We start from the raw sequence: 530012 nt of genomic DNA, 5'->3' as shown, positions 1-530012 counted from the left end.
CTAGTTTTTTTCCAGCCATCCTATGTCCTGCTTTACTCCCTCCAGAAAATGAACTTATCACTTTTAAATACTTTTAAATACTTTTATAGGATCTTTTAAGAATACTTTTAAAGGATGAGATCAAAAATAGGTCATCTTCTTAGTAACGGGTGGAAAGTGACTTCTATGAACAGGATTTGAAACAAAACTCATTATTTTAAAGGCAGCTTTAAAAACTTCTAGTTGATGTTAAATATATCACAATTGCCTACATGCAGTAATATAAGCACAGGATTTGCAAATTTGAGTTTAATGTTAATTTAGCTGGTAGATAGTCTGCAGGGTAATCATCGCTTTCCATTTTTCATCCAATCTTAATGTTACACTTTGCCTTCCACAACATAATCCAAACCACAGACCAGCTGGCTGTGTTGATTAAAATCCTTTTTCTGCTTTTTATTAGTCTTCATGGTTTTGCCCTAGAATTATGAAGTGGTCATGGTCTATCAGGAAGGAAATCTGCTGGGCTAGAATGCAGTATTTACAAGTTGAGATTTCTGCCTAAAGCATATTGCTGATTGCTAAAATAAGTTGTGTCCTGACTACTTTATTATATCTGCAGAGCTTGACATGAATTTGGAACAAAGCTCTTTGGGTTAAATTACTTACAAATAATTCATTATGCATTTGGATGACACATTTCCTCACTGAAAACCTAGATTAAGAGAATATCATTAGGCGGTGAAGGTGACAGAGGACTTTTGTAGTGCATAGGCCTAATCCTGCATTTTGGAGGCACAGAGTCATGCAAGCTCTTCCTGTGGACCCTCATGACCTTTGCCTTGATGGTAGAGGGAGAATGGTTGGACTCAGGGTAGTGCTGCAAGGGGGGACATCAGAGACTCCTCAAGATGCACAGCAAAGGGACAGGAATAATTCTCAAACTGGAGGAGATGGAGCAGCAGGAAGGATACTCTGATTCCCAAAATTAGCCCGAAAGCTGCTGGGACACAGTTTTGATCTTTTTCCTCTGTAGAATTCCTTGTACAAAGGGTGTTTGCTCAGACTTGGTGAGATAGACCCCAAACAAGTAATATGCTCTGTGTGTTGTTGCTTTTTTGTAAATAACTGTTTGATCACAGTGAGTTGAATTTTTAACAAATTTGATGTGATGATTAGGCAATCACTTTAGCATGTATTTTTTCAATTATCTCTTGTTAACAAAATGAGGCAGTAGCTAAGCATGATGTATATTTTCTGAGTTCTCACAGTGTTAATTAGAGACTGTGAATATTCTTGCTGATGTGTCTGGATATCTTTACATCTAGTGGTGGTTTTAATGGCTATGTCCTGTAGTTATGCACCCATACATGGGCCAAGACCCTACACTTAAGGATGATACTCTGGAAATGTTGCACAGGGAGACAGATCTGCTTACAGGGCTTTGCTGCACTCTTCCCACCCCTGCTCTATGTTGCTGTTGGGGACTGTGCCAGTGCATTCATTTGGGGAAGAAAGAACACAGTCTGATGATGCTTATAAACAGTGCCTACTAATACCTTGGGGTTTTGCTGCAGGGAGTTTGGTTTTGTGTAAGGCTTTACTCTTTTATTTCCATAGTTACATTTAACTACAAACACCCATTTTTACTACTCAGAGTAAATTTCCTTTTGGATTTCATTCTGAGCTATCTGCTTTGAGCTTTAGCGAGAGGATGTGAGATGTGCAGGTTGAAGAGTCAAGGCCCCAAATGTGTCTAGAAGGTTTTCTTTCACTCTGAGGAATTACATGCTTCAGCTCAGCATGTCTCTCATCAGTGCAGGGGTATGCATCCTATAGTAGAGCAGGACAGAGAAGGGCCAGGAAGACACAGAATACCTGCAGCATTAAACCCATGGCCTTCCATGGTACCAGGAAGAATAAAGTTTCCTCTCAGGCAGATCTGCTGTGACTTGAGCAGCTGAGCACAAGCTCTGACTATCTGTGAATGGAGTTGTTCTCTAAATGATTTTGGGTGTTGTAAGCCTAAAGGCTTGGCTTTAGGGGCAAAAATTGGGCACCCCTTCTGCAAACTCATGATTCTCAGTTTCTATGCTGCTTGGGAGTCTGCTGCAACCTTATGATTTTGCAATTTTGAACTTCAGGAAGCAATTTCTTTTTCTTCCTTTGGAGGGTCTTGGCTGCAAAAAAAGTGGCTTCCTCTCTTCCCAATTTACTTTTGTCAGTTTTTTAGGCATTGACAATAGTTTTCTTATTTCTTCAGGCAAAGAAACTTGAACTAGCAACTTGTTGAGGTAACCTCATTGCTGGTAAGGTGCTGATGAGCATTACTTGGCTGGCTGCTGAAGGCTCATGGGCACTACTTAAAAAATCAAACTATGAAAGCGTGGGACAGGTTAATTGCCTTGTTTTTACCCTCATGACTGCACAGTTCTTACTTTCACTGACTTTTGCCATCTCAGGTATCCTATTGACTAAAGTGCACATAACAGCTGGGCTCTGGCTGCTGAAGTGACTGTAGTAGTATTCAGTTCCTTCTCTCCCTCTGTAGCCTCCTGTATTCCCATTTAGTTCCCCCTACAGCATCATGGCTGAATCAGTACCAATTATCCTCTTGTCAGTTGTCTTACCACTTTCCTGCTTGCTCTAAGGATCTGACTATTGCCTTGTCTCTTGGTAAATTAAAATTCTTACCTTAATCTTCCAGAAATGTTCAATGGGCTCGGGATCTCTCTGTTGGCTTTTGTGTTTCTCCTTCCTTCTGGGTCATCACTTTTGTCCCTAAACTTTCTCATGTAAATCCCTCTTTCACTGTTTCCTACAAATACTAACCTAAGTCATCAAATGCTCAGCCGTGCTACTAAATATATGCTTTGTGAACTTTCATACCACAGTTTTGTTTCTTCAACATCTTCTGTGTTTGTGATGATCTTAGTGACTTCAGCCCCAGGCAGCACTGATGAGCCACTGGGCACATATAGCAGAGCTCCAGGTGCTTTATCTGCACATGCTCCTGGGCACAGAGCACAAGCTGGACGCTTCACAAGCAGAAAAAAAAAAAAAAACAAACACCCAAAACCAAAAAGAATAGGAGTGCTTAACGAAAATAATGGAAACTCTGTGTTTCTGGTTCACTTTACTGTCCCTTAAAGATTTATTTTTGCATTAAGTCATGTGGATATATGTGTTTTTCAAGACAACAAAGAGGGACATGAAGGATCTCTTTTAATCCATCTGTCTTGGCAAGGTTTAGTTTCAGTGCTTCTGTTCAGACAGCTACCAAGAACCATATCCCCTGTGTTTACTTATTTAAACTGAATTAGGTATGATGGTAACAAAATCAAAACAAAAATGGTCTGGGTATAGAAGAAGCAACAATGTTCTGTTTCTGGAACAAGATATATGTAGAATTTTTCTTTTTTAATTTCTCCAATGTAGAAATAAGCAAATAAATCTGAATCTGTCAAAGTCAAGCATATTAAAGCAGATGGCTGAAAGAAGACTCATATGCTGTACATAACATACAATTTTCTTTCTCTTCCATGTCTGCCCTCTGAGAGATGAAAAACTACAAGGGCTGAAACTGAAAGCATCATTAAATGTTAATCTGCCGGGGCTTCCTTAGTGCTAGCGAGGTCAAGCTCTGCTGCAGAGCGCGGTGACAGATGGAGCATCCTCTGTGAGATGACTCCGTGCTGCCAAGCGCCGCGGAGAGACGCGCTCTGTGGCTGTGCCCGTGCTCTGGCTGCCCAGCCGGCAGCTCCCGGGGCTGGGAGCGCTCCAGGGACCCGGCCCCTTGTGCAGGAGAGCGGTGGCACGGGCATGTCGTGCGGACACCGAGGCGGGGAGGATGGCCTTTAGATTAGGGCTGGTAATGAGCTTTCTGCCTCTGTGAGCATATTGTAACCTGCAGGCAGGAAAATGCGGTTTTTGAAAATGGTTTGCCCTGGTGTAATGCTGAGCTGGGGATCTCTAAATCCCTCTGAAGGGCAATGTCCCTGCTGAGCCTGGTTCCTGTGTTTTTCACTGCCTTCTATTAGAAAGGCTCAAGTCTTGGAGACTTATCATGTTTGCAAAATTAAGTTGAAAGCTCCTGACTCACAGCCTTAAGGGCTTTTCACATAAGCGCATAAAGCTATGCTGTGGCTTTGGCAGAAGAATGGGGTTTTGCTTGGTCTCCAGATACACCTGCTTGTGACCAGGCTCCCTGCACTGCTGTACTTTTGGCATCACCACTTTGTAACTCACTAGTTAATTTAGTTGTGAAGCTGCTGATGGGAAAACAGACCGGCTGAGTTCCTCCCTAGAGCTTTACCTCAGCAAAAATGGGAACAATACCCAAATCAATGCCTGCCCCAGCTGCTTTTTGCCAAAATCCTTCACAGTGGAGGAGCTGAGGCTGCTCTCCAGGGCTGCCAGAGCAGACACTGTGCATTAGGACCTGTCTGCTCTTGCTCAGCAGGGAGATGACATGAGCACTAGTTCAATGTGACCTGCCCCAGTGGCACTGCACACAGTTGTCACCAAGCCTCATCCTCTGCTATGCTCTGCTGCAGTGTAAACCTGTGCCATAAGAGTGAGTTCAGCTACGTGGTGCTTTCCAAGCTGGCAAGCCAGCTAGGAGACCACCCCAAAAATATAAGCTAGGTCTCCACAGATATTGCTGATGAGCCCTGCAGCAGTGTAACAAGAGAGCCCTCAGAACTTGTGTAGAAACTCTCCTGACACTTCCATCAAGGATTAGGGAAGAACTGCCCTCTTGACTCCTTAGGAGAAGTCTTCTGATATCTGTTGCAGGGTGGTCCTTATCACTGTTTCCATAAGTATGAATTTCATTTGGGGAATCTGGGCAGGACAATTTATATCAGCTCAAGTATTGAATGGAATCATGGATAATTTTCTGGGTGATCCAAGTTAAACATCACTTCCCGCACCACTAAGTGGTTCATTCAAGGTTTTCCTCTCACTTGCATTGCCTGCATTTGAGCCAGAGAGTGCATCAAGGTGACTTCTGTGGGGCACAGGGATCACTGGGATCCATCTCAATCCTCCATGAGCAGTCATTCCCAATACTGACCATAAGCCTTGTCTGTGATGAACAGCAGCTCTTCTGTTTTCTATATTGTTGGTGCTTTTTCATTTGCTAGTAAGAATTGGTCTTGTGTTACTTTGACCCATCCTTAGTTGTTTTTCTTAATGAGTTCCTCAAAGGAACCTTGTTTAAGCAAACAAAATTTGAAGCGTAAACTTTAGAAATAGATATCTAACACTATGTATTTTTGGCAGGACTCAAGCACAGAAAGGAGGGAACAGATAAACTGACAGATGGAAAAGCATACAGCTGAAGGAATTGATCCATGAAGGAGCCCCTTTAACATTTTGTACTCATTACCTTTGCTTTCATTTGGATTGTAATGTCAAAATAACTAAAATAACTGAAGTCCAGACAGTCATACTTGAAGGAAATGACACATTTATGACAAATTAACGATTTCCCTATTTGAGCAGAAAGTACCTTAGGCACAAGCTAGATGGTGCTAGAGCATATGGCTAAGATGATGTTCATCTAACAGCTGTGTGAAATTAAAATATGATGATCAAAACAGACTCTACTAGGAGAACCTCTGCAGTGTTAGAGGCTTTTTAACACCTGGTTTTGTTTGCTGCTTTTGTTCCCACTATATAAAAGTTGTTTCTACATCCCAAGCCTCTCAAAATGGCCTGTCAAATGTATCAACTTATGGAAACTGCTCTTTGATATTCTGATTTTGCACCACTCTTTGATATTCTTATTTTGAACTGATTAATACAGGCAACCCTGCTCTGTGATTTGAAGTGAGGTCGGTTTTGTCTCTCTCTTTCACTTCTCTATTTGCATTACATCAGGAGAGCAGTCAGACCTTCCCTATTGCCAAAGGGCAGTGCTGCTCGGCATGGAGCTTGTGAAGAAAGATGTGCATTGTGGAGTAAGTGTTCAAAAGCATTCGTGGGACTGAAGGGCATAATTCCCATTGAAAACCAGTGGGACCTGTACTTAGGAGTTTCCTACGCTGCAGAGCTTCCCCCAGCATGCTTATGTCTGTACTTCCCCTGTTCAGACTTTGGGAAAAAAACCACCCATGGCTGTGATTTAAATGATTAAGTGATTTTTAGAAGTTTTGACGTGCTTAAAATATGAATTAGTTTGACCTGAGGAATGAAAGAATGTCACTCCTTCAGCTGTAACTACAGTCAAAAATTCGTGACTATAAATATAGCCAGAGGATCTAACAATGCCTCTGGGGCCTGTGCTGCTGCTGTGCATTTTGATAGAACTTCAGGGTGATTTACCCCATGCAACAGAGCCCAGAATGCCATTGACTGGGAGCACGCATTTGCTTCAGAGAGAAAGGAGAGGGAAATAGTACCATGCAAGAACAATTCTTTTTTGTTCTTTTTTGTTTTTATTTATACAGATTTTGAAATGCAAGGTCTTTCTACTTCTTAAAGCATGGCCTATGAAGCCTCTAAGGTGCATATACCTTCATCCATGTAAGAAGTTGAACAGAAAACAAAGAGACAGTTCACTTAGGTAAAAATCCCACATGCTTTAGTATTTCATACTTAGTACCTTTGTTTGTACTTGTACAACTTTATCAGCATGTGGCTGACGAATGTCCCTACAGTGAAATGTGATGTGATGGACTGAGCACTGCTTAGTGAGTCAGGAGGTGTTTCTCCAGGCGCTTCCCTTGACTCGCCATATGACATTCTGCAGGACTTGGTCTCTGCTATTCTTCACTTACAAAATGTTATAAAAATGTTTTCCTAGCCACATAGAGTGCTGTGACATGTATGGGTCACTGAGTGTAGCAAAAGGAGCAAAACTGGAAAAGCTGAGTATGTTCAATGCATGCAAATACGCCTGGAGGTTAATAATTTAATTGGCAGAGTGCCCTATTTTTCTGGCTAATGGGCCTGTTTAGTGAGCTCCTGCAGTGCCTGACATACTGGCCCACTGCTGTTCAGACACAGTTGTACATCTGGTGAACTGAGCTGTGCTGCTCCATCTCTCAAACTCCTTTGGTGAGTGTGTCAGACCTGAGGCAATGCCTAAATTCTCAGCCAAAGAGCTGTGCTTTTGTCTGAGGTTTGAAGTCATATTGGAAGTTGTCCCTTTTGCAGTGTGCAAGGTGATGGGTGGGCACGGAGGGAAACTGCTGTGATGTGTGGAAGAAATGGCTTGCAGAGCACCGGTGCTGCTCTGGGAGGTGCACATGTGGGAATATAGGTCAGTGAAACATCCAGAGGGGCTGCACAGCTGCAAAGGGCATATTTACACACGCAGGGTGCAGATGGCAGGCTTTAGCTAGACAAGCTGCTGCTGAGCAGCCTGGTGTGTGCCTGGGGAGAGGCTGCCAAGACTCACTGTCCCAGCCTGGCCCTCACAAATAGTTACAGTGCTTTGGTCCAGAGCAGCCCTCAGGCTTGCAGGGCTATTTTGTCTCTGGAGTGGGGTGTCATCTGTGAGGCAGGATTGTGGGGCACTAGGATTGCCCAGGTCCCATGACTCCCCTCCAAGTCCTGTCAGGACTATGTGCCTGGTTCTTGGAACTTCACTGGGCTTCGTCACAGTGAATGTGAGCAAGGTGAGGCTTGGGGGTTAGAGCAGGTATTGTCTGTGCTTTCCAGCTGTATCAACTGATCTAACAGACATGGGCTTGGACCCACAAGCCTTTTTTCATGTCTGAAGCAGTGGCAGTCTGTTTTACTCTTATGCAAGCCAAAACAGCTTCACTTGCATCAGCTGGTGAGGTATTTATAGGTTTGTACTATGAGGTGTCCCAAGTCTCATGGTCCTTTCCTGCTTACATGTGTGTGGAGCTTCTTGTAAAATTTCTCTATTCTTTGCTGATTGTGTTTATTTGGCTGCCACGATTACCCTGGTACCAATACAAGCTGATGGATGAAGGGATTGAGAGCAGCCCTGTGGAGAAGGATGTGGGGGCCTGGTGGATGAGATGCAGGATATGTGGCAACAAAGTGTGCTTGAAGCCCCAAAAGCCAAATGTATCCTGGGTTACATCCAAAACAGAGCAAGGCAGGGAATTCTGCCCCTCTGCTCTGGTGAGACCCCACCTGGAACAAACACTGCATCCAGCTCTGGGGACCCAGCACAGAAAATATATGGCCCTGTTAGAGGAAGTCCAGACTACATTCACAAAAATGATTGGAGGGCTAGAGCTCTTCCACTGTTAGGAAAAAGATGAGAAAGTTGGGGTTATTCATCTGGGACAAAAGGAGGTTTCAAACTCTAGAGAGACTTTATCACAGCTCTGCAATACCTATACAGGACTTCTAAGGAAAATGGGGACAAAGTGTTTGGTAGGACCTGTAGTGATAGAACAAGGTGTAATGTTTTTAAACTAAAGAGGGGAGCTTCAGATTAGATATAAGGAAGAGGGTCTTTATGATGAGGGTGGTGAAGCACTGGAACAGTGTCCCTGTTACCCAAGTTTGGAAGGCACCTGCAGCTCAACAGGGAGTCTCTCTGTCTCTTAACACTGTTGAACGCTTTTGGTTTGAATGTTACATGATGCTAGCCAAGCAGATGTTTAGCTGACAAACTTGCTTTGCTCTGTTGTTCTGTCCTCTGATAAAACATGGAAAACACAGTACCTTGTGTCTTTCTGGAGGAGAAATTGAGGCTGTGGGGAGAAGAGTTTGCTGATCATGGAAGCCAGATGTTCCCATTTGGCATTCAATGTGTCTCCTGTCTGTTTGAGAGTGAAGCTGCAAGGTTTGGTTCAGTGGCAGCCCTTCGGAGTTTGTTGCCTGTCCCGGTTTATGAAATAAGCTCAATAAAACCTATTTCCTAGGTTTATTTTACCAGGAAACCTATTTGTTTGTGATACCACAACTGAGCATGCTCATGGATATTTAATCCCTTCCAGGATAAGGCAAAGATTTGCTCTACAAGGAAATTTAAGTCTAATGTTAGTTCTGCCTTAGCCTGGATTATGCAAGCACTGACAAAAATTAATTTGGTGGTTTATTCCTGCAGTGAACAACCCAGGGTTTTCCTTTAGGGATTCTAAGATTGTTCGTACCTCGTAATTAAATCTTAATCATGTTTTTGCCAAAAGCAGTATATTTGGCTTGCAAGGGGGGAGATCTCTCTGTCTGTCCCTCCTCCTCCTCCCAGTCATATTTGCCTTGTCAGTTTTTCAGTCTCTGACTCTGCAAACTGATACCTGGGTCTGCTGTGCTCAAACAATCCCTGTTCTGCATCCTGCCAGGAGCAATTTCGTTTGGTTCCCCTGGCATCCAGAGGAGGTTTTCCTTCCCGGGAATGACACGCTTTCTCTGCCAGGAGCCACGGACACACAGTGTGACTGGCACAGGGCCACCATGTGCAGTCCCTGCCTGTGCCAAGCTGGGACATGTGGCTGAGATCAAAGGGCTCCAGGCAGGAGGCCCTGGAGAGCTCCTGCTTTTCATCCATCCCGAGGGATCTCCTGGCAGAGTTACCTCGGGTAAATGACTTCTGTCCTCGTAATAGCCAGCCTGGAAAACTGTATGTGTGTGACAGAGAGGGAAACCCGTTCGATTTAGAAAAAAGATAGCATGTAATGCAGTGTGCAAATGCATTTGTGTATATTGTCCTGTTGTGTAATTAACCCCATATGTATCCTGCTCTGGATTCTGTTATCACATTTGTCTTTCCAGGACTTGAATCCTTTCTTTGTTCTCCCCAAACCCACAGAATCACAGAATCAATGAGGTTAGAAAAGACCTCTGAGATCATCAAGTCCAACCTATGACATAACACCACCTTGTCAACCAGACCATGGCACTGAGTGCCACATCCAGTCTTTCCTTAAACACCTCCAGGGATGATGAGTCCACCACCTCCCTGGGCAGCACATTCCAATGCCCAGTCACCCTTTCTGTGAAGAATTTATTCCTGATGTCCAATCTAAACCTCCTCTGGCACAGCTTAAGCCTATGTCCTCTTGTCCTGTTGCTGGTTGCCTGGGAGAAGAGATCAATTCTCACTTGGCTACAACCTCCTGTCAGGTGGTTGTAGACAGTGATAAGGTCTGAACCTGAACTTCATCTTCTTTATCAACCCCAGCTCCCTCCGAGCCTCCTCACAGGACATGTACTACAGACCTTTCACCAGCCTTTTTGTCCTTCCTTGGACATGCTCCAGCATCTCAGCATGGTTTAAATGTCCTTTAGTGTTCTTCTGAAAGAATTCTGCATTCTTCTTGAATGCCATATTACTGTTATTATTTTGTTTCTAGAAATGCTCATAGAAGCTGTGTGTTCTTTCAGGATGCAGAATGGTTATCTTACTGGTTTCCAACATCATCACCATCATCAAAACAGTGCTCTGTGTTACTGGCTGTGGCAGGATAATCTTCAAAAGCACAAAGTCAGTAAGTTCTACAAAACCTTTCATGCAAAGAGTTAAGTTTGTAGATGAATTAACTACCATGAAAAAAGCAACACCAGAAAAAGTAAGAAAATCTGATCACCTTTCCCATCTCTTGCTCAGACTACCACATATATATGTCCTAATGACAAATCTTGAAAATTAGACATGGATTTTCTTTTAGCTAAGGGCATCTATGATAATACAATCTATTGGAATGGAGTTTTCTTTCAATTGTTTTCATTCTGGAACCATATTCTGGACTATGGGGCTTTCCAATTTAATGTACAAGCCTTTATTTTTCCCAGTCAAGGGTCGAACAGGTATGTGTATGTTTGAATGCTCATTTCTGTAACCTTTTATTGATTTTTACTTTTGGGAGTACACATAAATGTTGCTAGATGTGAAATATTTAGAGCATGTAGGGCTGAAACATGGGGTTGTGTTGTAGTTAGGGCCTGGCAGTGCGGAAGAATTCGGGATGTAACGGAAAGCTAGTAACCCACCCCTCTCTAGGATAGTAAGTCTTTTTGCAATTAGCCAATAGCACCTAGGTGTGACGTATGTAGATGGAAGTAACACAGTGAACCTAGGCTATAAAATGTTAAATTTCCCTGCAATAAATCACCATTATATGCCATCCATCACATTGATGTTGTGGGTTGTGGTCCGCCGGCTAGAGGTAGCCGTCGTGCTGGAGCTGGCCAGGGAGCTTATCTTGCTTTAAACCCAACAGGGTTGTATCACCTAACTTTGTCACAGCTTTGTCCTTTGCATGACTCAAGGACTTTGCTATGAAAATTACATGCATATTCTTGGAGAAACCTTTTATTTTCCTTTCTTTGTTTCATTTGCTTTTGCAGACATACTCTACACGATGGTAATAGAAGTTAAGCCTCTGTAGAGTTTTGCCAGGAAGAATATTGGGATACTTTCCCATTCTTCTCTTGTTTGTCTTAGAGGACTCGGGGGAGCTTTGGCTTGGTTCTGGTTGCCAGTGACATGTGCATTACAGATGCCAGAAAGATCTTCAGGAGCCTCAGACACTGACATGCAGGAGCTACCAGTAGTGACAACTGCATGTGATTTAAAGATGGTATTTGGTAATTCCTCCTGTTCTTCTCACATGAGTTTGTGAAAATGGACTAAAATGGTGGTTTCCACTGCTCAAAGCAATGACCAATGTAAAGAGTAAAGCTTTTTTTTGTCAGTCAAACTGTCTGCAGTGCATTCCAGTGATCAGAGTCGTGGCACCGCAGCCAGATCACTTCAGTATGGAGTGTGTTGCAAGGAGAGGCTTCTGTCACCCATTCTGAAAGATCAAAAGCCTCCAAGATATGCATGTGTTTCACAGTCAGCAGTAATTGGTTTAATGTCAAGCCTTGCTATGAGATTGGGTTTGGATTTTGTGTATCTGAAGTAACACAGCAGTTAAGATTTACCTAGCTTACAGTGTTAAGAATTGCATTCAAAGTAATTTACTGAATGACTAGTACCAGAATTAGTTTCCTTCAGGGGCTCTTGTTGGGAAAATGCACTGAAAAATGAGATGCTGCCTTCACTTCACCAGTGGTAGGATCCATGTCCTATTCTCTATTCCTTATATTGTGTAGAGCATTCAACTCCTTTGACCGCCTTTAAAAGTTGAAGTACTGTGACAATATTATGTGACACCTCAAGGTGTGTCAGAATTTCCTCTGGATTTTCACTCTGAGCAACATGCTTTCCTCCCCTCCCACCCAGAGACCATCAAAGCCTTCTTTAGTCCTCGTCTTCCCACATTTCCCAGTCTTCCTCTGGCTCCCAAAAACCATCTCTGGGTGCCACTCTCCCAGTACCTTGCCAGTAGCAGAAGCCAAGTAAGCTGCAGCTGGTTTGACTCAATGCTTTTGTCCCATTTTGTGTCCTCCAGGTTGCACTCAGGTCAGCCACTTCTGCTTTGCCCCTAATACAGCACTGACTGCCCTGCACTCTGTTCAGCAGGAGAATCAGTAGCATTTAAGAGAGTATGGTCATTTTTCTGGTGATTAAAGAGACAGAAGTTGAAAGCTGGCAAGTAAGATCCCCACTGGTCAGTGCAAATACTCCAGTGAGAACCCTGGCAATGCCATTACATCCTTGATGGATTCCCTTTCAGTCAGCCATGAATGCATAAGGATAAAGCCAGGGTTAGGCTCCCCATTCAGTCCAGCTCTAGAAATCCAGATGAAGGCTTTTTTGGTGGGGGATGGGTGCTGGATCCAAGCACCAGCAAGTCTTGAAACCGCAAAGGCACTCATTCTTGCAGGTGCCTTCTGTGCATTTGTGAAAGTCAGGCTCCTCTGGTGGAAATGGAAGGTATTTTGAGGGTTAATGTGAGGAGTATGCGAGCTCCCGGAGGGACAATTGCCTGCTTATGCACGTGGACTGCTTTCACTGCCTCCAGTTTTCATCTCTGTTGTACTTGGGCGAGGATGAGGAGAAGTAAAGAAGGAGAAGGCAAAGTCAAGGCTCTCCATGTTGATTAGGCAGCGGATTGCTCCAGTGTTACTGGTGTGGTGGGACAGTGGCAGCAGGAGGGATGGAGGTTAACTGCTCCTGCCTGGTTTTTCTGCCTCTTAGGATAAACCTACAGCTTACATTTTTTTCTGCAGCCCTCATCACGCTGACACTGATGTCAGTCTGTGCTGACTTGTTTTTCATCGCAAACACAAACAGTGTTTGATGTGCATATTGTCATTTTCACAGCCCATATGGCCTTCTCAGGTTCCTCAGGTGCTTGGCAAAAAGGGATTATTCAGCAGCAGCTTTAATTCATGGCACCTTGGGGAGTCAGGGATGGTCCTCAACGAGGGCAAGCAGCTAATCCCAAGCCTAATTCTAACCTCTGCCTAGGATGGTTTGGTCATTGGCAATGTGGAGCATGAGACTAATTTAAGAAAAAAAATGAACCTCCCTGAGAAAGGAACAATTCCTGAAGTTACTGTCAAACTGTATCTCTACAAGGGAGCCCAGCTGGATCTTTGGGGCTGTAGACTTTTACCCACTTAAACATGAAGGTGGAGCTGGTTGTCCAGAGGAAAAGGCAATGAAGTGCAAAAGCTTCAAAGGCTTCAGCTATTGTTTTTTTCTACCTGGGGTCAACTCTCTTAGAAGTGAGACTTTGTGGATAAACGAGCCTAGGAGACACAGGAATTTCTGCCAGTACAGAGAGGCTGGGTAATCAGTCACATTAATTTGGGCTAAGTGAAGCATGAATGAGGCCTTTACTATTCATTCAATGTTAATCATATTGTTAGCTAGAATAACAAAACTGACTCTGTAGAAATCCAGTCTAATTTCCTTTTGTTGTAAAGTTAATCCAACCATGTTGTTATTGCATAGAAGTTCTGTCTTCCTAAAAGATCTTTGACATTGCCTTAACATCTCTTTCATAAGCTTAATTCTCCCAATTGAATGTTGTTTTGATATTTAGCAGAGAAAATCACTCCACATACTTTGTGAAAATAAACTTTTAGTCCTCTGTATACCCTTAAAAAGGGAGACTACCAAACGTTTTCAGGCAGAGTATGATAACTCTGAAATAAGGAATAATCAGGCGAGAAATCATAATATAAATAGTGACACAGACATTGTCCAAAAGGTAAAATCATCTAAGAAATATTAAGTATATCTCCCCCCAGAGATGAGACAGACACACCTATGAGTGTTTATACTCATTTCAGGGGTGAGAGAAAACAAGGCTCGGAAAAGACATCTTTATCAATGTAATTTAATCTCTATTTTGACTCAAAGAATAATTAGATCATATGTATTGTCTAAAGTTTGGCTAATGGCGAGTTTTTCTTAATATGTCCTTAAAACACAGTACCACACAGAAGAAAAGGTTTAGGTCAGTTAATCAAAACAATCTCAACCTTGACTTTTGATGATGATATAATCAAATAAGTTGAAAAATACAATAAAATCCTATTTCAAGTCTGACTTTTGAGCGTGCCTTGTGCCCTCTTCCTCTGGATATCCTTGCATATTTTATACACAAAAGCACAAAAATATACACAGACACAAACTAAAATTCACAGGCAGCCAATGCATCTAACTTCCATCCAACTGCACTTGTATGGCACTTGCTCTTAGTGATTTAGTGTATTTCCTTTGTTTCAAATTCATATAATGTTGAGTTTTCATCACAGAAGCAATGAGGTCATATTCAGCTGGTTGCTCAGATCAATGTAGAGAGTGCTAGTGAGACATCCCAAGCGTCAGTATAACCATCTTCTCCTATAATCATCTTGACCAAGTCTACTTTGAGGTGCTTAAGCTGAGTTGAGTGCAGGGGGATGCTGGGTCTGCTGTTGCCTCAGACGAGGCGTAGCGACCCGGTTGGTGAGCGACACAACAGCTAACTTACAGGCCTGTCAGGCTAATCACACGTGAACACCAATGTGGTGGACGGTGAAGAGCATTTATTTCCAGTAAGCACGGCTTTATATGATCGAGTTATGCTTACGTCATCACCGTGATATTATGGGTTAGAGAACTTCGGAGAAAAAGGGGCCCTATCTTCCCGTACATCGCGAGATCTTCTGATCGGCTTTTCCCTATCTAACCACATCATCTCCCCCCCTCTCCATGAACAGAACTTTATAACTGAATGACTTATGTAATTAACAACAAACTGTGAACTTGTTAGTAATGAACATTGAACGTAACCGTGGTGTGTTAGTACTCCAAACTATTAAGCAAACTCAGGTTAACTGTCTTTGTTCTAAATATAAAATGTCAATTTTATCCAAACGGTTTTTAACAAACTGGGCTAACTTACTAAGGAGACAAGGACCAAATACAAGTGCAAACACAACAACTAAAACTGGTCCTGCTAACATGGATATGAGGGTAACAATCCATGGGGACTGGTTGAACGTCGAGTCAAACCAGTTTTGGTGAGAATGTTGTCGGCTACGCTGTTCGAGTCTCTGCTGAAGCTCTGCCGAAACTCGGGATCTAACCAGGGACCTTTAGATCTTCAGTCTAACGCTCTCCCAACTGAGCTATTTTGGCAGGCCAGAGGTTGGCTGGTTATGGTTGTGTTGGCTCTGAACAGCCATGACCTCCGCTACAGCAGCATGGACTGAGCCTAGGTGTTCCTCCCTTGCCACATGTTTAATCATTGCCGCAATACTTGAGTCGGGCGGCAGTGAGCGCAAAATTTCTTTGGTGGCTAGATTGCATTGCTGGCGCAGGCAGTCGGTGACGACTGGGCCTTTGGCCTCTGCCAGCAGGTTGGAAGCGTCTACAGCAGCTTGGAGCCGGTCTACAAATTGAGTAAAACTTTCGCTCTCTTTCTGCCTCATTGTAGACCATGGGACAGGTTTGGCAACTACCCTGCAGACAGTACGAATGGCTTCTCGGGCCGCACGAGTTGCGACTGCGACCTCTGGGGCTCTCAAGTTTTGGGCTTGAGCTTGAGGTGTGACCATTGTTGGATCCCTGCCTGTCAGTCGTTGTAAGCTGGACCCCTGTTGCGGATGGTTGTCCCCAGCTACTTTTGCTAGCTCTTTTGCGCAATTGTCCTCCCACTCTTGCCTAAATACTATCATTCCAGCGCCATCAAAAATCATCCTGCATGTTTGTTTGATATCAAAAGGCAACATGTCGTCGTTACCAAAACCACCATCAATTAAAGTAGAAACCATAGCAGAATTTATTCCTCTCTCAGAAATGGCTTTAACAATTGCTTGCACGTCCTTGGGGTTAACTGGGGAATAGGTCTTTTGACCATTCACTTCTCTCACAGGAAATGCTAGCACTGTGGGAGAAGCCCATTCAGCACATGCCATTTGGATCTCCTTCCAGTCTGTGAGTGGCATGGATTCTCGTGGGAATGATGGCACAGATCTTTTAGGCTTACTAAAATTTATTTGCATGTTTTCGAAGTCTGAGTCAGAGCTTGAGCTAGATGCATGTTTAAGTGTGTGCCGCTCTGTCTCCCGCACGCGCCGTCTGTGGCCCCAGACCCCTTCCGAATCGGAGGTGGAAGCCGAGTGGCAGTGGGCTTCCGGGCTGCGATGCTTTTTGGTGGGACTCCGCCCGCTCCCTTTCCCAGGTACGGGTTTCTCCCCTCTCTTTCTCCGCCTTCCTTCCAGTGGGTTCTTTTCCTTACAAGGAGATACTCTAGGGCACACTCCCTGATTGGACTGTGAGCTCTCCTCCCCTTTACCATCGGCGCTATCCTCCCGCTTCCCCTTAGACTCCCGATCGCGTATGTCTGCGCGTGTTAGGCATCCTTCGCTCCGCCCCTTGCTCCTCTCCGCGGCGCCATTTCGCGGCGCGTATGGTGGGGGCCTTTCCCCAACGTCTCCAGGGCCCGCGGTGTCGGGCACGCCCCGCGGCTCAGTGGCATCGGTACCCTCCGGTGGCAGATTATGTTCCGCGGCCAAACCCGTGTTAGGGCCGGGCAGGCGGGACGGCGACTTGGGTCGGCTGTCATCATTGGATGGCCAGTTAGAATCGGTGGGGCAGTCAGCAAACGTGGTCTGAGTAGCAGCTCCTACCCCCACCCATGGTGTAACCTTTAGACAGCTTTGAGCTGCCTTCCAAGTTTCTTACTCTTGGAGCGCTTTTCACAGTGCTTGCGTAACTCTCGCTCAGCTCTTAAGACACTTGTTGGACTTAAAGCACAGCACGTCATCCGTGAGTGCTTTAGTACACCTAACCCAGCAATCTGGGTGAAGAATATCTATGGGATGATCAATGGCACATAATTCTATCCATCTGGCAACCGCGCATTCAAAGTCCCTTGATTTGCAGTCAATACCCCACTGCTTATGCAGCTGCGAAACTACCTTGCCAAGCGACTGCATCCTGGCGGTACGGGAGCGTCCTCCCCACTGAAGTCGGTCCCGCCGCTCCAGCTATCCCTCAGCGTCCAGCGAGACTCCCGAAATCCGGCCGCTTGTACCCGCGTGTCGGGGAGCGGTCCCGGGTTTCGGCACCACTGTGTTGCCTCAGATGAGGTGTAGTGACCCGGTTGGTGAGTGACACGACGGCTAACGTACAGGCCTGTCGGGCTAATAACACCAATGTGGTGGATGGTGAAGAGCGTTTATTTCCGGTAAGCACGGCTTTATATGATCGAGTTATGCTTATGTCATCACCGTGATATTATGGGTTAGAGAACTTTGGAGAAAAGGGGCCCTATCTTCCCGTACATCGCGAGATCTTCCGATCGGCTTTTCCCTATCTAACCACATCAGTCTGCCCTTTCCACCTTGCACTCCCCTCTGTGTGGGTGTCAGTAGCTGCACTAGGGTGGCTCTGAGCAGTACATTGGATGCAGGTTGAGAACACACTGATACATCCAATGACTGAGCTGAGGTTAGTGCCTGCTCAGACCCAAAAGCTGATCTGACACCCTGTGTGGCAGCAGCACACCCAGCCCTGCGCAACAGTGACCATGGGAACATGACATAGGCATGACTGAGGTGCCAAGTCCACACTGAAAGGAGGTGGTGTTTTTCTCTTAGGTGGAAAGGAGCACCAAGACAGTACACCCCAAATACCATCACCTTTGAAAACTGGGGAGGTTGCACTACGCTTTAGCTCACAGCAGTCCTGAAAACTCATTTCCTGGAGGTTCTGATTGCTTTCAGAGCTAAGTGGTTGTCTCTGCCTGCAGATACCAAGGTGGTGCCATAAATTGCCACTGGGGAAGCAGTGTCCCTGGTATTTTTTCTGTCTTGGCTTCATGTGTCATAAAATAATTAACAGATGTCTGTGAGAGATTCTCAGTAGTGGGCTGTTGTCACTGTTTTGTGGATGTAGGAACGGCCTTCCAGGATAGTCCCAGGTCCACACCTAGGTCAGTGTCCTGTGTTCCACACTGGTTGATGTTGCTGGGAAAAATGCCCATAAATGCTGTAATAACATGTTGCCCATGTGTTCTCCCTGACCTATGTGTGATGCCTGAGTACCAATAAAGGAATCTTTTTCTCCAGTGGGTTGAGGAAAACGAGAACATTTTTATGGGTTGCATTTTAGGGAAAGTGTCCTGAGGACTGTCTAATGTTCCCGAGGTTTCTGAATCTACAAAAATATTACATAATTCTAAGCACATTCCTGTGCTGTGTAATCTGTAATGTAATGAGGCTGACATCCAGCATTTTGTTAGGGAAGACTTTCAATCCTACAGTGCTTTTTAAAGTTGTTTTCCTGTATACATCCCTTACTAGGCTTATTGCCTGCTACTAATGGTCCCCAGTACTGAGATTTTCATGTATGGGTGAGGGGCAGTTTCTGACTGGGTGGACAGGGGATCTCTGCATCCTCATCTTCAGGTGCTTCTGGTGAGACTGCAGCTCCAACTTGTGAATGGGAGGTGAGGTGAGCCATGCTGGAGATCTCCAGCCCAGCAGCTCAGTCATGAGCCCCCCAACCACCTCTACTTCTCCATCAGGTGCTTTAGCAGGTAAAGGTAAGTATGAGGTCAGATGGTTTCCAGATCTTGTCTGTTGAAATTATGGCTCAGGTGTTGCATTTTTGATTGTTAGCTGGTATTACATTTGCCTGCTTGTGTTCCAGAAGTATTTTAATTTGCTACTGCAAAGTCCCTTAAGTGACACAGTTTTAGCTGCCACATCCTTTTCATGGTCATGACTTCTTTCTCCTCTTCTCTTTGACTTCAGATTTATTTTTTTTTTTAAATGGAGCTTTTTGGCTTTGCACCTCAATGCACAGAGTATAATGGCCCATTGGGAATTATTTTTCTGCAGCAGAGGCTGGGAGATCATTGCTCATCTCTGGAGAGGTCGTGGCTGGGTGAAGGCCAGTGACAGCATCTTTTCACACTATCCTGGAGGAATTTCATGTGACAGAGACCTCCTTTGTCCCTCAGGATAAATCTGGCTTTTTCCAAATCATTCTCTTTTTGTGAGAATCTGGGGACAGAAACTGTCCTCAAGAAATTTTGTTATGAAAATGTAGTTGGGGCTTTGGCTATTTTGTTTAATAGAATTGTTAACAGATAGACTCAAATGTTTCAAGTTCTTTTAGTTTTGACTGAATGGTATAAGGTTAATTAATTGCCTATTGATTTTTGCAAACCACATTGAAGAACAGGAATTAAGAAACATAAAATGAGTTGCAAAGTTATCAGTCTTCCAAATGATTTGTTTTAATCATGTGTCATTTAATTAATCTATAATTGTTGCTTTGTATTTAAACTTGTATTGTGGTTGCTAAATTCTAGTTAAAGAACAATATATTGTTTAAAATAGAAGAAGGGAAAAAAATCTGCTCTGATAATGTCTTGCTTCAAGTATAGGTTTCTGCACCCCTGCCAGAGCTAGCCCTATCTGACATCAGTAATATTTTCTGTAATGTTTCTGCTTCTCACTGAGATGTAATTAAGCAGTAAATTAGCACTGGTCACGTGAACGATGGAAACTCTGGAGCTCTTTGCTGGTGTGTGCAGTGACACCACCCCAAGCTGAGGGCAGAGGGTGTGCAGAGCTCCACCAGCCCTGCCTGGGGCAGATCCCTGGGGTATGAGTGTGAGATGGGGAGCCCTCCTGTGCTCACAGTGCCAGCGTGCCCTGCTCTCCTCCCAGGCTTCCAGTGTGTGCTTCAGCACTGAGGAGCATGGCAAACCCATGGCTGATCTGATGGGGATGGAAATGCAGTGGAATTGGATGCTGTAGCCCACTGGTTCTTGGTATGTGTCTTTTGACATGTCTTCTTGGCAAGTTAGCTTTTAGGTTTTCACTGTTCCAGAAGAATATGAGAGGCATAGTGGCTGATACATTGCAAACAGGACCAGAGAAATTAGTTGTATCATTAAGGAAGGTGACAGGTGATACAGGGATGTCCAGCACACAGCATTTTGGAGAGGCAGAGCATGAGAGGGCTGTGAATGAACCATCCTCTGCACAGGTTAGAAGCAAAGGTTGCTGCCCCTTCCTAGTTTTCACCCACAGCTGTCACAATGGGACATGGTATCGTGGATGTTATTCTGTGTTACTTAACCACAGCCAAGGAGGCCTCTTGCAAAAGCTGGTACTGTAGAAGCACTCTGCTTCTCCCTGTTTTGGCAGAGAGATCAGGGATGAGAAAAGAGATTTTTTTTTCATGCCCTGAAAGCCACAGCCTTTCCCATAAGACATGGAAACATGAAGATGAGTTGGTTTGCAGGAGCTGATGCTGCACTTGTGTCCCTGTAAGGTGTCTCTGAATAAAGGAGCACAGATTCCAGCACTGTTGTTTCAGCACTTTGCCTACTTCAAACACAATGACTGGTGTTGTTTTGAATTAGTGGCAAAGTAGTCATCATCAGAATTACTTAAAGTATGATAGGCTTTAGCATTTATCAAGAGTTATGTATCTTTGGCATGTTTATCAGTATTTAATCTGGAAGACTGGATTGCCTCAGCAGAAAAGTTGACATTGAACTGCTTTCTGGATTCTCTCAAACACCATAAAACACAATTTTCTCTACTCAAGCACTCAGCAGAAAAACTAGCAAATGGATTATTCTCAAATATTATCCTTACAATCTTGTAAAAGCACTGAAATAACTCCTGTAACCTAAAAATCCCAGTGAGAACAATTTTTCTCATTCTGCATAGTTACTTGAGGCCGAGCCTATATGTTGTTTAGTTGAGCTTCACCTCAGTGATATTCAGATTGAAAACAAAAAATTGACCAGAGCGTTTTTACTGTCAGTTTTGAACTCAGCCAGCCTGGCAGGATTATTTTTCCCATGAGGATGCTGAGGCTCTGTCACAGAGAGCCAACACTCTGAGGCTTGAAGTGAGTCCAATCTCTCAGTGGTCACCATGTCTCCACACTTCCAAGGGGAAGAGCTCCTCAGGAGCTGTGGCTGTGTCCCTTCTGTGAGCTCAGAGGGAAGGGTTTCCATTAAACTGAGTAGCTCTGATGCCATGAATGGATTGTGGAAACAACTTGCCTGAAATAAAGCAGGCAGGCAATAGGCAAAGCCAACAGATTTTGCCACCTTTTTCTTGTAATCAAAAGAGAAAGGAAATAGTTGGTTTTGAAATTGGCACTGTTCCACAGGCCAGCACTTACACCTTCTGTAGGTGAGCCATGGAGTTATTTGCTCAGAGTATAAATCATCTCAAAAAGACAATAGATCCATAGTTGGCAAATTACATCAAACATTTAACATGGGGAAAAAAAAAAGAAAGTATGCAAATACTCAATTTATTATTCATTGGCACCACCTATTTCCCCTTAGAGGAGGCAGATTGGGAAGAACAATTAACTAAGGTCTATTTTTTGGTGTGTGTTGGGGGGAGCAAAACCCTTTTAGGTTACAGCATGCAGTGGAGTCAAAAAGTACTTCTGTCCCTCTTGGATGATGAATGAGAGCAAGCCCTGATCCTATCCCTTGTTGAGAGACAAAATTCGCTGTATCTTTGTGCCATGGGGTGGCCTGGCCCTCGCCGTGGGACAGGACTCAGCCTGGTGTGGCACTGAGCAGCTGTGTCCCAGCTGAGGTGACAAGGTCTGGGATCAGTGTTTGCACTGGTGAGCCAGCCAAGACCTTCACAAGCTGCTGACAGGAATGATTTGAACAATGAATTTACCCCAGGGGATGCTGGATTAATTTGCAGATGGGATGGGGGGAAAAGGCTAGATGTGACTGATGACAGAACACAGAAAACCCCCAGCTGATGTAGTTAGTGATTTAAAAAAACAGCTCAAGTGCCAGACTGTGAAAGAGACAGAGTGGAAAAAAAAAATTACATGGGGTTATTATATTTTCCTTTCGAGGAATTTGCTGTCCACTTTACTAGGAATATGACTTCTGTTCTGTTTGCCTGTTGTTTAGCAGAACAGAGAGTGGTCCAGATCAGGCAATAAAAATTAATGAGAGCAGGAAAAGATCTCCGAGAAATACAACAGAATAAATAGGTTTTTCATCTAGAGTGGAGATGAATGCAGGGACATGAGGAAAGATGTGCATTAATAAACAGTACAGAGAAAGCGAATTGGCCCAACTGACTTTTCTTCTAGTACTAGCATAAGAGGGGATTTTTGTAAAATGAACCCATTAATGTAAAATTAAAGACTTAAAAAAAAGTGTTAGCAATCTTAGAGAAAGGAACAAGCCCAGTGAATTTCAAACGCCCTGCATATCCTAAATCATCCAATTATACAGCCTTTGCAGCAATCGTATCACTATCACATAGTATTACCATTTTACAAAATATCACATTGAAATATGGCTTTTCTTTTTGTGTGATGACAGGTTTCAGTAAAGAGTAGGGTGGATTTATAATTGGAATAGCCTTAATGTTCCCCATCTCCACTCCAAATATGTAATTGTGCATTTGCTTGATAGCTAGGGGCAAACACTGCAGAATTTTTGTCCTGCCTTCTAAGAGAAAAGAAATAAAACATGTCAGAGAGCTTTTGGGTTGAGATGCTGGTGAAATGCAACACTCAGCTCTCAAGAAACAAAGGGGCTTTTGGTGAGGGGCCATGGGGTACACGGCTGATCTGCCAGGGGAGTGCCATGGGGCACGGATACATGTGTCTGTGGCCAATAAACAGTGGCTTTTTCTTCTTGATGTTCACTGGAGAAATCATTTGGACCTTTGCAGTGATGTGGAAATGTTAAATCCTGTTTCAGAGGAGCTGAGGAGCACTTTGGCATCATCAGAAGAATGGATCAAACCAGAGGCGTGTCTCTCCTTGGTTTTAGTCTCAAGCCTTTCACTGTGCCCCCCTCGGTTATTGGGGGGTTTCCAGCGCCTTTCAGAGCCATCCAGCAAAGTCCGTCTCCAAACTATTTTGGTTTTTTTCTGGATGACTGATGAATATGTGGCAGCGCACACTGTGTGACACAGGTCCTCCCTCCTGCTAAATGGAGAGGTCTGCAGAGCTGAGCCTCCCCCTGTTTCCAACCAAACCTGTCCAGTGACATTTTTGCATAAAAGTAAGCAAATCCATCCACTTTTTTCTCCGCTCAGTACTTTTCATAGGTATTTCTCTAGAATTGCTCCACTGGTCATCTTAGAAGTGTTTTTATTGTTGTCATAGTGTAATGAGATTTCCTTTTGGGATGTTTTTTTGTACCTTTCAAAGTAGAACCAAACCAGCTATAGTTGGTTTCTTATAAGATTGAAATTGTACAGGCTGCAGAGATTATTTTTTCTCCCTCTCTTTCATTTTAAATTGGTTTCTGATCTCCCATTTTATATAAAACTGCTTACTTGGAACAGTAATTTTTGGAGTGCCACACATTCTACAATTTCCATTTTAATTTTGTTGGGTTTTCCCCCCTGCAATATGGGAGTAATTCCTAATAATTAGTGAAACAGTTTGTGCCAAAGCTAGTAAATTAAAGGCTCGAGCTAAAGAATGAGGTAATCTCTCTATTTTTATTCATCTCTCTATTTTTATTCATCTCTCTATTTTTATTCATCTAGTAGTAAGTACAGATATCAAAAGTACTCTTCTAGTTCCTGCTCCATGCTCAGAGCAGGCAGAGAGGCACCCACAGAAGGCTATTTAACCTGCCAATCTGAAACCCTTAAGAAAGTGATCTGCCATTTGGAGATGCTCTCTTTTCCCCTTGCCAGAGGAGGAAGCCTGCATGATTAGATTAGACTAATCTAGCCTACAGCCTAGGTAAAAAAACGTGCCATCCCAATTTACCAATTTTTTGACACACTTACAAAAGTCTTTAGACCACAGGATTGTGCAATATCTCACTGGCCAGAGTTGAGAATTGAGAATTCTCAGAATAATAATGGTTTGATACCTGGACTGGAATGCAAAATTTATTTCAGGGAAAAAACATCTCCTAACAAGGTTAAACAAAAAAGCTATCTTAAATAATACTAAGTACTATGTTTAAATTTAATTACAGTGTCTCATTTTCATAAGCAATTGTTTCACTTTTTTTCCCTGCCTTCATCCCTCTTATATTTGTCATTTATTCAAAGAACAAATTAAGGAGATTCAACAAATATTCTTCAATAGAAATTGAATTTAGCAAAGAATAGAAATGACAGATCCAAAGACTAAACCTCAGTTGTTAAAACCCCAGTCCCTTCTATCAAGCAAAGATAAATAGCATTCCTGGATGAGGCTCTATTTAGTATAAAAGTAAGGTTTTGAAAGTCTGAGGTCAAGCTCTTCTTGCCTTGTCCTCTGGTACTTTCTGTAGGCTTCCCTTCACCTTCTCTTTTTTGGTGGAAAGACCCTGAGATTAAGAAACTCCAGGGTTTCATAGCATGAGAAAGCCATTTTCCAGCCAGAGTTAATCTCAAGTACCCTTTGGGGAATTGATAAGGTGAAGTGAGTTTTATTTAAAAAAAAATAAAATCATGTTAATTTTGCTACTACGTTTTCTGTCTAAATATTCATAGGCCACAGCAAGACACCCCAGCAAAAGCCATTAGAAAGACACTAGAAAGTTTTAATCCTTCTTCTCTTTTTTTCCTTTTCTTCTGTTTGTTTAGCAGCTGCTTCAGGTCAGAGTCTCCAGGTAAGATGTCCCTTGATTTTCTCCTCATTTGCAATCCTCACCATATGAAATACATGGTCATGGCCCCAGTGGGGTCTCAGCTAAACCTCTTCTCTCAAATAGCAATGCAAGGTTCACCATTTTGATTTTGTTTTTGGCAAGAAGTGATTTATCCACAGTTTGGCAACACATTACAAATCCAAGAGTGGGGTCATTGCAAAGTGGACTTTGGTATTTCTCATTAATTTTGTACCTCCATTGCTTTTACATGTGTTTGTCTGGAGTGCTTTTAAAATATTAGTCAAAATGACCTCATTCCTTATTTGGGCTTAGAAATCCCTGGATGAAGGACTGCCCTGTCAGTGAGGCAGCAGGGACTTGTTCTCTCAGCCCCTTTTTCTGTGATTTCTGATGCTGCACAAGGAAACTGCCTGTGTCCTGGTCTGATTTAGATTATTATGGGGTCTAGGGGAATGACATTCAGATCAAACATATCTTAAAAAAATCCCATATGCCATGAATTCTGAACAAAGCTGAAGTTTGCCTGGGATGTAATGACACCAGCCTGTTGTGCTCTTCTGCAGCAGCCTGTAATTACATCTCTCCTCAAACTGTGCATACATCATTGAGGAGGCTGATGTATAACTAAAAAGGCTGCATTAATTTCAAGCTACATTAGGAATGCAGGAGTAAAAATAACCTGATAGAAAAAAGGGCAAAATTAGAATAAACTTGACTGTGAGGTTTCTAGGGAAATACAGAGCAAGGAGGAAAAAAAAATGTCAGAAAGCAAAAAAGTTTGATATTGCTGCAGGATTACATACAGCATGTGGGCTCTGTGGCCACTTGCAGGTGTTACTCTTGCAGAATCACAGAATAGTTTAGGTTGGAAAAGACCTTTAAGATCATAATGTCCAACAATAAACCCAGCACTGCCAAGTTCACCACTAAATGATGTCACTTGAGTGCCACCTCCACACATCTTCAAATACCTCCAGGGATGGGGAGTCAGCCACTTCCCTGGGCAGCCAGTTCCAATGCTTGAAAACCCTTTCAGTAGATTTTTGCTAGTATACAATCTAAACCTTCCCTGGTTTGATCATTACAGGCTGGGAAAAGGCAGGGCTGCAAAGGCATAGTGAAACCCCTGGTTTTTCATCTTGTCTTCTTTGAAGTCATGAGGGAAATATGAGGGAAACATGAAGCCCAGTGTGATTTTCTAAATTGTACTGGGTCTGCAAGGTGAACACGTTTCATGAAAATGTGTAGCTGGAGCTGGCAGAGGCTATCAGGGAGGTGATGGATACTCTTGCTTTCCCTCTGCTATTTTGAAGTCTGCAGTTCAAAAGCTTTTGTGTGCCTGAGTACCGGCTATTCAGAATAGAGGATTATATTGGGACTGAAATGTCACATGAAGCTTGGATTTCACATGATAAATCAAGGTCTCTTCCCATCCTCCCCATCTCACAGCTGGTCAGTTTATCTCTTGCATCTAAACACAGATATCCTCCATGCGCTCCCAGGGGATGCTGGTTTGGGTTTTTAAACAAGCTCTTTCTGGTTAAGGGACATTTTTTCATCATTTTTATTTTTCCATGTCTGCTGCGTATAACCAGGAAGGAGGTGACTGTATTTTTCAAACCAGCATGTTACAAGTTAAGCTTTTAAAGCCATGATTAGTTACACAAATAAGACTGATTCAGTTCCTGGAAGAGCTGAGCGTTCACATATTCTGATGAAATCCCAAGGGTGACCATTTTGGCTAGGAGAGATTGTATGCTATATACAGAGCTTTTAAAATAAACCAAATCAATTCTCATCTTTCATGTTTAGAAATCAAGGGCCTTGTTGGAAGAAAGGAGCACCAGTTACCTGTGAGTTACCTGCCTGGTGTGCAGCCGTGTCCTTCTCAGAGAGCATGCTGACATCTGTCCCAGAGGTGGTCAGCAGTTGGTCTTGCTGCTTTATTTTTCTTGAGCTCATACACCAGATCTAATTTTCTGGCTAAGAACCAAATGGGATTCTCATCAGCATCACTCTCCTGGAAATCCCCCTCCAGATCTCTGGCAGGGGCTTTTCCTGGTGCTCCTGGCCCTAGAAAGAGGGCTGGTGCCTAGAGCCAAGAGGGAAGACAAGGCTGATGTGGGTCCCACAGAGCACTGCTGTGAGTGGGGGGCAGCACCAGCAGGGGAGTCAGGAAGGGCTGACACTGTTTGGGCAGTGAATGCTTCAGATGAGCTGGAGAGGTGAGACCTGGCCTCAAATCCCCATCCTGCCTCATGCAGGGGAGCACTCCGTGGGGCAACAGTGCTCTGACCACCCCAGAGTCCCACAAAAGTGTGAGCTGGTGGTTGTTCAGTGTTTGGGGGTTTTCCTGTGCCTTTTCCGAGTGTGCAAGGCATTCCTTGTAATTTGATTCCAAATCTGACTGGAATTCAAGGTTTTATTTTCTCTCTTACATACTTCAGTATTTGGGAAAGAGAAGTGAATTAAACAGAAATGAATTTCTGTTTAGTTTTTAATGGACTGTGGGATAACTCTGTTTTCCGTGTGACGTAGTAACGCTTAATCAGTTACCAAGGGCAAGCAATGAGCAACCAAGTTTTTTTTATGCAAGGTGTTTTACAGAAATCCATTAAACCCTGAGTATTGATAGATCATACTTTCCACTGAAGTTTAAGATTACATTGCTGCTACTTATGCTATGACTAGTGTTGCAGCCTATATTCAATTATGGGTATTCTACAGCAGGTTTTACTAGACTGTATATCCAAGTTAATCTCTGTAGGTTGATTGAATGGCACCAGTGAAAAACCTGACTCATGCCACACAAGCTAACCACTTGCTCCCCTATAAATATTTGAGAATTGACTTTTTCTTGAGTGCCTGCAGGAGCCAATCCAAATAAATTCTTCTGGCAAAGGTTGCTGAAGGACATGGAAAGTTTTCCTCTGGAGTAACTGCATTTGACTGCAGAAATACTGAAGTTACAAGTGATTGTTTGGGAAAATGTGTCAATTTTTTTCCTCCTTTCTTTCTTTTCCCATCATTGTCTGTTGCTTGCCCTTTTCCACATCATTCTCTTTAAAGAGGGAGCTGTTCCAGCTGCATCAAAATAACTTTCTTTTAAGGGTGCATGTTTTTCTTTTGTTGATCAAAAGCAATTAGAGCAAGAAGAGCTGACAGTTTCACTGAACTGTCAATGAAAATACCGTAATGAACAGCTCATTTTGAAATAACCAGTTCTCCCATTAAATTATCTGTAGCCCTGAAGGGAGAAGAGCTGCATGAGGACAAGAAGTATTGTTTGTTGTAGCATTTATATGTTAATATTTTGATATTTTCTAGGAACACAGTGGTATCAGTAACTTCACAGGAATGTTGGGAAGAGTGAAAGAGGCCACACAATACCAGAATCTGACCTCACACAAGAAGTTTCCTTCTCATCTCAGGAACATTTGGGTGTTTGGTCTCTGTCAGAGCTTTGCTAGAAAGACAGACCTCTGTGAAACTCTATTAAAAAAAGGGAGGAGTATGCCAAGCCTAGCTTACTGGTCTTAAATAATGTTATCTGTTAATTGCTTCATAACTACTACTTCATAACCCAGCTATATGGGTGATTAATAAACCTTTTGTTTTTTTAATGTGAACATAAATGGTTTGAAGCACAGTCCTCTTACCCTGGGAAGGGTTTTGTAGGACACCACGTCTTGATGTGGGCTGTTAGGTATGCATATATACAGATCTTTACCTCATTTCACAGGCATCCAAAAAGCATCAGCAGGTGTTACTGCAGCACATCTCTGCACCAGGCATGGCCCACCTGGGAGACCCCAGTGGCTCTTGGTGATCGTGGTCTCATGTGAGCTTTGCCTGCCCTGCCCAGAAGAGAACTGAACAGACCAAGGAACTGTTCATGAGGAGACATAGGCACAAAAACAGATGCTAGAAAGATGCTACATCCTTGGTGGAGCACCAGAGGAGTTTGCTATGTGCTCAACATGTTTTAGATATACCTTGCTTAACCTAAAATCCATTAAAGAAAATGTACATGGTGGTAATAGACTGTTTCAGGAATAAAACTTGGTTTGTGCCCTTAAGTGCTCCTTCTCTCTGGGCTTCCCCATGACCACTCATGCCCTGGCTTTTCCTGCTTTCTACTCTCCTTTTCATGACCTTCCACATTTTATACCTCTATGGCTTTTTCCCTATTCCTAGAAAAGTTCATCTCTGGCCCTCCCAGCCCCATCCTCCTTCTCCTGTTCTTCTTTCCCCAAACAGCCTCTCCCCAGGCTGAGCCTGATCCTTGGGTTTATGAAAGCACGAAGGAGAAGAATAAATAGCTTTTTTCAGCTAGAGTGGAGATGCTTTCTGCTCTTTGCTGTCTGATCCCCTGTTGTGCTTGACCTACTTCCAGGCCACGAGCCACCACAGCTGAGAGGTTGCTATCCCTCTCTGCAGCTCACAGACACAACCTGCTTTACAACCACAGTGAAAAAAGACAGACCAACCACTTCCCTTTTGATCTGCTGTCTTTTTCACCTCCCTAACAAAGCAGGGAGAGGATCTCATGCCTGGCATTGCAAGTCCCCTCTAGAAATTTATTGAAACACATCTGTAGCTAACCTGTCTCAGAAATGATAGAGCTCACAGTTTTCCTTAAGTGTTCTCTCCTTAGCCTGGAATTTGCAGGATTTCTGCACTTTGTTCCCAGGCCAGGGCCAGGGATGTGCTTGCCATGACCTTCCCATAGTGTATTGAATGTTGAAGGGCTTCTCCCTGATACAGCCTACTGAAGCTCTTGGTCTCTGTGGAACACTCAGGATGGCACCATTTATTTGGGGCACATTTTCTTGCATGGGGTCACACAAGAGGTACCACAGTGCTTAGCTTTACACAGCTGCTGTGACCACCCACTCTCCCCACTTTGTGTCTCTGAAGCCAAGGTTGAATGTGCTGAAAACCCCAGAGGAACACGTGGTCTGCAGCAGGTACGTGCAGAGCTCAGACAGCTGGCATGAGTGAAAAGCTTGGCAATCTGAAGCTTTTCCCTGGAAGGTCTCATTTCTCTGTCTGCTTATTACTCATTAGACCAAATTTATGTCTTGTAACACAAATATCAGAAATGGCTGTACACTGGAATGACTGACTGGCATCCATCACAAAGGAAGTCAGGCCAAACACACAGTAATCCCATTATGACCCTCTTTCCTGATCCTTGCCTCTTGGCACTGCTTTTATGAACATGTGTCATGGCTGCAGCTCAGTCACTGATGATCTAATTCAGTTAGGCATCTGCTTGAAGTACCAGAATTTCCAAAAATATGGAAGAAAAACTGCCTTCCTCAAGTATCTTGTGGTCTAGTGTATGACAGCCAGTGCTTAGACACCTGGCTGCATTTCACAATGGGCTTCTTTAAGGGTATAATAACTAGCCAATGTAATTAGCAACAGCTCAGAAATAGCAGTGAATACAATAAAAAATGGGTGATCAAACTGGTATCTTGTCTCCCAAAGATCTGGAAAAGTGAACTTTTTCTTTCCTACCAGACTAGCCAAATTCCCCAGATGTTCTAGCAACCCTCAGACTGCTCCTTCACATTCCCACTCCAAAGTGTTTAGCTGAGAATTTAGAACTCATCACCTATTTTTCTGGCTATGCCTATTTCCTTAGAACAATTTCTTTTACATACTCTTTAGGACATGGATTTTATATTAATTCCTGTGGTGATAAGAATCTGTGAAAAGTCTTTTCAGGAGGGCAAAATGGATCCCAAATTAATATCTCTGCTTAGTTACTGCATCTTTTCCCAATTATTTTTTCCAAGTAAAATTTGTCAGTTTATGCCTTCTGACCCAGATGTAATTATAGCTTGGCTGCCTAATAAGAGATGTTTTAGTGCCAGAACTGGGAAGCCTCCTGTGTAGAGACATAAGGATACCATTACTTCCAGCTTCTCATACAGGGTTTGGGTGCTATTTAAATAACAAGAAAACAGCTGTCTGTCTCCAGGAGAAGACTATGAATGGCTGCCTGATGTGGTTTGGGGTGAGATAGGCTTAATTTTCCTTCAGTAACTGGTAGAGTGCTGTGTTAAGGATATAAGACGGGAATAATGTTGATTACACACTGATGCTCCTAGCTATTGCCAAGCAGTGCTTACACCAAGCACTTTCAGCTTCTTTTGCCCTGCCCATGAGAAGGCTGCAGAGGCACACGAAAGTGGGAGGAGACACACCTAGAACAGCTGGCCAAAGGGATATTTCAGTCCATGAGACATCACGCTTAATATATAAACTGGAGGTAAAGTGGGCCAGGGGCTACTGTGTGGGGGCTGGCTGGGTATCAGTCAGCAGGTGATGAGCAATTGTTTTACATAGTCATATAATTTTATTATTACAATTATTATTATTTTCTTCCTTTCTGTCCTGTTAAACTCTTATCTCAAACAATGATTTTTCTAACTTTTATTCTTTGCTCTCCCATTCCCCTGGAGAGGATTGAGTGAGGGCTGGGTGACAAACCGTGACACAGCCTTTGAGTGAAAGGTTTGGTGCTGGTTTGATGCTTTTTTTGCAGCAGCATGCTGCTTCAGTAGTCTGATACAACCTCTGATGTATCCAAGCTGGAGATGAGAAGCAGCAAATGTAACAATTTTACTGGGCTCTTTGTTAGGATTTTCTATGGAGTTTTCCAGTGCTCAAGGGAGGTCCCAACTCTGTGAGCCACAGGAGTAACTTCCTGCTACTCTTCCTGAGGCTGGAGCTTCCCTCCTGCTCAAAGCCATGCCAGACAAAGTTTCCAGGTGTCTGCTGATGCTGGAGCCATCCCTAGCCTTATTTCTTTGTACTGAGCACCATCAGAAAAATGGTGCAGGGTAGAGTTGGAAATCACCACCTGGTAATTGTGTGCAGTTGGGTTGTGTGCGAGCTTCCAAGAAGTGAAAGGGCTGTCACTCCATCTATTCCACATCCTCTGGGATGGTCTCCCTGACTCTGCTTTGCTTGGTGGCACAAATCTTGTTGGTATTTTCCCTGCCTCTGGAGCTCAGCAGCAATCCTGAGTTTAGTGTGTATAACACACCTGTGCCTTCCACTTACCAGAAAGTGGTAAGAACATTAACTAGCAACATTTAATAGTAGTCTCTGTGGTTAAAGCAAACAACCATCAAAAATAGTAACTTTCCCTGCAGCTTTTATACCACTTCAGGGGCTGGGCTCTTCACTCCGTGTGAAGGTAAGGTGTTGGTCATGGAAGCAGTGCTGATTTGGCACCTTGGGCTCTGAGTGTTCTGGAGTGATCAGATACAGGTAAGAAATAGCCTTGGCCTGTTACCAGTATTGGTGCAACCTGTCAAAAAGAAGCACCTCACAAAGCAATGCAGTGCTGGGCAATTACACAGTGACAGGTTGGTCACCCACACTCAAGGGCTGAGGCACCTCCCACCCGCCTTTCCCCAGGGATCCCAGGCTGCTTCCTGCCCACCCTGGCTATCTCCTTGCTGGCCCAGCTGCACATCAGCCTGTCCTGACAGATCCAGCAGCACTTCTGCTGTTGAACAAACCAGATGTACCTCCTGCACGGCCTGTGTGTGCTGGGGCCACAAGGCACCCTGGAAACACCACAGCCTCTGTGCTGATCCCCCACGCTGGCACAGCAAGCTGCCAGGTCTCCGACTGCTTTGGGCTTACGAGGAAGGCTGCCATGGATGGATGCTGGGGCATGATAGATGTATTTGGGTGGAATGCATCCAGGAAAGAATGCATCCAGGGGTGACCTCGTACTGCAGCCACCTGGTCAAGTCTCTTGGCTAAACTGGGGCTGGGAGCTGGGCTGTGCTGCAAAGCTGACAGCAGTGCACTGGCAGGCAGTGTTGTACAAAATAGCACAGCCTACAACAGTTCACCACAATCAAGTAATTAGCAGCTCATAAAGGACCTGTAAACCCATAAAACTGTTGGACTAATAATGCAGACATTTGTGGCCTAAAGGAACCAAGTGATGGTAAATGAGGTGAGGTATTATGCTCCGGTCTATTGTTACCCTAGTTTATTAACTTGTAGGCATCAAGCCCGATACCGGTAAAAATGGAGTTGCCTGAATTTGAGAGGCTGGACTTTAATTTTCAGCAGAACTACAAAACCCATAAATGCAGTAAAACCAACTGGCAATTAAGAACATTTTTCTGAACATCTAGATTTACTCACAGCAGTAGAAAATTAAGTGCCCATCACTATGACTTTGGCACTCAGCACTGGATAAGTGCCTGATGTTAAGGAGCAAGGATATTTTACAGCATCACAGTTCATCATCTACATCAGGTTAGTGAAATTACCCCAAACTAGAAAAGGTGCCTTTGCAAAGAAGGTTGAGAGCACTGCAAGAGCCCCTGCTTGCAAAGTCATAGAATGTGTGTGACTGAAGGTCATGCCTATTCCATATATAATTTTATGTGAATAATATATAAATTCCATATATAATCTAATGTGAATAATAGAATAAAGGAAATATTAGTCCTCAGGCTATGGTTTTCTTGATACATTGAGCTTGCTTAAACTGCCTATTTCCTGGGTAGTGTCTGATGACAAATATTTACGTGCCAGAGATTCAGTTGCTACTAATAGAATCGTTTCGTGTCACTGAAGTTTCATTTCACAGCAGGTACACCTACTTTGATGTCATGGGGACCTGATTGTGTGGACACAGGAGGGTGGCTTCAAGTGCTGAATTTATTGTCAATGCATTTGTTGTCATTAGTTGTCATACATGTACATGTGCTTTCTTTTTTCTGCTGTGACAAAAATGACAAACCCCTAGATCTTGCTCTGAGCATGTGAGTGATGCAGAGTGGGAGGTGCTCAGCACACAAACCTGGCGCACTGCATCACCTGCTTTTTTTCTCTCCCCTGATAACTGGGATATCTCTGCATGAGCCATCTTTTGCAGCCACCACCCTGACCTCCAACTTGGATTGCAGTAAGAGGATCAGCTCTAGATGACTTTTCTTAGTCTGGTTGTAGGCTGTCTCCTGTGTTAGGTATCTTCTTTTGTTCTTAGTCCCAGTGTCTGGAGAAACTCCTTGCACATAGGATTTTGATGGTCTGCTAAGAAAGGTGCTATTAACCCCTGCCATTCTTCTTCTTCTCCTGGACTACCCCATCCATTCTTCATTCAGACTTAGCATTTCTGTCAAATGGGAATAAATTGCAATTATGGCACCTCTGAAAAGATGTCTGGAGATATTCAAGAACTGGCCAAACCTACATCTGGCAGAAGTGATTTAGGGAGCACAGAATCCAGCCATCAGAGCCAAGGGTCAGCTACATAATCCTTGACATCTCTTTCAGCCCTAGCTCTATGGTCCATGTTTATATTACTGTATCCAGATTTCTTCCCTGCTAGCAAAAAAAGCCCTAAAAGCCTTAGTTGAGATTAACCAAAATCTTCAAACTAGAATGTAACCAATTAATTTTGTCAATAATGTAATTAATTCTAATGGAGTGCCCTGATATTTTTATGCCTAGGATAATTTTCTGAATTCTTAAAATTAGCAGTTTTAAGTGTAGATATGGCATACAGGGTTCCACAATAACAGTAAATAGATACAGGCCTGCCTTTTCATCTAGAGTCCCCTTGATGTGCTAATCATGTTCATTCCACACCTGCACCCCTAAGGGCATGAAGGCAGCTCCCATTTATTCCATTTTTTTCTTAACATTTAACAGCAATCAAAGCTAATGCAGGTAAATACTATAGTGGGATATGAAGCCATAATTGAAGTTTTGTGTTATTAGTCCCTTTGGTAAGTAGTCCTTTGACAGATGGTCATTGGTCTCAACAAACCTGGCAAGAGTCTCCCTGCAGTGATGCTCTCCTTCCTGAAGAAATCAGGGTGAAAAGCTTAAATTAGTGGTACTTTTTGCCTGAATGCAGCAGTCAGGTCCACACAACAACACTACAGGTCCACACTACAGATGTCTTAAATGAGTAGATTCCATGCAAATCCAAACACAGCTTGTCCACATTGATAGCCTTGGCTGAAGTCATACCTTTGCTCACCAGTTCACTAAATAGCCTGTATATTGTGGAGGAAACTCAAGTAATCTGTCTTAACTTAGCACTCTGAGTTCCTTTATTGTAAGTGAAGAGAAAGGGGCCCAAGGAAATGCAAGGAGAGGTGTTATGTCTTACGGCCATTCCGTCTTCCTCCTTGGGCCAACAATTACTGGTCTGTAATGCCAATTGCTTCCAAGATCTGTTCCCCAGTGGTATTTTAAGGCTTAACCTTTTATAGCAAAAGGTGTTTTTTAATGCAGAAGGTCCAGGAAGTTTCCTGAAGTTACTCTGGGAATTAATCCAAAGAGCAGGACAAAGCCTGGCGAAAGGCCAGCCCTCCCTTTGAGCCACCTGGCTTGGGGCTGTTCTCAGGCAAGCACTCTTAGTAAAGGTTTTCTCCTCAAATGGTGCTTTCCCTGCATGTAGCTATTTCAGACTATGGTCAAAGCTAAATTGGAAAGTTATGCTCTGAGAAGGTTGGCTCCACTCTAATTACATACCTAGTTACACGTCATCGGAATATTAGAAATATGTTTAAAAGTGGAACAACAGCCTGCATTTTATGTGCAGTTGGTAGCTCCTACCTCAGACACTATTTATCTCTGTGAGCACATGAAACACTTCTGAAGCCCAGAGGAAGCTTCTCCTAGACAAACCCAGCAAGAAGTGAGGTCCTAAATTCTTGCTAAAGAAGTTCAGCAACTTGGCTGCCAGTGGGCATAAGGGTTTGGGTCACTGCAACACAGGTTGAGCAATCTCTTTATGGTGACCTTTCCTGTGAATATGTGAGAAGGTTTGAAAATGGGTAGAAAATACCCCTGTGAACTGGAGGATGGCTTAATGAGCTTCTCTGTGTACAACAGTAAACCTGCCTGAGCTTTTGCACAGTTTTTGTCCTGATGACTGCAGCTGGATGGAAATAGAAAACAAGATTCAGTCTTTTTGTACTGAAAGTGGATTTTTTAGTAGACTCTATTCCATCCACCATGATGCTATGGTTGCTGTTTTTATGTAAAATGGATGTAAACAGTATGTTACAGGCTAACAGGAAGCAGATGTTGTCCAGAAAAAAATTCCAGGTGCACACAGCCTGCAATACCAGGCTTCCTGCTGCTGTGTCAGGGCTGCCACATCTGCATGGAGCAGGGCACCCTCAGTCACAGGGCAGGAAAGAAAAGGGTTCTATGTTACCTTATCTTTTACTGGTCTGGGAACTTTTGAGACCAGGCACTTGCACACCTTGATCAAAGATGTTTTACTTCACGTACATGAGAGCATTTTCAGAGCAGACAGCAGGGTCACAGCTGGGAGCTGGCTCAGATTCTGACCTTGTACCTGCAGGTTTCTAGGGCCCTCCATTCCTTCCATCAACCTCCACAGCTGAATGGGGTTCAGCTGGGAAACCAAAAGGCTTTACTTGCATTGAATACAACTTTGTGTGCAACAAACATCTTGGTTAAAAAAAAAAAATCAACAGATTTTAGCACATTCTTTGGCTACAGATCCCTAATGGAGGGAAGCTACTGTGATCAGTGTAAGGAAATGCAAGTTTTTTCTCTCTAGAAAACTACACTCAGACTCTTTGCAGGTCACCAGGTGTGCCTGTCTCCTCATGAGGACAGGCTAGAGGCTACATCAAACACTCAAACCTTTGTTTCCCAGTGAAGCCAGATCAGTATTTAATGGGGCAAGCATTTTTCATTAGCAAAATATGATACATTTCTTTTCTATGCACCTACCCATTTGCTGATGGTAGACTAAAAATGCCTCAGTGTGTTTAGGTGTACTGTCCCTCACTGAGACATCCTGCCCAGTGTGTGCTGCTGGTGTGTGCTCTGTTCTGATAGTGCATGCTGTTTTTCAGCACCCTCTGACAGTTGGCCCACAGGAACCCTAAAAAAGGTGGGAGGTTCTCTTTATGAGACTACCTCTGGTGCAGAATAAAACCATAGCAATGTATATCTATTTATTTTCTTACTTTTGTAATAAGTAGAGGGAACTCTGCACAGCAGAACCTTGCTTTATTTCTGTAACTCAGTGGGGTCTCCATAGATTGGCACTGAAATTGATTAGCCACTGTAATCTGGCATCATAATGGCATCACCAGGAGGTCCTTCTGTGCATATGCAAGGCCCATTACCCAAACACCCATCTCCTTCTGCTATGGCGGTTCTACCTAATAATGACTTTTTAATGAGTTTTTCCAGAGATCAGGGTTTTTCTTTTAAATCCAACATTTTAATGACGTTTTTTATGGCATAATCAGACGGTCTTCTCTGTTTGACTGTTTGTAGTATTACAGTGCCTAATTGTCGATCTCAGTAGCAGAGAATAAGTGCTTTTCCTTACCTGGCTGTAGAGCTTAGAAACCCCACAGAAGGTGAAGGCAGGGGTGTGCAAGGGAGAGCTCAAAAAATAAGGCAATACCTGCCCAGTGCAGAGGGCTTCACCCCCGTAGCAGACAGAACCCTGGCAGATGAGGGCAGGCAGGCAAAAAAGGTCTCTGTGCAGTGCCCAGCCTGTGGCTCTGAGTGCAGCATCCAGGCCAGGATGGCAGACATCTCCATTACACAGGAGGATTTTGAGTGGATGAGCTGCCAGACTGTCCTAAGCTGTCACCAGCTGCCACTATCATGTTTTATAACTTACTTAATTTCCTTTTTTCCTCCCCTCAAAATTGCTTTCCTTTTAGAGTGAGGATTAGCGAGTTGCCCACTTTTTTATTTGTGAATGTGATTTTAATCATAACCCTTTTTATATGAATGACAAATGCTTCTGCAGAGAGGGAGAACTGGTTTTAAATCTTTGTTTTATACAACATTCTGTGCTAAATGAATCTTTGCCAGTTTTTCTTCAACTCATCTGTCCCACCCAAATCCCTCTGCTCAGAGGGAGACCTCAGGTCCCATTTTTGATCCTGTTTTCAGACACTGCAGGCTACTGGTGCCTTGCTGTGCTAGCCCAGATTTGCAGGGGAACGCTGAGCAGGCAGGCTGAACCTCTGGTGGTTGGTGGGGCAGACAAATACTTAGAAACAACATCTTCTACCCTGAGAGGGTAAAGGGGCCTCTCAGCCCTATCCTGGCCATTTGGCCTGGGGCATCCCTGTGCTGCTGGGTGCAGGGCACCTGCTGGCAGCACTCCTGTTCTCCTCTGCCTCTCAGGCCCATCGAGAGGTCCTCAGGTGAATGTGCAGAAAACCTTTCTGTTCTAGTGCCCGGCTTTCCTTTGTGCATCAGTAGCATTACCTTTCTGCGTTTAATTTTTTGTCTTTCCTAAGTCCAATTTGTTTCTTTAACACAAGGCTCTGTGGCTGGCTCAGCACAGAAAACATTCAGGGTTTTGCTGTGAATTTGCTGGTCTAGTTATTTTATCTGCTGTTGAATCTGATTCTGCTGCTTCCTTTGCTCAGCAGCCCTGCCTCAGCTGCTCTCTGCCCGGGTTAAACAGGAGCTCTGCCACCTCCAGCCCTGTGCAACAGCATTTGAAACCCTCTCTGAGCAGAGATTAACATCCATTTGCTTGATGTGATGGTTCATAGCTCTGACAGGCTCTTTGCACAGCCATGGCACTCTGGCCTGGGGCACGTACGACACAACCTTTACAGGTCCCAGAGACTTTCTCCCCCAGAGAGCCATGCAGAGGATGTGCAGCCCAGCACATGCTCCTACACCCTGCTCCCTGGATGAGGCTCTTGCAGACTCAGCACTGACTATTTGCAGCACAGGGGGGCTCTGTGGCGGTGCCTTTGCAGTGGCTCCTCTTTGTACACAGGGATGGCTGTGCTGCTTTCCTTCTGGCCTTTGTTTACTCTCAGGACACAGTGCTCTGGTCATGCTCCCTAAAGGGATGGATCTGTGTCTCTCTACCAGCTTCCCCCAGGCACTGGGCTGTGGGAGGGACAGGGATATCTGCTGGGGACTCTGGAAGGCTGAGCTGGAGAAGGCATCTGGACAATGCCTTTTTTGTCCATGGGCTGTGCCATTTGGCATGAGCTCCCCAAATATTTTTTTTTCACAGGGGGAAAAAAGTTTCGGTGGGGTAAATGGTGAGAGCAGGAGAGCTTTCTGGTAGCAGGCAAGGTGCTGTGGAGTTCAGCTGAGAAGATCAGAGTTTGGGGTTAAGGTGCCACATCCCCCTTCAGACAGCAGGATCTTCTTTAGTATCTGTCCCAACATCCCAGCACGGGTTTGGCCCTTCACATTTGTGGCTTAAGTGCAGCTTTCCCTGGTGTTTCCGTACTGGTCTTATTTTCCTTAATATGGCCAAATTGAACCACTCTCTATAAACTACATTCCCATTTTTGAAAAATACACAAAGATAAGAGATTTGCTTTGGCCATTGTGTCTGAAAGCTCTCATAGCTCAGCTCAGTAAAAGGAGGACTGTTTGAGCTAGAACTGCCCAAAAGTGCTTTTCCATCTCTGTGGAAGAGAATACTTCTAATAAAGCCTTTCTTTTGTCTTGACATCTGCTCAGTTCCCAGCTTTAATCATAAGTGAAAACAGGAGTGCTCATGAAAAAAAAAGCAGACCTTCATTTTTAAACTGATCTTCAGACAGGTTTTTTCAGGAGCCAGCTGGTCCCCTTGGAAGGGAGGACAGTTTTAGTGCAGTGAGGCCATCAAGTGATGGTGGCTTTTCAGGCTGAGTTAACTGTGTCATCTGGGGGTTGTCCTCACTGCAGGAACAGGATCACAGGCTATACACAGCTGTTAATCCCTGTCCTTTCACATCCCTCTGCTCCTGCTCCTTGTCACTTTCCTCCTGTGTACAAAAGGGTGTTTTCTGTGCCCTGACCCCCTGTGCAAAAGCTCTTTTCTACCATTTGCCCCCCTGTCCTCCAGCTGCTGACTGCCAGTGCCTTCACCCACTTGTTTCCTCCTCACAGTGCTCCCCACTCCCCACTGCCCCTCCTGGCTCCCCCTGCAGCCCCTGTGCTCTCCAGGGGAATGTGGCTGAGTATGTCATGGTTTTGAGGAGAATAATTTCAGGACAGGAATGTATGTGGATGGATCTGCACTGGAATCATCTGCAGCAATGACAGCACCTTTTGTTTCTCCCATGTGCACATTAACTTTATCAGTCATTAGACCTTGAAATTGCATTCTACCCTTAAATATACTGTTGGGAAATGAATTCAGCTGAGTAAACTGCAGCTCTCTTCTAATGTATATAGGCTCGGGCCAGCTGGTGTTTAAATTTCTTTTTAGTGTACACATTCTTCTGGGCCACAAAGTGTGTGTGTGCAGCTCAGAAAGTGGAAAAAAAAAGGACTCTGCTGCAAGGAGATCATTTGCAAATATTGAGCGAGTGCATATGAATTTTGCAGTGTAATTAGTATGATGAAGTTGGTGTTTACTCAAGGAAGATCGTTTGGCAAATGTGTGTCTGAGAGATGTGTCTGTAGGAACTGTATTGAAAGACCTGGCTTATGTCTGTCTTCTGAAATGAATCCTCTGCTCCATCCATCCTGATGAACAACCCTGAGGTGCAGAACTCCTTACAGTACAAAGTAATTTTTAATATTAGATTCCTGGGTGCATATATTCAAACCCTATAACCCATGCCACAAGTGTGTAGTAAAATCCACCAAGACCATCTTCAAAGAAGATAAATCTGAAAGACTTGGCAAAATTGTCACACATAAAAAGCACCAAAAAAAAGAAGGGGACACAGCTTAAACAGGAGAAAGAGAGGAGCATCTTTTCCCCCAAAGTGCAAGGTTTTCCTTCCCACTCATGTTGTCCCATTTAAAACACTGATGTAAATCAGCTTTAGAGAATTAGAAATATGGTTGCACGTAGGCCTCCATGACCACACGGATAATAACTCACGGTCCCACGCTGAGCAGATCTTAGATTCACACCCTCCTGCTGTGCCTGTTACATGAAGTGAGGAACTTTGACTCTAAATAATTTGATTAGTAAAAATCAGGGCAAATTTTAAGAAACTCATTAGAAGAGTTTAAACAGATTTTTATATTAGGTAATATGTATGTAGCTGAAGTCAGGTTTGTATCTGATTAAATATAAAAGGTGTGAATCTTAGAAAAAAAATCATATATTCATATGTTATTGGTTTCTGGGCTGGGTCTGTGGAAAACACTGTGGTTTTGTATATCAATGAAGTGTACAGCAGCATGGAACATTACACATTAATGCTGATTAAATGCTCATAAAAGTTCATTAAATAGCAATAGAAAATACTGTGCTGAGTAGTACAAACAGGATATGTGTGTGTGTTTATAAAATCTCTGCAATGCTTTCTTCAATACTGATCTCAAGAAAAAACTTAGAAAAGATTTGAATTTCTATTGAAAGAATAACAAAATTAAACAATTTAAAAAAGAGGATACAAAACCATGGAATGGTTATCTTGGGGAGAAAGACAATGCAGTGAGAACTTGATTGATTATGATGGGTATAGCACAATATATGGGTATAAGAGCAATCAGTCCTTTTAACTGTATTTTTTAATTAAGGAACAGAAAGATGCTTATGTGAAAGGACAGTAAAATTGTAAGCAATAAGAAGATTCCCACAGGAAATTTGTAGTGGACAGTGCTGGAAGAAGTCATCTGAACAGGCATCAGGGCAGGATTTGAATAAAATGTGCATCACACGGAAAGAACAGGTGATGTGTTCTCAGACAGCAGCATGGGGACACTCACTCTCCCAAAAACGGGTGCAGAAATAAGCTAAGAGGACTGAAAATCAATCTTGGAACGGCCTTTGAGGCCTGTCATGTTCATGGCATCACAGATTGACAAAGAGAAGTATAAATACATTCCAGGATGGGAGGCCAGAGGAAATATTGGTCATAGAACCAGATTTGCTGAAAGTTAATTCCACCACTCCACATCCACACAGAATTAAACTGTGATGCCTTTCATTTGAAACCATTGGAGTCAATAGCAATTGTAGATATATCATATACACAACAGTTGAAGATTACTGAAAATACATGAGGTGCACACTGATCAATATGTCGATGTGTATTCATAGTCTGCTTGTAATATACCATGCCTTCATATCATATAAAGTCTCTGCTCACCTTCAGTATCCATGTCTTGGTTTACACTGCCACTAACTTTACAGAATATTTGTGACATAATTACACTAATCAAATGACCTTAAGAGACAGTTGGTTTTGGGTGGTAGTTGTGTTGTTGTTATTGTAGCAAATTTCTTTATTATCAGGCAACATGATAATTTAAACAAGGCTCTGCTTGTCTCTAAGACTCTTAATGTATAATTAACTAAAACAATACTATTAATACTAAACAATAGTTTAGTATTAATACTAATATTTAGTAGTTTAATATTAATACTAAACAATATGAAAGCCACAGCTTTCAGACCCATATTGTATTTTTAAATATGCCTTCAGCAGGATGGTGTTATCTTTTCATTTTTCAAATGACAATAGTGTCAATTCCAGTGCCCTTCTTTTTACTGCTTTAACTGAGGGCACAGTTAAACCTCATATCCACCTGTGGCCCTAGGTTTGTCCCCACCCAGACACTGGAAGATACCATCACTGCAGCTCTTTCTGGCAAAACTTGAAGCTATGATTTTTCCTATTTTATCCTGGTTCCTGCTTCTGCCCTTGACTTACTCCAGCACCTGGTCCAGCGTGAGCTTCTTGTCTTCTCGACCTGCAATGTCTGCTCTTGACCTGTCCTGTGCTCTTGTGTGCTTGCTGTTTCTCTTGTCTAATGCCCAGCCTGGACTTGATGGTATGGTATGAATCCACACCTGGATTCAGTGCAGCTTGTGTGGTGATTTTGGTTGTGCCACTGTAGCACAGTGTCCCAGATCTTAGGCATGAGCCCAGCCTTGCCATAAGGACCAAAACAAGCTGCTAGAACACTGAACATCCACAGCAGACCAGGGATCTCAGCCCAGAATGTGTTTCTCCAGCAGCATCTGGCAGCCCCAGACTGTGATCCCTCCTCCTCCCCTGGAGATGACAATGCAGAGGTTTCATGCAGTGGAACTTTTGGGTATTTCCAGACCTTGCTCTCTCCATGCCCTGGTACCCGTCTTCAATGAGGACTTCTGCAGACTCCAAGGAGACAGTGCCTGCTCCTGCTTTCGTCTCTCAAATGTCCTCCAAAGATGAACACTGGATTAATTAATGGCACCTTGGGCTAGCTGCTGAGGCGTGGCAGCCTCATTAAAGAGGGGTCATTTATACCCACCCAGAAGATGCGCTGCCATTTGCAGCAGTTTTAACATGCTGGTATTATTCTGTCAGCGAGGAAAGAAAAGAAAGGACCCATCGTTGCAGCTACTACTGTGGAAGGTACCAATGCTGCATGTGCTGTTCCATTTTTAGGCTGATTACTTCTGTACAAAAAGCTTGTGGAAAGCAGAGATTCACATTAGAGCTATGCACAAAAATCCAGATATTTAGCAATCCCTCTAGCCTCAACTAATCCTTAATTCATACCAGATCTAGGAGCCCTATGACAGCTGTAATGGTGTTCTCTGAAGCTAAGGAAGAAAATTGTGTGGGCTGAATGGCTTGTTCCATAAAGTCTCGTTGTCAGGAGGCAATTAGTTAAGCTATTTAGATGTCTAGCTCTTAGATATCTTATTCCTATTGGGATTGATGCAAGCTGAGTGCTTAAGTAGCTTATTATGTCAATAGTTTTCAACAGGTTTGAAGAAAAGTAATAAAAATATATATATATATCCCTTTTCTTTTTTTCAGAAACCTATCCAAACCCTACTTGTTAATGAAAACATTTAATTTTCAAGTGATAAAAACCAGAAAAATTTCCAAAAGAGAAAATTGTCTGCAAAAATGTTCTTGTGTGAAAACTCCTTTTTCCTAGGATAGTTCTAATGCCCTTTTCCCCCTGAAAATATGATCCTTTCTGTGCTAATTTCTGAAATAAAAGAAATCCTAAACGGAGAATCCAATGCATGGTGATTTGACAAAGGGAGAAGGGATATGCTAATGCAAAATAAATAGAGGTCATTAAATGTATGCATGTCTTTGCAGTGCCAAGGAAAGAAAGGAGAAAGTTCTTACACTGGAACAATGTTGGAATTAGTTTTGTAAAATCTTGGCTCTCTAGTTTTTATCCCTGTGGAGCAATAAACCTCAAAAGAAAGTCCAGAATTTGAAAAAGTGAAACAAACCCCCAAGCATACAAGCAGGCAATCTGATAAATCCAATGGGATTGCTTCTGCAGGACCTCCCTTTGCCTCCTACAGACGCTGCTCATGGAGACACCCCCTCTGTGCATGCTGCACTTTCTCCAGCATCATCTGCTCACATTTCTAAATCACCTCTGGTCGCTCCATGTCTTCTGTGGAGCCCAGACTCCGCACTGAACAGGGAAGGAGCCCCAGGGATGCCCTCCAGCCCAAAGGCAGGCACTCAGCACTGGATGCACCTCAGGCAGCCCAGGCATCTCCCTGGCCCTGGACAGCAGCTCCAGCGAGTCCCTCGCCTCCCATGCTCCAGCTGCCTGCCTGGACATTATACCTAAGTGGAAAGGAGACTGAGAAGGACTGAGAATTGGGCTGAGGTCCAGGATACCCATTTGTGGAGCTGTTGCCACATTAACTTCCCTCCAAAGCCAGGAATTTTGCTTCCTTTTGCTTTACCCAAAATAATTAATGAGGCTATTAAAATGTATCCTGCACGTACTAAACAGGGAAGCCCATAGAGCACACCTGAAAGATGGCAAGGGAAAATAGGATATTTGACGAGGTGCTAACAGTTTTATTGGGTCTTAATGATTGGGGGGGGCAGAATTTTAAAGCTGCTGGAAGACAAGAGATTTCTTTTTCTCCACGTCTAACAACATGCTCCTCCCAGGCACAGAATGGAGGTGTGCAGCCATTGGTGGGCCTGCACACAAAAATAATGCTGAAAACCCTCCATTGGGGCCCTGCAGAAGAAGCTCAGGCAGCACTTTAGTGTGCTCCTACTGTCCCATGTGCAGCAGAGGTACTGCAGGCTCCTCCTAATTGCCTGCAGACTGGCTGCCTTCTGGGAATTCTTGTTTTACAAGTTTTAAAGAAACAAACCCTCCACCAAACCAGCTCTCCAGAGAGTCTGGCATGCTGTCAATCCTGAAATGTCTGCAGGCTTTTAGTCCTGTCTGACACTCTGTGTGTGTGTGTGTAGATGATTATTCAGTATTTCAAGTTTACAAGCATGCACATGCCTCTCCCTTGATATGTAAGTTAGTCACATCAGCTCTCCTCCCATGTAGAAGCACAAGTACTCAGTGTCAACAGCTCTATCTGCAAAAAACTGGTTTTATAGTATTACACACAATATACAGGCACACGTAGGCATACACACACATACAGTGGACAATTCATTACATTTCATCATCCATACCTAACCCATATTTTCCTAGAGAGACATCTGACCTGCACGTGACATAATCCTCAACGCATCCTTGGTCCAGCAAGCACAACAGATGTAACTGTCTTGAGGCTCAACAGTAAAAAGCTTGAAGTACAACAAAAATGCTGTTGCCTTAGCAAGAGGAAGATGCTCTATGTAGCGTGTGCCTGCTTATGCCATGCCCTTGGTCAGGCACAGACGCAGCTGCCACTGATTCTGCACCTTGTCCATTAACAAATCAAACACCAACCTTCCAGCTCCTGGGGAGAATGAAATATTACACTGTGAAGGAAACTCAGAGGCTTCTGGGGGTAGGAAATATGAAGGCAAATAGTTCCAAGGACAGTACAAAGAATTTCTTTTTTCCCCTTCTTGTTGGTTACAGTTGCCCCAGTAACCTTGCTTGTTAAAAAGATTATTTCTTCTAATACGCAGTTAATGGTCCTCTGCTTGGCAAGCTCTTGCACTGCCTTGTGATTTATGAACCATTTCCATTTTAGGCAATGAAATTTTGACATGTGACATGGGATGTATGGAACTGCTCTCAACTGCCCCTGGGGCTAATTTTAAGCAAATCAGCCTGGAGTGTGGCTGTTGCCAAAAGCTTTAAATGGGTGCATCCTTTCCTTGGCAATCCCTTTCATGCTATGGGATCTCTTTATGGGCATTAGCTGCTTGGGATGCATAAACTTCCGTTCATTATTTTCAGTAGCAACTGATATTTTCAAAGAGGAAGGAGATGCTAAGAAGGAGATCATTAGTTCTGAAGTAGCGGTATGAGTGACTGACATGCAAATCAGCCCTTAATATGGTTCATCTGGCTCTCTGAAGCTATCTCCAGCATCAGGAAGCCCCCAGGGGACACACAGCTACTGGATCTGCCCCCACCACCTGGGGGCTGGCATTTTGGCATTCACTCCAAGGTGGCAGCTCTCAGAACTGCTGGAACAGCCGCCGGCGTAGGCAATTTAATTTATGGCAACCAGCAAGTTTCCTCACTTGCAGCTAAGATATGGCCAGCACTGCTCTGCAGCAGCAGGGAGTGGCACAGGGGGCCGTGGACCTCTGTGTGTCATGTGTGAAATAGTCTGAGCTTTTGATGAACTTAATAAATGTAAGATTTTCTCATTGCATTTCTTAAAGCAAATATTTCATGATTGCTGTTTTTATTACAGAATATTCCAACAGTTCCATTTTTCAGCAGGGACCACACTTAAAACCAAGAAATTCATAGAAATTGTATTGTCCTGGGCTTCTGGTACTTGAAGACTTTCAGAAGTCATGCAGGAGGAAGATGCCTTAGAAAGTGTGCAGATAAAGATTTTGCATGAGAATATCAGCATAGAACAGATGATGGGTGAAAATTTCCTTCTGATGATAAGGCTCCTTGTTCGCAGGGTTTTCTCCAGATAATCAGAGGCTTATTTTTGTTTTAACTTCAAAGAACTTTATAAGCGAGGGAGGGACTCAGGAGACCTGGAAACTTTCATATACATTCATTTCACGATCTATAATTGTATGTATCTGCTCCATATGAGAAGTTAGCAATTCTGGGAGTAAAACAAAATGAATTTTGAACAATAAATCAGCTCTTAATAGTCACTGGGTGTGACACTTTGTAAAATATTTCAAAGTGTAACTCAAAGAGATGTGCAGGGAGTTTTCCATTTTAGTGAGTTTTCCTAATTTTGGTGCCATTTAAAACCTGTCCCTGCCCCAGGACCCTCTGAGAAAGGGCAGAGGAAGAGAGTCAGTGGGTGAAGCTGCAGCACTGCTGGACATTAGCTCTGGTGGGACTCAATGGACCCCATGCATCAGAGGCAAGTCACTCTCAGAGGGACTTCCATAAACAAGAAGCCTAAAAGAGGACTTGTCTTACCATGGCAGCATTTGCATAGCCTCTATCTTGGAGAGCTTGGGCTGCTTAAAAAACCTTTCCATGCTTTTCTGCTTGTTGTTTGGGGTCTGTTGCTGAGCGAACTCACGAAGGAAAATGAGGTGAATAAATTAAGCTTCATTAATAACAGATGGTCCCCATTATCTGTAGAAAATAGTAAGACCAAGTTGTTTAGCTGACGCAGTAGGTGTGGTTTAAATCACTCCTATAAGCAGTGAGGTTTAGAAAAGTGCAAGTAGTGCAAGTTACTCTACATTTTAATAGTGTATCTTTTTGTGTAATTGGAAACTGGCAGGCAAAGAGCACAGGAGGAACCAAATTTTTGCAGGGTGAGCAGTTATGAAACAAAAACAATTTCTTCTGTGTTTGCAGTATAAAAATTACCAAAACGAGATTTCCCAGTCTACAAGAAACAGTAAGAAATGAAGAAGTGGGTGAGGAAAATTATCTAACTTTGAAAGAAAAGGAAACAAATGGAGAAATAGCCTCATGCTGTGGTAGAACCTGGTTTTGCATTGAGAAAGAGGCAAATTTCCTTTTGACTTTTACAGGAGCCAAACCTTAGTTCTTGCAGAATCAGTTCTTGTCAGAGCTGCCTGCACCGAGCCCATGACAATGTGTCTTCTTAACCACACAGGTTTAGCCCATTCTCAGATTAATATCCTGCTTGAGAGCAGCCAGATTTGGGATTTCTTTTAACAGAGGGAGGGAGAGAGACACACATAGCACATGTTGCATCATTATATGAGAGGGCTCCAAGTTCCCACAAAGCAGTAAATCCTTTATCTTGGACCTTCCAGAACCCCAGACCCCAGCCTCTATCCCTCCTGTTTTAAGATGGCAGCCTTGACAATCTAGACTTCCAAACCACATTGGGTTTATGTTTAGCAGGCAGTAAATTCATAATTGTATCATGGGCACATGGTGCTAGGAAAAGCTGAGAAAGATGCAGCTCGGTCTGAGAGAACCAGTCTGTATGATAAGGGTGATGTGTGTCACTGACTCTGTCACTGTTGGTGCTGGGGAATGAACCTACCTCTGCAAAAGGACTCTCAGAGAAGTTGAAGATTCTTCCTCCATATCTTGTTTATGAAGATGGATTCATGGAAAATGCTGCAACATTGGAAAGCAAGGTGAGATAACATGTGAGCAGAGAATAGCTGAAAGTACAGGGTCTGGAGGGGAAAGGACTTGGGAAGATTAAAGAATGGGAAGAGGCCGAAATCGATGCAGTACAGTTGTCAGAGTGAAGAGATTTTAAGTTGCTGAAATATTAATAGTGACCATTTTCAAAATAGTTTTTTATGCTTATCAAATAGTCAAATAAAAGAAGTTACCAACAAACAAGCATTGATAAAGTAAATGGTTAACGAGAACATTTACAAATATATTTTTCCATATATTTACTTGAATAACTAGAGATATAGCAGCCAAATTTAGGGACAAGTCACAGAGACAGCATGATGTGATTATGTTCTCTCTCTCTGTAATCAGACAAACACTACCATCCTAAGACTATGTTGGTTTTCTAAAAACTGCATTGTATTTTCACTATGTGATTTGATACTTGGCTGTTACCAAAGTGCCTTTTTCCTCTGGAAGGCCTATACCGATGAGATACAATTCTTTTGCCTCTTTACAATCAACAGGTTTGAATTTTTACAGGGCATGCTTTCTAAACCCCTGATTCTAGAAATTGAGTTAGACTAATGTAACCAAATAATAATCCAGTAGCTATAAATACAGAAACGTTGTGTATTTCTTACCACTTCTTAACTAATGTCTTTTTTTCATTGCTTATGACTAATTGTTGTTGTGTCAAAAGCAGTAGACAGGAAAATTGGTGTTTCTTCCAAACATATCATTACAGTCACTAAAGTAATGAGAAATACATCAGATATTTTTAGGTCATAATTTTTTTGTCAGGGAAAATAGCAACCTTTTTGAATAAACTGAAAATCATTATTGCTTCCACTGGGATTCACACTTAATGCAATAATTATGGTAAATTAATTTGGTACTGACAAAGCTACAACAAAGTAATTTCCTCCATTATATATTGCAGAGGTCCAAGTTGTCCATGGGCCAGAAACTTTTCTTTTGTCTCTGCCAAGCAGTCCCCTGATGGGGTGCCAGAGGGAGAACAAACTGGGTAGAGAGGGTGCAAATCCCCATCCCCAGCAATGCTCTGGGATTGCCCTCCTAACTCCTGGGGGAGCCATGGGCCCCATGGTAGGAGAAGAATGGACACCCTGGGGCTGGGGGAGAGGCTGGGAGCAGCCCTTGTCTTGCTACAGGGCTTTGGGGCATCTTTGGGAGCAGTACTGCACACACAGGAGTGCTCAGGGGTTCCCTTTGCAAAGTAACTTCATGTATGGATAAGCCCTCAGGAAATGAATCCCCATGAACCAGAGGTGTGTAAAACACCTCATTAAACCACAGCAGGCTGTGGTGCACAGATGTTCACTAGACTTCCAACAAACCAAAGTAAAGCTATCTTGCTTTCAGCCAGAAGTCTCAGTGCAGTCAGAAATGTGGATATCAAGCACAGTGTATAATTCCTCCTTCACGTTCCTCAGTCACAATGTCAGCTTCAGGTTCTCCTTCCCTGACATGTCCTGGTGACAAGCTGCCACCATTTTTTATGGGGATGAGCAATGAGTACTACCAGGGAATTGCTCTAGGTGGAAAACAAAGCCTTCCCTCTTTTCATGCAGGCTTGCTTTTATTGTGAATCCCTCTCCTGATATAATTATACATGTGGCTCTAAAACCAGCTGGGGAGGCACAGCTGAGAAGGTGATGGGGAGTGGGGGGCTGAAGTCTGATGGAAACATTTGAGCCAGAATTAGCATGGGAATAAAACTGTGGCACATGGATTTCACTTGCCTATTAACATCTTCTCCCTCAGAGTGTCCTTGTGATCCTCTGTGCTTTGAAGATGCCAAAATGCTCAGGTACTCTCCTAGTAGAGACCTAACTTAAGAAGTGAGAAACATCCACAGAAGCAACATCTTTGATGCCTTCTCATAACTATGGTTCACAGAACCACCAGAAAATACTTATTTTTGTTTTTTTAGACCTTGAAATTCAAGACAAGGGGAGGACAGGTCCGTTTCTAACACCACCTATACTTTCCTTGGTTTTAAAGAGGATCATCTGCACAAACACAGCTGATCTGCCAGGAACAGTGATACCACTGCAATCACTTCCCTACCTGAGTCTCCTCACCATTATCTTTTGATTTGTGCTGAAATCCGTTTGTGTGGTACAGTTTTCCATAAAGGCAGTTCTGCTCCTCACAACACTCCAAAGTGACTACTGTGTGAAACATCCCAGGTGGGAGTGAGCAATGTTGGCAAACACAGCTGAATGTTCAAAACTAGGAATATTTAATTTTATATATAATTCCCAAAGACAGCCATAGGAGACCCAACATTTTCTGTTATTCTTCATTAATGAAATTATTTTTTTAGTTTTTTAGTAATTATTTCTACAGTAATCTAGTAATTATTTCTAAACTAGAAACTACTTGTCTGAACTACAGCAATAGAGAGGTGTGCTTTCTATCTGTTTGTTTGACTTTTTTTAAGTAGAAAGCATTAAAAATATAAATCAATTTGGCTCATCACTTATTTAGAATAAATATCTTGGCATTGACTGCAAACAATCCTCAGATGTTTTTAAATTCATATCACAACCTTATATTTTAGTACTTTCAAAGCTTAGTGGGCTGAAGTAAGGTTAAACTTTGTCCATTAATCAATAGGCAATTCTGGAACAAAAGAAAAAAGCTGGAAGTCATGTTAAAAAAATCCTGCAAGGTTTCTGCTAAATATATATATATTTATATATATGTAAGAAGAAATAAAGAAAAAAAGAGACAAAAAAGAACCAATTGAGATTTAATAAAGAGGAAAATATCTCCAAAGTCAACTTACCTAAAGACCAACATGCCTAAGTCATTCTATAGATGCAAACCTCTAGGATGAATATATCATCCTGTTCCTCGAATGTATCACGGATCAAAACTCAGTGTTATTTTTCTGAAGGTGCTGAGTTTCTAAATGAGATGGTCATAACCAAAGTATTTATGCTTACTTTCTTTTTTTAGATCAAAGATTCGCCTCACAGAGTGATTCCCATTGCAGGGTAGGAGAGTGATTGGAAAATGAGGATGGATTTTGCTATAGCAGGCAGATTTAAACAGAGCTACTGATTCAGCTTAATTTAGCAGAAAGATAATTAATGTTTTAAATAATGGAATGTATTGCAAATTGATTAATAGTCACTTCCTTGAAGCCCTTTTTCTTTTATCTCAGTTCAGTATTTGGAAGCTCAGGACTCAATTTTTCTTTCTCTTCCATCAAAGGTCCATATTAAAGATTTCCTTTTGTGGTCACCAAATGGTTGTGTTTTGCAAACTCATCTGCCCTGCTGCATTAGAGACTGGAGGAGCTTTCACATCACCAGATCCAGCAAAACACCTTTACATTCTTCAGTCAGCACTGAGCCCTGGGAGCCCTGCTGACCTGTTTCTGTGGGCAGACTGGGATGCACAGGGGATTCTGCAGGTACAGTATCTGGATATGGCAGAACACTTTGAAAGGCAACCTTGCAACTTTTTGTTTTGGTTTGGTTTTATACAAAACTGTCTGTTTTTTTCACATGTATAGGTCAGAAAAGTCTGTCTGCATGAGCCAGCACTTAGGTCCCAGAAGCATTGCTAAAGGATCGGCATCAGCCTATGAGAGGCAGATATCAACTCAGATACCTTTAAATATGTGAATAATCTCTAATTCAACATTCTTTTGATGCACTTAATTCTGGAAACTAATTGGGAAAAACCTCTGTGCAATGCTTGGAGGTGTTTCAAGACTTCCAGGAGTGAAACCTAAGGAGACTTAGACTCTTAAATGATGTGGTGGCTTCTGAAGATGTCACAGTCGTGCTGGGAAAGAGCAATACAAAATTAGTGGAAAAGATAGCTCCAGATCTCTTTCTGTGGTGTGCAAAGACTGCCCTCAGAGCCTTGTAGCTGCACACCACCAATTCTTGTCATTCACTGAACCTGTCATTCAGATATGGGTCTGTGCTGTTCCAGTGGGGACCAGGTGCTTGGTCTTCTGTCCACAGATAAATATGGGTTAAAAGACAGCCATAGAATGCAAATCTATTGCAAACAGGCTGGAATCCACTGTGCAATATTGGCATCTCAGCTGGAGGTCATCAGCATGTACTTTGCTACCTATAATCAAGTGCCTTCATAGCTTCACAAAGGCATTGTATTAGAGAATATCTGGATGAAACCTTGGCACTGCTGAAGTCAATATGAGGTTTGACTGTGCTTTTCTAGGTCTTTATCTGCAATACTGCTTCATTTTTTGAAGGTCAGCTGAAAGGACTGGGTGGTTTTGTGCTTACGTGGTAACATGAAAAGAATTACAAGGCTGAAAAGCTTAATGATACTTAATTTAGGGGCACTATTAAGGCTGAGTAAAAGTCAGTATGTAGAGATATAAGTGGATGAATTCATTTCTTGAAAATGGTAGATTTACTGTAGAATAAGTGTCTTTTATAATAGTTTTTCAGAAAATGTCAGAAAGAAAATTTATATGTTTTTCTTAATCTTTCACAGATTTTATATTATAAAACTGCTCTCCACATTAATTTTCTTGCTGCTTCTGTTTAGCAGCTTCTCTTTTTTGGTATCATTCAAAATAAACCCTGTCAATATTCTTCATATTTTCACTGGACATAAGGAAAGCCTTATGTTAAGTGCTTTTTGCTTGCTGTCTGTGGCTGAGTAAATATTTTTTTTAATGCCCCTTGCCTGGTGACTGGTGTCCCGCTATACAAAAGGATTGTGAGCTAAGATTTATCATCCCAGGCATTGTCTTTGCAGAGCAAATTGAAATTACTAAGTTTCCTGACATTCAGGAGGGACTGCAGGGATGTGCATGCATGTATGACCTACTTTCGTATGTACAACCTGCATTTAAGGAGAGGAGACATACAAGTTGCCAGCTCTGGTGAAGCTATGGAAAGGGCACAGCCAGAGTCAGACTGCAAGTCCTGAGTCCTCACACTTTATGTGACAATTAGAACATAACCTGTCCCATAGCCATGGACTGTATTTCTCTGGATAGATGTAACAATTTGAAATAATTACATAAAGTGTCCGAAGACCATGTTCCCATCGGGTTAAACACAGACAAATGGAGACTCATTTTGTGGGAGGACTCTGTGCCATTGGAGGGTACTTTCCTCACAGCAATGCACCTTTTGCTGAAATACAGCTCCTGAATTGATGTAGCTGAGTGTTGTATATAAAAAGACATGTGATTTTGGCTCAGCTTGCTAGCTGCAAGAACAGTGTCACCAACCATAATAAATTAACTGTCTCACCCAGCTTAAAGATGCCATTGTATTTTCTCTCCACTGCTGTTAAGAGCAGAGGGAAAATAGGAAGGCCTGAAGTCCGGAAAGGCACAGAGGCAGCAAGAAGAATAAGTCTCTAGAGGTAAATGAGCAGTGTAAATTACACCTTTTCAGTTTATTAAGTACTAATTAAGGCTTGCAAGCTTGGCATTCTATTCTCAGACGTGTGGTGCCAGGAAAGCAGCCATCCGTGTGCTCAGAGGTCAATCGCTATCCTGTGATTATATAGAATCCAAGTGTGGCTTTTTCTTTTTTGGGCATTGCTGCCATTTGAATAAAATATCCCCAGCATGCCTGGCTGGAGTGATCCATTATTCACAGGCAGTCATTGTCCAAGAAGGCTGTGACTGCTTCAGGGAGCTCATGTGATGCCCAGGCAGCCTGTCTGTGCACTGGGAGCCTCCTGAAGGTCTGAGCGACCTCAGGAGACGGAAAAAAATATTCTCTGCCCATCCCTCAGAAGCGGTGAGAATGAGCTGATCCCCTGGTATCTTTAGGCAGGTTATTCCTGACTCTGAACAGAGCCATTGCTACTGAATATACTATAAATCTCCATGTAGCACCAGGAAAAAAAATACATGTTCCCTGAAGGCCTCCTCTGTGAGAAATGTTTCATTTGCAGAAGGTTTATTCTGTTTTTTTTCTGTGGAGAGGCAATGAACTACAGAACATTTGCAATGTGGCTGGCACCAAGTCTGCTACTGCCATCAAAACCAGGAGGAGGGTGAAGGAAGGGACCATCAAAGAATGACAAGGTAGATACAGGGGTGCTTACAGGGAGCATCCTGCAAGCAGGAAAGCGCACATGAAGGACCTCGTTTGAAAATTAGTGACAAAGGTTAAGATGAAACACAGGATTCCCTCCTGATACCTAAGGGGAAAGAAAAATTTGTTGGGGGGTGAGGAACAGCAGAGATAGGGAAGTGGAATAAGCACTGGGAAGCTGCACTAGGGAGGACAAGTATCCTGTGCTGCAGAAGAAGGAGGAAAGGGAGGTGCTGTTGAGGACACCAGCAAGGAGAGCGCTGCCTGCAACCCTGTTCTGCCAAGGCCAAACAGAAGCATTCTATGAAACCTCAGTTTTGAGATGATGAGAACCCAAACAGGACCTTTGTCTAAGAGTTAGGAGCTAGTTTAATCATGCACTAAAGTGTTTTTCTCCCACATTCCAGCCAGAAGCAAACAATAGTAAGCTCGCCAAAGACTTTTAGTGGCAGTGAAGCCAATGTGAGATCAAGGGTGGCTAGTTTGGTCATGCATAATATGATCTGCAAGCTTCAAACAAGAAGCTGACTTATTCTTGGCTCTTCTGACTATGCCTTTCTTTGTGCAGTCACTTTGTGTTACTCTACAAAAGCAGCTTAGTCTAAGCTATATTTTACCTATACTCTGTGAATATTTAGAGTGAGCATCTCCCAGACAGGAAAAGAAGCATGATGGATGTTCCTGCTAAATCCCATACCAGCTAAATCCTAGCTATCTGAACATCTTCAGCATAATTCCAAATAATCCACTTGTCTGAATACAGATAAATAGAAGAAAGGTTACTGGTTTTCTTTCAATGTTTTAGATGTTTTGCTTTCCCTCCCTTAAGGTGCACTAACAAATGCTAAAATTATTTCTTCCTTCATGACTTAAAAGCAACTGTAGTATGACAGGTTTTTCAGTTTACTAACAAAACTATTCAAAAAAATACAGGACACCCCCCCCCAACCCTGTTCATTTTTACATCATTTAAGATGTTTTTAAGACCATTTTTCCTTTCTGACAAAGCTGAAAGCATTTGGGAAAAAAAGAGTTTGAGGACAGATGAAACTGAGTTTTAGTTTTATTCTTGCAGAGTAATGACATAAGAACAGTTAGGCTGAAAAGCTTAACAACAGTTAATTTAGGATAATTATTTAGCCAAAATAGAAGATAGTATTTAGAGATAAAAGAAGATAGAAGTTTTCAGAAAAAGTATGTTCTGGGAAAATAAGACTAGGAAATGCAAAACTTCAGCACGCAACTTCAGCACAGTTGAATGACAAAACTACATCTCAGGACATTGCAGACCCCAAGGTAGCACCTGCATACCCCTGTCACCCTGAAAACTCAGCTTCTGAGCTTGCTGACATAGTTTTCTAAAGACTTTCCCAGGACAGTAACTGTAAACATAGATATGTGTACATTCCTTCTGTTACACGTCTTGTGATGGACATCTCTCACGGCCAGTGTGGTTGGGAAGGTGTTATCCTGACCATCCAATCCCTGGCTGTGGTCAGAAACCTATAAATTCTGAGAGAAGAAATAAAGCCTTCTTCCTTTCACCACACCCCGAGCTGTGTTCATGTGATCTATTCATCTCCAGCGGCAACATACCCCTATTTTGGCTTCATAATTAAGCAAGTATTAGCAGTGGATATCAGCAAAAACCTGTTTTTTGGGCTGACTACATGTAAGCTGTTGCATGTAAAACAGTATTGTGGGGCACAAACAGGAGACAGTGCAATTTCAGAGCAATCCCTCCCCAGGTGGCATTCCTTAATATTGCAACCACTTTGCTTAATTATGCAAATGCTACTGAGACTATTAAAGGAAAAAGCTGGAATCTCTAATTGTGTGGACCTCCTTGTCTATATTCTGAATATATCCAGCTGTTAAGCTGTAATATTTTTAAGACTGTTTGTTGTAGTAATTACTTTGTCCTAACTGTATTCTGCACAGAGGAATTGCTGAGTTTTTCTAATTTTGGAAGAGATTCCTCCATTTTTGGCAATCATATTTGGAACTATAAAAGAATTAGTTGATAGATATGTGTTTTACTCTAACCAGACATTAGTTCTGCAATGATTTCCACTAAAATGTGTAGAAACAAGACTTCAGATTTTGACTTAAAAATAGTAGAAAATGAAATAAACATGTGGACCAAATACTTTTTTTTCATAGATTCCCACCTCAGTTTACAAAAATGCAACCAAATAAATAATGTCAATGTAACAAATTCCCAATCTTACATTATTGCTAGGATAGCAATAAGTAATTATAAAGAACCCCAAACATTGTGAAGTTGTCTTTGCGTCTCTCATCTGTGGGGCAGATGGCTTACCTGGAATACAACAATACATAAGCAACATCAATTTAAATCTGGATTATTTTGAGCTGTTCAAGAGGAGGGTTTGATCCAAACCCACCTTCTATCACCACAAAATGTAAGAAAGATTTACTCATCTGAATGAAAGCAGGGAGAGTCACTCCATAGGTTTTTTAAAGGCTTCTCTAGTGATGCGTCTGCATTGTTCACATTTTTGTCGAATGTATCAACATACCATGGGATACAGAAACAAATTACATCATCTCTAACAGATTTTCTTCAACTGGATGATTATAAATTTATCTTATTCAATAAGGGATTACTCTAGGATAATATTTGAACCTCCACTATCACTTTTGCACCTTTCATCAGAAGGAGAAAAAGAAGAGTATGATCAGGAGAAAGCCCCAGCAAAGCTGCTGAGGACAGCAAAAGTGCTGGAGAAACTTGAGTTAAATTGCAGTGAATCACTTCCTTAGCAAGACAGGGGATTAATGGCTGTGCACATGTATGCAGTCAGTAATGGCAGACAATTTGGAATGAAGATTAATTGTTTCTTTAATATGTTATGTTTGCTGGCCAGACTCTTCTTGACCGCTGCCACAGTCTTGTGGGAGCCCTGCCAAACAGCCTCTTAGGACCATGTGAAAAAATTAGGGATTATCCCTTCATGTGCCCTTTATGTTGATTTCCAAATATTTCAGTTTAGACTATGCTCATGTCACTGCATCAAGCTAAGATTGCCCCTGAAGCTGACTCATGCTGTGAAGCTCTCCATTTCCTCAGGCAGAAAGCTTTCAGATTGTGGAAGTCTGGGAAAATGGAAAAGCTGGAAGACAAATAAGAAATATAATGTCTAGAGAAGACCAGTATCCATTCTGTAAGGATTACTTTTCTTTAAGGAGACTGGGATTTGGTGAAGCTGCCATTGTGAAACATCTGCCTCCACCTCAGCAAGGTACTGACCTGAGCCTACTGGATGATGCATGGCATCAGGGAGGCAACTTTCAGGCTCACGTTTGTCACAATTAACACTAAAAATTACTCATCTGCAGCACCTTGGTTTCTGTGCTCACTTGCATCTGTCCTGCACTCGCAGCTTTCTTCTAACTCCAGAGAAGCTACTTACCATCTATATGGTGATCCTAGAGGAAAGGAAAATCAGGCCATGTGTCTATCCTATAAAAAACATTGCAATCCTGGAGCCAACGGCACCTGCTATGGTGAAAATTGTCATTAGAGGACTAGGAGCTGACTTTTAGAAAAATGAAGAGTCTTCTCAAAGACATATCAGAGCATTGATGAGACAGATCACCAATGATAGTTTGTATTAAAAGTACAGCAGCAGGAAAGTCGAAATTCCACAAGATTAAGCACTTGGAAACTTTTCATTATTATATGAGCAGGGTTCCTCACAGTCTGGATGTCTTGGGAATCTCAGATATTTACAGACTCATTCAGCTTTCTGCAGACAGCAGACTGAAATTCATCCAGGTCTTTATTAATTGATGCTTGCAAGTGACTCTGGTCCTGGCAGCATAATTCCCCAGGAACATTTGGATGCATCACAAAAATGACCAAGAACTATTACCTTGTCTGTAATCCCAGTTATAGGACTAAGTAGTAAATGTATGTGTAGCCTGAATTATCTCTTTCCTTTTGGAGGTGATTCTTGCAGTTAAGGAACAGCTTGGAGGAAGAGGGCTTGAACTCTCTGTTCAGGTGTCGAATCTACACTCATTCCTGCCACTTATTTGCTTGCAATAAGCACTGCATTATTTTTCACAGCACAAGAGTTGAAATCTTACTCTTGCACTGAAAATGAAAGTACCAAAGAAAAATAAAAAGTGGCAGTGAAGACTGCCTTAAAAGGATGGGTACTCATAAACACTAGAGTTGATGAGCCCTTGGTAAGCCAATATTTCCTTGTTTCACTGGACTACAGAAATGTATGAAGAATTACTAAATTAATGCATAATATCCATAAAAATAGGAATTTTTATGAATGTCATGTATTAGTCCCTCTAATCTGGTAGCACAGTTGCAGCATATAATTAGCAGCTCTATCAGCAGGAGTCAACATTTGTCAAATTATCATTATATTAAAATATGCTTTACATGCGCATCTTGTATAATCACAGAAGCCAAGTTCTTGCAACAAAAAATCCAGCCTTCCTGCAGAGTGATCCAACTGACTTCTTTAATGTGCTCCAAGAGTTAAGGTGATATAGACCACCTGGTTAAGGTTATATAAGCACCTGGCCCTAAGCACTCTGTAGCACTCTCGCTTGCCTAGATAAGGTGGAAGAGAGTGAAATGCATTGATGTAATGCTGATGTAAAGCCCTTCTTACCCTAAATTATTATGGGTCTCCTCATGAGAGCTATGAGAGAAAAATGTAAGGGTAAGGGGACTGGAGCGAGAAAAGAGGCATGTGGCAGTGAAGAGATAAGTCATCTATAGTTCTTAGAGTTTATTTAGGTACATAAAACATCATTTTAATTTTAAGTAAGGAATAGACAGATTGTTGATAAGGATTGGTTTCAATTATGACTTCCTGCAAATTAGGGCTTGTAAATTGGAGCTTCTAACTGTGCTACTTGCAGAGCTGTTTGATCTGTATCCAAATGTACTGCTGCTGCAGCAAGACATGGCCTTTCACTGTGAGTGGTATGATAGCTTCTCTAAGTTTAATGCTGCAACAAAAATTCTATGCTTTTTAGTCTCATTTGTTACTCATGATTATTAATGAATCCTATATTAGTAAGGCTGTCTATACTTAGCAGTCCTTGTAGAACAACATTATAAACCTTTCTCTTGTAGTGGTAAAAATATGTGACTTCAACATGTAATTTAATTAGCATTTTAAGTGCTGTGAGGTTTCCTGCTGGATGAATTTGGATGCCTTTCTTACGGTTTGATACCATACCCATGCAGTGCCAAACTCTGCTCTCGTGTGTATGGCTGCAAGCTCACTGGTGCAAACTGCATCTTGCTGAAATGAAACATCCACTGAAGTGAAGCACGTATTCACCTTGATTTCCTTAAGAGTTGATGCAGAAATTTCAGTGGACTAATAAGCCAACAGGAAGATCCTATGTCACTTATTGATGATTGAGCATGCCCAGACACTGAAATAGGTAAGATGAATCTGAGCCACTGAACTAAGATAACCTTAATATTTTGAACTGTTCACTTGAAGAATATGCATATAATCAACAAATTAGTTCACAGAATTGTTGAGAAAACAGTATATTTCTTGAGGAAAAAAGCCCACAACAATCAGCCAGTGTTTATTTTTTCTCATGTTGCTCTCCACACTGGTATTGTTGGCCACATCTTGGTATACAGACACTTCTTTCTTCTTTTTAATTACTTCTTATAAATCTAAATTACACATTAAAATAATCTGTGGAGTTTTAAGATCATTTGGGGAGAATGCAAACTATTCTATCTCAGGAAGCAATGTCAGGAACTAGATCTTAATGTAGAAAACTTGAGTGTGGTTCTTCAAGGCCACACCACATCAAAGGTCACTTAATACTGCATCTACAAGTAATATTTTGGACTGATGGACAGGAAAATCAATAAAATCAGCTGGTGTTGGAATCTTCCATCTAAAGCAAGCACTGCAGAAAGGATGATATTGCAGACAAACAAAATTACTCTTCAATTGATTGGCAAACAGGACTTACACACTGCATGGATGTAGCACTCTGGTGCTCTCTGCTTCTTGTCCTCTCTTGTGATTGACAGGATGTCAATTAATCCATTATGAGGTTTGTGTGTTCTGTGGTGAAGAGCTAGACTGAAGTTGCCAGCAGAAACTTCCAGTCACCATTTTTCAAGTGTCTTTTCTACCATTTAATCTCTATGATGAATGCTATGGGGGATGCTATTTTGGTAGTCCAGGAGTGAACAAAACTACAATAGCCTAAAATCTCTAAATAAACCACTCTCAGGTTTTGAGTGAAGTTGATTCATATGGCTGAGCCCCTGTTAAGAATTTCCTAACTTGCAGTATTTCTCTCACTTACTCCTTAAACCGTAGGTGAAATTAAAAAAATTTAACAGTGTCATTTGCAGAGGTCAGCTCCCTCTTCCCCTCCCCACAAAAGAAATATATGGAAAAATCTTCAAATATGAAAATCAGTGACAATAGCAGCAATGAAACATGTATCCCAAAATCTCTTGGTAAATTCAAAGAAGAAAGGCAGAGTTTACTATAAGTTAAATTTAAAAAGCCACTATTTGATTTTCAAAGCTACACTAAAGAAAGAAGTCCATTTGTGGGTATACAGAAAATGCATTCATTAAACATTTCTTCTTTTCAAGAAGTCTCCTAACAGCACTGAGTAACATGTGAGAAAAATCTTTGGTTTTAATTTCATATTGTTGTTGGCATATACTTTTTCATCCCCATCCCAAATAATTTCAAAGGTGTTTTACAAACTGATATAAAAAACAAAGTGTTGGAAAATGTTTTAAAAGTTGGAGAAAATGTGTATGTTCAGATGAAAAGCTAATATTTTTTATTTTCATTGTCCTTGTCTATCCAGCTACATTGAAAATACTGCCATGTGTATCTTCTGTTATTAGAGAATGATGAGAATAAAAAATTTAAGATACTGGAGATGGCAGAAGGAAATAGAAATTGCCTGGTTAAAATACCGATTTGGACCTGGACCACACTCACGTTTTTGTCTTTTAATCAAAAGTATTGTCTTTCCTTCTGACCATAGTAATAGTTTTATGTGGATCTATGACATTTACAAAAAAAATCCCAGTACCATCTATATTTTTGCCAGGATGCGTACACATTTTCATGAATAATAATGGAACAGTCTGCTATTTGGAAATATATTGATTGCTTTCAATATGAGCTACATTTATAGATCCTACAAAATGTAACATCTTCACCTTCAGGTACATAAAAGTAAGGCTCACTTCCTTTACCAAAATTGAGAGACCAGACCATTCTCCTGGACAAATGAATCAGAACCCACAATGGACTGACTCATGAATGGGTAAGAAAACAAAAAAGTTTGTCTTAGAAGGAAGACACATAGCCACAGCTGATGCAGAAGGACAGAGCAGTACTTCTGATACAGACTTCCAGCATCTGGCAATATCTGTGCTGTTCTTGGAGCTGCTCCTCACCATGACGTATCGGATTACTTGCAACAGCTGGAATCAACTAGTATACCATGGCATGTTAACCAGCATTTAAAATGCCATATATGTTGGCCAGGGTTATGAAAGAAGTTTTACAGCAGGAACTACTGCATTCTTCTCCTGTAGTATTGAATTTCTATTTCAGTCACTAGCAGCACAAAGGCAATCAGATAATGTCTTTGTGCAGGCTGGACTTTGATCCTGGGAACTCCTTGCAACAACATAGCATTCCAAGATAAATTGGTGTACAGGATTCAGAACACAGAAACTATTATTTTTATTAATGGTGCCAGGAAAGTTTAAATTATAATTATAAGCCTCTATACATAAACTTGAAAAACAATTCTGTATGTGAACTTTCCTTTTTAAAGAGAGACTTGTGTGGACAAACTCACAGGATATGAGGTAGTTTCTTCCAATAGGAAAAATCAACATAGAGCATCTCAGAGATTAAAACTCTGAAATGCAAAACTTATATTTGTTTTTGGTTTATGACAGGGATACAAAGACGTAGATGTAAAGAAACCGGTGGATGTGTGTGATCTGTACAATGCCTGGGCTAGTCTAGGATAGGCTTTACCTTACCCTTTTTAAAGTTTGCAACAAGATGCTGGGAAGCATACTTTTCTTTATCCTCCAGCTGTCCCTGCAGCTCTGCTCCCTGATATCCCCCCCCCCCGCAGCCAGCTCCTTCCGCTGCATCCACCCTGCTTCTGGGCAGGTCTCACAGTCCTTGTGCCACGATGTCTCCATTGCAGGCTCACCATGAAGTGTGTGGAAATTTCCACACCTCCTCCTTAAGGCAAATGCCAACATAACGGGCTCTGGGCAGACTGCCAGGGCAGCAGCTTTGCACTCCTCACACAGGGTTTGTTGATGGGCAAAGCTGGTTGTCAGGACCTCAAATGGTTCATGAGAACAAAATGTCATTTGGGAAAAGTATGTGTGTTGATCAGACTGCTTCTAGAGACAGCCTCTCATTTTTGAACACAACTCTTTCACTAGTGCTTAGTCCTTGGGGCTGGCCTGCAGAAGTCTCCAATACCTTCTCAGTAGGTGGTTGTTTCATATATTTACCCTAGAACTCTCATAAAAATGGCAAGAAGAAAAACAAAAGTAACCCCCAGCTTCCTAGAGATCTCCCACAAATTGTCTTCCCAAGATTATCGCATTAGCACAGCAGATTAGCTTGATAGCTTGAATATAATGCGCTCTCATTTTAGCTAATGCTGCTTCACTGAAGGGACTAACAAACTTAATTCTATCCAGGCCAGGATTACCTGCCAGAGTAACTGAGTACTTTTGTGTGCTTACAGATAGGATGAAACAGATTGACTCTTCTTTGCTCTCCTTGCATTACTTTGTTGGAAATTACTTCTCCCAGGACTTAAACCTATGGTCTTCAGTGTTGGCTTGAGGCCGTGGTGAGGTCTCACCCCCTGTCTGTCAGCCAGGTTCAGTAGCTGAAGGCTCATCAAGAGAAACAAATATGTTCTAATTACATCTCCAGCCAGTCCCTTGCTGCCAGCACCTGCCTGCTCCTGCACAGGGTGGGGTGGCCACTGGCAGGACACCGGGCCAAGAAGTGAAGCACCTCTCCAGGACCTTGCCCACATACTGGGGCCCTTGCCCTCCTCACTCTGGGCCCATCACATGGCTTCTGAGCACCCCAAGGGGTATTTGTAGCTTGTACCTGCTTTGCTGAAGGACAGAAACCCCCTTGGGGCCAGGGCCAAAACACCTCTGGGTCTGTCCTGTCTCTGTTGGACCCTAAGGTCAGTGGCAGAATCCCAGTACATTGCACTGCATGGGTAACCTCACATTTACTGGGCAGGAGACAGTCAGAGGTTAATGGGGAAACACTGAGGCTATGACAAGATGCAAGAGCCAAATCCATCTGGGTAACAATAAATAACAAGGCAGTCACAGAATGAGTTGCAGGGCTATAGCTGACCCAACTTGTAGTAAAGCAGAAACCACTGTATGAGTAACCTTCCTTTAAAAGACAGACTCCAGACCTTCTCATCACTTTAATTATATAGTGGCTACCAACAGTTAGAACAAACAGCTCTTTTTTTATGTGTGTGTTTGGTTTTTGTTTGGGGTTTGTGTATGTGTGTGTGTGTGTGCCTGTGTGTGCATGTATGCTCATCATTACTGCGACCACGCTGTGGAGCCTCATGCATTTCAAAGGCCTTCCCTGCTAACAGAGACTGGAGTGGCCATAGCAAGGCTTCTTTGAAAAAGAAATTCTAGCAGCAAAAAACTTCTGTAGGTTGTTGCTGGCTTCAAACAATCCCCAGTGTTAAAATGCAAGAGAGGACATGAAAGAGGAAATTCAGGCCACAAGAAGAGACTAATGGGAGATCAAATTGCAAATCCTAAGAAAGTCCTATATGTGAGGCTGAGGATAAGTGACAAAAGGAGTTTCATTCTCAGAGTTTAAATTATTAATATCCTTGTAAAGAGGTCACTGTAAGGTCTTTTCTACTCTCAAAAATAGTAAAAAATAAGTCAAAAGCAGGAAAGTACAGAAGAGAAAAATAATGATGGCAATCTAGATGGGATGGCACAGCAATCTCACTCAGAAGGAAGAAAATTCTTCATTGAGAGCTAAGTCTTACAATACCTAAACATTTTTTGTCTGCAGATTTTAACTTGCTTTACCAAAGGTTTTTTCCTTGGTTCCCCTATTTTGCAAGGAGGGATCTTAAATAAATTGGACAGCTGAAAATCTTTGAACAAGTGATCACAGTTTCCTTTACCCAGTTTCACATCACCTGCAGCATGACTCTTAAAAATTGTGGAGGATCACAGACTCCATCTGATTAATTTGTTTTGGAAGAGCGTGAGCAGTACTGGTGTAACCAAAATCACTCCAAGTAACAGTAGAAGAACCTCAAATAATAAGCGTAGCATACACCACAGTTCAGCTTGGCAGCCCTCCCCAGGGAATATGTGCTAGGCATTAGGTCTAATTGAGCCATTTTGGGGAAAAAAACAAAACAAACAAACAAAAAAACAAACAAAAACAAAACAAAAAACCCCACAAAAACAACAACAAACCCAACAACTAACATATGCAGTGGCAAAATTAAGAATCTAAATAAATGTTGGAATCTGACTCTGTTGGTCTGTCTTAAAATAGCCTGTCCTACAACACTAACGCTGCTACATTTGTATAACTGACAGCAGGAACCTCACGCAGATTTAAAGCGAGACTTTTCCTGGGACTATTCAGTGTTCCTATACTTCGGCTGCTCTCCCTTTCTGAGCTTCCTGACAGATCTTTGGGAAGTGGGATGTGCAATCTTTGCAAGCAAACCTTGGGCCCTGGCTGGAGCCAAATCCGAGCCACACTGGACAACAGTATAGTCTGTGTTACACACTCACAACTCCACTTTGCTCAAAAAATACTAACTATTAGACTTTGCATCAACAGTGTTTATGTCTGATCATGCTCTCTCTTTGCTACTTTTAGTTTCTATCAGATCAGGTAATGATTGTGTTCCCACAGCCAGGCTGGAAACATGAACTTTCTGTCATGTGGATGGGTTAACTTAACTCCAGCCTGCAGACGTGCCTGGGCAAGACTGAAATTGTGCTTCTCCAGGCTTCAGCATTAATTCAGTATTAATGAGTAAAGGATGCCAGGATAAGTTTGCCTTGAGTTGGCAAACTCAAGGTCTTACCAATTTCTTCTCATGACCAAGAGACCTGTAGCCATCACCCACAGCAGTGTCACCCATGTTAGCCTGCCCCTTAATTGTTACCCATAAACTCTTGACTCATCATTCATCTACCCCTAGGCAGTGCTCCACACATTCCAATTGCTCTTTCACATAAGGAGTAGCTCCACCATTTTGTCTTGCTATCCTGTCTTACCTAAAAGGTCTGTGACCATCCATGGCAGCACTCCCACCATGTGAACTGTGTCACCATATCCCTGTAATTGCAATGAGATTGTGGCACTGTGACTGCACACAGGTCTCTAATTATTCCTGTTTATTCCCTGGGCTGTGTGTCTTGGTGTACAGGCATTTCAGAGAGGTAATCAAGCATCCAGACTTCCCAGGAGGAGTGCAAGAGCATCCACCACACCTATATACACCCTTGAGGTGGTCTACCTTCTGGCTCCCTTCTAGGGAGGTAGCTAATGAATATTTGTTGCTGCTCTGGCTGGCCTGGCTTATTCCCCAAAAAGCCACTTTGCATTATTCCCCAGAAATTCCTCAAAACCATTTTGGTAGAGTTGTGCTTCTGTCAGACCATTTAAGCTAGTGTATCCCTATTTGAAGGGACATCTCCAATCCAATATGCTGGGGCTGGAAAACCTGTGTGTGATGTAATCACCTTGAATTCAGTATAGCTGCAGGTGCTCTATACATGTAGCCTATAGCTTTCATGAATCCAACTATGTGAAAATACTTGTATTTTAATCACCAGTGGTATCTGGAACTTGTTGAAATTTTTATTTTCATTAAACATGCAAGAACACTATGTACTGTGGTGTGATTTGAATGTATAATTTAGAGGGAAAATTATTTCTTTATATTTTATGAGGTTATTTGCTGCCATTTCTGCCTAGAATTTATTAAATCAGATTTTTTTGTAAAACCAGTTACATATAATGTAATAGAGGATGCAGCATTGCATTTATAGATTCTTTTGCCAAAAGCGATACTAATAATGTACTTACAAAACTTTAAAAATATTTTTGTCAGTCTTTATGAACCAGCTAAAATCTGTGTTTTTTAACAAAAAAGAATCTAAAGACTACAAAATGTTGACAAGTAATTCCTGTATAATGCATTCACTAGGTCAAAGTAATTATAATAAATATGGATTGCCTGCCCAGATTTTGGCATATGAAATCTCTGAGTCACTTCTGCCTTTACAACTGCAAAGGTTATTTGGTTGGATCCCACATTTTTAGTCTCCCCATTCATCTGAACTTGGAACATTGTTCTGTTGCTTTCTTCTACAATGAAACCCAGCAGAAAATTTCATAGGCCTGTATTGGTTTTGATATAATCCCATCAGCTGCACTCAATCACATACTGCTCCAGACACTCTAAAAAGCCTATGCTCCTGTAAATGAATTTTGTCAGGTCACTTACTAGTAAAGTTTACTTTAAGATGAGTGTGCCCACTATGCAGTGACCAGATTATGAATATTATTATCACTGTATATAATTGCAGTGTTTAGTGTGAAATTCGAAATGCAGGTACGGATATGCACCATAAAGCTCTTGCTTCCACAAAGTCCACTGAAGGAAAAAATGATTTTGAAGCTGAGCAAGGCATGATCAAATAAAATCCCCTGACTGATACTCTGGATTTTTAAACTTGCTGAAGTTTTATGTGCCTTAGTCAAGTAATTTTCTACAGTTCACAAAATACTAACAACAACACAGCTGAAAAATATGATCTAAATATGATTTTAAAGGTCTTTCAAATTTTCAGGAAAATACATCACCATGTCATATCTGTTACAATGCACTAACATTGGTGACTATTTTGTTTTTTTTGTTGGATGAACTACCTTATCTAAACTACATTACAATAGCAGAATTTCTACTCTCCTCATTAAGAGGAGAGTATTTTGATTGCAAAAATTTTTGACTGCAAAAATTTTTACCAGAAAAAAATAGGACTTAAATTGAGAGGAGGGGGAAAATACCCTTCTATTTTCTTTCAAATTCCATTTTAAAAAGGTAGAAAAGGACAGAAGAAGGTGAAAATAGTGGGAAGGCAAATAGCTTAGCTATCTGTATCTGTATCTATATCTATATCTTTGCTGGAAATGCTGTGTGTATCACCATGGAGTGCTTGTAGCATTCACTTTTACAAACCTTAAAAGAGAAAAAAAATTCTCTGGTGTGCAGAGCTAGAGAGGCGCTGTAGAGCTTGACTTGGTCAAGTGCTTAACTTCGAATGATTTTTTTCTCTTTGAGGATCAGGGAGGATATCCTGGGCAAGACACAGATGGACATTTTGTCCCAGGACTCAGTATGGTATGCTGAGCACAAGCACCTGGACCTAGCAGGGTCAGGCAGCAGCAGGCAGGGAAGGCAGTGTCCATGAACATACTCTGGTGTCCTCCCAGGATGTCACACTGCCGCTCAGTCAGCCATGCTCCATGTTATCACTTGGCAAACAGACCCTTAAATCTGACATGACAGATGACATTTTCCATTTACCATTTTCCTACTTTTAAGCTCTGCTCCGTCTTTGCTGAACCTTCACTGATTCCAGACCATGGGCTCCTTAAAGGTTTTCTGTGATGTCACCAAGGTGTTGCCACCAAGCTCTCTTGTGCCTAACTATTGTGTCATGGACAGCCAAATTTAGCTATGTTTATCAAATGATGCATGATGAGATGTGTATTTGTCATTCCCATGCTTTAACATGTGCTGTCATAGCATTAGCAGAACGAGGATTTATTTTGTAGTAACTTTCATGAGGAGGTACTAGAAGAGATCCATGTGATGGGATGCAAAGTGCTGTTAAGAGCTGGCAGGATGCCTGAAATTATCTCACTAATACTTCCCATTATAACGTGGTAATCACAGAGGACTGGGATTATTTATAGATGACTGGATGGGGAGTCTCAGAAATTGTTTTACACCCATGGGGAAAAGTATTCAGGCTGTTTCTGGTTTCAAGATGCTCAAGGAACATGAAAAAGAGCTAATCATTTGGCCAGAAATGATTAAGGACAGACAAATGAGTCGTTTTGAGGCAGCTGACATGATTCAGCAGCTAGAGGCAGTGGCCATGTGATCTCAAACTTAGAACCAAGCTGGAAAGCCCAAAAGCCACCCCTGGCTTTCCTTCGTACCTCCAGCCTCATGTCCTGCTGTCACCAATGCGTGTCCCTCCCACCTTCCTCCTGGGAGGGAAAGCAGTGTGAAAGGAGAGTGAGGCCACCTGGATGCCTGCTCAGCATGGATGCCCACCCTAATTTGAAGAAGAACATGCCCTTAGCTACGGACAGACCTGGGTAGCGCAGAGCAGCGGCGGCTGCGACAGCAGCATCCCTTTGTGTGCACTGCCAGGCTGTTGGGAGGGATGCTCTGTACTTGCAGCGTGTAACTAGAAGGAAACAGATTCGGTTCGGCCCAGCTTACTGCGAGAAGCCATCTCAGCACATGGACGACTTCTCTGGTGGCCAGAGAAATATCGAGAGGGCCACTAGAGGGCTCAGAAGCTGCTCCTGAGGAGACATCCAAATCCCATAGAATTGCCACGCACCGCCACTCAGTCATTACTGCAGCCCACACGTCTGTGTGATTTACTGTCGTGTTTACTGCCTGACCACTATCAGGGATAAATGGCATCTGCAAAATATCTTCTTGTGCCTTTGGCACATCAGTCTGTTTACCCAGTGATGCATGTCAGCGTCATCGAGCCCTGTCTGCAAGTGCAGGGCATTAATTGTTACTGTAACTGAGTCTTCAGAAGTTGAAAGCAGTTATTTAAGGAGTGAATTAATTCCGAATTTCCACCTACAGGGGATTTCCCGTTTTGGAAAAATTTTTGCTTTCATCTCCCTGGAAAAAAAAATAAATATAATAATTTGCTGAATACTTCAAAGGTAATACAACAGGGAATTATGTCACAGTTTCAGGTTATATTGTGTGCAGTTTATCTGTGTTTCTCAATTACTGAATAAAAAGGCAAGCTGTTGCTCATGTTGAAATTACTGATCTCTGCAATATTTTTTTTTACATCACCTGTGAAAGCTATTGAAAAGCATTTTGGCTGAACTGTATTCTGTCATTAAAATATAAATATTTTGCAGGAGTGCTTCAATTTAAACAAAATAAGAGATGAAATAAAAGTCTTACATAAGATTTCATCACGTCAAATTTTAAATTTTTTTTATGTTGATTACTAGCTCACTGACTGTACCAGAACATCTCCACTGAATAGCTAAAATAACTGCTTTTTCTGGGATTCTTCATGGGTCCTAGTCTTCTGAGTCCAGACACATAATAATGTAAAGTAATATACCTTTAAAATGCAAAAAAAATCTTTCACACAAGGAAACTGCATGACCTGATGTACTCTTATTTATTTTTGCTATTGAAGTAGTAAGTTTAAAGTACAGAGCTCACAGTTCATGTCCTTATTGACACCTATCCACCTACAAAACAAAGCATTGTCTAAGCATCATCAAATTCCTGCTTAATTCTGCAGTCAGGATGCTTGTGTTTATGTTCATTTTAAATATAGCAGAGTGAGTTTTATCAGGAAGACATCATGACATAGTAAAGAATGTCAAGAGAGCCAAGTTTATCAGTGTAAGTAATGTGATTTATTTTATTGCACTTAAAATAATCAGTGACATGTGTGATGGCTTCCATTTCACTTCTTACTATGAAGTGTGTAGGTAGGCATAACACTTTTATTAAATTAGCTGAATTTAATGAACCTACTGTCAGACAAACAGCTCTTATCTCAGTCTAACAATATTACATCAAAAAAACATATTTCCAGCTCTGGGGTTTTGGCCCTTTTTTGTCAGACCTGATGGGGATACTGTGTGTTCAAAAGTTTCTCCTAGTTTTTGCAGATGGTTCAACAAAAATATTAGCTCTTTCTGCAAGCATTGGCTTCTACCAGATTTTGGAGCATCATGCTTAAACACTAGTATGATAGGTATACTATATAACTAAAACACTGATTTTTTTAGTGTTTTAGATAAATAAAACAAAATTTGCTTTCAATATTAATTAAAAAATATATTTTTGTGCATAATTGATTATTTTTGGTTCACAACCAGTAAATATCCATTTCAGCATTTATATCATCAAAGAAGTGTACTGTGGAATTTTATTTTCTTAGACCTGGGAAGGTTCTTCTCATGTATAGAGGTCTGAGTTACAGCCCCGTTTCGTTCATACCAGTGAATTGCACTTCCTTCCCATTATTAAATACTTCACTGAAGTAGCTAAAAATCTAGGACATAATATAAGTAAATTCCAGAGTTTCAATACTGAAAAAACTCAGAGCAAAACTCAGCAGATGCCAGGATTTAACCCTGGTGGAAGGTGCCTACTGCATCACCCCAAGTTATTGCACAATGGCTGTTGACTACAAGACCCTGCTGTGAGCTGCCAACACCAGAGACCTACAGGGACCTAAGCGTGGTGCAGAGAATAAAGACAGTCTGTTCTGAGAGGGGTGCTCATGTTAGTGAAAAATTTTGCAATTCCCCTCTGTTTTCTCTCTTGGTCAGCCAGTGAGTGCTGAAGAACCTCACAGTCAACAAGTGACTTTTCTGTTGGTTGCAGGAGAGAAGACAGGCCCTGTGATGCCTCTCAGCATCCCTACAGAGATTCTACATCCCTACATTGATTCTATAGTGACTCAGAAGGAAATGTGTCACATAATGAGTCACCTGCATTGCTACTCACACCTCTGCTCTAGCAATTTAGGTCTCCCATATAAACTGACAGTGACCTCATCTTACTTGTGATTCCTTGGGATGGAGAAAGCAAGAGATGTCAGCACTATAAGGCAAAATTATCATGGAGATTGCTCAGCTGTTACTCTGGAGTTTGACATCTGTAGTCCTTTTCACTCTTTTTCCTTTTTTTTTTTTTTTTGGTTTTGTTTTGTTTTTGATAAGGATGAACAACTGCTCAGGTTTTCAAGAAATGAAAACCCAGGACAGCATTTCCAGTACACTGTGGCTACTATCAGGATAAGGATAAATATTACTTTTGATAAATCATCATACACTTTAGATTATGGATATCTAACTCTGATCCACAGCTGGACAAAAATTGGAAAATATTTCCTTTATTTTTTTCTTTTTTAAAATCTATTAAAAGCATTACTACAAGGAAGAATCTGTTCACTTAAAAAGTAATCTGGAAATTAAAAAGGCTGGGCCATTACAGGAACCTGAATGTGCCCCAAAGAAGCACATATTATTTATTATTATCCTAAATAATATATACTCTTTTGGGGGAGGACCTAATACAGTAAACAATCTCTTACTTTGCTTCCATTTAGATAAAGGTTTTGAGTTTTACTATTTAATTTTTTTATGATACTTTTAAATTTAGTATTCCATTTATTAAAAAAAACAAAAAACATAAACCCAAACAATCTAAATTTAATTAATTTTAAATTTACATGGGTGGTTTGTTTCCTGTGCTAGTGTTTTTAGCAATTACTCCACCCTCTCTAGTCTGGCTACTCAGAAAACACAAGAAGATACAGTAGCACACTGTTCAGGGAAAGATGCTTCTCTAAAAGCTGGTATTTCTAGTAGTAAAATGCCATAAAATGTTTTTGCTTCTGCATCTGTTACCAGAAGTGGATCACATTCCCCATAAGATCTTAAATGTCTTTGTTTGAAAAGGCACCAAACCCATTAAGGGCACCTGAAAAATGAGAGCCTGCCATAAGGCGCTGTGTGACCTTTGCCTTGTCACTCCAGACCCCAACCTGGGTGCCACAGAGCAATGACCACTGATGTCTAAAAGATAGCTGAAGTCAAAGAGCATGACCCGAGGTGCTGCTGTGCTGGCATCAGGCATCCTTGCAGAATTTAATCTTCCAATTAAAACACCTCACATAATCAATGAGTTGCACTGTATGAGACAGAATTTGTGAACCATCAGCAGTTTGGTGATGTGCTTTTATGAGACCTCTTATCAACCACTATGCATATAAAGGCTTTTGATTTTCTAATCAAAAGGATGAATTTATCTTGATTCCCCATATGCTAGGTGAGATTGATTAGTGAAAGATTTAATACATTATAACTTCAGCTGATTAAGACTAAATTATTCATGGCAAAGAAGTTATCTGACAAGTTGGACATTATCCTTTTTCTGAACCAATCAAAAACCAATCTAACATTCTCAAGCTGTATTTTGCAAGTTATTTCCAAGTACTGACAACACAGGACAAAAACATTTCAGAAGACAAACATGTGCACTTATGTTGATTGTCCATCAACTGAAGATGGGTAAGTCTGGGTAACTTGGACTGCTCTTAACAGTTTTACTGAATGTCTGAAAAAATATACAGATACATCTTATGCATCTTCCAGTACAACACTCTTATGTATGAATTTTCTGCATCTTACTAGAAGTATTTAGTTATTAAGGAACTGTTAGAGGAGGGGCACAGTGAGGCATTTACTAGTGTATTTTTATGCTTCTGAAGAGGTGTGTCTGAACAGCTGCAGGATGGACAATGGTGGTCAACACCTTATGGCCTTTTTCAGATTTTTCATTGACTGCAAGGCTACAATAACCCCTTTCTCTTTTACAAAACCAGATTTACACACAGTAATAGTGGTTTTTTTCTACCTATAACATCCCAAAGCCTCCTGCTGCTTTCAAAGGATCAATTTAGCAAATGCTTTCTGTATTTCACACTGACTGGCTCCTAAGGAAGCAGTGTAACATACCAGCTGCCATGGCCTTGGCATACCAGTGGGATGTGGCCCTGGCTCCACCGGCTGCCACCTGCAGAGCTGGGATCAGTGCCCTGCCAACAGCTCTCCAGCTGCCCCCAGCTTCCTTCAGGGCTCAGTAGCCACTAGCTAGGTAACTGCTGGAAGGAAAACCAGGAGAGTGAGCAAACGCCTTTGTAACCTGAAAAGCTACTATTTATTGTGGGGTACCAGGTGTTCTGCAATGCCTGTGTGCTCGAACAACCCCCTGGGCCAGCAGCCTGGATGCAGTGGTGCCTGTGATGGAGACAAAGATATCTATGCCTATATTATGACACTGGTTGGTGGCTAAAGCTGGCACAAGCCCTTGCCAGTGGGCTGGATGCCAATGGACAGATGAAAATCAGCAGAACCATGCCAGGGATCTGGCTGATTTCATCCCAGGAGCAGCAGCACCGGGGTCAGCAGCATCACACCTGCAAGTTCTTGGTGCCAATGTGCTTGGCTAAAGATGTTAGACTGAGGTTAGTAATGCATGGGCCACATGGACAGAGAAGCATGTTTGTGTCACTCCAGGCCAGAAGCAGATTATCCCAGAAATTTTAAATAGGAATTTAATGGCTGCATGTGAGAAACTGTTGGATTGAGTTCTTAAACGAACAAAGAGGAAGCAATTATTTGCAAGGAAGGTTTGGGCAGGGGTTTTGTCTCTTGGAGGGTTTTCAGGCTGTCAGATTTTTTGCATTTCAGAGTCATCAAATTAGAAATCCTATTTGAATTCTTCACACTAGAAGATGACTAGTATGATTGGTGTCTGAATTTTGATCAGGTTTTTGAACATTTTTCTTCTTTCAAACCAAAACACCTACATAAATGCATCTTTCAAGGAAAAATGTCACCCAGTTTGTTCATAATTACAAGGATGTTTCAGGAAAGCAAAAGCTTTTATCTGCCTTTTAAACATGAATGCCATATTTCCATCTGACTAGGAGGGTCATTAGAGTTTGAAACCAAGGTGCACAAAATGCACTTCCAGGAAAAAAACTGCTATGTTATTGGGCAAGACTACAGTTATTTAGACCAAATCCTCCTGTCACAGTTCTTTCAGACAGAAAGAAGTAAAGGTGCCACCTCCTGTGTATTATGTCTTTTTAATTCTGTCTTTTTCCAGTCTCCTTTTGCAAGAGGAGTGGTTAAAGAGGAGCATAACTGGAAGAGAATTGTGCTCCTCTAAGTATTACACATCTAGGGTTGCCAAACTCGTGTGTGGGGAGCTACTAATAGCAATGCCAGACTTTTTTCTAATCCGAGCACTTTTTCTAGCTGCAGTCCTTCTCACTTCTATGACACAACTTCATGTGTGACACCAAAGCATGACTGTCAGCAAGGCCAAGGCTGGGGACAGCTGGAGTACATGACAGGCAGCATCCTCGTGAGCCTGAAGCTGCACTCCAGCCACCATTGCCTTTGACAGTGAGAGATTTCATGAAGAATAGTCATGGTTGCCACAACCTTGGCCTTGGAGATGATCCTCCATGATGTGTCATTGTTGGAAAGAAGCAGTTGCCTCTGAGGTGGGGTTCCCAGATGCAAAGGCTTGTTTTGGCATGGTGGGGGACGAGTACAACCCCTGACATATCAGTGTGCTTGGATGGCACTGAAGAAATCTGTGTACTATACCTTCCCTCTGAGAGCAGCATCATAGCTAAAGGCTCATAAAAATCCTGTCATGCAAAAGAGTAAATAGGAGCTAAAAAGGTCACTAAGACTTCACATTGAGAAGAGAAGGGGGGGATGCTAAAGAAAGTGCTGGATGGAGGCAAGGGTAGAACGCAGAACTACACCAAGCAGGGAATACAAAACAAAGGTCCAAGGAAGCATCCAGGCTAGCAAAGTGCTTGCCAAAATTTGAGACATAGAGAGCCTCTGTCTAAAAGAGGTTTATGGGCAAGAATGCCCTTTTCCACTGGTGAACCAAATGGAGCTGGAGAAATCATCAAAGGCCAGAGGGAGAGAATAAAAAGAGTCCCTGATAAGATGAAGAGAGCAACCTAGAAGGGAATCCCAGAAGAAGGGGGAGGAGGTATGACGAATGGCGTCACGAACAATAAATGTTTATTGACCTAAATCCCAAATAACACTAAAATGCAGTAGGGAAATCAAGCAGAGATTTATATGCTAAATTTCTTATGCTGCTTAAAATGAAATTCAGTTGAACATACTTAATTCATAATTAGTGTTTCCACAAGATTTGCATTCTGGGACAACACAAACCAAACTAGTCGTGTGTATTCAGCGGTTATCACTGCTCCAGTGATGTTCATCACAGCTGTATGGGAGCATCCCACACACAGTTAGTAGATCATGATATAGAGATCTATATATCATAACCCTTTACTATCTACACTGACACAGCGTTCCAGAGAGTGGCCTGAAGGGACCAATGGCAGAGGCAGTGCTGTGGGTTACCCAGGCCAGGAGAGGCTGGCAACTGCACAGGTCAGTGCTGGCACACAGCACCTAGACACGCAGTGCATGTCCAGCATGGACTTTTGTGTGAGCTTATGACACTCTCCAGCCATTTCATGCAAGACCAGAATTACATTTTGAAAGGTAGATTTAGAATAATTCAATGTTGAATTTATGATTTAGAGCGTACCAATGGATGAAAAAATGTTTATTTTATAAGACACAAAAAGAAAATCACTTCAGGTCACTCTGTTGAGGAGGTAAACAGGAAAATATTTTTATATGTAAGCTATAAACAAAACAGTAATGTATCTACAGTAGAACCGATACAGGGAGGTGAGTATCTCTGACATTTTTGTTATGGCATTTTGGTTCATTCTGTATGTGAAGTGGATTTAATTTTTCTGGCAATTTTAGCTTAGTGTAAAAGTAGTGTTTCAATACTTCCACCACTGACATACAATAATCAGGGTACATCCCCTCTGGAAAAGTTCACAGTCTAAAATAAACAAGAACTTGGACTTGAGAAGTATGTCTGTTGGCCAATGAGTGCAAATGCCAGCTATATCTTGCAGACAAGAGAAATCAGAATGCATTTTTAATGTTTTGATTTTACCAATTTTTTTCCAGTTAATTGTTATATCAGAATTTCAGGCTGGGAATGTTTGTGTGAAAATTATAACTGAACATCTCTTTTTCTCAAGAAACCCAAAAGAAAAAGAAAGAAATGTGGTGTGCAGCATCAAGGATGACTAGTGAGCTTTTGTTTCCATCCCAGGAGATGGGTTTAGAAAGTAGGATCCACAAATTCTCTTTTTTCTCCAGAGAACTGTAACAGTACAGTATTCACACACAAGACACACATGCATGTGACACAGCCCTTAAAACACAATTCTTAGTTATTTTCCTTGCTCTGGGTGGGTAAAGCCTCAATGCTCTTATAAAGAAACGAAAGACTGTTTGCCCAGTTTGGAGAATACAAATGAGGAATTATTCTAAACTAATTCAATAGCTTTTCTTTTCCCCAAACTGCCATAAATTGTAAAATATTTGATAACACTGTAAACAAAGACACCATTGTTTGGACTTTTCCAGCTTAATTTGTACAAATTATTGCTATATAATAAATCCACAGGGATTTTAATTATATGTTACAAATTATAAATTCTTTAATGCCTTAGATATGATTAAATTTATGAAAACGCTCAGTGGTGGTAAAAAAAACATGTAAAGATACATTTTTATGAGTAGGGTTAATTCCTTCCTCCAACTTAATTTTATCTACAGCATCAGGAACATCTTCTATGGAAACTACTGTGAGGCCAAGACCATTCTCAAGATATTTACTTCCTGATAACTACTGAAAATTTCATCAAATCACACATTTCTTTTATTTCCAATGGCAACGGATAATGGATGGAAAAGCTGAGGATGGACACTTGCAACAGAGCAACCATCTGGAGAAATGCAGACTTCTGGGGGCAGGGCTAAGTGATCTAGGTGAGGCTTTGCTGAAAAATTATAACCTTGGCTCCATGGCAGCTGGTTGCTTTCAGGGAACCTTTCAGGGCAGGTCCTGACCTAACACACTGCAACCTGTGTTCAGTTAAACACAAATCTTCCACAGGTAATTAGCAACTATAACAATTATAGTACCAATAACAATACCAATAATAGTATTGAATCTTGTCTCCCCAAATCCTGCTTATGAAAGCCTATGGGAATTGCAAGGGCATCTATAAAACTCCTTAGGAAATGTGAATTCACTCATGAAGAGACAAGCCAGCAGAGGTTAATGCCTAGCAATCAGTGTTTCAGTCACAGCTCGCACCCAGATGATTTTGGCAATGAGTGTCCTATAATTCATTCCCTTTTATTACTTTGTTTGTTCAGCAACTGGAATTGATGGATACAGATACTGCTTCAATGGCTGATGGGTCAGTGAACCCCACATCTGCACCAGAGGAGAGAGCAGTGCCACCTTAAGCACCCCAAAGGTTTTTATGATGGCTGACTCAATGCACTTCACACAAGAAAAGGGAGAAGAAGCACAAAGACCAAACTTCCTAGTGCTTCCCTGCACAGCAGAGCAATGCAAGGCAGTGCTCTCAGGGTAGGTCCAGTTGATGTTTTGCAGACAGATGCGAGGCCTCTCCCACAGCTCATCCTCCCTGAAAACAACACAACTTTGTTAGCTGAGCACAGAGATGTGATTATCAGGGTTCCTTGGCTAAGCAGCTTTTTGTCAGTTCGCAATGTGACTAGCTGTGGAAAAAAAGCCCCAACCCAAGACACAGCTATCTACCCTCAGGCTGTGATGCCATCATGCTCATGCTGGATCTGTAGATCTATACACTGCTGGATCACTGCACACTCCAGTCCACCCCAGAATGGACTTACTGACCCACACAGAGCCAGTTCAAAGTTTTTCCTGATTTTATGTCGATGGCTGAAGGATGGGACAGTACATGGTCTGGTATGAAGATGGGCTCTTGATTTGGCACAAGGCCAGCTGCCACAGAACTATTCTGTTTACATTTTTCTAAGTAAATATGAACCAACAGAAGAAAGGCTGTTGTCTTTGAGAAATTATAATGGGAATGATGAAATCAGATTTATTTTCTGACCAAATCTCAACTGGTTTCAGGGCTCAGAGTACCAACTATCCTTTCACTGGTTGAGCATGAGAAATATCCATAAGTGTCCTCAATAAAGAAGAGGAGGCTGAGTGGGGAATGTGGCACAGGGCCAGAGTATATCTGGTCCACTGAAGACATCTCAAATTATCTCATATTTGTACACTTTAAAAAAAAAAAAAAAAATTGTATTTATCAGCCTTTGTCTAGTAGTTTACCTGGGTGCTTGTGCAGATTTCTAACAAGGATGCAGCAACCACAAAATTCCTCACAAAATCTTTAGCCATTCTAACAATACTAAAAAGAATTAAATTCTCCCTCATTATATTAATTTCTCATTATTTGACACATTTGAATATAACTGTGATTTGTCATATTGTTTTTCTCCCAAGGGAACACTTGAGCTGAAAAGGCCAAGCAAACTGTAGGGTAATCTAGTCCATCTGAAGTTCCAGTGACCTCCTCACTGGAGCTTGGGAGAGGATACTGTTACATGACTTTTAGCAAGCCACTTCAGTCCTTTTTCATCGTCTCCATTTCTGTCTTGTCTGTTTTGACAGTAAACACTCAGAAAAGATTGTCTAGCTATGTATTTATAACACTAGAACCTTGATCTCTGGAGCTTGTAATTTAAAATAAATATGCCCTCATGCTAAAAAACCAGACATAACTTAATCAATATGCAAGCAGTGGATGTTTGAGTTGATGCCTACATTTTGAGAAGTTAATAACAATTGCATCTTAAGAAATCGTTTTCCTGCAGACGAATTTTCCAGTCCTAAAAAAGGCAGGGTCCTTTAGAAATTTTTTTTAGGAACACACATCAGGATTACATTATTTTATATCTAGGATCTTTCTACTAGATTCAATCTTTCAATCAAGAGAATATTTCTGATTTTCTTATGCCAATATAGTATTTCACCATTTATTTTACCTTATAGTGTACAAAAGAGAGACCTTTGTGCATACTTTCCAAACCTAGGCCTGAGCAACAGTTCTTTGTGTTCATGCACAAACTTACTTTTTAGGAAACACTTCTTGAATATTCAGAAAAAGTAATATTTAGGCTTTTCATTTGAGGAAACAGACCGTACAATTTCTCCCAGCTAGCACCAGCCATCCAAGTGCCTCACATCCAACCTATGCCAGACCCCAGCAGGGACACCCACCTGCAGGAGGTAGCAGAAGGAGTAAAAATTCCCCTCTCTCCCCACTGACTTGCAAGGAGACTGGATTAATAGCTTGGATCACCTTTAGCTCCTTCTCAGACAGCTAAAGGTGGTGAGGTGAATCATATCCCTAGCTTTCCAGTTCATCTGACTTCACATCAAAAGAAAATATAAAATATAAAATATAAAATATATTTGTGTACATGACATACATGACTCCTGCCAGTATGTGATACTGTGTCCTTTCAGGTACCAGTGGGAGCCAGCTTTACTCCATTGGATGATTAGAAGGGAAAGCACCTGTGCCCAGGCATGCACCACCTGCCACAGGTAGGTATTGCCACATTCTGCCTGAGAAACTGCTACAGAAATGGAGCTTTAATGTTTCCATTTCTAGCTATCACAATCCATAATGAAACATCCTGGATACAGATATCATAACCGTAAGTTTTACACAATATGAGCCTTGTGTTTCAGGCCTGTAGCAAAATCTGTAGGGGTCCCCAATAGGCACAGAAGTTTGTTTTCTCAGGAGCTACAGCTGGAATGAGGTTAGTCTCCTGTACTAGAAGGATTTGCTGCTTACTGCAAGAATATTTATACCACTGTGCAAGTGATCTCTAAAAGACAGCAACATGAGAGAAAGAGATAAATTGAGAGAGAGAAAGAAAAGGAGAGACAGAGGGAGAAAGAGAAGATCTCTTTGGATCTTCATCTCTGAAGATGCTGACACTTTCTTCAGTGCCAACCCAAGCAAGAAGCAGAGCTAGGCAAGGAGCATATCTGCAATAGGAACCCTGGGCTCTGCTGGTGGTGATGGGAGCATGGCAGGCCTCTGAATTTAAAATTCTGTACTTCTGCTAAGACCTGTCTGATTGAGGAAGCAGCAAACTGCCTTGCTGAGTTGATCTCCACATGCAGAGCAACTCCTTGCTCTCGGATGTAAGCAGTTCTTCCACTAAGAGTACTGAAAATCACGAGCAGGATTGGAGTGGGAAGAAGTGTGAGAAGTTCAAATATTTATGCATACAATATTTACAGCTGAATTTCTGTATCATGAGACTTCACATTTGGCTTTATAGGAAATGAAAGGCTGAATTTATGGTCCTGAATGGGACCAGAGTAGGGAACCATGTTGGTGTGTTGCTGAAGGACATGAAATGATTCACACAAATGTGTCTCAGTGTTAGAACAGGAAAGAAGTAACCTTTATTCTCTGACTCCAGTGTTTATGGATTCTCGACAATGACCAGGGATTGGATAATTAAGTTACCACCTTCCCAAGCATGCAAAATGTCCATCAAAAGACATTTCTTAGAAGGAATGTGATAAACAACCTATGTTTATAGAACTTTCATGGGAAAGTAACTAGAACTATGAAAACATTATCAGAAGGCTTTAGTTTTCAGGGTGACACTGGTATCCAAGGTGTCTGGGACAGTTTTAGAAAACACCAGCAACCAATCAGCTGTGGCAAAACTCAGACCCAGGAAACTTTTGGAGGGTTCTGATGTGCACATATTTATGTATCTTCCTGGGCAGAGTAATGAAGGTGAATAAGAGGTCAAAAGTAGCTGTTGTTTCTCCATTAGAGACCACTATAATCTATGATCGAGTGGTGCTGCTCAGCTGGAAAGGCTCAGTCACAGCCCTGTGATGGTAACGGCTACTGGAGTTTCCCAGAAATGCCAGGGTTTGGGTTTATGTAAGGCAGACTAGAATGTAATACAATTCAGTGTGCTGGCTGCAGACAGAGGTCAGCTTTGATGCAGCAAGTTCCCTCTCTCATCAGCCTAGCAACATGTTGCTGGTTGAATTAGCTAAGGAGGTAAGCAACAGCTCTGGACTTAGGATCTGGGTTTCAGCCTTCACTGGCTTTCACAGCCTTCACGCAAGATACACCAGACTGCTAATGTTCAGAGTCATCCAATGTGATGATCAGCATCCCAGCAAAGCTTTCAAAGTAGCTTCATAGCTGACTCTCCTTTTCAAGAAAGCACAAAGCCCAGACAAATACTTCTGCAGACAAGTACCCTGGGTCTGTCCACACTTGAAACTATCTGCAGGCTGTGGGGCCAGCATGAGACACTTAAGAGGTACTTAAGAGCACCACTGGGGGGCTCAGGAACCTTTCCCCAAGTATGACCAATCTTCCAATAAAGAAATGAGTTGGCTAATTTGGGCTGTCCAGGCAGCAGTCCCTTGGGGTCTTCTGTAGCTTCATGCTCACTACTCACTTGAACAGGGCAGGGGCCATGGGCTCACCATGCTGCCCAGTGGGACTGTGATACCGGAGTCCTCTGGCTTCTGGTGGGATGGCAGATTATCGTCAGCTGGTGTAGTTAGAGTTCATTTGTTGTGCTCATTAACACTTATTTAGAGGAGAGCACATTTTTGGAAATAGGCCTGACTGTCAATCTTGAAAAACTGTCAAAAAGCAAGAACTAGAATTCAGCACTTTCCAGCCCCCCAGGCTGTTCCCTTCCCCAGCCGAGACCTGTCATAAGGGAAACTAATCATTCTTTTGCCTTAGATACTCTGATGGCTTTCCTCAAGCTGCTGGTAATATATTTGGCCATCATTTTTGAAAGGACTGCTGCAATAACTCTTTATTCCCAGCTTAACTTTTAATTATGACCATCTTAAACACTTAAGTTTATGTTTTTATCAATAGACACTGCAACTTAATGGAGAGAATGTCCTATGTGGCTCCTATTCATTGTAACTATAACAGTCACATGGGAAAGTCATGCCAGGGAGACCCCAACACCTGAAATAAAACATTGCCTGTCTTTTGACACGATCACAAGTGATGTTCCCTAGGGCTCAGTACTGGGACCAGCTCTGTTTAATATCTTTATTAATGGTCTGAAGGAGGGGATTGAATGCAGTTTCAGTAAGTTGAATGACACTATGCTGGGTGGGAGTGTTGATCTGCTGAAGGGTAGGAAGGGTCTGCAGAGGAATTTGGACAGGCTGGATCAATGGGCTAAGGCCAATTGTATGAGATTCAACAAGGCAAAATGCCAGGTCCTGCACCTGGGTCACAACAACCCCATGCAGAGGTGCAGGCTGGGAGCAGAGCAGCTGGAAAGCTGGTAATCAGAAAAGGTCCTGGATCAACAGCTGGCTGCACATGAGCCAGTGTATGCCCAGGTGGCCAAGAAGGCGAATGGCATCCTGGCCTGTATAAGCAATAATAAGGCCAGCAGGACCAGGGCAGTGACTTGGCACTGGTGAAGACACACCCTGAATCTTGTGTTCAGTTCTGGGCCCCTCACTGCAAGAAGGACCTTAAGGCTCTGGAGCAAGTCTAGAGAAGGGCAACAGAACAGGTGAAGGGTCTGGGTCTGATGAGCAGCAGTTGATAGAGCTGGGGTTGTTTTACCTGGATAAAAGCATGCTTAAGAGAGACCTCACTCCTCTCTACGACTACCTGGAAGGAGTTTGTAGCCAGGTAGAGATTGGTCTCTTCTCCCAAGTAACATGCACCAGGACAAGAGGAAATGGCCTTGAGTTGCAACAGGGGAGATTTAGATTTGGTATTATGAAAAATTTCTTTGCTGACAGTCTGGTCAAGCATTGGATCAGATTGCCCAGGGAAATTATCATGGCATTATCATCCATGGAAGTGTTCAAAGAATGTGAGGAGGTGGCACTTGGGGACACAGGTTAGTGATGAACCTGGCAGTACTGGGTTAACAATTAGACTTTCTGATCTTAAAGGTCTTTTCCAACTTAAGCAATTCTATGATTCCATGATTCAATAATTTCAAAAGAGAAATAGCACTTCTGACCAGGCATCTCTCCAGTGACCACCAGCTGACTGCAATCTTGAGTACTAAGATAAGAAGGGTTTCTCTTTCACCACTGTCATAACTCCCATCTCTTTGGGGACAATGTTGTTCAGGAATGTCAGTCAGCACCTACTCTAGTACTCGCTTGTGTCTCTAGTGCTTCTCTCTCCCAGAAAACGTATTTCCATCTGCATCATTATTCTTCTCTTTGTCTGAACAAACATTTGAAACTGCTATCTCTAATTCTTGATTTATCCTCTCATTTACTAGCACTCTGGCAGACTTCTTACTTGCTATACAGCAATGTGAAGCATCTTATTTTGAGAAAATGCTACATTTTATCTCCTCTTTGGGGTCATATTATTTTCCAGAATTGGCAGACTTCTTTTTAAACTTGGTATTTTTTTCCCCCTGATACTCTGTTATAATTAGCACTAAATCAGACACTGAAGGCACTAGAGCAGAAGGCTGAGAAAGGGTTTCCTGGTAGTAAAAATATGAAAGACTGAGATAAAGATACTTCTGCTCCCAATATTCCCTCCTGGAATCTACAAATCCAGCAGATGAGAAGCCATCTGTGTGGATACCTTGTGATGCATTTTAACGCTAAAATAGTAATTGAGCTGCACTTCTAGGGCTTCCCTTGCCAGCAGCCATCCCTGGAAATCCCCTGTAGGAGTGAAAGGATAGATAAGGACAGTGCCATGGAAACAGCTGATACTTCCCCTACCTTTCCTAAATACACTATCAACTGGTGACTAACTTGCAAAAGTCTAACTAACTAACCAAATCTGCACAAATCTCTATATTTAATGTTCAATTTCAGTGTAACAGTTAAAAACTATGAGAAAATACACAAAGAAAATGTGAGGTCTCAGTGCTTTTATTCTTGAAAAAATATGTGTTGTCAACACCTCTTTATGGTGAGATCTCTAATATTAGATTTGGTGTACATTTTGACACACCTTTATACTTGTGTTTTAGAAATATTTAAAAAATCAAATAGGCTATACAAATGAAAAAAATCTGCTACGTCCTTCTAGGGCAAAGATTAATGCAGAGATGTGCTGTAACCCCTACAACCTTCCAAAAAAAGCAATGGAGAGCCTTTTGAATGTCATTCAGTAAGAAAGACATTAGGGAGAAGCTGCAGCTTCAAATTGCAGCTTGAAATGTGAGTCTCACACTCACATTTTTAAGTCCAGCAGAAAACAGAAAACCTGCTCTGTCTTCTGCCAAAGCGGTATTTCACTGTTTTAGCTGATCAAATGCACTTTGCAATCAAGGGGCAGTGTCTTCTGGTTCAAGCTGTTTCTTCCAAGGGGAAGAATCCCTAATCTGGGAAAGAAAAATACAACCTGTTTCACCACTGCTGAAAAGCTGCCAACTCTTGCTCCAGGTGATTACACTGTATTTGTTTTTCCTGAAGAATATAGTAGGTGGGAGAAAGAAAGAACCCTGATGTGTTGCAATTAACTTTTTTGTTCTATTTAGAAACTACTTATAAGGTTGGTAATTCACCATGTTCTGCTTCCACCCATAACTAAGGATGGTGGTCTTGCTATGATTAATTTAATTTCATGTTTTGGTGAAGTGGAACATTCTAATCCTGCCCTACACACACTCTGGGCAATTTTCCTGACTTCTGTGACTGCCTTGCCCACATCTGTTGGTGACACTTTGAGTCACCGAACCTACAAACTCTCTGGAGCTAGGCGTCAGAAAAACTGCAGAGAATTCTGAATGAACACTGAGATCCATAAAACATTTGGGAATTCTAAGCACACCTGACTCTCTTGATGACCTCTTCCCAAACTTTCCAGCAAAGTGCTGCAGGCCTTTAGCCTTCTGTAGGCATCAGCAGAAGCATTAGCCAGTGAAGTCCAAATGGCTGGTAGACAAGTGCTGTGACTGTTTCAGAACACACACATTCCGGGCCCAGCTCTCAGGAACATTACGTAGAAGGCTATGTCAATGGCACCACATAGACTGTTGACTGCTGGGGCCTGCAAACATGGTCACATGCAGGACAGGTTTTCTGTAATCATGCCTTATAGCTCCTTCACCTGTGCTGCTATAGACAAAAGTTTTCAGATTGACTCCTACAGGCATTCTTAACACTGATTTCAGATGAATTTGTATCAGCCTAGCCTGTGAAATAAGTCAAAACAAAGAAACCAATGATTAAATTAGAATAAAAATAACAGATGCATATCAGTTTGTAGGCAAAGACTTAAAGAAGGAGGTAAAACTGTGCCATCCACGGTACAAAATGGATTATGTCTGTCCACACAAATAAGCAGTCCTTGTGTTAAATGAGCTCAGGGCACTTTAATTAAGCAGATGCAACTATGGGAAACAGGCCTCACCTTTGTAGCAAAATGTATTGAGTCAAGACTAAAAGCAGCAAATGCATGTACACATACTTGACAATACACCTTCTTTATTGGTGGCCTTGGATGTTATTTTAACACATTAAAATACTAAATGCTTTCACTTTCTTTAAGAAAACAAAAGAGGAAGTAGGATACACAACTACTACAGCTTGAGTAATGAACTTCCTCAACTAAAGACAGTCTTAGGCAGAAGGACAGGTTAAATTTTTTCAATTAACAGAATTTAAATCACAATTTACACACATTGTGAGGGCTGGTGAGGTTGTTTATAGTAAGCTAACCAGTCTAACCCAAGATAACACACTTTTTTTCCCATTACCTAGCTCTGTTGAGCTATTCAGGCTTCTTGTCCTGTAAATGCTAATTGATTTGCATGTAAACTGTAATTTTGTAATGGACAGAGAGATCAGTCCATGTAGATGCAATGACATATGAGGTTCCTAAGTTTACTTGCATCATACTGTTGGGTACTGTTGGGTTTCTCTTTTGGAAAATTGAATGAAAATCAGCTTTTGAAAAAGAAACTCAGACCACTGAAGTGTGAAATGAAACACAATGAAGCAAAATGTTTATAAACAGATATAAAAGAATCAGACTACCTAAACACTTCCTTAATATCACTGAAGATTAATAACATTGCTTGTATTTTTCAGTCTAAAAGTTCTGCTTTTATATTTGATTCATGGTACGAGGAAATGTTTGATTTTTCAGACTGAACAACAAAAGTAGTCCAGAAGTTCATCCTCTAAATAGCATGTCACTTTTGATACTTTTTAATGATTTGATCCTAGCAAATGCATGAATGTTTGAGTCACAAAAGAAAGGTTTATGATCAGAATAATAAACTGCAGTGCTTTCCTGGATGGTATATATACACATTCATTTCAATGACATGGCAGCCATGCTCATCACACAATTAAAGCTGGTGGCATTAAGAGACTGGTCTCCTGGCTTAAAAGGAAGACTGCTCTTCTATCTTCAAAGCATATTTATGTTGAGAGACATGTTACTGTAGTACCAATGTTTCTATAAGACATTAGTGCTGTGTAACCTACAGAATTCTTCAGTAATTCTAAATCAAACCTGAGAATAAAGCATACATGTGAAACTATTGGAAAAAACCTGCTATTTCTGCTCATCTCGTTGCTTGAAAATTTAAACTTTATGATGATTTTACAACCAAAGTGTCAGTGCCACTGTGTTTCTTGACGGAGCAGAGAAGCCAGTTCACAAACGATATTTGCCTTCATCCTGTAAACACTTGTGCACAGGCTTAATTTTATATCATTGACAGTCTCATTGAATTCAAGGGGATTATTTGCATGAGTGTTTTGTGCACCAGTGCTTGCTGCGTTTAAGCCATTACTATAACATACATGTTTTGAGGGTCAATACATTAGAAGTCCACTTGTGTCATCTTGTAAATGCTTTTCCACTTTATTAAAAGACAAAGCGGATAGCAGGACCTGTCTCTCCACTGCTACCACACAGCAGACAGAACAGGAACTTTCACACAATTTACCCCACTGTCGGGTCGTTCCTGACCTGAAACCTCCACAAGATAACACACAGACTGCAGAGAGGCCAGGCCGCTCCTTCTCCGCTCCGCAACCCAAAAGGAGTTGACAGAGCAGGGCCACGGGGGATGGGATATCCCCTCTGGAAGCTGGAGCGCTTCTCAAGGGAGCGCGTCCACGCGGGGTAGGTCTCCACAGGCCCCCGGCAGCCCCGGGGGAGCAGGGGTGAGGGGAGGATCGGGGAGCGCTGCTGCGCCCTGACCCTGCTCACCCCCACGCCCCGATCTGGCCCGGCGCTCCAGGCCTGCGCGCCGCCCTCTCCCCTCACAGAACGGGATCGCAGCCGGGCGCGTCCCCAGCCAGCAGCGTCTCAGTGGGGCCGGCGGAGAGCGGCAGCATCCAGCAGCCCCGCGGCCTGCGGGCCCTGCCCCCAGCACTGGGCCGCGTCTCCCGCGGGAGGCGGAGGGAGCGTAGCCGACAGAGCCTCGTTGCTCCTTCCTCCTCCCCTTCCTCCCCGTCCCCCTCAGCCCCTCCGCAGGGCCGGGCCGTTGCGGGCGGTGCAGCGGCGCTGCCCCCGCCCCTCGGCGCTGGCGGCCGGGCCGAGCGGCGGCGGGGTCACGGCGGCGGCCGGGTCAGAGGGTAAAGGTTGCTCCCCCAGCATCCTCCGTGCTGGATACTCAGCCATCTTGGATTCGCGGGACAAGAAAATTCATGCGGTGAGTCCGGCCCCGGCCGCCCCTCCCCGGCCCCGCCGCCGACCCGGGCCTTGCCGCCGTCCCGGCCGCGGCCCGATGTGGGAGGCCCGGGCGGCGGCGCGGCCCTCGGCGGGGCTCGGTGGGCCTGGGGCCGCCCTACCGGGTTTCCGTTTGCTTTTGTCTCCGAGGGGGAGCGGGGGGGACGCGCGGCGCCCGAGCCGGGGGCGCAGCCGCAGGCCCGCCCCGCCCCCCCCCCCCCCGCCCCCCCCCGCGGCCGCGGGCGGCGCGGCCCCCTGGGCGCCGCCCTGGGGCCGGGCGAGGCCGCGGCCCGGCGGTGTCCGGGCCCCGCATCCTTGCGGCCGCCGTTGGCAGCTCGCCCTGCGGCCCGCTCGGCCCGCCCGAACGCCTTCTTCCCGCCGCCGCCCCGGCGGCTGCTACCGGGCCTTCCCTGTCCCACCGAGCCCGGCCCTGCGGGGCTGCACGGCCGCCCTCCCGCCGCCTTCCCCGGGCCCGGCGCCGGGGCAGCGGAACCTGCCGCCCACGGCCGGGGCTACGCCGGCCCCGCGCTCCGCCGAGCGGCCGTGCGGCCTGCGCCGCGGGCCCCGGGCGGAGAAAGGGGGTGAGACGGGGTTGCTGCTGGCTAGCTTTCGGTTGAATTTTAAATTATTATTTTTTTTTATTTTTGCCGGCGCCTGTTTCACTCTCCTCCTGGCGGCGGTTAAGGCGGTGTGTAAACAGGTTCTGGCTTTCCCTCGGACGTGTTTGTAAAACAAGCTTGAAAGGAGATAGAGCGCGGTCGCCGGAGGAAGGAACGAGCCTTCCCCTGCCCGCCTGAGAGGCAATGACAAGGTCTGGCGTGAAACTGACCCGTACTGGGAGAGGAGGTGGCACAGGGTGACAGGTTAGGGATAAGAGCGGGGATAGTAGGGCGGTGGGGAAAGATTCGAGGGCCAATGTTAGCAGTCTAGTTAGTATATGTATGTTCCTGGTGAAAACAAGGTACCAGTTAGTGGGTATTCTCGGTTTTAGGCTGTTTTTTTCTTAGTGAAGTTACAGGTAACTTTGTTTTGGAAGCTCTGTAATGTGGGAAAATGAAAATATGCTTGTATAAGATGTTAGTTGCTTCTGGTGCTTGCTCACATCTAACACAAGCATGTTTAATTTCTGCTGTGTCTTTTATCAGAGAAAAAGTTGTTTCCAACTTTGCACTGTTCTATCCCCAGGGGAGGAGGAGAACTTCCTGTGTATCTTTCGTAAATATATATGTGTGTGACTTGAATGTGTGAAGGAGACGCTCCTGTGTGCCTGCACAGCAGCAACATCTGCTGCTGGTGACTGGCTGCTAGTCTTAACTCTTCAGCTGGGGAAAAATAGATTAAGATGATCAAACCTGCTGTCATATCTGTTATTGGAAAACTTTGTTTTGGGAAAGTTGGATTTGTTTCAGACTGTTCGGACTTGTGAAGACCTGCAAGAGCAAAATAATTGTAGAAGTTTATATTGCAAAGGCATCTTATTTTGGACCTGGAAGAATGGTTGTGTATGTGTTGATGTACTTTGAGTTCTCTTATAAAGACATTAATAGAACATAGCTCACAGGATCAGGTTTTGTGATCTTGAGCATGATGTATCTGTCCCATGTCTTTTTTTCCTCTTCTTTTTACCCCCAACTTCCACTGTTGTTGATGTTGAGTATTCAGCTGGTATGCTAAATTTCAAGGCGTTGACTGCTTCTGATTTTAGAAAGGGATTTGAATACTCACTTATCAAGAGCTGACTGACTTGACTTGCAAGTGTATTTCCGTTTTATTTTCAGGAAGTTGTTGATAAAGCTAAGAGTGTAGTAGTAGATAAACCTTGTCTACATATCTCTTCTAGAAACTTAATATTGCTGTCACAGTAATCATTGTTATTGCAACCTATTTGTGTGTCAGTTCCATCAAGAAATGAGAGAAAAGCCCTTGGCTAAACTGAAAATAAAGAAACCCCAGAAATTTATAATAAAAAATGGATTTGAATTCGCTTTAAAAGAACCTGATTTTAGTTAATTGTTATTTAGTGGAAAAAATAGGACAGTTGGTGTGTCCTGAAGTTTGATGCTAAAAAATTGTCCCTTAAGTGGATGTTTCCACCTGGAAATCTTGGTCTTTACTTCAGTTGTTTCACATGAAAATTTTATGTGCCTGCAGCGGACTGGTAGATCTCAGAAAGTATTTCTGTTTATTTTTTTATATTTCTAAATGCATTTCTGTCTAGATAAAGATTAACTCTGAAATCAGGAACATTATTGCTTTTTTAGCCTCTGTTGTAGTTTTCTTAAAAATTACCCTACTATTCATGTTGATGCAAGGTCTGTTGTGTAATTGCAAAGTTGTAACCTCATTATGGTTTTAAAGGGGCTGTGTATCATAAGTTTCTTTATTCAGAAATATCTTCCACCTCCTTTTTATGACCTCAAGAAGTGAATAGAACTTAAAAATGCACCATAGTTGAATTAAAACAGAGGTTTCTATCACCTGACTTTCTGACTTTATCTGGAAACTGATGAGAAATACTGAATGGCTTGTTTTCCTATGAGATAGTATAGAAAGTGCACCAAGTACAGAATTTTGTTCTGAAGGAAGTAAACCCCTGTATCTAACTTTTTAAAATTGTCTTCTCTTAAAGCTATAATGTGCGTGAATAAAAGACACCTTAAAAAATGTGTTATTTAAAAAAAAAAAACAACAAAAAATTCTTTAATTATGTGCTTATAAATGTTAGCTTAAATAGAAAGCCCTTTACCAGTTTCTATAGAAGTACAGTACTTTTAGGAAGTCAAATCAATATTTTTACTACAGATTTAAATGATTGCTCTGTAAATGATACAGTTTTTGTCATTTTAAATTACTGTTAGTACAGTATGCATGTAAATTTCAAGTATTGACAAAAGCATAGAAGTTGAAGTTAACTTCAATTTATCTGAGCTTTTGAGACATAAATAAGTAAAAAAATGTATGTCAGCATTTTACTATACAGAAGAAAACTGCTAATATACATTTGCTTGAAATTTATTTTTATGTCTCAGTTGCATTGCACTGAACAGTTCAATACAGCTTGTTTCAGTTGTCTTTTTTGAGTAGAATTGGCCTTTTTTCCCCCCTTGTTTTTTTTTTTTTTTTTCCTTTACAGATGTGCTTTAGCACATAGGTGCTGTGTTTGTTGGTCTCTTGACCTGGAAAAGCATATGAATACCTGAAAGTTTGTGTGTAGTCTCTTTTGACTTAAAAACACCTGCTTACATGCTGACAGTGAACTTTGTGCATGAGTTTTCAGGATGGATGGTGTATTTTGACAGCTAACTATGCTTTTATTGAGCATTATAATAGCGTAGGAAGAATTGTGTCAAATGAAAATGCTACACAGTAGGATATTTTAAATTGTCCTTGTGGAATTATTTTGGTTTTGGAGCAGGTGTGTATATACCAAGCATGGTCTGTGCTAATCAACAAGAGATTCTTACATAGGATTGAACATATTTTTGTGTTTGTATATGCAAAAATGGAACAAAAAAACCTAACCAAAAACCCAGCCATAAAATGTTCATATTGCTTATAATATATATTTTATCTTTCATTTTTAATACTTCATAAAATAGAATATTTTTGTTGTGGTGGTGTGCACTAGCTCATCTTCTGGTCTGTGTAATAGGCTCTAAGTCAAGGTGTAAGTGGTTCTTGCCTAAAGGGGTTACTGAGAAACCCTTAACTTGTCTTGATGTAGCATTGGTTATCAGTAGCATTACAGAAAAATGTGGATTATTTTTTCCCCTGACTTGGTTACTCTGCCATCTGATTGCTTTTTGCAGTGCTAATATGTATAATACCACAACTCTACGTATTTCCTAGGAGGATTCCTTTCAAATTATGCTGATAGGTTACGATTTGATTATAATGAAGACTTTTTTGAGACACATCCTTCTCTTGTTAAATTGCAGTGCAAGAGTTGTTAATCTTGAAATTCAGTAGTAAGTAAACCATTGTTTCTTCCTGTTTTCCTTTTGATTTGGGATGGGGGGATATTTTTAGGAATTATTTTTTACCCCATGTCACTTGGGATTTTTTTCCTTTTTTTTTTTTTTGTTTACTGAACTTCAGAAGCATTTTTAAAATCCTGCTTTCAGATTTTTTTGTTCTTGAGATTGATCAATGATGTTTGAATATAGGTCGCTGAAGTCAAGTTATTCATCATAAGGTGTAGTTTATTTAAACTGAAAACTGGTATAAAATGCTGCTGTATTTGTGGTAGATCAAATGGAAACTCTTACTTTGCATTGCTGTTGCTGAGCAGAGAGTAATCCATTGGGCTGAACTGGACTGTGTTTCTGTGTGAGTTACCTGTTGAAGTGGTGGGTTACTCTGGGTAAGTCATTTAACCAATTCATGGCCAAGTTCTACTCTGTGGTAGGAGGATAATGGGTTCCTGTGTTTCACTTGCCTGGTTCATGGCTTCTGTGGAACCACGCACCAGTAGCAGTTACTACATATAGTTAGCCAAAACAATGTTAACCCCCCAAAAAGATGGCTCTATACCAAGTTCAGTAGGTGGCAATTGTCTTGTTTGTCCTTACGTGTTTCAGAATGGCATGTCCACAATATTTTCATTACACTCTTAAATATGTGTGCATTTGGAAACAATAGCAGGGAGTTTACAGGGACCAAAAAGAGGTGGCCAACTATTTTTAAGATGTTAATATTTAGATTTGTAGGCAGTATCTTGGCAGACAAGTTTTTCTGAAGCTGTCTTTGTAACACAGATAATGATATTGTAATATCATATCTTTTCTGTCAGAGGGTTGTAGGAAACGCCTGTTTTGGTGTAAAATGAGCAACTAATGCTTGTGTCAGTGGATTGTGTACTTGTCTTGCAGTCTATATGACTGTGTGAGTTTTTGCTTTGAGCTTCAATGGAATAGTATTTTTCCCCTTCCAGCTTATTAAAATTGCATTGTTTGGGGCAGAATGACTATTCCCTGTAAGCATTTTTTATTTGAATTTTGAATACTATTCTTGCAAAGGAAATGTTGCCAGAGAATTGTAATGATGGAAAAAATGTCTGCCAATGTTCCTTCTGTTGCACTGCTATGTAGGGGACTTGTTTGGGTATATGCTTGAAGTCTTTTACCATTCAGTAGTGATGAGGTTTGTGAGAAAGTACTTGTTGCATATAAATATTTATTTTTTGGAAAAGTTTTAAAACAGGAAAACATGTGTGAAGCAGGTATTTTATATAATGACCGAGCAGGCTAAAAAAAATTTATGGAAGAAGGTCATCTCTTGAATGTTTGTACCGTGTGTTGTGATGTGGAGAAGTGGAAATCTGAAAGGTTTTCAAATAGAAATCAGCTGTAAGCAATGTCAACTTTTGAAAGACTGACAAGGTGATGAGCAGTTCTGAATGTTAAAGTACCTTGTGATGCTGTGTCCAACTGTGAAATGGTTTTACACGAAAAATCATTTTAATGAGATGTTTATTTATTGCAGTGTTGGTACTGTAGGTCTTGATACTTTGCTGTGTGGTGTACTTTTCCTAACATGTCAAAAGCACCATTGTAAGATAGAAAGGTATTTTATGTTGAAATCTTAATTTGTTGGTTTATTTTCTGGATGTGGATGCACATTTCCAGTCAGATCAAATTGATTAAGATCAGCATTACATATGACAGTAAGTCAGTATCACTTTTTATTTTATGGTGGAAGTCAAAGTAAATTCAGGAATTCAGGTTCGTTTGCTACTGTGGTATGGAGTTAATTTTTTTTGTTTGGTTGGTTTTTTTGGGGTTTTCTTTTGTGTGTGTTTTGTTTTTTGTTTTTGGAAACTTTGGCATTTTTAGGATGATATGTTTTGGTCAATAAATACATGTTTTGTTTCCCCCAATTTCCTGGAAGTTTAGTTAGGCAAGAGCATAAATGTTGTGAGACATCTATGATGGAGCAGGGACTACCAAAATTTCTTGCAAGGATAAAATTTCATTTTCAGGAATTTGGTGGTCTTCTGAGCTTACCTTTGGTCAGTGTATGTTGTGAATACCAGCAGGATATAGTTGATGGCAAGTAGTATTTTCATTGGTATTAGTATTTTAATTAGGAATTGCAAACTTTTAATATTAGATGTGATCCTAATTTTTTCTTGTTTCTGAAAGACATGCAACTAGTTTAAATGTCTTTTGTTTTTTTTTAAAGCAACTGGCTGTTCTTTTATGGTCCACAGGGTAGATTCAGTTTTTAATCTGAATTAGGTTTTATAGCAAGAGATCAGCAAAATCTTGAAAACTAGGATGACCAAATGTAGGTCTGGTTGGTAACCAGGAGTGACTCACTAAGAGCAGCATCTTTAACTCCCCCTTAACAATGTGTTCCAGTGTACAGCTGCTGGCCTCTTCTATAGTAATGAATACCTGCTTCTGCTGAGTCTAGTTATTAAAGCAAAACCATTTTGAGCAGTGTATTTTAAAACTTAGTAGACTAAAGGTACTTCACAGGCCCTGGTGTTAATGCTACTTAGGAGGGAGCCTGGAGAAGGGTAACAGAGGCTGAAAATGACTAAACACTGGTAGTAAATGAATAAACAGATAGTAGATATGCTGATATCTAGTAGATAGTAGATATAGTTGATAGTAGAATGTGCTTCATGGATTATTTTATGTTTTTACAAACATAAAAATTGCAAGAAACATAAAAAATTAAAATACAAGAAACATAAAAATTTAAAATAAATATATAGGCAACCCAGCTTTTGAGTTAACTCAAAAGTTAAGCGTTTAACTGAATTTATATAAATATGCTTCTATATGGAAACTGAAATCAGAAGGAGAAGTTAAGATTCGAATTATGGTCCTACAGACCTCATAAAATCGTGTCTAGGTGAAGGAAGGAATTTCAAATTAGTGCACCCTCTTGGAAAAGAAATAGTCAGACATGATCTGGTATGTATTCGGTAGGATGGCAGCTGGTTAAGCATGCTGTAAACACATGCAGACTTTCAGTGTCTGTACCACAACTCTTTTCCCGGATATGGGGGGAAAGTCACAAAGAGATGTGGAAAAGAAGGAAGTTAAGGGTTATCATGGTTTAAGTGTTAAGAAACAGAACAAATATTTAAGAAACTAATTTTTATTAATTCTGCTGCTCATAACAAAGATTTGTATGATTAATAGTGGGTTTTTGTGTTTTGGTTTGTTTTTTCTTTATCTACTGAATGTAAATTAAATTTTATAGTCTCAGATGGTTCAGTATTTTTGTGACTGTCAGGAGAGAACTTCAGTCTGGATCAAATCTAGTATTCTGCTCCAACTGAGCAATTGTTCTTTGTGCGTATTGATGTAACTGTCCGTGGCTCTGCAACAGATTCCAGTGCAGTACTTAATTTTGTAATGTGATTCTAAAAATAAGTGCATAGTCTTATGTAACACATCTTGTATTGTTAGCACCTAGAGGCTTCATCCCCACTGGTATGAAGTGGAACACAGCCTACATAATTTTTGATTGTGGGTATTTACATCTGAAATACTTTCTCTGTCAGTGTCTTATGGGCAAAGAGTAGCTTTGTTTTGGGAGTCATGTAGTAGTTTTAGGAATATCAGATATCTTGTTTGCATGGTGAAGTATGTTACTCCTTTGCCTATCTGAGCAAAACAACAGTTGGAAAGGTACTGTATAGTTCAGTAGACATTTGTTTCCCTAAAGCAGCTCTGTGGATTCCTGCTTACAGGTATGCGTGCTTTCTCAGAGCCCTCACTTAAATTGACTCTGCACTGGAACTGTAAGAGTTCTGAAAGTCTGTGGATGCTTCAGACATGAAAATGAGATGTTAATCATATTAGTGCAGCTTTGAGGGCAAACTTGAAATTGGCTTGAAAAGAAGGGTGATGTTTATGATCAAATTACACTATTCTGTTAGTTTCTGCATCATGTCTTGCTGATAGGATGACACCTGTACAGAGCAAAGGTGTCATATGTAAATAATTTAAGGGACAGAAATCAAATTTATCAAGAATTACAGCTTTATCTGAGGAACTTGGTTTTCATTTTTCACCACTTCTTGAAGTAGGCGCTATGCTTTTACATTAAGGGCACAGCTGAAATTTCAGAGGAGAGGATTGAAAGTTCATCTCAAAGTCTGAGGCCTAAACAGAGGCAACCATTCTTTATTCTGTTGGTGTCCCTCTAAAAGTTAATTTTCTATAGTATTATTTACTGATATCCCAAATGCTTCACTTTACAAGGTTCTTCTCTTCCCCTGAGAGGTCTGATACTTCAGTGGAGAATGAATGCAAAGGGATCTGAAGAAATAGATACTTGTAAAATGAAACAAACAGGTAATCTCTTGATTTGGTTGCATCTTTAACAATAAATGAGATGTTTTTAGATGCTTTTAATGATTGTTTTATCTGAACAATTCAAATTATTTAATTTTCTAGCAATATCTAGGCTAGGTAGATATAACTTTGGCTAGGTGGATATAACTTTGGGGCAGGGGGAGTGCTGTCCACCCTCAAACTTTCTTGTCAACTACGGGAGTAATCTGGAAAGACTGAAAATATAAAGCTTGATATTTATGACACCAGAAGCCCAAACTATAGTGTTAGGATTACCCTTGGCAAAGTATGGGTTACTTCTGTCCATCCTGAGGCCAAACAGCACATATACATATTCAGGTAGTTAGATAGGTGCTATTTCTAGAAGTGTAGGTTTTGTTCTCTGTGTAGAAAGGCTGAGACTGTTCCCCAGCCCCGGTGGAGCAGGTATGCACCTCTGATAGGCAAGGAGAAGGTAAGGTGGGTGAAGGAAGAGGCCTGTGTGCAGACCATGCCATGTTGTTCTGATCCTGGTGTGTCAGCCCAGGCCTAGCCTGTCACTTCATACTGTGCTTGTAGGGAAGAAATGCAGTATTGTTATAGCAAATATGTTTTTCTGCTCTGTCTGGTATTATTTCCTCTTTTTCTGGAGTAAGTGTCCAGGGAGCCAAATGCAAGAATAATGCATTGATTGTGTATTTCAGCATTTTTGTGCACAGTCTTTTTTTTTTTTTTAAAGTGTATCCCAAAGTTTGCTCACCACAGCTGTCTGTCATCTGTTTGTTCACTGGTAAGACTGCTAATGTGAAGTAGGTCCTGCACTGAGCTGTCTTGGCCTGGTTTGAGTAGGGCTGTGTCAGGAAAATGTTGGTATCACCAGGTTCATGAGGGATTGTTAAGTGAGAGGAGTTTCATGAAAAGAATGTGCCATTTATTTTTGTGTGGAGAATCCGTACACAGTTTTTACTTTAAACACTTAGTTGTCCTGCTAATATAATTTATCATTGTAAAGTTGGTGTGTTTATCCTTCACTCATCATATAACTTGATATTTATAAAAAGCTTCAGAGTTTTGTGGAAGATGGCATAACCTCCCTTTCCTGTCTAATTAAGCAAAACTTTGAAGTTTTATGTGAGGTTTATTCAATATCTGCCTTTTCGACTTGCAGCTTATAGAATGAATGGATAGTTATTTTATTGATTAACACAGGGTCAGAATGAGCTCACATCCCTCTAATGTTGCCCTTGCCATGGCATGCTATAAAATTGTGTGGGTATGTTTTGATCTTTCTGAGATATTAATATTTTGGTGGTGAACATGTTTTCTGTGAAAACTTTCAGTCACTAATAATTGTAGTGACACTCTAAAGTATCTGTTACTGTTTTCACTGGAAAAGCAAGAAGTGCATAACATCACAAGAGAATGACACATTTTGCGTAGAAGGTAAGCTTCTGAGATTGTTATGCATGAAGACCATTCAAAATAATTCAGTTGTCATTAAACTAATGCTGAAGCAGGAAAAAAAGTGAAAATGGTCTTGCTTAATCAGTTGCCCTCATGCTTTGTAGTGTCAAATCCAGAAGATATACCAAATTTTGCCTTGGTTTGCAAAAGAAAGTTCCCTTTTCTGGTGTGTTTCTTCTGTATGAATGCAATTTCCACAATTTGCCCACAGTGTAATTCTTTAATTTTTTCTCTCTCTTCTCTATTTTCCTCTCAGAGGTGGGAGTCCCATGGTGGTAGGGATGCTGTCTTAGAACAAGACAGACAGCTGCTAATAGAATGGGTTCCATTGCAAGGCCTTGTTGTTCCTGGGAAACATCACCAGGTCCTGCGCCTGTCAGCAGTCTGACTTCTGTGGAAACTGCCAAACTGCCAAAGTAAAATGGGAAAAAATCAGAATTATAAATGGGAAGGTTACAGATAAAAACGTGTCCCTTGAGTAAGAACTGGACTCCTAGTGATACCTTGTAATTACACATCCATTATGAGAATCTAATCTGAATTTGAGGTTTGAAGTGATAGAAATCTATGCAACACTGCTGAGATGGTCGTATTCTTCACATATTGCTTCTTTAATGTGAAATATGATTTACAGTCTTAGCTAGTAGAAGTTTAAATTTTTTTTCATTTTGTGTGAGAAGCTTTGAGTTGGGTTAGTACATAAACCTGGAGAGCTTGGTTCCATCCAGTCATGAAGGCTTCCCAGTGTTAATACAGGCACATTATGGTGAGGAGTAAAGTTTTGTGTGAAGACAGGGGTTTAGGTAAATGCAGGATATTCCAGGTAGCCTTTTTTTGTCTCCTGTACTCCCAGATTGCCTCTCTTTTTTTGCCTTAGGTATGCTTATGATTTGTTAGTTTGTTTTTGTTTGGGGTTTTTTTGTGCTTTTCTTACTCTTTCATCACTTCTTTTCACTGGGTTTCATTTCTTCCCCTGCAATTTAAGATGGAAAAGTGAAGTTTTGGATCACCTCATTGTTCTTCCTGATGCTTTGTTTTTGTATTGCAATGTTAGACTTGTCTCATTTTCAGTTCATAAACTGAGAGGGATATAAGTCACTGTTTAAATGACTGTTAGAAGTTTTCTTGCAAACAAACCCCTCCCTCAGTACATAAAACCCTGCTTCAGTGGCCATTAAAATTGCTAACTCGAGGGAATCTGAATTGAAGGAATTCTGGAATGAAGGTTTTCTTTCCCATCTTAACTCAGGTTCCATCTGCGTGTGACTGTTACACAGTTTTTTTTTATCAAATAGTGTTTTCCCCAGAGCACTCTAATCTCATTGATTAGAGAGGTTTTATGGTATTCTCACACTGAGGTTTTTCTTTTTTAATCCCGTTGTTCAGATCATGCTATCCAAAATTTTAGGCAAATACAGGATTGTTTTCTCTCCAATTTCTTCATTACAGTTTCATGGAAGTGCTTTATAATACGTTTTTGAAAAGTTACATTTTTATATTGCCTCACTGAAGTGACAGCCATACATTACAAATAGAGAAACTGAGATACTGGCTTAGTGTTTCATAACAGAAATACCTTCATTTAATTTGCAGCTGTAAATAGTTAATGCTTCTCCATGGACTCATGAAATATTTCAAGCAGAAGGCACTTGGGAAAATCTGTGTGTGGCTCCTTCAGCATTATTTAAAAAAAAAGAAATACAAACCTTAATGGACAGAAATGAAATTGGTTTACATATGTGGCATTTAAACATCTTAGCTGGACATGTTTTCTTTCTATAGTCTCTGTGTCATTAATTAGCAGAGGATGAAGGTGGATCTTGACAGTGGTCCCTGGTCCATTGGCCAAAAGAATGGGAAAATCCAGAAGGGGTGGGTGCAGGATCTGAGGCTCTGCATGCTGTAGTGTCTGGGTCTTTGGGATTCTCTGCCTACCCATCAGCATCTTACACATCTTTCTTTCTCCAATTTCTTTTTCTGTTTCTGTTCTGAACTTCAGTTCCTCTTCTGGTTTCCTCATCCCCCTGTGTTATAGCTATTCTCCTGATAGCACCCAAGTGGTATTTAAGACAATGACAAGCATTTCTCAGTCCTAGGATGACTGGTCCTTAGCTATCTTGTGGCTAAGCTTACATCCACACCATTGCACAGCAGTCCTGTGAGGAAGGGGAAATACGTTGTAGAACAGCAGAGAGCCTGCACTGCACGATCTCAGTGTAGCATGTGAGCAGGGTGGTGCAGAGCCTTGCAGCTGAAGCAGATTTGAGCAGGTCTTCATTGGGGTGGTATACAGTGGCTTCCTAAGAAGAGAACATACTGTACTTGTCACTGTTGCACAGCATTCAAGTGCTAGAGCATCCCAACATACTAGATTTTAAAATGTTTCCAGCTGGAGGGGGGTATTTTTCTGTTGAAAAACATTGAACTGTCTTAGCTGCTCTAAAAAATAATAAATTTGATCAGTTGGCCTGTAAGATGGTTAAAGGTTGTGTTTGGTTCTAAAAAGCTTATGCATTCTTTAATTTGGCCAAGTGAATGAATATGGGGTCATAATGACTAGTGTTATACAATACAATATTACTGCCTGTGCTTTCTCTAACATTTTAAGTTGGTCTTAATTTAGTAAGACTGAATTGATATGTTTTCATAGCTTTTTCTTCTTCCAAAGTAGTGCCTTTGAAGGTGATTTTAAACAAGGTCCATATTAAAGTGCATTTTGTGTGCATGCAATTTATTGTGCTGTTCTGAACATGAAGCATGAGATGAGCTATAGAAAATTTCTTGAAAATCCTTAGTTTAGAAATGTTTGCTTAAACTTTAAATTACAGGATTTTGTTCAGAATTCCCAACTTTAAAATATACAGTTTTCAGAGGGGGCTGTTTGCCCAAGATTTCTTTTGAAAATGGCTCTGGAGTTAAATGCTTAAAAAAAATATTTGATTTTTATTTTATTTTATTTTCTGAAAGGAAGTGTCACTTAAGGAGATAAGTTATGTCCATAGGAAAGTTTTTGATATTTTTAGAAATGGATTGGAAAGCAGTTAGCTGTAACTTCATAGTTAAGGAATGAATGCTATTGTTTGTGTTGTAAATGAAAATACTTTCTCTGTAAGGATATAGGAGGATTATGTCATGAGAAAAAGGGTGAAGCAATTAAAAGTGAAAGTGTTACAAGATGAGTGAATGTTCTCAGGTGAGGTGAAGATTGTAGTTTTATTTCATGTGTTCACCTGCATTAAAACCTACTGTGAAAATAGTAAAGATGTTTATTTAAGGAATATATGACTCATTTTCTCCACTTTTGTGTTTTACAAGTGAGACCTAATACCCAGACTCAGCTGTAAGTCCTTGGGTGTCAGCTATAAGATCCAGATCTATCCCACATATCTTTCTCCACTTAGTTTATTGATTTATTGCTCTTGAGTCTTCTGGCTTCAGCTGGCTAACAGGTAGGCATGTAGGCCTCTGCAAGTCCAGGTGAAGAAGCACGAGAACTTGGGTATCCTTGAAAATGCGTGCATACAGAAGTGAGCATTTGCTCTGTTAATGAATGTGCGTAATGGAAAGAGTGCGTGTTATGGCAATGTGTAAAACAGGAGACATCGTAAATGTTGCTGTACCCTTGTCTTCCTTTTCAGACTGTGCTTGTGGCAATACACATGCAGCCAGTCTTAATGTTGTGCAGATATGCTGCAAATAATCAGGGATTTTCACTAGGATGGACTTAAAGCATGTGAGTTGCTGAAATAAAGCTTCCCTTTTTATGCTTCAGTTTCCACATGGGTTTTTTTTTGTTATTATGCAGGTCTTGTTTTCTGTGTGTAACCCAAGATTTTGGTAAGAATCTTCTATGTAAATAGGCAGTAGAGCTGTTAGACCTGTGCTAAAGCATAAGAACCCTAATAAACCTGGTATCATTATAGCAATTACAGTATAATAATGATTGAGAAACCTTTGAATGATCTTAGAAAAACCCTGCAAAAACCCAAAACCAGACCCTGTGCAACAGTGTATAGTCAGTAGGATCCCTATAGGATTGCACATTTTTTGAAGACTGCCTCTAATGTGCCTGTGTGAGTAGTGATTATCGAGATGTCAAATGAGAATATGGTTAGCATATTTTCCTGTTAGGGATCAGTTCTTGACTTGTATTTTCATCTCCCCCACTCTGTCGTCCTTCCTGTGTTATGGTGCTTGTCCTTCTTGGTGAAGGGCCTGTATTGAATTATGGTTTGTTTACAGGCTCTTCACAGGCTGTTTACTGCCTGCTTTTTAGGCACAATGCCTCTGGGATCCTTCCTCTTCAGCCTTCTTTGTCTGGCAAAACCAGAGTTTGTACTTCAGAAAATTTATTTAGATTCTTTTGGTTGAGAGATAATTTTTTGATGTATAATTTTATAAGGATGTGCAGTGTTGCTTTTGCAATGTGTGCTTCCTCTTTCAGATGCATATATGAATGTTTACCAGTTCTGACTAAAAAGTGTGTTTCAGTTTCATGCTTTTTTTTTAAAAAAATTAATCAGAATGGTATAAATTGGATTAGGAGTAGAACATTCAGAATAAAAAGTATGCAATATATAATTTTTGCTCAATGACTCAGTGTCCTCTCTACTTGTGCACTTCTCTTGAGATCTATTGTGAGAAGGTATCTACTGGGCCACCATGCTGTCAGTACGAAGTTAACTCAAGGTGCAGACTTTGCTTGCAAAAACCTCCTTAAAATATGAGCTGTACTATTTGCCACCAGTTTGTGTGTCCTAAGAAAGTTCAAAATCAGGCTACATTGTTTCCCACTTTTTTTCAGTGCTTTTTTTATTGTGTTTTTTTATTTTATTGTTTATTATTTTATTTTTATTATTTTATTGGGTTTTTTTTTCCAAGTATGTAATGTATTCAAGAATTATATTACATTACGAGTTTTGTCAGTGGTAATTTATCTTTCTGATGTTTTTGTTCTTTAAAATGTCTATTAAGCTTTCTAAGTGTAAAAATATGCTTGATACTGATGGGCTTACATAAACTGGTGGACTTGCAAATAAAGAGGTACTTGATTTTGTTTTAAAAGAAGAGTCCTGGATCATTAATAAATGTAATGGAAAAAATCAAATTTTCTGAAAAGAGATGCGTAAATGGTTAAGGGAGCATCCATTAGGGCAGCAGACGTACATTATTCCCTTTTACATCACGTAACTGACACATGTTAATCATGGTGTGCTTCAAAGGAGTAAACTACTGATACAACTTCTTTCATTTGGGCTTTTGTCTAACTAAACCAGTTAGAAAATATGACACGCTTTCATACTTTATTTAAAACTTTTAACTTAGGTTTCATGTGGTTTTCAAGATTCTTGAAGGGTCAATTCCTTTAAAAGGTGAAATTTCTGTTGTATTACATGTCAGCCTTGCTGAAATTGATTTCAGTATTTAAACCAATAGTTTCTCATTGTTTAGTTAGCAGTTAATAAATTTAGTTGTGAAGATTCCTTTTGTGTGTGCATGTGTCTTCATCCTCTTACAGAGCAGTTTTGAGATTTCTGGATTTTTTTTTCTATTTTTGCTGATTTTGCTTCTGTAGTGAAAAGTATGTGTTAACTCTTAATTTGCAAATGTGAGTTGCAGTCTCCAAACTGATATGACATCAGGTATATATTCCAAAATTGGACAGTTAGGTTTTTACATACAGATTTTTTTTGATGGATTATACAGCCTTAGCTTATGGATATGGTACATTTTCTTTTTTGTAGAATTAAGTAAGCAGTTCTCAAGTGAACATCTTCCATACAGAACCTTCTTATGGGAAATACACCAAAATTAAAAGCATGATGCCCATTTAAAAATACCTTTAGCTTGTGTCCAGATAGGAGACAGAGAGTAGTGTCTTCTCTTTGTTTCAAAGTACGCCTTTGTTAAGAGAACAGTTTGGATTATTAGGATGCTTAAAATGACCTGATGGACTTTCTAGGTAAGGTTTTGTCTCTAATGTCTCTGTTAACCCATTAAGTAAATAAGGTCTCTGTTAAAGGGTTAACACAGGTATTACGTAGGTATTAAGTCTAGGTTTCCTCAGTTAACTTCAAGGAACTTGCCCTAAGTTTGCTGTGAAAAGCAAATGTCCAGAGCCAGGGATTCCACTGTTGTGGCTAAATTAGGAGCAGGAGAACAGATTTGAAATCTCCTGATTTGGCTTTCAGTGTCCTGGGAGGTACTAGCAGTTGATAAACAGATACCATTAAAGACTGTAAGAAGGGTGTCCCCTGAAAGCTATTTAAGGGTTTATAAAGTGGAATTATTATTATTAATATGTTCTTCATTTATGTGATTTCTCTGATTCCTTGGAGCTGGTCTTTAAGCTCATGATTCCAAGGGCAGAGTGGAGTAAGCTCTTTTAGAATTATTTTTGCTTACCTGTCATGTCTTGAGAATGCTGGTTTTAACCATTCATAGTCTGCAAAAGGTACTTTCCACAGGCAGTTGTATTGGGTTTGGCTGAGATGAATTCATTTTCCCACAGCAGCCCTCACAGTGCTGTGCTTTGTATCAGTGGCTGGAAAGGGGCTGATAACACACCAGTGTTTTGGCTACAGCTGAGCAGCTCTGGCACAACATCAGTGCTGTATCTCCAACATTTCCTCCACATCAGTAGGCTGGGGGTGGGCAAAAAACAGCTGACCCAAAATAATCAAGAGATATTTCATACCATATGAAGTCAGCTCAGATGTAAAAGCTAAGACAAAGAGGAGGAAGGGGGGTGATGGTATTTGTTATTTTACAAAGTTTGCCTTCTGCAGCAGTTGCTACAGGTGCTGAAGCCCTGCTTCCTGGGAAGTGGCTTGCTGATGGGAAGTGGAGAATTAACCATTTTTTTCCTCTTGTGCACGTGTGAACTTTTGCTTTTGCGTTAGTAAACTGAAACTCTAGAGTTGTTTTCCATCTTACTTTCTCTCCCCTGTGCATGTGGGAAGGGAGAGCAACAGAGCAGCGTGGTGGGCACCTGGTATAAAACATACTCTGTGGTGTCAGCCTTCTGACAATGTCTTCCATTGCAGAGCAATGGCTTTGATGCAGCCATGTCTGAGCAAGCTATTTATGATCATTACCAGCACAAAAAGCTTTGTGCTTCCATTTTTCCCTGCCTTCATAAATGCTTCCTGGCGAACAACAGTGTGCCAGCACCGGTACCTGTATGACAGGAAAATGAGCAACTAAACAAACCCAGAAGATATCCACCCAGTCAGTAAGCTGGCTAGAAAGTTGCTGTGAGAACCAATGGAGAAGTTGCTTGACAGAGCCTGCTCTGATAAATGAGGAAAGGGGAAAGTAAATTTTAGACTGTTCTGTGCTAGACAGGCTTGCAAGCACTGCCTTAGGCTATTACAATTATCTCTGTTTTCCAGCAAGGCAGCTGAATTAAAGAGAGCTGCTACATCAGGAAAAGAGGGGCAAGTTTCTAAGGAGATACTTCAGGTAGTTTGCTGTGTTTTTTTCCATCTTAAGCATGATCTAGGAAGCTATTACTGTTCTTGGGGGTTCTCACAGAATTAGGCTTTGGAGGTCATAACTGGGACTGTTTTACAGATGGAGCAAGATTGGCTCAGCAATTAATTTAAACATATCATTGAACTAACCTGTTTTCGGTCTGCTCATGGTGTGACTAATGTGATATTTCACAGAGTATCCATTGGAAATTGGCTGAGTTGAAGTGAAGTCCAAGATTCTTTCTATATAGGATGCCTTTTTCTGTAACTGTCTGTAGCAAGTATGCTTCTTTTGCATATCATTCCCAGAATAAGTTCAGCTTTTTACAAACATCACTTAGTAAACTACTAACCCAAAATAGAATAGTTCAGTTGGGATGAATTTGCAAAATGAGTTACGGCAAAATTAAACTTTATGGAGGAAAATCTTCAAATCTACCATCTTACATGCCTCTCAGTGTTTTTTTAGTTTGGTTTTGTTCAGTTTTTATCTGTATGCATGTCTTATCCAAAGGTAATTTTCTGATACTTTCCTAACAATGAAATTAATTTTCATCTTCAAGTGTGTCTGTTTCCAGGAGCCAAACCTCCATAGCAGCAAGACCTAAGTTGAGCTCTTGGCTGCTGTAGGCTGAGTATCCATTATAATAGACTTACAGAATTTATTTTGCTAAGAATAGCAGTTTTTATAGTAAGTTCTGTTTGTCTCTCTTCTCAAACTTTAAATGGAGACAGAAGCTGCATTCTTTTCATTCTATCCATAGTGAGGGAATGAAGGAGGGAACTCATGCCTTTCAGTAAAGACTATAAACCTGGGATTTGCTCTTCTGCGTAGCTGCAAAATATTCTAATAATTCCCCGAAACTTTTGTTTGTGCTTCTGCACTCAGCTGGTTAAGATCTGTCCAGTACTAAAAAAAATCCAGTGCAGAACTTTAGCTTTAGAGACTCTTTGATAATATGCAAAGGAAGAAAAAAAACAATTCCTATCATGTTAAATCTTTCCCAGTCTTAGGGGCTTACAGTATTACCAATCTGTTGCTCTTGGTGTTTAAATGATACTGTCTGAGATCTTTGAGGTTTCCTCCCTGGTCTCAGTTGCTCTTTATGCTCTTGTCAAAGTGAGCAAAAATGAATATAAGAATGTTCAATTCAACTAAAAGCAAACTCAAAAATAAACGTATTATTTAACCATATTCTTAATTAAACATGAACTGTTACGTTATGCTTTTTTAAAATCTTTCGATTTGTTCTGTTTCTTTTTTGTTTTAAGAGTGTGTTGAACTTTCAAAAATAGTTTTGCATATTGGTATTGTAACTTAAAACATACTCAGGGTCTAGATACGTATAAGAACAGAGATTATACCAGCGTTATTTTTTAATTGATTTGCCATGGAAGGATTTTGAATACTTATTTGGTTATTGTATTGTTACAGCAGCTATTTTTAAGGGACAAAATGCTGACAAATAGGTAGGAAGAAGTTATTGGAATGTGAGGTAGCTGAGGATGAAAGTATTGGGAAAACTTCCTGAAAATACTATACATTTTTATATTTAAATCTGTGTAAATATCATAATGTCTAGCCTTGATTTTGGAGCATTATTTAGGTGCTTTTGGATGGTACATACCTTTTAAACTTAATTACAAACAGTCAAGATAATCTCTGGCTGCTCATTTCTAAATGCTTAATTAAAAACTGCAGGAGAAGGATTTAGCATACATAGTAACATTTGTCATAATGAAATTTGACTTAGTCTTAAATATTCTAGTGTATCTTAACTTAAAAGAATGGTTCTTACTATAAAATAAAGGAGTGCTCAGTATAGCTCCATTTATAAGAGGGCCTGTGTAATGCCACAATTTTAATTACAAGGTCATTGTGCTTTCAGATGTATCTGTGCTTACATGAAAAAGTTTTTTTTTTCTTTAGCTGCCATTTGAATGTTATTAGTGCCTTATGAGTGGAATTACTGTTCTGGTCCATCAAGAAATTGCATGTGGGGTAGCATAGACAATACTGAAGCAATAATTAGACTCAAAGAGTTCTCAAACGATCACGTGCAATACATCAAAGAGAAGTTTGCTATTTAGCTATTCCAATTTAAAGAGCAAAAGGCTGAATTGTTCACTGACTTCAGAACTGAGCAGTTTTATGAGAGATGAAGTGAATAAACTTCATGTTGTTTCTAGGTACTTTGGATTTAGCAATCAGGAATAAAAAGGTGTTTTCTAATCAAAGGCAAAATAACCTGGACACTGATCAGCTGGAAGAGATGTGCAGTTTGCTTGTCAGTACTACTTTGCTCCATTTTATTAAATGAGTGTAAAATCTGGATGGGCCCTGGAAGGAGTAGTTATTGGCTTATTTTTCATGTTAAGTGCAGTTAGATTTTTTGATTTTTTGATGGAGAATTACAAGTCCTCTGCAAAGACTAAATTGTTTACCTGTTAACCAGTGTCTAAATATAATCAGAAAGTCTAAATTGTAAGTATACCTGGCCAAAGACACTTTTCAGTTAAACATTCACTTACAAGAGACAGTGCTGTGATAGTTCATGTGAAACACAACGTTTTTCAAAATTTCCATATTAAGGATATGTTATTACGGGGCAGTTATATATCATGGTGCCTTTTTTTGTATTTTTCTCCTTGATTTTTTCTCCCTTGCTGTCTCTTTAAAACAAGAGGAGGAAAAAATGAAGGGAAAGGTGAAAGTCTCTTCTGTAGCCCTCTTTCCTCCCTTACAAACAAAGGGATATGGATACAACTTAATTTTCAGACCCTAATTTAAAATAGTCTGGGCCCTGTTGGTATCAGTAAAATTCCCTGTGTGTAAAAGCACTTGCTTTGGGGAAGGGATTGGCCCCAATCCCAAACAAAACATAGCTTGATTTAAGTCATGATTTCTTATTTGACTTCAGTGAGGCTCGTTGTGTATATAGCATTTCCACTTAAGAGTATATTGTGTAAAAAAAAAAAGTAAAAGAGTGATTGAAAGGACACTGCTGATTTGAGATTTTCCAGTAATGCATTTTGAATACTTTACCGTAAGATCTTTTTATTTATTAAAATACACTTTTTCCCCCTTGCATATCACTTGCTGATTGACAAATAGCTGCAGAAAGCTTTGGTGGTCAGCAGAGGTATCTTGCTGCTCTGTTCTCCTGGAGAACCTTGTGCTGTCTCTTCAGGGGCAGGGTTGTTGCCCTTGTTTGTTGCTCTTGTACACTGGTTGGTCTGGGCAGGTGGGAGTGCATGAGGAGAGCCCAGCATCCATGGATGAACCACATAGGGCCTGTAAGAATGAAACCAGTGATCTCCAAAGTGCTGTCAAGCCAAACAAGCAAAAAGGCTAATGATATTTTAAGTTAGCTGTCCTCAATGATTCGCATTTGTTTGTTAGCAGGGCTGACAAGAGTATAAACCACTGTTTGATGGTTTAATAAAGCCCATGAGGGGTATTTAGTGAAGTCATGTGCTCTTGATTCTCTACAGACTATGTGTATATTAAGGGTGAAGGCATATCACCTTGTCTTTGTGTTCCTGAGTTCTACTTAGGACATATGTAGCTGTTTATCATGAATTGCACTTTTATTTTGCTCTGTTACTACTGCATTACTGTAAAGTTGCTCTACCAACAACCTAAAAATAAGGACATTTTGGAGTTATCTTAATATCCACTTAAACATCAGTGGATAAAATTCTTGAATGCACATGGGATACAACTGTGGTGTTGAGTTAAATGGAGCGATCGGAGAAAAAAAATACACTCATGTCTGGACTGTGTTGTTCAAATAAATTAAACAGAATGGATCTTCATCAGTGCCTGACTGGGCTAGACTAGCACGGGTGTGTGCTTATAGCTCCACATAAATATATGATGCTTGAAGAATTAAATGGGAGAAGAATTGGAGAAGTCAGAATCTATTAGATAAAATAGAATGAAATTCAGTTTCAGTGTATGAATTAGCTTAGCTGCAATGGTGTATAGTGACCAACTCCAAACAAAAAAGCAGGAATATTGCATATGTGCTCAGATGAATGCTGTTGATGTGTGCTGAACTCCCAGTGTCCAGGGACTGGATTGTTGCTGCTGGGACTGTCTTGGTTCTGTTTCTGGACAAGTTATGCCAAAGCCTATGTGCTCTTAAGCTGGAGCTTGGATCCTGCATACAACAGTTGGACAAATACTTAGTTAACCTGTCAACTTATTTGCTAAACATCTAATTGAATGTAATACTCCTTTAATTTTACTAAACAAACAAAGGAAATATTTTTGCAGGTTTTTAACAGATGTGAAGATTGCTTTGGCTTTGAGGCATGAGTCATCTAGGTGTTCACACTTGTATACTCACAGCTATTTGAATTAGAGACCTCTTCTGTTTGTAACGGGTATTTAGCTGGAGTATTCTTGGTGCCTTCCCGTTTGCTGACAACACTTGGCTATTTTTGTTTTCCCCTGAGCTGCGCAGTTTTTTAGTTAGAGTTTCTGGCCTTTAAATCTACTTGCTCTACTTGTCGTTGGCATCTGTGGTAGTGGCTTTGTGGTCTCTTCAAGCGCTGTGAATTGTAGGGCACGGCCAAAAGATGGTGGCACGGTGTAAAAGCTTCTAAACAGCAGATGAGATGGATGCTTAGTTAGCCTGTCAAGGCATGTGCTCCAGGCTGTGGATTTGTGGGGCAGAGCAGTGGATCTCTTTCCTGCATTATCTGGGAATGAAATAACTCTATAATACAATACAGGTCTGCAGTCATCTTTGTCTATCAGAGAGGGTTTACAATCTGTAGGTGTTAGTACGATAATGGCTTTGCTTTGAGGATTTAGCTGAAGGCATCGTGATGGCCTGTGTATTGGAAATGGAAGAGGGAAGGGAAGCATCCTACAACCTCACAGATGCTGGGTGGTAGCTAGATTGGTCTTACCTACAGGTATGGCTGAAGCACAGCTCTGCTTCATATCTGATTTCTGTTTCCCTGGCTGTAGGAAAGAAAGGTCAAGAGTTCTAGCCTTCTGGGGGGATGTTTTTGGTGTTGCCTTCATTTCTGGCTGTCTTGACACAACCAGAGAAATTTTAATATAGGGTAGCAATATACCTGTGTTCTGCCAGAGCACTCATATCTGTTGTAGAGGATCTGCCTATGCTGTTTGACCTGAAAACAGATGGTCTCTCTTGTTGTCAGGTTTTTCTAGCTGACTGCATCCTTTCTTTTGCCTCTTATTTTTCAGAGTTTTTTTTTCCCAAATAAGGTGGCTTTTACACTGCTTGGAGACCTTGGCTTCGGCTTTTCCTTGCTCTTTTTTCAGACATGAAGAAAAATAGTGTCACAGTTGAAGGCTTTATAAGCTTTTCCTCCAGCTCTAGTGACCCCTTTGTATTCTCTCTGTTGCTGTCCATGTAGGTGTCCCAGCAGGTTCATATTGCCCACTTAGTCCACCCTGCTTGCAGTTTCCATTCTCTAAAGTGAAAAAAACCCCAAACCAAACAATCAACCCAAACTCACAGCAAACCTGCACTCTCTCTCCTGTTCGTGATGCACTTAGCCACAAGTCTTACAGTCATACGTATCCTACAGTTTGCCACTATCTTTTTGGAGTCACTGTGGAATTTTGCTGTATCAAATTTCATCACACTACAGAGAGAAAGGATTTTTTTACAACCTGTTTGTATAATATCAAAAAGGAGGAGAAAGATGAAATAATTTTATCCTGAAGCATTCATCTTCTCTCCCTTTTCCTTCAGGCTTTGTGACTTGCTGTTCTCTTGGCCATTCAGGAAATTAATTGGTGTCTCTCTTGATTTGAAGACACTGCAATGGAAACATGAAAGCAAGTGTCGCAGAGGAAGTACCTTTATTTTTTTTAGTGATGCATATCTGCTAACAGTAAAATACCTGATTGATTGGCTTCTTTACGGCACTAAGATATATGGTGATCATGGGAATAAAACAGGGTTCTCTTAACTGGGACTCCAGAAACTGTATTTTTGACTTGAAGCATCCTTTAATTTTTCTTTTTGTCTCAGTGGAAGACTAAACTTCAGGCCCAGTGCCCAGAAATTTTGCCTGTCCTATTCCTCCCCAGATGAAATCTTCAGTGTATATGCTCTTCCAAGTAGTGAGAAAGACATGTGTTTGTGCACAGATCAGAGGTGTTGATTTTAGTTATCTTCTCAGAGGTGCAATATGTGGAGGGATTGAAATTGTAAGTTGTGAAGTCATACAGGCTAATGAAGAATTTTGAAAGGAGTGGTTGAGAAATGCAATTGAATGTGAATATGGTTAGCCAGAAACTGAATATTGTCTTAGGCTTTATGAACTTGAATATTCTTCCATTGCTCTTTGTGATCTTCTCAGGACAGGAAGGATAAAATAAAGCTTACATTATAAGAGTTTTATATTAAAAAAGTTTTTAAAAATCCTACCAATTGGTAAAGCTTTTGAAATCTGTAGTCTCTTGGGAGATCTTTCTATTGAGATCTGCATGTAAAGACGTGCGTGTGTTTTGTTTATATCTTTATATCTCTATCTGTGGATTGTTATGCCCTTGTCCCCTAAGTTTGGTGAAATGAGAATCTTTGTTCTGCTGGGATTGTTAGGTTGTCTGTGTGGTGCAAGTGAACAAGAATGTGTTGTAAGGTACCAAGTTAAGTGGTTCATTTTTGTTTACAAGTATACTTGACAGAAAAGTATACAGAAATGTGCATGGTTTAGGATTATCACTCCATTAATATGTCAAAGCTGTGTTACTTCATAATTATCAGATGTTGACTCTTTCTGAATGGAAACTGTTGTTGTAATTTGGATTTACGTATGCAAAGAAAGACAATGGTGATTTTATATCATGAAGTGGTTAAAGGGGAAACTGATGCTAGAACAAGCTCCAAGTATTTCTTTTTCCCTACTTGATTTTACCTGGATAGTTAGAAGATTAACTTGGATATTTCTTGCATCTGTACTTGCTAAATGTGACTCTCAAGTCTTGGAGGTAAAATTCTCTGCAGAGAATTTTAATGGTGGTTCTGCTTTGAGAGCTGTCCTCCATTCAAGTTAATAGTGGTAGTATCTGTAGTAAAAGATCATTCAAGATGACTGGTCCTTTGTGCTTAATATTTGTTTTCTGTTAACTGTCTTTTGTGTAGTTATTTTGTGCTCTTGCCAAAGCTCTGCATGTTTGAGCAGTTTATAAATAATTTTTGATTGTCCTAAGTGCGGTTCATTGATGCCTGTTCTACTTTAGGCTACAAGTGCTGCATCCTGAGATGCTAATGTCAATGTAGAGCTGTCTTAGGTGACTGTAAGATGCAGTTGAAATAGAATATGGGAGAGAATTAATAAACGAGCTGCAGATAAAAACAGTAAGTGGTAAACTTTTAGTTTATTGTGTGTGGTTGTTATTCATTTTAGATGCTTTTTGCATATCTGTGTGACAAATAAAATTATTGTATTCTCTTCAGCGTGAGCTGTTAGAACTCTGGTGTGACAAATTTAGTATTATTGGCTTTGTTCCAATCAGTAAGATCAGAGGAAATGTGAGGTATGTTCCACTAGATGCAGTTACTAGGTCCACCTCACTTATGTTTAACTACTGCTAACAAGTTGGAAATCTGATTCAGCTGCCTCTTCAGACATCTTTTATAGGGAGTGGCTTGAGATCACTTCAGGTGCAATTCCTTCCCTGACACTTCTCTTTCCTGTTTGTAAGGCAAACCTAGGTGTTGCTTTTGAAAGCAGGATTCTTAATGCAGCTGTTTCTGAGTTCTTCAATTACTGGCAAAGAACCTATACTGCAGATTTGGTTGGTTTGGTGGAGCATACAAAAGGGCCTTATTACCTAGAGAAACCTTGTTTTTTTTATTATTTATGCTTTAGTACACATAGGAGAACAGTGCTATTTTTCTGTAAGGGGAAAAAAAAAAATTTCTCCAGACAGTTTGTTCCTGAAAATGACCTGAAGTAATTGGGATTAGGATCACTGATCAGATGAAGATTTTTCAGGCGCTTAAAGTCAAAGTAGTATAAGAATATTTGAATTTAAAGAACAGTGGTGGAATAAAATTTATATTCAACTATGGCAAATGCAAATCAAAATTAAAAATAATGAAATTGTCCATCAGTCATGACTATTGAGTCTGAAGCTACAGAGAAAACATATTTTGAAGTAATTCTTCTACAGGGAAAAATGTAGGCAGTATTCAAAATGCAAATATTAAACTAATGTATCTCACATAGAAGCAGACTATAAAAAGCTTTATCTTGAGTTTAGTGTAGAGGAAAGTTTGCAAAATGACATGCATATTTTAATGTTCTTCAGTATAAACACTGTTTTGACTGGAATTTTTACGGGAATTTGAAAATTAAATAATGTATTTCACTATTGGAAAGATTTCTTCCTGTTGTCTTTGCTCTGTGTGAACTAAGGTTTTAATGTCAAAAGCATCTTTGTTTTGGCTTTGCATTAATCTGTATTAAAGTTTGAATGCTTGAAGAAACACTTCAGTTTTTCTGGCCCTTATAATGTGGGGTTTTTTACTGAGATTTATTTGTATTGAGACAGTTGTCCAAACTGTATGGTCTGAGATTCAAAGTGGGGCTTGTCAGTGTGAATACTGCATAGTTTTTCTGAAAATCAAATGGAGGAGGGAGGAAGAGAAGCTGTTCTTTGAGAAAATGTTTCAATTTTCTGTTCTATCAAGTCTAATGTTAATAGCTATTTTTTTCTTCTTATTTTTTATAGATTTTTATTTTATTTTTTTCTATGACCTCTACTCTGTCTTACTTCCTTATAAAATAAGATGGTTTTTAGAGTGTGTTGTCTTTTTTTGCGGTTGGTTTTTTGTTTCTTTGTTTCTTTTTATAATGTTATTGTCAAGATTTTTAAACACCTAGCAATGTTTTTTCTGTGTTAGTTAGAATGGAGGGTGAGTCGCTTGGTTATGGTTTGTAAAGCTAAAGCCAAAACTTCAGTTGCAGTTGGAGTCAGGGTGTTACTCTTGAAGCTTGTTTAGAAAGGTTTTGTACAAAACCAAACTGCTGAAACAATCATGCGTTCTCCAGTGGTGGAGCAAATATTTGAGTAGAGAAGCAGTAGATCCTGTGTATTTCAACAAGAGCTTTTGGCATAAACTGGTGTGGTCCACATAACTTAGTTAAGGAGTTGTGTCATAGACTGAAGCTTTTATAAGTTGCTTGGAAAACTGTAATATGAATATTTTGCTGTGAAACTGATGAGAAATTCCAGGTTTCATATGTTTTTTCTTGAGCCTAGTACTTTTCAGTACTTTTCCTGAATTATTGGCTGATAGAATAGAAAGTAAATGTATGCACTTTGCATGAAAAGACAAACAGAGAAATGCCAAGCAGTAAAAATTCATGATGAGGAGTACTGCTCAGTTAGCAGGAAAGGAGGCAGTGCTTGCACTGAGCAGTAAGATGTTCAAACCTGCAGTGTATTGTGGAGGGAAAGAGGGGAGCTGACACTGTTCTGGGATGTATTCATAGGAGTGCCTGTGTCCAAACGCTAGTGAAATACAGTGGCTGCATTCAGTGATGTTAGGACCTCACATGGAACACTGTACAAGAAGTATGTTAACTGTTACAAGGACTGTGTAGGAATGATTCTAGCAATTTGGACCAGAAATGCAGAGAGGAAGAACTGGAACTGTTCAAAAGGGAAGTGAGAGGAAAATGTAATGGACAAGATTGTTATAATGCTTTGAATAAAAGGGTTTTTAGGAAGCTGGAGAGAATTTGGATGGGTGTATTGAGATGCTGGGGATAGGCACCTCAGGAAGGTTGTATAAGGGCTCTTGTGGGTTTGAGAGCCATGGTGTTACCATTAGATACTGGCTACCTTCTAGAGAACTAAAAGCTCAGGAGCCAGAAACTAACATGAAGGATATGGCAGCAACTGTTCCTCTTGAGTATGAGGTATTTCTTTGCTAGGGAGAATATCACATTTCCTGCAAAATCTTTAATCAAGTTAATCTAAGTTGGAAAAGAATAATACAGTTTGATGCACAGCCTTTGGACTGAAGAATTCTCATTTCCTATAAAACACAGAAAATCAGGCTAAATTAGCGTGATTTTAATGAGACTGGAGTTTGTGTTTGTATAGGTGAAATAGACTAATATTTGGATAAGCAACTTGTCTTCTTAATATAATATGATTTACATATGTAACAAAATAATGAAGATTGGCATTTTCTCATTCAAAAGGTATTTATTTCCAATTTACTTTGGCTATAGGGCTCTCAAGGCTTATCTATTTTGGTACTTGGAGTAGAGTCCCACTCATGCTTTATGAATCCCTATCCTAGGGATGGTGAGACTGGAGTATTGTGGAATTTCAGCAGTACTGTTTTAATTAGTCTGGTAACATTCACACTGTAATGGTGTGAGATGCCTTTCTTCCATTGAAACTGAACAAAAGGCTGCTTCAGTGTAGTTGTTTGATGCTGTAAAGTGAGGAGAAGGAGGAGCTCACTGAAACCCAACTCCTTCTGTGACTGCCTAGAGAGGCTTTGCAACCCAAGCCCTTTCCCTTTGTGTAAGATAAATCTAGTTTTGTGTTGAAATTATGACACTTTAGGGATAATACCCCCTTGATACCAGTTGCTTATGCTGTGATTGTTTGCCGTATCTGTTCAGGAAAATAATATAAGCCTTTCTCTCTAATTTCTCTTACAACTTTATTATTATTTGCATGCCAGCTATGGTGCATGCTTCCATCAGTAGATTTATAAGACTCGTTGACAGGAGCAATTCCATGTGTAGCAGGTCTGAACTTAATGTAAAAAAGTAAATCTAATACAGTCTTAAGGATTACAGTGTTAGAAGAAATGCTTAATACTGTTAAGTATAGGGATGCTAGAATTGAAATCATAACATTTTAAGGCAAGTAAAGAAAGCTGCTTTAGAGAGTGTGAAGTGAATTTAGGATCTACCCAGAAGGGAGTTGTGGAAGCTTGAAGTTTTATGTCCTAAATGTTGAAGCTCCTGAAGGATCCAGTCCCTTTCCAGGCAGAAGGAATTGTTCCTGTAAGATTTAAGTGGTATAATTTGTACTTTGTTATAGCCAATGAAATTGTTGTAGAAATATCTTCCCCAAAAAAAGAATCTGATAGGTTTTCCACAGTATTTGATACCACCTGCATTTTTTCAGACAAAGACTCGGCTGTCAGACACATCCTTGTATCCAGCAGTGCCAAGTCCTACTTGCTTTGTGCAGCTGTACTGCTCTTTACTAGTGCTGGTGAAGGGAGAATGTCTCCGGATTATCTGGTTACATAACTTGGGAGGCCAGGTTCGTTTGCAGAACCAGGGGCGTCTGAAACTTTCTGCCGGCTTTTTTGGTGATGTACATTGACTTTGCAGCTTTTGTAGGTAGAGGGAGGAAGACAGCAATTTGCCTGCTGTGCTGTTGTTTCTTTGCCAAATGCGACAAGGCTGAGTGTGCTATACATTGGAGACAGCAGCCTGTCCTGCTTTGCTTCCTCCCATTGCCCCACCATTGCCAAGCTGGGTTGTGTTGCATGGTGCACTGGACCTGGGGCTGCACTTGAATTGCTCAGGGACCACAGGGCTGACTGCTGTGGACCTGGACAACTTGGTTGCTTTCTTCAGGCTTTCTTCTAGGCTGTGTTTGGTGGTAGCCCCTACAGTTGTTAGCACTTAGGGAATAATTTCACTGCAGTGTTTTGGTTGAATGGCTTAAAAAATTTTGCAGAATAGCGAATGTTCTTTGAAATGTTGCCACTTTACTGAGGGAAAGTATTGTGAGAAGGGATGATGCAAAATGTTTGGTGGAGTTCTACTGTTCAGCTGCAGGACCCACACTGTTGTGTTATGCCTCTTCTGTGCATCACTCTTCCAGGTTGGATATGCTCTTTGGCTTTCTGGTGAAAAAAAATCACAACTTTGTGATTGTGTACAATAGCAGGTTCCTTCTACAAGACCCTGAAAGGTCACCATCTGCTTTCCCAATTGCTTTTTGGTGATGTTTTGTTTTGTTTGTTTGTTTGAAATTATTTTTTATTTTTCTTTCCATTATTTTCTCAATCAACTAAGTTTTCTGTTGGGGGTGCATTTCTGTCGTTTTGTAAGGAGGAGAAGTTCCCTGTAAGGTGGATAATAGGCTTGTCAGTATTCAGGTTCTGTTGGGGTTAGCAGAAAATAAGTTGCACACAGTTAAAAATAACTTCAGGGGCATTTGTGATTTTTAATGTGGTTTTCTTATGAGGCAAATCTGTATTACTAGAATAACTTGTCTGTACAGGATCAAGGCATCTATGGCTTTCTGTTTGGAGAAAGGGTCTCTAGATATTGTAGATTTAAATCTCTGCAGCCGTTAATTTTATATTTTTTTTCAGTGAAAAGGACCCCAGCACTTACTGATGATCCAGCTTTTTCCTAAATCTTCAAGCAAGTAATAATTTTGTTTTTAAAATTAAATTTTTCTAGTTAATGATTCCTGCTTTAGTTTGAGTGTGGTTATTGTTTTTTTTTATGGCATTTAGGTTTTGCTTTAAAACTACTCAACCTTTTTAGTTTACTTTCATTTTATTTTCAGTGTATAAAATATTTTCAAATGGATTTTTTTCCTGTTTGTGGAACAGTAGGAATTGTAAAAAGGTTAGAAGATAACAATATATTTTACTAATAATGCTTTATCAATCTACTTAATTTACAGGAAGCGGTCATCAGTCAAAATTTGCTTACCTGAGCAGACACAAAAAAATTAATGGGCAAAAGTACAGTGTGTACGTAGGTTGAGATTTTCAGTGTGCTTAAGGTTCTTTGAGGAGAACCTTACTCTAAGGGAGTGGGATTAGCTCTCAAAATACAAGAATTTGGTTTTTAAAATATTTAGTAGATTCAACAATGAGGTGTTTAAGGAACTGGCTTTGAAGTATATTAACGTGCTCCCTACCTTTTTGAGTTTTTATTAAAAAGTGACGTGGAATGTTGTGTATATTCATTTGAGTGGTCAAGAGAAATTTTAAAAAGTCTATTTTACATATACTTTAAAAATTTCTGAAAATGCTTTTCTTTAAGATTTGTGAAGTGTTCCCAAAAGGGATAGTCTTCCCAATTTTGAGCATTACTAATTTATGAAGTGGTTTGGCAGTGGTTTTTATGGACTAGTGTTTTACTACATTTAGTGTATAGAAACATAGTGCAACAGTTGTTACACTTCAGTCTCATTTACTGTAGTCTGTAATCTTAACAAAAATTAGTCATGGTTCTGTGACTGTAAATTTCCAGCAGCTCTACCACACAGTGAATGGTTGAGTTCTGCATTTTGGAATATGAATAAGAAACATGTTTTATCTCTCCCCTTAAAAAAAAACCAACCAATAACCTTCATATTAACAGTCTGCTTTACACATAAACATTCTTTGGAATCCCTAGTGTTCCTTCAGCTGAAATGGCAAAGGCTAAAAAGATACATGAAAAACACCCTTGGTTTTGCTCATACAGAAATGTATGTTGTTAATAATGATATGAAATACTTTGGGATAGCATTGCATTTAATATAGTAAAATCATCTTTGAAGATTAAAGGTTCAATTTCAGGACTGCTTTGTTTTTTATTTTAACATCAATAAGTAGAATTTCAGTGGCTTTGTTTTTTATTGCAAGTCTCAAACTGTGGTGCTATGCAGTGTAGCTAGTTTTTGTATTTATGGCCTAAACATAGGGTAGGAAGGAGGTGACGTTTCTAAATTAGGTATTACGCCATTTTAAATGTAAAATTTGTTAGGTTCTTCTGAATTAGGGAGGAATTTGGGTTAACTGGACTCTGTGGGTTAGTAAAAGCTGACAAATTATTGGGAAAAAAATGAGTATGATAAAGCATTAAGTTAAAAGCAGATGTGTTAGCTTTGGGGTTTTGCCAAATTGCATTTGAAAGTAGCATGGTCACGTTCCCAGGAACACGTCATGACATGCTTAGGATTCATTAAGCTAAGATGAGCAGAAGAGTCAGTAAACCTCAAGAACATCTTACTTTTGTGATTACTCTGCTTTACATTTTGGCAATAAGTGTTTGAATTTAATGATACACTATGGAAAGTCCCAGAAGTGATTTTGAAGAACTTTTCCTTTCTGCTGTCATGTATTGTTTGTTATGCTCAGTTAGAATTCAGTTTGAGGATTTAAATGTGAGTGTGAACTTTCTTCTGTGGGTTCCTAGCTCTTGTCCCAGAATCCCAAATGGTAGGGAAAAAGTTATACTTGGCATGGGTTGGTTTCTTGTTCCTCAGGGTATTTTATCAGTGTGCTCCTTTTGCATCTAAGATAGTCTCCAGATTGTTTTGGCTTTCCTAGAGCAAGGCTGGGTCGGTAGTTTGCCATTAGGGACTGTGGCCAGTAGTTTCTAAAAATTATTTTTGTGGCAGTGTGTTTTTCCTCAGTCTCTATGTAGTGCTTAAAAGTAGCTGTGACCAGAGAAGCCTGTGGTGTGGAATTGCAGTTCCCTGTGCGGGTGAGAGCCAGCGTTTAAAGTGCAGCAATGGTGTGTGCAGACTGGTAACCAGGAGTTTGAAAAGTTGTGTTTCTCGATATCGTTGGTATCAGGATGACAAAAGTTGTAAAGTTGTCCTGACTTAATTGCTAGCTATATATATATATATATATATATATACTGAATCAGGCAGTAGGATCCCTTCTTAATGCCAGTAGTGCTTGAGACCCATACAAGTACCAGGATAGGAGGAATAAGGACTAACAGAGCTTGAGAGCCCCATGGGATATGATTCAGCTTATTTAAATTTGGACTTGATCTGATACTTAATAAAGCAGTACCAGACAGACCTGTTTTGAAAAACTGGATCCACAGATGAAAAGTTATTCATTTATTTGAGAGTAATCTTCAGCTTTGTTCTTTCTGAATCATTCAAATGAGTCTGCCTTGTAAAAGAAACCTTTGGTTGAGCACTTCTATATCCATGTTGTCTCTCATTTTCAGTATAGCACTTTTTATACAAAGGAATTTTACAGAAGCCTCTCATCCAAGACTGTATGGTTTTGTTTCATTTAGAAGTAGGTATTTTAGAACAGGACTTAGAACTGAGGGATTACTTTTGAAGAACATTTTCAGTTGTAGATTTTTTTTTTGGTTTTAAATCCTTTGTTGATTTGAACAAGAATGAGAAAGTTGTATTTCAGGGCCTGTGATTCAGAAGACACATTTGTCTCTATGAATATATATGGGACGAAGGAGCAAACGGGTAAAGTTCTGCTTTATGTTGAAGTGCAAGGCCAGTTACAAAATTTAATAAACTTTACAGAAAAGGAATGGAAAATGACTATAGAGAACCGCATGCGTACTTTGCTCTTGATGAGAAGAAATTCAGAAACATCAATGCAGTGCAGATTACGTAAGTATTGGAAGTCACAAAGCTCCCAGAGTGGCTTCTGTCTTTCTCCTGACCAGGCTAAGTTGCAGCTTTTCTTCCTTGTTTGTTGAATCACTATAAATAAGTGATATTTTAAGTAATTTTTCCGCTGAAATTTATCAACATTTTAAGAAAGAAGGCTGTTAAACTGGAAAACAGTAAGAAAAGGAGAAAAATAGAACTAACCAAGGATGCACTTTCTACACAGAAAGTAGAAAACCTAAAGGCTTTCATTTCAATCTTTTGTCAGTTAATCTGACTATAGACTTCACAGGAATCCTATAGAAATGAATACACAAAGGATTCAGAGAATACTTTCCAAATACACAAAACCATAGTATAGTGAAAGTCTTTGTAAAATTAATTCTTCATAAATAACCCAAAATGTAGAAACTTGTACGTCCTTTTTAGAAGAAAATTTACAACTTAATTTTATCTGCTAAAGTAGAGCTATGCAGGCCCAGACTAGCTATCTAAGCATTTAATCTAAAGTTTAGCAAATTTCTTTTTTAACCAAAAAAGGTGCTTCAGATCATGCATCTTTTCTCTGTATGCTCCTAATAGCTTGCTGACAGATTATTTTCCTTTAGTATTTTTCAATCATTAATTAACAGGCATTGGTCAATATTTTGTTCTTTTCAATTGAAATTTTAGACTGGAGGCTAATTTTGACATTATGTGAGAAGTTAACAGTAGTTAAGATCTTTGAGTACCTGTGGGTTTATTAAGGTTTTGTTGTCATTCTTTCCCAGTGAAAAGACAATTGAGCCAATAAAGGAAACCATGCTAGGTGCCAACTGGCATCCTGTGCAGGGAAAGTGCGGTGGTGCATGGTGCATGTTTGACTCAACTGTGCTTTTGCTTCTGTCCCAGAGATGTCTGTACTTGCTCTAGGGATGGAAATCCTGTGTGAATTCTAGTATAACCTACCAGAAATAATTTGGTACCTCAGTTGCTACTTGCGTTTGTAGCTTTCAGCAGCCCCTGTGGAACAGGCATGATGGAAAAATTTAGGATGGCAACTTCATTGGTCACCCTAGTTCAATTTTACCATCACAGATGATTAGTAACTTAGTATACTTGCTTAATAGTGTTTTCCATCATACAAGAATTCATCCTTTTGATAAACTGAATATGGACAACAGGGCGCTTGCCTTGATCTTCAGATACAGTTTATTGGCTGTTAAGATACTGTAAATTGGGGCTGTGGCTATTACATTGTCCCACCTGCTATGGCATAGTGTAACCATACCATGGCTGTAACCACACAGCGCAGCTGGACCAAGAACCCAGCTGGCTAAAAACACAAGGAGCCAGCCAAGAGCAGGACTGTGGCAGTAGATGTCACTGCTGTGAAACTGTGCCTTGTGAAAATTCTGCTCAGTGGTGATTCACACTGTAGTGAATCTTTCATTATAAAACATTAATTAAAATCTTCCTGTTCAAAGCCTTAGTAGTAAAATTATATTCTTAATATAAGAATTGTCCACTGAATGTGCAGGTTTCTCTCTGTCACTTCAAAATCCAAAAAGCTTGCTTATCATTAAAATTTTGTGGTTGCAGCCTGTAGTGGATCATGATTATATTTCTGTGTTCCACCTTCCTGTAACTGATTTACTGTCACTTTTAAACTAGTTTTAAAGTATCCTATACAACTTTATTTTCAAAGAATGCTTTGAGACTTAAGTAAATATCAGTCTACCAGCTATCTGTAGTATATCTGTTTTTCATTGTTCTGCTCTCAAACCTTTTTTAGGTGTTTAATTTATTGAATCATTGAGACTTTTTTTTGCAGTCGCTTAAAAAAATTCACATCCTTAGTAGATCTTCCTTTCCAGGAGTCTCCAGTATTGGAGGCAGATGGTTTGTATGCATTAGAATTTGTTTGATAGTTGTTTAAATTCAGATTCTTTTAAAAAAATCATGTGTTTGTGACCGATTCTTTTACTGCATTTCTCTTAGATGTGGGTGATACAGTCTTGTCAAGGTCTTTCTCTGTTAATAAGCAAAAAGCTTCTGATACATGATATATATCCAGTCGCTATATGAAACACATATTTCTGGTTCTATTATGTTTACCTGTATACATTAATAGTATTGCAATTTCTGAACTAGTTTGAACATAAATTCTGGTCAGAGCTAGGAAGACTTTTTTTTGTGTGTGGCTCGGGCTTGGGAGTTACAAATTGTGCGCCATGCTTGCTCTATAGGCTGTTTATGTATGCTGCCTTATTGTTCGTCACAATAAGCATTTCGGTAAGTTCCCTTTTTAAAAAGGTGGGAAGGGTTAAAAAAAGCTGCAAGGAATATATTTAACAGAAAAAACTTATGGCATCACTGAGATAAACAATTTTTTAAAAAATGGCACTATTGAAGGAGATCAAACACAAAGAATACTTCAGTGTTTGTAAACGCTTTTGGCATTTGCAGTTTTTGAGAGCTAGTTACTCTATGCTTCACTTAAAGAGAGCTGCAGTATCTGGGTGGTATTTTGTTTAAATTAAGAATAACTATAGACTTAGGCAACATGTAGCTGCCTCCAGTTATCTGGTATATAGGTCCATGATGAAATGTTTCACCCTTCATATCCTCCATATCAGACCAGCCTGATGCCAAGAGAAAGACATATTCATGACTTTACTGTATTCGTTTAGATTTTGAAAAAATGGTAAATAAATCAGTTTTTATCTTTCCTAAAAAAGGAAATTCTGGAGCGCTGTTTCTTTTTGAAACAAAACTTCTAAGATTCTGCTTCAAAACTGTGCAGGCAGGGGGAGGGCAGGAAAGGGATTGCATCACTCAAGAAGCAAGAACTTCTTTCAGGACTTGGCTGACCCTGAGAATACTTCAAAGAATTTGGCATCAGATTGTGGTGTAATGATTTAAATCTTCTGCTTTCCCCATCTGCAATACTGGTAAAATATGTTGAGACTAAAATTCATTTGAGTATTTTGCTATTGTAAGTTTAGATGAAAGTGAAGTAATGCTGCTGGTCAGGATAACTTCTTTATCTTGTGAAATCAGAAGCTGGAACTGTGAGCAAAGTGTATACGTTAGCTGAAGATTGAGTAGTCCCAATTTCAGTAAAAGTACTTTTTAAATTGAGACCAGAATAACACGAAGCAATGCCCTGTTGCTTGTTGTACTCCAAGTTGTTGAGGCACTAAACATTGCTGTGCAGCTCTATATACAGCTGTTTTCTGAGAAGCTCTGTGGAAGGTATGAGATGGAGGGGACCATCCCATGTCTGGGGCTTGGGCCAGGTCTCAGCAACATTTGCAGTCTGAGCTTAGGCTGCCAATTTGAGGTAGCTCAGTTTCAAAATGTTGTGGCGTAAAGTATGTCCGTTCCAAGAGGAGTTGCTTTTAATTTAAAATGGGTATGTTATTTGAGTTTCTGACACTTGAACAAAGTTTAGAGCATAAAGCCAGTTTTTTACAATATAGGCATCTGACTAAAGTCCATGTGCATAAATCAGAGGGTACATAGCTAGTCTGTTTCAATTTTTGACAGCTTTAATGGACAACAGAGTGATTGGAGAGATTTAAATTAAACATGTGGAAGATTAGTACAGTGGAAAGGCATGATAGGTGCATTTACCACTTCCTTAATTTTACTTGTTGATTGTATTTGTGACAGCGTGCTAGGGAGCTCAGTCTATAATTTATCTTTTCCACTGTGGAGTAGTATCACTTAACACTTAAATAATGAAAAATAACGAGGAATTGCAGTTCAGAAATTTAAAGTCTTAAATAATTCCAATACTTTTACTGGATCAGCAATTTTTTTTAAGACTGATTTGGCCTTGTACTTCAGATACGATGTAAAAACATTCAAAGTTGTTTTGTCATACTTTATTTTATGTCTGAACCTGGTACAGCTGTAATCATGACACAGTGTGGCTGTGTAATCAAAAGGTTACAAGAAACAGGCCCTCAAATATTTAGGAAGCATCTGAAGAGTTTCGTTTAATAAAAACCACAGTAAATAAATAACCAAAGGGTAAAAGTCTGTAATTTTGATTTGGATTTTTGCATTTGGCCTGAAGAGTCAGAGACTCATACATACGTTTTAGGAGGACACTCCAAAAACCCATAAATTAATTAAACTTTAACCTGTCTGTGCTCCTGGGAAATATTTCTGCTTTTGCAGACCGTAACATTAGTCTGGAGAAGGAGAGTCACTGAGAGGCAAGTATGCTGCCAGGAGGTTGTGGCAGTTCATAAATACTCTTTTTCCTTCAAGGATTCAATATATTAAACATACTTACTGTTTAGAATTTTCCAGTTGTATTTTAAGGTAAGACAAGATGTTTGATGTGCTGTGTGTGCAGAATAATTTTTTTTTGCCAGAATATTGTCAGCTATTTCTATTTTTAAAATACCTCTGGGACAACAAAAAAGAAAGCCCAAACCAAAGCAAAGCCTGTTTTTTTAAAAATTCAACTTGAATTAAAAGTAATGTTATTATCTCTTTTTTGAGGTGCTTCAAACAAATTGTTAGCAGCTTACATTAAATACTGTATGTGTGAATGTACTGATTGAAGATAAAAAGTAGCTGCTCTCTTACTCTGTTAAAATATTTATCTACCTTGTGTTCCCTGTACAAAAAAACCCCCTTCCTCCCAAAACAACACACCTTCCCCCACCCCCAAATGCATCCAGTATTGATTTATTTAATGTCAAACTCCATCAGAGTAATGAAAGAAAAATGTATTCTATTGTTACTCTGTTAATTATACTGTACATTTCACTGTAAAGTGCTTAACAACAGGAAATGCTCAAGAAAACAGGGCTTATTTAAAAGACAGCATTTTAGATTAACCAAACATGAAACTTTTGACTATATCGAGGGAGAAATAGGAAGGCAGTTCAGGTGTTTCAAAAAGTTAGTGGAATTAGTACTGTGCTTAAAAAAAAAAAAATAAAATAAAAAAAAACCCAAAATAACAAAAAAACCCACAGTATTCCTGGAAAGAGGAGTCCATTCAAAATCATCATGGAAATGTCCCAGCTGGAGCAATGGTTTCCCTTTTAGCTGAAGTATCGATGCAGAAATCTAGCCTCCTGGCTGAGAGTTTTAGCTGAAAGCAAATAAAAAGTCAAAGGAGCCCTGTTCTTTAATTTTTAATCTTTTATTCTTCTCATACAGTAAATGAGATTTGACATGATGAAAACACCTAGATCATGTGATTATGAACCAAAATTGAATTAACACTTCAAAATCTGTTTTATCCATTTGGTTTACGAGCCTTTATTATCTCCATGTCTGATACAGTGCAGAAGTTTTTAAACAGTAAATGAACCAACAAAAAACATTGTCCAGTGAACAGGTGCAGAAAACCTAATAGATATTGTGACATAGATCATCTAATAAGACTTTAATATTTTTTAGGACTACAGACCTAGATAGCTTATCAATTGGCATTTTTGGTTTCAACCGATTTGGTTGTGTTGAAAGTGTTAAATACTGCTTGAACAGTATGTAAGGTAATGACTACAGAGATAATTTCATCTGCTAAGTGCCTCCATCTCTGTCAGCTTGGCTTAGGTGTAATGTAAGGAACCACAGCAAAATTTAAGAGAAATGGGAAAAACCCCAGTCTCCCAGCAACAGAGCAGGCATGTGGTCATGGTACTTCCTCATTGACAGTCATATCAATGCTGTCCTTGCAGCCATCTTCCCTTGCCTGTGAGGCCAAGCTGACCTTCATGTTTCCAGCTAATCTGCTCCCATCCCCATGCTACCACCTCCTGCCCTGATAGTGTCCTTGATGCAGGCCATTTTCACTTTTGTTTTACCGGAGGGATACAGCTTCCCTAAAATCTGAGAGTGTTGTTTCCACTTCTCTTACTGCTAACTTTCCTTGTAAAAAATTCTGATTTGGCAAATTCTGATTTCAGTGTAAATGTTTGCATGTTACTCCACCAGGGGTCTTCTTTTGTTTTGATAGCTTCTTAGAGGACTCATCAGCATTAAAGGTTTTCGAGATGCTTCTTAGAATGAAACCTTTGTATCATTTATTTTATACTGGGAGCAGTTATCTCTGCTTCAGAAGTCAGACTGTAGTGCTGGCTTGGAGTAGACAAGGACCTGGTTTGTTTTCCAGTTTAAGCAATGTTGGTTCATTTGTGCATTGTCTGAGTTGACTGGTGTTTGTGGGAAATATTGTTGAGCAGCTGTGAATTATACCAAACATCAGAGGTGGCAAAGTATGTCATGCTGATATCAAAGCTGTAACACTTAATAGAGAAATATTTTAGCACTGCAGGTCTCTTAATTGTGAAGCTGGAGTCCAAACTACTTAATCTTACTTAGTCAACTTTTATTATAATTACTATTAAAAATGTCTTTTTTGAGTATGTGATGACTCTTAAATATCAGCAATAAATGAAAAGTCTTATAAGTGTTTTTTTTTAATTCCAGAGCTTTTTATGAAAAGTCATGCTGTATTTCATTGTCTTTTTAAACATATTTGACCTATCTGGGGATTCAGTGAGTTAAGATGCTAGAATTCCAAATTGGCTTATGGGCTGTCTGATTATCACTTAACCTGCTTAGCTCTCTTCATAGGAGTGCGTTTATGTCCCTTAAGAATCTTTTCTCTGCTACATGCCCATACACGTGTTGTGAAACACGTATTAAACAACTGCCCTGTTTTGGTGCATTCTAGCAAAGGAGGAGTACTAGCTGAAAAGAGGACCAGTACTCTGAGGTGAGAATGGTCTGTCCCTGTTAAAATCCCATTTTGTGTTGCCAGTACAAACTCCAGCACATTTTTTTAGGCTTCTTATTCCCTGTATCTGTTTTGCCTCGTCTTGGCACCCCTGTGAGTTTTCAGCTGAAGTTACTTCTAACCAGTTCTATGACTTATTTCTTACAAAAATGAATTTTAGAGTAGGAAGTACAAACTTCTTTGAACTGTTGGCTTTGGTCGCAGTTTCCTTTTTTGCTTTCATGGGGAATTTATAGAATCTGTCAAATTTCTAAGTACTACATAACAGTGTGCATGTGCTTAGTGTGATTTTACTTCATGGATTCATTTCCCTATTTACCTGATCCTTTTAGCTTTCAGACTGCACATGGATTTTCTGAGTTTGGCCATATGCACAGTTTGCTGCAACAGAATTTTGCTGAGCACAGAAGTTGCATTTTTATCAGTTTGCTCTGAGGATCAAAAATGCCAAATTCCAACTTCTTTCTCTGGGGCCTGGAGGGAATGTTAGGATTTTGTTATTTCTGAAGAACTTAGTGTAGTAGGAATTTTCAGATCTTTTAAAGCTTGGCTTTACAATTGTATATGCTCTGTTCAGGAAGTCTTCAGAGGGTATCTGACTAGATCCAGAATTTCTAATTGGGTAAAGTGTCTTTTTATTTATTTTATTTATGCCACAAAGCAACAAAAAAGGCATGCTGAGGTATGAATAGTTTTTTGAACTTCTCCTGTGCTGTTCTATTTCAGGAGTGTTTTAAAATTCATAATAGTTATTTATTTCATAATAGTTAAAGATGGTTAAAAACAGTTACCATGTTGATCTTGCAGGAGAATTTTTGTAGCTTGTTTGATGTTAGGGACTGCATTTCTTGGATATAGTTTGCATGCAGCATAGATTCATGGTTTTAGTGTAGCTTTTGAAAGCATTATTATACTTCATAGAATACTTACAAAACTTCACCCTGATTGTTCTTGAGAGTAGGAGTGGAGGGTAGTCTAAAATCATAGCCATATGTCCTGTATTTCTCTGATGCTCAACATTTTTGTGTGGAGTTCCTGCATGTAGGTTGCTGTGCATCTTGTCTGTCATAGTGACTTTTTGAAAGGAAAGACTATGCCATGTTTTAAAGAGATCACTAACATCTTCAACTACTTGGAGACTTGACCTGTGTAAGTCTGTAATCGCTGTTATTTTCTACAATGCTATGTGAATTTGGAAAATAATCAGTTTGCCATATGACACAAGTACCTGCAGTTTATTCTAAAGGCTATCAGACTTAAAAGTTTTTTGACAGATTTGTCTCTCGTTTTGGTGGCCTTTTAGTCTTCATGTTTCTGAGATTGAAACTTAGACTTATATAGCTTAAAGGAATATGAAGCCAGTTGTTAAAGGTCACAGAATCATTAGGGTTGGAAGGGATTTCTAGGAATCATCTAGTCCAACCCCCTGCCAAGGCAGGGTCACCCAGAGCAGGTCACACAGAAACGAAGCATGAACAAAATACCTGTTATACTATTGTATTCTTGCAGTAGGTACAAAATGGTGCCAGTATTGAGCTAATCAAGGAAAAAAACCCAACTTTTTAACAAAAAGAGAAATGTAGTGAAGTACTCTGTTTGCCATGATGATGTTCTTTTGGTACTACAAAGTTGTTGTTTGAGGGACTATTGTAGCATAATACAGTGTACTGGTAGAGGTTATCATTCACCTTGAAGAAGTGGATAAACTGTGATTATGAAATGAGAGAACAAAGGATCTCAACTTCTAGTTTTGTTTTGTCTTCAATGTAGAAAATTAAATCTATTTGTACCAGTGTACTTTTAATATTTTTATTTAATAGCTTTAACTTATCACCGAAGGTGTGGATTTGAAAGGTTTTTTTGCATTTGTTGCAAATTTGGTAATATATATTCTATTGTATATCAGTTCCACTTAAAATTAAATAGGAATTATCTTTGACACTGAGAAATAGGACCGTAAACAGTAGTAGTTTTTGCTGTAAATTGAATTTATGCTAGCAAACCAGCTGATGGATTTCCAGATTCTGTATTTTGACTTAAATTGCAGGCTCACTTGGTGGTTCATGTGATTTTTGATAGGCATTTTGAGAGACACTTAATTCTCACTGAAAGGCTCATTAAGGGTCACATTTGTAGATACTTCCAATGTGCAAGTATGTTATCTTCTGTGATTTGTGACAGAAAAGCAACAGAGTAAATTACTGCCTTTGCTTATTAAGACCTAGGCAGCAACATCAGAAGCAATAGTATATAAATGGGTATATAATAGTATATAAATGGGTATAAATGGGTATAAATGGCTTCTTTTAATTGCTACCATGTAATGGTAGCATGCCTGTTGACAAACACTGTAGTCACTGGTGAGGCAGGAAAGGGAAGATATTGCTAGAATTCCTAAACTGTTTTTGTTGGGGTTTTTTTCCAACTTGTATTACTGTGTATAGTTTTAATCTCTCACAAAGACATTGAGTTTAATCAGTTGTAGTTCAATGTTGGTTTTTCTACTCTATGGAAAATTAAAAGTATTCATTCCCCTGTGAGATTTATAGTATCTTAGTTTAGATTTGGCTATGTTAATGGCCTGTGTTAATCCTTGGGCACTGCATACAGTAATATGGCAAAAAAAAAAAATAATTAGTTTTCATTTTTTAATAGTATAATTTTCTTTAGGCAGTTAAATTACACTTTATAAGTACTTTTTAACTACACTGTTAAAATACACTTTATAAAGAAATTCTGAATATTTTCTTGCAGCTTAAGACAAAATTTTTAAAAATTTTTCCATACAAATTCAGTTTGAGTAAGATATTTTCAGTTATTGGTGAGACACTTTTGTGTGCTGAGTTATACTATACTGCAGTGTTCCTCATAATTAAAAATATTTATCTTTTAGTCTTTTTTTAAATAAGTATTGATTGTTGTTTTGTATTTTCTCAGCTGAAGGATAACGGTCAATGACCACAGCAAACTGGTTATTAGATCCTTCAAGTTTGTAACATTTGTACAGTGCTTCTAGTTCTGTAGTGGTTGTTAGGAAATGTTCGACAGAAGAATTTAAAGATCTTACGAAGTTTCTGATTGCATTTTGCTTGATGAAAGTTAGCTTGAAGTTGTGAGTTTCATACATAGAATCATAGAATGACCTAGACTAGAAGGGACCTTAAAGATTTTCTATTTCCAGACCCCTGCCATGGCAGAGATACTTTCCACTAGACCAGGTTGCTCACAGGCCCATCCAGCCTGAAAACTCTGGGGGTGGGGCATCTACAGCTTCTCTGGGCAGCCTATGCCAGTGCCTCATTACCCTCACAGTAAGGAATTTCTTCTTAACATTAGTCTAAACCTACTTTCTGTCAGTTTAAAGCCATTCCCTCTTGTCCTGTCACTACATTATCTTATTTTGTGTAGGCTCCCTTCAGGTACTGGAAGGCCACAATTAAAATAACCCCAAACCTTCTCTTTTCCAGGCTGAATAATCTTATTTCTCTCAGCCTTTCCTCATAGGAGAGCTCCATCCCTGTAATCATCTTATGATTGATTCATCACCCCTTAGGGCGATGTCCTTCCCATGCCAGGAACCCCAGAGCTGGATGCAGCATTCCAGCAGGGGGCCTCGCTAGAGCAGAGGGGCAGAATTCCCTCCCTCACCTTGCTGGCCATGCTGCTTTGGATAGCCAAGATGCAATTGGCGTTCTGGTCTGTGAGTGCACACTGCTGGGTCATGTCCAGCCTCTCATTCATCAACACACCCTAGTCCTTCTTGGCAGGGCTGCTCTCGATCTGTTTGTCCCCCATCCTGTGTTGATACCAAGGGTTGCCCTGACCCAGGTGCAGCTCGTGCTTTGAAAGAAGCACATGTGTTCACTTCATCAGAAGTGGACATGGTTTGTGGCCACGTGTCTGGTTAGTTCTCTGAACTCCATCCTAACACATAGTTTCTTCCCTTTCTTTCCTCTATCACCATGAATAATTTCTAATAATATTTTGCATGGGTCTACCAGTGGGAGTTGTAAGTGCTTCTGCAACGTTATGCTAAAGAATGGATTGACCTAAGTGCACTGTTTTTACATTTTTAATGAATGGTTACGCTGCCAGTGTGCCTTGTGCAACAGAGAACTGAGTTCCCACAGTAGAACAGGAAGAGTAATTAGAGGATTAGGAGAGGGATCTGCATGACATTAGTCTGAGAGACAAGAATTCTTTGCGTAATAAAATTGCCATGCAACTGGCATGCCACTTTTGTGAGATAGTGGGCATATATATATGTGTGTGTGTGTATGTATATGAAAGAGGAACTTAAATAAAAGCTGATTTATTCCTTTCTTCGCCTCACCAGTCTAAAACCTCAAGTCACTGTTAGTTCCCAAAGGGTTTTAAAATCTATTAAAATCTATTTGTAAGGGCTTCATGAACTTTGCTGTACTTACTTTCACAGCTGATTGGGAAAGAGAGCTGTAGTCTGTGTCTGAGGTTTCCTGGTAGCTTCTTGTCCTAGGTAATAAGCAGCTGAGTTCCATCTGCAGATCTGCCTGCTTTTGGCACAGACCCAGTTATTCTCACACCTTCTTACAAAGAGTACCACAACAGTGTTGTTCCAATATCTGTGCATATGCCTGTAGCATGAGTGACTAATGAGTGTGTTAGTGAGTACTGGAATAAGTTAGCATGGATCAAAAGGTGCCTGCTGCTAACCTGGCAACAGTATGACATTGTCATTGCATAAACCTGCTGTAATATAAAAGTCTGCATGGGGATAAGTGCTCTGATCCAGAAGTCTGCCAGCTGTTTACTGTCACCAGTGACTATTGGGGAGTAGATAAATTGGCTGCTGGTTTTAGCTTCAGAATGAGCACAAAGTAAGCAACCTGGCTACAGCAGCTGCATCTTAAGTCTCTAATCCCAGTTCCTGCTCTTTCTCATGTTATTGTGCTGTTAGTTTTGTGACAGGGCTGGATAGTGGTGTGAATTGTACCACCACATTTCTCTGTTGTGATCTGTGCTGCAGTTCACCCTGCAAACAAGTGACAACTCATTCTAGTGGAGTGGAGTCCTGTTAGGGGTGCAGGCAGTTGCCAGAATGCCCTCCAGTGCCACGATCACCTCCCTCAGTGGGAGTTCAGACTACTTGAGCACTGCATGTGACTGCTTCACTTTGCACTGTTGAACAACACAAAATCACATACAAAAATGCTGTTGTGAGGAAGTGTCAGTGTCTGCAAAAAGTCTTCAGAGGTCTTCAGCGTAGTTGGGTGCAGTGATGCAGCTGGGGTGTGGACAGGAACATTGCAGGCTCCTCAGCCTTCCCCTCTTCCCCTACAGCTGCAGCTTGCTCTGTTCTCTGGAGTCCATCAGCACAGTTCTGCTAGGTGTTATGTAGAAATATGGATTTCCAATAAAAGTATCATTATATATATGATTATTTTACTAAAAGTTTTACTAATTTCTTTCTTTATAACCATGCTCTTGTCAGACTCCATATGAATATAATTGTACTTCATCAGTCTTTGGGGAATAGTTTTGATTAGTTTTTTTGGGCCACTGTCATATATGATTATCAGTATAGAAAATAATCTTTTAGAAAGTTTGAATTTAGCAGAGAATTTAAAATATCCTTCAGCTTTTCAGTAGAAAGACTATATTTGGACATGCTAACTTCCTTGCAGCAGCTATAGATATATATATTGAGAGCTGTGACCCACTGACTCAGAAATCTTTGCAGTGCATATGTAGCGAGCCACGTGTAAACCTTAGCAGAAATGTGATCAAAATCTGCAGGATCAAAGACAGAATAGCCTTTTCCCCTTATATAGCTCCTGTATTGTAGCTCAGGGTTGCTTATTACATTAGTACAGTACCATGTACACATCGGTGACTTGCTTTCTATCACAATTCAGTTGTTGTTCTGATGATGTATCACAAGAGGTTATGTGGCAAAAAAATAATCCTTTTCTTACCCCAGGTATTGTTAAAGGAGCACCAAAGAATTATTTGGGACTTGTAAGAAGCTGCTTTTCTGCTTCTTAAGAGCAGTAGTGGGGTGAGACTCCAGCTCCTCTTCATTGCTGAGGATAGCTTCGCCAAAGCATTTCACTATCCTTTTTAGTGCAGTTAAAGGCAACTGCTCATCTCTCTGCACTTTACTCAGGCATAGCAAAGGACAAGATAATCCCCTTAGCCTGTTAAATGCTCCATCCCATCTGGTAGGTGATAATTGCATTGTAAGGGGATTAACACAGTGGGATATGCTTACAGTGTAATGAAAGCTTCACTGTAAGTGTGAAAGTCAGCTGATTGCATTCTAGCACTTGGGGACCTTACATTTGCACATATTTTGTAAAAAACATAAAAGACAAATTTCATTTGGGAAAGGTGTATACATGCCATCTTTCACATATTTGTAACAGATTTTATGTTTGTTCTGGAATATCAGTAGTCTGAATATCTAAAATCCTCTTGTAGGAGTAGTGCAATAGAATTTTGTTTAGCCAAATGTTTTGAGATTATTCAGTGGACTGTAGCTATATTAAATGCATCCCAGGTGTTGACTACCGTTAATCAAAAGTACTATGAATTTGAAATCACGGGGTTTAATTGTTACCAGTCTAGGAATAGCTATGTTATTTAAACACTGCCTGGAAATCTTTGTCAGTAAAGGTGAAATTTGAATAAACCACACTGTGAGGAATATCGCAGTAATTTTGTGTCAACGGGGATTTCTGTCAAGAGCATTTCTGGCTGAAATTAGCTCTTCTTGCAGCCTACCAAAATAAATATTTTGAAATTTCAGTTTCAAGCATGAGCCTAAGGTGTCAGTGCAAACTGACTCTTCTTTTAAAAAAGTTTTTTAAATGTTTTTTCCTATTTTTTTTTAATTTATCTAATGGTGTAGTGAAGAAAGTAAATCTTAAGGTTCAGAGCATTTCATAAGCTAACTGTACCTTAGCTTCCTTACCTTTCAAGATGATAGAGATCCTTGTGAAGATAAGTTATATAGGGCAGTAGCTCAGGGTTGATTATCACCCTGTTGATTTCACTCTCTCCAGTCTCCATACGGTACAAGAAACTGGGCAAGTTGCTCCGTGCTGACCTGCATGTGCTGCTTCACTTGTTCAAACATTAACCTGTTTGATTAACACAGGGTTTCGTTAGTGTACACTATGCTGGGATGTAGCTTCATAGTCAGATGATTAAATGAGTGTCAGGTGTAGTAGTATGCACTGTGTGCAGTGGATGCTTTAGTGACATTGTATGACCTTGCTGCAGGATTAAATTTTCTAATGAAGTAAGGTTCTGTGACCAGCTGTGTGGCTGCTGTTCCTCTGGTTTTAGTTTCCTGACTTAGCAGCTCTGTGTGCATCTTCTGGAAGTAAGGGTAAAATAAAATCTGGTGGGTTCTTATTGGCTGTCTGAAGTAACTTTGCCAGTCTGTGATGAGGTTGTTGAGTGTGATTAAGTTCAACCTTCTCTTAATCATGGATCTGATGAGTGGGGTCAAGTACGAAGCTGGTTTTCCAAGTTCTGGTAATGAGACATGGAAGATTTCACGGATTTCCCTTTTATTTTTGTTATTTCTTTTAAGGTGACTGAGCTCTAAAGAATATTCTTAATTATTTCCTTCTAGGCTGAAAGTGTTTACCTGAGGAGAGGAAAACTAGGGAAGTTGGCTCTTTTATTTTCTGACATGTTGTAGTTTAAAATAAGCTTGGGTGTAAGGTCATGGAACTCAAAAAATAAACATAACAACACCCTTCCAAAAAATGAAACCATGTCTCCTTTCCCCTCCTCAGTTGTTTCTGGAAAATGAGTTTATGTCACATGAAAATCCCTCTCGAAAGAGTCATTACAGTGGCAACATACAGAAAGTATTTTTAAGAGGAATTTTCAGATATTCGGAAATGGGTTTTTAACAATCCTTCCATATATATTTAAAATATATACCAGCTATGTAGCAAACCAAACCATATATTGTATATAATGAGTTTTCTTCTTGTTTAGGTGACAAACAGCATGTTTGGTGCTTCAAGGAAGAAGTTTGTAGAGGGGGTTGATGGTGACTACCATGATGAGAACATGTACTACAGCCAATCATCGATGTTCCCACATCGGTCAGAAAAAGATGTAAGTTGAATAAGCTTATTTTTTCTCCTTTCAGTATTGAGATAAATTTCACATATTTGAAATTAAGTGAGGAATGGCTTCTTTTAGCTTTAAGCTGTACATGGCTGTTTCCAGTGCCAAGTGCTTTAGTTTCAGTGAATTTATTCGTGTAAACTTCAGCCATATGCTTGCCAGTGTTGTTGGGTTTTTTCATCTTAAAGCATTGTATTTGTAATTTCAATTGAGTTATTGATTATATTTTGTGCTTCCATGCAGTGTCTACAGGTTTTTTTGGTATCTCCAGACATTTTTAGTTTCTGAAAATGCTTTGTGCAATTTGCTGAAATATTTTAAGTTACATATTTCTCCTATTTGGAATGCCATAAAGTTATGAAACTAGTAATTCCTAAACATTTTTTCCGCTTGGTAATGACAAATTGTATGTTAGAGCTGCATTGACATTACTGAAGCTCTGCGGCTTCTTAACAAAGATAAATGCATTAGGCAGGAAAATATTTTACTTTTATATGGAGTTGCATGGATAATTACATGGAGGACTTGAAAGTGTGACTTGAAGTTCATGTCACCTGCAGGTCAGTTATACCATCTCATGGCAGGCTTGCATTTAATATGTGGGGGCAACATATTCTTTCTAATAAAAAAAAAAATCTGTTCAAATCTTAAAAAAGGTGCAAGTTCTTAAACTCTGCCTCCAAGACTGTCCAGAAATATACTTAATAGCAGTTGTGAACATAGTCTTGGTAAACCTCGGCCTGTATCAACATAAGCATTTCCTACAGACTGTTAGCTAAATTTTAATTTAGATTTTCAAAGAGAAGGAAATAGGTTTAGAGAATAGAAGGCCTTGTCAAACAAAATGAAACAAAACAAAAACCAAACGAACAACAGCAACAACAAAAAGCGTAAATGCAGCTTTCCAGTTTAGTTTCATAAATTGATAAGAAATTTCAGGTGAACCAGCAAAGGATTAAAATGCAGTAGTGTGCAAACAAAACAAAATGGGCTGCTCTTTTCTCTTTATGTTGATTACATGTGTACATGTACCACAGATGCACATAGACACAATGGAATATTTATGATGTTGAATATAAATCCTGTCTCTGGTCACTGAGAGGTGCAGCTAGCATTCTCAAAAACAACAGAAAGTGATTTTTGTACGTTAAATCCTCACTTTTAGATTTGATGCACTGGCAGAAAAATCATTATGGTGTAGTGAGAAAGGTAAAGTGAGATAAATGCTATGCTGCACAGTGTATGCAGTGAAAACTGATGGCTTGGTACATTGTTGACACAGTGAATGTTTTAGTTGCCTACTTTTTCTGTAGGCAGAGTTGCAGAAGTGGATCTTAGAATGGTACATCAAGAGAAGGAAGGTGGGTGTTCCAGACACCAGGAATGACAAATGAGAAATCTTGAAAGCCTGTGGGAGAAGTGGCCAAAATGGGGCATAGAAGTCTGCTGTTGTTGGCAGAAGAATGATGTCTTTTTGACAGGAAAATAGAAGAATGGATTTGCAAAAGCTTTTTAAAATTTTATTTCCAAATTATTTTTAAGATTTTCCGAGCTCCTGTAGCTTCACTATTGACCATTATGATTTTCTGAGTTTTTGCTTATGAAATTTTAAACTTATATATGCTATTATATATGCTATATTATATGCTATTATATGCTATATTATATGCTATTCTAATTTTTTTATAAATTCATCAAAATAAATTTGTGGTGGTAATAATGACTGTACATTATTGATCACTCATGTATAGCTAAATGCATATTGTGTGTTGCATGTTCTATTTGCTGTTTCATTTAGCTCACAGTAGGTAAGGAGGATTGGAATGGTTACATTCTCTTAGTTTCCAACTTTCACCACTTTGTAAGCCTTTTCCTGTTGAAAATAACCATGTTTTCAAGTAGTCTTTCAACTAGAATTCAGCTAAGAATGTTGTATATGAAAGTAAAATAAATTTATTGACTGTTGTTTAGATAACAGTATTGACAGGCTAAAATAAAATTGCTCAGAAGTTTTTCTAAGTAAGCTAATAAAGACTAATGTTCAAAACCTAGATACAGTTTTATGAATACCTGGGGTGAAAATTCCAGCATTCTAGATGTTGAAGCACTTTGAAGCTTTCTGTATTCACATCTACTATGGGAATAAAATAAAGGTAGAAGAAATTTGGGGAAGAAGCAAATCACTCTTATTATCTAAACAAGGTGCAGTTTTATTTCAATTTACATTATTCCTCTTTTTTCATTTTCCGTTTCGTTTATGTCTTTACTGATAAAATTAATGTTGCAGGGTTTTGCAGCTGACCTGTGAAAAAATTACTGAAATGTTAATTTTTTTCTCTCCAGTGTATGTATGAATGCAGAGCAATTACTTCATTTATGCTTCATGTATCTGCTAGAGTTAATTCTTCAAACTGAAATAGAATGGTTTTGGTGGAAGCCTCTGAATGGCCTCCTTAAATACTGTTTCTCAGGAAGGGCTAAAGCTTGTTTAGTATTTACCCTTATACTGGATATAACTAGGTGTTTCTGTTTTTAATTTTGTTGAAGTTTTACTGATTCTGATCTTGGAAGTTACTACTTTCCAAGGAACTGTTGCTGCTCATATGTATGTATACTTCAAGCTGAGGAACATAGGGAATGGTGAAATCCTAAAATTCAGAGTAAGGGCTATTAATGCAGTCGTATTTGTATAAACTTCAAAACTTACTTTTCACTTTATTTTTACAGTAAAGTCAAGCCAAATACTGTCTTAAATTTCAAAGACTTTTAACATGGGCAGAGAGCTAGTAGCAAATAATTTTGGACGTGTTACTTTTATTTCAGCCTCAGTGTAGCAAAGAGCTTAAAGTTTTAATTTAAATTACCTGTTTTTTGTTCACTAGAGAAAGCAGTTGTAGATAAACAGGACTAATGTGGTAATAGAAGTGGAAAAGTTGCATGTTACTCACATGGCACAAGTGCTTCCAAGATCATATAGATTGGATAAGTTATTTTAGGCCCGCAATTATGGTTCCTTAAATGAAATTACATCTTTCTCAAGCTATTTTATGCTTCTTTTTTACTAAATAAGTTGCTTTGACTTGAGTCATGCTTGCTGAGCTAAGTAGGGAAGAGAGGAGCAGAGTATACGCACGAATGCTTTGTCTGTGAGTTTTTCTTCACTTGGTGAGTGCCTTATAACCAGGTCAATAGTCCTTTGGCAGAGAAATTAGGTGTTTTCTAGTACTTACAGAACACAGAACAGGTTAAGAAAATAGTATAAGTTTTTGCTGGCAACAAGTGGGATCTTTGTAATATAAATTGACAAGATGATGTGCTGGGTGCCCACAAAACAATTGCAGAGCTTACTTGTGGCTAATTTCATCAACTTAATTGAGCCATCTGTGCACTCAGCAAAATAATTTTCAGGACATGGATACATGTATTTTTATTTGGATAGAGTGAGAGTGGTAGAAATTGATAACTCAAGGCCCTCATGTACTTCTGAAACTACAGTTGTTAAATGAACAAAACAAAAATGCAGATGAGCTTTGAGAAAAGATTGAACTGATTCAGTTTGAACGGCATTGATTTCTCATGTATGAGAATGTAAGAAGGGCTCCACAGGGTTTGACCAACCTAGCCCAATCCACTGAAAATGTGTACATGAGAGTATAAGAGTAGGGCAGCTTTTGTTGCTCTGAACTATAGCCATAAATATGATAGTAGACACACATGTGTTTTAATTAAGGTCTACCCAATCAGAAAAGTTAGGAGATTTTTTCAGTTAACTTTTTTTTCAAATCTTGCCCCAGTCCTTTGCTGTTCATTTTCTTTTCCAGTTGCTCAACAGATAGTAAAATGCTTGCAATAAGGTAGAAGTAATACTTCTGATTTGTACTTTTAATTGTGGCAGATGAGATCTAGCTTGAAGATTAGATTTGTCTCACTGCAATTGTTTATCTAGCTCCCTAGCACTAGGAAGTCCTCAGGTTTAGATACTGAGTACAGAAAAATGGATTGTTGATTCTGAGAGCCTGCTTTCCAGAGTTTTCTTCTGAAGGCGGAAGCATATCTGTAATGGATGAAATTCAGGGGTTCCTCTGTCATGAGATGGTTTCACAAAGGCAGATGTTGTTAATGCTGATACAACAAAGGGTGGTCATAGGCCTTTTACTGTGGTTTTATTAAACTGATTTCTAGAACCTTTATTTTTACTGTGTTTTGAAATACTTGGCCTTATAAGGAGATGGTACTTTTACAAGAGAGAAAATGCTGAAGGTCATTGTGATTGAGATACAGAATCTTACTAAGTTTTGGAAACTGAGTGTGTAAGAGTTTAATCAGTTTTCTGGTGACAACTTAGACTTTAATGCTGCTGGACCTCATTGATCCAGATGAATTGATGAATTTTAAATGCTATTATTTCAAGATTCTGAGGAAATCTATGGTATCTTGTTTTCTAAGGTATCTTTCTTGCCTTAGTCTTAATTTTACTTCAGATGCTTCATATGGAGTTGCATGTATTTAAGAATTCCTATGAAACCCCTTTGTGTCAGGAGCAGTTGTAGCATTCACACTAATGCTGGTTGGCTGAATAGAGAATACTGTACATTAACCTTATTTGTAATTGTCTGAATAGTTTTGATCCATTTGTGAAGTGAGAAAAAACCCTGAAGTTTATTTTGAGCAATAAATATATTGTTGTCTTCATTACAAATGGCAAATGAGTATTTTCACGTGCATTACTTTGCACATAAACATTCTAGTAGATTTGACTGAATAGTGAGCTGGTTTGCCCTGCTTGCTTTGTGAAAAACATGATTTAGGCTTCACTCTTCGAAGTGTGAGTTACAAAGCAACACAGTTACTTTTCACTTTCCACAACACTGATTGAACATTCCTTGCATGTATTACTGAGTACACAATAAGGTTTTTTTTTTTAAAAAGCCTCAAACAACCAACAGAAGAAAAATAAAAAAACAAAAGCCCTAATGGAAACAAACAAACTTTATATGTATGAAAATTGCAATGCCATTGATAGTGGCAAATGTGGCAAAATAGTTGGAAGGATTTGCAGGGATTGCATACTATGTGAAATAGTATAAAAACACACTTTTGTCTCTTAAGTTCTTTCAGTTGAAAGAACTTCGTGTTTTAGTGCAGTTCTCTTTCAGAGCCTATCATCATTCTGCCTATAATGTGCATTTTCATAAGAAAGTTACACAGTAACAAACAAAAACAAAAAGTTTTAAATACAAAAGGCGCCCATTACTATATCAACTATAAGTTTGTACCTGAACGGATTTATCAAATTAAACAATGCACGATAAATTAATTTTGTTTAGGGACAAAAGTGTGTTTTTATACCATTTCACACAGTATGCAAGTATGTATCTAAAAAATATATATCTGAATATAAGTTACTTCACATCCCTTTACAATTTGGAATTATGTCACAAGGAAATTAATTTTGCCATTAATGACTGTAGTATAATTTTCACTATGATTGTGTTGGTATTTAGGCTTTTTATAGAATAATTGAATGACTGTGGTAGGTGTTCTATACTTTGCTTCATCTTCACTTCATCTAGAAGCTTTATTTTACTGCATCTCTACTTCACAATATATAGTAGTTTTTCTATGTTAGCTCTAGCTTTTGAAGTGGTGCCTTTCACTAGATTAATTCCATGCATAAAGTCATGTGCATTTGCTAGAACGGGAAGGTAGGTTATGGTTTCTTACCCAGTAACTCAGTTCATTGAACATGCTGCTTTGTTATATTGATGGTTTATGAGCTTAGTGTTGGGCATTTTGTTTGGTTTTTGGTTACTAGTATGCATCTGGTTATTTAGTTGGTATAAAATATTTGCTTTGTTGTCTTAGTTCTTAATTGCTTTGGCATTTTTTGTAGCATCTTTCAATGAGCTTTCAGTAGTCATTCGGCTCATTGATAAACTGTACTGTCAAACCATGTCTCTACACAGGGAGAATTTGTTTTTACTTGGGTAGGCCATGTTGACCTCACAGTAATAATGTCATTGTCATTCAAAAGCAGCATCTTGTCTCTAAGATCTTGAGATATTGCTGCCATCAGCAGTGTGGTCCTATCTCCTTGTGCTCTCCAAGTGCTGCTGGAGGCAGATCATAACAAACCAGAAATTACTAAATCTGATAAACTGAATAAAATCTCATTTATTTTACAGTACTGTGTTTGAGTTTATATTTCACAAATTATTTACCTCAGTAATAATTTTCACTGGCAGATAATACCCTTTATTTTGAGATACCCTATATTTTTGAGATTTGTTGACACTTTCAAATGAACTTACTGTAGTAAACTGATCAAGGGTAGTGAAAGCAGTTCCAGTAAAACCTCTCAGCACTAGGGATAGGAAATTGATAGCCCCTTGAAGCTTATTGATTCTTGGTGTGGACCAGTCCAGAAAAATTGGGCCATCTGCTTGCATCATCAGTTGGTTTGAGTTTAAATGCATAATCTTCCATGATCAAAATTGTGCTGTCACTGACACTCATAAGTAAAATGATGTCCATGTCTTAAGTTGAGTGTCATGAACTAAGCCTTTCAGCCTGCCAGTACTAAGTGTTGGTCTTTTTTGTATCCTGGCAAAATAAAGCGCAGCCTTCATGTTACACAAGGTCTCTTTGCTCAGTAGTCCCCCTGTCCCATTGGAGGCAAATCTTAGGCCTCCTCTGTCTCCTAATAACAACATAGGGAAAGCTAATTGAAAAAAAAAAATCTGCCTTGTTCAGTGATACAACTTAGGAATAGAAGCAGAAATCCCATGCTGGGTTTTGTGGCTGTTAACCTCTAGCAAATTGATTTAGGTTGTTATAACTGTAATGAGTGTTTTTTCCCTAAGATTCTAACATAATTGGGTAAAGCTTAATAGGTCTTAACAACTGGAAGAGGCTTTAGTCACCTTAAGGCTTAGACTGCTTTGGTTTTTATTAAGGTTATGACTTTTGGCTGTTATAGACAAAAAGAAATTCAAGTGACATCCAGTCACAGTTGCAAGTATGCTCCTAGGAGAGTTGTTATATTTTCTGTGTCATGTAGCAGGTAGCCCAGTCAGGTTGAAATAATGATTGCAAAATGAAAGAAGAAATGTTTTTAGTATTACAAAACCATTCATCTTGAATCTTCATTATTGTTGCTAGACCAAGTTTGAGTAGACTATAATAGTGACTCAGAGACTTTGAATGCAAGTCAAGGTTCTGGTAATATAGGATAAGGTTTTGCGGAATTTAACTTCCGTTGTTGATCTAAATTGTATGGAAATAATAATAAAAAAAAAAGACAGTTTTAAACTGTTCCTTACTTAGATATGACATAAAAAGGGTGTTTAATGAAGTAGAGATGGAATAAGTGAGATTCCCCTACAGTGTATCTCCTGGTATTGAGAAAGGCTTCATTTAATCTGCCTGCAGCAGATCTACAGGATTTTTTATTGATTTTTTTTTTCTTGAGGCTTGTTATCTTTGATGTTCTAAGTATGTTATGACATTAAATTATCAGACTTTCTGAATTTAACACCTGGCCTTTATTAGGGTTTTCTATAAAGGTTTCTCTACAAGTCATTTTGCAATTAACTTTTCATGTAAAAGTAAGTAGCACAATAGATGTGACCTACTTTGCAATGTTTCAGAAGAAAACCTTTCTAATAAGCAGTGTTGAATAAATATTATTTGCTACTGCTTTTAGCTGAATTTAAAAAATCAAGTAGTACTCATTGTACAAGAAGTGGGATTCTTTTTTCTCTCTTTAAAGTAATCTATTACCTCTTAGGGGTTTTCTAATTATGTTTTTTTTTACGCCAAATTAACATTATAAATAAAAGATTGTATACTGAGTTCTGTAACATTTTCTGCTTATTGTATCATATACCATCACAGTAATTTTTTAGTTCCCCGAGCATCCATACTTATGGGGTATTCTTTTTTGGCTTAACTGTTTTGCTTACCTGTCCTAAAGCTGGTAGTACTTTTTGACTGATGTTTCTAGCACAGTGTCTGGTGTGTTGACTTCTATTTTTGAACTTGTGTGCCTTTATCATTGTCTCAGAAGGTGTCCTATAACATTCTGCCTCTCATTTTTTCCCATAGAATTACAATTTATTACACCCAGAAAGAAACATGTTCTAGGATTTTCCAACTTGTCAAACTTGAATATTCGTTTCTTTAACCTCACCATTTTATTCTGTGTTTCCTTTCTTAAAACCTACTGTGTCATCTTGTTTTGTCAGTGTTTAATTAACATAATTTGTTATTTTGGTGGTGGGGGGGAAGTGTGCTTTTAAATCTTGTCTTGCAGTTGTCCCCACTTCAGCAGGCTTTGTTCCATGTTGCAGACAATATTAATGTGAGTGAATTTTATTCCTTCTGAATGGAAACAGGTTGCAAGAGATGCTTCAGCACTGCATCAGACATGTATCACTCACTAGTGGGCATCTAGTCCATGGCATCAAGTGTTACAGTTAAGAAAGCATACAGTAGCTGGTAGGCTTCCAGAACCAACTTTCTTTTTTACAAATGTGCTTCCCTCTTGCTGCATCACTTCCTGATGCAGGTATGGCCTGTGAACCTGGTTATATGAATGCTGAGCTGAAGCCACTGGGTGTTATTTAAAGCAGGCTTTTGTTCACAGTGAGTTTTTCACTAAAAAAGATCTTGTCTTACTATTTCAGACCTCTTTGTACACTAGTGTGGATGTTAGTTCCTGTAGTTGCTTACTATCAAATACCTGCACTTTGTTCTTAATATGTGTGAGTAAAATGTAGGCTGAGTTAGATTCTGATACATTTTCTGATGGTCTGCAGTAATTTCCTGCTCTAATTTCTTTTTTCATGTCTTCTGTATATATTAAAAACAAAAAAACCCATAAATACTTTGTAATTTACGGATATGAGTGCTACTTTTGATACTTAGTGACTTACCCTGCATGTCTTCTTTCTCATTTCTACCATCTGGATTTTGCCCCAGTATAGATGACTAGCAAATTCAGTTTATAAGGTTTGTTTGAATTTTACGTCTGCCTAAGTGATATCAACAAAGCAATTTGCAGTTTATCACAGTAAAGTTACTTTGATTTGAGTTCTTTACTCTCAAGTTGAAAATTCTTGAAATTGCCTTATGTTTCAGAATCTAGACATTCCTTTCCTTGAAACCATCCGAAAATTCAGTCCGGGTACAGACTAATTCACTCAACAAGCAGCTATTTGCCCATGTAGAAGTAGCATGTTCTCTTGTGGATGGAGGGATTAGGTCAACTAATAACTCTTCTTGCTCCAAGGGGACAATCAGCTATACCTAGTATTGGTGAACAGCTAATCAACAAAAAGTGTTGGATGTTCCAATATTTAACTTCCTTAAGATTGCAAAGGGTTTTTTTCCAAGTGTTTAGATTATATGTCCTGTTTCTCAAATTTATGAATACTTTACATTTCTTCAGAAGCATGGAGAACAGTATATTCTCTTTCAGAACAATGACTGGAAATCTGGTATCAAGTGCCTACATTAATTACCTTCTTTCTGGGGTATGCAAACCCAAATCGCCATCTTCTTTTAATTGAAGGTGATGGTGAAGTTATTTTGTGGGTTTGTCTTTTGGTTTTTTGTGGGGTTTTGTGGTGTTTTTGGTTTTTTGGTCTTTTGTTTCATTTTTGGGGTTTTTTAAGTTCTTACTCTTCCTAAGAGTCACTATAATTTTTCACATTTCTGTTGTGTTGTCTGAAAGTTGATAAAGAAGGTTTTAATGGAAATACTTGGTAATATGTAATTTCTCTAAAGTGGGTGGGCATGGTAGAGGAGGAAATACTGCTTCTGACATTTGTACGTCCTGTTTATATCTGTGTACAAGCACGAAGCCAGCTTTTAGGGCAGTATATTATAATTTTAACATTGGAATCTTACTTGAAGTTACATTTGTTTGTATATACCTGCTGCTACCTATCCACTCATACTGTAAATCATAATACGAAACTCTCATTTGCTGAGCAGGAAGGGATCTGGTTGTATGAGGCATGTTTTGCAGAGGAAAAGGACCTGTCATTTAAGTAAAGGAGTATTTCTTTCTTCTGTAACAATGGGTCTTCTAGCTGCAAGGGTAAAAAGCCTGAAAGCTTTTAGATCTTGTGTGCTCTTTGTTGCAAGTCTGTGTTTATACAGGTAAAGTCATACATTTTTATTGATGTGTAATATACTGTTACAGGTGTTACTGTGCAGATATTTTGGGGAGTTCCTAAAATTTTTCATGACTTTGAATGAGTTTTCAGTTGTTTTGGTTTTCTTGGCGTAACATACTGTTGTTCCAGGGCAAGATAGCGCAGTATCTTTGTGTCTTTAATAACCTCTTATTCTTCTTTCTTACGTTTTAGATGCTGGCATCACCATCAACATCAGGTCAGCTGTCTCAGTTTGGGGCAAGTTTATACGGGCAACAAAGTAAGAATTGTTTTTATTAATAACATTTATTTTATGCTAAATATATTACAGTTTGACATTCTGGAACATGCAGATGGCTTTGTTTTCTGGTGATTGTAAAAATGACAGTATGTCTCCTTATGTACAATTATTTTAAGATACATTTTTGCTTTGCTTAGTATGCTTTTTTGCAGTGTTTAGTGTGCAAAATGTCATATTGTCACTTTATAACTGCTAAATATCTAAATACAATCATACTATAAAATTTTTCTGTGATTTAACAGACTCTCTGAAGGAAAACCTAAAGGAAGAAAGCTGAGCCAAAATGAGCCTAGTTCAGAAAACTATGTAAGGAAGAGAAGGAAATTATACTTTAAATATAACTGATACTTCACGTTCTACAGGAGCACAAGAAATCTTGTGTATGTGCTTGGCAACTTGCATTTGGCAAAGAGCTATGCCATTAAAATTATTCTTTCTGCATCACTGTTTTTTTCTTTCTGGTAGCTTGACGATTTCATGTGTCTGCCAGTCATATGGGCAGCGTTGCAATAGAAGAGCTATAGGGTAGTGGTCACGATGTAATGCTAACTTAAGGACCACCTAACTTACGGTCAGTGTTGAGACCTGCACCTCCTGGTAACTGAGAGGAGCACTCAGGCAGTGACTCAGAATATCTGAGTTAGATACAGTTCCACAAGTAAAACTAGTTGTGAATATCATCTCTCCTGTGTCACTGTATGCTTTTAAATGTTTTCTGCTCTCTTGCTAAGTGCATCTGACTCAGATTCCAAGAAGTGTCTTCAGAGTACTTTAGAGAGTCTGGACTTTATCTAGACAAACTAAAAGCTGTGTTTGCTAGATGCATAGCTTTCCCAACTTCTTTTGGCTTTCTTCAAATGGTTTAAAAAATACAGTGGAGTTTTGGGGTTTTCTTTGGTTTGTTTTTTTTGGTGGCAGTGGTTCTTTTGGAAGCTTTTTTTTTCCCTGTCTCAGTGGCTGTTGATGAGTGACCCTGTAATGTAAACTGCCCTTTTATTATGCTGCTGAGATTTATATGAGCAGCTTCTTGCCAGTCCGAGAGTCACATTTGGCTCTTTTATGTGATGATTCTGCCACTGTTGAACCTTTCATACTTCACTGTATACAGATACTAAAATAGTTTATTCATTCTGTTCATCAAAGTTACTTCTTGTTAATTTTTTAATGTAATTTTTTAGTCAACTTGGTTTTTCATTCAGTTGGTTGCTGTGCCTAGGATGTAATCTCTGTAACATGGAGACATGCCTAAAACCTTGAATGTGAATATTATCAGGTATCAGTTTCTACCAGGTCTTGAGAAAAAGGGGAAGAGACTTTTTTATTGAAGTCATGCTTATAATTAAAATACTCTTTAGGAAAAACAAAGGTGATAGTGCCTATGTACTTTTAATGATTGGCAGCTGTCAGTCATTAAGCACGATACTATGTTGCAGCATTAATGTAACTTGACCACTAGGAAGGAAATTGGCCGTTTCATTGGTCTGCCTCCAACATAGTCCATGTAGATCTCATCTCAATTAGAAAAGTGGAAAAAGAAAGTGTAAGAAAAAAGGGGTTGGGATTTTTTCTTTCTTCTTACAGCAAGTGTATCGACTTCCCCTCCTTGCCAGGAATATGGTTCTACTTCACTGTAACAACCCTCATTTAAAGAAAGCCAATAAGAAGAAATAACTATCAATCTAAAACTGGCTTTGCTAAAACAAATGCTTGCACAAAATTAAGTTGAATATCCTAATTGTTTTTTGGTGTGCTATATCTAGTTTGGAAGTGTATGTATTTTTTCTTTACCATTTTATTTTTAAAATCCCATGTAACTGTTAATCAACATGAAATATTATTTACAATACATATTTATACTCATTGAAATTATTCTGATGCAGCAAATTGCCAAAATATTTATAGTGAACACTTTGATGTAATCAACTTTTAATGAAATGTTAGGATGCTTGTTGTAGCAAGTCAGGCTACCTCTTAATCTGAATGTATAGAGATAAATTCAAGTTTTACACATTTGAGTTTTATTGCAAACTCCCTGGATTTGCAAACTGTAGGGTAGGACACAGACTGCAGTTCTTGCAGTGTAAAAGCCGAATGACTGGAGATTTCTTCAGACCTTGTCCATGATAATAATTTGAACATATGCTGTGTCTGTTCTTTGCATTCTTGGTATTTAACCACGTTATACATTGGCAAGTTCTGCTGGGGTGTTCTACCATGGGAGAGTGCTGATCCATCAGAATCTTCTTTTGTTTGGTCTACAAGATGAGGTTTTGAGTTCTGTCACAGTAGCCTTCTGCCAAAGCAGTGGGAACTGTCACAGCCATAATATTTTATATGCTAAGTTTTTTATTATTGCTTTATTGCACTAAATGATGTTGTCTTGTCTTTGAACATAATTCAGAAACTTCTGAAGCCGAGAAAAGTGATGTGAGAATGATGAAAAATTAATAAAATAATAAATATATAAATTTATATTAAAATTAAATTTAATTATATTAATTATTAAATTTAATAATAAATTAATAAAATTAATAAAGTTTTTAGACATTTTGAAACAGGGCAGTAACTGGTGATTTTCTGCTGTTCTCAGTTACAGTAATTTAATTTTTTACCTCACTGAAGTACTTGCTTTATTCTGTCACACACAATTGTTTGTGTGGAAAATACTTCTGATCACATTGTTAAAACCATTCTGTATGTTTTTAAATGCTAATAGAGAGCTGTTAAAATTATGCTTGCTTTCTTTTTTGATAAGGTCAAACTTGATCACAGACACTGAAGTATTGTTGCTGTAAAGAAGCAACTTAAACTGTAAAGAGAGAATTTGCCTCAAATGTTGCTTTCATTGTCCTAAAAACAGTGTTACTGTTAATTAAAGATCCATCACTTTCGTTTTTGTAACAGATTTGCTTAATTTTTAGCAAGACAAATCAGTGTTCTAAATACTGGTCAAATGCAGTTACTGATTTTCCTAAAATGCTGCCTTCTTTTGAGATAATTTGTAGATTTTTATGTTCTTTCTGAAAAACTCAAAATTCGACCTTTCATTTACAGTATATGTCTCGAAGGAAACAAAATTTTCTAAGTGACTTTAGAGAAATTCCTTAACGAGCCTTTCCAAAATAAAACAGAAATGGGGCTAAATTTGGTAATAGAGTTTCTGCTATCCAAACAAGGACTTAATTTTTACACTGCACTTTCCTTCAGTCTTTACACTTTTTTGTACGTTGTCAGCATAAATTGTTTCCATCTATACCTGATGGAGAAGACCTTGTTCCTGATTGCTCTATATCTCCACCCCTCTGAATTTTTTTTCAATAGGTGCACTAGGCCTTCCAATGAGGGGAATGAGCAACAATACCCCTCAGTTAAATCGCAGCTTATCACAAGGCACTCAGTTACCGAGCCACGTAACGCCAACAACAGGGGTACCAACAATGTCACTTCACACGCCTCCATCTCCGAGCAGGTATTTATCGATAGCCGATATTTCTGCAATTGTGTCTTACTGCAGAGCTCTTGTTGAATGTTCTGCATATTTTGCCTCATACTTTACTGTCTGATAAATGAAAAAAAAAAGAAAAAAAGTGATTTCTATGGACCACTGCCTGTGTTAGGGAAATAGTACCATAAAAAAGTAAGGATTTACTGTAAGACAATATTTTTGTACGTAAAGGACAAATTGCTGGCAAATTCTGCTTCAGAATGTAAGAGGTTGTTACTTGATTGTACAGTTAAAATTCTGCTATGATGTCATACACTGCATAAGAATATAAAGATAATAGGTCTGAAGTGCTCGTTAGAAAAGAGCAGTAATATCTTTTCATATGTATGATAGTTAAGTGTTTATCTAAACCTGATGAAGGACTTGATTAGCATATAATGGGTCATTTGGTAATTCTGAAGAAATCCAGAACTGCATTAATTATAGAGAGTAATCCAAACACGTTATTTGGTCGCTAAGCACAAATTAAGTTGCAACAACTTGGAGTCCGTCCTGCGTTAGTAATCTAAATGAGTAGCCAAATACTGTTGTACAGATTCATCTCTGTGGATGATTTTTCTCTTTCAGGGGGATATTGCCTATGAATCCTAGGAATATGATGAACCACTCCCAGGTTGGTCAGGGCATTGGAATTCCCAGCAGGACAAACAGCATGAGCAGTTCAGGGTTAGGCAGCCCCAACAGAAGCTCTCCAAGCATAATATGTATGCCAAAGCAGCAACCCTCTCGACAACCTTTTACTGTGAACAGGTAAGGCTCTTTAATGAGACCATCCCTGTACACCCATAGACATGCTGCTCTGGAAATGTAATTTTTGTCCATTAGAATAAATCTTGAAATCTGTGTCGTGTACTCATATCTGGGCAATAAACTTTGACGTTCCTTGTAATGTTCTGTCAGGTCTTTAAAGCTCTTAACCTAAGTTCTCTTTCTGACTATTCAATTTCTGTTGCATCCACTTTAAAGTATGTGATGTTTCTCATGTAATTACCAAGCTTATTTTTGAAACATAGCTTGAATTTTCAGTGTATGCATCTGGTTTAAAATTGTTCATCCAGAACTTTGGGTGGAAGTAAGGCAAAATTTAAAAACATGTTACTCTGGAAGAGTAGTAAACTGATTCAGACATAGTAAGGATCTGCTATTTTATTTCTTTGAATTCTGGAATGATACAGAGAACAGTGGCTTGCTATTTGTTTAAGGATTTTGTGCTCGTTTGGATGCCAGAAGTTTTTCAGTTGCTTCTCTTTTTCTAACTCTGGGCAGGATACTAACATCACAAATCATTAGTCTTTAACTGTGTTAGAGTGCTGTGTTTATGCTTCGTTCATATTGATAAACTTGTAGTAAGCACTGTCTTAGTTCTAATTATTTAATGTGTGTAGTTACAGCTTAGCATGGCTGACTGCTTTTGAAGCTCAGTTCCATTACCTCATGATGCCTGTGCTCTGTGCTCCCAGTTAAGCCCTTTTTCTTCCTTCAGGCCCTTGCTTAGAGGTGTGACTATTGGACAGAGCACAAGCAAGCTCATGGTGGTCAGGTGCCACCACTAACCCAATCTAGTATTTTACAAAATAGATAAAGTGAAGGCTAACGTCACAGTTACCTGAATCTTAAACAGATTGTTTAGTTTAGTAGTTTCACACTGATACAGGCATACAGGTACTGTTCTCAAGCACAGCAAAATAGTGATCTGGTAATAGAAGTTTGTGGTCTTGGAGCATGAAAAGACTTTGTATCTTGCCTCTGATTATACAGAATTTACCTTTTCCATCCTGTCTAGTGGCAAGTAGAGCTGATAATTTTAAAGTATTTTAAATTATTTTAATACTTTAAAGTATTTTTGAAAATAAAATAAGTATTTTTAAATATTTTTGAAATTTGAGATCACAAACAGATGAAATAGTAATATACTTAAAAACTCTGTGTGTAGAGGACAATGATTCTGGATATGTTTAAATATCATTCAGCTGTAGGGTAGATAAAGGAATCCCTGTGTGTAGGAACATTTAGATTAAAATGCTCATCTTTTACTGTTTGCATTTCTCACTTTCAGTAAGCTACAAGTTTTACAAGTTGAGAAGGAAATATCTCTGAAACAATGACTGGCTCTTATTCCACAGTTTATTAATCTATGGAAGTATAGTAGTAGTACATACCCAATGGCTAATTGGCGTGTTTAACAAAATTTTGAAATTACTATTGGGGAAAAGAATTTATGGCATTTACTTGTCAGGTGCATTAATTATTTGACTTTCAAGAAGCATTTTTTGAATAGTTGCTTAGTTGGAGCAGTGAAAGTTTTTAGGTTAGGTTTTTGAACATGAATCATTTTTGAAGGTATTTCAAACTAGAGTTAAATGCTTCAGATTTGTAACTGTAAGAAGTTTGCATAGGTAAAATTTCCACTGGGGAACCATTTCTTATTTCTATTTATGGAAACTTCCAAAATATCAGCTTCTATCCTGTTACAGGGGAAAAGTGGATGTTGTGATTTCCCACAGGGCAGACATTCAGAATTTCACTCAGCTGGGGGCCTACCTTTGGGCTTCTCGACATCTCCAGATCCCATGGGATGAAACGGATTATTTGTGAAGGTGTCTGTGCAACAACAGTAGTCCTATATGATATTTAGATGTTTTCAAACATTTTTGCTTGACTATACGAAACTTCAGCTCGTGTCCTTGTATCACAGAGACCATCCCTCTGCTCACATTAGTGCCATTTGTACATGGTCATGATTGCACACCATTAACCGTTCAGCTTATAAAGGAGTCATGACAAACTTGGTCATTTTCATGATCCAGCTTCCCACCTGCCAATGAATGGATTACAGCCTGACTTTTAACTACTGCATTTAATGCTGCTTCGTTTTTGTATATGAAATTATTGAGTAATGATCATGTTAGTCATATCTTGTTTGTTGGGAGATGTCTTAATACACAATGGCTGTTTAAAAACTAAGCTATTTTGAAGTCATTCCAATTAACCTGATTGAGCAGTGCATGTTGCTGCTGCTCAGTGTTTTCAGAAAATAATTAAAAACCAAGTTCAGGCTAATATGGGTTGCTTAGGCTTGAAATAATTTCAGGTTTTTTCCCCCGCAATATCTTCCACTAGAAGTGCAAAGTGTGTATATCCTTTTGTCTGACTTCCTGGATTTTTTTCACAGTATGTCTGGATTTGGGATGAACAGGAATCAGGCATTTGGAATGAATAACTCCTTATCAAGTAACATTTTTAATGGAACGGGTGAGTTTACTCTCTTTAATGTTGACCTTAAGCAACAGTATTTTTTTTTTCAGTAAGTCTAATTAAAAATACTTTCTTCTGCTGGAGTGCAACTTGCTAATAATTTTCAGATGTTCCACAGAAACACTGCTCCAAGAGCAGCACTAGATTAACTGGTGCTACTTTATAGCAGTGGATTTTAATACTTTAGAAGACAAAGTGAAAGTAGTTCTGTAGTATGTTTGCTGTATGTCACATGCCTATAGATTATACTTACTCAGTTAGAAATGCAGAACAGCTCTTGAATTTGAAAAGGGTATTGGAGAAGAAAAGATTTATCCATGTTCTATGAAAACATTAGGTATGTAAAAGCAGTGGGAAAGCTTTTTTTTTAGTTTCCAGCTCCTTTTGAACAGCTGGTTTATCATGTGATCCTTTCAGTCAGTTGTTTAAATTGTGATTTTTCTCTGGGAATTACTTCTTCACCTGAATTTAATGAACTAGAGAGGGGAAAATATCTTTGTCCATAAACAATTTAGGTTGATGTGTGCTGACATTTCTGTATGTGGCTACATATTTGAAAGAACCTGAGGTGCTGGTGATGTCACAAGAGTGGAAGGTTTGGGCATTCCATAGGACACTGTGACATTTTTATAGAGCTGCAGCTCTGGCCTCACATATGTAGCATTTCCTGCTGCAAATCAGAAAGTGTTCCCATGTAACTTGCGCTGCATTGGCTTTCAGCTGCTTTGGCTTTATCTTACCTAAGGACAATAGAGCTCTTTGATGCTGCTGCTAATATGGGTTATTCTCTCAAATTTCTTCTTGATCTTCAAATTTAAAACAGATTTAAAAAAATTTCAATACCTATTCTAGAACTGTAATTTTGATAGTTTGCCTGTATTTTACATGTACCGTCTTTAATTCAAGAGGAGTAGACCTTACTAAATGCTACTGAATAGTTGTTGTTTGAATGCAAACTTCATACTAGTGCTCTTTAGTCTTGTAACACAAAGTTTGTACTTATTTGTAATAATTACAGAATGAGTAAAAAGATCAACTTGAATGAAAATATGAAACTTGAATGAAAATATGACCTACATTTATCTCGCTCATAATGAAGTCTTTGAAAAAAGTACCTAAGGGAGTACATAAAAATACCTGTTTTTATTGTAGATGGAAGTGAAAATGTGACAGGACTGGACCTCTCAGATTTTCCAGCACTAGCAGACAGAAACAGAAGGGAAGGAAGTGGCAATCCAACTCCATTAATAAATCCTTTAGCTGGAAGGGCACCCTATGGTAAGACCATACTTCTGAAAGCTCTTAGAATGAAATGAAATTTGCTTGATTCACCTTTTGCTGTTTGTAAGTCAATAAACAGTCTTTTCAAAAATGCCAGACAAGTGAGCTGCTAAGACTCATTTTTAAAAATGAAAAATCAACTGATTGGAGGTTCCCTTTCATAAGTATTAGAACTCATCTGTTTTAGTTTTACTGTCAACAGGGATTGTTGGGGGTTTTGGTCTGTATGGTATGATTGCTCTAAGACTGCTCACTCTATAAATTTCTTAGGTAATAGGTTTTATTCAAATTGCATGTTTACAAGAGCTGTTGATGTCTGAGTAGCAAATTGCAGGAATAGTATTTTATTAGTAGGTGTGTTACTGTGTAAAAAGTCATAAGCTGTAAACATACTGTAAGCTTTTGCTGTTTATTGATAGTATTTGTTGTACTGTTCAGTGTCACACTTATGATGAACATCAGATTTCAAAAAATAACCTGTAAGCATCAATTATTACCACTCAGATTCCAAGTATGTGTCGTATAATTCTTGCTGTACAGGTTAAAAATAATAAAAGGAAAAACCTTTAGGTGGATACAATTCTTATTATTTGGGTCTTGAAAAAATTCAGGTAAGCTTAGTGTGAGGCACAAAACTTTCTTTTTGTTACTGCTTCAGTAGATTTTGTTACGCATGTTGCATCAGCTACTTTGAAAAGCTGCTTTTATAACCATAAGTTATTTTTGTGACACTTGTCAAATTCTGAACCAAAAATAACCTAGTGTTTTCTAACTATAAAACGCTAGTGTCTTTCAGAGATAGCTCCTACTGTAGTTGGACAAAATAGATACCACATTATCAAGAGCAAGTAGCCTCATGGATTTGGCATAACCAGGGCCCTCTGCATAAGATAGCTGTGAGAAAGAGTTAAACAAGTTAAACTGAATTATTAAACACAGGAAAAAAGTGACTTCCCCACATAAAGACACTTAAAACTCACACCAAGCATGAGTGGAGACTTAATACAGTTAGGGGCTTATGTAAGACTTTGTCCAACATAAAATGGCTTGGGTTGGAAGGAACCTTAAAGACCATGTAGTTCCAGCTCTGAAAAAAGAAGACAGTATGTGAAAGACTGGTAGAGGACAGAAGGGAGATCCACACAGATGTACTTCCAGCACGGAACTTGAATTCAGTATTAAACAGCACTGCAGCATTAAAATACCTGTAATTGCTCTTGTGCTTACACCGTTTCCCCATTTTGGTGCTAGCATAGCTGTTTGCATGACTGCATGATAAACCACAAAAAAACGTCCTCTGAAGAGCCACCCTGAGCACCTACTTAGTGCAGCAGATATGTATGGAGGTAGAAACAACCAAAAAATTAAAATGTGAAATACATTGGATGTTGTCATCCAGCACAAAATATGGAGAGCACTGTTGGTTGTGGACAAGAAAGAGAAGGTTTGAAACACAGCAGAGACCTACTTTTCTCATGCTTAGTTATTCAGGAAAACTATACTTCAAATATCTTTTAGATGGAATAAGAATATCCATTAAAGTTAATTCATTATCAATTTTATTTGTGCAGTGGAAGAAATAGTAATAACTCTGGATGAAAAGACTGAACAGCAGAAACAAAATCAACTCAGTGTTGGGTTTTTTTTCTTAAATAAAGGAACTTTGATCTTTAATTCCAGAACACTGAAGAAAGTCATATGTTGTCATCTGAACCATTTTAGTCCTATCCATCTACTAAGAATCTTCAAAAAACAGGACCTAGACTTCCTTCTGTCTTCTGTTCCTCTAGTGCAGTGTTCTTTGCTACCAAATCGTTGTATTATGTCTCAGCAAAGTCCAGTCACCCTCGAGTGTGTGGCGTGGTGGCTTGTTTGGTTTGGTTTTAATTGGCATTTAAAAAAAGTTCCTGTTCACGTGTCAGAATCCATGTTCCAATGTGACTGGGCTGCTTTTTTTTAAGTTAGGGTCCGAGCACTGAGAGTTGCAGGGTAAATGTTTTCAGTTTTCTTACTGAAAGTAGGAGTAATTTTTATATTGCTGGCAAGTATTTCATTGTTGGCATGTTCTGCTGCAAGTTAGCTGGTTGTCCTTAGAGAATATGTGCTTCTGAAGAGATATACAAAAAAATTCTTCATGCACTTAGGGGTCAGAGAAAAAATGTATTATACTTTTAAAAGCAGTACATCCTTCATCAGTGGATTTACCTAAATGCAGCTTTAACAATGCCTGTAAAGATTATTTGATTATTTAGATGTGCAAAACAGGTGCAGTGGATGTGTCTATGAATTTAACCCAGAGTGTCAGCTCACACTTAAATTAGGCTTTAGTCTAATATGTGTGGATGTTTTGAATGAATATGCTTTGTTTTGCTTTACCTGTTTCTTAAGTCATCGCTATACAGCTTGCGCCTAATGAAAATGGACAGTAAGCAAGATCAGCCCAAAAAATACAATTTTTGCTTAGCAGTCATTTAATGTTTTTCTTGTTTTCATTTTGATGATAGTTGGAATGGTAACAAAACCAGCAAGTGAGCAGTCCCAGGACTTTTCAATACACAATGAAGATTTTCCAGCATTACCAGGCTCCAGCTACAAAGATCCAACATCGAGTAATGATGACAATAAATCTGTAAGTGAACCTTAAATCTTCTCTTATTTTCAGTGTTCATGCTTCTCTTGATGACTGTATTTTAAAATGGTCTGTGATTGTATTTGTAATAACAGATTTTCCAATTTACCCCTCTAAATTAATGAGAGATTTTGTATAAACAGCATTTGAAATGTAACTATGTAAATGGAATTTTTCAGCAATGTTTTTGGTCCAAACAGTCACCCTGCTTGGACATGTCAAAACTTATTTTTGAGAATTTATAATACTTTTTTAAGTTTGCAATTTTCTATCAGTTGTTTCTATCATTTTTTTGCTACTGATGCCTCTCATCAGTAGTAGTAATCTACACATGATAAGATTTTTCTTCAAAGTTGTCCAATTGCTTTAAAAATTAGGTGGTACAATATCACACATGGAGATATGGACTCAGCAGGAACAAGGTCTTTTAATAGAGAGCATTGATCACTATAGTGTAGACTGGTGAGGTACATTATATCTTAAGTATTGATAAAATTATTGTGCATTAGATATATAGCTTAAAGCACAAGATTATTAGCTTTTCTTCATTGTTTACTCTGAAAGCTTTGTAATAAAAAAACGATATTTTATGCAAATGAAAGGTGAATAAAATGTGGATATCAGAGGACACTTTCTACAGGATTTGACAAAATATTCTAATTTCTGATCGTATTTTTTGCAATTAGAAGTAATAAAACATTAATGACAGTGGCATAAATACTGGTGAATAAGTAGTAGACATGACTACAAACTCATGTAAGAACTAGAAAATGAACTGTTCAAAAAAAAGGACATGAGGAAGTCTGGCCTCCAAGTGTTGTGGGCAGTTTTATCATCAAGAAGGTGTTCTGATACAGTTAGTACTGTGTACAGTAAGGAGAGAGAGTAAATGTGATTAACTGTGTAAGTGTAGACTTTTTATAAAGGATATTAAAGCATAAGAAATTATACATATGGCAAATGCATTTTGTCAGTATATAGTTTCCTGGAGCATAGTCTGTTTTCTTGCCATAGTCTGGCATAGTGTTTATATCAGACATAGTGTTTACATGTCTTTCCTGATAGCCGTAAGTGTGCTAATCATATGTTGCTTGCACCTGAAATTGGCTTGAGTATTATCTGTTACTGTGTCATGGAGTGTTATGCAGGAGCAAGACTATGGGGAAAATCCATGATTTGATGAGTCCAAAAGAACCACTTTGTGATGTCCACTGTCTATTCCAGCTCGAGTGTAAAATAATTCATTCCTTTAGGCTGCAAACTTTTAGCCTATGAATAGTAATTCTGTATGACAGGTACACTTGGGAAAATGGTAAATAGTACATAAGGTTTGTCAGCAGAACTCAGGGGCTTCAACTTGATGCCATTTATTGGAGTGACTTGATGTACTGGCTTAAGAGTGCTTGACTGAAAAGATACGGTCAATAAGTATTTCTGTTTTGGTTTGTTTTCATCATATCAACTCTGCAAATTATTTTTGATAGAATTTGAGTACATCAGGCAAAACATCATCCAGCACAGATGGGCCCAAGTTTCCTGGAGATAAAAGTTCCACTACGCAAAACAACAACCAGCAGAAAAAAGGGATCCAGGTGTTACCTGATGGTATGTGTCATCCCACTTTTTCTGCCTTAAAAGTTTTGACAGTCATTTAGATAAACTTGTTGATTCCTCCACTTCTTAAAAGGAGAAAATTAATTTGTTCTTCTTGCCCAGGTCGGGTTACCAACATTCCTCAAGGGATGGTGACGGACCAGTTTGGAATGATTGGCTTGTTAACATTCATCAGGGCAGCAGAGACAGATCCAGGAATGGTACATCTTGCATTAGGAAGTGATTTAACAACACTAGGTCTCAATCTCAACTCTCCTGAGTAAGTTTCTGGGTTTTAATCCTATCTTCACTTTTGGTTTTATTACACTGTCATTCATAGTCCATTCACTTAATTCACTTGCCTATCAAACCCACAAGCTAGTTTGCCAAACAAAATTTGAAAATGTAATGACTGTAAAATAAAATTTTCATAACAAAGAGAACTGTGCTTCAGGGCAAACTTTCAATAAACCTAGTGGCTTTTCTTATTCTCTTAACTTCTTTAGGACTTTCTTCAAGGAATTGACAGTATATTGTTTATAAATGTAATGTATACTTTCCTTTTCTAATAATAGTATTCCTTGGAGATAGCTGCAGTTAACTCTCAGCAGTTTGGGGATAAATTATATTTATATAGTGTAATGATGAACATAACACCTGCAGTGTTAGGATGCACTAAAGATTAATTTCAATGAAAGTGTAGTTTTTATAGTTAACTTCCAGTGACTCAGTTCACCCAAGTGAGCTAGTTTAGTCATCTTAGTTTGCTATAGAGGCACTGGGGAGAAAAGTAGTTGGTGACTGCACTAATGGTAGGAGAAGTGCTTAAGACAGGTGAGATGAATAACCAGCCAACCCAGGGTGCCTCTCTTTCTCCATTACTTACAGAAGGAACTCAGATCAGTTTGGACAAAACTGGTTTCTTTTAGGTGACTGCAGTTGTGAAAAAAAACTAATTCCTAGTGCTTTGACTTCCAGCTGAAAATCTCACACCTTTTTGTTTCATCACAGATTTATATAGTGTTACCCTTATAGACAGAGTAGTATATGTATTTTAAGGTTTGCACTTACTATATTAAAAAAAAACAAAGACCAGACAGCATTCATACATAGTTTCCCTCTTTCATGATGAATGTGGATATCAAGCACAGGAAAAATAGCTCCTTGCTATTCTGCCTTTCTTAGCAGCTATGCTGTAAATATCTGTATTTCTGGTATTTAATTATTATATATAGTATATTTAGGCTCCTGGATGGAGAGGATAGGGTTAACATTGGATGCAGACAGTTCCTGTACTATAAAGCTTGTTTTACTTTATGCCGCAGAAAAGCTTTGAAAACAACCCATGCAGACCTTGGTAGCTGGCCTGCTATCTTTCCTTATGTTAAATGTTCTTCACTTGCTCTCTAGATTGTTGATTGAAAAACTAAAACAATGTCACATACGAAAAGGCTAATTTTTCTGCCCTGTGTGGTAGTTTGGTTGGTAAAAGAACCTGTGTGACATAAAAACTTAGCACAATAACTGTTCTTTTAGAAACAAAATTTTAGAATTCTGTATATATTGCCAGTGGTTTAAATTATCCCTTCTAACTCCTGTTTTGAAGAAGAATAAAATCTTTACTGGTAAGTTTTAAAAAGCAACTTGTCAGTATAAATTTTTCCTCCCCTTTTAAATCATAGGCTAATAAATCAGAACCCACCAGGTTTTGTGACAACTATTCCTAGTTAAATTGAAACCCAGCATAATAACACTGGATACCTGAAAAAGACCGGGACCTCTGGTGCCTAACTTGAAGGAAAGATAGATTCAAAATGAAATCTTGACCCTGTAGTTTCCCATGACAGTTTAAATGCAGCCTTGCTCTGTATATGAAAAAGAAAATAAACAAATATAACTGCTTTAATTTCCTTCTTCCTCCTCACCCCAGCTAGGGACAGCTTTTAGGTATATGAAATGGATTATGGAGGGGCTATTTTCTTTGGTTGGTTTGGAGGTTAATTTTTATAAATAGATGCTTTTCTTCTCCTTTCAGAAATCTTTATCCCAAATTTGCATCCCCATGGGCATCATCACCTTGTCGACCTCAAGACATAGGTAAGAGAGAAATAACTATTAAATTCAATAATAATATTTGCAAATTATATTCATTTACATGTCTTAATAGTTGCATCAATTCCGATTCTTTTTTAGACTTCCATGTTCCATCTGAATACTTAACTAACATTCACATTAGGGATAAGGTGAGTACGTGTGTGTGTGTGTGTGTGCATTTTTTGCTAATGTATTACCAGTAATTTTCTTTCAGATAGATAATGTTCAAAATCAGTCCATTTTGTGCGTGTCCTCAGTCTTTCTGGAAGCAGAAGTATGTTAACAGGCCGATTGGACACATCAAGCACCCATTTTATCTTACAAAAATAGAATGGGCATGCAAAAAAATAGCTAAAAAGCACAGTATGTTTTTAAGAGTTTGCCCTTTGTGTGAAGTTGAAGATTTTGTGATACAATTCAAATAGCAAATTAAATGGAGGTATTTCTTCTTGAGATAAGTTCAGAATTGTGTTCTCATTTATCTGATGGATTCCGTATCTACATGAAAAGGGATTTTTTGAGATATGTTTTCTTTAAACTGTTTCTAGGGATCATTGAGAAGTAGCATAAGAAATTTTCGTAGTGTAACTTAATAGGATGTGGAAGGAGAAAATACATGCAGAACTTGTTTTTTAGGTTTTTTCAAATAAAATAAGTAGATGGGAATACACAGATACAGGGAGAAAATTCTGTCTTGCTGATTTGTTACATCTGTATTTTTCTGTTGTATTCTTTAACTTGGAAAGGTTAACAAAATGTGAAGAAAAATTGATTATTTTAATAATTATTACTCCTCTTGTATTAGAATATAATTTTCAACACACTTAGAAGGATGGAAGTTCTGGATGTATCCTTGTGTTATTTAAGTGGGGTAGTGTGTTTTAAAAACATTTATCTATTGTGATTTTTCATCCTCATTTTCTTCAATCTTTTGCAGCTGGCTGCAATAAAACTTGGCCGATATGGAGAAGATCTCCTGTTTTATCTCTATTACATGAATGGAGGAGATGTATTACAGCTATTAGCAGCAGTAGAGCTGTACGTTCAAACTATTTTGTCAGTCTTATATGAGTTAATCTATTGCAGTAATGAAATGGCAGATGTTAAAAAACAAAACAAAACACAGAACACCCAAACAAGCTAAACATTGAAAGCAAGAAGCTTAGTCAATCCTGAATTGTAAATCTTTTTTTTAAAATACCTCCTCCAACCTTGGTGCCATTTTGTACAGAGTTTTTTTACATTTCTGTAGTGGAAATCAAAAGCCCATCTCATGTATTTTGCGTTATAAAGCAATGTGGAAAAAAATGGCAGGTGCCAGTCATTATTGAATATGTAACTTACTTGTCACCAACAAAATAAGAACAAGTAAATACTCATAAAAAGAATTTGTTGTTAGTACCTACCAGACTTGAAGTTATGCATGTGTTTTAGTTTGAGGTGTAATAACGATATGGAAGAGGTATGAAATCACAGGTTTAACCATGTCGTAGAAATTTTGTTTGGGTTTGAATACATTGTACAGTTCTGATTGAAACCTTTAAAGTCAGTTAATTAAGTTGATTTCAGATAACTAACACTAAGAATTATTTTTCCTTTCTATTACAAATGAAAGATTTAACCGGGATTGGAGATACCACAAAGAAGAGCGAGTATGGATCACCAGGGCACCCGGCATGGAGCCAACAATGAAAACCAATACGTATGAGAGGGGAACATATTACTTCTTTGACTGTCTTAACTGGAGGAAAGTAGCTAAGGTATCTCTTTTCCCTTGTGTAGATATTTTACATCTGTCAGCCATGTATTTTTATGAAGACGAGTACAACACAAAAATCTTCACAAAAATCTCAAACTTTTTAATCTCCTGTTATTTAGGTTCATTACCTTAATTTCTGATGTCTGAGAGAAAAAGTTGTCTGAAACACTGGCTTGCTTGTGGAAAATAAGGAGCTGCCTCTCTTATTTCCAGTTTTCTTTGGGAGGTAGAAGGACATAAGACTTCTTTTAGGAGTTTGGTTAAAATTGAAAGCTCTTCCCACAGCATAGATTTGAAGAATGGAAAGCATTATTTGGCATTTTAGAAGTCATACTTGCAAATATTTTATTACTTTGCTTTTGAAAATTAAATAGGATGCCACCACACCTCACTTAGGAATTTAAAATGGATGTGGGATGGGTGCAGGGAATGCTTTTCTGATTTTTGGGTACAATCTCTCCTTAACCATACTTAGGAATTCCATGCTCTGTTGTTTGAAAATCAGAGTTTTTTGAAATAAATAGCTTCTTCTAAAGAGGAGGCATATTTCCATCATGCTTTTTTTCTATATTGTAGACCAAGAGGCATTAAAAAATCAGAAAGCTATAGCTTTTTCTCATCCCAGCTGTCATAATCTATTTGTCCCATTCTGTCCATTAATACTGTCAATAATGTTCTATGTCAGACCATCTGTAGGTCCTGTATCACACTCCTGTTTTCTCTAAAAAAACAACACATCAAATCAGATTAACCTTGAGGCCTTGAACTCATTAGATGTCATTACAGCGTGTTGTAACTATACTTTGTGGTTCCATGTGTTTAGGGTGTTTCTTAGAGTAAGAAATCTTTTCACTTGCAGCCCAACTTATGAATTGTTTGCTGAAAAGGCATTTCATTTCTGTGGGCAAGTTGTATCTATACACTTGGAGATTAGGGAACATTACATGAAATAGTTACATGTCTGTTGATATGTTTTGAAACATCCATTTTAAAGAGGGTAAAGTTTAGTGTCCTTCTGTCTGTACAGCAGTTTGCCATCTGGACATAACTGGATACATGCTCTTTTTATTTCCTTCCCCACTTCCTCCAGCCAGTAATTTTGCATAGTTGATGCAAACTCCCTCAGAAATTAACATTCTAGTTCCCCTGAAGGATATGGGAGGTTCTTTAGTCCAATTGCATGTGTGACTCCTTGCTTCTGCTGCCACAGGAAAACCCAAGAATCTGTACCTGACAGTTTCAGTGGTGAGCCCTGCTTTTATGGTTTTCCTAAATGCAAGGTAATTCCAAAACTTCTAAACAAAAGCACCACTCCTCAAAAACAAAACACTAACAAAAGGAAGGTTTTTGTTTCTACTTGAATTATTAATTTGCTGCATGGTATACTTCCTTAGTTTCCCCAAGATGCTGTGAAAAGCTATTTTATTATTGCCCAAGATCATCAGAGGGGAAGTAATTACCTTTTGAAAGAATAGATTTCTTTTCTGGAGTCAACTGAGTGTGTTCCATTTATTTTTGAGCAACAAGCCTCGTGTAGTTTCACATATCAATGGAATTGTGGTTTTTGCTTGTGTGGACACACAACATTTCTTTTTCCTAGGAGGAGGTGGTGCCCATTGTGTAAGGATAGTAACCTCTTCAGTGTCTCCTTTTTCTAACTGTAGTAAATGTATGCAGCTGCTATTTGATGTTTAGCATTACTTTTTAAGACCGTATTGTGTCTGTTCGGAATCCTGAGTGCTATTCTGAAACTCAGCCTCCAGTGCTTGAGTGATGTACACTCTATCCTCCTGTTGGGCTTCCTCAGATACTGGAGAGATAGGAAAACTGCTGTTCTCTGAATGGTTTTTCACAAGATCTACATAGATTCTCTTCTTATTTGCATGCTGAAGGTAATTCCCCCCAACATTAAGAAGCAATTGATAGCTAGTAAGGAGAGGGATAGTACTTTATAAAGTTTTGCACTTGAAGTGGTATTGCAACAAGGAATATGATTATTTTATTTATCTCCCCCCCGCAATGTCCGCAAGAAGCAATAATATCTTTTCTTCTAGGCTTGTGTATTCCATAATGCAAAAAAATTTAATGGGAATATTACTTTGAAATTTTTATTTAACTTGGAGCAGGCAAATTGAGCATTGATCACAAGGAGCTAGAGAATGATTTTGGGGCAAATTGAGATTTTTGTTGCATGGAAAAGGAGTTGCATACTAGAAATAATTCTGTGACATTTTCACCTTTGATAAATAAATACAAACTTTAGTTGCATGTCATGTAATCTTAGCATTCTGTCATAATGTTGTTACTCTGCTGTTGCTCTGGTATTAATTTCTGGAGTAGACATTTCTTCTGAGGAGGACTAACACAGACCCACCCTAACAAGAACAGCAATAGTTGGTAACACTGTGTTGCTTTGGATACAAAGATCAGTATGGCCAAGGAATTTTTTTCTAAGAAATGCAGAAGCATTAATAAATACTTCAGGAAATTAGACATATAAGGAGCTGGATAAAAAGGAATTCTGATAAATTGCAATCTCTTATTATAACTGTTATATTATTAGTGGATGCTGGGAATATCAAGTCTTTAGAAGGCCACAATAATAATTGCTTCTTAACAGTTCCACTAGTCCTTTTTTGAAGCAGGCATACAGGAATACTTGCACATAAATAACTGTCTTATATGTGCATATTCAGTTATTTTTCAAGGTGCTTTATAAATTTGGTTCTTGTTCTAGTGTAGGTGCTCAAATACAGGGCAGCACATACTCTAATGTGTTGTGCTTTGCAGACATAGTGTATTTTGCATTATGAGCTTACATATTTATTGTCCCTATTTTAAATTGCACTGCAGTATGAAGTATTGCTGCAGTGAAATACAGCAGGTTGCCTTAGATAACACAGCTAAATCTAAAGACTTAACGTTTGTAAAAATATAAACTAGTTGTGATCTAGTAGATTTAGTGTTCTGGATTGGTTTTAACGAAAGTAAATAAGTCTGAATAACTTCTTTCAAGAAAAATCAAATAATATATTAATCTTTTTTATTAAACTGTAGGCTCTACTTTTATAATCTTAATAGATAATAATAGACTGAAGAAGGAAATTCAGCAAAGTAGCTGAGTCATGAGAATTCCTAAAGTATTAGGAAATAAAATCAAATTGATTCTGACATACGGTAGTAAAAAGTGAAAAAATGTGGATGACAAACTTTAAATTCACCTTAAATGCAAAGTTAAAAAGTAGAAAAATTTGGATTATGGATGTTTGTTTATGGTTTTTCATCCTATGGCATGTGGGAAGTATGCTGAGATAAATACATTGATTTTTTTTCACTGAGGTTTTGGCTGTAGTTTGCTGCTGTTGAGGAGACATGAGAGAGGAAGGGAAGTAGCTCTGACACCAAAAGTGCTTTCTCCAATTGCACATTTACTGAAATCCTGACTTAAGTTGTCTGAAGTAAGCTGCTTGAATTTCTCCTCCTTACTTTTCAGTAAGGAGAATTAATTTAAGTACAAGATTATAAAGGCCTTTTACATTGATGTTATAGTTCTAAAATATGGATTTTGTTATGGGAGAGAATATTAAATTTTTAAGTGTTTATTTGCTTGTCAGGGCTGCTGTCTAGATGAAATTATTCCCTATCCTGTCAAGATCAGTATTAATTGAAATAGTTTCATAATTACTATAAAGTTAAATTTATTATTCCAGTAAAGATGTAGCATAGTATTTCATCTCAGCCACTAAAGTGGGTCTTTGCTTCCATCTTTAAGTCAGTATAAATGCTACTTTTAAGTTCCATTTTGAATTTTTAAGCTAGCCCATGGTATTTCTACCCTCTGCTCTCATGGATTTACATAATCCAGAGTATTTTGTCCTTTAGATACTACCTATTCTGCTAACTTCTTTGTTGAGTTTTACTGTAACTGCTATTGATTATCCTAAGCAATCCTCTCCTACCTTAGGTATCCTTGCCTGTTACTGTTTGTACATGTACAAACTGATTAACTTTGCTATCAAAGCAAGTTTTCAGGATGACATGAGAAGTGTTTATTTTCTTTGCATAGCACAACTTATTTAGTGTCACACATGCTGTAAGTTTTCACGCACATTCAGTATTCATTATCCCTGGTTAATAAAAGATATTTAAGTTTTAATTATTACCTCCATGTGGAAAAGAAAGCAATTTAACACATTTATCAATGGATAAATAGAATATTTTTACATTTTATTTCTATTTGTTTATGTTAAATAATAACACTGCTGCAGTTGGCATCCTAAACCACAGTGGCAAAAGCAAAAAACATAAAGCTTACCTGTAATGTAAGTATTTGCCCCTATGTAATAAGTAACTGGTTTTTAGTTTCCAGAAATACTGGTCAATTAATTATTTTTTAGGTATTGTCAGATAGAACTTCAGGTGTTCTTATATGCTACTGGATATTGAATTTTAGCTTTACTGACACTGGGATCCAAATCAAGAAGACTGTTTTAAGCCTGTTAATTTTAGCAGTCAATTACAGTTTGAAGTATGAACTCACATTCTTCTAGAGAAAATTTGGTAGGGAAACATACTCCTTCTGAAGGAGGGACTTCCAGTTTGTGGGATACAAAGGATTGCTCAGCCCCCCTAAGCATTCATTCCAGACACCTCATTTGCATCTCCCGCTGCCAATAGAGGCTCACAACAACCTTAAGTTTGGAAAACCCTTTTTTAGCATACTGATCCTGTCTGGTTTCTTGCTCTGTCTTACCAGTTTAATTAGCAACTTTCCATGGGTAGTTTCAAAGGCATTTCAGAGCTTCTGGAAGTTCAGTTAACTGACTGAAGCTGACCATTGGTTGATAGTATCTGCAGGCTCTTCCATGATTATGTGAAAGACAGAAACTTTGGCAGCCATGAAAGGCAGAGGAAGCTTGAGTGATATCTTCTCTATGATAAAATGACTGCAGAATTACTGGAGGTCATGGAATCATAGAATGGTTTGGGTTGGAAGAAACATTAAAGATCATCTAGTTCAACTGCTGTACCATGGACAAGAACATTTTCCACTAGACCAGATTGCTCAAAGCCCCATCTGATGTGGTTTTAAAGACATGCAGGGATGGGGTAGCCACAGCTTCTCTGGGTAGCCGGTTCCAGTGCCTCACTACCCTCATAGTAAAGAATTTATTTCTAATACCCAATCTAAATGCTGCTCTTCTTCAGTTTAAAGCCACTTCCCCTTGTCCTATCACTGTGCCTTTGCAAAAAGTCCCTCTCAATCCTTCCTGTAGGCCCCCTAAGATCCCCCCAACCTAATCCAGCCTTTGACACCAAAGTACATGTATGGACTTACACCCTTTGATCTTGCTTCTTACCCAAGGGGGTAGTAGCATCTCTTCAGTCTCAGCATATGTGTATCTGCTCAAAAAGAGAACATACACCAACTGGCATGCAGTTCTTACTAGGAATGCCAGAAACAATTCACTTTAGTATATATGACCTAAAAAAGTCCAAACAAACAAACACACCACCTAAATAAATGTACAACCCCCAAAATGCAATCAACCAGAAAAACCCGCACAAACAAAAAAAAACCAAAAAAGACCTTAAAAAAATCCTTGGTAGGAGTAGAGAGGCAGGAACTAGAGATGAAGTAGATGTGCAACATTTCAGTGCAGATGGCTGTAACCTCACATAGGTTTTGCTAGGGTTTTTCAGTCTTAGGGACAGTATTCTCAGGGGAGTACAGAATGCTTCACATTTTCCACTGTTTTGTTTCCTTACCATGCTGAATGTTTTTTCTATGCTAAATGGACCTAAAAAAAGAAGAGAGGTCTGAGAGTTGGATTTCCTAGATTTTATTTCTGTTCTTGCATTAATTTAGCACAGATTTACGTGTACTGAAATACTATACTATTTAATCACTTTGGAGAATATTCTAAAATAATCTCTTCATTACTCAAGTGTTTTCATCTCCATGTGAAAATAGCAGGCTAAGTTTGCTTTGCAGATACAGATGATGTTCTGCTGAGGTTCTCCACCAAGTTAGATAAAATAAATTACTGTGCATGTCCCAAGTTCTTGTTACTGAATTACCAAGAATTACCTCTAAAGAACAGTTCTGAAGCTTCTGCTTATCCTGTTTCTTGAATGAAGATAAAATAGGGATGAGACACAGTTAAGCGTATGAAAGGGTCTGGAAAATACAAGATTTCAGGTTTGATGGGTCTGGGGCTTAAATATGACTATGAAGTGTGGAGGAATATTTTGATGTATTTTGGCTGAAGTGAGTTTCTGTACCTGGACATTTTCACAGAATCATTTAGGTTAGAAAAGTCCTCCAAGGTCAAATCCAGCCTTTGATTACCACCATGTCAAACAGACCTTAGCACTAAGTCCAGTTGTTTCTTGAATACTTCCCTGATGTCCAACATGAACCTCCCCTGGTGCATCATGAAGCTATTTGGTCTGGTAGTGTGACATAAAAATATTCCCAAACTTTGGTTCATCCAGAATAAGCCTCTGTACTCCTGACATGTTAAAATACAACTTCTGTTTATAATTCAGCTCATGCTGTGATTGTGTATTTGTGTTTTGTGTATGAGCATATATAAAATTGTTTGAGGTTATAACAAGGGTTCTGAGGGTCATGTAGCATTCAAAAGAATAGGAGAGCCTACATGTTGGAGGTGTAATTCCTTAGGATTGTTGTAATTTACTGATTTTTTTTCTCCTTAAAATACAGAATTCAAGATAGCAAAGTTCTGTGGTTTAACTTAGGATAAGTTAGTACTTGATCTCCTCTGTACTTCTGCTTTTCAAGTATGGCTGGTAGACCAGATCTTGACAGGTAAATGATACATTATTTTATTTGAGTTTGTCTTTTTCTTTTTTTTTTTTTTTCAACTGCAGGAGTTCCACCTGGAATATGACAAATTAGAAGAAAGGCCTCATCTGCCATCAACTTTCAACTACAACCCTGCTCAGCAAGCCTTCTAAAGACTTCCCTTTTCTTGGGGTATGGCTGTCTCAGCACAATACTCAACATAACTGCAGAACTGATGTGGCTCAGGCATCCTGGTTTTAATTCCTTGAGGATCTGGCAATTGGCTCATGCGAAGGGTCACCATTTGAGGTCCTGCCTTACTAATTATGTGCTGCCCAACAACTAAATTTGTAATTGTTTTTCTTTAGTTTGAGCAGGGTCTGAATTTTTGTTTCTGTTTTCTTTTTTGCCAGCAGACAAGCTTGGGTCTGTAAAGACAAGCGAGTACACTGACAAAAGTTTACCACTTAGTTTTCCAAAATGTAAAAACAAAAAAAAAGAAAAAAGACAAAAAATTAGACAACAAAATTTGCATTGTTCATTGTAGCACTATTGGTAATAAAAAATGTTTGTGCATTTTTATGTGAAGATCCTTCTCGTATTTCATTTGGAAAGATGAGCAAGGTTTGCTTCCTTCATTTTACTTCCCCTTCTGTTTTTGAAAGGCAGTTTTCGCCAAGCTTAATGCAAGAATATCTGACTGTTTAGAAGAAAGATATTGCCACAGTCTCTGGTTAGTTTCCAGAGTTGTGTATTACTGAGCTTCATCTTTCCAGAATGAGCAAAACACTGTCCAGTCTTTGTTACGATTTTGTAATAAATGTGTACATTTTTTTTAAATTTTTGGACATCACATGAATAAAGGTATGTATGTACGAATGTGTATATATTATATATATGACATCTATTTTGGAAAATGTTTGCCCTGCTGTACCTCATTTTTAGGAGGTGTGCATGGATGCAATATATGAAAACGGGACATTCTGGAACTGCTGGTCAGGGGACTACTTTGTCGCCCTGTGCACTAAAGGGCCAGATTTTCAGCAGCCAAGGACATCCATACCCAAGTGAATGTGATGGGACTTAAAGAAGTGAACTGAGACAATTCACTCTGGCTGTTTGAACAGCAGCGTTTCATAGGAAGAGAAAAAAAAAAAAGATCAATCTTGTATTTTCTGACCACATAAAGGCTTCTTCTCTTTGTAATAAAGTAGAAAAGCTCTCCTCACTGCAGTGTTGACTTTGATTTGAGATTGTGAAATTATTTCTTCAACAGTGAAAAATGGAGAAAAAAATTGAAGTATTAAAACTATCGAGCTGTACAGTGGTTAAGACACTTGAAGAGTCTTTTTGCTGCTGACAAGTAAATTTATGAGAATTTCATATTCTTTTCCACAGTAATGTTTCCACGGCCAAAAACTTTGGTTAACCTTGGTTTCAGATCCCCTCTCTATAATAGGAGATAGTTTTTAGAAAGATGGGTGGGTACAATGATGGAAAGATGCTTCATGAATTTGTCACTTGGGTGAAGTTTGGGTTAGGAGGTTGGAACTGATCACAGCTTAGTTCCATGTTATTTTCCCACTTAAAACAGAAATACATTTCATTTGGTGATTGCTATTACTTGAACTTCCAGATGCAAATAAACGTGAATATGGACTGGTTCTGAAAACTTTAACTGTTCTGAATGGAGAAAGAAAAACCTGAACTGTTGGGATGGTTTTTTCTAGATATGATTGCCACTTCTCACTAAGTTGCCTCTGGCGATGCAGATGATTAAAAAATACCTGAAATTACCAAAGCAAGGAAAGACATGTTAGTGAATCCTGGGATTTTGTTTTTCCATTTTGACCCATTTTTCTGTGTAGTGCAAAAGCAGCTTGTTTGCATGTATTGAATTGTGCTTGGAAATTGAACCATTAGTGGCCTTGCTGTGGTTCTGTATCAGGTGTATGGCGAATCTTAAATTCTGAACTTTTTCTAATATCTATTTTAAGATGGTAAACATAAAAACATAAGCCTGTTGATTATATTTTTTTCTATTATTAAAGCAAAGTTTTCCCAGCTTGGACAAAAAGAATGGTTATAACCTATATAACTAACACAGCTGAAAAAGATGGTGGTTTTTCCTTTTCTTCAGACCAAAATAGATTCAAACATATATTTGATTATCCAAATATAAATTCATAAATTTTCAGAAGAATAATTTTCCAAAAGAATCTTGTTCCTTCTACAATTAAATTTAATTGTTTCTCATGTTCCTAAATTCTCCTAAAAATACTTCATGATACAGTTGTATTCAACTGCCTAGTCTTTTGAAAATGTAAAATGCCTGATTTGGGGAAATTTCTCACCTGTGAGCACAGAACTGATGCTTTGCTCCTTCCAGGTGGAAGAACAGTCTGGCTCTCATTTATCAATTAAATAAGCATATATGGAGACTTTAAAATCTGTGACTTGATTTCATATTTCACTCTGGGTTGAAGAAAGAGAAACAGATACAGATAGAAAACAAGGTGTAAGATTGAAACCACTTCTTAATGATACCATATTAATTTTCAACATTGAAAAAAAGAATATACTGCTTTTTTTTACTGAAAGGAAGAAAACCTCAGTCCTCATTTACAAACTCATGGCAAACTGGTGACTGAATTGCCCTATAGATTTTCAGACTGACCATTAAGGTCTGAGGCTTATTTAATGTTTTTACATTCCACTAACGCTATAAATAGGGAGATAGTAGAATGCTGTTTTTAAAATACCTTTATTTGAGATGGGTCTTTTTCCCTATAATTTGTTTTTTACTATAATGTGCAAGGTAAGTTCTGAGTAGAAAACCCAGTGTTTTTGGAAAGAAGTAGTATTCCTTTTTCTGGCCTGTCCAACATGCTCTCTCTCATAGTCATTGTTGCATATTGTTTACAAATCTTTTTTGAATAGTTAGCTTCACTTTCTCTGCAAATCCACTACCTTCAACTTCCAGGGTTAACTTTCACTGATTTGACCTGGTATTGCAGGAAACACTTTGTATTTTAACAACAGTTACTCAGACCACCCTGCTTGTAGAAAAATCAAGGGTACCAGAGAGTCATGGAGGAAAGAGTTAAGGGTGCTCCTCTGAGGTGTTTAAAAATGAACAAACAAAAAAACCACCCAGCACTCATCTCCTCCACCTTAGTGCCTGCTGCCACAAATACATAAGCATGTGAGAACCTTCATGGGCTTGATTAATCTAATTGAAGACCCAAGTAATCCCAAGAAGCCTGCAAACACTCACATGGGTAAAAATATTTTTCACGTGACTGACCTTCAGTGAAGTGTCAACTTCACCTGTGTGGGAATTCACAACTGACCACACCACTCCCTCATGGCTGTGACATTTCTACACTACAAAGATGTATGATGATGTCACTTGGCTACATGCCATGTCTGAAATCTGTCCCCAAGCCAGTACTTCTTGTACTTGTCTGTTTGTTTTACAGCTTCCATGAAAATAGGGAGAACGTACCCAAATAAGAATTTGTGTATTGTAGTCAGATGCAAGATTTTTGCAGACTCTTGAGGGACTCTTTCTGTTAGCCATGAAGAGACCAGAAGCAGTCTTTGGCATGACCTAGGCAGTGCTGGGAAACGGAGGTCTGGGGCCATCAGCTTGGTCCTGAGTGGCTCCTAGGTGACCATGGAAGAAGGCTGCCCATCCTCTAAATAATACTGTTTAAAGTTACTAGTCGCCTAAAAGAAACTTCTCCCTATCCTCCTCACCCCTGAAATTCCTGGTAATTTCCAATTGAAAATACTTCTGTGGGTGAATGTTGAATGAAACAAAAGGAAAAATGGGTAGCTTATCTGTCACACCCAAGCCTCTAAATGCACAGCTGCCATCCTAAGCATGGGATAGTTAGACAGTGCTTTTGGTTAAAAATCCTAAATACAACAATTGCTATTAAAGTCAAATTTTGCAGTGTGCTTAGTTTTCAAGTACCTTTTCACTGTATCCCTCAAAATTTGCCACTGCCCAAAATTAATGCTAGTACAAGTTGAATTCTGGTAATGCAGATTGGACCAAGAAGTTAGTCTGGATTGACAATTTATGTTTTTCATACATGGTATGTGAATTAAGCTTTTGTTTCTCTATGATACGTATGCGTGCTCTCATTTTCATAAATCTGAAAGCTTACATTACATTAAAAGTACTGAGGAAATGCAGCTGGATAACTTACTTTGAAATTTTGGCTTTAATAATTTCAGTAGCTTTACCAGGTTAACACTGCTTCACTGTCAGAGGTAAACTTTATTTTTTTGAAAATAAAGCACATTGAACAATAGTTTTGATTGTTACTAATTCAGCTCACTTCTGGATTAGCAGTGCTAACCAAGTTTCTGTATTATTTTTCTAGGCTTCAGTTTCTCATTTGCATTTCATATTATCTTCCTGATATTAATGAGCTAATATTTGTGGGTATATGTCAGGTTTTTCCTGCTGAAACGACCAAAATAATTTTCTGTAAGATCACTTTTGAATTCCCTCTGGAAAGCAAGCAATCCAGTGAAGTAGCCAGTTTTCATGACTGGAGCGTCCTGCATCAGCTGTAACCGGTCCTGATGTGGAGCAAAAGGAAGGCAGGTGTCCCAAAGCTGCTGTGGTGCAGACATTCCTGAACATCTGTGGAAACCCTTTGGTGTTCTCTAAGCTTATTCTCAACAAAATGGTTGGTTTGGTTGTTCCAGAGGTCTCTCTTCCCTTGGAAGGCCAGTTTACTTTCTGGTGGGCATCACAGTGTTGGTTTTAAAAAGGCATTCTATTGTTTATTATATAGAATTGTTCTTGGAAAAGGCAGTTAATTACTGGCACTTTCCTGGAAGAGCTGCAGTCAACATCCCAAGGACCAGCACTAGGCTTGTGCAAGGAAACAGGGAGGTGTGAGCCCAGGCCCGATGAGCAGCCTGGGTGGCTGCCCAGCCTCCAGGTGCCTGACCAAGGCAGGGGTGTTCTCTGCACTGGCTGTACCAGGTGGGTCAGCTGCAGTGGGCCTCAGGTAAGGCTGTCCCTTGGCAGTGGGGCAAGGAAGGGCCCAAAAGAACACGCCTGAACCTGTTCTCCTACAGTTGAGATTTTCATCCAGACATTGTACGCCAGCTTTCTCAGCCCTGGTGGTTCGTGGGCAGCCTGTGGTCCTGGAGCCAGCATCCCCACTCCTGCCCTCAGCAGGTAACAGCAGAGCTACAATCTTCACAACAGGCCCATTTTCATTTGCTACAACAATCAGGCATTGATGATCATTTTTCACTTCCAATTGATCCAGATAAACTTTGAGTTTTGGCTGAGTCATTTGTGCAGTTCAAAATCTGTGAGATTACCTGGTGAATGCTAAGGACCATTCCCAGTTAAGATGCAGCTTCAGCATCTCCCCAGCTGTGGATGATGTGGGGATTGGATGCACACAGGAGGACTAACTCAGTCCAGCTCACCCAGTGAGCTGTTGCCTTAATTTCCATCTGACAGGGCTTTATGTACAAGGGATTGCAGGGAGTTGAACCAAGTATGGAAGGCCAGCTGTTCAGGAGGTAATAGAGAAAGAAGCTACAGCTCATTTACACTGAGAAAGCAGAGCTGGAGGTTCCCTTTCAGGTGGTAAGTCACCAATCAACCTGATTATCATTTTATTTTTTATATTATGAAAACTCTATGCAACAAGCCTCCACCATTGGAGACTGCTGTCACCACAAGTGCTGGAAGCAAAACCTGATGGTGGGAATGGATGGACAGAGCCAAGGACTAAGCAAGATGAGTTCAGTTTCTAGTATAAACACCTATAGCAGGTTTAAGTAAAAAACCTGTAGTCCCTGGCTCAGAGCTGGTTTACTTTTTCAGAAACCCTTTGATAACCAGGGCAGGCTACTGCAAAGCAGCTGGCTTGAGAGGAGTATGGTAGTGCACTTGTGCAAGCAAGGACAATATTTGCATCCATCTGTATTCATGGCACAGTGTGGACTCTTAATAGCCCTCCTGCCAAACCTTGCTCAGTAGTCCATTTGGAGAACCTATGGATCAGCTTCATTTATAAAAGTTTGACATTGCACTCTGCAGCAGGAAAGCGATTGAAAAAGGAAAGTGCTATTTCCCAAACTTCTGTGTTTCTATACCTTCTTGTCTGCTGTGTCATCAAGTTCAGCTGTCAGCTCTGAGGCTCACATTTTGTTCTACCTAATTGCCTGTGATAAAGACGACAGAATACAAATGTAAGTATTGCTTATGGTACTTTGGCACCAAAGAGTTTGTTGCATTGCCACAGTGGGAAATGCTGGATAATAACCAAACTTTATTTGCTAAATAAATATATTTCCTTGAATCAGCTGCTTTTCTTGCAAAGCTGCTTGGAAGAGACCACTTCTTAGGGTGAACCTTCAAAGGTCAATACTTCCTGTTCAAACCAATTCCTGTGTGTGATAGCTATCATCTTGCTCATCTCTAATCTCTGTCCCTGCTGTGCAGATGCTGGTTTTGGGGCTGGCCAGAACACTCTACCCTGCACCCCACAGAAGTTACCATTTGGCCAATTCTCATCATGTCCCTTCTTAATTAATAAGGTGAAAATAGAAGCTGCCTTCTCACATGTAGATATTTAATTCCTTTAATTTCAGATCAGTTTCCTGCTGTGTAGATAGAGACGTTGCAGACTTTGATGCCCAGGGGTGCTGAACAGGACTTTAAGCAAGATCTCCAGGACTTAACCAAGCCAGTGGTGAGATGTTGCCTTAGAGGGGCGCCACAATGCACCCAAAGGACCCTACCCACCCACCCACCCTCTTCCAGATACTGTACATTGCATGATGGTACCCAGTATTAATCCGGACTAGCCCTCCACACAACAAATCTCCAGAGTCAGATAATCCCGTTGCAAGCTGTCCCTTTCCACCCCCGGAGGGCCCTGAATTAGGTCAGACAGGATTAAATTTGCATTTTATTTATTTATCTTTTTCTTTTTTTTGTTTTTTTTTTTCTTTTTTTTTTTGCGTGCTAGTTACACGCACACAGTCAGCCTCGGAGGAGGCGGGGAGGGAGGCGGGGAGCGGCGGGAGCTTTAGCCGATGGCAGTGGCTGATGCCCGGCGGCGGATGCCAGCGGCAGCCGGGCGATGGCGAGGAGCCGGGCGGCTTACGAGTACACGGAGGCGGAGGACAAGAGCATGCGGCTGGGTTTCCTCCTCATCGCCGCCGGCTTGCTTTCCCTTTTGGGTTTGGGCTGTTGCTGGCTTCGCCCGGCGCTGCAGGAGCGGGGCGGCGGCGGCTCCGCCAACTGCACGGTGCTGGCGGTGCGGCAGCTGGGGGAGCGCTTCGCCTGCACCTTCTCCTGCGGGGCCGCCTGCCGCGGCACCGCCCGCTACCCCTGCCTGCAGGTCCTGGTCCGCACCTCCCGCTCCTCCGCACCCGCCCTGCTCCACGAGGACGAGCGGCAGCTGCGCACCAACCCCAAGGTGAGACCTGCGGACGCCCTCCTCTCCCGAAATGCGGGGCGGTGGTCCCGTGGTGGTGCCCATTCACCGCTCCTGGCGCCCGCCCTTCTGTTCGGTGCGGGGTTTTCTCCTTTGGGAGGTGGGGGTGTGGTAAGTGAAGTGCGGGAGCATCCGTCCGAAATGCCGCTCTGCTTGTTGCTCAGCAAAAAGTAGTGTATCTAGTATGTCTCTATAGTGTATATCTATAAATATGCTATGCACTGTACATCTTTTTTTATATATTGTGTTTATATATATACACATATATCTATATATAGATAGCGATATCTATCTATCTGTCTGTCTATCTATCTATCTATCTATCTATCTATCTAGCATCTCAGGGAAAGTCTAGGCTCGATACTAGGAAAAGGTTTTTCATCCAGCGGGTGGTTGGCCACTGGAACAGGCTCCCCAGGGAAGTGATCACAGCACCAAAACAGACAGAGTTCAAGAAGCGTTTGCTCTCAAACACATGGTGTGACTCTTGGGGCTGTCCTGTGCCGGGACAGGAGCTGGTCTTGATGATCACAGTGGGTGCCTTCCAAATCGGGATAATTTATGAATCTATATAGCATAGTATAACATACTGTGTATAACGTATAGTGTACTACATAGTGTATTACACTGTAGTGTATACTATGCTTAGTGTGATTCGTGCGCACACACACACACTCACACACTCACACACACTCTCTCACGCTTCTCCGCGTCCAACCCCTTTCCCAGTCCGTCCCGTCCGCGTCCGGAGCGCAGCTGGCGGGCGGCAGCGCAGCGAGAGCGGCCGAGGCTCCGCTGCCGTTCCCCGGGCCGGCCCGCCGGAGCCCCGGGACGGCCGTGGGGAGACAAGGAGAAACTCCTGCTGCCGGCGGGTAGGTCTGTGTGCTCGGGCAGTGCTGCGTTGCTCATCCCGGAGGGTGGTGGACTTCCCAGTGCCGCTCCCCAAAGCGCACGGAGAAATAAATGTTAATGGAGCCGCTGCTGGCGGGGCGCTGGGGAAGGGGCTGCACCAGAACAGAAGTTTCCTCCGTGCGGTTTTGATTCTTAAACTCCTCCATCACCTACACGAAAAAGGACCAAATGAAAAATTTGTGAAAGTTGCATCTTCCAGCAAGCTGGGGAAGTCTCAAGGCGATGTGTGACTTGTGCTTTCTCTTTCTTTAAAGGCAGTTATTCTGCCTTCTCCTTTGATTTTTTATGCTGTGTAAAGATGGTCTTGACAGCACAGACCTGAGTGGAGGAGATCTTATTAAGCAGTTTGAAGAATTAAAAAAATGCATTGGAATCCTCCTACTCCTGAAAGAATTTGAAATTGGGAGTGTACTGGAGAAGGAAATTTCAGCTCTTTGACCGAGATGTGGATGTACCATAGTGCCAAGGGCTAAGGGCTCTGTTTGCAGGGCTGGGAAGCGTGCTTGGGTGTCAAGCTGGGATGTGCAGCCTCACATCTCCTCAGTCATACTTGTGCTGGTGTGCTCCATCCCTTGGAAGGCAGGTTAAGTTTCACACTCAGGGCTTGGGGGTTGCTTTTATCCCCTTGGCAGCTTGGAAAGGTGGTTGGGGTAAAAATCAGCAGAGTAAGTAGCAGGATGGTAAATCTGACAGCATCTGGATTAAATTGCTGGCACCGCTCAGAGGTGATGGGTGATTGAAGCTGCAGTGCTGGATGGAGCCCGATCACAAAGCAGATGAAATGTTGGACTGTGAGGGAGCTTTGCAAATCTTTTCCTGGGAGCGCTGCTGCCAGGCTCCCTGTGGAGAGGGCTGTGGCTGCAGAGGTGTGCCGAGAGTGCCCTGGCTGTCCGAGCTGCAGGACTTCTCTAAACATCTCTCCATCTGCAAGTGGGCAGGGGGGAGCTCTAAAATGCAGGAGAAAAGTCACCCCTTTGCTATGGGGTGAAGAGGAGGTGGCTCTGCAGAGGGTGCAGCATGGCTCTCCCCGAGCACAGCCTATGGCTCTTGTGGCCATCTCCAGCAAGGAGGGGAGCTGGGAGAAGGGAGGGAAGTGCTGACTGCCAGCAGAATCCCAGGGCTCAGCAACTCTGGCAACATCTGCAGGTTCAGCAGCAGCTTTCAAATTGGACCGTGGCAGCAATACCTTTCTGAGCAGTCCAAGTGTTTTGTTTTGTTTTGGGTTTGCTTCTTAACCCTATTTTCTTCTGCATTTCTGGAAGCGTGGTAGGAAGAGAAGGATTGCACCTGCCCAAGGGCTGAATTGCAATTGCAGGGAAACACTCTGAGCTTCAGAAGTAATGTCTGTAAATGTCACTCAGAAAGCTATTTTTATTTAACAATTAATTTTATGTTAACTCTTAATAACAAAACTCTTAATAACAACAGGGCTGTTGGCTGTGTGTGGTACTTTGCTGCTTTTACAAATATAATCTGTATCCTTTACCTTCCACCTTGCATCTCTAGGTGTGGGCTGTTTGCCCTGGGATATTGATTGCTGAGAATTAAATCTGATTTACCAGATGTGATCAAGCAGAAAGGATGCCTTTTTTTGATGTAACAGTATTCTTTGGTAGTAATTGAATTTATCTTAGTGGAAAACTCTGTAGAAAAAAAAGTGCTCTAATTATTTTCTCTACTTTAAGAAGCTTATGTAAAACAAATACAAAATAAGAAGAAAAGTTGGTTAGGTCTCATCAGGAGAACATACCTTTGTAAGGGACTGAACTCTGTATCTGTTGCTTTGGTTCTCCCATTTTTTCCTTAGTTCAACATCTGCAGATCCAAACAGTTATATTCTCCTTTAATGTTTGATTTAAAATCTCACTGTTTTTAAAAGCTTTCAGGATTTTATGCTGAAATACATTAGTTAGAGCCACAGAGTAGGAATCTGCTGGATTTAATGATCTGGATCCTGTATGTATTTATGAACAAACACTTAGAGAGCTGTTTAACCCTTCCTGTTCCCATCACATTTTTGCACTATGCTTCCTTGTGTTCATGCACTTAGATGTACACATAACATGTTAATCTGTTCCAACTAGCTAAAAGGGAATAAAAAGACCAATTTTGTTTTGAACAGTTTTAAAATGTTACTTTCTCCTTGCATTTCTTTGTAGGGTAGCAGTTTTTCCCTGTAAATCAATAGTGTGGAACAGGCATAGCTCTGGCTCCTTACAACACACAACAATACTAAATCAGTTGGCAGCTTCACTCCCCCCAAAAATCCCCGGCATATTTGATTAAAAATCTACTTTCTGTAGTGGAGTGGGCTGACATATAAACATATCACAGATATGAATGTCTGTTCTAGTGAGGAAAAACCTTTTTCTAGATGCAGGAAAAAGAAATTTTTTTCTCCTCTTGCTTTCTAAGATAATCACATCATTGTACAGCCCAGGATTCATTTTAGCTCTTAAAAGATTATATAGCTGGGTCAGAGTTAATCCAGGAATGTATATATAAAGAACCGGACACGATTACATTTGTGTTCAGTCTGAGTGATCTGTGGATTTTATTTTTTTTTTAATTTTTATTTTTTGATTGCTGTCTCAGAGGAAGAAATTTATTGGAGTGACAGTAGCCTTTCTTCAGCTGCCTTGATGGCAATAATAATCTCTGAGATAAGGCTTAAGAGGGATTAATTCCAAAGTCAATTTGTCGCTATCACTCTCCGGCCATCGGGTACGCTGGTGGCGCATACAGCCAGTGCAGGCACCAGGCCATAGCTCTGCCTGGGGAAAACCACAGGGGAGTCTGTCAGCTGCTAAAAAGGTCTGATTTCTGGTGTTTTAGGCATTTCCCTTCCGACATCTGCAGTTAAGTGTAGGGTTGGAAGAAGTTGCCCCCTGTTTTGCCAAAGAAACTCTTAGGGGAGTGGCTGGTTAGACAGATGTTAACAGCTGTGCAGCAGGACCTGGTTCTCCACATCTTTGTCTCCAGGCAAGGGAGCAAACCAGCTGCTGCCCCTTGTCTGCATTCCACACCTGCCTGTGCTCCTGTCACACTTCTCTGTGTAATGGCTCCACCTGACAAGCTGATGTGCAGTCATCTCTTCTGTGCTCCTGTAAATAGAATTTGGTTTAGTTTTTGGATTCTCGTAAATATGAACCATGAGGAGGTTTCATAACAAAATATAACTTCACAATAATTTTGTGAGAGTCTGGTGCCTCTGGTGAAGCATTAGATCTGTGTTTGGGCTGGTACCTGTGACAGGCAAACTATGCAGATGCTGCCTAGCAATTCCTCTGGAAGCGAGCCCAGGGGCCATGGATAAACCCTATCACCCACTCATCTCACCTGGGGCACCACTCCGTGCCTCGAGCCTCTGTGAGGGGTCAGGGTTTGATCACTCCGGGTGGGTTGTGCTGATGATGATCATCTGCACTGCCAGATGCAGGTGAAAACCAGACACAGAACTCAGCTCCAATTCCCTCAGGACACTCAGCTGGGAGGGTGAAATATTTTGTACTAAAGATGAACAGGTCCACCTGCTCATGTCCTGCCCCAGTGGGATGGTTGTAGCAGCACTTCCTCCCTCCCACACCTTGAAGGTAACCCAGTAGTGAACGCAGACACACACAAAGTTAGGAGACTCATATATTGCTTGGTGTGGTGGGTTGATCCTGGCTGGACTTCAGGTCCCCACCCAAGCTGCTGTATCACTCCTCAGGGAGAAAAAATATAATTAAAGGCTTGTGGGTTGAGACAAGGACAGGGAGAGATCACTCACCCTTTATGGGAAAAATTCACCCATCATGGGAAAAATGGACTTGACTCAGGGAAATTAATACGCTTTATTGCCAATTAAATCAGAGAAGGGTACTGAATAAATAAAATCAAATCTAAAAATGCCTTTCCACTACCCATCTGTTCTTCCTGAGCTTAACTTCACTCCTGGTTTTCTTTACCTCCTCCTTCCCACCAGCACAGAGGGACAGGGAATGTGGGCTGTGGTCAGTCCATCACACATCTGCACACCTTCCTCTTCACACTCTTTCCTTGCTCCAGTGTGGGGTCTCTCCCACAGGAGATAGTTCTTCATTATCTTCTCCAGTGTGGGTCCTTCCCACAGGCTGCAGTTCTTTATGAAGTGCTCCAGCATGGGTCCCCTACAGGATCACAGGTCCTTCCAGGACCCTGCTCCCGTGTGGGCTTCCCTCAGAGCCACAACCTCCTCTAGGCATCCCTTTGCTGTGGTGTGGGGTCCACCAGGGCTGCAGGTGGATCTCTACTCCAGCACATGTTGTGGGGCTTTTCCACACCAAACAAATGGTACATGCTCTGTCCCACAGCTCTCCAGGAGCCAGGAGGATGGTCCTCCATGTGTTACTTGGAAACTGAGTTTGAAGTCGTGCTCCTGAATTACCATGGTTTGTCTTCTGTAAGGCTGAATTGCTTCTGCTTTGAGCCAGGATGTCTCTTCACCTTTGAAACTTTCTCGTAGTCTACGAAGTCTGTCTATTTTTATTAAAAATGTGACTGAATTTGGCAAGAATTGATCTTTGAAAAGAACAAAATGCAACCTGGAACTTAAACCATGGTCAAGAGTTCATGAATCTGTTATTTCTCTGGGATATGGAAGAATATCTGCCCTCATGAAGTGTTCAGAAAGACCAGGAATTTTCCCAGGTATCTGCAGGGAGACTGAAGTGGGAGCATCCAGCAGCAAAGACAGATACAAATCCTACAAAACCTTGGTGTAAAGATGCATTAGCTGTTCACTGACATTTTTACTGTTGTTCTAGCTTGCTTTCAGTTGGCATTTGTTTATGTTTTGATGCCAGTATTTCATGCCGTGTCTTGTAAAGGAGTACTACAGAATTAATGTTTCTGAAACTGCCTACTGCCAAAGTGGATGTTATTTCACATTCATCCATCAACTCACAGTAGCAAAATTTGTGTGGATATAATCCCTTTTATCTGCCTGATGAATCTGCTTTGGAAGGTGATAGAGTCAAGCAAAGTGCCCTAGGAGTGTGCTTGGGAGGCTGAGTAAAGAGAGATCCCCCCTACGTGCATTGGAAAGGGACAAAAAGCACCTCGGGTTGGTGGGGACTGTGCTGGCATCCTGGGGAGGCAGCCAAGCTCCAGTGTTCGTGCAGCAGCTGATACATTCACACTGGGATTGCACCTTGGGTGTTTTCTGTGGCTCAAGTTCTTTATCACATTTTGTTGCTGTTTCAGGGTGGCCCCTGGGATTCATATTTGGACAGGGACCACTCCTCTCTTCAAGATTGTTAATCCCCGATGGGCTGAAGCAGCGAGGCCACATCAATTTATGGCAAGACCCTGGGTGTCTCCTTTGTGTTTTCCACATGAAGATAAAGAGGAAGAGGTAGAAATGTGTCCAGCATACTTTCTGTCCACTGGGATTACTTGTGCAGAGAACGGTGTGAAGTTTGAGTTACGGAAAGCATTCACTGTTGTGCCCAACTTCCAGGTGTCCCTCCTGTAGGCACTGGCAGTACTCCCATATGCTGTCCTGCTTTGGCAGGAGAAAATACAGAAGTGTTGACTGGAGAAACTGTCTGTGGGCCCCTTTACATCTTCCAAACCGAGAAAAATCCCTGCCCTGAAAAACTCAATTTTTAATATCTTCATACTGAGCTAGCAGCACAGGGTCTGATGGGAAAAAATGTGAAGCACTCTGTGATGAAATGTCCTGGGGGACTGTTAAAGCTTGATATTTGTCTTTCAGATGGGCATCTCTTGGGAAAAGAGACCTCTCTGGTTGTTTCTAAGCCTGAAACTCAGGATGGGGCTAATGAGCAGTTCACCAGGGTATGAACTTTGTGAAGGATTCAAGTAATCTTTTGTGGGGGTGGAAGGTCTCTGAAGGATCCAGAGAAAGTTTAACCAGGACTGGTGGGGCGATTGCACTTGCATAGCAGAGGACAGCAGTAGGCTTAGCCAGGAGGAAGAAACATTTCAGAGGATAGAGAAAATATGTGTACTGGAGCCAGTAACACAGGAATGGGAGTTCTCAGATAGCTGAGTAAGTTTTGGCAACATAATATCTATTGGTACTCAGCTGTTTTGTCTAGCTCTGCATTTTGTGTGCTGGCTAAATAGTGGCTGGTTTGGGAGCTCTTTCTAGAGCCCCTGAAAGCAAGCTGGGGGCTTGGGAAGAGCAGAGTGTGATTACAGTCAGTGTAGGCAGTGAGTGCACAACTCGTGGGATATGGTGCCATTTCCAAAGCAGGAAATGCTCCATAAAGGAAAGCATCAGAGTGGAGGAAGTGCTGGACCCCAGGCCAAGCAGGGAGGAGGGGACCATGCTGGTGCTGTCAGGGGGTCACAGCAGAGCCAGCTGTGCTCTCAGGTGTCTTTGTGCCAAATTTTCTGACTCTGCCCAGCTGCTGCACAGATGTGTTTATGCACTGGGAGTGTGGAGAGAAAAAAGGGGGGTGTTTGATGCTTCCAAAGCAGAGAACCAAACCAGAAATTTTGCTGACCAAGGAGTATTATCTAAGACAATAACATTATGTGATAAATCCTGCATTCTGGTTTCTGAAGTAGAGAAATGAGTTGCTGCTAATTTCTGTCCTTCACCATCAGCATTGGGACAATCCTTGTTTAGGCTCCTGTGCACATGGAGCTAAGGGGAGCTCTGTGCCATGTCAACACCAGACAGGAGTCCATGTGAAAATGGGGATCCTTGCATGTGGAAAAGGTAGGTTTCACTTTGGAAGCAGCAAGGAAGGCCTTGCAGATTCTTTCATTCTGAAGAATGCAAGACAGTGGCAGCACTTGCAAGTGCTGACAGAAGTGGTCAGATTTTACATGATCAGGGAATAAAATCCTGAGATTTCTCCCTTGCTCTTGGAATGGCAAACCTTTAAGCTGTTGTATGGTGAACATGGACTTGTAGGTTTGTACATCTTCGGTATAGTGGCCCCTGTGAAACCTCTGCAGAAGGACAGGAAGCACTCACTAGGCACAGTCAGTCATGGTGATCTTTATTCTCATGTTAGAGAGGGTATCGCTCTCCTTGCTGATACTGCCTTCAGGATACTGGGGAGAAATTAATGTTGTGATCATATGTGGGCCCCCAATTTAGGGGCTTCCCACACCCTTCATCTTCTGCTTCCTCATCCTTCCTAAGTAGGAGGCATTTTAGCTACCTTCCCAGTCACTTTTTATTGTTTGCACCTCCCAATTTTAAAGGAATTAAAATTCAGTGTGTGCACCTGGAGCCTTGGCGTCCCCACGTCCTGCAGGGTGAAAAGCCTCTGTGTTATGGGAGGATCAGCTGTGTTACTCAGTGTGGTTCAACCTCTCCTGCCATGATCTCCTGTGTGTATGCCTGGTAAAAACAAGAGGGATTATGCTTGGACACTGAACTCTGATAGTGTTGATACTTGATTCAGTGCACAGTTTGTTTTCTGTTGTTTAACTGCCTGTGGCTAGGAATTAAGGGTGGTGTGTCAAAGACTTGGGAACAAGGTGGGTGTGGGTGTGGGGGTGTGGATGTGTCCCAAAGGGGAGCCTCTGAAGGCCCAGTCCCAAGGGCACCAAGTCGGGGGAGGGATTTCCCTTGATCTCTGGGCTTTGAAGCAGATGTCTGAGGATGAGATCTGCAGATAGCTCAGCTGCATGCTCAACTCTCCTTGACTTCTCTACAGCAGAAGCAGATGATGAACCTTTCTACTGAAGCAGGGCTGTGAACCGTTTTTCTTTTTCCTTGTGATGTAACAGTGGAAGGATACCTTCTTTGTTCAGCGGACATCAGCCAGATATCCCATCATCTGGGAAAGCTTGCTGCACTCTTTGGGTTATTTATTAGCATGGTACTTAACAAACCTTGTGATTATGTGCCTCACTGAAAATACGAAGTTAATCAAATCTAATCCATGCAGCTGGCTAGGAATACATCAAAATGAAATTATCATTTTCACATCCATTATACCAAACCTCAAGATGTTATGAGGTGTTTTGGTTTAAGAGTGGAACAAACATGGCAAAGCCTTTATTTTCTTTCTGAATACTATTATATTCTTTTCCAGTACCTGCACAGAATAATTAGCAGTTGAAGTGACGATCAGCTAATATTTCTTTTCTGTTTCTTTGGAGCTTTTGCTTATTACTCTCTATCCATTTCAGTCACGCTGGTATCATGAGGAAAGCGCAGAGAAGTGATGCCCTGCGTTCCTGAGCACAGCAGTAACTCTGTTCTGCAATGTGTCTTGGCAGTGTTCATACATCCCTCCCTGTGCAAGAGACGATCAGGAGAACTCTGAGAACGTCACGTACAAGCAGAAATACTGGAAAGAGAAAGTGGGTTCTCAACCATTTACATGCTATTTTAACCAGCACTTGAGGTGAGTAATCTCCATTTGGCTAGGCAGGAGTGCTTATGCATCTGCTTAACAGCTGTCCATTGGTTCTGCTTGAAAATACAGATAAATGCATGCATATGTATATACACACACAGAGACCCCCTCCAGGGCAATGTGGTTTAATCACACAGAGCTCACTGGTGCAGAACTTTGCAAGACAGCTCTGTTGATGAAAAGCTATATGGAAAGGAAAGGAATATTTTTACCACTTAAAGTAAAAATACAAAACTCGGAGAAAAGTTTTCTTTAAAACATGCCATTTTTATAGCAAAAAGCATCTTGGCTTTTAACACTCAGATGGCAGATTTCTGGTGTGGATATTAGCATTCCTTTCCTTCACAGAAAAGAAACCCTACTGTGTTCAATGGGAAAAGTAGGGATCAGTAAACACTACAAACTAACTCAGTAATTGTGTTCATAGAGGATTAATGGGTCAGATATGTGTAGTAAACAGCAACAGAACTTCCAGGTTTCATGCATGCTTGCAGAGTAGAAAGCTGTAACCTAAAGCATCTCCCCATCTGTTTCAGTTCTTATTTTTATTGCCAATGTTGATGTGACTTCAATGTGTGTGAGGGTGACGTGTGGTTTCCTTCCTTCACTAAACAGAAAGGGGAGGGAGTCCTTTTTCCTGTCTCTTTCTGATGGTGATAAGCCAGGAAATAAAAGGTAATGTGGCTGCAGGAGGTTAGTCCTATCCCACAAACACTTGGGAGTTAAATAAATGAGGGAATAGCTCATGACTTGCAGGTGCAATTCAGGGCTCAGTGTGTGAGTGTTGGCACCAGATATTTCAGTTCAGAAAGACAAACAGGAGGAAAATGGATGGCAGGTGGAGAAATGCCTGACTCTCTTATGGGTGTCCTGCTGAGTACCCTGGGGGCTTCTGGTTTGTCTTAGGCTGGCTATAATAGTTGTCTCCTTGGAGAGATTGTAGACCCAGTCAGCATGCCCAGGATGCCCAGTTCGTTGTCCCTGGTTAACTCTTTGCAGAGGGACGCCACCAAGAATTTGTAGCTAATTTTTTCCCTTTAGAGGGGAAAGAAGCATTGCTTACAGCATGCAGAGGTTAAAATTTAGGGTACTCTGTGTGATGACATCAGACCTGTCAGGGACCTTTTTGGGAGTCCTTTGGTCCACAAGATGCTAATGTTTGCAGCTGGTAACCAGGAGTTGAGTCATGATTTTGGTTTTTCTGGGCAGGCAGGTGTTGCCTGTTCCTTGTACTCCTGAGAATTGGGACTTGCAGCACCCACTGCCCAAGTGAGCAGGAGATTCAGAAACATGGGATTGTCTGCAGGAGAAGTCATGGCTAGGATACATCTAAACTAGTGTGGAAAGTGAAAATTAACTTTTTTAGTCAGTGGAGAGATACAGGAACCTTATATGTTACCCCAAAGTAAATACCTGATACAGGTCAGATGCCCAGAGATGTTTATTTCTCTCCTGCAAAGGAGTGCAGGGTGGTAGGTGTCCAGAGCTGTGTGAGCTGATTCTCACATTACATTTTGGTGAAGCAAAGACAAAGCTTTTCTGAGGCTGCCTGCTGCCTAGTGTCTGACATTTATGTAAGCTGGCACTGAGGAATTGTGCAGCACTCAGGAAGGGTTTTTTTTTCCCTAAAGATGCTGAATCCTATACTGCTAAAAGTTCTTGCCAGCACAATGGCTGCCTTGAAACATTGCCTTTTGCTGATCATACAACAATTCATACACAGCATAAGAGAGGCTTGCTGCCAGAGATACCAGAAGATAGTCTAAGCCAAAATGTGTACACCATCTATTTTCTTCTGGAGATAGCAATGAGCTTTGGGAGATAAGTTCTGCTGACTAGGAATGTGCTTGCTTGGGTATACTTTTAGAGCAATGATGACTAAGCAGCTTGCAAAAAGAAACCATAACAAACTGAGGGAGAAATCTGTTCCCTTCAAAACAGAAGTGTGCATATTTTCTGACAGTATTTTTTTCACTATATAGATAAGCTAGCTGTTCTCTGTCAGTCTGTATAAAACATACAGTAAACAGTTCCTTAGAGAATGTGGTATTTGTAATATTAATACTCCCTCTTTTGAAACAGCAGAATAAAATTTAGGTAAGTATACAGGGAATGAATGAACATCATCTCCATTGAATTTACTTCATGGTCAGAACTGTTGCTGCATGCAGAGTGTACTGTTGGGTAACATCTCCCTTTCAGTTTGGTGGTTTCAACAGGTTACTTTGAAAAGGTGTAAAAAAGGGGTGCCATTCTTACAGTTCAAAGTTATACAAAAGGGATGAGAAGCAGACTCAGCAATTTCAACCATTCTTAATTACTGTAAATGAAACTGCCCAGCAAAATTAGCTGCCTGACATTTGTCTTAGGGAACCAATGTGCAGCTTATCCTGGAGCTCAGTGCTTAGCTGAAGAGTGAGGTTTTGCTTTGCCACTGCAGGCACTCAACTTTACTGTCCCACTCTTCTCTGACGAGCTTTGGGACAAGGTGTTCAAGCTGCATGGGGAAGTTGCTTTTCTGGATCTCTGGTGAAGGTGTCTGTCTGTTGACATGGTGATACCCCAGTGTGAAGGAAACCCAGCACAGCAAAAATCAGCCTTCAGTGTTTCTGACTCTAAAGGACAAATTCAGACAAAGTTCTCAGGCTGTTGCCAAAGGTTTGAGAAGGCTCTGAGCTCCAGGGTTTTGGTGCTCTGGATCTCACACCAAGTGACCCAGGGGTCTGCCATCATGCCTCATGCAAACAAGGGCCACAGCTGCATGCCCTGAAGTGCCAGGCCTGTGGGAACAGGCAGGATGAGGGAGATCCTGTTGATTTATTTTTTCATGTTCTCATTGACATCCATGGCAAGAACAAAAAGAGAGAAACTAAGATTGCCATGAGCTCAGACCTCATTGTCTCATGCCATGCAGAGACAGGCAGAGCAAGCTGTGTCAAGTAATTTCTCCTTAGTGTCTGATTTATGTGGTGTTATTGCTTGTTAACTCTGGGTTTGTGCCACATGCAAGAACACTCTGTGTTTCCTTTGCTGTGGCACAGCAGGTGAGCCAGCCATACTTCAGCCTCCTCTGTGCTTGCTGCAGGATGCCGTACACAAATTCATCAGGGATTTGGAAAGCAAACCCTGTCAAGTGATTAGTGACAACCTGTATGTTTTTTGGGTGCCCTGCAGGGTCCCCACTTATCTCAGAATAATTATGTGTGTAAGCCAAGGGTGCCCGGGTAGTAGGGCTGCTCATCTGTAAAATGTTGGAACATAAATCTTGGTTTGCTCTGTTACTCTGTTACTTCTAAATTAATTCCCTCCACCTGTGGAGCAGTGCTTGGGCCTGAGGAGGAGAGGACTTTACTGTCAGTAAGACACTGTGCTGCCTCTGCATGCAGCCATCCAGCTGAGGATCTCTGCATCTTGCAACATTAAGGGAAAAAATGACTGCTTGTCAGAGCAAAGGGATGTGAATATCCCTGGGGAAAATATCAGTGTATTGCAAACATCTTTAAATACATATTGTTTGAATACAAAAATATTTGTTAGGTTTCCCTATCCTGTGCCTGAACCTCTGTCAGTTACTGTTGTGTGGCGGAAGGTTCACAGTGTGGTTCATTAGTGATGACTGAAATGTTTATGTGCTTGTAACTTTTTGATCCTATATGACCTATTGAAAATCCCTGCACTGCAGTTCTCCCCATGTTGTTCAGTAATTGCTCTGAAGGCTCTGATGGAGGCCTGTGTTACCTGGTGTCTGCTTGAGCTACCTGGCAGAACCTAACAGGGGTGTGTTGTATTACACAACAACTAATCCAGTTAGCCCTGCTCAAAGCTCCACAAGGGTCTAGCCCTGAGCTCAAAGTCCTGCTAAAAATAAGTCCTGGTCTCACCTTTTAGGAATGAAAACAAAATTCCTTCTTCCTGGTCTGTACAGTGAAAGGGAAAGCTGTGTTTTCAGGGTTAGGGTAAAGGCTTCTTCAGGATTTTTTTTTCAGTTTGTTTGTTGTTTCACCCTGGGACTGCTGCTGGGCAGTGGTGGTGCAGCACAGTGGCCATCACTGTTTGCAGCAAGAACCAGGTCTGAATGCCTGAGCATGGCTTGCAATCATTGGGGGTTTCCCCCCTTTTGTCCCACTAGGTCTCACTCTTGCCTCTGTTGCTGTTTTATGCACAGATAACTGGTGTTAGGATTTTGGGTGCATCCCCTCAAGAGGCTTTTTATTTACTAAAAACCTGAATGGCAGCATTGCTAGAAAGAAGACTGCCAATAATCAAGCTTAGGGGGAATATGCACAACCCCTCTGCCAACATCTTTGAACTGAAGTACTATATAAAGTCACAGAGCATCTATAAATTTTTTAAAGACACTACTTACAGGAGCAAGGCAACCAATTTAATTATATCTGCTGATTTTCACAGGGAAAAGAAACATGTTTCTAGGCATGATGTACCTCCTTTGGGTTCAAGGTCACTGCCTCAGCACCAGGGAACTGATGCTCTTAGGCCTTCCAGCAAAGACAGGCCTTTGCCATGAGAAGTCTTCCCCTGGGGACAGAGCACCTTTTCTTTTCCATTTCCAAGTAAAACAACAAGCCTTCAGACTGTGGGAGCAGGCAGGTCTCCTTTAAAAAAGTGTAATGAAAAGTCAAAACTTCTAGCTTTGCCAAGCAAACTGAAAGTATTTACATTACTGTGTTTCAAGTGCCAGAAGCACAGAACACTCTGAATTGGAAGGCACCCACAGGGATCACTGAATCCAGCTAATGACCCTGCACAGCACCATCCCCAAGAGTCACACTGTGTGCCCATGAGCATTCTCCAATTGCTTCTTCAACTCAGTCAGGTTTGGTGCTGTGACACTTCCCTGGAGAGCCTGTTCCAGTGCCCAACCACACTCTGGGTGAAGAACCTTTTTCTGATATCCAACCTGAACCTCCCCTGACAACCTGAGGCCATTCCCTTGAGTTCTGTCACTGGACACCACAGAGAAGAGATCAGTGCCTGCCCCTCCTCTTCCCCTCATGAGGAACTACGAGGTCTCTCCTCAATCTTCTCCACACTGAACAAAGTGACCTCAGCCACTCCTCACGAGGTTTCCCCTCAAGGCCCTTCACCATCCTCATGTCCCTCCTTTGGACTCTCTCCAACACCTTAACATCTTATATTGTTGCACCCAAAACTCCCCACAGCAATCAAGGTGAGGCCACACCAGTGTGCAGGGACTCTTGCTGTACCTAAAAATAGCAGTAATACCCATCTAAAGTGAAACCTCTGCTCAAGACTTACTTAAAGGCTTTGTCTTTGATTCTTTTCCACAACGGAAACTTTTTTAAATTACTAAGTCACAATCAGATCTATAATGGGTGTTTGACATCCATCACTGCTACCTTTGGTACCTATGGTTTTCAAAACATTTAAGATTCAGTCAAAAGGATGTCTTCCTTTCTCCAATCACACTTTCTTTCCTTTAATTGAATCCAATTCTCTAGGTTTTTGCTTGTCCCTTATTTTTGAACTAACATCTGCTTTAAAAAAAATACTTAAAATTCAATGTCACTAATAAGTTCAGAACTGTGAAGACTGAGTGTTGCCTACTTATGGCCTCCTTGCCAATTAGCACTGTGTTATTCACAGGTGATGACACAGTAACTGTGAGGGAGCAGGCTCAGACCTCCTGTGAAAGGATTTCTCTGTTCAGGTGCACAGGTTAGTGAGTTTGCACCCATAAAATTAATACTGCTTTATTCAATTTATAGTCTGCACCTGAGCCTGCTTATATATCTGGAGAATTTTGGTTGTGCAGAATTCATGCATTCGACTGCTGAATACACCTGAGATTCTTTTGATATCTTTTTATGCTGCTGAATTTCAAATTTTATATAGCTGAGCTGCTCACAATCAGAATTTTATTCTGCTCCTAACTACAGAAACAAAGAGAGATGCACGGTGCGGCCTTGGGGACTTTCAGGCTGGCACAGTGCAGAGGATTCTCCACACAGAAATTTTGGGTGAGAGACCCCCAAATGCAAATGCAGGTGTAATTAAATCTGGCATCAGACATAGCTTTGGCAGTCTGGCTCCAGTAGCTCCTTAAGGATGGATAAAACTGTATATTTGCAAGCATCTCCATTCAATGTCTCACTGAAGGAAAAAGAGTTCTTTCCTCATCCCTGACAGAGAATTATTTCTTAGCGCTACTTTCTGGTCAGGACAAAGCTATTGTGAGAGAGACAGCACAGCCATTGAACAGGTATCTGCTCCCATGTGCCACTCTGCTAGGAGACCTTGATTCCCTGGACATTTTGGATGAGCCTGGGTTGCCAGGATTTCAGGCTGTGAGGTTTGTTGCTCCAAGAAGTGAGAGTCAGGTGGTGCTGGCCAAGCGACATGCGATGGGAATGATCAATATAAGTGAGGACCAACGTGAGTCAAGACTATAGATATTTTTATAGTTGGAGAAAGTCTGTTTCTCTCCTTTACAGATAGTTTTCCAGCAAACTGTGTGTCTCTGGCTGTAGATGGGAAAGCAAGAGCAAAATGCAAATGCTGCAAGATTAATTTAATAACTATTAAACTGCAAGGGAGAGCAGAAAGAGCCAGAGCTGAGGAAAACCTGCCATCCCATTTCCCAAACAACACCCCAAACTTGGAAGAGGCAGATGGACAGCACACCTTTCAGACACGTGGCACAGATAAATTTCCAAATGTCTCAAGATGTGTCCACCTGCAATTCTCCTGCTCCCTCTGTTTCCCTTTGGAAATGCATAAACCTGTCACAGACCCCACCAGGACTGTGTATTAGATGCTGCTGGTGGAGGCAAGGAGGTTCAGACCTTCGTGGGAGTCTTGCCAAGCTGTCCCCGTAGGAGCTGCAGAGTCTCCTGAGGCACTGCTGTCTGCAGCGCCAAATCACAGCTCATTGCCAAAACAGCCACTGCTGGGAAGGAGCTGAGTGGGGAGCCTTGGACACCCCGGGGCAGGTTGAAGTTCTTGTGGGGATAGATTTTGTGCAGGCTGCTGCCTGCAAGTGCAGCTGGGCTAGCCTGGGCTACCAGCTCCCTGCCCAGACCCAAACCACAGCCAGGGCTTGCTTCCTCAGGAGCCTCCATGTAGCCCATGGACACAGCAATGCTCAAAGCTAAAAGCAAAGCTTTAATTACTGTTTAAATCCATTTCACGGGGCTGATAACATTTGAAGTAGAAATGCTGTATAAATGTATAAATGCTGCTTGGTACTGTGTGTTAGCCAGAGTGGTTTTGCAATCCATGGTCACTGTGACACTGTATCTCTCATGGCTGTCTGTGATGACCATGTTCCCTGGAAGATGTAAAGCACCAACACTTTTTTTTTTTAATTTTTTTTTAATCCAGATGAACTTGTTAGCCTGTAAACACTGCAAGTGGAAAGCTCTCACAATCTGCCATGAGTGCTGGTGGCAAAAGTCTAGTGCAAGCAGTGAATGAAATGGTCCACTTAGCCTTTGGCAAATAAAGCACCTTTACTCTTACCATGTTAGATGACTCCCACTTATGATGAATTGATGATATTATATTGATTTCTATTTTCTCCATCTTCTGTTCCACCTCTTCACAGGCCGGATGATGTGATGCTGAAGCGCACCCATGATGAGGCTGTTCTCTTGCACTGCTTCCTCTGGCCTGTGGTGACTTTCCTGGTTGGAGTCCTCATTGTGGTCCTGACCATCTGTGCCAAGAGCTTGGCTGTCAGGGCAGAGGCAATAAAAAAGAAGAAGCATTTGTGAGTGGCAAGGCTGCTCATGGAAAAGAAAAACCTGCAAGATGGTCTCAGGTGGGGCAACCTGACACCCCTGCAGGGGCACCCGGCTGCATCTCCTTCCAGGGCCTGATCTGTGGTGGAGTTGCTCTTGTCTCAGGATTGTTCTTGGGAGATTTCCCCATGAAATGCCAGCTAGATGCTTCTTCTGCTATGGCACTAAATAAGTATATTCTACCAAAAACAAAGAGAAAATCTACATGCATCAAATATGCTGTACACTGCACCAAATATCCTGTGTGCTGTTAGTGCTGAAGAGCAGCTACCCAGAAATTGAGACAGTTTATAAAACTCCCTGATGATGTTACTTTCATCTCCACAAAGTGATCTTTGCTAATGTTTAATATTAAATATTTAAAATATTAACTTTAGATAGAACATATTTCCAAAATAATAAAATTTTATTTTTGGGGGGGTTTTAACCTTTGGGTTTTTTGTGGGGGTTTTTTTTGTTGTTGTTTTTGTAGGTTTTTTTCTTTTTTTTTTTTTTTTAAGCTGTAAGGCAAACGTAACATTGTGCTGATTTGGTTTTTTTTTCTGCTGTGTAGAACTTAATTTTAAAATTCAAACTTTACTTTCTGTTTAGATAAAATCATCATTGCCCATCCACTGTGATGAAATGTAGAAATCTCTCAGAAGTACTACTTCTAAAAAAAATGAAACATTATTGGAAAAGATGATTAAATACTGGATCTAACTTTATTGCCTCAGTGGTATTCAGTCCCTACAGTTTTTCTTGTCCCCTCTCAGATATCCTCTTCACGAATGCTCCAGGTGCAAAGATTTTACAGGTGATGGTTTTACATGAATATGTTTTACCAGCATCTTGCCCAAATAGTGGAGTGCCTGAGTGCTTGCTGAGGAGAGCCTGTGTGTTCTTGCTGTGGCTCACGCCACCAGAGGAGGACATCAACTCCTTGTAGGGCTGTGGGTGTTTGCTGCTGAATTGCCTATCCCAGTCACAGCAGCTCCACGAAGGCTCTTCTGCAGGGATGCTCCAGGGAACACACGGCAGTGTGGCCCCGGAGTCCTGCTGGGTCTGCTTTCTCTGCTTGCCCAGCTCCTTGCTGTGTGTGATGGGAGTACCAGCTCTAGTCCACTTGCTCAGCACACAGAGTTCCATATTCCTGGCAGTCTCCCAGAGCACATTTTTGTGTGCCATAGTCAGGGGCTGGGGCCAGAGCAGTTTCATGGCACTTGTCATTGTCCCCACAGGGCTGGCCCCGCCTGGGACCAGCTGTGCAGCTTGGCAGTACTGGCGTGCAGCAAAAAAGAAAAACCATGTGGCTCGGGCAGGAAAGTGAGTGATTACTGGCAAAGCACTTTAATCTACATTAACAATTCTGCAATTCTGAACATACTGTGCACTGTGCTAATCTCTGATATTCTTAGTATTATGTGTAAATACCTTGGGGTTTTTTGTGATTTTAACACATAGCAGAAATATTTCCTGAGGATGAGAAAAGTGCTAGATTTGAAAGCCTGAAAGCTTAGTTGGTACAAAAGCATGATAACAAACCTGCTTGTATTGCCCAGTGTCCTTTTCAGATTAATTGTGTTGTGTGTTTTAGAACAGATTTCCATAAGAACTCTTGGACACACTGTGGTGCCCAGTGATGAAGGTGATGCATGGCAAAGGCAGCAGAGTGACTGGAGGTCATTCACTGCTTCCCTGTGACTTTTGGAGTGTCCTCTGGTCCCAGTCCACACTGGGATAGCTGTTCCTTCAAGTCAAATTAAGGAAATACGTTTTTAGGGGCAGGAACTTGATGCTTCTTGGCACATTACTCTGTATGAAAGACCCAGCTGGCATTGGTTGCATATGTTCAAGCACCTCCAATCCTGTAGGTGAAAAACACCTCTTGTAAGAGAAATTTCCAATTCTATGTGTTAAGCATCACCACTTTGAAAGTGCCTGCTGTCCAGCTCACACTGGTACCTTCTGTCTCAGCCTACTGAAAAGAGCAGTGCTGGATATACTGAGTGCAGAGAGGTTGTGAGCTCCCAGGCTCTCAGAAGAAAGCCTGCAAACTTCTGAAAGAGCTGTCCTGCAAAGGACACTGTGTTTTGTTTCACTCATGTCTCACTGCTGTGGCCTGGTTTGCATATATTGCAACTCTCTTGCCTCAGCAACCCACAGAAACACTGCATTGTGTGTCTGATTTGGGGGCTTGGTTCCTATTTTTTAATATATATATTGCTTATTATATACTCTGCAAATCACATAAAGCCGCTGGTGTGGGGTGGTTTGGTTATCTGAGTAAGGTGATGCCAAATTCTCTTCATTTATTTCTCTTTGGTAGCTTCTTACAGTTAAGAGGAATAAGCCTGATTTTCTATATTCATCCATCCTTTGTTTTCCCAAGGGAGAAGGAAATACACAGTGACACAGATTCATCATGAAATTTTAAACCAGTAGCTTGGGGTTCACAAATCCAGATTAACAAAATCCTCTCTTGCTTTGCTCCAGAAGCTTTTGTGAGGGAATTGTACAGCTGGATCTCTGAGCAAAAGGCAAGAAGGAAATTGAGTGGATGCAGCTCACTTGATTGGCAATCATATATTTAAATCTGTTGGAAATGCCTTTTGCAAAGGCCTCTGGAAGAAAGTAATGGCTACCAAGGTAATGTTAAATTATTTTTCTGGGAGATTAGCAGGCCAAGCTAAATATCTAAACTGATGTCCAAAGAGCAGCAGTAGGTATATGCCTGGCATGGCAGTAAGTGACACTAAGGGGAAAATTCAAAATCCTAACATTCAGTCTTCTGTCTCATCCCGTCCCTCACTGATTTAGAAATGTCTTTGTATTCCCTGTACTTGATTGTGGAAGCTGGGGATTTCCCTCTAGCGGATTATTCACCGATTTCCTCCTTGGCTTTGCAGATTTCCAGGTTCTATGGTGTATTCTCTGAAACATATTTGCAGCCAGAGCGGCTGCTTTTCCCAAAGCCATCTGCAGAGTTGGCTTTTGCATTTTATTCAATATTTATATGTCATTGCTTTGAGGAATTTTGTTCTGGCATGCTGTCTGCTGCTCTGCTTCAGCAAGACCTGCCTTCTCTTTCATGTAGTGCAATTAAATCAATTTGTTTATACAGTATCTTTCTCTGTTAGTTCCTTATGCTCATTTTTAAAGTTGAATTCTTCTTTAAAGAAGCATTTTTTGTGGCCTTTTTCTTGCTTGTATCTTTCTGTGTTGCCAGTAAGAGACAAGATTTCAGAAAGTTGGAAAATTTATCTGTTGAATGAGCAGCGTAATTCAAACTCGGAGCAGATGAGAGGTGTCATGGGAGAGTCCAGGGGCATTTTAGAAGATCATTACCCACAATCTTTGCTATAAACACAGCCCTTTGACAGGGTCCAGCACAGACTGCTGGATTTGAAGGACTTTTTTCAGCTCAGCTCCAGTGGGTGGTGCAGAATGCAGATTGGGAGGTGCTGTGGGGGGGGGTAGAACAGGTCTCAGTTTCCAGACTTGCACTTCCAAGTGTATTTTGAGGCATTTGTCCTAGAACAGAACAAAGACATCTGCGAGGTGTGAGAGTGCAGAGCTCTCCATGCTGCTGCTGCCCTGGCTCAGCCTGCTGTGCCCACCCCAGCCCTGGTGCTGCTGCCTGGGGTTTCCCTGTCTGCAGTTTGCTTCTGGGAGCTCTCCTCGCTGAGCCAGGTGTGTCATGGCCACAGGAGCAGGTATGCCACACAGCTCAGCTCATTTCACACACAACACAAAATCATCCATCAAGTGTGTGTTAGCCAAAGTCCAGCTGGGAAATGTGGAAGGGGAAATACTGGTCAATGTTTAAATCCTTTTAATAGATAAAGTAGTAGGGCTCCAGTATTCTTGAGGAAGTGTCTAATGCAATTTGCTAAGGCTTACTTGAGAAAGGAAAACTATTTAAAATTGGCAGTGGGGCTGGGGTGACAGTGGGACGATGTGGATTGCCTGTGAAAAGAAGGGAAGTGCTGTGCAAGCATCTTTGCTCAGCACTGCAAACATGGGAGCTGCCAGCCAAATCAGGGTTTCTGCAAACTTTAGCCTTAATGGCCAAAGTATAAAGAGAAAACACATGGAAGAGGAGATACCTAGAACAGTGTTTAAAAAGAAAAGAGAAACACTCATGCCATGGCTTATATTTCAATAATCAGATGAGAGGAAGCATAAATGAATTTCTAATTATGACATCTATTATACCATGCAAATGTGGTCTTTCAATCCCTGACAGAAATCCCATAGCCAGAGTTATCGAAAAATCAGCTTATTCCTGTGTGTGGTTTTCTCTGAGAATCAAAGCCTGTTTGATTTGGGATTTTTTTCCCCTCAGTGTGGAACAGCTGCTGTTGCTCCATTAATTGTCACTCAGAAGCCAACTGCTTCCCTTTCTGGCATCTTAAGAGGCTGCTATGCTGATCTGTCAAGCTAACAATCTTCGCTGCAGAAAGCATGAGCAGGAAAACCTCTGAGGGAATATGTGTGCAATTAATCATACTGCCTTGTCAGGTCACAGACCCGCTGAATGAATCAGCCCCAAAGTTTGACATGTGAGAGGCTGCGCAATCCTCGTTCTGGTTTGATACGCGAGCCCGAATGCTGCCACTGCTTGTACGGTGTTTAATTCACAGCTCTTTGGTTTGAAGTCCGGTAAGCCAAAAAAATCACTCTGTGTGCAGTGCATGCATGGCTGGAGATGTTATCAAAAGAAAAAAAGAATAGCTTATTACACTATATAGCTGTAATTTGCCTGTAAAATTATATTATAAAATATGCTGGCATAGCTGTAAAATTGCATACACACCTACAGTACACAATCCCCAAACAGCAAATACAGCAATCAATCAAAAATAACTCTCCCAGAAATTCAGTACTACTTCTGACACTGCATTAAATTAAAAGAAGAAAAAAAGCAAACTCTGTAATTTAATTTAATGAGCTAATGGAGCATCAGACTTTACTTTTAATAATATAACTTTTTCATAATGTTTCAGCTAGCATAAGGTCTATCCTTATTTTTATTTGCATGCCAATTGCCATTCACTAAAAGCAGTTGGAAAAAAACCCCAACCAGTAAGCTCTTTCACATAATTGCTTGTTCAGCAACTGAGGGTTTCTGGACAAAATGCCTCAACTATTTGGACCCCATACAGCAGAACCAGTTCCTTTCCCCTATTGCAGCAGGCTGGTTTGTCTCATGGTACCCACAGGAGAGGGAGTGGGGCAGCCACCCAATCTCCATCCAACATCTGTGTCCATCCAGCAGCATCTCCAGGATGTAATATCTGGCATTTTCCAGGGGCCTGGATTTCAGGAGCACTGCCAGGCTGTGGGGCTGTGGGGAGGGAAACATGACCCAGGGGCATGACCCAGGGGCAGCAGGGAGAGAGCTCCCACCTCAGGCAAGTGTGAAGCGTTGGAAGGGGCATGGGTTTGGCAAAGAATGAAATCTTCCGTGGAATCCAAAGGGCTGAGCTATATTTTCCTGCACTATTCCTCTGAAGAATAATGTTTGAGACTATTAAAAATGACTGTGAAAATTTCAGGAAATCTGTTCTTAGGCAGGGGGAAGAGTAGTTTGGAAGGACCAAATATACAACAGTCAGCACACCTAAACAGCAGGTAGCCTCTATCCTTACTGTTTCTTTCTGAAAAATCATGAAAAATGGGTCTGATACAAAAGGGAAAAATATATGGAAATTATGGAGTTAGCTAGAGTCTCTTGCTTTTAATGGAGTAATTTTAAATCCTTAACAAAAATATAGAGCATATGTTATGAATCTGCAAGTATCTGGACAAGTGAATCACAGGCAGTAAATGATTCTGTTGTATTGAACATAAACAGTGCCCTGTGAACTTCCCTGGTTTTTTTTGCTAATGGGGACATATATGGGAAGCAATTCATCATAAGGAGCATTTAAAATATTAGCTCAGGATCTTATTGATAAAGTTTATTTAGTTCAGGCTGGCAGCAACAGAGAGGAGACTGAAAATGGGCTGCAGAATTGTCAGCACTAAGCAATAATGAAGTGTGAGCTATCAAGCACAGGTGTGGGATGAGGCGTCTCAGTAACTTTTTTCATTATATTAAATGGCAAGATAAAGGGCAAATTAATTGCATTTTTAAAAATATGCCAGATCAGGAGATTTATGAGCTTCAGTTTGATGGGCAGGTGATTCAGTAACAAATATAAGGAACTAAGAATACTAGCAGAAGAATAAAATATCTTGTCAATTCTTGGAAAATATAAGGTAATAAATAAAGATAAAATATACAGATCAAAATTTTTGGTGGAAGGAAACATCTCAGCAAGGAAAACTTTGCCTGTAAAGCCTTCTGATAGCTGCTAAAAAACACACCGGTGCTGGCTAACCTTGGGTTTTGATGGCATTTAGCTGATGTTTGGGTGCTGAAACTGTAGCCTTTTCTCCAGTAGCTGTCACCAGGTGACATTATGGGGACATGTGGGGGTACCATGTTTTTTTAACCTGTTTCCACCTATTTTTTTTCACCTGTTTTGCTCAGAGCAATGTATTTCCCACTCTTTTTTTTGTGCCGAAATTTCTGAGAAGTTGAGAGCAGTGTTGCATGGCATTGTTTACAGCAATTTGAATGTTTTCTGGTGCCTGAGGAAGGATCTGAAGCAGGCAGAACCCAATGGAAATAGCCCCACCTTGTCTGGGTCCAGGTAAAGCAGAGTAGCAAATTCTACTGCCAGCTTCAAGCTCTGCCAATGCAGCATCAGAACCATCACATGGATTTTTGTTTCCAAAAAGCAACACAGTTCTGCTGCAAACCCATGCATGACCAGAGGACCCCTGCCTAAACTCTTGCCAGGGGAAGGAAGTTTGCACAACTGGATGCAGCAAGCAGAACATTTCTGGGGATGAACATCTCAATGCTCACTGGTGTCAATGTCAACATCTGGTTTGGGGAACTCCAGACTTCTTTTGGGCAAAAGCCACATTTTCAGCCACATAAGTTACTTAACAGTAACCTGTCTTCCCCACTGACAGGACATGTACTTGTGACCACAGAATTCTTGCTATGCCAAGCAAAGCAAGATTGAAAATGGTTTAGGCAATACTCCATATTTCAAGTCAGTTTTTAAATAATGCCTTGACCTATACTGAAAATTTGTGGGAATTACTTGGTTTTGTTTATAATACCTATACAGATTTACAGCCTGTTTGGTAGGAATAGAATGACTAATGTATGGCTGCATAGTGGAAGCTCATTGCAGCACTAACTGTGCCTCAAAATAAGATGGATTGGAAGTTCTTCCTTCCTTGCATCCTGCTATTGGAGTGACGCACACACGCTTTGATTTCCCTCCGTTGCTTCCTTGTTAAGCAACCTCTCTCCAGGCACACAAATACATATGTATTGTGCAGTAAGTGTTTACCAAACTCATCATCATTCTGCATTCATGCACACTGAGCTGTCTTTCTCAATAATTAGCTTTGTAATGATCAAAGACATTCTGTACTCTCTTGCATTCCTCCTCATTTTATTGTTCCTCCATCACTCCTAACTCTTCCTATGTTACATTTTCAAGGTTGCTTTTATTGATAGCTAAAACAAAAAGGTAAACATTAAAAATGAAAAGCCAAATTTATTACTATTATATTTATTTTGCAAAGACATATTAAAATGAACTTTTAATTTTGTTTGACGTGCATTCTGTGCTTTGCTAAATAACCTTGAAGACTGTGCTGCCAAATCAAGCATTGCTATTAGCAATACTCATTCTGTAGTCCAAAAGTGTTACAATAGTTTGTCCCTCTTTGTTTAAACTATACCTTTTATACCCTATGACATTTGAGGAAAAAAAAAACACATAAGAGCTGCAGTCTTGTTGACAGTGAAGCATTTTTCACAAGAGTAGAAAAAAGAAGCATCTTTCACAAGAGTAAATTTCTGGCAAATGTATCATATTAAAATGTACTCTGTCCTTGGATGAGGAAGAGGGCTGGCAGTAGAGTTATTAATTGAAGTGAGGTCTCCTCAGAACTCCAGGAAGCAAGAATTTCTTTTACAAGAAGCTGAACTACTACATGCAGAGGTTAGATTTTTTATGAAAGGCTGGACAGTGAAACAGAGACAGATACAAACAGCAGGGATCCTGGTTCCTCAAACCCTGCCTCAGAGACTAGCCTGGTTCCTGTCCTTTGCTGGAGACATCTGTGGGAAGGTGCAGGTTTCATGGAGCAATTCAATGTTTTTGCACATCAGCAGCCCAGCTGAATGCTAAAAATGCTCTGGGAAACTGGCTGTGCAGGCCAGGGTGTGAGGCTGAGTGGCAGTGCTTGCTGCTGCTTCCACTGGATGCTAGCATGACAATGAAGATGCAGTTCTACATGTTGGCTGGGGTTGGTACTCACACATCTGAGAGGGAGGGAGACAGCTTTTCCTGCCTTTTCCTCCTTCCCCCCATTGCTTTATCCCTTACTGTTCCTCTGAACAATGCCCTTGCAGTTTGAACTCATTTTCTTTGAATTGCAGGCACTGCATAACTTATACTTCTGCCTGCTATTCCATCCCTGAACATCTGCCATTATTTATCTGGATGGTTTAAACTCTTTATGTCAGATTTATTAGTCTCTCTGAGAATTACCTCCAGCTTTGTGTGGAAATATGTTCAGCAGTGGAAACAGCTGCAGGGCTCCCCAGCTCCTCTTGTGATGGATTCCATTACGAGGCGACCTCCACCGTTCAGAGGGTGGGATCTGATGACTATGCCATTTTCCTGGACAGAGGCTGCAGCTAATCTCTTTTACCACCTAGGTGCTGAGTGAAGATGCTTTTAATGCAGATCCAGAGGTGAATGTCACTGGTGAACACCTTTCCTCAGTTATGCTGGCAGGAGCTCCCGTTTCCCTGTCCTGCTGGATGTACGGCGGTGAGCTCCTGCTACACAGCGCTCCTCCAGCATGTCTGGGGACATTTGTGCTGCCAGCAGCTCTGGCACCTTGTCCTCACCCAGCCTTGCCCACCGTGGTCTTAAATGTAAGGAAGACAGGGGGAGAAGAGGCTTAGAGCCCCACACAGATTAATGATCTCCTCTTTTTGGTGTCTTTTCCCCTTACATTTCAGACTTGTGATAAACTGAAGTGCGTGTTTCAGTGCTCCATCTTTCCCACATGCCATATTTCCTACCACTGTCAGTTACCAAAGACCTGGTTACGTCACATCACATTCTGTGGCAAATTAGACCAGCCACAGTGTTTGTGGGAAAGCTTGATTTGGATACTTAATTTTGAGTATCAAGTTGAAGGCTGGAGGCCATTCATCCTTCTGCTGAAAGGTCATTGCATGAGCAGCCTTTGAAGTTCAATTACTTCAAGGCCCATATACAACCCAAATCTGTCTGCATCTCTGCTGCAGGGTTTAAAATGCACCACTGTTTTCTATAGCATCTTGAATGCCATCTGTTTTCCAAATCACTTTCCTCAGCTGCATAATTTAATTACTGAGATAACAACTAGAGGGGGGAGGACATGGAGAAAAATGGGAAATTTGTTTGTGAAGCCTCTGCTTCACAGTTTTTTTTTAAACTGGAAGTACCCTTTCAGTGTGTGGGTACTAGAAGATGTAAAGTGGCACTTCAGGAGCAAAGGGGACCTGGTCACACTAACAAGACTGTCAGCTTCCCCATCTCCCTGGAGAAGGCTGACACAGGGAATGAAGTCTCACCATGACGAGCTTTCGTGTGCTTGCCATCACACAGGGCATGAACCTGTATCCATCCTCCTGCTATCCAGAGCCACTTCCTTGGGGACAGCAGCATCTCATGCAGACAATGCCAGTGTAGCTTCCCCAGGCGAGGCTGAGCAAGGAAGAAGTGGGTGTCCCCTTGGTGCAAGGACCTCATGGGTGAGGTGAATGTGCCCCTGCACTGCGTGATCTCGTCAGCTCAGCCCCCTGCTCAGAGCACAGCAGAGACCGTCCCCTGCGATCACACCATATGGTCCTTCATTTTTTTTCCTCTGGTCTCTTGACAGTGTGCTGGATAGAGAAGGGGAAATAAATAGATGTTGCCACAATACTGTTGGAGGTCTTTGGTGGCTTTGTCCTTCTTCCTAGCTGTCTTCCCATCCCAGCAGGGGATGTGTGTATTTTTCCCCACTGAAATGCATGCATCTTCCCTAGACAAGAACAGAAAAAAATTCACTCACCACATTTTCTGGCTTTTCTCCCTTTTCTCTCATGGCCTCAGTTCAATAAGATATTTAGATCTAATCCCAGCAAAGCAAACAAAAATCCATGGTGAAGAATATTGCCAGGGCAAGGATCTGAAATTTTCTTACCTGCCTTGGTTCAACAACCACAACATAGTTGATTAGCACTTCTTTTTGCTTTTTTCCTTCTCCACTTTCGTAATTGAAAGCTCTGGCATTTTAGAGGCAAGATTTCACCCTGGGAACTGCTGGAGGGTGCTGGGACAGTTGCTTGTTCACCAGAATGTTTCCAGAAAATTTGTCACAGCCTGACCAGATCTCATTGGCATGATGTGTAAAGAAACCTTGGATATTTTTAGTATTCTCCAACCTTTCTAGCACAGAACTGTTAGGCATTAATTAATTCCAGTTGTCTGCCAGTTCATTCTCTCAAAGCTGGATTCTCACAAATAATTTGGCTCCAGGTGTCTTTTAGATCCAATGATGAGACAACAGGATGCTGGCATTTATCATGTGTGGTGTCTTGAGCGTATCTTTTCTGATGTTTGATACTTTGGACATTATATATCTCTTTATTGCCTTTGCAACTATCCATCTTTTTCTCCTAGTGGTTTCATTACTGCAACTTTAGTCATTGACAGGCAGGAGAAATGCCCCCAATTAACAGATGGACCTTTCTGAAGATGTCTTCTGTTTGTACAACATTTTTTCCCTAGCTAAGATGCATGGAGCATTCTGAACATCTTCACTATGCTTTCTGCATCCAATTATTTTTACTCTGTGTTTTTACAGTGGAGCTCCATTCATACCAAACCTATTTGGGTAGCTTTACTACAGGCCATATGGTCGGCATTTGATTTTCCAGGAAGTTTGGGTGTTCTTATCCGGAATGCTCCTAGTCCCTTTTTTAATTTCAGGATTCTTTACTCCCTGTGGTTTGGAAAACAGAATTGGAGGGCCTTCTTCCTGTGCTGGCCACACTACAGCCTCAAGCTCCATCTGGGCAAAAACCAGATACATTTATCCCATGTATCCAACAGGACTGGGAGAGATCTTGTGATTACAGTGGGAAGAATTAATTCTTCAACTTTCTATTACTAAGTTTCCAAAGTAAACATTTCTGAGCTAGAAGGGGAGGCAAGGATTTAGAGACAAGAAGGAAGTACCAGATCAAAGCCAAATTTATGCTCTTGATAACCCACCAAAGGGTTTTTATGAAGGTGTTATAACAGCCTCATATTCAGTTTTCTTCAGCTCAAGTTTTGGACCTATGCATGAGGATGCACTTGGGCATTGCTCAGCAAAACATGGATAGTTTTAATGCTTTGTGCAAACCAGTCCAGCCTAGACAGATACATAGAAAAACATTCATGAGATTCAGCCTTTGAAAAAGGGCTGCTGGGAGACATGGACCCCCAGGAGGGTTCACTCAGCTCATCCCTTTATACCTGCCCTGTCCCTTGAAAAGAGTTCCTCTTATTGAAAAATGGGTTAAGATTTGTAGGAGCAGAAATACCCAGGTTTGGGCCCCTTCTTGTCCTGTGAGGACTAAAATTGCAAGTCTCAGATGTCCCCTGCCAACCAGGTCTCACTGCTGTGGGGAGAGTGGGAAACCTCTGCCATTATCCTTGGTAAGAAGTAGCTTCTCTACCTGCTACTGGTTTGCTTTGGCACATCAGCAAGCAACTACCAAAGGCAAGGAAGGACACTATGTGTGATTTGGCAGGGATTTTGGCAAGAGTGTGCAAAACGCTGTGTACAATGATGTCTGGCCAAGCTCGCGCAGCAGCGGCACTTGGAGCCTGGCATTTGGCTGCTGCACAAGGCCATGGCTGTTGCCCTCTTGGCCTGGCTCTTGGCACTGAGCTCACGCTCTGGGCCTCTGGAGTGTACAGATCCCTGTGAGCCTTGGGATGGGGGCATTGGTAGAGCTGGTGTGTCCCCATCATGCGCCTCTGCCGTCCCCACCACGCACTGTGGCCCCACAGCTCAGTGACTGAAGGCCTCAGCACAGAGGGAGGAACACACCAGTGCTGAATCCCAGCTGGGCTACCTCACAGTTTCCTCCCTCCTTGAACCCTGAAGCTGTGTGCAGCCACCTGGAGCACCTTGTTGGCTAGGACATGCTTCTGACACCCTTTCTGACAGGGAATTTGAGTCAGGAGGGGTGGGGAGCGCAGCCTGCAACTGGGCTTGGAGCCTCTCTGTGCTGACAGTGGGGACCCTGCTTGGTCAGTGGGAGACCTCAGGTGAATTTTAGCCTCTTTGGGGGGACCTGGGACCTCTGCAACAGCAAAGCCGTGGGTGCTGAGGTGATATATTCCCTGGAGATTTAAAGGCTTTGAGGTTCACAAAACACTTAGCCCTCTTGGACCAAGGTGCCTTCGTGCGGCTGACTACTACTCCAGATCTCTGGGAGCTCGGACCGTCTTTCATCCCAAGGAAAGCTGCTCATTGTGTGGGGTTCTGCATGTTGCAGTAAACACAACTGGGGTATGAAGAGGATGCCAGGCACCTGCAGGAGCCAGACCCCAGGAAGCTGCAGCTTTGGCCTTTGGAGAACCAACAGCAGGTCAGTTCCAGGGGGAGGCCATGGGCGGCTCAGTGACCAATCCAGCCCAGCCATGGCTGCCTCCTGACCTGCCCATGGCCTGCCCAGCCACTGCCCAACCCCACACAGCCCTCACCCTGGCAACAGGAGAAGGGCTTCATGCTTTTGGAACATCTCCACAAGTTAATTTAAATGCTTTTTTTCTCCTTTTCTTCTGCTGTGATGGTTTGTTGGTTTTTGTTTGTTGTTTTTTTGGGTTTTTTTACAGGTTGGGAGTGGTATTGTACCAGGGCGATGTGCAAAGCCTTGGCTGGTAACATCTAAAATTTTCCCTTGTGGTATTTGCTGACATAACAGCATCACCATGTCCTGCCTGCCATAAGACATCTAAGCAGCTATTTCTAGAGTATAATAAAGCAACTGATAGTGAAGACAGGCAGAGACAGAAAAGCGAGATTATGGTACAGGAGATGACTTTATCAGACAAAACCACCAGCTCATAAGTATGAAGCCCAGGTACAAGTGCATATAAAAATATCAAAGTTAAAAACTAGATTCTGGGGATATTTTAACAGGAATCAACTACCGTGTTCTTGTTGAATTAGAAGAGACTCTTTAGTTTCCTTGCTGTACCTTGTAAAAACATTTGTATCTATCCTTGTCTACAATGTTGGCCTTGTTTCTCTAGAGAGAAGATATTAACTGTACATTATTTTATCTTTATCGGTTCTCTTTTGTGTCTCCATTGATTTCAGGACAGAGCAGAACTCAGATAAACTTTTATATCACAAAGAAAAAATCTCACAACTCCCTCAGCCTTTGCTACACCTCCCCTCAGCAAGCAGTTCACAGTACAAGTCAATAAATCATTCTTTCTTTTAAATAAACTTGTCTTAAACACTTCTGATGACCAATAAGGAGTAACTGAAACAGAGCATTGGCAGTAAGCATGTTATTGCCAAGCGCCCTGACCCCACGAGGATGGTTATGCTAATGGTTTTTAAGAACTGTGGAGAGCAGGAGGAGAAGAAATACATTTGTTAAAAGCATGGTTCAGATCCTCGAGGGGCAGGCAGCGATGGAGCTGCAGTGTGGTGTTAATTGGTACAACTGCCTGGCAAAATGTCTCTAAAATAACAGGCACTCAAGTTCAAGACCCACTTGGTTTCAAAGATCCACTGCATAACCCAGACAGAAGCTGTCTTATTAAAGGAGGACACAAAATCAGGGAGGAGAAGAGAACAACAGTATCTTTCCACATGGGCACTAATCTGGCCAGCAGGCAACAGCACAACATCTTTTCCCCCAACAGGCTGAGGCTACTGATGAATTTAATGTTCTCTGAAAACTGTCTCAATTGAAATCAAACTCACTAATGACCTTTTCTCTGAGCAGCAGGACAACAAAATCTCTAATGCAAAGGCAGTCAAACTGAAGACAAGAATGTAATTTTTTTAAATGAATGTTTTATTCATGAAGTATTTATAAAAATGTGTAACATACACTCAAATATATTTGATTTGTTGACTGTAGCTAAAAATATAAAAATATACTTAAATGCATAAATTAAATTGACAATAGTAGCACAGTTCTGTGTTCACCCAGTGCTTGTTAGGAACACAATTATAAGTAATTATATTGCATATGAGCATGGAATATGTACTGAAGATGTTTTTCAGACACTTGACTCCAGGCAGTGGCAAAGAATTTATGGCTTACCACATTTCAAAATGGTGGGGTTTTCACTATAGTGTACTGCCCTGCTCTAGAGCAATATATATTTAGCTTCTCAATGTTACTTACAGTATTTCTTTAGCTTTCAAATAAACCAAGAAACAACTAAACTGTCAAGAATATTAGACTATCTGCATCGCTGACACTGTTTCCCAATTCCACAGTTTTTTCAATTAGCTAGTCCCTAGTCTCAGTATTTCCTTACAGACTTAAAAAAAACCAAAACCCCAGTTTGAACCAGCTGTTGATCTGTGAGGCCACTGATAACAGACCAGTTTGCTTTGGCCATGGTGGTGCTACCAACAGGTCAGGAGTTTGATTTTGTCAGTGTGAGGGAGACAGATGAGTGCACAGGATCTACAGCAAGTTGCCCAAATACTGGGGTGAGCACTCATTTCAATTCAAAGTCACAGCATCCTGGTATTATAGGTCCCAGAGCTCACAGCTCCAGAGCCCAGATATCTGTGACAGGGCCATGAAGGAGTGGTGGTCATTCTATATTGCATTTTATTTACACTGAAAGAAATCTGAATAAATGTTAAGCACCTGCCAAGGCACTCTTTGGACATGAAGCTGTGGTTGTGGTAGGCTGTATATCACAGTGTCAGATGCATTTCTTTGATCTGTGGCCCTGGAGAGAAATGCTGATAGAGTGATTTGATGGCTATTGTTCTCATCCCCCTAGTCCATATATTAAATCCGAGGCTGAGGAGCACAGCTAAGTGCTCATGTACTCCTATCTAGTGTTTAACTTTCTGTTTTCAAAGTCAAAGTGTAAATAACCATATACAATACATAATATAAACTTAAAGCTCACATATTTTCTTTTCTCTGTTCTAAAATTGAAAGGAAATTCATAGTATATTATAGCACAAAATAATATTTCTGGCATTTTAGGCATTATTTATTGCTAAATAACTATAGCAGCAGAGAAAAATGTATAAAGTTGCACTTTTTGACATCTTCACAGTATGCCTATTTGTCTCACTCACTTTTGTGTTCCATTAGTAACAAAAAATATCATTTATCAGCTCCAGCTATGGAGAATCTTTTTTTTCCTACAATTGCTAGTGGATCTTGTAATTGTATTGCACAGATTAAAAAAATATTTATTACAATTTTTTCATTATTAAATAACTTTCAATACAAAAATTTGAATTAACCTAAATGCCCAACCCTGCAAGTGCTTCAGAAGTGGACTGGTATTTTCTTCAGGCAAGCATTCCAGTTGACTTTCATGAAAGTACTCAGGTAGCTTTGTGGACAATGCAGAGATTTGAAGGATGGTCTCCAAGTGTGCAAATCTTAGCTTATGGATCAGCAACAACACTAGCCTTGCTTTCTAACATTATTATTGGGAAACATCAAGAAAATAATTCTGAATATCACCAAGGACATTCAAAAGATGTATTTTTCCTTAAGAGCTGTCTTTGTTCAGCACACAAGCTCCTTCAAATCCATTCTTGTTACATTAACAATCTCCCATTAGTCCTGTTATTCAGCTTAGAGGCACAGTAAATATAATTACTTTTACTGAGAAGTAGGTGTTGTATATTAAAAATGCTACATAGATACTTTTCAACTTTTTCTCAGTGGATTTACATTGGTTTCATATGAGCAGAATTGGCTAGAGAGCAGAACCAGAGCAATAATATGTGTATACAGTCTCATGTGTGACCTACTTGGGCAGAAATGTAAAGCTGCTCAAGAGCACTGTGCCAGTGTTTAAGGTCATCTGTCATGTTACGAAGTGATGAGGAGGAAGAGGCTTATGAAGTGTGTCCATTATTAGCTGAGAGAAAAGATGAAGCTAGCTGTCTGTTATGCCATCGTCATTTTGGGTACGCATTTGTGAACTCTGTAGCTGCAGAGAACAAGGGAGCTGAGAATGATAAACTGCAGAATGATGTGTGTGTTTCTGAAAATGATGAACAACATGCATACAGAGCATACCAGCAGACTTTTGCCCTCAGATCATATGGTACTGAGTGAGCTCCGTTTCCCTCAGCATTAAAAAATGACACAGTGATATGGAGTGTGAGGTAATTTATAGGGTACACTTGGTGTGTCTTAACTATAATTGTACTGCTGGTAAATAACACAGTGATCTTCGTCCTGCAAAAAAGAAAGGACCAAATGCAGTGTATGTAACGCAGCAACAGTTTCCATGATGCCTTAAGTCCAGCAGTTATCAGCACCATCAACAATCAATCTAAAGCGGCCATGCTTGTTTATCCTTGCTTGCTAATGTAGTTGTCTAGCAAAGGAAATAGACAAAAGCAGGCGTCTCCAGAAAATGTGCACATGTCTCTGTGGTTTTACTTAGACTTTTCTCTGTGAAATTGTCTCCACTCTAATGCTAGTTCCCTTCTTCTTCAGTTTCTGTTAAGAGTGGTGAATTTTGAGGTTTGTGTGGTGCCAAAGAGGATGTGCAGGAGGGATCAGCAGTATTTTCATTCAGAAACACCTAAGAAGATTAACCAAGTTTACATGTTCTGAGCAGCTGTGACAGCTGATTTGAAGGGTGGCTTCTGGGGCATGTGAGGATATTTGGTGAAGAAAGGATGAGATTCCAGATGGAGCACAAAGACTGATTATCAGGCTATTGCCTTCTCTAGGAAAACCAGAATGATGGATATGCACAGTCCTCATGTGCCACAGGAGTTCCTCAGTTAGGCACTCAGCTACTTACTGATTCTCAATAGGCCATCAGAAACACTATTTTTCTCCAAAACAGAAGTGGAATGTAGGCACTTACCTTCAGCAATAAGCTAAGTTTTCACTACAAAAGTATGGGTAGATATATGAAAGAAGAACTATGAAGTCCTTCCTTCTTTTCATAAGGCAGAGGAACTGTGTACTGTCTCCTCACTATTTGTTTGAGAAGTATTTTATAAAGACAAATAATAGCTGAACAGAGTGTTCAGACCCTTGAATGGGATGCCTCTTTGCAGAAGAGAGAGGCTGTGCATAATCCACTTGGCTGGACAGGATACCTGGAAAGTACTCTTTGATTATACTTCTTGCTGATCACCACATGTTTTCAGTAATAAGCCCCTGCCTGAGGGCATGGGGGTTGGAACTACATAATCTTTACTGTCTCTTTCAACCCAAAACTTTTGATAATTCTATGATCAGGACAGCCCTGCCAGCCTACATTCCCTGATGAGCCTTTTTCCATTCCAACTGCCCCTGTGGTGGTGACATCAGGTAATATTCCAGTGGAGAATTCTTTCTATGCAGACATGCTGGGGCCAAACTGTCCCTTGTGAAAGCAAGTGGCATTTGAAGGATACCAACACTTGGGGTAAAGTGCAGCTTAAGGCCAGTTGTGTAAATTGTGGGATATGTCTTTGTTTCAGTATGTTTGCAGTCTCTGTACTTTTTTGGCTGTCATGCTACAGGCATTGTTCCCAATGAGCTATAGAAGCTGCCAGACTTCACATCCTCACAGGTCTGTTAACACTAATGTCTGAGGTGCTTCTTTGAACACCTTTCTTAATTAAAATTTACACACATGAAAGTGCACAGACACAAGCTGCAGTCTGATTCTGCTCTCTTAAACCAGCGTAAAGAAATCAGAATGTGACCTATCTACCCCCAAAGTATGTGGTTGGGAAAAAGGTCTGCTAGACTTCACTGCAGTGTTTGATATTTTTCTACTATGTCACACTAGACTGAAACAGTTGCTACTTGTGAGGTGAACCCTGTTTTGCTTGGTTGTTAATGAGTTCTGTAAAAGGTATGCCACTGTGATATGGGTTGCTCCCATTTTTGTCTGATGAAAAGTAGTAAGTTTAAAGTGTAGAGTAGCACTGTAATTCCTATACAGGACTACAGTTTCCTTGCTTAATAGTAGCTTATTTCATCTTACAAACTCTGCAATATCATTTAAAAATGAGGTTCTCTGTATAGGACTTTTCCCGTGTCATGCCAATAGCGCCCCAAACGCAGCAGTCCTGTTAGCCATACAATTTACAATAGTTTATGTAGAACAGTTTATAAAAACTGTGATAAGAAAAAATAGTATTATCTGAAGCATAATATTAATATAAACAATATAGAAAAAATACATATTTACACAATGCCAAAATACATTTATATACATTAATATCTATTACATTTAAATTATATATCTTTTTAAAAAATCACCAGACCAATAAATTATACACAGTCTCAACCAAAAGGTCTGGCACCTTTCTGGTGCATGAAATACATACATAAAAAACCAAAAAAAACCCTAGTTAACAAATGTGTTCACAAAAGCAGGTATCTCTAACATTCTTAGTGCCTTGAATAAACAGCATCTGAAAGCAAGGAAAACTTAGATTAGAAAAAGTAAACCAACACAGATTCAGCAGTGCTGTAAGAGGTGGCTGTGTGGCAGCAGCACTGCTTGGTGACTGATGTGACAGCTAAAGATCGGATCCCACCTCTGCTTGGACTCTCAATGTGTGGAACCTGGGTATTTCAGTTCTTTGGCTTCCTCCAAGCCTGTTCTACCTATTGATGACAACTGATTTCTACAGGCTAGATCAATAAAACTATTTGGATTTCTTGTAGTATAATCCTAATTCCTAATGTCCAAATTTGTAGAACTACTGAGATCCTTCTTACATGACCCCAAAAACTTTTACATCCCTTAAGAATCAGCTCAACCAAGGCACAAGGTCACCACTGCTTACAGCTTCTCCACATTGGTCCTCTGGCCATGGGCACAGGAGGTGAAGGGCAGTGCTAGTGCCAGGTTTGCTATTCCTGCAACTCTTATCAGCAAGAGACTGGATACAGGCTAGGAAAAGGAGCCTGTAAGAATGGGGAGTCTGTGGAGAAAGAAAGAGCACAGCCTAGGACATCTGTATTTTCCAGTCAAGGCAGATGGGAAGTGTCCCAAGGCTGCCTGTATTGTCAACAGCAGATGAGGGTGATGCAGACAGAAACCACATGCTGTGAAGGACAGAGGAGCCCAGTGAGTGCTGTCAGTGGCCTCAGCTGCTTATGGTGTAAAGACTTGTGAGGTAAAACCAATATCATGATAGGGGAAAGGGGTTCAGTTCCCTTGACAGCATAGGAACCATGAAGTGTGGCATAAGGAGAGCATAAAGGCAAGGCAGGAGCAGGAAGTGATGTTATAAGGACTACTAATGGAGAAAATAAAGACACAACTGCAAGAATGAAAAGAGCAGAAGGAACAAATTAAGTTCTGGGAAGTAAAGGAATATCACTGGATAAGGACAGCACAATTCCCCCTCAATTACACTGTCAGTGAGCTACTACATTTGAAACATTTTACAATTTGATAAACTTGCAGTTACCTCTGTGATATTCTGGATTCACATTTTCATATATTGGAAATAAGGGATTTTCCTGTTCACTGCGAAGTTTTCTGGCTCTTAACACATCTCTCACACATTGATGTAGATATACATATTGACACTGCAAAAGATTTGTTTTTAAGACACTGAGGAATTTTGTAATTTTATTTTCTGTACTGTGAAAAATCATTACAAGCTAACTCCATCACAAAATCAAGGGTGGTGTTAAGAATTAAAATATCCTTCTAAAATTAATCTCCTTTTCACACTAGTAATACAGTAAACTTTTGTGATCACCTCTCTTTAGAAATAATACCAGTAAAATATAAATGAACAAAACATGTTTTGACAGATCGTGACATTAGTGAAAGCTTTAGGAGCTGTAAAGTGCAATTACATGTGGTGCTGTGTTTGATAGATATTATTTCTGAATGCTTTGGTATAAAGTATATGTAGAAGAATTAATATGTACAGGGAAGCATGCAGAAAATACAATTTCCTGATTTTTCTTTTTGTTCTGAAAAGAAATATTTCCCACAGAATTTTATAATAACATATAAATATTTCAGACAACCATGAGAAACCAAATCTCTGAAAAAAAATTCAGAAAAATCACTGAAAAAACTATTGTTTTGATCCAGCATAAATTCTAAGATTTCAGACCATGCAGCAAATTACAGTCTTTTCTGAAGAGTGCCCTTCATAGAATGGAGCTAAGATGACATTCACAACCAAAGTAACGAGGATCAGCATGTAACTGGCTATTGACTACTCACCAAACTATCTTGACAGAATAGATTATTAAGCTTTTGTGCTTTGCTACTCTTTGTGGTTTATGGCAGGGTCATAATAATGTTTTGATTAGTGTAACATGGTACCCAAAAGACAGGCCAAGCATTTTTATATATCAAGGTGTACCTTTTTAACATCATCTCAAAAACATAATTTCTCCAATAAGTACATGTACTTTCTCGCCTCACACCTTCAGCCATTGCTCTGTGTCTTTTCCTCAGTGCTCTGGCTCTGGGAAAGTGAGAATATCTGCCTTTATGCACATGTAGCTGCTCTCTCCGTGGAGCAGACCCCTAAACCCCACCCACCAACGCAATGGAAAGTTGGCCAAGGATGGACACTTTCTTTGGCAAAGACCATTTTTCACTGGAATGGTTACAGCTGCTGTACCATGCTGCCTTTTGAGCTGATGCACAGTTTTCCCTTGTGTGTTTCCACCTGCAGTTCCTTGTCTTGAACAATGCTGAGCTAAGTCTGAAGCAGGGGCATTGTTTTGTTGCTGCTGTTTTTCTGTGATTGAATATTGTCAATCAAGTATGATAGTACTGTGGCCTTTGACTTTTGTGTGGATCTGGCTCACTTTGGACTTAGATGTCATGTCAAGCTCATGCCAAAGGCAGGTTTTGTATTACACAACTTTAGTTGTATATAAGTCAAATTTAGGCTCCTGAGGTAGTTGCCTCTTTTTTCCAGCTAGGGAAAAAGAGCCACCCTCCTGAGATCTGTCTCTGGCTCTGCAGACTATGGATGATGGGAATGTAAGGGGATCAGTCTCTGAAGATGCCCAGAAATGGCTGGGAATCTGTCTCCCCTCCAATAGAAGGTTTTCTGCGATTAAGATATTTCTAGGAACTCCTTTGTTTTCTGTTCCCATCTGGGCCTCTCTTTATATGCATATGAGACTTTTACATCTATCAGAAAACACTGTCACTGCCATTGGTTTCCAAATTGCAGCAAAGAACTCCATCAGTATCAAGCTACAGCAGACCCATCAAACTTGCTCTCATTCTTCTATTAATGGTTCACAGGGAAAATGTAAAAACTACCTCCACAACAGACCTTTATTAAATCAGCTCTTAAGTGTTTAGCTCCTATCAGCATAACGCTATTTTCTCACTGTTTTAAAAGCACAGAAAGAAATACAAAACATTTACTTTTTCTGAACTTTGAGAATAAATGTAGTTGCTCTTCCATAGTATGTTAGAAGAATGCCAATCAACTTTACAAAATAATTTTAATGAAAATGACAGAGCAGCTCAATAAAACATAAACTGCAAAGGCACAAGGTCACAGTGGCTAGAGTTATAAAACTGCTTACATCTAATTTTCTCTGTCCTGCATTCCTCTTTCCTATTACAACAACCTATCTGTCTGATTTAGGTTTGTCTTCCAAACCCATCCCTGAAGGACCTATCTCCACTTAAAGCTCATTTACTGGACTCGGCAGTAAAGCAACAGTGCGCTGTTAAGTGTCTGCTGCATAATGCTGCTGGAGTGATTGTGGGCCAGGAAAAATAAAAGGAGAAATCTACATGAAGAATAGCTACCACTTATAATGATTTGGACCTTCTCTTAGAGAGCCAATGGAAAAAAACTTAAACTGAAAATTCTCACAGAACTGAAATACATCTAACTAGTATTCCACAGCGGAGTAAGCACAAAGTGCTTTGAGAGCCTTTAAGACAAGAGACTGATTATTATATACTGCAGCTGTTGTCGCTGTGTAGCAGGCTATCCAAACCTTACCTCTGTCTGAACCATGTGAACACGGTGAAGCCTTAGATCATGCACTGCTGCATAAATATCAACAGTGTCCTTCGAATCCAACTGTTGCAGAATTCGGTCCAGTGCAATGAATGTGCCAGTCCTACCAACACCAGCACTGGAAAAGAAAACAACGCAAGAGATTTAAAAGCCGATGGATCAAAGCATTCACTGTCTTCATGTGATACCTTTGTAAACTTCAGATCTCCAAGGTGAGAAGCAAATTGTTCAAATGGCAACTTTGGGACTTTCTAACACTTTATAATGGAATTTATTTAGGAAGGAGGAAAGGATAGTAATGTAGAGGTATCTCTGCTGCTGCCTGCACTGCTTTCTGCTTTGGATTAACCCAGTCATTGAGATACACTGAAAGACTGTACCTGACTCTGACTTTGAAACCTCTTCTCTCCAGGGATGCAGCTGTGGGACACAGTAGACATCTGATATGCTGCAGCACATGCTGTACAGGCAGACATAGGCAGGGTCATGCAAGATACAAGCCTCAGCCCATACAACCAGGTACCACCATTGAACATATGGCTCTATCAGAAGACAAAGCACCACCACACTCTTTCTCTGTAGCCCTATACTCTGCTGCAACTAGCGGATCTGTTGATCTGAGGCAGCTCAGTTTTGCGATTTTTTATGCAAGTGTAGGGGTAGACCACAGAACTGAGGGAAAATTGCAGCCCAGTGACTGCCAGAGATGGAAAAAGCAGAAGAGCATGAAAAGGCAGTAAGAAAAGGGAGTCTCAGTCAGAATGGGGGAAGGATGGATGTCAGCTAGTCTCAACATCCACATGTAGCCATATTTACCCCAGGTATATCTTACCTTTTAAAACACCCCTTTGTGATTCAAATGTATGGCCACAACACCAGCACATGGGCAATTTGAGAATGCAAAAGCTTATGAGCAGTGGCAGCTGCTGACACTTCTGCGCTCCCCAGTGGAACCACAGAGACACCATGCTTCCCTAAGAATAATTTTTGAGGCATCTCGAAAGGGTGAGGTTGTGGGTGAATGCATTTGCTTTGGGAATATTGCTCTGATGTATCTGGGAACTTAAGAACATCAGCTATCTCTCATATTCTGTGGCTGCCCATAGTCTAACAAGGATGAAGATTTGGGATCATCCCAAGGGTAGGCACAAGGGCTCTGTGTCACTGACCTTTTGCTGTTGCACATACCTGCAGTGTACAATACTTGGTCCTGTGTCTGGGGTCCTGTTGATATAATCTCTAACGGTTCTGACAAACTGAATCAGGGACTGGGTGGTCTCTGGCACACCATGATCTGGCCATACAGTGTAGTGGAAGTGACGAATGAGCCTTGTTGAGTCAAGCTGCTCTTCCTGTTGGAATTCAAAAGTGTGGGTCATCAGGACAAGAGAGAAAGGGACACATAGAACAGGTACCTTCAGAGAAAATGCTTTATCTTCCACCAGAGGGGAGCCAGGCATGATGGAACTGTGGTATGGCAGAATAAACCTTCCTAATTTAGCCTTGCAAGTGTTTTAAGCCAATTAATCAGGAAAAAAAAAAAAAAGAAGCTAACATACACTGCAGATTTTAAACTCTCGAATTGTCCATTCTGGGAGCACTGATTCAGACAGCATCTCAACAATCAGGTCACCATAGTATAAGGAATCCTGGTCATGGGGCCAGTATTGATCACACTTTACCTGCAGGGACACAAGGAAAGACAGATTTAGAGTTTGAAACAGCTATAAACAATGCCTCCATCCTACACTGGCAGAAGCAGACTTCAGACATCTTGTGCCTGAAGATGAAGGAAGAAAGGCAGCAGCTGAATTCAGAGAGAGATGGCACTCTCTGCCATGTCAATAAACAGGGTCTGGCATAGGAACAGGTTAGCATGGGCATGAGAAACAGAAGTTCTCATAATTCATTTGTGATGGGGGGAATGAGAAGCACTTCACTGACGCCCTCTTCTAGGGCATATTTGCTGTGGCAACTCTTCTCAAATCTCTGCTTGGATGTCAGCTATGCCTCCAGTGCCCCTTCTTCACCTCTTGCTGAAACATGGCAGTAGGGTCTCACTTGAAACCAGTGATATGCAGAAGGACATAGATCCTATTCTGTGGTGGCTTTCATCCTCCCCTCAGGAAGAAATGGTAAGCTGAAAGGAGCTGATCTTACATGTGGCAGTAGAGGATCAGTACTTCAAGTTTGTTTAATCTTACAGATCTAGTCACTGTCTTACAAAGGACACATGATGTAGTCATACCTGGGGAGGTATGCTACACCTGCACTCAGTAAGACTGTTACGTGCATGAGTGGTGTCTTTGATAACTACATCAGGGCTTATATATGAGAGATAATCTGATGTATTTACTGATCAACATTTGCTCTCCAGAGCTTATATTTAAAGTAGAAGTTGTTCAGAATTGATGTGATAAAACAGGCACTTTTTGTTGGTGGTTGTCCTGCTGCATGCTGAAGAGAATTGTCTAGCGAACAAAGTCCTGGATTAGAGACCAGAAGCACTGAGCTCTGATCCTAATTCTAGCCTTGACATGCTGCATGATCTTGAGACAGTCTGTGTATCCTTACTTCACAGCCTTATTCTGTCTCCAGTCTTTATATTATACCTTTTCTTTCATGCTGTGTACCTTGTTGACTGGGCTCTTCTTGGCTTTAGTGTGATACAAATAAGAAGCAAAAACTTTTAATAAATGTTAAAACAGACAATAACAACGAAGAGCCACTGCTTACCCGGCCCTTCTCAACACACTGGGTTACCATGACAATATTGTGAACATTTTGCTCCCATGCCATCTTCCAGAACTCATCTTTGGTTCCAGGCAAAGGGCCCTGAGTTGCTATGTATTCCCTGCGGAAATTATTGCCCTGCAAATAAAGAGAACTCCATTACTTTCCAAAAAGACAGAAAAAAATATCTTCTAACAACTGAGCAAGCCTTGGGGTTGCAGCCAGGGCTCTGCAGCAACCCTTGCTGGGACAATAGTTTTTAAAGCTAAATTGTTGCCTTGGACCTGGAAGCAAATGACTGATTGGAACATAGAGAAGGAAGAGACTGTGGCAGTATATCTAAATACTGTTCCTTTTGTGACAGTCAAAGCTTTCCATTGTTCTTTTGTGTTCAGCACAGTCTCAAGCAATTTTAAAACTGCTAGGAGATTTTGTTTTATTTATTGCTTTTAATAAATTAGCTGAGTTCTGGCTTGAAATCTGGATTGCTAAAGCCACCGCTATGATCAATCATAACTCTTTGGCAAAGGGCATTATTTTAATTTCAGCCAGTTCTATCGCCCTGCAAGGTGCCAGTGCTGTCAGGATGAACTACAGCTCCACGGTGAGGATGCCACCTGCAGTGACAGCTACAGTTGTTGTGGACACTGTATAAAATCAGCGACCTTTAAAAATATGTCCTTGGCCAATTAGACTTGCTATCTTACATAACTACAGCAATGCAAGAAAGTGTCCTTATGTGCTGGGTAAATCACCCACAGTTAACTTAATGGCAGTCAGACAAGTCTTGCAGCACACCCACAAAATGAGTTCTCAGCTTTTAAGCTCAAGTGGATCAAGGAAGAGGGAGAAGAGCCTTAACTATCCAGCTTTATATTCAGTTTTAGATGAAGGAAAAATGACCACTGAAAGAAGGACTGTAAAATACTACCCTTGTGTCACTTACTGGTATGTAGCTTGCATTAATGTAGTCTGAGCAAGGGTCATCATCCACATTGGAAAGCTTCACTCTTGATGTATCATCTAGCAAGAAATTGATTACAAGAGGCTTAGGGCTAGGTCTTGATTTTCAGTCTCTCTCGGCACTTACAGAAATGCATTTGTGAAAGGACTGCCAGCACTATTACAAGATTTTATATGAAGAGCTAATTTACAAGGAATAACTGCTGGTTTCACTGCCTCTTTAATCTGTGAGTGCTGTGGAGTGTTCCAGAGACTAGGAGATAGATGGGTAAGAAGGAAGCAGTAAATACACCGAATTTCCTCTGCTGAGTTGCATAGGTTTTGTTATGACAACAAAAGGGCCAAAATAGCATCCTCCTTTGATCCTAACAGCAGTGTGCTGTACTGGAAAGCAGGACGCAGCTCTGCCCTTGAAAGAACAGTTGCACTTCAGTGATATTCTGAGCTAATGCTGAGCAGGCCACACATCTTCTGCAGGTGAAGGGCCCTTTGTACAGAGACACATAGTGCCTGAGCTGCCAGGACATTGATTCCTGAGATAATGCCATGTTGGATCTCAGTCAGGTATCATTGCTGGCATGAGCAGGTAGGACACACCAGAGGCTGTGCTGCAAGCATATGCCACATCCATTAGCGGGGATGTGGAGCAGTGAGTTATGTGGTGTTCCTCCTCAATGTTCTACCTCCAAAATGACAGGTAGGAAATTAAAGGGGGAATCTCTCAACAGCAGACAGGTCTTGCCTGAGAAGAACAGGGTTAACTTGACATGTGTCTTACCATGCAGAATCACGCTAGGTCTACATTGTATAATAGGTTTGCAATGTACTCTGAAGAACAAAGATTTGGCAAGGATGTCAAAGACCACTGAATGGATGATAAAAACCTGTATGTAAAAAACCCTACTGTTATTTCTACTATCCTTGTTATCAGCAGTGACTGAATGACCCTAATAGCTGGAGCATTTTCTCCCTGGACTGAGTGTTAGTCATTACACCTCTAGTGTGAAATTAAATTACTGGTCTGTGTGAAGCCATTCAGGGCCATGCATCATCTGCCTCCTAGCTCAAGAACCTGAGCTGGCAGAGATATTTCATCTTGGATGGAGAGGAGGGAAGGGATTGGCTGCACACTTTTCCACTAGGCTTGCTGAAAAAAAGTGAAAAATAGCTGGTGCGATGCAGTATTGCACAACCAAAGTTAAAACTCACAGGGCAATATATTATTGTATCGATTTTTCCCTCTGTTCTCTGGCAGAAGTGCTATGTCGCATGTCTGGTTTCGACCCACATCTTTCAAGTCCTGCAAAAAAGGAATAGGAATAAAGTGTGAGGTGAAAATAATTAAAGGACAAGACAACACAAAGGGAAATAGTGCTCATCAGCTCTCAAAGGGTATGGACAGTAAACAGGGTTTTTTTAAAAAAAAAACCCTGAAATTACATAGGTGATCATACTGTTTTAAAGCAAGTGCATGCCTGGCAGGTACTTTCTATACTTTATCACACAGATGTGCCATAGAAACAAATGCTCCTGATCTCAGCCAGACAGATATCAGGCAGAGGCTGGCAACCAGAAGATGCCAAATGAAGAGCTGGTTTCTGCACATAGCCAAGTGGAGTTCAAGTGAAATGCTCCACCTGATTTGGATTTGTGTGAATAAGACAAAAAAATGCAGGCCTTTCTAATACATTAACCAGTTGATTCAGTCAGCCCGACCCTTCACAAGGCAAGTCCTTTGCCTAGGTTAGGATCCCACCTCATACTCCTTGGACAGAAGGTAGTTGGAGTCTGCTTGAAGTTTGGTGAAGTGTGCTTCAAAGTGACTGACTTTGATCGGACTGAAATATTCAACAGGAGGAAGAAAATCACAGGATGAATCACAGTCATAATTTATCCAATTCGTTACCAAGATGTTTTTTAGGTATTAATTTTTTCTTTTTACCTGGAAGTTTTCCGGTACCTGGAAATTATTTCAAAAGAAAAAGAAACAGTTCATCAGTAAGTGATCAGATGGGTCTGTTCAACCATAATGCCATGTTAAAAAATCAAACTTTTTATATTACCCTTTTTGCCCCAAGTTCAAATGGACTGACAGTGGCCTGTCTCTGCGAATGTTCAGCCTTGCTGTAGGTCTCTCATGGCCATTGCTGGAACAAAAAGGAAGGTATTCTGTTATTAAGTTTTGAAACTGGTAGGAGTTGGCAATGACATAACTTATACTTTCTTAAATTTCTTTTTTCCAGTTTACCATTTTCCAGTGTGTTTAGATTTTTGGCTCTGATCCTGTGACATTGCTCTTAGCTGAGGCACAGAGTTTTCTTGTATTTTAGCTTGGCAACAGTGATGTGGAGTGTATGCACGGCACATGTAGTAAGACCTTTTTCTTGTTCTGAAACACTTGCAGCCAAGCCATCATTAAGGAGGGTGCCCTATGCTAAGATGGACCCTGAATTGGTTGATTCTCTACATGTAGAGGAATATGTAGGAAGATTTTCAGAGCTGTAAAACATCTACATCTTCCAGCACATCCACTCTGCAGACCAGGACTCTAGCAGATGCCCATGTTCACGGCAGGAGTAAGTAGCACAACCACAGCAGGCTTTGGGAAAGCCACAGAAGTGGTACTTACTCCACACAGCTAGTGTTGCCTTCATCTTTTTGCTGCCTTCTCCTCCTTCAAGACACCTCCCTTAGAGAACACTTTCTCTTTATCTCTGATGTGGGAAAACCATACCAGTACTATTGCCATCCTGCACAATTTTTTTTCAATCTGAAATTCTGGCATATGAAAATTCACAAACATATCAACTTAATTTTGTATCAGTAAAAGAAGTGAATTTCAGACTTGCAGTGTTTCCCATGGACTGGGAATGTTGAGCTCTTTTTTCTAATTTCAGAAAATACAAAGAATTTCACATCTCTCAGTCATGCAAAATAGTTTAAATGAATCAAGATTTTTTTCAGCTGAGATACACTATTTCATTTTTTTAAAATATGTAGGTTCACTATTTAAGATTCATCTATAATGTGAAATCTACAACTATAACTGACAAAAAATGAGGAGCAAAGTTTGAGCTAGTCTTTTGGACACTGTGGTAATGTCACATCTCAGTATTTTTGTATTGAAATGATAAAGTCTAAATGAACAGTTTTAAAAGCTTGCTCTACAATGCAGATGCAAATAATCTGAAACACTTCATTTTTTGACAAAAGACATTTTTTTCCAGAAGATAAAAGTTTGAATAATAAAGCATTTTTTATTCAGAACTATCCAGACTCCTACTGCAAACTAAAATTTACAAGGATCCTCTATGACATAATTCTGACACCATTTGAAATAAGTATATATAAATTTCCTAATATGCAAGTCATTAGGTGTAGAGTTAGTGTGTACAGAATTTGAGGGACACAGATTTTAGCTGTTGAACAGTTCAATGCATCCATCCAATTTCTACCTATGCCTAATCAATTGTATTACTTAAATAAATATAATTTGACATTACTTACCCAACTTTTTGTCTGCAGACAAATAAAGCAGTAACAGCCACCAACATCACAATCAGAAACAAGCCAGCACTCACACCTTCAATAACTCCAAAGAGAGGCTCTAGAAACAAAACAGTGTATTTATGTATCTTGAGGAAAGAATCAGAAGCATTAGAGAATCAATAACTTTCAGGGGATGTTATTATCAGCTGAAGACAATGGCTAAATACAAGGATATGTAAGCCATTAAAACACTTAGCTAAAACCTGGCCTTGATTTTCTGTCCTCATTTTTTCAAGCCCTTAAGCAATTTTTTTCACTCCCAACCACAGTAAAAGAAAGCACAACTCCATTATATGGGACTGGTTCTCTTGCAGTTAGAAGCTTTCTTGGTGATAGCCTCACTGAGTATTTTTCCTTTTCTCTACTTTCAGCAGCTCTGTCAAGCAGTCCTCTGAATTTTCCAGTAAAGGTAGATAAGCCAAGGCTCCAGCTTCCTCTCAGAGAAGCCCTCAGGACACGCACAATAAGCTTTGTTCCACTTGTTACAAATAGTTCCAGATGCCAGAGTATTCTCAGGCACAATATATAACCACATGGCACAGTCAATGATAACAGCCTGAAACTAACCTGCCTCTGTAGTGATCGGTAAAGAGAAGAAGGTGTCTGCAAAGAGTGGTTTAGGAAGTTCCCTTGGGTCTTCACTGAAAAGCTGAGTAAAAGCTCGTATGCTGATTCTAAAAGAAACAGTAAAAAAATGGCTCATCAGATGTTCAGAACCAACAGCAGAAAAGTAAAAACTCATTTGCTCCTTTTAGACATCTAAAAATTGCATCCTTTTAGACATCATTTCCCCTGACCACAGATAATTCTTAATATAGACATCTGAGTTCATCAGTCTTCTCCTTAATTAATAATACTGATCCCTGAGTTAAACATGGGGGAGCCCAGCTAGCACAGGTGGAGGGCTCTGAGGTACCCTGGTAGAGGTAGCAGATGGGGCTGTTGCTACTAACACACACAGCCTGACCATGTCTGAAGGCAGGACTAGCAGAAGCTGCAGAGGAAAGAGGACTCAGAAATGCTTCTCAGTGGAGACATATTTTCCCTCCACTTTGCTGGGCACAACTGTGCTAATAGATAAGTGTCACAGTCTCTTTGTTCTCCTGGTAATGCGGGTATTTCCCAGACTGAAGTTTAGGGAAATGTGCCCTCATGAGAACAGACTATAGAGGGCTGTCACTGTTTTAATGATGACGAAGAAGCTGAGGCACAATGGGCATTCCTTGGCATTTGCCTTTTGTCCATGTGCCTTTTCAGTGAGCAACTTGCAGATCTCTTGGGACAGTGTTTGCCCGGGTGGGGGTGATGGGAGGGGTGTCACTGAGCCACACTGGAGCTAACGTTTGGTCTCACAGCCAGTGTAACCGCTGAGGCTGGTCTTGGCAGTCACCCTCTTCTACACTCTACAACTAACCTGGACCTAGCTCTGGAGCCTGAGGATGGTGCCACAGGGTAGAACGGCCTTCTGGTTTTTCTAGCGTGTTCCAAAAGAACAAGTAGGGTAGTTCTGCCAGACTGAGTGAAGCATGCCTGCCTTCTTCTGTTAAGTACTCTTCTAACTTAGCCAACTGTCTTCAGTCTTTCTAATGAAATGTCAAGCAGCAATAGGAGAGCTTTCCATCAAGCTGAGGTAAATAAACAAATCTATCCACTGCACAGAGTTTTGTGTATAATTAATCATATCCTCCCCATGCTAGTGAATGACTAGTTCTTACCTATGGAACAGGAGCATGGATAAAGCTTTCATAAATTTGCAGTGAAAGACAAAGCACGTTGTACAATGCAGTTACTAATCTGCAGAAGCTCAAGTGGTTCAGGCACCCAGATGATATCAAGCCTAATAACGTGACAGAGCACAACTACCAACGTAAGTCTAACCTATATGCAGTTCGAGGCTTTAGAGGTCCATCGCAGAATTTCTGGTGATCTGGATCACACTTTCCTCCCAGATTTTCCATTTCTCCTCCAAGCTTAATGTCAAAGCTTTTATAGTCACTGTCAGGGTTTTCAGCACAGCTACTGGCAAAATAATTTGTCTGGTAGATGCGTATAGAGTCGTTGTATTTGTACTCCAGGTAGGAAGGTAATGGGTGCTGCTCATCAGGCTTTGGTCCTTCACTGCCTACGTCATGTGCAGAGAAAGACAAAAGGTTTAGATGCCACAGCCATTAATGTGATGAGATTTATAGGCTCAAGCTCTTGACAGACTTACTCTTATCCAATTCTCTATTTCTTGGTGGCCACCTCATGAATACAAAGCTACAATGGTTAAGGTACCATCCTTTCTATTATTTCTTTAGGCAGATTTCCTCAAAAGTCCTCACTGTAACTTTTGCCACAATAGGCATGTACAGGTTGAATGCTATGACATTTTTTCCTGTGCTGTTGGTGGGAGTTTTTGTGATTCAGATTCCTGGATCCTACTACTAGCTATTTCAAAAAGCAAGTAAAAAATCCCACACACTGACAACTCTACTGTGTATACAGAGAAAAAAACTACAGTAGGAAATGACAGGGGTCCCCAGAATGTAAATTCACAATACTGGATAAGAGTCTCAGATACGCAAAGCTATGGCAATGAGTAGCCCCCTTCTCAAACTGCTTTATAGTTTGCCCAAATATAACAAAGCAGAAAGTGGAAATATTATCTGTTTTTTTCCCCTAAGAGAAAGACAGAGAGATTAAGAAACTTTCATAAGGATCACAAAATATGTCCTGGTATTCCAGTAAATGAAGCCACTTCTAAAAACAAAGCATAAATTGTTGAGACATGTATCTGATTTGTCAGACACACATCTCAACAATAGGTCTGCTGTAGAAAGGGAGGTTTACATGCCACAAGGAGAATTTCTGTTTTATTTTATAGTACTGTATGCAAAGTCACTTTCTTCAGTTAGCAAGCACCACCTGGCAGACCTGTGCCTTCTCAGCATGGCTTCCTAAGACTCTCCAAAAGAGTTGCCTTTTAGTGTTCGCACCTAACATTTAAACTACCTTTTGAGATCTGTCCACAGCAAGGCACATTCTGTGTTCACTGGCAATGGCAACCAATGTAAGCCTTCTACTATGGAAATTGTCTAAACATACATGACATTATAATCCAGAACACAGAAGCTAACTACTGCTTCTGTCTGAGCTCTGTAGTTGCTACAGACTCCCTGAGAATAGGACTGAGCTCCTACATCCTCAGGCTAGGGAGGAAGTATAGATCTAAAATCTGTATGACACTCGGCCATTAGATGAGAAGAAACCCCTTTGCTGTGCAGTGATAGGGATGTACTTCCCCATGTAAATTTTATTGGCTATAGAGAGAATAGTGTTAAATCATAACACTTACCATCAGCCTCCCTCACAACGACAGTAAAGTATTTCACAGCTCCATTAGTATCACTAAACCAGCTGCAATTAAAAGTAAAGTTGATGGAGGATTTGGTAATCAGCACCTCTTTTTTGTTCACTCGTATGTCTGGAGGTGGCTGAGGAGGACCTGAGTAATTAAATAAATACAAAATAAATACGAAATAGAGAGAAAGTATTACCTATGTACTTGTGTGAACTAGACATAGTAAGGAAAATGCAACTTGTAATTAATCTCAGTTGCCTGGACCCAAGTCACTGATTCTATTCTTTGTAATCAAGAAAGTGTCTTCACCTCCCACAGTGAAACTGCCAAAAGATGAAACAAGCCAGCAGTGTATTCACCATAGTAAGAGTGACACCTCCTTGGTAGGAATTCCTGCAGAAGCCCTCAGAAGAGTCTATAGAAGCCAAAAGAGAATGTAGTACTACAATCCAATGTCCTTATAGATTGATATTTGTGCTGACAATGGCTACCATCTATGATGGGAAACAGCCATATACAGAAAGCCAAGCAGTGAGCATGAAGACAACTGAAGGCATGTGATGATGAGGACAAGGTATTTATGTTTCTCAGGCTATATTTCATGAATGAACCTAATAATTGAGTCTGACAATGTGATTAGAGGCAATATAGTCAAAATCCTGCACTGTCTGTCACAACAGGGACCAAAGGATGTATTCAGTCTACTTTGGCTACCACTCCACACGCTGGAGTTCAGAACTTCTTTTACTGTCTAACCAACATGAGCAATTGTTTATTGCTGCTCAATGCCTCTTCAGGGCAACTCTGAATTCCACTTACGATCAATCATTGTGATGGTGCTGTCTTCAACCACTTCACTCGTCATGTCTGCAGAATGCACCTTGATGGACACCAGGTATCGCTTGTGGGGAACAAGGGTCATGATATTAAGCAGAGATTTGTCTTTTTCTATCCTTTTAGAAAATTCCACTTCACGAGTGTCCATTTTCTTGCACTCAACACTATACCCATCAAAGTCAGAATCGGGTGGAGTCCAGGAACATGCGATGGCAGTAGAGGTTTGGGGCCGACAGTGAAGGCTTTGTATCTTGTCCGGTTCTAGAGAAATGTTGAGAAGTTGGAGCTCAGTGGAAAAAGGGACAGGTGTCATACACTCTGCTCACACTAGCTCCTAGATTCTGCATCAACTATCAGATCAGAGCAGGAGGCTGCGAGTTGGAATTCCCAGCTATCCTGCAAATGTGTGCTGCCTAATTCTTATGTAAAGTTGTCTTAACTCATTTTTGCCATCTGAAATCAGATCTAGCGACATCTTCCCCATCAGCATTGTGAAGCTCCAGTAATTAATTGTGAAAACAAGGAAAAAACTTGATGAAGTCTTAACATGAACAGCAACACCACAAAGAAATGGACTTCTAGAAAGCTATTACAACTTATTTGGAAGCTCCATGTGGTCACTTATTTCAGTCAAGACTGATATTGTCATCTCATGACTGATCTGGTTTCCTGGGCAGCATGTGATGTGTCCATATTACTAAATAGCACAGAAAAATGTTTCATCCATGTAATATGGGAGCACCATTTATTATCATATAACATCTAATAAAGACAGGATTTCACTCTCAGATGGCAGGCATCTACATTTAAGTGATTAAGCACAGGTGAAATTTTAATTACTATGCTGTATTAAAGAGCTATATAGCTTACTAAATATAGATGTCAATTTAGAGCTGAATCCTACCCCAAATGATATGAGGATTTGCCATGACTCAGTTATTTTTACAATTTCATGTTACTTTTTCAAATCAGCCTGTTACTAGAGACACACTAGAGCTAGAGATGAAACAGATTCATACACATGGCCAGAAACACAGAGCAGTGAAACACTGATTCCAGTTTCAAATCTAGTAGAGCAGTTTCTTTCATCCTTCCTGTCTTATCATTCAGAAACTGATTGATTTAGGCTCTGCAACCAAACAGCTTGACTCTGGATGTGAAGATTGTAAGTGTATGTCCATTATCAGTCTTTAAACAGCTGACCTTGCACACAGCAAATGCTTAGAATCTAGCTGAATTCATCACCGTCATTCATGAATTTATTAATGGAAATTACTGATTGCATAAGGAATTTGTAATATTTTACAGTTTTGCATCTTCTTCAGCTGAGTGTTAGGGTGCAATAGAAATTTTTACTTACTTGTTCTCACACTTGCAGACTGTGACTGACTGTATGTCTTCCAGCTGCCACCACTGACAGTTCTGACACTGAACTCATAAAGTCTTCCTGGTCGCAGGCCATAGATGATGCGTACTTTGGATTTGCTGCTGCTGTAGGGATTGAATACTGTGAGAGGATCCTTTGGAAGCCACTGCACCTCAAAATCGTCATAGTCTGTCCAGTCTGGAGGACCCAGCCAAGTGATTGATAAAGAAGTGTTTGCAACATCAGTAAATGACACAGTGTTAGGAGAGCTGGGTGCTATGCAGAAAGAGGGGAAAAAAGGAGAGAAGAAAAAGAGATGCTTAACAAATTTTTACACAAGACAAATAAAATGTAACATGCATTATTTTCTTCATGCATCACAAAGTAGTTTGTATTATCTTGTATACACAGCCAGTTACTGCACCTGTGCTGATAACAGTGACTTTCACAGTTGTAGCATTCCTTAGCCTCTGAAAGAAAAACAGTGCTGACTGCTTTTCTTTCACATTCCATTTGTTTAATGCACTTAAGGTTATCCTTTGGCTTTATACCTTCAATGACTCTCATAATAAATCCTCCCTCGGATAAAGTTTGTTGCATAGTTGTGAACTAATGAATTCAAACAGATGGAACTAAAAAAAATCCCATACCTGTTCTTCCTTCAGCATTTGCTGTGTTGGTCAGGTCACCACTGTGAGTCACCACAACTAAAGTGTACTTTCTGCCAGGAATGAGCCCCTGAAAGTGCCACCCTTCCAGGTCTTTTCTTTGCTCAGTTTCTTTCTGTGTCCCATTTGGATTGTAAAGATTCAGCTCATAGAAGTCAACATCTCCTGCTGCTGGGCCCCAGGTGAACCACAGACTGTCCGTCATGTTTCGGTTGGATGCCTTGAGACCAACAACTGGGGCTGGTACTGAAAAAAGGAGGAATGAATATTACTTTATGTAATAAAATATATGTAAAAAAAAAAGTAACATCCTTTGGATGAGAAGAAGCAAAAAGGTCAAGCAGACCTTATACTTGTCCTGTAATGATAGTCATTTTATAAACTAGACAGCCACCACAGCTGGCTGGAAAGCAGAAAGCATATCTCAGTAGCTTCCTTTATTATTTTGAACTGCCACTGTTACCAAAAGAGGTTGCAATGTTTATAATGGATAGTTTTGCAAAGGCTAAGCAGATTTTTCCTAGTCAGTATTTGGAAACACCCATTTCTGAGGCAGCAGAAGAAAGTGCACCACTGTGCAGACACAGTCCCACAGAGGGGTTCCTATGTGGTGCCACAGGGGAATAAAGAAAGGTTTCACAGAATGTCAGAGCTGCTAAAGCTGCTTAGAAAACTCTGCTTCCCACATGTAGCTGAACACACACAGAGCTGCAGCCAGAGCTACCCATGGGAAACAAGTTTTATTTCACTGGTAGACTGTCTATCCCATTCACACCGCTTGCTTTGCATTTTTGCCTTTTCCACTCAGACCAATATTGCTTTTAGAATAGGAGACAGCCATTTTCCTGCTGAAGGAGCATACACTGGGATGTCTTTCCTCTGACACAAGCTCCTGGGAACTGTTGTAGGGTTCCTCACTTAATTTTTCCTGCTGTAACTACATTATTCAGAATTTACCTTTTTATGTATCTAATGCTCTTTACATATTACAGCCAATTTTGATAATAGCTGCCCTAATCTAGTATGAGCATCAGACTCAGACCAGCTCACTGGTGTCCCCCATGAGTACCACACTGAGACAGATGGTTTTCTTAGATGTTCTTGCCTGTTCTTCCATAGACAGATGACTCGTTAGTGAGGTCTCCACTGTGTGTAACAATCACCATTCGATACATCCTGCCTTGACGCAGATTCTGGAATGAACACTGCTGGAGATGCTGCTCTCCTGAAATCCTGTCATGAAGGGACTTGTCTGGATTATATAGGAAGATGTCATATGAATCAAGCTCCCCTTGAGAGGTGGTCCAGCTGAAGGACAGTCGGTCAGTGGTGTTCTCTGTGACTTTCAGATTTGTAACAGCTGCTGGAACTGAAAAGAAGGATAAATGTAAGAGTAAATATCAGTCTAGGCCCTAAGCTGAACCTTTAATAAATTCATGGCTGTAACACATTTCAATTAAGCCACAAGTAGCTAAGTAATATCAACAGCAACTGTCAGAAACAAGGGGAAAGCATTTATGAAATGCCACTGAGTCTCTCCAATACAATATTTTTATTTCCCAGAAGGCCTGATTCTCTAGACTGTGCTCACACAGAACCATCCATTAGCTTCTACAAAAAGCTTTAAATCAGTAAAGACTGCAATCAAGACTTGGCCTTGAGTTTAGAAGTGTGTATTCACATCAATCTTGCACTAAGAACCTTGAGACTGTGAATTAAAAACTTGATGACAATAAAGCATCAGGTACTTCCACAAGAGGGAAGCATTCAGCATTTTGGTTTAATATCTTTTTTATAAACCATGGTCACATTATTATGATAATCAATTTCAGATTCACATACAATGGATATATCAGGAAAAATGATGCATGAACATCCAGAGTCTGTACCTTACTAGAATCTTTGCAGAATCAAAATATACAGATGGTTCATGTACTTAATGATATCTGACTGAGGGAAGTATAAGTAAACCAAGATGTTCTAATTACCTGTTCGGCCAACAGTTTCTGCACGCTTACTGAAGAGTCCACCACTGACTGTCAAAACTTGTATTTTATACTTCTTGCCAGCCACTAAATCTTCAAATTTGTGCTGTTTGGCAGTAGCTGGCTCTGATTTGTTACTCAGGAGGATTCCTTGCTCATTCAAGAGCAGAATGTCATATCTTTCGGCTACACCAGGAGCTTTCTGCCAGGTTACTAACAAGGAATGACTGCTGTAAGCATGATGGGCTAGTAATTCCTGGACAGAGGCTGGAACTGGAAGCAACAATTAAAGGCAGGATATTACCAGGTGAAATACAGACCATTCAATACACAAATCTGAATAAAGTAATTAACTATATATTTTCAGGTTCCCTTGTGGGAAAAGAAATATCTATGCAGATGTTTATGCAAACAAATAATTCCTAGACATAAATAAATACATGAATTTACAGAGCATCATGGATATCTGCACTGGGAATGGAGAAGCAACAGCTTTTTACAGACTATCATGAAAAGATGGAGAAGGAGAGTGAAATGAACTGACTGAAACAGATAAGAAAGGAGTATGAAAAATAAAGGAGTGATAAATTGGTGCAAAATAGTAGCCCAGAATAGAAAATGTTAGCCAGCAGCTGCTGCACAAAAATCAAGGCCAGAGATAACAAATGCAGGTGCTAAAGAGAGAGAATAGATTAAAAACAAGGTATTGCATTGTTTTGTATGTTCTGACACCCTGGATACTGGGGCAATGTGTTGTCTAACAAGCCTTGATCATGCAATAGGCTCTGCCAGAATACAATACTTGACTACACATGGAATGGATGTATGTGTCAGATGGGTACAGCCAAAGGAAATGAGAGGGATGGAACTGCATTCATCCTATGAAGGAAGACACTGGGCTAGACTAGAATTCTATGCATATTCACCCAGGTAAAGTTACTGAAATGACACATCTCACTGATATTAACAGACCCATGATTCATGACTCATGCATTGAGATAGAAACTTCCCATGAATCTAAATGTCCCCATGCCCTATGGTACATTCATAAACATTATTAAACAACGGTCAGTCTCTGAGAAGATATAATGCAACTTTCTCATTGTCTCAAAAGAAACGTACTTGTTCTCCCAAAAGCTTCTAAGCTGTTGTGCAAGGTGCCACTGTTAGATTGCACCACCACCTGGTACTGCTCCCCAGCTTCCAACTTGTGAAACATGTACTCGGAGATGTGTTTGGAGACACTCTGGGAATCAAGCTGGTGGTTTTGCTGAAATACAGTCACTGTGTAGGAATCAACATCTCCACCTCCAGGGGTCCAGCTCACTTTCAGGCTGTTTGTCATACCATTAGGTGACACATGAATGTTTCGGACCTTGCTTGGAACTGGAAAAAAACAGGGAACAAAAAGGCACCTGCTCAAAAATTTCCCGTTTGACTCAGGCTTCCTAATTTCTACCTATTTTATGGCCACAGAAAAATGATTCAAAAGAGAAAGATCATTTACAGGTACAAGGAATGTCATTCATGGGTAAACACAAGTAAAGTTGTAAATATTTGTGCGGCGTTATGTCATTTTAAAAAAGCAATTCTACGTGTAACCTCCCTCTTGTCCAAATGATGCTTTAAAAACACCTCAAAAAATGAAAGCTCTTTAGGTACCCTCAATTAGGTGGCCATTTTGCCATTATTATCTCAATCATCCACTTCAGGTAGGTAAACAGAGGTGTAAAATACCTACTTTACAGGTAAGTGATTAAGCTAGAGACACTAAGCAAACAACTGGCATGCTTGGGAGTAACAGAAACCTAAATGCTGACATCTCAATACAATTCCCATGCAACAAATCAGATTCTCTGCCAACCATCAAATATTAGTAAATGCAACACTTTTTTATTAAGCATGGGTCACAAGTTGGCTGAAGTACTAGTGTGATTTTTCAATGAGATGTCTCCAAGAGTGTTACAGGAGCTTGAATATAATCATGGCTCAACCTTGATTTTCAGTGCTTCATTCTAGAAAAGCCTAAACACATTTTAAATACCACATTATTTCTTACTTGTCAGGCCTTCTATGAAAGTAGCACGCTGTGCATCTCCACTGATGGTCAAAACAAGAATTTTGTATAGACGTCCTGGAGTCAGAGCTGTGAACCAATACTCCTCGATGGTGTTCCCAAGGAAAATGGGTGGGAAGATCTTCATATCATTGAAGAGGAGCTGAATCTCATACTTATCAACATCCCCATCAGCCTTTGACCAAGTTACCTGCAGATCTTCTGTGCTCCTGTTACTAAGAGTCAGCTCCTTCACTGACTCTGGCACTGAAGAGGCGAGAAGAAAGATGGGAAACTTCTCAGTACTTACTAACAGATAAGAGCAAAAAGCTAGCACCTCTGAAGCCATGCTTCTGAGCTACAATTTTTCATTCAGTTCCCTAGAAAAAGCAGTAGATTGCACTTATTTGGGTAGTTTGCACCCCATCTAACACTGGAAGGTCCCATTTCAGAACAGAAGTCCACAATCTGTCTGCATGAAAATAATAAATAATAAGTAAATAATAGAGGAGCTTGCAGGGAGTTTACAAATACAAATACAGAGAAAAGAGGCCTGAGCTAGTGCCAAGCCAAGGCAATCCATCTGTGTGATGCAGCACCATAATGCAGTTTCTAACTTGTGCCAGTCACAAGTGAGTTATTTTTGCCCCATGCTACATCTTTCTTAATAAACTGAGTTTCTCAGTATGGCTCCTTAATTCACATATGGTGCTAGGTGAAGACTGCACCCAGATCCCTGCTGGCTCCCAACCAGCAACCTTACCACTCTTGCCCCATGCTCTCCCAGTTCCAGTGCTTGGGGCAATTTGAATAGAGTGAGGTCTAGTCTATCTTCTTTCCCACCTTTCCATGACCAGAAAAAAATTGTTTAGTACATTCTGACATAATTTAATTATAAATACTAAGCTCATGTGGAAAACTGTACAACTGTTTTTTGGCTTTCAATGTTTCAAGATTTGCTTTCCAGTTTAACAGTACAGGTCTCCCACTTTTTTGTTTGTTTGTAACTTAAACACTGGTCATAAACTAAATACTGCTTTCTGTATTTGGAATAATACACATTCAAAGAGTAATAGTCAACATTCTATGTTAAGATCATATGAAATTTTTGTTCCTGGGTATGGTAAATAAAAAAAAGTACCCTGGGATGTCTCAGAATGTTTCCAGGGTGCTTACTTACTTGTTCTGCCATAGACTCTTTCACTAGTTTCGTATTTCCCACTCCTTGTGCTGACCGTGACACTATACTGCCTCCCTGGGACCAGACTGGTGAACACACATTCATTTTCATCCTTTCGGACACTTTTTGTTTGGATGAAATCATTGTTGTTCCTGATGATCACTTCATAATTATCAAAATATCCAGATGCATGTAACCAGGACACCTTCAAGTAGTCACTTCTGGCTGAATTGCTGACAGTCAGTCCCTGGACGCTTGAAGGGACTGAAAGAAAAAAAAATGCAATTAAAGATTCAGAAAGCAATAATTCCCTGAAGTAACCAGAGTTGTGGTATAGAACTGTATTTGTGGTAGTTACCAGAGTTTTGTGAGGAAGTTGCAAAATGACAACAATGTGGATTGAATAGTATCTGCAGTTTCCAGGCTGCTTTACATCTTATGACAATACAATGGTTTGCCTTTCTAATTTTTGGTTTTATGGAACTAGCTCCATTTTTGTAAGAGTAGTGAGATCCACAGACACTACACTGATCCAAAATTTGGTTCTCATCCTCTTGTGGCTGTTCCTTGGATTTTCACTTAGATCATGAGAAGACTTAAACTGCACTGACTTGATACTCTGTTATTTTAGCACCCCCTACAATCTTTCTTTTGTTCTACTGGTTTACTAAGTGTAAAGTCTCAGGTTTTTTCAATCTTTGAGAAAGTTTTAGAAGGCTCTCCATCATTATTGCCATACTTTTCTGAGATTTCTCTATTCCTATTCTAACATTCCTTGAAAATTGCATGACCAAAACCATAGACACATGTGTTACATTACCAAAACCAACTGACATGGGTGTTACTCATTATTGTGACACCTCACTAATATTTTACTAATTAGCCTATCCTATTTTGCTCTTTCAGTGCCTCAATAACTTTCTGAAGAGATGCTCTGCAGGATATACTTAAAGGGCCAAGTAAAGGCATTAAGGTTAGGACAACACATTTGAGCCAAAACTGATAAATGATTTCTTGCTCATAAGGACTGACATGACTTTTATTCATGCTGAAGTATTTTTGTATGAAATAAAGCAACAAAAGGCGCATAAGAATAAAACTAAGTCTATAAAGCTTAATTTTATGTAATTTTATGGTTTGACCCTCCAACATCTACTCATCCATCCAAGTTTGGTCAGATAGTGATAAATCATCGGTAATGGCTATACATTAGCCATTGACATATACATTAGCCAGTGACTGTGCTTGCCCAGAGTTTCTCTTTACCTGTTCGTTCCTGGCTGAGGGAATAGTTTTCATACTTTCCACTCTTTGTGGTTATCATCACATCATAAAGCGTCCCAGGAGTAAGGCTGCTGAAGGAGCATTCACTGAATGATTTGGAAATGGTGAGAGTCTGAACAATCTTGTCATCATGAGAGAGTGTTATCAAATAACTGTCTACATCTCCAGAAGCTGGCAGCCAAGAAACACTGAGGTAGTCACTCCGACCCGAGTTATTTACTGTTACTCCAGTCACACTGGAAGGAACTGTGCAACAAAGAGGAAAAAACAAGAAAAGCATTAACTAGCCAATCATCCCCTGCAAAATAAGCAGTCTGGGACTCCTGAGAAATTCTGCACTGACTGCCTCTCAACAACATTCATCTCCTTTTTAAAATACAGTGAAGGAAGTTGTCTTTGGTGGCCTGATTCCAGCATTTCTAAAATCCCAGAAGTTGAGTCATCCTTTCAAATTGCCTTTCCTCAATAACAGCAGTAACTGATGAGGCTGGTAAGACGCTGAGGCCCACAGCTGAATTTTTCATTTTAAGTGGGTTCTCTGACGCCTAGTGGACGAAACATGAATGCCACTTGTTTTCCAAGCCAGCAAGGTGAGCTCAAAGGCTCTGCCAGAAGTATCATCACGCAGGTACAAAACTCTCAGTTATTACTGGGGCAGAACTTAGACATAACGAACTTCCACATTTTCACTGGACTCTGCTGCACTGAAATTAATTATCTCAACAGAGGGGCTGGCCAACAGCTCTCAGAGTCAAAACCTCCCCAGATTTATCAAATATGCTTATCTATTTTAAGCCTTTTAGTATTGTTCTTCTCCATTTTTTTTCAGGTTTGTTTTGCCTTTTCACCTGAAAATAGTTGTTTTCAAGGAGAACAGTGCAGAAAACTGCAGAATGCCTGGCCTTTGCCAAATTCACATAACGGGTGAAATTGCACTATGTTGCCAAATTTTTCCTCTAAATATCCACAGAACTGGTATTACATTTCATGACTCTTCAAACCTAAAGAATTTGATGCAACTGTAAATCTTGCTCTATGAAGTACAGAAGAACCTCATAATAACTAATTAGCCCTGGAGGACATTCTTTAGTGCTGGATTAAAGAAAAAGAAAAGGGTTGTGAGAACCTGACACACAAATTCACTCCCGCACCTTTAGGCAGGTTCTTGGCACACGTAAGTACAGAGCAATCATCCTACATTACCAGACAGCCAATGGAACAAGAAAGTCCCTTCCAAGGAGTGATTCACCCAGCACAGTTATTCATTATTCTCAGGGCATACTTTTGTCTTTGCTACAGAGTGATCCTTCTGTAGAGTTCCCACTGCAGTTAGAACAGTTAGCTCTCTAAAGCTGTATTTACACAAATCTGGACAGACAGTGTGCACATATGGAACTATATGGATGAATCTCCTGTTTTTCTGATTTCTCAGTGCAGTGGCTTAATCACAAGACCATTCTCTTAGATAAATTCAGCTTTTAAAAACTACCAAAAAGCATGCTGGAGTGTTTTCCTTTTTACCCGTCCTTTCCTCTGCAATTGTTTGCCTTGAAGATATTCCTCCACTGACAGTGGTGACAACAACTGAATAGAGTCCTCCAGGTTTCAGGGGATAGAAGTGATATCTGTTGGTTTCACTAGGAACAGTTTCATTTTTAATGACAACATTCTCGTGAATCAGCAGCACTTGGTATGAGTCTACATCTCCCAGTGCTCTTGTCCAGTTGGTGAACAAGCTGTTGGTTGATCCCTGACTTGCCACAGTCAGACCTGTCACTTGGGCTGGTACTGAAAAGGAAATTGTCATACTGTTACTGAGGAGAAACAAAATAAAACAAAACAGAATCCCCCAAAGAACACAAGTTTAGTCACAGTGAGGAAGTGCATCAAAAGAACATTCCAATTTGCAGCCAGACTCAACAGGACTAAAAATACTTTAACTGGGGACTGTTTCCTGTCTGGGATGTGGTCTATGGGAAACTAACTAAGGCACAGAAAGGTCTTTCAGCCTTTAGCACAACTTTTCTCAGTCAGATGAGAATGATTCAATATCAGGAAACCAAAAGAGATGGCATTTTATAAATATCATTAAATAAAAGCCATCAATTTAAGAAATCTCTCGGGGTTTTTTGATGACTACTTCAAATATAGCCTATGTCTTTCATTTTCCCTTTCCTCTCCCATTCCCAATCTTTCATTTCTAATAAATGGCAAACTTGTTTGAAGAATACCTCAGGCACAGTCATCTATACTGCGTCAGACCATTTAATTTTGGGGATAACTGACTTTAAAAGTTGTGGTTTAACTTTTTATGTCAGAAGACCTGCAGGAACTTCTTTAGCACTTTTATAGCATCAAAAGATGAATTGTTAAACAAACGTAACATTTATCTAAGCATAAGCTCATGAACTTAGGCAAACCAAAAAGGATGAAGAAATAACAAAGGACTGTAATATGTAGCACAAAATTTACCCCAAATCCTTTTTTCATTTGGTTTGACAATACTTGGTCAAAGCAAGGTAATAAAATTACTTCTAAAGATTTCTGTTTACATGACCAAGCACAACTGAAATAAAGAAGACTCTAACTATATAAAATGTGAATGCACTCTTCCTCTCTTGTTTCGTATCAACCCTTTTGCATACATAGTACTGGTTTAGTAATTATTAACAAAAGCTAGAAAGTTGGGCACATAGCTGAAGAAAATGTAAAGTTGACAAAAAACTCAATCAAAAATCCTTCCTGATTTATAATGTTCTCATAACAGTTAGCTCGAACAAGACACTAAAGTGCCACACTTCTGTGCTAAATGCTCTTCCAGTGATACTGCAGGTTCCACTGGAGGCTGACCAGTCTTGGATGGAAGTAAGACCTACTCCTGTCATATACACAGCAATATTTTTCAAGCCTAGTAAGCCATTCTGCTGCAAGGAAGACTCAGAGGTTTGGAACACTTATTAAAACCTATGTTCAAGCTAAATGATGTTTCTTCTTTTTAACTCACTTTGAATGTAATACTGACACACAATCAGTGCCTGATGTGTTTTCAAACATTGACTCATACTAGTGAAGTCGGACCTTTATGCCTGAATAGGTCCCCTAAAGGGGTGTAAGTAAGATGGAAGTGAAATTCCAGCTATCTAATAACATAACAGAGAAATGAAAGCTAAACTTATCAGGCCTTGGAAGGAGTTCTAAAATTTAAGTAAGGACCACCATCAACCCTAGGCATGCTTAGATTCAGAAACAAGTAGCTTGTAATTCCCCATGCTGTGCAAGGCCAGAGCTACATTTTAAAACTTTGCTTGCACTGGAGAATGCTTAAGTCAGTGCTTAAGCAGAGTAAAGCAACCTGTATGGTTTAAAACTTGCACATGTGCACAAAATCAGCAACTTGCAGGGGATGATAATGGGACCTTCCTTGTGACACAGTCATCATCCTCAGTAACAAATACATATTCTGCAATCAGAAAAGCAATAAGATTCAAAATACATCTTCAAGGTCACATATGTTTTGTGTCTGTCAGCCTTGGAATGTTCCCCCTAAAGTAACATCTCCCTGTGTGGTGATGTTTCTCTTTTTCCCAGATGATGAATGCTTTTGTATCAAGGAAATGACCCTCCTGAAAACACACAGTGAAAATGGTTCTACTTATATGGAATCTTGTGCTAATGTAGATTGATTAGATGTGACATAATATTTCAGAAAACTCTTTTGCCAGGAATTACACAGCTATTTCCCAAAAATCTTAAATAAATACAGCACGATAACTGACAGTCAGAAATGAGAAATGCAGACACGTAACTTTTTTACTGAAGAAACAACCATAAGATCAAGACTTTTGAGATTTAGACAGTGAATTCATTCAGTTCACTACAAAGCAAAAAAAAAAAAAAAATTAAAATTAAAATTAATGGTTAACAGAGGTAAAGACTAAAACAGTTTGACAAGATGATACCTGTTCTTCCTTCTACTGAAGTCCAGTTGCTTAAGGTCCCACTAATGGTAGTGACAGTAGCTGTATATTTCCTTCCAGGTACCAAGTCAGTGAAAGTGAATTCCTTAGCTTCTTTTGCAAGTCCTTTTTTCACAATACTAAGATTGCTGTCTCCCAGGGAAACCACATAGCCATCCCATTCTGCAACAGGGGTCATCCACATGACACTAAGCGAAGATTCATTAGCATGCTTTACACGGAGCTGGAGAACAGGCTCTGGAGCTGGAAAAGCACAAAGATATCACAACGAGAGCAAGACTGTGTAGTGAGCACAAATGCCCTATCTCAAGCTGTTGTAAGAAATGTGTTCTGTAAGACAGAAATGTGACAGCAACAGAGTATCTGCAATCAAGAGGAGATTCTTTATCTTTCTCTAGGAAGTCATTCTTACAAATCTAGTGTTTGTGCCCCTCTTCCACTAAAGGACTGTTAGCAGCAGACTTCAGCAATGCACTATGGCTGTAATGCTTAGGTTTAAACTTACATCAGGATACACGTTCTAGTGCAAATGGAAAAGCAGGGAAGTCAGTGAACGTCCTCTTGCACTCTGGGTGCTGAACAGTGATATAAGACATTTGTACCATAAATCAGATCTACACCAATGTACTTCTAACAAATGAGAATGCAAATTATAGGGTCAGAGTGACATTGATTTTGCATTGGTTTATACCTCAGTCAAACTGGGAGACACTTCAAACTTACAGTGGCACAAAAGAAAGAATGTGATCAGTGAATTTCTGTGTGGGTTCACGTGTGTGTGCGTCTGCATATACAGCAAGCATATCTTGCCTAATATAGTCCCTGATCTGATTTTGCCCCTGTCACAATGAAATACAATTCACTTTCCAGGTCTGTGGGTTAATGTAAGAGAAAACTGAGTCACAACAGGGCCCAATACCTATACTTCATAACAGACACACTGTGCACCTCACTTTGGGTCAAACACAGTCATGATACATCCACTGCCAGATATTATTTAATGGATCATGTTCTAATCACAGGCTACTTATGTTGAAAAAGACCTCTAAAATCACTGGATCCAATTATTAATCGCTTAGCTATGTCAATTGAAAGTAACATCATAAACTTAAATTACTGCAACATATGTCAAAGTAAGGAAGATGAGATGTATCTTGCTCTGATCAAGCTTGCTACAAGTCAGAGAAAGCTTCGGTTCTGTAGCTTCTACTGTTCTTACTGTTGTGCAAAATTAACAAAATTAAGTCCTCAGGGAATGACAGGTAAGGGTATAGTATAAAAGGTAGGCCCCAGGAAGGGTGAGGATAAAGTAGAATGGCCCTGTCCTATCTCACATTCTTCAGTGAGATAAGGGTTAGACTTGAGCCTTGCCTTATTTCTACTCCAAGTCTTCCTTTCCTCTGAATTGCACTTATTCTTCATTCACTGAGCAGAAATTCTAACATTTATATAGGAATTATTTTTTTAAATTTGAAGTAAATCAGATGTGGCTTTGACTAACACTGCAAAAGAATTCCACTCATGTCCCTGTAGTATATATGGATTTCCTTTGGAAACACAGACTTGAACAGACTTACTGAGCACAAAAACAAGAACTGGGATGTTATAGGATAGCTATACTAAGATACACCTTAGCCACACAATTAATACTCTTTACACAGACTGACAAGGAAACATACTGATGAACAATACAGAAAGGCCTATAGTGCTGTCTTTAAGACGTTTATAGGGTGCCCTACAATCAGCTACAAAATATAGCTGTGAAATGAACATGTAATGTAACATCTGAGTCATGATGGAATTGTGATATAGTTCCCATAGCTCTCACTACAAAACTTTTACTACAGAAAAAATCCCAAAAGTTTTCACAGAACTGTTAAAATTATTTCTGTAGTTTACAGAAGTAGTTTACTCCTTTTTACTGTATTAATAGCAAAGTTAATTTGTGGATTCCCAAGTAGTCTTTCATTGTTCACAGAGCACTTTGCACTTTCACAGTGCCTGGATAAGCATTCTGACCTGTTCTCCCCATGCAACTTGTCTTGCTCTGCAAATTGCCACTCTCCACAATGACTTCCACGCTGTACTCCCTCCCTGGGATGAGGCCCGCATCACGGATGAGGTACTCGGTGGTGTCCTTCTCGAGGGTGGTGTTGAGCACCAGGGCTGAGTGGTTCCACAGGAGAAGGTGGTACCTCTCCCAGTCTCCCGCAGGGGGCACCCAGGTCACCTGCAGAGACCGCAGCCAGCTGCTAGCACCTGCCTGCAGCTCCAAAACTTTCTGGGGAACTGGAGAAAGAGAAGGTGCAAAAGCAATTCTGAAATGGGGTATTTCTGGTGAGATGTAAATGTACAGGCAAAACCTGTCTCACAGAACAGCTACTGTACAAGTCTTGGAACAGCTAGAGCAACGTGAGTTATCTTGTTGCAAAGGCTGGCTTTCATTTTAAAGACAATTCTTACTCTTCCCCACATAAACCACTCACTTATTTTCCTTCTGGTTTCTGACATCAGAAATGGGCAACCCTCTTAGGTCAGGCAAAATCTCCCCTGTGCACTTCCCAGAAGCATCTTGCAGTTTTCAGTCAAGTTCCCTGTTGTTTCCTGCACTTCAGCTCACTTAGAAACTCTCAATCAATTTTTTCACCACTAAGGTTGAAACTTCAATCTCTATCAGCCCAATTCTGGTATCAGCAGCAGAAATGCAGAGCTGAATGGCTTTTTTCACAGAAACAGCTTCTTCCACCTTGTATGTCCTAATTCCTCCCAGCTGTATAAGGCACTGAGGTTAAGACAGTGCCATTAAAGTGGTCCATTAAAGCATCCACTCCATCCTGTCCTGTACTTCAAGGATCCTGAATTTACATTCCTAACCCTTTTACCCTATACTCCTGCAGGTCACATTAGGCCACTGAAACTTTTCTGATTTTCATGGAATAATTAAGTAGTAGCCAGATAGCAGAGACTAGAAGAGAGATGCTGACCCTTAGGACAGGATACCTGTAAGCTTCGTATTAGATACCCAGAGGTCAGCATTGGAGCCCTGAGACCATCCACAAGTATTTAACTGTAAACTACAAGGCTAGCATCATGTCCTTATGCTTTATCTAGCTTAGTTAATATTTAATTGCTCAGTATCTAGCACAGGATTGAAACCTCTCTACCAGCATCACAAAATACTCACTGGTTTCACTTCCCATGGGCATAGCTGGATATCAGACCTAGAACTCCCATATGCCAGTGAATATGGGAAATGTGTTTCAATTTCTGAGTGAGTGGATAAAAGCACACAACGTATTGTTAGGAAGCACAGATGACCTTAATGGCATAATGTTTCAGTCTCTGAGATGTCCATATTTCTTACCACAACATTTCTTGGCTGCCATAGGCAGCAATACACAGCAATGTGTATTATGTTCTTGGGCACCTGCCTCTCTCTGTAACTTACAGTGGGACCCTAAGAGTCTAATCCCTTCAGCATCTGTAGACCCAACAGTCTGGACTTACAACTTTATCTTTACTCCACAGAGCTTCTGCTGAAGTGACTGTTTTCAAAGCTCTTGGTGTCTATGGTAAAGGAAGGAATTGTGTGCTTGGAAATAGGACTTCAAATCCCCAACTTTGAAAGCACTGGGTCTAGGTCACAAAGCTGGGGATCAGTGGTGTTGAGTGAGAGCCTGAAGCTCTCCCTTTAGATTGAAATGGTAACCTTAAAGGACTTTAATGGTAGGCTAAACAAACAAAACAGACCAGCATTTAAACTAATCCAGCTTTGTACTTTCTGGACATGAAAGACTTCTAAGGCTCTTCCAGCCTCCACTGAGAATGGGGTATCAGCTAGTTATGTCAAGGATGTGACTTTCACATGAGATGTTTAGTTGCAGACAATAGATATTTTCTAAAATAAATACTCTGCTCTCTTACACACATATTTTTTACCTTTTGACTCTGAGTCTACCAGAAATTTATATATGCATTCTTCACTGAGTTAGAACTTTTAGTTCTATGTCTAATTCTAACTAAGTCAACTTTTGCTCAGGCTAGGCTGGTATGGAAAATATGACACACCTCTAGGGCCAGCAATGCTGTGGGAGAATTATGCAGGATTTTTCAGGTTCAGAACTCATACAAAAGATACCTGAAAGAAAATTATTACTTCTGAAAGAAGATAAAAAACTAGTAACTCCGCTCTATCCAGACTGTCACATGCCTTTGTTAATCCAAGTTGTTTATAGTAAAGAAATCTGAGACAATCTTTTCCAGTTTGTACATTTGTATCTGGAAGAAGGAATAAGACTAAACCTTGAAAAATTACTTTAAAAACTGTTAATATTTGACTACATGCACACTTTCCAATAAAGTAACTCAGTTTATATAGTATGCTGAGCTGAATTCAAGATAACAAAGTTGATCAGAAGTGCAGTAGTATGCAACAGTTTTGTCCCAGACTCACTCAACTATAAGGTCCAACAAAAATTCATGACTGTTGCCTGCTCACAAGATATGCTGCAGGTGCTTTTGGCTGTCAGATTAACTGCTGCCAGAGAGTCAGCAGAGGGTATTCCTGAAATGGTACTGTGCTCTTAATCTCATTTTGCCTGGAATCCAAATTATTTTGTCTCTTACAGTGACTTGCTACAAGGCCAGTGTAGGAAAAAATAGCATTAGTTAAAATGTTCTTACTGAAGCAGAAGACTTACATGTCCTGCCAGTTGCCATCCGATCGGTGAACAGTTCACCACTGATTGTGCGGGCAGTAACCTGATAAAGACGTCCTGGAGTTAGCTTGTCAAACTGCGTCTCTGTGACTGGTGGCTGCACAGTTTTGACTTCTTTAACTGATCCAAGATGAGACAGAGTGATATTATAGAAATTGAGGTTTCCTGAAGGTCTTCTCCACTTAACTTTTAAAGCATCTAAGCTGCCATCATTAGTCACCATCAAATCTAGGACTTCAGCTGGGGCTAAAAAAGGAAAATAAGAAAGAGAATAAAATATATCCATCACAAAACATGTAAGACCTGCTGCCTTCCAAACTCCCACAGTTAAGTTTTGATTTTGAACAGTTATATGAGATGGAATATGAATGATTTTGCCTGAACAGTAAAAAGGCCAAGATCTGGTCAAAGTGCAACTGAACCCTGCCCTGTGTAAGACATTGCACTTCTGAGAACGACACATTTTATGATGCCCACTCTCTTTCTATGAAACAGAAAATCTTTTAGCCGTGTCTGCACTCACACCCATCATTTTGACCAGATAATGCACATGCTCCTAAGAACAAGAGATGCCTGCATACATTTTGCTAAATGTATTACATGCATGACTGCAGATATGCCTGTTTTTCACCAGTGTAAAAATGATTTGAATAAGACTCCTTTATTCAAATGTTCCACCAGAAGAAAAGCACAGCTACCTCAAATATCTTAACTTCTCAGGCCTGGGGAACAGTAGGTACTAAAATGTAGGACCATGCTGCAAGCTACATGGAATGCTTTTATGCTCTAAGAATACCTGTGAGATTTAAAATTTTTTCACCCAACAACAGAAAGAAATAAAAACTTCTGAATAAAAAACATCAAATTAGTATAATCCCCTAAACAGCCCAGACAACAGCACTCATCTGTGCATCCTAAACATAACAATATTTTCACTTAATATTTCATTATGTTTACATGATAAGATTTCTGTAGAAGAAATTGTATCTTACTCTTCCCAGAAATTAAGGAGAGTGAAGGCATGACACTTGTTTGCCTAAGTAAGTAGGCAAACTTGTTTTAGTAGGATGTCATCTTATCATTATCTCTAACTCCAGTCTGAAAAGTGTTCCTAAAAAAAATAATTTCTAAGTTCTGTGAATCAATATTTCTTTGTGAAAAGCAAAAAAAAATCCCAACAGTCCACAAAAACCCATATCAAACCAATCAACTAGGCAAACAAAACCCCAAACAACCAAACCACCATTTAGTTTTAAAGTTCTTAACCTACTTTACCTTTTTCCACTTACCTTTCACACTTTTCTCTACTTTCATTTTAGCCTCTAACTTTGTTGTAGTGGTAACTTAAAGAATTAAGTAAGCTTATGGTGTCTCTAACTTGGAACATGAATCACTTATTATTCTGAAATATGTCTGTCATACTATTAGGTTATGGTCTTAGCTTCTTGTTTTCTTGTGATGAATTCTGAAATCATACCTGTCCTGACTGTTTGAAAACTGCTGCTCTCTAATCCTGCAGCCTGGGTTATGATAGAGAGGTTATACAGGTGGCCAGCTGTAAGTCCTGAAAAAGTGTAGGAGGTCAGAGAACCTTCTTGGTGAATCTCATGAACTCGTACATGATTATCCAGTAACAGCAGTCTGTAATGATCCACATGTCCAGAGCCAGAAGACCATGAAACGTGGATAGTGTCTGTCTTGACACTGACCTGAATATTTTCCACAGGAGATGGCACTGGTGGTAAAAAAAGAATACATGCTTAAGGCTTAATGGTTATCTCCATATCAGCAATTTTGAATAGATTTACTCTTGGAATATGTTTGGTTTCTTTAGAGTTACTGAAAAGCGAACCCCAAATACACAATAAAAATGAGACTCCATTTTTAGCAAACAATTCTTTATGTCAGTCAGAGATTCAAATTTTATTTCTACTTGTAATCAATAGATACTTATATATATATATATCCATGTATAAAAATTATACCCATTTGCTAATTTCAAAATGCAGAAATGCAGTATTCTTTAAGTGGTTTTAAATAGATAAACTACAGCAAAAGAAATCCTACCAGTGGATCCACTTATGTGAAGTTCTGGGGTAGTCTTATTTCCAGCAACAGCACTGAGGACAATGTTGTATTTATTCCCAGGAATGAGACTGGAAAATGTATTTTCTGTTTTTGAAATTCTTCCTGGTACGGAGACTTCTTGTATCTTTTTATTATCACGATCAAATAATACTAGGTTATACACGTCCACCTTTCCTGGAGAAGGATCCCATTGAACCTGAAAGCTTGTCAGTGTGATTTTTTCCTTATTAATTTCCAAACGAGATGGTGGCAAGGGATCTGCAGTTAGGAAAGAAAACCCAGAAAACATAAGCCATTTCTTGCTTTGGGATTGTCTGAAATTTTACACAGCAGCACAAAAAATCTTCCAAAATTCCCTCTTTATCATCATCATGATGCCAATACTTTTCAAAAATATTTTTCTTTCTCTTTATAAACACTGTGCGTTGAAGCCAGTCTACAAGACAATCTTGCAGAATTCGGAAATATTACTTTTTTATATTTGTACACACTCACACAGACATACATGTAGCAAAACACTTCCATGGTAAATGTATATTGCAAGCTTGGAAATTTGCTGACAGTAAAACTGTAACAACTTTAATGAGAAACAGCAAACATGTAAACCCAGCAAATTATACTCAGTGCCTCAGTGTAATGTAGCTCTATAGATAGCAGCTTTAATTTCCTAGCACTCACCCTAAACTCTTCATCAGTTATGGGCATGAGCATTTATACAATTTTAGGGGCAATGATATTTTGTTTTCAGTATTAGCTTCAATGACTTCAAACAGATTCTGATAGATTATGCTTCTGCTCTGTTGTAGTATTGTTCATATAAATTTTAAAAAACCTAAACAGTACATTGGGTACACCTTAAGGAACTAATATTGGGATTATTTCTCTGAAATTCTCAACATTAATTATGTTGTTTATTAAGAAGCTCTCCAGTAAAACCATCTGGGAAATAAGATACACTCTAAAGGGAAGGCAAACTGACCAAACCTAAAGAATCTGGTTGCTTTTATTCTCCAGGTGTATTTCATCACTCACAAGACTTCAAGCAAACCATACAAAATGTATTACATGCTGTTGTACTAAGGTACTGATGTTTATGCCTTCCAATAAGGTTAAGCAAATGCTTATTAACAATCCAAAGCAGTAAAATCAAGCCTTCATAAGTTGGGATGTTAAAGTTTCCCAATAATTTAGGAATAAATTTGCCTACCACAAGAGTAGTAGGCAAAGCACTTCTGTGCTACTCTTTCTAGCATGAGACCAGGAGTGTAAGGTGCATCCAGGCTGTGGTCTCTGTTTGAATAGCACCTCAAACACAGAAGAACAAGATTGTTTTCCCAATGCAGTCATTGCTGCTTGGTTCCCTGAATAAAGGAGATGGAAAAGTGTCAATCACGTAACTAAAAAATGCAATGCAAAGGCTGAAAGGATGAAGCTGAATCTATCCCCGACCTACAAATCATTAAGTAGGAGGGCTTCAGGAGTCTTTAAGCTGCTTTTTCTTCAAATTCTGGGTGGTGCAGAAGGTTTAATCACTTCCTGCAAAGCTCTGATGAGAACAGAGTAGTGCCAAGTTCTGGTGGTATACTTTGTCAATCAAATACATTACAAATGTCAAGAAAGCATCTCCTTCCTTGGAAACATTGAAAAACTGACTGGACATGGTCCTGGGCAGCCAGATCCAGGTGGTCAAGCTTGAGCAGGAGGCTTGGACCAGATGACCTCCAGAGGTCCCCTCCAACCTCAACCTTTCTGTGACTCTGAAGAGTACTGTGTTCCTTTGAACCCATCTCTCTGCTTAAAGTCAAATTCTTCCTTTGGAACACAGAGATGTTAGTGCTCTTCAGAAAAAGAGATGAAAATTAAACAAACTGATTTACAAAATCATTTCATAAAATTAACTATCTTTTCTTGACTGATTTCTTAAAGGCCAAACTAAGTCTGCTTAAATCTGAAAAAGAAAAAAGTAATATTAAAAATCAATTCACAGACCAAGCACATCAAACTTCAGGCCAAATACTTAAAACTTCACCCAGTTACAGCAACTGAAACAGGAGGTTTTAATGAAAAGTGTCAGGAAATCTTAACAATAGGCTTGACTACCAGCTCCACCTATAATAAGTACCAAGCCACTACAGACTATTATGTTGGCAAAAGTGAATAGTGGGGGTATAATCTTGTTCCTTGAAGGCAATTGTTCTAATCTGAAAGGTCAGACTTTGGAAGTCAGAAATAAATTCCAGCACTATATATGGTCAGATGCACAGCCAGCTTAAAAAGTTTTAATTTGACTGACATTGAGAGAACAGTCATGATAACTGTCAAGAAGTTTAACCCACTTTCTGACTAAGTTAGGATAAGGTTGACTGTTCTTCAGTCCTGCAAAAGTAATCACCATTATCACCTGTATTATTTGCCAAATTTGACAAAAGAAGATATCAGCATTTTTAGAGGCACTTATACTGTCCTGGGTAATCTGTCTTCTAAGATGCATGAGCAAAGAAGAAAGTTGCGTGCCTAGAAGGTGAAGTTCAGAAATTCAGACTTTATCTAATCTATCTGGTCCAGAAAACAAAACACTCAGTGCTTTGTACATCCGCTAGAACAAAGGAACAATGAGACTGGGAAGTGCCTGGGCTGAAAGAGCTCTGGATGGAAACAAACACTTAAAAAACCATTTACATTGTTATACAAGTCTCTGTTGGCAATGATACAACACTGATATATCACAGAACTAAGATATTTTCATCAAGATATTTTTATACCATTTGACACCATATGAATTAATGTTCCCTGGTCTACAAAGGCATCTTCCAGAAGACTTAAAGGTCTTTGAATTATGTTTCAACTCCATTTTCACTTTTGGGGAAGAGGATATACTTTGTGTGCACAGCTGCTACAGATCTTATTTATAGATATGGCTATGTCAAAATCCAGTGACATGATTCTCAGATACAGCCTATAAGGACAGAAACACACCTGCCTTATGCAGGAGAAAAAAACCCCAAAACAACTGGGAGATATAAGTCCAGGACCTAGTAACGGGGACTTCCTACCAGTCTCAATCATCTTCCTACTGTATTATCCATTTTTTTCCTAGCTTTCCCTCTTCATAAAACAGTAACCTACTTCATAAGAGCTTTTATGAAGGTTAAGTAAAGAGGATTGATTTCATTGTCTTTACTAAGTACAAATATCCATTTCTTTGGGATGATACGCAACTTAGATAATCTTTAAAACATTGTTATTTAGTTTCTTTCTGTACTCTGTATTTGAAATGGTGATCACAACCATTACATGATTACAGATGATAGGATTATAGAGCCTATAGTTAGAGCCATGTCACATGTTGTTGTTACAGATGGCTAATAAATCAAATTTGTCCCAAATAATTTGAAATTTACAGGAGTGAACACACAGTAAGGCTATGCTTCTTGCACTTAGAGAGTTACATATTACAATGAAAAAACACTCTAACAGTCTGTGTCTTAGAAGATAGAATTTTATCTTCTTTTCATTCAAATATTTAATGGGATTTTCTAGCAAAAAATTATTTACCTCTTAGTTCTCTCAGTACAGGAGGCTTGGATTAGGCAGTAACATAATATAGCACTGCAGTATTTTTGTAGACAAGGATTTTGAAAATGGCATTTATAAGTCTGTTTTAGAAGACATGGTTGAAAGTAGGGTAATTGCCAAATTGTTTTTCATGGCTCTCTAGACCAGTATCTCAAATCCGAATTTCAATTCAGAATTAAAATTTATAAATTTAACTGTAATTTAGGATCTATTCATATACTACTGATTTTAACTAGACCTAGTCATTCATTGAAATACAGTTATACTGGTGCACAGATATTTGGAGATTTGAGAACTTAAAACGTATCTTACTTGATATCAGGAAAGACAATCCTACCATATTTTGCCATACATAAGTTCTTAAACACAGAAATAGTTTTACTGAGAAAGCAAAGAACAGAACTTGAAAGGACTGACAGGTGCATATCCCAGCTTTACAATGTCAGCAGCGTGCTGACTAGTTGAATGACTTTATGTACTGTTTCATGTATAAATATATATCTTAGAAGAACCCAAACAGATTGTAAATATTATGAAGAAAATGTGCAGACTTGTGCCTACTAACATCTGTAATCTCAGTTTTGCAGTGGAAAATTGATCTGTAGCTCGGAGCTGATAAATGGTGTTATCGGCTTTTTCTCTCTCCTATTCTACCAAAATAGCACAGATGTCCCCACTGTGTGTGTTTCCATATCTATGTATACATGGCTTACGAAGTGCATATGTGACTGCATTTTCCAATGTTTTGGATGACCTATTTTAGTTCTGCTCTACAGGATTAAATAGTTGCTGTTTTAAATTGACAACAAAGAGGTCAAAACTTGAGTAAAGATAGTCACTTTAGGAGACTAGTGTAGATTGTTGTACCACTATTTCACACATTATTAGACTTCAGATCTATGTATCCACAAGTGAACTAGAAGCTGCTTCTCTACGAAAAGATTCACAAGGGTTAATCTGGTGTTACTTAAGAGTTTATGGAATCTTGGCTAGATGCACAATTATGCCATCAGAATATCAAACTTGCAAACAACATAGACCATGATTTTAATGTGACATTATATATACTCAAAAGGCTAATATGGTCCTCTCCAAACTTTTACATTACCACTGCAACTGTGGCATGTATTATTTATTGCTTTCACTGTGAGTCCCTCATCAGAAAAGATCACACTCAAAATTTAACCAAATGTTTTGGATTTTATGTGCTTAGCTACTCAAGTACTTTGCGTAAGAAACTTGATGAAAATTAAATATAGAACTGGCACACAATTTTTTTTACAGGATTAGATATTAGATAAAAAGCTAGTTTCTAAACTAGGTATATAAACAAACCAGCAACTTTCTTACACTTTCTCATGTGTATTTATTATATCAAGATGATACAGATGTTCAAACATTGTTTTGCAAAAAGAAAACACACAAGATGGGATTCCTTTCACTTCAACCAACTACACTTCAGCTTCCTGGTCTAACCTAGCCTCCTTTGACAGCCAGTGGAGAAAGCACCTTCAATGGACAGCTTAGCCCATCTTCATTAGAGAAAGAGCTCAGGAAGGGAACCTCACTGAGTACCAAGGTCAGACCTTGTCGTTTTAGATGGCCCACGATAGCTCAGTTCCACTAACATTGAAATTGATGGAAATTTTGTTTACAATATGGCTGGAAAGACTGCTTATACTTTATATTCACGAGACAATTTCCAGGAATGCATGCCTATGGGCACTCAGGCTCAGTAGATAGTAAACTAAAACTATTGTCATCAAGTCACAAAGGAACAGGTGAAAAAGAGCTTCCATGAGACTGGATTAAAATGCTGCCCCTGGTGGAAACATAGTAAGAGGAATAATCTTCCCTCATTCTGTATTGAAAAGCTTAGTATGGACAACACAACATGGGTTGTTCACAGGTATAATCTAGAAAAATTCTTTAGAAAAGAATAAAAAGACAAATTTTGGGGCTAATTGTGTATTTTTAATACTATCAAGAAATTCAACTCAAGGAAAGCAAGGAACCACAAAGCAATCTGAGTATCTCTCTGCAGGAAACATTCATGGCTCCTCTAGTCTTATTTCATGCTTTTGACTGATCTCTGCTATCCAAAATCCAATAAACCTCACTTCACCTATGGTATACCAATTTTAAGTATTTCAACTCAAACTTTAATCAGACTTTTCACTTACATGTCAGCTACATAATATGACTCTAATGATCAGCTGACTTTCATTCCAATGACTTGCATCTTACAGCCCTGAAAAATCTATTTAGTGATTAAAAAAGTCCTAAATGGCACGTACAAGTTTCTGTATTAACGGTTATGCATTAATCAAAATGTGCTCTAAAGTGCACATCTACTCTACTTCTATGTAAGTATTCAATAATAGAACTTTACTATACAGAAATGATGGTGATTTACACCTCTCTGAAAACAGTTGATCTATTCTTTCAATTTTCACATTGCAAGTCATCAATATCAATATTAAAAACAATCAGCATAATGCACAACAAATTTAAATCACTGCCTCCATATTACTCATTTTTACCGACTGACATGACTTGTGCTTAGTGCATAGCTATGACACCAGCAGACCAGTAAATGGATTTTTTTAAAATTTGTGTTACCACAGCAAATTAATGGAGAGTATTTAGTGCATTTGTATGGTTAATGCAGGAAAATGGCTCTGACAGAAAGCGACACCTCTGAACAGGTAATTGTGAAGTATTTGGCTGCTGTAATCTTCAATACGAAGTACCTCTCTAAAACCAACACATTAGGAGCAAAGAGAGGTATTTAATGATGGACCTCATTTAAGACATCTCTGCTTTTGGTCTTGAACTACTACCTTTAAAAGGTTGAATACTATATTTTATCATCTTCAAAAAAGCACAAATACAGAAAGAGGCCAGTTGTGCCACTGCAGCTGTTGTCATTCAATGTCCACTTCTTCACAGCTGAATTGTTCACACAAACATGAATGCAGAAAGGGGGCTTTCCTTGGCAGCCCTCTGTCAGGCTGCTGGACCATTTCTACAGCCAGTCATGGATGTGTCACTGTAAGTGCTCTGCAAACAACGATATGATAACACCTCTCTGGTGATATCCAAGGAAAACATGTAAGAAGGAAGTTTCAGCCTTACTTTCTGACTTTTAGACTACGGTTAGAGAGAATAAAATATGGAAATGGGCTGCAACGGTAAATTGTCCTTAAAGAAGATTTACCTCAGTAAATAAAGTGTCAGTTGAGGAACTATGATGACAACATGTTTGCATGAGCACAAAGAATGTTATGGGCATCTACTACAAAAAAAATTTTTTTCTGACTTAATATCCTCACAGCACCTTCTTCTTTCAAGCCTGTTGGGTTAACGGTAAAGTTACTTCTGGCAGTGGGCTGAAGAGAGCTCAAGCGTAGGGCTGCTGTTTTCAGTGAACACTGTCCGCCTGCAGTAGCTGTAAATGCATCGCTCTCTTCTTCCTCCTCTTGGAGCCGGCCGAAGCAAAGGGAGGAAAAGGAAAAGCCCGGCGCCCCTCCCCGCGCACCTGCCGTGCCCGCGCCCGTACCTGTCTGCAGGGAGATGTTCAGAGCCTCGCCGCCGGCGAGCGGCTCGATGCGCAGGTGGTACCAGGTCCCGGCCTCCAGGCCCCGCAGGGTGCAGCCGTAGGTGCCGTTGCCCGCGGGGACGGGCTGGCAGCCGGCCGCCTCCCCGTCCTCGGAGCGCCCGCTCAGGCTGAAGTTGCAGGCGCGGCCCGCGGCGCCCCCGCGCAGCCGGACGCTCTGCCCGGTGACGCTCCGCTCCGTCAGGTTGGCGCTGCATCCCGCCGCCTGCCCCGGCGCGGCCTGCGGAGAGCGGGGAGAGCTCTGAGAGACCCGCCAGTACCCCCGGGCTCAGCCCCCAGCCCTGCGCCGGTGCGGAGCGAACTTGCCCGTGTCCCCCAGGCTCTCCTGCGACTTGCGAGGGGCGACCCTGCGCCGCCCCCCTCCTCCCGGCCGCTCACCTTCGTCAGGGCCAGCGCCGTCCACAGGGCGAGTCCCGCTCCATAGCTCAGCATCGCCGACAGTTTTTAACCCCAAAAACCCTCGCGGGGAGGGGAAAAGGGGAAGGGACGGCGGGGTTGGGGTGGGGGGATCCGAAAAAGCGAAGTGGCGGCGGCGGGCCCCGGGGGCCCCCGCCCCCCGCCGGGCTCCGAGCCCTGTGCCGGGCCGCCCGCCTGCTGCATGCGCTCGGGGCTGCCCCGGCCGCCGAGCCGCCTCCCTGACACCGCCGTGGGGTGGGGGGGTTGCCCGCCCGCGGCTGAGGAGGAGCGGAGGAGGCGGGGGAGGCGGCCGCCGCTTCCCACGCTGCCATTCTGACCCGGGCTGACTCTCCCGGAGCCCTTCCCGCCGACTTCCGCAATCAAGGGGCGATTTCCTCGCGTCTCGCTGCGGGGGGCGACGCTCGGAGACTCGGGGCTTGCCGCCCACCGGGCAGGCGACTGGCCCCGGGGTGCCGCCCCTCTCTCCTTAAGGATCCCACCTCCCTCTCTTCCCCGCTGCTTCCTCCTCATGTCGGTTTTCCCCTGTGTCCTGTCTTCCCAAGCGTTCCCCCCGGCGCACGGCCCTTCAGCGGTGCCGCTGCTGGGGGGCGGCACTCTTGTCTCACGCTGGCTGCACCTCGCTTGGCGCTGACTTGCCTTGGCTCCTGGTTGCATCGCCTTACAGTGTCTTCTTGCCTCTGCCCCACCTCGCAACTGCCTTGTCTCATGCTGGTCTTGCCTCATTCCCACCTTGCCTCTTGCCTGCCTTACCTCACGGCCGCCTTGCCTCGTGTGGCTCCTTCTCCTCCTCCCTGCCCTCCTCTTGGCCACCTCGCCTCAGGCTTGCTTCATTCCACGGCCACCTCACCTCGCATGCCTGCCCTCCTCACACCTGCCATCCTTCACAGCCGTCCCACCTGCTGGCCCACCCTCCTCTTGGCCTCAGCTATCAGTAACCCACCGCTGCAGCTCCTGAGTCTCAAACTGATGTTTTTAAGGGTTAACCATAGACCACCAAGGCCTCCATTCTCTCCCTGGCCATATGGCACTGCAACCAGCGGCCTTGCATCCAGGAGAGTCCAGCAGAGCCCAACACTGAGTTCCTGCCTGCAGCAGCAGAGTCTGTCTGTGAGTAGCCAAGTCATCTCCTTTTTCTGTTTCTACTTGTGTTCTCAAAACAATTCCTTCCCACATCCCGTGAATAACTCCCAAGCTAAAATTACACACACCATGGAAAGCAAGAAAGTCGCCCTGTTTTCAGACTGCACCAATAAAGCTGTGTGCAACTCCGAGTTGGCTACTGCCAAAATGAAAACTTTCCGTTTCTGACATGCATACCCGTTTCCTTCTTGTTTAAATTTCAGCCTCTGAAAACTCACATATAAGTCTGCATGTGGGGAGACAGAGAAGAAGTGTAGACAGAAGCATTTTGCACCTTCAGATATTCAAATACACAATAGCAGCTATGGAGTGAATTTGGGGGTGTACAAAAGAGAAGGAAATGGACATTTACTTTCTTCAACAGGAATGGCATTTTTCTGCATCTTTCTGTACTGCATTATGCATGTGGGATTTTAACTTTTAAAAGCAGTACCTCAAGCAAATTCAATACCATCCCTGTATCACTTTCGCCCTCTTTGTAATGTTTACAAACATTAGTCTGCCTTTTAGGGGAGCTGCTGTTCCAGGATTTTTCTGGGCACCAGCCTGTCAAACAAGATACAAATATCTGATAAACCTTAGCTCTCCTTCTTCTGTTCTGAAATCAAAAGTCTGAGCACTGAAGGGTGTTACCTGCACCTACAGGAAACTTCATCTGTCCCAGGGGAGCTCTGTGCCTGGTCCTAGGGACATGGCACTGAAAGTGCTGTGCTGTAATTTGCAAAGCTGAAGATAATTAATAACTTTTTGATCATTGCCTTAAGCGACAATATAAATCTGTGTTGGTTATTATGTCATTCTCAAGCCCATCACAGAAGATATCTCTTGGAAGAGATGTTTTACGTACTTCAGACAGAAGGAGGAACCAAACCCCGAAGAGCTAGCACAGGGGATAATCATACCATTTATGGGAAACATGAAGTGTGTTTCTTAGACCTAATCTAATAGAACTCCCTAGAACTAATCTGGGACTAAAATGACATAGATGTCTTGTAGTTATTTAAGGTGAGAGTTTCACAGTGTGATTTCTTCTTTAGGTGATGGTGCTTTTTGGGCTAAACAGCATAAACCACACCAATACTTTTCCAGCACTGGAGAAGTGCAAATCTGAAGGCTTATTGGGATGTTTGGATTACTTCAAAACCCTCTCTGAAAATTAAAACATTCAGGGTAACCTGCCTTTTCTTGGAAAAGAAGCTCACATTATTCTAAGGAATTTTGAAAACATCCATGACCTGAACTTGCAGGGAAGATACAATTTGGAGTAAGTTGTTTAAGCAGATGTAGTAAGTAAGAGGAAAAAAAAAAAACCCATAATCAATACTGCAAACATAAAATTCAGGAAAAAAAGTGGAACGTACCACAAGTAAAACTTAAAGACTTTTGGAAATAAATACCTGCTTGTCTCTTCTAGCTAGCATAAGATAATTTGTGGAGGAAAATGATATTAATGCTTCTCAGAAGTGCTCATAATTCAGAAGTTCCTACTTTATTAGTCTTATTCTTGCTATCATAAAATCTTTACATTTTTGTATTAGTAGGAAAGTACTGGTTTATTACAGGTTTTTAGACTTCCTTCTGTATGTTATCCAGCAAAAGATGCTACATGGGTAAGGTGTGACACAGATGCTTATGCCAGCACTGGAATAAAACATGAGGGGTCCATCATTCACTGGTGGCAATATATCCATACAGAATAGCCAACATAATACAAGTAATTACTTCCAGACTGGTACTGAATAAATGGGCTTTTAGTAAATCAGCAGTCACACAGCCTTTAATACTTACTGACCTGTGTGGCAAGCCAAGAAACTAATTAAACTGAAAAAAGACCTGGAAGTGAGTTTTGGGAGTTGCCGGACGTGTCTCTAATAGCAGGCTCCAAAGTCCCTTTCAGACACTTTCCCAAGGTTTCCTGACTTTTTTTTTTTAACACCAACCTCTCTGTCTCTCTAATCAAGAGGAAATGGGCTTTGCATAGCTTTTGTCATGGATTCAAAGTGCAAGCTGCAGTTTTACTTGAAATCCAAGGCAGCTCTAAACTAAACATTTTGTTCAATTGAAATGTCACTATTGTCGCCCCCAAAATGGGTATGTGCACAGCCAAATAACAACATGGCTTTACTTCTGCAAACACGAGGCCCCAGCCTCAGCAAATGCAGTTCATAGAAGGTATTGTCTTCCTCGCAACACTATTCTGCACTTAGTTTATGTGTTTTCAAAGTATTATGTTAAATACAGTTAATCCTTAAACGTCCCTGAAGTTTGACAAAAAATGTTTTTAACTCCATTCTAAAGACTGGGAAACAGAGATGCAGGCCAAAGATTTTAAGTTTGTGTATCTAAATTGGTATATCTAGATTTCAAATATCCAGAGCCAGCTGGAGGCTACAAGAGAAAGCTATTACCGATTGTTTTTCATAGATATGTTTAGGCACTTTATCATCGGAATTCTGGTTTGAAAGTTTTGACCTAAGCAGCTTGCAAATGATGTGATTCAGGAGGTGAAGTGGGGTAGAAACACAAGAGGCAGTAGTTTCTGTTAAAATGGTGCCATTTCTTTTGCTTTGGCAGGATTATGTAGTAGTAGTGCTGGAGGTAGTTTGGATAATACCTGATTTCATAGGACATTTCCATTTGGAAGGAACAAGTATTCTGTGCAGGAGGTATGCAAATGAACAGAGGGCATGAGGAAATAAGCTCAGCCTGCATGCACCGAGACAGAAAGATCATATTTAGAAAGAACTGCATCAATTTTGGAATGGGGTGCAGTGCATCTATTCTTGCCTCAGTCCCTTCCCCTCATCAGCATCAGAACAGTGGTGTTGGAGTCCATAAACCATCAAGTTTATGGACCCTGCCAGTCTGTCCACAGCCTTCCCAAACATAAAACACATTTTCTTAGTCTTATCCGCTTCAACATACAGTAGTAACTGAAGCATGTTTGCCTGCCCCAATATATTGAGTGTAGTGTGGTCTCCTGGAAGATAAGCCACAGGGAATTTAAAGATTTTCAGTTCTAAACCACTATGTGATAACAGTGTTACAGTGACCAATAATGTTCTGCATGTTTTAATTCTAACTGCCCGTATACATTTTGCCAGTGGTGATTCCAGATTTGCTGTCAGAACTGAGTCTTGCAGAAAAGGAAGACTGGAAATTGATTTGCAGCAAATGGCCTGCCGTGTGCTCCTTCTACAGCTGAGGCTGGCAGCCCCATTCACTGCCCATTCTCTTCCTGGGCAGTTTGTGGTTGGACAGAGCAGAGACTTACAAGTGTCTGTGTGTTTCCACTCTGCCTATCAGTCTGTAGATAAGCTGACCATGGCCAAGGCCAGGATTCCTTTTGAGGCCAGTTAAAGCATTTGGATTTCTCTTGCTTTGATCTGTAAATAATGTATGTAATTATCTGTAAATAAGGTCATTGTGTACTGTAATTCTTAGCATGTAATTAGAACTAGACCTTCACATAATGCAATAAGCAGTACCAGAGCCTGAGTCACTGAGAGCAGATACCCAGGCTCCTCTGGGTCTTGCCACATCCAGGAGCTTTCCATTGCTTCTCACATATCCTGATAATTTCCCTTGAACTTCTCCCAATACAATGTGCACACCAGGACTGGGCTGTATTGAAGAGGCAGGACTTTTCTGCATCTATGCTTTTAGCAAAGGACATTGTCAGCATGAACATCAAAACAAAGCAACCCACCAAAAAAAGAGCAAAGCTTAGTCTTGTAGCTAGTTTGTTTTTAGGTTTTGGGTTGTTGTTTTTTTAATGCCAGAAAACATCCACTTGTAATAGCTGTCAGGCTCCACAGAGTGGAGCAGGCTCAATAAAAATTAGTAACTCTTCTGCCTTACCTCTTCTGTAGTGCTAGAGTATTGAAGAGTGGTTGTTGGAATCCAGGCTTTCTCTGTTACTGTAGATTTCAAGTCAAAGTAGAGATTTTCAATGGGACTTCTACTGTAATGTTCTGTCACATTTCTGATGAACATCTCTGTGCTACTCTTCAACACGTTTTCAGGCCTAGAAGTAGTATCATTTGAAGAGGGGGATGTAGTTCTAGTGCTCCACACAGAAGTGTCTGCATCTTGGAGATCTAAGACAAAGGAAAACTATTAAAATCAGCTCTACATTTTTATAAACAATTAATTGGATTCAATAAACATGGCTGATACAACTTCCAAATAGTTTAAGTGCACCTGTCAGTTCAGTAGTTTCTTGTTTTCAGTGCAAACGTGCTTTTGTATCAATACCAAAGCCTGCAAAACACAACCAGAAAAAAAAATGTCCCTGAACATTCATACCATTAATTTTAAATTTAGTCTGTCAGTGATTCTGAGGGGAAGAGAAAAAGAAAGAAAGAGAAAGTTGTACTTTGTCATTACCAGCACACTGTTCTTCATTTGCAACTTTTCCACTTGCTTGTATCTATCAAATGGCACACAGTATCAGCTTTATATTTCAAACACCTCTCCCCACCTTTCTAAGTGCAGGGCCAGATTCTCATCTGCCTTTTGTTGGAGTAAGTTTAAAACATGGCTTTGTTCAGTGTGATTTTTCAAGGGGACTTTTTCAAGATAATTTTTTTCTCAACATATGTGTTTGATGTAAGTTCCCTGTGCCCACATGCGCATTTCCCTTGCTTTCTAAAATCAGTCCTATGCAGACCCCATGCTAGTCCCTGACTGCTGCCTTCCCAAGGCTCAGCTAATGATCTATCAGTTAGCTGAAGTATGTAAATATGACAGTGGATTCGCTTTTTCAGTCACGTATCCTTCAGAGAAAGCCAAAGTTGCAATTAGAGCTCAGGAAAGATTTTACTACACATTTTTCCTCCACATTTTCATGGCTCTTCCTCCCCATTGGTATGTATTTAATATCCTTTCTTTGTGGCAGTGAGGGCAGGGTTCAAGCTGTGGTGGCCTCTACATCTGGGAGCATCACATTTCAGTTAAACTATTGGAATTACTCACTGGCCCCTTCTCACAAAAAGCTAACCTGCCATTGCTGTAACACAGCTAGTGTGTGTTGGCTCGGTGCCCAAGACACTTCGTCTGTCCTTGAACTGGGGTCTCCAGCACGGCAGAACCTTGTTTTGGTGCTGAGCCACTGGGCTGGTTGCCATTTGTAACAATTTTAGCTCACAAATCCTTTAAAAACAAAGTAGTGACTGGGTTAAATTGCAGCAGAAGATTTCAAATGCAATTACTTGGCTTGCAATTATGATGTCTTAACTAGGCAATGTGTGATTACCTCTTACCCAAAGGAGCCGTAGGTGAGCTTCCACAAAATCAACATTATCAGTTGTTTTTTTTATATATATATATATGTAAATATATATATGTTAACCTGATAATGTAAAGAAATCTGCAGCACTCGGATTTGCACAGAAAAGTGAGATTGTAAACCCTAGTAGGAGACATTTCCATGCAAGCATTTGCTGTGCTTGATAGCAGTGTGTTCACCTGGTACATGGTTCTGGAACTTTCTGGAAAACAAGTGGTTTACTGGAATGGATTGGTATCCAGAGTAGATGTTTTCCCTCCTTTTACCTGTGTTTCTCCGGAAATAAAAAAAAATTCCAAGTCTCCATTAAATTAAAAAATGTTGATCAAATATTTTTCCAAATCAAGGCAGTGAAAACAATACTACAGATCTAATTCTTCTCTCTTACACTTGGGCAAAGGGTTTCATCAAAACTGCAGGTCTTGTCCAACTGTGCACAATCATTTTCAGGCTGCTGCCTTTGCAGAACCCCCTGTAGAGAGCCTGAGGTGCAGTCTGCTGTGGTCCCATGTCACATATCTTCCCACCAGAAGGACAGGAACCTTGTGCTCAAGCTGTCATCAGCTGCTACAACAAACCCATTAGCTGACACAAGTTCAGACTTAGTCTAGATTCCATGTCAGTCATTGCTCCTGGAGATCTCCTATTACTTGTGGGTCTCTGAAAGTCTGCATTAGGCAACTAGAAATCCTAGCCCCAAGGACTTGGAAAGAGCTCCATGCCTCTTAGATATCTCTGAGTTCAGCAGGAAGTAGAACTCAACGATAGAAAGACAGCAAAAAAAGGGTATATCTGCAGCCACCGATCGCTTAGGAAAAAAAGGCCACACAGTTGGGTTCCTAAATATATATTTACACACCCAATGTGAAAACAGACAAAAAAAAGAATTAGCTTAATTTACAGACAAATAGCAGTGATTGCAGCAGGAAGGCGTTTGCATTCCAGTGCAATTGTGCTTTAGGGAAGCTGCTCCTCCATAAAAAGGAAGCCGGTGCTGCCAGTAACATTTATGGGACTCGGCAGCCAGGGAATAACTGACATTCTTGGTGCAGGAGCTGAGGGGAGAGCTTGACTGTCCTGGAAGCAAAACACTTGGTACTCAGAAAAGTTCCACCATTCCACGGAGGTCCCATGAACAAGCATTTGGCCACTGCATGACCCAACCTTTCTTGTTAAACTTCAGGCTATTCTGGGCATCCAGCTAAAGGATCTTTCTCGGAAAATACTGGTTACAGTCTGTTAGCTGTAACCTATGGATAGAGTGACTTATGTATAGCACTATGCCATACTGGAACTTCAAATATATGTACCAGTATTTTCCATATATCCTACAGTGGACTGACTAATGGGGTTCATCTCTGTTACCCACTTTTAGGAAAGAATATAAATCCACATTTATATTCTAAGTAAAACCACTATTGTGATCCTAGCACAAGGATCCTCATAATCCTTCAGTAGCAGGCACTTGAAAAAGAAAACTGTATATTATAAGGCCCATGTAGCAGATTTCTACACAGCTTGAGTTCCAATTCTTTTATCCAGAAAACACTCGCCTCCTCTCTTGACATCAGTGAAGTACACAGAAATCTCAACAGTGGTGTTTTTAAGATGTGTTTAGCATTGTTCCAGCAGCCTCTGTGGAAATCAGTCATAAAACTGTTCTTGGGAACAGAACAGCAGCACTGACACTGATGTTGATCACTAGTGGATGCATAATACACAGTGTGTGAACATAATATTGTAATAATCAGTAGCACACCCAGAAGAAATGATGATGTTCTGACTAAGTGCATATTTGAACCATGGGGTGTACTGCAAACCACATCCATCCACACAGCAGCAGGCTGCTTACAAGGAAGGGACTTCCATACATTTGGAAGTATGAATAGCAAAAGTGCTGGTTAGTTGTCAAGAACCAAGACCCCTACAGTGGTGCTTTTAGCCTTAGCTGAGCTGGCACAGTGTAGCTTTCTGAAATAGCTCACATTGTACTGATCAGTCTACCCTATTAGATACTAAGGCTGAACTGCTAGTGAAATGTAATTGAATCAGATATTTAGTGTATAAGATATAAAATACTCCGTAAGACTGCATCTAACTCACTACAAGACTTGAAACAAGAAGGGGTTGCTTTAAGATCTCTTTGTGTGCAGGACAAAATGAATTATCTTTTTAGGTGTCTAACTACTTGTAAATGAAAAAAACGTAATTCATATTTCTTTTGTATGTAGGAGTATGACAGAAGAACAAAATCCACTTAATATCTTTCCCATTCAATGGGACTTTAAAAACCTGAAAATTCTGTGCTGTTTGAAAATTTTTACCTTCTTTATTTGAATGTTGTAGAAGTTAGTGTCTCATTTGTATCTTATGTCAGAGAGGACGAATGTCTCCAAACTCCAGTATAATCCCGAGCTGCTCTTTCACTTGCTCATTTTTGAAAAGATGAAGAAGCCACTGAAAGGTTCTTTCAGCATCAGTGGTAGAAGAACATCCATATTACTATGATGATAACAGTACTGCTGTACCAGCCCTATTTCTGACACTATAGGTAGTTCCCAGCTCACCCTGAAGAAGATTTTTGGTCACTGGAATGGCATCTAGACTTCATTAACTCAATGGATTACACATCTACTGAAGAGAGCTCAGGTACTCAGGAATTACACAGACACCTAGGCCTTGGTTAAGTTGCCTAAACCTACTGGAATCTGAACTGTCCTAGGGCATCTGAGGCATCTGCCCAGGGCCTATAACACTTATGGGAGACCTATGTCTTTGTGGGCTGGCAGCCAGAGATCAGGTGGAATAGCGTGGAACATCTCAAATGACAAAAAGCACCTTGTTGAGATAAGTGAAATAAACCCTTCCTTCAGACACCTACATTTAGGCACCTAGAAGTCCAAACCCACTCCAGCTTCCATGAAGGTCTACACAAAATAAAGGGAGAGACTGTAATAATGAAAAATCCGAGTATAGTTGTTTGGAATTGGCATCTTTGTTAGCACTAGCAGAAGATGGAATCATAAAGCAAGACTTACCTGATTGCTCTGGGAAGATGTGCCTATTGTTCCATTTCTTTTCCCTATGAAAGTAGCTGAGCTGTTTTTTTTCTATATTCTTTGTGCTGTGGCTCATTGAGACTTTGAAAATTTACAAAACCCAAAGACGTAGGCTACAGTGAAGATTTCTCCCTTTCTTTTTAGAAAATCTAAGCCCACGTTTGTCATTGAGCTTTTATCAGTATGCTATTGGATAGTGTACAAGGTCTTGTAATTCTGTTCAAGGATCTGACATTGATGCCTCTCTTTGTCCAGGTGGAGCTCAGCAAAAGTGCTCAGCCATGTATTTCTTTGCCCAGAGAAAGAAGATTCAAGTAATTTTTGATATTTCATGAGTTCACATGTTAGCAAACTCTTATACTTAAAAAATCCTGTAAAATAACTTGGAGAGATTAAAATTAATTTCAGTGAATGTATTCTAGGAAAAATGTCTTGGGTCAGCTTAAAGGTGGGATGAAAATATTGTTTATCACTCTTCTAACTTACCCTGAAGAAATCTGTGAAAGTTACACACACAGAAAAATTACAACTGGTAGTGAATTTATGGATACATTATTACAGTATCTACAAACATTAAAGGTGTGGAAAGCTTAAAGCCTAAAGATATTAAAGATATTTAATTTACATTATTTCAAAAATAGGTAAGAGTTGCCGCCTTTTCTGTGCTTCTGCCACATTTCTTTGGTGCTTTGCCACCTTCCCAAGAGTCCCAAGAAGATGCATGTGTCCTCCCTTCCCATGTTCTGCAGTTGCTATTGCTGCTCCAATAGTTTAGAGCATGCTTGGAGTGTGCATTGCTCTGGTCTCGTCTGTGCTCCACCTCAGCCACTGAAGCATCAGCAGTGGGATGTGAACTTAAATTAGCTGAAGTTCTGATTATGAAGCAGCTAAACTGAAAGGGGGATAAGGGGAAGAGAGAAGCTCATGTGAAAGAAATGACCCCGGACAAGAACCAAGGGTAGAAAAAGGGGAAGGAACAGCATGAACATCAGATGGCACATCAGACTTCAGGTCATACCTGGTATCTGGTATTTTGACTATTTTTGTCTGGAAACAAACAAGAGATAGAAAGATGTTCTAGTTGTTATTTTAGTTCCTTGTCCAATGTATTTTATATCTTTGTAGATCCCACTATAGTTCTTCAGTGCTTGGCACACAGCTGTAACTAAATCCTCCAAAATCAGTTACTCTTTTTGAATGTCTCAATATCCACAGCTTTGGGGTTGTCCCTACCATGTATATGATAGAAGAGAAATGCAGTGAGGAGTATCATATTACAAAACAGTTCATGTCACCTTCTGTATCCAGACTGCTCTGCAGCCTGTGTGACAGTCTCTAGAGCTCAGTGCAAAACTGCAGCATATAGCTTGGCCTTATGTCTCCTCATTTTAAGTACCTCTCTACTTAGTGAATAATTTTTGGTCAGCAGTGGTTTTGAGGTTTGCTGGTAATATTCAAGGTGCCACATAGCATTGCATCTGTTCTTAATTGGATATTTTATTGAAATTAACCTACCCAGAACAAAAGAGGCTTGTAAGAATTGCTTATGCAGCTCAGGAGTGACATCAGTGTTAGCGTGTCAGAATTAATGGTGGACATTTGTTCCACAAGTGTTATTTACATGCAGCGGTCTTTGTTCTTTTCAGTTGTCCTGCCTTCTACCTCTTCACCTGCCCCATCTTTTCCTCTTGCCTGTTTCCATTCCTGTTCCTTCTCCTGGCTTCTGAGCTTAGAGAAGCTCTGAACCCAACAGTGGGCTGGTGAAAAGAAGGCTTTAGCATTACAGAGATTTTTTTCTCTCTCTGCCCAGAATGTCCTCATGAATTTGGTAGGAAATGAAGTCTCACTTTCTCAAGGGATATGGATACCTTATGACCATTCTTCATGTTAGCTGTTTCAGCCGGAGGCCAGATTCAAACAAGAGTTTGTGTGAGAAGGACTATTCGCTGCTAGATCTGGAATTACCTCTGAGTCAGCAGACATGGGTTACATTCCCAAAGTGATCCTGGCTTCCACAAACAGTCATCTAGGTCAGAACTGTTACAAAACATGTAAATCCAAACACATATCAGATGGCTGATTTGAAATCCAAATTCAAGCTCAGACTTTCCCCAGCCTCAGAAAAATCATGTTTGACATTTGAGTAAGAATAAAAGGTAGTTGTAGTTATTGGGTTTGAAGCTTGTGCTCTGTCTGGGCTGATGTTTGGGATGCAATTCAGTGAGCTAGTCCTATGCCAAAATATAACTGTTTTTATGAGTACTGTGAAAACAGAGGGTAAATTATAGCAAAATGTGGTCTTAGTCAGGAGTAGAAAAACTTGCAGTCATTTCAGCTCCCAAGATTTTGCTCAATTTTTACTATCTTAGCTAAATATAGGCCAAATATGTTATTTTAGGCTGATCCATTTCTGCTCGTACTGAAAGCAGATAGATGTTCTTGGAAGGCTAATTTTACACATTCAGCATTGAAAATTTTAACATGCACAACCTGAATTGGGGGCGTTAGATATTGTTCTCATAGTACTTACTACTATTTGAAAAATTAATCTCTTTGCACTACTTCACTTTATGAGCTTCTTATATTCCTAAAATACTTAGTTAGGCATTGAGGATTATAATGTTTTGTTGATTTTCAAGCAGAGCTTCCCAGAGCTGTCAAAAATAAGATAAGTAACATTCTTAGAAAGGATTTGCAGTCCCATCTACAGGCAAAATTTCAGGCAAATCAAGGTAAATTAATTTAAGAACTGAGCACAGTAAATAGATGAGAAGGCAGTTTAATATCCCATCACAATTGTCTTAGTGCTTATTGGTCTTCAACTGCTTCTCCTCTGAGGATGATTAAGAAAAGTGTGTAAGGTTACTTTGTTAGGCCACACTTCATCCAGCTATCTGAAGGAAATAACACTACATGCGTACCTCATCTGAACTGTTCATAGCGTCTTTGAATATGCAAGCCATACACACCCCACAGGACTTCAAATGATTTTTCCTTTTTAATGTCTAACATATATGGGAGGGCTGGGATGGCATCGTGGCCACTTTTCCACTCCCTGATTCTGCAATACCTCCACTCAGGTGAGTAGTCCTGGTCCTATGAGTAGAGTTCTGCACGTGCAAATTTGCTGAAAAAAATGGCACCCTGCCTTGCAATAATGAGGAGTTTAGAAAAAATGAGGATTTGGTTTAAACAGTCTGAAAACTTGGCCATATGCAACAGTTTTGGGTCATAAAACAGTTTTTTAACCCCATAAAGACAAGAATTAACAGTAAAAAGATGTCTGTAGGTTTTTCTTATTTACTATGAAGAACTGCTTAATTGTGCGTAAGAACAATATTAGCAGGATTTTCAGGAAGGATTGACAACAGGACATTGAAGAAAGCATTATCAAGCAGTATTCAAACCACTGTACCTTGCATTTTGCCATGGATATGGAAACCCACAACTACACACATGTACTGCTACATGTCTGTAGGTATGTGCACAGACCTTTGCATTTCAAGGTACTATTCAAAGAATTTCTGAGACTTTTGAGTCAGTTCATTATTCTCAGGATTTTGAGTGTTCTCATGTATATGGCATCTAAGAGCAAAATTACAGAGTAAACATGTAAATGTGTAAGCCATGACTGTTCTTATCACGTATTTAGGCTAATAAGAGAAATAATTGTGCATGTGTTTGATTTTCAGTTGTCTTCCTGCTCCTGATGGATTGAATCTGGATTTGTATGATAAAATGAATGGGGAGGAGAATTTCTCTGCATCCACATTTTTGAAAAGTACTAGGAATCAGTAACCATAGTTTAGAAATGGAGAAAGGAAATGACACAGTAATAGCAAGTTGAGATTACATGTAAGCACATTGATCCAAAGATTCAGAGTAGACAAAAGGAGAGACATCCTGAAAATATAAAGTGGCTTAAAAACTCCACCAGTTGTGAGAAAGCACTCATCTCAGCTGTTCTTTAATAGTTCTCAAAACGCTTTTCAACTGTGAAAAATATTCTTCTGTATGAATAAAATATACTTTTTCACATTTGAGTTAGCATAACAGAGACATTTTTGTTACCAAAACTCCCAGGATATTTTCTTGAAGGAATAACTCACCTTGCTTTGAGCACAGATTTACATAAACAGGTTTTCCCGTCTCGCTGGCTTTTAGCTGCATCCATGTATGAAGGTATTTTTTACTCCGCTTGGCCATTACCTTCTGACCTTGTTTTGTGAGGAAAAGAGAGCTGTTGGCCACCTTAAGGAGCCCATCCTCATGGCAATTCCACCTGACTGCCTGGGGACAGTCGACGATGATGCTGCGAGACGACAGAGCAGAGAGCGTAGAGATGCTGAGACACTGGGCAGACTTCACATGGAGGAGCCTATCATCTGCCATCCACTGCCACTTCTGGTTCAGGTTGGTCATATTGCACTTTTCCATAATGACTCCTTGCTTTTCCGAAAGACACTGCTGTTTCTGGACATGGATAATCAGAAACCCTTCTGGAAAAGGAAAATCCCAGAAAAGTATGATAGATTACACATTTACTTGACAAAAAGCAAATTCTCAATGATTTAAAATACATCAGCAAATAAATCTCTCTTCCCATTTTCTGCGTGTTGAACTTTTCATGAAACTTCCCATAGGTTGAACCTGTTTGAAAAAACCCCTTCAAACACAACACCCATGTTATAATGTGCTGGTAGTGGAAATAATGAAAATGCAAAACCCCAAGCTATTGTGGCAAGGTTATCTTGACCTTCATTATATATAAAAATAAGAAAAAATTAAACTGGATATAAAAGAAATCCAAGAACTATTAACTTCAAACACCAGTTCCTCATTTTCCCTGCTGGAAAGCATACAGACATCTACATGAGTTCTCAGACTCAGCTTCAGTTTTACAGCACAGACTTTTAAAAATATAATTTACTGCCTAAAAGTTGTTTTAGTAAAATTCATAATGTTTGTGAGGGAAACATATAGGAGGATTTTCACAAATCAATGTGTCTCTCAGTGCCTGTGTTACAGGAATGGAGGTTCTTTACTGATAGGAAGTACATCTGTTTTACTGGATTTATTCCAATGTCTCTAGCTGTTAGCTTTGTGGCCGTTCCAATTCACATAAGATCACCTCTCTGTGTCACCACACTTAAAGATCAACACCAGGTACTCAAATAAAGAAAATTACAGTGCATCAATCAAACCCCCAGAAAGTTACCAATGCAAAATGCATACTTGTTACAGAACAGAACTGGTTATTTCAAATGCAGCCTCCCTGAAATATCATGTTTAGGTTGTTCTTTGTTTTTAATCTCAGTTACTCAAACATTTCCAGCCCCAGTAGTTATGAAGTGCTACACCAAATGTGCATTTATTTCCCTCAACTTACGCTGTCATTCCCATTTTTACAGACCTGGGAATTTTCTAAGCACTACAGAAAGCTCTTGTCTCTGAAGTTTCATATAGTTTGAATAAAATATAGGAATATCCCCTCTGAAGCATTTGTACCAAAAACTCAGATCCTGGATTGTCTATCAGATCTTCTTAAAAAAAGAAGATATATCTCAGCATAGAAGAAGACAGTTTATTTTCCTTTGGAAAGGAATCTAAACAGAATGGGCTATGTTGGCCCTGCCCCTCATTCCTCTGGTATGAAGCCCAGAGAAGAGGTGACTCGTTTTTAGTAAGTTACCGGCTGTGCCGGAGGGCTCTGCTCAGTGGCAGAAAGAGCAATTCAGCAGAGGGGAAGTAAGGAGAGACACTTACCTGAGAATGTCAAGGCAAGACAGGTAGAAACTAGGACGTGAAATAAAGACTCCATTTTCCCTCTAGCAACTCCCCATGCTTCTCTTAAAAAAACCCACCTCAGATAAGTGAAGCGAGGGCTAGGAAGGAAACGTGCCTTCACGGGGGAAAAAGTCAGTGACGAGCACTTCCTTCTATTCAATTGTTTTGGGGGGTTTTACAGCACTTTGTCCTTTTATATGATTCTTCACTTTACTAGCTGGTTTATTTTGGAAAAATACAAGCAAAAGAGAAGTTTTCAAGCACCTGGGAAATTAAAAGAGATTTTATTGAATCTCTTTAGACTAAAAGAAAGGGGATCATACTTTTGTGTAATTTGTTGCCTGTGAACTATTAAAAATCGACAGGTCATCTGGAGGGTGCTGACTAAGTATATTCTATATTATCCAGGAAAAAAAATGTATTTTTTGTAACTATATGCAATCAAGCAAAATCTCAATATATTTCTAACTCCAAAAGCTCTAAAAGCCAAGTGGAGGGTGGGGAGGAAGGGGAAGAGGAGGAGGCAAAGCTCTGGCATCTGTACCAGATCTTACAGAAACTCCCTGTGAGGAATCAAGTGATGCTGCGTTTGCCTTCCCATCAGGTGGTGCACCTTTCTCCATGTCAGTTGAGGATTGCCTGTGTCTTCTGGATTGGTTCCCAAGTGGTCTGAAGCCATGGTGGAGGCTGACCAAATTATGCTGGGCTGAGACTGTTTATGGGGACACACAAGTGTGTGTGCATTAACTACTCTAGGCAAGAACAGAGACTTCAGTCAATATTTTATATTAAGGGTAATTTATTAGCAGTATGAAGCAAAGTCAACATCACTGCATTAAAAACTCATTATACCCTGTAAACAGACCTCCCAGTGCTGTAAGCCAAAATTCCAATTTCTCATATCTCTTAAAAACAAGCTTTTACTGAACAATAAAGGAAACAGTCATAGCAGCATTTTCTTTCTTGTATAACCTGTCATGGAAGAGTCCATATCACTAAAAGCATCTATCTCTTACTGAAAGAAATAGAGCAGATAAACAACATATGCAAAAATTTCTGTATTAATAAAAGACAGACAAATAGTTAAAATCCTTACCATTTAATATATGCTACAAAGTTTCTTTTAAAAGTAGAATGACTTACACAATTTACAAATACACTGGATTCAGGTCTGTAGCAGAAGCATGTTCTAAGACAATCAACAGTACAGGGTAAATACATACACACTGAATAATAGACATTGTGCTCTGCAACTGCTCTGTAAGACCTACAGTAAATACACATTTAATAGTTAATAGTATGAAGAACATATATTTCCATATAAAATAATAACTGCTTTTGAATATTTTCAAAAACAAGATTTTTAATTTTTTTATTATCTCCTTTTTTTTTAATCCATAGTTGAACACTTGCAATTTTAGCAGCAAGAATGTTATGTGGCCAAGAAACAAGCTCACCACATAATCAGTAATAGCACTTTACAGTACAGTTGACAGTCCATTCACAAGACAGTTTGCAAACGTCAAAGCTTTTATACACTTGTTAAACATTTCTTCTGTAGAAGTCCCAATGTCCATCTGACTGCAGCAGTAGCACACACATACATTCCATATGGCAGATATCAGCATTACAGAATTAAACCCACCTTTAGGTACATACACAAAATCCATGTGCAGTTTCAATACAGTACCTTCTTTATAAATCATTTTTGGGAAGCTCACAATACATTCATATATAGTAAGGGTCCAGCAATCTCTGTACTTTTGCCAAACCGTCCACAATCCTTTAGAAGTTGGCCTCAAAGCCGTCTTTCTCACTGCAGTAAACTTCTTGAAGAAGCTGCTGGTAGGTAATGAAACAAATTACCTCAAGAGACTGACATTCAGTTTTACCCTCCTCAGCTTCACTGGACAGCTTCTGCAGAAAGTCTGCTTTCATACAGACTCAGTGCATGGTGCACAAATTCATACTGCTCGCTGGTCTGAACCATTCCACCCCTGGAAAAGAAGCACACTGCGTTGAAATCTTATTTCTTAAGACTGCAACACCCTCCAGCTCTTGCCAGCCCCATGACCACCAAATGATACAAGCCCTTTTCTCAGTTTTTGACTTAGAGTTTGCTTGAGTAAGTGGGAGATTTTGTCAGAGCAGAATTACTTCACACCTTATGCCATCCAGCACATGCCCAACATGAAGAATTCCCATTAACATCAGAATAAGAATTAGAGAAGAAAACATCTGGCATCTACAGTGTTAAAACCTACTTTTCAAATTTAGTATATTCAAAGAGAATTTTGCTCAATCATTTGGGCAAGGAAGGCCAGATACATGGATGCAGCATTACCACTGATGAAGCAAGAAAGTAGACAGAATCTGGCCTTTCATTTTTGTCCTTTACTAAAAATGTAACCTGTGACCCACAGATGGCCTGTGCAGAGAACAGCTCTTCCTGTCCTCTTTCTAACGCCTACAATGCATCCTGTCCGAACAGCCACCACCTACAAAATTTTACAGTGGTGAATCATTTCACTACCAACAATGCAAAAGAGTTTAACCTAACCATAAAAAGAACTAGTTGCAGTCAGCTTGGATTAAATGCCTGCATTTTATACAATCACCTGATAAGAATTAATTTTTCAGGTCTAAATATGAGGATCAAGTCCCACATCTCCAGTGCTGGTTGCAGTGTGGTAGGAAGGGGATGTCCTGAAGGAGGTATGTGTGATAGAAGTGTTACCATTTAGCTCTGAAATTAAGCTGAGCCTCTTTCTGTCAATACTGAGGTACTCAAGGTCTCCCTTCTCAAGGAACAAGGCCTCAAGTTTACTTAATTCCACTTCTATTATCTCGTCTGCCAGGGTATTCAAAGCTAGCTATTCTGCTTTTAGAAACAAGCCTCTGGTTCATCCTCAGTGTACCCTGGAGCAACTGGTTACCTTTGGAATGATGAAAGACTAAATGGCCTTAGTGAGAAGGACGACGTAAAGATATGTGTCACATCTGGCTTCAGTTAGATCCTCATTGAAACATTTAAATTTTCAAGGTATTTGGACCCAGAGCACTGTTGGAGCCAGATATATTGCAAGAACAGGTCTGAAAATCTCATGAGATCCCTTACAACAGATATGGTACTGATATACCAAGATATCTGAAAAATGGTAAAACCTCCTCAACAAGTATTGTTCTTGAAGGTTACCTACAACCACAAGGTCTTTTTATTTTCTTCAGTGCTAGCCGGGTGGCTAAATGGCTATGGCAGGAAAATCATAATTAAAATAACACCTATTTCTTTAAACAAGTGACCAACAGTCTGTGTTCCTCCAATGACCTCAGGCAAATATAGAACACCTTCTAGTGAGCTGCATGGCTATTATATACTATTCCTAGGAATAAAATCACAGGCCCTTAAATGGTCCCATCCAGCCCAAAATGCAGCGCTTGTAGCTTTGCCAACAAAGACATTCACAAATTCATAACTCTTGTCTGCCTTTTGCCTTCAGCTACTTTCCTCTGTGCTTCTCCCCTGCCTGGAGATACAGTGTGATACTAAAGGTGATGGGAGGGCTTTGCTCTGGTCCTCTGTGCAGCTTAGTCTCCTTCCTTCCTTCCTCCTTGCTGCTATGTCCTGCTCCGCCCACGCAACCCCTTTCCCAACAGCTTCCCTCCCTGCCTTCCTCATCAATGTTCCCCCAAGATGTTCTCTAAGGGAGTGCACTTCCCAGGTTAGATCTGCTGTGTGGAAGGGGTGGAGGAAGGGAATGTATCCAGGGAGAAGGACTTACCAGAAAGGGTAGGTTAAAATAATTTTGTCTGCACCAGGCTGTGTGGTAGTGATCCTTGCTCCCTCCTCTTTGGTGCTGAAGCAACATACGAAACCCCCAAGAAAGCATGTGTAAGACTGGCAGGCACTGAGCCCAGCACCACAATGTCTGCCCTGTGTTAGCAAGCACAATTCAGAGGCTATGATGCTTCTGAACCTTGTATGGGCAAACATCCATATCTCTCTCATCTTAAGGACATGTAAATCTTATTCAGAAGTACAGACAACTTAGCCTCGTCAGTGCCATTATACATGGGATTTATTGAACCATAGTACCACAAAATGGTTTGGTTTGGTAGAGACCTTAAAGACCACATAGTTCCAAACCCCCTGCCATGGGCAGGGATACCTTCCCCTAAGACCAGGTTGCTCAGAGTCCCATCCATCTTGGCATTAAACACTTCTAGGGATGGGGAAGTAAAGAATTTCTTCCTAATATCTAATCTGAATTTACTCTAAGTTTAAAATCATTATCTCTTGTCCTATCACTACAGACCCTGGTAAAAAGGCTTTCTCTGTCTTTCTTATAAGCCCCCTTTTATACTGAAAGGCAGCAAAAATATGTTCCTGGATCCCTCTCCCAGCTGAACAGCCCCATCTCTCTCAGACTTTCTTCACAGGAGAGACATTCTATCCCTCTGACAATTTTCATTGCTCTTCTCTGGATCCACTGCAGCAGGCCCATGCCTTCTTTGTCCTGGGGACCCCAGATCAGGATGCAGCACTGCAGGTGGGGTCTGAGCTGAGCAGAGCAGAGCAGAGCAGAGCAGAGCAGAGGGGCAGAATCCCCTCCCTGGACCTGCTGGCCATGCTGCTTTGGATGCAGGCCAAGATACACTTGGCTTTCTGAGCTGCAGGTGCACACTGCCGGCTCATGTCCAATTTTTCATCTACCAATATCCCAAGTCCTTCTTACCTTTATTATTCTTATGCATGGCTCACATTTAATAGCAGGGAGTTATCTGTGATCCCAAGACACTGGTTTGTGGAAATGTCTGTGTGGAAGAGCGTTTCAGGAGGAAATTTGCTCAGGGAGGGAGGCTTCCTCTCCCATGTCCCTAGTGCCCAGAAGGGATGTAGCCACAGCTACAGCAGCTCTGGGTGTGCAGCCTTCGTCTGTTTGCCAGTTTGCACTGCCAGTTACTCTGTGAGCTGCTGGGCTCTCTGCTTCTTTGAGAATCTTTGGGCTGGTGCTGGAAAGAAACAGACCCTGTTATCCTGAAGGCTCAGGGATTGTGACCATCTTTGCTTGGGTATCAGCGGGTGCATAAGGGGTCCTTTACCCTGCCCTCTGGCTTGCTGCTAGTGCAGCTGCATGCAGTCCACTCCAGAATGAATGTGATGCAGGGTTTGGGATTTTTTTTTTAACCTGAGGCCATTAGTCAAAACACTTAAACAATGAATTGACGCACACTGGAAACTCTTTTCATCCTGTCTGAGGAGCCAAGAGCAAAGTTATCGGATGTCATTCCAAGAATGTGCCTTTCAGGTTAAGAATGTGTAAAGTTTCTTGATGTCACAGTAAGTCTTGAAGATGCCTCACATCAAACATTTCCTGTTTCTGTTGTAAAATATAAAAAATGAACTAGGAAAAAAAGCAAGCTGAGCAGACCTGTGGGTCTATCTTTTTACAAATTCACACAGACCATGGCCGCATTTCCATCCTGGGCAAATTATTTTGACTGGATGGTCCATTTTCTCATATCATCTCAGCACTGATGATTACGGTCAGATCCACTTACACTAAATATCTAAGAAGGAAGTGGTACGTGGACATACCCTACCTAGAAAAAGCTCTGTCCTGTCTCAATCCCAGTTGAAGTGCTATTTAAAACTCTGTTTCCAGGGAGAGCTACATGGGCTATTAATTAAACTACTTTCCAGCATAACTTTTTGCCACCATCTGCAATTTGTCTGGTTGGATGTTTGGTTTTCACTGAATATGCTGGGCAATAGGAATGTTTTGGTAAGTCACTACAACGCTACTTGTGAGCCCCTGAAGTCAGCTATTTTAGTTTTTTCCTATTGTTCGATTCACTTTGTTAGAAATGCGGTCATGGACCCATGTGATAAAAAGTCCACATGAGAGTGAACATCCCTGAGTGTGTTCATTCCATCAGTAACCTGTGCTTGGAAGATGCAGCTCTGAGCATAAGCTAGAGTGTCCAGGAACCTAGTGGAGATAGGATACCAGGGATAAAATACTCAGTGTACCTCCTAGCCAGGTTGCTTGATCCCAGGTGGCCAGATAAAAACCATCCTGTTCTGCTAAACTCTTCGAGGACAATCTGATGAACAAAGAAAAAACTGGAGCTCAGCTACTGGCCAGCATTAATGAGGAACACAGCCTCAGCACTGATTCTGCTCTGCTCAGAATTGTACCCCACTGCTAATGTTGACCGTGCTGGTAACTGCAGTGCAACACCACAATGACCACAGCCAGCTCTTGCAGCCAAGTTGAGTGGGCTTTAAGTTCATTTTGCCAGCTTCATGACACGTGTAATGACCCTGTGTCACACACCACTTGCCAATGACCACCATGTCAGGACTGTGACAGCAGGGGAGACCAGCCTCATCGAGCTTTGTCCACATAATAGTGACACTTGGCCACTTTATGGACCCGGGATCTGATAGGGCTGGCAGTGACTACTGTAGTCTTAAGGGCTGCTAAGCTTTGCCTTAATAATTGTGACTATAAACTGACTGTCAGGTCAGTGAGATTCATTCTGCAATATGGCCAACTGGAAAAAAAGAACCAAGAAAATAAAAGACAGGATTTGGTTACTGAGTTTTATCCAGAAAAATGTCTTTGAAAATTAAAACAGAGACATACGCTTTGTCTCAAGCAATGCCTGAGAATATGAAGCAAGATCTCTGTAGTCTATATAATCTGAAACTTGAAAAAGTACAGAAATGTACAAATCACAGTATTTAACAATTCTTATAAACAAGCTTTGTGTCATGGAAATTGCTGCTATGAATGTTATATTTGGATCAGATTTCCATTCTCTTTCCAAGTTTATCTAGGATACTAATATGTAAAAGAAAGTTCATTAGGCAGATCCACTCAATAAAATTGTGTTATCAGTCAATAATGCTGAAAATCTGGGTTGTTTTCTTATGTGTGGATATAGGGATATTAAAAGAGGCAGCTGAGACCAAACTTTGCTTCCACTTCTCTATAATGGATTGTAAAAGCAATAAGAAAAGGTTCTCTCATAATAGAAATACAAAAATGGGGAAGAACACTTCAAACCTTTCTCAATAAGACAGATAGATATTCAGAAATGAGGGTTGGAAATTTGCAGTTGGTAATTTAAAACAGAGTAAGCATTTTTCCCTCAGCTATTCCTTCTTATTTTGTTGCTGAGATTTTTAGGTCAATAACTCCCTTGGAGAATTTTACACTCCAAGTGGCTCATGTCATCCTGTAAAGATCACATTACAATATCTAGTATGGTGAAGCCATATGGGAGAGGCAGGCAGAGGAGATGATCCACAAACACAGTCAAGTATATGGATTCTGGTCATTCTGCACTTCCCGGTTCCAGTACATTTCAGAGCTCTTCACAACACAAAAAATTATGTATTAACTCTTTGAACTAAGCTCTTTTTCAGTACTTGCACCCTCATGAATTTTTTTCATTTAAAGAAGATATTCATGTCAGAAGCAGTTAAGATACTTGCAAGGAGATTATATGATCTGGTACCTACAGCAGAAGAGGAGACTCCTCTATTCTTGGTAGAATCCCGTTTATTTACTTTACACAAAATCCTGTTTCTCCAAGAAGAATAAGAAAGAAAAGTAAAACCCAAGCAGCAGTTTCCATTGTCCACAATACCCACATCCTCCTTTAAAACACAAATCCCTCTTCAGCCATGGTTTCACAAAACAAAGCACTCTGCAACAATGCTGGCTTACACTGTTCTTGCGCCCAAGCTGTGAATTCAGTCAGGGAATTGATCTGACTTCAGAAAAGTCTGGAACAAATGCCTTGGTATTTTCTTAGGCTGGGTAAATTTGCCAATTCAATTCAAAAGGATCCCCAGCACAGCTGAGGAAATAGCAATAGAACCAGATTTGTCTTTCTCCAGTGCTCAAAGAAACTACACACTCAATGAGCCTGGATTTGTTCATCAAACCAGGCTCAAAGAAAATCCCGTCTCCAGATTGCCTCACCACTCCTGTGTCCTAATGGGATGATGCAGACAGCAAGCAGAAAGTTCTAGGTGGATGGGAAGGGAAAGAGAAGGGACAAGTGCCCAGCAACTACATGGTTGTCATTTCAGGGGAATTTCATACAATGGATGTTTCACCCAGAAAACAATATGATTCCTTATTCAGGACCTAAATACAACTGTTACCTTGAATATTCAGTTAATGTGGTCATAAAAGTCAGCAAAAGCAATGGCAGCCATTTCATGTAAAGTAACATTCAACTGTGAAAATGTTTTCAAAATCATTACTGATCATTACCAAATCGTTTTGGCAATGACTTCAGAATCATTGACTGATTTGTGATTCTTCTGGAACTCACCGATCCACTCGTAGCTGGCAGACAATGCTCAATGCATCTACAACTCCCTCTTCCTTTAACTGCTGACAACCAATGGCTGTGGCAATAAAACATCCAGTTCTTCCTATACCAGCGCTGAAAAGAAGGCAAAATTTAATCGGGGAATGAAGTTCACAGATCTGGGAGTTACATGGAAAACAGTAAATAGATATGAAACATGGAATTGCTATATCCCACAGTTCTTGGGTGCATGTCTAGGAAGGCTGACTTCTCAGCACACTTTCATAGAGGGAAATGAAAGTGTGCGCTGTTCCAGCAGTCCAGCTGTGGGTAATTGTGAAGCTTACATTTTTTCAGATTGTACACAAGTGTATGGTAAGAAAACCAAGCTTCATTAGCACTACAAAATCTGAGTATTCTCTGGCCTAGTCCATGCAAATGATGGAGATATGCCCTGAAAAGGGGGAAAAAGCCTAAAGACAAAATTCAGCAGGCTTTAATGTTTAAAGCCCTCAAAGTATAGAGGGGTTCTGCTAACCATATCCCTAACCATGAAAGCAAAAAGGACCTAGACCCATGCTGATGAAGTTAACTCTGTCTCCTGTGATTATGCAGGAGAGTGAAGGATTTGGTGCCATAGCTTCCCAGGTTTTCTTGATGCCTGCTGGGAAACAGCCACTTTGGCACAATTTCTGCCCCTGAAGCCTCAACAGTGTTGAGAATCTCTGCCCCACTCTGTCTCTTGCTTAAGTAATGTGGAATGCAGTGCACCTTATGGCTATCATGCTGAATGGCAGTAAAATTGGAGGAAAATAGTTAAAACATGAATTTGAGGTCCAGATCTTCATAGCCCTCTCACTCAGACAAAAAGGGAAGAAACTGACTGGAAAATGGAGTGTGAGATTTGTAAACCGTAGAGTAGTGAACATATAGGTATCTGAATTGTGACTCATTAGACTCAAGTCTAATTGATACCAAGAACTATGAATTTTAATCACAGCTGGGATGATATCTCTCTTTAATCATTAATAAATTCCTGCCCATGTTTACAGACCTTATTGTCATATCACTCATCTCAGAAAGACAACCCATTCTTCTGAAGACCTTCATTAATGAAGATCCATACGAGAAAAAGGGCAATCTCAATAGACATCCACAGATTTCTGCATTGTTAGGTAAACTGCAATTTCTGACCAATACAGCTGCATAAAATTTGGGAAAGTAGCTTATTCATCACATTCTAGTTTTCAAAAATTATGGTTGGTTCAAATCTGTCTTCCATTTCTCTAAATCTCCAAATATGGAGATGGAAAGAAGTTGTTCAAGATGAAAAGTTCTGATTTAATATATTTTTATGGAAAAAAAAAGAAGCATTATCCCAACTGTAAGAGATGTATCATCACTGTTAAGAGACAAACCAAGTAAGAAAACACTGATTTTATTTTTACTTTTTGTTTTGCTTCATCTACTTCTTTCCACCAATATAACAAATACAGTGCTATTTCCTATTATTTAAATTTCAACATGGGGCAATGAGTCAATATAAAGCAATAAAACAGAATTAAATTAGAAGGTCATTCTCTGGCATTATAATTTGTGTCAGCATAGTATATAGAGTGAGTATATAGAAATAGTACTCTGTTCTTGAGTACTGAATAACACTTTGCTCTTGAATATCTAACCAATTGCTTTTGTGAAAATGTTCACAAATTGTAGTATTGATGTTTTTTTGTCTCCAAATTTGTACCTGATGCTTGCTCTTCAAAACTGACTTGCTTTGCAATATTTTAGCCTATCGGTCACCAGGCACTGCATCAGAATTAGGTATGTAATCATGCAACAAGACAAGAAAGTATGCAAATCATAAATAAGAAACAAAAGGAAAATAATTTTTCCAGCTGGTCTTTAGAAAGCAGAGTTCATTAGCAGAAATAGTGAGCAGTTCAGAAGCGACCTGCTAACAACAAGGGAATTCTCTAAAAACTCATATCCTCAAATATGAACTAAAAAAGTCAATTAGCATGAAGAGGAAATGGGTAATTTTGCTCTTCCCCAAACACATTATTTAAGAGGCCTATTTGATGCAATTTTCTGTAGCCTTGCTTTAGGCAGTCACTTAAGGACTGGCTAATTACCTGCAGTGCACAATGACAGGCCCTCTGCCCGGTGATTCTGCCCTGTCCTCTTCCACATCCAGCATGAGCTGCAGGAGAGGCTGAGCGCTGTCGGGGGTTTTGTGGTCCGGCCAGGATGTGTACCAGTAGTGCTTCACACTGTGGGACTGATTCCCTTGCTGAGAATAACACAAATATTTTATACGAACAATTGTACTCTTTTTATTTCTTACAATGTTACGATAAAAAGACAGCAAAAATGTTAAGAGAGATTAAACAATTTTTTATATTAGACTTGGAGGATGTAACTGTGGATGGAACTGATGTGCTCCCAGACACCCAATTGTAAGAAGGGTTTGTGCACCTGAAAACTTGGCTGTTTTTCCAGCTGTGTAAGTTCTGTTTTATCCATCTGACTACTGACTTCATGACTGTATTGTCACTAGGGAATTGTCAGAAGTCTGTGATATATCAGCAACAACATCTAGAGAGAATAGCTTGATGTGGGCTTCTGAATTTCTAAATTATCATGTATTGCTACCTTTTAAGGTCATTATCATAAGGGTCTGACACTAAAATTACAAGGATATTGAAGGTAAAGGTGCAGAACAACTGCCCTCCTAGATTAATAAGATATCCGAATTTGTTCAGTTATTCTCTCCAACAGTCTGCTACCACTTCTACAAGGGGCTAAATATGGGCTAGGGTAATTTGCATTGGATGATATGACTTCTGCTCACTTCTCAATGCTCAGGCTGAAACACTAAACAAATTTTCCCAATACATTATTTATTTTAATGCTCTGTCAGGAGTAGCAGGTCAATCTGATAGCATGAGAGTATAATATGGGGACTTAACTCGGAAGAGGGGCATCTGTCTTATTTTGCAAAATTGATTCTTAGTGAGAACCAGGAAAGTATGAAGATTTCCTTCTTGTATTTTTAGGTTCTCAGATAGTTGCACTCAGCACACAATATGAGCAGTGTATCATTTTTTAGTCATTAACTAAAATGCCTTTACTTTGCCTTGGCAATGCTAAAAGGGCCCCAAAACAAATTCAATTCAAGAGAATGAAACTTGCACTCTTTTTTGAAGCCTTTACTATTGCCAGAGTGGCAATACAGTAAGTATTCCAGTACTGTGGTCTCAACCCTACCTTGCAGCTTCATAGCTCCTCCTGCAAAAGTTTATACCCTTTAAAAAAGCCACCGCCTTAATTTCATTTAAGAGCAAAGAAAAGAGAGCATTGTGAATGATACTTCTCAGATGCAGATTATTACCTTTACGGTAAGCTGACGGACAGTGTAGTTCTTGCACTCTTGCACACTGTTGACAAGAACTTCAACCTTCCCATAGATTCCTCTTTTTTCCGGCCAATACAGCACACATTTCTGGAAAGCAAACATCAGTGTCACCAACAATCTGGATCCTGGAGCCATATCCAGATCTTATTTTTACACAGAATGTATTTTTCTGCAAAATCCAGATGAATTCAACAGAAGTGTTATTCGTGTCAGAAGTATTCCTAAATAAGATATTGCAGAGTTCTTACTGAATGACTTAGGCCTGGTTTTCAGGATCTGAGTTTTACAGTACAGATCTCTTCCACAGAACAATTTGTACAGCTATTTTTATTCTTAAAAGCTCAGTGAAGTTCAGTTATAGGAATTATTTTCCACATTCAAAATTAAAAAGGTTTTTTTTTCCTAGAAAACTCTAAAACCCAACTTTTGAAGTTTTGTCTTTCCATATGGGATTTCCTTCTGAGCAAGAGATTCAGAATTTGTCCTCTGCTGACAAGACCTTTTATCCTATTTACTCTCCTGGGCCCTGATGCAAGAAAGTATGTAAATGTGTCCTTAGATCTTACTAAACTCAACTGGATTTAATGTGCATGTTAAAGTATTTTGAGGAACCTGATTTTTTTTACTATTAACTTTCTGGGAATTAGTGTTTAAAAAATTCTTCAGTCTTGCCAGAGCTACACAAAATTGTATGCAGAATTCTCAATGAATCAATAGTGTTACACTATTTCAGCAATTTATCTGAAAAGCATCTACTAAAAAGGAGATGAAGAAATAGTATTTACAAGGCAAATAATTTTATTTCTCTCCTGTAATGGTTCACTTATCTTCAGGTCTTCAGTATTCATTTCAATTAGAGTATCTCCATAGGCTATATGAAAACAAGTATCTCTTTTGTATAAATACTTCTCTATAAATGGATGCTTATTCACTTAAAAATGTAAGGTGTTTGAAAGCCACATTTTCTGAAATAATGCTGCCCAGTCCAACTCATTAATTAAATAAAAAGACACCCCAACATTTAAAGGAAACATTCTGTTTTAATATCCAATACATAGGTATAAACACCCAACCAACCAACCAATCAACCAAATAACAAACAAACAAAAAGCCCCCAAACCCCAAGAGAACAGTACTACAATAATAGGAATCCCAGAAAGACCTTGTTTGTATTTCCTCACAAATTCTTGCTGAAGCAACTGGTAGATAGACAGTAGCCTACATTATGCAGCAAAATGAAACAATCCCTTTAATATAATTAATTGTCATAAAGCATAACTTCCAGTAAATACTGCTAAAAATTATCCAGAAAAACAATCAGTGAAATGCAAAGCTTTACCCTCAGGTGTGATATTTAAGTTGCTACTTAACTCAATAGTGGATTGAACTGAATCACCTCCTTTGTATAAATACTTTTCTAAAAATAGATACTCATTACCTTAATAGTGTAAGGTGCGTGAAAGCCACATTTCCTGAAATAATGCTGGCCATTCTGACTGGTTTCGTTCAAATCCTGTCTTTTGCAGAACTACTCGAACATCCTAAATTTGCCGTCTCCCAGAAGAGATCGAGAATGGCAATAAAATACTCAGAAATTTGTATGAAAAAGAGTGTTCACAAGTTCCACAGTCTACCCATGTGATACATATAGTTACTATCATCTGCCAGATCTGCAGTTCATGCCCCTCCCTGGGAGTGTAGTTTTCAGTGCTAATATGGGAAAAAGAAAAGTCTAAATACACAATTGTGCCCTGATAATCAACAATAGCTGAGTAAACTCCTGAGACTTCTTGATAAATGTGAGCATGCAACGCTTACTACAAAGCCTTCAGGCACTCCAGAAGAGTGTTTTTCTTGACTCTTTCCCAGAACTGGAATTGGCAACTTGTACTGGGTGGACAATGAAATGTGGCTGTTCATTAAAATAACTTTCATTTAACAGTATGTCTACATTTAGGGAGATACAATGGATTATTTTTAACACTGTTGCTGTGCATCTCTTAAACTTACGGTTTGTTGTTTTAAAAATAGCCTTGAAAATACAGGTGGGATAAGCTGATGCAAGCACTTCTAAGGAGTGGGGAATTAACGTGTTTTCGAAAGTTAACTTAAAAAGGGGAAAAAGATGGTGGTAGGAGGGATAAAGTTATCAGATATACAGAAAATAATATACAAAACCTCAGGACCATAATTAAAAAAAAGTAAACAGCCTCAAGCTGTTATTCGGACATAAAATAAAATTATTCTCTAGTAGGTACATTTTAAACCTGTTCAAACATCAGGTAAGTGGATGAGGAGTCTGGTGTCCAGCCTCATGTGTGCAAGCAGTAAAAACTCACTACACACAGTATTTATCAGAAACAACCAAACATGGCCCCTCCCCACCCCCAACCAAACACTCCCTGACAAACAGGAAGTTTATACAAGAAACATGCTCTCACATGACTTTTAATTTATTTCAGCCTTTGTCCTTCCCCCTGTGACAGGGCTGCAGGCTTGGGCTTCCTTCCATTCCCTCTCCTGTCTCCTGGCATGCCCTGTCTCATGGCCACTGGGTGCCAAGCTTCACGGGACTGCTCCTGAGGCGGATCTCCATAGCTGAGTGGGATCTGGCCCTGCCTTGGTCTGGGGCTGGCCCCTGTGATTTATCACAGACAATCTTTTCAACTAGCCAGAAATGGCCCTCAGTTCTGCCAAACAGAGGAAGGCTGTCCCAGGTGACATGGTATTTACTGCCTTTACATTCTCTGGACTTCGACCCTGAACAAAATTAGTTTAACAGTTCTCAAATATTTGTGCAGTTGCTTTATTACAACTCTGGGGTATTTCTGCACATAGCTATGCCTGTGCATTTACACATTAAAGGTCCCAATAACAAAACAGTTAAAAAAAATAATAGCAAAGCTTCAATTCCAGAATCCCTTTTTATTCCTGCCCTCTATTTACTGTCATGACTAACTCAAGCATGAGAGGTACACTTTAAGAGGGCTTGCAGGACTTGCCTTCATATACTGAAATCCTCACAGCTAGCACCAATCTTCCTAAGTTCTTCCAAAACCTATCTATGGTACCAATACTCAACTTAATCAGTAAGTAATATTCAAAGAGGCTTATGCGAAGTCTGTAAAAGGTAGGATTTCTGAATTCCAAAATCTACTTGGCTGTACATATATAAGGGTAGACCATATATAGACCAACTGGGAAAAAAATGTTACATGAAATATGACATGAGCTTTAAACAGTGAGTTAACAAGATTGTCCTATATAATTATTGACAAAAAGATTTGCATTATCTGAGTAATCTGATGCATCAGGCACTATTAGTTCTCTCTTCTTGCAGAATGCTGTACAAGATTCTTCACTTATGCTTCCCAAAATATGTTTTACAGGTTTAACAGGTAATATTGCTAGTAAGTTTTAAAAGCAGAATAAATGCTTATTTTTGATGTAGTACGTAGCTCAATGACAAAAGTCAGCTGGCACAATAGAAATCTATAAACTTCTCTATGAAATAATATATATGTCTGTGACATTCTTACACCTTATGTATTTATCTAAATGCCACTGATCAGTTGTTCTGACTAAACTCAGTGATATATAAAAATTATATGTGCCTTGTGTGTAAAGCTTTGGAGGATTGTGTCCTAGAATATTAGTACAGAATAGTATAGAATGATCACCTTCAGTTAATGATTTATCTCATTCTCTCTAAGTGGGATGGATCAGACTCTGTAGGTGACTACTGCCCTTCAGTGACCACAGAGGGTACCTAGATCACTAGATGAAATGTGGTTTTCCTTGTACTAGCCCCAAAACCATGTTTTGGCCTATGTTTCCAAGTTTCTCACCAGTTATTCTGGCAGAAGCTCCTTTGCTGTGGACTCTCCTTGCACAGGTAGATTTTCAATTTGTTCAGACATTGTGCAGTTTTGAAGACAGGTTTTACAAATTCTGCATGTTTTCTTTGTACAGCTGAAATAAATATTTTGCTCAGCATTCTACACTCATATCTTCACCCACCTTGCAAAAACTCATACTTACCACAGCAAATCTAAACCACTTTTTCATCTGATACATGAATGTAACTCTACAGAAACCTTTATACATCAGCATTTCACACAATTCCCATTGCTAATGCAAATTTATTACATCAGTATCTTGAACTAGGACACTAATGTCCCAAATAATTTTTCTTATGCAAAATAAATTAATTTATTGTTGATATTAAGGTTTTTCATGTGTCTCTCATTTGAGAGCTCCTTCATGATACATTAATTCATACATTACAGTACATCATAGCTCAAATGGAGGTTGACTGGTGTTACACCAACTGAGGAATACAGCCTATAAACCAGAGTCAGTTATAGAGGTTTATTTGTTCAGGGTGAATATAGATGAGTGGATAAATATACTTAAAGATATGAAGGCATTTGTATGTCTGTATACTGCAGATGTACCTCCCTGAAAATTATGGAAATAAAGCAGATCTCAGAAAGGAAAAAAATACCAAGTGCTATTATGCTACATAAGATCTGCTTTTGCCTTCTCTATAGAGAGCAAATATTTTAACAGTGAAGATAATATGCTGAGCATGGCCAATAAGAGTTTGCTTTTTTTAAAATGGCAAGCAAGGTTTCAGGAGGAACCTGCTGACAGTGGGAGAGCTCCTAAGGTTTCTAGACAGGACAGCTTGCACAAACACAGCCTCTCTATATAGCCTGGGAACGACTTGAGGTTGCTCACCCTTTCTATGTGGAGGAAATTACCATTGCCAGGCACAACAATGCCGATAAACACCAGTGCCTAGAGCCTGTGTAACTCAGGTAAACACAGAGCTTCCTGACATGATGAAAACCACTGGGCACTTCTTTCAAGTCATTCTTCTTACACAGTGTCAGATGTGAGTGTTTAAACAGTCAGCATTTCCTCAGTGAAATACTTACTCTTTTGGTCTATTAGCCTGGTTGATTGCTATGCTTTCATGATTAATCTTGAATGTGGGATTCTGAACATCTCTTTGAACAGCCTAGTGCAAAATAGCACCTGGTTTGGGAACAGCTCTTGGGACATTTTACAGGACCAATCTACTTTTCATATACAGTTTCTTAAAATGCCCTGGATTTTAAGTTCATGCTAGAAGTCCAAGCCCATGCTGAGAAAAGTGAAGCAACAGTCAAGGGCAGAAGAAAGAAGGGTATGTCTACTGAGTGCACATTTAAATGGAGCAGTGAGTTTGAGCCCTGGGAATGCACTCAGACTCTTGGTCCTTGATTACTCAGACTAGAAACTTTAACTGAATAAACTCTGTTGCTCTAACATCATGCATCTGAGTTTGAATAGCAGGGGTGTGAGTGTAGCAGGGGAAATACAGCCCTGGTGCTTATGTGGCAGTGTGCTGAGACTTGATTGAGGCAACTACCAGGAGCTGGGACTCATTACTAAGTCTGGACTCAAGAAAAAAGTCCATCTCCTTTATTTCTGACTCCCACTTGTTCACAAGCCCTGTAAACCACTTATTTAACATTCAGTCTTCCAGAACAAGTTTTGTGTTGGTCTTCTGCATGGGAGAGTGACTTTTGTTTCTAATTTCTGGTAGTCAGAAATACAGACTCTGGCACTATCAAGGAAAGCCTGACAAAAATTTACATTATTTTTAAATAAAGATATTGAAGATATAGTTTGGAATTGATGCAAAAGTCATAACTAACAACCAGTTAGATGGCCATTAGGCACTAAAATGCAATTGTCAAGTGTAATTGATACCAAGGTTAAGAGTATTATTTTCATTCTGTCCAAATTCCTCTGTAGTGCTGGCATCTGGGAGCCCAAACTGTATTTCTGGGATGGTCCATCAGGGATGGATTAAATCCCTGATATTATAGCAAAGTGCAAACTTCAGCCATGTCAGGAAACTGCTAATCGAAACATTAACCATCTAGTCTTTATATACCAGAAAGTAAAAAGAAGCATAGAGGTGAACAACAGATAATTGAGGTGTTTCTTAAAAAGTGAGGGACTCAACAGAACAGATCTAGAAAACAGGATTCCTTTTTTTAATACATAATGGCTTATGATGGCTATGCTATTGCACTTGGTGTATTTGGCCACCCCCTCATTATTTTTCACATATCTTATTAGCAGATTATTTAAGAACCAATTATAATATAATTGGTAATATATATATAATATATAATATATAATAATGTTAGCTTCCTTCTGTATCTTCTGAAGTCCATAGCATAGTATAGCATAGTATTATTATTAGTATTAGAATTAGTATTAGTATTAGTATTGTATCGTATCGTATAGTATCGTATATTCCTGCAGCCACAGGAATAATTTCTCAGTTTGGCTAGTTTTCATACCTCATTTTTTTCTTTCAGCTTTGTGATCATAACAATGACAGGGCTGTCTTCTTGCCAAACCATCTGCCAGAAATCATTCACGGTATTAATCATGGGTCCCTGAGTTGCAATGAAAGCCTTCTCTTTACCTCCATATCCCTGGTTTAGAAACAGACACAAAAATCATTTACTTTAAATTCATGTGATCAGTCAATATTGCAGGTGAATAAAAGAGCAGAAAGAGCAGGAAAAATATCTGAAATAAAAGAAAAAAATATTTGAACTGAAAAAACTTACAACTAAAAGTAGAGCAGATCAGAAATTTTTCAGTAGAACAGTTTTGTCTCTGGAAACTTATTTGATGAACTTAAATGATCCTGAGAATACAATTCCCAAATAAAACAAATTTCCCTGTTTACTTGGCTTCTTTTAGCTAACTCCATTCTTCAAGTTTTTGGCACCTTCTTCATCCAGTGGTACTTTAATCTATAATTTAAACTGCACCAGTGTTTACAAGCTGGTTTATAGTCAACAAGCCACAGGAGAGAAAAGAACCACAAAACTGGTATCTACAAAGATTCATGACAGGAAAAAAAACTTTAAAATACACTATTGATTGTGGAGTCAAAGACTCTGCTATACATGTTTTCTACAGAAGAAGTGCCTTTGCAAGACTTTATAGGAAAGACAACATCTATAGGGAGCATAGGGAGTCCCAAGACACACATGAGCGTTCAGGAGGTCAAAGAAAGGTCAGGCAAACAGTGGGGAAGCAGAAGAGAGGAAAAAAGAAGAAATGGGAACAACAAAACACATATTTTTATTTTTTGTGTGAAAAGGAAAAGTTATGATTTTGTGCAGTGACACAGTGCCCAACAGTAGTGCAGGAGAGAGCCTGGCAATGTCTGCAGGGAATGAGTGAATAGAGAACTGCATGAGGTGGTGTGGAAGACAAGCCTTGGGTCTTCCTTTTGGGAGCCTTTCTCCCTGAACAGCTGTTACTTATTGCATGAACCAGTGCGATAATCCTCAGCTGGCACAAACTATCCTCCTGCCACTCACCAATCTGCCTGAACATACTTTGTCCAAGACAGGTCTGTCAGGATCCCAACAAGCCCATTGACTTTGTACACATTGATGTGAAATTTCATTTTGTTTCTGGGTTGCATTTTTTTTCCACAGTTGCTGACAGTTCAACTGGTGTTAGTAGCAGGAGGAACCACCATATTGAGTGAAAGGTGGTGGCACAGGGAAAAGGGAGACCTCAGAGAACTCAATGTATGGATGGCCTGGCTCTTGGATATGATGTCATTGCCGTCCAAATAGAATCACTCTGGTTAGATACATGATGATGTCTTCATAAGAAATGCTGAAAGTACAGGATGAAAAGTGAGGCAGGGTAAGGGGTATGGTGATGTTTACCTTCATATTAATGTACTGTTAATTAAAGACGCAACATCACTGTAGAGCTCTGTGGTCAAATTTCCATTGTACTATTACCTTTATTCCAGCTGAGGGTCTGGATAATAACTAAAGAAAACATTTAATTTTGTACACTCCTAAAATATGATTGAAGTAGTTCCTTTGTAGTCTATTTAGCATATACTTGGTCATGAGTTCAAGAAAGCCCTGTGTGTGTCTGTGTGTGTGATCGAGGACTATAGCATACTCGACACTTAGAAATACTGCTTTCCAACAGGGTTCATGCTGGTTGTGTCACTGTGACCAGTATAGGGAGTAAAATGTAAACAGCTGTGTTGTGGGCACATGTGTATATTTAACATATCTCTTTATGTTCCTTTTCACTTGTTACAGTATTTATTTAATTACTTAATGGTTGATTTCAGGACTATCAATTGGTATCTTGAAAATACTGGTATCTGTCACTGTTTAAAAGGTAACCCTCTTTACTATAAGGCAGTAGGTCAATATGAAACAGTAAATACCAAAGTAAACAGGCAGTAATGCATGTGTTTCTTAATGTTTTTATAAACTATGTGATAATTATTTTTATTACAACCATTTTTGTACATTCATGACTGTGGTCTTTATTAGAAATGGCTCATGAAACTGTTTCTATCACACATATGTAGACAAAAAGATTTGGAATTATCAGCGAAGATGGCTAAGGATAAAGTAAGTGGCATCTTGGCAAAGCCTGTTATTCACATGGCAAATAAAATATTTTCTCAAAAGTACATGAAGAGTGTACATTTACTTACCCTAATGTAGTTAGCATTTATGTAGGTACTCAAGGAGTCAGATGGGTTTTTTGGTTTCAAATACACTCTGCTTAGAGGATCTAAGAGCACAAGGAAGATGGAAATTAATAAGAAAACCCACAGTTAAAATATTTCTAAAGAGAATCAAAGACTTTCTGAAGGAAAAAACCTCCTGTTATTTGGGGCTGTCAAGCAGTAAAGAATTATGTACCAAATTCTTGCCTCTGCAAAGGATCATCACATGTAACTGAGGCACCCCAGTACTGCACAATGCTGGGCTGTGCAGAACATCTCAGTGAGCTGTGGGCACTGAAGCAACACTGTCAGGCTCTGGCAATGCTCAGTGAGGTTGAGTCTGCCTGTGCTGCCTATGGAGCTGACCTGCCTAGACTGTCTGTGAAACCTGTATCCTATCATTGTACAATGGTTCATAATTACACTAAGCTCTTTGAACTTGACTTTGGTACTTTTTCCTGAAGCTGTAGTGTTCAGTGACTGCACTGGATGGTTGGATTTAAATTAAGAAAAGATTCCTCTGCCTGGAATGAAATAAAATCTCTGTGTTTTATACCAATTTAAGTTCACTGTAAGGGGCTAGATGAGGTAATCCATATTCTTCCCTTCAGTCCTGTATTCTCATCTGACACAATTTGTGACCATTCATGTGTAGTGGACTGGAGACACCATGCCAAAATACATAAACATTTTCCTTCACACTCTTCTTTCCTTCAGTCTTGGATGCTCTAGGATGGAGTGGGGGCCAGTTCTATTGAGTAAAGAGCTGGGGGTTATTAAATCACTTCTGGAAAGGAAGGTTTTGCGTCTTCATTTGTGAACCATGTCATGATGTGACACCACCCCTCCCCCCCCCCCCCCCATCCCCTATGTAATACCATTTTGGAATTAAAGCTGTATATTCTCAAATATCCAATGTAACAGACAGGGAGTGAGATGCTCATGTTGTGGCTTTCTAGGGACACGCTTTAACATTCTTCCCTATTTTTATGAAAAAATATTCTACCCCTAACAAAATTATATAGAAATATTTCTGTGCTAAAGAAAATCTTTTGTTCTGGCAATTTGCTTAAATACTTAGTTATAATCAGCAGGGTTTTTTGACAGTATACAGACACCTATTGGTTTGCAAATAATCTCTGGATAGCTCCTTTGCTGAGTGCAATCTATGCAATGCGTTTAAAGATACATATGTAGGCACTGAGCTGGAAAGAGATAAGAAAACACCATTCAGTGTGTGGCCCTGCTGTTTACACAAAAAATATATAACTGATATATATACATATGCTGCAGCAAAACCTGGTATTTTCAGAGCTGATTCTGGATTTCTTTTGTGACTTTTCATCCTGTTCCTAAGAATATGATAAAATCTTTGCAAATCAAAGGAAGAGGAGGGATGATCCCAAACATACTTTATGTCCTTTTCCCACTGGAGGTCACAGGAGCACCTTGGACAGGAGTGGAGCCTTTGTAGAACCCAGGATGATGTTTTGAAAGTATGTTTCTTAAAATATGCAAATGACTGCATGATTTCAAAGTGTGCATATGGGAGTCTTATCTACTGTGGTTAATAGCACTAGGTGAACCCTAATTAACTTGTGTTAAAATATCTTTGTACTAGCTTTCCTAACTTTTTTCACTTAGAGCTTTTTTTCCCCTTAACAATATGAGGACAGGAAACCTCTCATTTCTTTTCAGAACAGAGTGGTTATTAGCTATTTCCACAAATGCCTCAGGCTACGTGGCCTTGAAAAAACACCCACTTCCTCTAGCTCACACAATGCCTCTGATTCTGCCGTCGCTTGACCCCTACCTTAAAAAACCTCTTCCAAGCAGACTCAACATCCAGTTTAATTACCGTGTCTTGAGATAAATGCCTCTATTACTAGGGAGAAGCTAAATCAGCTTCACAATTTCTGAGACCTCCTTCCAACTCCAATCAATGAAACAAACACTGCTTCCGAACAGGAATCTTTTATAAATTAACAGTCATGATCAGTTATGAAATAGGCAAGTGCTGTAAACTGAGCTCTGAGGAAAAACTGAGTAATGCTAAAGATCCAGAGCCACTAGACAATCATCTGACACAAGTGGAAGTCATTAGCTTCCTCCTGAATGAAAAATACCTTGGAGGTAATAAACTTATCCTTAAAGATGGCAAAGTCTTGGAGTCTGAAGCTGCAGCAGATAGACAGATGTTGACTGCAAGACTGAATTCATCAATGTCTGTAAAGCATTTGAAAATGCACTGGTGCTGCTAAGCACTTACAATTATTAATAAAATACGTCTTCTATAGTTTTAACTGAGGCAAAACTACTGCTTTTTTCCATGTATCTAGGAAGTCTGGAATAGTTCTCTCAGTAGAGTAGTAGGTGCTTCTTCTAACTCCACCTTAATTAATTAATTAATTAATGTTGTCCTGAATTTATAATATTGGATGAATAGGAGGGTGTTAAAGGGCTGTAACTTGCCTTCATGAGAGTGACTGGTGCAGGGAACAAGCAGGGTTATATGGTAGAAGTGCTAGACAACCTCCACCATGCCATGGATACTGGAAGATGCTTCACTCCATTAAGTCCATTGGTGCTTTCATCAGGGAGAAGAACTGGAGCAAATATGGAGTTTGTAGTCACGACTGGGGAGTGCAAGTGAGCTTAAAAATTTCAGCATCAAGAGAATGGCTTTCCAGCATCTGTTTAAGTGCTTTGATCATACAATTTAACTTTCCCCTTGTTTTTAGTGGAATGCCAGAGCCAGTGTTAGCACAATCACTTCATGCAACAGATTGTGGACTTGTGGGTTTGACCCCCTAAGTGTTTTCTATCTTCATGTTAGTGTGAATCTGCTGTTCTGCTCAGGGTGTTTTCATGCAGACTTTTGACTTGAGGTTAGTCTTTGGAGAGGGACAGGGAATGGTAAACTAAGGACACACATACAAAGATACCCACAGAATAGTGTTAAACCACTTGCTCCTTTGTAAGCAAAAGTCCATGCATACTCTGAAATACCACAGGAATTCTACTTCTGGTTTGAGATGGAGAAGTGAGACAGGATGTAGGAAAGATATAGGGCTGAAGAAGCAGTGGGAGATACAGGAGAAGATAGTAGGAAGCTGAGGTCCTGCGGCAGGGATATATAGTGGGGGCTGCAGGAGACAAGCAGGCGAAGGTGAAGATGTGGAGTAAGAGGATGGGGAATGAGCAGGAGGGCTGCTGTTCTGCCACAGGAATTTGGCTGTGGTGAGAGACTGGGAAATTTGTGTGCAGGGTTAGAAACCTGCTCAGAGGGCGTGAGAAATACTGCAGACTGGTGGCAGAGGGGATGCAGCTAAAGATACAGTGCAGGGTTTAACAGGAGCTATGGGTGGGGTCACAGGAAGAAGGATGGAGAAACACTGATCCTTAAGGAACTGCTTAGCCACTCAAGGACTCTGATCCCACATCTCAGTAGTTGAATTAGAATATAATTGCAATGCAAATAACACTTGGAGAACTTAAAGCGGCAGCCTGGTGTTTGCATAAGAGTGTTGGCTGTATTATACTGCAACTGAAATATCTGTCATAGAAATGTAACATCTCCTGCACTTTGTAGTTTTCCATATAGAATAATTTTCAATAGGCATTAGCTGTATTTCACATGAGTGCATCTGCCTGGGTGGTATCTGCTAACATAAACCTGCTCTCATGCACCCTGTCATGGAATTATCTCAGAAAATGAGAATATCCACTGCAGCACAGAGGGTGGAGATGGCAGGACTGGGCATTTTTAAGACGTCACTTGTCATCACAGGTGCCCCAATTCAGGAGACGCACCCAGTGCTGGGAATGGAAAAGATGATGCGGGTGTACAAAGCAGCGGGTTGATATCATCTGAGCAGGAAAGCAGGAAAGCTGTTCTATTTAATCACTCAAATAATTTCCAAACCCTCTCAGACTGCATGTTGGCTGTGGGAATATTTATTAGGAACACGTGCCTCAATCCTCAAAATATCTTCTTTGAAAAAACCTGGTGCTAACACACAACAAAGCTTCTGATTTTTGTCAAGGACGGTTACAGAGTGCCTGTCAGTGGGTAGCTGTGGTGCACACCAGCAGTGTGCTTGGACTGAAAATGTGCCGTGGAGCTAGCGGCACATCCTGGCTAACTGGAGGTGAAGACACACAGGCCTGCTGGTTCTCAAAGCTCATCAGCATCAAGCACTGCCCAGCTGTTGTGTCCCTGTTCAAAACACATGCTACAGTGAAACTAGACTCATTGCATTTGCAAGGCATTGCTGGAGGTGAACCTGATGGTGGCTGGGACAGCCTGGACATGAGATGCTATGGAAGGGGAGAACTCCTTCCAAAGTTCTGCCAGTTGGGCAGAGGGGGTTGGTGATCCCCTGTCTCCACTGCAGCTGATGGCAGAAGTCCTGCTGCCATCGAAGGGATCAGGATTTCACCCTCCATGTACATCCTGTTGACACTGGGCCAGATTCTAAGGGATGCTGAATTGTCTAATTGTTGGAATCTAACTTGCATTCAGCTACCTTCTGTTTTTAATTAATTTCAGTATTTCTTGACTGTACTTGGATGCACACAGCTATTGGCTGCAATAGATAAACTAACCTTGAACACAATGAAAATTTTACTGGAAGCTGAAGAGAAGCAAGGATTCCACATAATCTTCTTCCCCAGCTATGTATAACATTTCTGAGATTAATCTAGATGTTGAAAGCCATCAGTTTTCATTAATTTGACTAAAAGGCTTTGGTGTGATATGAACAAATTATAATGTTTTCAGGTTTGGTGAGAGAAACCCCAAAATTTGTGTGAATTTGAATGACTAACATATAACATAGGCCTGCAAGGATGTTTCTAGTTGATAGGATATGCTGTCATTTTAAAAGTATTCTTCATTCCAAACCTAAGCAAAGTATTTACATTTTTCTGTGGGAATGTTCTGCAATATTTTGAATCAGTGAACTTTTTCACATTGGTGATGTCAAAAATAATAAAAACTCAACTATTCATGTCTATATTTAGCGTAATGTTAAAACTTCTGCAACCTATTTTGAATCAGAACACAAAACAAAATGTTTAATAAAAGAGAAATGTAATATCTCATTATCCACCAACAAATGTTATGAAAATAGCTGCATTTCAGAAAAATATGTATTTTGAAGGAAAGCTATTCCACTGAAAAGTTTTCAATCACCTCCAATTATAACAAAGCAACTGAATATGAATTTGGGCCAATGAAAATACAGAAGCAGTATAGCAAGGCTAGTAACAAGTTAAGAGCAATGAAGGGGCAGCACTGTGTCAGGAATGTAAACACATTTCTGCAAAGAGAGTTTAGCACATGGAGAGGAAAAAAAACAATCACCAGAGAACCTTTAAATATGAAAGCCCACTACAAGACAAGATAGGTTGCACTTGCTTTTTGTAGTTTGGGTTTTTTTTAGTCCCAAGTATCTTCACCCAACCAGAGGGAATTCAGTGACTGCAAGATGTTTTGGGCTATGATAAGGAGCTGCTGCAAGGCACGGCAGACCTCACTCTCCCCATCTGCCTGAGCTGCCTTTCAGAGAAAATCAGCACAAGCCAGGTTTGCCCTTCAGTACGTGGCTGGGATGCTGCCAACCTGTGTACCTAGTAAGGCATCCAGTGAGAGTTCTGCATTTGCCAGTCCTACAGCACTGGGCTTCTGTTATCTTTGTACATGGATTATAAATGCAGGTATGAATGGGTACACATCAAGAAAATATAAAGACAGTTAGATTTTCACAGCAATACATTCTCAAAGCAGGACTAAATGTCATAGTAGGAAACTATGGGCTAGCTCACTTACTTGGCAAAATTGTTTTATAGCGGTTTTTAGTTCCATGACTTGGGATGTCAATTTCTTTGGGATCCACAAAATTCATTGGTATTTCCTATAAAAAATAAATTAAATCAGACTGATGTTTCCAAAGGAGCCATGCAGGAAATTATCACCAGAAGGCCATCTGCTCTTAAACAACTGTCTCTTAACATCAAAGTTATTAAGAAAAAAAGTGGTTCCCACCTCAAGCCTGTCAACACCCTTCCTTTAATAAACACAGGGAGTTGCATATTGAAGGGGTGACTTCCAAGGAACACTTCTGATAAATTATTAAAAAAAAAAAGTTTTTATGGGATTAGAACCAAGGTTAAAATGCACTCTAGTTCCAGAAAAGTGGAGTTCAAAAGTACAGTACCGTGGCAAAAAAGAGCAATACTTTACATAATTGGGAGAGGAACTTTAAAAATAATTAAATATTAATATATGGCAAACTTTTAAAAAATTTTGTGCTAAGCCCTTAACAATGAAATTCAAAGACCTCACAAAGTGCCTTAGTCTTTTGCAGACTCAAAAGTAATAAAAATGTGAAGCTATTTCTTTTGCTTCTCATTTTCATCTTCTAGTGACTGATTTACATTGCAGATGTCCAAGTAACTAATGTGACAGTTTCCTTTAGGTTTCAAAAATACACAAATTATAAACTCCTCATAAACTTAAAATTACAGCTTTTCAAACTGTTTGTCAGCATGAAAAGTAAAAAATCCACAAAATTTTCACTGAACAAAATGTTTAACTTGGTTTAAAGAAGAAAACGAATAATTCTGATTTTGAGGTCCTGAAGCAATATTTCTACAGTTGAATAAAACCAACCCTTTTAAAATGGCAGGATGAAACATGCAGGGGTTGTTTGTTTTTTTCATGATTGCGGGGGATATTTTACCAACTAAAATAATCTGGCAAAATCACATTAAAAATGCTTTGGTTTACTCAAATCTTCATTTTTATACTGATTTTTTTTTTTGCCACCATAATTTAAATTATCTTAGAATAATCTGGAATTTGATCTTCAGTAAATTAATATTTTGACTTAAAAGAACAGTCATAACTAGAGATCTGGAAACATCATGCAAGCCTGGGACATTTAGCCCAAGAGACAGTGGCATATTATGTAATTGCCTCTTAGAGACATATAGGAACATGTGGAGAGTCTGTTGGCTTGCATCACTGGAAAATTTACTTAAAGATTTTCCTCCAAAATGAGTTGGCTTCTACTCTAGAGGTGCAGGTCTGCCCACTACTTCGGTACAGAAGAGATGCATGGTCCATGTCCTTCAGATACAAGCTCTCGTCCTGCCCAGCATAACTGACCTCTGCACAGCTTTTTTTTAAAAAGAAACAGGGATGAGGCTTCTAACAGCTTGTCAAGCGTGCACCCAACAGCAGATTTTTACATGGGTTCACCAAGCAGGGGAAGCTACCCTCTCACTTTATTGCTTGAAGAGATGGCAAAGTTAAGTAAAATTTAGATGGTTCAAATGCTGTGATTTGTCTCCACTTCCCAACTTGGCTTCTGAACATCTTACTATGTGAGATTGCATCTGTGTTGATTTTTATTTTTCTACCCTTTCTGCCTAATGCCCATACATTTCATGGACCTTCTTTTTTCTTCCCCTCTCCCTCACTCAGTTTTATCCTTGATCACTTCTTGGTCTTCCGCTGGCTCCTCAAAAGAATGACTTGCTGTATCAGGCCAAAGTGTTGCTGCTAAGACACACCTTCCTTGCAGGTACTTCACCCAATCCTTTTTCAGATCCCTGTACTGCCACCCATATGATGGCTGCCCTAAGTTCAGGATCTTCTCACTTCTAAGACTTCATTCTTGCATAAGCCTCATCCCCACAAGCTCAGGTCAAATCATGTCACTTCTATCTTGTGTCTAACGCTGCTTCCTCATCCACAAAACTACAAAAAGTCTCATGAGGTCCCATACCCTCCTCTTATTCACCTCTGACTTCTACCACCTCCCAATGGTGACCTCTCTCTAAGACTTACCCTTGGCCCTTGGGCTCCGAATTGTTCCAACTGGCTGACCTAGAGCTTCCCTAGCTCAGTTCTGGTATGAACACATTGTACAAATATCACCAGGACATGGCCTCTGAAATGTTTCCGTGCTAAACTATGCACCACGTGAGAGAGAGCAAGACACTAAGCTTGTGCTTAATGGGATTTCTGTCTGTCACCTACAGAGACTGGAAAAATATGTGTGAAGAAGAGCCAGTGCCTGCCCAAGTGATAGTGCTCGATGAGGGTCTTCCAGATGCCTGGCTGTGTCCCTTACTATGCCTGCTGAAATTTTTAAATAGTTCATCATTTGGCAAGTTACTGACAGATGCAAAAATGCCACCAATTTGAAAACAGAAACACATTTCTTTGGGCCAACCGGGACCATTAATAACATTAATCACTTACATCCTGTAAACACTTTCTAATCAGTGGTCTCCTCCCAGTAATAAGTACTTGTGAGTCCAAGGGCACAGACAAAAATCTGACAATACACTGTGGATCACAGCCACAGACAATTCACTTATTCTGAAACTGGCTGTGAGAAAAAAGAGATTATTCCAGAAAAAAAAAAAAGATCAGGATAATATGGTGATAACATTCCTGCAAACAGGGGAGCAAATAAGCCCAGCAGACTGCAAACAGCAGGAATGTGTGCAAACTCTGAAGCTGTATAGGCAGTATATATATATATATAAAGTTGTTTTATTAAACATATATATTTAATTAAATACTTGCAAAAAATGCATAAACTGCATTCATTCCTGTGCAGAGTCACTTACATACAATTATAGATGCGTATGCATATTGTTCATGGCTGGTTTCCCTCTCTGAGCAATACCTTCTAATAGCAGCTATTCTGGCTCACATTAGGTTTCAAATGCTGTTCATACACTTGAAGAGGTATAATTTGGATCTCTGAAAGCATTCAAGAAAATGTGGCAGAATTTAGGAAAAATCAGGCAGGTAGTCATTATACTCATCCCTCCATTTTTATGAGGACCTGATTTTTAATTTATCTAATGATCAGGCCCTTTCCCATGCAGGACTGGAGCTCTTAACATTCAGGTGTTTGGGAATGAATTCTGTCACCAAATTCAGATATTCTGTCCTTTGAAGAGTAGCAACTCAGGCTACTAAAGAAAACATAAATGCTGGGCAAATTATGTTTCTTCCTCCTTGCAAATCAGGTATATTCTCCCAACCAAATTTTTAATTATTTTTATTTTTAAAATTATTTTAAAATTTTTTATTTTTTAATGATGTCCTTTAATTTTAATGAAAAAAAATTGAAGAACTAAAAATAACCTGAAACCGCTCATGTTTCAGTTTTCCACTGAAAACTTTGAACATTTCTCCATGTTTTTCACATTTGGAAGCTTTTCATGAGAGCTAATAATTCTAATCTGCAGAAGACTGCCTTACTGTATTTCTCTAGCTAGTTAAAATGAGCTGTGTGAACAGCATGGCTGAGGGTTATATACTGCGTTCTTTGCATGCCTCAAGTTCCTACTTGAGCTATTATCTGTAGCAAGGAACATAGTAAACAGATACTGTTCAACAGCTTCATCTTACAACACATTTTTAAAAATGGTTTAAAAACAGAATAGACAAGTCATGACCTTTTCAATAAAATTCTGTGGAAACACTGAATGGCCAAAGCCATGCTGCGCCCCCCTGAGGGACAAATAAAATGTGACTGTCTCCCCAAAGCCGTGCACAACTGCTGTGTGAGACGATTTGGGTAAACAGGATTCTGTGAGGTGCCAATTTATCTGTACAAACTGTCTCCTAACATGGGGGGCTTAAGCATGATGAAGTTATTTCTTCTGACTTTCCTGCCTAAGCAGCAGAATGGCAGAGAACCTATGGCATAACTGGTGATAAAAGTATGTTGGATAACTGTATTTTTTTCTGTGTACACTGTCTATCCACATTTTGGGAGAAGAACTGAGGGATTTACTTTTCTTTAGAAAATGACTTCTACTATAAACCTTGGATTTTAAAGGTAATTAAAAGGGCTGCTCCATAAGATGCAATTATTCATAATGAAAAGCTATTTTTAGAGTAAGATGGCATTCATCATCTATTGATTCATATATACAAATTGGAAAACAAAATTAAACCTAAGGGATCACGTGCTCTGTCATGTTCAATTTTAATTCCTTCGAGTTTCACTGATTTAGATATCAGATTTCTAGACATACAGTTCTCTGGATCAATTCTGGAACCCTTCTGAAAAACTGCTACCTCTGATCCTCTGATTCCTCAGCCGCTGAAGCACAACTGCTACCTTACACCTCTCCAGTCAATACACTAGTAAGGGCATAGATGGACTCCTTTAGGATTTCTGGGTGACTACAAGCTTTCTTTTATTAATTTTATTGATTTGCTATAGAATCCCTTCCACTAATGCTTCAATATCAGACAGAACCTCTAGTAATCTGCTTGAACCGATCCCTGCCACAGATGTAGGAAATTTCCTAAATTCTTCTAGGGTCAATGCAGATGCAAATAATGGAGTCACCTCTCACCTACTGGTTCAACTTCCCCAAATAATTTTTCTACCATTTTTATCATTGATTCTTGTATTCTTTAGTAAGCTTTGTGCTTTTGATCTATTTAAACATGAAGTTATGATTTTTTCAAATTCAAAACCTTTTTTGCCCTGCCTTACTCAGCTTCCACATTGAAGTGGCATCAGTTTATGCTCTTTTTTATTTCCCTTGTAAAAAGTGTCTCCTTTTTTTCTAACAGCTTCTTTCATTTGAGTGTTTTGCAATACCACACTTTTTCAGGTCTTCCTAAAGTAAAGTGTTGTGTTTTCCCTGTCTGAGTTTTTCTGCTCTGACTTTTCTCCACCCAGCTATTTCAGATTCTTACTCTTTTTACTAATAAATGCACTTGTAAAACACTTTGGGTTTTTTTGTCTTGAGTATATTAGGCTGCTGTATGGCATGCTTGCTAAAGGTATTTTTGGACCTTGGGAAAAAGTCCCTTTTGGACAGGAACTGTGGGTGTCCCTATCTGCTCCAAAAAAATAACTTACAGTGACTGAAAATTTAGTGCTCAAATTGCAAACATACATGGTGTTTACATGGGAATAAACAAAATCTCCATTACTGTGTTTTCATCATAGCCTTTATGATCTCTTTGAAACTGTCACAGTGTTACAGTTCTGATTGTTTGCACCACAGCTCTATTATAATACTTAGCCCATCTATGATGAGACTTAAAACCAAGAGGAATCCATGGTTATAAATGACTAACTTATCTGTCTTTAATGTGCAAACATAAAACACCACCTTGACACTATCTAATTTGCCCTTTGGAAATGATTTGTACCTTGTCATTAAAGTGTTGCCCGATTATTTTTTCCCCACAGTTTCTGTTGTGCTACTTATATAAAAAAATCCTCATTTCAAGCGTGTTGTGAAACTCACCATGAATTCTGTTTGAAGTAAATGAGAACATGCAACTGTGTCTCGAAGCTGCTGCCGTGTCAGGACGCGGCCAGCTGACTGCAGGTATTCCATTGCTACTTTTTCTCGCGGGGTTGGCACAGTGACGAAAGGTTCAACACTTCCCAAGCTGCTCATATCCAAAGTCAGTGAGACATTGGATCCTCGTCTGCATTAGAAAATATTTCAAATGGTTATATGAGATCTCACTGTATTACTGTAAATCCCACACTCATTAATTTGATCCGGAGTTATTCATGCACCCTGACTTTCTCTACAGCCACTGAATGGATTTGGGCATGCAAAGACTGCAAGACCAGTTTCACTGGTACCACTCAGGAGATGGAAAACCAAGTACATCCTACTGTTTCAGTACATCCTTCTTCATCCTACTTCTACCAATGCTGCAAAAATATGTGCTCTGGACAACCATTTGAATTATTCTTAGAAGCAGAAATAGCTTCCTATATGCTACTTTATTGTTAAGAATGTCAAATGCGAAATTGGTATCTTGGAAAAGAAGAAATATTTCACAGAAAAAAGTAGAGGGGATATATTCTGATACACATAACAGTGTCAAATAAATTCACAGTTATGTCAGGTGCATGTTTAAGAATTTACTAAAATTAAATACACATAATGGAGCAGGAAAATTTGATAAAACTAGCAGAAATAAGTGAAAGGCAGTGTAAACATCAACAAAATAAACCAAGACAGTAGACAATGTTAGGCAGAAGGGAAAGGAGAGGCAATAAACCACAACGAATGATCTGTGTCAGAGGAGAAGAAATGGTCATAGACTTAAAAGTGGCTATTTTGAAATGCCAAACATCTCTTGCAGGACTATAAAATTCATAACATTTCCATTTCTCCAGGAAAATAAACTTGGATTCAGTAACAAATTTGAGCCATGAAAATACAAAGAGACCACACTCGTATGTGGCTTGGTATGAGCCCTATTCTTTTTGGGGCTTTCTCAAAACAACACGTAAGAAAACTGGCTTTTTTTGTATTTTCAACCCATCAATCAAATATTATCTACTCAACCCTTAACTTTAGGCATATTGATTGCCAAAAATCCATGGTCTTCAAATTGTGATGACTAAACACAAATCTATAGCCATTTATCAAAGTTTTTGTGTTTACTAAGCAGCAATCAGTCCTGTAAGACTGAAAGGTTCAGCTTGCTGAGCTGATCTACAGATCCCTAGCTCAGTTAACATTTACCAAGCAGTTATGCATGTAGAGAGATATGAGAACACCAGTTTGATTCCTACCTCTGCACATTAAGGTGTGCTTACAAGGAATTTCTTTGAACTCCGTTACTCTATCATGCTTGGCTATATACAAACATAATGTAAGATTGTCTTAAGTCTCTCCTAACAGTCATCCTGCCAGATGGGTATACAACTCCACACCTAGTCCGTTTGCCAATGATTAACCATTTACTGGATAATCTATTATTCAGTGATTCCAGTTTTTCTGCTGAAACTGTGCTTGGTTGTGTGCATTTCTCATCTGCAGAAGAACTGTTGGGAGAGTGTGACTGCACACCTCTCTGAACACTGGATGTTAAGATACAATTGCAGTTGTAGTACCTCATACTATAGTACCACATACTATTATAAATATAATACAGACATATTCTGATGGTATCTGTGAGGCAAGTGCCACAAATGCTGGGGGAATGCTTTCCTCTATAGAATCACAGAAACATTAAGGCTGGAAAAGACCTCCAAGACCAGTGAGTCCAACCTTTGAGCACCACCATGCCAATTAAACACAGCATTAAGTGCTATGTCCAATTGTTTCTTGAACGCTTACAGGGATGGTGGCTCTACCACTTCCCTGGAAAGTCTGTTCCAATTCTTGACAGCCCTTTCAGTGAAAAAATTCTCCCTAACCTCCTCCTTGAATCTCCCCTGGTGCAGCTTGAAGCCATTTCCCCTTGTCTATTGCTAATGGCTTGGTAGAAGAGGTTGACCCCCTCTCAGGTTGTTGTAAAGAGAATAAGGTCTTCTCAGTCTCCTTTTTTCCAGGCTAAAGATCCCCAGCTCTCCCATCAGCCTTTCAAAGGACTTGTGCTCCTTCCCCAGCTCCGTTGCCCTTCTCTGGACATGCTCCATCACCTCAATGTCCTTCTTGGAGTGAGGGGTCCAGAACTGGACGCAGGACTCACCAGTGCTGAGTGAAGGGAGACAGTCACTGCCCTGATCCTGCTGACCACATTATTCCTGACACAGACCAGCCTGTGGAGCTTCATGGGGTTTGTGTGACCCCATGGGGGTCAGGACCTGGCACTTCACCTCCTTGAACCTCATACATGTCAGCAGATGCTTCAGTAATTTTATTTTAAATTAAGCTATTTCTGTCATCTTAGTTTACATGAATAGAAATTACTCCAGTCACTCACCTGTCACTTAGCAAAGCACAAAGCAATAATGTCCAAGAGCCAAGACCGCCTGGTGGAGTGGGTGAATCTCAGATTGTGTCATTTTGTTCACAAGCCTATTTCAGCTTAGGTGATAGGTGGGTGGCAGCAAGAGCTTTGCTGCCCAGGCCTGCAGATGGTAACAGTGAGTCAGCAGTGGGTGTCTGTCTGCTTCCAGGGTAGAGAGGGACAATTTCTGTTGGCACAGAGAAGGGGGTGGGCTATGATTCTGCTAATTGTGCTAGAAGGTAGGCAGAAGTGAAGGAGCATCCTGAGCATAAGGTGATGGGTAAGTGGTACATGCACAGACTATCGGTAGTGCTCTGTGCCTCATGGCACAGGCTGCATGGTAGTGGAGCCCCAGTCAGTAGTACCAGCACTCACACCCAAATCCAGAGCTGTGATAGTCTGGGAAGTGGGCACACCATGGTGGCTGCTCTCAGCTGGACCCTGCAGGAGGGTGCTGGCTCGTATGCCCATCCCATTTCCTCTGGGGACTGCCCCAGACTGTGGGGGGAAATCAGTTCCCAGCTCCACACCACCTCTCAAGGAAAACATCCTGTTAGACCTCTCTGTCACAAACCTCTCCCACACAAACAGCTTCTGACCACGACCAGCAATTTATTCCATGGAAAAAGGCAGTCCCTCAAACAGGTGGCTCTGAGTGCATATATAGCAAATCCAGTCTTTTGAAAACCAAAGAGCTGTGCAATGAATCTCTCAAAATCTGTTTAGCCTACCTTTGGGTGAGAAATGGGTAGCAATTTAGACTCAGACATACTTCTGGGAGAGCCTACTGGAATTTCCTAATATAGAGGAAAAGTATTCCCATTGTCCAGTAACAAAGTACAGTGAAAATGTTAATATTTTCTTTGGCTTTTACATTGTTATAACTGACAGTCTTGGCAACGGGGTGATTTCCTTTTTAACAGCCACTACCTGATCTAATTATAACTCAGAGTTTACAGCCTTTACCATTTATGGGAATTATTGATGAACACTGGTCTTAAGGATCTTACTCTGGAAAGAAGAACCAGTTCTTAGGTGCATATTTAATGCATTTAAAGGTACACATTGAATAAAATCTGAATATAAAGCAATATTCTTAGAAGTTCATAAGAGGACAAACAATAGATCACAGTTTTAGAGGCAATTCTTGCATAAATATGGATATCTCAAATAACCCTTTTGAAAAATTATTCTTCAACTAATAAAATTCTTTAACTAATGTTTACATACATTAGAAATGCTACAACCAATATTAGCATTAATCACACAGACTTCTTTACTGCATTCTTTATGCTGAGCAACAGGGCTGAAAACAGAACATTTTGCATTGTCTTGAAAGATGAGGGAGGGCCTGAACAATCACGTGTTCATATGTTCTAATAGTAGATGCTTAGTCTCAGGTCCTCCTCTAGATTCTTTGGATTCTCAATGGTCCTCTAACAGTTAAATTATTTAAAACTAATTAACCATTAATAAAATTAAATTAAATAATTAATTTAAATGATCAAAATTTTAATTAAATAATAATTCTATTCTCTGTTGAAGAATAGAAAGCAAGAATTCTCTTCTGTTTTACTACCTGGATGGAAAGAGGCTACCCATGGAGCTCACCTTTATCCACTTTACTAGAAGGGACTGCACAAGGCTGGCAACAAGGAGGCACCACCTAAAACAAAGCCATTTTTGGTAATTATCACTTGCGTACATTAAGTTTTGAATAAGGAAATCACAATCAGACCAGTGACACTTCAGGTCAGATAGCTCATTCTACTTGGAGATACATTTATTTGTATGTATATATATATATATATACATATATATATATGCATTTACATATATATATATGTAAATGTATCTCTTGACAGGTATTTTTCCACTTCCAATTAGAGTAAGGGACTCATACATGTGAGTTTTCCCTTATTTCTCCCAGCAAAGCTGGTTTTCCCCTTTTAAATAACTTTATATTCTTTATGCTCCCCATGTGAATAGTCTGGGCCAAATAAGAGATCTTATTACGGTACACCTACCCCAGCATCCTCTCAAGGTTGTTTCTTGACAAGGAAGAATACCATGTGAGGAATCTGAGGAATTGTAAACATTCGTGACAACATTATGTTAAAATTGTCGGGAGACTAACTCTTCCAAAGTTCCACCAGCTGGGACAGCCACCTCATCACTGGGTACGTGGATAAGTGCAATCAGGAAACCACTTGTGTCTGTGTATTGTCTGGAATCCAGAGGGGGGTCTTACTACGTACTCACAGATCTCTTTTCAGTTTGATAATAGGAACAAGTCCACTGATGAGAATTCACCACAGTATTTTAAATAATACATTTATAGAAGCAGATTTTATTACAAGGCATGATAAAATAAAAATTTTAAAAAGCAATGTTTGTTAGAAAATTCTCAAAAGGAAGCTCCACCTCTCCACCTTGGAGGGCCACCAGGTTACTAAAGCCCTATTAAACATTAGCGAGGTCATTTCCAGGTCTTCCCTGATCCTAAAATTAAGCCACAGATGTTGATTACAAAAATCCAATTGCCCTACACGTTTAGCCAGTTGTTTATTTGAGCTGAATAATTTCTTTAAATATACATCCCCATGTTTATTCAGCGCTCCTGAAAAATGCCACACCCAGATTCCTGAGCCTCGGCCTCTCATTCTCTCTCTAGCGGTTTTGGAAGCAGTGGTGATGGGTGATGGCTGCTGCCCTTTAGGAGTCATTGCCCTCTGACCTCAGAACTAGGGACACAGGAGGTGCTTCCTCCTGTGCCATCGCTGCTCTGTCCCCTGCCGAGCTGCTCAGGAAGGTCAGGCATGTGGGTGAAGAAAGCCATCAGTTAGCATGAAGAGCACAGCTGGATGCAGTTGCTGGGGGGAGAGAGTTTGCTTTGGGTCCTCAGCTGCCGCTTGTACCATGGAATATTCCACAGGGCTATTCTCCCTGGGTTTCACTGAAGGGAAAAACACCACTATTCCCCTATGCCTTTTGCTCCTGTGGTGCTCACAGATTAGGCCTAGACATGGGTCCTGAGTCTTTCACCTTGCAGGTCCATCTCATCAGCAAATGCACCGAGTGCAGGAGGGGTTTGCTCTGCTGTAATTGCACTGGGAGAGCACAACTAGGCACATGCTTTCCACTGCTGCCAGACTTCACCTGCATATCTAGTTTTATGTTTCAGTAGAGCAATTCAAAGGGGGAAAAAAAAAAAAGTATATTTGGAAAAAAGAATCATGGAAAAAACACAGCTCTTGGCTTGCTTTCTGCTTTTAAGAGAAAAAATGGTCACATAGATGAACTAATGTGATATGTAAAATTCCAGTGAAGTGTGAAAAACGTGGCATATTAGAAAAGGATTTAGTATTGTTATTGTTCCTCTATACCAATAGAAAATAAATACAGGAAACTTTGACTTCATCAAGAAAAATCAGTGTTGAAAAAAGGAAAAGGAGAAAAGCAGAAGTACAGAGAGGTTAAAATAAGTCTTTTCAAATGACTTAAGATATTGCTGTTTTCTTCCTGCCTTGGGCAAATAGTAATATGGATCATCTAATAAACAACTGAGACATTTCTTCACAAATAAAGATTTATAATATCCATTACAGATAGTCCTGAGAAGGTTAAGAGATGACTCTCATTTGAAGCAATAATTTGATAAGTTTTAAAGTAACATTCACAGTTGTATTAAATAGTTGCTTCTAACACATAAGGACAATTTCTAAATTTTTCAAAAATCCATAGATATGATTCTTGCTCTGTACTTGCTAGCCTTAAATATATATCCACCATGTGCTGCTGATATTACTGGATATCTTGGGAAAGGAGGGCTGAATGAGAGTATGGTTACATTAATGGCTGTGATAATCTCTTGATTTTCTTCTGAGCATCAGCATAGTATCTCAAGTTTTCTAAGAATAAAATAAAAATCCGTTATTGAAAATCCCAATTTGAAATATGAAGATTAATTTTTCTTACATCTACATTCTTTCCTTGGAAATGTAGAGCTCCTAAGTTTCAATTTTCTGTTGTGCTGCAGCACATATTAAAGACTATTCTGATAGAAAACCCCATGAGTTCTGATAATACACAATACCCATTAAAGTAATTACCCTCCTATTTACTCCTACTTTCCACAAAGGTTAATCAATATCAGTATTAGTTTGAGAAAATAATGAACTAAAAATCTTTAGGTAAGTATGTGTATGTCATGCTAACACATAAATATTTGCACGTATTACTTATTGTGCATACTGAACCTTTAATTTTTACACTCCCAGATGCCCTACGAAGCCCTGATGTACAGATGCCATACTTGGCAGATCCACAATGAAAACTCAATTTCCCAAATGCTCTTTGCTTTATCTGCTAACAATTCTGGGTTTCACTTGAACAAGAACTGTGGCTTTTAGGAACCATTCCTACCAGAGGTTGTCAGCATTTTCAACAAACCAAACCTGTATCACACCCCAGACTAAAGTACTCAAAAATCAGAAGATGAGATCAACCAACTAACAAGGCCAAACAAGAATGTATTTTGTATTATGACCAGTCAAAATTGATAGAACCTGATACCTTGAAGGATCTATTCTGCTCAGCTCACGTCTGCTTATTTTGCAGCTACTTTATTATGCACAAAAATAAAAAATTCAGGACCTTAGTTCTACCTTCAGCACTCTGGTGTGCAGTAGATCAAAGCTTGACCTTTCCCGTTCTCCTGCTATCCTCTGACATACCAGTGCTACTTAAACCATCAGAAATTACCTACTGGCTTCTTACCATGCATGGGAACAGTAAACCTCTCTTTTTCTATTGATTCCTGGCCTCATTTCCAAAACCTTATACCTCTCACAGATGAACATTCCTTTGGCTCTGATTCTTCCTCTCCAGAGAGAGCCTGGAGAGATAGGTAGATATTAGCCCAATTTTCTACAAACATGCTTAAGAATTAAATGGTTAATATCACTGATATTTATATTATTTCTACTCTGCCTTGCAGATATCTGCACTTGAGACAAATTCTGTAGCCATTGGTGTGAGCAGCCCCATCTTACCAAACTAAGGACCTCATTTACAGAGGCTAATTGGATACAACACTGAAGTTAATGCCTATCACCTGAAAGCCATAGATTGAATATATTAGGCTCAGGACTCGAAGAAAGGCTATAATATGAAGCATGCATCTTCTTGGGAAGAATATCTGCTCTGTCACACAGCTCTCCTCACAGTATTCCAGTGCTGTATTTTTATTTTTCTCTATTTGTCACTCTTAACACTGATGTTTTCTGACTCTGAGGAAGGGGTCTGGAAATGATGACAGTAGGCTGTGTAGCTACTGAAAGAAGAAGAGCCATATATGGCTTCTGTGAGGCAAGACTTACAATCCTCTGTGGCCTCCCAGCTACAATAAATCTCCTGGCAGCATATTCCATCTCTCTCTGAGTCCACAGAAACAGATCTGGAGCCTCAGCTATGAAATTTAAACAGCTTTTTCGAGAACTGGAGGCATTTTATGTTCTCTTCAGAGGGTCTGATCTTGTTCCCACAGCCATGAGCGAGAGGAGGCCAATACATCTAGCACTAAATTGCAAACAATTCTCAGGATCTACTCACAGCTCAGCAGGTCAAAATGAGCTGAGGAAACGGTCTTGACAAGTACTTCTGGATTAAGTTTTAAGCAATCAGTATCTGGTTAGGACAGGAATGGCTCAATATCCTGTAGAGGAAAACAGCTGACATGAGTGTAGTTTCAACTTTCCCTCTTTTAATCAGGCTTTCTAATGTTCTGCCAATTCACTCCTGTTCTGCCCTCGATAAGGCAATGCTGCTCAGCTACGGGAACTGACTGTTCAAAAATGCAAAGCTTAAACAGCCTCCCATCTTTTCCTGTAGATTATTTCTACAATCAAATTGCATTTTGTCACGCAAACTTACATCTTCAATAAAATTTGAATGGCAACATAAAGCTCTGTTTCTGCTTCATAGGCACATATATGTGTCTGCAGCAAGAGTGAAAATTGAGTTGAACGTTCAGAAGCAAAAAAAAATAAAGATGCTAATTTGTTGTGTTTATCTGAGCTGTTTATTCCAAGAGATTAACAAATGTTTACCGATTTGTGGTTAATTTTCTTTAGATGGTAAAGCTTTAATTGAATGCAGTCTTGTTTATTTCTATTCTTATCTGCTTTCATTGCAGCATTGCTCTATTTCTTATGGGAGGCCTCATTGCACAAACTTACTGGATGACCTGTTCTCTCTCCCTGATTGATGCACATGCTAATTTAAACCAATTTACAATTAATATAAGCAAAAGGAGTTAAAAGAGTAGGAAAAAGGAAAAGAGAATGGGGAGTGATAAAATTGACTGCACAAGTTAAATAAATGCACAACTTAAGGAGCTCAGATAATGCATTTATTTAGGGTAAGCCAGCAGGGACTGTTAAAAAAAACCCCACATATTTTGGCTGCTGTATATTTTGCTTAAAAAATTTAAAAAAAAATTTGCAAAATATTTTTGTCATACTTGTATAAGTTTCCCCTCCAGTTCATAAGTACCTCTGTAAGACCTTGAAGGAGCTGTAGGTATGTACCACCATTGCCAATTTAGATCTCTTATCCAGGGGCAAAGCCAGATTACTTTTCCCAGAACATGCAAGACTGACTTCTTCACTGAGCACTACATCATGCCCAGAGGGTGCTTGTCTGCATTATACAGAGAACAGCCTGTCTAGGAAAACTGATCTAATCAGTGAGGATGGAGAGGTGTGACACTACAGCAATAGCTTCAAGGAAGTGTTTTTTTAAGACTACTTAACTGACATTTACTGCTATTCAATTGGTCTATAATTAAATAAATGAAAAATGGATCTTAGATTTTTCATCTTTTAAATGAAAAAAAAGTTGGTTTGTTTTATTTTCATAAGAGAAGCCTTAGATAAGTCATTTTAGTTTCATGAATTCCATAATAATTAATCCCTTAAGCACAATTTCTACTTCCATCCTGCAACTGCTGCTCATTTAAGGAATATAATCTACAACCCTTACATCCAAACAAGAAAACATAATCTATTTGCACATTAATGTCCTTCAATACTCTTTTGAGACTTTAACCAAAACCAGCTGACCTGGAAAATGACATGGACAGGAATACTCTTAATGTAAATGGGCAGTATCTTCAGACAGTATCAGTAAGATACTGTAAGAGAAAATTATTTTTTTATTGTGACTTGAAGACTAATCAGTACAATGAGTTCTTTCCTGATGAGTTCGCCATTTGGGAAAGACAGGAAGGAACATCTGGGAAAAGAGGCGTTTACTACACCCTGTCAACCTTAAGATAATAAAAAAGCACATTCCTTGTTTATTTGACTTGGTCCTCATTATCTTTAAACTACTGCAAGTGTCACACGGAAGATTTCTAAGCAGACAAATGAATTGTTAGTGCACTTTGAAGAAATTACTGAACTGCAGCAGTTTCTGACGAATGCAAAACCTCCAGACCCACAATGTTGCTCAGCAGAGCTGCGCCACCTATGGACCTTCCCAAAGGGAGCCGGCAGAACAGCTCCGCTCGGTCACACAGCCTACAGAGCACCTAAGGCTGCCTGCACAGACCCCAAATCCTTGTAGCACATCCACTTTGGAACACAGTTCCATTTCCAGGGTGACTAATGAGCCTAAGCTGTACAATGGATTGGTGGGATTTGAGCTCTTAGAGATAGGACCCATATATGTGCTCTTAGATCTGCCCTCTAGCTGCTTCTAAAGTCTCCAGACCTGACATCTAATTCTTTTCTTGATCCACTTTCATAGTCTGGCTTTCCAGCCTTGCTTTCTATGGGAAGGCTTGCTCAGACAAGTATATTAATGGTATAAGTGCCTGCATTCCCTTTGAAAAGAAAGTTTAGGAAATCCACTTAGGCTTGCAATTTGGAAAAGAGCTATGTTTAAATACTTTTAAAACAGCTGCAAATGTCTGCATGCCAAGGTGTACCTTATCTTGCACTTCAGAGGTTAGGTAGACCTTAAAAACAGATATTGCCAAGCTGTGCAGTTCCATTTAGGGCTGAACAGCTGATGAGGAACCGACAGGTAAATGATCTGGAGCTCTTTTCTACAGAGCTCCTCAGATCTTCTGAAGTCCATGGCCCTGGACTGCCTGCCTTCATGAGAGACATTTCTATAGGGAGCTGCATAGGCAGGGCTCTAGAACAGGGAAATGCATCTGTACCTGTGCCCAGAGATGAAGGACAGAGTACAGGCTTTCTGATCTACTCTTTCTTACATATACCATCAGTGAGTGTGAATAGATTAAAAATTTCAGAGTGAAATAATAACAATTGCTTCAGATTCACAGTCCTCTATTAGCAAAGGATTTATGGCATTTAGAAACTTAAACAGCTTGATTTAAATTTACTTCTCTGAATTTGAATAAAGGAGGGAAAAGTGAGGATCCTGAAAAAAGTAGTATTCCTCTAAATGCACATTACATTATGAAATAAAGAGAAAGAAGTCACATCTGAAAGATAAACTGAAATCACTCCCACCCTGACCTCCACCCCATCTATCTCAGCACAAACGCTTCCAACAACACAGAGGGCTTCATATGGCTAATGATGTAATATAGGTCAGCCTAAAATACATTGAAGGCAGTAATGCAGAAATATGAACATAAATTTGGTGTAAAGCCTCTGTAAAGCCAAAGGTTGACCAGTATCCTGTTTTCAATAGAAAGAGGAGGTTTAGGGAAAGAACGCAAGAACAAAGCAAGCAGGAATGATCGATTACTTAATTAATAGTTACTTATTTTCAGTGTATTCTCCATCTTCTGGCAATCTGTACTTTAGGAATGTCCTGAACCAAAGGGTGCTTCCCCATCTTTGTGCCTGGTGTTTTCTTTCTGTAGTTTTTCCTTCAGACAGTGTTCATAGCCCACCTTATGACCTCTGCACTGACCCAGGATGGTGAGCTCTATACTGGGAGCCAGGCAATAGTGAGCACTATACAGGGGGACTAGGGCGGTATTTAAACCATCTTCATTTGTGAAAATCCTTGTGTTGAAGCAGAAAACATTTATTTTATTATAATCTTATCAGTAAATTTCAAATGCACTCTCTGTAGCTACAGGATTAACTTAAGGATTAATTACAATACATGCTTTCTGCTTTTCACAATGCTGCCTTATTTTGCAAACCTATTCAGTATTGTACTCTGTGGGCCAAATTCTCTTCCCAGATATGTCTATAAATCCACTGAGGCCAAACAAGCTAAACAGAGTCTGAAGTGAAACAAGCCCATGCAAATTGTATTTTTTATCCATTGTGTACTTTTCTGACATTCTGATTGTTTTCCTTCTCTTCTTGTAAGACTGTGCATTTAGATCCACTATCAAATCCAGGGAAAGGAACTGAAAGCCTCTGGACTGTGTATGCAGAAGTCTCCCAGGGGAATTTTTTATGACTCAGGAAGGATTTGAGACATCTCAAAAACAGGAGATGCCGCTGCCAGGGGATGGTGGGAAGCAGAAGAGTCAACCCTGGCAGAGGGGAAAACTCAGCTGCCCCTGCCCAGCACTATCCCCATCTCTTGCTGGCAGCAGTTTTCCAGGGAGCTGCCATTGGTTATCCTGAAGCACTGGGACTGAATTCCCAAGAGAAACATTGTACTTAACGACATTTTTCTGTGTGGGAATTATACACACTACTTCCCTTTCTGATGCCTATCGCATATTTGAGCAGTCATTTGAAGTTGCTGTGTTCTGTTTTGCTCCTGTTATCAAATCACAGTATTAACATAACAAGGATAATTATAAATACCATAAACTAGTGACAGTACTCTCTGTTTGTTAAGCATCAAAGTATATTCTTTGATAGAGAACATAAGGAAAGTCCCTGTCCCAGAAAGACATATCACTTTTGTAGCTTCTTATAGACTCCCCTGGTTAGAGAAATGAATGGAGAGTTCAAAGCCAAGGTATTTCATGAAGATAGGCACTAATTGTGCAACATCTGCATTACCGTATTAGATCACTTAACCAATTAATGTCCCACTTGTCTTAGTATGAAAATCACAAAAAGAGTTCCTTGAATGTCTTGGAAACTCAGCTAAGGTTCAAAGCAAAACCAAATGGGTGCATCAGCTTGGATGTGATGATATCAAAGCAGACAGATAACCCTAGCAAGAGCCTGGCTGAAATGTCAGTGTCACATGGAATCAGCTCTGCCTCTGGGCAGTATTTCTTTGGCTGAGCCATTCTCATGGTATACTTTGGGCATCCTTGTCTCTGCCATGATGCTATTGCTTCTCTGTTTCCTGAGGCATGTCTGATTGTATGCATTTACTACTGCATCTGATGTCTAGAATGTGCGTCTCTTGGATAGAGGAACATTTTTGTGTACATATGGATGGAGTCTTGCACAGAGGGATCACGATCTGTGACCAAGGCTCTCAGGTACTGAGACAATGCTAAAGAGAATTCCCAGCAAAAGTTGAGAAATACTCCATCCAGTATTCTTTAAGCAAAGTTGTATGTGCAAACAGGAGATATTTCTGCTAGCTAACAATGTCAAGCTTTCTGTACATACTAGCTCTAACTATGCAAGAGATCTTTGCCAAATATCCAGAACTGGATTTTTCAAAAAAGAAGTAGTATAATTAGTCAACTCTTATAAGTTTGAGGAGTTGTCCTAGCACTGCATAGAAGTAAAGTTAATTATGATTGCACTCAAAGAAGAGATTCATGGCCTGGACTGTTAACTGATGGCTACAAGATATGCTGGATGTAAGCACTGCCCAGCACATGGCTTCTTGCAATTCAAAGAAATATTCAGATATCTTACATTGCAGTTTTGAAGGCACTTTGATTTTTTTGGGTTTTTTTCTTTAACTGTTTTCTCTGTCTGTTCCTAACATTTTAAATTAAGGGGAACTGAACTTAGTTCCACTTTAGGCTGCCCTGTAAAAGTAATGTCATGAACAGAGATAAATGCATTTCAAAACAAGAGGAAAGGTGAATATCTTTGTTTTAACTTGAAGCATTAGTCTTTTTCAGGAATTAATGGGGACACTCAAGGAAACTTTTCTATACAAACCCCAAATGTGAAAAATCAGCCTTCCTTCTAAGTATCCAAACTCTGTATATCTGATATGGATGCTTCCTCCTACACTGTTTTGCTGAAACCAAACCAGTACTTGTGGGTACTAGTCAAGGGCTCAGGAGATATTTCCTGCTTATAAACCAATCTCATAAAAAAGCTGGTGCTTTTTCCAACCAACCATTGTGAAAAGGTGATATATTAGGTTGCAAATGTCACAGATGGACACATCCTGCCAAGAGCTGAGACGAAATGCTCAGAGCATTCAAGTCCAGCTAATGTGCATCTCCTCACTTTCCCAGATGTCCCACTCTGCCTGCACATTATGACAGCTGGTGAAGCAGTCACAGAAACCATGCCTGGATGGTCAAGCACAGAAACAAATTAGAGGCAGAGAGGAGCTGAGGAAATCAGTCACTGGAAAGCTACATCAGAGTTTCACCCTCTGATCCCCAAACAGCACTTAAAGACCCAAAACTGCAGCTGAAAAAGACAAGGAGATCACTCACAACTCAAATTACTCATGTGCTCAGGGCAAAACCAGTCCCTGTAAATTCCAAGTTCAAGAGGCACTTAAATAATAACGTGGCTATTTTCCCTTGTGTGACTTTTCAAAAGATCAGCTGGACAAATCACTGCAAACCCACAAAAACTGTCTACCAGATGGCAGCCACTGATTAATTTGTCTTAACTTAAGCCAAAAAGGAAGAAAATGTGATGGGTGGAGCCGTAAAGACAAGCACAATCAACATCCGACCAAATAGGGTTTCCTGTCACCTTGGGAACGACACTGATTGGCACTGCGGTTTCCTGTGTACAAGCTAAAACCAGTAGCAACTGGAGTAACAAGAATAAACGCCAGATAAGAGACCTGGGAATACAATAAAATTATTATAAAATTCCTGACTAAACCCCAGAGGACAGTAAAGGTAAAACCAAGGGCAGCCATAGACTGCATATGCTAAACAGAACATTCCCCTGTACATGAGAGCAGAGGGCAATGAAGCTGCATCAGAAGAATCTCAGAAAAAAGGGTAGGCTAATTTGCCTAAATTAACCACTCCCAAAAGTGAGAGTCATGTGCTTTGGAAAGCTTATTTCTTTGCAAGGAAAGAAAAAAGGGATGTGGGACAATTCAAAGTAGAGATGGAAGCAGGAGTGGAAACCTACCATCTACCCTCACTAATCTGAAGTAATTTTAAGATGTGCCACAGACACGGGGAAAACTGTGGGTGTAAGTTTGGGCATTGGTACATAGTTATTTGCATTTTTTTATTTAGATTATAACTCACACAGAGTTTTGCTTCCAAAAGCTCTAAACACAACCAAAACAGCTTCTCAAACAGCCAGGAGTCAAATAGTTAAAATGTGGGTTTTAGAGGGTCTTTGTTAGGCTGGTAACTGAGTTCACTTCCTCTCCAGAGAAAGGGGACAATTCACATTCCTGCCCTCTTCCTACACTGCAGATAAGCAAAGATGTCTGTAATGGGTTGGACAGATATTCATGCAATTCAAAGATCTGGCACTTGCAGAAAGTTTTTAGAGTTACTGTGCACTCACAGAAATGCTCCACAAATGCAGGTTGGAGGCACAGCATTATTCTCTCTTTAGTGAAGAATCCATGTGCCAACACAGACCTCTCAGGCATTGAGCAGGAGACACTCAAAGCTGGACCCCATCTCAAGTTCCCCATTACTTAGAGTAGTTTCTCCCATCTCAGTAGCCCAAGTTTACAGTCTTGCCTTTACTCTTCACTCAGACTGCAGGTGGCAGCAGTCAGTGTGGCTTTCCAGCTAGCTGAGATGGCCTGAGGAGGAGGGAAGCCACAATGCAGGGCTTCAGGGAGACCCTGAACTGAAAAACAATTACCTAAAAGGTCATAAGTAATTGCCAACAATCAAGATTGCTCTCCTTGTATCAGCTGCTACACCCACTTCATGTGCAAGCTACATGTTGAAAATAAAAAGCCAAGTGCCAGGAAAACAATCCCAGGCACTGAATGACAGTGCTACATATCAATCATTGCAGCCCTGGCTTGTTTTCAGCCTTTGACAACAAGAGCACTCCAAAGCAATTTAAGGTTGGGGAACAAGCACATGCATAAACTATTCCCAGGAGGCAGTTTGCATGCAGTCCCTGCTTCTCTGGAGGCAAGGAAAGCTTAGCAGTATGGACACAAACCAACTTCTGCTACACAGCCTTAGTGCTGTAAGTGTATCTGAGTATATCAAATTTGTAAGTGGATGCCCCACCCCTGGAGGTGTTCATGGTCAGGTTGGATGGGATTTTGAGCAACCTGACCAAGTGGAAGGTGTCCTTGCTCTTGGCAGTGGGGCTGAAACTAGATCTTCTTCAAAGTCCCTTCCAACACAAGCCATTTTATGATTCTATGATCTTACAGACCAGGATGGAATATAGGTGGCAAATGAGAGAAATGTATTTTTAGGTCTTTCAGAAACTGTTTGGGGGGGGGGGGGAAGTGGGTTTGAATTGTATCCTCTCACTCTTTAAATGGTGTCAAGAAATAGTAGCAAGTAGGACTGTTAACTGCACCTCAGATTAAGGTTCTCATCTTTGCTACATCTCTTCAGATGAACACAACATCCAGCCATCCTCAATCCAGTGGTTAGGAATATGTCTGGAGATTTATGTGCCATGCCCGAAGTGCTCTAAGGAGTTGGTAGAAGAGACAGATCAGAGCACAAAAATTCCTGCCTCCCACCTCAAACTCAGTCTACTGGTCCCTGGTGCTTTGCAAATTCCTTCTGATAGGCTATCACCATAAAACTATTCCACAGCTTGTACTTTTGTGTTGGCACATAGCTTTGCTTAGAACAATTACACTGACATTTCCCTAACACAATCCCTATGATTTAAATTAAGAATGCAGAAAGCATATTCAGCACCACACAATGGGGAAAATTTATCCTCCAAATCTATGAAAAGCTACTGCATTGTAGTCAGGAAATCCAAGGCCCCTTCCTGTAAATATATTAAGTTCCCATGTTTGTGCAATAAACTAAAAAATCTGGCATGTTTACAGTAGTCCAACTGCAAGGTGCTACCCTCTGAGTGTTACTTGAAATTCTTACTCACAATGGATGGCTTTGTAAACTGATAATGGATCAGCAACATCATAACTGTATTTGCAGCAACTGTGCTCTATGATCTAAAAATCAGAACAGAGACAGAGAGAATTGCTGGAAATTTTTCTCATCTATTAGAGTGGAGATGTGGTTAAAGAGTGATATCCTGAGGTGCAGCTAAGGTTATATTAATGAAGAAAAGAGCACATGAGGTTCTTTACTCCGGCTCCAACTTTTCTTATGAGGTTTTATCCAGTATACTGTATTGTTAAGATAATGATTCATTTTAATGAATACTGCCTTTCTAAAATGAGGAAAACAGGTATTAGAGTTAGTTTTTGTGATAATTGTCATCCACAGTATTTGTCATCCAGATGGCAAATTACAGTGTACAGAAATTGCCTAAGAGGCTGGAGCTATAGTTTAATAATTTGTGTGTCTATGCAGAATGACTAATAAAAAAGAATAGTTTTCAATATTAAGAGCAATTTTTTACCACCTCCAAACCTGAAGCCCAAATTATACAAGATTTTCTTTATAAAGGTGTAAAATACAAGATGTTTCTGAGGAAGGATGCTGAAGACAGAAAGAGAATAATAACTGCTCTCATTATTTGTGTGTGAATCTTTTTCTAATACATTCCTGTTTAAAGATTTACCTTTTGGCACTGAGTTCCATAGACTCCTATGGGTTATCTGCATCTTTTTTTAAGATTATAAAAAACATATTGCCTTTCTTTCCCACTTGAATATCTCTCTTTCTCATGTTACAAGGAAGCGGACAGAGATGAGGTGCATTATAATTCACATTATATTAACTGTTATTTCACTATACTTAGAGGGAGCTGTACTCACAGCATGTCTAGTGAATAATTCTTAGAACTGGAGAAAGAATTCTGCTTCCAATTTAAAGGGATCTTCAGCATGGTAAGAGAAATCTCACTGGGTATAGTCTATTAACTGTGGCATAGGATTTTTATAGTATTGCTCTGCTTTGTGTGGAAAAGTAACATCACACAGAGTTCTCAGTCAGAGTTCAAGCCAAACTTCACTCATCTGTTCTGTTTGTAGAGAGCAATAATTGATTGATCCAGGTGATTGTCTCCATCGTGTTCTTTATTCTGATGCCTACTGATTTTCTGTAGAGGCTGCAGACTTGGCTGCACATTCTGATGTGAATGATGCCCATGAGCAGCCCTCTCCCCTCCAAGTTTTGCTCTTGCTGGCTCTTCCCTTTCACAGAGTATCTTCTATTTTCCTGTATCACAGCTGTGCCTCCATACCATTGAATAATTATTTTATTTCACATTTTCAAATGGTTTATTATTTCACTTATCTGCCAGCTTTTTGCTTTATTTGTTAAACTTTTTTTCTATTGTCATCTTCACTCTCTTGTGTATATCTGCAGAGAAAAATAATCAGCACAAGGCACACATAAAATACTATCTGTTTTGAATAAGAGCCCTGTAAACCTCTGGCATCCTGATATGTGAATGTGAAGAGCTCTTCCTTTTAGACAGAATAATTTTCTGATGAATATGTAACAGACTAAGAAAATACATAGTTGTGATTTTTCCCTCTGATTATTAAAATATAATAGCCAGTTTTAGGTCATTGTTGCTAGAATGGAATAAAAATGCTTGAGAAAATTTTCCAAAGCACTGTTTGTTTTCAACATACAGTGGAAGAGACATTTTCCACATTTTCTTTTCTTCCATGGATCTTTACACAGTAACTAATTTGAACAAAACATCATACTGTCCACTAGTTAGTTGAAATGCAGTTGTCTTAGTCACAAATAACACAGGAACTAAAACTCACAGCTGCAGTGGTCACAGAAAATGTAAACCCAGTTGTGATACTGTGCTGGTGTGGTAACATTTATATTTCTATCTACCATGATTGTGATTTCACAACTCACTGCTTTTACTAAGAATTTTCAATGCTTGGTATGTCAGAATGAAATCTAAAATATCACGTTCCACTTCACCAGATTCTGCTTTTGGCTAGGACCACTCACATCAAGATGAATTTTGGGCCAACAAACAGAATAAGAGGAAACCTTACTCAGCTGAAGGAAGAAGTATATATTATTCATATAAACCTATAAAAGCCTAAGTAGAAAAGTAAACACTGATGCAATATTCATAGATGTGCTCACAGGAGAGAAAACAATTAACATCCAAAAGTCAGGCGTCGGCACTGTGATATTGTGACAGTTCATCACTGAAGACACCCACAGGAGAACAGTAGCTCTCCTGCTCCTTTGGTCAGCCATACAACAGTGTGGGTCACCAGTGGAGAAGGTCTTTGCTGCAAAGGAGCAGCAGTTGTGAACACATGAAAATAGAGCAACTTCAAAGCATTCTGCACTGAGTGATCCAGAGGATGCGCAGAGGCTGTGAAGAAATAGCCCTTCACTTGCGTGCCTCAGTAGTTTTAATAAAAAGGGGTCAGTGCTTATTTGTTTTGACTGCCCTCTCACCTCCACCCCTTCAGTCCACCCTCTGCTCTTGGCCATCACAGTTCTACTGTTTCCAAACTACATGCTGCACGTGAGCATACATCCCAGATCAGCATCTAGGAAAATCATAGAATCAGAGAACAGATTGAGCTAGAAAAGGCCCTTAGAAGTCATCTAGTCCTACTCACTTTCCATGGATAAGGACAGCTTCAACTAGAATAGGTTGTTTAAAGCCCCATTCAACCTGACCTCAAATGTTCAGAAATTTCTTCCTCATATCTAATTTAAATCTAGCCTCCTTCAGTTTGAAGCCATTGTCCTATTGCAACAGGCCCTATGAGAAAGTCTGTCTCCATCTTTCTTATAGGCCCCCTGCAAGTATCAAAAAGGTGCAATAAGGTCTCCCCAGAGCCTTCTCTTCTCCAGCCTGACCAATCCCAACTCTCTCAGCCTGTCCTCACAGGAGAGGTGCACCAGCCATCTGATCCTTTTCATGGCCTTCCTTGCTCTATCATCAACATCCTTCTCATGTTGGGGACACTGGAGCTGAATGCAGTTCTCCAGGTGAGAGTGCAGCATGGGAGCAGTATCACCTCCCGCAGCCGCTGGGCCAGTTAGCATCCTGCTAGTGTGACCCTCTTCCCTCCTCCAGGAGCTGCAGCTCAGGGATAACAGCGCTGCCAGCCGGCTCTAGGTGTCACTCTCCCCGCACGCTGCACAGCCGCATCCAGCAAAGCAGCACCGCGTGTGCCCATGTGGCATAAAAACTGCACCATCCCACACATTTGATATGGCAAGTAATCTGCCGGGAAGCTGTGTCTTACAGAAAGAGCTGAGTAAGAGCATTTCCACATACACAGAAAAATATGTTCATGGACTTGGCTCTAGTATTCAGAAGCACAATACGTTTTAAGAAGCTGGACAAACTCCCAGAAATATTTTTATCCGTGCACAGTAGTCCATTAACAATTTGTTTGCCTCTGTGCTGGCCAATGCTATTTTAAACAAAAAATGGTAAAGTTCAGAAAGCCAGAGGCTGATGTGGTGTTTTGTGAAAACTCAATTACACTATATTTTTGCACTTAGATCATAGAATCATAGAATGGTTTGGGTGGGAAGGGACATTTAAAGGTCACCTAGTCCCATTCCCCTGCCATGGGCAGAGATGGCTTCAATTAGATCAGGTTGCTCAGAGCCCTTTCCAACCTGACCATGAATGTTTCCAGGGATGGGGCATCTGCCACCCCTCTGGCACACGGTGCCAGTGTTTCATTCTCTTTGCAAAATAATGTTTTCCTTATATCTAATCTAAATCTACCCTCCTTTAGTTTAAAATCATTACCCATTGTCCTGACAAGGGTATGTTCCTCAAAGCAGCACCTAGTGTGCAAAGCAGAGAGAGCCTAAGAGGCAAGCATAAAATCATGGAATAGTTTGGTCTAGAAGGGATCTTTTAAGGGCATCTAATCAAACCCCACCGCCACAATGAGTAGGGACATCTTCAACTAGATCAGGTTGCATTATCCAACTTTTCTGTCCCATCCTTCAGAGAGATTGTCACAAACTTCCCACTCAGATAGCTATGCACAGCTCACTACTGCTCAAAGAGAAATAATGAACCATGGCCCAAACCAGGGACAGTTTGGTCTGGATCATACTAGGCATTTCATGACTATGGATCACTCTTAAGGAATCAAACCAGGGAGTGTCTGGATAGTTAGAAGATACTGCTCAGGAACCACTGTCAAGCCATGTGACCAAAGGAATCTCCATGCTAAGTTTGTCAAGGAGCTCCCATATTCACTCTAGCCTGCCAAGAGCTTCTTCCCCTGCCAGAAACCAAAATCAGAATAGCAAAAACTATTGAAAAGTTGCCTCAAAGCTGTTTCATGAGCAGGATGGGACCTCCAGGCTTGATTCAATCCATACTAACTGAAGAAGAGCTGCCATTAGACTGTTTTGAGTATGGTTTGCTACTCCTTGCAGTATGCAGATCCATGCTGTAAAGTCCACTTCTCTCACATGTAATGAGGATGGCCCAAGGCTGCCTAGTGCAAGGAGTTTTTGGGGCAGAAAGGTGGAGAGGAGTTTTAAACTGACCACTTACCTAGTCACTAGATAAAATTTGAGGCAGAATGTGTCAGCGCGTTATTACTTTTTGCTTCCAACACTGAGTGTAAGAATGCACACAACTTTATTCATAGTAAAGGCTATAGTAAATAAATAAGAAATATACATTGTAATAGGTGCTTATGTCAGAGGAACAGAAGATGAACTATTCCCTAAAGTTCTCTCCCTCATATCCCAGACCTTTGTACACTGAGCTTGAAATAAGCCACCATTTCTTAGGAGTGGACTTGGGCTGACAGAGTCTGTGTTAAACATAAAGAACTGCACAATGGGATGTTATCACAATGGATTTCACTTTCTCACAATGGTCTATTAGTGTTCTTTTACAGTAGAAACTGAAGTGCTCAATTCCCTCAACTTCTTTTTCCTTAGTAATAACCTAAATGTCTGGTTTATTTGATCAAACATCAGGTTTAGTTTTCCCTGTATCTCAGCTCTCCATTTTTTCATACCTGACTCAGAACTTTATCCTTCCAAAGGATGTAATTAGCTTTAGGAGAATTAAATGCAGAGTTCCTATATATGGTGGAAATTAATATCTTAAATGAAAAGTTTATACTTTCTTTGTTTGAGAAATGGGAATGTTTCTTCTCCTTATGTACAAAAAGTTTCTTCTCCTTATGTACAAAAAGTTTCTTCTCCTTAAGTACAAAATCCCTCTACAAAGTCCCTTCCCTCAATCCCTCTCAACTACTGCATATGCTACGTTAGGGACTAAGTATTGTAAATAAGCTATGTGATTCCCATGCTTGTGGGCTTTATTCTTAGAGCCTTGTGGAATGAGAGAAACTATCAACATTTATTTACTTGCTTCCTCCATTCCTTTTTTTTTTTCTGCAGTGATATCACTACATATTTTGTGACAGCTCTGCCTTTAAGCCTCTTTTACTCACAGAAGAATCAATCCCCTGCCCTGAGCTCTGTCTGTCATAAATCCATTGATAAAATCTCTGTCATTGAAATCCCCCTGGTTCAAGCTGAATCAGGGTTACAGCTCAGCTGAGAGTCCTCACAGATGAGGCTCTGCTTGGTCTCCACGTGGTGTCTGCTCTTTCATTTATTGTTTGTGCAGGGGCAGGAGAGTTCAGTTGCACAGCTGCATGCTATGTGAGCTATTCAGAGCACTGATGCTTTATGAAAGCAGCCTGCAGCCATCAGACAAGAAATTATACAGGTTTCTAACAGAGGAGAGACAGATGTCAGTGTGCATTCTCCTGTGAGAAGAATAACTAATTTTATAAAAAGAGCACTGGCCCAGATTTTGAAAGGTACAATGAGTGGCAGGGTTTAGTGCCCAAGTATTTCTGAGGAACTGCACATAAGAGCTGGCTCCATTACTCATCACTTTTTCCTTTTTATAAAGCCTGTTGACTTTTCATTGCATCCTGACCATCATGGAAAGCTGCATTTAAGAAGAAAATTTATCTAAAGGTGATAATGGAAACACTGTATGAGATTGCTAAATGCACTCGGTATAAATACTTCTTTCTATGTTTTCCGGGTGCTAGACACTCCCTGAGAATGAGAATGTCCTTTGCTGGCAATACGTAACCAGCCCTTGGACTGTCTTCCAGGATCTCCAGGATCAAAACAGGCAAAAATCAATGAAAAATGAAAAATTATTTCTTTGGAGTAATTGTTGGAAACAGGAAGAATACAATTAGCAAAAAGAATACCACTAATGCAGTTAATCTCAGCCCAAACCAGAACATTTTCATATGACCTGAATCTTTGGTCATACGTAAAGAAAGGAAAGGAGAGAATACCTGTGAGATAGATGTTAAGACACCAAAATCCCACTTCTCAGATGTCTGTATGGCAAAGTCTCACATTCATTGACAGAAGAGAAACATATGAAATCATGAAGCATAAGTATAAAAAAGTAGAATGAATCCTGAGCACACCAGGCACCATCCTACCTTTCCTGGAGTCCCACAGGTTTCATTCTGAAAGGAGATGGACTGGCACACAGGGGAGGTTTGAGTTCAGGAACACATTGGCCTTGAGGGTCCACTACAACATTGATAACCTTTGGAGCCTGTTGAGGCTGGACCATGCTGTTGGTGGTCTTATACTCAGTCTGAGATGTCTGCAGGGGAAGGGGTGAGAGGTGGATCTCCTGCTTCTTTTCCTTCTCTTGCCTTAGTGAGAACTGGATCTTCTCCTTTAATCTGTACAGAACCTACAGAAACAAAGAGGACAGCTCAATCTCAATTGCCTGGTAAACAAGGAAAGGAAGGTATTGTAAATGCTGGATAAGACTGCTATATGTGGCTTTCATTCCTAGAAGGTAAGTCACAAGTTGTGTTACACAGCATTTCTCACAAGATAAATATTTCCAGTACATATACTGCAGAGTGTACACATGGGCAGTAGGGATTTTAACACTGTGAGTCAGTACTTACTTGTAACACCTGCAGTAGTATTATTGAAAGAGCAAATAACACAGAATGGAATTTAGTTGCAGAAGACGTTGGGAAGAAGGAAGAACTGATAAATAGAGTAACATTAGAAGAAATTTTAAGCATTTTAACACAAGAGAGACAATGGTACAAAACAAAAGAGATGTTTATGACTTAGCCAGATACAAGTCTCTAATTACAACAGCCTCAATTTGTTTTAGAGCAGATGTTCTTGAAAACCCTTACTCATCTGACACAGAGCTGAGGGTTGAACAGAGTAATTTGACTAGGTTGCTTTGGTAATGGTAGGCTGCTACTACACTGAAATACTTGTCCAGGTAGGGATAGGCTACAATATCCTCAGAGAAACATTAACTATTCTGAAATACAGCTGAAGTGATGAGTGGCCAATGAAGTTATTTAACCATCTGTTCAGAAAAGCATGCTTTACAATCACCAAGAAACTGACTTCTGAATACATTGTAATACCAGGATTATCTATCCACCTAATGCTTATGAATGCAGACATCAGATATGTGCAACAAAAGCAGAAGTTGTACTGATCTTCTTCCATCAAACTCTATGCTAGTGTTGCTGAACCCTGGCTTGGTGAGGTCAGCTTGTGCTCAGTAACGTCACTCCAGAGGTACCCATGTTACATCTGTTTAACACATCTTATTTCTTTGGAGGGCAATGCAATAAACAGTTTCTGAGCCATAGCTGTTCCATTTTCAAAACATGTCTTACAAGCTATGAAATTTATGAGAAATGTAATTATTGCATGTGGAGATGGAAAGCACTTACACAGTTTTTGAAGGTGTCTGCAAATACCATTGTATTTTCCACTTTGCTCTATCGGTTCTTGTAAAGCATTTGATTTGGATCCTTGTGTAAGACAAAACCTAGACCAGAGCATTTTTTCTCTGCAAGTCAGAAGCTCTTTGAAAGCTGTTGCCCTGCTAGCACCACATAAAGATCTATCACTCCATAGCTTTCCAGTGATGACTGGATGTATCTGATGGGTTTGTTTGTTCAAGGATTAGCATTAGAGGTTTAGCTGGGAACTGACCTAATGTCATTAGCAATACACACATTAAACAAGACTTAGCTAGGTAAACCATCTGTTCATTCTGAAGGGTTTAGAATTGCATGGATAAGATTTCTTTGACATAATTTTGCAGAAAAAACAGTCCTATTGTGAAGCAAGGACACTGGTACCAGTAAAGATAAAAGAGAAACTTGAAATATTTTAACTGTTTTTTTCTCCAGTGAGTGCTTTCATCTAATTTGTTTCTGATAACCAGCAGATAAATAGCTCAGATGTTCATGGTCATGGCAATGCTCACCATACTTTCTTCTCACTAATATGTTTTGACATTAGTTTCCTTAGTCATATGTAAAGAAAAGGAAAGAAGAGAATACCTGTGAGGTAGATGCTAACACACCAAAATCCCACTTCTCAGATGTCTATACGGAAAAGTCTCCCAAATGGACCCAAGGAATTATGGTTTTGACTTCGAAAATGTGGACAGTATTATTTCATATACTATTTAACAATCTATTATTAGACCCTAGGGAAAAAAGATAGCTTGACCCTAGCAGAAATTGAAAAAAAATAAAACAACTAACTACCAAACAACTTTTGATCTAAGCACTAACACTTTTCTGCAGAAAGTGCTATAACAGTTTTAATGAATTCTATGTAAAGTAAAGAAAACTAAATGGCCAAAAATATAGTGACCAACCCAATCTGCCACTCTGACACACATTAAATGGGATAAAAACCAACATGAGCTGTTTCTTAGCTTTACAGATTGCACATACCCCAGATATTATCAACTCCTGGCAAAATCTTACACTGTCTAAACAGTAGCACACGTAAAGGTACAGGTTGGACCCGGGAGGAACAGAAAGGGGAATGGCTGCAGAAAACACCACAGCATAATAGCAATTCCATCTAGAAGGAAATCAAGGAGTCTACTAGTATTGACCTCTGCCCTAACTTCAGATCAGCTACACCCAAACTATTTCTGACGGATGTTTGCCTAAAACCATAATGGGTGATAACTCCCAAGCTTCCTCAAGCAATGCAATCCAGGGTCTCATGACACATGTGATAGCAAAGATCTCTCTAATAAGTCAGCCAAATCACCCTGTGAAACATTTTCTTCTTTTCCAATCCCCTGTGGAGAAAGTATTATCTTCTTCCTTATGACAGATATTGAAATCTTTCCATGTTTGAGAACTATCATGTTTCTGCTTGCTCCTTTTCCCTGTCATAAATAAACCAAATTATTTTATGTCCTTTGTGTCTCTGATCATTCTTGCATCTCCTTCCTCCTATAATTGCCTGAATTTTTTCACAAATGTGGTAGAGAGAAACAATAGAAAATGAGTAAGATATGATACTCCAATCAAATAATTATCATAGCGGAGCTGAATTCATGTCTTAGAGATCATATCCTCATTTATATATCCCAGGATAAGAAGTGTATTTTTTGCAACTGATGTTGCTTATCTGCTTACTGTTCTGTGATACTGTTCTGTGATATTGCTGGAACCTTTCCTATAGAACTGTTGTTTTGCCACGCATTTCCTGTATTGTATTGATACACATGATTAGAGCTCTTGTTCCTGCCAAGCAGCATTCTTGTTCTTTCCCTTCTTTTCTCTGGCACCCTAGGAATATTTGAAGTTCTGATACTGTCATACAGAATGCTTACAATTTCCAATATTGTCAATGCATTAATGAAAATATTGTGCAGTACCAAGACAAGGACAGTCAGCATTTTCTATACCCTTTCAGTTAAATAGTCAGTAGTGACCAAAATAACTCTTCTCCAAAGTAGAGAGTAGAGAAGAAGACTTCTAGATACCTTCCTTTTTTTTTGAGTGAAATGGCATGGAGAGATGGAGACAACAAGAAAGTAGAAATTAAATAAAGCAACAATTTCCTGTGATAAAATAAGTGTTTTTCAAATCTTAGGGAGACTTTAAAAGATCAAATAACATTTTGTTAAAATTTTTTGTGAACATTTGTATAAATGTGAATATTTTTTAATAACTTCAGATTAGATATGCTTTCTGTCTTATGGTTGTAAGGTTAAAGAAAATTAAATGTGTTTGATAGCAAAATATCTCAAAAGACTCCAAGATACTATGTGTTCATAAATGCTGATAATTGTCAGAGAATTCAGTTAACACTCTTATGTGTGCATCACAGAAGTATCACACAATTTAAAGAATTTAAAGAAATTTAAAGAATTTAAAGAAAACAAGATACAACATTGGACAAAAATGTAAATATTACCCTACAAAAGCCAGTGGTGGTGTAGTGCTGTTCATCTTCTGTGTGACCATTGCACATCTCATATTCAGCATATTAGAATTGTGCCTAATGCTCAGAAACCTGGCCACTGAACTCATACAATGTGAATGACAAAGTTGCTCAAAAATATGGTTACTCCTTCATGTACTTACTAGTTATTTCAGTTTAAAATTTGTGTATATGATACACAAATACACACTCTAACAACTATGCACTGACAATATTGTATCAATTGGGTGTTGCTTTTACTAGCCAATAAAACTGAAATAAAGGCAGGTAAGAGAACTTCAGGGATTCTGGGACCTAAGAAGGTTGAGAAATCATCACTCATGTCCCTACACAGTTACCCTGTAGATTTAAGAACTTGTTATTTATTTCTTCAGCTTCCCTATAGTTACATTCTTCACTCAACTCAAAATACATCAAGAAATGTGATTCTTCAAACTTTGAAGAATTCTTTCCAATTCTTACCTTGGAGTTGAGTTTCTAATAGCCTTGAGAAAACACCTGTCATGTAAAGAATGTGTGACCCTATCCTTCAGACTAAGAAAAGCATGAAATACAAAACAAAATAAAGGTAAAAGGGAAACTTACCATTAAACAAGTCACTAGAATGACGAAGATGCTGAGAAATATGACAACTGCATAAAATCCTTCTTTGCTCCAGATTTTGTCTGCTTCATGCTGGCCTTGCAAAACATTTTTCTTTTTTAAGCAATGAAAGAGAAAGAGAAAAAAGGTTATAGAGTGGCATGTGCAGATTAAATAGCTCTCATTTGGCATTAATCATTCTCCTTAGCTTTGTCAGCGTTGAAATTCCACAGCACATGGCATGACTTTGAACGCTGCTCTTGGCACCCCCTGCCCACACCCAGGCCATGGAGCAGGGCCAGCTCCCAGCTCTGCACGGGCATCTACGGCCATCCGAGAGAACTCTCCACCAGCCCTCACAGCCTGCTTGAAGGTAAAGCAAACAATACCCAGTGCCTTGCTTGGAAACCACCTGGCTCGTCAGGTCAAAGGGCTGAGCTCCCTCATGGGCTTTGGGAAGCGCTCGCCCTGTCTATTTCTCCCCAGTGCTTATCCGCAGCCCCAGCACCCCCACGCCAGCCTTCCCAAAGTTTACACCTGACACGGAGCAAAGAGCAGCTGACTTGCTGGTTTGCCTTCATAAGCCGGGAAGCCCTCACATTGTCACCTCTATATTACACATACTTATTTTGCTGAAAATAATCTCATTATCTGTCTATCTATAATTCTGATTATCTCACTATCTTTGGTTTCCTGCTGATAGAACATTTCTGAAACAGCTGAGTAAAATTTCCAGAACTCCTGGGGAACTCCTGGGGATTATGAAATAATAATGATTGTAAAAGCATTTATTTTTGTCTTTACTGCAGTACTGGGACTTGGTTGGACTATTAAATTACCAGAATTTCACAATGTTTTCAATGTTTTCAAATAGAGATTTTGTAGCAGAAACAAAGTACATGTACCCTCAGTCTAACTGCAGTATATTATTTAAAGTATGCTGTCTGATGTTGCTGGGACCACAGTTCAGTAGACATTGCCCTTCCAATTTTCAGCTAGCCGCTTTCGTTTTCTTAATTGTGTTTTTTCAGTAGAGTTCTCAGACTAAGTAAAGCCAACTTTATAAAATTCTGGTTTCTACTGTAAATGGTCAAGGTCTTCATGTTTCTCTCTCACTGAAGTTCTCTAATGGCTTTAAATAAACCTCTTGTTTAGCTACTAAGTTGTCTTCCCATTCCAATGTGGCCTTTTTTCCTCTCTGGGGATGCTGGGTAAAGAGGACTGGCAGTTTACCACAGAGGAAAGAGCTCCTCCATACAAAGATAAGCGGCTGCTCAACGGGCCTGCATAACTGCAGGGATGCTCTAACACTGTACATGGGTACATCATGCCCCAGGGTCTGCTTAGCCACCCATTAGTCTGGTTTTTTGTACAGCTAATGTACCAAGCCAACTTTGTCTTCCAAAAAGGCAAAGCCTCCCAAAACCAAGCCTCTTCAGCCTACCAAACACAGAAAGTCTGGATGATGATGAATTAATGTGGGAAAGCTTCCTGAGGAGTGGGAGATCATGGCCTGAGTAGGAGAACAAGCTGACAAAAAATGCTGGGTGCTGGAACCTGATATAGCTTTCATGGTCCTCCATTCAGCACAGGATTATGCGCTGCTTGTTTTGAGAAAAGTCAGGACAAGGCAAGACAATTCACAGATACAATTGCCACAAAATGCAAATATTTTAGAGAGGAATTTGGTAGCATGGCTAATTTACAGACACTCACTGGGAGTTGAGGACTGAAAGCATAATAGAGTTTTCTTTGGAAGTAATAATCCTGGGGACCAGAATGGAAATCTTTCAGCACAACTACAGAAACCAATCTTGTAAAATTAGTATATTTGTGTGTGTAATCATGCATCATTTCATGGTCTTGGCTTTAAAATGTTGCAGGTATTGACAGTTTAAAAACGCTTATGATGTGTCAGTTTGATGTTTAATGAGCAACTTAAAACCCAGGGCTTTCAAAGAGAAGCTTGCCAAATATTTCTGCAAAAATTGTTCCTAGACATTTTTAAACACTGCTGCCACTGTAGAGGGGTACAGCTCTCTCTGCAATCTGCTACCTCAGCACAGCAAGGCCATTCTGTTGTGCTCATGGCACAGGACTTGGGTCCCAATACTGGCTCAGAGCCCAATCCTGCAGCTGCTCTACACCCAAGACTGCTCCTGTCGGGCTCCATGGGAATCCCACGGTGACAGCAGCAGCTGCAGCTGTGGCCTATTAGCTATAAACTCAAAGTTTGACCCTGAGTGGGTTACCTGATGGCCGTCCGGTGTTTCATATCTCTCAGGAGGAAATTTAGATAAAAAGCAGGAGCTAAAGGAGAATGGCTGCGCTGACCTTTTGTGAGAAAATGGGGTGGTTTAATATCTCTTTATTGAAAGGACAAATACACTAAAAAGTAAATGAAAAGCTAATAGGATTTTTAGTCATAGTGGATTGGAGACTTAAATAAACTTTAATTCATCAATGTCATAAAACTTTTAAAATATTTTATAACAGATTTCATATACATAACAAAATGAAGAGAATAAAAGAAGAGAAGACTTTCAGAGAACGAATCTCTATGATGTCTATCTGGTGCTATGTGTGTTCAGAACATGTGCTTGCCTGATTTGTCTTTCTAACAATAATGTTAAATGAATATTAACAAATGCTGTAAAAAGGGTAAAAAATGTATACCACAACTTAAACTTACTTGACACACCATTCTGAAACACTTTAGTAGTACCTTCACCTACTCAAGGAAATCTCTCTCACAGATCTAATGGGTGGAGAGTAAAATCATTGCTTAAGCTGCTTACTAATGACAGAAGAAGCTGTGACCTCTAGTAACTGAGTCGTCTCACACCCAAGATAAGGAATTGCTTTTTGAAACGTCAATGCTACTCATTCAGAACTTTATTCCTTTGTCTGAGAAAACTGATAAGAGGGATAGCAAGTGCCAGGCTCACTACAAATTGCTGACGCCCTGGAAAAAAGCTAATAGGATGGCCAAATGCAATGCAAAACCAAGAAGATTCTTGTCCTTCAGATAGTTTTTGAGGAATAGGCTGGAGGATATATTCAGACTCATTTGCAAAGATCTGCAGCTAATAAAGGTGGGGGAATATCAGTGCAGATGGAGTGGCAAGGGAATTCCAGTAGCTCAGGGAGCATCAGATCCTAGAGCAAACAGGGAGGAAGGCATAATTTCCTAGTATTGCCATTCCCTAACAAGACTCCAATAAGGCAAGTTTTTCAGGCAGAATGAGCCAGGTTAATTTAAATTTTTTGAATTCCGCATGATTCAATGTGCAGAAGAATCAAATGTATTCTTACAATGTCATTCAATCTCTAACCTTACTGAGGAGTGCCTGCACACAAGGATATCTGCTGAACTGGAACAAATGCGTTTTTTCTAAACAATTTTTATAAACCTTTTTTTTTTAAAGACAATAAAAATCCACCCTGGCTTTTCTGGTCTTATTATGGAAAAATAGTGGAGTATTTCTACAAGCAAGTAAAACGAGCAGCCGGCTTTTGATAATAGTAAGACAGACATTGACCTGAAGTAGTCACTGTAAAATCTGTGACTGCAAGGTTCTGCTGTAGTATCAGGGCCTGCCAGAAAAGGTAAATTTTCAGTAGAAAACAGGTGAATTTGCAAATTGGGTCAGTAAACCCAAATTAGTCCCTTGGGCTGGAACACTAATGAGAGCACAGCAAGTTGTAGTTCTGAGCTCAGTGGAAAGCTTACAGGGAGCTGGGGATAGAACTCAAGATCAAAAAGAGTTCATGGAAGTTCACACTGAATAGCTTTGTTTTTTCTGCTATTTTAACTATGTTAGCAAAGACACATTAGGAAAGCTGCCAAGAAATCACTTCCACCCCCAGTGAAAACACGTAGGAATGTGTGTGACCTCTCAGGCTCCCAGGACACTGGATAATAACCACTTAGCCATGTCATCCATGACAAAGTCTCCCCAAAAGCTCTACCTTAGGCACGTGTGTGATGAAGTGCTGTGATTCCACATCCACACTGGCAGCCTGCAGGGCTTCTGCTCCTGTTGGGTGCTCTGGGTGCAGCTGTGCAGATGTTACACTACAGCTGCCTTGCCAGATCACAGGAGCATGTGCTTGTGCTCTGCTTTGTTCCCAGGTGCCTCTGTAAGTCCAGGCTGTTGTAATTTCCAAGATACTGTTTTTGATCACTTGTCCTTACAACGACTTACAGTTTCTATATACTTAAGTGCACGATAGATTCCTTTGATTTCTTCTCTAATATGTTAATATCACATACTTCAAAGGCAACCTCTTTGTGCAAGGAGGCTGTAATGCTACATTTTGGGATTGCAATAATATTGGTATGAACTCTGGAAATTTTTCCTTCCGTGATATATTTCCAGCTGGCAGTTAGCTTAGCTCTCAAAACACAGTAACCCTTATTTTATTTACTGTAACTTCAGGTTTTTTTGTCATTCAAAACCACTTCAAGTTTTCTTCTACAAAATATAAAATAAAATACAGTAGTATTTTATTTTAATCCAAGCAATTTAAAGACATTAGGAAGCCAGGATTCCCACACCATAATAACATAGACTGCCTAAGTAATCAAATTTAGTCCTATCATCAAGCACCAGTTTTGTACTTTGTTCTGGTGAAGTCTGCTCCTGACTGTGGTACATTCCATGGAGCAGAACTCAATCTGAAATTCCACCTCAGACACAAACTTTAGGCCACAATAAAAGAGAAAATGCTACAATTACAATAAGCCATTGGAAAATCAAGAAGATATGAAAGGTATAGACATTGTCCTGGACCTCTGAAATGGCAAGGACTCCTTTAAATTTACACATTCCCACTGGTACATATCTCATTCTACTCCAGGCAGTAAGGTACTCTAATGGCTCCTACAGCAAAGACATACAGGGGAACTGCTCTTTCAGCTACTGCAGAATAAGAAACTGGGGTATAATTTTGAGACAGGCAATTCACTTGAAAATAGATCAACCAGTGATCACTGGATCAGCAGATCTGAACACGCAAATTATTTCTGTAATGAATGGAAATGTAGTTCCAGGTACTGACATCCAGTGGGATTTTTGCTGTTTATGGTATAGTATGGGCTGAGACTTTGAGCAGAGCAGTTTTCCATGTGGGTTTTCCTACATAATCTTGGTAAAATTTCTTTGGACAGGCTAATCTTCCACAGCATTAACCCTCTGGAGGTCTAGTTTATACTAAACCTTGTTAAAAAGGGTCAACCAAGCAATTTCAGGAGAGGTGTCTCACAGATGGGATGAACTGCCTGTAAAACATACCTCTTCATGTTTACCAGAGAGAGAGCCAGCAGACTTTCAAGCCTTAGGCAGCTCTTACTGAAATACAGCTGAAAAAGGAGACAAATTCCAGCCCTAACACCTCTGTGTCAGCCACCCACCTAGAAAGATGAGAGTAAGCTTCCTTTGTGCACAGATACACTGATAATGCACATACTATACTGGTTGTCAAGCATTCACACTTTTACCAAAAGAGATACAAAGATTGTAGGTTGCTGGTTTTTAGATGTTGTTTTCTGTGTAGTCTCACACGTGTAAACTATTTATTGGTATCCATAAGGAATACCTATTAATGTAAAGCTGCATTATTTTTCAGTATCAGTGCCCTAGCCATATAATCTGCTATCAATTGAAATATCTCTTGTTTCCCCAACAGTATTAGGAGTTAGAGACTGCACAGCCTTTATTCTAATAATCCTGTTCTAAATTATTTATCCACTTTTTTTTCCAGGAAGAAAATACAAATATCTGAGCACTCCAGATTATTGAAATGTATCTAACTCAAGATGAGCTCTTGAGTTCAGTGCTTGGTTTTTTTTCCAACATCTCTTCATAGCTTGATGACATTTCACCATTCATCTATTATTCATATAAGTTCTTGCCCCATGTCTACCTGAAGTGTTATTTGTAACTGAAGTCCTAGGAATAGATAATTGCCTCTATCCCAACCATCAGACTCATGCTTCAGATACAAAGGAAATTCTGACCTAAATGAAGCTTCACTCAGGTTGCTAACGGATGATATAGACTTGATTTGACATTTGAAAACCACTGCTTTGCTATGTTTTGTATTAGAACAGCTAAAACTTAAGAATCTGAATTTTGCTGTAGTAGAACATGAACTGGCCTTGTTTTATATTTCATTTTTTTGTAACAAAGACATCTAGATTCTTAGAATACTTATAATGAGCAAAACAATTTATAACCAGTAGAAATATAGGTAGGCATAACAACCCAGCAGCTCAAACAGCAATGTCTCAAACATGTCTTTGGATATAATAAAAACCCAAGAACTTTTTACCTATAGAGGGAAACATAGCACATGAGTGTATTTAATTTTTTCCCCACTTTTTTGGACATGGACACTTCCCCTGCCAAGTTGGCAGTTTCCACTGAAAATCTTGTTTCTTGACAACATGATTGAAGGAGTTTGGCCACAAACTGTATTCTGAGGGTCATTATATGTACCTAAGGGCTTCAGGTAAAACATTAAATAAAATGCAGTGTAATGTGGCCATGTCCACTAGTTCACTGGCTTTTTACCCTTAAGGCTTTTGCTTTCTTTCATTTCCTGGGCACAGTTTTTAAATGATCTGCCCAGAATTAGATGTCCATCTCACTGATAATGTCTCAGATAACCTGTGGAGATGACAATGTAATCTCTGCTTTGAAATGTTTTGGGTTTTTTTTTTTCCAAAAATGGGTGAAGTCATACAAATAATAGCTACCAGTTTTATTTTTACCCTCTTTTTGGACCACATAGAGAAATTAAATCTCTTGCCAATCCTGAAAATAGAAAGAAGCATATGTGTAATGTACAGATTTAGTTTTCCAAAATCATGTCAGACAAAAATTACATGGGTAATAATGGTGACACCTAACATCTGCATTTCATTTATCTCTCTACTGAAATTGTTATATCTTCCTATCCCTATGAATAGACCAGAATTCCTTATGTCCACTTCCTTTAAGGCAATTAGTGCCTTCTTAGGATCTAAACTGTGACTTCAATGATAGCTCATCTGTGCAAGGAGGACCCTGATTATTAAAGAGTAAATAGCCTAATATAGCACTACTAAAGTACTTTAACAGAGCTGGTTGGATGAGGCTCTGAGCAATCTGGTCTAGTGAGAGGTGCAATAGTCCATGGCAGAAAGGTTGGAATTAGGTGATCTTTAAAGTCCTTTCCAAGCCAGGCTATTCTAGGATTCTATGACAATTGCCTTATAGTAGTGATGCTATCCTAGCCTATACATTTTCTGCCTCATGGTTGAGAGCCTCAGCCAGAAAACTTCCAATGATGTAAGTGCCTAATCTGTATCAAAATGATACAGGTTAGAAAATTGATAACCAACCTCAGGGGAGACCTCTGTTATTCCAAACTGGGATAAACTCTGATGCAAAATGTTGATATTAAGGGAACGCAGCACTTCTTCAGATGGGAGCGCCTCAGAAATTCCTGGCTTACTGTTCAGTGGAGACACAAACAGTTCCACACAGTTCTTCTTCGCCTAGGGGGAAAAAAAAAGGCAAAATCATAGGAGGCATCTGACATTAGATAATCTCTTCTGTGTGTAGATTGCAACTGTAATTCCAAAGACAAAAGCATGGAATATAAAAGTTGCAACCTGCTCTGTGAGGACAGCCTACCTTTTGCCTATCTGTAAATCCCAGCAGACTGTGGAAGAAAATGCAAGTCCTATATGTGGGCATGTGTGCTTTGTCTCAATCGATACTGATGAGGTAGACTTTTCCTGAGTCTAGTATCATTAAGCAATCAATATAACATAGTGATAGGAAGACCCATGGGTTGGGGTCAATGGCAATGTGCCAGCAGGGATTTTAGCAGATAGTTCATCTGAGCTGAGCTGAAATAGGAATGCTTAGCATAATGCTGTGATATCTGGACATTACTTTCCAGCCCCTTGTCAACACTGCAGACACATACCACAATAAAGTCCTTTCAGTTGACTGCAATGCAACTTAGTATGGTTCAACAAAATTAAAGGACCAAGGAAGTTTCGTTAACAATTAATGGGTAATCTGAGAATGTCCAATCCCCTATCTATTAATTCTTGCCCTGGTGTCTTTCATGCAGTTCTGGCAGCCTAAGAGGTTCTGTATTAGAAATGTCAGTGATGCCCACTCTGTTTCAAGGTAGCAAAAGGAAAGAGAGTATCTCTGTTGTGATAGACTTGAACAGCACATAAGACAGCTCTGATGTCCAAACAGGATGTGGGAACCCTGGTTCTCCAGGGCTATGGTCAGTGTAGCTTACACTGTGGAGTAGAGTCTAGATCTGGGGGATTCCACACACATAAAGTAGGCATGGTGCTGCTCCCTGCATTGCTGCCTGAGCAGGCAAGAGCCTCACCACTCTGGATATTTGCTATTCATCGTTATGGGATGGGGGAGAGATCAGCTCAAACTGGGATAATCCGGATTTCCCCAGCCTCCTTCCCATCACCTTGAATGTGCAGCATTATCTCTACTGAAGTGAAGAAACAGACATGTTTTACTATTCTTAAAATACCTTGCATTCAAAATAGAGCATAAAATACTGCTTGCATTCAAAACAGAGCTGCACAGAAAAGAACTCTTTCAAACATGCTTGCCCTAAATCTGTCCTCTGTGCTCTCAAAAGTGCTGCTGGTCCATCTGCTCAATAAGAATGGTAAGGACACTGACTACCGGTGGGTGCTGAAGAAATTGATTTGAGGCTGTGCTTGTACTCAGTCTCTGATGGAGACTGCTGCTACACGCACGTCACAGGCACCAGGCAAGGCTTGGTGGGTATGCAGCATTCCCAGTGTTTTGTGCCTCCCCAGTTTATGAGTTTCTCTATCCCATTAAAGGATCTTTATGGGAGAAGGATGTACTGGAAAGGTTAAGGAGACACTGAAAATACCAAGTTAATATTTACAAGAACACAGTGTGTTGTTACATGTAAGAGGTTAGCAGGCTGTCTGCTTCCCCTGTGCCCATCCACATCCCGGCTTCCAGACTCCCAGCACTTCTGAGAGCTGCTCACTTGGGAGTGAGTCACCTCACCTCACTTCAGTTGTCTGCCTCCGAAAGTCAGCAGAGAGGGACTGGCATCTCTAAAGAATTATTTAATCCATCCTAATATAATCAGAATGGATCTCAATGCCTCTTCTCCTACAGTTACCATCCTCTCTACTGCTTTTACAGGGAGCCTAGATGACTAGACTACACTGAAACAAGGCAAGATGAATTTTGATGTGCTCTGCTTGCTTGTCAGCACTCTGTGTGAAAGGAATTGTCTCATGTGAGAAGGATGAAAAGTGTGACTAATGTCTCCTGCGAAGTATTTGTCTTCCTTGTGAATTTTGACTGTGTGTGATTTTTAGAGCAAATAGGGGAAAAGTTTGCTTGCTTTCTTGTATCGCTGAAATATTGACTCATAGAAGAACTTTTACAGGTGTTGAAAAGACTAATTAAATAATAGTACTTACTGTATTCTGGGCTATATGCAGGTGCAAAATGATATTATCTCTTCCCTTAAATCATAAATGAGAGGAGAAAGCAAAAAGCAGTGGAGCCAGTAGGAAAATAAACAGCATATTTATTCTGTTTATTTACATAATATTTAAAGAGCATAGTAAGAAAGCTACTAGGTGATTCAGTGTGTTGAAATACACATTTCAGACTCCAAAACATTTTTCATTTAATTGTGCTTTTCTCTGAATAGGTCTTTAAACGTTCCATTCTGGTCAATGCAGGGGACAAATTACATTCAGCACCGCTTGTCACCAATGAGTGAGATTCTTGAAGAATATTAAAAGGGCTGCAGTGCATTCCTATTGATCTTTCTCACTGTATTTTTTGCAAGATCTTTTCTCAGAGAGACATTACTTGAAGGAGTTTTATAATCCTTTTTGATGTATACAATCCCATCACGCTTTCAAGGCACAAAATCCTTTTATGCTGAACCTGTCTGTTTTCCTCCCCAATATTCAACCTGCACATAGAATAAAATCTCTTCTTCCCTCTGCAAAGTGAATTGAAGGCTAGCAATATACACATGATGTTGGGTTTTCTTGCTTCATGGTAAAATTGCCATAAAAAGACAACCGTGTTAAGTATGCATACAATTACAGTTGATTAAAAAAAATCTTTTTTTGCTAGAAGCAAATTTATTGCCATCTTTTGCCAATAGGATACCGTAGTCTACAATTTCTGAGGACAGATCATTACAGAAGATTATCAAAGCGTGAATATTAATACTGTAGATGACATTTAATTTACTAATGGGAAGTCTGAGGCTAAATTGTGAAGATGCCTTTGAAAAGATGAATCACGTGTATTTTTTGAACAATATTCAACCTTTGAGAAACAAAACATGGATAAGGTGTGAACGTGAAAAAGAACTGCATTGGAAGGAAAAATAAGAGATAAGCAATCTGCTTATGAATAGGGCAAAAAAGAGGTTTATCTGGCTTAGATGAGAATAGTGTCTTTTCAAAGGAAAATTTAAATAATTTTGTAATGGGGATCTACTTTTCTGTAGTGCAGTTGAAGAAATGGAATAATAAGTATTTTTCTGTCCTATTTAATTGTGCTCTTCCATAGTGACAGGTAAATAAATTTAAGCGAATTTAAATAAACAGGTACACTTTAATACCCACAGTATTTTGGTACTTACAATGAGTCTGTTGATATGAACTTGCTGAGGTAACAGTCCCAGTGCTGCTGCCACTCCTTGGCGAAATAGCCGAAGCAGTGTGATATTCAGCTTGTTTACATCCATTTGTAGTGTCTGAAAAACAAATCAGTTCAAATTAACTCCTTGCCCAAGACATTTAGTTCTCAAGATGACTGATCTCTGGGGCTTTTCACTAATTGTTGCTGGTTTTTTTTCCTGTAACAATAATCCATGTAATCTACGTGCATCACAATATATAATAAGTACAAAGGTACATTTAAGTACCTTAAATGGTATTCATTAGCAAAGTACCACCTTTATCCAAGTACACTCAGAATGGGCTCCAGATGGTTTTGGCTTAATTCCTTTGACAAGTCACAGTGTTAAAGACAACACAATTACTAGCTTAGAAATGAAAGTCAAGCATTAAACATCAATGCATCCTTGAAGAATGAGATGTCAAGTTTGCACAATGAAGATTCTTTTGGAATATCGTCTTAGCATATGTCCCTGAAGGTGAAGAATGAGTCAGACATAGTGAAATCATACGATTTTAATTTTGATTATCAGTTTCTGAGATCAGAAATTAAACATTCTGGATATATTCCCCATCTCTGAATTTCCTAAAGCTCTCTCATATAAGTCACAGGATGAGAAACTATAGCACTGAAGCATTTTCTTTCCCTGTGTTAGAATTATAGTAAAATTTATAAGTTCCTCAAGTTCAGATCCTTTTTGTGAAGTCAATGAAATTTTACCCAAGAAATAATTTAGGCTCAAATATTCTGTGTCCAAGAAGACCTAGATATTGGGTATTCACATGATGCCTGGTAGAAAGGACTTCCCTGTGGTACTTTGGGGCCTGCTTCTTTGTTTTCATATCCCTTTTGCACACAATTTGTAGTGGAGAAGAGAGGAAAGATGGCTATGCCAGATGACCACAGGATTCTAAGGCTTCTGGCGATTTCTGACTTAGGAAGTTACTAAGTTCTGCTGAAGCCAGTTGACTTGAGATAAAAAAGATTTTTATTTTAAATTTCCTATTTAGAGCCATGTGCCAGCTTGCTGCTCTGAGGAACCAAGCAGGTATTCTTCCTTCCTAATCAGAGCTGCATAAAGAGAATTAAATATCCATGGGTCAGATATCACACTGGGAATATGGTTATGATTCAGAAAGAAAGGAAACATTTATGTCAAAGAAAAACAACATCACACATTTTGACTGTTGTTCTTTATCAGTATTTATAAGCTATAATGTAAAACCATAAAATATTTGCTTTTCTTTTCCACTATCAATTTGATTTTTCTGTCAGTACTCAGTGTTTTTCTTTCTCTTCCTCCCTTTTCCTCATTTTTTTTACACTACTGGGATTGTCGGGCCTTGATGCTTGAGATCTGTTCTTACCACACAATTGGAAGTATTGTAAGATTCTTCCACTTAAATTACCCCTTCCTCCCTGGCATTTTCAAAATGCGGAATCTTCTCTTTGCTTTTTCATGAATTAGATAGACATCCTCAGTGGTTCTAAAATTGCTCCAACTTTATCACTGAAATAGTGATAATAGTGATGTCTTGAAAGGGGACATGTGGAGGTCTAACAGATGTGAGTACTTCTTCCGTACCCCAGACTGACTCATGGAACACCTGACAAGAATTGGTTTGGAGCTTTGAAGTTGTCACTACGCTGAGACAGCCTGGTCTGAAGGTCTTGACTGAATGAGAAAGAGAGCTTCTGCTGAAATAGAAAGACTGTCATGCGGTCCTGAGAGACCATTAGGATGGCATAAAGAGTGCCTAAGCTGGTGACCCTGAGTTATGGGGATAATAATAACTGCTGTTACTGAGCAAAATTAGCAGGCATAAAATCAAAATACATTCACTTAAAAATACTTGAGCCAGGTATCATAACACATTAATAGAGGTATTGTTAAATAGTGTATTAAGACCTCACTGATAAAGACACGGAAATTAAACAGCCAGAAAAATATCTAGCTTCAGAGGAGTAGAAGATCTTAAAGAGCCTATAAGGAGGCAATAAATTCTCATAGATTTAGTATGCTGGGATTTTGGTTCATCATATTCAGGGACAGTAAAATGTGGTGAAACTCCACTATCTTCAGGAGAGTCACATTTCTGCCTACCAGGTCTTAATTAGGTCCACTGTGTCCTTTATCAAATATTCATCCAAGGCTGAAGTGTGTGTGTGTGTGTGTGTGTGTCTCTGTAACAGCTACGCTATCCTTTGTGCTCCTGGGGGAAGCCTGAAGACCCCAGCTCTCTGTCAGTCTGGCATCAGCCTGCTTAAAAATCTCATCTGGAAATGTACACAGAGATTACAGGACCCTTTTAGAAAACCACCTAAATGGATGGGAAGAAAATTTGCCTTAAGCCTTATCTCAGGATGCATCTTTTGAAGCTATAAACATTTAATTTTTTTTGTAACTTTTCACCCCAAAAACCTCAAGAAATATCTGAGGAAGAAGCATCTCACACTGATTATGAGAACCTTCTTTGTTGTCCACTGAAAGGATCTGCTTCTCCTTTTCTGCTGTCAGTGTAAACCTTAGTTCCTTGGCATTTATAGCAAAAATTAAGTGAGATTATTACAGATCACCTTTTTGTACTTCAGACAGCACAGGGGAGTGCATTTGAGTCTTCCTGTCAAAAGGAAAGTAAGCAATCCAGAATCTGTCACTCTAGGAATGGAATTTCTAACTCACTCAGTGAAAGGTAATTTACATAAATGCTTGGTGGAATCCCGAGAGCACCTACTTTAGAGTGAGGAGAACATCACAAATGTGCTCTGTGCTCTCTATTATCCTTTTTTTTGGTATTGCTTTCATAAAAGCATAAAGCAGAAGTGGACTAGATTGGAGATGTATCAATTCATTATACTGTGGACAACTCTGGATGCTTACGGTAAATGACAGGAACAAGGCAAGTTTTCCCACGCTCCTTCTGACAAGACACAGCTAATTTATATCTATTCAGCACAGGCAACGTGTCTCCTCAATAACAACAACATTAATAACAACAACAGCATTATCGGACTGGTCTGGGATGAAGGCAACACTCAGGTGCATTATGTCTATATCTATCTATATCTATATATCTATATAATCTATATCTATAGTCATATATTATATCACTCTGGCATATGCCTCCTGAGGGTGACTGAAATGTAAGTCTGACCTGAGGGTCTGCTATAAAATTGCCTTTCTGCAAATTCTTAAGTGTAACAATTTTTGTTGAGAAAAGTTAGAGAAAAAAAAAAGAAAAAGAAAATAAAGAATATAGAAAAGAGAAAGGAAGAATGAATTCTTAAGTGTTACCATCAGAAAATTTTCCAAATATTATTAAAATTTAAATATTTTAATATTATTGTGCCACTCTGATGGCATGCCTAGATACTGTCTTGACTATAGTCCACAAAGGTAAGAGATGAATGGATGAATACAAATGCAATAATACCTGTACTTAGACAAACAATATGAAGTGTCATTATTAAGAGAATCACTCCTACAATGGAAACCTGACCAACCATTAACAGGTTGTAATTACAGAAATGAAATCCATGAGTTTTAATACCACCTGCAAAAAAAAAGGTGAAATTAATCTCTGTAAAGCAATCCATCTAAAAAAATAAAGTGTTAACAAAGATACACAAGTTATGTCTTACTGTGTTCCTTAGCTGCTCCTTTTGCTTTGGAAAAGAAAGGGCTGAAACATCCCAGTAAGACAGCACTAATCCTTTACCTTTGCTCATCTGCAGTGTTTATCATGGCTTGCAACCACCTCCCCAAGAGGTTATAATTTTGAATCAGCTGCCTCTGTTGGCAATAGCAACTTGTTGAGCCCAGAGGCGAACACCCTGGACAGCTCATTTTCCTGAGCAATTACCGACCTGGAGATTGCAACTGTGGCGACAGTTTCTAGGTTTCTCTGATCCAAGTAAAAGAGGTAGCTTGAAGTGAAGAAGTTTTCTGCTTGTAGTGGAAAACTTGGGAAGACAGAGTTCCAGAAAGGGAAACTTCATTCACAACTGCCATCCTACAGGGGCTTTTTAATGAAGATCTTCATGTTAAAGGGACAAAAAAATCTCTAACATGAGAGAAAATGTGTAACAGAGTCTAAAATAATATTTTTAGGATATTACACAAGCATAATTTTCCAGGTAAAGTTCTGCTTCTCAAGGAAAGTTAAGAGAAGCATATCTTTCTTATATTTTCCTTATCATCAATTATATCCTTTCTGCAATGAGCTTCAAATATATGATTCCATTTCTATGCATTGTTGCTTCCCCCCAAAAATTGGTTCTCATCATAGCACCACAGATGTTTTCTCAAACCTCCAGCTAAACTGATTATGCAGAACAAAAGTAATTAAGGATAAAGAAGATTAATGGTGAAAGTATACATCTTAACAACACTTTTATGTAAAAAGATAAAAACTAAATCAACAAATTATACATGCTAGGAGTTTTACATACTTAAGAGCCACTGGGTAATGAGTTCTATTTTGTTCTAAAACAAAAATAAAAATAAACACTTATTTAGTTAAGCCAAACAAGTGAGAAAGCTCAGAAAAGAGTTTTATTGCCTACTTGTGCTCCAGTTATTAATACATGTTTTTAAAAAATCAATAAAAATGCTATAAACTGGGAGGGTTTTCTGCACTAAACCAAATATTGCACTATGGCTAAGCTGTGGGTTCCTCTATCTGAGCATGCCAATCTGCTTCCTGCACAGTGAGTGTCTACAATTCATTAGTGTCACAGTGCTTCATCCTATCACCCTCATCAGACAGCCCCAGCTGTACAACCAAAATAAGGATGTATTTATCAGGAGGGAAATTGAAAGTGTTGCAAATTTATTTGTACAGTTTGGTGCAGGGCTACAATAAATACAGCAAAAAATTGTGAAAATACCTTAATTTCCTTTCTTTTCCTCTCTGTAAACACATTAGATTTTTCCTTCCTGTCACTGTTCAATATTTGAGATTGCAGCTGCTCTGGGCATCAGGTGAGCCCCTTTGGCTGGCTCAGGTGCCTGATACACATCCACATAAGATTATGGCTTTCTAAAATTATGTGAGTCATGTGTCACAGCAACTTTAGTGTCTCATGTAGTCCATGAATCACGTGGGAGGTGGTATATCCCTAGCCAGCATTATGCAACTACAACAATGCATTTTGCCAAGTGCCACTCCGAAGGGACTTTGCCCTAAGCCAAACTGGTATGAGGTGCATTCACTCCTCTCCCATTTACCTCTCCCACTACCATATGATTTTCTCCAATAGGAAAGACCTGCCCTTTTATGAGGTCCACATTAAACTTTGAATTATGTCTGTCAACTAAGATAAAATTCTCATGAGTATAAAATCAATTATAAGTGCTTGTCCAAATAGCATTTGGGTGATGAGAAAATAGAGCTTTAAGTTGGTTCTGTATAAATATTAGGAAAAAGTGATAGGAATAGGTTACTTTGATTGCTTCAGTCTTGATTAGTCCAGGGAAGTTTAGTATATTTGTATTTGCTTTTCAAAATGTGACAATGTAGAATTTCACTCACATTTTTACTAGGAAAAAAAACCCAACCCACATCCCTTATGAAAAAATCTTTGTTTAAAGTAAGCATAATATTTCCTGGAATTATGCATTTCTCATATAGTATTAAATAGCAATTTTGGCTCTTGATCAATTTTTCATGAAAGCATATAAATTTAATTATTTATCCATGTTATGAGCTCTCTGAAATAAATCAAAGACAGAAGTAACACTGATGAGAAATATAGGGTTAATCCAATTAGTCCAGATAGCTGTATGGCCTCCCCTCAAAGTGATTTTCAAGTGAATGTTCATTAAAATATGAGAAAGTGAAAATTTATAAATCAAAGCAGTATTTCCCACACTGCGATTAATCCACAGACTTTTACACCACAGGAAGTTGCAGAGGCCAAAGACTGAATATGAGGAGGGAACAGGGCTGAATGCTTATATGGACATTGAAAGTCACTGATGTCCCTGGAAACTGTGCAGAAGACACACTACAAGCCTTGTCATACAGTTGACTATCATACCTCTAACTATCAGAAACTGAGATGAAGCCTAGTGTAACAGAAGAACCTTCTCAGTCTGCTGTTGCGAGGTTTGAGTGCTGCCCATCATCCTGGGCTAGAAACTGGGTCTCATTCAAGTCCTGTTGGCACAGGTTGGTACCAGCTGAAGACTATCCTAGAGACCGCTGCATCACTGAGGTTGAAGACACCATACCAGCTGTTGAGGTGATGCCAGGACACTTCACTAGCACGCACTGCTCAGACTGGCAAAACTGCCCTGAAGGCGTGATATGACTCAACTGTTTGCTTCAGCTGTGTGACAGATTTACATTTCTTTTTCCAGGGAGAAGAACTAATTTCTCAAATGAGATCAGCTTATTTGGGGCTGATTTGATCAATTCTGTAGGAAGCATCAACACAAGAGTGAGAAACATTCCATCTGTGATCTGTGAGGTCTGGCTCTTGGCCATGATTCCCTCAACTCCCTCACTGAGCTTACTTGCACTTGGGCAGTGAGTCAGTCCGCTATAGGAAGGCTTTATGACCTTCACTGATGATTGAATTGTATGAGAATGAAATTCAGCCTACTAAGGATAAGGTTTGTTAATGCCTCTCTTCAAGAGGTGCACTTTGATTTCTATCAGCCTTATGTTCTGCATTAACCTCTGGGTTTGCAAGTCTCTGAGAAAAGATAAGAGCCAGCTCTTTCAGTGTGGTGCCACAAGATAATGAGGATTTACTGATCACATCTAATGAGAAGACAAAGAATCCTTTATTCCAAAGGAAACCTCAGATGGTATATTATTTCATTCTCCTGACTTTTGAGTTGTATGGGTCATTCCTGTACCACAATGTGAGGCAGTCAGTAGGGTGACAGTATGAAACCATGTGTTACAGTCCTCACAATGCTCATTGTACTCAGTTCCCTTTACCTCTTTCCTGTGGTGTCATTAATGCACCAATCATTAATTACATATTTGGGAGAAAGAAAAAAAAAGAAAAGTATGTGCAGGTTCCAAACACCGAATACACTAGATTTTGAGAAACTACCATCCCACAGTCCCTAAAGTTAATAGGGCCTCTCCTGAGTAAGAACACTGCAGAATCCCATATCCTAAATGCCCATGGGATGCAGGCTTGTCATTGCTAAGGGGCTGTAGGAGAGAAGGAAGACTTATCTATTGTCCATGGGACACGAGTTTGATACAGCCTTACCATTAAATAATACCAATGCCCGCAGGTCTCTGTACTGTGGGAGCCCTTAGGAAGGGGAAAGGAGAGGAGTAGGAGGCTGCAGTAGCTCTCTTGTTCTTCATGGCTATTTTTAAAAATCTGACAACTATTATAAAAAACATTAAACTGGGAGCACTTGCAATTACTGCCAATTGATTACTAGTATGGATGAGAGGCTGAAATGTTGCTATGCCTCTGGCCTTAGCAAGTCTGCTTCAGTTATACTGAAGTTACATAGTTCAATGCCTATAAATGGGTATAATAGAATTTGACTCTTCACAGGGTATTTCATATTTTAGTAAGGAGGTCAGATATGAAGAATACAACTTTTCAGCTTTAACAGACAATTTTAATGTTGCCCCCCAAAGTTACTTCCTGTCTGTTTTTTAATTAGGAGCTGCATTTCTTCAAGGACTGGGATTTTCTTAATCACAAAGTATTTCAGTTTTCTTAAAATAACAGTTGAAGTTCATTTCAAAGCTCTGATCGTTTTCTAGGCTTTTTCCTGCATCCATCCACCTCTCCCTGCCCTCCTCCCTTATGGCAGACAGTTGCAAAGGACATGAAGGAAAAGTTCAAGACAATGCAGAGATTTAGAAACACAAAGAGAGCTGGGAGAGCTCACCTGAACACTATTTCAACCTTTTTGTTCTTTGAGAGGCATGTATAATGAGCTCCATAAAATTTTCCTATCTGTCCTTATTCAATATTGGCAAAAAAATTATTCCCTGCATTGCAAAAGAAATTCATGGTGCTATTATGTCCAGTACAACTTTTATGCACAGCATGACTGTACCAGTCACATCCTATTTCATCATCTCAAAGCCAGCTGTAATCCTCAGAGCAAACAGATCCTTTTGAGGCTGTTCAGCATAGCACTTTAGAATATGTTTGGTTTTTTTCTGTCCAATTATTAAACTTCTAGGTAAAGCCAGTGTAAAGTTCTAAATGCCAGAAACCCAGTATTATTTCTTCTGCTCTTTTTGTAAAACCCTCATTACAGCTATTAATTCTGTCCAATCATTATATCTCTAGGTAGAACCAGTGTAAAGTTCTAAGTGCCAGAAAGCCAGTGTTGTTTCTGCTTGCTCTTTTTGTAAAACCATCATTTCAGCTATTTTTTCCTAAATGATTTTTAGTTACTGAAGTTTGAGTTTCCATTACAACTTTATATAATGGTCCTTAATACCAAAGACAATCAAAATGCCTTCTAGAAAAAAATGGCAGACAGAAAACCCCACCCCCCATAACCACTGTTTTCTTTTTATCTTCAGAATTTTAAATTTTGTTTGTAGCAGGCATGGATATAAACATATATATAAGCTTACAAACTAATGAAGAACAAAAGTAGAAACATGAGATAAACAGCAACTTTCACATTTTTCAGGAACTGATATGGCCAAAATACTCCCACTGACCTACTCTTGTTCTAATCTTTCTCTCTGTTTTGAAAATCAAAGTAAGGTTTCAGGACTGCTGATGTCCTAACTTTCTCATGCATTTATTTTCAGAGACAATTTTTATTGCTAGTTTCAGATGAACAAAATCTACCTGAATTCAGACATAATGAGAATGTTATAAAAAGAAGAAAATGCTTTCCATTTTTTCTCATAATCATAGTTCTCTGCAGCTCCTGGGCACAGGAAGAAGAAAATTTGAAATGCATCTAGAGAAAAAAAAATTAATACATTAATCTTGTCCAACACAGACAAGACTTTGAAAGTAAGAAGTGATTCTTAGCCTTCAACTCTTGAGAGATCAGAATCCCATTTTCAGAAAACAAATGTTCAATAACAAGGGCTTTTTAGCATGATGCAATTCATCGGTAAGATTTGGATCCTTATCTGCTTCCAGTCTTTTTAGCCCAAAGAAATCTGTTTATAGACATTATTATCCCCATAATCACAAATCAAATAAAAATAAAACTTGTATTACTGATTTTACCCATCCTACTTTAGCCCTCCAAAGCAACATGAACCAAGGACAGACAATACAAGACAACCTTGTAATTCCGTAATTATGTTGTAATTACATAATTATGTTCCTTTTACCATTTTGCACTTTAAAGAAAGTAAAGCAAAATGAAGCAAAAAAACCTTTGGGGGCCTGCAATTTTTTTTTCTTAGATAAAACCTGAATTACTTTGGGTTTTATTCTGTTATGGAATCACATGACTAATGGAATCATAAGACTGAAAAGGTCACTTTGTTCCAAGTTTTAGCAAAACTATCCCTTTAAGTTCAGAAACAAAAAAGCAGATGAAAAGACAATCTCATTATTTTGGCAACTGTCTCAGGAACTTTGACCTTCTGAAAATGCTAATACTGAATGTATTTCAGAAATTTTTAGGCAAAAATTCCCTTTCCAGCTGAGCAGACTGGATTTTCCTCTTCTGTCTAGTACTAATGATGTGATATTCTAAATGATGAACAATTCTAAAATGACAGGGTGACAGGGCCTAATTCATGGATCTTTAATCTCTGTCCTTTATATTCAGATCAGAAGACCATTTTGTGTTCAATTTTTTTAAACAGGCAACACATCTGTCAAAGCCAAACTTAGCTGTTGAGAATGAGAAAAATGCATTTTTTTCCCTTTTATTCCTAGAATTGATCACCTTTAAAAGAAAATATTGAAAAGTATTTGCATATAGTCCTCTCATTCTCACACTTACACAAAAGCAAAGTAATTTGTAATTCTTTTAGTGAGAAATAGCAGTTACAGATTTGGAGCTTCCCTTTCCCTTTCATTCTTTCTTGCTAATATTTATTAAACATACAAGAAGCAATCCCCCAGATTCCCCCAACCAGTGACCACAACCAGTGCTATTTGTGTTTGGGAGGTTCTGCTCCTCTATATGAATGCCACAAGTGTACCTTTATGCACACTTCCTACCTCCTTCCTGCACTCTGGAAACCCAGGAGATTCCCAGTGGTTCTGTTCCTGCTGTTCTGTGTGGGCAGGAAGAGATGCCTGTGAAGAAACACTCAACTTCTCAGATACTGAATGTATGGCTCCGATCCAGAGCAATATCTGTTTTATACCTAAAAGTCCTGCAAATTATGGCAAGAGGACTTCCATAGCTCATTAAAAAAACCAACAAACAGGATATCTAACTTATGTCCAAAGAAAGAGATAACAATTGCATCCATGCTTGTAAATAAAAGGCTGGATAGCTTGGGATACAGATAGAATACCAACCTTGGTCTCAGTTGGTATACAGATAAAACTTATGGCCTAACCTACCAGTGGAGTTGTGTTACTTCAAGAAGTCCAGAAGTTAACTGGAAAAACAAAATTAAACAAAAAGCTGCAAATCCTCAGGGAAAGTGGAAGAGCATTACTTAAATTTGCAAAATCATGTTACACTTTTTATTGCCAGTATCATGCAGAGAAAGATGGGCATTTCATTGGAGACTATGGTTATTGTTGTCTATTTTTTATATATAATGGCTAACTAATCTTTAGCTTGTTTTGAAAAAATGATCTGTCCTTTAAAGGTCCTGTTCCCGTTTGCTATGATAAGACAGAAATCCTTTTTGCAAATGGTCCTAATCAGGAAAGGTTCCTGGGAAGAAAATCCACTGACGTTACCCCACTGAAACTCATGACTTCCAGAGAGACACTGGCCGTACACAGCAGAACACAGATGTGCCAGGCCTGCACAGCCTCTGGTCAGCAAATAGGAGCAAACTTAATGGATCCAATCCATGTTGGATTAAACATGCACTCTATTTTCAAAGATGTAGATGTGAATTTACTGGAGAGCTTTAAAGAGCTTTATTTCCTGCACTATCCTCACTTCCCACTTCCCTGCTGTGTTTTATCTGCTCTTCACACCATGCTAGCAAATCATGTATTTTGGACAGCTTTCATGTCCCATCTTTTACTCCTACAAAAGACAGAGATATCACAGTGTTGTGCAGGAGTCTAAATGTATATATTATATCCATTCATCCCCTCTCTTGTCAGCCCTGCACAGCAGAGGCCTTATCATACAACTCAATATGAAGGTGCAGTCCCAACAGGATGGCAAGACAGAGTACCAGAGGTGTACATACAGCAAGAGGCCCAACTCCATCTCTACCATGATTTTGCTATCATGGTTTTGCATAGAGCAAATTGCCCTAAATCCAGAAACCATCATTACACTACAGAGCAGCAGGGTGTCATGTTACCTCCATGAAAAATGTGTTAAGATTACTGCAAATGGGGTACCTGATTGCCAACGTCATTAGGGCTGGCAGGGCTCATCCTCAGCCTGCCAACTAACTCCTCTTTCACCTTTTCTTTGAGTTAGAATTAAAACCAACAAACCTGCCCCACCAGCCTCATCATTATATTGTGCCTGTAGTAGTGGAAAAATGTTCTTTTCACTACCCAAAACAATGTTAAACAAAAATAATGGACCATCAAAGCAATAACTCTATGCTGAGACTAACAAGAAATAAAATATTAACTAAATAGCTATTTCAGCTTCTCATTTTTACAATCTTTTCCCCATTAAATATAAAATTCCCAAAAGAACTTCCAGAAATTGCCTGATTAAATATGTGAAGGGGAAAGAGGAAAGAGTAGGATCTGTGTTCAGCAAGAGCTCACTTAGCCCCATGAGGACTGATGCAGCTCCTGCTGAATTCCTTGGAATGTATTTCTCCAGAGTATCTCTCCACCTGCTACAGTGACCTAACCAAAACATGGGTTTCTAATAGACAGAATTGTTCTTATTTGTAGAATCACCTCTTGGTCATCCATATAGTGATTTTATTTCTTTCTTTACTACTGCATACATCATATTTCTTGGGTTGGGTCTTTTTTGTCAGGCCGGTACAACATGGTCCAGGTGTCTCTTCTGTTAAAGACAGAGCTGCTTCTATTCTTTCTAAACAATTTCAACAACACTGTGAAGGTTTATGTCAAGCTGGGTGACAGAGAGAGCAAGAATGCAAGGAGAAGGAAAACTTTAGCAAAAAATAGTAATTCTCAGTTTACACTCGTAATTCTTTTCATGTGGACATGTAGTTCTTTTCATGGTTCTTCTAACAGGGGACTACGAATATTCATTAGGTTCTGAATAACCAAAAGTACACGAAGGCCAAGTGCTGCTTATCTTAGAAACATGAAAAAGTATGTAATGTCAATGCTGTAAGTAAAAAGATTTGGACACCCAACACAGAATTCTGGCCAACATCTCTCACTATCTCTTTTTCTGGGTTTTTGGAGATATTCTTTATATTTTATGTTAGAAAATATTAGTGTTTTAACCCTAACAAGGGTTAAAAATTCTAAGCTAGACATAGATTTTAAAGTACAGAAACAGTAGACTTCCTATGTATCATTTGCAAAGACCACTGAATCTAAGTTCTTTTAAGGTACTACCTCCTGAGTTCATCAAGTAATAGAATCATAGAATGGCTTGAGTTGGAAGGGATCACAGAATCAATTAACACAGAATCAACCCCCCTGACATAGGCAGGGATACTTTACCCTAGACCAGGTTGCTCAGAGTCTCATCCAACCTCTCCTTGAACATTTCCAAGCAGGGGGCATCCACAATTTCTCTGGGCAACCTGTTCCTGTGCCTCACAGAGAAGAGTTTTTATTTTGATATCTAATTTACAGTTAATCTCTTTTAGCTTGAAGCCATTTCCCCTTATCCTGTCACTACATGGCCTCTTTGTGGGCTCCCTTCAGGTACTGGAAGGTCACCCTGAAACCTTCTCTTTTTCAGGCTGAACAATCCCAGTTCTCTCAGCCTCCCCTCACAGGAGAGGTACTCCATCCCTCTAATCAATCTGTGGCTCTCTGCTAGACTCACTCCAAGTTGGTGTCCTTCCTGTGCTGGGGACCCCAAAGCCGTTATTTTGTACTTACTTAATGTGTGTTCTTTTCTGTCTGTTGCATGTATTGTATAAAGATTCTGTTTTATTAAGAACTACTTTTACAGTTAATTAACATCATAATATATTACATAGCTGATATACAAAACACAAGACAAGCATTTAAATTATTTGCATAACCTGAATGAGATGGGAACTTCATCATGTCAGCAGAATGGTCTTTTTTTACCTAATATAATTTTGAAAACATATTTAAGATTCATGAGTCTTAAAATTAGACTGTAATTAGAGATTCTAAGCTCTAACTTTGCACCTGTGAAGTTTCAAAATTTCATTTAAATTCAGAATTCTGTTTCTTCTGTCGTCTTCACTAGCAATTCATATAGAGATTATATAGATCATAGAGCAGCTCACAAAAGAGAAAAAATACAATTTCAAAAATATTTTTCAAAATTCAATGAATAAATAATAATATCTTTCCATTCTGTAGAAGTCCAAATACATTTAACCTTTAACTTGAATAGCCATTCTGCCATTTATTATTTAATAAAGATTCCAAATCTTCATTCAGTGACTCAAACCTTTTAATTTTAATATTTTTAAGATGGTTTAGTAAAAGAAAGTAGAATTGACAGCTACATAGGCCAACTGACAATTTCTGTTATTTAAAGATATTTTTCACAAATCTTTCATGCAAGAAAGAAACTGCTAGTTGACAGTTTATGTCCTTAAGGAAGATGAGTCTTTGGATATATGAGATTTTCTAAGGTCATATCCTTAAGATACCTATGCATACCTGTGTATTTAAACTTCAAGTGCATTTGAACACATGTAGAGCTTTAATTGTTGTTAGAGGATATACTGGTTTACTTTAGACTGAAGAAGTATTACATCTGGTAGTAAACAGAAGCTGCAATGCCATTCTTGATTCAAAGATGAAACAAAGGTATGTGATGAGAGCTGTTACTAAGAAGCAGTAGCAGACTGCTTTAGAAACTTGGAAAAACCAGAAATAGAATTGGGAATACGAACTTAATGTTATCATTATTTTCCACCTCCCATGGGAATTTTACACTCAAACATTCAAATTCCATTAGATAAGCTCAATGAAAGGCATCAATTCTTACCCATAGTGATATTTGTACTTCTGTAGTGCCTTCAATTTGGGTTTCTTTTGGAAATGAGTTTGGTTGCATAAAAAGCTTGTAAATCAGTATTTCCTAAAGAGCCTTATAATAAATATGACCTTTAGCTGGGGCTGCACATCTATCTGCAGTGCAAACCCATTTGCAGGCTGCTTGGCATTCTGACAACAGTGACCATGGCAGTGGCAGTGCTTCCTCAGCCTAAGGCTCTTGTCTTACATATTCTGCAGATCTGGAAAAGGCAGTCTGCCTTTCTGACAGTTTTCTGACAGCTCTACCTCATAAAGGATCTGTTGAGTATGGCCACAATGAAAGAAAAAAACCCAAACCTTTAGGAGAAACAGAGAAATACTTTGTGAGCTACAAATACAGTCTGGCCCTCCAGGAAGCCTGTTGCCCTCCTTTCAAATCCAGAGAGTGGTGACATCTGGACATTCCCCATTCATGAAAACCCAAAGTGCTGCCTCATGCAGAAAACTGTGAAGCTTGTGAAAGGACTGGAAACAGAGTAATAGAAAGAATGCTGCTGCAAAGAAGGGCAATTCTTATTGCTTTAGATAACCATATAAATACTGTAAAGTCTACATAAAAAAGAGAAGGCTACATGAATGGTTGGCAATGCCTAAAGGAAGAAAAACTATCAATGGGTATCTAGGGCCAGCAGACTTATGTAAGGTATTTTTGTTTAAATACCCACAGGGATACACACTGAGATGGCAAAATTTTCATACTTATAGAGAAAAGAAAGGAGATTCTAGCTATCTTTTGAGGGATAAGAAATTATGAGTGATAGTAATTTGATGTATATATTCTATTCCAGAAGTAATCATATTGGATGTTGAAAAAGCAAATAGAAGGGTAAACCTGCAAATACGCTGCAAAAGATGATTTCTTTCAGAAAACTGCTTGCAGCAATTTTGTGCTAGTCAACATGCTTATTAGAGGTCTGTTGAGTCCCACAAAGTCTACAGAAATGTGATGATAATGCAGAAGCTTGGAGATAACTCGGAAACAGGGATCAGGGGGTAATTAGGTAGGTCAGACACACTGGGTGATTCAGGTGAAGTTCACCTGAACATTGTGTACTTAATATGACTAAAATCAAGATAATAAAAATTTTGGGACAGCATATGTAGTTTACCTTCCAAGAAATATATTTTTAAAAGTAGTGATTCATAGAGTCAGGGCTCATATCTGAAAAACAAATGAACCAACACTTCCAGGAAAACACGGAGGGGTTATGTGAATACAAACCCTCTTTAATCTCTGAACTGACTGAATGATGTACAGCCACATCAGGGAGGTGGTAAAATCCAGTTATTATATCTTTTATCTTGGTAATCAACAGAAAGAATTACATGCATGCTGTCATTTTCTACCACTTCTCAATTCATTAATGTCTCACACGTGCTGGTGATTAGGAGCAGGACCGTGGCCATGACTGCACACATTCACATGCACACAGCTTCTATAGGATGTAATGATTTTGTAATTCTCCAGCTGCTTCCAGTTCTGTAAACACTTATTGACTTTGTTTCTACTAATGAGCTGAGACCTACCCAGTGACACAAAACACCTGAGGGGCAACCTGCACAGACTGCAATTAACTCTTGGTTCCTGTTTCTGTTATTTAATTAGTAACATCAATTTTGAACACTACACATACTGATCCCAGAACATACAGGCAATTACCAAGAGCCATTAAACCCTATTTTCTAAATTACATGCCAAGGATAAATTATTTCAAAATATAAAAATAATGTAACAAGAACATTTTTTATGCTGTGTCTCTGGTAGATAACCTTAATAGTTCCTCACATTACATAATTATTCCTATTTCTGTCTAGTATCAGTGGACCTAGGATATAATGATTTCATAAAAATTGTTCTTGTCTGCAGAAGTCTCAGAATGTGCTTTCCAAAAGAACAGTGTAAAGATGCAGAGTGTGCATAGAAGAGAATTCAGCCCTGGGAAGAAGTGAAGATGCCTTTGGCAGTGGCAGAGGTTTGATTCAGGCAAAAGCTCTAGGCTTCTGCTGAACTGAAAAGACTATGATGGTGAATGAAAGGGACTGGTATTCCCAATAAGCTTCAAATAGACAGAGACCTGTGATTGGGAACCCACTGCTGCTCACACAAGCACCAAAGTAAACTTTACTTCACCACCGTGAAGACAATGGTTCCAAAGCAGTTGCTGGAACTTGATGTGAGATTGCTTAGACTGGAGAAGAGAAGGTACAGGTGCTTAAATTTGTGATGGGAGGGAGCAGAGAACACAGCTCCAGGCTCCTCTCAGCGCTGCCCAGTGACAGGACAGGGAGGCAGTACACAAATGATCCAAGTGTGAATTTGCAGATACTGAACTCAGTAGCAGCACTCCCAGCAGCTTCTGTAGTACAGGCTTCAACCCTAAACCTTGCTTCATTTATTAGGAATAGCAAGAGAGCATATGGAAGCTGCAGGAAGGCTACCTCCTTAGCTATTAAAAACTCCCACTTTTTCCCCCACATAGAACTTTCTAGAGATCAAAGCACTCTTGCAGAAACTGTCAAGACTTGGATAAGTTTCTGAGCCTAATTATGACTTAAAGTTTAGCCAGTTTTTCTGGGTGCCTTCTCACCTGCCCAGTGTTTCTTTATGGCAGGACTATAAAGGTGCCATGCAAGTACATGGTTTCAGAGTTTTCCTGCTTGATCCTTTCTGACCAAGTCCTTTCCCTTTATAATTTATGAAATATTAAATTGAAGTTAGACTCAAGATGCTAAAGACAATTGCTTAGGCTGATGCTTGTTCTAATTCAATCGCTACAGTAAGATTAAGTCTACTTTGTTGTAGCAGAGTTACTATCATTACGAGGCAGAACACAAACATTTTATTTTCCTTCTGGAAAAGACACATTTAGGCACACAGAACTTTTAGACAAAAGATGAAGAGTCATACAGGATGTGGTTTGAAGACAAGAATTCTCCATATATGATAAAACTACCCCCTTATTTTGATAGCTTCATCTTACTCTTCCTTGCCCCCTCACCAGCTGTTATTTTTCTGAATATGAAATGCATCCAGACCATTTCACACAGAGAAAACCAAAAAAACCTCCAACCCCAAATCAACTTAAAAATAGAGTAATTCAAACATATGACAACATGATATCCAAAAAACTAGTCACTTCAGTCATTCAACTGGTAAGTCAAACACCACATTGTTAGAATTTAATTAGCAGCCATTGCAAAGATTTACAAATGGCACAATGGAGTGGAAAATCTTGGCTGGGACATGATAACAGAGCTGTAGCGCCTGATGTTGTCTATCCTCTCCCTTCACATCCTTCACAGCCTCTAATGACATAAGACACATCTTTCAAAACAACATTTCTGCATCTTTAGGATAATTTGAAAATTACCCATGCACAAATTTTGAATGTTCAAAGTCCTTAGAAAAGGATACAATAATTTTATGTACAGTCATCCATACTTTCACATAACTGCAAACTATTTCAGAGAGATAAAGGTGACAACTGCATTATATCCACAACACCACAGTGTCTTTGCAGCATCAGGGCCTGACAAAAGTTTTGTCAGCCATTCAGTACTGAATAAATAAACTTTGAATGACATGAAATAAAATATAAGACCATTAAATTACTTCATTCACTCAGGCTGAGGGCTGCAGAGTACTTTGCTTAGCATGATACATGGAGGCTTTGCAACAGAAATTTATTAGGGTAATGCTGCCTTGATTACTGTGGGAAATCATTCATGCTTTAAATGCAAAGAAAATTATTCCAAACTATATCAACATCTTTGCAAAAATCATAAAATGACTAGATAAGAAGTGTGTTATCTTACTCTACATAAGCTGAAGTAATGACAAATTTTTTTTTGTTAGCTGGTGTTTGATAACAGCACTCCATCGTTTTTGCTATGGACTTATTATCCCTTAATTCCTACTGCTCAGCTGTATCTCTCTATGAGGTACATGAAACATATACTAACAAATTAATCCCCATAACAAATGGGGTTTTTTCCTTTCTCAGTATCTTGGTGGAAAAAACACAAGGTTAGAGTGAGACAGTCTTCAGAAATTAGTTGATCAAATCATAAAATATGAATTGAACACGGAGAAGAGTTGAGACATTCTTTTTTTAGCAGTGGTACAGACCTTCCACCATTTAAATTAACATGACAGATGCAGGGTGAGGAAAAGAAAAACATGGAAAATTATTGAGAGTGAGAGATTTAATGATACAAAGATTTGATTTAATCATATAAAAATTAAATAGAACTCCTGAGATGCCTTGTTTTTCTAAAACTGCAAGGCGTAGGAGGAAAGTGATTTGTGGCAAAAAGTTTTTGCCTCACAGTGACAGAAGCCTGTGATTCACAGAGATAATGGTGAGTACCTTTCATCTAAAAGGACGTTTGAGTACATTACAAACTGATTCACAAACCATACACACAGCATTAATTACACAAAATTCTGCCATTTATCACAGAAATTCAGCTATCAGTGGGAGAAACAGAGCAAGTAATGAAGGCAGGAAATTCAAAGCACATGTTCTCTCACCTCTGTTCTCACAAACCCACCCTCTAGGTTTTCCAGTGAATCTTTCTCTTTTTCTAATGGTCATGGTGAATAATGACCTGCAATAAAGGCAGGATGTTTAAGTTCTGCAAAACAGAGCTCAGCAGGCCTATGAGCTGCCCTCTTTTCGGACACATTACAAGTAACAAATGACAAACTGTTTGCCACATCCTCCCAGTTTGCTTTCTGCCACCAAATAATGGATGCCTGCTGTTATTGATACCATGACAGCAGTTATCCTTCCTGCTCAGGTAGAAGAGATGTACATTTTGGAGGTCAGTATTTCTTTTCCAGCCCTTGCTGACTGTAGGGCTGCAGAAATACTCAACGCTTTCATCTCTCTAACAAACATCAATGAAGCAAAGCTATAAATTTTGACTTCCCATTGAAATGAAGATGAAAAAAAAAAATCAATTGCTACTAACCGACATTTTCCACTTGGCATTTCACATTTGGCCACATACAGAAAAACAAGAAGACAGTGCAAAAGTAGATTTGGTCGATGTTTCCACCTCTGCAGAAAGAGCCTGGCAGTCACAAGTCTCCATGGGAACTACAGGATGTAAGGTTCGCCACCCTTGTGGCTGGGGGAACTAATTGTCATCTCCAGGCCTGCAGGAAGGAACCTCCACAGGGTCAACTGGCACACTTGCCAAAGGAAATACTGATTTCTCTTTCAGAAACACTTGCATTTTATCTAAAGCACATTGAGTCAGTAAATGGTAGAGAAACAGTCTAGCTTGGTGCCTAGGATGCTACCCATACTTGAATGCTATAGATCCTATTCTAGCAAATTGGCAATTAGCTCAGATTGGGTAAAAAATTGTCAAGGCAAGGCAATGAAAATATCCAATGCACAGAGCCAGAAAAACTTAACTTAGGCACTAACTTAAATATTCAATTCTATAGCACCAATCAGTTTCATATTAGAAGGACCGGACTTGCATGAAAGAAAATAAAAAGGGAAATATCTGCATTAAAATAAACTAGCTTTTGCTACAAAATTTCTATTTCATTTCAAGACAGTGCTGTTAACTCGAATAATCCCTTCAGGTGAATTATAAAAGGTCTCTGATTAAGACCTGAAGCTAGAATATATTGACTTCTCTGTTGTTACTTAATTTCTACATTATTATCTCAGCAAGAAATGTCCCTTTATATTTGCATGCTACTTTTATCTATTATCTTTAATTGCCTGGCTCATTTAAATTATTAGCCTGGGAAATTCTGGGATATTGAAGAAGAGTCCCTTAAAACAGTGACTGTGCTAAAAAAACCAAGGTTTCTTTAGCTGTCAGTTCATTAAAACCACTTCCTGCAATTCAACTTCATCACTTTTGACTTTGTTTTTGAAAACATACTTTCTGGACTTAAAAAGGTCAAGAACAATCCCCTTTGAACATGAATTAACTTCAAATCTTTCAGAGTTGTCTTTCTGAGTCTTGCAAACACTACTATTCCTTTGGGAAACATGAACTGCTACATTTATCTTTTATAGAACTGAATAGTCATTATCAGTATCATTATGTACTGAATTTAACTTTCTTGCTAATATATTGAAGTCAACATGCCCACGTTCCTGCATGTGTTTTAGATGCCAAAACCCATTCTTCTCTTTAGCTGTTCCATAAACTCTGAGACAAGTCTACACAACATTCTTAAACTTCTCCATATAAAAAATGAGAATGACTTAAACAGAAAGAAATGTAAAATGAAAACAACAGAGACAATGTTGTGATGGTCATTTTACCCCTACTGAAGAAAAATGAATCTTAAAAAATCTTAGGGTACAGTTCCAGAGTTGTCTGCTTGCTTTCATAATGAGATGTAGAATCTGGCCTTGCCATTGGCTTTCCACACATTATCTGCCACTTTGGCTACACTGAGATTGAAAGATGAGATTGGAAAAAAAAATCTTTTCCTCCATGACTTATTAAATCTGCTCAGATCATTTGGCCTGATCTTCAGATAGTGAAAATGGACATGGAATCATTGATCAGAGCTTGCCGACTGACATTGGCAAATTCTTTTTCTTCAGTCATGTTAATGCCCAGACCATCTCAGTGCCCCACAGAGCTTATCTGCCTCATCTAGACCCCAAAAACTAGTTCTAGGTCAGTGTGCAAAGGCACTTTCTTCCTTTGTTCTAGACATCTTGATAATCAAATCTATGAGTGTTGATTTAATAAAAGGCACTAAAAGGAACATCAGACAGTGCTCTAAAGGAAAAGGTGAAAGATTTGTCAAGTATGGTAAGCTCAAACATTGGGTCCCTGAGTAACTGGTTTATTTACTTCTGTCAAAGTTCTTCACTGTGCATTTCCTCTCTGGTCTTATCCCAGTAACTTTAGGCACCCCTTCATTTTTAGCTGCAAGTGCCTCAAGCTGCTACTTCTGTGGGCTACTTCTTGGACAATGGGTGGGGTTATTTATTGGCAGCTCTAATTTAGAATTTAAATCACTTTTGTATAGGCCTCCTGAAGTCTATTGGTTCATGAGCTAAGGAATAAGTAACAGGCTGTTGGGGGATGATGTTATGCTACATGTCCTCACGTAGCCTAATGGGGCAGAATCTGTGCCATATTGTCATATACAATGTCATATACAATGTAAAAAAAAAATAAAAATCTATATTTTAGAGGAATGGGGAAAGGCTTTTCTTTAATACCCTTAACAGTGACTTGATAAAAGCAGTGTCCCTGAGAATAAAAGTACACTTTTACTTACAAGACAGCAAGCAGAAACTCAGAACATCTTGCTAGATTCAATTAAAACCCCACAGAGGATGCTATTATGGAAGAGTTATGTACCAGACGAGCTCAATCTCTTTATAAACTGAGAGGAAAAAACAGAGGAGTGATTTTTCAATTAGCTTCAAAATCAGTTTGGAAGCACTCTAGGAGCAGAAAAGAGCCCCTCAACTGCACTGATATAACACTGAACCATACTGAAATAATAAACAAGTTACAAATAGGTGTCTGAAAATAGATGTACCTGTTAGGTCACCGGGCTAGTTTTCTTGCTAGTGTAATTTCTCTGAAGTCAGTAGTGCTATACAGACATGTAATCCATTCATCATATTTTACCATCTACATTTCATTTTTTTGGAATGATCAGACATATTGTGCGTGGTGGACATATGGTGTAGTTGCAAACCAGAAGATCTGCCCTGAAACTATTTTTGGTTATTTCCCTCTTTCCTGTCACAAAATCAGAAATCTGTAACAACAAATACTTCACTGAAAGGCTAAGTCTACTATTGTAGCAATTATGCTGAAGTAGCCAGGAATATTAATTCACTAAACACACTAAAAATCCCATTTAGCATTTGTTATGACACTTGATGGTAGTGGCAGTTCATAAAAAATTGTTTTATCTATTGTCCTTAATACGAAAACACAAGAAAATTAGCAGGGACAGTCATCTAGCACTTACTACTGGTAAATAACAGAATGGTAGATTTTTTTTTTTAACCCCTTTCTAACGTAAAGCAGTAAACTATCCCAACTAATTAATTATTGAAATAAGAATCAGAAAAAAACCAAAAAAATAAATCTTTCCATTAATCCTTCATGTACCTTTTAAAATGTTAGTATTTAAGAAGGATAATATAAAAATTCTTCTAGTATGACAATTTAATAAGCATACTATTGGAAGCTACTCACTGGCAAAAACAGTTTCCATAAACCAGAGTGTATCATAGCACAGATCTTCTGCTTAAGTTAGGGTGTTTTAAGTTTTTGAGGTTTCCTTAGGAACCATAAAATCCCATCCCTGTAAGAGAGAAATTTAACAATTCCCTATCCTTATCTCCAACTATGATGATCCCTACTCTCCCAGATTTACCTAATATTTTAATGACATCTTTGTCCTGTGCATTCCCTCTCCCAAATCTGCTGCTTAATTGTATTTTTCCTTGAAACAAGGAGACAAAAGCACCTGTGTGCCAATTAGCTTTGCAGGCCTTTTTTGGTAAGGGAATCAAGGCTAATTGAAACACACTCTGACAGCTGGGTTGCAGCCAGTAATGTCAACACTAAGAAGGGTGTAAGGTAACAGATCAGTCCTTACTGAATAGGCAGAGAGGCACTCTAATAGTCACTCTAATAATCTAATAGTATCCCTATGCAGCATCTCATCATAATTCTTCATAGTTGTTGAAGTAACTATTCTTTGTTAGCAATAGAAATGTGTTTTATGTTTATCCATATTATTTATTTTAATAAAGAACACTAGGAACTAAAGTATTCACATAGAAATAATCCTTCCCCTGCTAGGAAAGGAACACTGATAAAAGTTCCTTGTCTTAAAAATGTTTCCTTACAACTGTTGACTTTTGCAAATTTAGGAAGTTCTTGGAAAGGTTTAAATCCCTAATAGTCTCAGAAGAAACCAGGTTTAAAAACTGGTATAATATAAATCAAATAATTTGCTGAAGGAGAGGCAGTTCAAGGCTACTGTCTCAGAGCTGGAAGATGTTGTGAAGGATAATCAGAATCTCTGTTTCTCATCATGTCTTTTTTTGCTCGTCATCATCTCAAACATGATATAATTGCAGCTGAGTGCCTGATGGTTTCTTCTGCATGGAATCACCTTTCCCATTACTGACAGCAGCCTATACAGCAACTTCCAGACAAGTTCAGACTTGTTCATTTGTATTATCCTCTGATTTTTGAAGCTGTCAGCTCTGGAAGAGCCAGAAAGCCACAAGCAAGTCAGGAAATGGGCATCTGCCCTTTAAAGATTTTTTCTTTCTTTCTAACACTCTCTGGCATAGCAGGAACTATGTGCCAAAGCAGAAAAGCTGATGACTTCTTCACATTCCATTTTATACACTATCATCAGAGATGGTCCTATTATTTATTGAAGTATCAGGTCTGCAAGACGAGAATAACTGATAATTTGCTAGCAAATACAGCTCATTTCATTTCCTTTATTCTCTGATAATACCAGTGCCCTTCTCATTACCACCCCCGTTGTCTGAAGGCTGGTGGGAGGATTGCACCAGTCAGACAGGAGATACTGACCTATATCTCATCATGAATTTGGTTTCTTACCAGAGATTTGCTCTGCCACAAGAGAAAAGAGAATTAATTCACTAATGCAGGAAGCAATTACATGTGGCATTATAACATCTATAGAGAATGAATGTCATTAACACAAACAATACACAACCAAAAACCCCTTCAAAACATCAAAACAGCTGAGTACTTTTTTTTTTTTAATGAAACATTATAATTGATTTAATTTCCTAGATGTAGCCTTTGTCAGTCTTATGGCCATCTTAAGTGTTTTACAGTAAGAAGGAAAAAATCTGAAGGTTTTGCTTCTCAGAGGACCATATTTATTGGCAAATTTTTCCCCAGGATTTTTTCCCTTTTCTCCAATAATATCCAGCACATGTAAAAAAGAAGAATATCTATCCAATATAATCTTATAAGTAAGACATTATTCAGTTAACAATTAGCTATTAATGGAAGTGAAGATTCAAAGTTTATTTACTCGTTTCATTTCTGCTTCTCTGCAGTCATGCTAAATTTAGTAACAAGTGAGAACAGCTCAGCTTGTGCTGGGAGGCTAAGAAACTTTTAAAATGTATGCAATACATTTTTTCCTGCTAAAATAGACAGGTTCAAATAATACTGTTATGTGCCCAGCTGGGTTTTCTTTTGTTAGCAGTTAATATAACTTTTGCATCTTTCTAAAGCTTCATAAAAAATTAAACCATTTTTGAGAAATATTTTCCCCAGCTCACTGGAGACCTGAGTGGGAAGACTAGAGAAAAACCCTGTTCAAAGATAATTCTTCATATATTCATTCATATCTCCTTGACTGTCTGCCTTCACATAGCTTTAGGATATATACATATATACATACATGGGAGCACTAAAGTAATTCATCTGACAGACTCTTACCAAATTTTTATGAAAAAAGTATAAAGAGAACACAGTGGTAGGTGCAGAACAACAGTTTTCAATAGTATGACACACAACATTTGATGGAAACAACAGACAGTCCAATCACGACACAATGTGGAATGATAATGGAATCTTTTTTCACAGGGATAAATGGGGTAGACTGAAGATTGTATTTCTCAAATATGTCCTCCTGTGATGTCAGCAAAAGAAGAACTAAATTTCTACAGAAAAGGTCTTCTGGAGAGAAGAAAGAAGGGACACAATGAATGACTTTTGGAAAAGGATGGACTACCTCCACTCATTTACTCTCAGCTGTCAACCTGTGTAGTAAAGTGGAAGATCTAGAAATTTAGTATTAATCATTAGAGAAGCATTATAAATTAATAAATCTAAAGTCAAGGAGAAACTCTAGAAATACTAGAAACAGCCACTATTCCCTTTCCCCTTTCCCACGCCCTATGAAATTAGTAGAAAAGAGAAATTAAGCGAGGCAGCAAAAAATACCCGTAAGATGAAATGTAACATGGAAAGGAGACGATGGAGAAGGACTAGAAAGAAGTGATCTTCAATCAACAATGAGTAACACAAAATCACCTGATCTTCAGTGAAGAAGTCAAACAAGAAATCTCACATTCCTAAAGTGACAGTTTTTGGATGCTGTTTGTTTTTTCCGTCTGTTACTTCCTACCCAGTGCCACATAGGTTCTTTCCTGCAGTACCTGCCTCGACACCAGTTCCACACTTACACGTAACATCTCATGCCAGCCTTGGTACCCATCTCTGAGACAACCCAATGAGAGTATGACCTCCTCAAACATCAGTGGAGTGATGAATCGCTAAATAAAATCCCAAAGGTGCACGAGATCAGCACACCTTGCAGGACAGTAATCGTATGCCACTAATGCCATCAGGACATTTCCCGCTGAATTCACAGAGTAATGAAACAAATCCTATAAAAATGAGATTTGTGAATGCACTTTTTACAGAACAGTTTGTCTCATATCAGGGAGAAGCTACAGCGCTGGCAGATTTACAGTAATGAAATTTTTCCATGACCTTTTACTCTGTCTCTTTACATTACAAATAAATGTTAACATCCTACTAATTTGGATCCGTCTGGCCTTCCTAGACAATATTCTTGTAATATATTTAAAGTTTCTAAGATGACACAAGCTGGGTGGTTTTCTTTGTTCTGAAGCAGTCTATTTTCCAGATAATTATTCACTCTGATTCATCAGCCTACCAATGAGATAAGCATATACCACCTGTAGCTGTTTATTTACCTTTATTACAGGTAGAAAGGACAAGTAAGTGAACAAATATTTGCTGAAACTCTTACGGTTACTGTATAAGAGTTCATGATCACAAGCATGAAAACATATGAACTTTAAACACATAAAGGCATGGTGATGTAGATTATGATATTAATAGAACTAAATTACCTATGAGGCTGGTTATTTCATTGGGAATATGCTAGGAAAGTTCTAAGCATGTCTTCCATAAAGGTATTTGCATAACATATACAAATGTTTTTTTAAAAATCCAAAGAAAATATTTGTCTTCTACAAAAGATTTTCACTAGAACTTTTCGTTTTCTTTAAATTTTCTGCAAAGAACTTGTCGAAGAATAGTTTGACAAATCTGCATGCCAACAGTAAGAGATTTAGAGCTAGTTTAGCTACTGGCCAAAAGATTTTGCTACATTTTTGTCCTAGTTTTGGTCAAAAAGCAACCAAAAATTTTTGTCAAAACTCTCTGATATAATAAGTATATAAGAAAGAATTATAAGTATATAAAAAAGTATATTATAAAACTTATAAAAGGCTGTTTCTGTAAAATACATTGCTTTAGTAGATTTCCCCCTTTCCCCCCCCGCAATCACTTACAACTCTTAATATTATAGAGACATAATTCTTTATTCAGAATGAAAATTCCATGCTTCTACCAGCCTCAAGGTTGAAGAAGACTAATAATTTTATCTTTAATGACCTATTTGGAGACCTCAGTCATCAGTATCTTTTATCTATTCAGAGATAAAAGGCCTTGCTGAATGAGAAATCACTTTTTGAAAATTTGATTTATAGAATTCTTCATTACACCTAATCCAGTTTTTCTGCAACTTAGCTATTATATCTACAAGTGCAGAGCAGTGTATTGTCCCTTCAAAAAGGCTAGAAAAATATCTGTATGCTTTTGAGAGGGGGGCTTTGTTTAGATCAGCTCTGCTGCTACTGCCACCATCCTCTGGAATTACTGCAGCATGGATAACACAGTTCAATAGCCCTAGATCAAAAGCATTCATATTTTCAGATTATTTTGTTCTGCTCCACGTGATTTAATGCATGAAGGATAACATTAAGGCCTTGGGGAACTCTTCTATCTCCTTGGTGCTTGTGTGATACTTGCTGCAATGGTAATGGGAATTACATGTGTGCACCCAGGGAAGAATACACCATGATTTTTAATATGATAAACAAGGAGCAACCTAGAAATAACTCAGTTTTTACTTCAGTGCAATTCTGCAGTGTATATTTGAAGCACATACACAGCAACAGGTTTTTAAAACAGTCGCTGCTTATCGAGAATTGAGGCTGTAAAATTCTCTACCCCTAAATAATTAGGCAGCTTGAAATTTGATTTGACAGACCTGTTTTATAAAAAATAAGTTTATTAATAATTTATTATTTTAGAGATTTGTACCATAGCAACCATACCTAGGTATGATTTATATATTATTGTATATTATTGACTGTATAAAAATATATACATAAGAGATAGCTTATATATATAAATACACACACACATAAATGCTCAAACCACATATATGGGAAATTCTTTGGAGAATGGTTTCAAAGTGGGTGATACCACTGAACACCATACTACGTGCATGTATGCATGCATACTAGGGACAGAACATATTAAATATTGTCTGAAATGCTTTGAATGATTTTCCTCTTTTCCCTAGAATGCTGGAAACTACTTTTATTATTCCAGCATGCCTGTTTTTCTGACACACTGGCCTTTTCGTATTATGCTCTTACAGCTTTAAGTGACTATGCTGCAAATCAGATACACACATGTGCACAGGTAAAACTAGAAAGCAACTGCATGTTTTGAAAACATTAAATACACTTGGTAAAATTTATAAGATAGAGAAACTCTAGAGAATACACTGTGGGGAGACTAGCTTTGATTCAAATTCTTTCATCTAGTTACCAAGGCAAGGTTAGGGGTTAAACAAGATAATGTGAATTCCTCTGTTTCTGAGAGAATTAATTTCTCTGAAAGATACAAGTACTTTTAATTTAATCCACTTTTAAGTTCTTACCATTCTGCTAGAGAAATAGAAATAGGATCACAAGGCAATTAAGAACAACAAAATCAAAAATATTAATGAGATTGTCTGCTAATCTAAAACATAAATGTGTGCATTTTTTTTTTAAATCAAAACTCCCTTCTCACTACAAACTTTTTGCTCAAGAAATACTGACCTGAATAATTCATGTGAACATACCCTGCAGAGCAATACCTTAAGTACACAATGTGCCAGTGCACATTCCTCAGTGGCCACACATCCGTCTGTAACTTCACAATGCTGCCCTTTCACTTGTAAAACCTCACCCTTTCACTGCCCTTCTTCACCATCATATTGTAGCCACCAGTATGTAGAGTTGACAACGTGGTTGATACAATTAATAGTTCTTAGGAAAGGTAGAAACCTCCAGGGCTGCTGTTGGGAGACTTAGAACTTCACTGGTTTCTCCACAACAGATGCAGCAAGGTAAGCTACACTTCAAAGTGATTTTTCTTGTAGCATGCTTCTCTTTTTGCATAGAAGAAAGCACACAAAGTCTAATATTAAAAGTCAATATTTCGTATCACATTTCACAGATGAGAATATTTTCTTCCTAATGGAGATTTAATGTTTAGTCCTGAACTATCATCACCTACATACAATACCACTATGTCAAATAGGGGGCAATGCGCAACGATGTAAATGAAATCTGGAAATTCCTTTTGCCCAGCTGATTCAGCTGGTGATCAACAGACTGTTGGACTGGCATTGTAACCTCTCAGAACTGCAACTTGATACTCGGCAGATTGGGGATGCTTCTGAGATCACTGCAAAGAGAACAGCTCCTAAACTTTTCCAAATCATGACTGTAATCCACAGGAGCAAAAGAGTGGTCAGACCCAGAAGGACTGAATGACATATTCCGTCTGAAAATTTACCCACTGGGAAATAACATTGTCTTATTTTTTATCAAAGAAAGTAACATTTGAATATTTTTAATATGAAATTTGTAAGTAAAACCCACCCAACAAACATATCGGCAAACTTGACATGCCAGTTGGAATTCCTACACTGATTCCATTTTGGAAAACAAAAAGTATAATACATCTTTTTTCCCCTCTGAGTCTTCATCCCCGATCCAAGTTTTTTTGCCATCTACTGCAATATAAGAAATTATTTCCAGCTTTGCTATTTATTTTCAATTCCTTTCCAGTTTTCCTATTTTTCTATGTGTGCTATTTTTTTTGTCACTGCTCTTTTAACTTATCCAAAACAATCAAGTTTTAAGAATTACAGAATGCAAAAATAAAATATATGAATAAAGAACAACCATAAAAAAAGCACAGGTACAATTAATTTAATGAAAAGCAAAACAGAAAAAGAGAAAAATAAGAAGATATGTAAAACTGGAAGGAGTGTTGAAAACTAAGAAAAAATATATTTTCATCTAATGAATTGATATAATTTTCTATAGAATCTGCACAGTGTTGGATAAAAACACAAGGAAGAAATTTCCAATTTTTTTCCCTTTAAATAGGAAAAAAAATTGAAAAAGGAAATGGAAAGGAGTTTAAAAGCATGCCCCATTATCTTTAGAACTAATATCTTTTGCAAGAGAATTACAATTTACTACCACTATGGCCTACAGAGTTTCTATAGTTGAGGATGATTGCCTGTGGTGTAAACCACCAACCTCTGCAAAATACTAAAAGACACGTAATAACACAAATAGAGCCTTACCAATCATCCCTTTCTCACAGCCTTCTCTTTCCCAAGAAAACATACTGGAGATGATGCAAGCTTTCTGAAATCAAGGTACTAAGAATGAGGAGAAGGATTTCCCTGTCTGCGTATGGCTACAAAAAACAAACTTTGACCTACCTGATCTGCCTTGTTTGCCGTAGTAGAATTCAGTGCTGAACAGTTTGTCATTCAACAGTTCACACTGAGCACCACACATTAATCCTGATTTTTAAGTTTTGATTGTCAGAACTAAAAAGTTTGTTAAAATAGATGGAAACCTGCAATTTCTTGCTTTTGCCTTACCTGCCACATCTGCATGCAACACCTCATCTGCAAATTAAGCCTTTCACTCCTAAAAAACCTGAAAACATATTTATAGACCAATTCACGGTTTTACTGATGGTTTCCCTAAAACTATCTCTTTGCATTGTCATAGAAGTAAATGTAAATCTGTTTCTATTAGATACTTAACCCCCTATCACATTGTGTCAGATTCTTTATGATTATAAAAATGACATGGGGCTTTTTTTAAAAGATAGATTAGTAAAAAAATTAGTAAGAAATTATCCATGTTTAGTAGATAAAGCCAGATCCAAACTAGTGAATGTGTTACCTGTGATATAATATCAACAAGATTGTATTTTGATTTTTTGTGTTTTCAGTGTTACAGCTTTAGGGAGATCCTGCATATAATGAATGTATATTTGCAGCTATCTCGTTATGTGTCAAAATCAAATAATATCCTACCTAAAAGGAGAGGCAACCAAAGCATAGACATGCACAAAACCCATGCTGGAGCTGATGACCAAACCAAGATCACTGTGGACAGTGACTAACTCCTATTCAAAAGGTCTGGGGCAGAACTCTGCTTACTTACACTTAGCCTGCTTTTACATCCAGGACAGTATAAGACTTCTCATACTCTTACTCCTCCTTCTAGTAATTTGGAGATAAGGGAAGTAATTCAAAGTAAAAAAGATATGGGTCAAATATTCTCCATTTTACAAGAAGACTTCAAACCAGATTTCCTAGGAATGAGTGTTGTCCAACAAGCCTGAGGTCATTCTAGGACTTCCACCATTCTCCATCTACCCTCTTGAAGCCTGTTCAGTGTAAAGAAGTTCAGACTTTTGTGGGAAGAGATAAAGAACAAAAGTAACTGTGACTGCAATTTAGTGACTGCTTTAGGCACAGAAGGAGGGAAGTCCTGTCTTCTGTTCCTTGATTTTTATCTAGGAAATATTTAATCATACCAGTATTTGGTATTTTTTACTTAGCTACCAACAATTAGTAATTTTTTTAGAAAATTATAACCAAACACATTAAAAGTACTCATTTTCATTTACAAGCAAAAAAAATCTCCCACTGAGTACCTCATCTCATTTTATGCTGAAGTTCCTAAACATAATTTCATTCCATCTTTGAATTTCAGAGAATTTAGAATTAACTTTACTCTTGTTCATGATTATTAATAAACATATATCACTTTGCACATACATAATGCACCAAATTTGACATGCTGTTTATGAAAGAGGTCTTATTTTGTCAACTATTTTATGATCTTGCATTTCAGAGGACATTTGATGGGCACCATTCATCCTTGGGCTAAGGAAACAGAAGAAAAGAGTTTTATGGCCACATGGTCCCTTCCTGTTCATCAAATGTTACAGATGCCACCTCCTAAGTCATGGCATTTTGAGGCACAGAGTAGAGAAACCCGAATATCTTCCTGAAGCTTACAAGTTGACCATGGTTATGGCTACTATGTGATGATGGCACACTGTTTCCAATACCTGATCTGGCTCATTTACAGCTAGTTCTTCATGATGTGTACCATAGATATATCCTTATTTTCTTTTCTGGTTTCCAAGAGGGCTATGTGAAGACAGAAATCAGATGCTCATGAGAATGCTCTTTATAGAGGTTAAAAATATGGAAGTGCTTGGGTAAAATGTCTAAGAGTGTAGTAGTTTCTTAAAGATGACTGCACCTTGGCAGATTTGTGGTTGTGGTCAGAAAAAAAAAAAATGTGTTGGGAAGCTGCCTTGCTCCAAAGGCAAAAGATTCCAGCACAGAGCTTCAACCTTCTCCAAAGATTATTCTTCTCCCAGCCTACTCCCCAGGCTGAATCAAACAAGAAGTTTGATAAGGCCATGTTTATCCAGGTAAATTACTGCTCTTCCTCTCTTAAGTGCCACCCTCTGTGGTGCTACCTCTGTCACAGGTATTCCACCTCTACTATTCTAGCAAGAGAAGTACAATCAAAAGGAAAAGGTTAAAATTCAAGTATGTGGGAGTTAAGCTTGAATGAGTGTTACAAGACTAGACAGATGCACTTTTGTTGTATTTAATGTTATTATGTGATACGGCAAGTCATAGAAAAAGCAATTAAAGAATCAGGAACATTTTGTTCATTTATACTACTCTGCTGAAGGAAAGTTTTTTTCCTGGATCTTTGTCTCTGTGAATATATTACATCTATCCTGGACTGCAATCCAAATGAGAAATAACCAACATGCTAAGATAGGAGAATTGCCTTATTCATTGTGTAAACAACCTTCAAGTGCTGTTTTGTAGAACTTATGCGCAAATGCTCTAAAATACCACAGTACCATTTAACAGACTTAATATTGTTTGTCATTGATGGAGTCAAGCCAAATGTAAACAGATTAGTTCTCTGAAAATCTCTCAGGAGTTAGGTTTGTCCTCAAAAAGAAGGATATTATGAGTGCTACAAGCCCTTATGGGAAGAAAGAAAGGACAAGAGGAGAAACAAAGTATAGTTGCATTCTGGGCAGCTCTAGTCAGGACCTCAGTCAGGGAGGTCTCAGGCAGAGTTCAGTGTCACAGCGATGACAAGCAAGTACTGTAACTATCAGAAAAGTAATCTGGAACCACAGATGTAAAACCTACAGCTATTCAAAACAAAAATGTAGCTGCTCATGCTCACTGAAATCTGAAAACTTCAAGATGACATTCTCGTGGTCACATTAATAAGACTCAAGATGACAATGTATAAGCAGACAGGACTAGTTCAGTCCCTTCTACATTCCTGATGCATTTGCAGTGCTGCAATAATGCGCTGACTGCTGGATGGTAGCTGTCATTTCCCTGTATCCTGAGACCTTTGTCCTCTCCAGGCACAAACACTGAACTTGACCCTTTTCTCATCAAAGTAGAAATTAACACAGTTAATGTCCTGTGAAGCAATTTATCTAAGGCATGTTTGGTTTGAGTAAGTGATCGTAGGTTCCTTTGTCCATAGGGATGTTTGGCTCCCTCTTTCAGTGAGACAGACAAATAGATGCCCAAACAATTCAACAGATCCACACAGACACAGAGCAGATGTAGCTACAACCTAGAACAGAAACACTACAAGCCCAAGGAACACATGGGTATTTTTCACACACCTACCAAGGAAACATCATCCCACACAAAGGAAATAGAAAAACATCATCCACACCAAGGAAATAGAAAAACATACAGTCATGGAAGTACACTAAGCATGAGAAAAAAGAAGTGATAGTATAAATATTATCTAAGATGTATTTTCCATTTCACATGTATCTTACGGATAATACTTCAGATCTGTTGAATTGTTTCACATTTCTTCTAGCCATGTTTTAACTTTAAAATAGTACATAAAATACTGTTGAGAAAATGCATATGTATGTACATACATAAATATATATATACATAGACAGGTGTTACTGTCAGTAAATAAAATTCATAGAAGTCACAATAAAAGGATTTTAACTTCTTAAAACGAATGTTAAGGAAAAAATATTTTAAAAGGCCATCAGTGAACAAAACTTATGCATATTTGTATGAAATATACTTTATAGAAGTGTAGCACAAATATTGTAGTATTTCGTGACTATCACTGTAGAAATAATCAGTGCTAGATTATCTGTTAACTGAAATTTAGGTCATTAAAAGCACAATTTGTAATGAGCAGTCAAGAGTCATTCTATTTCAGCGTTAAAAACATATTTCTTAAACAATGCTAAGTCACAACTTGGTTATTATACCTTTGCTTATTTCATACCATTCATTCTGGTTTCAAGCACAAAATCTATTTAACAATTACAAGTACTTACATAATCAGACTTCATTACTGCCTTTACAGTAGGGGGTGTACATTCCTACATTCAAATTAATAAAATTGTGCAAGAAATCATCTCTATTTCTTTTTCAGCCAATGCTTTCCTGAACACATGCAAGCAGTTTAGTAAGGATGATATTTCATGAGATTAAAGAGCTAGAGATAATCCAGGAAACTGCAAAAAAATAACAAGATTAAGTTATAGTTAGCCCAGTGGACTGAAGTAAATTTAACTCGCTCTGTTGGCCTAAAATGCATGTAAAGGCTTTTACTTTCACTAAACCTTATTCCTGAAAACTTTAAATTAATATCATAGTATATCACAAACTGAAAACATATTAATAAAAATAAACATATCTAGGATGGAAGAAATGGATTTAAAAAATAAATTACATTTCAATTGGTCTATGTATTTGGGAATCAGAGTAGCATTTTCTAATGCTCAGACTTGGAATAATCTTTCATGCCTTGTTTACCAGGCTATTGCAGTAAACACTTTCTATTGTTCCTTTGTTTGATAGTAGTTTACCAGAGACAATAATGCCTCACAGAAACAGAAAACATTGCAACCAGAAAGTCAAAAGAAAATACTTCTATTTCCATGGAATACACCATCTTGACATACATATACACAAATATACATAAACAAAAGATATATTTTCATGTAATACATATTAAGTGTTGATATCTTAATATAGGAAAGGCAGACTCTTGGCACATTCACCAAGATAAGGATGCACGTTTCTTTCAGAAGTGCCTTGTTTTCTCCAAATTAGTTAGAATTTTGTTCTATCCCACTACCTTCTTGGCTCCTACTGATTTTGCTTTACTTTGTAAAGGTTACAGCGCTTAGGCACCAGACAGCAGACCTCTTCTCAAGAAAGAATTCCTACTGATTAATCAATTGTCAGAGACTGAAATGGTTCATGTTTTAAATATTGTTACAAAGGAGTTTTACCTATTCCAGCAAAAACTGTACAAAGAAGCTGTAAACACCAAAGCCCAGCCCTCCCTGAAGATGCCTTTGGACTGTGAGTTAAGCTGCCTAGGTAAGATAAAGGAGACACTGTTGTTCAGTCAGACCAGGGAGAACTAAGCAAGGCTGAAGGAGAAGAATGCATCCACAAGAAAGCCAAACTCAGCAGAAAATCATCCCTAGCTGGGTTTGGGGGAGGCCATAGCCCACAGAGGCCAGGTTTGCACAGGCTTCCCCCCAACCCCCAACAAACTAGGGGGGAGGAGAGTTTTGGGTGTGTGGAGTCAGAGGCAGTGAACACCCATCCTCCCTTACACAAACCCATCCAGCTGTGAAACCCCACCCTTGGAAAGGCCACATCCACGGGACATTCACCTGAGAGGCAGCTGAGGGGGTGTCAGAATCCATCAAAGATCCTCCTAGGGAGGTACCTGTGATTCCCACCTGGCCTGAGCATACATCAATCCACTGGATTCTGTTTTTTAAGGGGACTCTCACCACCAAAAAGACCAGATGGAGAGAACCATCGGGACACTGGTGGGATCCTACAGGGTGGTGATATTTTATCTGTGTCTGAGACTCTCCTTCTGTCCCCCCCACCTCTTTTTCTTTCTCTCTCTCTCTCTCTCTCTCACACACACACACACATTTAGTGTTAAATAGAATCCTTACTACTGAATTTGGCATATGGTCTTGTTTGCATCTTAATTTGGGCAGAGGCACTTCTCATAATTGTAAGAACTGCACCATAACATATAATCAATTTATATATCTAGTATGACAACTCACATAACTGGTCACTGATCAGGAAAGTCACATGCATATAATAAAAGAAGGAATCACAAACACATTGAAAACAATGAAACTGTATCATTTGCTCATAGTCATTATCAGAAAGCACTACTAAGAGGCAATAAAAATTTACCCGGTTTTAATAAGGAATTTTTAGGTACCATTATTTTTTTTTTAAGAAGCAAGAGATAACAACAGAAATACCCATAAATACATTAGTGCACATTCAACAGAAATCTTCAAGGCTAGGCATCTTGCTAAAATTTATAACTACAATTAAAAAGCAGAAGACTGGTTATAGAACTATCATGAAAATGAAACATTCTAATCAAGTAATATGTTGCCAAGCACAGAAACATCTGGTGGGTCACAACTACAACTATAAAATAATAACTCTGTAAAATTTAATCTCTATAATTTAAATTAACTTAAAACAGAGAAAGTGAAACGAAGACTTGGACACAGGTTCTGCCACCAATGTTTGACACCTCTCTTTCCAAGGATATATCCCCATGTAGACTTGACAGAGTGAACACCTGGGGTGGGATCTCTCAGTCATGCCAGGGCCTTGCTCCCAGCATGGATTCAGATGCCCTTCTGGCAGCTTAGTTATGCCAGGGAAAAAGAGGACAAGGTGTTCTTTCTATGCTGTGACATCACTAAAAATTCAAGTTGTGTCTTCAAATTGGCCACGATGCTTAAGTGCACATGCATTGGCAGAACTGCCCAGGTCCCAGCATGGGTATGGTCAGGTATATGGTTATGTACAAATTTGAGGGCAGCAGCCTAAGTCCCCACTAGTGAAGGGATACCTCACAGTCCTGCTGTAGCCATTAAACATGCATGGACAGCTGGTAGCCAAGGATTTGGCTGCAACATGCTGCACAGCAAGCCAAGGTAGCAGCTGACAGAAATGAAGCACTGCATGAATACAGGTGCCATGATCAAACTCTGCTCCAACCAAAGTTAAAAGAAATCTCCACAAAAGGCACAATCCCTCAACTCACTAGTTCTTTAGTTCTAGTCACTTTAACTCTTTTATAGATAGGCAGACAGATGAAAACATATTGCTTGGTAATATTTATATGACTTATGTATTTAAATGTATACATTTATATAAGTGACAAATATAAGAGATCAATAGTTATTACTTTTACCATGCAACACATGATAGAGGTAGACTGTTTTCCAAGAGAAGAAAAGGCACACAAAACTGAGATGGCAAGAAGAAACTTCATGGTGAATTCCTGTAATTTATTTTCATAACTACAACTCTCAAATACTGCTAATAAAATTGCCAGTTATTCATGGTCTTTTACACAGTGGTTAACAAAGACTTACATACACTATACGTAAATTGCCTTTAATAAAAGTAATTAGACAGTTGAATGAAAATTTTCATTACCACCTATGAGTACAGGGACATCTGGTGGACAATATTGTTACTTGATGTATTTTCACTTGACATTTTTTCCTCCAAAACTCTATGGAGTACAAATTCGACCTATCCAATGCCTACACTTAAGAAATACTGCATACTTTTATGTTGGTAAGTGACCTTTGACATGTATACCTTAAAACAAATTAATCTTAAATTAATATTTTGTTTAGCTGAGATAGCTTTTTTATTGTCTTTGAGCAAACATCAGTTTAGCTTTGGTTAGTCACAATTCATGTGTCAAACATTATCCCTTTCAAAGCGAAAATATATTTTTTTCTGTAACATTTTCTTAAGATCAGCAAAATTTAATCTTGGACTTCAAAGTATATTTTGGTCATGAGTTTAAATAGGATTTTTCAGAAATCAGTTATACCATAATTTAATTCCAGGTCTGTAAGTACTTGGGTGTAAGTGCTCCACAATAATCCCTACAGAATCTGGAATCCAGAATTCCATGCAACACTGGAAAAGCAAAGCAACCCTATACCAAAAGCAGGAATACTCTCTAATTGTTTTATTCCAGCTTAACACAAGCAAATAAGAAAATAGATGCACTCACAGTGAACCACAGTAGTTATTTGCCATGAACAAGATAAATAAAAAAAACCAAAAAAACTCAAGTACAAAACCACAAACAAACAAACCAAAAGAAAACCAAAACACCGCCAGACCAAAAAAATCTAATTAAAATCAGAGTTGAGAACACCTGCCATACTGTCTTAGTATGGGGTGAGAAAATGGACATTACCGCTCAAGAAAATTTCCAATATCAACAGCGTTTCCAGAGATCTGGTAACAGAACAGCTCTGGGCAAAAAGGAGCATTCACAATAAAGGGGAAGACTACCAAGGGAACTGTATTGGTTTAGGATAAATTTAGGAGGAAATGTGTTGAAAGGGTGTTTTTTTTAAACAAGGAGTATGTTTTGGTAGAATTAATTAAAATAGGTTTTTAAAATAGTTTTTTTGACATATATAATTAAGAGAAGAGGGAGAAGTATGGGCTAAAAATATTTAAAAATGGAGAGAAAAAAACCCAAACAGTAAAGTGGTTTGAGACTACAAGACTAAAGGAAGGACTGAAAAACAAAAGTGAAAAGAAAGACAGAAGTAGAAGGTGATTAAAAAGCAAAGGCAAGCCAAGACCCTGGTAACAGCCTGAGGAAAGAGGCCACACTTACAGAAGGTAAAAGAGTAGAGTATGAGAATGTGTGAGAAAAAGGGACGAGTTCACAGGCAGAAATGTGTAGGAGACGAATAAGGCACTCCAAGGAGGAAAGAAGAGCTAAACTTCCAATGGCTACATGGGGGCATGACCAAGGAAGATGTATTATTTAAAGCATTTTTCCAAGTCTGAATCTATTATGTAAGATTTTTGATAAGATTAGATATTTGCCCTATCACAGCCTGAAACCCAAATACATGTTAAAAAAAAAAAAGACAATAAAAATAAAAGTGTTTGCTGAGGAAAGGATATGATTTGCACATAGCAGTGAGAGAGAGAGTAGATGAAGGAACAGAATCATTGGGGACTAGTTGAATGGATGGTGAGACAAATGTTATAAGCAGGCACTACAGACTAGATAGTTTGGAGGCAAGAACTCCAGCAAACTTATTACAGGAATGAAAGAGAAGGGTAAGAAGGGGTAGAGAATACTGCATGAGAAACACCAAACACTTGGCTAAAACAGAAAAGAATGAAATAAAAAAAGGATGTATGAAAAATGCATCAATGTTCTGAACCATTGCTTTTGAATACATTACATGCCTGATTAACTGGAGAAAAGTACATTTTATGCTGGGCAACACAAAGCAGTTTCAAGAAGTTAGGACTCTTATTCTCATAAGTTTCACATCATTTCACATCAGTGTTATTAAATTGTAAGTCCCAGTAGAAAATATCATTCAGGAAAGAACAAACAATGCAGAAGTAATGTAATGTAAGTTTGTCTGAAATGATTGTCTAGTTGACAATGATTTTAACTAAATGACTCCTGAATATACATTCAATTTTTAAAAGACAGAAAATAACAGAGTGTACAAAATTCAGAAAGTGAAGTTTTATTTATTCCTTTCTGTTTATGTAATTTGTCTGACACCTCCTCTGAAAAACAACTTCTGCCTTTCCACTTCATGGACTGCATGTGGTCTTGCCTCTCTATACAAAAACACGTGTCTGAATTTTTATTTTATAGTGTTTCCTTAATTATTTTTTCCCTAGCAAGGGTGCTGAAACTCCTTACTATCTATATCTTGTATGAGCAACTCAGTATAAACTTATCAGAATAATCTATGTTGAGAGTCGTGCTGATACACTGCCTCCTGATTTTGCATAGCCTGTTAGCAAAAGAACAGCTAAGAATAGCTTCCTTCTCCTGTTCCTGTCCCCAGAATTTCTTGTCAGATTTTTATACTGCTGAGAAATCATATATTGCTGATAATGTCACTACAAGACAACATACTGAAGACCTTAAGAAGAAGGATTTACTTCAGAATAAAGCAACAGATACATGGTTGAGTTTTATATTGCAGGTGGGAGACCCCAGCTCAGGCCCCTGATCTGTATATACTTCAGGATGAAGAGTTATTGCTTTGTCGTCTTATGCCACATGATAAATTGAATGACTAGACTTCCAGACAAATCTTTTTCCAACAACACTACAGATTCCACTCAGTTCAACTAATTAAATAAAATCTAATCTGGAAAGAAGAGCAAAACATTTCAGTGTCTAAAAGAGACCTGGCCTTGCAACTCCCATATATTGAAGGCAAGACCAATCTCAAATGCCCTGAAAATACTCCCTCCATAAGCCTATCTCACCTCTATCCTACAATGTAAATAAAAGACACCAAATAACCTGACTTGGATGATTTAACTAATTTCCCCTGTGACTCTCAGCTCCTACCAGGATGTGACGAAAGATGTGCTGGAACCTGAGCACCCATTGTAGCCTTGAGCTTTGGGTTTTTTTGTGATACATGACTTTCATTTCCTCAGTATCTCCCAGTTAAAGGGTTTAAATAGTTTCATTTTATCCTAGTGAATTTTTTTTTTACCTCAAAATTTTCTAAAAAGGGAAGTAATTTTCAACCTCTGCCTTGAGTTTTTTGACTCAGAAGACTCCATTCATTTCAGTGATTCTTGATCAGCAGCCCACACTGCTCAATTGCTATAAGGATTGTGTGATCCACTCCATTACTAATGAGCTGTTAGAGAGCTGTTTCACAGTTGATGTGATATGAAAGTGAAAGTATTTTTGTATTGCATCACCCTCAAAGTAATTTTGAAAGAAATCCACAATTAAAGAAAAGGGCAAGAAAAAGAAAGCAAATGGTAGAGTCAGCCTCCAGGCAGAATAAGATTTAGGAAAGATGTAGTATCTATATTAAAGTAGACAAGCCAAAAAAATAAATTTTTATGTATTTGGTGTATCATCTTTGTATTATAGTAAATTCCTTTCTATTACAACTGAAGAAACTACAATAGTAGCGACACGGCCAAAAGAGCAAAGATCAACAGCAGAAGACCACTGGCTGGCCAGGGTTATAACAGCATTATGACAGAGAAAAGCCAGCAGCATTTGCCAAACTTTGTTTGACAAAGGCTAGGATCACTGGGACTGGCAACACAGAAGACATTAATAAGGCCACATTGATTGAACAGTCCTTTTAAATATCAGATATGTCTTTCTGAAGCATTTAATTTCTTCAGTGATTGATAAGGAAATATGAATATGCAGTTTGCCAAAAGCACTGGATTTTTTGTTTAAAGTCTTTTACCTATAATGACAGGAATTTATAGGGCTGTGCTCATAACAGAGGACTGGACAACCAACAGCCAATGAGTCAAACAAGGCATACAAGGAAATTCTGACTAGCCCCTGAAACATTCTACAGCTTTATGCTAAGGCTGTTTTACAACCCACTGAAAGATAATGGTAGAAAGCAAAAGTGGATTTTATGTGGGCCGAGAGAAAGCACTGAGAAACACTGAACAATGTTTGGCTGGCCAGCCAAATAAACGGGTACCACTGCAGAAGAAGAAAGATCAATTAGATGAGAACCAGAGAAAGGGCTTGACTGTGGCAGTTGGGAACATTCAAATCTGGCCTAGAAATACACTCACTGGCCTGGAAATACTATCAGTGTTCAAGTTGTCCTTGGTCATCAGTTTAATGGCACGTGAATATGGAGACACCAAAGGTGGTCTTAGGCATTAGTAGCCCAGAGTCAGAAGGATACCATAACTCAGTATTGATATTGATGCTCCTCAAGCTCTGCAATACATTCCCCAGCACTGGAACTCTAATGGATTTTTTTTGTTAGGGATGGCCAGCTCTGCACATTTATGCTACGCCTTAGATAGCAAGCCCTGAGAGATGTGAGCTAACTCTTTGCCCAGTACATCTACTTCATGTGTTCACTCTCTACACCCACCTGAAAGGAGCCTGTAGCCATGTGGGGGTCAGTCTCTTCTCCCAGGCAACCAGCAACAGGACAAGAGGACAGTTTTAAGCTGCACCAGGGCAAATTTAGGCTGGACATTAGGAAAAAGTTCTTCACGGAAAGGGTGACTGGGCATTGGAATGTGCTGCCCAGGGAGGTGGTGGAATCATCATCCCTGCAGGTGTTTAATGAAAGACTGGATGTGGCCATGGTCTGGTGCCATGGTCTGGTGGACAAGGTTGTGTTATGTCATAGTTAGACTTGATCTCAAAGGTCTTTTCCAACATAGTTAATTTTGTGATTCTATGATGGTCTTAATATGTTCTATCATAGTTTTACATTATATTATAAGAGGTTTTTTTAATTATCTGCAACATTCTTTAGTCCCTTACTTTGAATAATGAAAAATTGAATATAAAAACATCCTACTTATAACTGAACCTACCTGAACAGAAATAAATCTGGCACTTGAAAATAAATTGCCTATCTCTACTTTTTCTTAGGGTATTATCACCACAACAAAGATGTACTATGCAAACTAAATAATACACTTGTCAGACAGAATCTTGTATATTTTTAGAACCAATAGTGTAAATCCATTTTTTCTTTAAATTTTTTTCTTAAGTATTTTATTAAAACAACCCTCACCATTTTGCCATAGGCATATCTCTTTGGCAGAATAAACTGATAGTCCAAGTATCACATTAATTTCAGCATTTATAAAATGCTCTCATTTTTTAAGAGTGATGTAAAACATTTATTTTGGCCATCTTAGTAATGAAATCAGATCACTATTAAAGATTATAAAATGAGAGTTTAAATTATTATGTTTAAATACAAGAGAAGTGGGAAAAAACACAAGAAGGTATTCTCTTCAGTGTTCTCTTGTTCCTACTGACATGAAGGACTGGGCATGGAACGAATTGCCTAAAAAAGGTCCTTGGAATCTCTGCCTCTGAAAGAGGAAACAGGCTCACTGACAGTTACAGTAAGGAATAGACCACCTTACTTTTGTAACTATACCATACAGCCATTTGAAGCACTTGGAATTGTCTGGGCAATTCAATAGTTAATTCTATAAACACAGTAATCCATCATGCTTGCTGACAAGTTAAAATAGAACACAACTTTCATTGACCAGAGGAAGAGAATAATTTAAATAGAAAAAAAACCCCAAACATGACTAAAGTAGCACTGTTCTTCAAGTATTTTTAAGGGATCAGGCCCTCAGCCTCCTAAAATTAATTAATGCTTTAATCAAAATTGTCAGTTATCTCACTAGAAAATCTAGTTTTTCTAATAGCCAGCTACCCTGGATTTCAGTTAAGACTCAAAGAGCAAAGAACTGATGGAGAGGACCTCATAAATGCTTTATAGATGTCCTACTTTTGTGTATGGTACATTAATTATTCTGCTTAATGCATCCATATGGTTTCCTAATTCATTCGTTACCAAAAGCCTCACATTACAGTTATTTCATTAAAGTTGATATCCATTTTCAGGCACATTCTTACAAAGTATATTTAAAAATTAAAGCCACAATCAGATTTTGTATTTAGTCTGTGGATTTCAAATCATATCTCTATCTATTCAATTATTGCCCTATTACTACTTATAAAGGAGTCTCTGTTGTCTTGTTTTGTTTTTTTTTTTAATTAATATATTTATCAGCATTCTAGAGATTTCTTGCTATTTCATTATTTGTGTTGTCTTTTACACATTCAGTTTATCTTTCCCTCTTTGCCCAACTCCAGTCATTTGAGCCCAACCACAAATTTATACAGCATGCCAAAGGAATGTTCCTACAGCTATTACCTACCTTCCCTTCTCCCACCACAGTCCTCTGTTAACAAGGATTCTACCAGGGTCAGTCCAGATACCCTTAAAATTAAGCATATGTCAGAAGTAGCTAAGGGACAAAGGGGAGAGGTCTTTTTAGGAAGTATTTTTAATTTTCAAGTTAATTTCTATTGCCTGTACACACTTTTATTGTAGCTAATTAGGCAGAGCCACAGCATCCTGTCACACCATTTCAGAGAAAGTCTGTGAGAAAGGTTTTGGGGACAATGTCTGCTTATTTTTCATCATCAGCTTAAAACAAGGAATATAATTTCTACACTGTTTCAGCTTTACTTTGTGTAAAGAATACAAAGGCTCTAAGAGGGCAGTATTTAAGGTTATTCTTCCATTCACCCAAAACATTTGTTTTAAAGACCTGACATCTCAGAAGACTGCACCACTATGACTATGTGTTACAGTACCTGAAAATAAACTGTTATAACATGAAATTACTTTTCTACATGAAATTGAAATATTATATACACTTGTAAAGAGTGGCCTCCAGAGCTGTGTTCTTAATTAGACAACATACCATGTGTTGCACAAAGAAAGCATATCAACAATGATTTGGCTAAACAAAGCAGAAAGCTGTAAGTGTTGCCAGAACACCACAGGACCATAAAAGAAGTGTGTTTTCGAAAAGAAAATAAGATTACTAGAACAATTAGTACCAGCAGAAAGATAACCTCTTATGCTGAAACTACCAACAGAAAAATGGGCAAAAGATGAAATTCAATTCAATCAGTGCCATTGTATAAATTTAGTTTATTTTAAATGTAAATATTTTCATTTACATTGTCATCAATTTCTATGCTACACTTTATTAACAATGACTATTCCCAAAGAGAACACTTGATCTCAGCCAAATTTGTACAAAGCAATGTTCCATTATTATTCTCCAACAGCTAAAAAAGGTTGAAATGTAAATCTGTTGCAATTCATGTTTAAATAAACATTAATGTAACATTTGCAGTCACTCACCTTTTTACACTATTAAACACTATTATTTTAGCAGTCTTGATATATACTTACAATGCTCTTCATGATGCATCTATTCCATACTCAATTTAAAGTGCTGTATCCACTAAAAATATTTTCCACCAGTTTACTGTGGTGCAGAGACAAGTAAGAATTAAGGTCCATTACAAATTGTCAGTCATAGCTGACCTTCAAAGGAAGGACAGTGAAACACCAGTTAAATGCTTTCAGCAACAAGAAAAAAGAGACAAAGAATTTGTACCTCTCTGCTTACTTCCCTGGACTATTCCCCTTTCCATGAATCAGTTTGGTATTGAGGTTACTGAAAAAACATCATTCACCTGAGAGCTTTGCTATCACATTTAAACCCCAGTATCATCTGAGCCTGTGCATTTAATTTCAGAATCCAATATTTATTCTTTGCAAAACAGATGCCAAAGTGCAGTAATGCTAGACCTAGGAAACATTTTAAAAAGTAAATTCAGATGATCTTCTGCTCCAAAATGTTGTTTGGCTGATTCAAATACTGTTTGGCTTATTCAAAAATTTAAAACTGTGTTTTAAGATATAACATATTAATGTCGTGATGATAGAAAACTAATGAATTTGTGGTTTTTTTTCAAAAGCAGTTTTTAGAAGGCTTAATATTTAAGGGGTTACACACAGAAACACATTACAAACCATCTATTAAGGGACTTTATAGAAACTGTCACTTTTCCTAACAACAGTCAGAAGTGAAGAACCAGAAGGATTATTCCAGAGGCTGAACTGCCAGATTCAACAAAACACTGACTGATAAGAAAACACAGGCTGTCTTGCTGTCTTTTATCTGAGTGCCCTTTATCTGCCCTTCATATGTTAAATGTGCCTTTTAACTGTAGGGGACTTGGGTTTTCACAAAGATAGTTCTCTGAGGGTGCTAAAAGAATTTTTAGGAAGTGCTTCTGGATTCTTTATTCCTGAACATTATTGACACAATGTATAGATTCACTGCGGGAAGTAGTCACTGATTTTCTATTGGTGGGTCTCATGATCCCAATAGGGCCAATAGCTTATTTATGACTTTGAACATAAAACGTGTGATTCTAGTGATGCCACCTGTAACTTTGCATGCCAGGACACCTTCCCTTTCCTTAGTCAAATTTAGGCAGTAATAGGTTTCCACTCACCTGTAAGAGAAAAAAAGAACATTGATAGAGGAAGAGCAACCTCCTGAACTTCTGAAATACAAACCTGTCTGTACTGTTGTAGGTAATGAAGTCAGTGCAATTCCAACCAGTGAGGAGTCCTCTGAACCCAAATGGTGAAACACACAAATTGTAGTCTGGACAGTGTCATAAAAAAGCCAAAGACTTCCCACTATTGTCTAAATCTCTGTATCCTTTCTTCTGGAATTCAGTACAGCATGGCATAGAAATAGTATAGAAGCTTTTTTCAATCAGAGGAATAAATGGGGCTGTGTAAGAAACAATGGGGAGTGGTCTCGAGGGGCTTTGTTGTTTGTTTAGGGGAAGGGGGATTCCCTCTTTTGGAGACCAAATCAAAACACAAACAAGACATTTGTACTGGATCAGCCCAAGAACAATACTTCTCTGAATTTCCAGTTAGCTGAAACAATGTGATTTGGGTCAAACAAATAATTTCCTCTGCAAGTATGAAATGGGTGGTGCTCTCTACCCCTTAGCTCAGCAACTAGATCATATGAAATGAGAAAAAGCTCAAATTCAGTTTTCTCCCTTACCTCCTTTAGAGCAAGGCTTTGAGCCAGGTCTCCCACACTTGAGTATACAGCTTAAGCAACAGTGAAGATCTTTGATTTGGCTGCAACTGTATCTGAATTTAATTTTACGGAAATGCTTAAAAAAATTTAAAATTATCAGTTAATAAAGATTTTCCTAGAGGAAAAACCTCACATATTTGAAGAATGGAAGAACATAAGCAGATTCTGTTCTGCTACACACAAGTATTTAATTTATAGCTAGGATTGGCCAGTAACATGAAAACACAGTTGAAATAAATATGGAACAGCTGACACCTCATTTAGAGATAAACTGCACAAGGCTAACTGTCAATGAAACTTTAAGCTTTGGCTTAAAAATATATAACATGCCTGCTCCTGAAATCCTGTTTTCATTTAAACAGTGCAGCTTATGAAGAAAATTAAATGACTTTAAGAAACATCTTCCCTTCACTAAAAATGCAGGAAAAGGAACACTGTGACTAAAGAGCATATGGGCAATTTGTGAAAGATATGACCAGCTTTTGTGCAAGTGTAACATTCCACTGAATGTTACAAAAGCACCCCCAAAGTTGCCAGCAGTAAGATAATAAATCAAAACACTAGGTTGATGAATATCCCACTAACATTCTTTAAACATTTTTGAAAATCAGATGACAAAAAGGTGCCTTAAGGAGGTTTTAGTGCATGTTACAACCTAATACAATCATTCCTGTTTTCCACAAAGACTGACAACAAACACAATACCATGCTAATGGTTCAGTATGCAATTATTCCTGCTGAAGTGCACAGAAGGAAGCATAAAGCAAATGAGGCCAACTAATGCAGACTCTCTAGATTTCTTTGTGCAAACAAAATCCAGAATGACAGAGCTGCAGGCTACTAGGTCTATTTGCAGGGCTTGCTGCAGATACATTATGTCAAGTATAAGAACTTAAGGAGTAATGGCAAGCATCAATCTAACTAGGAGGTGGACTGGAGTCTAGAAGCCAAATACTGCGAAGACCTGATATTTGTGGTCACAATGTAAAGTGTAAAAAGACGCAACAGTGATTAGAACAATCACACTAAGTGTATTGACTGATACTGCCCACTCTTGAAATGTGACTAACATTTAGAGCTTGTTAACAATTCAGCACTGTAATTATAATAAGATCTTAAAATTTCACTAGCAGCATGGCACTTGTCCTCTGCTATTCCAAGCATTGCACAAATACATGACCTGGAAATGGAGATGGATACAGTTGATACCTCACTAGATTCTAAGATCTTACTCCTCAGAAAGTTCCTTTGAGAAGTCACTGCAGAGACATGATTCTCTATTTATGCCTCCTTGGCCTTGGCTAGTGCTAATCCCCCTCTCTTAGGCCAGGAATAACAAACATTCAGTGACAAAACATCTGACTTTTCGTTATATTTCATAGATAGTTAGCTTGGCTGTTTGCCCCAGCACTGTTTGACCTGTCATTTATGGACTACTTGTTCTCCTCACTTATATTATTTTGCCTTATTTTTAACCGATTGTTTTACCTTAATACACTTTCAAAAGTATTTTGACCGTCTCTTCATTAAAGTCTACAGAGGGACTGAGCTTAGGGTACTCTTACCAGCCAGGAGCAGTCAGATGCAAAGAGCCCTCCGAGTCGCAGCACCAAACTGTGTATGATCTTTCCGTACAGCAGGAGGTAAATGGATTTTTTGGAGTCAGAATTTGCCAGACTCAAGGCTGAGACCCCAGGGTCAGGCATAGTATTCAAAAAGCAGCTCTTTTGTCACTTCTATTATTGTAATATAGTATAATTACATCTAGAAATAGATAGAACCACGTATACATACGTCTACAATTATCTAGCAAAACTTAGGGCATTATTGCACAGGGTGTTATGGGATGATAAACCTACCATTTTGAATAACTTTCAAATTGACCGTAGTATAACATATCATGCAACACATGATATAAGGCAGACAGTGCATGAGCATCAAATCCTTTGCTTCAGAAACTGTGCCTCTTCTTTTGTAAGAACATCCTCAATCCTCTTCCCTTCTCTAGGTCCCAAAGAAAATTACTTTTAGTCTGTGGTCTCCTAAAAGTAATCCTAAATTTCTGTCTAATGGATCATGCCTAGCTATCACCATTTCTCACAGACTTCTATGCATATTTATCAGACTGAGACTGTAATATTTCAAGATGCCTTTAGTGATTGTTCAGTATGGCCTTACTGGGTCACTTAACTGGGTGGATGCTGAGCCAGCAGAGGCTGACATAGTATTTGAGAGATAGCAGAATTCCTAACAAAGAGAACTGAAGAAAGGAAAAGACTTCATCTTATGTCAAGGCAAGGTATTCAGCACCAGGAAAAAGAGTAATAAGAGATTCTGGATGAACAGTCAGTCAAGTGGACAGCTGGGGGAAAAGTGAAAAAGACTATAAGTGAAAAAACATTATCAGAGCATCTTCTTGTCTTGGGATTCTCAGAAGGTCATTTACCTTCTGGCATGCAGAAAGATCACACACAACTTGGTGCTGACTCAGAGGGCTCTCTCTACACTACTCTCATTCAGTAAAACTCAGTGACTTAGCCTCGAAAAAAAGGCATCTTGTATTACCAAATGGCCAGTGAGAAGAAACATCCATTTTTCATTTAAAGAAAACTAAAACATAAATTCCACAAAAAGTGCTCTATGTTCATGAAAGGAAATCTACATTAAATGCCTTCACAAAAGATGCAGGTATAGGGAAAACATTCTTCGGACTGAAAATAACCATAAGCATTGTATTCCACACCTTTTTATCAGAATCTTTTCATAGAGTTCTTCTTACAGCCCCCCAGCAAAACCAGTCAGTGGAGAGAATTGCAATGCTCAGAAGAAAGGGTATACAGTAGTCTGGTTCCCATTGTTTTGCTGGTCTTTTCAAGGAAGAAGCAACTGGGTGTCCTGTGTGCTCCTGAGGAGGAACTTAGAGATGGCATTTCACGTGGATGCCACAGCTTCATAAGATTACAAAGAATGAGAAAAACAGACATTTCCAGCAGAAAAGAGGTGTGGAAAGATGAAATAAAATTTAGGAACAAATAATATAGACAAATTCTGGGCTTTGACACTAGTAATTAAACCTGACCCATCAGAATATGGGGAATTAAAGGAGAAATAAATGTATACATCTAAGGCCATGCCAGCAAGTGAGCAAAAGATGCATCTTTTTTGAGTATGTAGTATGAGGAAAGTTATATAAGAGAATACAGCAGTACTCGTGGGATGAATCTGACATAAGTGCAAAAGCAGTTCTGCTGTGGTTTCACAGCCACATGGCTTTCAGCTACCCAAACCCACCCAGAAGAAGCCCACCTACTTGAACTGTGCCTAGATTTGGAAAGGATTTCCACATTATTTCCACATAAAATGTGTTAAGCTGGGATCAGCTCCAGATTAAGATGCCACTCAATGTACATGTCTGCGTGTGTGTGTATGAGTATATATAAATAGGTAGTCAGTGTGCGGTTGGTGCCTAAGCACCCATTATCATCAATATAAATCTTGTCACTACAGCCATTTGGAATTAGGGAACTCACCCTGAAGCAGATATCAAAGCTGTATTATACTAGTAGATTAAATACATCTGCTACTGTTCTCTGGCTGTGAGAAAACTGATGTGGAAATGGTCCATGTCAGTACTAATCTCCGAGTCAGGATGATCACATACAGTCTGCCTACTGGATAGAGTCTCTGACCTATATTAACTCCCTAGTAATCCAGAAAGTGTTTAGAAACATGCTAGATATCTTAATAGATTACCAGCTTGAATACCTGGTTCCCACAGGAATATCTACTTATAGATACATATGTTGTTGTGCTTTATTCTTCCACTGAATCTTCTCTCAAAGTACTAGCACCTGAAGTTCTTCCTTGTGCTCTCTGGCATGGTTGAAATAGTTCAAGTATTGGAGACAAAGTAGATATGACGGTATGGGAAGCTATAGCTCTGAGGCATTCAGCCTTACACAGCCCTACACAAAATGCCACGGAAAAGGCGAAGAGAAGCTCTGTGTGGCTGTCTGTGAATCATATGTCCCATTGGCATTAGCTGAAAGAAACTAATTAAATCAATTCAGTTCAGTAACACTCACGTAAATCAAACAAAAATTAAGAGATGAGCTGAATTTTAGGCTACAGTACAGTGCTGTGGCATTTCCAAGCAACAGAAAAAGAAAGAGATTTCATGTTTATATAAGAAGGTGTAGAGTAAGAGTGAGGTGTGGAAGGGAAAATTTCAATATATTGAGCAAGTTTATTACCTTTACATTTCTGAAACACTTCACAGGATGCAAGTGAAAAAAGCATCAGAGTAGCTTGGTCCAATCTTGGTCCAATACATGTGTGTGCCTGAGAGAGGCTTTGGACAGACCAAACTACATCAGGCTACAAGGGAAAATGCTTTAGCATATCCATGAGGTGATAATTTAGACCTAGTCAGAGCTGTAACCTTTACTACAAGTCCTTCTGCTTTTCTCTCAAGTTCAGCCCTAACTCCATAGATGTTTGTATGTGCTCTGTTTTTTTTAATAAGTATGTTAGATGATAATTTCTATCATAAGTGATTATCCACATTCTATTCCCACTTTCCGTGTACTGTCTTGACCTTGGCGTTTCTCACATTCAGTATTGGAAAGACTTGGAATAAACACAAATAAACATTTTGAGAACTTGTTTATTGCACTAATTCTCTACTACCTTCAATGAGCATACGGTTTCTGCGATACAAAATAAAAGCTTAAAAATGGAAAATTTGGGTATTATAAAAAACATTATGTAACTCTGTCTGTTATCCAAGCAATTTTCAGATGAGTTGGTCTCACATCATCTAGAGAGACAGCTAAACAGAACATATGGGTAAGCACTAAGGCATTTATAGAACAGTCAAAATGCTTCTAAGAGCTCTAAAATGCCTTCACTTCCTTCAAAAAACAAGGTGAACTGAACACATACAAGCATGAAAACAAACAACTGGAACTTAATATCAGGTAATGTGATTGCCTTTAATTATATAAAACTCCCTCCCAGAAAATAAATACCTTCTCTTCCTCACTTAGGCAAACAAGGACTGCAATATCTCCAGTTTCAGTAAAATCACTTCTTAACTTGTTCTTTACTGTTAGAGTCACAAAACATCACTTTTTGACACAATACCTGCAGAATTTTTGGCTTCATAGCACTCTGCTGTGCATTGGCAACATTTTCCTTGTCAGATGGTTTAGTCCTCAGCACAAAATATAACCTTGTAATAGTTCTGCATTAGGCATCCACTCACCCTACCTGTCTACCTTGATCATGAAGAAAATGGACTTTGAGTCACTGAAATTAGCTTGAATTCAGTTTCCTCTCCTCTGCAGAGCCAACTAAGCATTGATTTATCAAAAAAAAAAAAAAAAAAAGTTGCTGGCTTTCATACTAAATCACGATGTACACCAGTCATGTAACTGGATTACAGCAAGCATTAACAGTAGCAACTACCCTTCCAAGTTCAACAACCAGCAACATCACTAAAGGCTGGAACAAAAAGGGTCAGCCAGGGCAAAATAACAAACGTTGATGCTTTCCCTATATATTAAAAACCAGAAAGCAACAACAGGCAGTGAGTGCTAATTCAAAACAAAGAAGGAGCGATACACCTGCAATTCAAAACAAACCAGATTCCCTTGGTAATTACATTAACACTACAATCTACTTCAGGTGACATTCAAGAGGGAGAAAGAGAATGTTGAAATACAGAAACCTGGAATGAGCAGAGCTGTGCTTGGATGATGGCAACCACCCTGTCGTGGGACAGCTGCCCTTTTAAAGGAGGCATCTTCAAAATTTCTGATGGTGGGATTAGTCCAATGCACTGTCTGACTCACAGCACTTTGGCTTCAAACATACACTTCCCCAAAGGCTTTTCCTCAAAGGATGACATTAGAAACAAACCAAAACCACTGTTGTTCAGCACATCCAGAGAGAGCTGAAGAACCAAAGCAATAAACAGCTTTCATGTCATGATTAGCTCACGCTATTATACCTCCCCTTAAAGCACATACGGTCCTCAGCCAGAACAGAAGGCTTCAGAGCAGCAGCTCCATCCTAGAAATGCAGTAGCAAAGCCTCAGACCGAAGTCACTTAATAAGAACTTAATATAGATTTAATGGACCTTTTTTTTTAATGTGAATTTGCCTGACAATTGAAAATCTGCCTCATTTAGCTTTTAATGCAGCCACAGAGCCAGTCAGCTAAAATCAGGGTAGCCCCAGTATATTTTGCAGGATTCTTCCATTACTAGTTGAGGACCACGTGTCTCCAAAACTGTGCAATACCCTACTAAAATAACAGTTCATAGGTAAGAGTGTAATTTAATGGAAACAAAGGAGAGCCATGCCTACCTATTATGAGTTCTTTGCACTAATAGAAAGGTTTCACCTTGAATGAAGTGAAATAATGCTTGCACTGGAAAGAGCAGAGCAGGTACCTTCACTATGGAGTCCGCCCTGCTGGCTTAGGCTAGCTTTGAGAAATAGATATATCCAGCTTGCTTGGCACCTCCTTCCTTTGATCAATACCATTCAATGCTGGGACTCTGTTTGCAGTTGGCCTGTCCCCAGTAAAGCAAGATTGACAGTACCTTATTTTGCTCTGATATGAACACTTCCACATAGCTGAATATTGTTCACTAACAATGTTAGCCATCTAAACTCTGATGAGGTCTTGTTCATATGGGATGCAACAAGTCCAGAGCACAGCTTTTTGAGCCTAGTTCCCTGACAGTACTTTTTAACTGTTAAAACTTTAATAATGGACAAATGAAATTATTACCTTCTATTTTTTTACCCTGATTATTCTTTTCATTGTCACTACTCTATTGGATTTGGTGCATTCATGAGGGCAGATCTCTAGAGTACCCTACAGGGAACTCATATGGGATTCTGAAACACTTGGGGTGCCAACATGCTCTAGTGTTCTATACTCTTTTTTCCTTGTCTGTAAAGGCCATTATCTCTTAACCTCTCATTTTCCTCTGAAACAAGCAATTTACAGCTTTCACTTTAATCTTTATTAGTTCACTCTAACGAGTGCAGAAGCCGTTTTAAGTGGCTCTTTTTCCCTCCAGGTATCAAGGAGAGCTGCCTATACACGAGTGTGAGGAAAGAAGTGTCTGTGCAAGGATTGTACCATGCACCCCACCAAGGACAGCTCTCCTAACAGTAGGCTGCTCCACTGGCACAAAGGGGGAGGATGCAGCAGGGCAGCATCAGTATATGGTTAAATTGACATGCCCTTCACTGCAGGAGGGAGCACTGCCATCACCATCTTCAGAATAGGAAAGGTTACACACAGACTTAACTGAAAGTGGAGGGTCCCCAGTCCATATGTCCCAGAAGAAGAGCCTATGGCTTACACCAACAAAGTTCTTATTCTTTGCAAGAAACAGGAGATTTTTTTTTCAATCAGAAGTAAGCATAATGGTGGATTTACCAGAGGAACAGAAGTGATTGAAACCTGTATGTCATCCTCTTAAAATCTCACTGGCTCTGTAGAATAGTTCCCTGAAGTATATTTTCTCGTGACTCATGCAGAATAAGTTTAAAGCTCATCCAGTAAAAACTGTGCAAACATCAGTCAAGACAAGAGGATCAACAGCATTTGAGGCAAAGGTAAGGTCTTTACCTACAAAGAGGCTATATTCTGCACTGGTTCACCAGTTTATTTGTTAGTCAGGGTGATTATATGACTGCAAATTCCACCAAAGTGAAGAAATTCAAAACAAGTAGTCATTATTTAGATTCAGATGATCAGTCAGGCTACCCAAAATTACAATCTATCTATATTTATCTGCAGGCATATTTATTCACAAAAAAAACCCTGCAGAACCCAGAAAAAGTCACTTACCACAATAATCACATTTCTTGTAGGAATGGGAAGATTCTCTACTTCCAGATCTTGACCAGTCATTGCTAAGAGATTGAGGGATGGGTCATAAACAGACCTGGGGAAAGCTGATTTAAGAATTATTGCAGGGTGCAACTTGCTCATTTTGGTGTGGGATGAAGAATGGAAATTTTGTTTGGAATCCTTATAGCTGTCTGTATCCAGACTTTTCTCCACACTCTCCACATGGTGATAAATAAACACAGGTTTTCCACTCTTTCGCTGATGAATTGCCAAAAAGTGATCACTGTCTCCAGAAAAGCAGCCTGAAAGAGAAAGAGAAGAGTAAGTTTAGAATGTCTCTCTTGGCTATTCTGTAGATGGCACTGGAAATTCAATGAGATCTTTGTGTTCTGATAAATTTGGAAAATATATTTGGAATACAAGAATTCACTTAAAATCTTACAATGTGTTTTCCATAGCAATAGATTGACAGCACTACAGAGTCTACTAAGCATGTGAAGCATACTACATTCTTGAGCTCATTTTCACATGGCTTTTAAAAATGTTATTTATATTTCCAGCCATGGCTACATTTAAAAAATTATGTATGAAAGCAGAACACATGCTGAGCCAAGTTCAACTTCTGTACTGATATCAACTTCAATCAAAAAACATATGCAGTCAACTTTGTGACGTGTTTTGTTTTGTCACCCAGTAATATCAAAGATGAGAAAGCAGTGATTATCTGTTACAAATGGGCACTTGAGGAGAAAAGGTCAAGAACCTGATCAAAAAATCAGATTTAAACATGTGAGAAAATTCAGACTTGTCCACAATCCTAATTCTGCATTCCTTGTTCGGCTGCTTGTATCAGGAGGCTTTACAGCTCCTTGTGCAAACACTTGTTATGACCCAGCCTTCACTCAAGGATTGCCTGGCCAGCCAATGGAGCATCTAGCTCTCTGCAGAGAAGATACTGGGGTGTGGCCATACTTTGCATACCTTGGTACTGGCCACAAAGAACCCTCTTAAATTAGACAGGGGACTTATGCAGAGTTACAGGGAGTTGGGCCTGCTCAGCCTCAAAAGGAGATGGTTGAGAGGGGACCTCATCAATGTCTATCAGTATCTGAGGGCAGGTGTCAGAGGACGTTTCCAGGCTGCTCTCAGTGGTGCCCAGTAATAGGACAAGAGGCAAGGGGCAGAAATTGATGCACAGGAAGTTCCATCTGAATATGAGGAAGAACTTCTTTACTGTGTGAGTGACTGAGCACTGGAACAGATTGCCCAGAGAGGTTGTGGAGTCTCCCTCACTGGAGATACTCAAGGATAAAATCCTGCGCAAAGTGCTCTCAGATGATCCTGCTTGAGCAGGGAAATTGGACCATATGATCCCACTGGCCCCTTCCAACCATACCCATTCAGTGATTCTGTAATTACATGGGTTTAATTATGTATTAGTGAAAAGTAAGTTCTCTTTTGAAAGACAAAATACTTCCCAGACAATGCCTTTGTAAGAACTATGACTAAATTTTTATGTGGTTTTTGGTTTTGTTTTCCCTTTTTTTTTTTCCCATGGATGAAAAATAGTGACTCTTCAGTGCCTTTATGCTGAACAGAATAGCTACAGTTCAGCTCCCTGGATAAACTGTCTGGAAGGCAGTTTATCTGACCAGAAAAAGATTTAGGCAAGGATCAGCTGCCTCACAGATAAAAAGTAACTGAAGCTGCATTGGTCACCTCCAGAAAAATACTCTAAGAAACAAAGTGTGGCAGAAAAAGGATTTTGTGCCCTGAGAAAAGTGAACCCATAGAGGTCACTGATCAGCCTGGAATTCCCTCTTCACATGTTGCTGGAGTTAGCGGGAATGTTCAATTTGAGAGCTGATTTTTAGTTAAAAAATATAAAATCAATGTTATTTTAATTCTTATAATGAACTACAAAGACCAGCTTAGCACCAACAACATTTCAGTTCAGGCTGAACAAGAAATCATTTTGTTCTATTCAAAACAAATTTTTCCTCTGATTTTTCTTGCTTTTGTAAGCAAATCAAAATAATCAGTCATTTGCACAGCTCTACTTAGTGCCCTTAGGAGGTTTCACTGTAGGTAATTACATTCTGTTGACCTAATTTCTTCATGAAATTTCAGTTAGGGAAATCAAGGACAATACCTTATCTCTGTTATAGTATTGCTTTGCATCATTGAGAAATGCATCCTCTGAAGTAAGTGAGTCCCTGTCAGTAGGCAGTGAAGCAATTTATAACATACATGAACAGGAAATCAATAGTAAAAAGACAGAACACAGACCCTCTATTATAAAATAAAATGCTAAATCTAAGACTACTCCTTTAAATGGCTGAAACAAACACAACCTCCTAGATGACCACATGTTTTTAGGTCTTGTCAGATTTTGATTGGGAAGACATCTGAAAGCAGGAGGAAAGAAAAAAAAAGAGAAACTGCAGAGTATAGTCTTAAAGACAGCTGAATTTCAAAACTTGTTAAACTTGCTGCATTCTCATTAAGCTTTGTGGGTTTTGGCTTCATCGATAAAATCCTGAGGGCTGGTCTTAACTAGCAATGTAGAGAGTTGTGTCAGAGGCAAAATAAAAATAAGGAAACATCAGCACTTCTCATCGTCACCTACTTCTCACAGTCATCTCTTTGCTGGATTTATTTTCATGTCTCCTTCACAGAAAATCAATATTTCAAAACTGATCAGAGATTAAAAAAAGGAATGTAACCACCAACACATTTGTTGTGTCTTCTTTGCTTCCTTCATTCCTATTCCTTTGTTTCTGAGGGAATCAAACCAACTATGATTCTCCTTGAACTCTTTGCACTGCATTTTTTACCCACTTTAATATTCCAACTTTCCCCCTTATTATTTTCACTTAATGAAGAAGAAAAAATTACAATTAACTACCAGCCCAAATTCTTCCCTGAATATTTTTGATAAAAAGATCATTAAAGGAACTACCCAAAAAGCTCACTTGTCCTTGAATCTCAACACTTTTTAACAGCAGAGTCGCCATTTGCTTCTAAATCCCAGACTTTCTTCCACTAGAATGCTAAATATCACATCAGTAGCACCAGTCCCTGCAGCCATACAAGGTCCATTGTAGCAAATTTTCAAGATGGACAACGAAATATATTGTTTAACCTGTAGTAATGAGAAATTAAAAGTCTAGTTACATAACATTATACTCACACAAAACCCTTTTCATCAGCTAAGCAGTCAGATGTTCAAGTATGTTCCAAGAAAATTACTACACTGAATTTGGTTAACTGAGAAGTCCACACAGATCCAGTATCTTAAGTAGGTTACAGGCATCCACAGTGCCCTATGTGAAAAACTTCACTAAACTTAGAAGACTGTGTAGAAGGCCCTAACCACTACCAGTCTTGGGCTCCCAGACTGTCATGGATGCCTCAGGTGACCCTCACAAATGGGCCCCCCTTGGTACTACAGGGGAACCTAAACTTCCTCTCAATCTGATGAAGTAATAATATATTCCTCCTTGACCCTGCAGACTTCAGCTCCAAACACAAGCAATTAGGCACCAACCAGACATTGGAGAATTAAGTAGTTAGAAATACCAGCACTTCTGCTACATAACACCTTTAAATATTTCCACTCTCCAACCCTAAAGGGAGAGAAGGCTGGGATTCCTGTATCAAAACCTACATCTACAAAAAAATAATATGCTTCTCTCTAGCCACCAGGGGAACTGTCAGAAGCTATGAAGAACTGATTTGGGTGCCTTTTAAGCTTCAGATATCCCAACATACACAAAAATCCAGTAAATATGGTTTAGGAAAAGGCTCAAAAAATATAATTCCTAGAGGTTTCTCTTCCATAGCCGTAGCAAGCTTTATCCAAAATTAAGTTCTGATAGTATCTTCACACTACCCTGTTTGAACTCTACCTCAGGATGTAGAATTATTTATGACTCACTTGAAATTCACCCAGTGCTGCTATTATCCATTAACTATAATAATTTTATTCCTTCTCCTAAAATTGTCCCCTCTCAAGTGTATTTACAAAGAATTATAATTTATTCTGCCTCAGCACTGTGAACAGACTAGGTGTTTCTTCTATCAAAAAAAAATGCTGTCTTCATCTATTACTCAGCTCAATGTAGCTATCTTCATGTCAATGGAAATTTTATTTGTACCAAAGTGAACAAAAATCAATGGTTAATTTCAAATCTACATCAGAACTTCTCTTTACAGCAGATTTGTATGTACTTTTGCCCCTAGAAAATAACCAGTCCTTTCTTCATTCAGATCATTTCATGTAATAACCATTCCAACCCTCTTTAGCAACAGAAGCTGCACTGTGACTCTGCACTGATGTGAACTGTTCATTCCACCCTCCAGTTCTTCTGTCTGTATGATGTAGTGACTGGTCACCACTCTTTACTGGATTTCATCTCCTGATGAATATTGCTATTTCCTCCTCTGTTCTTTGCCTATAGGTCAACTTTTCCTTTCTTCCAGCTCCTCAATGCTGCTGCTTTCCTTAGATTTTTTTTTTAACAAGAAAGCCTGTCTTGATCTTGCTTCCATGTTCATCCATTGCAATCCCCTTCTTTAATTTAGCTGCTCCTGTACAACAGTATTCTCCTTCCAGATATTCTCAGATTTAGTTGCATTTCCAATCCCTAGAGCTGTGCTTCTAGAACCTCTACCAAGTATAACACTGCATCTATTAAAGTGCAACAAGAAGCTCCAGGGTGACATAGAACGCATACTCTCTAAATCTGAACATCTTCACTACTTGTACTAGTTTCAGTATTTCTGTCATTTACACCATTTGCCATACTCCTGAAGAGAAAATTGGACAAATCCCTATGAAATTTCCTGTTCTGCAGAATCTAACTGTTCTGCTTAACGGTTCAAAATATGTTTTCATTTGATCTTCTTAGTTGTCTGCATAAACATACAAGATAAAACTATTTCTGTCATAAACTAAAAAGAGAAAAAATATTCTAATCTACAGAAGATGGATGGAGAATGGGACAGTAGAATTCCATATCAAGTATACACATCATCCCAGTATATGGGAAGCACAAAATTTCCTCATGAAAACAGATGGATATATCACAAGAATGCTAGATAGCACATGCTTCTGAGCCTGCCTCACACTACAAAGTTGCATTATATATGCAGAAAGGAAAGCCTATAATGAATAGTAAATCTGATGTGCTGGATGTTGTGGGCACTTTTGACTGTTCCAGTTGGCCTCTACTTGATAGGGGAAAGGCTGAGATTTCTTTAGACTGTCTTGACTGTCTGAATAGTTTCAATTAACATTTTATCTCAAAGCAACCGGCCAGAAAATTGTTAGACTCCCAATTCCCAAATACCTTCACTTTCACTAAAAATACTTCAAGATGGTCAAGATCCACTAATCAGCCAGTAACACAGCAGCATGGTTTTTATCTTCTTAAAAGATAAAAATATCAGAGCTTTACAGATATTTTATCTTGCATCCTTGTCAAGGAAACGATGACATGAGTCCCTACTCACCCCACTTGCAGTCAGACAAGTTTTTCTTGCCAGTCTGACACCAGGTTTCCCATAGCAGAGTGTCAGCCCTCTGGTTCCTTTAAGTAATTTTATCATGATACAACAAAACAAAAGCCACTCAAGCTGGGTACCTCCCATTTAACATCCTCTACAGCCAGAAACCAGAAATTTATTTGACTGGAAAAGGATAAATCCCAGCGGGACATAACATAAACCTGATAGGACCATGATAATGGTGTCTAAAGTAGTGATGTGTGTCTGGAAAAACAGCTTGAGGTAATTTCTTAAGCCCTGTTATTTATCTTAATCTGAACAAATTTGGTAATAAATTATGCTCATGAACAGTCACATTTTTCTATAATGAGATATATACTGTATATTTGCTACTTGTAAGCAGTGCAGCCACCCCAAATCCACTGGCAAAAGTGCTGTGCTGTATCTGACTTGTAAGTAAAATACACAAATATAGACACCTTGTGCATATATTTTAAACACACAATACTACTTAATACTCACACTTAATACTCTAGCACTATAATAAAACTGAAGTCTTTTTATAGTTAAAAATAACTTGGTATATTACACAGCTTGAGGTTTTTATGCTAAAAGCTGGAAATTAAAGGGGAAAAAAGCATAAAATGAAGACTCATTTCATAAGGGAACAACATGCTGAAACTTGACGGATTGCTTTCAAAGATAAATTTAATTTAAATGCAATTTGAGTTACCTACTTAATGCTGTTGCCAAGTAATTTCTCATTTTCAGTAACAAAAATACTTACCAAATTTTGGTAATTAAATTTTGTTCCCTGAGCTCCCCATACCTTTTCCCTTTCTGTTTGGGTCACCACTCTGAAAGAAGCTTTTTGTCTCACACAAACTTCCTTCAAACCTATAAATCAGCTCCAGAATGGACAGGCTTGGCTTCATCATCTCTTGCACTATGGTTTATTACCTCTTGAGCAGCTACCATAGTCACTGTGAGATGCAGGTCAATGTACTTGTGCAGACCAGTGATCAATCTTCTCCAACACCACCAAAGTTCCCACAGCTGGGAGATTCATTCCCTGCCTCTTTTTAGAACATTGAGATAGAAACAGCCTCCCTTTCAGAGCAGAGTTTGCAGTTCTCTCTTGTCTGTACAAGGGCCAAGGAGGTGTTGGTCCACAGAAAGGAGAAAAGAAAATGCTTAAATGCCAAATTGCTTATTATCCTTCTAGCCATTTATGAACATGGTTCTAACTCTCAGGAGTCACGACAGCAATGATACTAAGGGAAATGCTAACTGACATAGCATAAACACTGCTGTAGGTTTAGAAGACTTCTGTCTGTTCTGGGCTGTGAAAGTTGTCTCTTCTGGTGCAAGCAACAGGACATTTGACTTTGCCTTCAAAAGACACAAAATCTATTGTTTTATGTCTATTTCATCTACATTTCCAAGTGAAAAAGAGGGGGGAAAAAAACTAAGAAAAAACCCAAACAAGCCAACAAACATATTAAAAGGACTCAACATATCTGGTGAAAAATATAGAGGTTTTAAATGATGTTGAAAGCAAAACTGAAAACAAAAGCTGTCTGAAGGCAATATGCTTTGCATCTGTACCATCTAACTAACAATATATCTTACTGTCAGCTAAGTAGTACATCAATCAAATCTGAATCTCATTTGGATAAAGTTATGCACTTTTAGTCAAACATAAACTGCTGTTGAACTTTAGCATGGTGCACCAAAAATTATTGCCAATAAAATACAGTTAAAACATTGGCTAAAATATGATTTGAACATTAGCTGGACAACAGAACATACTTTCAAAGGTGTATTTGTGAGATGCATCAGGGAAACCTGAAAGGAAAAAATACAAATCCACTTGTTGCTTTGGGAATACATAAAGTTTCGAATTGACAAAGGAATTCACCTAGGAAACTACTTCACATAAATAACAGAAGGACTTACAGGCTGTGACTGTTCCCGTCATTCAGAGACTAATGCCAAAACATAAGTCTTCAGAACACTGCTTTCTCTTTAGCCAAAACCTATTAGAGTAATACAAATGAAGATATTCTTTACTCAAAGTAGGCTGCTAGACCTAATGATCATGCTGCTGTATAGCTTCTCAGAGCTATACTCCTTCAGGTAGATGAATTCCTCTGTTACCTTCAAAGTCTTGTTTATAAACAAAGATGAAGCACACCTTATACGTGTAAGTGAAGCCAAGAGTTCACTGTCAGCATAGTGAAAACCCTAACAAGCTAATTCAATAAGCGTTATTAGTCTAGATCTAACTTTTATAGAATAACAAGGAATACAGAAAAAGTCACAATTATAGGAATAGTACAATTGTCTATCCCCTGCCCTGCTGTTACTCTAACTCCACGCTTCCCTGGGTCCTCAGGTCAACTGTTTCCCACTGCTGATAGTGATGAGCATTGTTATGAGGAGTTGTCAGCACCTGGAGTCCTTCATCAGAAGGGGTTCATGATGATGGATTTTTCTTCCTCCTCTCTTCCTCCCTTCTCTTAGGAAGCTGCATATACCTGTGTTTCCTAACATTCATTTATACTTACTCTTTCTTCAATTGGTCTGCAGCTCCAGGTTATATTTGAACTTACTACAAACTGTGCCACTTACGTATGTTAGATACTACCTCTTTGTTCTCTTCATTAACACCTAAAACCAGTTTTCTCAAGCTCCAGGTCTGCATTTTTTACCTTTTACTGAGCTTTTTATAGCATGGAGTTTTCAGTGCCAAGATTGCACTCCATCTCTTTATCATCCCACACCAGCCCTCCTCTAATGAAACATCCTGTGCCTCCACTCTTCAAGCCTCTGCTGTTCTACCAAGCCTTTGTTACTGCTCCTGTCTAGACTATAGTTGTACCACACACAAACAAAAAAATAGATTAAAACAGATACATATGCTTGCTTAAGTAGAAAAACTGCTGTCAGAGCTAACCCAAGCAAAACAGGCAGGTCAAGGAAAGTTTGGACAGAGCAAATGTCCCGAACAAGTGTGCTTGACATCAGTCAAAAAATCACCAGCAAGGGTATGAGCTAAAGTCAGATTTAATAGTAAATATGTCAAATCCCAACCATGAGGCCTTGCAAAATCAGGACAAAAATTACAGCTTTGCTACTAACCATGGCAACATCCCATTACATAACAACTAGATCACATTCCTTCATAGGAAGAGCTCTGTGCTTTCCTATCTAGGTCCAGTAACCAAAGGCCAGGCCTTTTCCAGCAGAGGAATAGTACCCATGATACATCAAAATTCAAAGCAAATAAACTACACCAGAGCTAAGCAAGAACAGGATAAGAAAATTGTAAAAATTCTGAAAAATATTTTGATTTGCCCCTAAACACAAAGTTCAGAACTTTTGACCAAAAATTTCAGACAAAATCAAGTAGTACAAAATGTATGTATATCTGTGAGCAGGTAAATAATGATTCTTTATGCATGTGTTTGTATCTGTGAGAGCAAGGAAGTGCACACACGCATGTACGGTGAGGGTGGAGTAGCACCACCGAGGGAGGGTGGGAGTACACACTAGAGAGGGGGGGAGGGAGAGAGAGAGAGAGAGAGATGATTGCAAGGATTTTTCTCCCTTTCTAATAAGCAATCTGCTGAAAATAGAAACAACTGCAAATTCATTTCTGCTAAATTTGTTCTTTTCTGCAGGAAAAAAAAAAAATGCCCTGGCCAAAAATATCCACAGCTACAGTGAATTTGGATTAAGCATATGAGTGGTATCTTTTTGGAACAGATATTTGAATCTGATTTCATGGGCCTGATATGTCAATACTGAAACTAGAAACCACAGACCATTGATTTCACTAGGTCTACTCACATGAATTAAGAGATGAGCTAGTGGTCCCAAAGGCACTTAAGTATCATGCCATATTTATGCCTTGGCACTAATGTACCATATAGAGTCATGTAACTTTTTTTTTTTTTTCCAGAAGGTGTGAGAAACTGGTACATTAATTTTTCTAATTTTCTGATTACTGTCATTTTTCCAATGAAGATGCAGATAAATTCTGCTCTGCATAAAATGGATGTAAATACATAGTATTTCAAGGAAATATATTGTATCTCCATGAAAATCTATAGCTGGTATGAAGGAAAGTCAACTCCAGTCTTAAAGTTTTGGCTTTCTTTTATAGCAGTATTGATCTTAAAAAATCCCACTGAGGATTTCTGAGCAGATCTTATTAACTTCTCCAAGCATTTATTCCGAAGCCACGCTGAAAATCCTACAGCATAATGACTGTGCTTTATGGACTAAGAGTCCTAAGCTTCCATCTAATTCCCCACAGTAATCCTTGTAACACCCCTGTGCAGGGGGTACCACCACCAAATAGAGCCACACAGTTATGTCATTAGCCTCCTTCTAGAGAGACATAGTCCCCAAGAGCCCATTTCATGGACTTTCAGCAGCTCTCCTACTTTGCTCTCCAGAGAAGCTGCAACCAGCCTTCACTGTCTAAGATGTTTCACTTTTCTTTACAATACAACAAATTGAATTAGCCAGAGATTCCAAGACCACAAACCTCAATAATCTCCTAATGGATGTACTGAACATAAAACTCTCATGGAAGATGATGTCTTTTAAAATTATGAATAGCAAGAATTTCCACATTTAAAAATATGGTGAGTCTCTTTTTCAACTTAACACTTCCTCAAAAATATAAAGTCAGATACTGAATTATAAAACTGTTTTTCCCCCAACAGAACCTTTGAAGAGACAGATGACTACCCTCTGATTATCCATGAGTCCTACTAATAAAAGACAGAAAAGTCTCTTCTAGTAAAAACACCCACTCATGGCCAGCAATGTGTTTTTAAGGAAGGTAATTATAAGAACCAGCTTCATTTAGATTATGTTAGTGTAATGAAGGAGAAGCCTTATTCATTTTTTAAATCAATAGCTCCTTCACTTTCACTCTAAATGTATTTAGAACCTAGAATTATTCATTCATTAGTATGAAGTTACTGAAATGGATCTGATGGCAAATGCATTTTGTGCAGATCTCACGTCGACCCTAGGGGTACAGTCTCCAGATTCCCTTACTTCTGTGACAGAGCTTGTGCATTTTATAGAAAATAGGCCTGCCCAGCATCTAAGTAGAAACTGCAGTACACTCGATTAATTTCCAGCCATGAAAATATCACACAGTGCATGTTTGACCAGGAAAGCTGAGCACAGCAGAACTTAGTAAGGACACCCTGTGAGCTGTGTGAGAACCAGTCTAGCATATTCATAACATACATTTCTACCTAGCAAATTCTACCCAAAGGAGTGTTAGTTTGTGGTCAAAGAAACTTCAGTTTTGATATAAACAATCCTCCTGTTACTACAACATTGCCCAAAAAAAGATAAAATGCCACTATTTCCTACTCTGAAGTGTATGTGATTCCACTGAGGGGCAGGAAGAATGGATCCATCAAGAGGTTGAGGCAAGGATCTAAACACTTCCTCTCTGAAAGGCTAGCAGGAAAGTAGTGGTTCATATTGACTTAGGGCTGGCAGGGGAGGTGTTCAATGATGGAGAGAATAATAAAATGAGGTAATAAAAGCTCTTAGCAAGCTAATGTAAGGCCTTTCTCATGAAACCATGACTTAGATGACCTGACCAAATAATCAGTTGCTAACTTTTTGCTTTTCCAGGACAGGGATTTGTTTATCCTAAAAGCAAATTCTCAAAAATGCTTTCTTAAAGAGAGGTTTTTTTATGCAAGGCAGGTGATGCATTGATACCGCGATTGTTAATTGTGTAAGTTTTTTCTAGTCAGGTTGGTTTTCCTAGTCTATTTCACAGAATCACAGATTTTTTTCCCCCATAAATTGCCAGTAAATGGATACCTAATTCATTTTAATTTTATTAACAATTTATTTTAATTTTATTAACAAAATTTGCCAAAAAAAGAAAATGAGGTGAAAGAGGTAGTCAATTGAGTAATGTGCATGACTCAAGTGGCTCTCTAATTACAAGTTAGTCTAATGCATTGTTTTGTGTTTTTCTACTACCTGCTATTCTTTTACAAATAGACAATGTTTCCTAGTCACCTTGCAGGACACTAGGATTTTACTGCAAGAACATGTGTATTAGATCATACATAGTAAAAGAGAGCATAACCTGCGCTGTCATGCACTCTCTCATGCAATGCACAATGTAAGTGGAAGGTTCATGCTGACCTGTAATCACTCTAAATTTAGGTCTTCCTGCAACAGCAAGCTGTATATAGGTTGATTACTTCACCTGCTGCACTCAGCAGAAGAGCCTAATTCCTAATTTTCAGAGATGCACACACAAGTGTCTTATTTTAGGTAGTAATATATGCATATACCAACAGCATAATCATATTTCATTTTCTGATAACATGACTGTCATGCTACATTGGAATCGGTATCTAAGTTAACTCAGTAAAACAGTACCTTATGCATCACATGAAAATCGCTGACCACAGTTTTGACAAGAACATTTCCCTTTTTTGTACAAAGTTTTACTACAACGGTAGTAGAATTGTAAATCCATAGGAAACTAGATTTGCTATATGAGTACTACTTAAACACATTAACTCTCTTCGCTGCAGCATTAGCTGAAGTAAATGTAGACTTATGTTTTTTCTAAAATCTATTACCATCAACTGATATCAAGGGAGATTTTCCTAATATCTACTGACAGTGTCTTCAGCATTCTCTAGAAACATGTCTCATAGAAATTCAGCCTCAGAACAAAAAGCCAAGCAGTTCCCAACACATTACACAAAAATTGTCATTCGGGATATAATTTGTGACCTAGCAAGTAGAATGCATCTTGTGACTTCACATGAACCAAAGCTTCAAAATCACTGTAAATAATTCAAGAGTCTAGGCTATACATAAAAGATGTCCATAGTAGTAGACTGTGGAAGACCAAATTTTCTACTTGTATCAGATGAAACAGAGATATCATAGCATGTTAAGCTTCCTTTGTTATTTCATTGTTGTGACATCTTCAATGACTTCCAACAAAAGCAAGTTGTATGCAGCCCTGCCTCAGAGGAAGCACAGCTCTTGTGCTCAGTGCAAACCGTTCTCAGCCATGCAAAGGTTGAATTCAGCTCCTGAACATCATCCCCCTCATCTCCTCTGAAACAATTATTTTCCATGGTTACTCAGGCAAAAAAGTAGCACCATATAAACATCTATTGTCCTCTCTTTTTCTGATGATTAGAGACATTTACATAATGAAGACCAAGATCTCTTTGCAAACATTCCCAGTAACTTAATGAAACAAGTAGAACTTAGTAAAGAAAGTGAACAGCTTACTGGCAGAATATATACTCAGTTTCCATTAGCAGGATAGAATAATGAAGCACAACAAAACTAATGTAAATTCCACTGTTAATAGAGGATATACTGAAATTAGATGCCATGTTATGTCAAATAGAGGCTGTACTCTAATTTTGTACAGATGGTCAATTTAATACATGTTGTAAAAGAACAATTTAAAAACAGCTTAAGGCTTTTATTAAAACAGATCACGAAAAGCTCCCATCTTTCAGTCAATAATCTCTTGCACATATGAATGTAAGGCAAAACAGCATGAGCATCCTAACTATAGATTTACAGGAAAGAGGCTCCATAAATTTTATGAAGTGCAGGCTAGTATTACAGGGCAATAAAATACCAAGAACTGGGACAAAGTTATTTCTCCTATCAACTGTTGAAAAAAAAAAAAAAAAGCAATTATTTTCATAATGGATCTTATTTAGGATGTTCATACAGTTCTTCCATATTAAGAGACATGAAGTTCAATTGTTGCTTTTAATGATTCTGCAGTAAGACAACGCAAATTTGTTGCATTTTAAAAATCTCTCCTAAAAACAACATTCTCATGACCAAAAGAATCAGTACCTGTGCATTTAATTGTAGTTCCTAATAAAACTTCATGGAACTTGCAAGCCGTTTACTATGTCAGAAGTGGCTAAGCTTGTCATAAATGACAAAACAAAGAAACTCTTCAACTTTACTAATGGAGAACTTAATTCAATTATACAGTTACCCCAGATTTTATTTCCTTCCTCAGATAATATTTGCTAAAGTCTGCACAGGATAAACGGAGGCTCTGAACGATGAGCAGTTTTTCACGGCTTAAAGGAAACCTGAGATTTATGCCAGAAATATAAGCTCTGACTACTGGAACGAAACTGGCAGTGGAACTTCATGTACGTACTAGGGCGCTCATCGCTCACTGCATTTCTGAATGAGGCACACGTTTTGCCAGCAAAGCAGAGAGAGGATTTATTAGCACCGCTAACAGCCGAAATGCCTGCTGCTGTCGCAGCTGAAATTTCCCTTTCTAAAAACACCGCTGCCACGAGCACATACAAGTGGCGACGCCTCCTCACCAGTATCTAAAAATAAATAAATAAATAAATAAGATAAGAAGAAGGCATATAGGGAGTCCCGATTTCCCCCCGCTGTCGCAGCCCCCGGCCAGGTCCTCACGATCCGGGGCCGAAGCACGGCCGCTCCACGGGGCGCGCAGCGCGAGGCTCGCCCGCCCGGGGCCGCCGCTGTCCGCGGTGCTGACGGGCGCTCCCCCCGCCTCCGGGGCTGGCGGGGTCCGGACCCGGGGAGCCACCGCCGGACCCGGCCAGCCGCCGCCTCCCGCCACAACAGGTGCGCCGCCGGGCGCAAGCGGGTCCCCACCGCCGTCCCGCCCGCCCCGCCGTCCGGCCGCGGCCGCCCCCGCTCACCTGCGGCGCGGAGGTGGAGCAGGAGGCAGAGCGCCCGGAGGCAGGCGGGCGCCCCCCCCCGCATGGTGCGGGCCGAGAGCAGGCGAGCGCGGGGAGCCGAGGGGAGCCGAGGGAAGCCGAGGGCAGCCGGGCAGCGCCGCCACACCGCGTCCCGCTCCCCCCGCCCCCGGCAGTGAGCATGCCTGGGAGCGCGCTGCGCATGCGCAACGCCGCGCGGGCGGGCGGGCGGCCGCCCTCACCTGCCTCCCGTCCTGGCGCGGGGTGAGGCGAGGGGCGAGCATGGGCGGCGGGTCGGGCATGCGGCGGTGTCTGACGCCGGGGAATGGGGTCGCGCAACAGCCGCGGGGAGCCGCAAGGTCCAATAGGAGAGGCAAAAAGAGAGCTCTCTCGTTCAAGTGGCATGTTCGGGGAGGAGGCGAGAAAAGGTGGCGGGGGGTGATTTCCTCCTCGGCTTCTAGCTGGAGCAGCATTCGGGGCTCCTGCTGCAGCAGAACCGTGGAGATTGCATCTCCCCAATCTCGCAGCGCCGAGGAGACAGTCTCAGGAGTTTGGTCATGTCTGGGAGGACTTCGACGATGTGTGGGGTTTATGCTTGAGGTTCAGGTAATCCTCCTCTTGTGTGTTGTGCAACACGTGTTGTAAAATAAGCAATTTGCAACAACTGCATGATGAAAATCACAGCTGATACAGAAATAAAGAAATAACCACCGAACTCCAGGCAGTGGTTTAGACCAGGCTGATGCAACACCTACTCAGGCGGTGCTTAGTGGATTTGATCAGAAAGAAATGCAAAGAGGCCAAACGTGAAGCAGTCCTGTAGCAAGATAATTTTCTCAAGTTGAGTTTAATTGATCAAAAGATTAGCTGGAGAGCAACCATGAGAGCCAGTGGCAGATGTGTCACCCAGCAAGTGATCCACCTACAGGAGCCTGTTACTGAATATGGCAAGCATTGTACATGCATGGTCAGGTCTGCAACTGAGAAGTGATGTGCCCTAAGTGAAAAATAGCAAAGGAAATCGACAGAGGTTGCTTGGCACTAACTGGCTTTAAATGAACCTTTGTGCAGAAATTCTCTTCATACAGAGATGGGAAGGACTGTGCAGGCCCTGATATCTAGATGCAATTGCATGTGTGACTGTACATATGCAAACGAGCTTCCTCTGGCAGCCCCCACACGGCTGTTCACACACGTATAGGCAGTCAGGTCGTTCGCTTGACAGCAATGTAAGTGAGAAAAGGCTTGGGATGGAACATAGCACTCAGTCTTGAGCTCTGCCGGAAATGGGGATTTATTGTGATCAAGGGGATTTTTGAACGAGTAGTATTTTAGCCCTGTCATTTCGGTCATATATTTTGTAAGATTGTGCCTCAGATGTCCTGCTAAGCCATGAGATTTCTGCTGCTTCCTCTATAGTAATGATAATTTGCTGTGGGTGTATACAAATTACAGCACATCCTGTTCCAGTTTAATCCTATTAGTCCTGACTAGTAGAAGTGACAGAAATAAGTCTTGTCTATATGGTGCACTCCACTTATGCCCCTACAACTTCAGTTCCTATATGCCCAGGCCTCAGAGGTACACATATAGCAAAAACAAATAGAGGACTATATTTACTTCCCTGAGTGGGTTGTACAATACCAATTACAATTTAGCCAACTCCTAGGGAGAGATTAAAGAAAAATTTACTTTCAGTCCTCTGACATTTTGTAATTTTTTGTCCACAAGTCCTCACCCTTGTGTGTTCTAGGTAAGGATTTAGGGTCAAATATGTCAACAGGATAACTTCACTGAAGCTAATGGTATTGATTTGTCCCCATGCGGTTACAGATGAGGCAGCTGTGGTTTCATATGATTGAGTGCTGTAGCAATATCTACTCACCTCACTTGCAGACCCCTAAGGCACAAAGACCAGATGACTCACCACTACCCTGTTAAGGAAATTATTTTCCACTGGGGAAATGTCTTAAGATAATGTTTTGAGCTCACATCCAAGAAAACATTTAAGCTTCCAACTCATGTATAAGCTGAGTTCAATGGGAAGCTAAGACTAGACTAAATAATTTGGTGAATTTTGTATCAGTGCATCCTTTTTTAAAAGTCTTGTCAATGCAAAATTGAAGCATTACTATGGAGTGGGAAGACACAGAAAGTAAGTTAAAACATGTTGCATCAGTGAATTCTCTAGCTTCAGTGATTTTTAAATTTATTTCCACATGTAGAACACTATTAACAGAGTGGAGATCATTAGTGTGTGACTTAGTTCAGCAAAGTGTATTAAGTGTAGAGCTGAATTAAATGTTCAGCTAAACGCTGAATAATACCAGTAATTCTAAGTGAGGTAAATGGTGTGGAATATGGTTAATTCTTTCCGATATTTTTTTCCATAGTACCTTCATCTCTTCTGATATGACATACTGAATGTACTGCTGAGAAGTCACACTTGATGTTGGTTACAATTAAAAGAGACTGGTCTTAAGTGTTAGAGTTCTTGCTGTTTTCCTTCTATCACATTGGCTAGACCATCTTCCTTGTCTGGGAATCATTTTGCACTAGGCTTTCATTGACAAACTGCTTTAAGAGGAAGCTAAAACAATGAAAGCCAAGTTCAAAACTGATCTTTAGTTTAAGAAGCAGCAATATGCAGATTATCAAGCAGGGAATATATCTGAAGGAGAGAGAATCACACATTTGTCTGCCATGAATAATAAGGTTCCTCATATCTCTTGTCCCTTGACAAGCTTCAGCAAAAAAACTGAAGCAGTGTTTAATAAATGAAAGGAGGTTGGAGAAGGAGAAGGAGGGGTGAAGAGGAGGTTATATGCGTAGATCAAAGGATTCTTTGGAGACATAAATACAAATCAGAAAAATAACTACTTTTTGGTGAGTGCATGTGTGAATATACAGCAGTCTCACCAGAGGAAAGCTCATGGCATGTACAATTAGGTCTTGCACTAAATGATGTTGCCAGGATGGGGAGAGGGCTTCTTTTTACACAGTGCAGAAAGGTAACTGCTGCAGGAAATGTGTCAGGGAATAGAATGTGTCCTGGGAGATTGCCAGTGGGCAAAGTCATAATTGCACCGAGGCAAATGCATCATATTCCCTAATGAGTGTTGTCAATATAGTATTACAGCCTTCTAAAGTGGTCTGAGACCCTACAGTGTATTCTTGGCATATTCTCTAATTTAGACATGCAAAACTGACACTGACTCAGCTGCTAGTACAAAAACTTCAATACTGTGATAAATATAACATTAGATAAAAATTCGTGAAAGAGAATAAAGAATTATATGTTATATTTGTAATACTGTAAAGATGCAAAATGTAAAATAATCCAGAGATACCTTCCCGAGTCGGGCAGTAACGACCGGCAGCAACGCTTATCAACACAAAATAAAAAGCAGGACACAAGCAATCAAACCAGACAATGAGAGTGGCTCCGTCGAGATATCCATCTCCTCCGCACCCAAACTGGCCACTCCATTCCGGGAAGGGAAATGCAATCGGAGGACACTCAGAGCCTCTCACATGTGAAAGGACTCTGCTCCACCGACCATTGACTCAGCTCAACGGATCCGGGAAGTCTATTCAAACTCTTTTGTTGGACGGTGCTTACTCCGGATTTTGCCCAAGGATACGAAAACCCCTATAAGAACCCTGGACTGCAGTACCTACTTCGTGGATTTGGGTAAATCTGTATCTCTGGGTATAGACCCCTGTCCACCCAGCGCTGCGCTGATTTATTTTATTGTGTTTTTTTTTTTTCTCTCGTTGTTTGCGATTGAAATTGTTTTATAATAAATCGCTTTTTATATTAACCCTATTTTGCCATTGCATTTATAACAATAGCAAGGAGGAGGGGGGGAAGAGAGAGTATGCAAGGATATTTCAGTCTCTGAGCTACTAATTTGTCGCTATGTGTGTAAATCTGAAACTTCAAGACCATTATTCAGAATTTTTCAAGACTGTATTATAATTTTTATAAAACTTTTTTAAAATTTTACTGAAGATGTTGACTATAGCTCAGATGGAAACAATTCACCTGTTTGATGGGGCTGTTGGGAAGGAATCAAATGGATTCAGGCATACCTGACTAAAAGCTGCCTGTTAAAGTCACAAGGCACAACTCTTAATCTGCAGCATGAGCAGCTAAGTACTAAATGAGACCTGTAAGGGGCTGGTGCAGTCCTAAACAGTACTGAATAGCTAACAAATACATGAGGACTTGCAAATGGATTTAGCCATGGCTCTCTGTCCAGGTCCATTCAAAGCAAGTATTTGGAACAGGCCAGGTACCATGTCATCATTTTCTGAGATTTCAGGTTCTTTTCTCTTTTATGCTATTTATACCATAGGGTAGTAAAGTTATCATCCTCCAATATTCTGTAAGGGGCATCAAGATTTAAAAAGTCAGGTGCTTTAAATTACAACACAGCCAGAAAAAGATGTAAAAAGAAGTTTCAGATTATCCTTGAAAGACCTTTAGTCAAGGCTAGGAATATCTCTCTTGAAATACACTTATTTGTGTAGTCTGTTATTTTATGTCAAAGTAATTTGATATGATATACCTTATGAAATACTGGTAAAGTACCCATATATATGCCTATGTGTACACTAATATGCATTTAAATATGGAAAGTAAGTTACCCTTGGTTACTAATAACTGCATAGTACTTCTCTAAATGATGCAGTAACTAAAGTAAATTGTATAGTACTACTTATATGCTGAATGTAAGCTTCTCAACATAGAAGTAACTATATTTGTGTAAAGATAAGTGAATCAAAACTTGGGCAACTCTGATAAAACCCATGGATGTCAGGTTCAGATGAGATGAGGGAATCTGGGAATTTGACTACTTGCAATATTAGCCTCAGATGGTTTACTTTGATGTTCTGTTTCAAGAAGAGTAGCATTCCTTGAAATAGGAAATAAAACAGAAACTAGTCAAAATCTTATTAATTGAATATGCAATTTTGTGCAAAGTTGTCTTTCTCATCATCTCAAGACCAAGCTGCTAGTCATCTCTCTCAGACTGATTTTAACATCCAGTTAAATCAAAAAGCTTTTACTAATTTTTTATTTGCCTGATTTGGGTGTCAGTTGGGTTTTCAAATAATGCTTCTAGAATATATTTACAGCAGGAAGAGAGGTTTCAGTGCTTCAGAAGCTGCAGCATCTTCAACTGGATGACAAGAACATGAACAGGAGACTGTCATCTGTCAGTACCTGATTGACATTCACGGAACATTACGGGAGAGGAGTCATAGCAGTTGTCCTCAGCAAATAACGAATGAACATCTTGTATAATTAATATTCAGCCTAACACTGTTCGTAGATTCAGTGTGTAGAAGAATTTTTTCATTAATTATTTTTCTTTAAGGTATCATTTGATTAATTTTTTATTAGGCACATGACATACTGTAATTGTAAGATCAAAGTAATTGCTCTAGCCGGAAAGTTTAGATAATTGGTAGGACTCTGTTATCTGTTCAAATCCAGTGAAGTTACACATGCCTTTACTGAGGGAGAAGGTACATGATAACCCCAAGACATCTCAAGTTGGGCCTGATTAAATCTCTGGATAAATTCTATCTATCTCTAGATATTTTTTTAAATGGATGATAGTTGTTTTAAAGTATCAAATCTTCATATTTCTGCTCACACAGCTCCTTACACACAGACAATCCCCAGAAGTTCATGGTTGCCTTAAAAACAGTCCTTTTCAGTGACCAGTCAAAATCATGGAATGAAATTCCACAGGGATTAAGAGCCATTTTAGAGCAAAAGCTAATTTGCTTTCATTCCAAGTCTAAGGCGTATTTCTCCAACCTTCCCTTATCCAGGATAAACCCACAGAATAATGCACATGATATTTGTTCTAAAATCTCTTTCAAACAATTTTATTCTGGGACAGAAGATGGGTAAATGAATAACATCAGGAAGATGCTAGCTGTGTTGCTTAATATGATTCTGGAAGAAAGACCAGTCTCACGTCAGTGAATTGTTATAAGCTGAGCAGTATGGGTTTATGAATTTGCAGCATGCTCTTAAATCTTTAATGAAGTCACATATTTTCCTATTAAAAATACTGTTTCATGAGTGGTGGCTTGTTGGTTTGGGGTTTTGGGGGGGCAGGGGAAGTTTGCCTGCTTTGCCTGCTTTTTTTTATAAGTATAAACAAGAAAGCAGCAGCCTGTAATAAATTATTATCTCACTTCAATAATACACATACAATATGTATAATATAATATTTAAATAATGTTTACAGTTAAATGTACTTTTAAAAAGAGCAATAAAGGAATCATCAAAGAGAAAAATCTAGTGTGCACTTTTAAAAAAAAATAATTATAGCAAAACATTATTCAAGTTTCAGTCTACAGGTTTGGAAGTATTTTTATAGATTATGAAGACTCTATGACAATTTTCTAGCAAGCCTAGATACCCAAGTGCACATAGTTTTGTTGAGAGTGGAAATCGTTATGATTCAGAAATAAAACACAATTTCTTCTTTAGGTAAGAGAACACAAATAAAAATGTCAGAACATCTACAATTTTTAAAGTGTCTAAGATTTCCTGGCATCCTCCACTAGAGTGCTTTTCTTCTCCAGCTTCTAAGGCAAATAATTGAAAAAAAAATTACATTAAATTTTCCACGTTTCTTTTAAAGAGTTTTTCTGATTTTATTGCAACAAACTTGACTCTACTTAGTAATGCCAAGTGGTACCCATTGAAATGGGTACTACTCTAATGCTTTCTCTAATATATCCAAGTTTTCAATGAAATGTAAGAACCGTTCTAATGTCACCATGTATATATTGTTGTTACTGTAAAATGTTGATCCAAATTTGTAAGAACTAAAATTTTGGCTGTGTGTTCTTGAGGGTTTCTGGGGACAGTGACTGCTGTTTGTTTTGAGTTGGAAGCAAAATTCCCTCAAAATTTCATCTGCCCTGAATATTATTCCATTCTAGTTGCTGGCTGGAATGCTCATGGGCCATTCCATGAGACCAAAAGTGTATGATTTACTGTAAAGGTAGGAGGGTTCCCTTTTAATGTCTGTTCTTAGCAGCAGGGAGTCATAATGTGTCAGGATGGAATACAGGGAACTTCTACCTCTTCCTGTTTAAAAGAGAAGCTCAAAAGGAAATACTGAAATAGGTGTGAGTGAAAAGGAAAATATTAGTAACATGAGACAGAACAGGCATTAATACCCTGACTCAGTCTGACTGCAAAAGGAAAAACTGAAGTACAGCAGTCAATGGGGGAAAGCATGAGTCTAGACAAAAAGTGGTCAGCAAAACAGAAGGAGGGGGCAATAGAAGAATGAGGGTCTATGGACAGTAAACATTTTAGTTTGGAGAAGAATGCCAAATACTTTGTGGGTTGAAAAAAACATGTTCTAATTTGCTGAACAGCAAATAATTTTATTCAAACAAAGTAAACAAAACTCCCCACTGCAATTTATAGTCTGGAGAAATAAAAATGAGAGGCCAACATTTAGTAATTGTTTCTCTTAATGCTACATCAGGGACTCCAGTCCTACTCTCCCAGTCACATGGGCTCCCTCACCAGCACCTAGGGGACACAATGATTAAAGGCAAGGAAAATAATTGTGCTTATTAACCATGACTTTTTAATTGATAAAAAGAGGAAAACACAAATTAAAAACAAAGCACAAACAAAAGGAATGGCTATTTCATTTTAATTATTTTTGTTTAACATTTTGTAGCAAGGCTTTAACAAAGACTTCATCACTGTGTGTGTGTCTAACCATATGGAGAATATCTGCTTCTTCTGAGTAGGAACAAGTCTTTTCTTAACGTAAGTAACAAAGACAGCTTATAGGTGGATCAGCAATTCCAGCTAAGGGTTGATCTGACCTGTGTAATGTATCACAGACAACCTAACCTGTAGGTTTATAGGTTATCAATAGATAGAAAATTTAAGTCTTAAAAAATCTGAAAAGTGGTTCTATAAAAACAAGTTATTTAGGTAGTTGTCTGTCTTGGTGTACGCCAGAGTTAATTTGTCCACAGTTGTTCTGAGGAGGCAAAGCCTGGAGCTGTGTGGGCATGTCTAGGTAGTTATTCTATACCAGTTCATGTCATTGCTGGGGAGCAGAAATCAGGGACTCTCACTTCCAAGAAGCGAGTATGGCTTGCAGTTGGGGAAAAGTGTGTTGTACAGAGGCTCTGCCATTGTGTTTCATTGTTCTGGGCCTGGTGAGCATGTGTGCATGGAAACCACCCTTTCTTTCTACACTTTGTTAATAGTATTGTTGCTGTTCGTTTTCGTATCTCTGTAGCTCATATCTCATACATCTATGGCTGTTTCAATTAAATTGTTCTTATCTCAACACATCTCTGCCTTTTGTCTCCCACTGGAGGGAGGAGAGTGGCTTGTGGTTTTCTTTTTAGTGGGAGTATGAAATTGGAGAGTGCCATTCCTAAAACACGGCCTTGTCAAAAATAATAATCACATCTATCTCATTAGTCCTGTGAATATGAAAAAGTAAGTCTCTCTAATGTTCTCAGTTCCCCTTAATATATAAATATTAAATCATTATCCTGGTAGGGACTTCAAAATAGGTATACCAGTGGATAAGGAATTGGCTGGATGGTTAAGTCAGGAAGCTGTGTCAATGGTTCAATGTCCAAATGGAGATCAGTGACAACTGGCACTCCTAGTGGTTTGGTATCAGAATTCGTGCTGTTTAACGTTGTGACTAGTGACATGGACAGTGGCATTGAGTGCACCTTCAGCAAGGCTGCCAACAGCACTGAGCTGTGCGGTGTGGTCACCATGCTGAGGGGATAGGATGCCATCCAGAGGGACCTTGACAGGCTTGAGAGCCTGTGGGACTGTGCAAACCTTGTGAAGTTCAGCTGGGCCAAGTGCAAGGTGTTGCACCTGGATCAGGGCAAATACAGGCTGGGTAGAAAATGGATTGACAGTGACTCTGAGGAGAATGACTTGAAGGTGCTGTTGACGAGAAGCCCAGTGCAGGCCAGAAAGCCAGCCATATCCTGGGCTGCATCAAAAGAAGCATGGTCAGGGGACGTGATTCTTCTCCTCTACTCTGGTGAGACTCCACATTGTGAGACCCCCAACTGGAGTACTGTATTCTGCTTAGGGGAATATGGATCAGTTGGAGCAAGTCCAGAGAATGGCCACAAAGATGATCATGGGGCTGGAGCACCTCTTCTATGAGAGCATGCTGAGAGACCTGAGGTTGTTCAGCCTTGAGAACAGAAGGGTCCAGGGAGACTTTGGAGCAGCCTTTTGGTACCTAACAGGGGTTACAAGAGAGCCAGAGAGGGACTTTTTACTAGGGCAAGCAGTGACAGGACAAGAAAAAAATAGGACTGAAAAAAAATAGGTCTAGGTTAGATATGAAGAAGGTGTTCGCTCTCTGTATAGTGAGGCACTGGAACAGGTTGCTCAGAGAAGTTGTGGTGGCCCCATCCCTGGAGATGTTCCAGGCCAGTTTGGATGAGGCTCTGAGCAACCTGGTCTAGTGGAAGGTGTCCCTGCTTGAGGCAGCAGGGTTGTAGCAAACAGATCTTTCGTTAAAAAATCAATTTTGCTCCCTTTGTCCTCCAAATACCATCACATGGCTGGCCCCCATATCTGTGGCATGTTTCCAGTGACGTGTAACAGATCATTCCCTCCTTATAGCAAACTCTTCATCTGATCTCTGCAGAAAAACCCTTGCTCCAAGAGGAATTGGGCAAGACTTGAGAGCCAGTGTCTGTGTTGGTGACAGTGTGGTTATGACAGCTGGAAGTCCTCTTCTAAGAAATCCTGTTGTGCCTATCCAATAAGATGCAGATTCTTTGAGATGTCCACATACTGTGCTTATCCCTTAGATAAAACAAGAAGAGCTGTAACAGAATGGGGAAGTCTTCAGATTCCATTCTTGACATCTGAGATATTTGCACAAGTTATCCTCAAATGTGTGCATGCTTCCAGCGTTTGCAGTGAGGGGAAAAAAAAAAGAAAAGAAAAGAAAAAAGAAAAGAAAAGAAAAGAAAAGAAAAGAAAAGAAAAGAAAAGAAAAGAAAAGAAAAGAAAAGAAAAGAAAAGAAAAGAAAAGAAAAGAAAAGAAAAGAAAAGAAAAGAAAAGAAAAGAAAAGAAAAGAAAGGAAAGGAAAGGAAAGGAAAAGAAAAGAAAAGAAAAGAAAAGAAAAGAAAAGAAAAGAAAAGAAAAGAAAAGAAAAGAAAAGAAAAGAAAAGAAAAGAAAAGAAAAGAAAGCAGCACTGTAAATTCCATGACACAGAAAATGATAAAAAAATCCTGCTGCAGTGTGAATTTCATCTATTCAAGTAGCATATAATATGACATTTATGTAAAATAAACCTCTCATCCTCCAGCTTTAGAAACTACATAGCACATAATGTAAAGATTTAATTACATTTAGTTTTCCACCAGAATAGGCCTTATCATAATTTTTGAGTTTCTTCAAATGTTGGCAGGTGAATATATGGGATATAATAATCTAGGTGTAAATGGATTGTGACTTAAAAAGTAGCATAGTTGCAGAAAACCTGTTTCTTAGATTGCTTTAAGAAAAACTGCTGAATCTGACCCAGTATCCTTCATAATTCTGATAAAATGTGTAATTTATATAATAAAATGGACGTTTACAGCCTGAATAGGTAGGGTTGGATATAATAGTCATTTATCACACAGGTGAAAGATCTCTTCTCTTGATGCTAATGAAGTGCTGAAAACTTCCAGTTTGGTGTGTGCGTACCCCAAAACTATTTGTAAACCCCAAGATGAGAGTGTGATTCACTGCAATCTTTGAGATTTTTTTCCTTCATAGTGACATTTCCAGTTCTTTTTGACTCCCTTTCTTCTGTTCATAGGTCCTTGGAGTATCATCCCTCTCGTCACTTATTCACAGTGCTACAATGTAAAATGAGCGTAATTTTCAGTTCCAAAAGCATTTTATTTCAAAGCTCTAACATCTTTGCTCCTTCATGGATGTGTCCACACACTGTCATAGTCCTGGGCTGAACCCCAGGACAGGAGTGCAGGCTTTACCTCATGGATGAATTCAGACTAGTGTCTGGGGAAGCCTATCTGGCTGCAAGGGGAAGTGGGTATGGCTACTTGCCCTGGATGAGAAGGCAGCTATGAACTCTGCTGGGAGCTTCCCAGGAGTCCAGAAACAAGAAAGTGCTGAACTAATGAACCACTTACACTTCGTGTTTCATTTCTGGCCTATGCAGCACCTGACCATTGATTGACAGCTTGATGTTTGTTGCCTAGGCAATTCTTATACCAGTGTAATTCCTCTGCTGCAACAAATCTGTCCCGGGCCACATTCCAACACATCATTCTTTGCCATGCTTAAGGCCCCTCTTTGAAGTCACCCCACTCCCTCAGCATACTGTGTCACAGCTACTTTGTTGTTTATGTTCATTAGACCTTACCAGAGATGAGCAGCACGTGCAGTTCAGATTCAAGGACCTGTGAGGTTCAAATAGTACGAAAATAAGCTAAGTCCAAGCAGAAGGCTCAGTCTTAAAGACCCCAGGGAATTCTCTGTTTCAGTCAGGATGCTCACTAGGTGTCACTGTTCTCCAGAAATAAACGTGTGAGCACTTTTTTCTGGCTGCAAATATACTGGGTCTTTATCCAAGTGCAGCAACTCATATTTTCAGAAACTGTGCTCATCTAAAAAACTGCCATAGTTCAGCAAAAGGTTCTCTAAACTCCTTACTTCACTTGCACTGTCTGATTTTCCACTCACTAATCTCAGAGTAAACCAAGAACAACTTCTCTTAAATTTGAATAGTGATCCTGGTTCCTGGCAATAGAGGAATCCTGACATTTTTCAGTCTTTTACCTAACCATACTTAATATAATATATGACTTTAGAAATGGAGTGATCTTAAAATGAACAATGCAGCCTTTTACACTGTATGGCTGCTTGTGTTCTTAACATTTTTTCACTCTGCAGATAAAGAAAATATTTTTGATGACGCTTTTCTCCAAATACTTAATTCTGGGCACTCAATTTCCTATGTCTAAATTTTAAGTTAGTTTTCTTAGGCTTCTTATATGATGATTAGAGAGTAACTGTGTCTCCTGCTGTGGTTCAGAAAGGAAGCACAATTCACATGATTCTGGAAAGAGCTTCTCTTTTCCCTGTGAGTAGATCAGCAGCTCAGAGGGAGATGGTTTTCTTTACCTGAGCACGATTAACGTTTGCCAGTGTGAGTGCCCCCAGACATACTAGAGTGTGTTGTATCCATGTATTTTAAATTAGAAATTACACCATGAGCAAGAAAACAGGTAGGAAGAAGAGACAGATGAGTTACTAGAGAGGTAATAATCTGTAAAGACGATAGTGTGGTGAATCAGTCTGTGTTAAACTAGGCTCTTTGGAAAATATTTCAGAACATTGTATATTTGCAAGCAGGCTACAGCATGGAGTCACTAATAATTGCCAGATTTGGCACTCCTTTCTTCACATTTGCTAAATCAATAAACATTGCAGAAAAAGGCCCAACCCACCAGTCACCCAAGTGTGTCCAGAACATCATTACTGCATAACAGCATGTTTCAATGTGGGGGGTCAGGCTGCTGACTTGCAGCAGTTAGCTTAGGTGCTCCAACTTGCCTCATGTAGAGCCTACTGCTCTCTAGTGACTCCTTTATTTTTTATATAGAGAAACTAGGCTGTGAATCGTCCTCAAGAGTGCAGTTCAACGGCATTTTAAGCTGATCTAAATCAGTGGTGTGGCAAATCCCACCTCCACCTCCAGCTGTACATTCCTGCTCTTTCCCCCTTGTAGGTGGTGAATTGGCTCTGTAAAAAAATCAATCCAGAAGAAAAAATCAGAGTAATTTTCTACCTTGGATAAGCTCCCTGAAGAGATGTGATGTTTGACCATACTGTTAGTGAAGGGGTGACTTGATTATATGCCACCAGGATGACAGAAGACAACCCAAGTCATCATGATTTGGGTTTGCTCACTCTGCTGGGGTCCCTCCCCCTTAAGGAGATGCCTGAATCAGCCTGTGCAGAATGGGAGCTCCACTCTTGCTCACAGAATCACAGAATGGTTCACATTGAAAGGGGCCTAAAAGATCGCAAATGGCTTGGAGTTATTTTTTTTTAGCCTCAGTTCTAACCCAAGACAGCTTGCACAGATCAAGGGACCTCTCTCTACATATTTTAAATTATGCAAAGCAATTAGTCTTCATTAACAGCTTGTCTTGTTAATTTAATTTCAAAAGATCAAACTGTTTCCTTGATAGATGACCAAAGTAAAAAAAAACGAAACAACCAAACAATAAAACCAACCAAACAAAAAAAAAAAAAAAAAACCCTTCAAACTTGTATGTGACTGCCAAGTGTATATATTAACTAAACTCTGGAGTCATTACTACTGACCTCAGCGTGTCATCTGCTCTCATTTTATCCACAAAATTCATATCACTCTTGACACCATATCAGAACATTTAATGGATGATCTTTTGCACTGCAAAGTGCCAAGTACTATGGGAGACTGATGCTTTATTTCCCTAGAAGCAACTAGGGAAAGGGCAGAAATCAAAGCCTTTCAACTAGCCCATAGCATCAAGAGTCTTACATAAATTGAAATTCCTGTCATGTGGAATCTCTCAAAGAAATTCAGAGATTTCATGGAAATTCCTTAGGATGAAGCTAATACAGCCATCTTTAAATAAACCAGTAGTTGTCAGATTTGGATTGGTGGGTGCCTTCACCTAGAAAACCTCTAGGTTTTCTCTGCAGGATGCTTGTTTCTAAGATCACATATTCACAGTAACATTAATTGATAGGCTACAAGCAAACAATTCTCTACTCTTCTTATCCATGTCTGGGAGCCTATGCTACTTAAAGATATTCAGTCTAGGACTGTGTGTCTCCTTGGTTACCCTTCACTGCTGAGAAATAAATGCTAAAGTCAGAGGTTTTGAAGGCCTGCAAGCATTTGTCAGAGACTTCTAAAACTCTCTTGTCTGTGATGGAGGTATTTATCCTTGCCTGCATTTAAGAAGGCTAAAATTCAAATAAATGCTGGGGTTTTTTTCCAAGTAAGCTGTTTATGGTTTCCCTGCTCTGATATCACTGTATTTATATAAAACTATATCTAATGAAATGGAAGGCATTCAATAAATAGGCATAAGAAGGGGTGGAAGGCAATATAGTTTCTGACAGTGGTTCACATTCAAAGGAAATGGATGGTCTTTATTATCCTACTCTTATTTGTTCTTAGCTGGAAACTTTCTCGTATTCAGGGGGCTGGAGAGTGCAGGAAATTGATAGAAATGTAAATTTGGGTCAAGATTTGCCAGAATTCATAGCACTGGAGCAGAGAATCAGGAAGAAAGGAAGTAAGACAGAAAGTAGGATGGTCTTGGAATGCCAGTTGGGATGTGAAGGTCGTGATCTAAATCCCTTTGGTTTTCACCCCCATCAGGGATTTGATCCAAATTCTTCCAGGCAGTGCCCTGACCAAGGATATCTTTCCTCTCTTTTGCTGAAATAGATTCTTTCTGTAAAAATGCTGCACTCTTCATGAGTGCATCTCTCCAGGCCCTCATTTGCAAACAGAATATTTGATACTTTATTTTTTTATTCTTTTCAGTTCAACATAATAAAATACATAAATAGTGTGAGTATTGCAATTATGTTCCTTACCAGAGGTTCCTGTTCTTGGACTGCCTTTAATCAGACCTTTGTACACCTTGCTGTTTCTAAATTTTTTTTTTTATGAAAAGCTGAGGACTTAGTTGCTGTGTGAATAAGTAGCTGTTTAGCAGCCAAAGAGTTCCTGCTTGTTTTCAACTTGTCATCTAAGGTGCGGTTCAGAAAGTCGAGAGGTTGTTACTGGCAGAACCTTGACAAAAATATTGCTTCAAACAGCTCATAAAAAACATTATAGAAAAAAAAACAAAAACAAAGATCACTGAATTAGTGAAAACTGTACATATAGGGCCTTTAAGGCTTCATGGTCTTCTTGTATTCAGATGACATCATGCACAAGAGGTGGTTTTTCCCACACTAGTTCTTGGGAAACAGTCTAGCTATGGAGCTGGACCCACGAAACACAAAGAATTTACCAGCTCTTCTGAATGAGGTCATATCAGCATGAGGGGCAAGGGGGAAGAGAGATAATTTTTTGGCCAACCAAGTAATCCAAATGTCATATAAGGAGTTTGATGACCTTGTTTCCTCTGCTATGAATGTATGAAAATATGTACTGCTAAATGACCCTTTTGGCCATAGCTAGACTACATTAAATGTCAAAGGAGCTTCTTATTCTCCTGCTCTGACTATAGAGAGAGTATGAAACAGCCATTTTCTTCACTTGGATTCTCTGTCAGATGAGACTCTACACCACATTAGCTGCCCCAAAGTACTTGTAAAACAACAAGTTCAAAGGGAGTATTTTCTTCTCTGTAAGTACTAAAACAAAGTGAGATTTAATAACTCATCCAGGGTCACCCAAGGAGTCTATGACTGAGACAGAAATTTAGGCAATACAAAGCCTATTTCAGCACTTTAAATATGAAGCAATCTTACCTTTTCCTGTAAAGCTTTCTCGATCTGTTCCATTTTATTTTTATAATGGAAGATTTTAAATGGAAGATTTTGAAAGTAGACTCATTTATTAGAATTCATCTGAAAAGAGTAAGTTTGACAGACTAAATTAGTTTCTGAATATTGGCTTTGGGTCTTCTTATGAATTTCCCATCTAGAAATTGTGGTGGTACTTCACAAAATATTTCCTTCACAAAAAGATTTTCCTTTTTTTCCACTAAATCAATGTAAATGATTGCTGAATAAGTTCCATTGGCATTTCCATTTTATTATAAAAATATTCACCCTTTGCTCTTGTGGGAGGAGAAGGTTGTGACTGAAAGATGATTTGTGTGGCAAACCAACAGACTCTCCATACTGAAATTTTCCTCCTTCAAGCCCAGATGCTTTCAAGACTTTACAGTGCCGTCTCTCACAAATATGAAAAAGGCATATTCTCTCCCTGCAGGCTCCCTGTGCTCCTCATCCATTGATCTATGTACCCCTATTCTTGACTCCAGACTGAAGGCTTCCTTTGTCAGTGATTGATGGCCACCCTCTCACAGGAAGAATGACTAAGTCCAACCTGTGAGTATTGGAGGAGCTACGGAATATATCTGCTGTGCTATTTATTTTGGGAGGCGGACGTGTGCCCACATTTTTATTCTTGGAATAAACATTCTGACATTTTCTGGCAGGTGTGAATGCTGTAACATACCAGCAGGCAGAAAAAAACCCTAAAATGACAGCTTCTAACCTCTCTGATGGAAACAAACTGACTGTTACTAATGTGAAAATTGTAAACCCTCACCAGATTTCACATGAATCGTATCACTTGGAAAGCCAAATTTTGATCTTAAGGGTCCCCTGGCAGCCCAAAAGAGATGAATGTTTTTTAAATGGTGCCTACTTGCTCTTCAAAACCAAATCCAAACCATAAGACAACTGCATAATGAATTATGTAAATTTGAAACCTCAACCTGATTGTGGCCAACTCATTTTGCCAATAGTCTGAAAAGATTATCCCTAATGTGTAAGTGATAGCATGCAGAACTCCTCTGAAACCTCTTTCAGCTGTTGTCTCATCAAAAGTGCATTGGTGTAGCTGGCCTGATGCAAAGGGACAATTTCACTTTCTATTTGGTTTAAGATCAACAAAAATTAGTCTTAATTTTACATTGCTTTATTCCAACATTTGCCTAGAAATTTACATAAGAACTTTAGAAACAAATATATAAGAAAACCTGTTACAATAATAGTTCCTTCCACACTATTTAATAGGAGATGTCTTGACTGTGCTGTCTTAGAAGCTAACAGTATATATATATACATAAAACATTAAAAATCAGAGATGGAACATATGTTTTTTTACCCTGAATCTCACATATGTGTAATTCTAGATTATAAATATTAACCATTTTGATTGTCATTGGTCCACTGAGATATAATTTCAAATTTCGAATCAAATGAAATCTTGGTGCAGCACAAATCTTCTGGTGTCAACCAGCACAACATACAAGAAATAGGAAAATACAGGAGTCAAAACAGGAAAATGATAATAAATTACATTATATAGGGCAAAATAAAAAGAGTTCTGGTTATATTGCAAGAAAGTCTTAGATAAATTAAAATTTTCCCTTAATGATATGCACTGCATTAACAGCTATATCTGCTTCTCTACTACTCAAAGAGCATTTTGGTTGTGAAAAATTGCAGCTTAAAATTTAATCTATCCCATATGAGTTCAGCAATATAGGTCAATAGCTACCCATTTTGGGTAAGTACACACAGAACAATTTGTCCAAGAAAATGTCCATTAAATCATTTCAATGCTTCAGCACTACCACAAGAAGTGTATCTTGAGAAGCCGAGGTTGAGGTGTCTAACTGAAGGCATAAAGGACTCTGCCACTAACCTATTTCAGTGCTTCAGAAGTCACTTCACTCCTCTGTGCCTCAGTTCCCCATTTCTGTAACCATCACACCTTTTCACTGTGACAGTCATCAAGACCTGAGTTATAGTTTTTATCACAACAAATATCTGATGTTTAGTTTGGGGACTGGTGAAATCCTGTTTATATAGCATTTCTGGAACAATACCATTTCCAGAGTGTGTTGCTATTCATATGTGACTGAATAATAAATAATCGATTGTGAATAACTCTGGCTAAGAACAAATGGGCTCATCTCTGCACAGATGCCTTGTTCATAAGCAAATTGTTCATATGCACAAATGTCTGAAAGCACAACTGAGCTGAAAAATATTTAGCATTTGAATGAATGTAGGACTGCCAAACCACAGTGTCAGACCACCAACATTCATGGCATTGGTGTAAAATCCAAATATTAAGAAATACTACATTTTTTGTTTCTTTTTATTGGTGTTCTGGTTTTTGAGCTTGACATGATCTTTTTTTTCCATCTTTCCTCAACAACTAGAGCTATTCATAAATGGAATTTCTATCTTCAACACAAAAAACCCCATTAAGTTATTGAAAAGTGTTTTGGAATATAATATCTACAGGAAAAATAAAAGTAGGTATGAAAACACAGGCATATTTCACTCTGATAACATTGAAATACTTAAATAATTTGAAATCCAGATTAACTTTTTCAACTTTATTAAAATGGAAAAGTGGAAATTATTTTCTCTAAGAAATAATCATTAATCGTTGATGATGATGATGTATTTTCCAGGAGAAAACCAGACTGGTAAGTATTCTCCTATTTATGTGTATGAGATTTTGAGGTTGATTTTTAAAAGTAAAACTGACATTTTCACTTTCATGGTAATAGTAATTAATTACCAATAATTATAATTACCAGTAATTATAATTACCAATAATAGAAGAATTTTTCCTACCAGTGAGATCCATAGCATTGCTGAACCTTCATGTGCTCCATTACTGTGCTTCAGTCTTGCTCTAAGAGAACAATTGCCATGGTGTCAGGTGTAGATATGCAATGGAGAAGAGCAATGGAGAAGTCCTCTTTCCTTTCCTATTGCCATCATTTACATTAGTGATGTGGCACTGTCTCCCACATTATGTCCACAGGCTGTGCAGCACCTGCCATTTAGGCCTGTGCTGGTTCTTTTTGGGAGAACTATGCAGCCAGATTTAGGAGATCACAGTTTTCTGTCAGGTCATTGGCTCGACTGCATGATACTGGGCACTATTCTGCACTGCCTCTACAACAGCCAGGCACCTTAATAAGTCGTCCTTTAGTTTTCAAAGCTACTGGGATAACTTGTTTCAGAACAGCAGCAAGTGTGTGAAATTGTCTTCTCATCAAAACTCCAAATCAGTGCTGCCTGTGGAGCCAATGGAGAGAAACATCTACATCTAATCAGAAGGGTTGAACTACAGGAGTTGTACGGGCCTAGATTGTCTTGTTTTGCTGTGTTGCCTCTCTCATCTCCTACTCCCCACTTGCATAGGGATCACTTGCACTTGTGACACCCTGGAGAGTAGAAAGTTTGAGTTACTCTTTGTTCACTTTAATGCAAAATCCATGTTACTGTAAGGTAAGGTATATGGTAAGTCAGTTGTGGGGGCCATCTGCATACATCCTGCTAAGCTTTCATTCTCTCAAAAAAAAAGTAGAAATAATACTCCTATCCTTTCTTAAGAGTGAACATGCTTGAATACCCTTGCTCTGTCTGTATTCTGCATGTGCTGGAGTGGTACCCTGTTCTTAGAGATTATTGACAAAGGAAGACACCCAGTCTGAAATTCAGAAAGATGTGTGTCTATCACTGAAGACAGAGCTCAAGCAGTTTTCCCCAGGAATGAGTTATGCCTCTAGCAGTTATTATTGAATACTGTAAAGCAAACATTTATACTGGCTTTTCTTTTGCATCTAGATGAGCTGTGTATTCTCCATGTGCACTACAGTCAGCTAATCTGAAAGGAACAAAAACATTTGTTTTTCCTCACATTTCTCTATATACCAAGTCCTTCCAAATAAATATTCAGCTGAAACTTCTTGTGCTGTTAGGGAAGACAAATAAATCAAATTAATGAATTTATTTGAATGCCAGAAAAATCTATCATTTCTGTGTTCTAAGAATATCCCACAAACAATTAAATGTTCGTGAAACAGAGGCAGGACTGATAAAATGATGAGTCTCTCTGGCGCCAGCAATGGGCCTGGCTGAAAGCCAGCAACAGACTTAGTGTTTAAAGCCCTACAGAAAGCATAAGTGACCCCAGAATGGATAACTGAGGAATAGCTTTCCTTAGCTGTTCACCATGCTGAATGTTCCTTTAGTCTTTGGCTTCACTGCCTGGCTCAAACTTGCAGATGAATTACCAGACATATTTTCTGGGTCTTTACAACCCAGCAATAATTAACCAAACATTTTGATTTTGATTGAATGATTTTTGGCTTTGGAGTCAGTGTTTGTCGAACTGATAAAAAGTGGTAAGGTGGTGGAGAGCTGAAAATTTCCCAGCACATCAATGGAAATTATACTGGGTACCATAAAATTTATTTGTTATGCCATCTGTACCATTAGCTCCTTTGGGTCCCAAAAATGGGCCATTCCCCAACGAAGCAGGAGGCTGAAATGAGCTTCTGCCTTCACTGCCTACTCCAAGTTGTGTTGTGATTTGGCCTGTGGTCAAGGGATCAAGAAATAGAAGAGATTTTCAGGGTAGAATGGATAAAAAATTATCTAGCTTTTGGGATGTACAATCCCCGCTAAACCAATTTGATATACTTTAAACTAGATTTACAGGCTTAAACTTCCTGGTAATGTAAATTATAGTGAGCAATGGGATTGAAGAAGTTGGTTTTTTTTCTTTTAAGGAATTCTTAATTGCCCTCTGCTAGCAATGGTACTGTCATTAATGGTAGCTGAAATAAACCAAGATTATTATAGTGTTGCAAAAAGGAAAAAAAATATGACCCAGAGAGGCTGAGAAAATTGCTTTGCAGATACAGACGGGTGCTTTGCATCCATTGAAAATCACCCCTAGTAAGAAGGCTTCACTTGTAAATATCCCCAGACTGGTATCAAAAAAATCTTGAATATAGGATGTAAGTAAAACTCGATATTTTTAATATGTAGAACACATTAATTACACACTTGCCAATTTTAATTTAAAAAGAAAAATCAGTGCTCCACTTACTGAACTGAAACTTTAATCTCATTTGAAATGCTCTAGCCTTAGAGATTAAACCCTTTCTTCTATCTCTTGACTCCCATCCTAATTTCCTTTATTTAAATGGAGCCATCTCCTTCTTTCTGCCTTTTCCTCAGGAGGGATTCCCTCTGAGTAATGGGCAGGGCGGAGCATTTGCTGATGCACCCATGTAAGTTGGAAATAGAGATGAAACCCTAGCACAGGCTGCAAATGCATGTTCCTTCTGTAATTCTGTGGGGAAAAGAGAAGAGTAAAATGTCTAGGTTTGCTGAAAGGATTGCATATCCACTGTAATAGAAAATAGCTGAATAATGTCACCCTTTAATTTTGTGTGACTGGGGCAGCCATCACAAAAGGCATTTGAGGTATGGACTGTTCGGTTCAAGCAGAGGGAGGTGCAAGCAACCTGCTACTCTGTGGCTCATCCATACCCACAATTAAATTCTCTTGTCTTGAGAATCCTGCCCCTTCTCCTTTCAAATATAGTCTAAACTCAAAGATAACTCTGTGTTGGAGTCTGAGATACAGATTGTGTGCCCTTGTTTCTAATACTTAGTTATAGGATTCAAAAAAACACTGAATTTCATATAATATGAAATTCATGGGCATGTTTTCATGGTGATACATGAGAACAAATGCTAAAGTTAGATAAGAAAAGTGTAAGTGTGTAGATTAGAAAGTTTTTTAAATCACTGGGTGAAAAAGTAGTTTAGAGAACAAGAGACAAGATGGAGGATTTAGGGTGTTGTCTCTTGTCCTTCTTTCTTCTTCATGTTCTTCTCCTAGGGGTTTTTGGGTAGTAGTAGGTGATTGGGTAGAAAATGTCGTAGTGCAGCACACAGGTGTTGGGTCATTGGGTCACTAATAAAAATAACTTAGTTGGCACCTGTTAATTGGGTAAATGGACATATAAAAGACCTTGAAGAAGATCTTTGTTAGCCATTTTACCCCTTTTCTATCTTAGTGCACGTAGCTCTTTGTACCTTGTAATGCTGATAAGAAAAAATAAACAACTGAGACCAAACGAGAGAAAACTGCCTCCCTCTCATCAATCTTCAGTTCAAAGGGGAAAAAGAACCCAATCCAAAAGTCCTTTAATGAGACAACTCTGCTGCTTCACTCACTGATAACCTGCACATAAGAACAAGCACACAAATGCATAGGTGTTCTCCCATGCTGCAGAAGTTTGCTGTGTGTGATGGGACTGCTTCATAATAAAATGCCTTGAAACAGTGTCTGACAAACAGAAATTATATTTTTTAATGTCTAGGTTTCTTGTAAATCATATCAAATGTGTTTCAGGCACTTCAGTCTACCTTGAACCCTAATGTTCAGGCATAAATCAGGTTTCTTGTGAGGATCCTACAGCAGAGATCATGTGCCCTTTCCCTGAGGGACATACCTCTTCAGTGCAAATGAGGAAATGGCCATGTATTCTGGCCATTCCAAATAAAATAATTTACAGTTGTGTTTGTGTATATTCTAGCTGAAAACAGTGGCTGGATCACAATCAGCACTTTATTGTTTGGTACACCCTGTTGTCTGACAAGGTAGAACAGGTATTCTGGACCTTTGGAGTTGAGACCAAGTGCTTTTTTCTCTGTGAAAGTGGAAGAAATCTTACAATTCCATCAACATTTCTTTCTTTTCAGATTATCACTGTAGTTTACTTGGAATGATTAATAAAACCTGGTTTTGGACATTGTGTTTACAGGTGTGTGATCAATTTGTGTGATTTCTTTTCTCTTAGCACACAGAAAGGTAGCTGAAACACACATAAAGCAAAATTATTCAGCAAACATAAGTTGCTGTAAACCTGAGCAAAAAGGAAAAGTAAAAAAAACTAAAAATATAAAAAAAAACCCAAAAAATCTCCATATGTTGTTTTCTTCAGAGATGAAAGATACATCCTATATGCCACAACTTGAAGGACTACCATCCTATTGCTTAAGTAATATCTGCTTGTAAATACTAGTAATAATTCTTAGAGTCATATGTTAGTGTTAATGATGACACATTTTGGAGGCTTTTAAAGTAAGCTCTGTTGTTTGGTAACTTCTGCCTGAAATCTATGAACTATGTTAGCTTTGGTTTACATTAAAGCAAAAAGAAGAGGACAAATTTAAACTGCTCACTGCAGGTAGCATTTTGGTTAGTATGACGCACTGTAATAGCTGAAAGAAAACAGTTTTGAAGATAATATGGTCCTCAGGAGTTCTAAAAGAATGGATAAAGCTTCCAGTGTTGCACTGAGTGAGACAAATCTGTAAATAATGTGTGATTTTTTTCATGAAATAATATTGTAAGGTAGAACCCGTGATACTTCCAGTCATCTGCAGTTTGCTGCTACATATATTGTACTTGTTTTTCCTTACTGCCCACAAAAGTGTAGATATTTTTCATGCAATATTTAACAAGTGGTAGTGTTTTCACAAGAGAATTGTACTTACTGTAAAAACAAAATGTAAAAATCCTGCATACCCTCAAATTTTAAAAAACTTAAAATATAATACTGCCTAAAAGAATTGGTTGTGCTTTTTTTTTTTTTTTTCAGTCAAGAGGGAAATATTGTTTGCAGTTACAACATTTCTTCAAGGTTATTTAAGTATTTGAGTGTTCTGTTTATTGTACTGATTATGACTTGCTTTGCCAAACCCAACAAATTTTAAGTCACTGCTTTGATAGCCTACCATTCCTTCTGTTCGACATGTGGTTTTTCTAGCATATGGATGTAATATTTCATATTCCACTTCATACTTCTTGTTAAAACTGAAGTTCTTCTGCAAATCTTGGTTCTTTCACCTTCTATCTGTTCTGCTATATCAAATCTGGCCCATTTATGACATGCCCAAGCCTGTCATAGTAGTCTGATCTAAATCCTTCTGTTAAACCCTTATACAGATCTGGTGAGATTTTCTACATTTTTAAGAACTTAGCTATGTGTGTATCAATTTCTTTCAAAAAGGGCTAGCGTTAAAAAAACAAAAAAAAAACCAACTTATGCTGGGGCTTTTCTGCCTAGATCTAGTAGGTACTATCAGTATGAAATGTGATGTCTTCCAGATGGTTTGAATTTTTTTTGCAATTGTCGAGCCAGTTCTATGACATCCTAAATGATAAAATCCAGAAATTCATATTCTGAATACTTCCTTGTGGCATTACTTAAGGGCCTGATCCTGCAACATATTGAGCATGTCATGAAAGGTCATAAATGCCCTGAAATCCCACTGAACTCAGAACTTTAGAATTAAATTTTGAAACTGTATGAGATCTTTGAGATTTCACAAGTTAAACTCTGGAACACTAGTAATTGAGGATACTCTGGTTTGGACTCATATGTTACACATAGTCACAACAGTTGAGGAAATCAGTATATTTAGAACAGGAAATCCCTTTATTACACATGCCAACTAGATCAAAATTCTCACTGATATGATGAGGAAGATCATAGCTAGTTTAAGAAACATATTAGTTTCTAATGGTCTTGATTGTTGAGCAAAAACATCTGCTAAGAATACTAATCACAGTAGAAAGAACATCCTAATTAAAAATGCATTTGACATCCAAAAGTTAAAACACAAAGTCAGATTCTGAGCTTTTTTGTTAATCACTTGGGAAAAAAAAGCATTTTATCCCTTACGTGATGTCCTGATTCAGAACCAAAAGCCCATATAATTCTTTACCTTGACATGGACACACACATTTTTTACCAATAAATGCAGAAATTAGTTGTGTGTATTAACCTAATAAATTAAATTAAAACCATTGTGCAGTGGCAGTTGCTCCCACTTCCGTTTTTGGCTGTGTAGCTTTCACATACAAGGTGTAATTTTCTTACCAACTATCCAAATTGCTGCCTCTAAGTTTATCATTTAATGGCATGTATTTTTGTGACACATATCTGAGTAGGAATAGATGATTCTGCCATTCTCAGAGTTCAGTTTTTCCAAGTGATCCACCAGAAACATGCTTTCCAATCTTTGGTCCCTGAGATACTCTATGGCAAATTTAGTCACTTTCTGACAGTTCGCCCTGAAATATTTAGCAAGTGTTTATACAGAGCAGAAAGTGGCAGATTTTTACCCTTTAAAGTCTTGTGTGTTTGATCCATCTTATCATTTGCAATTTCTCAGGTGACTGTAAAATCATCAGGGCAATGTCTTCTGTGAATTTTCACCTCTGTATATTCTTCTCTTAGATGTGCATCATAAGTATTTCAACATTTATTTAAATGATGGCTGATGTTCAACATTCTGAGCTGGCCCTGCTTGTAATTCCCTTGGTCTTCATCCATGTAAAATACAAACAAAAAGTATGGTTGCATATAATATGTATTGTATAACTGTATGTTATATCTAGTCTTTAGTTACCTCCCGGTTTTCTTGCATGTATTTTATGTAATCTCATTCTTTTCTGAAGTAATTTCTAGAAATTATTGGATTTCACTATTGGCTACTTTATTATATAAACCTGTCAAGGTTTTCTCTAATTGCTACCTTACATATTATGATGAAATGTTATTCTGCACTATAAACCTTTCAAAAAAGTAGGAGCAAAAAAATGAAATTTTATTAGAGTATGAGATTCTGGCAATTTCCATCTCTAAAATAGGGGAGACTAAATATACTTAATGCATCCAAAGCTTTCACTACAAATGGCTAGCTCTTTGGATTTGAGAAAGACTTTTACATTTCAGAAATGTTTTATGTTGCATTTTCTAGAGTTTAAAATAATTTTGGAAAGTACTGGTGATCTGTGGTCCTTCAGTTTTATCCCTGAGTTTCTCCATGGTTTTCAAGCATGAATGCTTGTCAACTTGTTTGTACATTCTCTCCTTGCTGCATATTGGCAAGCTGGCAAATAGATAAAAATTTTAAGTGGTCTCCATCATTCCATTTCTTTAGTTCATAAAAGGAGGAAAATATACTTAACCAGAAGTATTATGAGTTTTTACATTTATATCTTCACATTATCTGCGGTTTTTAAATGTAATATATTACCACAACATGAAGTTACTTTTAACATTACCATTGGACTGACTGTCCACAGAAAAGCAGGAAGGAAAGATACATCACTGTATTTTACTGGAACAAAATAAATCTACTCAAATGCCTGAAGCACGCAGGCTGGGGATGTATTATGTTACACTGGTAGAGTGACCTTGTACTATTGACAGAATAGTAGGAGTTCCTTCATAGCATCAAACTGCTGTAAAATTAACAAAGACTATAACAAGATGAGAAGTATAGCCCCTAGAAAGGCAAAACCTCAAATCATTGATCCTGACCATCCCTCTGATAGGAACAGAGCAGATCAGCCATGCTGGTCACAGCTGTGGGAAATATGATCTGCTTCCTACTAGAGAATCGAATATGCAGGACTTCATCTGTTTTCATTTCTTCCAAGGATATGGGAAGGCTTCTCTGGTAACTCAGTGAGAAACAGCCCTATGGTTTTTGTGTGCTAAATTACTGCTGCCTCCTTTTGGGTTGCAATTCTAATGTAAAATGTAAAATGCTACAGTTATTCAAGTACTTGCTGCCATGTCAAAAGTAGTATAAAATTGGAAACAAATATGATTTTTTTCTCAAAGACATGCTATTTTTGTGTTTGCTGAGTGTTAGCTATAGATCCTTCTTTAGGATCCACAGGATCCATTTTAAACTCTCAGTATTTTCTTTCTAGAGACTGTCTCCCACTTCAGAAACAGTGAGCTACAGAATTTTGATGGACAGTGGTTATGTATATGAAGCACTATGAGAGGGATATCTCCAGGAAGTTGAAGAACTGTAGGATTGATTAGTGTGTTTTCCAGAAAAAGTCAAGAAGAAGAAAGGAAAACAGCAGTCAGAGACCTTTGGTTTTGACATTACTTGTTGTTTTCATATATATTGTGGGTTTTTTTTTCACCTAGACTAAAATTTAAGAGGCAGCATTCAGTATTCACAGTCACATTCTTGAGTTTGCCCATGCTGTTCACAATTCATGGTCTATTCATGGTTCTTCCTAAACACTTTGGCCTCTCCAAACTTATCTAATGTGACATGGCTGCCAGTCCTGTGCAGGAGCTACTGGACACTGGTGGGTTGCCTGCTTTGACCACTGCTTGCAAAAGCTATAACCCAGCAAGTCAAACAGATTCAGGGAGCAGCCTCGCTCGACTAAAAGAAGGCACAGTGCTGTCTAGGCTGCTGTAAGGCAGTCACATGGGGCTGTCAGTGCCTGTAGAAGATCCCTATTCACCTACAGGCTAGGCAGGATGTCCTTAAGGATTCAAATGAGCACAAGATACCTATGTTTAAGCAACTGATTTTTAAATGTGTTCTCTCCTCTTCTGCAAGTCTTGCAGTAAGAAATTGAAGTGTTTTCTCAAGGATGTTAAATATCTAGCTTCTTCTTATGAAGAAAAGATGGCACCAACTCAAATACCAGAGAAGAAGGTGAACATAACTTTGGATAAGCCTTTTGACTGGTCTCTAGCTAATACAGATGACTCTCCACTATATATTAAAAGATTGCATAGATAGTCAGGCTTTGAAATACACAGTGCCTTTATGAAAAGATGCTTCTGAACTTGTTTCACTGAAGCAATCTACTACTTGGCAGGGTTTTGGCGGCCAAGGACCACAGCTAAAGCCTCTATCACTGATCCAAGCCTTGAAAAGACTTCCCACTTCCAGAAAACAAGCTTGTTCTGTTCACACTTCCAATTTATGTTGAGTATTGGCTTTGGTGGACTCTGTTGGGTTGCTTCTTCAATGCCTCCATCGTTTTTAGCACATCCATGCCTGGAAAGCTTTGGTAACTTGGGCACAGCAACAGCTTGGGCTGATTCAACTCTCACAAGGCTCTCTTGTTCACATGTTGCAGCACATGAAGTAATGTTGGTATGTAGGCAAGTCTAGTGCAGGGAGACTCAAGCTGGTCCTGTATGAAGCAGTTCAGGGCTGGGAACTATCACACTGCCTAGGTTTCTTTGTCCCAGGGTCCTGCAACACCCTGATTATCCTGGGAAACAGAGAGCTGATGTCAATGATGTTATATTGACTTAGACAAAAATCTAGTTCTTCATGTGTGGTTGCAGGAAGAAAATATGGAATAAGCTTTCAAAGGAGATTAAATGAACCTAGAGTCTAACCACATTTCAGAAATTTTGCCAGCCCCATTTATTTGATAGAGTACATTTTATCATAACCAGAACATCTCTCATTCTTTTCCTAAAGAATATTTCATGGCAGAGTTTTATAGAGCAGAAAAAGGGGAAGAGACAGAACATCCATGAGGTCTGTTTCACTGTTGAAATCTAAGTTACATGGAAAGGATTCAGGTAATACTGTGGCTGACAGTAACATGTCTAAAATAAGATTTATGCTATACTTCAGTGGAGGAAAGGAGTTAAGAGTTACAGATAACAGAAGTGCTAAACTCACAAATAAAAAAAAAAACAGTGCAACAACAATCATCTTCCACAAATAATTATATGGGCTTGAAATGTCAGATTGATCACGTCTTCAAAGAACAGACACTGATCAGTCTCTTCTGTAGCTAGTTTGCAATGCTCCAAAATAGCAACAACACTACTGCTGTGATCTGCACCAGTGTCTTCACTGTCATTGATGTTCTACTCTACTGCAGACTAGGGTTCTACAGCCATACTATTCCTTTAAAAATTATTGGTCCCCACCTCCTCTTCTGGATGCTTTCATTATCCAAGGACAAATTCCAAATCCTTATCCCTATCCAGCAAGATCACATTAAGTGCTTTACTTACTAAGGAAAGTGTTGGTGGGAAAAAAGATTTGTCTGAAATGTTCCTGTTTCCAATGAGAACTTAATTTAATTTATTGGGAAACAAATTATATTAAAGAAAACAGTATGTGGTGAGAGGCTTAAATTACAATGAAGAGTAAAAAGGGGAAATTCCAACCCCTCCGTTTTTAGAGAAGTAGCCCCAGACCAGAATTTGCATTCATCTCACCTAATCATCAATGTCTGTGTCAAAGCTCAATATCTGGACTTGTTTTGTCGCCAGCGGGAAAAATAGCAACTCAACCCAATGCAGAAATATAGGCTGGGAGTTCTCTGCAGGGAATAACTAGCTCAGGACTGGCAACAGCACTAGTGCTGCCTTTGTCTTGAAAAATCCCAGGAGTGGAAGGCTAGGTTGGATGGGACTTTGAGAAACCCACACTAGTGGAAGGTGTCCCTGCCCCTGTTAGGGGATTGGAACTTGATCTTTAAGGCCTCTTCTAATACAGACTCTTCCATGACTCTATGATTCTATGGAGATTTTACAACCTTTCTGGGAGCTTGTGCAGTAGTTTCCAGAAAATGTTGCCTGTGTGGGTTTATAGAATTAGGCAGCTCCTCCAACACATTTTAAGTGAGCGCTACAGAATGAAGGAATGGCACCTCAGAGTGGGAGCCCTCCAGGGATTTTGTCAGATGTGGGTGGCCAACATTTGATGTTTGGCAGGACAAAGCCTATCCCAGTTAGGCATATTGTAGCACATTGTCTGTGAATACAACTCAGCTCTCCTGATTTTAGATATTGAAAAGTCTGAGTGTTGAGTTTAAGACCACCACACAGACTCCTTCCTTGATCAGTAGAGAAATGTTTACAAACAGTGATTCATCCCATCCTAAAGCAGATGTCTCCAAGGTGAATTAGGTGCCTTTAGGAGGTTTTCCCTTTTTATCAGCTGTGGTACCCTAACCCTAACCCTAACCCTAACCCTAACCCTAACCCTAACCCTAACCCTAACCCTAACCCTAACCCTAACCCTAACCCTAACCTTAACCCTAACCCTAACCCTAACCCTAACCCCATGTATTTCCGGTTGAATATGACGGCCCCCATGTATTTCCGGTTGAATATGGCGGCCCCCATGTATTTCCGGTTAAAAATGGTGGCCCCTATGCATTTCTGGCGAAAACATGGCGGCGCCATGTATTTCCGGGAACAATATGGCTGCCCCCATGTATTCCTGGGTGTATAGGGTGCTGTGCATTTTTTGTTGTTTTGAAACGCGGCATCGTGCAAACGTGATAAATCGCTCCGAGATGCCGCGCTGTCGGTGGGAGAATAGGTGAACAATTTAGACAATAGGCATACACTCCAGATTGCAGATATTTAGGTATTTTCAAATCAGATACCCCAAAATTTAGGAACAAAAACTCCTCTTCCACCTACAGATATGTTTACACACACATATGAATCTCCAACAAACATTACAAATCCTGCTTATCATATCGTTAAAAATTACCGCACTTTAACAATGCTTTTCATCCACAGCAATAAATCTTGTGCTAAAATACTGCTCAGACCTCAATTTTCCAAAAATATCTCTCTAAAGAGTCAATAATAGAAATTAAATTCTTTGAGGTTTAATTCATATTTTCTACTTTTCCCATTTGCAGGAAAAATACCAAAGGCATAAATGGCTTTTCTCTGTAATTATTTAGGATGATGCATGAATTTTTGAAGGAATTATATTTCAGTGTGTGTAGACTGTATAGCTAAAATAATCCAGTGTGCAATGAAACCTAAACAATGCATGCTGAGATTCAGAGTTTTGTCTATATATAAACATATAATTTAACTTTTTAACATTTGAAAATTCAACCAAAGCAAATGCTTTTCTAGCAGCCTCACTCAACTGGGAATAATCTAGTTAAAGAATGTGTATTTAATATAGCTAGTAAAGATTTTTTAATAGGGTCACCAAGCAAAAAGACAATTTATTACAGTTTTTAATGAAAATGTTGCCATCCCATTCATCTTAACTGCCCCATGACTGAATGATGCTACTGCTGCTATTTGTGGCCTCTGTCTTATTTAGTGAAGATAATGCAAAATATTTTAGTTTAGTTTAAGTAAAACAGGACCATTTCATGACTTCAGGAGTGGAAGTGGGGAAGAGAGATAATTTCAATAGTTTCAAAAAAGATGCTGGTAAAACAAGCAGCATCAGCATGGCTGTGACACATCTGTTGAAGGCTGGAAAAACTGTACAGTATCTACCTGATAATGCTGTTTTAAGGAAGAAGCTCCCAACAACATATGTTTTATTACTGTAATAATAATTGTACCACGTAGTGTTCTCTTCCCTTTATGCCCAATGTTTGTTCATCTAAAATGAAGATGTCTAGGTCAAACATCATTTAAAAGATTTGAAATTCTTCCTAAATAATTATTCTGCCAATAGAGTACTATTTTTTTTCTGGCTAATATGGACAAATAGTCTGTGTGTAACCCTGGTCTTGGCTGGCAGTATGTAGCTTGGATTAATGACTGTTGATGGAAACAGGACATTCAGTAGCATCCCCATCACAAACCATAAAGATCTGCTACTCAGTGGAATGAGGAACAGAGTAAAATATTATTCCATGCAGTCATTTTAAATGGATGTAGCATTTTGGATGCTAATTTGTGGTGAGCAGTTGCCTGTATATGGTGTGACAAGCTCAGTCACTGACCACAGGACAGATCTGTGGTTACACAAAATTACTGTGTAGACAGATGTCAAGTCCCTAGGGTTTGGCAGGTTGAACTCTTGGTTCAGACAGGTTTTCAGTGAACCCTTCACCTTGATTCTAGGCCTCTTCAATTTATTTATTATTTAAATATATCAATATATTTATTTATTTGTAAATTAGTACTAAAGATGTATCTGCCAGCTCTCCTGACCATGCACTGACACAGAAAAACCTCAAAATATTATATTATTATATCCTTTTATTTCCATTATTAAATAAATATATATTTTCTGTTTTCCTGGTCTGGTAAAGTACGTATTTTTCTCTATTTTCTATGGTCAGAATAAACATTCTAACTGCAATCTCAATCTTTTAGCTCTGAACAAGATATTAAAACAAGGACAGCATTACTGTATCACAGCTACCTTTATCTCCTCCCTGCTAGGCTTTCCTGGGGGTTTAGCAGAAACCTATCAAACAATACCACAGTAACTACCCCTGAGCATAGTGAAAACCAAAAGGGCTGGCTGAAAAACAGTAATTCCATCTCATGAAACACACTGAGGTTACAAAGCCTGTTCTAGCAGGAACAAAACCACTACCTTCTTTTAAATTAGGAGGACGGAAAGAAATCTAACCCAGGGGACAAGCTGGAATATTATCTATAACCTACAGATTGGTTACTTGCCTTAGGCCAAAATAGAGCTGAACTTGACTCTCAACAAGGAGCCAGGCTGCAAAAAATTCCTTTCTTCCAGGTAAATGCTTTTCTCTCTCTCCCCTGAACCTGAGAATCATCAAATCATCAAATTTTCAGAGAATACCAATATGTTTTACAAAACTGTTTTTGTTTATTTTTTTAATGAAATTGCCGTCATGGAAGAAAAGCTGTAATTGAAGCTTTGAAGCAAATACAGCTGCAGACAGCAGAATAAACTGCACCCCAGAAGTTTGGCCTCCCATTCTGCACACGGTTGTCCATGTCAAAAGCAGGTTACTGGTTTCAGTCAGACAGGTGTCAGCCTTTCAGGGCACACTGAATATCTGGGGCTTTTACAAGCATAAGTACTCTGGGATGCCAACTCAGCCCTCTGCCTTTCCTTACTTCAGATTTATGGTCAGCAAACCTAGCCACAAATGAGGGCTCTTCCAGCCAGGCAAGTATTCACACCTGATGTCTCAGTATTAAAATACAGCCATTCTTCCAGGCTTTAATTCTCTTTTGACCTCAGCTGCACAGGAGTTCCCAGCACTACAAATCATTGGCCCTTTTGTTGTGTATCTCTGTTTTTGCCTTTCAAAAAGCTCCGGTAAAATGGGATGACAACTGACTGTTTTACAAGGTGAAGAAGAAAGTGAGAATATAGGATTCAAATTACTCCACCTCAAAATTCTATCATGATAATAGAAATATAAAATTTACCTATCCTTAGCTGTTTTCTTAAGGGAGGCATGGTTCCCAGGTTCATTCAGTCTTCTTCATTTCCTTTCCTAGATTGTTCCAACCAGTTTTAACCTAATCTGATATTAGGATGAAGATTTCAAAAGATACCAGACTATGTTGCCAGATGCAGGAAAAAAAGATCATTGTATTGTGACTGATGATAGTCAATATGAACTCCCCAGTGCATAATAAAGTATAAGCTTTTTTTCTTTTTTTTTAAATGTAACTTACAGAAGCATTTAGTAAAACTGAAAGTTTTAGAAACTGAAAGAATTGTGCTTGGAAACTGGCCTTTCACAACTCTGGCTATTAAAAAACTATGTAGATTTTTTGGGAAGCGGATTAGATCAAGAAGCCATGCATGCAAGGTGCTGCTACACTGAGAGTTCACAGACTGTCTGTATAGGAATCTTTGATTAAATATAAATTCTTTATCATTAACACTTAATATGCTCATAGTTTGCATCAGAAGCATATGCCCAAGAAAGCAGTGACAGCACTGAACTGCTTTGTATTGACCTAATCACCCAATCTACAATTTTCTAAAAAAAGCAAACCAGCCATGTAATATTATTTATGTACATACTTAAGCCAGGGAAGCTGTGTGATTTCACCTTCTCTATATCTGGGACTACATCTCCTGGAATGCAGGACAGTCCACCACCTCACCAGTCCTCCTGGCTGCAGTGCAAGGCCAGAAGACAGCTCAGCTGGGGGAACAAGCCACAGTCAGAAGTGGTAAGTCACACTACTTTTCTCTTAATCTATTGTCTTATTCTATTTTAACTGATGCCCTCTGGTTTTGATCAACACTTCCCATACCATTGAATTTGGACATGTTTTATCAAGCAAAAGTTCACATTTTTCTCTTGCACTTTACATCAATAATATAATTCAACACCAACTCCAGATTTTCATCTAAACCAATTCCAGCAGCAAGCTTAAAATCTGTCATGTAAATCAGATTCCTTGCTTTGCACTCTGACATAAGTAAAAAAGTTTTTCAGGATTTTGAGAAACAATTTCTCAAATGCAAATAATAATAATACAGAAATGGGATACAAGAAACAGAAAATACAATATAGTGTTTTGTTAAGATCCTCTTTTTTGTTTTTCTATAGTTTTGAACAACAATATTGCTCAGCAATATTCAGCAGAAATCTGTGAATAGATGTAGTTAATCCAAACCTTATTTTTAATTGGTCTGCTAAATACCTTGTGTTCTTATTATTAAGGAAATTAAGGGTAGGAAATATTTTTCCATCTTTTAGGGGGCTCATAAGGCTTTGTAATTCACAAAGACTGACAAGAATTTATGCACATTTAATTTTTATTTAGTATTTAGCCTTTTTTTTCCCCATTCTCTAACATCATCACGTGCTTTTAACAGTTTTTAAATTATATCACATTCTAACATTAAATTGAAGTAAGTTCCTGACCATTATATTTGTAAACACGGAATTTTCATGATCTGATGCATATTTTGGCTTTAATTTTAATATGTAATCAAAACCTTGGTCACCTTAGTAAACTTGGATAAAGAAATAGCCACTATGCAAGACTAGGTGCATTATGCCTCAGCCTAAAGATGATTCAAATCTCTTTGTGTTCACAGTTTATCTAAAAAGCTTATTTTGTTACCTTTTGGAGGTTTTTTTGATTGTTTTTGAAATGTCCTCCTGCTGTCTATGTTATGTAACAGATCAGTTGCTAATAGAAATGAGTTTGACTCAGCCAAGATGGTAGTGGAGTAGTTCACTGCTGCTGAGCTGCAGCGAAGGCTTTAGTCCCCAGGCCTCCAGTCCACTCAGACTAAGCAGATTAGAAAGGTATGTTGCTCAGTGTTGATGAAAGATGGGAAAAGGTCGCACTATCTCTTCTTTCCTGTTTCTAATGTAAACACCTGATATGCAATTGATAGGTTTTCAAATGAAGAGAAATACAGTGACAGGACATCACAAACTCCGAAACAACCTTCATCATCTATAACCAGGTTATGTGCAAGCTCCCACATTTACAAGTACTCCCTTGTTTAGTGCACAGTATCAGTGCATCAGGCCTGTTTTGTAGGAGTGTCCAATGGTGAGGTGGAGTTTCCAAACTCCAGCTGAACCTTTTTAAGCAGGAGGAACCTGTGTTTTTCCTGGTTGGCAGGCCTAACATGTCCCCAAGTGCATACTTGGGGAACACCACCAGTACAGCTGTGTTGGCTGCCAGCCATCAACTGCCTAATTCACAGGAGAGGGTTGATGAGCTCACTTGGATTCAATTTAAACATGAGCTTAATCCCAGTAAAGTCAGTGGTGCTTAAACATATACAGGAAGCTAAACATGTGTTGGCAAAACAAAGATGGTTACAGGAGAACTTAATGTTTTCTACTGCCTTCTGCTTTGGCTCCTCAACATTCAACCAGGTGGGCTGAACAATAGCTTCAGAATTTTTGGCCAACCATCCCTCTCTTGGAGAAAGTTCACATCTATTTTGTTTTCATTGCCAAATCAGAGTAGTCAAATTTAATTGGCAAAGTACTACATGAAATGGAATTTCCTTCTGCCCACTTCTAGTAATGACTTAGAGTTGAGTTTAAGTAAAAGATAATTATACTTTTATAAACTAAGTGAAGTCTGTTAACAACACTAAAGAGTCAGACTAGAAATTGTGTTGCTTCATGCTGCCCAAATGGGTAATAAAATGCTATTATTTCCCTTTCAAAGTGCTGTGATGACTTTTTTCCCACTCATTTATGTGGTATCCCATTTTATGTTCCCACATATATGCACAGCAGGGTCATTCTGCTGGAATATTCTTGCCGTGAAATTCCATGAAAATTCACACTTATCTACAACATAAATATTTCTCTCATTCATAGCTAAAAATTCAGTATTTATTGTTCTTCTCTGATGAAAGTAAGGAGGCTTTGTGACATGAGGAGAATATGTGGTTGCTGTTGGAAATGTATTGTCAGCTGAACTTTCCACCCTGATTAAGGAAATATATTTATGAATGAAGGTAGTAGAATAATATAATCACATTGCATTTCTCATCTTAACTGATTAGGTAAGTGGTCTTCAAGACCTATTCTAAACAAAATGTATATATACACATTGTTATCAGGCTGTTCTTGATCAGAATAATTTATTATAAGGTAATATTGACTCCTGATCCTCATCTTTTATACCACTCGGAATTAGGTAGCTTGTGGACTGTAGCCTAATTCGACCCAACCTTTAGGTTGATATGAAGAGTCTTTAAATTGAGAAAAATTGTTCAGATTGCACGATTTTTTGTAGTGCGTGTTTAATCCTCCTTTTGTAGGGAGGGAAGAGAAGAAAGAGGGAAGATTGCACAACACCACTTTCCTGCAACTCAGGCCTTTTCCCTGTCTTCTTCAGCCCCACTGCTGCCAGATACTTTCCACCCCCAGAGCTGAACTATAGTTAACCCTTTGGGACAGCACAAACCAGCTCCTACTGAAAGTACTATCATCTTTCTTTGTCATCATCTTCATCATCATCTTCATCGAAAAACAAACAAACAACAATCCCCCTCCTGCCAACCAACCAACCAACCAATCAAAAATAACAAGACCTGTCCTTCCCATATTTTATATATTCTCATTTTGCCTGATTTTCACATGTATGAAGCAGGTTGTTCAGCTCTGTCATGTTTTTGATATTTCTTGGGGTGCATAACCAGTTATTCCCTCTGATAGCACTGTTTAGCTGTTCATAAGTTTAAATATTTTCCCCCCTCTTCCTTCCATAAATGTCTTTCCCAAAGGCATTTCCTAACTTTAAAATCTATTAAAAAGTTTCAGTTGGTCACATGCAATTATCCTGTTAATGATGGTTTTGCATCCATTTTTGTTACATTTGCATTGAGCTATACATACAAATGCACACCTTTTGTATTTTATTATTTAATTTTAATTTATTTTATTTTATCTTATCTTGTTTTATTTTAGTTATTAAAAAACCCCAACAAAATGAAATTAAAATTGAACATCTATACTGGAGAGCAGCAGAGCTATAAGCCGTAGATTGGTAAGACTTTGATCTCTCCTGTGATACTTAGTACTCTACAGAAATCATTGCTTTAACAACAGCACGATGTCATATTAAGTTCTTGCCTAGTTTGTTGTGCAGGATTATCTCCCATTTTAGCACTCTCATCACACCCTCGTATGTCCTGCCTTTTAGCAAGCATTGGTGTTGTCAGAGGTCTTTTTCCTCGATCACCCCATATGAAGCAGAGATCAGGCTGCTGTCTGGGAAAACACAGGAAAGACACAGCACTTGGTCAGATGGATCTGTGGGAAGGAATGGAAAAGACCGGTTATGTCACCTGCCAGACTTCAGCTCCCATAGCTGGAACATCCTATTCAGCTGTTTTGGTTTTTTTTCCTTGCAGGGGACTTGTGCAGCTAGCACAGGGTGAAAGCTAGTATAGTAGCCAGTTTTCTGACAAAGTGGATTTTATTTGGAAAGTGCTGACTCACACAAAATACAACTTTTGTACAGTGTGTGCCAGATTCAATGAAACAGTGATTGGGAAAGTGTTTTCTGCCCAAGAATGAAATTTCTTCTCAAAAGTACAGACAGAGGTCTTCTCCTGAGTAGCCAAAAACCTAGCTCTCAGTGTGGTCTTCTAAAATGTCAGAGGACTGGGGCTAAAACCTTGCTCCAGCCCAGGTTCTACTCACCAAGCATGAAGATTTGCAGGCCCAAAAGACAGAAATTATATGATGTCTGAAAGTCAAACATCTACTTTTCAATAGTTGGTCATTATGGCCTATTTTTTGCTCAAAAGGGTGCAGTAATTACTTTCATTTGATAATTTATGTAAAATTGAATTTGCGTAACTACACATGCACTTGGTTTATTTGAATTAAGGGTTTATATATTGAAACTATTGATGCTGCAGTTCTAGAATGTGCTTCCTTGTTCAACACTGCAATGCAGTTAAATATGAGAATATTTATAAATAACTGGCATAATAGCAGCTAGATTAGGCTACTCAAGCACTGTTCCATTTATTTGCTTTAGAGTCTTTAAAGGGATGTAAAACACACTTTGATAGAAAATAAAATCTGAATCCCCACTGTACTTCAATAACCCCGCAGATATGTCAAACACAAAATTTCTGCTGAATGACTCCATGGCTCCTTTCCCTTTCCAGTTTGTCAAGAAGTCTCTGGAGGATATTTGTGTGTGATTATAGCCCAGAGTTACAGGCTCTATGAAGGCAAACCTCTTGCTTGGCACATCACTCCAGCAGTAGTCCCAGCCCTGTGCTCTTACAGAAATTGTACCACAGTGAGAGCAAAAGGAAGAGAGACTGGGAACTCTTGACCTAAAGTCCCAAGGGACAGCCTGCAAAAGCTTTTTGCTGCAAGTCTGGGTTGCATCTCTTGTTGTATACACTGAATTCACTGTATTGAGTTGTGGATAAACTTTCTTCTCTAACAACCTCATGCACTAGAGATATAAACAAGATCATTTATGTTACCTTGTGTTTGCCCATGAACCTCACTCAACTTGATGTAGGTTGGTCCATCTCTCTTACTCAGAGAAAAGTTCGTATTTGCAGAATACGAACCTTTGATGAGAATGGAGCAATCAGAATGGCTGTCTTGTGTAGATGTTTGACCTCAGTCTTGGTGGTTTCCATTTAGACACTACTACCAAAAAGAAGATAAAATCTGTCTCAACCATACAGCCAATGAGGTTTAGATGTAAAACCACCACTGCCCAGCAATAATGATCTTCTGTCTATAGGCCACCTCTTATCCAGGGAGATTCCAATGATATTCACAAAACTGTGCTTATGTTTACAAGACTTCACCCAGTGCAAGGCTTAAGGTCCCTCAGGAGTGGAGATCTGCAGTTGTTTAAAAAATGCACAGCACTATCAAGCAGTTCAGAGTGGAAGAGGTTTTCAGGCTAAGGTTGGAGCAGTAGTTTAGACTCAAGATCTATTAACCCTCCAGAAAATTTGGTTGCAGAGGTATAGCCAAGTGCCAGCTTCACGAAGAACTTGGGTGGCAGTGCCTTTATCGTCTGGCTTGATCTGTGTCCTGTCTCTGAAAAGCAGTAAGGTAGTTCTTACAGATCGCTTAGGAGAGCCAGTTTCCTCAGAGCAGATTTAACACGGTAAAATGGCTTTCTAACTTTGCTCTCAAATACCTGGTTGCAGACTGCCAGGTTTGTGTACAGACACAATAAAACACATCTGAGGATTAAGGGAATTGCTAACAAAGTATTCCTGCTATCCTACTATAAACTGAATCTTGTAACTATATGAGTAGGACTAGACTACTGAGCTCACCAGAGGAAGGAAGTATGGGAGATTAATCCCTGGAGCTCATTCAAGTTAAGGTCCCAGTTCTGCAACCGAGTTCCCTAGTGCTGGTAGGGTTTCTGCTTGTGCTTCTGTTAGCAAATGGGGACTTAGTTATTCATTTCTGTTAGAACAAAACAGAATTTGACAGTGCAAACTTTTCCTTATGCTAGAAACCTAAAAATGTGTGCCAAATATGCAAGATAAAAGGATATAATAGAACTGACTTGGTATAAAAATAGTTTACAGTAAGCATACATTTTTATAACTACATATTTTTCCAGTTGATCCCACCCAATCCATTTCTTCAAATAATCATCATTAATCAAATACAAATATAGGCCCTGTGGGTCTAACACAGATTTAAAGCTAAGCACATGTGTAACTGTTTGTTGGTCTGGAGTCTTGGTTTCACTGTTATATTGAAAAACATTCTACAATAGGTTTATTCCTTCCACATCCCCCTCATTCCACCCAACAAATCAAATTGCAGAGGAAGAGATCTAATCATTTTGAAAAATGTTTTTTTAAATGAAATATAGTCTCACCCTCCCCACAACAACAACAAAAAACAAACAAAACAAAAAAAACAACCAAACAAAGAAACAGAAAAAAATCTGCTTTTTCCATTGTCAGTAGCACCAACAATCAAGTCTTGCTGTAAGTCTTTCAGGTGGACAGCAGCTTCATGTCACATGCAGTGCAGCAATGGTTACAGAGAAAACAAGTTCACAAATCATTGGCTCACACAAGTCAGAGAAGGCAGGAACAAAGGTTCAGGTAGGTTGCTGCTCCCTCAGGCAGTTCCTCCAAAGACACCAGAGGTGCAGGAGCCCTCTGACAAACATCCAGTGCCTGGATTTGAGCTCAGAAAAGAGTCAATCTGTACTCTCAGCTATCAAAACGTACCCCACGCATCTGCTATTGCTGGAAAAATGCTCATTGATTTCAGACATAAGCATGTGGCTGTGCTTTTGCACAACTCAGTATAAAAGTGGCTTTATTCCTAAAGAAGCTTTCAGATATATGTTCATATATTTAGATCAGTATGCATGCTCTGGTTCTGTATATACATATATAAACTACATTCACATGGATACATAGAGGAAAATTTTTTTTCAAGTCACAACTACAAAGGAACAAACAAAAAGCCCAAAACCTGATAACACTTGGCACTACAACAAACTCAACCTAAGAAAGCAGAAAGAAACAACAGAGGAGAATATGGCCTTCCCCACCCATCATGAGAAGTCTGGACTATACCATCCATTACCATGGTCCCAGGCTGTAATAGCATCCTCAAACACAGCTTTTTGTGAAAGCCTTCTTTCTGCAACAGGCTCCAGTATTTCACATTCCTCTTCTCCACAAAAGAGCCTTTGGATACACAAAACCAACCAGCCCTTGTTATTTTTCTTTCCAATTCTAACATCCTGTGACACGTATTTTGTTCCCAGCTGCCCCATGACTTATTGTAGCAGGAAGATCTGCCACTTCTTAATATCCCTGTGATAAACCTCTAAAATGCAGGGAACTGCATTTTGGACATTCTGTTTTTACTGAAGTAGGCTTTTAACACTTTGGGGAAAACAAGACACTTTCATGCTACTTTAATTCAATCACACCCTTGAAGAAGGATTTGTGCAGGGAGCTTTTCAGCATGGAGTGAAGCCTCCACCTTTCCTTTTAGGGGTGTAACATCAGATTGAGAGCAGGGATACAGATTTCCAGACAAATAACAAGTGAGTTTGCAGGTTCATGTGATCTGTTTTCCATACACCTTGTGCAAACCTCGGATACTGGAATGGAAGACTAATTACTCAGGTTCTGTGAGAGCAAGGAGCAAGGCCCTCCATAAGGAAAAATTATATAGAGGCTAAGGGTCAAGGTACGCTTCAAATGTTCCCAGTTATCTCTTTTACTATGTACAAAAGACAAGAGCAGAAAAGGATTTCTTAATTCCACTCTTCTTCCCCTTTCTTGTAGTAGGGGGATTTGCTTAATTCTTTACAGCTGACCCAGCCCTTCCTTTCTGACAGTCTTTGTGCAGAGTTTACGGCATGCAGCTGCAGTCCTTCTGCTCAGGGCAGGAGTGTTAACCCTTCCCCTGACAATCTTTGAACTGGTTATTATATACAGTTCATCACACCAATCTGATTTGGGACACTGACAGATGGTTGTTATTTAGGTGAAAGCAGACCCAGAATAATAGTCAAAAACACTACAGGGTGAGTTTCTAAACTACTAATTTGTGATCAGAGCATGGAAGGTAGAAATATGTTGGCATGAAGAAGGGGCATGGATGAGATATATGTGTTATTTCGGCCCTTTGCCTCCTTCCTCTCGAAGAACTTTCAAACTGCACTCAAGAGCTTTTTCTTCCTTTAACTGTCTTGTTTTGGACCTTGGGTGAGTTTGTTGGGATTTTTGTTGAGGTTTTTCTTGTTGGGTTCTTTTTGGTTAATTTTTTTTTTTTTAAATTAGTTGTTCTGGAACACAAACCTTTTTCAGGAAATGTTGACCTTAATGTACAATGGAGCCAGATAAAGAGAGCCAACCCCCTGCTGGCACTTCTGCATTTGAAACAGGACAAAAATTGACACCTGGAAATGCTGACATTCTGGAAAACAAATCTTACTCATTTTGAGTTCAAGTAGGATGCTGGCAAACAAGAAGACATTGAAGTAGGAGGAATGTAGGAAAACTCACAAAAAAACCCCAAACCAACAAGCCCTGAGAGGAGTGTTTAAGAACAAATAAAGAATAAGTATGTTGAATTTGTATCACCATATTTCAGGTCCTGGAAAGAACCTGGTAGTAGTCCCTGCTTATCTTTTCCCCCATAACAGCTGCAGAGATATTAACACTAATGCCTGAAGTAGCCTATTGAAAATGTTGGATTTATGCTGGTATGCCTCAAATTAGCATGACAGTTTCTTTTGGGGTTTTGCAGCAGGTAGGCCTGGGTGAAGAAAGCCCAATCACTTCCTTCTCTGCATCTTAGTAGAGGATTTCTCTCTATACTGGCATGCATACACTCTTACATACTGTCCTTCAGGTACTTTCTTTATTTGGGCTAGTTTATAAGCTCAAAGACTGATTTTTAAATGATAATATGCTATAAAAGATCCATGATACCAATACAAAAGATGTATTACAATAATGTTTGGAAAGTGAAGGTGAATAAAAAAGTCGCCAGACATTAACATATATTAGTTCAAGCAGAAGACAATTGGAATTAATTTAGTTCTTGCACTTTAATATATCATATATGTATATAAAAGAAATGCTTGTAAAGCAAAAACAATTTGCAAGGAAAAACACCAAAACAGGAACAAGCCTGCAGCACTCTGTTCACTCATATGGTGGGTGTGTTTTTGTCCCATATCTCTAACATTGGTAGTTAGTGTTTGGGGATTTTTTTCCTTATTTTCTGTATTATTCTACCTATTTTGTTCTTTTTAACAGAGAAATCAAGCAAGTTTGGGTTGTAGGAGGCTTTTCCATTGTAAGAAACAATAGAAACAGCATCACAACCATTTGGGTCCTGTCACTGTAAATTTACATTAGTTATTTTCAAAGACACTCTTTTGTAAATGAGATCACATACTGCTAAGGTTTTCAGAGGCTGAGCTTTTGTGGGTCATAACACAAAAACAATCTTTCCCCTGAACCTGTTTTTCTCTATCAGGTTGTTGGCTTTCCATCTAGCTATTTATGGAAAAAGTAACCAGAATCCTCCGAGCCTGTCACTGGAGACCACTTTCCCAACTCAGTTGAAAGGTAGTTCTATCTGTGAGACTGAAACTTCTGCAAGGATAGAGGCTTTGGTTTGTTTCTTAAAAGACAGGATTATAGTGGAAAATAGTGTGAGACTAAAGAAATAGCACTGGTGGTATAATCTGGCAGAAAAATAAAGGCCATCCAAACAAAAGGGTTTGCATTTCTGGAAATAGAATTTTAGTTTTGTGCCAGTACAGTCTGGATGGAGCAAAAATATGATTTACACCTTTCTAAAACCTTGAACCCAGTGCCAGATGTATGCAAGAAAAGTCAAAATCCTAAGGAGTAAATTTCTTGGTCTGACATTTCCAATGAATAACTTTGATAAATAAAACTTAATTTTTACATCTGCCATAGATTCTGTGGTATGATTAATAGCTTGAACATTGTGGCCAGTAGCCAATGTATGTATGTGATTACAGCAATCTTAAATATAGTACATTTTGAATAAATATGCCAAATAAAGATTATAAAAAACACTCCATGCATGCTTGGAAAAAATCTTGTCACGGTGTCAAATATTAAATCCTTATGAAAGTTAAATACCACAGGCATCGTTAGGCATAATCGCAGAAGCATGGGGTGCCACTGGCATCAGCTCAGCTTCGGGAGCTCAATCATAGGAACCCCATTTCTGTTAATTTTGTTCTCCACATCTAGTTTGTGATAATTTGCTATATATTGAAGTGGGGAAAAAAGGGGAAAGAAAACAACCTGAACACCCCTGCTTCGCTGAAATTACCATATTCAACTGCTTGTCTTTCAGTTACCTAAAAAAGAAAAAGTTTTCAATTAAAAAATTATACTCTGCTAACTCAAATTCAAATTTTGTGATCAGCAGGTTTTCCTCTCCTCTTCAAGAGTGTCAGAGACTGAAATGGTTCAAGCTTTAAATATTGTTACAAAGGAGTTTTACCTATTCCAGCAAAAACTGTACAAAGAAGCTGTAAACACCAAAGCCCAGCCCTCCCTGAAGATGCCTTTGGACTGTGAGTTAAGCTGCCTAGGTAAGATAAAGGAAACACTGTTGTTCAGTCAGATCAGGGAGAACTAAGCAAGGCTGAAGGAGAAGAATGCATCCACAAGAAAGCCAAACTCAGCAGAAAATCATCCCTAGCTGGGTTTGGGGGAGGCCATAGCCCACAGAGGCCAGGTTTGCACAGGCTTCCCCCCAACCCCCAACAAAGCAGGGAAGAGGAGAGTTTTGGGTGTGTGGAGCAACCTCTGTTCAGAGGCAGTGAACACCCATCCTCCCTTACACAAACCCATCCAGCTGTGAAACCCCACCCTTGGAAAGGCCACATCCACGGGACATTCACCTGAGAGGCAGCTGAGGGGGTGTCAGAATCCATCAAAGATCCTCCTAGGGAGGTACCTGTGATTCCCACCTGGCCTGAGCATACATCAATCCACTGGATTCTGTTTTTTAAGGGGACTCTCACCACCAAAAAGACCAGATGGAGACGCAGACCATCAGGACGCTGGTGGGTTCCAGAGTGGTCATATTTTCTTTTATCTGACTCTGTCACTCTCTTTGTCCCCCCCACCTCTTTTCTTTCTTTCTCTCTCTCTCTCTCTCTCTCTCTCACACCCACCCACACATTTACTGTTTAATAAAATCGATACTATTGACTTTGATGTATCGTCTCATTTGCACTTTTATTCAGGCAGAGGCATTTCTAGTAATTTTGAGAACCAGACCATGGCAAAGGGGCATCTTGTTCTCATCTGTGCTGGCAGCAGCAGGAAGATCATAGAGATCACTAAACTCCCATGCTCTTGCACCACTCATTTAATGGAATTTTTACCAGGGAGTGTTCACTGGGATTTCAAAAAAAAAAAATACAGGTTATCCTCTAAACCTCTGTATCTGCAGGACTGGGAATTTTTATTCCTTCTCTCTCCTTACCTTCATGCCATGGCCTCTCCTGCTTTTGCAGTTCTGCTGCTGTTGGCTTTTCCTTTAGTGCTTCTACGTGCCTCTTCTCTGCAGAGAAAAACTCTGCACCAGGGCATTGGTTTTAGGTAGAAGCAAAAGGTATATAAAGCCTTGGAATTTCAGAGCTTAACTAAGGCTTCTTCAAGCCAATCAGTAATTTTAGCCATGTGGTTTTACAAATTTTTTCAATTAAAATTATTGGGCACCAGGTTTCAAGTGCCTGAATTCTGTAAATCTCTCTCTAAAAATTGGATAGTAGTGTTGAACTGATTTTATTTAGAATACTTCATCTATATTTACTAGAAATTTTAGACACCAAGTTCCCAATTCTGACAAACACTGCAGGGCAGAAAGCATCACCTATGGAATGGAAGCACAATTGCAAACTTAACTTTTCAGGGAAGGGAGAAGGCAGTGCCTTTGCTGTTAAAGGTTGTCCTCTCCCTACCTCCAAATGGGTGAGGCTCACTTGTTATAATTACATTCCTTACCTAGTTATGTTCTTAAACAATAATCACACCTAAAAAGATGGCTTGCTCTGCTCTAAGCAGTGAGTTTAGAGCCAACATTTGTATTACACAGTATTGACATCCAGTGGAGAGCCAGAATAATTACAGGTCTGCAGATAACCAAGTACTACTGTCTGGTTTACATCCTGACTTCACCTTGAACAGAGCAGCCTGCTTGCCTTAATCTATCAATACTATCTTCTTATAAATATATAACTCTTCATCTTAGTGTGTTCTCTTTGTTAAGAAAAAATAGAGTAACATTACACAAAGTCTCCTATTTCTCTGTGAAGAGATTTTCTTCTGAGCAGAATTTTCTTCCACTTGTATGTGCTTTGTGAATTGTTGAACATCTGGTCCTGGTGTAACTGCTCAAAAGTGCAGAAATGTCCAGCAGTAGCACATTTTGAAAAGTTGTATGTTCTCTTCCAGTGTGTGCTTCAGAGAAAAAAAATGAGGAAAACCCAACTACTTAAGAAGCTATGCTCTCTTTGCTCTTAGCTCACCAGCTAAATGTGTTGGTGGTTTCCACAGGCTCTTGTAACTCCAAGGCCTATGAAGGCCTTAGTCTTGGACAATACCTTGTTTGATTCATAATCAAATAGGATTGCTGGGAAGGAGACCTCTGGTTCAGATGCTCAGGTACCCTCAAGGGTAAGGGTGTGCTCCCTTACACCGTCCATGTGACTCCACCATTAGCAGCTCTCCCCAGTGATGACTTGTATAAGGCTGTGTTCACCCCAAAGCTCAAGACATTTGGTGAGATTTGTTTTTTCAAAGACTTGATAATAGATGTGAAGCACGGAGCCACTGTGCTTATGAGACCACAAGCACTGCTATCAGGAGCACCTGCCTCACTAGAGAGTCTCACAGCAGGATCTCATCAAAGAAAAGCTACCTGCCAAGAAGAGCAGAGAGCTACTTCTACTCTGCTGTAGGGATACTGTGTGAGCTGATAGGTACAGGTTCATGTAGCCCATAGAGGTGCATGAGAAAGGCTGCTCACAGCTAATGTCAAGCTGCTGGGCACTGCTAGCTGGCGGTATAGGCAGCATTTTTCAAATAGGTGAGGAAAGTAGTAAAAAGGGCATATCAAAATACTGTGAATCAAAATACTGTAGGATGCATGCAATACCAGAGACACTCTGAATGTATCACCAAGACTTGAAGTGCAGAGTCCCATGGAAGGTACTCAATGGGGGAGTCCTTGAAACTGAACCAAGAGAACACTTCATAACATGCTGATTGGCCCAAAACCACTGTTCTTTGAAATAAGGCCAAGTCTACAAGATCCTTTGCATGACAGAGGGTGTAATATGTATCTATATTTATAGGTGAGTGTGAAAGGTCACTCTTTTTGTGAAATTCAAGTAATACCACCAGATATTTTCACTTGTAATGGTGTACATGCTGCAGTTCAGTTCTTATGCAGTCATCTGTGGGTTGGATTAAAGCTTTCAGTTAATAATTTGTTTTTAGCTTTTGCAAATGAATTGCCAATAATTTAATTGTTCCATCTACCCTTTACCTTAACATTTCTTGTTGTCACACAGAATTAGTCCCTACTCTTAATTATGTCTACATTTTCTGCAAGAGAAAATAATTCAATTTAATCTAATATATTCATTATTTGTTGCATAATTGCTGTTGGTTTTCCCAGTTTTTCTTGTAACTTTTCTGACTGCTATTGACTTCTCCCATTTAGTAGATTTCCCTGGGATACTTCAAAGTGCACATGACAGGAAAATGCACTAAAAAGACCTGTGTTAATAGAATTTCAGGTCTCTGATTAATTTGTCACATTTTGACAGAAAATTTGCCCAAAATTGCAGTTTGTAAAACATGTAAATGAAAATTAATGCAAGAGACTGTTTTTAAAAACACTGAAATATTTGAGAAAGAATAGAAAACCACAAAGGTTTGTTTTTTTTTTTTTTAAATTTCAGAAACTGATTATGACTGTTACAATACATGTACAAAATGTTAGCTAATTTTTGTGAAATACACACTAGTTAACTATTAGCAATCTACAGAGGTCTGACCACCACAAGAGGTCTGTATTGCTCATTACAGACCCAGGCTGCAAAGTTGTCCACCACAATGAATTTTCCTACATGCTTTGCTTATTTTTCTAATCCTTCTTCATCAGCCCTGCAGTGTGCCAGAGATTCTGACTGAGGGTTTCTCAGTGGAAGAGACAATAACTGTTTGCATTATGAGAAACCTTTATCTCAGCCAGCATCTGCACTGATACTGCAGCAGCATGGCTGAAGAACAGGAGACCCTGTCTGCTCCCTCACTTTGGAGAGCTGTTAGATATTAGCAGCACTGCAGTACTAAAAAGCCCTATGTCTGGTTTTGAGATGTTTCAAATATGAGAGGCCATATTCAGCTCTTTATCTCAAGCCACTGAAGAAATATATGTTTGCTTTTGCTTTTTTAATAGCACACTTGAATCCCATTGTCTTTGCAGTTAAATATCTACCCAAGACAAAAAAATAAAATCCTGCTCGAGTCTATGCAATAAATTTTTGCAAGGTGCACAGATTGCCACAGTGAGAACTATCTCTTTGCTTTAAAGCCTGAGCTTGTATAACCATTGGGATTGCATGCTTAAGACTGGGGGGGGTCTATTCTGTAAACAATATTTATGTATTTCTTAACCTGTTGGCAGTTGTCATAGTTGTATATGTCAATATAATCTAAATAAACCTAGGAACTCACCCTTTTGTTCCTCTTGTAAACAATCATTATCATAATTAATAATTTACTACTTTGAGTCAAATGTGAGAGTTGTAAGGAATCATAGGACTTCACTTGGTGAAGACAAAGCATCACAAATAACTTCCCAATTCTATGTATAAAAATTTCACAGTGGATTCCTATGGCGAGTAGAGACTTGTTCACAAAATCTAAATTCTAAAGTATCTCATAGTCATTCAGAAACTCAGTTTAACCCTAGACACTGTGGAAGTGTTGTACAGTTTCTGGTTATAGTGCCTCTCTTGTGTCCACTCATCTTCTTTTCAATTCTTATGAGACTAAATTAACTCCCTAGCACAATTCCCCTAGGATTCCTCAGAGCTAGAGAGAGTTTGTTCACAATGCTGCAGAGAGATTTTGTTCACTGTAGTTCCTTATCCCCTTGAAACTGAGGTCCTCTGACCTGTCTTGGACTTCAGAATTTTAAAGCACTTCACCAAAAAGAAGAAATTGAAGATTGTGTTATTGACCTCTCTTAGTCTTATAAATCCTGATGTTTGATAAATGCTTAGCCTATTTTTTTCCTTCATGAGTCATACATTTAAAGCACCAGAAAAAAAGTATTATTTTATTCCACTGCTGTTCTGCCAGACTGTTAGAAGTTTTCAGAGTGTCTATGAAATGTATATGCCACCATCTCTACCCGCAGAGAACGGTTCAAGACACAGTCAGATAACCTATCTGATATAGCTAAAATAATCAAAAGTCAGGCTTCACTTAGAGACCATACAGGCAATGCAGCTTTTCCTCTGGGGACTTCTCTTAAAGAACAGATGAAATTATATCCATAAACATAGGAAATTGTCTCTAAGTCCTCACAATATGAAAATACTACCTTGCCGCACCTGTCACTTTTGAGCCTCTGGTCTTTTGCTGCTAAAAGAAGTCCTTTCAGGATTAAATATATCTTTCAGGATAAAGCCTCTTGACTAGGTCTATTCTAATAAACAAGAAACAGGCAGGGCATGCCTCACAGCGTGGTTCACAACTGTGATGAGACAAGCAGCACACTCCCATCTGTTTCTGTCCGGTGCCTATTAGTGCTTCCCCAGGCAGCTCCAGCCTGATGCCTACCAGGGACCTGTCCTGCAAAGCTGCCTGACATTGCTGTTTTGAGACAGCATGGAGTTTGGGTCTGTGGTTGGCATCAATGCCATGCCTTCAGTACAGAGAGTGATCTCTGGCTGCCTTTGGTTGGTGGCCTAGGCACTGCCTTTCAGACAACACCAAAATATTTATTAAAAGTTACAAGAGAATACATTATGTTCTTCAGATGGGCACAGCCTGAAGAAGGGGGACACTGCAATGCCAGTCTCACCTTTTCCTTTTTATAACAGAAAGTGTGGGAGATGGTTTTCAACAGATTTGATTACAGCAATCAAATTGGTTTAGATGAAAGTGACCCACTCCCAACATGTACCAATTTCTCTGCATGCAGAGGGGAAATAACTTAGTTTTTGACACCAAGCTAGATACAACTAGAAAAGGATCTCTGGAGTTTGAAGCTCCTTTTTTGTTGAAGGAAGGAAATCCTAGCATTGATGTTGGTATAAATCTTTTGTAGCAGTTTAGTGATGGCACAACTGTTCACTCAGTGGGCCAAGACTTAATGCTTGATGGTATTGTGATCTTGTTCCGCTTACTTGCTCAAAGCAGCCTACTAATTTATTAGAGTGAGTGGAGTGAGGAAAAGTCTCCTTACACACCCTGCTAGAGGTTGTTCAGAACAAAGAGACTTTTGTATTTTTCATATGTGAGGCACCTTGTTAAAATTCTCTTCAAGAACTGCAGCTATTACTAATTAAACTTCCTTACCATCAAAGTAGCTACATAAATCAGCCACACAATAAATGTTCTATGAAAAATACTTTATCAAACCTTCTGAGCACACTTTAATGCAGTGCAACTGAAGAGTAACAGATCAACAACTTCATTTGCTCTGGTCAAATACTAAACCAACCAACTTAAGTTAAAAGCAACTTCTATTTTATACCTACGGCTTTGATTCAACCAGTAGTCTTGAATGTCATAAGTATATGCAAATAACTTTAGCATCAGTCTTATTCCACTGTAAAAATCATGTCTTACTTTCAAATGCCACTCTCAGATGTGCTGCAGTATATGGTAGAATGAACCTACAATGCTAGTGTTGTATTATGTGATTTTTTTTGTTCATATTACTTTTTCATCATTTCTGTTGGTTGTTAGAGATATCTTTCTTCCGTTCTCTTGGTTTTTATTTTTATTCAGAGTTCCTGAAGATCAAAACTATGTGTGTTTTCCATAATACCCATTCCTGCAGAGTTTTGGATTCATAACTACCTGGAACTGATATACTATTTAAATTAACATTAACGTTGGGTCTGACTTCTCTGTGGTTGGCCTGTGGCACTCTTAGTCTTGAGCACCATCATTGTCCTAATGTAGATTCCCACTGCATGTATCTCTTTCTCCCTGTCCTGAGCTATTATGTATGGATCTCTCTCATGAATATGGGTATAATTCTGTTGAAAAACAGAATAGTTTAAATATGCCCAGAAGTGTTTTACTTACCTCTACTTAAGAGCCGAGTACTAGAATGAGCAAATGAAGACATCTGGGTTTTGGGTTTTGATTAACACCCTTTCCCATTTGACAGAGATCAAGGCAGCTGGTCTGGTTTCTTGTCTGCAAGACACATAAAGTATCTTAATCTTCTCTGTTACCTGTATTGTGTGGTGCCAGTTTCTGTATCTTCTGGGGATTCCCATATGCACAGTGGTACAGTGACAAAAGCAACACTGTCTTGATTTAAGGCATCTAGACAAGTACCATTTAAATTAACAAGGCAGCATCTATTCCCAGCTTGACTGTGTAAGAAAGTAGAGGTTGAGAAATTCTCTAGTGAGAAAATTCTTTGAAGATCTACACTCTGGCATAATATTACTGAAGGAAAGCTTAGACCCTGTGAAGTACATGTCAACATTGTTGCTGATTTCCGTCAGCACAGAGCTGCTTCCAGTGTCTTCAATAGAACAAAGGATTTGGGGCTTGGGAGATTTTTTTTAATAATAAAAATGGAATTTTGGCTGCCTCTTCTGAGCAGAGACAGTCATACCAGCAGGTAAAAAGGAAGTCAGATCTGTTTAGTAAATGGAAAAATTATACACAGAAAAGAAGAGGCTGTTTCACAACTTTGAGAGATGTGCTAGAGCTTTCTGGATGTACATGCAGGCTATGGAAAAGTAACCTTCTTCTTCCTGCCTTTGGATGCCATAGGTGTGTTTTGGCAATAGAAGCACTGAATATCACAGTGTACTAGCTGATAGAACTGCTGAAATCAACACCAATCAGCTCTGGAAAGCAGACAGACTTTTGGGATGACAGATATAACAGGGATTGCAATGATACTGATTTGATCTCCACCCATCCGGCCTCTGTAACTATAAAATAAACCAAAGGAGAAAACCAAAGCAAATTGCCTGCGAGAGCTGTGGGATTTCTTCTTTAGACCAGTTCCAGCTAACAGACCCCCACAAGAAAACAAAAGAAATTGTTTATAGTTTAAAAAATATTTTCCATTTTTGAAGTTACTCACAAAGTAATTTCCTAAAAAGAGAAAAAAGAGAGGAACAGATTAGGCAAGCTAAACTTAACGTAAAAAAAAGAGAAAAACCTCCAGCTATAGTGAGATGAATAAAATATTCCCAGAAATGTAATAGATTGTTGCTTCAGAGTGTTCTCCTGCAATAATTTCTGAAACAAGCCCATAGGCAAATCCATAGCATTTTCACCATCCAGCTGTGTTTTGCAGCCATTGTGGCAAATTTGAACATACCTTTGAGGGATGGAGTAGTACCTATATCTCAGTTTTCTCCAGAAGCATACCTTGACATTCCATCCCATTAACCAGTACTGGGCTGATGAAGATTAAAAGAGGCAATTCTTTGGCAATGACCCAAATAATTCTAGCTAATCTGAGACACCAAATAGAGAGACCTGATGTACACGTCTTAAAGGCAACAAAAGCTTTGTAGCAATACAGAGTCTCAATCCTCTCTACTTTCCTGCTGGTTTAACTTTCAGTAGCCTTTTCCCCTCTGAAGTTTCACACTTGAAGTACAAATGCCCACTTTTGCCTTGAGCAATAACCAGAAGTAACACCACTGATTGATGGTCCTATCCATTACTACAGTCTAAGGCCCCACACATCTCATGAGAAATTCCTCCAGTTCTGTCATGTGGTTGACTTCAAATGCAGCACAAAGAGTATTTAAATTAAAGGAGCATCTTTACTAATGGAGCCTCCTTTTGCTTGCAACACCACAGGATTGTTTGGCTCCTGTGTTTATGAAGGTGTGGGCTCTGCTGCAGCTTTTTACATACTCAGGGCAGTCATCAATCTCTCTCTCTGTGAATTCTCAAAGATATGTAAGCCCTCAACAGCACTGAAATCAACCAAAATATTCAAAAGATAGGGAACAAACAATACCCAGTGAACAAGATTATTAACCTTGTTCCTTCCAAAAACTTAGCTAAAAATGTTTCTCTTTGAATTTAAAAATACATTCAAAGAAGGACTTCATTCCCATTGCAACACTTTGTTCATTTGTACATCCACAGGCTGCAGGTTACCATGCCTGGGTAGTGTACCCTACAGGCTATCACAAGCCATTTCAAGCCCTAGGCATCCAAGGGGCTGAAAGCCTCAGTCCTGCTGTGCAACATGTGCTGAGCCTGGCACAATGGGAGACCTGCTGCCACCACTGCCTGCACCCTGCTTCTAAAATATTCTTGCAGTTTCTCAGATTTCTCTTCAATAGATCTGATTTTTTCCACCCCAAGGAACAGAGAATGATCAAGGGAATCATGTTTCTTTGAAAAGAGATGTGATTAGTCACTCAGAGAGGAAAAAAACTCTCATCAGGACTCATTGTGTGCAGAGAAAGAGACTGGGCTGCATGCCACACTGCTATTAATTCTACCTGGATACAGATTAAATCCTAGGTCACTGTTCTGGACATGGAAACCTTTTGCTTCTTCCATGTTTTCAGCAGAGCTCTGGAGTTTTTGGCAGTGTTTTGAGCATTGTGCTCTATAAAGCAGTGTTAAATACTGCACATTTATTGTCAGGAAACACCTCAAAGTCCCCTAATGCCAATTAGCTACTTCCTCTGCAAAGTTGCAAGCAGATGCACTACTAGCAAGAGAGCAGCTCTACAGGAATATATTTGCTAACAGGTGCACTATTAGGAAGGAAAGAAGGTTGTTTATATTAATAGGAAGGAAGTCCCCTTCAAAATTGCTCATCCAGTGTTTTCTGGCTGCTTCTGGCCCTGCTGTTGCCTCTCACTTTTCACCCCCATGTGTTGGGTAATTAGGGGTTCAAACGATGCATGAAGGGCCTCTGCTTCCAGTGACTCATAGCTTCAGGGATTATCCAAGATTACTAAATGGCTTATGATTCCTTTATGATTACCTTATGGTGTGCATAACACATTTGTCTTCATAGGTGCTATAAGATTAAAATTACAGGGACTCCTGACAGTAATGATAAATTACACCAAGACAGGTCTTCCAGGGGTATAAAATGGGGCAACTTCACTGAAGGCAGCAGAGCTTTGCCAAATTAACCACATAGATGAGCTAGCCCATTGCAAACAACTGCTGCACAATGCTTTTTTTCCACTACAATAGTACTATTTCTTTCTCACTGTTCATCTCTCAAGATATAGAGGACCAGTTACAGTTTTATCCCCCAGTTTTAGATCACCAAACTCATAGATTTACACAAAACTAAGTCAGAATGCCCAGTAATGTTGATTTGGACTCATTTTTTAGTGAGATCTGCCTTGGGACCAACAACCACACATTTGCTATCAACCCTTACATTTTTGTACACAGAGTCCATTGAAATCATAGATGATGTTCTCATGCCAAAAGAAATTCTTATTTCTAGCTGCACCATCAATGGGTAATTGATATAAATTATTAAGTAAATTGAGTAAAGCACTTAAACTTGTAGGAATCCATTATAAACACTACACTTGAAAAAACAAACCCTGGGTGAAAATCAGTGTTTGCAAGGAACTCTTTCTGAACTTGGAGTAAATTGGTGTGAAAAAATGCAGCTTGCCCTGAGAAATGCATTGACACAATCCTCTGCTCTTCTGAGGAAGAGAGGGACATTCTGCCTTGGTCTCATTTCATAAAGGCAGTGAATTAAAACAAATGAAAATGCTTGTACTGGCTTCAAGTTACTTGCTGAAGATATCTACACATTCCTGCAAGCAATTTGAAGGTACATTTAGAATTAGAGAATGAGTTCATCTGCCAGCTCAGATTATCTGAAAGCCCTTTAGAGATGGCCATGGGTGCACAGAACAAGTGCACAGGCACATAATTTGATCCTGTTACCACTTTTGTGCTGAGTCAAACATACTTTAGATCAGCATGGGTACTATTCTGTTGGATTTCTTAGTCCTCTCCCTTTAGGGACAACAAATACATGCTTGATACAGCTTTTATCATATATATATGATACAGCTTGCCTCATTTGAAGTATTCTAACACATTGCATGCTTAATGAGAAAAGGCACAGTGTGTCAGAACAATACCAGATGAGGGCTTTCCTTCAAGGGAAAACATTTGGCCCTTGTGTTTTCCATGGACAATTTGAAAATTTCCCATTAACCTGGGAGGCTAGGTCCCATTTAAAAACTGACTCACAGTAGATCTACACCATGCAAGAACACACAGTGCACAGGTAACAAAAAGACTACTCTCAAGTTACGGTGCAGAAATGTGTGTGAACACCAGCCCCAGTCTCCAGCATGCCGCAACCAGGTCAACAAGGTGCAGCTGAGCTGAAATGCTCTGTCCTGAGCTGGGGTACAGCACAGAGGAGATGCCCAGACCCCTGCTGCTTCTGCAGTGGTGTGCTTTCCACTGGGTCAGGTATCTGTCCATCATTCTGTGTGGCACAAGCATAACCTTAGGCTTCTGAATTTCAGGGAAGAGATCCTAGAATCACTACCTTGCTTTTGCTAATGTTACTCTTCTGCCTTAATCAGGCAAGCTCCATTACTGCTTCAGCAACAGACATAGGGACAGAGTAAAGGAAGGAATATGGAATTTAGCCCAGAGCCCTTTTAAATGCACTTCTACGTGTAATTTAATAGCTGTATTATAAACCTTAATGTTAGTATAAAAATCTGGGGAATTTCAGGCCCAAACCAGGTTAACTTTTTTCTTTTACCTTCTTTCCTCTTGAGAAGCTTGTTTTCTTTTTATTGCATTCCAATAACGAGAGACCATTTCACACAGGTACATCTGCAATATGTTACAGGCAGCATAGAATATTAAAACAACCTGTGCTACTGCTAGTGAAACTAATAAGGGAGGTAAAACTTTTCTCAGGCTGAGAGGAAAAAGGTGCCTATAGGAATGCAGGAACTCCATTAGCAAACTCCATTACTGAAGGGACTGCACTGAATGCTGAAGTCATTTCTAATTTAAAGTCCTGTTTCAAATGACAACTCTAATACTCAAAGAGGGGAGCTAGGCTACAGTGAAGTACTGGTGTTGGTGGCCAGGTAGTTCACACGAGGTTGTGTTTAGATATGGATCAGGGGTTTAAAACAAAATGGCAAGTTAAGATAATAAAACCGAGGAGACTATAAAGCAGAGAGAGAGGAAGTTTATACATTAACCTTACTTACTTCATAAAGAGGGGCAAACCTGTGTACCCTAATCCTCTGAATCGACACAAGTGTGAAAGTGCAGCTCCAGTGTTACTGAGTTCATGCTCAGCAAAGGATCAGCTATGAAATATATTGCAAAGCCAGGAGAGAGAGAAGCGTTCAGTTGAGAAATGGAACAGTGAAAGGTGAAAAATGAACAGAAGGAATAAAAAAGGGGAATAGGAAGGGTAGTTGAGTGAGAGATGCCAGAGAAACAGAAAGGAAGAGCCAAATGGAAAAATAAACAAATAGTTTCTTTTTTGGTTATGGCTTAGGAATTCCTGCTCCACAGAAAAATTACCATTTCTAGATTTGATTTATTTTTTATTCCAAAATGGAAGGAAAAGTCAGAAGATGAAAGAAATGTAAAATGGAATATATATTGTGGTTCTGGCCACCCACCTGCTTACCAGACTGGCTCCCAGCACAAATTCTGACAGAATCAACACATTCCACCAAAATTTCACTGTCCATTGGACAGTAGCTCCACCGGAAATCCTCTGTCCAACTATATATCTGTGTCACTGCTTTTTTAAGCTGTATAGATACCCAAGGGGAGCTCAGCCTCAAGAATAATAATACAATATGGTATGCTAGTGCACATAATTTTTCAGTTTAGATTTCAAAAGGGAAGTTACTAATGTGGAATGGGTCTTTCCAAGGACAGAAAAAGAAAATCTGTTTTATTCTTGTACCTCTACTGGTGGAGGAAGAGGGATGGAAATGGGGAGGAAGAGGACAAGACAGACTCATGTTCATGAAAATAATTTGTCTCTGTGTGTGTGAGAAAATTCACTGAATTGATTCTGTGGCTCTACAAGACTTATAGTGCCATATTTGGGTCTCCCAACCCCAGCTGTCCTAGACATTGTTATATTTATTGTAAGTTTGGTAACAACTTACTATTAACAATTTATTTTAAGTTTATTGAACCATTAGTAGTTCTTTGATGGTGGAGTCAAGTCTCAGATAATGCACACCCTTGTAACTGGCTCCTACTTCATGTTCCTCCCCCATGAAACTGGCACCTGACATGTTGGGAGAGCCATGACATCTTCCCAGTTTTTGATCCATGGCAAAGTCATGTCTCTCTGCCACCCTCATGGTGAGCTCTGAAAGGCTCTTCATGGCTGCAGACTGTGTGACCAGGTTCATAAAATTCCATTCTTTCTCCAGGGACAATCAGGGCATGGAGCTGATACAGACAGGATGGAAGAGAAGTAGTGGATGTGGACAGAGGATGTGGGCAGATGGAACAAGTCTAAGGGGAGTGATGGGATATCATCCCAAAAACCCGTGGCTTTACCCAGGGGGCATGCATGGGCAGTAGGAGACCAGCCACAAGGAGGTCTGGAAGTACAGATCAGGATCATTTGCAGATGGGGAAGAGTGAAAGGGGTTAGAGGTCTGCAGATTGAAAAGTGAAGTTGAAAAGGGGAGCAGAAGAGTACTGGGTGAGAAGAGGTGAGAACTTGTGGTGGGCAGGATTCAGAAATAACATGGGGCACCCAGTTTACTGCCACCCATGTCAGCACATAAGACTTTACTCCTTTTTCTTTACTTCATTCCTTTTGTGTTTAATTTTCTGGTAATTAAATGTCAAATCCAGCTGGTCTGCTTGATCTTAAATCTTCCAAATTTGCTACTCAGGCCTGAGGTGTCCTGGAGCAGGGGGAAGGCTGTGACCCAATACTGTAACCTGGACCCAATAATGAGAATTTGTGCCCTTATCATGTGGTTCATCAAAGTGTACGTGCCTCCTCACATAACTCTACACAGATGTGGATGGTCTTGGGGAAATTTCTACTAGAGTACGTGAAACTAGAGAGAAAAAACATATCTAGCTACAAAGAGGGTCACATTACTTTGACTTGGGAACTTATATGTCTACATGCCTGCCTCTGAAAGCAATCCAGGATCTGTGAGTTCACTTGCACATATAGATGTTTGGCAGATGCATCAGAGAAAAGTATGTGACTCCACTATACATCATTAGTAGATTAGTTTATCTAAGGTAAGGGACATAATGCTGGCTAAGAAGGCCTTTCCATTCTGTATCAGTTCTTTGAAACTGATTTGAAAGCAATTCAGGTTTTAATTCAGACTCAGTGTTCATTTCCAATAAAATTATTTTCAGCGTCCTTTGTATTTATGCTTCTTTCAGCCTGTTTTCCTTCCATTTGGCAATCTGCATATTCAAGTCTAGCTGTTAGTTTTTGGACCTGGTTCCTGCAATTGGAACTGGCTGAGGTCTTAAATTATGTTTGAGAGTTTGATCCCACTTGAATAAAATCAAAGAGTGCTTTCCATTAAATTTAACATGAACAACAGAGAAATCAAAAATGAGGGATATTTTGCTTCTTAAAAATATCCAGGGAGTTCCACAGCTCAAAACTTCAGTAGATGTATAGAGACAGGATGCAAAGATGGGATATAAAGCTGATTTATCAGAATCCAGGCTTTCAAATTAAATTAGTAGATATATTACCATTAGCAGGACAGATTCTACTCTTTAACACATATTCCTCCTTGCAAGTCTATTGCACTCAAATTTTGCACTATGTAACAGTTTGTTAGGTTTTGTTTTCTTATAATTTTCTTTCTCACAGTTCTAGAACTTCTCAGGTGCCATCTCCAAAACAAGCATTTTTGCACAGATAATGGATGTGCTCTGGGGAAACTGCCTCTCTGTACTAACAGAACAAGTCAGAGACATCCTAAGAGACATGCTAGTGAAATGCTGTTTTGTAGCATTTTTTTGCACAAAAAATAAACCCCCAAACCCTGGCTGATTCCCTTTGGATTTTTTGACCTTCAGCTGTGAAATCCCTGGAGGCAAAGACCCTCTCCTTTTAACTCTACAGAAACTCGTTAGCCCAAAAGAAATGCTACTATGAGCAAAGGACAATTTTGAAACTTTGTGAAGCTGCAAATGTTAGGTGGCAAAACCTCTCCCTGTGGTAATGTGTGCTTTCTCGCACAAATGGTCCCCCCCAAAAGTTGGCTGGACTCCTGCTGAGAATAAATGTGTACCGTTGCAAATAAAAGCTGTGACTGAGGCCTTAAAGCTTTACTGTTAGCCAGCCAGACAATAATTCATTTGTACTTGATTTTTCATTAACTCCTTTTTTGCTGTTTAAGGGAATCTTCCCAGGGCTTTTTCTAGCTGTAGTAACCCTAAGATCTTTATCTTCCATGTGCTTTTCTTCTATATGAAGGGAAAAAATGAAACCACACAAAACTGGGCAATGCACCAGAAAACATTTATGAAATTTCTGGTGAAGTGTTTTGGCATAACTACATAACAATAACATACTATTTTCATTAACTTGCACAAACAAACCCAATAGATTATTAAAAAACAAAACGAAGAAGAAAGTACAGATGCGGTGTAACTTTACAATTTGACAATGCAGAGGACAGATTTACCAGCTTATTTACTGCTTCTCTTGACAAAGGAGAAGAGCTAACCCAAAAGCCATAGGCAGGATCTACAGCAAAGAACATGGGGGGAAATGCCAGATGATCTAGGTCTCACTGGTGACAGTAAACCAGCAAGACTCACAGCACTGTTAAGGATACAGCATTTGCAATCTTTTAGCTGTCATCTAGTTCAGCTTAGTGACCATAAAGGTAATGGATGCTCAGCAGAGCACTGAGTGCTTCCAAAGAGGTAGGAATGTATTCCTCATTTATGCTCCTGCAAGCATGGACTAATAATTGGTTTAGAAGCATTCTTCTCTCAATTCTTTCTGAAATTACATGGTTGCTTAATAGCATAAGAATTATTTTGGTGTCATACAGCACACAAGACCATATGCTCTTTGCAGCATTTGGAGAAACTCACTTGAGTGACTGATCAGTCCAAACATCCTCCACTGCTGAGCCGAATTTGAGTCATGTAGGTGGTGTCACACAAATCACTGCCATACGAACAATCCGCCTCAAACATAAGCAAGCTAGCTTGGACAGTAGAAGCACCTAAGCCCAATTAATATTGTGTTCAGGGAGACTATTTTATTGTACTTCTAAGGATAAATTTATCTTCAGGGAAACACTGCAGGCTGATTTATTTTGCAAAGACCTCTGTGCTGTGTTGCTTGTGCTTGGTAACACACAGCTTTCTCAGGCTGTCTCTTTGCAGGAACACACTGTGGGACATCCTAGAAATATCCTAAATGTACATGCTCTCCTGGAGAAAAGACACAGCAAACAGGAGGCAGAAGAAAGAATGAAGGAAGAAACATCAGCTCCAGGCAGCTCTGTCCCAAAGTCACAAAAGGAGCTAGAAAGAAGGATAACTAGGAGTTCAAAACTGCTTAGATGAAGGCCAATATGCCAATTAAATTACAATCAAACTGTTCAGAGATTAATGCCTCACAGTTGTGGATAAGGGGAGAAAAGAAACCCTGAGGGTTATAGCTCATCTGCTGTTACGTAAGGGGCAATGTACCCACCTCAACTCTCCCAGTAAATCCTTCTCAAGAGTTTTGAAAGACATTTATTTATGCTTGTTCAGAGCATTGAGTCTCATGAGACAATTAAAAAAGTCTTACAGAGCACTTCTAAAACTCCAACAGCTATTTCAAATATGAAAGAACAAAGGGTAGGCTGGGATTCAGGGATCTCACAGAGTAAGAAAGCATTCACAGTGAAGGAAGAGCAAGTGGGCTGTGTTTGCTACATTAAAGAAGATTAGTTGTGAAAGAGTGAGGGGTTTTGTGAATTTTTTATTTCTTCTTGTGTGAACTTGTACATCTGTTAGGCGTTTGTGTACTAGTTTTTAAGTAGTGGTGCTATTTCAGCTGGCAAGACATACAAATACCCCAAAGGGAACAAGTATGTTAACATATACCGCTGTTATGAAACTGGCATTTTCTATGCTAAGCCAAAGAATTACCATCCTTGTGGCATTTCCACTAATTCAGAATGAATATAAATGTTGAAAATATTGAGGGTTTTTTTTCTCATACAATAGAGATTTTTTTTTCCTTTTAAATAGAGATGGTGTTAAGCTCACCATTGCGCTTCATTCCAGTGGTACCTCCTGAGTGAAGTCTTGTGTCTTGTGGAATACCCTGATTTGATCTAATTCCAATGAATAATTTCCCATTCTTATGCATGGAGGTATTTTGGAAGAGGTTTTTGTTTTTCTTTTAAATGCAGTCCTGCTGTTCCAGCTCATGTTTTATTTTCCCTATCAGCCCTTTAACTAATTACTGTATTGCAGAGCCTGGTGATGCTTGACAAGGAGCTGAAGTGAGCTGACTATTGTGAAGGAAAAAAGGCTGACAACAGTAGACAATGTAAAGAATGGTAATGCATGAGGGTGAGAGGCAGAAAAAGCCATGAGCAAACTTAATCACCAAAGTCCAACACAGTGGTCCTCTGCCCCCTCCTTTCTAACCCAAAGTTCATGCACTTTGTTCAGTGAACTTTAAGAAAGCCTTGCAATACTGTGAAAGAACAAAACCTGTCCCTTAAAACAGAGGTATGCCTTAGGCTCCTGAGTAGAGCTCTTGGACTCTGAATCCCATCTGTGCAAGCGGGATCCCCCTGCAGGGCCACAGTATCCCCCCAGGATGCCACATGGACTGCCCTGCCATGCCCTTACAGCACTCACGCTCTACTCAGGGTACAGCTGACTGGACCCCTGCCTTTGCTTTATGTATTGCTCTTCACCCAGTCCCTGGTATAGCATCCTGATGCTCAGACCCTTGGTGTACTTGTCCCAAAAAGAATTAGAAAACCTTTTCACAGGTGTGAAATTCAGAAGCAAGCATAGGAAGGCCTGCCCCAATATTTACAAGCTTTATCGGGACTTGTGCTGTCTGTGGTGATCTGCCATCACAAATGAAGAGCCTGCCAGCTGGTTATAGAGATGTGCAGAGGGGATCATTCTCCCCTGCTGAGGTTTTTCATCTCTCAGCATTCATTTTGTCACTAACTCAAGACTTCCAAAGGAAAGGCCTGAGCTCCCACCTTCCTCGTTAATGGCAAAAGACAGACACTTCTGCAGAGAGATTTGGCTCACCTGAGGTTGTTATGGGTCTGAGCTGAGCTGCCAAAGCTCCTAGAGCCATGGTTTTCCTTCAGCCTTTGCTCCCAGCAGCTGGCATGGAACAGGCAGCAGGGACCACAGGCCACAGGGTAATTGGCCTCTGCCAAACAAGTTGGAAGAAAGTGAGAGATTTTGTGATGGAAATTTTTGTGCTTCCCAGTCATTCCCCAAAAAAATCAGGCCATCCACATGAAAATTTTTGTCTCACAGTGAAGAAATATGTCATTGAGTATGTTCTGATTTGGCTTTATTTGCAGTTGTTGTTCTGAAATGTATATTTTTTGAAAATTAGGGGGAATACAGACTTGTAAGTCTGATGTGGCCAGTGGGAGTGAAGAACTTAACTGTCTGAACTTGCCTTTATGACTTGTAGCTGTAACTCCAATAAGGTATTGTGACCCCCTTTTTTCTATCTGTCTGTTTCTACCATCCCCAATTTCCATCTGTGGATGGAACAGATTTCTGGAAGTGGGAGATGTTCATCCTAACCAAAAAAAGAGACATCAGAAAGAAACTGGATTAATACTGAGAAGGGGAGGTTTATTTTTCAGAAGATGCTTGTGCTTGTCACAGTGGAATTAAGAAATCTTATTCCTCTCACTTGATATATGGCATATTCCTACTCCTCCACATCTGTCCAGATACATGCCTGAGCAGCACACTTTCAGAGTGTCCTTAAGAGTGGCTCATCTTTCATGCACCAGTTACAGGATGATAAAGTCTCTGTAATAATCATTTATTGTTTCCAATTTCCATCTGTATCCGGGTGTAATGTTCACAGATTCAAGAAGCTGGAACAGGCAGGTATTGGCTAAGTAGCCCACCTGGCTCCACTTATCCCCCTTTCAAATTAGAGGCAATGTAACCCAAAACCTCTATCTTCTGCGTTTTAACATTTCACACAAACTCATTTGGGAAATTTATTGTGACTTTAAAAAGATCTGACTTTTTTATTTGGTGCGTCACACTGCAAGAACAGTACAGTACCTGTTAGCCAGATGGTACAGGAATAACATGCCAAAAGGTACCAGATTTCTTATTTAGAGTCTGCTGTGAAACATGCATATCAGATTCAGGTGATATTAATGAAAAAAATAATGTTGGAAAAGTTACGAGCCATTATTCCATACAGAAATGGCATTTTTTCCCTTTTACAAGCACTCTCCAGTTAAATAAGCTTTGAACTTTCAGATCTTTCTGTTTGCGGGGGTTTGCTTATAACAGTCATGTAGCCAATATGACGATACGTTTGGAACAGGCCCAGGTATTTTTAATCAGTAAGACCCTGCTGCAATGTATGAAACAGATTTAAACTGCTTTTACCTTTACATGAATAAAATTTTCTCTAACTTAATATAAAATCAGTGTAACCAACTGACCAAATTCCCAGAAAACTTACTGCTCCTCAGCAGGCTTGGCTGCATTATAATTTTAATTGTCAGTCCTAATATGATCTCGCAAAGGTTTTATGAAAACCAATTTAGTTTTAGAGATTGTAAATGGTGTGGTGGCTCTGTCAGCGTGAGCTTTACTATCATATCAAAATTAATATCCAGTTTTCTTTCTTGTTGGTATTAAACCAGACCAGATGTTTGCTCTGAGTTTGTGAACCCCTGGTAACAGCGACAAACAGGATGAAAATTGTAGGGGAAAACAAGGCCAGCGCCGGCACTTGGAGCCAGTTGGTTCCCACCCCACTTTGCTCCCCGCTGTGCTCGAATAAGCCATCCTTCCCACAGGGCTGTTTGCTCACTAGTTCAGTTGTTTGTTTGTTTGGAGGGAACTGGGTTAGAGTAGCTCAACTTCAAATGAAAAACACATCCTAATCTAGCGGGACCTGCATTGGAAATTATGCATCAGAGCATCCTGGCCCTTTTTGAGTCCTGATCTACACTAAAGCCTGGCTGCTGGAACTGTGCTTCAGTTAGGAGTTTCCAGACTTGCTGACGAAGCCATGCCAGCAGAGCCCTAGCTGTTTCCAAGGATCTGCTTGGAAACAGCTTGTTTTGGTCATCTTGTGTTCTTTTGAGGAACACTCTCTACTTTTCTACTTACAATGGCTTATTTCTTTAGACGTGCCCTCAGATCCTTCTAGGCCCAGGTAGCACCGGGGCTCACCATGTCCTCACCCACTCTGACTTTTCTCCCCTTCACATTCATGGTGGCAATCCCAAGTGACATGAATGGATGCATGTTTTTCTGATTGCAGGGTCATACTGAACCCAAGTTTCCTGCCATGGCCACAGGGTTGGTAAGAAAAGATGACAAAGGTGCAGGGAAATTTGAAACTAGGAGCTTCCTCTTTAGGTAGCTCTGCTCCAAGAGGTTTGATCCTCTCTCATGTCCTCCTCCCTCAAATAATCCACTTCATGCAATGATATGTGAATATCTCCAGACTACTGGCACCATTTCTTGCTTCCTTCCTCCTAGGGAAGACCTCTGGCATTCAGACCCCCAGCTCAGGATCAGCAATAGGGACCTGACTCCTTGTTGGTGATACTGAGTCCCTCAAAGCCTCCTTCCACTGGAGCTTAAGCCCTTCATGGGCAGGTCCTCCTCACCATGGGGGCTGACCAACCCCACTCAGGTCCTATCCTTCTCTCACAAACTCCACACAAATCTTGCCTGTTGTTCTTCAGCAGCATTCACCTCCTGAGTGAATTCATCATGGAGGAAGTAGCCTGTTGCAGGTGAGGCACACACATGTGAAAGTCTGTGAGATTTTTAGGGCTACCATAGCAAACATAAAATAAAATGAATGCATAAACCTGCCCAATACCTCACTTAATGAAAGAGTTTACTCTAGTGATGGCAGAGGTATGAAAAATAACTGCAAAACTTATCATAGCAGCAGGAAGTATGCAGCACTCCTGATCTCAGCTACCATTAACATCTGTGTAGGGTGTTCTCACTATGAAACATGGAAAATTGTAATTTCTATGATTTTCCTGTTAATTTCAATAATGACAAAAGCATATCTCCAACTTATAACTGAATTTATAGTGTTTTTCACATTTAAGACAGGTCACTTTAAACATGACCAAAGAAAAGTAAAAATGAAAAAGGGTGCTTTTCTAACTTAAAATAATATTGACGTAATTTTCTTGGATTTTTGCATTATTTTGAGCAGGCTTTCAAAGCAGAACTGTCAAAATGTTATTAATGAGATGTAAAATGTCTCATATGCTAACTTTCTTCACATTTCATTGCAAATTTAAAAACAAGGGGAAAAAAAGAAACCATTTCAACAACACAAATTTAACCTAAGTGCATTTTTATTTTTTCTGCAAAGTGGTCCATTGGCATAACCTGTGAATATTTCTTGGTTTGCCATGGTTTGAAGAAAATTAAACATATTGCATTAAACTCATGTGATGAATATGCAAAATCATTTGAAACAGAAAGGAAAAAGTATATCTGAGCAGGCTTTTTGCAACAAGATCTAAACTATATACAACTTCAGTCAGAAACCTTGGAAGGCAGCTTAATTTCTTTGAACTGTGAGATACAAGGGCAAAGCTCTCAGCACAAGTAAATTGCTATTGCTCCACCAAACACATTGAAGCCATGCTAATGGCAAAGGAATCATGCTGATTGACATCAGATGAGGATTTGGCCTCATTTTGTCTCCTGGGTAAATGAGATTTTTGGTGTTAAAAGAGAACGTTATAATGACACAGCACTGTTGCCCTAAACACTAACTCACTTTTGGAATCTGTTGATTCCCAAAGATTCCTTAGTCTAAATCAGGGTAAATAGAACAAAACAGTTTTCTGTTTTCTAAGGTTTTGATGTAGTGCTATTTGTTGCTACTCTGAGCTTGCACAAATTCACTATATCTGCTTAAACATTGACTCCTGTCTGTGGATGTTGTCTGGTCACCAGCCTGATACTCTTCATTTTTTTGTTAGAAAAAATAGATATATTTTTCAGAATCTTGGTGGTTTAGCAATCTAAGTGTTTACAATTAAAAAGTACCATCCTCTGCAGAATTCTGCAGTTTCAGCACAGGATAACAAGGTGATGTAAAATAACAACATGGTTCAAAAATCTGTGAAAGCATGCTGTTAATTAGTTCATTGTTCTGCAAATCTATGTCATCTGCTACCACCTCACCTGCCCCCCCCCAGAGTCCCTAACTCTTAATGCTGCTCTCTAACATGTGCAAAAGCATACAGAAAAGTAAAAATGATAAATTATAAACTAACTGTGAAGGCTTATTTTCCATGCACTGTGCTAATCCATACTCCAGTGGGGTGGAAGTTTCTTGGCTGCAGGCAAATGTTAAACTTCAAAGTGTGGCTCAGGTGCTGAGCTGTGTCTTGTGCTTGACAGCAGGCTGCTGACACCAAGGCTGCCATAACCCAGATCCCCAGTCATGCTTTCCACACTTTTCAGGCATCTGGGCCTTCATAACTGTATAAATCCTTGCTAGAATTTGTCACGTGCTAGGCTATGTGTGATCCCCGAGCTCTGCAAAATGTGTAGCCACACGTTGGCCAGAGTAATAAGACACATATGACATACAAAATACAAGCTACACATACTCCCTGGAGAGGCAATGGAAAGTAGTATCCTGGGGCCACAATTTTTGTGTGTTCTGCAGTTCAAATGCATGAGAAAACTGTCCTCAGCATGTGGACAAGCCTCAGGACAACCCATGAGCCTTAATTAAGGTAGTGCTTGCTGCCTTGCTCTCTACTATCACCTCTGTTTCAGGCTGCCCAACATTTTCCATACCAATATAACTTTGCTCCCAGGTGCATGATGAAGTCTCGGAAGAGGAAGTGTAACTGAACTGCACTTTGCAGCCTTAAGACACTTTAGTTATTCCCTTTGTTGCAGCCTTCTATTCCTTTCTGCTGCCTATGAAATTAACTTAGTCATAATGCCTGTGGCTTTGCTGTTTCCATGTCACCCCTTCATGTGAACAAAACACTAAGTCCACAAGATCCACAAGAGCTTTTTTGTGTCCTTTCCTTCTCGCAGCCAGATCACAACATGGGCTTTATCCTGTGTCTTATTTCCAGCACGCTGTGAAGTCACTGTAGCCCCATTAGCATTCATAATAGCAGGCTACCTGGGTATCTAACCCACAGCAGCATTTTGACACAATCATTCTCTTTCCAGCATAAACCAAAGTTTTCTAGACTTCTACTTTTTCCATGTAGGCGGCCTGTTGCAACAACCCTCATAACTGGTAGTCAAGAAAATCTTTTCTGGGGGGAAAGATTGAATAAGAATGTTAAAGTAAATTGTCTCACTTTAGTTCTGCTAAGGTGGGGAAGAAATGCATGGAGAGCTGCCAGATGTAACACAGGACAGAGAATATACATGGTCTCATCAAGCAGCAGTAGGAGCCCAAGCAGAAGTCTAGAAGAAACAAAATGCATTGTTAGGTTACTGAGTCCCCCTTAATTTTCTCTTTAATCTTAACTTGATAAACAGATCCACTAAAATTTAGAGCTGGTAACATAGCTTCCATATTTACTCTTTGTGGAGACTTTAACCTGTTTGTGATGTGATGGTCAGGATCTGTGATATGCAGTAGCACATGAAGTTTGTTACCCTGTGAAATAGTCTCTAAATATTCAGTCTGGTGTCTTGCATTTCTTGAGAAAAATGCCAATATTCATTTCTGTTTTCATCTCTTTGTGCACATTTTTAATTTCTGCCTACATAGTCTAATACATTTCTATTCCAATATAACTCAAAGTTATATCCACCAGACAATAGGCATAAATTCATGTAATGAATCTGCAAGAACAGAAGGTTTATACTATCTCACCTGTCGTTTCAAGCTTCAGGAATGGCCATGTGACCAGAAATATCTCAAGTGTCCCTCTTGGAAGATATAAAATCCACTCCACCTGCAAACAAAATTCTGCACACCAGAAAGAAGTTCATGGCAGTTGTTCCTTTTGCATAATATTGTTGTGGTTATTGCAGTTAAAGCCACATATTATTAGAATTGACTTGCATTATTAACATCAACTTATGGTCATTACCATCCAAAGAAAATTAGTCTTTCAAGAATATTTGAATCAGAGCCAATTTCAGCTTGAAAAAACTGCTCTTGAAGTCTTTTGTCCACAGCTTTTCTCATCTGTAGCACATCTCTTGTGTAAAAGCCACAGGCAATTCTTTTTCTCAGATAGTTTATGTATTTCTTTGTGTATATATTTTAAAAATTATGTTTAAACAAGTTCATCACAATGTACTCAAGAATAAAGGCCTCCTTATTCTACTGATTCAAATCCTTTTTCCACTGGCTGAAAGACTGAGGAATGAGAATATGAGGAATATGAGAAAGCTAATAGTGGGAACTTCCCCATGTCACTGTAACAGTCCATGTGTAGAATGAGAGCAGAATCTTAAAACCCAGGCAGAAGGTAATTCATCATAATTGTGCTACAGAGTATTAAGCATATCAGAGATAGCACATCTGGGTATTTTGTACCTTGACCACAGTACCCAAACCCATATCTGACAATTTCCTGTACTTTAGGTGATGAACCCTTTTACAATCTGGAATGTCTGTTACAGCAGAGGACCTTTTTGAAACCCAGTCACTATAAAACAAGTCCTTATTTCCTTCCTCTTTCAGCACACTCTGTTGTGTTCAGTAGTCTGTAATTTCTCATTTGTGCTGACAAACGTACCAGTCCTTTGTCAGCTGGCAAGAGGCTGCAGGGATCCATCACACTTCCAATCAGGCTGGATTGTAAACTTCTGTCTTGTCACTCCAATTGCATCCCAGTTCATGTAATATACATTCTGATTCCCTGAATTCCTCTCACCATTGCAATTAAATATGTTTTAGAGTCATGGAATCATAGAATCATAAAATCATTTCAGTTGGAAAATATCTTTAAAACATTCATTTCCATGGCTTCACTTCCTAATATTTGGTGCTCTTAATACTAATCCAAATCAATGGTAGAGATAATAAATTTTGACAAAATGATGTTATTAATGGTTTTGACAGAAACTTTCAGACAAAATTAAGTAAATTCTAAAAGATAGGTTTTTTTAACAAAGACAGTGGAAAGTACATTCATATTCTTTCTCTTCCCCAACAAATCAAATCTACAAAAGATCCTCCTGGGTCTGAATTAACTGTAATAGCAAATAACTTAATGTCATATTGAATAATGATAGACTCAAAACTTCAGAGAGTAGCTGCTATTTTAACTTGTGAGTATCATGAAATAGGGTTTAGAAAACATTTGTATTAAAGTGAAGTAATATATTCAGCTGAAACTTCAGCAAGAAAATGCACTACAGCAGTGAAATAGTATTCATAGATCAGCCTAGGTTTAGCTGATCTGACAAATCTTTTCGATAACAAACAACATAAAAACACAGTTTGAAATAGTTTAGAAACACATTATGTTCACTTAATGGCAGATGTGAAACAGTATACTGACACTTTGGGCCTTTTACTACAACCCCTGTAAACCACTGATTAATCTTCTTACATTAGCAAGGTCATAGACTTTCAGTGTAAAGGGCTGGTGCACTGAAATGCCTTGAAATTGTTTAATGAAGTTGTCTGAGAGTGCCCTTGTGTTTGTCCATAGTTTTTGTCTGGTTGTTTTAACCAGTTTCTTATGTAGCCTTGTGTGTGCAAATCCATTAGCACAGTTTACTTTAATTTTCATGAAAAAATAGGACAGAGTCTTTTCCAGTCTTTCACAGGTTAATGCAGATGAAGAAACTGGAGTCTCTCTAATGACTTACATTAGCTGAATTTGAGCTCCTCACAGATTAGAAGAGTATTATATGTCTCTTACCCCTCTTAATGCACAAGGATCTCGTTTGCCTCTTATTCCTCCATGTCTTTTCTATGTCTCTGTTTCCTGTCTTTTAAAGAATTCTGGACTGCTCAAGCAAGTTTTATAAAGTCTAGGAGTAAGTGGAGACTTGCATTTCTCTACAAAGAGAAAAAAAATTAAGTGGATTTGAGACAGAAAGGAAGAGGAATGATTTTCCCATTCCTCCCCAGTGTCCAAGTTCAGATAGATAAAGGATTCAGCCTTATCAAGTGGTGAATGACATCACCCCTCTCTCTCCCCAAGAAACCCAAGCAAGTTAAGCATTCTGCAAAACACACCAAGGGGTCAGCTTTTAGTTCAAAATATAAATACTTGAAAAGAACAAAAAGGAATTTAATCCAAACCACTGTACAAAAAAAGAGCCTTCCAGTGAAATAATGAGAATATTGCTATTGACAGGGGTGGGGAGAAAACATACCAGTTTACTTGATATTAAGAATAATCAAATTGCCATGGATGAAGCCAAAAGAGATCCAAGCCTCCCCTTGGTCCCCAAATGAAGTCCTAATATAACATTTCCCCATATCAGCACATCCCAGTTCCCTCCTGGAGGGGAAAGGTCCAGGAAGTTTCCCCAGCCCAAATCTTTGCAGGGGTAGGTTTTGATTCTGGCCTGGAGCAACATTAGGTGTTTGCTCTCTAACTGACCTCCCCAAACAACCCAAAGTCAAACATCCCTCAGCTGAGGAGGGCTGCATCCGGTCTAAATCAGCTGAGTTTCTCCCATGCCAGAAAACCTTGGGCTAAGCAGTTAGGATGGGTCTTACAGCAGAGCCAAATAACTGGGTTTTATTTTTGTGGTTTCAATCCTATTTCAAAACTTAAACTGATAACCCTCCATCTTAATTTAAAAATAAACCCTGCTGCCTCACTTAATCATGTCTCTAAAAATACTTTGGCCAGATCCACTGTGTCCTAGTGTCCTTTCCAGAGGGAAAGCCAGCTGTTTAACCTCCTTGCTTTCATTCTCCAGGCATCCCCAGTGGCCATAGAACTACCACAGCTGTCTCTTGGTGTACCCTTTGGCTACCAGCTATGCTCTGATGAGCCCCAGCTTCTCAAAGGCCCAGATAGCCAGACAGATTTGGGGCAGATTTGGCTCTGATTTAAAAACAGGTTGAATTTGCTTTCAACATGACATCCAGGACACAAAGATGGATTGGGGCCAAATTCCCTTCATGCTGACTTGAGTGCAGCAAATTTTTGGATCTTGATAATATTTAACATTTTCTTTCTTTCAAGTTGACCTCTCCTGTTTTGCTTCATTCTTCTTCCATTTTAAAAAAATAGTATTTCTTTTTGTCTATCTGCCTCCGTCCTTTTCTTCCTTATTTTTTGTTTCCAATAACAGTCTTATTAATGTTCCCTTCATTGTTTCTGAAATTGCTTTACTGACTCATATTTTGCCATAAATTATAGCTTTTTTCTTTTTCTATTTGGACTGCATTTCCCCCCCAAATACAATCCTTTCTGAGAAAAACACATCCCCCCCGCCAAATCCCTTAAATTACTTAGCAAGTCCTTCTTTGAAGAAATTTTGACCCAGGTGTGATGTCTTATCTGTTGCCATTAAATAGCTGTTTGGTTTTGACATGATAAATCACCAGTGTGTTTTAAATAGTCTTGGTTTTAAAGTGGAATTTAGTTCTGTTGGCAAAGGCAGGGACACATTGTCTTTCTTCCTACCACTCTTTTTTATACCATTTAAGACTATAATGATAAATGCATTTTCTCCGTCTGATATTTTAAAGAACAAAGGTCTTGGACATGTGTCTTTCCTCTGTACACTTGATTTTATTGGGTAACACTGAGATGAGCATAACCTTGCATGAGATGATTGTGAAAAACCAAAAACAACCTTCCCCAACACCCCACAAAAGAAAACCCTTATGGTTTTATTGTTCTGTCAAGGATTTATTGTCAAATTCCATTTCAGCGATTCTAGACGTTATGAGTAAAAAATGTTTGTGGCTCAGAAAAGTCTCCCATTTCCATTTTGAGTCAATAGATAACCATAAATGTTCTTTGATAAGAATACCAAGATGGTTTCATGAAAGAAATCATTGTGCACACCAGATGAAGCTTATCCTGCCAGCCTAGTGAGTAGGCAGGGCTCATTTCCTAGCTGGCTGGATTATGACTGAGCAAAAATGTCAATAAATCAATGAATAATCAGTGCACCATCATGAAATATTATACTAATGCTCTTTCCATGCTGATCAGTGCTTGTAATGTTTTTAACAAGTTCAGTGTTGTGGGGTGGGATCCATTAATTTCAATTTCACCTATTTGCAATGAAAATCACTCTCCTAACCTCTTTGGGCACCTATTCTAGAATGAGATAGCTCAAATCCTAGATGTGTTTTTTCCCTTCATTGATTATAGGGAGAGTTCAGACTGGTAGTTCAGATATGGCAGTGGGGATAGACTAGATGGTCTTTAAAGGTATCTTCCAATCCAAACCATTTCATAGTTTTGTGATATGAGTTTCTACTATGTTGTTTTGCAAATGGCCAGAAGAATCTTGTCCAGACATTTATTTTTGTTTTATGACTTTATGATTATGATTTGCTATTTCGGGGAGAAAACTTCAGGAAGCTACAGAATATTACAATTATGTAAGTTTTGCAACATCCAAGGCAAGGGGCATGTTTTAGTGGCAAACCCACTTCACCATCAAGTTGATAATATTCTGAATTACTTCATTGTCTCAATCCCATTTAAACAGTCATGGTAGCATATAAGCATAGTGCTTTACTTTTATTCCTTAGAGCTTTAGGTAATGGAGACAAATTTCCAAAATAAACAGAGGAACTGTTCACCTTAGCTCCAGATAAAACTCCTGTGTCAAAGTTCCTCACTGAATACAACATTTTGATGCTGATTTTAATGTTTTAATCTCAACAGTTTTAACTGTTTAAACAAAAAGTCTAATGTAGCATATATCATTATTTTGATAAAAGCAAATATTATTCTGAGGATTATATAAAAAACCAGGCAGTAAACTACCAACATTTAGATGTATTAACAGCTTGGTTTTAGACATCTGGATCTCCACAGCAGCATACAGGACCAGACTGGTGTCTGAGCCAGTGTACATTGTTAGTCTCATCTCAATGCTCATTACAAATCCATGCCAGTAATACTCAAGTTTACAGCTGCCTGAAGTTGACTCCTCCTGGCAGCAAGGGTGAGCTGTAATTTCCCCTTCATATCCATCTATTTGGCTTCCAGAGCTCTAAGACTCCTCTCTATGGGAGTCCCTCTGGTCCTTCATTCAAATAGGAAAACAGTCCTAATGGGAAGGAGGAAGAAGAGAAAGGTGCAATTCTCTCTCCATGTTGCCCTAATATTCCCAATTTTTTTCTGTAATCCAGGATTCCAGCTGCCATACCATAATCTGGGTGATTCAGGCTTAGCTCCCAGGACTTCAGATCATGGATAAGATATGCACAAAAAAAACCACTCTGGGGAGGAGGAGGAGGAACTAGAAGCCAGCATTTCTTTTTCCAGTTAGTACAGCTGGGTTATGGAGTCATGATTCTTCTCTGGTCCAACAAAGCTTGAATTCTTCTTGAACAGCTTCTGAGGTTCAGCAGAGGGAAGGACAAGTGCCAGAACTATCTGGTAGCTAGATGACTTTCCTGGGAGACACATGAATTACTGAAAGCAGGATCACTGCTTGGCCTAATGGTCTGAGTGCTAGGGAAGGATGGGGGATGAGACAGAAACTTCCTCTGGCTGAGTTTTAAAAAAAAATGGTTGCTGCAGATGAATTTTACCTGAACCCAATTCTGCTGGAATAAGGCATGGACAAAGGTCTCTGCTCAAGGGAAGCTTTTAATGCATTTGTAAGCAACAATTGCATTGCTCTATCAAGATGGGAGTAGACAGAATGAGCTTGGAGACAGTCGAGGGCACCTGAGGGGTCTTTAACTTGAGGAGCATGATACGTGGTTTTCTCTTAAGAGCAGCTGTGTGAGGTTTTTTAAGTTGCTCCTGTTATGAAGATGGGGGTCCAGTGGAGCTGGATAAACCAGCTAATGTCCTCAGGGACAGCATTATGATGTCCCTGAGGGCATTATTAAACATCCTCATACCTTAAAAATCTTGTCTCTGATACCAATTACTTTCTGTTAGAAGGCAACCTAGGCCAGCAGCTCCCCAGGGATTGGGACCACATGGGTTCCACTGGGGTGGCAAGGCAGAGCCTGGCCCATCCCTCTGTCCCAGTCAGGTGTGGGGCAGAGCAGGGCACCAGGGCAGCCACAGCCCCTGGCATCATGCACTTCCCAGGGATGGGCTGAGGCCACACCAGGACACGTGGGTGGGACTCCATGACCAGGCAGGGAAGCTGGAGACCAGAGCTACTGTGACATTGGTGGGGCAGGGAGCAGCTGGCCCAGGAGGCTGATGTGGTGTCCTTGCCATGGACAGTGTGCAGGGAAACCGGGGTGGCTGGGCAGGGGCAATCAGGGCTGTCAGTTCCTCGGGGCCCAAACACTTGCATGCACTGGTCAGTCAAAGGCAGGCAGGCTGCATGAGGCTGCTGCTGTGCTGCCAGCCATGCCCTGTGTTTGTCCACCCACTTGCCTTAGCTGCTCTGGGCAAAGCCTTACCTGCATGACTTCTGTGTATGCCTTGCCTCCCCATGGGCTTGGATTTCACCATTGATGCCTGTTTACAAAACACATGCCAATAAATCCAGCTCATCTATGCAACCTGAGATCCACCATCTCAGCTGCCAAGATACTGATTTAAACATCCTTGAAAGGACACGTGTCTTTCCTATTTGGTTGCAAGTTAGTTTCCCTTTTCACAGGTAACAAAACCCTCACCCACAACTCTCTTAATAAAAATACCCTGCTCCACAAGCAGAGGTTCCCAGGGGCCTGAGCTCCCTGGAGCAGTCAGCTGCTGCATGATGGTTTGCAGCTGTTCATGGCGATTCTGCTGTGGGTGGTTTAACACTCATGAGGGCACACCATATGGTGAACTCAGACTCTCAACATGACATAATTGCTGTCTTTGAACAAAATAAACACCTCAGAAACATAAACAAAGATGTTTATTGCAAATAAAAAATCATATTCACATCATTAAGTCTTATGAAATATAAAGATGTCATTTTGCAAGTTGTCAAGCACCCATGCAAGGGCTGCCATTTTCATCAGAACAGCTGCCTGGGACATGCATGTATTCATCTGAATGTGCCCAGCCAAATCTCTAGCCTTCTTTCTAGAAAGGTCTTGATTTGACTGCTGACATCGTTCTGACATTTTCACAGTTTCATTTTCTCCGGATCTGGCAGTAGAGGCTCATAGAAAACACTAAACCAAGAATCTGAAAAAAAAGATATTTCTGGTATTACCTGGCAGTTCTGGAAACCTCAGAATACAACTGATACACAATGGGAATATTTTGTTTGCAAATATCTTGGATTTATATGCTATGCAGAATGTGGCTCTTACAAAATAGGGACACTTCAATGAAGTTAGTTTATAGCACAGGTAAGACTGCAGACACCATGGAGAAGTTTCATTTGTTTAAAAGATGGACTGCCTCTGTCCATGAAGGCCCAGTCTGTGAAGGTGTTCCACAGAAGTGGAAAGCGCCCAACTGACATCTTTGAAACCACAAACACTGACATACCTTATTTACTAAAAATACGGTATTTTATCTATAAATATCACATATATCTCTGTATAAGGTCTCATACAGAGACAGAGGAGAGCATATGTAGTACAGAGGTACAGCTAAGACGAAGGGATGGACTCACATCTGGAATAAACAGACAGGGCTTCCCTGACATACCATGCCCACATTTCCACTTGCACCCAAATGAAACTGGGCCCTTCTTATCTGTATAATTTTCACTAGTAGGGTGAGCTAAAAGCAGTAACAGCTCACAAGTGGCATAATGGAGCAGGCAGAGGGGGGAAGCACGCTTCTTTTTATCTGGGATTTCCTAGAACAGAGAGGTAGTTAAGCAAGTGGCCTTTGATTTGCAATAGCTTGAGTTAATATGGAAAGGCTAAATGTTTATCAAGTGTAAATTGCCATCTGCAATTTGTGCTGAGTCTCATATTGCTTATTCATTTTGTTTTCTAATCCTTTTATGATTGGGAGAGGCAGCCAGCACAGAAAATGCCAGCTGGAGAGCAGGAAAGAATGATGGCCAATGAACTAAAGGCTATAACTCACATAACTGCAGTAACTAGAGCAAAGTGACTTATAATTTGCCTTAGGGATACAGATGCAATTTTACACTTCTATTACATTTTGAAGGCCATTTAATATCAGTGTATTTCACCTATTTTTCCCTCAAAGTAAACATATGGGTGAGAGATCTGATTGCCCACTTATAGCTCCTTAAACACCAGAAAGCCTGTGCTGATTAAGAAGCTGGTGGCCTGTCCTCTTCCAGTGCTGCAGCTACATAATTCTTCCCCACTTATTAATATTTTCCTGGAAACATAGTTTTGAGCTGGGGCTGTTGCCCACTCTTCTACCATGAAGAGCAGCCCTCTGCCGAGAAGTTTTTGCTTTGAATAACAGACTGAACTTTCCACAGCAATCTTTGTCATTTCTGTTTTCCCCTCAAACATCCACTGGTGGAGAGCGAGGGTGGAGGAAAACCAAGAAGGAAGAGTGAAAAGAAAAAAAAAATAGCTGAAGAAAGCGTCATGATGAAATCTTCTGTTTCTTTATCATTTTCTCCTATTGAAATCAAAATCAAGTAGCTCACTGGATAGCCTCACTTCTTTTCCTGTGCACTCAGACACATTAATGCATCATCTTGATGCTTAAAGTTTTAATGCCTCAGAATTATAATTTTGTACCAAAACTTCTTAATGATAAAAATATGTACTTTAGAGGCTAAGTTTCCTTAGAAGATGACTGTTTCCTCAAGAAAAGATGAGAAAGATGGGGAAAAATCTGTCTATTCTTCCTCATGTCTTCTGGCGCTGTTTATTTGCACACCACTCTGTACACAGGGCTCAGTGTCAAGGCACAGCCTGGCTTCAGAACTGGCAATTTTTTGGAAGAAAATGTCTGATGTGATACACTTATACAGGGTGGTCCGATCTCACCTGAAGTTTGCAGCTCAGCAGCTATATTCTTTAATGAAGTATATTTATATAAAATAACAGTAAAGTTATAGTTAAGGTGGTTTTCCCTTGTCTATTAATTGAGCAAGCCAAGTGTTTTAATCCCATTCCCAATGTATTTCCAAGTAGAACATATTGCTTGTCAGCTACTAATTATTTTAACAGTGTACACTGGTACCTCAACAACAGCCAGTCCAAAGGCAATCCCCATAATTATGATCAGATTGTCTTTAATTTGTTGCATAATCACTTCTCCACAAGGCTGAAAAATAAAACAAAATTATTAATTATAAGTAAGCAATATTATCCTATGGTTATATAGGCATGCATCTTCTAAAATAATTCAAACTCACTGTTTAGCTCTGTGCTAAAATAAGTCTATTTGAATTTACTCTGGCTGGTTGCTAATGAACATAAAAAACACTGTTATGTGTACCTCATGCTCTGCGGAAGCCTTTCCCTTCCCAAGTATCAAGATTCAGTAGCCAACCATAAAAAGCTACTATTTCAAAGGAAGACATACAGCTGTAATGCCTAATGTTTGCATTATTTTCAGTAAACAAGGAAAGAAGTGTTTGTTCTTAATTTCACTTGATAATCATTCACTATTAGGAAAGAGCCAATGCAGCCATGACCAGATCTGAAAGGGAACTTCAGTTTCCCACCAATCTAATCTTTGGGTTTGAAACTTCAAAGTTTATTATTAGACTTGGGATTAACTAAAAATATTTGGTTATAAAACCTAGCTTCAAAATTATTTTTGTCCAGTGTTTGGTCTGTCCAATGTTTATCCAATTTAGGCTGGACTGGAAGGAAGAGAGTAATCAGCACGGCTTCATGAGGGCAAAGTCTTGCTTGTTGAACTTGATTTCCTTCTGTGACAGGGTAACCCACCTAACTGATCTTGGAAAGCCATTAGATGTAATATTTTTGGACTTCAGCAAAGATTTTGGGGCTGTCTCTCACAGAATCCTTCTGGACAAAATATCCAGCATACAGCTAAATAACCATGTTATGCCATGGGTGAGCAACTGGCTCATGGGTCAGGCATGAAGAGTTACAGTAAGTGAGACAACATCATTCTGGAGTCTGGTTAGTAGTGGGATTCTGCAGGGCTCCATCCTCAGTCCAATTCTCTTCAACATGTTCCTTAACAACTTAGATGCAGGACTCAAAGGAATACTAAGGAAGTTTACCAGCACTGACCTAGGAGGACCTCTTGACTCCCTTGAGGAAAGAGAGGCCCTATAGAGAGAGCTCAACAAAACAAAGGGATGGGAAATCAGCGATCATATGAGCTTTAACAAGCTCAAGCGCTAGATTTTACAGCCCTGGTTATGTTGGGGTTCGACTGGGGAACGAGAGGCTGGAGAGCAGCCCCACAGAAAGAGACTTAGGGATCCTGGTCCATGGCAAGTTGAACAGGAGCCAGCAGTGCCCTGGCAGCCAGGAGGGCCAACCCTGTCCTGGGGGCATCAGGCACAGCATGACCAGCCAGGCAAGGGAGGGGATTGTCCTGCTCTGCTTTGAGCTGGGGCAGCCTCTCCTCAAGTGCTGGGGACGGGTTTGGGTGCCACAATATAAGAAAGATATAAAGCTATTAGAGACTGTCCAAAGAAGAGCCATGGGGATGGTGAAGGGCCTTGAGGGGAGGCCTTGTGAGGGGTGGCTGAAGACACTTGCTCTATTCAACCTGGAGGAGACTGAGGAGAGACCTCATTTGGGTCTTCAGCATCCTCATGAGGGGAAGCAGAGGGGCAGGTACTGATCTCTTCACTCTCATTAACAGTGACAGTACTCAGGGAAATGCCATGAAGCTGAGTTAGGGGAGGTTTAGGTTGGATATCAGGAAAAGGTTCTCCACCCAGAAGGTGGTTGGGCACTGGAGCAGGCTCCCCAGGGCAGTGGTCACAGCACCAAGCCTGTCAGAGTTCAAGAAGTATTTGGACAATGCTCTCATACACATGGTGTGATTCTTGGGGTTGTCCTGTGCAGGGTCAGGAACTGGACTCAATGGTCCTGATGGGTCCCTTCCAACTCCTCCTATTCTATGATTCTACAGCTGAAGTTCTGTGTAGAGCTACTCTGGAATATTTGCATACGTCTGTTCTTACAGTGACTATGTCTCCAGGCGCTGACAATCCTCCTGCAAACAGGAGGGAATGCCAAGTACAGCTTAAATACATCAAAATTACATTACTGTTGCAACACTAAAACTGTCTTCCCCCCAAATATGGTTGTATTTTTTCATCATATTTCCTCTCTCACAATAAACACATGGGTCTTCTCCTTATAGCTCTTCTAAAAATCTCTCACTTAAGCTGACTCATAGCTGCACTGAATTTCAAATTTTTCTCATATCAGAAGAGCTGGATTTCTCTACTAGCATCTCACACTGCTATGAAATCTGTGTGTTCATATGAGTGATATCTTGCACCTGCAGTAATTTCACAGATGGCTTCTCATGTGTCCTTTGAGGGCTTGCCTGAGGCCAAAAAGACATTAAAGTGGGGCCAAAACAGCCTCTTTGTATACATCTTATTTCCAGATTGGGCTCCGGTATCCTCTACTTAACAAGACTGTTTCTTTGCTTTAAAAGAGTATTTGCTTATGTGGCTCTACATGGGGAGGAAATTACTGCTCAGGCAGGACCTGAGCAGTGCAATTAGAGAATTATACAACCAGAATGGACATTTGCAAAAACCTGGTAAGTGCTAGGTGCATACTGGCAAACTTTGCACCACCAGCATTATAAAATTTCAATTACTTTGTGCTATTCAATTATTTCGTGCATTTGTTTTTTAATATTTTTTTTTCATATCCATAGAATCCAGATTTCCTCATAAGGGGACCATGAAGTTTTTTATTTGAGATCTCTGCTTTCTACTAGATGGTAGTCTTCTGGATGTGCTTTCTTTTTGCCTGTCACCAGATATTTTGCCTTATTATTATTACATTAATTGTTTTAAGATTTTCAAGAGGCTCTAGCTGTAAGAAATAACTCTTTGAATATTCTGCCATGAATACCACAATATGTAAGGCTTCTTTCCAGCAGATCCTGCAAAATGAGTGTGGGTTTTTTATTAAAGGATTATAAAACCCCAAAGGTCTTGCATTTAATGTGTTTGATTTTCAATATACCTTAGCATTTTGAAAGTCTCTAAGTCAACATGTCTACTACCACAAAGAGCCTGGGTGGGAGCATAACCTTCTGAGAGAGGAATGAGAGCCAAAGGGTAGCTGGTGTGCAGCTCTGACCCAGAGTCATACCCTGACCCCAAAGTCATAATAATTTTCATCACCAGTAACCATGCAGATTGCTAAAGGCCTAAACTGGAGACATCTCAGGAGGAGGAAGGAGCAGAGTTATGAACAGTCATTTCTTAACAGGTGGCACGGGGGTAATTCTGCCATAGAAAGAGAAAGCAAAACTTTGCCTTTTCAGAAGGATACAGAACTGCTGACTATGCCAATCACCAGAGATAACCTTGGGTTAAAACTTGGCTCTTTGGAAAGAAGGGTGAACATTTTTCTCACCTTTTTATAGATGTATCTGTTGCCATATCTAATGCAGAGATCTGATGATGGCTTCTCTGGTTCACACTGGCAGATGTTTGAGGAAGGTTTGTTAAAATTTTCTCCCCAATCTTTATATCCGTTTGCCAATCCACAACATTGGTACTGCAAGAAAGGAGTAAATGGGGAGAAGAGTTACAAAAGAGGTAATTTTCAGCTTAAGGGAACTGAGAGGAACAACAAAAACCAAATTTTATTTCATCTTTTTTAATGTGGACGTTGTCCAAAAATTGTATGTCTCAAATACCCTTTACATTTCTATACCACTTATAAGAATGTAAGTGTATAAGTTGTTGTTTTTTTTAAAAAAAAAAGAAGAGATAGGGGGAAAAAAAGAGCAGATTTTCAGTATAGAATGCTCAAAAAACATGAACATACTATAAAGCCAGTAATTATCAGTGCCAGAATGGAACTGTATGGTTCCAGTATAATTTTTTTTTCTGAATCAAGCCTTCTTTCTGTAAGTTATACTTGCAGAAGGTAAGTTGCCAGCTCCATTAATATCCACATTTCACATCTTGAAAAGCCAGGCTGGAAATGTAAAATTCAGGCACATAAAACTCTGAAATCTAGGAAAATAACCACTTTGAATGATGGTTATCTCTTTAAATTAGAAATGGACTGAAGAGACCAGGGCTCCATTTGGGGTTTGTGAAACCTAAACCAGGTGCAGTTTCACTTCATGTTCCGCCATATTCAAGCCACTAAAGCTCAGGGGTGCAAGTTTGGGTTTGAGGTCCTCCCTTTATTAAAAAGCAGCTGGAAATGTTCACATATTTTTGTATAAAAGAAAAGGCTGAGGGATATAACATATAAGTCCTGGTACATTTAAAAATTAATGCAGTAATTATGGGATTTTTAATTTTGCTCATCTCTCCAGAGTGCTTATTATATCAGAAGAAATAAACCATCTCAGAAGTAGAGGACAAGCCTGGAGGTGGAATGGGGAAGGAGAAGTGAAATAACAACATAAGACACCTAAATATTGTTTCTTGTTTCATTTTCTTTCATACAACAGTCTTTAAAAACCTAAAAATCAACTTGAAGTCTTTCCATTAAAGTCACCACCCATAGGGACTAAAAAACCAGAACAGCAGGCATTCTGTCAATGTACAGACACAGAGGGGAAGGGGTGTATGCTGTCAATGTTATCAATGAGATTCCAGGGTATTCTCTGTGAGATACTCAGGAGCAAGCTCACACTAAGCATCCACCATCTGCGGTCTTGCAGGATGGTGGTGTCAGGAAAAGTAAAAACACAATGAAAACAAACTTATCATCATATTTTTCTTCCCTCTTGTCACACAGTAAAACATGGCATTTAATGACTTCATAGCAGTAGGATATTGCAAATTAAATACACTCCTGATGTCTTCTTAATCCCTGGGGTAATCTTTCCCTAAAAGTACTGGAGAGCTCTTATATGGGATATGGTGAAGGATTAATGCTCCTTCAGAAGGGAAAGCTGTAAGAAAAGGTCACGCAGTCTTCTCACGGAAGAGTTTAGCTAACTAAGTCAGTCTTACTTGCATGTGGTGTGTCCTTACTTCATTGCTCTTACAGACAACACTATTGCACAAAGAAATCATCACAGGAAGATCATGTCCTATCAAGGGAACAGAAGTCCCTTCTGTGGTGGTTCAGCTTGCCTTTAAGTCAGACGCTTCCCCATCCCCAGGGAATGAAATTCAAATCTTTGGCAGAGTAGTCATAAAATGAAGTGCAGACAGATACCAAAGACAAAACAGATAGCAACAACCCCTTTGGTTTTTTTACTGATTAATTACCTGTTTCTCAAACTTCTGGAACTCCTCCTGATACTCTTTATATTCTCCTGTAGTACTTTGCAGTGCATTCACATTTGTGCTTAGAGTAAGGTTAAGGGCTGTTTCCACCTGCAAGTTAAAATATATTATTGATTTTTTGGGGAAGAAACAAAACTATATGAAGGCATAAATGAAAATATAGAATAATACTGTACCTGAGATTTGTACACTGCTCCTAAAATACCTCCTGTGACCTGAAGAATCAGGATCAGAAGCAGTGCAATAAAAAACTAGGAAGAAAACAAAAGGGGTAGAAAACTACATTACTTTTGACCAAGATGATAGAATTTCTTTTAAGTTAACAGTTATCTTTCATGCACTTGAATAACAAGGTAGGTAGAATGACTTTCCAGTCAGAGCTTCTCCAACTATTTCTTCTTTGACGATGAGAAAAAGTGGTACTCCAGACAGAGCGTGCTCAGCTGGTGATCGAAACAAGGCCCACACCAGAATAGTGTCATGACAACAGTGTGCAGGTGAGAGTTGGGCAGGAGGACAGACAGGACATTCCAGGTGGACCAGCAAAGGGAGCAACTGGGAATTTATAAAATTAAATAGGATAGGTAATGGGTGAAAGTTGATGGAGGGAACTTTGATGATGGCTGGATGGAAAAAAATCTAGTGATGTGCTCAAGTCTCTCTAGACCCTGTCTTCTTGTTTATGAGACCAACTATCATTTTTACCACAACATAATTCAGGAGGGGCTCAATCTCAAGGTAAGCAATGAAAGCACAGTATCATAATCATGCTTCTGGTTAAATTAAAATGTTCCCATCCTCATTTGACACTACTTGCAAGGACTCCATCCACCATATGTAGCTGTGGGCTGTTAAAGGTAGAGAAACGTTCTTCTTTCCTACCAACATCAGCATGCACCGGCTCTCCTTTACAGCACCGCAACACCCCAGGAACCCAAGGATCATAATGATGGCTCCCACGGCTATTAGTAGATTAACTCCTGCAAACATACTGCTGTCTATCCCCTGAAAAGAGAGAGAGAAAAAAAAAATCTTTCAGCTACAAGAAAGTCCTCCTAAAAACATCTGTGTTCCCAAAAATAAAATAATTATTTTGTAATTGATAAATACACTGAATAGCAACTATGGAGAAATTCTGGTCCATAAATAAACAAAGCTCTAATGCTCCCTTCTCAAATCTTGTGGTGGAGAGCTTTGTAAAACCTGGTTTTTCATAACCTTTGTTTCTGCACAAGATGAAAATCAACTTTACAGAGTAAATGAATAAATAAAGATCTTTCTGTCTTTAAAGTGGCTTTCAGTTGGTTTACAGTCAATGAATCTTTGCTTTTTACTGGAAGTAGGAGATTTGATTACCTCAAAACCTCTCCTACTTTAACCCAATGTTAAAGAAACAAAATCTCTGTTTGTCATTAGAAGGCCAGGAACATACTCTGTGACTGCTCCTGAGAGAACACTTCTCAGAGCAATGCTGCATATATTAGAGAAATACTAGATGTATTTTACAAAGCAGCTTTCTATCTTTTTTTTCTTTTTCCTTTTTTTTTTTTCCAGGTCTGATCTCTAATATTATCCTCAGAGATGAGAACTTTATTTTGATGTGTGGGACACTCAACTAAACAATTCATGTACCTCAATATTATTAAACATCAAATTATTCAGTTCCCACAGGATTGACTAAGGCCAAAGGCCAAAAGAGAGAAAAATGTTCAAAGAATATTTTCCAGTGTGACCGGTGCCAAGATTAGCAAAAATGTCTGGAAGTTGTCACATTTATCTTCTGATGGAAATTGCAAAGGTATATAGACAAGTATAATTTGAAGAATGTGTTGTTCTTTCCCTTTCCAAGTTGGACTGAACCTCCTGTTATTTATTCTTAGAAAGCTCTATTCATCTACAGCCAAATCCTTATGGTCTGCTCAATTATTACTGAGGCGAAACATGCATATTTTTTGAACGGGAACTTTGCCTGCCTGGAGGCAAAAATGTGAGAAAATGCTTTCAATTTTGGTCCTAACTCTTAATTCCTATGTTTTTGGGGAGTACTAAGTGTCACTTCAGGAAAGTAGTTTGACACACATTTAAACATTCTTTTCTAAATAGGAAATCTCTCAAAAAAATAAAATATGGTAGTGGTTGTGGTCTTCTGAGTTCCATTGCATCGTTTGAGCCATCATACCAAAGATTGTTAAGTATAAAATATGGCAGTTTCAGCATCTAGTAAAATTTGGATTGAGGAGTGAAAGTAGTGATTCTTCCTCTTCCGGAGAAGAGAATGGCAGAGCTCTCCACCATGACATACTTTACCTGATGACACAGTGTCATGCCACTGCATACCCACTACACACAGTGAGAACTACACACAGTAGAGAACTCCAATCAAGTTCTCTTGCATCCATGCTCTGCCAGACATGAAACATCTGGGCCTGCCTAAGGGTAACAGTCTTATCAGCCAAATGGCAGGGAATATACAAAGCTATCTTCTTACCTCCACCATTTTTTATTTCCAGGTGGGAAAATACTGGTTTAAAAATTGCTGTTCTTAACCAACAGATTGTGCTAGGGAAACAGGGGAGTCATCTGAAAAACTGCAACTTAATCTATACTAAAGGCTCAACCTGAAAGCTGAAAAAAATGCTTCCATGTGACACCTGGCTCTTCTTTCACTTCTATGGCCAAAAAGTCTTTTTCAAAAAAAAAAAAAGAATGCAAATTAAGCTTTCCATTTAATGGCCCAAATTCATTTGAAGAAATATACTGCTTAAACTTTAGAGTCAGTGCCATTGGGTACACACTAGGCAAAAGGGCCTACAGGGCCATGGGGTCTTTGAAACAACAGGACCAACCTCTGCTGCATGTCTGCAAGATTAAGAGCTCCTGAAAACTGTTTTTTTCCTAGATTTGAAAAAAATGAAAGTCATAATATCAGAAGTAATTTAATAACCCATGCAAAAATCCAGGATGGCAACTCAGGGTCTTTTTTCTATCCTCCAGGAGGACTTTTAGGACATTGTCATTCTAGATTCTTGGGCATTTAAAACTATATATAAATATGAGGGGTAAAGGATAAGGTGTTTTTGAGGAGCTGTTGAAAACTGAAAGAAAAAATCCTTTCTCCCTTTCAAAGTTGCAGTTACTGGTGAAATGAGAATTCTGTTGTTGAAGATAGTGAGAAAGATAAAAATATTCCCTACAAACATATGGAGTAACCCTAGGAATAGATATGACTATACTACTGTAATAGAGAAAAACATGGAAAAATCTATGCGCTGCATGGCTCCACATTATTCTCTATAACACCAAAATCATTAACAAAAGCATAATTATTTTTCATTACAGGTGAGAGACACGTTTTCAAACAGAAATCTGTGTGCATCTGCATGAAACTAGATTAATAACACTAGCAGCTACTTCTCACAGTCACATATCTCTGCTTGCATCAATCACTTTATCCGACTGCCTGCACCACGATGTTTAATCTTAACATGCATTCCTCTTCACCCACACAAACTACCTCAACAAAAACATAAAAAAAATTTTGGAAATGAAGATGGGAAATTAAAGGGTATGCAGTAGTTTCCACATTTTACATGGTTCTGGTATGACTGCATGCATTTACCTGCTGAGCACCGCTAACACGTATCCATATAGAGACTCCCAAAATGATGCAACCACACACCTGCGGGAGAAAATAAAGACAGGTTAGAAAGGTCAGCAACTTTTTTACTAACATTCAGTATCCAAATTGCACCATATGCTCTCCAAATTTCTGAAATCATTTGTTTGGCAAAGCAAAAGAAACATGAATTGTTGGAGCAGAGAATATTGATTCATTTCCAGGAAAATTCGTAAGTGTAGTTAAATCTTCAGGTATGCACCAAATCCCTGATGTTTCCACCCCAGAGGACAATGCATTTACATGATGATTTATACATGTGTTTGGGAAGCACACAGAAATTCTGTCAGATGAGAGAGGAATATAAATTGCTATTGTATGTGTAAAACATGTCTGTTTCTTGTATAATGGAAACATGAGATTTGATAAGGGATGTTTGCATGTCTGTTGTTTCTAGTCTTATTCAGGACACATATCTGGACACATTCTCTATAGTAAAGCTACCAGGAAAATTCTAAATAAAATCTTTTTGCTGTTTCAAATGCAACAATATCTGCTGTGTCCAGTCCTTAGAACAGGTCTCATAAAATGCCTAGAGTAATTGTTCCCATTATATTTTTACAGAAAACAGACAAGTACATGTGAATGTTTGACCAGCATGACTTTCCTTAAGATGTTGAAGTCAGGGAAGATTCTTTGCAGATCCTGATACATTCCCTCATCTCTAGTTGTGCTCCTGTTTCATGGATCATTGAGGTGCTGTTCCTCTGTATGCCAGTCACTCTATTCCTAACCTTGTCGTTGATGATTCTTACACTGAATTTCTCTTTATTAAATGTTGGACATAGGTAACCAAGAGGCTACTCAGGTATAAGGATTGTGCCTCATGAGATGACTGGTAGGAAAGAGACATCCCTGAGGATCAGGGACTAGTCAGATTTAGAATTATCTCCATCTGCCATTAATTACTCAAGTCATAAATGGCCCTGAAATGTTCTTATGAATATCCCTTGAAGAAGGGACTATTGAAATTAAAATAGTTATTTTTATATGGTTTAGATATTTTTTCTTTAAAAAACTTTCCCCACAGAAGTTTTCATATAATATTGAGCATCAAAGACATTAATGACCTTAGCAGATTATTGAATATGGAATAGGGCCAGCACTCAGACATGGGTAACACACATTTTCTAGCTCTAAGTAAAGCTCCTATAAGTACATTTTAAACATAAAAAAGGAAGTTGTACAATCAATGACAACTGTAACATGTTATCAAATTTAACTAGAACTCCCCACTGAAACCTTTTGAATCCTGCTGAATCTGCCTAGAAACTGAAGGTGTCATATGACTGCATATTTCAGTCTTGTTCAGCAGCACTGTGTGAGTGATGTAGCTATGCACCAGGTAACATGGGCTTGCTAATATGAAAGTTTCCACTGAAGCATCTATTGCTACAAATCCAAAGAGAGTTTGTCATGCTGCTTTTTTTGTTACATAGGACCCCCCATTAAAATACAGCAGAGCAGTAGAAGCAAATTTAGCTAAATGCACAGGAACTCATCAGTCAAATGGGAATAACACAATATTTCCTTGATGTAAAAATAGAAACATTATTTATAAATCAAAATTTTAGTAAGATGTGCATATCTTTTAATTTTTAAAATGGAGTTGTTTTAGGTTGATAAAAAATGCTCCATTTCAGTAAAATCTTAATAGTTTTGTTTCTATTTATTTTCATACTATACAAAGTGTAGAAAAAGACACAAAGTTTTGAAATAGCAAATAAAATGGTCTGTTCCCAAAGGGTCCAAGTTGAACATGTCAAGTTTGCTGCAATAGCGATACTCCATATTAATTTTTGTTTTCTTAAATAAAGTTTAAAGTAAGTAAACTTTCATTCCAGTAAATTTCATTTTTTATCAACTACTAGTGTTTTCCAATGGAATAAATGAGCTTCTTTGAAAATGTCTTCACCCATATTCCCAAAATTAGATGGCTATTATATTTTTGCCTTAATCCTTAATAAAGAATAAATTATCTTGTCTCAGCCTCATAAACTGAACAGCAACAGTACTGCTGTCCCTCAAATTTGGTTGCTTCTTCTCAAGCTTTCAATTTTGGTGTGAGGGAGAAATACAGCCTAGCTGGTTAAATCAATATCACCTCAGATGAGCCTGACATAGTGCTGAGCCAGCACTATATTAAGACTGCAATTCTCATACACACAAATACCAAACTTACGGGGAATTTCCTCTACTGGCACACTCTTTACAAACATTCAGTTCAGGGATATCAGGAGGAAGTCTTATGAGGTTGCTTCTGTTAAAGAAAACATTTGACTGGAATACTTCCTTGAGACACCTGAAATTACAGCTCAAAGCAGGTCCTACAGAGAGTGCAGTCTCTGGCTCAGCAAACCTGCTAAGCTTTGTTGCTACTTCAGGGACTGAGATGTTCACATTATGGTTCAGGGAAGGGGCCACTTTGTTTGTAGATGGGATTGCAAGTCTGGTATTAACAACTGATCAAAGAGGCTCTGTCACGAAACACGTTGCTTAGAACTAGCGTCAGACACCAGTATTCAGTGAATAAAAAGGTAATTCTACAATTTTGCATGATGTGGAGTAGCAGACATCCACACAATGAGAACAGAAGGTGAGACTGGATATCCTGAAAACTCCAAAGAAGGGAAAGAAAACAAATCCTAACACATATGTGTTGGTTTAATGCACAAAACTGACAAGGATTATTTAAGGACTATTAGAAACTCTGTATAGGTGCCCAGTTCCAAAGCACAGATCTTTAAAAGCCCATAGTCTGCTATTTTTCATGAAACTGGGAGGATGAAAAACTCTATTTGTGTGCTGGAGCCCAGCATGGGGCTCATGGGCATGTAGATACCCAGGGGACACACATCATGTGGTGAAGCCATAGTCAATTTGCAGAGCTATTTTAGACTACTCCAGGGCTTAAACACACTTAGCATGATACTGCATGAGCTGCTCAGGACAAGTCATCAGAAGGCTAGGAAGCCCATTCCTGAGTCTTCTAAGAGAGGACACTCCCTGAGAGATTGCAAAGGGTGTAAAATGAGAGGACATCAGGTAAATGTGCAACTGTCATTTTTATCTATTTAGGTTAAAGTCACTTTCATTTCCCACTATCAGTAGTTTTCCACTTGCCAGCTGCCTTGAGCACTAGAGAGAGCAGCTGTGGGATGAGTTCCTGTTCCCTGTTCCCTCTACCTTACTGTTGCAGTTTAATGATTTCCATGAATTAGAGACACGACTGTGAACCCAAAAATTCAGTTTCATTGTATTCCTGTCAGCCCATACATCTGTTCTTCCCAATCTTAATTGTGCTAAACTAAACACCCTCCCTAAAACAGTTAACTACAGTTGCATCCCTGTCCTTTGTTCCATCCAGGCAGACCCATGTACAGCAATATCAGCATTTTCTTCCTCAGAATACAGTATGAGTTTTCCAACTTTGGTATAAAGATAGGAAGTTTGTTTCACATTTGCTTATTTCAAGATGCCCCCAGGATCCCACTTCCTTTTTCCTTAGGAAATCCATACTGTCACTGAAGGCATGGAACACTATTCCAATGCTCACTCTAGAAGTAATTTTGAGCTTTTCTAATGCTAGTCTGAGACATTTGCCCATGTTTTGGCTTACAGTAAACACAGATGGGTGTGAACAGGTGTGCTGGTCTTGGCTGGGGTAATTTTCTTCATAGTGGCTGGTATAGGGCTGTGGTTTTGATTTGTGCTGATCACAGGGTTGATAATATAGAGAAGTTTTTGCTATTGCTGAGCAGGGCTTACATCAAGTTTTCCTTCTCCTTTCATACTGCTACTCTGGTGAGGAGACTGAGGGCACATAGGAATTTGGGAGGAGACACAGCCAGGACAGGTGACCCCAACTGACCAAAAGGATGTTCCAGACCTTTTGACATCATGCTCAGTAGATAAAGGTGGGAGGAAGAATGAGGAAGGCAGGGAATGTTTGGAGTGATGGCATTTGCGTTCACAAGTGAACATTTCACATAATGAGGCCCTGCCCTCCTGGACATGGCTGAACACCTGCCTGCCCATGTGAAGCTGGGAATTAATTCCTTGTTTTGTTTTGCTTGCATGAATGGCTTTTGTTTCCCCTATTAAACTGTCTATATGTCAACTCACAAATTTCACAGCTTTTATGCCTTCAATTCTCTCCCTGATCCTGCTGGTGGGGGAGTGAGTGAGTGTCTGCACGGTACTTGGTTGCTGGGGTCAAACCAGAAAAACAGGAAAAACTTCCTGAGGGGCAGAAATTCAAATTCAGAAACTTAGGAATTCTTGTAAGAACTGTTGCATAAAAACTTCAATACACATGTCAAAAATCTTCAATCTGCCTTGATAGAACTGTAGGAAGAAACTGGGGGAGACAGTCCAAACCATCACTGGTCTGTCAGGAATTTCTTTGTGAGGTCCACAAGCAATCAAAGAATTTGGGCTAGCCACAAATTTTCCAAGGCTACTGTTTGTGATCCCTTTTGAATGCTATCACCTTTTCACTTTAAAAAAATCCCTTGAGGCAAAGCCCGTAATGTGGCTAGTAGTTCAACTTCTGGTTTCAGTGAACCCCTGGTGAACCTGACAAAGCTCTGTCAGGAAATCTGACAGTGAGGTTGAACCCTGACAGAAATGTTCTTTAACTCAAACCTTTCCAGAGCTTTCAGGACCTGAAATTCTTGCAACCCAACTGAGATGTAATAAATAGACAAATAAGGTTCAAATAACACCCAGAAACCTGCCTGCTGCTGTGCTGTATCGACCTTGGTAGAGCTGTGGCAGTACTGCCAGCACATACATTCTTACAAATATTTAGTGTCCACCATCAGAAACTAGTTATGCACTGAATGTAAAGCAAAGAACCACAAAGAGGGTATGAAAACCACTTCTCAATTAGGAGGCTAAAAATTCAAGTAAATTTTCCACATTTTCTGTTGCAACATTTTCAAGATCTTGCATGCAAACAACAGCAATAAAAGGAAGAGAACTGTGCATTGTTATTAGAGAGTCTGTTATCTTCTGACTGAGATGAGTGATGTCCCTTGACATGAGGGGCACAAGATGAACAGGGAGACAGATTTGTAGCTTATCTACTTTTGAATGCAGAGGGAAAGGTGTTTAGATGGAAAAAGACAAAGGGAAGGGCAAAAGTTAAATATATTCTCCCCTCCCTGATTTAAAATCATACTCTGGTTCCACTTATGCTCTATTTTCTTTGCAATTCCTCTAACTGCAGCATTCAGATAATGGTGAACACATTTCATACATCACTAATAAGAGATTAAACACTAACTTACCCAAAACAAAAAGTTGAAGATGAACATGGAGTACTTCATGCATTTGTTTACTTCCCCCATTTTCAACAAGCTGAGACAAAAACAGGTGCTGTAAGAGAAGCTTTCTTAAGAGTTTGACTTGATATAAAAGTTGTCCCTGTGTCTTCAGAAAACCTCTCAAAGCACGTCAGATACACTGTGCTCTGTTCCTGAAAGCAGAAGTTATGACCAAGTCATCGACAATTGCTTAAATAGTTGCTCTACCACAGGTAAATATTAACCAAGCGTTGAGGAAGCACTACCAGTTGTTATCATCAAGTCTCCAGGCTCTTACTGTGTCTTGTGATTTGTACTTCTCAGTAATAATCCTATGACTTGTCCTACGCCTCAAAAGTAAATAATGAAGCAGAAGTTTTTGTTTCAAGAGGTAAGCATAAAAATGCTTTAGCCCAGAGGAGAAGGGGTAAGGAATCTGCCAACATTTTCTCCCTCTATCTAGTTCAGATCCTTTTCCTCTTCCTCACCAAGCCAGGACCCCAGGAACCTGAGAGCTGTGGTCCACAAAAGTCCTACCCTGCAGGTTTCCAGAAGTGTTTTGAACCCCAGCACAGCAACCCTAGTTCTGTGAGGTTATATTCAGGATACCTCTCAGCAACAGGAGCTAGACTCATTCCAAAAAGCAAGGAAAGAAGCCTATTGCACTGGGTTTGGGCTTTGTCCTATTTGCTTTCTTCTGCTTCCAACTAGGAATCCTGAGGCAAAAAGAGTGGTATTTTTTCTGGTTTTTTGTATCAGCCTCTTTTCTGAAGAAACCCTGCACATCAGCGCTTTAGGAAGGAGGTCAGACACAAGTTTCTCTGAATTTGTCATTCAAAAAGAAGCTTTAATTTTGGAGGTGAACAAAATGTGAGACATTAAGAGCACGCTGGTCGGAACTGAATTATGAAGTCCATTTGGCCCAAACCAAATTTTCAGCATTCAATGTTCCTGTTCCTCCATTCTGCTCTCTGTATTTGAAAAAAAATGGGAAGTGTTAGTATATAACACACCTATAGATGGTGACAAAAAGATGTAACTTAGAATCTGGCTTTTGCAGGATGCACAAAAAAACCCACTAGTACTCTACATTTAGAACTACTTCCTCCAGCTGCTCTCTTAATTAGCTTTCCCATTTTCAGGAGTGAATCTACACCTGCCTCTGACTTTCTGTGCTCCTTTCTGGAGTAATATTCTTAGTTATAGCTCTAGGATATCAACAGACTACCTTATTGTAAATATTCACCCTAAATCCGAGAACATTCCTAAAAATAATTGCACTTGTGAAATACAGATTTTGTGAGGATTGGGAGAAACAACCCTGTGGTATGGTTTAGATCTAACACACTCCACAAATAAGTGAATTGAGAAATTATGGAGGGGTGCCATAGCCACAGATGAATCATGAGGAAAGTTCAAACAGTCATATAAAAACGTATGAAAAGGACCAGGAAGGGCAGTTAGGGAATCACAGATGATACAGGATTTGAAAAGATAAGTCTGCAAGCAGACAATGCAATTGCAGCAGAGTAAGTTTATTATAAGCGGAGTTTTGGGAATGGCGTTATGTACCAAAAACAACACTGCTGTAAATCTTCACACAGAGCAGACACTGATTAAGGAAGGCTTGATCTGTAGCACTGTTGTCTGCGAGATGCTTAGCCCAGGCACTCGGTCAGAGATATCTGGGGGAAAATGTGCTGGGGGAATAATAATACAGGAGGCAAGTATGAGCATTCACACCGGCTCTTCAAAGAGGGCCAGTTTTTCAAAAAGGCCAAAAAAGGCCTCCCCCTCTGGGTAGGTTTCTTGGCATGAGTTAGGGGTTTTGGGATTTTTAGGGATTTTAGGGGTTTTGGGTTTTTTAATAAGGCTATTGAACATAACCACAAGCAAGTTCTGGGAAGACCCCAATTTACAACATGCTAAATTACAGCTGCTGAACAGAAACTCAGTATCTATCTTTTGCTACAATTCCTACATGTTTCATATCTATATTTAATGGTATCTAAAACAAAAAAATGCAACCTAAGTTTAGAAGCAAACAGTTTCCAATAAGTGACAGATTTTCAGCTTAAATCTTCCATATGATAGCCTATTTCTTATTTCCTGGCTACACAGTGCTTTTTTAAGCCTTGGAGAAGGGAAAGACTACTATTATGGCACAGATTACATTCTTAGTTGCACTTACAAGTACAAAGGTCATGCAGATAATTGCAGAGGTTTATAAATCACATGAATGGCATGAAAAATTTTGCTGCTATTTGTCTGCATATGAAATTGCTTCCACTACCCCTCCACTAACTCTAGGTAATCAGCTATACCCTACCAATAACAAGGCTTGTGCCACAAACTGCTCAAAAGCTTTTCCCAGCAAAGAATTTGTGGAAATCCATTTACTTACTGCTCCTCTACAGATCTGAAGAGGAGGGTTACCAGTGCAGAGCCTGGGTGCAGCACAAGGCAGGAGCCTCTGACGCAACAGCTCCCTCCACAATGGGAGATGTGACAACATGATCACACAAAAAAAATACAAAGAGAGAGGCATATTTTGGCAAAAAAGAATAAGCCAGTATGCCTGTCATGAATCTAGAGTAAAGCATCTCGCCTTTGACACATCCCAGGCAGCTACAGTTGATTTTACAATGTTTTTATCTTCCTTCACCTCTGAGCTTTCCTCACTCTGAGTGTTTTTCATCTTGTTTTACAACCTCATAAGGAGGCACTTTGTGGTGCCTCCACAAAGTCAGGCTGTGACCAAAGCCCCATATCAGATGACCCACTGCACAAGTAGTCATACATTCAGGTTCAGACTTGAAAAATTGATTTGTCCTGGATAGCAGTGAAGTCTTTCAATAGTGGGGTGTGAATAGTGGAGAACAGAAGGGATTTTGCTCATTTCAGTGGTAAATGCACAACAGAGAGGATGGGTAAGAACCATATTCAGAGTGGAGCTCGAAGCTTCAAAGGGATCAGTAGATCTCAGGATCTGCTGGATCAGTAGATTCAGCTTATATAAGGTGTACAGAGATGGATTTCAGGCTGTCGCTGCATTTGTCTTCCAGCCAAAGGGATACTTCACCTCTTGCAAACTCTTGTTGCTCTGAGTTGTCTACTCAATACAAGTTTCTGCATTTCCTAATTAAACTCCTGTCTAAACTGAAGTGCAAATTATAAAAGCTTTTTCATGCTTTCATAGTAAATTGTTTACCCATAATGCCAGGTGAGGCAAATGTTGAATGTCATTAGCCTCGTCAGCTAATGTTTCAGTTCTCACCTAAATGGGGTGTGCTGCCTAACAAAGGCATGTTTGCAGTGCAAACAGTAGGAGAAACACCTTCAAACCGTGCAAAATTTTAGTATCTGTTCTTGTCCTTGACCCTACTTGCAACACAAGGTCTGACTAAGCTTGTACGTAGTCTACTACAACTCAGGTTTTGAGTTACAACCTTAGTAATTACATCTTATTACAATATTATAAAAGCCTGTAATAATTCAATTGTAAATCTGAAGAATACTCTTATGTTCGATACTTAGCAAAATACTACCATTTCCTAACAGATCTTATTTTTGATATGTGGCATTTCATGATTTTGGGTAGCTGATTTGTGATTTTTTGGAAAAGATTTTCAAAGGATTTTGTGACCTTTTTGGAAACTTCCATGCCTCACAGGGTTTATATAGCTATGGTTGAGTCCAAGGCTGATACTGAAGCACGTGAAAAGCAGTAGGAGTGTTTTCAACCAGTGTTAGGCATGCATATGGGTGGCTGTATCAGCTGTCTAGCGTGCCTTCACAGCTTCTTCCAAGGAGTGGAGACTGCCAAGGACTGATAAACTTATCCTAAAGTAGGCATAAAAACAGGATAGGTGAACTGTGCCCTTGAACTGCCTGCTTCTTGCCACTGACCAAAAAGTAAATCCATGAATCTGAAGACATTTGAGATGGATTCCACACTGGAGTTTCCTCGACAGGACAGCATCTCTATTCCACAGCAGACACTTTTTGCTCTTAAAGTACTCTAAAGGAAGAGCTTGTGTCTTTTCCTTGTAGTACTTATTTTTTCTGTTAAAGTGATGCAAAATGTGGGGGGAAAAGACAACAGGAAATGAGGATCTGGTCTCAGTTATGTTACACTGTGGGCATGGCTGCAGAAGTTTTGCCATGAGATGGATTTTCCCTGACCCAAAGCTGTGTAGCTGGTGTACCAAGGTGTGTAGCCCAAAGCTGCAAGCCCATTCTTTCAGAGGCACTGACTGATTACAGCTCAGCAGCTCTCTGACCCCATCCCCACCCCAGTTACAGCTCAGAACAAGTTATAATCCACCCAGAAAACTATCTGGTGTGACCTCCCTCTGCCAAATAATACTACTGACTTCCTTCCTTTCTTGTCCTCTGTTCTACCACACCCTGAACTGTACAATGAGCAGCAGAGTTTTGACTCAGAACAGGATCTGAAGCCTCTCCACTTCCTAAGGGCTACAAGAGTGGGCTCCTCTTAGGAGTTCCACTGGGAACTGATTTCTTGCCTGTTGGGGCTTTTACTTTAATTTTTAAATAATAGGTGTTTGTAAACATTAGCAATATAAACACTTCTTTCACAATGACTATGATCTTCTGCACTCCAGCCAAGAGATACACAAACTCTTTGTATAAAAAATATAGCCCAAACTGAGTTGGCAAACAACCCAGCTCACAAGAGGCAGGAGCCTGATCATCAAAACAAACCTGTATGTCCAGGACATGTTCATACAAACAGGAGCAAGCAGATCCTATTGTCTGCCTTGTTAGCCCCAGCTCTGGGCTGGGAAATGTATAGCTGGGTTACCTGATGCTCTCCTCTCCTCAGAGGCCTAGGAAAAGGCAGTGTGGATGTATAATATCCGTCATACCAAAAGAGGCCCTCTGAGGGCACAGGCATTTCTGTGGAGCAGGTGAGTTTGCTGGCCATGAGGGTGCTGGTCAGAGGTGTGTCACACCTTCCCTCTGACCACACTTTCCACTAGCCATGTATATCTTGTCCCCAGGGAGAGAGTTTAAATGGGGATATGTCTTCATGAAAAGTTCCTCTGCTGACAAAAGTTTCACCAGAAAATCCCCGTCCAGCTCTGTGTTAAACTCCTACCCAGGCGCTCCATGGCCTGGCGCCAACAACACTCATATGTTCTTGTTTTAGCAAGGTCTAGTGTCTCAAACACTCTCACTTCCCCTAAAGTAACAACTCTTCCAAAAAACAAACCTCAAGCAGCTTGTGATCCGCTCTGCCTCCCAAAGGGCACAGCCTTCTCTTCCCATACACCACTGGTTTTCTTCTGAGCCTTTCATCTGAAAACTCTCTGAAATACATATTTTTAAGCTTTGAGTGATACTTGGCTAATATTAAAGTAAAATAAGTCCTTAAGTACGAATAAACTCACATACCACGTATTTCTCTCTACACCCTCCCTGCCTCTCCAGCCCTTCTTGTTTACTGGTGCTTTACAAAATTAAGCTCATTTTTGTACTTCACGATCTAAGCTCTTCTTTTATGTCAGAGCTTATGTCAGGGATTTCCTATTTCCCAGCACCTGGTCGAGATTCACTTAAACTGTATGTCTCCAAGTTTAAAATCTTTTGGTGGTTTCAAATTTAATTAATCATGGATTAACATGATAATCAATGTCAATAAGGGCCTCACTATTTAACCTGTAAATAAATGATTAAGTCTAACTTTGTAAATAAAAATGCTTGCTAAAGAACTCATACTGAAAAGGTTTATTGTAGGTTTGTATTATATAGTCAGGGCTCTGTGTATGGGAGCTGTGACTTACATAAGGGGTGGCATTTTTGACCCGTATCATTTTCAGCATATCTTGAAAATGTCTGTGTCATAAAGTACAGATTGCTGTGAAGAAAGATGCCTTAAAAATGCAGAGAACAGCCTGTGTCAATGAAGAATCAAAAGGTTTCACATGCATCTTTAGAATATCGCCTTATTTTTCAAGCAGGGGGTGCTGATCTAGGACTGTTTCTCCTGGAGAGACATGCATATTGCATATTGAGCTCTAAACACCAGAAAATAATTCTAATTTTGTTTATGCCTATGTAAATCAAAAGAAGTTTATAAGGCAAGTCACAGTGGGTGCAAATTTTAAATAATATATCTAACTGTTCTCTTGCCATATTTTTTCCAAGGAAAAAGAATAAACCTGTGAGAGAAATGTGACACTTTCTCTCTGAATTTTCTCTGCTGCCCTCCATCCATGGGTAGGAAGTGTCCCAATGATACGAGACCCAGACAGGTATACATATATACAAAATATATATATATATATGTTTGTGACCCAAAACCAGATATTTACAAGTTAGAAAATGAGAACTAGGTCATTCTGTTGTTGTTTTATAGACATGAGTTATGCAACTATGATTTTATTATTCCCTAAAAAGATGCATTCTTAATGATTTGTATGAAAATTCTACATAATACAGGCGGGCAGGCAATGTGGTCACCAGTTATGTTTAGAATTAGTACACTGGAAGTCCATAACATCTGCTGTGAAATTTTGCTCAAAAAATGAAGATTTGACATTTATTTTGACAAGCATATTTCTTCTATTTCAGGATAATATGACACTCAATCCCCTCTTTCAGTGAGGCATGTTTAGCAAAGTAAGTAAATACTAAACACATTTTAAAAAATTAAAAACTAATGTAAGTAAGCAAGCTTTAGTTTTCAACATTATTAATTCCTTAAGTTTCATTTGAGATAAAACATCCATACTCTGAAAGTTGAATGGGAGCTTCTTTGTTTTTCTGTAGCTGCTGTAGACAAAGTGATGCTATCAAAATAACACAGCACAGCAAGTGAGCTATAGGCTTCACAACCCCCTGGAACTCAGAGATCCTCTGGGAGTATTGTACCAGATGTGTATGGTCTTTTCACAGTCCAGAGAGGAGTTTCCATCAACCCTCATCTGCTCACTGACCTTCACAATCCCACTGACATTAAACTCTGCTTCTCTGCAGCACTTTGTGGGCATTGGGGTCTTTTCTGATTCAGATAGCTGTATTGCTTTTTCACTTTAATCCCCTCACACACAAAACTCTCATTTCTACCCCTGAGTGCTGTTTTTTACAAAACTTGAATATGAAAATTCTGTCATTTGCAGGCTATAAACATTTGTTGAAAAAACTCTTATTTCAATTTCCATTCATCTTTGTCCCGCAAGTGCTATTCATTTATCCCCTCTATACATAAAAAGACTCTTTTCTTTCCAAATGTTTTTTCTGTAGCTGAAAGGACAGGAAGAGAACTGAAGAGTATTACTGAAAACTTTATAGTAACTACCAAATAGCAGAGTTAGAGACTTTACCTACTGGCAATGATCCAGAATTATAACTTGCACATGTGCAATTTACATTTGCACTAAAAACTAATTTCCTTCTGAAGCCATTGAAGAAAGATGCTGTAAAGAGCCTGTTCCTCCTCAGAAAAGCTAAGAAGCTCATGCTAAGGGACTGTTGGCCTCTCAAGCCTGTAATCAGAGCTGAGAGTGGTGAACTTTCCTTTCAGAGGAATCTCAGAACCATCCAGTGCTAAGCTTCAAATGTTAACCACTACTGTAAAAATAGTTCCTCTTTTTTTCATCTTTCACAAATTATCTGGGATCACCTCCCTCTGTTCAGATAAACACGTGGAACTGGGATAGTCCTGGCTATTGCATAAAGATGAGTCTCTTCAGTGCTACAAGAGGTGTCCAAGACCTTCCTTTACTGAGATAGATTAGATAGATAGATAGATAGATAGATAGATAGATAGATAGATAGATAGATAGATAGATAGATAGATAGATAGATAGATAGATAGATAGATAGATAGATAGAAAAGAAAATATACATGCTGGAATAATCTTGGGGCTTTTGTAACTATAGGAGTTCTTAGGGACCAGCTCAGGCTTTTGTAGGTCATGACGTGCTTCCTCACTTGCTCTCTGATCCCCTTGACTCATTCTCTGACAAGCACTATGATACCCCAAAGGAGGAGCACCTGAAGACAAGGCTTTTATTGATGCCATCTATGGTGGATTTCAAACCTCTGCATATAGTTGGTCTTAGAGCTGACTGAAAATTTAAAATCCTCCTCTTCAAGGACAGGCAAGATAATCTTTAGGGAACTACTCTGCCTCAGAGCCTCTTTACTGGGTGGATTGTTGGAATGACAGAGAACTCTGTCAGCTAGAGAGCTGATGGAAAAACTCAAGACAAAATTCAGTTAGTATACTCCTTATTTTATGTTATCTGAGAACGTCTTGCCCCTTTGAAGGTATTTGGCCAAAGCCAAATCTTGAGCAACTGTGTTTATATTCATGGCATGAGCCAGAGGAAATTACAGGAAGTATGAACTAAAATAAATGCAAACTATGAAACTCTAATTTTAATTTAAAATAGAACCTTTTTCATAGATAATATTTAAAACAGAGGTGAGAATACCAAAAGGAAAGGGACAAAACGTCACAACTAAAAGTAAAACAGGATCTCTTTCATGTCATACCTCCTTGGAACACTGTTGCTGCAGTTAAGACACTCTTCCATTAAGCTGTTGGCTTCTCATCAGCTTAGGGCTAGGCTTTTGTATCTTCTCTTTGCTAAACCATTAACTCTCTCAAAGTGAAGAATTTCTTCCTTTGTCGTGTCCATAGATGAGATTAACAAGCACACACACTTTATACACTTCATTAATCCTTGTGATGATTCATGTGCATGGGGGTCAGACTCTAATCCAAGTCAGACCTTTAAAAATACTTGACCTCCAGATGTCTGTGCTGACTGCTGTAGCTAAAAGCAGAGTTTGGACACATTGTCTTTCTTTTCATAGCACCCTAGCACAGATTAATCATATTCAAACTATCCTTACAAAAGACATACTTAACAGTGTGCTGACCATACCTAAAATAAAGGACTTTTACGCAAGGATTTTGATTTTGGTTTTAGTTCAAAATTATCTGGCATCAAAGATATTTTGTTTTTGAAAGAGCCTTTGGGTACTAAAAATAAGGCATAACCACAGTGCTGCACACACAAAGCTTGTTGCTAAAGATGTCAGCCATAGTGTGAACATCCTCCTGGGCACACGCTGCTGGGTGCACAGGACTGTGCTCCACGGTGCCCGAGGCCTCTAGAATGGGTGTCAGGGAAATATTTCCACCAAACAAAAATGTTACAAGGGAAGAATAACCATTATTCTAATCACTATTTAACTATGCTTGGATTTAGCTCCATTCTTGGGTTTTGAGGTGCACAGTCCTTCGTGAGTTGAGTTTTTTCACGGATCTGAAAGGCTTTTTTCACCCAATCACACAGAAATGAGATGTCTGTTTGCATCTGAGTGCTGCTGTGTTGGTTTAGTCTTACCCCTGCACTTTTACAAATTTATTCTGTGACAGCCACCCAGAACATCCTGTCATGAAGATATTTCTTTTCAATACTTTTAAAATATGATCCCTTTCATTTAATGGCAGCTTCTTTAAAGTTAGTTTTCTAACCTGAAGGTGATCCATTCTGAGTATATAAAACAGGTGAGGTGGTTTTTTGTTGTCAAGAATGGGGTTTTTTTTATAAGAGATAAATTCTTTAGACTGAATTTAAAGGGTTAGCTCAGATTATGTGCCAAATTTAAGAAGCTAGCATTAAAGGAAATAGGTATTACCTTAAAAGCTTTCTATCTGTGCAAGAATTTAAATGTTGTGCATTACACAAATCATATCATAAACCAAAGTCAGGTGGCTTTACTCAGAAATAATATATATAGCTATATAGCTGTAGCTATATTTAAGATGTAGATATAAGATTCATAGTTTATAGATAAGATATTTTCCACTCTGTTGGATTACTTAGGAAATATTTACTCATCTCAGGAAGTCTGTTAATCATATACATTTAGGATTATATTTTTACCTGGTATAAATGGGAATAGCTTCACTGATTTTAAAATTGGTCTTACTAGCAGAAGAAACATACAACAGTCCATTAACTCCCAAAAATATTGAAAAAGAGTTAGTCAGATCAGAATAGATGTAGGAAGTTTAACATCTTCCACAACAATCTTTCTGATGTATTCCCTCATAAAGCCTGTCAACAATGGCAAAAAAAGGAAAAAAATCATGAAGGCCAAAAGTTCTTCTCTCAAACCATCTGCATTGCAGTCCCAATAGAAGTTACTGTTAAATGTGGTGAATTCTACTTCACTTGAAGTACTTAGATCTGAATACCTTTCTGAAAAGATGTGCTTTAGATCAAAGAGAGGCATTGAGCCTGGAGCAAAAATGAATGAGTAGGTTTCTATGGGCTGTATTACATTAAACCTCAGAACAGATGATCTTAATGCTCTCTCCTCACCTGAACATAAGAATCCAGTCTCATTTAGCTAGACTGCACTTCACTGCCACAACTATGATGATTTCATGAACTATAAAAATATGATTTTTAATTTAAGAAATTGGCCTCTGAGCACAATGAGTATTCTTGAGTCACATAAAGTGTTCTCTTATTAGAGCAGATATAATATTATATCCCTTTTTTTTATCTTCCATTTTAGCAGTTTGTTTTCTTCACTTCCTCTGCTCCTGCTCTTATTCTGGCTAGGAACATTCTCCTAACTTCCATTCTAAAACTTGCATGTGGCCAGTTTACATTTATATACTTGCTTTCTGTGTTTTTTTACAGCTAAGTCTTTTATCCTAAATAGTCATTTTCTTTCCCTAACACCTTTATGAACTGAAAGACTGCTTTGTCCTAAAGATGCCACATTCTCCTAGTTTCACCTAACAAGATGCTGAGCCTCGTGCTGTTTGCATTACTTCCATTTGAGTTAATCTTTCCTGAATAAGGGAGCCCCATGAAGGATATGGAATTCCAGATGAGGTCTGAAAAACTGCAATAGCCATCCCTCTTTCTACACGTAATTGTTCTCCTGACCGTAGCTGTCTTTCTTGTCTGTATTGCAGCAATCATACATACTTATCCTGGTAAATAATATGCACAAATTCCCATCCTCAGATTTTACCAGATTAGTTTCTGGTTTATGACAAAAGGTTTTTTCTTATCACTGTCCAAGATAAACACTTGACATTACATTTTGCAGAAATCCATCCCATTCTAATCCTCAAGGCCTCAGGCCATTCAGCTTTTTCTCTATATCTTGATTGTTCATATCTTGATCACTTCTTAACCCTTTGTGTCACTATCAATTCCCATCGGGTTCTCCTCCACACCACAGGAAAAATATTAAAAAATAAAGATCCCAAGCTTTTGGGATCTGCTCCTTTGTTGTTTCTGCTATGTTCCTCTATAAACTAATGTTCTTCAATGATGGCATCTTCCCTTTCAACACTATCTGATTACATCTCTATTTTAAGCATCTCCTTACCCACCATAGAATGCTTCTGTTAATCTCCATCTTCACTGGTTTAACAGATATCCCCCTGTCTGGCATCCCATCACATGCTTTATAGAGCTGGGATAGAAAAGAGCTCTTGCCTTTCTGCATTTATTCTGCAGCTCATCTGGAAGAACAGCCTTGAGATTACCTTGTGCAGCAGCTATCTGCAAATTCTGAATTTTCTGTGAAACATTTTATCTACCATATCTTCTAATATCCATCTTTACTCCTGCAGCAGTTGATTGTACAGTCTATTGGTCATTTCTTGGAGCTCTGTTATGCTTAATGCATGTAATCAGATATACATTCTGTAATCAGATATACATCCTAAATTAATGAATAATACAAAATGTCTTCCCTAACTAGCTCTACTTATTCTATAGTTCTTTGGATTTCTCCTAGTCACCATTGTCTCCTCTGAGAAGTCCCTGCTTTTAAAGACAAAAAATAAATCATGTTTCTAAGAAAAAGGAAAAAAAAAAAAGGAGCTATACAAAATTCGCATTTCACTACTTTTTATTTGTTCCTGCAATAACTCATTTTTGATTACTGGAATGTAACATCTGGCTGTGATCTTTCAGCATCAAACTAGACTTTCATAACCAACTATTGTGTTTCCAGGCAATGTGTCTCCCAAATTATGACAACATACCAATACAGACAAAATGTGTTTATGAGCCTTCAACTGCAGTGGAGGATGTGAGATCATTGGACTGAGTTCTTAACCACATTAGGCTTGTTTGGGCGTCACTGCACATTTCATGAGAAAACTTAAAGGCGGTTAAAGAGCAATCCCAGTGTACTTGGTGCACAGAAGAATCCTCTACATTTGCCAAATTGGTATAACTACTTTGGCTCCAGCTCTGGTTACAGAAAGTCTTTTGGGGCATGGCCAAGCAATACCAACCCTGACTGCTGCACACAAAGCTGGCTTTTGCAATCCCAACACTTCTCCAAACCAAATGCTCAGCTCCAGCATCAGGAATAGGGGAGAGAACAGGGCAAAGAGTCGATGACAGGGAAATATTGGGGAAAACAGGAGAAGGAAGAATACTGTGGGCTACTTAGGGCAAGGGAAATCAAGAGAGATGGGAGCTATACAGGGGCTGTGCTACACAGTAAATTATGAGAACAGAGACAGACAAATTAAACACAGCCTTAGGTACGCATTCACACCCCTCTGTGAGTCATCTAACCGGAAGTTAAGCGAAAGAAACCCTAATTTGAAACTGCACCCACATTTCTCCACCTTTATTCTGTTAATAAATAATTTTTTGTAGATAACAATAACTGGTATGTGAAGCTCATGTAATGGTGGAGACTTTGTTCACATATACATTACACCTTATGTGCTAACACGCCTTGAGGGATGATAAGAACTTGTATGTAATGATGTGTAATTGTTGGTGCCTGGCACATTAAATTAAATTTAAATTAAAATATGGTGTGTACTGTAATGCACACATTACAGCTCAAGAAACAGGAAGGAGAAGGTACACTGCAGCAAACAAAATGTTCTTTTACTAAGTTCTCTTTTTCCAGGGTATGCTCAGCTTCTTTACTATGGTGAAATTGATACTGCATCTTATAGCAAATTTTAGTAAGATAGTTTTGTTCCAGAAATTGTAAACTAAACATAACTTTTTCATAATGCTTTACACCTTTATATTGGTTTCTTGCAGAGTTTTTTCTGTTGAATATATCTTTTTCTTCAGTGTGTAAATACCATAATTTTACTTGTGTTTTTTCATTACTTCAGACCTTGGCCCTGAAAATGTCCTGGACTTGTTCTGTGTCAGAGTCCTGCTTAACTCCCAGTGACCAGCTCTGTATGCAGAGCTTTGCTTGGAAAGGTTCATTGACACCTGGGCTGTTTTGGCAGCCAGGTATAATAAACCTTATATCTTGCTCAGAACCGCACAGAGATTGCCCCTAACCACAAAAAAAGCAAAAGCAAACAAAAAAACCAAAACAAAACAAAGCAAATAATTGATATAGTATTTGTATTCATAAGCAAGGAAACAAACCTTACAGGTTAAGAATGCCCCAAAAGAGTTGGTAAATTGTTTTCTGTTAAAATAAACTACAGTATGATGACGATAAAAAAAAAAAAAAAACAAAAAACCAAAACCTCTCTGTATTTTGAGATCTTAATCAAGGTTTACTTAGCTTTTATTGTCTACACTCTTACAACAAAATTAATGTGCCAATGTTAGTTAGATGGGCTTAACAACACATGGAAGTAACCCCAAGCAGAACTGGAGAAAAAGGTCAGCTTTTTACTTAGCTAAACATCTGTGGTGAGAAGAATTTTATTGAAAACCTTAGTACTGCAAAATAACACACCCAAATAAGCCGTACTCTGTAAAAGTCACAACCATTCATAAAATGTAGTACAGAAGGTTGTTAGAAAGAGCTAAGAGAAAGATCTTTCTATTCCAAAATAAATTTACAAAGTCAAAAATTAAGCAAAGATTGGTGGAAGGTAAGGGAAAGCAGAACCAAAATCATTAATTATTTTGTGAAGGACAAAAATGTAACAAAAGGGAAAGGAGAAGCAGCATTTTGCCAGGAAAGCTGTCATTTGAACTTTTAGAAGCAGTTGTTCATAGAAATTGGCAGGGAAGGGACTTCCACGTCCATAACTCCAAGTCAGAGGTGAATGGGGTTTTAACCTTATACTTCTGAGAAAATACTTGTAAAGAGACAAGGAAGAGACACACCCAGGGCCATAATGAGACAAGGAAAAACATGAGAAAATATAAATCAGTTTCTTAGGAAAAAACAGAAAATAACTGAACCCCTCCATCTCGGGTAGTGCTGTATCTTAGACCCAAATAGCAGGTACATAAATTGGTAGCTATCACTGTTATCTTTGTTTAAATGCCAGCTGAAATATATACACATATATAATATATACACATACGTGTAAATATAGCTTGTAGCTGCGGTTTTCTCAAAAGGTGAAAACATTACTTACTGACAGCTAAGAAAAGAAATGCAGCAGAATGCCAATGCAGAACCTGAATCTGGCAGTATGGTGGATGGATACAGCAGAAACTAAATAATGCCCCATTTATTTATGCAAAATATTTTCAAATATTCATAACCCACCCAGCTACAACAGGGACTAACGTGTACTGAGGTGAGGGCAGACTTGGGAGGTATCTATTTAGTAGCCTTACCCCTTACTGAATGCTATCCTTCAGTCTGAAGGTTTAAAAGAAAGTGGGGAAAAGGAATCTCTTATATTTTTTTTATAAGGAAGCAAAACATCTGAGCATCTGCAGGAGTGTGCAGCCATCTACTCACACTGTGAAAGTAGGTGGTTTATTGCTTTTTTCTTTGAATGACCTCTTGGCTGTCCTGCAAAAATGCTGGGCATCTTACCTCATTGGGATGAACGAAGCTCCTTCCTCTGCGGGCGTGGGGACAGCTAGTACCACAAGGTCAAGGTGAAAAAACCTCAGGGAAAAAACATTTTCTTACGAAAGTGAGCTATTCTCTTAATGCATGTCTTCAGACACGGTTGCCTAAAGGCACTTTAGAGCATCCCTGTTTTAATGTTTACTATTGTAAACAGCTTATTTGCGACTATTTCCTGATGTACGACTAGGATCAGATCATCTAACCTTGAGCAAAAGGCCAGGTCCGGCTGGCAGAGCGCAGTGCCCGAGGCTGAGCTGCTTGTCCCCGGCTCGCAGTACTGCGGAGGGGCAGGAGATGGCAGAAGGAAGCCCTGAACTGGCATCCCACCAGCCCAGGCAGGAAAGCTGCTTAGCCGACGACAAAACAGCCAGGTCTGACCTCCTTGTGAGGATGGCTTTTCATCTCGGACTTTTTCAGAGTGTTTTCTCCGCCTTTGTGTATTAGCCTTCAGCAGCAGATGAAAGGAACAGGAAAACCTGCATTATCAATGAATGGCCTAAGGCCTGGCGCAATCAGCGGAATTTTGGGGCAAGCTGAAAACTGAGTGGGAGCATAGAATACTTCATCCAGTAATAGACTGGATGTGAATTTCTCTTTTCACCCCGTTATTTTGCTCTGCTTTTGTAGCTACTGCTGAGATCAGAATCTGGTCTTTCATGGCAACCTTTGAAGAGTCATGTTCTGAAGGACAGCAGCCCTCTGAAATCTCAAAAATTGATGAAACACCAGATTTTGATCTCTTGCACAGCTTATTTTAGCCAAGTACTTTGTTTAATGAGACCTTCATGCACTTTGTGCTTGCAAGGATTCATTTGCAAGCTGGTCCAAATACACCATCAGAGAGAACACCAACACAGGCCCAGTGCCAGTGCTGCTTGCCTTCATTCACTGTTAAGCAAGCTGTCAAAGGCAATGCTCCTCCCTTTAGAAAATTTAGTGAAACCACAAAACCCTTTCATCCACATGGAACTTTAAAGGGGAGTTACTAGATTTTGATAAAGCTGCAGTGATGAAGACAGAAACATTATTTGATCCTTGAACATTGGCTACCTTCTTGCCAGTCTCCTCCCTTGATCAAGTACCTTAAAATGAGAGTCAGCAGCTAAACTAACCTGTTCTGGAACAGATCCTACAGGCAATGCCCAAGTGAGCAATGACCACAGATGAATCTCCAAGGGTAGCAGTAGGATGCAGCACAGACCTATTGCAGAGTGGATTGACTAGAAAACTCTCCTTTACCTGCTTCTCTGCTCTTTTCTTTCTGACCACTTCAAGCTACCTGGGAAGCCCAGTACTCTGAATGACTCATTGCCATCACTGCTTTTCTTGCAAGCTCTTCTTTGCACCCTCTTGCCCCACATATGGAGAGGGCAAGGAGCAGGGGACTTTTACTGGCTGCCTCTTGCAGTGTGCCTGCTGCCTGCAGCACCCCAAGGTGATGGCAAGTACAGGCAGCCTCTGCCCCCAGGGCACTTCATGGAGCTCTGCATCACTGCAGACAGACCCATGCTCATAACAGCAGCAAGAATTGAAAACAGAAGTGCTCAAACTTAGCAGCACTTATACCACATCCCTTTACACAACTGCATTGTTGTTAACCTGACTGCACAGACTAAGATGAAGGCCACAGTTGTTTCTTAATTCATTATGTTCAGGAAGGAGCAGCAAGTGGCTACTCACATTTTTAGGGGAACTGAACCTCTCTAATGTGTCTGTCATCCCTCACAGGTCTGGGTGACCAAAACAGGAACTGCACTGCCTTGGTGCCCTCTCAAAGGCTGGCCTAAGTACAGCACCACGAAGCAGCACTCCCCCAGAGTGCCCACCCAGAATTCTGTCTGCAGATGCTCTTGTCCTTGCTCTCACTGCCCTGATAATGCGAGGTACAAATTGGAGTTGTTTGGGTTGTTAAATAAGACCAGCTGTGTTAATTTTATCTCCACTCAAAACAAAGCAAAACAGACACAGAAAGGGTCTGACAAGGGGAAAGAGAAGAAGGAAATCAATAGAGAAATAAATAATGGGTTTTAAGCTTCTAAGGGGGTATTAATGCAGATTAAAGAGCAAACAAAAACTCTGAAGCAAGCTGACGGTGTCCTTTTAAGTGAACATGTGTGGGTTTATACATTCACATATGCCCTACAGGTGCACTTGCCAGCAATCCAACCAGATTGTATAAAAAGTATGCATGACTTTCCCCCCTCTCCCTCAACCCACCAGGCAGGTTTACTATAAAAGAAGCTGAACACATTGGTCCCTTCCTAATAAAAACACTTAATAATTATTTCAGGTATAAAAAGGTATAAAAAGACTTGCCTCTTTTCTTTCTTTTTTAAAGCCAAAAAGGTTGCTAAGATGTTCTGTTTATCAAACTCAGCACTCCAACCATCACTCTGATTTTTAGGCATTGTCAAGAAAGGTTTTTTTTATAGGAAGAAATAATTACTATTATCTCTTCAAACAGTTTCTGTGAGGTTTCTCAGAAAAAAATCTGTGAGAATGTTGTTGATACTCTTTGATGGAGTTAAAACCTGTCATAAGATGGGTCTTGGAGCAACTTTCAAGGCCAGCTCATTTTGATATCTCACATTAGACATCAAGTCTGCCACTCTGTGATTAAATGAGTGACCAGAAGACAGCACAGAAGCCCCTACTGCCCCATTTCTCTTGAGACTGGCAAGGAGAGTGCCATGTCCATCAATAAAAATGATTGAGGAGGGGGGCAGCAAGGAAACTACAGAGAAACTGAACCATGGCATGCTGATGGGACTGGCTGCAAAGCTGGTGGTTTTGATGAGAATGACATGTCCAGCAAGTATTTCCCTGTCTACTGATTTTATATAAAATCTATAGAAGACTAGGCCCATTTTGCATCCAGGAAATTGTTACATTTTGGGGTAGGTCTTATCACTGCAGTGAAAGCATTGTCCTTTTCCATAAACCCACAAATTCTATTATGACCATTATTGCCAGTAGCCCCCATCAGTATCTACAATGTCTGGGGTGGAGTCAACTGGCCATGTAACCAACCCACAACCTGCTGTTGAAGTGAGAAAAACTTAACAAAACTTCCCAAATTATGCTTTTAGTAAGCAAATACCTGGTGTTGCCCATGACTTTTCCAACTGCCTAGACAACAGGAGAGGTCAGAGAGGCAGAAAGATTTCTTTAAAGATCTGAGCTCTATCCCATTTGTAGGTGCCCGTCTCCTAAAAATTTACCTCTGCAAATTTCTCTCTCTTTCTCTATGTAATCCTCATTCTAACAGTTTGCTTCCACATCCCCGACAATCATTAATGTCTAAAACTAAATCTATGGTAAATTTTTCCCAATTTTTTAACTGCTCTTAACCTCATACTTCCTCCAGCCCATAATCAGGGAAAATTTTAGAGTCTCCTCCCTCTTTCAGTCACTGTATGAGCCAATTCAATTTGTCTCCTCTTACATAATAGCTCACAGATTCATCCTTTCTTGCAGCAGCCAGCTAAGGCTCACAGCAACATCACATCTTTTTGCCTTTAGTCTGCAATAATCTGGTCTCCAGCCATGTTCCAGCACTACTGCTGCCTTCACTTTCATCTAAAATAGCAGGATCAGAGCCCTGTTCCCAGCTCGTTGCTTTGGCTGCATCACCACTCTCCTTGTGTCCTTGCAGTGGTTTTGCATTTTTGAACACAAGCAACTTACCTTTGCCTTTAAGATCCTTCACATTTAGCCTCACCCTATCTGTCAAATATATTGGCCTATCAAACTGTCTGCTTCTGCCTGTGTTCTGACAAAGATGACAGACTTGATCACCACTTCTGCTTCTTCCTTAGTCACCTCTGTGCTTTCATCTGCCCATCCCTATGAAAAAGGAATACTACTATGGAAAATACTTAATTTCTCTTCCCCTGCAGGCTCCTCCATCTAGGCACAGAGGAATAAGCTCCATAATTCTGTTCCTGCACTGGTCTAGCAAATGCAAGGCTGGGGTTTCAGCTAAATCCTGTTCAATTTGTACTTCTCATATGCTTTCATCTAACTCACACTGAGGTCATCCACCATGACTTGAGAAAACTTGTAGTTTTGCTACCTGCCTCCAACCTGCACATCACATGAGAGCCCTTGCCACTTTTAGAAGTGTTAGCAGTGGCTGTGAGGAATCTCTCTTTGGAATTATTAATAAGGAATCTAAGTAGTTTATAAGGATAAGGGACCATGTCCATGAATGGTGTTAAGTGCCTGACCTATGGAAATCAGTAAAAAATTAGGGACTTCATAGAAATTAGACAGTCTCCTCCCTCTAGCTCTGCAGATGTATTTTTGAGGCCTCAAGCCTCAAATGGCTGCAGCAGAGAGTGTGGGTGGTTAGCTCTGCCTACACTGAACTACAGTGCGAGGGTTTCCCTATAGCTGCACCCCTTCCCAGCAAGGGAAGCTCAGTTTCTGGGTCAGTGCTATCATAGCCTCTGTTGCTTCATTGGTTTTGTCTCTTACATATACGCTTTTTGTCTTCTCACCTCCTCTCCTGCAGTTAGTGAACACAAGCCCCAGATAATGGCATTATCTTATAGCCATAGAAGTATTCCTGCCACACCGGTGACATGCTGGCCAGTTCCAGCTCAGATTTTCACTCATAAGGCCTTCCTCCTCTGGTCTGGTGATGAGCTAGGAACGAACAGCTTCATGCCCTCTGCATATGAGCTTTTTCATTGTGGTTGCTCAGCTGCCACATCAGGACCTGCCTTTAAGGTAATGACCTGGTCACAGATTCCAGCATTGCCATGATTAATTTTACCGAACAAAGGTATTTATTCTCAGCTATCATTATTATTCAGCTTGCTGAGGTCTTGGGAACCTCTTTGGGCTGTTTACTTGATGCACTTTGGGAGAGGTTATGGCATTGGATTGCTCAGGACTCTGAGACAGCTGAAATGGATATTAATGACTAGACTCATTGTTACATAATTGCATAATATCAGGAGGCTGTTACACTCAAGTAGTTTTGGCCACTTCCCCTTCTTTCACAGAAGCCAAAATCTTGTACCTGGACTGTGTTGCCTAACAAAAGTGTGCTCTTTCTGGCCATTTTTCATTTGCTGCTTCTACTACTATGAATTCTTGGCAATGAACCTTTGTGTAACAAGAGTTATGATATGGAGTTAAATGACAGAGTTTGGAAGAGGTTTTAACTTTATTAACTCTTAGCCACCAAAGTGGAATGGTGTTATATTTGGACTTTTTAGTCTTTTGATGTTTCTAGAAATCCCACTGAAGCACTGTTGACTGAAGTTCAGTCACTCATAAAATTTTATAGATCGTTAAAATTTCTGTTTATTCCAGCTCTGAGGGAGACGTAGGTTACATTATTTTAGATGTTACTAACCTTTACTCTTTAATGACCAACAAAAATCAGGTCCAAATTAAATCCCAGAGATTTAGTTTAGAGGTTAATTTTGCCGGTGGACAGCCTGGAAAATAAAATTTTGTCCCAAATAAATAATATTAATTTGTCTTTAATTTCATCCCCCTGAATGTGGGAAATGTACCAAAAGTGAAATAGATGGGAATCCTTGTGTTGCTCTCAATTCCTTATAGGAGGAGATACTTTTTAGTTTAAAATGCTAAGTTGAATTCACTTACTTCACCTTCCATTTCACAGGGCCTTGTACCCTGATTTCTCACTTTGAACACACACAAGCTTACTCTGATCCCATTTTGGAAGAACCAAGTCCCTGAAAATCAAAACATTTGAAATTTTTGGATTGCAAGTATTGTTCAAATAAATGTATAAACTGTGTTGTGCTGTTATGGCAAAAAGATCTATCACATGCCTAGTGGGTTCTTTGGACAACCCCAGCAAGGTTCTTCAGTCCAACAAAGGTTTTTCAGCAGAATTTCCTGAGGAGGAAAATCTGACCTTGACAAAAGGATCCATCATAAGACAGTGAATTTAATCGTTGTGACTTCTTTTGCATTATGCTGTGTATATTTGCCCTTTCTGCTCCCTATCCATAATTATATGTCAGTTTGCTTCCTCCTGTTTCCCATACTCCTCTGGTATACTGGCTTCCATATCTGTGCAGACCTGTCCCAGAACAGCACTTTCACACAAACCTGCAGCCTGTGAACTGCCTCAGCAGACTTTAGCTTGTGCTTGTAATGAATCAGGATATTCAAGTACTGAAATGCTGAAAAGTACTCAGATAGAAGTATCTGGTAATTTTCTTCAGGCTCCTGCTCTCCTGGTACAAGTGTTTCAGGGTAGTTATTTTTAGGTGCTGTCTGCATGTAAAACTGAAAAGTGCCAATGATTTTCCCATGCTAAATCATCTTCATGGTCAGTGTGCTCCTTTCCTGTTTCAGGTTTCAGTAATGACTAAGCTCCTAGAGAAATCTTCAGCTACTCTAAGGTCAAAAAGATCTCATTTGGAATCTCTAACATTCAGCATGCTCTGTTGATGCTGCACTTCTCTATAGAAAGCTTTTTAAAGCTTTGCATAGTAAAGAGAGATTTACACGCTCTCTGTAACTCACCCTTTTCAAAGGCTCTGCTTCTCAGTTCAAGAGCTGCATAAATACATGTTTTTCCTTTTTTATAGGATTACTTTAGAACAAACACATTGTGTTATGATTGGTAATTAAATCAATAAATCTCTGAAACAATTCACAGCTTTTGATTTATTTCAATGGTCAGCGCAACATCTTGTGCTCACATTGAGCTCTTTGAAAATTATATATGGCTATGTTGACAAGTTAATTTTTTCCATTCCTTCTCTTTCGCACTTCCTAATGAGATTGAAGACTGCATATAGCTCAACCATTTTTTCATACTGTACTTTCTGGAGTACTTAGCACTTATGTTTCATATCAACTTTTATTTTGAGTAATGAATTAGCACTTCAACCCCAAAATCCCTCTGACAAGAACTTGAATGTACATGTACTTTTCCAAGTATCACAAATAATACATCCAAATGTGCACACAATATAAATGTGTGCTCATCAAGGATGGGAAGGAAAGTATATAAAAACATTTGGATCTTCATTTCAGGCAGGCATGCTGAAGTCTGGATGTTTGTTCAAAGTCTATCCAAATGTATCTGAATCTTTGGCTTTGGAAATCAATCGGAAATCTTGCAAGGTCAAACTTTCTCATGAGATTACCTCTAATACCTCTTCAGCTTCAGTCAGGCCAGTAAAAATACCACAAAATGCTCTCTTGTCCCCTTTTTCTCCCAGCTGAAAATGGAAAAGATGAGGAATGTGAAAATTAAACAATTAATCAAATTTTTTTCCAACCCTCAGGAAAAGGCTTGGTTCAGTTCAAGTTTGGTTGGTTTTGTTTTTTACAAGGTTTCAGGTTTGCTCTTGTTTTATGCAAACTTCTTCAGAGAACTCAAGTCTGTATGTGAATTGCATTAATTCTCGTGGTCAGAACTGCTCCTGTTAGTTTTAATGGGCTTAATAACTGCTCCACAGCCTTTCAGTTTCAGAGTACAGTGTTTATTAGGGGTTTCTACCCTTACATGCAACCACATTCCCAGGTTTTCCCCACTTCCTGATACTATGGGGTACTTTTTTCCAACAACTCTCCTGACACATAAGGAAAACACTGATCTATAAATCTATTTTAACTGTGCAGAGGCGTAGTCAAGCCTATACATCACACATGTTATATTGGGCTAATGTGGCATTTAATGTGATACAGACACACTCTTCAGGGATGTTGTACATCAATGTACCATACATGTTTTTGACCTAGTGATGATTTCCTGAAACACTATCTTCTGCTGAGAAGGAATTTCAGGAACACTTTTGCTTTGATCCTGATACTGCAAAAATGATCTTCAGAACTGGTGAGTTCCTGAAGCTCTGTTCAGTTTCCAAAGCCTATATCTCATGCAGATTAGGAGCAGTTTTAGATGATTCATCAAACAAAATGATTAGGATAACTGTGAACTTCAAAGTTGAAAGTAAACAAATCATACTGTGAAAAATAACATATAACATAACAAATATAACATACATTATTAACACATAAATATCATTCTCTCTTGTAACTGAGGAAGATTTTGAATAGCTGATGGTTGTCACAGAATAATGGCAGCATCAAAGAAGAAGTGTCCAGGTGGAAATTCTTTTTTGCCCCTCTTCATTCTTCTTTACACTGGTAAGTGAAATGTCAAGGAAGTTATTCCAAAATTAAGTTTTTGCCAAAATGTTCTCTAACGAAAATAGAATAAACATGCTCTTTTTGACCACTTCACAAGAAAGGAAGTTAAAACCATGAAATTACACAAATTTTATTACTGGACTGTTTGTTTTTCTCTGTAAGAAAGTTCATGATACAATAGATGAAAGGTCTGAAATAATTAAGAAAAAATAATACAGTTGCAAGTATAAGTTTGGATTTTCTCTTTGTCTCAACAAACGTGAGAATGCCAGACTCACACTTCTGTAGGTGTCCATGTAGCAATATGCAAAATATAATTACTTTTCAGCTTAAATGACATTTGTTCATTTTCCCACTGGGACTGAAAATTAATTATAAAGAGTTGCATGTTTTCCAGTCCTTTTGCTTTGTTCTGAACGCTACTGTTAATTTAGTCTGCAGTTTGATGATTAAGTTATTTTTAAGTCCTCACACACTGTAAAAAAGAAAGAAATAAAAAGGATTTATCCCAACAAAAAAAACCTTCACTTTTCCAAGAGGCCTGTTGAACAGAAGGTGTTTCAGACACTCATGATGCAATTAAAATTACTCATTGTACTGAAGTCAATAGCTGGCATGAGGCAAGTAACTTTACTGGGATTAGTCCCAGTTGCATTTCAATTCAGCTTCCAAATTTCAGCTGTACTGAATTATTCTTGGTTAGACAAAGGAATGGGGGAAAATGGAGGGATAATATTATTTCAGCAGTCTTGAGAGATGTCCATCATTTTTTTAAAAAACTACATAGATACATTTATTCAACATTTTAAAGGCTTATTTTTTAAAGCTGTTCTTACTTGTCTTCACCATTTTTTCCCTTCCCAAATTACCACTAACCAGCAATATTGAGTGAGACTTCAGTTTAAGTCAAAAAGAACAATGAGAACTCGTATCACACTAAGATTTGTGCTTGCCATGCAAACCAGTTCAAGTGTACTCCTTAGTGTTCCAAGTTTAATGGGGAGGATTTGTGATATTTTGGACTACATTTATGCTAGTAAAACAATTACAATCAGGACATCAGTTTGAACAACTTCCCAGGATGATCTGTTAAATGTAACTGATAGAATACTTCCCAGTTGTGACATGAGACAATTAATACTCTCCCAAATAATGTGAAGGGCAGGGACTTTTCCCAGGAGAAGTACAGACAAGGAGGAGAAGGAAACATTTTTAACAATCACAGTTTCTCATGGCACTTTTCCCTGAGATTGACATCTGTCCCATTTTCTCTACTGTAGGGGTCAACTGTCCATATGCAGGGCAGGGAGTCCATGTGCCTGCTCAGGATGCAGTGGTCAGTGTAGCCAAAGAGGAAAACTGAGCTGCCATGAAGAGAGCAAAATCCTGAACCGCATTCTCTACCAGCAAAGACCAAGATGCATCTGTATTGGGTGTGTTTGGAAGAGCAGTGGCAGGTCCTTTACATGTCAGTTGTTTGAAAAATGATCTAAGTATCTTTCCTTATGCCCAAGAACACAAATTCAGTCACAGTAGGTTAACTGATGGAAATGGGATTTCTTGCATATGAAAAAAAAATCTGATACTACTTTTATACTTAAAACTAAACAGTATCTATATAGAGAAGAATGAAATTACATAAGACAGCAAGTAAGAAGCTGAATTCCTCATGAGACTATTTTTTTTATCCTGAAGACTGGCATAACATCTCTGTTATATTGTGTTCAACAGTTATAAAATTCTTCTTTCAGTAGTTTGTGCATTCCTTGGCCCCAGTAAATAACTCTTTTTCACTCTTTCTTATTTTTCTTTAAGGGAATTTAATCATTATGAGTAGTTCCAGATTTGTAGCACTGGAAAAGGAAGACTTCAGCTTTCTGGAAGGTAAGCCAGCGTGTAGCAAAAATGCAAATATATTCATGATGCACTTCCGCTTTTTAGCTTTACAAGGAAAACTACTCTCTGGAGCATTCTGTTTTTCACACTTCATTAAGAGCTTCTACTATGCTCTAAGTACATCTTTCTAAGTGTATAAGTGTGTGACAGAGTAGAAGATGGAAATATGTAGTCTTTCCTTAGGGTTCCCTTTTCTTTCATCAGAATGAATGGTTGGACAGCAGAGGAATTGTCTCCCCAGGCCAACAGCTCTCTCGCTACCTGGTGTTTGGGGGGTCACACCAAAACCAAAAGATTACAGGTAGAGAAACCACGGGAACTCTACAGATTACAGGCAGGCTTTCTGCCATCAGGAGTGTTGTCTGCTCTTCCCTGGAACTTCCCTTCCTGATTCACCAGCTCTAAGTGTTTGAACAGTGGCTGTTATAGTCATCTATAGTCCTTTCATAGTCATCTGTCCTCAAACCAGCTGCACAGAAGGACAAGAGGGAGAGCTGGGGCTGAAGACAAAGACAGCACAGCTGATACTCTTGTCTCTGCACATGCAGTACAACATGTATGGCAGCCTGTATCTTACACCAGGAACTGTACTGAACTGCACCAGGAAAACTGAAATTTATGTGATGGGAACAAAATACAACAAATTTAAGAGCTGGACTAGAACCAGTTACATATTTCGCTAGGTAATGTCAATGATAAATTACCAGATTTGGTAACTAGATTTTACAGAACTATGAATCTTGTGTGTGTCCAGAAGAGAAGATTTAAAGTGAAATGGGATACAGTGTGGTAGGAAAGAATTCCAAATGGCTGCCACTAGTAAAAACACAGTTTGAATCTGTTGTCTAAGCAGAAACATGCAATTTTCCAGGGTATAAATAGAGTTGGTGAATTTCTGTGTCAACAAAAGTGCAAAAATGGTTTAAGGTAAGTTAATAGAAAGGCCAGAGTTCAGTGCCAATCATTTCAAGTCAGAGTCCTCTGACTGCATATCAAATGTATACAGACTGCTCTAGTTTCAAGCTAATTGGTTTGGGATTTTCCAGTGCTCTGTACTGCTTGATCGGGAACACATGAGACCATAGAAGTGTCAAAGGATATCACTGGCAATACCCCAGTAGCAAATCTTTCCCCTTTTCTTGCATGGTCCATTTAACTGAACACTCATATCAGTGGCAGATTCATTGCAAAACACATTTTTCATTTTTATTCCCTTTTTATGAAAGCTGTAAAGTTATATGCTTAAAAGACTTTGGCTAAAAAACTATGTGAAAATGGATAACATTTTCTTTTCCTAAGCTTGGGGTGGAGTAAGTGGTTCACTTTTATGAATATCCCTGAATGTGATGCATTTTTATAAACATTTCTACTTACAAGCTATTACCATATGTCTGATTTAAAAGACATTTTGAAAGATTAAATTCTAAATACCTGCTGTCTTTATGCGTATGAGGAGGTCCAACAACTCATACAAGATGCATTAGGGAGGACTAAAAAAAAAAGGCTGCTGATGACTTGTTTTTCCTAAGTTTACTTCTTTATGCAACCTGAGGATATCTTAAATACATTACAGGGGCATTCTGCCCACCAATGGGTGTTCAGAATAATGGCATTATCTGAAGTGGTCCAAGCTGACAAAACAATCAGAGCCAAACCTGAGCCCCCATTTTTTATGGAAGGAAAATTCCCATTGACGTCAATGGGAGTTTTGCCTGACTACAAAATAAGGAAATTGGCCCCAAATGATATCTCCAAAGGGGGCTTTACTCACAGCACAGCAGCTGTATCTCATGAGCCAAATCTCCAGATTTCCATTATTCTTCTCCCAGCCATTAGTGAAATTACTAAGTGAGCCAAAGTAAGAATAATACCTCTGCTCTGGGAAGTGAGGCTAAGGCATACATAATACATATTCTGCATGTACACCCACAGCTTACAGGCATGTCACTGTTCTCAGAAATGAAGTTACAATAACAGGCCACCATGCTTGCTACAGTAAAATGAAGGGAATTGACTGCAGGAGCATCAAAGAGATAGAGCACCATAAAAGCGAGCAAAGAAAGGAACTATGGTTAGATTCAAAAACACTTAGGCCCATGAAAAGGGTTTGTTTCGGGTTTTTTCAATTCAGTTCTTTTTATGCAGTGACTTCTTGATATAATAAACAGGAATAGTTATCTGAAAGTATAGATCAAAAGTCCAGGAGTCCCTCCTTCAGGAAATTGCCCAGATCTCCCTCTTGTTCTCTGGCCTTAACTTTCTTTTTTGCATTTACTTTGACAAAATGAACTATGTTCACTTCTCTTTCCTTCCCCATAGCCAGGGTTTAAGGCACTCAGGTGGGAGATCTGAATCTTCATGTCTTTAAGATGAAGAGGATCTGGATCCAGATTTCCTATGCCTCAAAGCTGAAGGCTCAAACCATTACATTATGTTACATTACATTTCATTATGTTACATTATGTTACATTACGTTATGTTACTATTACCATTACATTTATGTAGAGGAGGATGGGAAGGGTGTCTTCATGCTCTAGCTTTCTAATGAGGGTGGCACCCACAAAAAAATTTTGTGAGGAATGCCTTTGTTCACACATTCTGGTAGATAATGCTCTCCAGATGAAGTGTCTCAGTGCGCTTTGGATGAGGAGGTAGCTAAGTTCTGAACCCCAGGCAAGCTTATGGACAACATCTGTCCAAGGCTACTTAGTTTACTGAGGTAAACATGCTCCATTTCTGCTCCTTAACACCCCTGACCCATGTAGCAATGTGGAGTGCCAAATGACAATTAGCAGCTCAACAAGAAAATTCAAAGAGAAGGCTTCCATCACCAGTACAAAGCCACGAAGCCTTGGTGAATTAGCCCACTTACATACTCTCTGTTTAATAAAGTGTGCTCCACAAATGGAACGTGCTGAGCCACCACGCCTGCCACATGAGGTCTTCTTATCCAATGTCCCCCTGGCAGATACCCTATAATGCAATATGTGTTCTGGGCAACCTGCACACTGGTGTTTCAATGAGCAAAGTACTGAATGCAGCTTATGGAGAATACAGCCCAGTTGAGCAACAAGATTGCTGAGTAATGACACATTTTTCTGATTTTCACGTCTTCTGGCATCACCACCTAGAATAAGATTAAAATAAAAGTATGAAAGAAATGGAAAGGCAAGAGTTCTTTTCAAAGGTCATTGGAAATTCACCTTGAAAATGTGGGGGCTTTAATACCAGGATATTCATCAGAAATAGCTTGTCACCATGAGCCAGAAATCCTGTAAGGAACAGAACCTTAGAAATCCCTTTTTATGTTCCTTTACTGTCTCCAGTAGTCAGTGCTGATATTTGCTGAGCTGTTCTCAAGTTGTGTGTGATAGAGGTCTGGCAGTCCAGTGACATGCTTACTGTATGATCCATCCACATACCAGACAGCTTACCTGGGAGCTAGCACCTGGATGGCCCCTGAACCTCCTTCTTAGTAACCAGGATATGTCATTATGGATTAAAGCACAGCATTCTATTAATTTCAGCAGCTGAATGGGCTGTAGCCACAGTCATGCTGGCACTTTTCTGTTCAGGAAGTGGGCCATATTGGCACAATCCAAAAAGCAAACACATGCCCCACACAAACATGTTCAGCATTACTGTCAGGTCATCCTTGTAGAGAAGTCCAATAAGCCTGGTGTATCAGCCACTCCTCCTGGTTTTATGCCATGAGTGAACTTGAGGATACACTCTGTCCCATCATCCAGATTTCCAAAGAAGTTCTTCTCTTCAAAGGGTGAAAAAATCTTGCAGTCTTTCAAATATGATTTTCATATTATATTGGTGAGTTTTTAACTGTGGCATAAGTTTAAAATAAGTTCCTAGTTAAATTTAGGTATCTGCCAAAGAAAAAAAGCAATTAGCACATAGAGTTATGTTTTTAAAATTGATGCAAAAATTTCCCTGTCATTGAAATGAACATCAGAAGTGCTGTGATCAAACTAGTCTCTTAAAGACGAAGTAACAACACGTGTTTCACCTTCACTAGGCTTCTTTCACAACATGCTTCTTGCAGAAAAACAACTTTTGTCAGCTTTCTGGAGTCAGTGAGCCTATACTGCAGCAGGCCTGGGTCACAGCCAGAAAGTGATTGTCTTCAGAGGATTATGGGTAAGGCCTTACTAATTAACTATAATGGTAACCTGGTAATGTTTAATAGTGGGTTAGGCATTGCTTTCCCCTCCGTCAGATGTTATCCATTCAAGGAGAAAAAATATTTGTAAGGTGATTTCACTTATGGTTTCAACATATCCTAAATGAACAATCTTTGTTCTCCCACAAATGGTATTGTGTTGGATAACACAGTTGACAAGGTTTCATAAATCCTTTTCCAAGTTCAGCTTAATTGCAACTCAATATTCTTTTGTTTCTATTAACCCAGGTAAATAAATAGAGTGAACTGGCAATTTTGAACTGTGATCTATGGCACAGTCCCCAATGTACTGGCACACAATGAATTCTTGCAGATCACAAATCTGCAAGAAACATGTTTGTGTCTTCCAACAAAATGTCATCAAACCTCTAAAGGAATCCATATTTATACTTCACATGGTGTGCTACGGTTTCACATTAGAAGCAGGCAGGCAGACTCTAAAGCAGCAGGCTTGAAACAGGGAGAGGAAAGATTCCTCCTTTGAACCTTGCTCTTCCAAGCACCTGTACTTATTTAAACTAATTTATTGTATAATGAAAGCAATTATCTTTTTTCCCATTCTTTCCCCTTTCCACACAATTCCTCTGTTATTTATTACAAGATGATCTTCTGTGCTTCTCCTCCACTACCTAAAGCCCCAGTTCTCTGATAATACAATGTGTATTTTACAATTCACTTCACCTCTCTGTGGTAAAACCTCTTTCAATCCCTAACTAGCAAATACTCGCCATAAAATTTAACAAACTATGGTGAGGTCCTCTATTAAAGAATTTCTAAAAAAACTAAGCTGTTGTAGGATAAATAACTGCTTAAAATACACAAAGCAAAGATTGAGGCTAAGAGGTCATTTTCCATAGAAGTATATATCTGTTGTCCTGTGTTAAACTGTTCTGGAATCTGTCCTGTTTAGCATATTTATACAGGAACTGGATGAACAAGAAGGCAGCAATATTTGCAGACCATAAAAAATAGACCAGAGTAGCCATAATCAAGAAAAATGCAAAGAATTGTGGAAGAATCTTCTAGGGATAAGGGACAAAACAGGATTTGGAGTTTATTTGACAAGTGTAAAGCAATGCACACAGGCAAAAAAAGCCTTATGGTTCATTTATTTATTAATGCCACTATTAAGGAACCCAGTTCTGGATTAATGGTGAATAATTGCCCATAAAAATAGTGTAATACACAGTAGTGGTCAAAAAGACAGAGAGGACATTAGGAAATATCAGGAAAGAAACTAAGAATAAAACACATCAATATGATCCATGCTGCACATTTGTGCTGGATACAATGATAGAGAAAGTACAGAGGGATTAGACTGAAACAGTTTCCATATGTGGGCAGATTAGGAGTAGTAGGACACTTTTAATCCTGGACAAGAATCCTGAAGCCTCAGAGGAAGGTTTGATGGGGAGGGCCAGTGGGATATATTAATTCTAAATATTCTATTCTGGTCTAAACAAATGCATAGAAAAAATCATAATAAGCAGTGATTCAGAGGGAAACCTCTGGCACATGGAGACTGTAATCTGCTGACTACCAGAAGCTGGGAGAGGATAACAAAGAAAGATAATACTTGCCTTGGTCTTACATTATTCTTTAAGTGTCTTGTCTCAGGCATCAGGCTCTGGTGGCACTAAGCTAGATAGTCTGGCCTTATGTAGTTTATCTCTTCTTAGCATCTCCTTATGTGAGATTCACTTCATCTCCCTTTGGATAAGGAATTCTAAAGTGAAGAAACCTACACCTGAAGTTGTCATCAAAGGCTCCTATTATGTTGAGAATCGGGCATTTTTAGGACATAATTCCTGCAAACGAGTTTAGACGCTCTCGTGGTTTAACCCCAACGAGCAGCCAGCCCCACACCATCACTTCAAAGATCTCCTTCTTCTCCACCCCACTTTATGCACTGAGCATGATGTCATATGGTCTGGAATATCCCTTTGGTTGACTGGCATCACCTGTCCTGGATGTGTCTCCTGTGTCTCCTCCCATCCTTCCTCACACCCCCAATGTCCTCACCTGTGCAGCAGTACAAAAGGTGAAAGAAAAGTTCTGTGTATGCCCTGCTCAGCAATAGAAAAAACTTCTCTTTATTATCAGCCCTGTGTTCAGCATGAATCTGAAACACCGTCCCAAACCAACCGCTGTGAGGAAAATTAACTCTACCCAAAAC

At 39.4% G+C, this 530012-nt stretch overlaps 5 protein-coding genes, 2 long non-coding RNA genes and 1 other non-coding gene across 14 annotated transcripts; 4 read left to right on the top strand and 4 right to left on the bottom strand.

Annotated features, from left to right (window-relative positions):
- Positions 1-15366: 15366 nt before the first annotated feature.
- On the bottom strand, positions 15367-15439 carry TRNAF-GAA (transfer RNA phenylalanine (anticodon GAA)). Its single transcript has one exon. It is a non-coding gene; the product is annotated as a tRNA-Phe (tRNA).
- Positions 15440-47399: 31960 nt separating this feature from the next.
- Positions 47400-52188, top strand: LOC148184329 (uncharacterized). Its single transcript, XR_015772593.1, has 4 exons — positions 47400-47536; positions 48255-48340; positions 51579-51780; positions 51883-52188. It is a non-coding gene; the product is annotated as an uncharacterized LOC148184329 (long non-coding RNA).
- Positions 52189-59010: 6822 nt separating this feature from the next.
- Positions 59011-65693, top strand: LOC148184328 (uncharacterized). 3 transcript variants are annotated; one of them, XR_015772516.1, is made up of 3 exons: positions 59011-59118; positions 59658-59860; positions 61647-65693. It is a non-coding gene; the product is annotated as an uncharacterized LOC148184328 (long non-coding RNA). The 3 variants fall into 3 exon arrangements; XR_015772515.1 differs by having other exon boundaries at positions 59017-59124; XR_015772514.1 differs by having other exon boundaries at positions 59030-59201.
- A 22203-nt stretch (positions 65694-87896) lies between these two features.
- Positions 87897-170155, top strand: CNOT2 (CCR4-NOT transcription complex subunit 2). Of its 2 annotated transcripts, none has more exons than XM_014249062.2 (15): positions 87897-88020; positions 135402-135524; positions 145913-145979; positions 149322-149469; positions 150073-150255; positions 152678-152757; positions 153913-154038; positions 156546-156670; positions 158155-158275; positions 158387-158543; positions 160299-160360; positions 160457-160506; positions 161295-161395; positions 161973-162117; positions 169014-170155. In XM_014249062.2, exons 2-15 carry the CDS (start codon positions 135414-135416, stop codon positions 169098-169100), a joined length of 1563 nt encoding a protein of 520 aa, XP_014104537.1. In that variant the 5' UTR covers positions 87897-88020; positions 135402-135413; the 3' UTR covers positions 169101-170155. The 2 variants fall into 2 exon arrangements, with proteins under 2 accessions (XP_014104537.1, XP_087911905.1); XM_088055779.1 differs by lacking the exon at positions 87897-88020 and adding an exon at positions 88830-88848.
- Positions 170156-176013: 5858 nt separating this feature from the next.
- KCNMB4 (potassium calcium-activated channel subfamily M regulatory beta subunit 4) lies at positions 176014-194092 on the top strand. Its single transcript, XM_088055620.1, has 3 exons — positions 176014-176402; positions 185568-185695; positions 193293-194092. Exons 1-3 carry the CDS (start codon positions 176064-176066, stop codon positions 193459-193461), a joined length of 636 nt encoding a protein of 211 aa, XP_087911746.1. The 5' UTR covers positions 176014-176063; the 3' UTR covers positions 193462-194092.
- Positions 194093-201056: 6964 nt separating this feature from the next.
- Positions 201057-269522, bottom strand: PTPRB (protein tyrosine phosphatase receptor type B). Of its 4 annotated transcripts, none has more exons than XM_014248894.2 (34): positions 269435-269522; positions 267778-268167; positions 259181-259419; positions 253706-253982; positions 246547-246825; positions 245957-246214; positions 244462-244725; positions 241781-242050; positions 239744-240004; positions 237306-237572; positions 235767-236030; positions 234501-234764; positions 233324-233587; positions 232387-232650; positions 231268-231537; positions 230385-230648; positions 229262-229525; positions 228606-228887; positions 227228-227506; positions 226403-226552; positions 224944-225187; positions 223633-223739; positions 223024-223123; positions 221580-221663; positions 221459-221476; positions 221273-221354; positions 220726-220816; positions 219500-219576; positions 218557-218691; positions 217380-217502; positions 217009-217172; positions 215803-215938; positions 213265-213385; positions 201057-203631 (listed from the first exon to the last, which is right to left on the bottom strand). In XM_014248894.2, the coding sequence occupies exons 1-34, from the start codon at positions 269487-269489 to the stop codon at positions 203459-203461; spliced, it is 6780 nt and encodes a 2259-aa protein (XP_014104369.2). In that variant the 5' UTR covers positions 269490-269522; the 3' UTR covers positions 201057-203458. The 4 variants fall into 4 exon arrangements, with proteins under 4 accessions (XP_014104369.2, XP_014104372.2, XP_005519415.2 ...); XM_005519358.3 differs by lacking the exon at positions 201057-203631 and adding an exon at positions 207662-212256; XM_088055619.1 differs by lacking the exon at positions 201057-203631 and having other exon boundaries at positions 212303-213385.
- A 791-nt stretch (positions 269523-270313) lies between these two features.
- Positions 270314-407742, bottom strand: PTPRR (protein tyrosine phosphatase receptor type R). The gene is made up of 14 exons (XM_088055071.1): positions 407670-407742; positions 393403-393707; positions 339354-339467; positions 336043-336198; positions 328656-328766; positions 324251-324513; positions 301102-301288; positions 295625-295709; positions 289777-289856; positions 287576-287713; positions 281187-281297; positions 279928-280085; positions 277814-277927; positions 270314-271452 (listed from the first exon to the last, which is right to left on the bottom strand). The coding sequence occupies exons 1-14, from the start codon at positions 407731-407733 to the stop codon at positions 271359-271361; spliced, it is 1980 nt and encodes a 659-aa protein (XP_087911197.1). The 5' UTR covers positions 407734-407742; the 3' UTR covers positions 270314-271358.
- A 74572-nt stretch (positions 407743-482314) lies between these two features.
- Positions 482315-498938, bottom strand: TSPAN8 (tetraspanin 8). The gene is made up of 8 exons (XM_005519359.3): positions 498729-498938; positions 493378-493437; positions 490641-490763; positions 489935-490009; positions 489741-489848; positions 487915-488058; positions 484556-484639; positions 482315-482608 (listed from the first exon to the last, which is right to left on the bottom strand). The coding sequence occupies exons 1-8, from the start codon at positions 498786-498788 to the stop codon at positions 482555-482557; spliced, it is 708 nt and encodes a 235-aa protein (XP_005519416.1). The 5' UTR covers positions 498789-498938; the 3' UTR covers positions 482315-482554.
- Positions 498939-530012: the final 31074 nt, after the last annotated feature.

This window comes from Pseudopodoces humilis, chromosome 5, assembly GCF_049639895.1.
Source record: "Pseudopodoces humilis isolate 2021_Gansu_Grassland_sample_001 chromosome 5, ASM4963989v1, whole genome shotgun sequence".
Taxonomy (NCBI): Eukaryota; Metazoa; Chordata; class Aves; order Passeriformes; family Paridae; genus Pseudopodoces; species Pseudopodoces humilis.
This window is presented reverse-complemented; position numbering and strand designations above follow the sequence as displayed.

What these genes read in the sequence shown, in the direction of transcription:
- CNOT2 (XM_014249062.2), top strand. Translation starts at nt 135,414, where the DNA reads ATGTTTGGTGCTTCAAGGAAGAAGTTTGTAGAGGGGGTTGATGGTGAC. An exon ending in CACATCGGTCAGAAAAAGAT is followed by an intron (nt 135,525 to 145,912) that starts GTAAGTTGAATA and finishes CTTACGTTTTAG; the next exon opens with ATGCTGGCATCACCATCAAC. An exon ending in CTATTAGCAGCAGTAGAGCT is followed by an intron (nt 161,396 to 161,972) that starts GTACGTTCAAAC and finishes TACAAATGAAAG; the next exon opens with ATTTAACCGGGATTGGAGAT.
- PTPRR (XM_088055071.1), bottom strand. Translation starts at nt 407,733, where the DNA reads ATGCGGGGGGGGGCGCCCGCCTGCCTCCGGGCGCTCTGCCTCCTGCTC. An exon ending in GCTCCACCTCCGCGCCGCAG is followed by an intron (nt 393,708 to 407,669) that starts GTGAGCGGGGGC and finishes TTTCTCTTTCAG; the next exon opens with GCTGCTTTTCTGGAGACAGT. An exon ending in CCTGTGGGACTCCAGGAAAG is followed by an intron (nt 301,289 to 324,250) that starts GTAGGATGGTGC and finishes TTTCTAATGCAG; the next exon opens with ACGAGGATCCAATGTCTCAC.
- TSPAN8 (XM_005519359.3), bottom strand. Translation starts at nt 498,788, where the DNA reads ATGGGGGAAGTAAACAAATGCATGAAGTACTCCATGTTCATCTTCAAC. An exon ending in TCCAGAAGTTTGAGAAACAG is followed by an intron (nt 488,059 to 489,740) that starts GTAATTAATCAG and finishes CCTTTCTTGCAG; the next exon opens with TACCAATGTTGTGGATTGGC. An exon ending in ACAGATACATCTATAAAAAG is followed by an intron (nt 484,640 to 487,914) that starts GTGAGAAAAATG and finishes TTTATTTTTCAG; the next exon opens with CCTTGTGGAGAAGTGATTAT.
- KCNMB4 (XM_088055620.1), top strand. Translation starts at nt 176,064, where the DNA reads ATGGCGAGGAGCCGGGCGGCTTACGAGTACACGGAGGCGGAGGACAAG. An exon ending in AGCTGCGCACCAACCCCAAG is followed by an intron (nt 176,403 to 185,567) that starts GTGAGACCTGCG and finishes GTGTCTTGGCAG; the next exon opens with TGTTCATACATCCCTCCCTG. An exon ending in TATTTTAACCAGCACTTGAG is followed by an intron (nt 185,696 to 193,292) that starts GTGAGTAATCTC and finishes ACCTCTTCACAG; the next exon opens with GCCGGATGATGTGATGCTGA.
- PTPRB (XM_014248894.2), bottom strand. Translation starts at nt 269,489, where the DNA reads ATGGAGTCTTTATTTCACGTCCTAGTTTCTACCTGTCTTGCCTTGACA. An exon ending in TCACATAAGTGGATCCACTG is followed by an intron (nt 246,215 to 246,546) that starts GTAGGATTTCTT and finishes TTTTACCACCAG; the next exon opens with TGCCATCTCCTGTGGAAAAT. An exon ending in AATTGCAGAGGAAAGGACGG is followed by an intron (nt 236,031 to 237,305) that starts GTAAAAAGGAAA and finishes TTTGTTGCACAG; the next exon opens with TTCCTTCCAGTGTGACTGGA.